The sequence below is a fragment of the Rana temporaria genome, chromosome 1 (genome assembly GCF_905171775.1).
Source record: "Rana temporaria chromosome 1, aRanTem1.1, whole genome shotgun sequence".
Lineage (NCBI taxonomy): Eukaryota > Metazoa > Chordata > Amphibia > Anura > Ranidae > Rana > Rana temporaria.
The window spans coordinates 259011340-259588055 of NC_053489.1; the positions used below are offsets into that span (position 1 = coordinate 259011340).

At 42.9% G+C, this 576716-nt stretch overlaps 3 protein-coding genes, 1 long non-coding RNA gene and 1 pseudogene across 4 annotated transcripts; 3 read left to right on the forward strand and 2 right to left on the reverse strand.

The window, feature by feature from the left end:
• The first annotated feature begins 23361 nt into the window (after window positions 1-23361).
• NFIL3 (nuclear factor, interleukin 3 regulated) lies at window positions 23362-55347 on the forward strand. The gene is made up of 2 exons (XM_040354837.1): window positions 23362-23625; window positions 53465-55347. Exon 2 carries the CDS (start codon window positions 53653-53655, stop codon window positions 55027-55029), a length of 1377 nt encoding a protein of 458 aa, XP_040210771.1. The 5' UTR covers window positions 23362-23625; window positions 53465-53652; the 3' UTR covers window positions 55030-55347.
• LOC120912763 (piggyBac transposable element-derived protein 4-like) lies at window positions 38370-40109 on the reverse strand. Its single transcript, XM_040322640.1, has one exon. The coding sequence runs from the start codon at window positions 40107-40109 to the stop codon at window positions 38370-38372; it is 1740 nt and encodes a 579-aa protein (XP_040178574.1).
• A 46748-nt stretch (window positions 55348-102095) lies between the features above and the next one.
• Window positions 102096-400114, forward strand: AUH (AU RNA binding methylglutaconyl-CoA hydratase). Its single transcript, XM_040354848.1, has 10 exons — window positions 102096-102340; window positions 118779-118846; window positions 142969-143056; window positions 189268-189354; window positions 254664-254756; window positions 264753-264809; window positions 371033-371220; window positions 391211-391261; window positions 393282-393329; window positions 399551-400114. Exons 1-10 carry the CDS (start codon window positions 102130-102132, stop codon window positions 399626-399628), a joined length of 969 nt encoding a protein of 322 aa, XP_040210782.1. The 5' UTR covers window positions 102096-102129; the 3' UTR covers window positions 399629-400114.
• Window positions 149819-151070, reverse strand: LOC120941463. The gene is made up of 3 exons (XR_005749544.1): window positions 150979-151070; window positions 150137-150308; window positions 149819-150047 (listed from the first exon to the last, which is right to left on the reverse strand). It is a non-coding gene; the product is annotated as an uncharacterized LOC120941463 (long non-coding RNA).
• A 120116-nt stretch (window positions 400115-520230) lies between the features above and the next one.
• Window positions 520231-520341, forward strand: LOC120925144 (annotated as a pseudogene).
• Window positions 520342-576716: the final 56375 nt, after the last annotated feature.

Here is a 576716-nt window from a genome sequence, read left to right on the forward strand (position 1 = left end):
GCATCTTAGTGCAGCTAATCTCATCTATCTTTGCACTTGTTCCAGCATTTGCTACATGTTGTTGTTTGGGGCTGATTTCTTTATTCCGGCAGCTGTGGACAATGTGTTTTAGCATGACTGCTTGCAGCCTCCACAAGGCTTGTCTGAAGCCTCGTACACACGACCGAGGAACTCGATGGGCGAAACACATCGTTTTCCTCGTCAAGTTCCTTGTTAGGCTGTCGAGGAACTCGACAACGCAAGTTTCTCCATTCCCGTTGAGGAAATAGAGAACTTGCTCTCTTTTTGGCTCGTCGAGTTTCTCGGCAGTTTCCTCAACGAAAATGTACACACGACCGGTTTCCTCTGCAAAAAAAATATCTCCCAGCAAGTTTCTTGCTGGTTTTTGCCAAGAAACTCGGTCGTGTGTACAAGGCCTGACAGGGTGAAAAATTGAACATGCTTGTGGAATGGCGACAAACCAATCCTAAAAAACTTAGCTCTGGATATCTATTCATCCCATGGGGATACTAGGACAAAGTGCAACCAGACCACCATCTTGGGGTCAGAGTAGTTGAGCCCACTGTTGAACATTCTGGTTGTATAATAACCCATCCTGGAATCTTGGCTCCTGATATACATCCATTCCATGGGGATACTGAGATAAAGTGCAGCCAGACCCCCATCTTGGCATCAGAATAGCTGGTAAGCGGCTTGAGAGTTGGGTGTGCGCTTTTGGTGTGAAGATTTCCACACTTAAATATGAATTTTTGTTGATACACAAGTATAAATGAACTTGATAGCGCAACATGTTTTCCATTATTATTAATATGTACAATGTTTATGTTGACATTTTGTAAGTGCAGCTGTCACTGAGAAATTATAATTTTTTACTTAGTTTTTATTATTATTTTATTTATTTGGGGACACTTTTTGTGCAACTTATTTTTTGGTTCAGAATATATATTGGCCTAAATTTATGAAGAAATTCATTTTTTTATTTGTTTTATAGCAGAAAGAAAAAAAAATATATATATTTTTTACAAAAATGTTGGTCTTTTTTTGTTTATAGTGCAAAAAATAAAAAACACAGTGGTGATCATATACCACCAAAAGAAAGTTCTATTTGTGGGGAAAAAATGACATTACATTTATGTACAGCGTTGCATGACTGCCCAGTTCTTAGCTAAAGTAAGGCCAAATGTTTGGCTCACGGTTCTGAAACCTACTCATTGACCTCAATGGGCCTCTGAAAACAGTGTTAAAAATGCCATGACTGTGAAGCAAAGCATTGCAGCCGTGGCATGTGTACAGACCCATCCAGATGTAATGGTATGCCTTGTACACACAATGGAAAAAGTCAGACGGACTTTTTCCATCGTATATTCTGATCGCGTGTAGCCCCATCTGAGTTTTTTCATCGGATATTCAGATGAATTCCATCGGAGTTTAGATTTTTCTCTGATGGAATTCCGATGTGATTTGGCTGGGCAAAAGCCCAATCGTGTGTACGCGGCATTAGAATTTACGTGGGTGGCTGGAGGACTGTAAAACTGTGGCTCAGCTGTCTGTTTTACCACCCCCTGCTGATGTGGAAAAAAAAACATATGAAATGATACTGAGACTGTAATATCGTAAGTACAGTATAACAACATATTTGCACACTGTAATAAACTGGATGTTTTAAAAATGTGAAATTTAATTCAGCCTTTTTCACATGCTCATTCAAATTCTGCAGTCTTCGTGTAAAGGTTATTACATACAGAATGTAACTACAGAATATTAGGGAAATGATCCAAAGGCTTCTAATACAAAATACAGTTTCAGGAGAAAGTACTTCATAATGGCAACAGGATGTTGTCTGAAAAAAGCATCAGTTTATGTTCCCTATTTTCTATAGTAAAACATGTACCAAACTGTACTTGGAAACAGTACAATTGAAAAATACAAAATGAAAAAAAAAACTGCATGTTTGGATGGATATTTTATCTGTTTAGTCATGTGTAAATATTTTTGGCGAAACAATTTTGTACTTAGTGATGTATTTTGATGTGTACACATATGATAAGAGCCCAAGGCTAGTCATTCTTAAGCTTTCATTGAGGGCTTTTTTACGCTGCACATTTTTCAGTTTTTTTTTTAAATGTCTTTCAGTTTTTTGATAAAAACAATCCAATACATTTCAGGACTTTGTCTGGGAAAAAGACTTGTGTGCTGCATTTTTGATGTGTTCCCTTTACAGGCCTAATTTAAGCATACTGCATGGAATCTATGAACAATGCAGCACACTGCATGTCACATCATATGGCAACACACAATAATACAACAACAATTGAGTGTTGTCTTTTGTGTACAACCCCAAAAGAGAGACACCTAATAAAGTAAACAGCTACACCAGTAGTTCTCAACCTGGGGATCGGTACCCCCTCGGGGGTCGAATGACGATTTGGGCTGTTCCTGAAGCCTGCAGCCGCCCCTCAGCCTCTTCGCAGCCACCCATTCAGTTCATGGCATGTGGGGGGGGGGGGCAGAGACTAGAATTCAGCTGACTGTTGAGGAATGTGAAGTGGGAGGGGCTGGAGTCGCACTGCCTCTCTGCCTCTCATGTTCTGAAAATTTTGGGGAGTGTGGCCAATCCCCAGGAGGTGGGTCTGGTAGGGGACTAAGTGAGCCCTTAAATTAGGGTGACCAGACATCCCCGGTTTCAGGGGACAGTCCCCGGATTGAGGACACTGTCCCAGGACCAAGTCTGTCCCCGGATTGGATTTGAACAGGGGCTGGGGCAATTTTAAAGACAGTCAGTGCAGAATAAAAAAAAATCTAAATGACACCCCTCCGCTCCGCCGCTAGCTTAGGTGGTGTATTTTTTTCCATTATCTGTCCCCCTTTCTGATGATCATGTGCTGGTCGGAGCGGAGGGAATATTTCTTCAGTTTCGGGTGCATGCCCATTCAGCTCCATTTGCATGTTCTTCTGCCTTGGCTCAAGTCCCGGCCTGTCGTCTGCCTGCTTATCTCCTTGCCTTCCCTGGCGGAGTGATCTTCCTCCGCTCTCCACCCAGTAGTAGACGGGGCCTGGAATACTTGACAGGCTGTGGCGACGGGCAGAGAGTTGCTGATTGCCGCCATTACTACTAAAAAAAAATGTCCCCGGATTTCATTTAAAAAATCTGGCCATCTTACCTTAAATAGAAATGAGTCATGCTGGGAAGGGAGTGGGGTGTAAGATCGAGATGCAGTGCTAAGGAGGCTATAAGTGGCCCTGGATGCTTGTATGAAGTCTTTCCTGAGAGGCAGCAGGAGCATGGAGGACAGTATAAGTACTATAGCATGGTGCAGGGACTTACAAGGGGAGAGACTGCTACACATAGCAGCTCTCTATGGAAGATAGCGGTGATCTTAAATCTTCCCAACCTTGCCCTGGGAGATCTCCAGAGAGTCAGTCGGGTAGATTGGTGAAGAGATTCAGTCGGATAAGCTGGTAAAGATGCAGCCAGGTGGGCTGGTGGAGAAGCAGACAGGTGGGCTGGCATTTCCTGCAGTGGTAGAGCTGGGACCAGTGTCTACAGGGGAGTTGGAGGTGCTCCAGGATGCAGCTTACAATATTTTGTGCTACTTCCAAAAGGGATTGAGAGTTCTTAGCCTGTAAGGGGCTGTTGCTGATCTAAAAAGACTGTTAGCTAATAAAGAGGAATCAGAGTTGTACAGACCAAGGAGGAGGATGCAATTGGAGTTGTACAGAGGCTCAATTGGAGCTCTAAATAGGGAGGAAGTTGTCATTGGTTTTGTCACTATCAAGTTGGGCATCCCATAATTCCTACCCCCCCCCCCCCCCCATCCCATCCCTATTACCCCCTAATAAAACATAAAAAGGACTGTTCAATGTGTTTGGATGAAAGATAACATTGTTGTGTGCCTGGCTGTGCAGCAGAGGGGAACTCTGTCATCTGCAACCCCTACGGGGGTAGTGCTGCACAAAAAAGCCCAACATGGTGCATTGTTGGTGTGTTCTCGCTTATAATGTACCTTCTGTAGGAATGAACAATTTATATTTGTAAATATAGCCTATTAACAAAACTGTCAAAATATCATATATTACTTATCAAAGGGCTGAAATTCAGAAACAGAAAAAAAAAAAAAACTACCACAAAGCATCATATTCTCTCCATGGATTGTGTATTTAATACATTCAGAAAATTCTTAGATAGTGTGCACTGGAGTATTTTTTGACAGCACTTCATATCCAGTTAATACACTATAGAGTAGAAAAGCTACTACCTTCAGCCACTGGCAAGGATACAGTCTTGCTTAGTGACTTCCACATGGCTGATTCCACAAAATACAGCCAAAAAATCAATCTATATGATAATGAAATAAGGATGCAGCATGGCAATTCTTCATTTGAAAAATCAAACACTGTAAAAGAAAAGAAAATAAAGTGCATAGCAAGACAAAACTCTGCACACTGCAGACAGTAATGTATCACTAGAAATCTATTATAAATGTTTTATCAGTAGAAACATTGAAAGATACAACCGTATAAACTTTTAAGCCATCTTATTTGTACATTCTAATACAATAAAGTTTGTGCCAGGTGTCAGCATTCTGTCTGAAATACGAGTTCTCTGTGAAGAAAAGCATGTCTGTTGCTGTGAATAGCAGCTTATTTTTTTTACTGTTTTTCGTTAAAGAATTTTTATTCAGAATTTTCGATAAACAAAATAGTAATACAAATCAAGACCGAAGGCTTCCAGCAGTTATAGAAGAGTGACAGACTGATGAATAATGTAGGGGACTTTTCATTGAAATGACAATAAATCAGTACATACAGTACAAAGGTGAAAAAAGATTTGACATCACTTAGTAGGGTTGTAACGATACATAACCAGACAATTCCTGGGGTGTAGAATAAGATGCAATATGCTGAAAATAGTGAGGACATTCTGATTCATGGATTTTAGAGAACTTAGTGCTTACATGCCTGTGTGGGTTTCCTCTGGTTACTCTGGTTCCTCCCACACTCCCACACTCCAAAGACATGCTGGTAGGGTAACCGGCTCCTGTCCAAATTGGCCCTAGTATGTGTATACTTGTGACCGGTAAGCTTTCTGTGGGTAGGGACTTATGGGAATGTACAGCGGGTACAGTAGGTGCTGAACTATATAAATACCTTTAATAAAAAATAATAATATGGGTGGGTGGGGTCGATGTCTAAAGGGGAAGAAATGTAATGGGTAAGGGAGGTTGTCTGAGAAAATGAGCCAGGAAGACGGCCCACTAGAAAAGGTAAGCCAGGGTACAAGAAGACTATGGGGGTTTAGATTAAAAAAAAGGTATTAAAAAAAGGAAGGTAAAATATTTTCAACCAAAAGAAACCAAATAAATATAAAAAAAATGTAAGTTTACCATCCTGTAGAGCCGATTGCTTTTCAAAACATTGTTTATGTTACACTGTTTTTGAACTTCATGAAAGACAACGAGGTTGTCTTCCACGCTTTTTAAACTTTTTTTTTTGCAGCAGTAAAAAAATTGAGTTACCAGTTTAAGGCTACCATTAGTCAGGTTCATATGTAGGTTTCTTTTATTTTATTGTATTGTGTTATATACTTTTATTCTGAAATAATTTGCCCTAGGGCAAACCCATAAACATCACTATACATTCCACATCAGGAGCAACCACTAATAACAGGTTGCTGGTAGGTGGGAAGTGCTCTTCATCTTTTTTACATGTATTTTGCATTGTATATATTATGTTTCCGAAGCATTCTTTGTTTAAATAGTACCGTAGTTGCCTGCGTATAAGACGACTCGGCATATAAGACGACCTCCTAATAGTCTGCTGAAAACGGTGGTTTTGTGGTCTACTCACCATATTAGACAACCCCCTTGTGCGGTAGTAATGCCTTTTAAATTTATCAAAGAGGCAGCCGCCGCCGGGTGCTTTGTAAGGCTGTATGTAGACTGTATATGCGCCGCTCAGCCAATCCCGATGCACTGTGTTGATGACAGAGCATGCTAAGCCTGCTCGGATTGGAGTAACAACCTCTGCCAATCCGAGCAGGCTACATAATGTAGCCTGCTCGGATTGGCAGAGGTTATATTACTCCAATCCGAGCAGGCTTAGCATGCTCTGTCATCAACAGAGTGCATCGGGATTGGCTGAGCGGCGCAGAATACAGAATACAGAATACATACAGCCTTACAGAGCAGCCGGCGGGCTGATATCGATAGCGCAGCTTCTTCACTCGGCGTATAAGACGACCCCCGGTTTTTGGCTGTGTAATTCCGGTGTAAAAGGTCGTCTTATATGCCGAAAAATATGGTAACACCCTATACAATTCTGGCTCAACTAAAATTTTTAACCAAGGCAACAAGCTAATCAACTCTACAAGTAGTTTTCAAGATTTTGTTTGTTCCTTTAATCGTGTACAGGGTCCTGATGTTTCTTTGTGTCTACTCAAAAATGTCCAAATTTTGCTTGTGGGTGGCCATCTGGCAACTCAAGCAATGTAATGCTTTCTCTAAGTGATTTTGTTGTGAATTATAGGATTATGGACCATGGTTACTTACCTCCCATGATCCACCTGACTGTGGAAGGCCTAGGGCAGTTACAAATTTTGCCTTGAGCATTACAGCTGCATTGTGTGACTAGAACCCCCTTTTAAAGGGGTTGTAAAGGTAAAAATTCCCTAAATAGCTTCCTTTACCTTAGTGCAGTCCTGCTTCACTTACCTCATTCTTCCATTTTGCTTTTAAATGTCCTTATTTCTTCTGAGAAATCCTCACTTCCTGTTCTTCTGTCTGTAACTACACACAGTAATGCAAGGCTTTCTCCCTGGTGTGGACAAAGCCTCTTGAGGGAGGAGGGGGCGAGCAGGCAGGTCAGGACACTCTCTACTTTGGAGATAGAGAAATGAGCTGTGTGTTAGTGGGTGTCCTGACACTCCTGCTCACCCCCTCCCCCATCAAGAGGCTTTCTCCACACCAGGGAGAAAGCCTTGCATTACTGTGTGGAGTTACAGACAGAAGAACAGGAAGTGAGGATTTCTCAGAAGAAATAAGGACATTTAAAAGCAAAATTTAAGGATGAGGTAAGGGAAGGAGGACTGCACTAAGGTAAAGGAAGCTATTTAGGGAAAAACAAAAATTACCTTTACAACCCCTTTAAACTCGAGTAGGAGACTCTGTCGCTGCTCTATCAGATTGCTCCCCTGGGCTGCTGTAGCTAATATTTGCTAGCATTACAGCCCCAGCTCCTGCAGCCTATGTTGCATCTCCACAACCCTCTGTGCCATCCACAGTCTCTTATGCACCCGCAGCCTCCACAGTACCTCACATGCATTCTCAGTCTCTGTTGTACCTTGACTACACTCACAGTCTCTGTTGCACCCCAGTTGCTAATGCGGCCCCCACAGTCTCAGCCTTTGCTGCACTTCTGTTTGTTCCACAGTCTCTACTGCATCTTTACTACACCCAAGCATTCATTTGAATGGGCTGAAATTGCATTGGTTGGCACAAAATGTAGTACATGCACTATTGTTCAATGCTCCATATCTTTTAGGACTGTCCCAAACTTAGGCCAATTTACCAGGAGGTGATTGGTACTGTCAAGCACCTGACTAATGTTGACCTGGCGGGGAACCCTGCAGCATGTCTGTTGCATCTCTCGGACCGTCCCATCAAGAAATATAAAGCTGCCCTCACAATTCAGCTATTGAATGTGGCTAAGGCAGGCATCCCCTTATGTTGGAGAACCCACTATTACAATATTTGTGGTTTTCCAAAGTCAATGAACTTAGGCATATGGAGGATCTCACAGCTACCTTGCACAATCGGGAGGAGATCTTCTGGGACACCTGGAGACCTTGGCAACATTTTGTATACAACAATGCCCATCTTCAGGGGGTTTTGCAAACTGGCTGACCTCCTGGACCCAGTTTTATTCCCGGGGCGAAATGTTCTACCTTCCTTTCTTTCTTAATATTGCCCTTTCTTCCCCTGCATAATGGTCTCTTGTTCCTAGATTCTACCCCTTACCCACTGCCCCCCCATCCTCTTTGCCCCCTTTTCCCCTAATATACTCCCCCCCCCCCGACCAGTATACCTGGCTCAGTTCTGGGTGCTGTCCTTTTTCAGATGAGCATCTTATAATATATTATTTTAGTCTCATTATCCCCATTCTGGGTCCAGCTGGCCACCGGGAGGCCCGCTCCCCAGTATATTGCATTATTTTGAAAAACTATAGTTGCACAGTTTTAAGCTCACTAGTCTATGTTTTGGGTGTCTTGTGTCATTACTCTGCCTGCCATATACATGCTCTTCAAACTTCAGACCGTCCTCATATTTGCCATGTTCCACATGACCATTCATACCATGTTCTGCTGGGCCTGTGGGCATGTAAATCTAATTGAGAGCTTTTCATTGTTACTTGAATATGTGTCATTACTTATTTTCTCTGTTTGACTGTAAACTGCAACTTTTTTACTGTGGTACCATACAAGCTGGTGCAGGCAAATGCATGGCATTTGCGACCTGCATTTGGGATGTCATTGACGTTTGCAGCAAATCGCGCACTTATTTTTATTTTATTTTACGCAGTGAGTGAAACATGCATGGAACACGGGTTTCCCGCACCACAGTCCAGTGTGAACAAGCCCTTAGTTACTTCACTGTTTGTATGTTTGTGACAAATATAGCTTGAGATGAATACTGTAATAAACATTGATTTAGTATCTCAATATTTAAAAATAGAAATCTTTTAAGCTTTAGCTTTGAAATATTAACTTACAAAACATGTTTTTTTTCTTCAGAAATGCTACCTTGAATTTGAACTTGACTTGAACCCAACAACTAATTTTAGCTGAAAGAGTTTGAAAAAAAAAACACCACATTCATGTTTAACGATTTACTTTGATCAAAAGCTAGCCCAGTATTACATTATTCAGCTATGCTACATGAATAAGGGTCACTGAAACCCTGCATAATTTTCTAGCGCCCAACCACTTTGACTGACAATTTTGCGGTCATTTGACGCTGTACCCAAATAAAATGTATGTACTTTTTTGCCCCATAGAGTTTTCTTTTGGTGATATTTGAAATCCTCTGTGTTTTTTTTATTTTTTGCACTAGAAATAAAAAACTATAATACGTATCCAATAAAGAAAATGTAAATAATCACATTTCTTCATCAATTTAGGCCAATATGTATTCTGCTACCTATTTTTGGTAAAAAAAAAATCCTAATAAGCGTGTATTGATTGGTTTGCGCAAAAATTATAGCGTCTACAAACTATGGGATATTTTTTTTTATTCCACTTTTGGCTGCGATCAGCGACTTAGGCCTAGTACACACAATAGGTTAACCAGAGGACAATGGTCTGATGGATCGTTTTCATCGGTCAAAACCGATTGTGTGTGGGCCCCATAGGTTATTTAACCATCGGTTAAAAAAAAGCCAACTTGCTTTAAATTTAACCGATGGATTCCTAACCAATGGGAAAAAAACGATCGTTAGTAGGCACAACCATCGGTTAAAAATCCACGCATGCTCAGAATGAAGTCGACGCATGCTTGGAAGCATTGAACTTTGTTTTTTTCAGCAAGTCACTGTGTTTTACGTCACCGCGTTCTGACACAATCGTTTTTTTTAACCAATAGTGTGTAGGCGCGGCGGACCATCAGTCAGCTTCATCGGTTAACCGATGAAAACGGTCCATCAGACCGTTCTCATCGGATGGACTAATCGTGTGTACGAGGCTTTATAGCGGGACTGTGATATTGCGAAGGACATTTCGGACACCTAACGGAAACTTTTGACACTTTTTTGGGGATCCGTGACATTATTACAGTGATCGGTGCTAAAATATGCACTTTCACTGTACTAATGACACTGGCAGGGAAGGGGTTAACATCAGGGTAATCAAAGGGTTAACTGTGTAGTTCATTGTAGTGGGGAGGTGCTTATATTACTCGAAGACATGGATCAGAGTTTCTGCTTTACATAAACACAGGATCCATGTCTTCTGTACTGACAGAAAGTGTACTGCCTCCAGTGTAATCCCCTATGTGTAATCCACCAAGTGTGAATCCCCCCATGTAAATCTCCCCAGTGTAAATACCTGTAGTGTAATCCCCCGGTGTAAATCCCTCCTTCCTCCGTGTACATCCTCCAAGTGTAAATCTGCCCAATGTAAACCTCCTATTACAGACCTCAGATTAGCTTGGCTTTTTCCAGACAGATGTTCCTCCTCCTTGGCTCCTCCCCCTGATGTAGATGTAACATCATAATGTAGGAGGAGCTTAGGCAGCTTTCCCCACCAGCCTTTCACAATACTAGAGATAGCAATTATGGTGCCACTTCTTGGAGGAGATGCAGGGCAGGTGCCAAGTGAAATGAGCCCATGGGAGGTAAATTAGCAGAGCCAGGTAACAGACTTGCTCTGACACAGGCTTTGAAACATTAGCCTGGTTCTGTGAGATGCCCTCTACTGGCCCTAGGCCCTTGGGCAGTGCACGAGTACCCTAAAGGTCAGTCCGCCCCTTGGTAGATTTCATAGCTCCTATTCAGACCAACACTCTCCATCACAAGCAAGGCAGACCTGATGGGGAACTAGTATTTTAGTTCCCTGTCAGACTCCACCCACAACCAACAAAGTTTCTTGGCCATGAACCTGTCTGTGTGCATTGCGGAAGGAGTGTGGACACTCTGACCTTAGTGCTGGCTTCCTGTGACAATTGATGTACCTACTGTATTTTCAAAAGGTACAGCTGTGTTCAAAATAATAGCAGCAAAAAATGAGTAAAGCTTAAAATCCTTATAATAGCTTTTGATTCTATACATGTAAATGCATTGGGAACACCGCACAGTCAATTGCAAATCAAAACATAAAGAAAAGTTTTTCAAATGTGTTCTTATTTTACAGAACGTGAAGAAAAATGAATATTAGGCTTTTCCAAAAAATAGCAGTGTCTGCATTTTTCTTTACAAACACAAACATTAACAGTATAAACTGAAAAATGCTAGAAGATTTAGCTTTCCCGTGAATCACTGAACAAATATTTTGTTGTATAACCCCTGTTTCTGAGAACTGCTTCACATCTGTGTTGTATGGGGCCTACCAACTTCTGGCATCTGTGAACAGGTATTTCCACCCAAGACGATTGCACTACATTCCACAATTCCTCTGCATTTCGTGGTTTTACCTCAAAAACTGGGCTGGCCACTCCATAATGTTAATCTTGTTGGTCTGGAACCAAGATGCTGCTTGCTTACTGGTGTGTTTCTTGTTGAAACATCCATTTCTAGGGCATTTCCTCTTCAGCATAAGGAACATTTGATGCATTCATACTGATCCACGATCCCTGGTATGCGATAAATAGGTCCAACACGGTAGTGTCTTCACAGTGTACTGTGGCTTAAAGCGGAGTACCAATTAAAGGTGGAACTTCCGCTTAAACCACTCATCTTCCGCTTAAACCACTCCTTGCCCCCTTACATGCCACATTTGGCATGTAATTTTTTTTTGGGGGGGGAGTGGGGGTTTCAGGAGGAGTGGGACTTCCTGTCCCACTTTCTCCTTCCACCCAGGGACTGCTTAAGCGATACGTCATATCGCCTACAGCAGCCCCTTCCTGTAGGCGATCGCCTGGGACACGTGACAGGTCCTAGGTGATCGCCTGACCAATCACAGTGCGCAGCTTGCACATGCGCAGTGAGTGCCCGCCCATGACCACTGGACCGTGGAGTAGGTAACTGTCTGTTTATTAAAAGCCAGCAGCTACACTTTTTGTAGCTGCTGACTTTTAATAAAGATAAAAAAAGCCTGGAACTCCCCTTTAAATTCAGTGTTTGGGGGTCATCTGACAAACTGTCTACAGCCCCTGGACCAAAAAAGAACACTCTTACTTTCATCAGTCTACAAACTGTTGCACAATTTATCTTTAGGCCAGTCAATGTGGTGTTTGGTAAATTGTAACCTCTTCAGCACATGTCGTTTTTTCAACAATCTGACTTTGCGAGGGCTTCTTGCCAATAGCTTGGCTTCACATAGGTGTCTTCTAATTATTAAAGTTCTCACAGGTAACTTTAGACCTTCTTTGATCACCCTTAAGCTGATCATTGGCTGAGTCTTGGCCGTTTGGCTATTCTTCGATCCATTTGAATGGTAGTTTCACGTCTTTCTGGTTTTGGTTGCCATTTTAAAGCATGTGAGATCATTTTAGCTGAGCAACCTATTAGTTTCTGCACTTCTTTATATGTTTTCCCGCTTTATCGAAATTCACTGTTCTTCTAAACAATGTCTGGAACGACCCATTTTATTCAGATTTTCCGAGAGAAATGCACTATGCCCAGCATGTACAACATTTGCTGTCTGAATGACTTCCCTAATTGATCTTCACACTGCTATTTTTTTTTACCACACCCCTTTCAATTAATGATTTAATTTCACAGAATCAGCAGCATGCATGCCATGACTATTGGATCTGTTGGTTTTCTATTACTCTACTACACATACTAGAGTTTTACCATACCTCCCAACTTTTTGAGATGGGAATGAGGGACACCTGTCAGCAAAAGTATACAGGCATAGAACACACCCCTTGCCACGCCCCCTTAAAGGGGAATTGTACAAAAAAACAAGATTTGCTATACCCGCAGGTGCTTTTTTTTACCATTACTATGCCTTTATATTAGCTTTTGGAATTTACAAATGCATCAATTCAGAAATCAGATGAAAGGTTTAGAGCTGGAAAACACTTTTTGATAGATAAAAGGGGCATTTTATATACAATTATATAGATCGGACCAAAATGAGGGACAAATGAGGAGGGATGAGGGACAGAGGGACATTGCTCCAAATCAGGGACGGTCCCTCGAAGTCAGGGACAGTTGGGAGCTATGGTTTTACTACCCCCTTTATAATGCTAGCGAATGTTGATGTAAAGGCCAGAGTGGGGCCACTGTTTATTTACATCTTTGCATGCACCCCCTCCTCCCTAACCTGTCACTGGTTGCCAAAATGCTGTAAGCTACATAGCATCACTGGTTGCTAGGATGCTGTCAGCTACACATGTTGGGGCTGAACAGGAATGGTATGAACAATCTGACCTCATTGCCTCCCCTCCACTATGTCTCCATTTAGACCTTGTATACAGATGTACAGTATATAGACTGCAAAACATGCAGAGCCTGCATAATCTCTCCAGGAAAATGCAGCTGCTGCATATAGCTGACCATTAAAATGAAAAAGAGGTTGCGGTTCTATGCAGTTATGTGCCAGGGTTGTGTGAAGCATATACTGTATCTGTGTGCGTTATGCAACCACTATCATAAGAGTAGTATTGCACTTTTTAACCACTTCCCTACCGGCCCATAGTAAAATGACGTCCACAAAGAACCTCTGCCGTTCAGAGTGGACGTCATATGACGTCCTGGGCTTTGTGGGGGGGATATCTGAATGATGCCTGCAGCTAGAGGCATCATTCAGATATCCTTCTCTTGTGCCGGCGATTCTGCACAACGTAAGAACGATCATAGCGGCGGTTCCGCCGCTAGATCGTTCTTACAGGCGGCGGGAGGGGACATACCCCCCTCCCGCCGCCATCCGGTGCTTCTCCGGGCTCTCCCGTGCCATCGGGGGCCCGGAGAACGAATCGTCCGGCGCTCGCAGGAAGCATAGAGATGACTGGTGACCAGATGGTCACCAGTCATCTCTATGACCGTCGGAGGACCCGGGCGCGATGTGATGACGTCACGCCCGGGTCCCCGTAAGTAAACAAAGCCGCGATTGCGGCTGCTAAGCAACAGCAAGCATGAGATCGGTGAATTTTTTTTCACCGATTTCATGCTTTCCAGCCTGGAGGAGAGATGTGGGGTCTTATTGACCCCGCATCTCTCCATAAAGAGTACCTGTCACACACATTCCTATTACAAGGGATGTTTACATTCCTTGTAATAGGAATAAAAGTGATCAAAAAAAAAAAAAAAAATTAGAAAAAAAAGTGTAAAAAAAGAAATAAATATATATATAAAAAAAAAGAAATAAAATTTATTTTTTTAACGCCCCTGTCCTCGGTAGCTTGCGCGCAGAAGCGAACGCACACGCAAGTCCCGCTGACATATGTAAACGCCATTTAAACCACATATGTGAGGTATCGCCGCGTGCGTTAGAGTGCCAGCAACAATTCTAGCACTAGATCTCCTCTGTAAATCTAAACTGGTAACCTGTAAAAAATGTCAAATCGTTGCCTATGGAGATTTTTAAGTACCGAAGTTTGGCGCCATTCCATGAGTGTGCGCAATTTTAAAGCGTGACATGTTAGGTATCTATTTACTCGGTGTAACATCATCTTTCCTATTTTACAAAAAAATTGGGCTAACTTTACTGTTTTTTAATTTTTTTAATTCATGAAACAATTTTTTTCCAAAAAAAAGGCGTTTGAAAAATTATTGCGCAAATACCGTGCAAGATAAAAGGTTTCAATGACCGTCGTTTTATTCCCTAGGGTGTCTGCTAAAAAAACATATATAATGTTTGGGGGTTCTGCGTAATTTTCTAGCAAAAAAATTATGATTTGTACATGTAGGAAAGAAGTGCCAGAATAGGCCCGGTATGGATGGGTGTATAACTGCCCTGTATGGAAGAGGTTAATTAGTTTACCTCAGTTTAAATTGTGCTTAAAGGAGTTGTAAGGGCAGAAGGTTTTTTATCTTAATGCATTCTATGCAGAAAAAAAACTTCTGTGTGTAACAGCCTTTCCAGCACTTCCCCCAATTAATTACCTGAGCCCCATCTCTCTCCAGCAATGTCCACAAGCGTCTAAGCGATCTGATACACTCCTCCTGATTAGCTGAGACACAGCACCCGCGCCATTGGCTCCCGCGGCTGTCAAAGTCAGTCAGCCAATCAGGGTAGTGAAGAGGCAGGGCTAGGTCTGGGCTCCATGTCTGAATGGATACACAGAGCTCTGACTTGGCTCGGGTGCCCCCATAGAGAGCTGCTTGCTGTGTTGGGCACTCGATAGGAGGGGACAGGAGCAGCAAAGAGGGACCCAAGAAGAGGAGGATGCAGGTTGCTCTGTGCAAAACCAACTGCATAGAGGAGGTAAGTATATCATGTTTGTTATTATTTTTATATTTTTTAAACAAGACTTTACAATCACTTTAAGGGCTTGCAACCCACTTGTATTGAACACAATTCATAAATAATTACCCATGCAGAGGAATCTTCATAACCAAAACATAATGAAAAATGCTATGCCACCTAGCTCTCTCTCTCCTCCGTGAAATGCAGATGGATGGTGACCCTATTTTGCATTCGTCTGGCGGATGGGATCGGATGAAAATGGACAGGTCCGTCAGAGCACAGTGTCATCCGCCTGCTCAGCAGGGATCAGCTGATCGTTCCCCTGCTGAGCAAGCAGAGTCCGCCGGGCAGATCGCCCGTGTGAAAGGGCCCTTACTGTATTATGTTATAATTGTGACAAATTCATAAAGAAATACCACCGTATTGCTGATAAGACCTCTTGTAATGAAATGTTGTGTGGTAAATATAATTATTGTTTTGACTAAATTTGTTGTTAAAGTGATAGTAACCACTTAGGCTCTAGAAGGCTTTTCCCCATTCATGACCAGGGCATGAATGACATGTTTCCCCTTAAACCACTCAAGTGTTGCTTTTGCAGTGTGTTTGGGGTCATTGTCCTGCTGGAAGGTGAACCTCCATCTTAGCCTCAAATCACACACAGAGTGGTACAGGTTTTGCTCAAGAATATCCCTGTATTTAGCACCATCCATCTTTCCCTCAACTCTGACCAGTTTCCCAGTCCAGACTGCTGAAAAACATCCCCACAGCATGATGCTGCCACCACCATGTTCCACTGTGGGGTTGGTGTTCTTTGGGTGATGTGTTGGGTTTGCACCAGACATAGCGTTTTCTATGATGGCCAAAAAGTTCAATTTTAGTCTCATCAGACCAGAGCACCTTCCTCCATACATTTTGGGAGTTTTCCACATGCCTTTTCGCAAACTCAAATATTTGTTTTTTGCTGAAATGAAATGGCTTTATTCTGGCCACTGCCATAAAGCCCAACTCTATGGAGATGCGGCTTATTGTCGTCCTATGTCTCCAGTCTCTGCTGTGGAACTCTGCAGCTCCTCCAGGGTTACCTTAGGTCTCTGCGCTGCCTCTCTGATTAATGCCCTCCTTGCCCGGTCCATGAGTTTTTGTGTGCGGCTGTCTCTTGGCAGGTTTGCTGCTGTGCCATGTTCTTTCCATTTGGTTATAATTGGATGGTGCTCCTAGGGATCATCAAAGATTTGTATATATATTTTTTTTATAATCTAACCCTGACTTGTACTTCTCAACAACATTGTCCCTTACTTGTTTGGAGTGTTCCTTGGTCTTCATGGCAGTGTTTGCTTAGGTGTTGCAGCCTCTGGGGTCTTTCAAAAAGGTGTGTATATGTAATGAAAGACCATGTGACAGATTGCACACAGTTGAACATCATTTCAAATTATGTGACTTCTGAAGGCAATTGATTGCACCAGAGCTTTTTATGAGCTTCATAACAAAGGGGGTGAATACATACGCACATGCCAATTATCAGTTTTTTATTTCTGAAAAATCGTTTTATGTATATATTTTTCTAATTTTACTTCACCAACTTAGACTATTGTATTCTGTTCCATCACATATAATTCAGATAAAAAAAAAAAAAAAAACAATGCCAGGACAGTACAAATTCCCCCCACATTACCCCTTTTTGGAAAGTAGGCAGTCTGAGGTATTTAGTAAGAGGCATAGTGAGTTTCTTTTGTACACAATTACTTTTGTCACAATTTTTGCACACTTTTCACACCTTTTTTGTCACAATTGTTTTGAAAATTAAGAAATTAAATAAAATGTATATAATTTTTTTTACCTTGTTTTTTTACATACTGTCACAAGTGCAGTACACTGTCATAATATGTGTGGCGGTGATCAGGAAAACTGACTGATGAGAGAAAAAAAAATGTAAATCATTTTTTATTTAATGTTTTTAAACAGTTTGGGCCAGATTCACAAAAGAGATACGACGGCGTATCTCCTGATACGCCGTCGTATCTCTGTGATCCGCCCGTCGTAACTATGCGGCTGATTCATAGAATCAGTTACGCATAGATAACCCTAAGATCCGACAGGTGTAATTGACTTACACCGTCGGATCTTAGGCCGGCCGCTAGGTGGCGATTCCATTGCGGTCGGCATAGAATATGCAAATGACTAGTTACGGCGATTCACGAACGTACGCTTTACCCGTCGCTCTAACTTTACGTTGTTTCCGTTGAGATACGCCGCGTAAAACTAAGGCTGCCCTCTAGGTGGACTAGCCAATGTTAAGTATGGCCGTCGTTCCCGCGTTGAAATTTGAAAAATCACGTCGTTTGCGTAAGTCGTCCGTGAATGGCGCTGGACGCCATTTACGTTGGGTAATTTGACGGACAGAGCATGCGCAGTACGTTCGGCGCGGGAAAGCGCCTAATTTAAATGGTGCCCGCCCCATTTGAATTAGGCGGGCTTGGCCGAGCGGATTTACGTTACACCGCCGCAAGTTTACAGGTAAGAGCTTTGTGAATCAGGCACTTACGCTGTAAACTTGCGGTGGTGTAACGTAAATGGGATACGTTACGCCGCCGCTGCGCAACGTAAATGTACCTGAATCTGGCCCTTTGTTTTTAACATTTGAGGAGTAATCAGGGCTTCTTTTTTACATTTTGCTATTACAATAAAGATCATTGTAATAGCAACATTTTCAACTGTCATGAATGGGTTAACCATTCATGACAGCTGTGATCAGTGATTGGCTACAGCTAATCACATGGTACAGGGGGCTGTTACTGGCTCAGGTACCATGTGATAGCTGTAGGCCAATCACAGCATAGGTAACACAGCTTTTATGAATTAATTCATTCAGAACAGCTTTCTTGTCACTGCAATCGCTGGGCCCCGAGTACCGGAATCTGAAATCTGCTGTGTCTTCTGGACACAGCAGTTGCAAGGGGACACCCTGTGCACCCCCCTTAGCCTGAGCTGACAAAATAATGTACATGTATAGTATATGTGATTCTGCCTGCACGTGCTAACCTGCCACAGTGCATGCAAGTGGTTAAAGTCTCTTTGTTTTAAAATAACAAACATGCTATACTTACCTGCTCTGTGTAATTGTATACAATTGCTCCTTGCACCTCCTGCCTTTGAGTACCCCCTGAGCAAGCCACTTGCTAAGGGTGGTACTTTTGCAGGCACGATCCTGAACTGCATTGTGTGCATCTATTGACACAGTGCAGCTCAGCCCCGCCGCCTGCTCCCTTGTTACTGGATTGATAGGTGGCTCCTGCTGCTCTCACTGAGTTCAGGGAGGAGGGAGTGAGAGAGCAGCGCCACTGCTCTCGGGCACAGCACTGGACCGAGATCAGACTCAAGTATTTAGAGGGGCAGGGCTGCACACAGATTTTGTTTTACCCCAATGCAGAGACTGTATTAATGTAAAAAACCTTTAGCCTTTACAACCACATGAAGACCATAACTTTTCTGGGACTTTTTATCTACAAGTTTAAACTGGTATTTTTTGCTAGAAAATTAACATTTTATTTTTAACAAAGACCCTAGGGAATAAAATGGCGATCATTGCAATTTTTATGTCACACTGTATTTTTCAAATGCAAATTTGGGAAAAAATACACTTTAATTAATTAAAAAAAAGAAGAAAATATATACCCCAATGTTTTATAAATATGAAAGATGATGTTACGCCGAGTAAACAGATGCCTAACATGTCACGCTTTAAAATTGTGCACGCTTGTGGAATGGCTACAAACTACAGTACTTAAAAAACTCCATAGGCAACAATTTAGCATTTTTTACAGGTTACCTGTTTAGAGTTACAGAGGAGGTCTAGTGCTAGAATTATTGCTCTTGCTCTAATGTTTGCAGTGATACCTCACATGTGTGGTGTGAACATCGTTTACATATGCGTGTGCGACTTGCGTATGCGTTCGCTTCAGCACTCAATCATGGAGGGATGGGAGCACTTTAATTTTTTTTGTCTTATTTATTTTAGTTTTACACTGTCCCTTTATTTTATTTTTTACTTTTACTCCTTATACAAGGAATTTAAACATCCCTTTCAATAGAAAGAAGGGTGACAGGTCCTCTTTATGGAGAGATCTGGGGTCAAAAAGACCCCAAATCTCTCCTTTACCTTCAAAAGCAAAAGTAAAAAAAAATTTTTTTTTTAAATTTTGCTTAAAAAAAATAATCTTGTTTACTTCTGCCCTAGACCAGAAATTATGTCATAACGTGGCTCCGGTCCTCCAAGGTCATAGAGGTAATCAAAGATGATCTAGTCTCTCATTGCCTCGGATTGTTTCTTGGACGCTAGTAAAAATGGTCAGCCTGAGAAACACCAGTGAGGGACGTCGCCGGGGGGACTCTCCCTCCAGCCGCTTTGGAAAGTGATCCAGTGGCTAACGAACCGCTTGGATCACTTTCATGAGAAAGCCAGCCAAAAAAAAGAAGACTGAAGAGAGAGGAGAACTTCCACTCGAATCACCTCAGCGATCCAAACTGAAGTATGAGCGGATACCTGTCAAAGCTAGGTACCCGCTTCCACCCTCCGAAATTACATACCAAGTTAGGCAGAGGAGGCGGGGGGCGGGGAGGATTTGGGGGGAATGACTTAAAGAGGTAAATTACCTTTTGCGTGGAGATCTGCTTTAAAGCGGAGGTTCACCCTAAAAAACATCTATGAACCATCCCATACAGCATACTAGCGTCAGCTATAGTATGTTTTTTTTTTTTCCGCTGTATTTACCGTTTAATCTATTAGTTTTGTTTCAGACTCCCGCGGGGAGTAGGCGTTCCTATGAAGAGGGGAACATGATTGACGTCCGGCTATGGCGCGTCACGCGTTCCGAAAATAGTCAGAGTAGGACTCGGCTCTTCACTGCGCTATACGGCGCCTGCGCACAGACTAGGAGCTGACTGCGCAGGCGCTGTATATATCCGAGTCCTATTTCGGCTATTTTCGGAACGCGTGACGCGCCATAGCCGGAGGTCAATCATGTTCCCCTCTTCATAGGAACGCCTATTTCCCCACCGGAGTCTGAAACAAAACTAAAGGATTAAACTGTAAATACAGCGGAAAAAAAAAAAAACATACTATAGCTGACGCTAGTATGCTGGATGGGATGGTAGATAAAGAAAAACATTTTCTTAGGGTGAACCCCCGCTTTAAGTTCTTTTGGAACTGATATTTGTCATTTCCTTTACTCTCTCACCTTCTAAAAAACAGATTCTCTGCCTGGAAAACTCCACCACTTTACAAGAGAGGCAGTTGTGAAAGTTCTGTCAGAGTTGTGACACATTTATCTACACCTTACCGATGCGTACACAAATCTGTTCCATCACTTCTTGCACTACCATGAAACAGGTTTAAGGGGGGGGGGGGGGGGTTAATGAACAAAGAACCTGTCATTTTCTAACAAGGATTGGACTTTCATGCCAAAAACAGATACGTATTGCTTGTGAGACTTCTTTCATTTGCATTAACATTTAAAATTTCAAAACAAGCATTTGGAGTGTTCTTTCTTCTCGGTCCAAGCAGTACTGATACACAAAGGGGGTTATTTACGAAAGGCAAATGCACTTTGCACTACACTTGAAATTGCACTTGGAAGTGCAGTCGCTGTAGATCTGAGGGGTAGATCTGAAATGAGGGGAAGCTCTGCTGATTTTATCATCCAATCATGTGCAGGCTAAAATGCTGTTTTTTATTTTCCTTGCATTTTTTTTTTCCTTACTTGTAGTGCAAAGTGGATTTGCCTTTTCGTAAATAACCCCCAAAGTTTTGGCAAATTGTTAAAAGAGAAGAGGGGGAATTGAAAAAAATAACAAACATACATACTGACCTATGTGGCTGTAGCATCAGTCCCCCGCTGCTTTCCAAGACCAAGAACTGAGTGATCAAAATCCGCTGATCGCTCATCTCTCGGTCTTTAGCCTGCAGAGAAACTGTCTCTCTGCTCTGCCCCTACAGTGCTCACTGGAGCGTTAGGCTGTGAAGGGGACGGGAGCAGCTGGCTCAGGTTTCAGCTGTGTATTGAGAGGCTAAGCCACCTGCCAGTCAGGAATTTGGAATCAAGGGCAGAATCGCTGCAATTCCAAATAGGGTGGCAATCAGTGCAAAACATGCAAAGCGTGTTTGGGTGCCATTCATTCTAAAACATAGTGTTATTTCGCTGCGATTGTTGTGTTGCAATTGCGGCAAAATGTGCCTTTAAAAATCGTATGAAGCTTGTCGCCCAAAAAGAAGCCGAACTTCTTTTGGGTAACAAAGGTGTCTATTGAAGTGAATGGGATGCCTAAGCAGGGCACACAGAACACAAGTTCCCGCTACTCAAAGTGTAAATGGGATCTCTCCGAAGCTTGGACTTGCAGTGTGACGTCAGCCAACAGTGGACTTTATCCAGCTGGGTGTCAGCTAAAGGAGACACTGGCTAGGGTCCTGAAGAAGCAAAGTCCACTAAATTTCTTCTGCTACAAAAGGGACTTGCTTTATTCTGTACAGCCTGCTGCATACTGTAGTTCTATTCTGTACAGCATGCCACACAGTTCTATTAAAGGGTAAGTTCACCTTCAAAAAAAAATCTGTAGGGTTAACTTACACTGGACCTCCTCCTCATCACCCCTGGTCCTGCTCACCCGGAGCCCGGCGATCACCTGCTAGGAGACCTTGTATAGCCGGCTCACCGGTTGAATAGCCAGCTTGGTGATTTGTAGCTACAGGTAAGCCTATAATAAGGCTTACCTGTAGCTAAAATGAATATTTCGGTTATGTACGGTTTAGGAGATATTCACTCAGCGGCGCATGCGCTCTGAAGGTCCGGTAGATTGTGGCGGAATGGAAGACTCCCGTGCATGTGCGGGAGTGATGTCATCGTGGCTCTGGCCACTCACAGCGCCCTAGCCCGCGAACTTTGAAGAAATGCCAGCCCCCTCATGGGTGACTAGGCAAGCTGTGTGAGCTTTGTTCTAAGGCAGGGGTAGGCAACCTGGGGCCCTCCAGCTGTTGTGGAACTACATTTCCCATGAGGCATCGCGAGGCTGGCAGCTACAAATACTCCCAGAGGCATGATGGGACTTGTAGTTCTGCAAAAGCAGGTTGCCTACCCCTGTTCTAAGGTAAGTATTTAATAATGTGCTAGTATGCAATTTCAGGGTTTTTTTTTCCGTCGTTTACTACAGCTTTAATTTGGAGTATCCTACTAATTCCCTTCTCCTATCCAAATTCTCGGAATAAAATACAAATACACATCCCCTAGACTGGTCATTGGAGATAACAAGAAGAGTGTGTGCACCTGGCTGTGAGAAGATACCCTGTAACTGGCTGTGGATTAATCCATGGGAGACCCAGGCACAGTGAATCCTCCGGGGGTAGCGCTACATACACACTATAAAAAAAAAAAAATCGGCCAAACTATCGTTCAATTGTTCTCATTGTTTCACAGCAATGTATGAAAATTCTTTCATGACAAAGGCTTTTCTTTTATTCTTTGATAACGCACACACTTTTCTCGTGCGAAAACAGAACACATTAGACGAAAATGTTTGTTCTGTTTTCAGTCTCAGAAAAATCTTTTGTTCGGAATCGGCTGAGGAAAGTTGTGTACACACTATGAGAAAATCGGACGATAGGGTGTAGGAGCCATAAGGTGAGGAAAAGAGAGGGCTATGGAATTGGGGGGATAAGAGAGGAGAAGGTGATTGGTGGAGAGATGACAGTGAGGGATTGGATGACAGGGATCAGGTAGATGGGAATAGAGTGATGGCTGCTTTCCTGGAAGAGCAGTGAGCGCTGATTACAGACAATAGACTACAACGTGTCGCCGTACACCACGCCGCTCCGCTCATTCACTCAGCATGCTGCTGTTCCCAGTGACGTCATCATCCATCACCACCCTGACATTTACTACCCCCCCATAATGCACCGGTCACGTCTCCTCACACACCGCGACCCCTCCATTCATTCATTCCCCATACAAACAAAGGCTGGCTGCCCTTCTCCCTGTGTCTCTCAGGGGTTAACCCTCTACCACAGCGCTACGTATTGCTGTCGGCCGGTTACGTAAATGCCCCCGTCCCCTCCCATCCTTCTCCCTCCGGCTCTAGTTATGCAATCCACAGGACAAGAGCTCCACGTTCTACAGTCACACTGTGTTCACAAGCAGACTTCTTCATTCTTCCTCCACCCCCCGCCCCCTGTCTCCGGCTCCGCACTTTCATTGGTCGCCGACTCAAAGCGACGCCGAAACGATTGGCCCGCGGGGCGGAGCTCGCTTGAGTCAGCGCAAAGCCTGGAAGTGCACAGAGAGTAACACTGAGGAGTATTGACCTACTAACACAGATCTCTACAGGCTGGAGACTGGAGTGGGGACGGGAGCGAGTACACGCTGCATACACACACACACACGGGAGGTGCTAGTGCCCGATTCAGCATCCTAGTCTACCATCCCTTACCCACTTCTACCTACTGCTACATCTGATCGCCCACCTCTGGATACTAACATGTCCTAAGGATACGTTGCCTTGGATCACACCTCTGACAGGTAATGTGACAATGCTGCTATTGATCCCTGACATGTGTCAGCACTGGAATTGGCTCCTCATTTACATATATACATAGGTGAATGGATCTGTCACAAGCATCCATCTATCACTGCCTGGAATTGGGATCAAAACAGTGCAGAGCACTGCACGTGTATATAGAGTGTGTATGGTGCTGTGATCGTCCCCTATAGAATATTTATGTAGGATGCTGTGATAGTCCCCTATAGAGTATGTATGTAGGATGCTCTGATCGTCTCCTATAGAGTATGTATGTAGGATGGTCTGATCGTCTCCTATAGAGTATGTATTTAGGATGCTGTGATCATCCCCTATAGAATATGTATGTAGAATGCTGTGATCGTCCCCCATAGAATATGTATTTAGGATGCTGTGGTCGTCCCCTATAGAATATGTATGTAGAATTCTGTGATCGTCCCCTATAGAATATGTATGTAGAATGCTGTGATCGTCCCTTATAGAATATGTATGTATGTATGTATAGTGCTGTGATCAGATGCTATATAATGTGTATTTATGTGGAGTGCTGTGATCGTCCCCTATAGAATGTGTGCACCATGTGGGGTGCTGTGTGTGTCCCCTATAGAATGTGTGCATCACGTGGGGGTGCTGTGAGTGTCCCCCATAGAATGTGTGCATCACGTGGGGGTGCTGTGAGTGTCCCCTATAGAATGTGTGCATCATGTGGGGTGCTGTGATTGTCCCCTATAGAATGTGTGCATCATGTGGGGTGCTGTGACCGTCCCCTATAGAATGTGTGCATCATGTGGGGTGCTGTGATCGTCCCCTATATAATGTGTGTATCATGTGGGGTGTTGTGATCGTCCCCCATAGAATGTGTGTATCATGTGGGGTGCTGTGATCGTCCCCTATATAATGTGTGCATCATGTGGGGTGCTGTGATCGTCCCCTATAGAGTGTGCAGTGCGGGCCGGTAGGTGAGGTGTTCGGTGGAATGATTTGTCCTTTTGTTGTCTGGGATTCGGGGGAGGGTTCGGCTCACTCATTCTTTCATACATTGCATAACCCGTGCGCTGTGTGTAGGGAGGGAGGCGGCGGGGCTCCAGCTTGTTGTTGTCGCCGCTCTATGTATTGATTGTGAGATTTGGTGCAGGAGATCCATCAGTTACCTAATGAAGCAGCATGTCATCCTCCACTACAAGGAAACCATGTGTGGGAATCTTCCCCCATTGTTCACAAACTATCCTCATCTATCCAGCATCACCCTGGGTAGCGCAGATCTAGTGATAATGATCAGTGAATGAATAAGAAGGAATTATAGTAATGATGATCAGCGAATGTATGAGGAGGAATTCTAGTGATGATCAGTGAATGGATTCTAGTAATGATCAGGGAATGAATAGGAAGGAATTATAGTGATGATCAGTGAATGGATTCTAGTGATGATCAGGGAAAGTATGATAAGGAATTATAGTGATGATCAGTGAATGGATTCTAGTGATGATCAGGGAAAGTATGATAAGGAATTATAGTGATGATCAGTGAATACATTATAGTGATGATTAGTGAATGAATTAGAAGGCATTATAGTGACCAGTGAATGCATGAGAAGGGATTATAGTGATGATCAGTGAATGAATTATGATTAATGAATGAGAAGGCATTATAGTGATGATCAGTGAACAAACTGGAAGGAATTTTAGTGATGGTCAGTGAATGCATGAGAAGGAATGATAGTAATCAATGAATGAGAAGGAATTCTAGTAATGATCAGTGAATGAATAAGAAGGAATTCTAGCGATCAGTGAATGAGGAGGAATTGCGGTGTCATCTGTGAATGCCAGCGATGAGCCGTGCTGGGTCCTGTCTCCTGTTGCCGGCACACACACATACAGGAGTTCCTGGAAATGTTGTATTATGTAACCTCAGCATTCGCTGACTGTGTGTGTGTGTGAAAGGGGAGCTGATGGGGCAATTTTCTAAGCCTTTTACAAAAGATACTGGGACGATCTCAGCACTACAGAGGGGGGGAAAGTTATGGCATGGAGGGATAATAGGGGTAGGGAGTGGAGAGCAGACAATGGGTGGGTGAGATCATGTTCCTGAAGGGCTGCCATGCTGGGTAAAAATAACACACGGCTCTATATTTGGCATAGTGTTACTGAGTCGCGTCGTGGATTGCTCGGCAGCTCTTTAGCGTCCATTACGGTGTCATTAGCCTGGCTTATCTGGGGGATTACGTGTGGAAATAGGATGATGATATATAGACCAAGTCATCAGCCCCAAGTGCACTGATAATAACTCCCCCTAGACTAGAATCTCACTATCTAGACAGTACATGGTGTGCTTTAATTACTCCCCCACTCATAGACTTTCGTTGAATAATTTCCCCGTCGTCTAATTGTTCTAGACCCCTGATCAGGGTAGTACATGGTGTGCTTTAATTACTCCCCCAATCATAGACTTTCATTGAATTATTTCGTCATCATCTGATTGTTCCGATCCGGACGGTACATGGTGTGCTTTAATTACTCCCCCGCTTTCATTGAATAATTTCCCCATCATCTGATTGTTCTGATTAGGGCAGTACAGGGTTTGCTTTAATTACTCCCCCGCTTCCATTGAATAATTTCCTCTATCATCTAATTATCCTAAACCTATGATCGGAACAGTACAGGGTATTCTTTAATTACTGCCCCACTCATACACTTTCATTGAAAAATTCCCCCATCATATAAATGTTCTAGACCTCTGATCAGGACAGTGCGGGGTGTGCTTTATTTACTACCCACACATACACGTTCTTTGAATAAATTCCCCCATCATGTAACTGTTGTAGCCCCATGATCAGGACAGCGCATTATCTTATTTTTCTAGCCAAGGCAATGCAGGTAAGTTTTGATTACTACTCCACTGATTAGACTTTCACTGAATATATCTCAATTCCCTCAGAGTAGATCCCCATCATCTGAATTTCTAGCCAAGGCAGTGCAGGGTCAGCTTTATTTTATCCCCACCGATAGACTTCATTAAATAACCCCCTAGACTGGATCCACACTACCTAATTGTTCTAGACCTGTGATCTTGACAGTGCAGGGTGTGCTTTATTTACTATCCACCCATACACGTTCATTGAATAAATTCCTCCATCGTATAAATGTTCTAGACCTGTAATCCTGACGGTGCAGGGTGTGCTTTATTTACTATCCACCCATACACGTTCACTGAATAAATCCCCTCATCGTATAAATGGTCTAGACCTGTAATCCTGACCGTGCAGAGTGTTCTTTATTTACTATCTACCCATACATGTTGTTCAGTGAATAAATCCCCCCATCGTAATAATGTTCTAGACTTGTGATCCTGACCGTGCAGAGTGTTCTTTATTTACTATCTACCCGTACATGTTGTTCAGTGAATAAATCCCCCCATCGTAATAATGTTCTAGACTTGTGATCCTGACCATGCAGGGTGTGCTTTATTCACTATGCACCCATACACTATCATTGAATAAATCCCCCCATCATATAAATGTTCTAGACTTGTGATCCTGACCGTGCAGGGTGTGCTTAATTTAGTCCCCCACCTATTCACATTCATTGAATAAATCCCCCCCATGGTAAAACCGTTCTAGACCCGTGATCAGGGCAGTGTAGGGTGTGCTTTAATTACTCGCCCACTGATAGACATTCATTGAATATATCTCAATCCCCTCAGGCTAGATCACCATCATCTAATTATTCTAGCCAGGGCATTGAAGGTTGTTCTATCATTTCTCCCCACCGATATTCTTTCATTGAATAATTTCCCTGATCGTCTAATTGTTGTAGACCTCTAATCAGGGCAGTGTAGGATGTGCTGGCTTTTTGGCATTCCCCTCACTCCCTGTGAATGTGACATGCATGTAACATTGTCGTAGACAGTCCCCGTGTCCTTGGCGGATCATAAATAATTGCACACACAATGAGATCCAGCGGTGTATATGTGGTGGGGTGCTTGTTGTGGTTGAGGGCTGAGCACGTGAATGGGAGGAGCAGGGGGGAGCTGGGCTCTGCATTCCTTTGTTCTCCTGCAGGGAGGAATATACAAGCCCTATCCTGGCCATGTGGAAGGGACACTTGCTCGTCATATAGCCTTGAACTTGTATTTTCAATACAATGACCTCATTGGTAGAAATCCCAATTGTCAAAGCCCTGTTGCGGTGTACATCTATTCCATAGGGATGGGATGCAGACTGCACAGCACAACTGTTTTTAACAATGAACCTATTGACTGGGATTGAGCAACTGTCTCGGTGAATCAGGGTAGAACTGCTGCCGGAGAAAGGCAATTCTCAGCAGGATTGTGGCTTCCTAATAATGGTTTCTGCTGTCTTATGTAGTTCTATATCAGCAACAGATTTGTATTTATATCTAAGCTTTGTATTTTAGATTGATGCGATTATAAACGTATGCTCGTGTCGCTAGCCTGATAATCCTGCCTGGATTTTTGCACCAAAAAAGTACACATATTATACAGTAGTACTAACTGATATCTACTTAATATGGAGCTGGGAGTCGATGTGTGATAATATTATGACAGCATGGATTCTGGCAGTCTAATGTGTGAATTGAGTATTAGGCGACTGTGTATTATTTTCTACTACGCAGGCAGTTCTAAGATAGTAATGAGATATTTCATGAAAGTAATTAAAGCAGAGCTTTTGCTTTTCATTTATTGCAGATTTAAAGCAGGATTATGTTTGCTTATTGGCCATAATTGCTGGAATTACATTAGTCCTTAAAAGAAACCTGTTGTTTTTTTCATTCATAGTAACCCCAGACACTGTTTACTTTTTACACCTCCATATTCAGGCCTAGAAAGATGATTCATCCTCAAATACTGTATCTAATATCAGGAATCAGACACTCGTGAGGCTTGGAGTGCATTGTAGGTAGCTCCAGAGCTATTGAGCTGTAGCAATTAACACAGCAAGCCTTTTGCTTTCGCACATCACTGTTCACTTAAGTAAACAAGACCAGCTACTTGACCCTGACCGCAGATTTTTTCCTGATTCACATCATGGCTAAAGTGGATCTTCCAACAGTCATGTTTCAAAACCGTACTATTTGAAGTTATGGTAGTTCTCGTATACAAATTCCCTTTTTTTGATCACCTCTGTCGTAATTTTACCCTTTCTCTTTATTTATATGCAGATTAAGCTGTCTAGCAGAATGACAGTGACAGGTGTGGGGACAAAGCACAAGGCTGCAAGGGATGCTTAAGCAGTTGCAGCAACACTTTTTTTTGGTAAGATTTAAACCATGAGATAAAAAGTGACCCTTGAAAGCACCCTTGCTAGTGTGTTACACTTGGTCCTATATTGGTCTCAATATTTACATGAACAACATGTAAATATTGAAAAAAATTTACAAGATGCATGTTAAATGAAAAGAGACTATAATAAATAATGTTAGTACAGTACATGAAACGACTACATACACATATTTGTCAGAATTCGATTCATTCCACGATTGTAGTCCTATAACCACTTCAGCCCTGGAAGGTCCCCCCCCCCCCCCTTCGTGACCAGGCGATACGGCACTGCATTCGAAAATTGCGCGATCGTGCCACGCTTGTACCCTGTGCTTTTTTCCCCACAAACAGAGCTTTCTTTTGGTGGTATTTGATCGCTTCTGCGGTTTTAATTTTTTGCGCTATAAACCAAAAAAGACAGACAATTAAAAAAAAATCTATATGCTATGAAACATATCCAATAAAAAAAATGTAAATCAAATTTCTTCATCAATTTAAGCCAATATGTTCTCTGCTATATATTTTTGGTAAAAAAAAATCCCAATAAGCGTTCTTGATTGGTTTGCGCAAAAGTTATAGCGTCTACAAACTATGGGATAGATTTATGGAATTTTTTAATATATTTTTTTACTAGTAATGATGGTGATCAGCATTTTTTAGTGGGACTGCGACATTGCCGCGGGCAATTCGGACACTAAGTGACACTTTTTGGGTACCAGTGACACTAATACAGCAATCCGTGCTAAAAAAATGCACTGTCACTGTACTAATGACACTGGCAGGGAAGGGGTTAACACTGGGGGCGATCAAAGGGTTAAATGTGTTCCCTGGGAGTGCTTTCTAACTGTGTGGGAGGTGCTTTGACTGGGGGAAGAGAGAGATCTGTGTCCTGCTTAGCAGAAACATAAAATCTCCATCTCCCCCTCTGACAGAACGGCGGTCTGCCTTGTTTACATAGGCAGACCGCCATTCTGCCCCTCTTGAGAACGATCGCGGGGTGCCAGCAAACATCGCATCCACCAGACCTGCTGATTGGCTCCCGCTGTGTCCAATCACAGCGACCCGCAGGTACGTGATTTTGCGCAAGAGGGCCACCTTGCCGCAGCATATCTGCGTGGAACGGTCCAGAAAAGGTTAAAGTAGACATGTTCTAAAACATTTCTTCTTTTAGATGGTAAGCTCCATAAGCAGGACCCCTGTATTCCTTCTGTATTTAACTGTATTGTAATTGTACTATCCCCCTCTTCATTGTAAAGAGCTGCGTAAACTGTTGGCGCTAATATAACTCCTGCATAATGAATATTTTCTCACGTCCGGTACCCAACAGGTCACGTTTCCTTGCAGGGGTCATTTATTAATAAACATTTGTAGCTTGAGAATTATCCCAGTTTATTGGTTGCCCAGCTAAGCGTACCTGAGGACTGGAGTTGAGAAATAGGGGGTTATTTACTAAAACTGGAGAGTGCAAAATCTGGTGCAGCTCTGCATAGAATCCAATCAGCTTCCAGGTTTTATTGTCAAAGCTCAATTGAACAAGCTGAAGTGAAAGGCTTGATTGACTACTATTACAGAAACCGAGGGTCATGACAACCACTCAAAAATCCATTTTGATTTGTGCAGCTGTGCATAGTAGCCAGATTTTGAGTGCACCACTATTAGTAAATCTACCCAATACTGTCATAAAGGACCTTTTCTCATGTTTGAGGTCTTAGTTAGTTTCTGGTGTTTTTGCCATATGCATGGAGAAAATATTTGGGCAAAGTTGGTTTAATAAAAAAAAGAAAAAAAAGGTTGTGTTGGCCGCTTTTAGTTTCATATGAGCCAAGCAAACCTGCGTCAGTCTATGGTTAAAAATGTCTATAACCTGGTATGTTTGGATTGATTAACCCAGGCTGTAGGCTCATTATGTAGGCCATTGATCGTCAATAATGGAGCAAATTGGCTTACCCAATATTTACAAAAATTGAACATGAAGTGAGCAGGTATGTATAGTTCATGAAAAGCATATCCAAGGAACATATGCATGCAAGCTCACTAAAGCCCCTTTCACACTTATGCGACTTGTCCTGCGACTTGGGACTGCAAAGTCTCATGACTAGTCATACCCCATGATTTCCAATGAGTACCATTCATATCTTCGCGACTTCAAGTCAGGCCTTGTACTACTTTGGTCTGACTTTGATGCAAGTTGAGGTCCATAGACCTCAAGTTTAAAAGGCATTCCCTGAAATCACGTCAAAATCGGGGACGCAAAATTGCGCGACTTTAAAGTCGCGGCAGTGTGAACCCCCGGCCTTATGGTCACAACTGTTTCTTAAAAGGGTTGTAAAGGTTTTTTTCTAAATAGGTTCCTTTAAGCTAGTGCATTGTTGGTTCACTTACCTTTTCCTTCGATTTCCCTTCTAAATGTTTTTTTTCTTTGTCTGAATTTCTCACTTCCTGTTTCTCCTCAGTAAGCTTGCCCCCATCATCTGGCTGGGGGTTAGTCAGCCAGAACAGTTTACTGAGGATGAACAGGAAGTTAGAAATTCAGACAAAGAAAACAAAGGGGAAAAAAAAAACATATAGAAGGGAAATCGAAGGAAAAGGTAAGTGAACCAACAATGCACTAGCTTAAAGGAACCTATTTAGAAAAAAAAAAAAAAAAAACCTTTACAACCCCTTTAAGAGCAGGCAATTGAATATAATTATTTTATGTTTTCATGCATTTCCATTGTTGGATAACTGGTTAAATAGTAAATATATCATTGGAAGTACCATGGAATTATTAACAGCTCACGTTTAGATGTAATGAATCCATGTTATCGTTTACAACTATAAATCTAATAATTTTTGAATTGCTTGTATTTTGATGCTTGAAATTGTACATATAAGGAACTTTATTTTGCCATATCTATATATAGGTATAGCTATATATCTATATATAGATACACATAATTAGGAGGAAATATAATTAATTTATGTTTCTTAAATAACAGTAAAAAAAACTATAAATTAACTATATATAGTATATGTTTTAATTTCACATAATGCATATAGAGGTAGACCCAAAAGTCCTACATTACACCCAGTACACATGCATGCACCTAACTTGGTACTTGTTTGCCTGCAATTGCTGGTAGGCATTGCTTTGATAGATCTGTAGAAGTCAGTGCTGTCGTGAAGGAATGGCATTGATTGGCTGTAAATATAAATTCATGCGCAGTCTGAAACGATTTGCTCTATTGAAACCAATGGAGCAAGCCGTGAACGTCCAGATCAGTTGATTAAAACCAGGAAAGCGTAATTATGTCAATTTCTGATTATTGAAAAAATATTCCTAAATATGGTGATCCCAAGGATTTTGTTTTAGAATGAACAGCAGTGTGAACTCAATTTTAAATATTTTGCTGGTATAAAACATTTTCTTTTTTAGTAGTGAAAACTACTAAAAGGAAAATGTTTTATACCAGAAAAATATCTAAAATGTAACAAATACAACTGCTGCTGTTAACAAGGGATTTTGACCTGTATAATCATCCAACATTAAAGAAAAATATGAATAATCTCAAACCAATTTCCCCTTGCTCAGATAAAAATCCTGATTGGATAATTGAGGTGAATATTCGCACATTTTTTTTTTTTGAGTGAAGATTCTCAACTTCTTTAGTAAACAGCCTCAGTAGTCTCAGCCTATGAAGTGTAGGCTGTATATTTCATTTTTGTAGACACTAACAATCTCAGGCAGCTAAGACTCACATGCTTTCTTGGTCTAGTCTACTTTTGGAGTGCTTTTAACTAGCTGTGACATAACAGGCCGTGTGGCCTACAAATATCCATTTTCCATTCCTGTCTGTTGGTTCCTGCTCAGGATCACCTGGTGCTAATCAGTTTTGAAATATGATCCTGGAGACAGGATAACATTGTTTGTTTGCACAGATCGGGCAAGGCAGCCCTGGAGGAGGGAGGGATGCTTTGCCAGTCACGTATTCCCAATGTTTGTGTGTAGTCATTCATTAACATAGCAATTCTCTGAAGAAGAGAGAGAAGGGAGCGCTGTTGCTTTTTCCCACTGATTTAAAAAAAAAAAAAAAAATTGGTGAAAGAGATGGGCAAAGCACGATGCACTAATGATGGCTAAGAACAGAAAAAAAACGCAGGCTGTGTATCTCACAGTTTAAAGCTTTTAAAAATAAACCATATTATTATTACATGATTTATATAGCGCCATCAGTTTATGCAGCGCTTTATAATGTACAGCACAATTACAGCACCTATGCACAAAGGAAGAGAACAGCTTGTGGCTTGGATCGCTTTTCAGTCTTAATCTAAAAGTAGTTACTTCTCGAGTGATATCGGATCAATTCACAAAGCTAACCCACAAGGATAAGGATCCTTCTTTTCAAAACGTGACGGTGATCTTCAGCTGAGGCTAATGACATTTAAAAATGACAGTCACATGGCTAAACTTAAGATCTTATCCTCGTGTTAAAGCTTTGTGAATTCAGCCTTGCGTATCTCAACATCACAGTGATATTTGTTGGACCAGATGGATTGATAGACGCAAAAGCTAGCTGCATCCAATTGTGATCTGTGATTACACTTTAAGAGTAAATGACCTTTTTTTTTATCAACATGCTTCGAGTCTGCAATGCACCATAGTAACCAATTAGATTCAGATGATTATTCTCCAACTGTCATTTCCACTGCAGGTTTGTGTCTGAGTATTTACTAAATAGACAAAAAGAAAAAGAACAGCCCTGAATATATAAAACACGTAATAAAGAAGCTTAAAGGGGTTGTAAAGATTTGTTTTTTATTTTTCTAAAAAGGTTCCTTTAAGCTAGTGCATTGTTGGTTCACTAACCTTTTTTCTTCGATTTCCCTTATAAATGTTTTATTTCTTTGTTTTCTTTGTCTGAATTTCTCACTTCCTGTTCCTCCTCAGTAAGCTGTTCTGGCCGACTAACCCCCAGCCAGAACGGCTCGGATGATGGGGGAAAGCTTACTAGGGAGAAACAGGAAGTGAGAAATTCAGACAAAGAAAAAACACATTTAGAAGGGAAATCGAAGGAAAAGGTAAGTGAACCAACAATACACTAGCTTAAAGGAACCCATTTAGAAAATAAAAAACAAACCTGTAACCTTCATAGAGGGAAAAAAAGTAATTATTTCTTAGATTTACAAAATCTGAAAATAGTAATAACAGACTAAACACTAAATCAGTGGTCGCCAAACTGTTGCCCGCGAGCAAAGTGCTGCCCTTTGCTTGCCTTTGTGCGGCCCTTGGGGCACCATCCCTCGCATTGATATGAGACACATTCCTCCTACTGACACAAACTATGAGGCAACATTCCTTCAACTGTCATCAACTGTGGGGCATACTTTCTCTCACTTCTACTATTCCCTCAACTGACACCAACAATGGGGCAGAATTTCTCCCAGTGACACCAGTGATGGGGCACTATTCCTCCCAGTGATACAAAAGGATGGGGCACTATTCCTGATGCCAGGACATTTTCTACTCCCACTGGCCATATTCCGGCCCATCTAAAGGACAATGAACTGGCCCTTTATTTGGAAAATTTGAAGACCCCTGCTCTAAATTGTGTAGGCCCCCTTCACAAGGTTGTCCTCTATTCCGTCTCAGCAGAGTAACCTAGACTGATTCCTTGTTACGTTGGATCAGAATTTTTCCAATTCGGGAGACCCATGCAATCCTTATCTGTGTGTTTGCCTTTATCTGCCCTCTTCCGGTCAGGTTGGTAAAAGCAGACCCGGATGCAAGTTTGGTCCTATGAACCTGAATAAGATGTGGGTGGGTATGGGAGAATGCACATTCTCTTACATCCCTGCACCCCTAGGCATTCAATGCAGTTTATTTTTGGTTAATGTATTCATGGCTCAAAAACGGACTACAGGAATGCCAGACTGAAAAGGACTCGAACTGTTGCCTATGAATTGTCGTCCTGCTGCACCAAGCTGTGTAAAGTTTTGATTTACAAAAAGCGTTATATTAACACGAATAAAGAAGAAAAAAAAATCTTTATCAACAATTGATTAAAAGACATTCAGATGTAAAAGTAAACAGAATTTCCTCCCTCAGTGACAGAACTGGTTTTGATTCAAGAACTATTACAGTTTATTTTTTCTAAGTCAGTCTAAGACTATTTATGCTGCCAAGATGAATTTGTTGCCAGGCTTTCCTTACTAATTTTACTGACAGCTTGTGTCTGGAAAAAAAATCTTTTCTATTTTGTGAAGGAAAAAGTGCAAGGTTTTATATTCAGTTAACCTTCCGATTAGTTGTAACAGAGATACAGCTACACAATACCTATTTGCATTCTTAGCACACCTGCATAGGATCCGCTTACCCAAGTACCTTAAGGGTAGGGGTCAATTATATTTGCTCACAGCACAAGTTACACGTATTGTTACATAATCTAGACCTATTACTAACAGGGTTTAAAAGTCGCAAATTGCCCTTGTGAACCTATCACCTAATTTAAAAATCTCGTCATAAAAGCAGCAATTTTAAAATCGTTATTGATGACAAAATATGGTCATTGCCATTTAAATACTATGTCTGAAGAGAAAATAAAATAACAGTTCCTGAAAGCTAGAAGCTTAAATAAATAGTACTGCATGGCATCTATGGTGTGGGTCTTAAGACATTATGGATACATTTTCTTATATTGTATATGCAACATTTTATTACATTTTTACTTGATATCTAAAATGATACTGTGCTTGTATCTAAATCTTGGGGGCACTCACAATGTCAGTTTTAAATCAGCCCGGGCATGGACAGTTTGCATGGTGTGAGTAGAAACATGCCTGGGAATGGTTAGGTGTACTGTGCCCGGGGTCACTTAGAAGAGGAGGTCCTGGGAACATTTTCACTTGTGGTCCCGGAGGTTCTCTTCAATGTGAGTGCAAACCTTGCCAGAGCACAGAGCTATCCATAGAAGACTAAGCACAGAAGCAAGGATTAAAGTGGAACTTTAGTCAGAAAATTAAATCCTGATAGGTCACTTCAGGCTGACCCCTATTGCAGGTATAGTTATGTAAAACATTAAAAATAGGTGGCTATACTGTATAAAATCCAGTAATACATTGTCTCACTCTGCTCTGCACATGCTCAGTTGCTCTCCATTTTTAGGCACTGCTGAGTTTGTAGAGGCCAATCTGCTAACAGCCTTAAACCGGAATTAAACCCTCCTATCCTTAACCATTTGCCGACCACCGCATGCCGATTTATGTCGGCAGAATGGCAAGGGCAGACAAATGGGCGTACCTGTACATCCCTTTGAATTTGCTGCTTAGCAAGTGCGCACCGCGTACCCTGGAAGCGTGCCCGCGGGTCCCATGAACTCGATGTTCGCCGGCGGCCCATGATCATGACACAGAGAGGCAAACCGGGGAGATGCAAACAAGGCATTTCCCTGTTCTGCCTAGCAACATGACAGGGATCTACTGCTCCCCGTCATCGGGAGCAGTGATCTCTGTGGTGTTGTAGTGAGACCATCCCCCCTACAATTAGAACACCTTCCTAGGGATCTGTCAGTGTAAACAGGCAGATCCCCGTTCTGTCAGGGAAGTAGAGAGAGATCTGTTGTTCCAAGTAATCAGGAACAGCAGTCTCTCTCTTTACTCCCAGTCTGTCCACTCCCCCCACAGTTAAAGCACCTACCTAGGACACACTTAACCCCTTGATCACCCCTAGTGTTTAACCCCTTCGTTGCCAGTGTCATTTATACAGTAATCAGTGGCTATTTGTAGCTCTGATCGCTGTATAAATGACAGTGGTCCCAAAATAGTGTCAGATGTGGCCGATACAATGTCGCAGTCCCGATTAAAAAATTGCAGATCGCTGCCATTACTAGTAAAAAAAAAAAAAAAAAATGCCATACATCTAACCCCTATTTTTGTGGATGCTATACCTTTTGCGCAAACCAATCAATATACACTTATTGTGTTTTTTTTTTTACCAAAAATATGTAAAAGAATACATATCGGCCTAAACTGTGGAAGAAATTCGTTTTTTTATATAATTCTGGGGAATATTTATTATAGCAAAAAGTAAAAAATATTGCTTTTTTTTTTTTCAAAATTGTCGGTCATTTTTTGTTTATAGCGCAAAAAATAAAAACCGCAGATGTGATCAAATACCACCAAAAGAAAGCTCTATTTGTGGGAAAAAAAGGACGTAAATTTTGTTTGGGTACAATGTTGCATGACTGAGCAATTGTCAGCTAAAGCGATTCAGTACAGAATTCGCAGAAAAATGCTCTGGTCGGCAAGGGGGTAAATCCTTCCCGGGGCTAAAGTGGTTAACAGCCAAGGAAGCTGCTTCTGTTTGATCTGCAACTGCCATGGTTGCTGCACATGTAATCAGTTGTAACACCAGCCATTTGATGGTTTGACAGTTTGGTTGAGAGCACAATCAAATCAAACTGTTTTTTGAAACCGGTAAATCAATGGGGTTAGTTCTGCTTTATGATTTACAGCTGGGGCTTTGGGTTTTTAGCAAAATTACATGATCCAGCTAGAAGGAACAGGAGCAATCCTGGAGGCAATTTACAGCTCACACTAATTTTGGTAGCAAATTATTCATGTAGAATGTATGTTCTTTGCTAACGAACATATTTTTTTAAATCAAATTGTTATGTGTAAAGTTCCACTTTTCAAAGTGGTCTGGTTGGCAGAGGCGATGCTGTAAGTGTGCCGGGGAACACTTGCTTACAGACTGGGAGGGTGACACAGTTTGCTGCATGTTTAGAGATTCCGGGCTTCCCTTTCGTCTCATGTTCTCTGGTTATACATCACCTTTTCACGGTGTTTAGTCCACAAGTGGTAAAAGATGGGGATCAGTTGAGTATAAGTTTAGTGATCTAGCCGTTACTGAAAATGTACTACAGATGCTTATTACAAGAAATAAAACATCCTGTTGAGGCAATCCTACTAAGATCTGTGCTACATATCACAGTTACATAGATGTGACCCAAATTATAGAAAGAAGTAAAATGCCACACTCTGATGAATAATGACTTCTTATGCATTATGATCTTTCACAGTATAGAATTGCAGATTGTGGTGCCATGTCATAACTTTATAATTCAGTTGTGCATGTACTTTTCTACAGGCCTGGTACAACAGATCACATTTCCAGATGGAAATGCAGTACAGCTTAACCTCCCTAGCGGTATGATTCTGTCTGGAATTTTGTTCCAAAAGCGGTACCATTTTTTTGTATGGAAATTTGGTGTTATTTATTGTAGGCCTGCAATTCTTAGTAATTACTTACTTTAACCTGACCTAAGAAGACTCTAGTAGACCTCTCAGATGTAATAACGTTCGAAAAAATAAAATCATGAGTTATAATCTAATAAATAATATCATTTTATTCAGTAATGTAATAAATAATGCAATTTGTCAAACAGAAGAAAATTCAGTAATAAATAATGCAATTTGTCAAACAGAAGAAAATTCAGTAAACATCCTGGGTGTGGTAAATTTTGAAACATGGGACTGCACATAGACCAACGTCACAATCAGAGCAATAGAACCTTGTTTCCTTTCGGACTTTTTTTCCATTCCCATCTCGCTTTGAGCAGCAAACTACACACATTCTTGTAGGTGCTGCCTTTTTTGCGCTTGGCGGGATGTAATCCGTAAAGTGACGACCAGTCAGCCTCTCTGGGTTTACAATGTCAACAGCGCGACGTCCAGATCTGTTCACGGCCACTGATGGCGTTTGGTAGTTCAAAAAAATTTGCTCCACCACCTTCCAGATGAAGTCGGAGTGAACAAGAGGCTTGTCACTCCTTCCCTTGTGCAGTATATAGGCATTCCACATACATTGTTCCAGGAGATGCCTGAATATTTTTTTATAGTATTTTTTTTGTTGCTTCCGCATAGCTGGATAGAAGGTCATCGCCTGATCGGCTCTATCGACTCCTCCCATGGTGTTGTTGTAATCGATCACAAGTTGTGGCTTTTTGACATCTTTCCCACCTCTTGTGTGGACCATGGCAGTGGAGGTGGTATGTACTGTACTCATTAGGCACACGTCTTTTTTGTCACGCCAACGCATTGCCATCATCTTTCCTTTCTGCCAGGCCACCATTTCTCCTGTTTTCAGTTTTTTCTTGGAAAACATACATGGCAGGTCACGTCGGTTGGCTCTAGCGGTTCCATATGCGTCAGTCTTGTTTTTTAGTAGAAACTCGTACAGCTCAGGCGACGTGTAAAAGTTGTCGGTTGTTACACAATACCCCTGATTGAGCAATGGTTCAAGCAATGAAAGGACTGATGACGTTGCCATCCCATAGTCGCTGTACCTGGGGTTGAATTGTGTTCCTTTGCCGGTGTATATGATGGAATTCCATATATAGCCAGTTGTAGACTCGCAGAGCATATAGGATTTTATTCCAAACCGCGCTCTCTTGGATGCGATGTATTGAATCCAGCTGAGGCGTCCTTTGTAAGCCATCAGACTTTCATCAATGCTGATGTCACGGTCTGGGACATAGGCCTGCTGGAAATTTGTTATAATCATTTGGAATACTTCCCAGATTTTCTTCAGTTTGGGCGCTGGATGTGTGGCTTCGTCAAAGTCCTCATTGTTGGTGAAGTGTAGATTCTTCATTATGAGGGAAAATCGGTACTCGGACATGATGGTGCCAAAAAATGGGGTTGCCAGCAATTTATTTTTAGTCCAGTACCATCTCTGCAGGGGTTTACCCACCACCCCTTGGAGAAGTATTAGCCCCAGAAATTTCCATATGTCCTCCTTACTCACAGGTTCCCATTTTCTGGATCTGGAAAACTTGCTGTGCAGAGTAGTGGATTGCTGCTCTTTGTAGCGGTTTGTCTCCGTGACAATCTTTTCAATGACGTCATCTGTCAGAAATAATTTTAGGTACGCCAAAGGATCATTGTGATCAACTTCTACCTTCATCCCAGGCGATCCTGTAAACGGGAATCTTGGCGGTGGTACTGCATCCATACCGCAATCAATAGGGCACCAAGTGCGCACCTCACTGAGCTCAAGTGGAGATTCGTCGCTGTCGCTACTTCTCTGGTCAGAGTCGGAGTCGTATGACGAATCTTGCCACGAATCGCTATCGCTGTCGCTCAATTCTGCGAGGAACTCTGTGTCGCTGTCGCTGTCACTTATCTGATCCAAAGCCGCTTTGGAGGTGCTAAAGTGACGCTTTGATGCCATTTTATTTTTTTTGGTTAGATAAAACAGCAAAAAGGGCAGCCAGGGCAGTGTAGAATAATCTGAGGTGAAATCTGAGGTGATACAGTGAAATCCTGTCAGATTACACTGTATCATGTAACTTTATGTGTGTGTTTTACTTTTTTACATTGTAACATTGTAACTTTTTTGAATCTCCCGCCCACTTCCGCCACTGTGAGGCGCTGCGGTTCACAGAGACGGAAGAGAGAGGAGACATCAGAGAAGACATCAGCGGGGCTCTCACCGGGATTAGGTAAGAACACCGCTGCGCTCACTCTGCAATACATTCTGCCGGGGCTCTCACCGGCGATCACAGCGGGAAACCCCGCTGGATCGCCGGGATGTCACCACACCACCGCTGCGCTCACTCTGCATTTCCCCTGACTCATCTGACCGGCGATCCAGCGGGAAACCCCGCTGGATCGCCGGGATGTTTAGCCACCGCTGCGCTCACTCTGCATCCCCCCCAGCGGGACTAGTCTGACCGGCGATCCAGCGGGAAACCCTCGCCGGATCGCCAGGAATTTTTGGGGGAAAAAAAAATGCACCCCGAGCGTGACTCGGGGTTACCGCTTCTGGCACTGAATGTTAACCCCGAGTCACGCTCGGGAATACCGCCAGGGAGGTTAAATCAGTATTAAACCAAAAAAACATTTTATTATATTGCAGCTTACCAATTCTTAGATGATATCCTGCATTAGTTTGCTTTTTTTAGGCTTTCTTCCTTCTATTTTTATCTGGTGAACCAGCCAGCAAGTCTGTTGTTTTTCAAATGCACAAGCTCTCCAGCAGAATGTATCAGTTTACATGCATAAACCAAACCACTTAAAGGAGTTGTAAAGGCAGTAGTTTTTTTATCTTAATGTATTCTATGCATTAAGATAAAAAACCTTTTGTGTGTAGCAGCCACCCCAGCAACCCCCTTATTACCTACCTGAGCTCCATCTTTCTCCAGCGATGTCTACGGTCCCCTCAGTAATCTAAGACATTCCACCTGATTGGCTGAGACAGAGCAGGGGCACCATTGGCTCTCGCATCTGTTAATCAAAGTCAGTCAGCCAATCAGGGGAGAGATGGTGGGGCTAGGCAGCGGCCCGTGTCTGAATGGATACACAGAGCTCTGACCCGGCTTGGGTGCCCCTTGTAGCAAGCTGCTGGCTGGGGGCACTCAAAGGAGGGAGGGAGGGGCTAGGAGCAGCAGAGAGGGACCCAGAAGAGGAGGATCTGGGCTGGTCTGTGCAAAACCAACTGCACAGAGGAGGTAGGTATAACATGTTATTATTTTGAAAAAAAAAATAGCCTTTACAATCCATTTAACACTGACAGGGGTGGTTCAAATGAACAGATTTTATTTATTTATGTAAAACCTTTATCTCAAAAGGAAAAAAATGTTTATATAGTGTGATCTGGAGTTTGGCATTAATTTGTTAGTGGTTCTAAATCTGCTAATTTAACACTCCCCTCTCTGCAGACTGGACAGTGTTGCTGTCTGCTGTGCCTCCTGTTCTCATTCCTCCAGAGCGGTGTCTTACTAATACAGGAGGTGTGTTACTGGGCAGATCAGAGGAAAACGTCAAAGAAAAGAAAACTGATGCAGCCACTACTTATTAGTAAACTGCAATGTATTACATTTTTGGTTTGGGGTTTAATACTGCTTTAATTGACTTGTGAAAGGGACTACAACTAAATTATAATGTACTTCTAGTTGTATTTATTTTTGTTTCTTTTATAACAGATATACATATTATTTATTGAAACAGGCCACACATTTAACATATGCTTCTTAATAAGAAAAAATATAACTGCATGGGTACTGCGATGAATGTGACATTCACCAAACATTCACTGCAGGTGTAACTATCCTGATGCATGCGTTTATATATTTTAATAATAGATCAGTTAAAAGCTAACCCCCACCTTTTTGCTAAAAAATAATACAATGCATTTATTTTTTGCATATGAGCTTGCAAAGCATTGCAACCACAATCGGTGGACCATGCCTTTGTGTTCCATAGAGAGATACAAGTCAGTCTGCTGTGTCAGCCGACGGGGCTTGTAGTATGTTCATTCATAGATGTCAATTATAAGTGTTACCAATAATGTACGATAGCCTGTAACGTCCATGATAATAATAGCTCTCACTCACTCTCCTGGTGACCTTGCCTATAACACGCTTCCTGTCTTAAGCTGGTCATAGACGGTTCGAATCTCGGCTGGTTCTGTAGTAACTGGCCGAGCTTGGAACCATGTATGGGCAGGTTGAATGTACCCAAGTCAATTCTTCAATTGACTTGGGTACAACCAGCATATTGAATTTGTGGGAATGCGATTATTGCCAGTGGCCCTAGCCATTAGTAATAATCACTGTGTTCTCCCAGGAGGAATGGCTCCCCACGCCCCTGGTTGCAGAAAAGAAAATCGCATCATCTAGAGTATCTGCATTCTGGATGAAGTAGTAAAGCTACTAAAGGATTGTCAGTCTAGGGGTAGGGTAGTGTTAGGCTAGCTAGATGGACTTCACCAAGGCAGCGCATAGATGAGTCTGTTTGTTTGTTTGTTTTTTTCAACCAGCGGGTTGAGCAAAAAAAAAAAACTGACTCTGTTCCCCCATCCACACACTCAACAGTACAGATTCTGATACCAATGTTTTTTTTTGAGTCTTGTGACTCTCATACATAGTGAAGATTTGTAACCAGAGTGGTTGGATCAAAGGGCGTGACCACATAGCATGGTTTCTCTTTTTTTGCAGTTCCAGCATTTGGGTTTAAGGCAGAAAGATAATATTTTCTGTATGGAAGAAGGGTATTGATCTTGACGTTTTTCCTCCTGAGCCATAATTTGGGATGATGAACTTGTATTGCCTCGTACACACGATCAGTTTTCCAGAAGGGAAAACTGTGAGGAGAGCTTTTGACTGGGAATCCCGGACGTGTGTATGCTCCTCGCAGTTTTTCCGACGGGAAAACTGCCCAAAAAACGCCGGACAGTTCTCTTTTTTCCCACCAGGAAAAAACTGTGGAGGTTTTTTTCAGTGAAATTACGATTCAGGTCTGTTTCTCATACAAAAATGCAATGAGGCTGGTAGTGAATGCCTAGTTCAGGAGGATAGCATAACGTTGGGTAGGGGTTTAAGATTGGAGACTCAGAGAAGGACAAGAGTTGCCTAAAGTGGGATCCTTTTTACTAGGGTGGTTGGCAAAATCCCTCAGCTTAAAGTAGTGGAGCCAGCTACCAGGTTGGGGAGGTAGATCTGTGGTTGGTGTACCAAAAGAACCCAAGCACTCAGCACATAGTGTCTTGGTTTTTGGGGAGAGACCTCTACTTGACTGTTGTCCATCTTTATGTTGCTATATATTCTGTCATTGTAACTTAGATTTGATTAAAAGTTAGTTAGTGCCTTGTGTGGTACAGCTCCCCTTTTATTCAGACAGATGTAAAAAAAAAGTTGCATTCCATACAGTGTTAAGTTTTTTTTGTTTTTTTTTACTGGTCTTTATTATATATTATGGGCCTATGCACATGCTGTATTGTGCTCAGTTATCTTACATGCTATATAAAATTAAAGTAGAAAATTCTTTATGGGTAGTTTCCATATGTACACAAGTAAACACATGTAAATGCTGCGACTGAAGACAGAGCTAGAGGATTGGAAGAAGAATGTCTAAACATGAGTAAACAGAAGCATCTAATCTTATGCAAGTGTCAAAGACATTAGAAGGCCGGTGGCTGTTGGGATACTAGGTAGCAACTCTTCATGTTCTAACTGCTAGACAGCTGCTTTTGTTTTTGTAATTTTTATTGCAGAATCATAGTGCATACACCCTACATGCCAATTTTATCTTGCAAAATAATATTTATCTCCTGAAAAATCTAACTGAAATTATAGACTTCCACTATACACCTAACCCTTATTGGAAAGGGTAGGAGGGGAATTTTTTGAAATCTCCAGGTGCCCACTCTCCTTCAGATCCTGCTGATATCTGAATTTAATGTCCATCAGTTTTGTGAAATAGCAATGTGGCTACCTAAAGATTTCCCCATTCTGTACATACAGTACATGTACACTTCCATATCACAATTTTGATTATGTAACTTTATGTGACTGTTGGTGAACCCCAACATAGGGGAATGACAGCAAATGGGGAAATATTTTCATTTCATTAAATAGACATTGCTGTAACATGGCCCACAAGCCACCAGTTACCTGGACCTGTTGCATTCGTATAATTAAAAGAATTGATACAAAATTTCTGTAATGTGATTTATTTACTAAAACCGGAGAGTGCAAAATCTGGTGCAGTTGTGCATGGTAGCTGATCGGCTTCTAACTTCAGCTTGTTCAATTAAGCTTTGACAATATAACCTGGAAGCCGATTGTTTTTTATGCAGAACTGCACCAGATTTTGCACTCTCCAGTTTTAGTAAATCAACCCCTAGATGCTCTTAGGCTGGCCATAGACGGAGTGAATTTCTTGGTTGCAGGTAAGACATTCACTTGATTCCCCATACAACATAGACCGTATTGACAGGGGAATCCCTCCCATGCAGCCATTGTGTTCGCCCAGCGGGGGGGAGAGTGTGGAAGCCATTGCCACTGGGAGAGAACAGTGATTATTGCTAGTGGCTCTAACAGCTGCTAGTGATAATTGCATGCAAGATCTGTAAGATCAGGCTGGTTGTAGCCAAGTTGAATGACTGATCAACTTGGGTACATGCACCCTGCCCCTACATGGTTCAAATCTCATCTATGGCCAGCTTTAATAAATACATGTTGCCCACACAGAAAAAAAAATCAAACACCAAGCATGAGTAAAACTTACCCATCATAAATGTATGTTGCATTATGCCCCCGTACACACGATCAGAATTTCCGATGGAAAAGGTCAGACGAACTTTTTCCATCGGAAATTCCGAACGTGTTTATGCCCCATCAGAGTAATTCCGATGTGAGTTTGGTCTAGCTAGAGCCCGATCGTGTGTACAGGGCATAAGAGAATGAAATGGGGTAAATGCGCCCACTGCACAGCACTTACTCACAAACCGATGTATTATGTTCCCATTCATTATACACTATTTCCCTTCTCTATATGCTAGTTGTTTTATTTGTGCTTAGCTGTATTATAGATTGATCCCTCCTGTATTGATTTGTATTGTGACTGTACTGTCTTCTCTGATGTAAAGCGCTGCGCAAACTGTTGGCGCTATATAAATCCTGTATAATAATAATTATAGCTATTAAGACATATCATTGTTTCTGAATCCATACAATGAAGTTATCCATCACAGTTCAGTCTGTAAAGTTAGAAACAACTTAGAAACATCCTGCTGTATCGGCTCACCACAAAAACCTCAAAAAAAGTTTGAGGTTTTTATGTACTCAGTGACATGAAAAAAACACTGCAGTTTATCGAATTGTCTGCTTTTACTATATACAAGTAAACTATAAAAAATATATCATAAAAAAAAAAAACATTTTATTAAAACATATTTCTCCTTCTTCATTACATTATACCAATTATTTAGTTGTTACTTTTAAATGACTGCTGAATTTAATGTTTACTTTGAAGTTCTAAAAATGTTCATAGTGTAATGCCAAAGCTAAAAATCATTTAAGAATTAAAACCGTAAGAATGGCCATATACAGCCTGAATGATATAAGCACCCAGTCTGAATATTGCCTGTAATAATTAGCAACTGATTGGCTGTGTAGGTTCCCCCTTAAAGAGTTTTTTTTTTATATTAATAATAATAATAATAATAACCGTCATACTTATCTGCTTTTGTGCAGTGTTATTGTACAAAGCATCCCCGAACCTCCTTTTCTGGGTCCCCCAGCACTCTCTGCTCCTCTTTTCTGTGCTCCATCATAGGAAGCGGTTTCCTATGGGGTGCACCGGTGGGCTCCCTCCTGAGCCAGGCTGTGTGCGTCCATTGACACACACGATGCAGCTGGGACCCACCCCCTGCTCCCACTGCTGCCTCCATGTCCTGTGGGAAGAGAGAGAGTGGAGAGCACCCCAGCAAGGGAGCACTGGATCTAAACAGTTCTCATGTAAGCATTTAGGAGGGATAAGGGGGTGATACAACGGCTGGGATTTTATTAGCGAACTACGCTAATTGCATGGCCGCTTGTGTGCACTGGGAGATACAGTGCCTTTCCCGGTTCTTTCCCCTTCTTTCTTTCCCTTTTTTATTACAGAACTCTATTGAAATATCAGGAATAACATTTTAATACAGTTATATTCACTGCAGCAGTGTTGTGATGTGGTGGTTTGCGTTACTTTTTTTTTTCAGTGTACACTACAGCAAAGCTGGTGTGAGCTGACACCATTGGAAACAAGGCATTTTGTTTTGTCTATGCATTGGGGTTGCGCTGAAATTAGATGCCAGTGTGGCATCAAGGCATCTATTGTGAATGAGCCCTAAGACTAGACAGAAGAGAAGGTATTTGATTTGAATTATCCTTGTTAAACAGCCATATTGATTTGATTCCTATACTCTTGGCGTGGTCCCTTAATAGCAGTGTGTACTAGTCATTCATTGATTGCAACAATTAGCCCATTCAGAAGTGAACATCAGAGAGAAAGCAAGAGGTTTTAAATGGACTTGTTATACCACACAGGGATATTCCGACTTAGGCTCAGACTTCATGGATCAGAATTCGGCCAGTTCAGCAGGGACCATGTGTGGGCACTGTGAATAAAAAGATTCAATCTACTGATCGAATAGTGGAAAATTTCAGCTCAATCAGCACTGCAAGCTATAGCCTACAGCGCTGATCAGTGTATTCTTGTGACCGGAATCGCTCTCTGCTGTTAGTCTACAAAGATACAGTGGGGAGGATTTCCCAATCCACCTCAAATGTGTGGATGGGGAAATCCGGTCCATTGTCTTTATTCAACTTGCTCATTAAACAAAAAAACTGACTCCGCTGCAAATCACATCGAACCACACAAAAAGTATTGCATGCACTACTTTAAAAAAAATACGCTGCACCAAATTGAATAATACTGCAGTACCATACGATTTGGTGGCTGCAATCGCAATGTGTTTGCGATCCGCTGCAGATCGCAAACGCAGCAGTGAGCGTAATGCTGGAAACACGTCTTTTTCCGCACCGCATTCTAGGGTGAACCAAGCACATCTAAGCATCAAACAAACAAATCTCATCCGGATGAGTTGGGAACAGGTTTCTGAGTTAAGGAGTGATGGGAAGATCTCTAGCAACCAGTCTTGTCAGTGAAAGAGCTGTCCAGTCCATCAATGACCATGATCAATTCTAGAAAAGAGTGTAATATATAGACATAGCTAATGTTTTTGTTTGCAACCACAAAAAAACTGCCAATGTGATTTTTTAAATTAACTAAACAAACCATTGTAATAAAATGAAGTCTGAACGTGGTCCCACCATCACAGGATGACCAAATTCTGTCAGACCAGCTGCTGTACAAACGGGCTGAATGTTGGCTGGTTTCTATTGAACCATCCGACATTCGGCCCGTGTGTACTAGGCTTTAAGACCAAAAAAAAAAAAAAAGATAAAAAATACATATTTCCTTTTAGTTTGCCTCTTAAAACGCAGAATTACTAGGATAGCATATATACCTTGATCCTAGTAAAACATGTTTTTTGGTTGGGAAAATTTAAAAAAAATCCCGTTTGGTTATTGAAAACAAGCCCATTCCGATAACCAATAATATTTTAATTTTTTTTGTTAAATCCAGCTTAAGTTTGTTGTAAAGTTTCCAAGTGGCCCCAGTTTTGTAAATGTATGCATATTACTTTATGTGCTGGGTAATTTAGAGCCTTTGTGATAAACCATAATGAAAGTACTGTTGAAAGAAATGCTATTATACTGTTTGAACTGCTCTTACTGTCATTACCACAAACTAAATAAAAGAACAAGCAGCCACTGACTCATGTGAAAAAGGATTAAGATCTGTTTTATGAGGAATCACTGCAGTAAATGATGATCATTGATTTTCATGGTAAATCTCATTTTTTTTTTTGTACAAGAATAGGGATTTCATTGCTGGAACTCAAGTGCTTTGTGGTTTTTAATAACCTCCATGAAAAACCATGGAATTACAAAATCTGTGAACCAGATGGGTATACCAGGAGTATAAAAATATATATATAAGATTCTTGTACTTACCATAAAATCTGTGTCTTGGAGTTCATTAAAGCGGAACTGAACGCTGCAGTTTACTTTAAATAGGCCCCCAGGAGCTAGTAGCCCTAATGTGCTAGTATTGGCACACTTTGGCCAACGATCCCCTCCAGTGCTGTGCTCATCACCGGTACTTCCTTCTTCTCCCAGTCTTCGTTCCGGGTTTGCACTGCTCTGCTACTTGATTTGCCAGGCTGCAGCTTGGCTGTATTTTAATGGCACCAGGCAGGATGAAGCAGTTATGACAGAAGAAACCAATAGCTCCTCTTCTGGCATACAAATCCTACATGTAAGCATACTTTTCTTTTTTTTGCTTTAAAGCGGTATTAAACTAAAAATTTAATGAATTGCAGATTGCCAATCATTAGATCTGGTGGCTGCATCAGTTTTCTTTTCTTTCTCTTTTTTCCCCACAAACTGATCTGTGCTGGTTTTCCAGCAGGGCCACTAGACAGAAGCGGTTGCTAAACAGAGAAGGCTACACACAGATCCTGCTGAACCGGCTGAGTTTTGGGACATGTGTACTTGGCTTAAGGAAGACATGGCGGAAGCAGGGACAACATGTCAATCCAGACAGGAGAAGGGACACTGCAGGCTGCCCCAGTAGGCTGTGAACTAAAGAGACCCAATACAGAGGGACTCTTCCGTTTGCGCTTCAGATCTGACATGTATCACTGCTTAACAGGGATGACTTAAATGAGAATGGCAGGTAAAAATCTTGGGTTCTCAAGAACTGGCTGCTAATAGCAGGAGAGTTTCAAATGGCCTGAAGTGCCCGGGACATTGTAGGCAGCAGCAAGGTCAAAAAGTGTGATGGAGCATACACACGGTCGGATTTCCTGACAAAAAGCTCACATCACACTTTTCTTGTCGGGTAAACTGATCGTGTGTACGAGGCACAATTGTTCGACATATTAACATTTTTGTGGATATTAGCAGAAAACTGGTGTAAAAATTAGCACAGTTCTAATGAATGTGGTAGATCCTTTGTGCTTGGCCCACACAGCCTAATCATAAGTCTTCAGAGACTGGGTCACGTCAAAGGCTATGCCACAGTTCCGGACCTGGATAGCCCACAGTGGTTAACTAACAGTGCACAAGGGTCTGGAAAGCCCCACAAATAGAGTCCAGTGCCCAAAGGTTTCATTCCTGGTAGGCCTCACAATCATCCAGTCTGGGTATGGTCTCCAAAGCTGTTGCTGAGGATACACCAATGCGGAAAGCTGCACAAAAAGATCAGCTCAAGTAACTTGTAATTTTAAGTCTTGATTGACATAAAATTAATCTTTAAAAAATATGAAATGGTTGACTCTAAGTATTTTTCCCTATTTATTGCATATCAGTTGTCACTAGACTGATGACCTTTTATTGGTTTAGTTAAAGCCCCCAGGTTGCATGACCTCTGTGTATCACATGTAGGTTACTTTGAAGGCAATAAAGCTGCTTCTTATAAAGTAAACTCTACTATAACCTATCTGGATATTATAGGAGACCTAGAATTGTTACAAAAAAACTGCAAACATATAGATCGCTATATATTTAGATTACATTATCTTTCATTGCTGGAAATACATGTGACATAGTCTGGCAGTTGTCTGCTCAAAATACAAATGAGGCACCATGCCACATTCCAAACTGGTTAATCAGTGGGCATGGTGTCTGTTGGGAAAGAATCAGCACCTGTTTGTGTGCCCAGTGGTTATATTTGGGACACATGTTGCTGCACAATTATTGGAATACTTTCTTTTTACATATACATTATTTCATTTCTTCCAGATTTATTTATATTTTAAGCTAACTGGACTTACTTTGGTTTGAGGCATTAGGAATAAATGTTTTCTTTTTAGCATAACTGAATTTCATTTTATGTGGGGAGACATTAGTGGTATGCCACATATTTGTAATTTGCTACAGGCAAATTAAGTTGTATATTACTTAGGCCACTTTCACACGACAGATTGCTCTGCGCTAGCGGTAAAGTGCTGCTTGTTTTAGTGGTGCTTTACCGGAGCTGTATGGGTGGTAGCGGGGCGCTTTTAATCCCAAAGAAGGGGTTAAAAGTGCCCGCAAAGTGCCGCTGCCTATTGATTTCAATGGGCAGGGCGTTTTTGGAGTAGTGTATACACCGCTCCTGCACCGCCCCAAAGATGCTGCTTGCAGGACTTTTTTTCCCGTCTTGCAAGTGCACCACCCCAGTGTGAAAACACTCATGCTTTCACACTGGGGTAGCTTGAGAGGCGCTATTTTTAGCTCTAAAACGCCTGAAAAGCGCCTCAGTGTAAAAGTGGCCTTAAATTTTTTATTTTTTACAGTAATGATGGTTGAGTATATGGATTTAGGATGAGAGTCCCATTATATACAAGGGTACCATGTTTTATAGAACGGGAAATCATTCTGTGTAAACATGTATTTTCCAATTCTAAATACAATTTAGTACAATACACAGGCCACCAATAACACTGGTAACTGTTGTAAATAAATGAAATGTGTTCTTATCCAACTGAAATTATCAGTCTGGGTCCCTTTTGGATCTTTCAAATATAGTATAGATGTGGTCCATAAGATGAGGGATATGTATGCTATCAGTTGGATATGATATGGTGGGAAATGATTGGACAAATGGACAAAAGCACTGATATATACAACACAGGATCATCAGATCTATGGCAGGATAAAACTGTGTCTAGCATAAAGAACAAAAAAAATGTACTTTATTTATGTGAATGTGTAAGATGGCTTGTACATTGCGTTCTATTTGACTCTTGATTTTATCTTTTCAATTCGTTTTTTTACTCTTCAAGTGTTTTTTTTTTTTTTTTAATACTACGAAGAGAGATACAATTAGATTAACGAGACATTGTAAATGAGTGAATAGCTAACCTATTTGGCTGCCTTTGTGTACCTTGGCAGAAAACACAGTGAGCATTAGCTGGCTCAATATATTCATGTGAACAGTTGTTCTTTTACTATTTTTGATTCAGTGAAAATCTAACAAATCATTGTAAGTCACAAAAAAGCAGAAGCATCATTTTTCTGCCAAGCAGAGTCATAGTCGGCAAGCCATCCATTTCACATACTGGCTAATCTTTTGTGGTATGAATTGCCTGCGCAAGGAAGTCACATGGTTGCCGTTTGTTATTTTTAATTAGCAGCATTAGAGTTATCAGAGGTGAATCACCTTAACAGTTTTCCAGAGCTAGAAATCGCTTTTTTGTTTTCCCTTTAGGATAACCTGGGCAATATGCAAACATTAAAGCCAGCCAAAGATAAAGCAATTTGGTTGCAGAAAAGAAAATCACTTGATTCTCAATTAACACAGTCGGAGTTGATTGGTGAATTCCTCGTGCGGAGCCAACATGTTCTCCCAGCGGGTGGGGGGGGGGGAACCATCCCCTACAGGAGAAATGGTGATTACTGCTAGTGGCTATATTAGCCACTAGCAATTATCTCATGTAAAATCTGATAGGCTGCTTGTACTCAAGTTAAAGGATCAACTTTTTGGTAAATTCAGCCTGCCCATACATGGTTTGAATCTCGGCAGGTCCCTGCTTAACCGGTGTTCTGCCAAAAACTCCAACACGCCAAAATCTCCAATCACGTAATTTCCGGTAACTCTCCAAATTCAATAATAGGATTTGGACAAGTTGTTTGTTTTCACAGAACATCGGCAGCTTTATACACTACAGTGCACAACGAGTTGGCTGTTTTGACAGAACACCAGGTAAGAAGAAAAAACGTTGTCGCCGCCTTGGAGGCGGCCATGTTTTTGGTTACTATCGGGCAGACTAACAATGTCCACTCATTTTAATGTGTACCGTAGTGTATACCAAATCCAAATCTCCAATTATTGCTGCTAGAGAGTCACCGGAAGTAGCGTGGTTGGAGATTTTGGCGATTTGGAGTTTTCGGCAGAACGAACTGAGATTCGAACCGTCTATGGCTGGCTTAATTGTCAGTATGTTGGCAGATAGATTTCACTATTCTTTAATTTTGCTAATATGCAAAGACCCCATTCAAAAATCATCATACAATTTGCTGACTATGTTAAACTGATGTAAACTGAAATCTAATTGGCTGCTATGGGGAATCAAATTCCTTTTTGGAGTAAAGAATCCATTTTGTCATGTAATTACAATGATTTGGGTGCCCGGTTTGTACTAGTTTGCAATGCCTAACATATTGTTAGCACTGCCACACCACTGAAGGTGTAAATTAAATGAGATTATGAAAGTTTTTAATTGCTGCAGATAGAACAGTACACAGGCTGTGTGTGCAAAATAATTTAATCATCAATGAACATTGAAAATTCTAATTGCAGTTAATCTGAATAATAAAGACTGACAGCAAATCATGAGTCAAGTTACTTTAACAAGAGTTATGTTTACATTTTGCTGACAGTGTAGTGTAAAATGAAACCTACCTGACTCTGCACACGTACTGTCAGCTGTTGTCTGTCATCTACCTGTATTTCCATCCATTCTTAACTTTGACCTTGTTCCGTGAACTGTGCTGATCCCAAGTTACTAAATATAGGAGTAAAGGTAGTTTGTGTTAAATGACAACTATAACACAATTTGATTTTAAAACTTTCTGCATTTCATGTATAAAACCAGTAATACCCTTGTACTGGTTTATTGATTTATATGCCATAAATAGACCAACCTACAACTATACTCAAGTTTCTATGCAAAAGAGATATTAAGTTTTGATTTGTAGTGGGTTTTTTCCCCACAAAAGTAAACTTTTTCCACTTCCCCTTGAATCTCATATACCAATTAATCATTCTACGCAGTCTCAATTCTTTCGGTTTTCCTCATATTTCAAGATGAAACATGCAATGTTGCGAGCGCGTGCGTAGTATGTCAGTCAAAGTTAAATATATCTGATTTTATAACAAGATTCGTGCACCTGATCACTGTTCTATATGAACCGCAAACAGGACATGTATATTATGGTCTATAAAAATGCAGAAGTGTATGAACTTGTGGTCGTACTAGCAAACCAACTTCTCTAGTGGTATCACAATGTCTTCTTCGCAAGAGGGACTTTTAGGCAACTCATAGGCAGACTTTCCAAAGCCCTCAAGTATAGGTTAAATGATTGTGCATTCATTTGGTCTTTTATTTCATTGGCTAATATATTAAAGTGTTCTTGTTTTTGTTTGCAGATGATGATGCCTACACAGATTGTTTCGTGAAAATGGCTTTATATGTACAACTTCAGCACCTGGAAAGAAACATTGATAACAGATGGAATTTCGGATACCTGATGTCTTCATGTTGATTCACTATAACAAATGCTGTGGAATCGTTCTTTCCAGCAACTGTGAAAGGGAACTGACTCCAACTGGTGCTAATGCAGCTAAGGAAAATGCCAACTATTAAAAAAGAGGAGTGCACAGATGCAAGGAGTGGCATAGAGAACATCCTTGTGTTAAATTCCAACATGACAGATATATCTGAATCAATGGACTCTAGCAATGATATGTTGTACAACGAAGGTGGTGGGAAAAACAAGTCATCGTCATGTCGTAGGAAAAGGGAATTTATTCCCGATGAAAAGAAAGATGCAATGTATTGGGAGAAGAGAAGGAAAAACAACGAGGCTGCAAAAAGGTCACGAGAGAAACGCAGGCTGAATGACATGGTTTTAGAAAATAAACTCCTTGCACTTGGAGAGGAGAATTCTAGCTTGAAAACTGAACTGCTGTCTTTAAAACTCAAGTTTGGTTTAATAAGTTCTGCATCATATGCTCAAGAGATGCAAAAGGTTACAAGCAGCACAGCTGTATATTTTCAGGAATACGCAGCTGCCCAATCCAATGCAAGATCTTTCTCAGGAGATCATGAACACCCTCTCATGACCAGTAGCTGCATTTCTGTAATCAAGCACTCCCCTCAGAGTTCTCTGTCAGATGTATCTGAGACCTCATCTGGAGACCATATTCAACCAAACCCCTTTCACAATAGCTGCAGAACACCAGAAATGAATTTCCAAAGGATAAAGCAGGAACCCCTAGAGAACTTTCCTCGGGAATCTAGAGAGGAAAACCCTTCCTACACCCCATCTATTTATCAGAACTTTATTAGAAACACATTTCCTAGTTATTCCCATTCTCCCCCTCTGCTGCAAATCAACAGTTCCTCAAGCAACTCTCCAAGGACATCAGAGACTGATGAGGGTGTGGTGGGGAAAACGTCTGATGGGGAGGATGAGCAGCAGGTTCCTAAAGGTCCCATTCTTTCCCCTGTTGAACTAAAAAATTGTCACACAACAGTCATAAAAGTTCCTGAAGTGAATTCCTCTGCACTGCCCCACAAACTGCGAATTAAGACTAAAGCTATGCAGCTCAAAGCGGAAGCACTGGAAAGTGAGCTTGATGCCACACAAAAACTGCCCTTGCCAATTGACATGTCCTCAAAAAAGCACTTTCCACTCGAAAACCATAGTAGCGAAAATGTGGTACATACATCTTTGTCCCCTTTATCCGTTCAAGTGACTAATATGCCAGACTGGCCTATTAAATCGGGACAGTGGCACCATAAGGAACTTGATAAATTCCCAAATATTTGCAAAACTGCTGGAATTGTCGGTATGACAGAAAATGTTTACAAGACTTCTGAGCCAGAGAGCTTGTATTTAAAACATGGTATTGCAAATTTATCTGCTGAGGTTGCCACGCTGAAAAGACTTATAGTTGCCCAAGAAATCTGTACTTCAGATTCCAGCTAAGTTACTACTGAAATGAAATTTGATGCTTAATGTAATAAAGGGTGTTGTTTGCAGTAAATTGATATGTTTTGTAAAATTTCTTATTTTCACTGGACTTGTGATGTCATTCACTGTTCTGTTCCTGTAATATGTCGACTAAATATTGTCTTTTGTGCACAACTATTCTGAAGATTGTGTTATTATGATCACTTTGCCTTGTGTACAGTTAGGTAGCAATTGCAAGGTTGTAAATATCTTATACATTATTTTTGCTGGTCTGTTTTAAACTGTGCAAGTTACCATGTATAATAAAGTATTGGTGACAAATACGTGACTCTATTTTGCGTGCAACAGATTGTGTTTTTTTTAATATATTTAATTTAATGTTTTTTTTCCCAATAACTGCAGAACTTTTAAGGGTCTATAACAGGGATCCTCAAACTACGGCCCTCCAGATGTTGCGGAACTACACGTCCCATGAGGCATTGTAAAACTCTGACATTTACAGACATGACCAGGCATGATGGGAATTGTAGATCCTGAACAACTGGAGGGCCGTAGTTTGAAGACCCATGGTCTATAAGGTTCTATACACCCAGGGTAAATTAACTGTATGTAATTGATATGATAGTCTTAAGCCGGCGATTGACAGAGCAATTTTCTTTCCTGCAACCAAGGGTTGCAGGTAAGAAAATTGCTAGATTGCTTCAGAATCCCTCCCATGGAGCTATTGTGCTCCCCCTGCCGGGAGAACACACCGTGAAAACTGCTATCGCCTATAGTCGCTGGCAATAATCTCCTGTAAAATCCGACAGGATGGTTGTACAGTCAGCCTTGCCTATACCTGGTTAGAATCTTGGCTGGTCCCTGCTGAACTGGCCGAGATTCGAACCAAGTATGACTGGCTGGTTACTAATATATCCATGCATTCATCCATGGTACAGAGCTATCCTAACATTGCATCTGTGGTGAGAAAATTGCTTATCATATAGATCTGGCGCTTTTTAAATTTTGGTTCTCTCCTTGGATAGGCTTCCAAAGACTTCTGCAAGTAGCTTGTGTGCATAGGAAGTATTCTAGGGAGGTCTGCTCTTACCACCTGTACATATTTTGCCCATGCATGTACTGCATTCAGATTACTCCAATTCAAAACAGAGGTCATTAGAAGCCCCAGGAAGCACTGGAGACCGATTCTGAAAGTTTTGTTGCCTAACAAAGGGGATGAGAAAACACAATACATGTCATGTGTCAGTGTAGACTTTCTTGGGCTGATTTACAAAAGGTGCTGAGACTTGTGTGAAGATTCACGTCAATAATCCAATCATGTAAAAATCATATCCCTGTTTACGTATTTATTTTATCTGCACATGACTGGATAATTGAAGTGAATATTCACATTTTTTTTTTTTTGGACTATTCTCAACTCCTTTTAGTTAATTAGCTTCACATATCCTATAAATAGTAACTTCAACTCTCCAGTTGTGCAGATGAAAGAAGTAAACAAATTAGCTTTTTACATGATTCGATAATTTAATATTCACACAATCTATTGTTTATTCTTTTGTCATCCATCATTGGGAGGTGTTGGATCCCTTGAAGTGCAAAATGCTTTAATTGGTAGAAGTCATTGGGTTTCGTTCACTTTCTGTCCTGGTAACCAATCGGGAACACTTATGGGATATAAAGGTAGTGGAGGATAAGACTGGTCACATTGGGGGTTATTTACTAAAGACAAATCCACTCTGGAAGTGCAGTCACTGTAGATCTTAATGGGGTAGACCTGAAATGAGGGGAAGTTCTGCTGATTTTATCATCCATTCATGTACAAGCCATAATGTTTTTTTTTTTTTTTTTCCTTGCATGTCCCCCTCGGATCTAGAGCGACTGCACCTCTAAGTGGATTTGCCTTTAGTAAATAACCCCCATTATATCCAAAATTTAAGTGCTCTCATGCCCAGATTATTATTAACCTATTTACAGTATCCCAACAAGAGGTAAAGGAGCTTTAAAACAAGTCATCACTGACCCTTCTAGCTGCTTGTAGTGTGTTCTCAAAGATTGAAGTTGGGTTTAGATCCATTTCCAACAGCTGAAACACCTGCTGGCTGTTTACATTAGAGGTCTTGCAGACTTCCAAGATCTGCTGTGATAGAAAAAAAAGCACTGCCAGTGTAAACGCTGAAAATGTATTTATTCACAGTGGTTACGGATACAGAAATGAAGGACTTGTTTAAAGGGGTTTCTGCAGGGATGACCAGCATCTCCCTACAGGGATTAGTCCCAAGGAAGGGGGTGAGCACACTGACTAACCCTCAGCCAGAACGGCTCGGATGATGGGGGCAAGCTTACTGAGGAGGAACAGGAAGTGAGAAATTCAGACAAAGAAAAAAAACACTTATAGCCAGATTCACAAAGAGTTACGCCGGCGTATCAGTAGATACGCCGACGTAACTCGGAATCTAAGCCGTCGTAAGTTTAAGTGTATGCTCAAACTGAGATACACTTAAACCTAGCTAAGATACAACGGCATGCGCCGTCGTATCTTAGGGTGCAATTCTTCCGCTGGCCGCTAGGTGGCGCTTCCGTTGAGTTCGGTGTAGAATATGTAAATGACTAGATACGCCGATACACAAACGTACGTGCGCCCGTCGCAGTAAAGATACGCCGTTTACGTAAGGCGTTTTCCAGCGTAAAGTTATTCCAACAAATAGCTGGCCTAGCCAATGTTAAGTATGGCCGTCGTTCCCGCGTAGAAATTTTAAAATTTTACGCCGTTTGCGTAAGTTGTCCGTGAATGGGGCTGGACGTAATTAACGTTCACGTCAAAACCAATACCTTCTTTGCGGCGTACTTTGGAGCAATGCACCATGGGATATGTACACGGCCGTTCGTAAAAAAATGTCAATCACATCGGGTCACCAATCCTTTCCATAAAACACGCCCCCTATCCTCATTTGAATTAGGCACGCTTACGCCGGCCCCATTTACGCTACGCCGCCGTAAGTTAGGAGGCAAGTGCTTTGTAAATACGGGGCCAGATCCACAAAAACCTGGCGTAACTTAAAAAATCACATTTAAGTTACACTGCCTTAAAGTTTCTACCTAAGTGCCCGATCCACAAAGCACTTATCTAGAAATTTCAGGCTGTGTAACTAAAATTCCGCCGGCGCAAGGCGTTCCTATTCAAATGGGGCGAGTCCCATTTAAATGAGGCGCGCTCCGGCGCCGGCCGTACTGCGCATGCGCGAAGTTACGTTACGCCGAGTTTTGAGGATCGCGACGGCTTAAAAAAGTTGCGTCGGGAAAAAAAAAATTACAGCGGCATGCATTCCTGAGGGAGAACTCCATGCCAATTTTCAAAGAAAAAAACGGCATGGGTTCCCCCCCCAGGAGCATACCAGGCCCTTAGGTCTGGTATGGGTTGTAAGGGGACCCCCCTACGCCGAAAAATCGACGTAGGGGTCCCCCTACAATCCATACCAGACCCGTATCCAAAGCACGCTACCCGGCCGGTCAGGAAGGGAGTGGGGACGAGCGAGCGCCCCCCCCTCCTGAGCCGTGCCAGGCCGCATGCCCTCAACATGGGGGGGTTGGGTGCTCTGGGGCAGGGGGGCGCACTGCGGGCCCCCCCACCTCAGAGCACCCTGTCCCCATGTTGATGAGGACAGGACCTCTTCCCGACAACCCTTGACATTGGTTGTCGGGGTCTGCGGGCGGGGGCTTATCGGAATCTGGGAGTCCCCTCAAATAAGGGGGCCCCAGATACCGGCCCCCCACCCTAAGTGAATGGATATGGGGTACATCGTACCCCTATCCATTCACCTGTAGGCAAAAAGTTAAAGTTAGTAAACACACAACACAAGGCTTTTTAAAACAATTTATTATTCTGCTCCGGATGCCCCCCCTGTCTTCTTTATTAGCTCTATTAGCAGGGGGGGCTTCTTCTTCCACTCTCCGGGGGGGGGGGGGTTTCTTCTTCCGCTCTCCGGGGGGGGCTTCTCCGGACTCCGGGGGGCTTCTTCCATCTTCTCCCCTCTTCCGCTCTTGACTCGGCGAACCCCGGTTCTTCTGCAGATGTCCGGTGCCTTCTTCTTCAGCGCTGGCTGCCTGCTATCTTTGTGTGTTAGCTCGATTTCAAACAGGCAGCCGGCACGGTCTTCTGTGACGTCAGGGTCTTCTGTTCTTCTCCCCTCTTCCGATGTTGCCTCGTCGCCTCTTGTCGCTGTAATGATGGAAGCGCGCCTTGCATCCCATTTATATAGGCATCACCGTCCCATCATGCTCCGGTAGGTACCCACGTGGTGGGTGCCTACCTACGTGCACCCACCACGTGGGTACCTGCCGGAGCATGATGGGACGGTGATGCCTATATAAATGGGATGCAAGGCGCGCTTCCATCATTACAGCGACAACAGGCGACGAGTCAACATCGGAAGAGGGGAGAAGAACAGAAGACCCTGACGTCACAGAAGACCGCGCCGGCTGCCTGTTTGAAATCGAGCTAACACACAAAGATAGCAGGCAGCCAGCGCTGAAGAAGAAGGCACCGGACATCTGCAGAAGAACCGGGGTTCGCCGAGTCAAGAGCGGAAGAGGGGAGAAGATGGAAGAAGCCCCCCCGGAGTCCGGAGAAGCCCCCCCCGGAGAGCGGAAGAAGAAACCCCCCCCCGGAGAGCGGAGAAGACCCCCGAAGAGTGGAAGAAGAAGCCCCCCCTGCTAATAGAGCTAATAAAGAAGACAGGGGGGGCATCCGAAGCAGAATAATAAATTATTTTAAAAAGCCTTGTGTTGTGTGTTTACTAACTTTAACTTTTTGCCTACAGGTGAATGGATAGGGGTACGATGTACCCCATATCCATTCACTTAGGGTGGGGGGCCGGTATCTGGGGGCCCCCTTATTTGAGGGGACTCCCAGATTCCGATAAGCCCCCGCCCGCAGACCCCGACAACCAATGGCAAGGGTTGTCGGGAAGAGGTCCTGTCCTCAACATGGGGACAGGGTGCTCTGAGGTGGGGGGGCCCGCAGTGCGCCCCCCTGCCCCAGAGCACCCAACCCCCCCATGTTGAGGGCATGCGGCCTGGCACGGCTCAGGAGGGGGGGGCGCTCGCTCGTCCCCACTCCCTTCCTGACGGGCCGGGTAGCGTGCTTTGGATACGGGTCTGGTATGGATTGTAGGGGGACCCCCCTACGTCGATTTTTCGGTGTAGGGGGGTCCCCTTACAACCCATACCAGACCTAAGGGCCTGGTATGCTCCTGGGGGGGAACCCATGCCGGTTTTGTCTTTACAAATTGCCGTGGAGTTCTCCCTGGGGAATGCATACCAAATGCCGTCGCTGGAATGGGCTTTTACATGGTGTGACTAGTTTACACTTTGTAACATCAGCCCTAGTTTTACACTTGCAAAATAACACTTACGGCGAAAAAACGAAGCTGGAAAGCTTTGTGGATCGCCTTAAGTGCTAATTTGCATACTAGCAACGGCATTTCGACTCGAAATGCCCCCAGCGGCGGATGCGGTACTGCATCCTAAGATTCGGCAGTGTAATTCAATTACACATGCCTGATCTTCTGCCTAACTTTGGAAAAAGCCTTTTGAGGATCGTTTCCAAAGTTAGACACAGACTGAACAGCAGTTAAGTCTGCGTATCTCTTTTGAGGATCTGGCCCACAGTACTTGCCTCTCTGACTTAAGGCGGCGTAGCGTAAATACAATATACGCTACGCCGCCTTAAAGATGCGGCGCCCTACCTGAATCTGGCTATTAGAAGGGAAATCGAAGGAAAAGGTAAGTGAACCAACAATGCACTAGCTTAAAGGAACCTATTTAGAAAATAAAAAAGGAACCTTTACAACCCCTTTAAAGCAGGGGTGTCCAACCTGCGGCCTAAATAATTAGTCCACCTAAAACTGATACTTCAGTTTGTGGTAGATTTTTGATTATTAAACTGCATCATCACTAAAATATGCAATAAAAATGACCTATGTAAAAATAATAAAAGTGTATAATAATAAAAAAAATAAAGACACCTCTTGGATTAGTACAGCTACCGTGGCCATTTTAAAGATGTTCGTTTATTTTTAATTATTTTTTTTATTATGCAAACTATGAAAGGAGGAGCTGGAACATGCAAAAGTGGGCTGTAGCACTAAAAAATGTGGATAGGACACAAAGGGGGTTATTTACGAAAGACAACTCCACTTTGCACTACAAGTGCACTTGGAAGTACAGTCGCTGTAGATCCGAGGGGGACATGCAAGGAAAATACCCCTCAGATCTACAGTGACTGCACTTCCAAGTGCACTTGTAGTGCAAAGTGGATTTGCCTTTTGTAAATAACCCCCATAGTGTGTTGAAGACATACAAAAAGTGAAGGGTTGACTCAGCCCATCTTGATCCACCTGAAACTCAAATATTACTGTACTGAAGTGGCCCATTCCCCAACTTGTATTTTTTCAGTCTTATATAACAGTCTCCTAATCCTGGTCTCTCTGTCAATCACCTGCTTTTTTTGTCAAGGCATTTACAGATTATTGCAATGCTTTGATATACTATAAACTTTTACATTTATATTATGGATAATCAAGCAGATGGAATGTGAAATCTTACACAAGTTTTTTAAAGCTTTTGTATGGTGTCACAGCTTAAATTGTTTTCCATGGAAATCGCACTCTGAACGTTTCTGAAAAATACAGAAAGCCAGTGGATTGTCCCCTATTGTGATATCACATAATTAAAATAAAGAAATGGATAAATGCAGAAAAAAATTGGATTACCTATTAATGTCCACTCAATTGAACTTCACCTTACAGTGTAAAGTGGCTGAAAAATTTCAGACATGAAATATAAACTAAGCATATCCCTCTATAGCGTGTACTTGTCTCAATTAAGAGCACTAAGTGTCATATCTGTCTGCTGCTTTGTTCCTCTGCTGTCAGCATGAGTTACTTCTGACAAGTTTCATGACACAAAGAGACAAAAAGTTATAGGGGAGCGATCTCCAGCTGATTGACAGCCTCATTTCTGTTCTTGTGTGCTGTGTGTCCCTTCCATCCAACCAGCTGTCAGAGCTCTCCTCACTGAGCTCTGCAGAGTGTAATTTCAGTTCTCTGCCCCCTTTTTTCTGACCGCTCAGACAAGCTTTATGAATTCTGGGCTTTAAACAGATGTACAGAAGAGAGGGCTGCAGATAGACGGGGACAATATATGTAGAAGGGTTTGTTTAATCTCTGTGTATTGTCTAGGGCCAGTCATTTTACTGGGTATAGGGAAGGGTTTACAACCACTTTAAAGGGACACTAAACAATATCCTTCTTCAAAAATAATCCATACACATCTGCTACTTTAACGGCCCTGTAAACTATTTCTCATGAAATTGTTTCTTACTTGATTTTTCGCTCTTGTAACTTTCTTGGTGAGTTCCCTAACCTCTCCTTTTTCCCTTCACTTCCGTGCTTGTTAGTTGCGGTCATGTGTACTGCCCTAGACACACTACAACAAATCCCATAGCACATAGTCCCTGAACTATCTTGGCAGTGAGCCAATAACTATTGGACCATAGAGAATGAATGTAGCCAGGGCCGGTACAAGGCAGGGGCAGAAGGGGAACATGCCCTGGGCGGTACCATTTGCTATAGGAGGGTGGGGGGGGCGCAGCCTGTAGGTGAAGTTCTGCCACGGCCATCAGTGTGTACAATTACACCTGTGTCATAGCCAGCGCAGCGGCACTGTACAAATTGTGTGTGCAGAGTTCGCTCCTGCATCCGACACCTTACTTCCCTTACGGAGGAGTCTCCTAGTATCTGCCAGCGGCGTGATGTCACTCACTGCCGGAGGCGAGGTGGGAGGACTCAGAGGAGCGCAGGGAGCTGTGACCTGTGACCTAGAGGAGCCTGGCTCTAGCTGGAAGTTTGAAGATGTGGAAACAGGGAGACTCTTGACTCGAGGCAGAGCACACTGCAGGAAGGTGAGCTGAGCTGTTCTGGGGGAAGGCTGGGGAGATAAGCTGCAAAGTTTCTGCTAGAAGGGTTTGTCTTGCAGTGAAGGGTTCTATTTCTAGGTGACAAGGAAAACTGGAAAAGACAGGGCGGGGGGGGGGGGTGGAGATTAGACCTAGCAGCAACCCCCCAGAGCTGGCCGACATTTCCCAAACTGACACGCAGCCCTCTCTATGTAAACAACCCCCAATTGCTCTGTCCAGTTAATGTGAACTTAATTTATGACCATCCTATTAAACCCTGTGTTATCCAAAAATCAGTACAACCCAAAACTCACCACCTATCAAAACACTCTATAAATGAAATATAATAGTCCATTTTCCGCTGTCTGTATGCATATATAAATGCAAACATTTCTGTACAGAGAATGTGCGCCCTTTACCGTAAAAGGCGCACATTCTCAGTACAGAAATGTTTGCATTTACGCTTCCAGCATGATTACCAGCGAGAGCCAAAACAGTCCAAATGCATTCCATACCTTCCCATCAACCCTCCCTATTCACCCCTCAGACACTGCCACTTAGACCACTTTCACGCTGAGGCGGTTTACAGATGTTTTTGCGCTAAAAATAGATCCTGAAAAGCACCTGTAAACTGCTTCTTCTGCAGCCCCAGTGTGAAAGCCTGAGTGCTTTTACACTGGTGCAGTGCGTTTGCAGGACAGGAAAAAAGTCCTGCAAGCAGCATCTTCGGGGTGGTTTAGGAGCAGTGAATACACCGCTTCCAAAATGCCCCTGCCATTGTAATCAATAGCCAGCACTGCCTAAGAAGTAAGCACCTGCAAAGCGCTTTTCCGAATGCTAGTGGGGGTTAAAAGCACCGCAGTAGTGGTCAAAAAGCGCAGCTAAAACTAGCGACGCTTTACCACTAAAGCAGCCAGCACCTCAGTGTGAAAGTAGCTTAAAAGAAATATCTCCCCAACTAAAAGACATCCCCCCCACAACTGCATTTATACCATCTGCACCTCCAGCATGCAGTCATCCCCTCTGCACTCCTCTCCTGTATATACTTCCACTGTCATATCCCCTCCTCACATATTCTTGTTTTGAAACAACATTATTTCTTTCTTAAAAATGGGGGGGCGCAGTTTGCCATCTTCGCCCTGGGCACCAAATAGCGTTGTCCCAGCACTGAATGTAGCCACCATCTAACAGAAAGTTGGACCACCAAAGCATGAAAAAGGAAATTTTGAGGAGACAAACAAGGTACTTTTTTCAGTTATACATACTTAAAGTGTTACTAAACCCAGGACCCTACATTCACTATAACACAGAAATGCAATTATTTTAGTAAATATAAAACTACTAAATACCTTTTCTCATTCGCAGTATATAGCAGTCCTGTGACTTCTATCAATGTCCAGCCGAGCACTGGTTAAAGCTTGTAGGTGGAGTTTTCATTCTGCTCAGATTGTCCAATGTGGCTGCTTGACCCCTGCCTTTCTGTCTGGCCAGTGCTGATTAGCCCTTTGCTAATCAGCACATGCATGCACCCCCCCCCCCAAAAAAAAGCTCCCAACTTTGTGGGAACAAATTGGGGATGGCCCCTTCCTGTTCCAACATGACTGCACACCAGTGCATAAAGCAAGGTCCATAAAGACATGGATGAGCGAGTTTAGGTGGAGGAACTTGACTTGCCTGCATGGAGTCTTGACCTCAACCCGATTGAACATCTTTGGAATGAATTAGAGCAGAGACTGCAAGGCAGGCCTTCTCGTCCAACATCAGTGCCTGACCCCACAAATGTAAACAAGTCTGGCGCTGATAAGAAACCAATTCAAGTTTTAAAAAGAAAGTCCAAACATATACATAATATTGTACTTAAATGGTAACTCCACGCAACTCAAATAATAAGAGTATCACTGACATAAAGATGATAAAAAATAGAAATTTCACAGGAGAAAAAAAATTCCAGGATATATCAATGGGTTTAGGGGCTTCATAAGCCCAAGCCACTGTGGTCCCCTCCGCTTGTAGGGCTGTTCATGCTGGCTAGATGGGCAGACATGGGAAGAGCTCAAAGCAAGGGCTGGAACTCAACGTCGACCCAGATGATGTCACAGTTTTGTGAAGCGTTTCGGCATATGCACAGTAGAACCACAGAGAATGTGCACTCCTTTCTCAAGCGCTTGAGAAAGGAGCAAGCACTCAATATTGAACCCCAAGGACTAAGACTGGGATGCCATTAAAATTCATGTGTGTGTAAAGGCAGGCGTACCAATACTTTTGGTAATATAGTGTAGTTGCAGTAAGGCAGTCTGTTTTTAAAGTACTGATACCTTTTTCTTCCCAGCACACCATAAGACATAGATGACTCACATCTATGTATGGTGTGGTGTTAAAAAGCAGGTGCATTGTAGTGCTTTGGAAATAGGTCTTAGGGTCAGTGGCGGCTGGTGCTTAAAATTTTGGTGGATGCACAAACAAACGGAAAAAAAAAACATCAAATGCAGCCTCACTGTGCCCAAACGCGGCTACTGTGCTCATCAAACGCAGCTACTGTGCCCATCAATTGTCGCCACTGTGCCATCAAACGCAGCCACTGTGCCCATCAAATGCTGCCAAATTACCCCCTCAAATACCAGTTTGCCCCCGCCCGGCACTTACCTATCTCGGAACAGCCGTCCTCCTCCACGCTCCCTCGATGTCATCTCTGCTCGCCTGTCGCTTCAGCCAATCAGGTGACCGGTAACCAGACCCTGTGCACCTGATTGGCTGAGAGGCGGCTCAGTGTTAGGGAAGCGATTCCCTAACACAGCACTGTTTAACCAGGGAAGGCACAGCGTGTGCACCCTCTGGTTAACCATTTGGAAGCTGATTATAGCCCACAGGCTCTAATCAGGAAGCCTATTAGAGCCTCTGGCTCTAATCAGGCACTTCCAAAACACACCCACCGCTGGCATTCAGATGACCGATGCTCAACAGGGGGCCGGACACCTGAATAGTGGGCAGCAGCGGGGACAATACATAGATTCATGCAATGCATGAATCTATGTATTGTTGATTGATGGGTGCAGAAGAGAGGGGGCGGTGCTCCTGCACTGCTCAGGGTGCTATTTAAAAATGAATGGAACCAAAGCAAACTGCAGTTCACTTGTTACTACAGCGCAAAGCTGTGAATCAGGCTTTATTTTTTGATGAGATTCAAAGTTGCTTCTAAAGGTATGCAGATGGTAGCAATAAAGATAGGCCCTTCCACACCTCCAGCCAGGTTGAAATGTATCTAATATTCTCGGAAGGTCATGTACTGTATAGTGATGTACATATTTTGTTGATTTATAAAGATCAGGACTACAAAATAATTTTTTGGTCAGTTAGCCTAGGTTCACATCGGAGCCTATTGGAGGCAATGGCACTGTTCCAATCGATGCGACACAGATTTTGCAAAACTAGTTCCTGCACTACTTTTGCCGATTTCAGGTGCGACTTCAATAGACATTTGTGTATGAAGCCACACAGATGTCTATCAAGTAGCGCCTGAAATCGCGCTGATCTTGCTACTTTGAAATCACGTTACTTCAAGTGAAGTAGCGTGTGATTTTAAAGTAGCATCACTGTGAACCAGGGCTGAAGAATGAAATGTTGCATATTAATATGTTACATTCTCTTTTTAATCCAGTAGGTATTTTTTTTTACATATTTTCTATGGGCTACTTAGCCTTTGTTCATAAAAATGTTTGTTGTGTACAAAGTTCAAAAGCTCAAGCTAAGAGTTAGACTTAAAAATATAAGTTAGAGCAGTGACTCATTCAATGCTCTTCACTCCCTCTTTATCCTAAACATCTTTGAGATTCCAGCGAGACTAAATTATATATGTTATAGAGTATAGTAAAAAAAAAAATATATATAAATTATAACCCTTACAAAGACAGTTATGTGTACTTCAAACTATTATAGCTTCCCTTAAAAGGCAATACCATACAAAAAGTAAAATGAGTCAGTGAACTAATAATAAACAAATATTGTAACTGTGCTAAAATAAAACTTTCACTTATTTATGTGTTCTTTGAAATGCCCTGCAGCCAGAAAATCAGTTGTGGACAGGGCCTCCTCCATTAGGAAGGGGGCCAGAAGACCGACCCCGTCACTACCAGAGGACCTGTCACTCATGCCAGATACCATGCTTACAAACTGGCTGCTATACATTCCCATAAGTACATAGTTAACCTTGGCAACTGTTCTCCTGCTCTGACTCTTCTGCCAAGTTAACCCTTTGTAGTGGCCTTGCTTCCTTATACCAAGAGTTCTTTACAGGCCATGTTCCTTTCATATACCATTTACCACCATGTACCCCTTTGAATGACTTCAGACCAGGCTTGCAACAGTTAACAAAGTTTTACTAAAACACTTGGGAACAGTACAACATAAAGTGCAAAACAGTCCTCTTGACTTACTATGCTGTGGATGCCCAGGCATACCTGTAAAGGTGTGAGTTCATAATTGGTAGTGTCAATGGCAGGGCAATTCCCTTGGGGTGGCAGACTAGAGCTACAGCCTTCCAGGTGACACGGATCCTCCTGCTCCCATGTGATCCCACTCAAAAGCTTCCCCCCAGCCTGGCCTTCCCCCTATTAATATATGAACCAAGAAGCAAGGCGAGACCCAAAAAGCCCGGGAAACCGGAAAACCCAAAGCTTAACCCTTTCCTAACCTGGGCATACAAAATCTCTATATATTCTGTGAATATCACATACGTCAAACATGAAAAACTAACAACAACAGGATATAAGTTGTCAGCACATACCGGTTGCTGCAAAAGTGTAGTCCAGTCATGTAAATCTATGGCAATCATAATTAAATGATGCCAAAAGAAAAACCCACCAACTGTCAGCATGATCCAATCCCTCCAAATGGTACTCCTTGGTCCCTGTTACTAAAGTAAACAAAGGGGCGGGGTCTAACAGGTTACATCATTAAAGGGGAGTTCCACCCACAATTTCACTTTTTAAATATAAATACCCCTGTAATTCACAAGCTTAATGTATTCTAGTAAAGTTAGTCTGTAAACTAAGGTCCGTTTTTTTAGGTTGTTACAGCATTTAGATAGTTTATAATCTAGAAACAGACCGTGCCCATCTTAAGTGTGGGCATCATGAAGCCAGACTGTATGACTTCCTGGATTTCAGCTTTGCATATCTCGCACATGCTCAGTGCTGCACAAGCAATGTAATAGGTTTCAGTCAGGTTTGCAAGGACTACTGGGAAACATGATGCCTATCCCAGAAACCCTTGCAAATAGCTTAGGCTAAGAAGGAGGAGGAAGTAATGAAGGATTACAAAATAAAGGTATTTACAAGCAACAAATTAAATAAAAATTGTCCATTCCGAACACTATGAGATTAGGGCATGCAGCACAGACAAACATAAAAAAATGGGTGGAACTCCACTTTAAGAAAATATGGACATGTCAGGAAACCCTTATTGTTTACTTCATTGCATAATTCATTGTGAAGGATGTGGATCTGCATTATTGGACAACATGAATAACAATGGATTTACATTGTGGGACATTTTTTTTATATTAAATGGCTTTTCAAAAACTGTGTGTGTGTATTTATTTACTTTTCACGCAGCCCCCCCCCCCCCCATTTGCAAGCCAAGTTTTTTGAGGGACCTCACTAAAAAAAATATTTTTGGGGTGTGCAGTTCCCAGATTAACCACTTCAGCTCAGGAAGAATTACCCGCTTTCTGACCAGGCCATTTTTTGCAATACGGCACTAAATTAAAATGTATGTCCTAAATTTCCCACAAAGAGAGCTTTCTTTTGGTGGTATTTGACCACCTCTGTGTTTTTTACTTTCTACGCTGTAAACAAAAAAGAACGACAATTTAAAAAAAAAAATATATATATATTATTTTTTACTTTCTGCTATAAAACACATTCAATAATAATAATAATAATAAAATATAATTTAGGCTAAAATGTATTCTGCTACATGTTTTTGGTAAAAAAAATCCCAATAAGCGTATATTGACAGGTTTGTGCAAAAGTTTTAGCGGCTACAAACTACTCGATGATCAGCGACTTATAGCGGGACTGCGATATTGCAGTGGACAAATTGGACACTAACTGACACTTTTTTGGGGACCAGTGACATTATTACACTGATTGGTGCTAAAAATATGCACTGTCACTGTACTTAAGACACTGGCTGGAAAGGGGTTAACATCAGGGGCAATCAAAGGGTTCACCGTGTGCCTAGCTGGTGTTTTACTGTAGTGGGGAGGTGTTTTTACTAGAGGAAGGCATAGATCCGTGTCCCTGCTTTGCAGGAACACAGGATACATGCCTTCCTTACAGACAGAACGGCAATCTGCCTTGTTTACATAGGCAGATCACCGCTCTGAATGATCAGCGAACATCGAGTTTGTTGGATTCGCTGGTCAGCTCCTGCTGTGTAGAATCACAGCTGTAAGAGAACGCCAGCAGCACACACCCGCGCCTGATACCCGAAAAGTAAAACTGCTATAGGGTGGTCGGTATAAGGGTCTAGGATCAGGATAAGGGTCTGGCATATATGAAGGGAACCCCCTGGCCATTTGTTTGCCAACAGATGTAAAGCTGTATTTTTCCTGGCAACAGCATTTTTTCGGTTTGTAAATATCAGTTCTGATGCAGTAGGTTGTATACATCCTACAGCTGTGTCAATTCACAGGCAGGTAAGGGCACTCCCAGACATGTTTTTTAAAGAGATTTTGCAGTTTAAAGCATAAATAAACTGCTGCTCCATGTCAAACTGAATTTTTTTTTTACTTTTTCTTTTATTTTATTTTGGTACATGTTTTGCAGGGCAGTGCCCAGTACTCCATGACATTTGTTTCCCAATCCCTTGCCTAGACAAAAAACATGGTCGTTCCTATTTTTTTAACATTTGGCTCTCATTGCCTACAGTGGGGTTTGGATTCAGCCTTCAAATGTTAGCAATGTTCTGCAAACCTGTCTCAAACCAAATTCAGGTGCTTTCCGTTCATTGCTTGCAGCCAAATAAATGTTCAAAGTATGTTGCACAGTTATTCATGTAATCAGTTAAACTGTTTTTGTGAATTGTAAAACCACTGCACCAAAGATAAAGGCTTTTTCAGTTTTTCCCGTTTTCCCCCTTGCTAAACTTAACAATGTGCACACTCGCCATGCCTATTTGTACAGGAAGTGTTCTTTCAATTAACCACTTGGATGAAGATTTTAAAATGAATGAATGAAGGAGCTGAACAAATCAGCCTTTGCAGTTTCTATTTAAAGCCATGACTAATCAGGCTGCTGTAAATGAGTACACAAAGCGCAAGATACTGGAGTAAAGACAGCTCATCGGAAAACATGGTGGATTCTTGGAAATGTTAGCATGTGTGTACTGTATGTTTGCCTGCTTGTCTATTTATAGCAGTGTAGTTTGTCTGTGTTTTGCTCTACCTTATCAATGTATATGCCCACATCTGGAACACGAGGCAATTAAAAACAAAGAATAACCTCGGCATCACAGGATAAAGGATATTGTTCACCTTTTGGGAAAAAAATATGTGCATTTATTATTTTTTCTCTAAGGAGCCTGGAAAGCATTGCACTTGTGATCAGTGGATCAGGGGTACTATGGGCAGGTCTGGATTAAGGGCATTATGAGCCAGGTGCTGAGGATTTCGGTGGGACTTTTAGGCTTCATTTCCACTGACATTTTTACAGCCACTTTTCTGAGCGTTTTTTACAGCTTAAAAACGCTTGTCCATGTTATTCTATGGCATCATGCCCACATAGGCGTTTTTGAGCTGCAAATGGCATAGGCGTTTTTGAGCTGTAAAAAAAACGCAGGACCAGGGCGTTCTGAAGCTCCAGAGTAGAACTGTAAAAACGGCAGACGTTAAAAAACGCTACCGCGGCATTTTTAAAGCTGCAGCTCACAAATTTTTTTTTTTTTTACAAAATAAACATGGACAGGCGTTTTTAAGCTGTAAAAAAGGCTAACAACAGTGGCTGTAAAAACGCCAGTGGAAATGAAGCCTTATGCTGATATGCAGCACTGATTGGCTACACTGAAAGGCAGCACTGATGAAACTGCACTGACATGTGGCACTTATAGGTGCCACTGATGAGCACCGATATGCGCCACCGATAGGCACTTATAGGCAGCACTGATATGTGGCATTGATGGGTTGCACTGATAGGCTGCACTGATGGGCTCTGATATGTAGCACTGATGAGGCTGCACTGATGGGCACCAATGAGGTAGCACTGATGGGCATTGGTGAGGCTGCACTGATAGGCAGTACTGATTGGTAGCATTGATGGGCACTGATATGCGACACTGATGAGCACTAATAGGCAGTACTGATGGACACTGGTGAGGCTGGACTGATATGTGGCATTGAGTGTCACTGATAGACAGCACTGATAGGTGACACTGATGGTTCTGATAGGTAGCACTGATAGACACTGGTGAGGCTGCACTGATAGGCACCAATGAGGTATCACTGATGGGCACTGATAGACAGCACTGTTGAGGCTGCACCGATAGGCACAGATGAGGTAGCACTGATGAGCACTGGTAAGGCTGCACTGATGGCCACTGATAGGTAGCATTATTGGACACTGATAGGTGGCACTGACATGCAGCACTGATATGCAGCGCTGTTAAACTCTGATAGGCAGCAATGATGGGCACTGGTGAGGCAGCACTGACATGCGGCACTGATGGACATTGATATGCAGCACTGGTGGGCACTGATAGATTGCATTGATGGGCACTGATTTACGTAACTGATGCGCACCTATATGCGGCACTGGTGGGCACTGATAGGCGGCACTAGATAGGATGCATTAAGGTGAAAAAACAGGAGGGTTTACAACCTATTTAAGAACCAAGCCTATTTCTGACATTTGTTTTTTACAAGTTAAAATCCGTATTTTTTGCTAGAAAATTACTTAGAACCCCCAAACATTATATATATATATATATATATATATATATATATATATATATATATATATATTTTTTTAGCAGAGACCCTAGAGAATAAAATGGAGATCGTTGCAATACTTTATGTCCCATCGTATTTGCGCAGCGATCTTACAAACGCATTTTTTTTAAAACTTCTTTGAATTAAAAGAAAACAGTAAAGTTAGACACATTTTTTTGTATAATGTGAAAGATGATGACATAAATTGATACCCAACATGTCATGATTTAAAACTGTGTACACTCGTTGAATAGCGACAAATTACGGCACTTAAAAATCTACATAGGCGACTCTTTAATTTTTTTTTACAGGTTACCTGTTTAGCATTACAGAGGAGATCTAGTGCTAGAATTATTGCCCTTGCTCTAACAATAGCGGTGATACCTCACATGTGTGGTTTGACACCGATACATATGTGGGCGTGACTTGTGTATAAGCTCACTTCTGCACCCAAGTTCAGGGGGACGGGACACTTTAAAAATGTTTTTTTCTTATTTATTTAACTTTTAATTTTTTACACTGTGTCAGGGCTGAGCTATTAGCAGCTCCCCCCTCCGTGCTCAGGCTGCTCAGCTGCCGAATAATTTCCAGAAATCATTGATCCTCCAGTGGCTCACCTGGTTATCATTACCTGCTCATTAGTCCCGCCTACAGCCAGCCCCCTTTGTCTATATAAAGTGCCAAATAATAAATTAATATGGCTTATGTTATCTGAAGACATATGACAGTGGCTATATAGGGGATCCTTTCGTTTTTGAACACTGACAAAGTAAACTAAAGTTGAATGATATCAATAGCTATTAAAAATGACTTAATTGTTTCACACTGTGTACTTCGGTTAGCTGTGAAAGAAAGCACAGCTTGGATCCTCAGCGGCATATTGTGTAGCATGGTAGAATTTTCACTGCCTTTAAAGGTGTTATTACATTATAACAAGTGGAAGTGGCGTAGCGTGGGTTGTCAGCGCCCGGGGCAAGGTAAGTAATTTGCGCCCCCCTAATCCGCTGACTTTTCGCGCGCCCTGAGTCCATTTCCTTCCTACAATAGTACTGACCTGCCTGATTCCTATACTGACCACTACACTAACCAGTACACTATACACTGACCTAACTTATTCCTATACTGACCCTTACACTAACCCACCTGATCAACCACTACACTACACACTGACCTACCCGATTCCCCACAGACTGCTACACAATACACACTGACCGCTACACAATACACACACTGATCACTACACAATAAACTAACCACTGACCGCTACACAATACACAGACTGACCACTACACAATACACACTGACACTACAACATTGGTGCATTTTACTATAGAGGCATTGGTGGACTACAAGGTCCAGCATTTTACTATAGGAGGCTTAGGTGGACTACAAGGCCCAGCATTTTCCTATAGGAGGCATTGGTGGACTACAAGGCCCAGCAGCTGGGCCTTGTAGGCCACCAATGCCTCCTAAAGTAAAATGCTGGGCCTTGTAGTCCACCAAAGCCTCCTAAATTAAAATGCTGGGCCTTCTAGTCCACCAAAGCCACCCTAAAGTAAAATGCTGGGCAGTGGGCACATAGACTTTCTGGCTCCGGCTGCTCCCTCCCTGGTCTCCCCAGCTGAGCGGAGTCCCAGCCTCAGCCTGTAGCAGAGGCAGGGTGTGCGCTGGGACAGGCAGCCTGTCCCAGGTCTTCCCCAGCGCACACTCTGCCTCTGCTAAACCATTCTCCCCACCCGGCATCACGTCCCAGCGAAACTTACTTGGCTGAGCGGGAGACAGGGAGTCCCTGCAGGCGCCGCCAGACTGCAGAGCGCGTCGCCATCTTGGAGCCTCTGCAGCTTGTCCGCAGCATGCGCGCAGGTGTTGTGCCAAACAGGGCATCCCCTGCATCCTTCCAGGCGTGCCCGTGCCGGCCGCTGGGAGGTACCGGCAGGGGGGCTGTGCGCTCAGTGGAGGAGGCGCTCACTATAATATCAGCAGCGCTGCTGGTCGCCGGCGCCCCCCCTCAGCTCAGCGCCCGGTGCAGACACACACCCTGCCCCCCCCGGTTGTTACGCCACTGACAAGTGGCCTAGTTTGCAGGAAAGTCCATTGTGCAGGTAACCTATTCGTTTTCCATCAGTAAGGCCCCTTTCACATTGAAGCGGGAGCCGCGGTGGCGGTATAGCGCGCTAAAAATAGCGGCGATATACCGCCGGGATTGCCGCGGGAATCGCCCGCTAGCGGTGCGGTATTAAACCCCGCTAGCGGCCGATAAAGGGTTAATACCGCCCGCAATGCGCCTCTGCAGAGGCGCATTGCGGGCGGTATTGCCGCGGTTTCCCGTTGTTTTAAATGGGAAGGAGCGGTATACATGCCACTCCTCTCACCTCTCCAAAGATGCTGCTGACAGGAGATTTTTTTCTCTCCCGCCAGCGCATCGCCTCAGTGTAAAAAGCCCTCAGGCTTTCACATTGAGTAGGCAGTGAAGGAGTTTTTCAGGCGGTATCGCAGCGCTATTTTTAGCACTGTACCGCCTGAAAAACTCCTCAGTGTGAAACGGGTCGAAGTCTAAAAACCAATGACATAATAGCATACAGCCTTTAGAACAAACAAAGGAAATATTATCTTTCCATGTTTGTGTGATGAGATCAGCAGCTGCCATGGGAAGCAAACATCAGAATGCACAGAGAAATACCTAGGAGCCAGACCTGGTGACTGGCAATTATTTATTTCGGGAAAATACCAGAAAAAGTTGTTGCCTAACAAACACTATGGAGATTTCCAATACTGAAAGAATCCCTATATATGAACTCAAAGCCACTTTCATTGTGATCACTGACTAGTCAACAACGATCGATTAATTAATAAAATGTTTGAAACGTTTTTCAAACAGGAAGTGAGGGGAAATCTCCCACAGCAACACAGACTAGAATAGAGGAGGCCTAAAACCCTATCAGATTGTGCTCCTGTTGTTAAAATGTCCTGGTGAAACCATTGGATACAGGAAGTGAGAATAAATCTCTGTCAGAGCCCTCAAAGCAGTAAAAAAAAAAAGAAAAAAGAAATCTAGATGAATTAATTTAATGAGCAGATAGGACTACAGGTCATTTTTATGAGGTCAAGGTCTCTCAGGCACACACATACAGGGGGTAAAATAAGTATTGAACACGTCAACATTTTTCTAGGTAAATATATTTATAAAGGCGCTATTCACATGAAATGTTCAGCACGTGTTGGTAACAACCCATGTAATCCATACATGCAAAGAAACCAAAACAAATAAGTTCAGAAATTAAGTTATGTGTCATAAAATGGATCATACGGTGAAAAAATATTGAACATGCTAACTGAAATTTATTTAATACTTGGTACAAAATCCTTTGTTGGTAATGACCGCTTCAAGGCGCCTCCTGTATGGAGAAACTAGTCACATCCATTGCTCAGGTGTGGCCCATTCTTCCACACAAACAGTCTTCAAATCTTGAAGGTTCTGTGGGCCTCTTCTATGAACTGTGATCTTTAGTTCTTTCCATAGATTTTCTATTGGATTCAAGTCAGGTGATTAGCTGAGTCATTTTAGAGGCTTTATTTTCTTTCTTTGAAACCAATTTTTGTGTTTGGGATCATTGTCTTCATGAAATGTCCACCCTAGTTTCATCTTCATCATCCTGGTAGATGGGTTGTTACCAACATGAGGTTAAAATGTCATGTCAATATCTCCTTTAGAAACATTATTGAAGTTCACAGGTTGCCACTTGCATCCTCTTCCACTCCTCCATGGCAACATCACAGAGCTGGTGGATGTTAGAGACCTTGCGCTCCCCCACCTTTCGTTTGAGGATGACCCACAGATGCACAATAGGGTTTAGGTCTGGAGACATGCTTGGCCAGTCCATCACCTTTACCTTCAGATTCTTTAGCAAGGCAGTGGTCATCTTGGAGGTGTGTTTGGGGTCGTTATCATGTTGGAATACTGCCCTGCGGCCCAGTCTCCAAAGGGAGAGGGATCATTAATAAATATTAATATTAATAAAGTGCAACAATGTGCTTGGAAAAATATACAATTGTGTTGAATATTCCACACTAACCTGTGCTTTCAATAATAAAATATAAAACAAAGCAATTATATGATACCAAGAACAAAATAAAAAAACAAGAAAAATCTAAAAAAAAAAATATATATATATGAATGCAAGAGGAGAGAAATACATTCCCAGTGTTCTTTCTTCAATGCTGATCTACTATTTCCAATGTGCTCAATTCCTCATCCGTGACTGAACAAAGCTATTTATCCACCAACTTGTGAAGACACCACCACCTTCTGAAATGGTCACTCACCAGAAACAAGCTACAAGCGCCTTTGGTTCATATAAGGGATAACAGCTCCACAATGAAACTCTTTCCAATTGGTTTGCCAATAATTACTTCTTAAAGTGGTTGTATACCCAAAAATGTAACTTTACATGTAAATACGTCTCCTAATCTCCTTAATCAATTGCAATGTGTTATTTTTGCCTACCTGCATTGTTTTTCCTATAATCACTGTATTCCCGAGTGATGACGTAGACACGCGCAGACGCCGTATCGTCGTTAAATCCGGCAAGCCGAGACCCGGCCGGATACATTCTATGTTTGTCGGGGCTGCGTAATTTCCTGTTGTTGACGTCAGCCCCGACATCCCGCGATGGTTAGGCAGCTATCTTCACCCCAAGAGGATCATGGTTACCATGTGACTCCAGCGTCACAGGGCTAAAGGAGACAGACGGCGCCATTATCAAAAAAGAACTAAAAAGAAGTGCCAGATAAACGTATGCATCTGGGCTGCATACAAGATGGTTTGATTGGTTAACTTACTGCGCATGCGCGGGATTACACAGCGCAGAAGAAACTGTGGGCGGAAGTAGAAAGGGAACTAAACAAGGAAGGCCACAACTAACTCGATCGTTTTAGAACTGTTTGATATTCAAAACCATATGCATGGTTAAATTAGGACCGGAGGGTATACAACCCGCTTTAAGCATCCGTGCTGGCTTATCTCAGGATCTCAAAAAATAAATATCCATCATTGAGCAATATATTTGCTGTTTATTGATAAAATAAGGTATACAATATTGCACTCTTAAATTTCAGTGCCAGGAGGCCGGCCACAAAGCCTTTCCAGCAGTGGAAAGCCTTGCATAAAATAATTCATCTATCATATGTAGCACTAACCCCCGAAGGAGCTGCTGAGTATTTTGGGTGGCACGTTACCTCTATCTTCTCACTGTCCAGGGTAGTGGAAGAGAGTCTGAATAATTCCAATGTCCACAAGATACACTTCCTTTTCTAGGATTTGTTTGCAGAACTTAGTAGAAAAGAAGTTGGAGGGGTGGAAGGGTAGGTAGGTAAAGGTGTATAGTCACAAATAGGAAACACTCCTGCTTCCAGCAAACAGTTCTCGTCGCCAGTCTAGCCAGAGTGGTTAATGCTCACCTGGATAGGTCCCTCTCACTGGCCTAGCAGCTGGAATGGCACACGGAATAAAGTACAGTCTCTGCCACAGACCTTCCTTTATGAGGAGACACTTTTGGTCCAGAATCCTCTGACACAGGATTCAGCACCCGGATCTCTCCAGATTAACTTCTGTAGAACTCAGATCTGACAGGCGATCACCATCAAGCCTCTCAGTGTACGGTGCATTCTTCGATGAAGTTTCCAGGCTTTCTCCCAAGATACCAGCCTCTTGCATGGTCCTCTCCAGGATAGGTCCTCCCCTGGCTTCCTTCATCAAGTGGCTTTCTCCTGCAGGACAGACAGCACAGGATTACCTTGAAAGTGTAGACCTAGTCTAACTACTAGGCCTACCAAGCGAAGCCGCAACCCCGGACAAACGTGGTCCCAGAGCCAGGATTCAGGAACACGCACCCCAGGCCAGGCGGGCCACGAGGCGCGTGGGACGACAGACCGACAACCTCGCCCCAATGGCATCTGTCCCTTAAGTACCCCTCCCCAGCATGCACAGCGGGACGATCACTTCCCTGATTCGCTGCCAAGGGTGACACCCAATACACCCTGACTCTGCTGCTGCCACCCTTGGCCTGGGATGGTAATAACACCCCCAGGCGAACAATGGTGGTTACTCTCAGCACAGCCATGGCTGGAACAGAGGCTAAATTGCCCATAATTAAATTTGTCTGAGCCAAATAGCAACTCAGAACCCCTCTAAATTTACAGATGCTCCTGTTCAACAGGAGCAGGCCGCTACACATACAAAAATTATTTGTTTCTATGAAAACAATTAAAGTGCAAATGCTGTTAAAAAAAAGTGTAAAAGAAAAAAATGGTGTGCTGACAGAGTTGACAAAAAGTGCTTAGTGCAAGAAAATATTATTAGTAAAGTGCATGCATCAAAAATTCATATGTGTTCAAAATTTGCAGTTCATTTTGCAATCCCAGGAACAATCCAAGATCTATTGAGAAATCCCAATCAGAGGGCGATACACATGTAGAGGGGAAGACCTGAGCCTTTGAGGTCACCCAGCCACAGTGGTGAGCAGGATTATACAGAGCTGGTTTTAACTGAATATCTTGTAAGTGTTTTTTAACCTCTTGACCACTGGGCACTTAAACCCCCTTCCTGACCAGACCAATTTTCAGCTTTCGGTGCTCTCACAATTTGAATGACAATTACTCCGTCATACAACATTGTACCCATTTGAAATTTTTGTCCTTTTTTTCACACAAATAGAGCTTTCTTTTGGTGGTATTAGATCACCTCTGGGTTTTTTATTTTTTGCGCTATAAAAGAAAAACGACCGAAAATTCTGTAAAAAAAAAAAAAAATAACTTGTTTCTGTCATATTCGCAGGTTATTTCTCACACACAGCATATGCATACCACGAATGACACCCCAAAACACATTCTGCTATTCCTCCCGAGTATGGCGATACCCCATGTGTGCAACTTTTACACAGCGTGGCCACATACAGAGGCCCAACATGCAGGGAGCGCCATCAGGCGTTCTGGAGCACCCAGGCCAATTCTGACATTTCTCTCCTACATGGAAAAATCACAATTTATTTGCTAGAAAATTACATAGAACCCCAAAACATTATATATGCGGAGTATTGGGGTATTGCAGAGTATTGGGGTATTGCGGAGTATTGGGGTATTGCGGAGTATTGGGGTATTGCGGAGTATTGGGGTATTGCGGAGTATTGGGGTATTGCGGAGTATTTGGGTATTGCAGAGTATTGGGGGTATTGCGGGTATTGCAGAGTATTGGGGTATTGCAGAGTATTGCGCAGGGTATTGGGGTATTGCAGAGTATTGCGCAGGGTATTGGGGTATTGCAGAGTATCGGGGTATTGCAGAGTATGGGGTATTGCAGAGTATCGGGGTATTGCAGAGTATCGGGGTATTGCAGAGTATCGGGGTATTGCAGAGTATCGGGGTATTGCAGAGTATCGGGGTATTGCAGAGTAACGGGGTATTGCAGAGTAACGGGGTATTGCAGAGTAACGGGGTATTGCAGAGTAACGGGGTATTGCAGAGTAACGGGGTATGGCAGAGTAACGGGGTATTGCAGAGTATCGGGGTATTGCAGAGTAACGGGGTATGGCAGAGTAACGGGGTATGGCAGAGTAACGGGGTATGGCAGAGTAACGGGGTATGGCAGAGTAACGGGGTATGGCAGAGTATGGGGTATGGCAGAGTATTGCGCAGGGAGGGATGGCAGAGTATTGCGCAGGGAGGGATGGCAGAGTATGGGGTATGGCAGAGTATTGCGCAGGGAGGGATGGCAGAGTATGGGGTATGGCAGAGTATTGCGCAGGGAGGGATGGCAGAGTATTGCGCAGGGAGGGATGGCAGAGTATGGGGTATGGCAGAGTATTGCGCAGGGAGGGATGGCAGAGTATGGGGTATGGCAGAGTATTGCGCAGGGAGGGATGGCAGAGTATGGTGTATGGCAGAGTATTGCGCAGGGAGGGATGGCAGAGTATTGATGGTACTGCAGAGTATTGCGCAGGGAGGGATGGCAGAGTATGGGGTATTGCAGAGTATTGATGGTACTGCAGAGTATTGCACAGGGAGGGATGGCAGAGTATGGGGTATTGCAGAGTATGGCTGGTACTGCAGAGTATTGCACAGGGAGGGATGGCAGAGTATGGGGTATTGCAGAGTATGGCTGGTACTGCAGAGTATTGCACAGGGAGGGATGGCTGGATCTGTGACTGCAGTTGTCACAGATCCAGCCCACAGCAGCTGCTGACACCCCGCGCTCCCCCCCCCCCCTCCTCTCCTCTCCTCTCGCACTGTACCGAACGGTACAGAGAGGAGAGGGAGGAACCGGCGTCATCAAATGACGCCGGTTTGTTTACAAGTGATCGCTCCGTCATTTGACGGAGCGATCACGTGGTAAACAGCCGCGATTCGCGGCAATTTACCGTGATCCGTGATGCGCCGGGTCTTCTAGACCCGGCGAGCACGGACACTTCCGCGAGCGCGCCCCAGGGGACGCGCAAACGCGGAAGTGCACGAGGACGTCCCAGGGACGTCCTGTCACAGTAACTCGACCGCGCTGTAGCAGTATTTTTGCTATAGCGCGGTCGGCAAGAGGTTAATTGGGGCATTTTAATAAATGTTGCAAACGGAGAGCACCATGTATCCTCTATTTCAGTGGTCTCCAAACTGCGGCCCAAGGGCAGAATGCGGCCCTTTGCTTGCCTTTATCCGGCCCTTGGGGCACTGTCCCTCCCACTGATACGAGACACTATTCTGCCATCTGACGCCGACAATGGAGCACCATTTCTCCCACTGACCCAACTAATAGAGCACTATTCCTCCCTATGATACCAGCAATGGGGCACTATTCCTCCCCCTAATACCAGATGTTTACTAACAATGATGCCAGGAAAATTTCCACTCCCGCTGGCCAAAGTCCGGCCCTCCAAGAGTCTGAAGGACAATAAACCGGCCCTTTGTTTAGAATGTTTGGAGACCCCTGCTCTATTTATTGTTGCATGAATGCGGAGCCATATCCTATCAGGAATACCGATTAATAACGCTGGTGTGGAGGAAGGAGAAAAGCAGTGGGGCAATATATAAGAGACTTCTTTCTTGTGATCCCCCTGGGAGGCTACTGATTGGAAAGTGGATACAGAGTAGCTGGTCAGAAGAGATGAGACCAGAAAGAAAGGAATTGTTTCTGACTCATGTATATGGTGAGCAGGTATAACGGCTGGTGAAGGTGTGCACATTATCTGCTGAAGATACTAAGACATTTTTGTTCACTGTGTCAGCACACAATTTTTTCTTTTGCACTTTTTTTAACAGCATTTTCATTTGGTTTGTTTCATAGAAACAAATCATTTTGGTATGATAGATGAATTATTTTATGCAATGACACAGTTTTTTTTTTATTATACATGATTTTTGGATTGAATGTATTTCACATGTGTACAGTAAGGGATTAGGTCAATAGCAGTGGGTTCACTATTACCAGATTGTGGGATTATAGATTTGCGTCGCTTGCTTCTTTTTTTCTTGCCCACTAACTGGTGATTATAAGCATGCGCAGGGGGTGTGCCAGGTGTTCTTGGGCCCACCCTAATCATCCCAAGCGTATTAGTATTATAGCTCTGTGTGCAGGCAGGGAGATATCTCTCTCTGACCAGTTCTGCCATGGGATCATAGGCATCATGCATTCATAAAAACATGCATAGAGAAATAGAACAACAAAACACCATATTGAATTAACAAAATAACTTTATTTAATGTTTCATTTTAACATTTGTCACAAAATGTATTTACTTTGTTTTGGATGGTATTGGCCACGGCCCGATTCATTGGCTTTAAACCATAAATATCATATCAACTTTTTATGTATATAAACCAATTTAAACCAAAATTCTCACAAATCACCATATTCAACCCAGCCACTTAGACTCGAGCTGATACCGTATTTTAAACCATTTTTACTTAACCACTTAAGCCCCGGACCAATATGCAGCTAAATGCCCAAAGGTGTTTTTACAATTTGGCACTGCGCTGCTTTAACTGGTAATTGCGCGGTCATGCAATGTTGTACCGAAACAAAATTGGCGTCCTTTTTTTCCCACAAATAGAGCTTTCTTTTGGTGGTATTTGATCACCTCTGCGGTTTTTATTTTTTGCGCTATAAACAAAAATAGAGCAACAATTTTGAAAAAAAAGCAATATTTTTAACTTTTTTCTATAATAAATATCCCCCAAAAATATATAAAAAACATATTTTTTCCTCAGTTTAGGCAGATACGTATTCTTCTACATAATTTTTGGTAAAAAAAAAATCACAATAAGCGTTTATCGGTTGGTTTGCGCAAAATTTATAGCGTTTACAAAATAGGGGATAGTTTTATTACATTTTTAGCAATTCTTTTTTTTTTACTACTAATGGTGGCGATCAGCTTTTTTTTCGTGACTGCGACGTTATGGCGGACACTTCGGACAATTTTTACACATTTTTGGGACCATTTAAATTGCATTGTTTATTGTGAAAATGACAGTTGCAGTTTGGGAGTTAACCACAGGGGGCGCTGAAGGAGTTATGTTTCACCTAGTGTGTGTTTACAACTGTAGGGGGGTGTGGCTGTAGGTCTGACGTCATCGATTGTGTCTCCCTATAAATGTTTTTAATTTTTAATTTATTTTTATTTTTAATAAAAGGACTTCTCTGTGTCTGTGTGGTTTTTAACATTTTTGACACTTTCTTTTGTGAAATGGTAGGGGTACAATGTACCCCGTTACCAATTCACATGGGGGGGGGGCGGAATCTGTGAGTCCCCTTTGTTAAAGGGGCTTCCAGATTTCGATAAGCCCCCGCCCGCAGACCCCCACAACCACTGGGCAAGGGTTGTGGGGATGAGGCCCTTCTCCCCATCAACATGAGGACATCCTCCCCATCTTGAGGGCATGAGGCCTGGTACGGTTCAGGAGGGGTGGCCACTCTCTCGTCCCCCCTCTTTTCCTGCAGTCTGCCAGGTTGCGTTGCTTGGATAAGGTTCTGGTATGGATTTTTGGGGGGACCCCACGCCATTTTTTTTTTAATTTTGGTGCGGGGATCCCGTTAAAATCCATACCAGACCTGAAGGGCCTGATATGGATTTCTACCACCCTGAACTCTAGATCCCGAGGGCTTTCACACTGGAGCAGTGCGCTAGCAGGACTGCTCCAAAAGTCCTGCTAGCCGCATCTTTGTAGCGGTGAAGGAGCGGTGTGTTTACCGCTCCTTCGCATTGAAAGCAATGGGAAACCGTGTCTATACTGCCGGCAATAATAATAATAATAATAATAATAATGCTTACACTTATATAGCGCCAATTACACCGTTGCCGATGTGTCTAAGCGCTGATAATGGTTGTCATTATTACCCAACTCAATGGTACTCATTTTACCGACCTCAGAAGGATGAAAGGCTGAGTGGACCCCGCCGGGATCGAACCTGCAACCCTTGGGACACAGGCAATCACAGACTGCTGCAAAGGAGCATTAGCCCCCTGCGCTATCTTACCAGCTATGGCAATGCGCCTCTGCCGGCGGTATTAACCCTTTTTTGGCGGCTAGCGGGGGTAAAACCGCACTGCTAGCAGCCGAATAACGCCGCAATTCTGCTGGTAAAGCGCCGCTAAAATAGAGGCGCTTTACCGCCACTGCACCTCCTGCCCCAGTGTGAAAGGGGCCTTACACAACATAACTGAACCAGAACTTGCAGCAGACAGACTTGCAAAGAAAGTTGATCTGGAGTCATGCAATACAGACTTGCTGCACTTGTGCAACAAACTTGTGAAGCTTGGCAAGTCTAGCAAGAGCTTAGCAAGTAATTTCCAAACTTGCAGCACAATTACTTGCTATCTGGGTTCTCGTTAGCAGTATATAGCAGTCTTGTGACTTCTATCAGTGTCTGGTTAAAGCTTATAGGAGGAGTTTTCATTCTCCTCTGACTGTCCTATGAGGCTGCATGATCCCTAACTATCTGTCTGGACAATGCTGATCGGCCCTTTGCTACTCACATGCAAACTCTCAATAGAAAAAAAACCTCTCTAGCAATACACACTAAACTCAGCATGTGCAGAGTGACTCCAAAGGCCCTTTTCTATAAGGAGATGGACTGGAGACAGTGGAAGAAGAGGATCGGAGAAGACAGGATAAAACAGCCTTTTTACACAATGCGCAGGATTAACCCCTTTCACAGAGAGTATAACAAGCATGCTTTACTGCATATCCAGACTGATTTTACTGTTGTAAGTGTGATGTGATTTACAGTGCAATTATGTGGTGCGACTTTGCATATGCTTTGAGACCAAAGTAGTGCAGGAACCTTTTCCAAAATTGTCGCACCAGTGTGAACCAGGCCTTATTCAAGGCAGCTTAAGCAGTTTATTTATAGCCCCCTGTAAATGTTTAAAGTAGAAACTGCACGCTGTGCTTTTCTTTGTGTAAATCTCTGTAAATAGTGTAATTCACTTGGTATTAATGACACCTAAACGACAACATGTTAGATAGGGCAGAGGAATAAAGTAAGAGCTTTCCTATTCCCAGCACAGAACTGGTGGAAGCAGATAAAAAAAATTGTCACATGCTTATATAACAGTAAAGGCATCCCCCTATAAGCTGTAAAATTCTTCTGCAGGGAATAGATAAAAATATACATGAACAGTCTCATTAACTTTATTTTTTTTCTGAGAAACGATCAGCAGTAAGAATGTTAAAGTGTCAAATTGCATATGTTGTTACTTAACTTGAAAATGCAACAGCAGTAGCTTTCACAGGGCAATGAGATCTGACAAGTGAACCATATGCAGCATAAATGCTAGAAACACATTGACCTATATATACTGACCTACATTACATCCATTACTACAACACACTACACTGTGTAAATGAACTACAGGCCACTTCCCTTTCTCTCTCTCCAAATGAACATGTGGCAAGCCAGGTAAAAGGTGTAATTACAGCTAATGGTAGGCCTAACTAGCAATGTTATGATAAAAGGACTGCTTTGTTTCAGCTAAATGTAGCCAAATCTCTGAACAAACAGTATTAAAGTCTTAAAGATCTCACTTGTGTATCCAGTTTTTTTTTCCTTTTGTTTCAAGCAATAATTTAATACCAAATAAAAAAATAAAAATATATCGACCCAAAACCACTGAAGTAGTTTTGTAGTAGTATTAAAGTGTATAGGGCCAGATTCACAAAAACCGGGCGGAACTTAACTTTTCCCATTTAAGTTACACCACCGCAAATTTTCTGCCTAAGTGCCCGATCCACAAAGCACTTACCTGGAAATTTGCAGCGGTGCAACTTAAATCCGTCAGGCGCAAGGCGGGCCCAATCGAATGGGGCGAGTCCCATTTAAATTAGGCACGCTCCCGCGCCAGACGTACTGCGCATGCTCCGTCGGGTAAATTACCCGACGTGCATTGCGCTAACTGACGTTGCACCGACGTCATTTGCTTAGACGTTAACGTAAATGGCGTCCAGCGCCATTCACGGACGTCTTACGCAAACGACGTTGATGTTTAAATTTCGACGCGGGAACGACGGCCATACTTACCATGGCTTAAGTGAACTAGGGCTCAGCCCTAGTTTTACGCGGCGTAACTCGACGTAGATTTAGAGCGACGGGCCATTCGGGGATCGCCGTAAGTCTTCATTTGCATGGTCTACGCTGGCCGCAATGGCCTCGCCACCTAGCGGCCGGCCTAGAATTGCATCCTTAAGATCCGACAGTGTAATTCAATTACACCTGTCGGATCTTAGGGCTAGCTATGCGTAACTGATTCTATGAATCAGTCGCATAGTTAGAAACAGAGATACGACGGCGTATCAGTAGATACGCCGTCGTATCTCGTTTGTGAATCTGGCCCATAGTTTTTACTTTTGTAGTGCATTTCCACTTTTGCAGCCAAACTGTGGTAACGCCTCCTTTGTCACATGTTCCAATTCACACACTGAAGCGAAAAGTTGGGTAAGAATGCCAGATCGTCCGATAATCTCAGTGTGTGTACCGGGCATTAGGGTGACAACAATATTAAAGTTAGGCAAGAAATCCTTGCCTTTGTCACTGTGGTCATTTTTTGATTGTGGTATGCAGGATTTACAGAACATTTGTGGGAATATTGGGCCAAATCCTCAAAAGAGATACGACGGAGTAACTGCTGTTACTCCGTCGTATCCCTGGTCCTAACTATGGAACTGATCCACAGAATCAGTTTTCCATAGTTAGGCAGAAGATACGGCATGTGTAATTGAATTACACTGTCGGATCTTAGGATGCAGTACCGCATCCGCCGCTGGGGGCATTTCGTGTCGAAATGCCGCCTCGGGTATGCAAATTAGCATCTAACGGAGATCCACAAAGCTTTTCTGCTTCGTTTTTTCTCCGTAAGTATTAAGTTGCATACGCAAAATTAGGGCTGCTTTTACATGGTGTAAAGTTAGTACACCATGTAAAAGCAGACCCTTCTGTCTAGCGACACGTTTTTTTTTCAAATTTGAATTTTTTTTTTTGCGCCGTATCTTTTTTTTTTCCCGACGCAACTTTATTGACCCGTCGCAATCCACAAAGCCCGGCGTAACGTAATTTCGCGCTATGCACGTCGGGAAAATGACATCACGAGCATGCGCAGTACGGCCGGCGCGGGAGCGCGCCTCATTTAAATGGGAATCGCCCCCATGAAATGAGGAACGCCTTGCGCCGGCGGAATTTAAGTTACACGGCCAGAAATTTCTAGGTAAGTGCTTTGTGGATCGGGCACTTAGGTAGAAATTTTAAGGCAGTGTAACTTAAATTAGAATTTCGCCATTACGCCGGGTCTTTGTGGATTTGGCCCATTAAGTCCCAAAACAAGGATTTTTTTTTTAAATCTAATAAATATATAGACTGAAGAATCATCGTAATGACCTCTCACAATATTAGGAGTGCCAAGACAGCATCTTCCTATACAGTTCAACAAAACAGGTTAAGAATGTCTTTAACACACAAAAGTGATTTGTTACACGAGAAGCAATGTTTATAAAACATGTCTAGTTTCATGAAACAAAGCTGTCTTTCTGTTCTACACTGCTGACTTGGCAATCGCATAGAAGAGCATGACTGAAACGGACTAGCCAATCAACAAGCAACATGGAAAATGTAAAATTCTCCCAAGACTCTGACTCATGCAGCAAGCATTGATACAGACAGAAAAAAAAAAAAAAAAGCTAATGTTTTAAAGGATATAAAACTGGTTATTTCAGAAGAAGAAAACCTAATAGTTCTCTATACTTCCAAAACCATCTCGCCTCAAAAATGTATACCAAATTGTCCTTTAAGGGAATTGCCCCATCTTCCATCAGGATGCCAGCAAAATCTCTCCTAAGAGAAGGTTACACTGCCTTGTTGCCCCCTATCTTACACCATAGAAAATAACATTACCCCAGAGCATGAAGAGTAATTGAACCGTTATTATCCAAATAAAACTTGACCCATTTAAAGGACAATTGTACTTTTGGTACATGAATAAGCTCCCCCCCCCCCAATATTAAGAGGGCCACATGATCAGGATAAAAAAAAACACATCACAAAGACACTTCCGATATGTAAATGACAATTGGGCAACACATATTAGCTATTCCCACGCATTCCAGAGTATTGACAATTCTGTAGTTCGTTGCCATTTCACAACAGTAAGCTTTGAAGCTTGATATTTTCAGTACGTAGCCTTTTCTCTAATATTTAAGAGAGAATTTGGAGATTATATTGTAGTGGTGTGCACAAAAATTATTTTGAGAGTATTTACTGAAAAATTATTTTTTTTAAACAGTTGAGCAAATATTTGATAAAAGATAAAATTGCAAAAGCCATTTTTTTTCTAAAGGTCCTCTAGTTTTTAGAAACTTTATATTGTTATAAGTTTTTTTCAAAATATTTCATGTCAAAGGGGCAGATCCACGTACCTGCGCGTTATCTTACGCCGGGCGCAGCGTATCTAAGATACACTACGCCGCCGCAACTTATTTTTTTTATTTCGAATCCACAAAGAATTCGCGCCGTAAGTTACGGCGGCGTAGTGTATCTTTGGCGGCGTAAGGGCGCAGAATTCAAATGGATGTAATGGGGGCGTGTTTTATGTAAATACGTTGTGACCCGACGTAAACAACATTTTTTTTAACTGCGCATGCGCCGTCCGTGGGGGTATCCCAGTACGCATGCTCGAAATTAACCCGGAACAAGCCAATGCTCACGACGGTGACGTCATTCTACGCAAATCTCTATTCGCGAACGACTTACGCAAACGATGTAAAAAATTCAAAATTGTACGCGGGAACGCCGGCCATACTTAACATTGAGTACGCCTCATAACAGCAGCTTTAACTATACGCCGGAAAAAGCCGAACGCAAACGACGTAAAAAAAAAATGCGCCGGCCCGACGTACGTTCGTGGATCGCCGTAACTAGCTAATTTACATACTCGACTCAGAATTTTACGGAAACGCCACCAAGCGGCCGCTGAAAAATTGCATCTAAGATTCGACGGCGTACTAAGACGTACGCCTGTCGGATCGATCCCAGATGCCGTCGTATCTTCTTTTGTAGATACAAAACAAAGATACGACGCAAGACATTTAAAATTACGCCGGCGTATCAATAGATACGCCGGCGTAATTCTTTTGTGGATCTGCCCCAGAATGTTTATTTTAGCATGTGTGTAAAATAAATAAATAAATTGGTCAGAAAGACCTATCTCTAGGGAAAGGAGCTCTTTTGGGCCACACATTTTTTTTTTCCTGATGCTTTGCATTCCTGCCAGCTGGCGCGCTCCTTTACGCTCTGGTCATGGACTGCTCTTCTTGATCCTCATGTCCAATGCAGGGCCATGCTGAGGACCTGCAACCACTAGAGCATTTTGGAGGAGAGGCTGCAGGAACTAGTCTAGCAGCTTGGAGGGAGCTTGCATGAGTGCAAGGTTGACCTAAGTAAGACTGCTTTTTACAATCCCCTAGACCAGCGCAAGGATTTTTGTCTACATAGGCGAAGAGGCATTTTACCTCCACCCCCCCCCCCCCACCACTATCCTCCTGCCAGTGTGACAGGAGGGGGGCAGCATCACAGGAGGGGGGTAGTGCCAAAGGTGGGGGCAGCGTCACAGAAGGGAGGTAGTGGGACAGGTAGGGGGGCAGCGTCACAGGATGTAAGCAACTAGACAGGAGAGGGACAGCGAGAAAGGAGGGGGGCAGTGTCACTTTGATCACACAGAGCTTTGGAATGACGAATACTCCCAGATCTCACCAGTCCTGCAGCAGCTCCTCCAGATGGTGTCAGTGGCGAGCATCTGGTAACAGGAGGGGTAGCTTTGTTCTAACAGGCATGTCAGGATCTCCAGTGGCAGCTGCAGCAAACACCCTGACCTCCTCCTGCTCCACATGCTGTCCACCGGCACCCCCTGGCCTGACACACCCCGCACAGCGTGCCCGACCCTTCCCTGCACAGGCCTGGGATCCACCACCTCTGCATCCTTGCAAACTAAAACTTTGCGCTCTCTCTCTTACCAGATGCAGCATGGAAGTTTTAGTTTGCCTAGTGTCCAAATGCCAGCAAGTGTCTGGCAAATTGGACCACTCCCACCCAGCCCAGAGACCTTATGCTGGTGCCAGCCCTGCCCTATACCTAAATGGCCATTTACCCTTTGCTGTGCAGAGGTAGCCATGCTGCAAGGGAGAATTTTTCCTTTCTCTGGAGTTCATCTTTAAACTAAAAGTGACGTTTTCCTTTAATTGTCGGTATGATGATTCATTTTTCCAGTTCTCCTGCTCTGATCTTATATGTGCTTTTATAGGGCTCATTTACGTCGGCACTCAGCCACATGCACCGTAAAGGGGCATTTGTTCACTTTTAGCACTGATCTGTGTGCAGGCAGTCTATATAGATTGAATGGAAAAGCATTAGCTGTTTGGACTTACCTGCACAGACAATTTTGACATATGCACAAACCTAGACTCAGAGCCTATGCCTACCTGTCCATTTACCCATCCATGCATACCTGTCAATCTCACTGTGTGGGCAAGTCTGTGTAGCCAATGCATTTCTATTTAACTTTAAATTGGCTGCCTGCACAGTGCTAGCACAAAAAGTATACAAAAAGCTCTTCACACCATACTGGGCTGAGCACCTACAGTGCCTTGAAAAAGTATTTATACCCCTTGAAATGTTCCACATTTTGTCATGTTACAGCCAAGAACCTAAATGTATTTTATTGGGATTTTATGTGGTAGACCAACACAAAGTGGCACTTAAAAGTGAAGTGGAAGGAAAATGATAAATGTTTCTCCAAATTTTTACAAATAAATATGTGAAAAGTGTGGCGTGCATTTTACTCAGCCCCCTTTACTCTGACACCCCTAACTAAAATCTAAAGTAACCAATTGCCTTCAGAAGTCACCTAGATAGTAAATAGAACAAAGAAAATTTGATTTTTAGATGTTGAAACCTCTTAATGGAATAATATCTGACACAGTGATGTATAAAAATAAAATTGTATTAAATACATAAAAATATTGTTTAACCACTTCCTTACCGGCCCATAGTCATATGACGTCCACAGAGGGGATCTCCCATCCCGGGTGGACGTCATATGACGTCCTGGGCTTTGTGAGGGGATATCTGAATGATGCCTGCAGCTAGAGGCATCGTTCAGATATCATTGTTTTCCGGCGGCGTTTCTGCGCACGATAAGAAGCGGTTCCGCCGCTTGATCATTCTTATAGGCGGTGGGAGGTGACATCCCCCCCTCCCGCCGCCATCCGGTGCTTCTCTGGGCTCTCCCGTGCCATCGGGGGCCTGGAGAATGAATCGTCCAGGGCCGGATAGGAAGCATTGAGATGACTGGTGACCAGATGGTCACCAGTCATCTCTATGACCGTCGGAGGCACTAGCGCAATGTGATGACGTCACGCCCGGGTACCCGGAAGTAAACAAAGCCGCAATTGCAGCTTGTAAGCATGAGATTGGTGAATTTTTTTTCACGATCTCATGCTTTCCAGCCTGTAGGAGAGATGTGGGGTCTTATTGACCCCTCATCTCTCCAAAAGGGGACCTGTCACACAATATTCCCATTACAAGAGATAGTTACATTCCTTGTAATAGGAATAAAAGTGATCAAAAAAATTCAAATGTAAAAAAAGAAATAAAAATAATAAAAAATGTAAAACGTCCCTGTCCCCAGTAGCTTGCGAACGCAGAAGTGAACACACAAGTAAGTCCCGCCCACGTATGTAAACGCCGTTCAAACCACATATGTGAAGTATCGCCGTGTGTTTTAGAGCGTGTGCAACAATTCTAGCCCTAGACCTCCTCTGTAACTCTAAACTGGTAACCTGTAAAAAAAAATTCAAAGCGTCGCCTATGGAGATTTTTAAGTAATGAAGTTTGGCGCCATTCCATGAGTGTGCGCAATTTTAAAGAGTGACATGTTAGGTATCTTTTTACTCAGTGTAACATCATCCATCCAAAAAATTGGTATAACTTTACTGTTTTGTTATTTTTTTAGTTAATGAAACCATTTTTTCCAAAGAAAAGACGTTTGAAAAATGATTGCGCAAATACTGTGCAAGATAAAAAGTTGCAATGACCGCCATTTTGTTCCCTAGGGTGTCTGCTAAAAAACATAAATAACGTTTGGGGGTTCGGAGTAATTTTCTAGCAAAAGAATGATGATTTGTACATGTAGGAGAGAAGTGCCAGAATAGGCCCGGTATGGAGGTGGGTATAAAAGCCCTGTATTGAAGGGGTTAAGACATGTAAAACAAAAATATGAAACAGCAAACTCTGTGTACACCAGTAAGAAGCCCCTACAACAAGGTGAATAATTTCCCCAATAGTCACATATATGTGTAATCATGATTCATGATAAACACTCAGGACCAAAGTATGAGAAAAGAAGCACAGCCCGGGGCTCTTTTCTCATACTTTGGTCCTGAGTGTTTATCATGAATCATAATTACACATGTACAGTATGTGACTATTGGGGAAATTATTCACCTTGTTGTAGGGGCTGTTTACCGGTGTACACAGAGTTTGCCGTTTCATATTTTTGTTTTCCATGTCTTAAACGATATAAGACATTTTTATGTATTTAATTAAAATAAAAAATGTTTTATACATCCCTGTGTCAGATATTATTCCATTAGGAGGTTTCAGCATCTAAAAGTCCCATTACTCCATTTCTCTTTGTTCAACATCTGGGATGTTGTGCTGTATTTCAGCTGATATATGCTATTATAACTAATTAGTAAATAGAGTCCACCTCAGTGTAAATACCGTTCTGTGAAGCTCTCAGAGGTTTGTTAGGCCTAGTACACACGAGAGGATTTATCCGCGGATACGGTCCAGCGAACCGTTTCCGCGGATAAATCCTCTCGAGGATTTCAGCGGATTTGGATCCGATGGAGTGTACTCACCATAGGATCAAAATCCGCCCCCGAAATCCCCTCGCGATGACGTGTCGCGCCGTCGCCGCGATGATGATGCGGCGACGAGTGCGACGCTGTCATATAAGGAATTCCACGCATGCGTCGAATCATTACGACGCATGCGGGGGATCCCTTCGGACGGATTGATCCGGTGAGTCTGTACAGACCAGCGGATCAATCCGTTGGGATGGATTCAAGCGGATAGATTTGAAAGCATGTCTTCAAATTTATATCCGCTTGAAATCCATCCCAGGGGATAAAAATCCGCGGAAACAGATCCGCTGGATTGTACACACCATAGAATCTATCCGCTGAAACCGATCCGATGAGATTTTTCAGTGGATGGATTCTATGGTGTGTACGGGGCCTTAGAGAACCTTAGTGAACAAAGAGCATCATGAAGGCCAAGAAACACACCAGACAGGTCAGGAATAAAGTTGTGGAGAAGTTTGAAGCAGGGTTAGGTTATCAAAAAATATCACAAGCTTTAAACATCTCACGGAGCACTGTTCAATCCATCATCCCAAAAATGGTAGGTTTGCAGTTGTGCCATACTCTTTGCAAGAAATTGCCGTCCACCTGAACTGAGACAGGCAATGAGAGCATTAATCAGAGAAGCAGCCAAGAGGCCCATGATAACTCTGGAGGAGCTGCAGAGACCCACAGCTCAGGTGGGAATCAGGTGAGAATCTGTCCACAGGACAACTATTTTGCCGCGTACACACCATCACGAAAAAAAACGATTAAAATGACCGTGTGTGGTCAAAAACGTCGTTTTATGTCTTGTGAAAAACGACAAAAAAAATTGAAGCATGCTTTAATTTTTTGTGTCGTTTTTCAAAACGTTGTTTTTTGTGTCAATTAAAATGATAGTGTGTGGGCAAAACGACGTTTTTAAACCCGCTCATGCTCAGAAGCAAGTTATGAAGCTAGCTTCAAATGGAAAAGAGTGCTGAACGTAACCGCGCTTTGCTAGAGCATTTTCAAAAATCGATGGTGTGTAGGCAACGTCGTTTTTGAAAATGAAGTTTCAAAAACGTTGTTTTATTTCATGATTTAAAACTTCGTTTTTTTTCATCACATAAAGTGATGGTGTGTACGCGGCATTAGACGTGCACTACTTTTTGGCCTAAAAGCAAACTGCTATGTGTGCCTGGAAAACTAACACTGAACATCACCCTTCAGCAGAGACAGGGAAGCTGGTCAGAGTTGATGGGAAGATGAAAGGAGCCAAATACAATTCAATCGTAGTAGAAAACCTCTTATGCCCTGTACACACGATCTGATTTCTGATGGAATTAAATCCGATGGATTTTTTCGTCGGATATCCGATGAAGCTGACTTTCATCAGTCTTGCATACACACCATCAGACTGAATTCCGACTGTACCAAAACGCGGTGACGTAAAACACTACGACGAGCCTAAAAAAATTAAGTTCAATGCTTCCGAGCACGCGTTGACTTGATTCTGAGCATGCGTGGATTTTTCTCCGATGGAGTTCCACGCATTCGATCGTAATTTCCTATCGTTTTTTTATCCATAGGAAAAATTTGAAACATGTTCTATGGAAAAAAGACCGATAGGGCCCATACACGATCGGTTTGTCCGATGAAAACAGTCCATCAGTCTTTTTTCATCGGACAAATCGATCGTGTGTACACGGCTTTTGACTCTGCAAAAGACATGAGACAGGGGAGGAGGTTCACCTTCCAGCAGGACGACGACCCTAAACATACAGCCAGAGCTACAATGGAACCAGTGGCGGTTCGTCCATAGAGGGCGCTGGAGCGCCGCCCCCTCTGGCTCTCACCGCCACTGAGTCTAATAACAGATTCATTCATTGCACGTTATTGTCCCGCTGCCACACACTATTTAGCTGGCCCGGATGTTGAGCGCCAGCCAGCTGAATAACGGCAGCTGGTTGGCTGTACGGAAGTGCCTATTAGAGCCAGTGGCTCTGATAGGCTTTCCGAGTACAGCCCTCGGGTCCCCGGAAGCTTATCCTCGGAACGCACGGGGTGTGCATCCCTTGGATAAGACTGACAGGCGTCTCAGCCAATCAGGTTGGCCGGTTCTGGCTACCGGTAACCTGATTGGCTGAAGCGTCATCGAGGGCGGGAGAAGACATCGAGGGTCGAGGACATGGATGGCTGACTCCAGTAAAGCTAAGAGGGGCATGTATCATGTTTTATTCATCTCATGTAGCTATCTCATGTAATAGATCATCATCCGGCCATCTCATACAATGAATGATCATGTTCAGATGTCATCTCATATAATAAATGGTCATGATCTGACCACCCCACATAATAGATCATATTCTGGTTATCTAATATAAAAAGTGATTATGTTCTGGTCATTTTAAATATAGTTTCTGATTATGTTCTGGTCATTTAATCTAATATGACCATCTTCATGTAATAAGACATGTTCTGGCCATCTCATATGATAAGTGATATGCGCTGCATAAGTGGTAATAAATGGTCATGTTCTGATCATCTCATGTAATAGATCATATTCTGGTCATCTAATATACTAAATGATCATGTTCTCATAATCTCATAAGAAGCGATCATTCATGTTCCTTTAATATCATACAATAAATGATTATACCCTGCATCTTATATAATAGGTGATGGCATGGCACAGTGGTGTGAATTGATGGCACAGTGGCTGCGTTTGATGGCATGGCATAGTGACTGCATTTAATGGCATGGAACAGTGGTGCGAATTGATGGCACAGTGGCTGCGTTTGATGGCATGGCATAGTGACTGCATTTGATGGCATGGAACAGTGGGGACAATTCATGGCACAGTGGCTGCGTTTGATGGCATGGCATAGTGACTGCATTTGATGGCATGGCACAGTGGTGCGAATTGATGGCACAGTGGCTGCGTTTGATGGCATGGAACAGTGGTGACAATTGATGGCACAGTGGCTGCATTTAATGGGCACAGTGAGGCTGCAATTTTTTTTCCCTTTGCGCCCCCCCCAAAACTTTGGAGCACCAGCCGCCACTGAATGGAACGGTTTAGATCAAAGCATATTCATGTGCTAGAATGACCCAGTCAAAGTCCAGACCTAAATCCAATTGAGAATCTGTGGTAAGACTTGAAAATTGCTGTTCACAGATGCTTTCCACCCGATCTGACAGAGCTTGAGCTATTTTGCAAAGAAGAATGAGTAAAAGTTTCACTTTTTAGATGTGTAAAGCCGGTAGAGACATCCCCAAAAGGACTTGCAGCTGTAATTGTGAGAAAGGTGGTTCTACAAAGGGGGGCTGAATATAAATGCATGCCACACTTCTCACATATTTATGTGTAAAAAAAAATAGAAAACCATTTATCCTTTGCCTCCCACTTCACAATTAGGATGGACTTGTGTCTTTTTTCAACCTCACCTACTATGTAACTATGTGCCACTTTGTGTTGGTTTATCACATAAAATCCCAATAAAATACATTTTATGTTGTTGGTTGTAACACGACAAAATATGGAAAATTTCAAGGTGTATGAATACTTTTTCAAGGCACAGTATGTGAATAAGCACTTTAATGCATTCATGCTTTCCTGTATTTGTTGTGTCCTGGCTTTGTTTCTTCATTTCTTCTCCAGTTGTCTTGGCTCTCCTATGAATAAATTATACTATGAGGGGAGGCCAACAAGTTCTTACCCTCACCATGATCTAGATGTGCTTAGGGGTCTGAAATTGTGCAGGTTTATATGTGGATATCTTGCCAATTTGTGTTTTTGTAGGTTGTGGTGAATTATAGTTCGAGCCAAGAGAAATGGAGTAGGTGTCATGCCGGACGAAGTAGAATACCGAGCTGTAATTCCAAAAACAGCAACGAGTGGAATGTGCACAAAGCATTTTGGACCTGTACCACAAAGATGAGGAAGACTTTTTAAACAGATTAGTGACCATGGATGAAAGCTGGGTATATCTATATGACCATGACACTAAAGAAATTAGTAAAACATTGATACTCCCTGTGTGAATGAGGCCTAACTCATTATCAATGTTTAGCCTATTCTTCTACTCCTTTACATTTTTTTTGCCAGGTATACATGCTTATTATTTTGCTCTGTTCTCTGCTGTAACTACTCTGAAATTATGTAGCATTGTAAAGATCAACACAAATCTGTTAGAGTCGGTTCACACAGCAGCGGCACGACTTCGGGGGCGACTCTGCAAGTTGTCCTGAGGACGACTTCAGAGGCGATTTACAAAACGACTTCTGTATAGAAGTCAATGCAGGTCGCCCCGAGCCGCTCCCGAAGTCGTACAGGGACCTTTTTCTAAGTCGGAGCGACTTGCGTCACTCCTATTAGAACGGTTCCATTGCATTCAATGGGACATGACTCGTCAGGCGGCCCCAGTGGGAACCGGGTCTTAGGGGCTGCTGTGTTAAAGTGTTACTAAACCCAGGACCCTGCATTCCTTATTTCCGGTCTCCCACAGTACACAGAACATGGAAATGCAATTATTTTAGTAAATATAAACTGCTATATACCTTTTCTCATCAGCATTCTATCAGTGTCTGGTTAAAGCTTGTAGGAGGAGTTTTCATTCTCCTTTGACTGTCCTATGAGACTGGATGACTTCTGATTGGCCTGGGGCTGATCACATGCACCTGCCCAGTAAAAAAAAAAAAAAACTAGCTTGTGCAGGGTGACTCCAAAGGCCCTGTTCCATCAGGAGATGAATTGGGGACAGTGGAAGAAAGGGAGGATCAGAGAAGAAAGGCTCAAACAGCCTTTTTACACAACCTGGAGGATTAACCTCTTAGGTTCCACAGTGAGTATAACAAGCATGCTTTACTGCATATACAGACTAAGTTTACTGTTGTGGGTTTAGTAACACTTTAAGATTAGTTCATTTTTTTTTTTTAAAAGGGCAAATCTTTTCTTTCTTGACAAGAGATGTTATTTTTTTCTCTTTTACCTATGACATATACTGTATATGAAATTGAAAACAAAAAGACGCATCACAAAAGGTAATTCATTTTCAAGGTCCAGGTCTTATAGATCACACCACACATGATCGGATTCCTACCGCAGAAACAATTGTCTTCTATTCAAGATTTCCGTTCTTGTCCAGTATCTCGCAGTTTTGAGAACTCCAACATGAAAACTTTACCTATAAAAATTGTTCTGAAGGAGCTGTTTTTCTTGAACATCCATTATGGAAGTTGTTTCACTAATCTGCCAAGCCATTGATAGTTGCAAGTGTTCTCCTCTAATCCAGTTCAGGATGGAATATGAGCTCTTTGGGAACATCAGCATAAGCAAGAGGCAGTGGGTGAAGAGGAGGGTTTTTCCTTTTAATGTGACTTTGCCCTGGAAGAACCCTATGTGCTTACAGTCAAAGGTACCATGTAATGGAATGACCTTAAAGCAGAACTTTACCCATAATAACTTGTTCAAAAATGTTCTTTAGTTCTTTAGTCCTCCACCCTAAAGTGGAGTCCCGCTGATCGGAACCCTCCCCCCCTCCGGTGTCACATTTGACACCTTTCAGGGGGGAGGGGGGTGCAGACACCTGTCTAAAGACAGGTATTTGCACCCACTTCCGGCCACACGCTACGGGCGAAAGACGGGCATTCCGTCACATCCCGTCTGTCGCCCGTTGTGTGCTGGGAACACTCGGCTCCCAGCACACAGCGTGTGAGCCAATCGGCGGGCGCAGCGCGACTCGCGCATGCGCCGTAGGGAACCGGGCAGTGAAGCCGCAGCGCTTCACTTCCTGGTTCCCTCAGCGTGGATGGCGGGGGGAGCAGCAGAGTGACGAGCGATCGCTCGTGCTCTGCTGCGATCGGCGCTGGACTCCAGGACAGGTAAGTGTCCTAATATTAAAAGTCAGCAGCTGCAGTATTTGTAGCTGCTGGCTTTTAATATTTTGTTCCCATGGCACATCCGCTTTAATAATTATGCTGCCAAATTAGTGTATGCTGTAAATTACTTCCAGCATTGCTCCTGTTTCTTCTTGCTGGAGGCTGCCATTTTGCTGAAGCCCTGAGCCCCAGAACAGCAGTAAATCATAAAGCAGAACTAAATCCATCGATTTAACGGTTTAAAAAACAATTACATTCCTGGAATACTGGGATTTCAAACTGTCACATATGCTTATGTCCTCAACCAAACAATCAAATGGCTGGTGTCATAACTGATCACATATGCAACACCATGGCAGTTGCTGATAAAACTGAGGCAGCTTCCTTTGCTCTAAAGGATAGGAGGGTTTATTTCTGAGTGGGTATTGCTCACCCGGATAGGCCCCTTTAACTGGCCTAGCAGCCGGGATGATGCACGGACAAAAAGAATACAGTCTCTGCCACAGACCTTTCTTTAAAAGTAGAAATAAACTATTCCAGAATCCTCTGCCACAGGATTTAGTACCCCGATTTCCAGTCGTACAGTTTAGAGCTTTTAAGCCGACCCGGTGTGTTGTCATATTCTGCTCCCTATCGCAGAATGCTGCGGAAGTCACATGGCGGGCAACTGCGCATGCGCTCCAACGGCAAATGCGATGCGGTCCAGGGGATTTACGACACTACCCTTCAGTGAACCATCACAATTTGTCACGGAAGTGACGTATTACCATAGACGGAGCGGGGGGAGAGAGAGAGAGACCCATTCACAGCGAGAGAGAAATAGAGATATAGAGATACCGTAATACATTCAGAGCGAGAGAGAGATTGTGTGCATATATTTTATATAAGGGAAGTAATGCACATAGGGGAGGTAATCCCCTCCCTGAGCCCCGCTTCTCTCTCAGTATCTCTATATCTGTATCCCTCTCTCGCTCTGAATGTATCTCAGTATCTCTATTTCTCTCTCGCTCTGAATGGGTCTCTCTCTCTCTCTCTCCCCGCTCCGTCTATGGCAATACGTCACTTCCGTGACAAATTGTGATGGTTCACTGAAGGGTAGTGTCGTAAACCCCCTGGAATGCATCACATTTGCCGTTGGAGCGCATTGCGCATGCGCAGTTGGCCGTCACGTGACTTCCGCAGCATTCTACGATAGGTAGCAGAATATGACACTGCACCGGCAACACTGTAAGGCATCATAGAATACGGTGCATCCTCCAATAAATTTACCAGGTCTCTCCCGAGATACCAGCCTTCCGCTTGGTCATCTCAAGGACAGGTCCTCCCCTGGTTTCCTCAATTGAGTGGCTTCCACCCGCAGGACAGACAGCACAGGAACACCTTCAAAGTGCAGGCCCCATTCAAGACAACTGGGCCTACCTGGCAAAAATGCAGCTTCGGGCCAACGTGGTCTGAAAATGGACCATCACATACCTCGAGTCAGGAGGGCCATGAGGCAAAGAGACTGAGAAAACGGCGTCTGCCCCTTAAGTATCCTTCCCCAGAATGCCCAGGGTGGAGACCACTCCCACTGGGCTGTTCCCGGAGAAAAACACCCAATACACTCTGGCTTGCCTGTGTTCCAACATTGGCCTGTGGTAGTAACACCGCCTACAGGCAAACAATGGGAAAACCCTCCAAGCACAGCCATAGCCGGAACAGAGGCTGATTTAGCCTTAACCACTTCAGCCCCGGACCATATTGCTGGTCAATGACCGGGCCACTTTTTGCGATTCGGCACTGCGTCACTTTAACTGACAATTGCGCGGTCGTGCGACGTGGCTCCCAAACAAAATTGGCGTCCTTTTTTTCCCACAAATAGAGCTGTCTTTTGGTGGTATTTGATCACCTCTGCGGTTTTTATTTTTTGCGCTATAAACAAAAACAGAGCGACAATTTTGAAAAAAAAATATATTTTTTACTTTTTCCTATAATAAATATCCCCCAAAAATATATAAAAAAAAAAATTTTCCCTCAGTTTAGGCCGATACGTATTCTTCTACATATTTTTTGTTAAAAAAACAAAAAAATCGCAATAAGCGTTTATTGATTGGTTTGTGCAAAAGTTATAGCGTTTACAAAATAGGGGATAGTTTTATGGCATTTTTATTAATATTTTTTTTTTAATAGTAATGGCGGCGATCAGCGATTTTTATCGGTACTGCGACATTATGGCGGACACATCGAACACTTTTGACACATTTTTGGGATGATCAGTGCTATAAAAATGCATTGATTACTATAAAAAGGGGTTAACACTAGGGGGCAAGGAAGGGGCTAATCATGTCCCTTGGGTGTGTTCTAACTGAAGGGGGAGGTGGGACTGACATGAGGAAATGACAAATCGCTGTTCATACATTGTATAAACAGACGATAGGTAATTTCCCGCCCTGACAGGACCAGGAGCTGTGTGTTTACACACAGCTTTCGGTTCTCGCTCTGTAACGAGCGATAGCGGGTGCCCGGCGGTGATCGCACCCGTCGGGATCAGGGGCGAGAGGGGGGCGCTTCGCGAGGTGACGTAGATCTGGGAAACCGCGGTATTAACCCTTTATCGCCCGCTAGCTGGGGTTAATACTGTACCCCTAGCGGCTGAATCGCGCGGCAAATCCGACGGTATAGCGCCGCTATTTTTAGCGGCGCTATACCGCCATCGCGCCTCCCGCCCCAGTGTGAAAGGGCCTTAATTTAAACATAGCGCCTGGTCATCAGGAGCAGGGCGCTACATCTGTATTTACAAGCCTCGTTTTTATAAAAAATGTACACAGTGTGCTATGCCTGCCTATAATAGAGGGTCTGCCAGTGACATTATATCATGTTTTATTTGTACTAATAGCGGTGGGGGGGGCAGAGACACAGACATGGAGCTGACAGGCAGGGATGAGGGGGACAGAGCAGAGGAGAGCTGCGGATGACAAAAGGGATGTACCCTGACCACGGTGGTCAGGGCTCAGCATCCCTGATTATTGTGGTCAGTACAGAGAGGGGGACACAGGAAGTCCCCTTTTTATTCCAGTTTAGAGGGGGGCAGATTAGACAGCATAAGCACTGTGCCGTTTAATCTGCTTTACGGGACAATGATCTCTATTTTTTGGGGGTTAACAAACACCTTAAATACACTTGTGTAAACTAGGACTAAGCGGCTGAGGCACATTCCCAGTCCCGTGTATACACACTCTTATATACTGTACATAAAGCTGTGGAGCACAGAAAGCCCCCCGATAATTGTACAGTGACTGCTTTCTGGTGCACTTGGACTACAATAAAAACAAAAGGATTTGGCTGGACAAGCCTTGGACATATACATGGCCACTATGGGGGAGCTTTACTAAAACTGCTGCAGCTGTGCATAGCAACCAATCAGCTTCCAGGTTTAATTGTCAAAGCTTAATTGAACAGACTGAAGCTAGAAGCTGATTGGTTACTATGCCCAGCTGCAGCAGATTCTGAGTGTTCCAGTGTCAGTAAATCTCCCCCTATAAATTGTTCTCTTAGAAAAAAACATAAAAATAGGTTTGCTTGTAACTCCTTTATAGTGTTATATTTTAGGTTACACAACTGTGCTGACCGTTATTTCCAGTCATGAACCTGTGAGTCACCATTTCTTCCATCCCCAGACTAGCTGAGCTATTACTTTCCCCACGTTACTGAGCTCAGCACACTTAACACTTTATATATCACCCCGCCAGGCTTTCACAAGCAGCCCACCTGCCGAGTAGTCACCTGAACCACCACATATTCTTTCTTTCTTTAAACTAACTTTATAAACAACATTACTTTATGAACACACCAGCAGGAGCAGTATTCCCAGAGAAGCTTGCAGTGGCTGCATTTCAGTGACGTCACCAGCATGGCGGCTCTGGCTGGCTTGAGGGTCTTGGGCTACAGCGGTGGGGTAGCATGGGTTGCACGCGCCGCCTCGTGGCGGGTCCCCCGCGGACAGAAGCTCGGGGGGCAGGTGCAGTTGTGCTGCTTGTCCGTCTGTGAGGGGCGCCAGTACAGCTCGGAGGCGAAGAGCGAGGACGAACTGAGGGTCAGATACCTGGAGGGAGAGGAACAAGGTAACAGCGTGACGTCATCATGAGTGCGCCGGGGCTGATTTGCTGCAGTGTGAAAGGAAGCTTTGTAGGATATTGTATTAGAGAGAGAGGTGCTTGTGTGCTGTGTGAATCAGTCCCCATTGGTAGTAGAAGTATATGGAGATTATTAGAAAAGAAAAATAGATTTTACAGCATAGGTTACTGTTTAAAGCTGAAGGGACAAACGCATCTTACTGCCAGACTGTAATATTTCAAATGTGGCATGTGCTAGTAAAATGACATATCATCACACAGACTTAGGGCCGGTTCACACCAGAACACAGCGCAGGAAAGGTGTGTTCTGTGCACGTTTTCCACACTGCATGTGATCACACTGCCCTTGCAATCTGCCTGTGGGTGCCAGTGTATTAATGGCACCTAAAATATAATTTGCATGGTACCATGCATTTATAAAAGTAGTGCACCGCGGTTCAATGCATTCTGCAACCCATACCTGTCAAAATGCACCACACAGGAATGCACGGGTTCAAACTCACTCGTTGTGTACAGTGTTGCCCACCTACCAGATTGAACTTTACTGACAGGACACCCAAAATGTACTGGCACAGAGAAGATTTCCTGGCAATTTCAAAAGTTACAGATTTACGTGAAAATGTCACTATTTAGGCTACAAACAAGTACAATATGCAATTGGCAATGTGATTTAAGGTAAATATTAAAGCGGAGGTCCACACAAAAAGTGAACCTCCGCTTTTCGGAACCCCCCTCCAGTGTCACATTTGGCACCTTTCAGGGGGGAGGGGGGGCAGATACCTGTATAATAAAGGTATTTGCACCCACTTCCGTGAATAGACTCCGGCAGAAGTCAAGCACCTTTGCGTCACCCTCCGCTGTCTTCTGGGAGACAGCGGGGACCAGTGAGGACGCGCCACGCGCATGCGCAGTAGGGAACCGGTCAGTGAAGCCGCAACGCTTCACTTCCTGATTCCCTCACTGAGGATGGCGGCGGGGGCAGCCGAGAGACGAGCGATTGCTCGGCTACTGCTGGCAACATCGCGGGCACCCTAGACAGGTTAGTGACCAGTGTGATGTTGATCAGGGATGCTGTGACTGGCTGGTCACACTGTCTACTTTTAGGCCTTGTACCCGCACCCTTATGGATGCAGATTGGAAGCAGAGGTTGTGTTCTTGCAGCTGTTTCTTCCCAGTAGACATCGATGAGACTGCCTACACATGGATGCAAGGAACGACTGTGCATCCCTGAGTGGGTAAATGTGCTCCCTGCAAGAGCTGTATTTACCCATATGGGGATGTACAGGTGTTCCGTGCAGTCCCATTTATGTCTATTAATCTAACATCTGCGCGGCTGCATGTCCCCAAAATCACATTGTCTGTGTTCAGACCTTGCACCCACATGGATGTCAGACTGGGATCAGTGGCTGTGTCCATATAGCTACTGTGTCCCAATAGACATAAATGGGATTACCTGCACAGGGATGCACAGAACACCTGTGCATCCCCGTGTGGGTAAACATGGCCCTCGCACATGGTTCTTATTAATACACCCAATATGAACGAGGCCTTCTGGTGACATCGAGACTGGCATAGTAATGTTCAGGGATACTGTGACTGGCTGCACTGGTGTAGTGAGTGTATAAGGGCTTGTTTACTCTTGTTGTTGAGGGGTGGTAAAATCCCAAGGTTTACCTGCATTTTTACTAGCCCTAAACTATTCCCCTTTAGCTGGGCAGGTAGTTGCTGGGGCTTGACAAAGGAGCAAGTCCCATCTACCAGTGCGCATGTTCCAAAATGTCGTTGCAATCCACCAGTGACGTCATTGTGCCAAGCGCCGCGTTCTAGCCCTCACCATCGGCCTGATCCAAGCCTGGGTTTCATCGCCGTGGTCCCAGAGATTCTGCTGGTGGTTGGACTCCTGCCTTACTTCTTTAACCTCCATGTTACCGGATAATGCACCTGTATCTCATTAAAATGTTTTCAGTTCTAACCTAGAGCTGCCTGTGTTTATCTTGTCATATGCATATCTGGAGTCTGCTTTCCCCCCTCAAAGACTACCAAGGTTGTTTTGGACTGCTAAAGTAATTTATACAGGTCTCCCATCTTCATCTATCCCCCTATTTATCGGCACCACTACCCATTTTTTGGTCTATAGTTGCTGGGGGGTGTACATATGCCACAGCAAGAATTCAACCCCCTGTGCTTCTTGGTGGCCACTACTGCCTGCTGAGCCGAGCGTGATCCATTCAAGTGAACGGGGCTATACTGTAACTGCCCCGTAACTGCTTACGATGTACAGGGTTGCTTGCAGTAGTCAAGCATTTAGGGTGTTAAAACAGGCAGTGAGTGAGGAGGCGATACACCTTCTAAATGCTCTCTGCAGAGCAATCGGAATGCTGATCACTCTTCAGAGAGCACCGCAGATGTAAATGAGCCCAAAAAACAAAACAAAAAAAAAACACTGTCACCAGAGCAGTGCTGTGTCACTATGGTGACATTGTTCTGGTTTGGCCATTGATCAGAGACACTGTATGCTGTAATGGTATACTGTGTCTCTGATCCCTTCACTAACCAGGGCAGTGCAATGCCACCATAGTGACAATGTACTGCTATAGTGAAAGTGATCAGTTTTCTTTTTTATTCTTCTTGAGTGTGGATTGCTGTAAAAGGAAAGACTTTAAAGGCTGCAGTGCAATGTGATTGGTCACAACAGTCACATGGTACAGGGCCAGTTTCTATAATGATCTGTTGTTTCCGAGGGACATAGCAAACACAGATCAAACCGCTGCATGGTGAGAACAGGGGGTCGTACTGGTATATCCCCCTAAACTAACGTTTGTCCCACCAGGCCAAATATATGTGGTATAGTGTGGAAAGTGGTTAATAATATCCCTGTTTTCATTAATGCATCTTTTATCTAGTCAACATCCCATTCATTTTAATACATTTTTATTTATTTATTACTAAGACCAGGGGCTTTCAACCCCCCCTTTGTGACAGAACAGCCATGGACCTCCTTTACTAGATGTTTAGTAGACATCTGATGACTCCTGTGCCTCCAGTCTATGCAGATCGAAAACAGTCTTTTTGCCTCTGATGTTCTGACTGCTTAGTTCTGCATATATCCAAGGTCATTTAAAGGAGAGATCGGTGAACATGCATCCATTGATCTCCCTCTATGATCAATTTTAGATTCCATGTGAACCCAGAAACCGTAAGGAGGGTACAGGTTCTGCAGAAACCAGGCATTTCCTCAAGATTCCCCCAAGCCCGTAACACACAGTAAAAAGAAAAAAGGCCTATGAAGATCAATTCTTCGTATAGAATGGTAAGGACTTGCTCTGTCAGATTTTATGTTTTTGAATGTCCTCCATGGCCCTGATCAATGAAGCATAAAGCGGGAGGAATTTTTGTCACTAGAGGAAAAGCCAATCGGAAATCTCCCAGTCAGGACACCTGATTTAGTGAAAGTGTCTGCTTTCACTTTGAGGAGATTATTTCCATTTTCTGCCAAGCTTCAATGCAGACTGTGGGAGGAAATCTCTGCAACCTGAGAGCTCTATGAACCCTTCGCCACCCCAAAATATATATATTTTTTTTTAGCTGCCACTTTGAGTGCAGGTTTGCCTTAAAGTAGTTGTAAACATACAATGATATAGACACCTTTTAATACAGGTATATTTATGCAGGCACCATAACTGCTTTTGCTTAGTTTGATCTTTCTTATCTTTTTAAGAAAGTGCTGTCATATGACCATGCATGGGCATGATCAACCAAGCACTTCAGATGGGAAAAGCACATGAAAATTAGACACTAAGGTTTTTAAAATACACATATGTGGGGGGCACACACTAACCCCCCCCCCAAATGTTTAGGGTAATATACACTTTAATTTATTTTTCTCTATATAGTATATACTGTATATTTTTAGAAAGGTTTGTCGTTATATGTGACATTTAATGAAGATACTTTTGCAGTTTGCGAAGATCATGTCATAAATAACCACATGTACGTTGTTACACTGAAAGATTTTGAAGTCCATGCTGCAATGATTGATCTTTCTTCAACAGTCTTGGTTTTAACCAATTGGTTTGTTCTCTACCCAGTGGTACAGATGCCCGTATACATTGAGTCACCAGTAACAGGAAAACATGGTCTGTGCTTAAAGTGATTCTAGATGCACACTGTTTAATTTACATTGTATCTTTTATTTCTGTATATGTATGATGGCACTGTGATTATTTTAATAAAAAAACAAAAAACATCTAAGTACCTTTTTCATAATCGATATACAGCTGTTACATGACCCATCTCTTTCCCAGTCTGTCTCCAGGGAAACATAAGCAGGAGGAGCTTTTAGTCCTCTGCTGCTGCTGGCCACATGTTCAATTAACCACTTCCATACAGGACATTTTCACCCCCTTCCTGCCAAGGCCAATTTTTTAGTTTTCAGCGCTGTCGCACTTTGAATGACAATTGCGCGGTCGTGCAACGTGGCGCCCAAGCAAAGTTGACGCCCTTTTTTTTCCCACAAATAGAGCTTTTTTTTGGTGGTATTTGATTACCTCTGCGGTTTTTATTTTTTGCGCTATAAACAAAAGAAGAGCGACAATTTTGAAAAAAACAATATCTTTTACTTTTTGATTTATTAAATATCATAATCTTTTTTTTTTAAAAACTATTTTTTCCTCAGTTTAGACCGGTACGTATTCTTCTACATATTTTTGGTAAAAAAAAAAAAAATCGCAATAACCGTATTTGATTGGTTTGCGCAAAAGTTCTAGCATCTACAAAATAGGGAATAGAATTATGGTATTGTTTTTTTTTTTTTACTAGTAATGGTGGCGATCTGCGATTTTTTTTTTTTTTTTTTTTTTTTTTTTTTTTTTTTTATTGTGACATTGCGGGGGACATATCGGACACTTTTGACACATTTTTGGGACCATCGACATTTATACAGCGATTAGTGCTATCAAACTGCACTGATTACTGTGATTACATTAAATGTGACTGGCAAGGAAGGGGTTAACACTAGGGGCCGAGGAAGGGGTTAATATGTTCCCTAAAGTGTGTTCTGACTGTAGGGGGAGGCGACTTACAAGGGGAGGAGACTGATGTGTGTTCCCCTATACTGGAAACACAAATCGGTCTCCTCACCGCTGACAGGACAAGGGTCTGTGTGTTTACACACACAGATCCATGGTCCTGCCGTGATTGTGGGCAATGGCGGGTGGCCGGCGGACATCGTGGCCACCGGGCACACGCACCGGGTCCCGAGCAATGTGGCGGGGGGCGCGCGCACGCCCCCTAGTCGCCCGGGAGTGCAAGGATGTCATATGACGTCCACTCTGAGGGAGGGAGGATTCCCTCCGACGTCATTTTACAATGACTCGGTAGGGAAACGATCGTGTGTGGGCTTCAGAGCATTTTTAACGATCTTAAAAAATGGGCATTAAAATTTTTGAACGTGCTCTATTTTTTCACTACGTTTTTAAGGTTGTAAAAAATGGTCGTGATTGGGCTTTAACGACGTGAAAAAAAACGCGCATGCTCAGAAGCACGTTATGAGACGGGAGCGCTCGTTCTGGTAAAACTACCGTTCGTAATGGAGTAAGCACATTCATCACGCTGTAACAGACAGAAAAGCGCGAATCGTCTTTTACTAACACAAAACCAGCTAAAGCAGCCCAAAGGGTGGCGTCACCTGAATGGAACTTCCCCTTTATAGTATCGTTGTACGTGTTGTATGTCACCGCGCTTTGCTAGAGCATTTTTTGTTCACGATTGTGTGTAGGCAAGGCCGTTTTAATAATCGGGTTGAAAAAAGTCGTTTTTTTCTAGACCCTTAAAAACATAATTTTTTAGAACCCGAAAAACGGTTGTGTGTACGCGGCATTAGCCTAATACCTTTCTAGTATGCTCTAATACTTTGGTTTAGGAATGAAGGCGAACCATGTGTTATGTTCTCTCTGTATGCAATTTGACAACTGTTTTTACCCTTTCAAACACACTTAATGTTCTCTTTTGGATGATTTATAAAACGCTATTGGCGCTAGCTGCCTGTATATTGGTAATTTCTGTAATTCTTGTTTTGGATATTTTCTAATAAAAATAATTGAAAGAAAAATATATTTTTCTGTATTTACTAAAAATGTTATGGGTATGCAAAAAAAGAAAACGAACACAGTCTGTAAAGGCTGTACACTGCAATTAACTGCATTGTTGTTCTTCAGTTTAGCTATCCATTAATGGAAAAGTCATCTTATAGTAAAAAGGTGCAGTAGCCCCCAAGCAGCTCTAACTTGAACTAGCCCTGAACCCCCTCCCACCCCTAAACTAATCTTGAAAACCACCACAATTGAAATCTTCACAGCAAACACTCGTAGACTTAAATGTGAACATATTCTGAGCTTAGAGACGCTCAGAGTACGGCCCTGTTTAAGTCTGAGGCTGCACTATGCAAGCATGGACAGCGCTGAAGATTCCAGCCCAGACAATGGGGTTGATTTACTTAAACTGGAGAGTGCGAAATCGAATGCAGCTTTGCATGTTAGCAAATCGGCTTCTAACTTCAGCTTGTTCAATTGAGCTTTGACAAAAAAGTTGGAAGCTGGTTTCTATGCGGAGCTGCACCAGATTTTGCACTCCCCAGTTTTAGTAAACCAACCCTAATGTATACAGCGGAAGAGGCTGTGCCTGTACAGTAAGTAGCAGATGAATGGGGGGCGGTTTGATTAGTTTATTTGTACTTTATTACTAGAAGTTTATTTGTCCTTTTAAGTATTATTATTAAGAATTATTCATATGACCTGCTATGGAAATTGTTAACTTACATTTTAATTAATGAAGTTTTCTATTTTTGAGTCAGGCTTGTTTTTGAATTGAGACTTCTAATTGTCATACTGAAACATTCATAGATGTTTGTGTTTCACGGTTTTTCAAGGACCCCGGCAGAGTAGTGAGTCACTGTGAGTACTTGTAGTAATCCCTGCTTCAGTGTTCTGTTCTGCCAAGCTGTACTGTAGCGTAGGTAATGTCAAAGGTATTACTGTGTGTTATGGTTATTGCTGTCGCTCTGGAAGGAGTTTGATGAAAAAGCAGAGCGTGTTACCCTAGCAACCTGATTATTTTTAAAGAACATTTCTATTTATAACAAATATTGAAATACTCAGATATGTATTTAGCCTTTGCTTTGTCCAGATTCGTTCTGTTCTGACTCTGGTGTATAAAAGAACTGTGCAGTATGCACAGAGAACAGCAGTTTAGCACAGTGTGTGAATTCTTTATAGGACAGGTCATGAATTCAGAGAGTAGACCATTTGTTATATTGCAGGAAGTTATTTAGGAAAAATCTATATACAGTACAGACCAAAGGTTTTGGACACACCTTCTCATTCAAAGAGTTTTCTTTATTTTCATGACTATGAAAATTGTAGATTCACACTGAAGGCATCAAAACTATGAATTAACACATGTGGAATTATACATAACAAAAAAGTGTGAAACAACTGAAAATATATTTCATATTCTAGGTTCTTCAAAGTAGCCACCTTTTGCTTTGATTACTGCTTGGCACACTGTTGGCATTCTCTTGATGAGCTTCAAGAGGTAGTCACCTGGCGCAGCACCCCATCACTCTCCTTCTTGGTCAAATAGCCCTTACACAGCCTGGAGGTGTGTTTGGGGTCATTGTCCTGTTGAAAAATAAATGATGGTCCAACTAAACGCAAACCGGATGCAATAGCATGCCGCTGCAAGATGCTGTGGTAGCCATGCTGGTTCAGTATGCCTTCAATTTTTAATAAATCCCCAACAGTGTCACCAGCAAAGCACCCCCACACCATCACACCTCCTTCTCCATGCTTCACGGTGGGAACCAGGCATGTAGAGTCCATCCGTTCATCTTTTCTGCGTCGCACAAAGACACGGGGGTTGGAACCAAAGATCTCAAGTTTGGACTCATCAGACCAAAGCACAGATTTCCACTGGTCTAATGTCCATTCCTTGTGTTCTTTAGCCCAGACAAGTCTCTTCTGCTTGTTGCCTTTCTTTAGCAGTGGTTTCCTAGCAGACATTCTACTATGAAGGCCTGATTCACACAGTCCCCTCTTACCAGTTCTAGAGATGTGTCTGCTGCAAAAGGTGGCTACTTTGAAGAACCTAGAATATGAAATATATTTTCAGTTGTTTCACACTTTTTTGTTATGTATAATTCCACATGTGTTAATTCATAGTTTTGATGCCTTCAGTGTGAATCTACAATTTTCATAGTCATGAAAATAAAGAAAACTCTTTGAATGAGAAGGTGTGTCCAAACTATTGGTCTGTACTGTATATATATTAGAGCTGCACGATTCTGGCCAAAATCAGAATCACAATTTTTTTGCTTAGAATGAAGATCACGATTCTCTCACGGCGTAAAATCTTTTACATTTATACAAAAAAAATGGGCTAACTTTTTTTTTTTTAAATTCATTAAAGTGATTTTTTTCCAAAAAAAATTGCATTTAAAAAGACTGCTGCGCAAATACAGTGCAACATAAAATATTGCAACAACCGCCATTTTATTCTCCAGGCTCTCTACTAAAAAATGATATAATGTTTGGGGGTTCTAAGTAATTTTCGAGCAAAAAATTATGATTTTAACTTGAAAAGAGCTGTCAGAAAAAGGTTAGGTGTTTAAGTGGTTAAACGTTCCTAATTTACATACAGAAGTTTATTCCTTTGATGTGATACAATGTTTAGACATAACTTTCCACTGATAAAGAATGTTTTCAAAACTTGGCAGGCTGCCCAGACTTGGCAAATTGCCCAGACTTTGACTTTTGGCTGAGAGCAGAGGAAATTTTTTGCATACCAAAGTGCAGAGAGAAAATTCTTTTCATGTCAAAGATCTGAAACCCTGTGTCAAGAATTGCAACGGGAAAAAGATCGCGATAACGATTCTTGACGATTAATCGAGCAGCTCTAATATATATATATATATATATATATATATATATATATATATATATATATATATATATATATATATATATATATATTTTTTATATTATTATCATTAATAATATTAATATACATTTTTGGTCTTTTGACTTTTTATTTTTGATTTACAACCTTATTTTTAAGTACACCCATGCTGATGCTGCACTATTAGGAACATAGTTAAAGTGGTTGTAAACCCTCTCTGACATGTTTTACCTACAGGTAAGCCTAGATTAAGGCTTACCTGTAGGTGTTTGCAATATCTCCTAAACCTACACGGTTTAGGAGACATTTGCCCCAAAGAATGCACCGTTGTCTACGGCACATGAGCGCCGTAGACAACGGCGCAGGCGCACTGAGAATACCGGTTTTATCAATGGACAATGGCGGCTTTGATGGCGCCTGCGCGGAGTGACGGCATCGCTGCTCCGGCCAATCGGAGCGCTGGAGCGGCGATACATGGAAGTAACCTTTCTGGAGAGATGTCTGCGGCCGGAGGGGAAGATGAGGATGGCTTTGGCGGCTTCGATCTAAGGTAATGCATAATGAGCTAGTATGCTAAGTCATACTAGCTCATTATGGCTTTGTCTTGCAGGTTATTATTTTTATTTTATTTTTTTAAATTGGGGTTTACAACCGCTTTAATACTATGCTGCAATATACAAACTTGCTGAAATCTGCTGGCATGTGTAGCAGCTCCATCATTAAAATTGACATTTCTTTTAAATATATACTTTGCATCAGTCAATAGGGCAGCATTTCCAAATCACGTTATTTTGAGTTAAAAAGTCTTTCCTGCCATGAACAGAAAAAAACTGCTGATCCCCCCAAACCCTTTCCTATAAAATGTATACTAAATCGGCAGTGAGATGGGCTAAATGCTGCCCCATATACAGATAATTACAACTTCAAGGCTTGTTCACACTATGTGCAGTGACCTGCATTTTTTTGGTTATATGATAAGTGATTGTAAACGATCATCTTGTAAAACAACCCATTCAGTTTAAAATTAGAAATGAAACAACTCCTTTCCATGTGTTCTAGCATGACCTACATTTAAAGAATATATAAACCCTGCATTTCATATTCCTAATATGTGCCTGCTGTACCATGTACTTGTATGAGAAAGTATCCTGTTCTCTTTGTATGGCTTCCTTTGTGTGACATCCAAGGTGTTCCTGCCAATCCCTCTGCTTTCCTATTAAAAACTGATCACACATGAGAGCACAGTTCTCTAGCTGTGATGGGAACTCTCTCCTCCAATGATCAGACTTTTCCTGCCCCCCCCCCCCCCACACACACAGTCTTACACTGGGAAGCTTGCTGTACTGTTGCTTCTCCTCCCCCAGCTCTTATGATGCTGAGAACAGAGGGAATGTGATCACTTATATAAAAAAAAGCAAAAAGGATTTGTAATGTGTTTTTTTTTATTTTATATCTATACTTAAATGTTTTGCCTTTTCTATGTCCTTCCCCACTCACACCACAATGCTAGTGTGAGCATATGCAGCATGTCTGCACAACGCATTGGATGGTACTGCATATCACCATGTCACCACACATCCAAGCTGTCGCGTGGACATATGGATGAAATGTTGCTATATGACACTTTAAATGAAATAAGTAGTGTAATGCGCTGAAACGTGCATTGCGATACTGCAAGAGCCAACTTTGGTACCTGCTTGCATGGGCGCCTTATTTTAACAGTGTGAACCCTACTTATGAGAAAGTGGTGTCAAATGGCAAGAGAGACAGGTAGGAATGGCATGATAAAAGTACATGTCCCCTTTCACTAAATACTAAGAACAGGAACTCCAAGGCTTGTTCGCCGAAATTCATCAATTTGCTTCTTACTAAGAAACAATGTTCTTCAAAAAAGGGAAGCAAAAAGTCTTTCCTCACAGAGGGTACAGCATCATTTCTTCTCTTACAAAACCAAAAGTACTAAGGGCCAGATTCACGTAGAAGTGCGGCGGCGTAACGTATCGTAGATACGTTACACCGCCGCAAGTTTTCATCGCAAGTGCCTGATTCACAAAGCACTTGCAATGAAAACCTACGCTGGCGGCCTCCAGCGTAAGCCCACGTAATTTAAAGGGGCGTGTGCCATTTAAATTAGGCACGCTCCCGCGCCGGACCTACTGCGCATGCTCCGTTTTGAAATTCCTGCTGTGCTTTGCGCGAATTGACGTAATTTTTTCGAACGGCGACGTGCGTAGCGTACTTCCGTATTCCTGGACGTCTTACGCAAACGACGTGAATTTTTAAATTTCGACGCAGGAACGACGGCCATACTTTATACAGCATATACGTGTGCTGTGTAAAGTTAGGGCACCCAAAACCACGACTAAATTTGCGATGGGAAACTAGACTAGCAGCGACGTAGCGAACGCGAAAAACCGTCGTGGATCGCCGTAACTCCTAATTTGCATACCCGACGCTGGTTTACGACGCAAACTCCCCCCCAGCGGCGGCCGCGGTACTGCATCCTAAGATCCGACAGTGTAAAACAATTACACCTGTCGGATCTTAGGGATATTTATGCGTAACTGATTCTATGAATCAGTCGCATAGATACTCTGAGAGATACGACGGAGTATCTGAGATACTCCGTCGTATCTCCTTTGTGAATCTGGGCCTAACAGTCTTAGGTGCACAAATGTTTAAGCTTTACCTCCCCCACCTTTATTCCACCATTTTTTTACCTGGCATCCAAACCAGGTGCAAAATTGTAAAGTGTGTATCTCTTGCAGACTGCATACAATGCTCACCTTAGGTCTAGTCCATATGCCACCTATGACAGTTTGTCACAATATTAACAGGGGTCTTAATACATTAACACATATTTTAAGATATTACAGTTAAGAATCAACTTATGTATAGCTAGGAATCATCATTGGATAAAGTGATACTTTTTAATTTGTACTAAAACTTATATTTTAAGGGCAGCGTTTCAGAGTCTGCATTTTTTTTCTAGACCACTGCTTGGACCTAACGGAATGCCTTGGAAAGCCTGAAAATGTACCTATTTTAAGCTCAATAAAGGTTTTATTAAGCTTTAAACAAAGTACAAAAGCACAGCAACGCAGTGTATGTTGTTTGCACAGACACCATGAGGTTAATTTACTAAAACTGGAGAATCTGGTGCAGTTGTGCATGGTAGCCAATCAGCTTTTAACTTCAGCCTGTTCAATTGCACTTTGACATAAAAAACTGGAAGCTGATTGGTTTCTATGCAGAGCTGCATCAGATTTTGCACACTCCAGTTTTAGTAAATCGAGGCCCCAGGCAACAGCATAGTTCAATAATAATACAGCATTTCCACTTCAGCCACAAATTGTGTTTTCTCTTCTGTCTGTTAATGTCCAAACTAGTGGCGGCCCTTCCATTAGGGGTGCCCGGACGCTGCCCCCTCTCTCCTCTCCACCCCCTATATGCAGTTGATAGATTCAAGCATAGCATGAATCTATCCACGGCCACTGTGGCCGCCCCCTATCCACGTGTCCGTGTAACAGGCGCTCCTCGCGCCTGTTCTTATTGCTAATGCACAGGTGCTTTCGGCGCCGTAATGCGTTTCATGCTGGAGCGCATACCGCACTAGTACGATGATGTCATCACCCGGCGCCGCTCTGCCTTCCACTGTGGAATGCGGAAGTGCGCCGCACACATGGCGCCCTGTTTAAAATCAGTGCGATGCACTGCACCTGATCTCCTGCCTATAAAGGCATTCAATGGAGATACAACCCCTGTTCTATTTTTGTCAGCCGTAGCCTGTCAGCTCAGCTACCTTACACATGCTGCTGCCTTTGCTCCCTTTGCCGGAACACCACTCCAAGAAACCACTACTACTTTGCTGCTAAGACTTCCCCCTACAACTACAGCATTGCTGCGAACTACCTACATGCCTTTAACATCTTGCACCATGGACATTCCAACTCCTCCATAAAGATACCTACAAACGGATAAGTAGTCATTCCTTCACGTGTAGTTCTATAGCAGTGGTTCTCAACCATTCTAGTGCCGTGACCCCTTGATAAAATTTCCCAAGTTGTGGGGACCCCTTAGTAAAAAAAATTTGTAGCGTGGGTTGTCAGCACCCAAGGCAAATCAAGTAATTTGCGCCCCTAACCCACGGACATTTAGCGCTCCCTGAGTCCCTTCCACTAGTAAAGTATTAAAACCCCTTATGGTACATTTTAGGATCTACCACTCTTTGTTCTCCTTTCTTTCCCTTTTATCTCTCTATCCTAATTTCTATTTTTTTTTCCCTCCATCCCGCACTCTAGCCGTCTTTCTTGTTCTTTCTCTCCCTGTTTCTTTGTTACTTCCTCTATTTTCCTTTCCTTTGCACGTATTCTCTATTTTTATTCCTTCTCTTACTCTTTGGTGGGAATGGGATGAGTGGCAATGATGGGGGGGAGTTCTGATCGGCCAACTTAGGTGCTTTTGATGAAGGTCATCTGCTGATGTGAGAACTGTAGTGGGGACTTTTAATGGCAACTATAATCGCAGGTAGTGTTACTCACTGTGTCTCCGACTTTGTGGTGTCTGTAGCAGTGACACCTCTACCGAAATCAGGAGATAGGGTCTCCTCCAGCCCCTCCCACTTCATATTCCTCACCAGTCAGCTAACCTCTAGTCTCTGCCCCCCAGCCATGTTGTGAACTGAATGGGTGGCTGCAAAGAAGCTGAGTGGGCGGCCGCGGGCTTCAGGGACAGCCCTGCTGGGTGGCCACTAAAAGGCTGGGAGAAAGGTGCAGGCTTCAGGGACAGCCCAGGATTTGGTGACCCCTGGAAAATCATCATTTGACCCCCGAGGGGGTCCCGACCCACAGGTTGAGAACCACTGTTCTATAGGAAGATCTAATGCTAATGTTTTGTATTGCGTCCATGCTTAGTAGCCCAACGCCTTTCTTTATGTGACACAGAGATGATGTATAGATCCCCCAAACTGTTGCGAGGAGTGACACTTGGGGCCAAATACTGAGTTGTCGTATAGAGAATCGCATTGAAATCCTTGCTAACCGCAGTTGTAGTTCACTCCGTTCACCAGTGCTGTTACACTCAGGCCCCATTCAGGTCACCGGGCACATGAATTACAGCCGCCAGGGTTTTTTTTTTTTTAAGCACTTGATTAGAGCCACAGGCTCTAATCAGCTTCAAAATAGCGTGGGCTCAGGTCGCAGAGCATGGGTCTTGAGCCCACCCTGATCCTCCTCCCGGCTAATCAGGAAGTGGGTCTGGTACCTGACAGACGATCCTATTGGACCCCTTGCAAGGAGGAGAGAAGAGGCGCATGGCGTCTCTATGAGAGGAAACAGAGCTGCTTCCGGGACACCTCTTTCTACCGTTCACCCGGCAGACAGCGGGCGAGAGTGCAGGATGAGGTGGGGGTGGCTGGGGGGGGGGGGGGGATTGGTGTGGTTGATTACCACCCCCCAAAAAAAAACACAAGCCGCCAATGATCCAAATGTAACTAATATAAGAGGCATAGGTTCAAGGAAATCAGATATCATAGCATATTAACACCTTAAGAGTCCATAAACTAAGAAAATTAACTATTTTAGTACCAATAAAAATGTTATCGTGTATAGCATGCAACTGTGTAGGAAAAGGCCAATTTTACACTTTAATAAGAGCTTATAGTTCTGCTTGGTCTTGGTCTTATTTACGTGGAGAATCCTGTATGGATTAGAAACTCTGGAGAAAGCAGAAGCACATGAGAAGTCATGGATGTGAGAGAATAAAGAGGTTTCTACTGTGATGAAGAGGAAAATCGCAGAGAAAAAGTTGCACTTTTAGTAGCATTTAGAAATGAGTGCACAGATGTTCAGTACAGAGTTGGTGAGAGTACCTCAAATTTTTTTTTTTTTTTGCATAATTGACAACCATTGTATGGACTTACAGAGAGAAATGCTATTTGAGGAGCAAACGGTGAGGTGGATGACTTGAGTAGAATACAAGAATCCAGATGAGATTGGTAATGTGCCAGACTTTTGATTGGTGGGCCATATAGAAGTAAATAGGAAGTAAACCCCGCCTGTTTTTTTTTTTTTCATTTACTCTTTCAATTAATATGTTGCACAAGCTCACCGCAATGCATAGTACATGTAAAATTTACAAAAACGAGGCCTGCAAATACTTTTTTTTAATTTTTATACATTTTTTTTTTCTCCTGTTCTAATTCTCTCTATTTCCAGGTATTGAAAGTGCCATTCTTTGTGCCGTTTAGTGATTCCTTATCTGACGTCACTTCCGCCCTTACTGATTCCCTTTTTGAAAATCTTGCGCATTGGGTCATAGCGCCGTAACCAAGCCTTGATCTTGATTGCTGTTACCGTGGCAACCAAGATACTCCTTGTTTCATTTCATTCATTGCTGTGTCTGCGGCTGCTGTGTTGTTTCACTCCCCTTTGTCACTTCCTGTTCAGTCACATGGGGGAGTATCAGGAACAAGAGAAAGAGTGAAACAACACAAGACTTCTCCTCTGTGCCAGACAGAGGGGAAGTTCGCTCAGAGTCGGTCCCGGAATCCATTAAAATGAAAACCCGTCAAACTTTAGATGCCGGTTTTGAGGGGCAAAAGTGCGCAAGCGCGGTGACATCATGAAAAGGAAAAATATGATTTTAGCGCTAAATGCAGCGGTGAGTACACTTTCACATGCAGTGATCAGCTGCCTGTGTTATGGGCTACTTTTTAAGATAATGTTGTCTCCGAGGGTTTATAACCACTTTATTGTTGTCTAGCCAGAATATGATCCCAACTTGCGTTTTTGTATTTCAGTTATCTGAAGAAAGAGCTTATGGGGGGGGGGGGGGGGGTTGGGGAGCGGTCATTTGTGATTGTGTAGTTCAAATGATCAGAATTGAATATTACCACTAAACAACCAGCTTGAGTAGCTGGTATTGGGGAGTTGACAGTAATGTATTCCAGGAAAGGAAGCAGACCGAGGTGATGGAGAAATCTGAGGTTTTGTTTTATGCAAATTGAGTTTAAAGCACACCACTATAAACAGTATGCAAACTAACCCCCAATGCATGGCATACAACCTTTTGTGCCATAACCTTCCATTTGCAGCCTTATCTGCGTCTACAAGCTGTACTTCAGCCCCTATGAAGAACCTGTGCAAAAATCAACTCTTTTGACAGCCTAGGCGTGAAAGCACTGCCCTGTATGAGAGCAGGGAAAGAGTACATAGGAGCCTTGTATCTGGAAGTACTGAATTTTTCAATGAAGCTGGAGCACAGATCAAGTTGCAGTCAGGCACTGGAGGGCACCTACTATGCAGTGGGTCAGCGAGTGGTTTTAGATTATATATTTAATTAAGAGTTTTGTTTTAAAGAATCAAGATTATGTGAAAAATTTAGCCAGCTGTTAGTCGAGTAAATACAAGAAATTTGATAAAAGTTTACCTCTGTTTAAGCCCACCTGATTGTTTGTTTGTTATTCCTCCACCAGGAATTGTGGTACTTGGAATAAATCGTCCACAAGCAAAAAATGCAATCAGTAAAGGTTTGCTCAAATCGGTAAGTTACAGTTATATTGTTTCTTTCCTATGTTAGAAATTGCTAATACTCATAATTTTTTGTAGGTGCAACTATTGCAAAATCAGAAGGGCTGAGTAGAACATAACCAAGGCTTACACAATGCAGGAAACTATTCAATGAACATCAGCATAGCCACGATTAAGTGAATCTATCAGACAGGGGTGCTTCTCCTATGCATACCGTGACACGGTGGAATTATGTTTCCCTGATCACCTCAATAATATTACAACATAACATGTTTTTGGGGCCCTGCAGTTTTTTTTTTTTTTTTTTTTAATTTTAACTTTTGCTGTTTTTACAATTTAAAACTGTAAAATCATAGTTAGTCAGGTTGAAAAAAGACACAAGTCCATCTAGTTCAACCAAAAAGAATAAAGAATACAATCCCATATACACAATCCCATACCCACAATTGTTCCAGAGGAAGGTGAAAAACTCCAGAAAAACATGATCCAATTTTCTATAACGGGAACAAATTTCCTTCCTGATCCGAGAGAGGCAATCAGATTTTCCCTGGATCAATTTTACCTATAAATGTCAGTACCCAGTTATATTCTGTACATTTAGGAAATAATCCAGGCCTTTTTTAAAGCAATCTATTGAGTTTTCCAGAACCACATTTGGAGGGAGTCTATTACACATTTTCACAGCTCTTACTGTGAAGAAACCTTTCCGTATTCGGGGATTACATTTTTTTTCCTCTAGACGTAGAGTGCCCCCTTAAGTCCTCTGTGATGACCTTAAAGTGAATAACTCAATGCCAGGTTCACTATATGAACCACTTATGTATTTGTACATGTTGATCATACACTTTCCTCTTCTTAATCACTTAAGCCAAGACAATTGCGCGGTCGTGCGACGTGGCTCCCAAACAAAATTGGCGTCCTTTTTTCCCCACAAATAGAGCTTTCTTTTGGTGGTATTTGATCACCTCTGCGGTTTTTATTTTTTGCGCTATAAACAAAAATAGAGCGACAATTTTGAAAAAAATTCAATATTTTTTACTTTTTGTTGTAATAAATATCCCCCAAAAACATATATAAAAAAAAATGTTTTCCTCAGTTTAGGCAATAATCGTTTATCGGTTGGTTTGCGCAAAATTTATAGCGTTTACAAAATAGGGGATAGTTTTTTTGCATTTATATTTTTTTTATTTTTTTTACTAGTAATGGCGGCGATCAGCGATTTTTTTTTTTCGTGACTGCGACATTATAGCGGACACTTCGGACAATTTTGACACATTTTTGGGACCATTGTCATTTTCACAGCAAAAAATGCATTTAAATTGCATTGTTTATTGTGAAAATGACAGTTGCAGTTTGGGAGTTAAACACAGAGGGCGCTGTAACATTTAGGGATCACTGTGTTATTGTTTACTAGTGTAGGGGGATGTGGCTGTAGGACTGACACCATCGATCCAGTCTCCCTAATAAAAGGGATCACTCGATCGATGCGCAGCCACAGTGAAGCACGGGGAAGCCGTGTTTACACACGGCTCTCCCTGTTCTTCAGCTCCGGGGAGCGATCGCGACGGAGCGGCTATAAACAAATAGCCGCGCCGTCGTCCCGGATCGCTCCCCGAGCGGACCCGACCTCCGCATGTACCGGGGGGGGGGGGGGGTCCCGATCGGACCCCCCACCCACGTCTAGGCAGACACGTACAGGTACGTTGATGTGCCTGTCCGTGCCATTCTGCCGACGTAAATGTACATGAGGAGGTCGGGAAGTGGTTAAGAGGGGATAAATTCAGTTGTTCTAATCTTAACTCATAGCTGAGCTCCTCCATGCCTCTTATCAGTTTGGTTGCCCTTCTCTGCACTTTTTATCCAGCCCCCCATATCCTTTTTGAAAACTGGTGCCCAAAACTGAACTGCATATTCCAGATGAGGTCTTTCTAATTATTTGTACAGGGGCAAAATTATATCTCTCTCTGGAGTCCATACCTCTCTTAATACAAGAAATGCCTTTGCTGGCTTTGGAAACCACGGCTTGCATGCTATTATTGAGGTTATGATCTACCAAAACCCCCAGATCCTTCTCCACCATTGAGTCCCCCAATTGTACCCCCCCCCCCAGTATGTATGATGCATGCATAAACTTAGCCCCCAATTTATCAACATTAAGGCTACTTTCACACTGAGGCATTTTTGCAATGCGCTAAAGGGCTAAAAACAGCTCACGTAAAGTGCCTGAAAAACACCTCCCCTGCAGCTCCAGTGTGAGAGCCTGAGTGCTTTCACACTGAAGCGGTGTGCTTGCAGGAGGGGAAAACAATTGCTGCAACAGCATCTTTTGGAGCGTTGCAGGAGTAGTGAATACCTTTTTTGGCTGCTAGCAGGGGTTAAAAGCACCCCGCTAGCAGCCGAAATATGCAGCTAAAATTACGGTAAAGCTCCGCTAAAATGAGTGGCGCTTTAACGCCGACGCCCCTCTGCTCCAGTGTGAAAGTGCCCTTAACCTCATTTGTCACTTAGTTCCCCAATTAGACAGTGCATTGAGGTCGGCTTGTAAATTGGAGACATCCCGTTTTTTCCAGTGCATAGCTTGGTGTCACCTGCAAAGACAGAAATGGTACTTTTAATCCCAGACCCTATATCATTTATAAAATTATTAAAAAAGTAAGGGTCCCAAACTGAACCTTAGACCATTCAGAGTAAGAGTCATAAACCACTACTCTCTGAATCCTGTTTTTTAGCCAGTTTTCTATCCATTTACAAATTGATATTTCCAAGCCTGTAGACTTTACACTAAACATGAGCCGTATGTGGGGAACTGTTAAACGCTTTTGCAAAATCCAAGTATACCATGTCCACAGTCACCCCGCTGTCCAAGGTTTTACTTGCCTCATAAAAAGAAATCAGGTTTGTTTGACAACTTCTGTCTTTCATAAATCCATGCTTTCTGTTGTTTAAAATATATTTTTTTTCCAGCAAGAACTCTATCTATGTGGCCTTTTATTAAACTCTCCAGTATCTTACGGACTATATAAGTTAAACCAACAGGTCTACAGTTACTTGGCAAAGACTTTGATCCTTTTAAAATATGGGCACCACATTGGCCCTGCGCCAATCCAGTGGTTACATTCCAGTCATTAACGAGTCCCTAAACATTAGAAACAATGGCCTTGAAATGACAGAGCTCAATTCTTTTAGGTGTGTGGATGCCATCAGGTCCAGGTGCGTTATCCACCTTTATTCTGTCTAAATATTTCTGCACCATATCACATTTGAGCCATTGTGGATCATTTGGGGCTGTGTCACTACCACCCACATATTTTTTATTTTTTTAGCCTTTTAAACTTATTGCCCATGGGAATATACTTTGCAGTGAGTTTGCATTTCTGTTCTGTTTCCATTGATGCCAATTTCTTTATCGTTACATCACGGGACACAGAGCGGCATTCATTACTATATGGGTTATATGGAGTACCTTCAGGTGTAGACACTGGCAATCTTCAAACAGGAAATGCCCCTCCCTATATAACCCCCTCCCATAGGAGGAGTACCTCAGTTTTTACGCCAGTGTCTTAGGTGTTAGTCATGGTTTAGCTTGCCTCCGCATCCTTGGGATTAGGTGAGCTACCGGTTCTGTCCAAAAAAGCCTGCGCGCTAAAGTGGTCAGTAACCGGACCCCAAACCCTTGGGGTATAGCCCATAATGCTTTCTTTTTAAGAGAGCTGGACCCTGGGCCCAGAACTTAGAAACCTTTGGGGCGCCTAATGTTTTCTGTTTGCCAGGGTGCTGTATGGGCCCAGGACAGTGGATCCTTCATGGAAGAAGAAGGTTCCCAGGGCCTGAAGGTCTAGACATCCCCACGGAGATGGGGGAAGATTGGACCTCTTGCTTGGCAAAGTCCTGCGGCATGGAGCAGGTAAGTAAGGGGAAAAACCTGCGGGGCTTGGCTCTTAGCAAGTTTTTTCTGGGAGGTCACAGGGGACATGCCTAAAGGTTATGCATTGCATCTGGCAAACCAGTCACATATCATGAAGATAGGATGGCTCTATATGTTATAGTTCCCCATAAAAAGTGACCTCCCTGGTAGTGTTGTAAAAGCTGTGAGTGGGGCCTTTTATGTACAAGTGTATGTGTGTGTCAGAGAGCTATGCTTACCTGCAAGCCTCCAGGCGATGCTCTATCCAGTCCTCTCCCTCATGCCTGCAAGGCAGGCAAAACGCTGACCTCCTCGTGTGTTCACAGGCCTGCGGCTGCAGGAACAGAGAGGCCCTTCCTCCCAACCCCCCGTCGCGGGCGCGCGCGCGGTGCGCGTGCACGTGTTATAGACGCATTTGGCGCCGTTTTAGCTGGGGGGGAAGGGCGGGTCAGTGGTTTAAAGGAAGGGGCGGCCCTTCCTTAGATGCCACAGCTCATTCATTTCTCTGGCTTAAGGGAGGAAGGACTGGAGGGAAGCACGGGCGCTGAGGACACACAGTGGCCAGAAAGAATACTACAGTCTTCAGAAGATTGTGGTTTAGCCTAGGAATAGGCTGGTTTTCTTTTCCATCTCATAGTCTTTTCTTTGGCAATACTACTCAGGGGGATAGAATGTTTTTTCTTGCCTAGATTGAAAAAAAAAAAAAAAAAAAAGGTGTCATCTAGGGTAGAGGAAACATTTTTTATTCCCCAAACAGGTGTTTGGGCATTTAACTATTATAAGTCCCAGGTACCAATAAGTAGCAGGTGTACCTCGGTATTGTACTATGGCATCAAGATCAGAGGGTACAAAAGGTGGGGATTCCCCCGCAGAGTCTGAGGTCTCGGATAGAGCTATGCCGCTGCTTTCCCCACAGGGAGCCGTTGGGCCATCGGGGTCTGGGGCTAGAGCTGACGCGAGTCAACCCAACCCTAAGGTGGTCACGGAAGAGGTGTTACTCGCCTCTTTAAATGAGATGCGGAGAAGCATGGGAGAAATGATAGCCGCAGCCATGCGGGGTAGTAAGCGGAATAGATCTCCGTCACCCGTGCGCGGACCCTCGGAAGAGGAGGTCCTTTCCTCTGGGGAATTGGACGACCTCTTGGACAGAGACCAAGTAGGTTCAGGGATCGAAGATCCGGATACAGAGGAGTCTGGGGCAGTCTCCCTGAGGGAGAGCTGGTGGATTCAGGGCTTGACGGACTTGGTCCATAAGGCATTCAACCTGCCTGTACCAGATCTCCAGGTATCGACGGTTTCAGCTTTGGGCTCACTGAGGGCGCCTCAAAGCAGGGCTGTGTTTCCGATCCATCCTCTCTTAGAGGGAGTCTTGTTCCAAGAGTGGAACAAACCAGACAAGGTTTTCTTTCCACCTAAGAAATTTTCTGTCTTATATCCTATGGAAGAAAAGTTTTCCAAGAAATGGGCTTCTCCTGCAGTAGACGCAGCCATCTCATGTGTTAACAAATCGTTAACATGTCCTGTAGAAAACGTACAGGTTTTCAAAGATCCAGTTGATAGACGCTTGGAAGCCCTACTTAAGAACTCCTTCACTTCTGCAGGGGCAGTAGTACAGCCAGCCGTGGCTGCGATTGGAGTCGCTCAAGCTTTATCGGATCAATTTAAACAAATGCTTGAACTTATTCCTGCCGAGCAGGCAGAAGAATTTTCGGATGTCCCTAAAGCCATATGTTTTACGGTAGACGCAATCAAGGATTCTATCCAACAAGCGTCACGTTTATCATTATCCCTTATCCATATGAGAAGACTCTTATGGTTAAAAAGCTGGGAGGCTGAGCCCCCATGCAAGAAGCTCCTGGCAGGGTTTCCCTTCCATGGAGGACGGCTCTTCGGAGAGGACTTAGATAAATACATTCAGACCATTTCAAACGGCAAGAGTACTCTCTTGCCAACTAAGAAGAGGGTTCAGGGGCCTGCGTTTAAACGACAGTCCTCCCCTGGGCAGGGGCCCTCTAATGCCAAGCAGTATCGACGGCCTCCTGCAAGAACAAACTTCGGCTTCAACAGCAGATCAAGAGGACAGGCTGTTAGGGGCAAGAGGCAGTGGTTTCGCAAGCCGGCAAAACCAGCCCCCAAGTCTACCTCATGAAGGGGCGCCCCCACCCACGAAGGTGGGGGGAAGGCTGCGACTCTTTTCGGAGATTTGGGAAGCCAGCATTCCCGACGAGTGGGTACGGTCTTCCGTGGCCACAGGCTACAAGCTAGAATTCCTAAGGTTTCCTCCTCCTCATTTCCAGGAGTCGAGGATTCCAAACGATCTGGAGAAAGGAGCCGCATTAAAGTCGGCTCTAGATCATCTACTTTCCCAGGAAGTGATAGTGGAGGTACCAGTCCTGGAACAGGGGCTGGGTTTCTACTCCAACCTATTCATCATCCCAAAGCCCAATGGAGATGTCAGGCCAATTTTGGACCTAAAGATGGTAAATGCATACTTAAAAATCCGCTCATTTCGGATGGAATCCGTGCGGTCAGCAGCTGCCACACTCCAAAAGGACGACTTCATGGCGTCCATAGACATAAAGGATGCCTACCTTCATGTTCCAATTTATCAGCCACATCAAAGATATCTACGCTTTATGGTGGCTTCGCGTCATTTCCAATTCGTGACACTTCCCTTTGGGTTGGCTACGGCCCCCCGGGTGTTCACGAAGGTTCTAGCTCCAATCCTAGCCAAGCTAAGGATCCAAGGGGTCACGATCCTAGCATACCTGGACGACCTCCTAGTCATAGACCACTCGTCTCCCGGCTTGGAACGAGCAGTGGCCCTCACGGTCCAATACCTCGAGAGGTTCGGCTGGGTCCTAAATCGAGAGAAGTCAGCATTCCAGCCCACAAGGCAGTTGGAATATCTCGGCATGAGATTAGACACAGAACAACAAGGGGTGTTCCTACCTCTGAGGAAGGTCAAAGCCATCAAGGAATTAATCCTACTGGTTCTAAGCAAGAAAGAACCGACTATTCGCCTATGTATGAGATTACTAGGCAAGATGGTGGCTACTTTCGAGGCGGTGCCATACGCCCAGAGCCACACTCGCATCCTGCAGGCAGCCATCCTGTCAGCATGGAGCAGAAGGCCACAGGCCTTGGATATCCCGTTGCCTCTCTCATCAAGAGTCCGACAAAGTCTGTGTTGGTGGTTAGACCCTCAGAATCTACTGAAGGGGAGGTCTTTCAGCCCAGTGGCTTGGAAGATAGTGACCACAGACGCCAGCCTGACGGGCTGGGGAGCGATTGTGGATGGTTCCACTCGCCAAGGTATTTGGACAAAGCCAGAGAAGCTTTTACCCATCAACATCTTGGAGCTCAGAGCTGTTCGACTAGCCCTCAGGGCTTGGACGTCGAAATTGCAGGGGCTCCCGGTGAGAATTCAATCAGACAATGCCACGGCAGTGGCATACATAAATCACCAAGGGGGGACCAGGAGTCAGGCCACTCAGAGAGAAGTGAGCTTGATTCTCCTATGGGCAGAGGCTCATGTGCCCTGCATATCGGCAATATTCATTCCCGGAGTGGACAACTTTCAGGCGGACTTCTTAAGCCGCCAGACTCTATGGCCGGGGGAATGGTCTCTGCATCCACAAGTCTTTCAAGCACTCTGCCAAAGATGGGGAGTGCCGGACGTGGATATCATGGCATCGAGACTCAACAAGAAACTAGACAGGTTCATGTCCCGCTCAAGGGATCCGATGGCCTGCGGAACCGATGCGTTGGTTTGCCCTTGGCATCAGTTCAAACTTCTTTATGCGTTTCCCCCGCTCCAGTTACTACCCCGCCTGCTGCGCAGGATCCGGGTGGAGCACATACCAGTCATCCTGGTAGCTCCAGCATGGCCCAGAAGGGCATGGTACTCACTAATCTTAAGGATGGTAGTGGGAGACCCTTGGACTCTTCCTCTACGGCCAGACCTGCTATCGCAAGGTCCGATCCTCCACCCTGCCTTACGGCATCTAAATTTGACGGCCTGGAAGCTGAATCCCTGATTCTCAGGGGTAGAGGTCTGTCTCAGAAAGTAATCTCTACCCTAATCAGAGCCAGGAAACCGGTCTCTAGGGTGATTTATTACAGGGTCTGGAAGGCCTATGTAGGCTGGTGTGAGTCCAAGCGATGGCTTTCTCGCAAATTTACCATCGATAGAGTATTAAGTTTTCTCCAGCTAGGAGTGGATAAAGGATTGGCATTAAGCACAATCAAAGGACAGATTTCTGCTCTGTCAGTGTGGTTTCAGCGGCCGCTGGCCACCCACTCGCTGGTTAAAACCTTCCTTCAAGGGGTCTTACGTATTAGACCTCCAGTTAAATCCCCGCTTTGTCCGTGGGATTTAAATCTTGTTCTGTCAAGTTTACAGAAACAACCGTTTGAGCCGTTGGCTGATATTCCTTTGGTTCTACTGACAAGGAAGTTAGTATTTTTGGTTGCCATAGTTTCCGCAAGAAGAGTTTCGGAGCTGGCAGCCTTATCCTGTAAGGAACCATATCTTGTTTTTCATAAGGACAGGGTCGTTCTCCGCCCTCATCCTTCCTTCCTTCCGAAGGTCATATCCAGTTTTCATTTGAACCAGGATTTGGTATTACCATCCTTCTTCCCTAAACCTACTTCCAGAAAGGAAGGGTTGCTGCATACCTTGGATATTGTCAGGGCCATGAAGGCCTATCTTAAAGCTACAAAGAAGATCCGGAAGACAGATGTGCTGTTCATTCTACCGGATGGGCCCAAGAAGGGGCAGGCAGCTGCAAAGTCCACCATTTCTAGGTGGATTAAGCAATTAATCACTCAGGCCTACGGCTTGAAAGGGTTGCCTCCTCCAGTATCATTAAAGGCTCATTCTACTAGAGCCATGGGCGCCTCCTGGGCAGCACACCACCAGATCTCTATGGCTCAAGTTTGCAAGGCGGCAACCTGGTCTTCTGTCCACACGTTTACAAAATTCTACAAGTTGGACGTAAGAAGGAATACTGATACTGCCTTCGGGCAGGCAGTGCTGCAGGCTGCAGTTTGAGACCCTCGGATTCCGGGGGCTCCTCTTTTTTTGAGTTAAATTTAAAATTTAAGATTATTTTTCTCAAATAAGTTGGATTTATTATGATTTGAGTATATCTCTAAATTAAATCCTTTTGTCTTGGAGATGTTCTCCCTCCCCTCATTGTAAGCATTGCTTTGGGACATCCCATATAGTAATGAATGCCGCTCTGTGTCCCGTGATGTAACGATAAAGAAAAAGAGATTTTTAATACAGCTTACCTGTAAAATCTTTTTCTTGGAGTACATCACGGGACACAGAGCTCCCACCCCTCTTTTGAGGACCATTTTGGGAGGCATACTGCTTGCTACAAAACTGAGGTACTCCTCCTATGGGAGGGGGTTATATAGGGAGGGGCATTTCCTGTTTGAAGATTGCCAGTGTCTACACCTGAAGGTACTCCATATAACCCATATAGTAATGAATGCCGCTCTGTGTCCCGTGATGTACTCCAAGAAAAAGATTTTACAGGTAAGCTGTATTAAAAATCTCTTTTTTCCCTCCCAGTCTAAATCCTGGAGTGCAGCCCTCATCCTTGGAAAATTTGCTCTCTTAAAGTTAAAGTTGCTTGTATGTGTTTGTTGCTTACAGCTAACATTAAATTAAATGATTGTGACCTATGAAACTCTGAATTAAACTGGTCACAGCCGGCTCTTGTCGGGCCAGAATGAGTGAGGACGTAGCGCTCTTTACGGAGGGAAGGGCTTGACCATGCCTGCCGGAGTGTGAGCGCCGTCCCCGGGAAGAGCAGAAGCAGACCCGTAGCGTGAGAGGCTGCAGTGTACACCGATGAAACCCTCCGAATCCACCCTGTTCCCATACACCATCAGTTAGAGCAGCCAGTGCCTATGGAAGGATACACAGTGATTAAAATTTGCCACCCCCCTCGTTGACTTTTGCATACTCCAGCCGTCTCTCCAGGCTCCCAGTGATCAGCTGTCAGACACGCAGCGTGCGGGAGTGAGAGGAGCCAGGAAGCAGGTTGGTTTATGACCCCTTTAATAGCTACAAACGGTGACCTGCAGGACGGGGATTAACCAGAGGAACAGAAGAGCAGAAAAAGGAGGCATCTCTATATAGAACTGTATAATGAGAACTGTCTCCAGAGCCTGCTGCTTTTTGCCTGCTATCGGTCCATAACTGCCAGTCTGCACTCTGAAAGGGAGACATCGTTGTAAAATACTGTGATAAGATCTGTTCCTAGTATCTGCTATTTTTTACAACAGCCCTGTAACAGAAAAGAGTCTCGGGCACAAAGGACTTACCAGTTAATTACTTATCGGTTAACCTAGCTTGAAGAAATCAGAAATCTGGAGAGCAGTGCGAGGAATATTCTGAATGTCAAATATATCCCTTATCCCTTACACCTAATTTGGCAGACTAATCTGGGATCTCAAGGTCTGGATTAATTCGCATGAATTTTAGCCTATTTTGTCAATCTCAGCACCCAGACCTGTGTACGAACAATGCTAACAGGTGAAACATCAGATATTTCAGAAAAGCGGCAAGGGTGTTTATTACACATATGGATAAGCGGATTGAGTAGGGATATGCTTTCTCAGGAGAACTCCCAACTGTATCAGCTGTAATAACTGTGCTTATTACTGGCTACTTGCTTCATAGCTATATTGCAATACTGCTACACTGCTAAACTGATACAGGGACAGATTGCCACTGCTACTTTCATCATTACTTGAAACCAATGAATTACTAAAAAAAAAGAAAAATCGATTGATCTCTGAACCTTTCCTCTGAATTTTTTTTTTGTCCGCTCTGTCCGCCACTGGATACTAGCTACTTACTGCTATTATCACTGCCTATTTTTTTTTTTTCCCCTGCTTTTGCCTGTTTTTACTTAATGAATTTAAAAGCAGCAAGTCTATCATAACTGGCCCCTAATAAGTTACGGGGACATAGAGCAAGGCAACTTGGTGATCCACTAGCCTAAATGAATTAAGCGGCAGAAATTCAAACATAAAGGGGACAAAGAGGTTCTCGGGTAGTGGAGGTGTTGACTTGAACTCCCCAAATATCCCCCCTCCCCCCGGGCTAAGAGGGCATCTGCAACGGATTACAAATAGTGCACAGCTGAGGGATGTCAACACGGCGACAGGCTGCGCAGAAGCTGGCAGGCGGGATACGCTCCTATCTTTCCCCTCGTACCGCTGAGCTTGTGGTGGTGGACAGGAGAAAAGACGGGATGGACTCCAGGGCGAACCAGGCTGTGCATGGGCGTGACCCCCCCTAAACCAGACTATAAGCAGGACTGCGAACCAGGGACACCGGGCCGGGGTACACAGGCGAAGGAGTGGGGGTCCCCGGCTCTGGGAAAGGGGAAGGACAGTACCCCGGAAGCAGTAAGGAGGTGAGCAGTCCAGGGTATAGCCAAAGTAACAAAAGGCAAGAATACCGATTTAGGATAACATGGACAATGATAGGATACCACTGAGAGTGGAGCAGAGTGTGGAGTTAGCGGTGGAGGTGGAGGAACAGAGAGACCTTCAGGTAAAGAGCTACGATACCCATTCTTCAACAGTTGATGGGGATAAGTTGTTGTTCAAGGAGAGTGAAGGCCCCCGGGGGGCAGAAGAGGAATGCACAGAGGTGGAGAGGGCATCGGTAGAGACAGGCTCAACAGAACAAGGCCCCAGCTCAGGGCAAAATGGGGGTAGTATCCCCCCAAAACCGAAAGGCTTAGAAAAGGACATTAGGGAGCTTTGAGAACTTCTCAAAGCCCTACCCACTAAAAAAGATATCCAGCAACTTATCTCCGCCGTGGAGCAGTCTTGTCAGCAAGCGGTGGAAAGTCTCAGAGAGGAAGTCGGCGCATTGGGACACAGAGTTGAAGCATTAGAAAACCGTCAGGAGGGAATGATTCAAACAGTAATTAATTTACAAGAGACTGTGAAATATCAGGAGGAGACCTTAAATTTGTATCAAGATCAACTGGATGACCATGAAAATAGGGACTGTAGACAAAATATTTGGATAAAAGGAATAGTGGAAGCGGTCCAAACAACTGAACTGCTTCCAACAATTCAGCACTTGTTTCAACAGATAATGGGGGAAACTGCGCCAGAGAAAATAGAGATTGACGGGGCCCATCGGGTCCCATCTTATGTTATTCCAAATGCAGAAAGACCAAGAGATCACGTGTGCAGATTACATAAGTTTACAGTGAAAGAGTTAATTATGAAAATGGCACGCGGTAAACCTGAAACGGAATTTGAGGGAATGAAGGTATCCCTGGTTTTACACTTCTTTTTTTTTTTTTTTTTTTATCAATAGTTTTTATTAGATTTTCACAAATATAGACATACAAAGCAAGGTATACACCAGTTTTCCGTCAAGAGTGTGTATGCAATACACAAAAACAGTGAACATGTTACAGAGGTAATGCGGGTCATGTAGTTAGATCAGGATTAACGGTTACAAAAGGAACAATGAATCCTACATACACGTCTTAGAATGACTGCGCTACCTGAAGTACTGTCAACCCAGGCGACCTCAGTCCCCCCGAGTTTACAGAAATCGTGCTGCCCCGGTCCAGCCTGTCCATGCGCGCCAGGCCACTTGGGCTTCTCTGAGGCGACCTCTGCTAGAGGCCAACGTCAGTTCGTAATTATAATGCAGGTTTACCAAGTCGATAGTGTTTTCAATTGTCGGGGGTTCTGTGGATTTCCACAGTCTGGTAATGCTCAGCCGAGCAGCCAGTAGGATATTGGTGGCTACCAATCTAGTGTCAGTGGGGATAGAGTCTAGATTCACATTGAGTAGTGCCAGGGCTGGGGATGGAAGTAGAGGACTGCCAATAACATCCGACAAAAGGTGGAAAATAGCGGACCAGTATGTGGTAAGTGATGTACAGGACCACAGTATGTGTAGAATATCACCCTTAGATTTGGCGCATCTCCAACAGGTGTCTGAGGAGTTCCCTCCAAATTTAGCTATTTTAGCCGGTGTGAGGTACCATCGTAGGGATATTTTTAATGTGAGCTCCCACAGCCCCGCATTACGAGTAGCTTTGTGAATGGATCTAAGTGCAGAGGACCATTGGGCTTCAGTAATTGTTTGACCCGTGTCTATATCCCATTGGTCATGAGGTTTGGCTTTGGAGAAGATCAGTTTATGGCTGAAGATGTTATAAAAGAGGGAAATCCCTTTCTGTCTCGGGAGGTACTCGGTCAAGAAAGACCACACTTTAGGTGGTATAGCATAGAGTGGCTTGGACAGCTGAGATAAGCAGTGTTTGAGTCTGATGTAGGTGAATAGTTCCGTTGCATTAAGTTGAAATTTTTCCTGCAATTGTGGGAACGTGAGTAATGTTTCTCCACTGAACAGATCTTGAATATGATAAACGCCCTTGGCCTTCCAGTGTGTCAGTCGTAGGTCTGTAGTGCAATGTGTCAGGCTAGTCAGAGGGATAGGAGGATGGAAAGGGTGCGGGTGATTGTCACCTTGCTGCACAAGGAATTTCCAGGCTAATGCTGACGCTTTCATCGTGGGAGGAAGCGAGGCAGAAACGAGCGTGCCGTGCGGGACTCCTTGGATCCAGTCACGAAGATGGTTGTGCTTAATCAGTGAAGATTCCAGCCTTCCCCACAGGGTAAGGGGGAGCGGCTGGAACCAATCCCTAAGTTGGGTGAGAATTGATGCCCAGTAATATTCTTTAAAATCTATGGACCCAGCCCCCCCTGTGGATCTATGTTTAGTGAGAAGTTGCTTTGCACATCGGGGTTTTTTGCCCTGCCATAGTAGCTTATTTAGGATGGTTTGTAGAGAGTGGAAATAGGACGCGGGGATAGGAATGGGGAGAGTCCGGAATAGGTACAGTAGCTGGGGTAGATGCATCATTTTGAATGCTGCAAGCCTACCAGACCACGATAACTCGTGTTTTGCCAAATCAGTAGTGTCTTTCTGTAGTGTTTCGAGGAAGGGTTTGAAGTTACTTTTAAATACATTTTTGGTGGAAGCCGGTAGTTGAACCCCCAGGTAGGATATTTCCTGATCTGCCCATTTGTAGGGGAATTGTGTTTGCAGCAGGTTCCTGGCGGTGGCGTCAAGCCCTAAGTCTAGTATATAGGATTTGTTGGCGTTAACTTTATAGTAGGATACTGTGCTGAACCATTGGAGGGTCTTTTGCGCTTCAGGGAGTGACGTCGTCGGGTCCGTTAACATATGGATGACGTCGTCTGCAAACAGGCTTATCTTGTGAGAGTCGGGACCTATGTGGAATCCTGAAATGTACGGGTTTTGCCTAATGTGTTCTGCAAGCGGTTCTATAAGGAGATTGAAAATCAATGGCGATAGCGGGCATCCTTGTCTGGTGCCGTTTGTTATGTTGAATGGTTGGGAGAGCATGTCAGCAGAGAACACTCGCGCTGACGGGGATGTATAAAGAGCAAGTAGGGCATTTAATATGTGACCCTGGAACCCGAATTTTAGGAGAACTTGACGTAGGTATCCCCAATGAATTCTATCGAACGCCTTCTCTGCATCCAGGGCTAGGAGCAGAGAAGGCGTTCCACTGGATTCGGCGTAGTGTAAAATATCGATCACTCGTCGTGTGGCGTCCAACGCTTGCCTACCAGTCGTGAACCCGGATTGGTCTTTGTGGATCAGTGTGGGCATGATATTAATAAGTCTAGTGGCAATCGTTTTCGCGTAGATTTTGAGGTCGAGGTTGAGGAGTGATATCAGACGGAAGTTTTGGGGTATCGTCGGATCTTTCCCCGGTTTGGGCAGCGTAACAACAAGCGCCTGTAGGGATTCTTTAGGGAATTTGGAAGAGGCCGCCGCCTTATTGAATACTGCGGTTAGGGTGGGCGCCAGTCGTGGTGCAAAGCGCTTGTAATATTCCCCTGTAAGCCCGTCTGGGCCAGGGGATTTCCCCAACGGTAGGAAGTGGATGGTGTCTATGACTTCCGATTTTGTGAAGGGGTCGTTCAGCCGAGCCAATTGGTCTGCTGAAAGAGACCGGAGACATATGTGGTTGAGAAAGTTGTCTATTTCTGTCGGAGAGGGTTGATGTGTGTCTTGGTCATTACATAGGTTATACAGGTCTCCGTAGTACGTACTAAATGCGTCAGCAATCGCCTGGGGTTTTTTAAGGAGTGCCTTGGTGTGCGGGTGAAAGAGATGGTCTATCCGGTTTTTAGTCCTCCTACCCTTGATGCGTTGTGCCATCACCTTACCAGCCTTGTTAGATGTGGAGTAAGAAAAGGCTTTTAATTTTCTTTGTGTGTGTTCATAGGAATGCAGGAGAAGGAGCCTCAGCTCCTGTCTTAGGGAAAGTATGTGGGCAGCCCTAATCGAGTCCGGGTTGGATTTATTAAGACGCTCGGAAGCGTCTATTTGCGAGACGAGATTGTCTATTTTTAACGTCCTGGTCTTTTTATGGGCAGAGCTCATCTGTATCAAGATCCCTCTAATAAATGCCTTGTGCGCGTTCCACACCACACCTGGATCGGGCACAGATCCCGTATTGGTTTCAAAGTATTCCTGCAAATGATCAGATATTTTTGGCGAGAAAGAGGGATGTTGCAAAATGTAGTTGTTAGCTCTCCAGATGTGCGTAGGCCTTACGGAGAGTTAGCAATAGTAATGGTAATGGGGGCATGGTCCGACCAGGTCGTGGTGTGGATCACAGATGCGCTGACATATTGTAGAAACCATTTGTCGGTGAGAAACGGGTCAATGCGTGAATACGTTTTATGGAGGGGAGAGAAGTACGTGTAGTCATGTTCTGAACCATGACAGCATCTCCAGACGTCAAACAGATCGTGTGCAGCGATAAAGGATTTCAGTGGAGACTCCCTTCGTTTAGAAGGGGTGGTGGAGTCTAAGTGGACTTCCGGGACTAGATTGAAATCCCCACATACAATAAGGTTTCCCCTTTTGATGGGGTGCACGACATTCATTACTTTTCGGAGAAAACTGATCTGTTTGACGTTGGGAGCGTAAATGTTAACCAGGGTGCAGTCTACACCATTCACATTACATACTAGTACCAGATAACGCCCATCCGGGTCTATCTCAGCATGGCTCAGGATGAACTTAACAGAATTCCTGATTGCTATGAGCACCCCCCTCTTCTTGGAGACGTAGGGGGCCGAAAAGATGTGGGGAAAGTGCCTATTAGTACAGGCAGGGGCACCAGCAGAAAGGAAATGTGTTTCTTGGACACATAATATGTCGCATTTTAAGTCTAGTGCAGTTTTCCATAACGAGTGTCTCTTTGCCGGGTGGTTCAGCCCGTTGGCATTGAGGGACAGGATAGTGTATGCCATTAGGGTCTCTACGTGTAAAAGGTGGGAGAGAAAGTCACTTACAGTTCCAGAAGATGAACGTTCTGGTCCGTGTCAAGAGGACGAGGCCGTCCGCGATGCTGCAGTCCGATGTTGCTCCGTAACGTGCAGGTCCCTGCACTGGTAGCGGGTTCACTGTAACAGCAAGTCAGGTATCATCAACTGAACAAGCAAAAAAAACTGGTTGCAACAACTAGCGCAAACTTACGGCGGAGGAGCCACCAAGGGAGTGAACAGTGGAGTAATAGGACGGGTTGTCCAGCTAAACCACTACGTTGGGGTAACGAATGTCACACTTTAGCCGTTGGAAATCAAAGGAAAAAGAAAACAAGCAGAGAGCTGAATGCCAGGGAGAGCATCTGTCTCGTAGATATCTTGAGGGAAACCCTAGACCTTTAAGTCATCGGATCCGAGCTTCCGCTGTGATTGTCGAGGGTACGCCGTGCAGACCTGGGTCCGCGTTGCCCTTTCGGAGGCGAAGCGTCGTGAGGTGGATCGGGGATGATACCCCATGAATGGAGCAGTTGTAACCCCTTCTGCAGGTCTTGGATCACGTGCGAGGTCCCATTTCTTACGATGAGTAAGGTAGCAGGATAATGCCATTTATATTGGACCTTGTTGTTGTGAAGGCCTTTGGTAATTGGGTTGAGTTGTCGTCTCAGTTGCAGCGTATATTTGGAGAGGTCTGGGAAAAGCAGGACTCCCTCAAATGGGGTTTGTAGTGGCGGTCCCCCCCTCACAGTCATCAGCAGCTGTTCTTTAATGTGGAAGAAGTGAACCCTCATCAGCACGTCCCTAGGGACTGAGGCAGCCAGATGGGAGGGCTTGGCAATGCGATGTATTCTATCAATTATAAGGTCTCTAGGCGAAGCCTCCGGCAGGATCATGTGCATAAGTTCCTTGGCGTATTTGGGAAGGTCAGCAGGTAAAATGGATTCTGGGACTCCCCTCAGTTTCAGGTTGTTTCGCCTGGAACGGTCTTCTAAATCGGCCAGCTTGGCCCTCATCCATTTTTGCTCTTCTTTTATGTCATCATAGGAGTCTACCAGTTCATTTACTGTGGTCGTGCATTCCTCCATGCTATCCTCCAAGTGTGTCACTCTGTCGTCCATAACATGCAAATCAGTGTTTATTTTAGCGAAAACGGAGGATAGGTCTGTCATCAGGGAGTTCTGGAGGGAGAGCAGCATGTCCTTTAATGTGGTGTCAACTACTGGCTGCCCCGTAGTAGGAAATGAGGCCATTGATGTTTGGAGGGCCTGATTCGCCGGTAGTAGGCCGCAAGCCGGGGCCTCGATTTGCGAGGACATCCGCGGCGGGCCGGGACCAGTGCACATCCGCGCTTTTGCCGGGCTTCCTGTTATCGGGTTATCACCCGTTTTACGTACAGGGGGTGAGGTAGAGCGAGAGGAGTCACTGGCAGTAGGGTCCGCATCCGGGAGGTCCGAGTAGGCCTCAGACCCCGCATTGCTGGCGGCGCCATTTTGCCTCTGACTGACCTGGGCTGGATACTGGAAGCAGGCCGTCAGCTTCTGCGGGTGTTTTCTCTGGCTTCCGCTTGCCGGACATGGCTCCGGTCCTCGCTCTGGATCGCGGGAGACTCGATGGGCAGGTTGTTACGGTCCAAGTCGGGATCCGTTCGCTCCGGTGCTCTTCCCTGGCAGACGAGCGTGAGGTCTAAGCAGCCATCTTCCGCGCCGGCAGACCACGCCCCCCCTGGTTTTACACTTTAAGGGTGAGAAATGGGGGGGGGGAGGGAGTCCCCCTCTGAAGGGATTTGTTTGTGTTTGTGTTTTTTTTTTTTTGGTTGGCTTTGGCTCTCTCCTCCCTGGCGGTCCTCCCCTCGGGTCGCCCGTCCTTTTCCAAGGAAGGTGTTTGACAGGGGAGTCATAGGGAAGGAACAAGAAGAATGGCGAGCAGAATGAAAATAATTTCATACAATGTGAGAGGTCTTTGTTCAAGTGGTAAGAGGGGTCGTCTCTGGCACGAATTGAAACATATGAAGGTAGAAATAGTTTTTTGCAGGAAACACACTTCGTGGCAGGGGCGACCCCTCGCATGCCTCGCGTCGTATATAATCAGTGGTTCCACTCGCCCTCACCTATTCCTAGAGCCAGAGGGGTGACAATAGCAATACACAAACAATGTCCCTTGATGAATATAGAAACACAGGAGGATCCAGAAGGTCGGTTTCTCTTTGTTAAGGGTAAGATTCAGGGCCAGTATTATACTTTAGCTACGATCTCCTAATAGTAATACGGTCACATTTTTGATTAAAACTTTGGATACCCTGGAAAAATTCAAAGAAGGCGTATTGGTAATGGGAGGGGATTTTAATATCACCCTTGAACCTAGTTTGGACACGTCAGAAGGGAAAACTTTTATATCATATAGAGCACTGAGATGTGTTAAAAAGCGCCTTCGCTCCATGCATTTGGTGGATAGTTGGAGAGTATTGCATGAATGGGAGAGGAACTATAGCTATTATTCCAAAACACACAATACTTACTCAAGGATTGATATGTTGATGATAGATCAATATTATTTGAGTCAAGTAGTTTCTTCATCTATTGAATCAATCACCATATCTGACCATGCACCGATAAGTTTAAGGGTGAACCCGGTGTCAATGGGGGGTGTGGAAAGAACATGAAGATTGAATGAATCCATCTTGGATGATAAAAAGAATGTGGAGTCCCTTTCCCGTAAATTAACACAAGAATTTGAGACTAAAATGACGGAAGGGGTATCAGACCAGGTGGTATGGGAGATTGTCACGATACTGGATGAAATACATAAAACGGAAATTTAAACATAAGGTTCATCGGACGTTGGAGGCGCAGAAACTGGTTAAGTTAAGGATCGAAAAGTTCAAATCAAGCAGAGATACTTTGCCCATTGTTTTCACGAACAGGGAAACAAGAGTGGGAGATTATTAGCTAGACCACTAAATAAACAACAGGAACAACGTCATGTTCATATTATTAGAGCAGGAAATAAGCAAATAATAGACTCCCAATCAATAGCAGCTGAATTTCACCGTTTCTATTCATCGCTGTATAATATAGATCAGGCATCGAGGGGGGGTAACGGTTGGAGGGCAGGAGGATAAGATCCGAGAATATATAGTGGCCTCAGGACTACAGGGTATACTGCCAGAAGCCCTGGAGGAGCTGGAAAAAGAAATCTCCAACGAAGAGCTGGAGGAAGTGATTTCAGCGTCGAGCTTGGGCAAAAGTCCGGGACCGGTCGGCCTCACAAATATGTATTATAGGAAGTTTGCCCCAATCCTGCTGGCCCCGCTTGGTAGATATTTCAATGAGGTCTCAAATTCTAAACCTTTGCCGGCAGAGGCTCTGCTGGCATATGTGACAGTTCTCCCAAAAGAGGGGAAGGATCCCCAGAGCTGTTCCAGCTACAGGCCCATCTCCCTTTTGAACTCCGACATTAAGCTTCTGTCCAAAATATTGGCCTTGAGGTTACAGGAATATATAGTTAAATTGATTAATTTGGATCAAACAGGGTTCATGAAGGGCCGAGAGGCGAGGGACAATACCATTCGCGCCCTCCATGTTATGCACTGGATGCATAAAGGACCAAATCAGAAACCGAGTGTAGTAATCTCAATTGATGCAGAGAAAGCTTTTGATAGGGTGGGCTGGGGGTTCATGGTCGGAGTTCTGAGGGAGATGGGCCTGAAAGAAAGGATGATGGGATGGGTGATGGCATTATATGCAAATCCCAGAGCAAGGGTAAAAGTAAACTGGAGATTATCAGATTATTTTGAGATATGGAATGGGACTAGGCAGGGGTGCCCCCTGTCCCCACTGTTATTCGCTCTGGTGTTGGAGCCCTTTTTATGTACAATTAGGGGAAATAGGAAGATCAAGGGGATAGTAATTGGATCTACGGAACATAAGATATCAGCGTACGCGGATGATTTATTACTGTACCTTTCCTCACCTCAGGAATCCATGATGGAATTAATGAAGGAGATGGAGAAATTTGGTTCTTTATCAAATTGCAGAATAAATATTGAAAAGTCGGTAGTTATGCCGATTCATGTATCCATGAGGTTGGGAAAAAAGCTACAGAGAGCCTTCCCCTTTGAATGGTGTACAGACGCTCTATTGTATCTTGGGACCTATATAACTCAGATGTAAAATGGTTATACGATCTAAATTATGGTCCATTGGTTGCTTAGATAATACAAGACTTGAAGAAATGGAGAGGCCACACTTTGATGTGGCTTGGGAGGGTAAATGCGCTCAAAATGAATATAATCCCTAGGCTTATCTATGTCTTGCATGCCATTCCGATAATTCTGCCACAGAATTTTTTCAAGCAAATAAGGAGTGCCTTTACGACTTTTGTATGGGGAGATAAACACCCCAGACTGACATATGAGATGCTGAGGAGACCAAAGGGGGAGGGAGGGGTAGGCCTCCCGGATATAGGGATCTACTACAGAGCCATGGCACTGGTTCGTATCATGAACTGGTGCCATGATACAGATAGTAAAGGATGGGTACCAGTGGAAAATACATTGGCAGGAAGGAATTTGGCAGGGGCACCATGTATACCATCCGTTCATAGGGGATTGTCGGAATATGTATCACCCCTGACCAAAGCAACACTCACAACATAGGACAGAATGAATAAGACAGGAAGATTCGCTCCCCCGATATCACCCTTGACACCCCTGGAAGGTTTCCCCTGGTTTCCTCCGGGGGAGGAAAGAGGTAGTTTAGGGTGCTGGGGTAGGGAGGGGAAAGGGAACTGTGCAGGAGTGGCACCACAAGGGAAACTTCTTCCATTGGGGGATTTAGTAAAGAATATGGGGGTTGGTAGTATTGGCGGAATGGAAATACGGTCAGTTGATGGACTGGTTCAATAGATGGAAACATCAGTTGAGACCCGCAAATCCATTGAACATCTTTGAGGAGTGGTGTGTTAATTTATCAGAGCCGGGCCATATGTTATCTCGAATGTATAAGTTGGTGTTGAGTGCTCATGGTCATACAACTCACTACTACATTCGTGAGTGGGAAAAGGAACTGGGCTGCAATTTTACGACAGAACAAGTGGATAGATTGATGGAGACAACACACCATTCCTCAATTAGTTCCTATATACAAGAGATGTCCTCTAAATTTATCACTAGATGGCACCGGACTCCGACCCGTCTGGTGCAGATGTACCCGTCTGCAGATATTAACTGCTGGAGGGGATGCAACCAGAAGGGGTCATTTTTACATCTATGGTGGTACTGTCCCAAGATTAAGAAATTTTGGGATGAGATAACACCCTGGATAAAAAAGTTAACACTTGGAGCTATAGAACCCTCCCCACTACATTTCCTTTTTCATGGGATGCCATCATCTATTACATTTTATAAAAGAAGTGTCACTCCACACTTGCTAAATGCAGCTAAGGCATAAATTCATAGATTCTGGAAACAATCGAGATGCCCCACGATAAAGGATTGGAAGGGGGAGGTAGAGAGGATTATGGAAGCGGAGAGATGGGTACATACAGTGAGAGATCAACAGGACAAATTTAAGAAAATATGGGCAGGATGGTTATACTATTCCTCCGAGATAGTGACGGACTGACCCTGAGGGTGGGGCAAGGGGAGGAGAGCCAAGCCGGGGGGGGGGGGGGGGGTTCTGTGTTTTATTTTTTGTTTTTCTTCATTTTTTTTGTTTGTCCTGTTTAGTTGGTGTTTCCCTTCTCTTCTTTTTGGAGATTTGGTGATACTGTGTGTGTATGTGAGGCCCCGTACACACGACCGAGTTTCTCGGCAGAATTCAGCCAGAAACTCGATCGGAGCTGAATTCTGCCGAGAAACCCGGCCTTGTGTACACTTTCGGCCGAGGAAGCCGACGAGTTCCTCGTCGAGCCAAATAGAGAACATGTTCTCTATTTCAAATAGAGAACATGTTCTCTATTTCCTCGTTGTTCAAAGAGGAAAGTTGGCTCGCCAAGATCCTTGGCGGCTTCACACAGAACTCGACGAGCAAAACGATGAGTTTTGCCCGTCGAGTTCCTCGGACGTGTGTACGGGGCCTCAGTGTTTCCCGCCACCCAAGGGTGCTCTAGAGGGAAGAGTAAGGATATGTGAGGGGCAAGAGGGTTACTTGCCCTAAAGGGGGGAAGGGAGAGAGGAGAAGAGAAACTCCTTGTTTTTTTTTTTTCCCCTCCTCTCTCTTTTAGGGGGATCTGCGCAGGATAGGTGCGGAGTGTGTTTATACGTGCTCAGGACGAGAGCAAAATTAGAATGAAGAGAAAAATTTCAAGTAATGAAAGGTTCGGGGGGAGGGGTAGAGGTTTAAGAGAATTTTATTAGATTAAGGTGGAACTTTTTTGGTTTCCCCCCCTGCCTTACTTTCTTGCTCTCCTTCCTGAGGGGAAAAGAAAAATATAGGGTATTATTAAGCTCCTTTAAAAAAATAAATAAATAGAATGAAAAGGGTAAAACAGGAGTACAGATCCAGAGCAATCCAAGGGGAAAGGGGAACGAGTGTTATATGTTAAAAGGATTTTATAGGGAGAAATTGTATGCATTGTTTTTGTCTGTCTCTGTTTATTGTTTCTTTTTTAGTCTTATTGTAAGATGAGATTAGAAAATAAAGAAAAATTAAATGGTTTTATGGTCACTGCTACCCAGATGCTATTTTATATATATATTGGTAATAAGCTCTGCATGGTTTGAGATTACCAGGTCCAGCAGAGCTTCATTCCTAGTCGGGGCCTCAATAAACTGGAAAATTGTCTTGTAATAGGTTTATAAATGTTTGCCCTTAACTGTCCCAGCAGTCCCATTACTCCAGAACCATGCATTTTGATGCATTGTAGTACTTTGTCACTTAAGCCGGGTTCACTTGAGTGCAGTGTGGTTTTTCTGTTTTGTGTTGTTATGCACATTTTTTATATGTGCATTTTTATGCCCTACATGCTGCATCTCTCATGCGCTTTAATAAAACATACGGTCCAATAGAGGTTAATGGCTTTGTGAGTAAACCTCACATAAAAACGTGACGCAGAAAATATTGCACCACATGGGTGTAAACCTGGCCTCAGAGTTAATTTAGCAGAATGCTTTAAAAAACAACAAAAAAGGGGCCTGCACCTTTTTCTACAAGGTTTTTGTTTGTGATCTATGTGAGGAGATTGTTCTTTATTTACTGCTGCTGTGAAGAAATGGGGGTTGCGATTGTCACTGGGCCAGAAAGGCATGGATAATAGTGATAAAAAAAAAAAAAAAAAAAAACCTTGATAGTATTTGTTTTGTCCGTGTTCTAACAAAATGCAAGGGGCATTCTAACCAGAAAAATCAGACTGCGATGGCACTAACCTTTCCTGCTCTATCCAATAATAAAAAATATATATATTTTGGGCATCAGTATCCATTTTTATTTTAGTTACCCATGAACTGGAATAATTTGTGAATGAAAGTCATTTTTTTCTTGTTATAGATTGTTCGGCAGAGTCAAGAGACTGTATCTCTAAAGTGTCAATTTTCTTGTTCTTATCTTCTAGTTTTTAGAATAGAGGGATATTCTCATCTGATTCATGCATGTAAAAAAATATGGAATATAATCTTCCCAACAGCATGGAGAAAAACATGCCTTGTAAAACCTTATCAAGTGGCCTGTGCAATTAAATTGCTTTTCAATTAATTTGTTTTCTACCATATTGCATGGCCAACTGTTTCTAACATATGCACATTCAGTATACCAATTTAAATGAATAGTACATGCACTTAGTAAATAACATTATTTAATGCATATTTTTGACAAGTGGTATATCACTGTATCAAGTTTCTGATTGTATGTTTTTTCCAGATGATGAAGACAGTTGATTCATTGAAGGGCAATAACAAGGCAAGGACTGTAATCTTACGGAGTGAAGTCCCCGGAGTGTTTTGTGCAGGTATGTAATGAAAAGGGGAACCATCCATTCTGTTATGGTATGGATCTGTTGTTAACTAAAGCAGTGCCACTACACACAAGTACTCAGGAGTAATCCTCTATTCATTTCTTAAATTTTAGCCTCACAAGCTGCTCTTCTGAGGTTGTGAAACACCTCCTGTTAACCCAAGTCACACCCCGCATCCCAACTCTCACTGCCTGCCTAAGAAAGCAAGGTATCTATTCTAATAATTGAGGAAGTCAGATTATGCATACCAAAATTGATTTCCTTTTTATCCCCCACAAATAGAGCTGTATTTTGGTGGTATTTGATCACCTCTGGGATTTTTTTTTTTTTTCCGATATAAATGAAAAAAGACTGAAAAAAATAAACAGATATTTTCTACTTTTTGTTATAAAATAAATAAAAATAAACTAAATTTTAGTCCTACATTTAGGCCAAAAAAAAAATATCAATAAGCGTATATTTATTGGTTTGCGCAAAAGTTAGAGCATCTACCAACTATGGTACATTTTCTGGAATTTATGCAGGTTTTAGTTTGACTGCCTATCTTATTTCTTGAGGTACTAAAATGGCAGGTCAGTACAAAACACTCCAAAATTACCCCATTTTGGCAAGTAGACACCCAAAGACATTTGAGAGGCATGTTGAGCCCATTGAATATTTTTTTTTTTTTTTGTCACAAGTGGTTGAAATATCACAAAAATATAAATATATTTTACTCAAAATTGTCACTAAATGATATATTGTTCAAACGTGGCTAGGATTACTTTTACATGAAAGTCGACCGCTGGTTGAAAAGAACGATACCAAGAGACCTAAACCTTCAGGCATCATTCTGGTATAACCACTTAAAGTCCTGCAACATACCAGTAAGGTGCTGGTCCTTGTTGGGCATATATTGTAATGTTCTTTTTTTTTTTTTTTTTATGCAGCCTGTGGGCTGAACGAAAAACAAGATTGATCGGTGGGTATGCCCACCATTAGAATACCGCCCTGAATCCACCCACATCTAATGATGGGCATACATGCACTGTTTTTTTTTTTTTAACTGTGGTGCTGAAATCACCTCCTACAGCGCAGAAGTCACTGATTTACCTATTGTTGGAGCAAACCCTGTTGCTGTCAAAATCAATGAATCAGTGCTGCAGCTGACTGGGGTACCTGAAAAGCAATCAATCGTAACAATAAAACATTAACTCAATAAAACAACTTTTGTTTATTTTTTTTATCGCAATCTGTGCTAAGAAAAAAGAAAGAAAAATATATGCCGAAGCAGAGAGGCAATCTGCCCCTAATATTAGGGGCAAATCGCCCCTCCACCCCTGCCCCCGCGCTTCGGCATATATGCTCTTCTTCGCGGCTTTTGCGTATTGTGAGAGCAAACCCTGTTAATGGCAGAATAAGTACCGTATTTATTGGGGTATTGCGCGCTCCGGCGTATAGCGCGCACCCCTAAAGTGGACCCGCATTCCTGTAAAAAAAACATTTTAGTACTTGCAGTTTTGGTGTCTTGCGCGGCGTCCATCGGCGGTTTTGTCGGGTCCGGCGTCCGTCTGCGGCTTCCATGGTGTCCTCCTCGTCGGGTCCGGCGTCCTTCTGCGGTGTCCTCCCCGCTCGATCCCCGCTTCCCGCGCTGAGTTTGAACCACTGCGCCGGCATATACCGAAAGCAGTACACTCGTGTATAGTCGGGCAGGCTCGGCTCCTCTCGCGGTCACGTCCTGTACGTCCAGGACGTGACCGCGAGAGGAGCCGAGCCTGCCCGACTATACCCGAGTGTACTGCGCTCGGTATATGCCGGCGCAGTAGTTCAAACTCGGCGCGGGTATCGGCCTATATCGCACATCCACGATTTTGCCCTGAATTTCAGGGCAAAAAAGTTTGCGGTATACGCCGATAAATACGGTAAACCTGTGCTGCAGCTGAATGGTGTACCTGCAAAGCAAATAATGATTAACTATAAAACAAAGTAACATTACAGTATAACAGTAAGACATACCATACCTGCAAAGCAAATACAATAAAACAGTAAAAATAAAACATTACAGTTATAAAATACAGGAGCAACACCGAGAGAATTCAAATAAAACATTTTTTTTTCTGGCTTTTTTTCTAAATGTTTTCTTCGTTTTTTTTTTTTTTTTTAACGGTTAACGTTCCAAATTAGAGTCTCTCAAAATTTGATCACCATCTCATCTTTCGAGGCCCTGGGAGTTATTTACGAAAGGCAAATCCACTTTGCACTTGGAAGAGCAGTCGTTGTAGATCTGAGGGGGACATGCAAGGAAAATAAAAAACAGCATTTTAGCTTGCACATGATTGGATGATAAAATCAGCAGAGCTTCCCCTCATTTCAGATCTACCCCTCAGATTTATAGCGACTGCACTTCCAAGTGCACTTTCAGTACAAATTCAAGTGCACTGTGCACTTGTAGTTTGCACTTGTAGTCTAAAGTGGATTTGCCTTTCGTAAGTGTGCCCTGGGACTGTGCAGTGCTGTACTTTACGCTAATACTCCACTAGTGTGTGGTAGCGATGGTAACAGTCACTGATGCAGAGACTAGGTTGGTCAGGACAGGAGGGACAATAAAAGCATGTGTCATGCCTATATTTGCATTTTCTGCAGACACAAGGGAGGACATACAGAAAATGCCTCTCATGCAGCCAGCTCACTGCATTTACATTGGGAAGTTGGGCCACAGCACTGTCTGTATAGGGTATGATGATCTCTTCCTGGAATTTTAGAAAGGATCTAGTTCATCCTGATGCTTTGTATAACACCTAAGCGTTCAGCCGAGCCAATTGGAATAAATATACAGACACCAGCATCTGGCCTTACGGGCAATTAAGTATGGAGCCATCATTTGGTCGTTGAGGGTCCACCTCTCCCACGTTAAGGTTGTATTCGTGGACACAGAGGGACTTAACAACACCAATCGCTGACAGAACAAAAACATTTTGTGTCCCTCCACTGCAAGCAAATTTATTAGGGCTGTTACTGATCAAAATTTTTCTGTTCAATTAATCGTTTTTTTTTTTAATCGATTAATCGACTAATTTCGATTAATTATAACGCACATACAGATCCAACTACTTTTAGCTGATCTCCTTGCAGGCTGATTCCCAGTGCAGCTTCCAACCACTGGAAAAATTGATAGCGGGATACAAAAAACACACAAAGGCAGCGCTCAATGGGAATAGCATTAAAACTTTTATAGTCTTCAAGTAGGTAACCAAATAAATATTGCACTGGAGATAAAATCAATGTAGCTACATAAACTGTAAAAATGGTGCGAGTAATACCAAACGGGTACCAAAAGCAGTCATAAAAACATGTAGCTAAGTATGATACTGGTATAAAAATGTGTACAACGATACCACTGCTGAATCCAGATGAGGAGAGGTTAACATCAGTCCGTCGGCATGTAGATGTCCCATGAAGGGAACTATTACAACTCCCAGTGGATGGTTGTAGAATCCCAGGTTGATAGAGGGAAGTGTAACAGCCCTTGCGTGTGGCAGATAGTAAGGTCCCGCCGGCATGCAGATATGAAGGCACAGCAAAGGAGCCCTTCAGATGGACACGGCAAGCCTCGCCGGTGTCCGTGACGTTACAGGTTCTCCGACGGACCTCCCTGAAGGCCCGGAAACCGGCGGAGAGGTGAGTACCAATCAAAAGAATTTTAATCGATCAAAAAGATTTTGATCGATCAAAAAAATTGAAGATTAATCGATTAATTAAAAGTTAATTTGCACAGCCCTAAAATGTATTAAATTTCAAGGGGGCTCTCTCTCCCCCCCCCCCCATCTAAATTAGGAATCTACAAGACTTTGGGGGAAGCCCCGGCGATTGGATCGCACAGTGCCACGTGCGCCAATCCCACAATCAAAAAGGTGACTAAAAAGTGGCACGCTTGTGTAATAATTGTCCACGTACAAGTGGTACCCCTTTCCTGAAAAAGGGGGACACCAAGTCCCAACAATCTTGGCAGCGCTCCATATGTAGTCTTGGCAGTTGTGGGGCTCCATGTGACTATATCTAACCTCGTAAACCAAAAAACTATATGTTTAGCCTGTTGCCCTGTCACAGAGCTTATACAACTTGAACCCATATCTGGCACGCTTGCTGGGCAGATACTGTTTGAAAGACAAGCGGCCAGAAAATTTATTTAGAAGCTCATCAACACAAACAACTTGATTGGGAATAAACAAGGCTGCAAACTGTTGGTTGAAGTGCTTTACGAGGGGCCAAATTTTGTGGAGCCAATCGTATCCAGGGTCACCCACGAGGATGACAGACTTCATTGTCATTGCAATGCATGAACCGCAAGATCTGCTCGTATCGCGTCCTGGTCATGGAAGGAGAGAACACAGGCATATGGTGAATTGGGTGAATGGACCAATATGATCGCAGCACACACTTTTTAGTAATGCCCATGAGGTGAGATAGGCCCAAAAAGATCTTACCGTAATAGGTTTCCATTCTCTGACAAGGGTCAACTGGGAATTAGCGGTGATGAATTGACCAGCATGTGAATTGCTTTGGTCAACAATAGATCTATAGAGATCTTCTGTGAAAAACAGTGCATACAAATAAAGTCCTGTAAAATCAACTGTTTCCACCTGAATTCCGGGTTAGCCAGTGAATGGTGGAAGTATGGGTGCTGTAGAAGTGGTGGGCTCAGCTGACATCCGCCTGCCCATAGGAGTCAATGGGTGGGCCACTGAAAAACTGACAGGCGGATCCAAGCGGGATTATCGTGTAAAAGGGGCCTTAGTGCTTTTGTCGTTTTTAATATTTTTTTTAGATATTCAATATTAAAATTTTTGTCTGGTTTTAGATATTATACCATCATTTTCTCCTTACCCTTTTTTTTCTTTCTTTAAATGGATCCTCCCTTTATTTCTATTTTCACCCTAGAGCCTACCATGTATTATAAGAGCTAACCAGTATATTACAGGCTACACCAAATCGACTACACATAAAAGTGTGGACTGGAGCTGCAATGGCGCTACTAAACAATGGATTTCCATGGAACTTGAGGATTCCCGTATTCCAGTCCTGGGTCTGCCATGGATCTTTGTCAATATCTCAAGAGGTCCCGATGCGCCTGATGCCAGAGAGTACCATTAGGATTTCTAGGGAAACCAGTATATCCCCTCTCCTTTGCCCTTACTCTCAGTAATTGGCAATTTTAACTTTACCCCTGGCTTTTGCAATAAGAATCTTCTGTGACTTTCAACACTCAGCTTTTTGATTTCTTGTATCAGTATTTAGTACCCACTCAAGTAGACCTCATCTGCTTGTTCAACCCCTTTTAGATTTTTGGAGCATATTACATTTCTTTGTGTAAAAAGTGTGAATGGGGCAAAATTGCATGTTCTTACTGTATTTTATCTTCTGGATTAATGTTCCTATGGTATCGTTTTAGGCTATTTTCTTTCTTTTTTTTAATTTATTTAGAGCATACAGAGAGACTGGTCCACAAGGGCCACAACAACAGATTGATTGCACATACAGTAATACAGGTGATGGTACAGAGATGGATAAGCATATAAATTTTCCCACTAACGTGAAACATTTCACGTGTCTTCCCTATATGGGCCGCTTTACGTACGGGAGTGTGTGGAATTTGTGCAGGGTTGTGGGATCCCTGCCTATATCTGGTGTGGTTTGGTATCTGATCTGCCCATCTGTCGTGGAAGGATCTGAAGCCAGTCAGGGACTGGTATCGGCACCGCTTCTAGGAAGAGGAACAGCACCGGCAGGTCGGCGGCAGTCTGCAGTGTGAAAGACCTCGATTCTCTGCGGAACGATACCGACAGGGGGTAACCCCATCGGTAGGTGAATCCCCTCTGCCTTGCCAGATCGAGGACGGGTCTGAGGAGGGCTCTGCGGCGAAGAGTTGCTCTCGACAGGTCCGGCAGTATCTTGATGAGCGCGGTTCCTTCTGGATGTAATCTACAGATCACATTGCGTGGCTTGCTCGGGTCAGAGGGCCTGGGGCCTAGGACTCTGTGTGCCCTATATAGGATGTTGTCGGCCTCCGGGTCATCCAACACAGTCCTGAAGATCTCCTTCACCATGTCACCGATGTTTTCAGCCTCGTCGGTTCAGGGATGCCTCGGAGCCGCAGGTTGTTGCGGCGGCTACGGTCTCCTATGTCCTCCAGATGTAGTTGCAGGGCCACGGCGGTGTCGCAGTGTTGGTCGCGGGACCGCTCTAGCTCCGACACTCGGCTCTCCAGGAATGTCACCGATGCCTCTCCCGCCCCCATGCGCTTCGCAAGGTTAGACACCTCTCCCCTCACTTCTTGGATGTCCCTCCTATGCATCTCTTCCAGGCGGAGGATCAAAGCCTCTATGGCCGTCTGGGTCGGGAGGGCCTGTAGCAATCTCCCTGATATCTTGGTTCAGGCCAGACATGTCTGGCTGCCAGGAGGACGCCATCGTGTCTGGTGGGGTGTCCGCGGCCGCTGCCTGGTGGTCATCAGGAGGTGCAGAGGTGTTCCGCGGTGAGACGCCAATACTTGAGGGGCGGGCTTCTTGCGTGTCTCCATGTGGTGGGCCTCGCGATGCTGCCATTGCTGCACTGGGTGCGATCTCCTGTAGGAGCTTAGGAGACGAGGAAAAACGCATATATTGAGAGTCCAAGGGCCGCACGCCCCAAAATGTTGTAGAGACAAAAATGGAGAAATTCCCCCCGGGGGCTTTAAAGCGACATATTGTGTAAGGTATATTAAATTCAAAGACATGGAAATATATAAAAAAATGTTTTACTAGGTTTCTGTATCACGAGTAATGAAAATGCAGATAGTTGTAATATAAAATACATTCAGGTTACAGACAGTTGGAGACCTTTCTCAACAACAATTAAATGTTAAATGATACAATGGAATAATATATAGTGCCATTGATGAAGTAGCTTCCATAAGAATACCCCGACGCGTTTCGACCACAATTTGGTCTTCTTCAGGGGGATTTGTATTCTGGAAAGATGTCAAAAAAAGTATGTTAGGATACTAACATTCAAGTAAAATGCTGGCACCCATAGTACAGATAGTGAGGATATATTTACCGCTCGAAGCATATAGAAGGTGACATGTAACCAGAGATGATGGCCGTGGTGCAGACAAAGGATCCCAATATCCCCATGAAGGACGTCCCCCATCACTCCAGGCGGGAGTCAACCAAAACACAGGCTTGCAGGGAGTCTCGGGTGTGAACCTGCGAGAAGGGGGGGAGGGGGGCTAGGAAAAACAGACGACACCCATAATGATTCAATATGTATTTGTAATAAGAGTATAAAGTCATTGTGTACTAACAAGATCTTGGCATAAATATGTATAAAAGAATATGATAGAGTATGAAGGTATTGTTGATACTCATATCAGAATATCATGTTATTATTATTAAATATACCAGAACCATTGACATGGTAGGTATAATATACAAGTGAATGCAGAGTGAACATGCTGCTGGTGGATGAAGTGATTGAAAAAAAATGACAGAAAAATGTGTGGTGCAAAAGTAATGTGTATGTGTGTGTGTAGGGTGTATAGGTACAGAGTGCATGTTAATGCACTGTGTATGGGTTTGGAAATACTAGTGTGTGCAATGATGTGCAAAGATAAAAAATTAAAATAAAAAAAGCGGCAATATGTGTAGTGAAAGTTGAAAAAACAAGAAAAATCTAGCGAATCAGGTGACATGAGCAGAAAGTAAAAAATGTAGGAAGTAAAAGAAAGTGTGTGTGAATGGTGAAGGTCAGTGTGATAGTATGTCCCAGTGCTGGTAGTTGTAAATAAGTGTAGATGTATGCATTTTAAGGCAGTAATGATATTGCTAAATAACTACAAAGTGTAGTATAGTGTGCAAAAATAATATGAATATATATAGTATGCTGGATCAAGTACTCACATGGGCTCACATCCTGTCAGTGTGTGGAGGGAGCTCTTCTGGGATCATTACCAAACCCAGGAAAATAAGGCACATTAAATAGGGTCTAAGCCAATTAGTGCCAGGTGTCGTCTTTTCCCTCCCCCTCATCAACCACAGCCCCGTGCTGGTTAACTCTTTACTCCCTCGGCGTTCCTGTAAGCTGATGCTTCGGCCACTGCCGTCACCTCCATCGCAATCGCGTGATGTCCTGACGCAAAAACGCACGCAGGGCCGAGGCCATGCATGCATGCATGCAGCATCATGGCAATTCTGGAGGTGATCAAGGAATGCCGCCGACACGGTAATGTTCCCCCGGGTGGCCACAGGTGGAATGGCACACCCTAATGGGAGCATAGCAATGGGGAGAATCGTGAATAATAACACGTCTCCCCGCCGTGTCGGGAAGCCTGTGAAAGTGGCGGCACCCGCCCCACATGGAGAGGTGGGGGAGGAATGAGGAGGGGAGCATCAGTGTGCACCCAGGGCATCAAAAACATAAAAGATACAAAGTACAGAGTAAATAACCCCAAAGGGGTATGGTAATAGCATATACATGCTCCTGTAGGAGCTTAAAGTATCTGTGGATTTCGCCAGAAATCTTACCCGCTGGGGTCCCCCTGGTTACTGCTCTAGTTCTGTATTTTCTTGTTGAGCTCATACCGTTATTAATGTGTAGATTTGCCAGGGTATGAGGGATCAGGCTGGGAGCTCAGTAAGAAAGCTGCCTCACTCAGCCATGTCCAGGCCACACCCCCATTTTAGGCCATTTTCTGATAGAATGTTCTTGGGCTATTTTCTTACTAATGAATGTTTCTAGAGTTTTAGAGAATATTACATTCGCCCTGTGCAAGACACCTGAAATATCAGAAACTAACATTTTGCACACATTAAAAACATTTGCAAGGCTGTTTGTGAATACTGATACATTTGCAGAGCAATAAAAAAAAAAAAAATGACCCCAAGTCTCCCCACTGGAAAATGACCCTTCTATTCCTCTTCTGGTTACAACTCAAAATTTGAGATTTTTCCTTTTTCATTTGGTTCCAGTGACAAAGTTCACTAGAACATAAATCGCCCTTGTAGGGACACAGACAACAATAAAAACTTAACCCCTCACTACCCAATCCAAGAAAAGCACTATTTTCTTTTTTGGAATGTATTTTTTTTTTGTGAAGATGGTTAACCCTTTTGCTGCCAGAGCTGTTTTTGTGTTTTTTGCACACATGTTTAAAAAATAATTTTAGGCCTGAAAATTACACACAACTTCCAAAAATGGAAAACCGACACCCTAGAGCAGTGTTCCCCAACCCCCGGGCCGCGGACCGGTACCGGTCCATGGATCGAATGGTACCGGGCCGCCCAAAGAACTTTAAATTATTTCTCTGTGGCGGCTGAGGTGCAGAGCATTACACTCCTGAGCCCGCCCATTGTGTGATCCTCCTGGCCAATCGGCGCCGCTGTCCCGCCCTAACATACAGGGCTGCAAGGCTACGCTACACAGCGTCGCAGCCGCCCGATGAGAGAATTACATCATCTCTCCGCCCTCCCCCTCTATGCATTCCCGCAAGTGAACGGCTCCCCTCACATTTCCGCCCTGAGACTGTAAGTACAGTGGGCACTGCGAAGGGACATGCATATTGTTTTATACTGGGACATTTTTTTTTTTTATACTGGGACATTTATTATTTTTTTTTATACTGGGACATTTAATCGTGTTTTTATACTGGGACATTTAATCGTTTTTATACTGGGACATTTAATATTTTTTTTACACTGGGACATTTAGGGCCGGTTCACACTGCACCAATGTCAGAGTTCGGATGTGATTTGCACCGCACTGCAGTGCACATCACATGTGATCTCTGTGCGATGCGATTTCAGCCATAAAAATTGTATGGCTGAATTCACATCAAACTCGCACAGGACCGGTCCTTGGTGCCAAAAAGGTTGGGGACCACTGCTCTAGAGCATGGGTGCTCAACCTGTGGCTCTCCAGCTGTTGCAAAACTACAATTCCCATAATGCCTCAGCCTTTGGGAGACATGCTTGTACCTGTCAGCGGCTTGCAATGCCTTATGGGAATTGTAGTTCCGCAACAGCTGGAGAGCCACAGGTTGAGCACCCATGCCCTAGAGAAAAGAAAATACTGATAGTTCCATTTTTTTTATGTAACATAGTATTACCACAAAGGTCTAAGAAAAGCAACATTTTCAGTAAAAGAAAAACACACAATTTTAGGGCAAAACTGTCAGGTCACCTGTGGTCAGATGACAAGTGTACCCCGTTGGACAAGGGAGCCCCCAGATCCCAGCCCTCCCCCGCCCTAGGTGAATGGGTATCGGGTACATCGTACCCCCTACTCTTTCACCAAACAAGCAGTGAAAAGTAAAAAAAACAAGAGCCAGTTTTTGACAATTCCTTTATTAGTAAATTAGTTCTTCCAATGACTTCTCTCCCGGTGCCGTCTCTCCCAGTGCCCTCGCCTTTCTCCCTGATCTGTCAACGTCCGGTATCATCATCTTCCTCCTCCTCCTCCTCGCATCCCCGCCGTTTTCTCTTGGTATGGTTCGGGAGGGGGGGGGGGGGGGTCAGTCTCCCAAAAGTTTCTAGGGTAGTTCAACTCTACAGAACTAAACTTAGAGGCCAAGTTCTTCTTTTGAGGAAAAAACCTTGAACATATTTTTACAGAACAATAAGGGGAATTTTAATAATTTTTCCCGCAGGAGCTCGGAAAGGATCAGGGGTTCCATGTTAGGTTTCTCCAGACAAGCCCTGCAGCTTTCAGCCCATACCTCAGTACAAACTGTAATTTTGAAAGCGGCAGAGCTTGTGAATGAACTATGGGTGCTCATCGGCCTCACAGTTCACTGAGAACTTCAAGTAATTTGCGGCAGTGAAAGACAGGACTTGTAGTTCTCTCATTCACAGATTCTTGTGAATGAATGATGCGACTGTGCAGGTTGAGCCCCGCTTTTTTTTTTAAATTTGACAGTGGGTGCGGGAGAGGATCAAGAGGGTGAGGAGGACATGTGCTGGAGCATGTTACACATTACATCCTAAGTTTGGGTGTAATTCTCCAAAAGGTATACTATATATATTGGTCATAGCTATGACTAAGCGCTAAATATTAGTGCGAATCTTGTCAGCAGTGTGTCCTATTTTGCTGTGGCTTGTAGTGTTTTTATCCTATATTAACAATAAAAGGCAACATAGAGTTTTTTTCGGTGTGCGGCTGTCCAAGATCTTTATTTTCTGTTAGACTGGAATATAAGGCATTACAATTACATTTATCAGCCTCCACCTTCTCTGGGTTCAGAAGCTGATCTTCCCTGCACAGAGTCTTTAAAGTGATTTGTTTTAAAACAACAAACATGTCATACTTGCCTGCTCTGTGTAATGGTTTTGCACAGAGCAGCCCTGGTTCTCCTCTTCTGGGATCCCCCAGTGGTGCTTCTGACTCCTCCTGCCTTCAGAGTGCCCCAATAGCAAGCTGCAAAGTATACTGTGTTTCCCAAAAATAAGCCGAGTCTTATATTAATTTTGGCAACAAAAGACAGTAGTGCTTATTTTAGGGGTAGGTCTTACCATGTAATGTGCTGTCTTCTCTCTCCCTGCCTGACAGGAATCCCCAGTGTGAACTGAGTAAAAATGCTTGTAAAATCCCATTTTCCACACTATTACAGTATTATATAATGTACAATGTGTGAATGTGTGTGTTTCTGTAATACATTTGTGCCAAATACCTTCATTATAGTGCCGCTCTGTGCTTCTGTGATCCGCCAGAGCTCTCTTACCTGAAATTATATTACAGAAACGCACACATTGTACTGCAATAGAGTGCATTATAGGATTTGAAACTAGGTCTTATTTTCGAGGTAGGGCTTATTTTCGGGTAAACATGGTAGTATAGAGAACCCTCGATAGCAAAGTAAAAAAAAAAGCTTCTGTTCTGCCTTTTAGAGCCACTCACTTTTATATGAAGGCTAACTAATTGGCTGGCCGATTAATCGATAATGAAAATAGTTGAGAACTATTTTCATAATCGATTAGTTGTCGATTAATCGACTAGTTGTTTTGGCCCTAAAATTAACACTGCTGAGTACATACACCATTCATGTCTTCAGCCCGGTCAGTGCTGATGACCGATATGATCTCATTCACATGAGCGTACTGATCTCTACACCCGTGTGAAGGGCCTTCCTCCCCGCACAGATGTTCCATGCAGCCTTGTGCAGGCAGCAAATCAATGACAAGTTACCGCTTGTCAATAAATTTGAACAGGCCACCTGCCAGGTTGGAAAACCTGTGCATCCTACACATAGGAAGACAGCCTTCACACGGGTGTATGAATCGGTTACCTTGTGTGAATGAGGCTAAAAGCTGTTTTAGCATAGGTGCTATTAGGATTATTTGAATAAAACCTTTATAGCTTTGTTAATTGACAGTTTTACCCTTCTCCAGCATCCACTGGTGACTTACAGCCTTGGACTGAGCCAGCATTTCTGATTTTGACATTTTTTATGTGTGAATGCTTAACAAAAGATTGTATTTTGATGCAGTGTTATGATGTTTTCCTATGATATGTTTCCTCAGGATGGTCAATTATATTTTTTATTGTTCAAGCAATTTTGCCTTTAAGCCTTTTTAATAGAATTCAAAGTAATTACAAATTGCCCTTATGTTAGAGCCTGCTTTCTAACTTACCAAGATGATATGACTGGTTAATTAGGCCAGATGCCCAATGTTTCCATTCTGTGACAAGGAATCTGATGTGGAGAAATTAGCATGCTTCATCTGCAACATTCTCAAATTATTTCTGATGAGTTTGTCAGTTAACCATATGACAGCATAATTTGACAAGGAGATTTTCATTTTTTTAATGTGTCATTTGATTCTGCTAGTTGAACTGAAATAGCGTTTAAGCCCAAATATATTTTAACGCTAGGTTAATAAGAGTACCGCCGAGTAGAGTGATAAACATAGCTTTATGAAGGATGTCTAAATTATTTATATTATGGCAGCTGCGGTTGTTGTAAGGAATTTTCTAACTTGTTGAAGTGCCTCTTAAGGCCATACGGAACTAAATGCAGAAATGGGTATGAGACTGCCATCGAGTTATTTTTGTCTCTTTAATAAGCATCATTGGTTAGGCATTTGGGGAAACTTTATCTATGACTGTCTCTGGCTGTATTTCAGACGATTCTTCCTGCAGTAAATATGCAGAATGCTGGCCTAACACCATTTTAACAGATTTTTTAAATAAATTGAGAATATGCAGAATCATCTATTACGTGAATTTTATATTCGCTTAGTTACATTTTAAGTGACAATGGAGGATTACAAGATTTGACAGAAACATTTCATATAATTAATGCATAACAAAAAAGTTATTAGTTTAAATAGTGCTGTATTGGCACACAGATTGCGGGTATTTATTCTATCACTTGACTAAAGCTAAATATACCAACTAGACTGTAATACGCTAAATTGAAAAAAGCTTTAAGCTCCTAACAAAAACTTGAAAAATAAACCTTGGGGAAAATTGGGTAAATTCAAGCGAAAAGCAGGAATAGGAAGAAGATACAAAATTAGCTTGGGTAAGAAGATGAACCTTTTTAATATGATATGAAAAGTTTGTTCTAAAAATTTCCTGAAAGTAAAATGTTTTGCTGCCCAAAGCAAACATTTTAGTTTCCCCCTGTGTTTTTCACATTTTAGCCTTGAAAGTAAGCTGATTATGGGTAAGAAATATTACCTTAGTAAATTTTTTGCATACATCAGATTAGAAGATACTGTATATGTTTTATGGAAAAAAAAATCTAGGAATCCAAAGGGAAAGACCTTTCATTGAAGAGCTTTTCAAAATACAATTGTAGCCATATAATCCAGACTAATGAGAACATATAGTTGCATTAAAATTTGCTGTTAGCTTCTTGTCAATTATAGTTCAGAATATTCTGTAAAGTGCTACCCTGATTGGAACTTTAGTCTGATAGCTGGGCTTTTTGTTTTGTCTGGAGCATGTTTTGACCTTTTTACCGTGGTACAGTTTGTTAAATCTCTGTCTGACTAACCGTGGCTTGAGTTCAGGTTTCTTTCCTGCTAACAAATTTGTACTTTATTTATTTTTGTCCAGTGTTTAAAGTGGAGCAAACCTGAGCATTAGGGTCTGAGAGTGTCACACTTCAAGGCAAAACCTTCTTGCAGGGATCACTGTTGAAAACTAGCAAATACTTAGGCTGTCTGCCCCTGGAAAGAACACAATTCTACCATCAGGGAAAAAGAGGATAGACCCCTGACTGATATGCTTTTAAGATGAGAAAGCACACTACTTTCAAAATGAATAGTCCCATCTCATAGTGTTTACTTCTTTATAAAGTGTGGTCTTCTTTGGACTTGATTTTGCTAATTTCTATGACTTGGATGAAAGCTGACTTAGACTGAGAGAGATTCATTCTTAGCCTACACGTTGGTCACGTGTTACTGTGTGTATGTAATAAGCATATTTGCAAACCTTTATGCCGCGTACACACAACCGTTTTTCGGGTTCTAAAAAATTACGTTTTTGATGGTCTAGAAAAAATAAATAAAAAAAAATTCAACCCGATCATTAAAACGGCCTTGCCTACACACGATTGTGAAAAAAAATTCTCTACCAAAGCGCGGTGACGTACAACACGTACAACGGCACTATAAAGGGGAAGTCGCCACCCTTGGGGCTGCTTTTGCTGATTTCATGTTCGTAAAAGTTTGGTGAGAGACAATTCACACTTTTCAGTCTGTTACAGCATGATGAATGTGCTATCTCCATTATGAACGCTAGTTTTACCAGAACGAGCGCTCTCGTCTCATAACTTGCTTCTGAGCATGCACGTTTTTTTCACGTCGTTAAAGCCCACACACGACCGATTTTTACGACGTTAAAAACGACAACGTTAAAAACTTCGTGAAAAATTAGAGCATGTTCGAAATTTTTAATGCCCATTTTTTACATCGTGAACAATGCTCTGGAGCCCACACACGATCGTTTTTAATGACATTAAAAAAAAAAAAAAAAAAACGGTTGTGTGTATGCGGCATAAGAGGCCCTACATAATTTTGTTCAAAATGTAATTCTCTAACCTGAGTGTGTGAGCTCTGACCTGATTAGTGAGAAAGAAGAGCACATACAGTACATGGTAAATCCAAGAGTAAAGAGTAAAACAGGTTTTAATTGGTAATTTTTAGGACTCTAGCCTTCTGTAACAATGAAGTATGTAATGTCATTCCTGCTGATGTATAGCATGCAAAATTGGCAGAACCCTATAGCCAGTATTCTTTGCTGCTCAGATTCAATGGCTACTATACAACTTGGAGATTTCTTATACGCAAATAATTTAGTCATGTCAGCTTTTACGTTCTAGCCTGTGGACAAAGGCATGGAGGATGCACTAGAAACACTTCTGATGCTAGCTTATCAGGGAGAAACAATATCAAGGTTTTCCAGCTTGTTTGACCTATTCCCCCCCAACAGGCCTTGTCTTTTGTTGTCTGTTGCTATCTCCAGGTTGTGGGTCACCTTGTTATCTAGTGTCTGTAGGGGTCTTTAGTTTTAAATCCTGTTGGTTGCCAGTAAATGGCAAGATTTAAAATGTTGTTCTTAGTTTTGATACAAATTGCTATGGTTGTGATTCATTTACAGCAGGGGTCTGAAACTGGTGACCTTCCAGCTGTTGCAAAGCTACAAGTCCCATGAGACATTGCAACGCTAAAAGTTACAAGCATGACTCCCACAGGCAGAGGCATGATGGGACTTGTAGTTTTGCAACAACTGAAGAGCCGCCAATTTGAGACCCCTGATTTACAGCCATCCATTTTAAAGACCCTTTGGAGAGACTTGCTGGATGGATGGTGGTGATTGAGCAAAACCTAACCTTCTTTGTTTCTACGTATCTTCATAGTCTCTCTAGAGTATTTCAATGAGCAATCAACATCAGTTGCCACTGACTACCTTTGCAAACTGGATTCTTTGAAAGAGGTTAATCTTATTCGGTGTTTAAAAGATTGTTAATTTTCATTATAGTATGTAGAACAGTGGCGGCCCGTCCATAGGGGGTGCCCGGGTGCCGCCCCCCCCCTCCTGTAGTCATAAAAAAAATAAAAACGGGCCCTTTAAGGCTTTTAAAATTTCGTTCTGCAGCGCCGCGCAAATAACATACATGAGTGTATGTTATTGTGGCCAGCCTATTCCTAACCGGACTTAGGGTGCCGGCTATCTGAATAACGGCAGCTGGTTGGCTGTGCGGAAGTGCCTATCGGAGCCAGCGGCTTTCCAAGTACAGCCCTTCAGCTCCCGGATGTCTTATCCAGGGAACGTAGGGGGGCTACATCCCTTGGATAAGACTGACGGCCGTCTCAGCCAATCAGGTTCACTGATTCTGGTTATCAGTAACCTGATTGGCTGAAGCGACATCGAGGGACCGTGGAAGGAGGATGGCGAACCCCAGAAAGGTAAGTGCCGGGCGGGGGGGCAATCTGACTGGCAGCATTTTACAGGGCACAGTGGGGACAATTGATGTGGGCACAGTGGGGGCAATTGATGTGGGCACAGTGGCGACAATTGATGTGGGCACAGTGGCGACAATTGATGTGGGCACAGTGGCGACAATTGATGTGGGCACAGTGGCGACAATTGATGTGGGCACAGTGGCGACAATTGATGGCATGGCACAGTGGCGACAATTGATGGCATGGCACAGTGGCTGCGTTTGGCATGGCACAGTGGCGACAATTGTTGGCACAGTGGCGACAATTGTTGGCACAGTGGCGACAATTGTTGGCACAGTGGCTGCGTTTGGCATGGCACAGTGGTGACAATTGATGGCATGGCACAGTGGCTGCCTTTGATGGGCACAGTGGCTGCCTTTGGGCACAGTGAGGCTGCAATAGTGTTTTTTTTTTTTTTTTTCATTTGTTTGCACCCCCCCAAAAATGTTGAGCACCAGCCGCCACTGATGTAGAATATCATTTATCAACCATGTTGGCCTCCAGATGTTGGTAGGGCTTCAGCACTGAGCATGTCAAGTCATATGACCAGTTGAGCCTCTTCTCCTTTCATCTGTTAGATAAATAACCATTGGCACTAATGGTCGTTTTACCTGAGTCGAATGACATTTCCCCACTGTCCATTTATGTAAGGAGACATTTATGCCTTTACCACCAATGCTTGGAAGCACAGTATGGGGGTTTTACATTTACTGTATGCTGTTTTCTAGCCATAATTATTGGTTTCATTCTAATATCATGATTTTTGCTAAAAATAACTTTGCCTTATAAAACAGTGGGTAATAAAAAAAAATCCACCTTAATGTAAACCATGCAAAGTACATATTTTTTTTATTCTTTTCTTATTTAATTTACTGATCACATAAAGGTACCCATAGTGGTATATTTAATCGTGCAGCAGAAGTTCCCAGAGACATTATTCATCGTGGTAAAAAAAGCTGCTATAGAAGAGTGATGAATAGGTGTTTCTCTCATATGTTACCAGTAAATAAAAGAGGGTAAGGTATGTTTTTACTATTTATCTTCAACAAAGGGTTAATAGCAGAAGTAGTATGGTATTGGAAATCTTTATACAAAAAGCCTGAAAGAAAACGCATAAGGTATGGTGTAACCAAATTTTCTGTATCATTCAACCATCAGTTTCCCATAGCTGCAGTAAGGCCCATTCACACTATTGCTCTAAAATTGCAGCAAAATATGTGGCACGTTTGGGTGGCATTCATTCTTAATGGCACATCAAACATGGTGCGAAGTTTGTGCACCAATCACGGCAAAACGTGTATGTAAAAACGCACCTGGCTCAGGACCAAAATTTGATCCCTTAGCTTTGCCACAACAAATGCACACAGGGCAGCCCATTCAAGTAAATGGGCTGCACTCCATGCAACACATAAATGCACATGTGAATTTAAAATAAAATCATGAGCGGGAGCGTGCTACGCAAAATGTGAATGGAGCCTTTAGTAGGTCGTGTATAATACCGGCCAGACCGCTTAATACATTTTATAAGCATGTATTTATGTCAGGCACTTGCTTGTAGCCATTTCGTCTTCTGTATTGTAAGCCATCACTGCCCTCCGATGTTGCTCTGTAATTGTTGGGCATACTACAGTATATATTTAATATATTTAATACCTTTTGATCCTCTGGCATTAGGAAGTAATAAACGTTGCCCTGTAACATGTACAAGTTCCTTTAGTGAGTATCAAGATAAGGAGCTGATCGCAAGAAACTGAATAAAGGGCCAGATTCACAAAAGAGATACGACGGCGTATCTCCTGATACGCCGTCGTATCTCTGTGATCCGCCCGTCGTAACTATGCAGCTGATTCATAGAATCAGTTACGCATAGATAGCCGTAAGATCCGACAGGTGTAATTGACTTACACTGGCGGATCTTAGGATGCAATTCTAGGCCGGCCGCTAGGTGGCGATTCCATTGCGGTCGGCGTAGAATATGCAAATGACTACTTACGGCGATCCACGAAGATACGCGCGTTCGTCGCAATCTCTTACGTTGTCGCTAGTCGGTTTTTCCCGTCGCAAACTTAGGCCTGCTTTTATCATGGCTTATCTTTAGAACAGCCATGTTAAAGTGGCCGTCGTTCCCGTGCCAAATTTCAATTTTTTTTTTTACGTAAGCCGTCCGGGAATGCGAAACGATGTAACGCACGTCGCCGTTCAAAAAAAACGTCGGGGCGCCGTAATATCGCGCAAAGCACGTCGGGAAATTTCCTAACTGCATGCGCAGAACGTTCGGCGCGGGAACGCGCCTAATTTAAATGGTGCCCGCCCCATTTGAATTAGGCGGGCTTACGCCAAGCGGATTTACGTTACACCGCCGCAAGTTTACAGGTAAGAGCTTTGTGAATCAGGCACTTACGCTGTAAACCTGCGGCGGTGTAACGTAAATGGGATACGTTACGCCGCCGCAGGCGTAATGTAATTCTACCTGAATCTGGCCCAAAGTTCAAATATTTAAACCAAAAATATAATATACAGTATTACAGTTTATCAATCCTTAGGCGTGGTGGTTGCATTCGTTTTTCTGTTTTTACCTGGTGATCTGAACCAGAAACATACCTCTTGTATTAGAGTGTCCCCACTCTGGATGAAGGAGCATAAGGGGGCACCTTTTGGACAGAAACCTTATCAGTCTGTGGGGAGGGGAGTGTTAGATGTACCAGGTGATTAAGATATACCAACACATTGAAGCCATGCTCTAGCTAATACTTTATAATTGGTTACTTCAAACTGTTTTTTCTCTTTCGTTCATGGACGGACACAGCATCCTTTGACAGTAGGGTTATGCACCTTCCTTCCAGGAGAGTTTAGGCAGAATTTACAGCACTTAAAGCGTTAACAACCTTTCCTTAGTGCAGCTCCTCCCAGGGGGCGTGGCTCCCCGGGCATAACCCACACCCTGCTCTAGCAGCCTCAGTTTTTTTCTGCCTAACGACAGGAGAGGTCAGGCACTTCTGGAGTCCTGTACTCTGGAGATTTTTTTCTTGCGATTTTTTTTGTCGCTTTTTATTATTTTGTTCCTGCATTTTGAATCCTGTGATTCTTCTATCAACAGCCGACTCTTGTAGTCCCCCAATGTTCGGCCATCGAGCGTGTGCCGGCCCTTAGCTCAGCTTTGGTACATCCACGACAGGCCCCGTTGCTCCGGGGGCGGCCGGGGAACATCTTGTTCTAGGGCACACATATGACCGGTCTTTTATGGCTTTGTCACAGTGTGTCTGGCCGACAGCCATGCCGTTTAGCGGACGTTGGATCTGTCTGGGATACCTCCAGCCGGTGGTCCCAGGACGGGTAAGTAGTGGCCCCTTGCTCAGGTAAGTGGTCTGGCTGGAATTTTCCCCTGGGAGGTCGACTGAGGGCTTGCCCTGCTTTCCTCTCTTCCTTATTTCCTCTCCCTCCTTTCCCATTTGGGTAGCGGCTGTGAGGGGGGGGGGGGGGTTCTGGGGTCTCTGGTACACCTGGACCTGTGTGCATAGAGGGGGCTGAGTGTGTTCACTGCAGGGGGCTGTGTGTGTTCACTACAGGTGCTATGGTGTGATTTTGTGCTGTGCTGTTTGTTTGTTTTTTGTCACTGTCTTTTTAAATGCGCAACGGCCGCGATTTTGCCGGAGGTGCACTCTATATAGCTCGGGGGCCATTTTCCCGTGGTCCTGGGCTGTTTTTTTACACGTTTGGCGACCATCTTGGATTTCGTTTGGCCTTGTGTGACCGTTCAGCGCTGCAAAAAAGACTGCGAATCTGCCTGAGGGAGACAGACGCAGCGCAGCCGGCAGTCTCAGCACACCTTGTCCTTCTCTCTGTCGGCGCTGCACCGGGAGGGGTGGTGAGTCCCAGGGGCCCCCATACTCTGTAGTGTCAGCCAGGAGGTGACCAGTGGGGGTTTATTTATTTTTTCCTGCCTTGCAGTAAGGGTGACACAGCGCTGGGGCATTATGGAGCCTGAACCAAGGACTTCTTCCCCAGCAATGCCTGAGTTAACCCTTGACGCCCCTCCCCCTGCCACATCTATTAAGGCAATGTCGGCTGTCCTGGAGTCTTTTCTCGCCAGGTTTGAAGCGGCTAGTGCCCGGATGGGGGGTAAAAAGCGCGCCCTACCTGAGCCTGCTTCCGGGGATGTCTCTGACGCAGAATCGGACCATGCGTTTGCTGCTTCTGGTTCTGTAGTGTCAGAAGATGTGGGCTTAACCCACGAGGACAGTGAGGATGACTCTGCTTAAGGGTCAGTTGCTGACAAGGAATTTGTTGGAGCTCTTATTTCTGTGGTGCGTGATACTCTGAAACTTGGAGAGGTGGCGGAGGCACCTGACATGCCAGCCCCTTTTGGGTTCCGCAAATTGCCACGCACCGCTAAAGTGTTTCTTTGTGTTCCTTATTTGGACAGTATGTTGTACAAGGAATGGGATACACAGCAAAAAGTTTTTGCCGTTCCAAAAAACTTTGCAACCCGTTACCCTCTTGAGGAGGATTTTTTTTTAAAATGGGTCTCTCCTCCGTCAGTGGACCCTCCCGTGTCCAGACTGAGCAAGGCCACCACGTTGCCTGTGGAAGGGGCTCCTGCATTTAAGGACCCTGCTGATAGGAGAGTGGAGGCTGTGGCCCGCTCCTTATTCACTGTTGTGGGTTCGGCGGTGAGGCTAGCTCTGGCCTGGACCCTGGTGTCACAGACTCTTACTGAAAGGGTCAAGCTCCTGCTGCAGGAGCTGGAGGAACGGGACGCTTCCGAGTCCTGTAGGGACATGGCTGAACAATTGGTTCAAGGTCTAAAATTTGTCTGAGTCGGCCATGGATACGATCCCCTTGCTTTCCAGGGCTTCCGTCTATGCGGTGGTATTGCGCCGCCTTGTGTGGCTCCTCTAAGAAGGCTTTGGTGGATTTTCTCTTTAAGGGTGAACGGCTTTTTGGGGCATCCCTGGATGACATCATTAAGGATGCAACGGGTGGTAAGAGCACGCTGCTCCCACAGTCTGGAAAGGGTAAGCAGCCTTGCCACAAGCAAGGACCTTCCTTTACTACCCCAAAGCGTTTTTTTCGTGCGCCCGGCAGGAAAGGGTCTGCAAGGTGCTAAAGCCCCCGCTGCGGGGAAGAAGCGCACCTGGTTCCGCAAGCCCAACAAGTCTGCGGACAAACCTGCTTCCGCATAAAGGTCTGCCCCCGCCCGGGTCTCGGGTGGGGGGCCGACTTCGCGAATTCTCGGATCGGTGGAGGTCTCTTCTGTCCGACCGTTGGGTTTGCGAAGTGGTTGCCTTGGGGTACAAGATAGAGTTTCTCTCTTGTCCCCCAAACAGATTTTTCCCTTCCAACCTCCAACTCCCTCCGGTTCGCCGGCAGGCCCTGTCAGGGGCTGTCCAGGATCTACTGGACAGGGGAGTGATTGTGCCAGTTCCCTCGCAGGAACGGTTTCAGGGGTTTTACTCCAATCTGTTCGTGGTCCCCAAGAAGGAAGGGGTCCGCCCTATCCTGGACCTCAAGGCCCTCAATTGCTTTGTCAATCCGCTCGGTGATAGCTGCACTCCATCAGGGGGACTTCATGGCGTCCTTGGATATCATGGACGCATATCTGCATGTTCACATATGCACAAAGCACCAGAGGTTTCTGCGCTTTGCGATCGGAGAGGATCACTTTCAATTTGTGGCCCTCCCGTTCGGCTTGGCTTCGGCACCGCGGGTTTTCACCAAGGTGCTCGCCCCGATACTAGCCCTGCTGCGGCAGCGAGGGATCCCGTATGCCCAATTCCACACCAGGGAACTACAGAAGGAGATTATGTCACGTTGGGACAAGCTCCCGTCTTCTCTGGATTACCAGATTCAGTTGAGTCAACTGGTCAAGTCTTCCCTGGTGTGGTGGCTGACGTCTCCGGTGCTTCGGACCGGGAAGTCTTTTTCTGGACAGTGGTTACGACGGATGCTAGCCTCTCCGGCTGGGGGGGGCGTTTGGGGCACTCAGTCAGCCCAGGGGCGCTGGACTCAGGAGGAGTCCCGTCTGCCGATCAGTATTCTGGAAGTCTGAGCAATCAAGCTGTGCCTTGCCAGGTGGTCCCTGGAGCTGCAGGGCCGACCGGTCAGGGTCCAGTCCGACAACGCCACGGCCGTGGCGTACGTCAATCATCAGGGAGGCACAAGGAGCTCAGCGGCATCGACGGAGGTCACGCACATCCTTCGGTGGGCCGAAAGGTCCGTTCCGGCTCTGTCAGCTGTGTATATTCCGGGAGTTCAGAATTGGCAAGCCGACTTCCTAAGTCGCACAACTCTGGATCAAGGGGAGTGGTCTCTTCACCCGGAGGTGTTTCAGGGTCTGTGCCGAAAATGGGGCACTCCAGACGTGGACCTTCTAGCGTCCCGCCTCAACCGTAAGGTGTCACGTTTCGTGGCCAGGTCAAGAGACCCGTGGGCGGACGCATCAGACGCGTTGGTGGCTCCCTGGGGTCACTATCGCCTAATTTACGCCTTCCCTCCTCTGAAGCTTCTTCCTCGCCTGCGGCCGAGCCGAAGTGGAAGCCGAAGGGATTCCAACAATCCTGATCGCCCCAGATTGGCCACGCCGCTCCTGGCGTCTACCCCTGAGAGAAGATCTTCTGTCGCAGGGTCCGATCTTCCATCCTGCTTTACAGTTGCTGGCTTTAACGGCGTGGCTGTTGAGAGCCAAGTACTGAAGGACCGGGGCCTGTCGGGCTCGGTGATCTCTATCATGCTGCGCGCACGGAAGTCTACTTCATGAAAGATTTACCATCGTACGTGGAAAGCCTACATCTCTATGTGTGAGGAGATGAAGTGGCACCCTCATACATACGTGGTGTCCCGGATTCTGCTGTTCTTACAGCGGGGAGTGGACCAGGCTCTCACCTTGAGCACGGTCCAGAGCCAGATCTCTGCTCTGGCTGTTTACTTTCAGCGTCCCTTGGCAGCGCACTCCTTGATACGCACATTTGTGCAGGGGGTCCGCCATGTGGCTCCTCCGGTGCGCCCTCCACTGCCCACATGGGACTTGAATTTGGTCCTCTCCGTGCTTCAGCGAGCTCCCTTTGAGGACATTCGGAAGATCCCTTTGTTGACTCTGTCACAAAAGGTGGTTTTTCTGGTAGCTATTGCCTCAATCAGACGGGTGTCTGAAATGGCGGCCTTGTCCTGCAAGGCCCCCTACTTGGTCATCCATCAGGATAAGGCGGTGCTGCGTCCGCAGCCCTCTTTTCTTTCAAAGGTCGTTTCGGCCTTTTACATTAATGAGGACATTGTTCTTCCATCCTTATGTCCTCAGCTGAAGAACCCGAAGGAGGTAATTTTACATTCCCTGGATGTGGTTCGGGCCCTTCGAGTTTACTTTATGGCGACGGCACCGTTCCGGAAGTCGTACTCACTGTTTGTGTCAGTGTCTGGTCTCAGAAAGGGCCCGGCAGTCTCTTTGGCCACCATTTCCAGGTGGATCCGACAGGTTGTGCTTCAGGCCTATGCCCTGAAGGGGCGGGCGCCCCCTTTTCAGGTCACGGCGCATTCGATCAGGGCGATCGGTGCCTCTTGGGCTTTCCGACATCAAGCCTCTGTGTTACAGGTGTGTAAGGCAGCGACCTGGTCGTCGGTCCACACTTTTTCTTTTTTTTTTTTTTTTTTTTTCAAATAACAATTTTTTATTTTCGAAAAAAGGTCAATACAAAATGTAGCAGCATTTCAAGTGTAAGATAATAGAGGTAATACAAAAATTCCAGCTGAATGTGCTTACACAGCGGCCACATTCTTGGTTATACATTCAGTAACGTATATAACAACTAGGTCCACACTTTTTCAAAGTTTTACAAGGTGGATGTGAGTGCATCTTCTGATGCCTCCTTCGGCCCCAGGGTGTTACAGGCGGCAGTTTAAGGTTGGAGTTCCTCCGCTGAGTAACTCCGGTTTTGTTTGGGGTGAAGCTTGGTTTGCCGTGTTGTTTTTCCCACCCCTCGAAATTTTTTGACACTGCTTGGGGACGTCCCTACTGTCAAAGGATGCTGTGTCCGTCCATGAACGAAAGAGAAAATAGGATTTTTGTACTCACTGTAAAATCCATTTCTCTGAAGTTTATGGACGGACACAGCACCCACCCCTCCTTTGTTTGTAATGCTTGTTACGAACTGAGGCTGCTAGAGCAGGGTGTGGGTTATGCCCGGGGAGCCACGCCCCCTGGGAGGAGCTGCACTAAGGAAAGGTTGTTAACGCTTTAAGTGCTGTGAATTCTGCCTAAACTCTCCTGGAAGGAAGGTGCATAACCCTACTGTCAAAGGATGCTGTGTCCGTCCATGAACTTCAGAGAAATGGATTTTACAGGGGGGGTACAAAAATCCTATTTTGTCTTTTTTGGGATAAAAGTTTTTTACATTAAAAGTTTTAAACCAATTATTGTAAGCACTCCTGCCAGTGTTAAATAGTTTGTTTCATCTCTCTGTAATTTATACATCTGCAAGAGAACTTGCAGAAAACTTGAGAAAAAGAATGCAGCCATCACATCTAAGGCCCCTAGCAGATCCAAAGGCCTGGTATGCTCCTGTAGGGGGAACCCACGCCAGTTTTTTATTTAAAATTTGGCGTGGAGTTCCCCCTCAAGATTTAAACTAGACGCAGTGCTTGATATTGGCAGGGATCCAAGTCTGATCCCCATTCAATATCGTGCCACGGCTAAACGCAACCGCAGCTAAAAGCACTGTACAAATGCATCTGATCGCTGTGCCTGGAATCTTGAATTCCAGCAAAACATAAACATGCATTTAGCTGCGGCAAAACAGCCGTTTGTCTAAAAGGGGCCTAAGGCCTCATGCACACTGGACGTTAAAATAACGTTATAAAAACGCCTGTAGCTTTGCAGTGAGTTTTTCAACCTTTGTCAGCTTTTTTCAACGTTTTTGCAATAGTGTTTATTTTTTTTTATTTTTTTTAATGGACCAAAAACGTTAAACGCTGGTGAGTGAAGTTTTTGAGCGTTTATCTGCGTTTATCGACGTTTATCAGCGTTGGAGCATTTTTACAGCTGAAAAATGCCTCTCAGAACCCACTATTTTGTTTTTTACTGCTCAAAAACACCACTGCCCAAAACTGCTGATAACAGCCTATGTGTGCATGGATACATAGGATAACATGATTAATTGTGATTTAATGACTATAGAAAAAAACGTCTACTGCCAAGAACATCTGCTGTAAAAATGTCCAAAAACGTTCAGTGTGCATAAGGCCTAATGCCCCGTACACACCATCACTTTATGTGATGAAAAAAAATGACGTTTTTAAAAACGTCACTTTAATTGACCGTGTGTGGGGGAAAACGTCGTTTTATGTCTTCTAAAAAACGACCAAAAAAAATTGAAGCATGCTTCAATTTTATGTGTCGTTTTTCAAAACGTCAACTTTTACTTCACAGAAATTGAACGTGTGTAGCAAAAACGTCGTTTAAAACGACGTTTTTTCACCCGCGCATGCCCAGAAGCTACTTATGAAGCGAGCTTCAATGGAAAAACGTGGTGAACGTAACCTCACTTTGCTAGAACATTGTGAGAAAAACGATGGTGTGTATGCAACTTCGTCTTTGAAAATTGAAGTTTCAAAAACGTCATTTTTTACTTCACAGAAAATGACGTTTTTTTTTCATCACATAAAGTGATGGTGTGTATGCGGCATAAGAGTTGGTAGGCTGCAATATAATGATTTGCTTTTGGGTTTAATGTTATATACGCGCCACTTTATTAGGTACACCTGTTCAATTGCTTGTTAACACAAATTGCTAATCAACTAATCACATGGCAGCAACTCGATGCATTTAGATGTGGTAAAGGACGACTTGCTGAAGTTCAAACAGAGCATCAGAATAGTGAAGAAAGAGGATTTTAGGGGCTTTGAACATGGCATAGCATTGCAGATGGGCTGGTCTGAGTATTTAAAAAACTGCTGATCTACTGGAATTTTCACACACAGCCATGGTCAGAAAAAGAGAAAATATCCAGTGAGTGGCAGTTGTGTGGGTGAAAATGCCTTGTAGATGTCAGAGGAGAATGGGCAGACTGGTTCAAGATGATAGAAAGGCAACAGTAACCCAAATAACCACTCATTACAACCAAGGTATGCAGAATACCATCTCTGAACGTATTTGAACCTTGAATCAGATGGGCTTCAGCAGCAGAAGACCACATCAGGTGCCACTCCTGTCAGCTAAGAACTGGAAATTAGGACAACAATTCGCTCAGGCTCCCCAAAATTGGACAATAGAAGGTTTGAGTCTCGATTTCAGCTGTGACATTCAGATGGTAGGGTCAGAATTTAGCGTAAACAACATGAAAGCATTGATCTATCCTGCCTTGTATCAACAAAAAATGGTTACTTCCAGTGCTATGAGGTCCTCTAGGGTTGGATGAAAAATATATCCAACTGCATTCCTCAGATGGGGTAATCCAAAGTACAACTACAAAAAAAAAATGAACAGGAAGGCTACAAATGGATACTCACAAAATTGCTTCTAGTAAAAGCCCATAGACCACAAGATACCATACAGTGTGGAAGCCTGTACTCCAATTACACTATAATGTAGTGTCAAGTTGGCATGTTTTGGAGGCGCACCCCCTTCCTCAGAGCTAGGCTGTACCTACTGAAAAACAGCCTGGCTCTGAGGAAGGGGGTGCGCCTCCAAAATGCACCAGCTTGACACCACATTATGGTGTAATTGGAGTACAGGCTTTCGCACTGTATGGCATCTTGTGACCAATTGGCTTTTACTATTTGCAGTTTTGTGAGTATCCATTTGTAGCAGTTTTTATTACTCTAATAAATGTTTTCATAATGCACTAGGTGCGTGTGCCTTCGTGTTCATTTTTTTTTGTAGTTGTACTTTCGATTACCCCGTCTGAGGAGGGCTGCATCCGCAAACCAGTTGGATTATGTTTTTTATCCAACTATATGCACTAGGTGCGTGCGCCTTCCTGTTCGTTTGTTTTTGTAGTTGTACTTTACCTTGTATAAATGGTTCAGGGTGGGGGATATTTTCTTGGCACATTTTGGGCCCCTTGGTACCAATTGAGCTTCGTTTAAATGCCACGGCCTACCTGAGTATTGTTGCTGACCATGTCCATCCCTTTATGACTACAGTGTACCCATCTTCTGGTGGCTACTTCCAGCAGCATAATGCACCATGTCACAAAGCTCAAATCATCTCACCACTGGTTTCTTGAACATGACAATGAGGTCACTGTAATCCAATGGCCTCCACAGTCACCAGATCTCAATCCAATAGAGCACCTTTTGGGATGTGTTAGAACAGGAGATTCGCATCATGGATGTGCAGCCAAAAAATCTACAGTAACTGCGTGATGTTATCATGTCAATATGGACCAAAATCTCTGAGGAATGTTTCCAACACCTTGTTGAATCTATACCAAGAAGAATTAAGGCAGTTCTGAAGGCAAAAGGGGATCCATACCGATATTAGCAAGGTGTACTATACCTAATAAAATGGCAGTTGAGTGTATATATACATATTGCATAAATATTATATACAAATGTATGTATACATTATAGATATCCTTAAATACATTTGCAGAGAAATCTATTCAGTTTCATTATTGGAGGCTAGGTTTTATTGAACTTCCTTCTATACTTTTGTTGAATGCATCCAAAGGAGCTGCTAGAACAGTGGTTCTCAACCTTTCTAGTGCCGTGACCCCTTGATAAAATTTCACAAGATGTGGGGACCCCTAACAGTAAAATTATTTTTGCAGCGTGGGTTGTCAGCACCCAAGGCAAGACAAGTAATTTGTGCCCTTAACCCACGGACATTTAGCGCTTCCCAAGTCCCTTCCACTCGTACAGTATTAAAACCCCTTATTATTTTAGGATGTACCACTCTCTATGTTCTTCTTTCTTTCCCTTTTGTTTCTCTCTATGCTAATTTCTTGGGGGGGATCAGTGGCAGTGCTGGAGTTCTGATCAGCCAACTTGATCAAGGTCATCTGCTGATCTGAGAACTGTAGTGGGGACTTGTAATGGCAACTATAATCACAGGTAGTGTTACTCGCTGTGTCTTCCGACTTGTGGTGTCTTGTAGCAGTGACACCTCTGCCAAAATCGGGAGATAGGGTCTCCTCCAGCCCCTCCCTCTTTACATTCCTCACCAGTCAGCTGACCTCTAGTCTCTGCTCCCCAGCCATCCCATGAACTGAATGGGTGGCTGCGAAGAGGATGAGTGGGTGACCAGTCATGGGCTCCAGGAACAGCCCAGCTGGGCAGCCATGGGCTCCAGGAACAGCCCAGCTAGCTGGGCAGCCGAGAAAAGGCTGGAAGAGCAGCCTAGGCTTCAGAAACAGGTGACCCCTGGCAAATCATCATTTGACCCCCAAGGGGGTCCCGACCCCCAGGTTGAGAACCACTGTGCTAGAAGAACTATACAGTGATAAAACATAGATCCATGTGTTCTTTGAGTTCTAGTTTTGAGCAGAAGAAATATAAAAAAGGTATTTTTCAAGTACAGTACAGCTGTCTGTACTGTTTTTCGCAATCAGGCGGCTTTTGCTAATCTATCACAGCTCTCTGAACTGCAAGTTCATCCAAGAAAATGCTGAGCGTCTTCAGGCAATTGTACTTACTGATTTGAAAGATTCTGTTTTAACTGTACTGTGCTACTGTTGATATTTTTATTCTGAAAATGGCTTTTGACTTTTTTTTCTGCTCACATTTTGAGAGGTGCAATTATGTATGATTCACTAAGATTTTTATCATTTTAAAGCAGGCACAGACTGGCATAACTTACGGCTATTGTTTGTTAATCGCATCAGAGCATGTAAAGGAAGTATGTTATTTGCACGTAGGACTTTTGACAGCAAAGCTATTATATCACGTTGCAAACTGCTGCTGGGAGACCTAAAGCTATTCATATTTGGATCCAATTTCTGTCTAGTTTACTATGTTACATCACTGGTGTAAAGGAGACTCATAAGCCTTAGTAACGTCATAATATTTTGAGGTTTTTCCAGTTATGTTTCTTTACCTGCAGGTTGCCAATGCAATTTCCTGACACAGAAATAGGTAAACTATTAAACAAAACTACAAACTGATTGTAAAGTGCTATTGATGGTTTTAAGGCCTGGTTTGAAAGTGTTTTAGGAGTTTATTAGATTACATTGTATATTAAATAGTCATTGTGGGAAAGGTTAATTTTATAAATAGAAGTAACTTCCTATTCAGACTATCCTGTTAATATACACTATATGGGCCTGATCCACAACGAGCGGGTGTAACTTAAATATTCGGATTTAAGTTACACCGCCGCAAAATCTCTACCTAAGTGCCCGATCCACAAAGCACTTACCTAGAAATTTTGAGCGGTGTAACTTAAATCCGTCCGGCGCAAGGCGTTCCTAATTTAATGGGGCGAGTCCCATTTAAAGCGGTTCTCCACCCTAAAGTGGAGTCCCGCTGATCGGAACCCTCCCCCCCTCCGGTGTCACATTTGACACCTTTCGGGGGGGAGGGGGGTGCAGATACCTGTCTAAAGACAGGCATTCTGTCACATCCCGTCGCCCCCCCCCGTTGTGTGCTGGGAACACTCGGCTCCCAGCACACAGCGGGAGCCAATCGGCGGGCGCGGCGCGACTCGCACATGCGCCGTAGGGAACCGGGCAGTGAAGCCGCAGCGCTTCACTTCCTGGTTCCCTCAGCGTGGATGGCGGGGGGAGCAGCAGAGATACGAGCGATCGCTCGTCCTCTGCTGCGATCGGCGCTGGACTCCAGGACAGGTAAGTGTCCTAATATTAAAAGTCAGCAGCTGCAGTATTTGTAGCTGCTGGCTTTTAATATTTTTTTCCCATGGCACATCCGCTTTAAATTAGGCGCGCTCCCGCACCGGACGTACTGCGCATGCTCCTGACGTCATTTTCCCGACGTGCTTTGCGCGGTTTTACGTTGCGCCGGGTTTTGAGAATCGCGACGGGCGTAAAAAAAAAAAAAAAACGAGTTGCGGCGGGAAAAATAAAAAATAAAAAAAAATGACAGCGACGCGGGATAGAAGAGTCTACTTTTACAAGGTGTAAACCGTTTAGGCCTTGTAAAAGCGGCCCTAATTTTGCGACGGCAAACTAATACTTACGGAGAAAAAACAAAACGTAAAAGCTTTGTGGATCTCCGTAAGTGCTAATTTGCATACCCGACGCTGGATTTCGACGACAAATGCCCCCCTGCGGCGGCTGCGGTACTGCATCCTAAGATCCGACAGTGTAAGTCCCTTACACATGTCGGACCTTCTGCCTATCTATGTGAAACTGAGTCTGTGGATCAGTTCCATAGATAGAAACAGGGATACGACGGCGTATCAGTAGATACGCCGGCGTATCCCTTTTGTGGATCAGGCCCTATATTACCAAAAGTATTTGGACGCCTGCCTTTACACGCACATGAATTTTAATGGCATCCCAGCCTTAGTCCATAGGGTTCAATTTTGAGTTGGCCCACCCTTTGCAGCTATTAGAGCTTAAACTCTTCTGGAAAGGCTGTCCACAAGGTTTAGGAGTGTGTCTATGGGAATATTTGACCATTCTTCCAGAAGCGCATTTGTATGGTCAGGCACTGATGTGGAGTTGAAGCTGTTATAGCTGCAAAGGGTGAGCCAACTCAATATTGAACCCTACAGACCAAGACTGGGATGCCATATGCCACAGTACTTGTTGGCATTCATGGTTCCCTCAATTAACTTGAGCTCCCCAGTGCCGGCAGCACTTATGCAGCCCCAGACCATGACAGTCCTACCACCACGCTTGATTATAGGCTAGTCTTTGTACTCCTCACCTAGTTCTTGCCATACATGCTTGACACCATCTGAACCAAATAAGTTTATCTTGGGTTCATCAGACCACAGTAATCCATGTCCTTAGTCTGCTTGTCTTCAGCAAACTGTTTGCAGGCTTTCTTGTGCAAGAGGCTTCCTTCTGGGACGACAGCCACACAGACCTATTTGGTGCGGCGTATGGGCTGAGCACTGTTGGGCTAACCCCCCACAACTTCAACCTCTGCAGCAATGCTGGCTGCACTCATATGTCCATTTCCCAAAGACAACCTCCTGGATATGACGCTGAGCATGTGCACTCAGCTTCTTTGGTTGACCATGGAGAGGCCTTTTCTGAGTGTTAAACCGCTGTATGGTCTTCTTATAGCCTAAGCCATCTTTATGTAGAGCAACAATTCTTTTTTTTCAGATCCTCAGAGTTTTTTTTTCCATGAGTTGCCATGTTGAACTTCCAGTGGCCGGTATGAGAGAGTGAGAGTGACAACACCAAATTTAACACACCTGCTCCCCATTCACACCTGAGACCCTAACACTAACGATTTACATGACATGGAGAGGGAAAATGTCTAATTGGGCGCAATTTGGACATTTTCACTTAGGGGTGTACTCCCCTTTTCTCTCTATGGATTTTATACACTACTGTCAGGCAACCACATATGCATTATATCCTTCTTCCTTTTACAATATACAGTGCCTTGCGAAAGTATTCGGCCCCCTTGAACTTTGTGACCTTTTGCCACCTTTCAGGCTTCAAACATAAAGATATAAAACTGTAATTTTTTTTGAAGAATCAACAACAAGTGGGACACAATCATGAAGTGGAACGAATTTTATTGGATATTTCAAACTTAAAAAAAAACTGAAAAATTGGGCGTGCAAAATTATTCAGCCCCCTTAAGTTAATACTTTGTAGCGCCACCTTTTGCTGCGATTACAGCTGTAAGTCGCTTGGGGTATGTCTCTATCAGTTTTGCACATTGAGAGACTGAAATTTTTGCCCATTCCTCCTTGCAAAACAGCTCGAGCTCAGTGAGGTTGGATGGAGAGCGTTTGTGAACAGCAGTTTTCAGTTCTTTCCACAGATTCTCGATTGGATTCAGGTCTGGGCTTTGACTTGGCCATTCTAACACCTGGATATGTTTATTTGTGAACCATTCCATTGTAGATTTTGCTTTATGTTTTGGATCATTGTCTTGTTGGAAGACAAATCTCCGTCCCAGTCTCAGGTCTTTTGCAGACTCCATCAGGTTTTCTTCCTGTATTTGGCTCCATCCATCTTCCCATCAATTTTAACCATCTTCCCTGTCCCTGCTGAAGAAAAGCAGGCCCAAACCATGATGCTGCCACCACCATGTTTGACAGTGGGGATGGTGTGTTCAGGGTGATGAGCTGTGTTGCTTTTACGCCAAACATAAAGTTTTGCATTGTTGCCAAAAAGTTCGATTTTGGTTTCATCTGACCTGAGCACCTTCTTCCACATGTTTGGTGTGTCTCCCAGGTGGCTTGTGGCAAACTTTAAACTACACTTTTTATGGATATCTTTAAGAAATGGCCTTCTTCTTGCCACTCTTCCATAAAGGCCAGATTTGTGCAGTATACGATTGTTGTCCTATGGACAGAGTCTCCCACCTCAGCTGTAGATCTCTGCAGTTCATCCAGAGTGATCATGGGCCTCTTGGCTGCATCTCTGATCAGTCTTCTCCTTTGTATGAGCTGAAAGTTTAGAGGGACAGCCAGGTCTTTGTAGATTTTCAGTGGTCTGATACTCCTTCCATTTCAATATTATTGCTTGCACAGTGCTCCTTGGGATTATTAAAGCTTGGGAAATCTTTTTGTATCTAAATCCGGCTTTAAACTTCTCCACAACAGTATCTCGGACCTGCCTGGTGTGTTCCTTGTTCTTCATGATGCTCTCTGCGCTTTAAACGGATCTCTGAGACTATCACAGTGCAGGTGCATTTATACGGAGACTTGATTACACACAGGTGGATTCTATTTATCATCATTAGTCGTTTAGGTCAACATTGGATCATTCAGAGATCCTCACTGAACTTCTGGAGAGAGTTTGCTGCACTGAAAGTAAAGGGGTTGAATAATTTTGCACGCCCAATTTTTCAGTTTTTTATTTGTTTAAAGTTTGAAATATCAAATAAATTTCGGTCCACTTTATGATTGTGTCCCACTTGTTGATTCTTCAAAAAAAATTACAGTTTTATATCTTTATGTTTGAAGCCTGAAATGTGGCAAAAGGTCGCAAAGTTCAAGGGGGCCAGATACTTTCGCAAGGCACTGTACTGTAGTTCTAGAAAATGTTTATTTGAATATATGAGGAGAAAGTATGTTGCTAATGAAGTCGTTACTATACAATAATGTCAGCAGCCGAAGCCGATCAATCACTCGGCTGCCCCCGCCGCCATCCTCGGTGAGGGAATCACGAAGTGAAACGTTGCGGCTTCACTTCCCGGTTCCCTACTGCGCATGCACATGTTGTGCTGCGCGTCCTAACGGGTTCCTGCTGTCTTCTGGGACCTGTGTGTTTCCTGGAAGACAGCAGGGGGGGGGGGTCTATGCCTGGAAGTGGGTGCAAATACCTGTATTAAACAGGTATCTGCACCCCCCTTCCCCCTGAAAGGTGTCAAATGTGACACCGGAGGGGGGAGGGTTCCGAAAAGCGGAGGTTTCTATTTTTGTGTGGACCTCCCGCTTTAACGAGTTGATAATCCTCAGTGGTTTAAAGCGGTGGTTCACCCTAAAAAGCAAGTTTCTAACATGAAATCCAGCATACTAGCGTGAGCTACAGTATGCCTTTATTTTTTATTTTTTGCGCCGTACTCCCTGTTTAATCACGTAGTTAAGTTTCAGACTCCCCGCGGGGAATGGGCGTTCCTATGCAGAGGGGAACATGATTGACGGCCGGCTATGGCGCGTCACGCTTCCCAAGTAGGACGCGGCTATACGGCGCCTGCGCACAGACTAGGAGCTGACTGCGCAAGCGCCGTAAAGAGCAAAGTCCTATTTCGGCTATTTCCGGGAAGCGTGACGCGCCATAGCCGGCCGTCAATCATGTTCCCCTCTGCATAGGAACGCCTACTAGTCCGAAACTTACGGGATTAAACAGTGAGTACGGCGCAAAATTAAATAAAGGCATACTGTAGCTCGCGCTAGTATGCTGGATGGCATGTTAGAAAAAAAAACAAAAACATTTTTTAGGGTGAACCCCCGCTTTAATTTCACACTGGAATCGGCTGGTTAGCAGCTGATAAGATTTGTATTTTTTAACCTCCATCTTTCACTGATGAGGGCTGGGATAAACATGACTGAATGACTACAAACATCATCAGCTTACTGACACCAGCCAGCACTAAAGCCCCGTACACACGGTCGGACTTTTGCCCAACCAACTTCAAAATCCGGCACTTTTCGTATTTGTCCGACCGTGTGTACGTTCCATCGGACCAACTTTTTTGGCTTCAATCGGACAAAAAGTTGGGTCTGTGAACGGACCAACTTTCTGTTCCGAAAAGTCCGATTGTGCAAAGTGCGACCGTGTGTACAGCAAACCATCGGACTTTTGGACAAAGTACAAATGCGCATGCTCAGAACCAATGTTAAACTCAACCAACAATAGCAGAAGTTAACCAAAGGGTGGCGGTAAAGAGCAAGTAAAACCACGTGATGTTGGGAAAGTGTTAGAAAAGTTTGCAGAAAAGTCCGAGCGTGTGTATGCTATGGGTGTGATCGGACAAATCAATTAAGACAAAAATCCAAGGGAAATTTTGTTGGATGTCCGACCGTGTGTACGAGCCTTAAGAAGGTTTCTAAACAGGAAGGCCATAAAAAAGGATGGAGCCCTCTCCAAAAACAACTGGACATTTTCTTGGGTCTGTGCTATCTTTGTATATTTATCCTTTTACATGCTGTGATATGAGGGAGGACGATATTTCAGGAAGGCTGAGCTGTTTCTCACTTTTTTTGTTTTGATTTTTAAGTACATGAATTTATATATTTTTTTTTACCCGCTGATCATCGCGGAGAGAGGCTGGACAGAGCTCTGCATATGCATAGTGCCTTGAAAAAGTATTCCTGGATTTGCGTGCATTTGTATTCAGCCCCCTTTACTCTGAGGCCCCTAACTAAAATCTAGTGGAACCAATTGCCTTCAGAAGTCACCTAATTTTGTATATAGAGTCCAACTGTGTGTAATTTAATCTCAGTATAAGTACAGCTGTCCTGTGAAGCCCAAAGAGGTTTGTTAGAGAACCTTAGTGAACAAACAGCATCATGAAGGCCAAGGAACACACCAGACAGGTTAGGGATAACATTGTAGAGAAGTTTAAAGCAGGGTTAGCTTTTAAAAAAAAAAATATCCCAAGCTTTGAACCTCCTATAGAGCACTGTTCAATCCATCATGCAAAAATGGAAAGTGTATGGCACAACTGCAATCCTACCAAGACATGGCTGTCCACCTAAACTGACAGGCCGGGCAAGGAGAGCATTAATCAGAGAAGCAGCCAAGAGGCCCATGGTAACTGGAGGAGCTGCAGAGATCCACTACTCTGGTGGAAGAATCTGTCCACAGGACAACTATAAGGCCCCATACACACGAGAGGATCCATCCGCTGAAAAATCTCAGCGGATCGTTTTCAGCGGATGGATCCCCTGGTGTGTATGCTCCAGCGGATCTTTATCCGCGGATATTTCCGAATTCCAGCAGATAAAAATTTGTTGACATGCCAACAAATCTATCTGCTGGAATCGGATCCCACGGATCGATCCGCTGGTCTGTACAGACTCACCGGATCGATCCGTCCGAGGGGATCCCCCGCATGCGTCGTAATGATTCGACGCATGCGTGGAATTCCTTATATGACTGCGTCGCGCACATCGCCGCGTCATCATCGCAGCGACGGCGCGGCCCGTCATCGCCAGAGGATTTAGGCGCGGATTTCGATTCGATGGTGAGTACACTCCATCGGATGGAAATCCGCGCAAATCCTGGGATAAATCCTCTCGTGTGTATGGGGCCTTAGTCGTGCACTCCACAAATCTGACCTTTTTATGAAAGAAAACCCTAATGTGTCATCTCCATAACGAATGCTCCCGTCCCCTAATTTAGTCTGAGCATGCGTGGATTTTTAACCGATGGTTGTGCCTACTAACGATCGTTTTTTTTCTATCAGTTAGGAATCCATCGGTTAAATTTAAAACAAGTTGGCTTTTTTTAAACCGATGGATAAATAACCGATTGCGCCCACACACGATCGGTTTGGACCGATGAAAACGGTCCATCAGACCGTTCTCATCGGTTTAACCGATCATGTGTACGCGCCCTTACCTGTCCAGGGTGCCCGCAATGCCGGCGCCGCCATCCTCACTAAGGAAAACAGGCAGTGAAGCCTTGCAGAATAGGAAGTGGCAGATTAGGACGATCTGCCTAGCAACAGCCATTTCTGGTAAGAATAACATTTTTTTTTTTTTTTTTTTTTGAGCCTTTTTTTTTTTTTTTCTTAGGGTGGACCTCTGCTTTAATACTTGACTATGCTTGGATCTCATAACAGTATGTGGCCACCTACAAATATCATTACCCTTGCCTTTCTATTGTTTCATTTTTATTTATTTTTTCACTTTTACATGACAACTCCGTTATAGAATGAAGTGCAGTTTCCATTGTTGATGTCATGACTTTCATTTACATAGTTAATTTGCCATTACACACAGTTACAGGGCTGGGGGTGGGCTTCTTGATGGCCAAACATGTCAGAAGCAATAGTTCTTGCCGGGGGGGGTCAAGAAAAGCATCATGACCACAGCATGTGAACACCTCTTGTATGTTGCCATTGCAGATTAAGGGTGCAGCTGAAGGGCACTAAACGTGACTCGACTACAATTTTTTTTTTAGGCTCTGCTTCCCCTACTCCCCCTGTCCCAGCCACTAGTCTAAAAAAGCTCTAAAGAAGTGGTACAAAGAATCTGATGGCTTTGAGAAATCATATAACAAACATATAGTTACATTTTCTGTAAAGTTGCTTTAACATTGTACTCTTTTATTATATGTTTTTATTGTTAGTGATTTCAAGGTTTTTTCATGAACAGCAGTCAGCATGAGGGTCTGAACTTGTGTTCCATAAACATGGCCAATATCACAAGACTGTTACTAAAAAAGGAAAAACAATGCTTGGACCACAAAAGGACATGCATGTATGATGCAATAGAGAACCAGGAAAACATTTTCCTAAGCCAAGTTAGTAGGCTTAACCTCCCTGGCGGTATGATTCTGTCAGAAAAAAGGTGCTGAAAGCGGTACCATTATTTGCAAGGAAATTTGGCGTTTTATATTGTAGGTCTGTCATTTTTAGAAATAACTCACTTAAATCTGACCAAACAAGATTCTAATAGGCATCCCGGGTATGACATTTTTTTAAAAACAAAATTATAAATTATAATATAATAAATAATTATAAATAATTATAACAAATAATAATATAATTATAATAAAAATTATTCAATAATGTAATCAAATTAAAATCACTGAAATTTGCTCAGTTGCAGAATTGTTGCTGTCATTATTTTTTTTTTTTATGACGAATTTCCCCACAAATCGCTATCGCACAATTCTGCAAGTGATTATAATTTATTATCGCTGTTTTTTAGCTGATCTAAAACTATTTTTGACATAAAGGGACACTTTTGGTTGCTATGGACAATCTACAGTTTGCAGGGAGAAAGAAAAGTTTTTATTATATAAAATGACATGCATGACACAGGACAGACCACTAGGGACAGGGGGGATGTGTATTTTTTACATTTTTACATACAGTACTGTAATCTATAAGATTACAGTATACTGTATGTAATGTGTTTGTTTACGTTTTTGAATTTGGCGCCGTTCTCCGTCCCCGTGCGTCGTAACGTCGCAGGGAACGGAGATCGGCGTCACACGGAGGCACTATGTGAATCGAGCGAGGTCCCGCTCGCTCACACAGCGCGGTGGCATCGCTGGATCCAGGGACAAGGTAAGTAAAAAGTGCCTGTGGATTCAGCGAGGCGAGCCGAGACTGACTCGGGGTTACCGATCGTAGCAGGAAAATCAAACCCCGAGTCAGTCTCGGGAAGACCGCCAGGGAGGTTAAAAAAATAAGTGCCATATTCCAAAAATATGAGCATGCTTTCCAAATGCAGACTTCTTGTTTCTTTAGAATTTACATATATTTGACACAATTTACAATGAAAATTGGGTTAGAAGAGTAAATGCAAACATAAAAGGAAAGGGATAACAACCACCAGGGACACTGCATAAGTGTCAGAAGTGTGATTAAAGCTGGTGGAAAACTAACACTGCACATCACCCTGAACACACCATCCACACTGTGAAACATGGTGGTGCCAGCATAATGTGGTGATGCTTTTCTTCAGCAGGTACATAGGCAGTGGTCAGAGTTGATAGGAAGATGGGTGGAGCCAAACACAGGGCAATCTAAAGCCCCATACACACTATTAGTTTTTTTTGCAGATTTTTGTCTTCAGATTTACCAAAGCCACGAAGTGCAAGGGCCTGCCTGATTGCATACTAATGAAACTCCTAAGGTGTGACCTCATATTATGTGGTTTTGTTTAACCTGAAGACAAAAATCGGCAAAAAATCTAATTGTGTGTATGGGGTCTTGGAAAGATTTCAGACTGGGGCGGAGGTTCACCTTCCAGCAGGACAACGGCTCTAAACATACAGCCAGAGCTACGATGGAAAGGTTTATATCAAAGCATATTCATGTGTTAGAATGGCTTAATCAAAGTTCAGGTCTAAATCCAATTGAGAATCTGTGGCAATACTTAAAAAATTGCTGTACAGAAACTCTCCATCCAATCTGACAGAGCTTGAGCTATTTTGCAAAGAAGAATGGGCAAAAACTTCACTCGATGTACAAGGCTGGTAGAGACATACCTAAAAAGACTTGTTACCAGCTGTAATTGCAGTAAAAGGTGGTTCTACAAAGTAATGACTCAGGGGGCTCAATACAAATGCACACCAGACTTTTTTCAGATATTTATTTGTAAAAAAAAAATTAAAACCATTTATCATTTTCCTTCCACTTCCCAATATTATGCCACTTTGTTGGTTTATCACATAAAATCCCAATAAAATACATTTATGCTTTTGGTTGTAACATGAAAAATTGTGGGAAAATTTTAAGGGGTATGAATACTTTTTCAAGGCACTGTAAACAACGCCAAGCTCCATCTTGACAGCGGGAATGTGATTTTCTTCCCTGCAAAGTGAGGAATAAAATCCAGCTCATCCTGTAGCGAAAGCAGCACACACTGTACACAAAAACACTGGTTAGGCACACATTTAACCCTTTAATTGCCCTAGATATCAACCCCTTCGCAGCCAGGCTCATTAGTACAGTGCATACATTTCACACTAATCACTGTATTAGTGTCAATGGTTCCCTCAATGTGTCAGTGCCAGATTGTCCGCTGCAATATCACAGTCCTGCTATAAATTGCTGATCAACGCCATTACTAGTATAAATAAAATAAATAAAAATTCCAGTGTACATATACCATAGTTTTGCGCAAACCAATCAATATACGCTTATTGGGATTTTTTTTTAACCAAAATACTCAGCAGAATACATGTTGGCCTAAGTTTACGAAGCATCTAGATTTTTTTTTTATTGGATATGTTTTTACTACTTCCCACCCGGCCACTGCATATATATGGCCGGGTGGGCGCTCTCTCCTTCTGAGTGGACGTTCGGGAACATCCCTAAGAAGGAGGGGGATCACGCACGCGTTCCCGCGCAGCGGCGCGATTCCGATGCACTTGTGTCACCTGGACACGGCGCATTTCAGATCAGCAGGAGGGCTCTGTGATTGGCCCTCCTGATCACATGACGGCCGTGTCCAATCACAGCCATCATGTGATGTAAACACAGAGCCGGTTGCTAGGCAATCGGTTCTCCTCTCCTCACACAGAAGTTGTCAGTGAGTTGAGGAGAAGGATCGCTGCAGCCCAGCTGGTGATCAGTGAGTATGAGCTGTTTTTTACAGCTTTTTACTCACTGATTACCAGCCTAGTGTCACACACAGTATAAAATACACACAGTAAACACACATGTCCCCACATAGTAAAAACACCTGTCCCCCCACATATGTAACAGTAAAGTCATATGTCCCAATGATCATTTGCACACATATGTCCGTGATCTCCTGCGCACATCTGTACATGATCATTTGCGTACATATGTCTGTGATCATACAAACCAATTATTATACACTAAATTGGAATTGTTTTACCAAAAACATGTAGCAGAATACAATTTGGCTTAAATTTATGACAAAATTCGATTTTATTGGATTTCTTTTAAAATAGAAGAAAATATTGTTTTTTTTCCCCCAAATTTCTGCTCTTTTTTTCACTTATATCGCAAAAAATAAATAACAGAGTCATGAATAAATACCACCAAAAGAAAGCTCTATTTGTGTGCAAACAAAATGATAAAAATTTAATTTGGGTACAGTGTAGCATGACCGCACAATTGTCATTGAAAGTGCGATAGCGCTAAAGGCTGAAAATTGGCCTGGGAAAGAAGGGGGCGAAAGTACCCAGTATTGATGTGGTTAAAGCAGAAAATAAAAAAAAATATATATGTATTTTTTCAAAGAAAAAACCCAGTGGTGATGAAATTCCACCAAAAGAAGGCTATATTTGTGGGGTAAAAAAATACATAAATTTAAGTAACGCAGTGGCGTATAGCAAAAAATGGCCAGGTCATGAAGGGGTGTATATCTTCTGGAGGTCGAGTGGATGGATAGTTCTATTTAAAATTATTTTAATTGGGTCTTTCAAAACGGTACCAATTGTTGCATCCTTTGGTTTAGTTTATATACATTTATTGGTGTAAATTAGACTGTTTTTTTTTTTTTTTTTCCACCTGTTGCACTTTTTTGTTTGGTTGGTTTAGCAATGAGTAGTAAATCTCACATGCTATACAGTAAGTAATGAAAGTTGCTCTATTTACAGTATGTTATGGTTGTGTAACAGGGCCTGTCCCAGCACAGGAAAATGTGAGCTGCAACATGCCATAAACAGAATGGCAGTTACCAGTGACTGGCAATAACATCTGCAGCGCAACAAGGGACTTCAGCATGAATCACTGGTGCACAAAACTCCTAGTTAGGAATTGCTTTTAGAGGTACATTTATTGATGCATTAACCAAATGTCAAGAGGAAGCTGGAATTGTCATGCTGTAGGATTAAATATGTAAAGCAGCCCCTGTGTTGACAGCTGTCATATGTATTTTATATTTGGTGTTGTGTTCCTTATTATCTGAAGATACTACTGCGATATTGCACAGATTTTTTCCCAGAGATAAACAGTTTTTTTTATGTTATTGCACTTCGAACCACAGCAATTTTATGTAAATGCCAGTGCTGATGTCATTACAGTCATGCCTTTCAGCAGAAGATGATTTACTGGTGTTAAATACTACTGACATATATGGCACACAGACCACTGAGAAAATTCATATTACCTCTAGTCACAGGAGATATAGAGATATACACACATTTCCAGTTTGCTGTAAGACTTATGTGACCAGTGCTGCTTCCCGATGCTTATTTTGCTTGTTTCATGTCATTTATAAAGAAAACTCAAACATCTTAATTTATTTTTTCTTTGAATAATGGCAGTCTGCTGTTTTTTTTTATCTGTTAGTGGGAGCCTTGTTTTTACACCCATCCCTCCTCTTGTATCAGCACTGACAGTGCTGACCTCTGCCCACCCCATCCCCTTCCACCTTTCATAGTTGGACCCCTTTCACACAGGTGTTCTGTCTGTCTGTTTTTCTGCATTGCATTCCTATGGGCAAACGTCCGTTTTTTATATCAGTTTACATCAGTTTTTCGTCTACTTCCGTTCAGGCCCATTTTTTCAACAAGTCTGCATTTTTTTTTTCCATTTAAAAAACGAAAGCGGACAAAATAAAAACCGGATGTAAATAGATAAAAAAACAATGTAAATGGAACGGCACTAAATGGAAGATAGAGGTTAGCTGATGTAAACTGAATCCATTTTTCATAGCGTCATTCATTCTGTCATATTTTTGCTATGTGAAAGGGGCCTAAGGGCTGGTGCCTGCTGCCAGAGCGAAATGCTGGCGATCATATGTAAGTAATTTGTCATCTTGCTAGATGCGTGGTCAAACAGTGGTGAAGGGGAGGGCCCACTATCGACCATGCTATCTAAGCAATAAGACAAGTGAGAATAACTGGGCAAATTTCTACATGCACTTTTTTCGCCTGGGGGACTGGAGCAAAACAAACAAAAAATATGTAGGGAGACTCATTTAAAATAAGACCAGAACCTAGGCTCCCTACCAACCACTTTAATACCATATCCCTTTCTCTGTTACTGCAGGTGCAATTTAAGCACTACCTACTAGGTGCTATGGACCCAGGCACATTTCTACCAGGGATTTAGCTGGTCTGTGTTTAAATCACTTTTTTTTTTTAAAGCATTTAAAAATAAAAAAAACTATTTATTCATTTTTATATAAATAGTTTGACTTGCCATCTTAGCAAGAAAAGTGTTTTTCAAAGCAAATCTGTGACCATTAAATATTTTTAACTAACCGTGAAATGCATTAAGGTAAAACACCTTCTGCATTCAGCTCCCTCCCCAGCCCCCTTATACTTAACTTGATCCAGTGCCAATGGCTCCCACTGCAGTCGTTGCTCCCATAGAAAGCAGCTTGCTATGGTGGGCACTCGGAGAGGGGTAAGAGCCATGAGCGCCAGAGGGAGACTCCAGAGTAGGAGAATTGCTGCTCTATGCAAAACCATTGCACAGAGCAGGTAGTAGTTTTAACATGTTGTTTATTATTATTATTATTATTATTATTATTAATAATAATATTTTATATATATTTATTTTAGAAAATAATAGGTGTTGTAATCTTAAAAGGCGAATACAAAGCCAACTGTACAAGAATAACTCATACATAGCATCCTAGTACACCCGATGACAGCATCAACTCCAATCATATTCTCATGATAAACTTGAGGGCATACCAAGGGAAGTTCGGCTATAGATTATGATAATGGTAGACAAAAAAAAAAGAACAGATTACCATAAAGCATTCATTTAGAAGACCCACAAAATAAAATGTTATCCTTTGCAATCACTTTAAATAAGCCCTTACTGACATATATAACTACAGGCACAGAGGATCACACCAGAACCACTGAAGTCATTATTTCTCAGCAGCCAAGCTCACCCTGCTTCTCCCGCGCAGAGTACCTGCCCTGTGCTTAGACTAGATATTAGAAGGTTGAAAGGCTGTCAGATAACTGCTGGGAAGGGAAAACAGGGTGAGCTGAGCTGCCGAGAGGACTTTGGTGATTCTGCTGTCAACTTTAAAAATGAATTGTCCCACAGTAACTGCAACTACAGAGGTCAGTAAGGGCTTATTTTAAGCTTTATTTACTGCTTGTGTGAATAGGTAAATGCCTGAATGTTCATAGCCTTTCTGCATATGCACTTTAAGGTATTTATATGTTATTTTGCTCTAACCAGTGCTACATTAGAAATTTGTGTCTTCAGTACTTAGTAAATAATACCATTTGTCATGTGCTACTGCCATTTAAATGATTTAAGCATAGTCCTAGATATCTGTATATTCCAGCCGAAGTGGATGAGAGCTTGATGCACGTGCATTGTAATGGAAGTATGGTGGATGAACGCACGTAGACTCTACTCTAATTTTTAGCTGCAAGGACTGTTTATGTTTTTGAAGAAAGCACGTGCAGAGTGATGAGTCTCTTTGTTTACTCAATTAGACATTGCTGGATTTTACTTTTGTAGCTGAACTTCACATTCCTGTTTTTCAACAGCGATTATGGAAATGTTCCTTCAAGTTTAACATGCTGAAAGGGAAGATATAAAAATGTGTTAGTGTTCTGTGATCATAATGTATTCACACAAGATAAGATTGTGTCTATGAATTACTCCATGTACTTCAAAAGGGAAAAGTAAGCAAAAGGAGTCTTTGCCTGATGGCCATGGTTTTCATTTAGTTTTATTTATTTTATTTATTTTTATGTATTTTTATTAGGGAAAATACATTATTTGAATTACTAGTTGCTCTGTAGTCACTTTTTGTTTTAACATAAAATGTTTTTAAGCTGAATTACTGACTGATATAAAATACACTACTTAATACAGTCATGTAAACAATACAAAACAAAATCACTACATATAAGTAGCAGTACTTGTCTTGGTATCAGCTTCTTGTGGTCCCATGTAAGTCAGAACTTATACTGGGAGACAATGAACCTCCACTAGGAGCCAGTCAGACTTTGTTGCATGTGCATCTGCATATGTTGACAGGAGTGTACAGTGGGAAGAGGCATCAGTATGCTGCTTCTTAATGCCAAGTCACCTTGATGAGTATATGTTCTTGACCAAGCTACAATGCTGCTGCAGTACAGGTGTGCCTGGATTTATCTGCTTCAGATGCATTTAGAAACTTTATCAGCTGCTCTTTAGTAAAAGGCTTGTTTCTAGGTACACTTGGTTTTAAGGGACATGGGAGTGGCTTTACTAAAGGCACATGGTCTGTTCACTTCGCATCTGAACTTCCACTTGGCGAATAAGATGAAGTTATACTGACTTCCATCATCCAATCATTTGCAAACAAAAACATTTTTGTGTTTTTTTTCTTTCCACCTGATTGGGTAGTCTTCGCAAATTGAATTTTCAACACATTCACTAAGACAGGGATGCTCAACCTTTTGAAGAGGGTGTGCAACTTAATAGATTTGGTAACCAGTCGCAGGCCACAATAAATTGAAATAGTTCAAAATTGAAATGTCTTTGTCTTTTTTTAAATCTTAAAAAGACGTTTTCCTAAATCTTTTTTTATTTTAAATAGCATAATAAAGAATTTAAACAACAATCAGGATTATCATTTTCCATGGGATCAATCACCGTTTGGATGTTTACCAACTGTTTTAATGACAACATTTTTTTTTTATTACCCAAATCACCATAATTACCAGCCAATAAAGCTCTGAACCAGTGTTGCAGCCATCCCCCAAATTGCCAAAACAACAGACCAGAGAAGTGCATGTCCTAGTAGTGCAATAAACTTGTTTAATAAACAAAGCTAAGGCTGGGTTCACACTAAAGATCGTAGTGGCTCACAGCAGGAGTCCGGTGTGTCTCCATTCACTGTTTCAAGTCCGATTTCAGCCCGAATTTTGGGCTGAATTTGGAACTGAATTGGACCGAACTACACACAGGTCTCCTGTACAATTTGCATCGAAGCCGCTGCAGAGATGTGTGAATCCGCTCCATAGAGAACCGGTCACAATCTCCTGCTATGAGGTCCATGGGCCATGGGTTGAGCATGCCTGTACTAAGCGAAGGACAAATTCCTTTGCAAAGTTTAGTAAATCAACCTCCTGAGCTGCAAATTGTATTGCGACCAGTGGTGTTCTAGGTTCTATTTTTTTTTTACATAAAATCTAAATATTTATGGCAGTGTTTAATCTCCAGTTCTAGCACATGTCCTCTGCACCATTGTCTCTGTCAGGAATACAGTAAGTTCAGAGCAATATCTTTGTCTTACAAATTACACCAGACAATTGTCATCTTTTGAAGCCCTGAATGTTTTACTGTTGCTATAGAAGATATGGAGATGGTCAAAAGTGCATTGGAACACACCATCTATTCTTGCAAAAAATCGATTTACTATCTGTAGATATTTTCTGCTATAATTTGTTATTCTGTGATTTCCTACAATGTCAACTGTAAATCCAGTGTTTTATTTATTTTTTTTAGCTCATTTTAAATAGCACCAAAGCTGTGAAAAAGATTGTTTTGGCTTTTACATATATGTTTAATATTTTTTCTTTATAGGGGCAGATTTAAAAGAAAGGGCAAAGATGCATCCAAGTGAAGTAGGACCATTTGTATCAAAGGCTAGAGCTCTCATGAATGAATTTGGTAAGTAAATGACAGTTTACTGTTCAATTATATTGTATTTGGAACAAAAGTTTCAAGTTCTGTTAGTGTAATAGCATACATTTTCTGCTTTAAATGTTTTCTTTATAATCACATCTGCATATAAATATTTGCGAATTTCAAGAACATGAATGATAGTTCTGACAACATTCCTTGTTGGAGAAAAGCAGTCTACTAGTATGTACAGAATCCTTTCTGCCAGTTTTTTATGAAGCTCTTTGTATTTCCATGTTACATCTGCCATTTAGACCCATACTTAGGAACAGCAATGCATGTTGTGTCATTTAACATGTTGATCAATATTAATTGCCTTTAGACAATCTTTTCTGCAATACTGATTGCTTAGATGAGGTTTTGTAACTCACGAGATGCTGCTTTGTAAGATCTCTGTAGGAGTGTCAACATGTTCTGTAATTACAATGACAGTATTAATGATTGGAAATGCATAACAAACAGGTCCACTGTGTTGTAGATGTCAATACTATTTTACTCTGATAACAAGCATGACATCAATGTTTCATTTTCTGTTTGTTTCTTTACAGTACATGTAAACCTTGTATGAATTGAAAATGTTTATATCTACGGTGCCTTGAAAAAGTATTCACACCCCTTGAAATTTTCCACATTTTGTCATGTTACAACCAAAAACATAAATGGCTTTCTTCTTGCCACTCTTCCATGAAGGCCAGATTTGTGGAGTGGACAACTAATAGTTGTCCTGTGGACAGATTCTTCCACCTGAGCTGTGGATCTCTGCAGCTCCTCCAGTTACTATGGGTCTCTTGGCTGCTTCTCTGATTAATGCTTTTCTTGCCCACCTGTCAGTTTAGGTGGACAGCCATGTCTTGGTAGGTTTGCAGTTGTGCCATACTTCCATTTTCGGATGATGGAGTGAACGGTGCTTCGTGAGTTGTTCAAAGCTTGGGGTATTTTTTTTTTATAACATAACTCTCTGCTTTAAACGTCTCCACAACTTTATCCCTGACCTGGTGTGTTTCTTGACCTTCCCGATACAGTTTGTTCACTAAGGTTCTCTAACAGACCTAAGAGGGCTTCACAAAATGGCTGCATTTTATACTGAGATTAAATTACACACAGATGGACTCTATTTACTAATTGGGTGACTTCTGAAGACAATTGGTTCCACTAGATTTTAGTTAGGAGTATCAGAGTAAAGGGGGCTGAACACAAATGCACACCACGCTTTTCACATATTTGTAAAAAAACATGAAAACCATTTATCATTCTCCTTTTACTTCACAATTTATGTGCCACTTTGTGTTGGTCTATCACATAAAATCCCAATTAAACACATTTACATTTTTGGTTGTAACATGACAGAATGTGGAAAATGTCAAGGGGTATGAATACCTTTTCAAGGCACTAAATATTATTGTTTTTAGTAATAATTTATTTGGCTCCAACATCCCCTATGGCACCTGTAAGGGGTTAGCTCGGTAGTGGGGTGTGTGACCCCTTGGATGGGTTCACCACACGCTGAATTTTTACAGACTGGCAGTCGAAGATGGTTGAAAACAACGTTTTTGGTTTATTTTTCCATCTTGCTGGAAAACAATTGCAAGCATCCAAACAGCATAAACAAAATCAAACATAAAATAAACCCTAGCCACTCTGGGCGTCTACCTTCCACACAGGAACCTATCTATGGAGTCTGACTCAGCCTAGCGCTGGGCAGACAGTGCTGGTCGTACAGCACAAAACATTAGTCTTTTGATTTTTATCACACAGAAAAATCACTCCTCTCCTCACCTCCTCAGAAGACTTTCAGTACGCTGCTCTCCTACTCACAAAGCCTTAGGAATGATGCAGCAATTCAGTGATAATCCTTTGGACTACTTATAGTGGCCTTAATTGCCTCATTCTGAACAGCTAAAGTCTTCCAATGCCCTCCAACCTTTCCTGGCTTTTTCTCGCAGCCGACGTCTAAGAGGAGAATAAAAACTCTTTCTACAAGTTTAACCAGTGCACGGCCGGACACTGATAGTCACAGGAGTGCTATAATACTGCTGATGAGAAAGGGTATTTAGCAGGTTATATTTACTAAAATAATTGCATTTTCATATCCTGTGTACTGTGAGGGACCAGATATAGTGAATGTAATTCTGGGTTTAGTAACTGAAATTGATTTTGCAGTGGGGCATTTTTTATTTACCTTATTCCTCCCTGCTGCCCTCTGCAAGGTCAAGGTGGAATATAATGAGGGCATGCTCAAGCATTTCTTTTTTTTCCACGATGGCTTTTGGCTTTTCTCTCAAATTTGGTGTGTCAAAAAAAGTGCCATTTTTAGAATTGGACACCCTGTTGGGGATTTTGCTGTAGACAGTTTATCTGCTTGAGGTTAGGTTCACACTGCTGCAAATTCAAAATCGCGGTAAAATCGCGGTATGGTTTTGCCGCGATTTCGGCCGCGATTTAAGAGACATCTGTGCAGGGTTCAATGTAAATCCCGGCCTGAAATCGCAAAAAGTAGTACAGGAACTACTTTTTGAAATCGGTGCAGCGCCGCAAATGCGGTATCACACCGATTAGGACGGTGCCATTGCCGGCAAATGCAGCTGATTTGAGATGCGATTTGACATGTGAAATCGCATCTCAAATCGTACCAAATCGTACCCAGTGTGAACCTGGGCTAACACATTTTTTATGCTGTGTGTTTGTCATAGAGTTCTCTTCACTTCCTGTCTGGTAAAACCTTGTTAGCAGGGCAGGGCATTAGGGAATATTTCTCTAATGGAGCCTGGGATAGGCTTAAACAAACTGACAGGAGTTCTGCTCCTTTCCCAATGAATCGAAAACAAAAAAATAGTTTTGGCTGGACAGGCACTTTAACGGATCTTGTGAGCCAAACAGTTACACAAGGCAATAGGCAGCAAAAACTTTAATGTGTATATTTTAATTTTATCATGCTGGGTAGTAAAATCCCCTCCTAGGTATGGCTTCCTGCCACATGTTTGTACAGCTTGTTTTCCCTTTGCTCATTTTATGTTGACAAGATACTAAAAGTATTTATAACTCAGCAGAATAAAAACCACAATGGTAAAGGAAATAAACTCCTTTTTGGCTTTTCATCATCTGTGGTTTTAAATACAGTCTGTATATCTCTATCTGTGTTATTTTGTGTATAGCAAGCTTTTAAACATCTTAAGAGAGTTACATAAGAATAATAATTTGAAAAAACTAAAAATGTTAGCAGAGATTGATGTATTTATTGGATCATGGACCAGATTTTTTAAAGAAAATAAATAAAAATATGTGAATGAAATAAGTATTGGCATTAGGTATTGGGGTGAAGGCACTGGGAAGAGGCGTTTGGCCAGGAAGGGATGCTGTGTGTGTGTGCCTGAGAATCTGGAGTAATCAAGGGACGTTAAGCTGCTGCATTCATGTGTGTCTTAAGTCTCATACACACGATCAGATTTTCTGTGGACAAAGTGTAGGACTTTTGTCTGAAGGGTTTTGGCCAGGAACTTGTCTTGCATATAAACGGCAAAGAATTGCCGGCCAACAAATATGAAACTACGTGGTTTTTCAGCTGTTTAGCGCTACCCTTTGGGCAACTTCTGCTAATGTTGTGTTATGGTGAGCATTGCTTCTGAGCATGCGTGTTTGTTCTTTGGAGTTTTGTCTGACGGACTTGTGGACATGCGATCGGAAAATCCAACAACACACAATGGTTGGCGGACAATTTTAAAGCATGCTATGCCACATTTGTTGGCGGAAAATCCGACAACAATTGTCCGATGGAGCATACAAACGGTCAGATTTTCCGACAACATCCTGTCATCACCGCGTCGATCGTGTGTATGAGGCTTTACACTCTCTAGTCTAGCAAACCCAGGAAAAGCTAGGGTGTATTACTCTGCAGAGGCACAAGTTGGTAGCTGCTTTATAATGTAAGAGCTACTTTTAGGGGGGGGGAGATCTGGGCACAAGTTCCACTTCTCCACTGTAATGGAATTTCTGGCTGTTTGCAGAGCAGACCGACAGATATCTTTTCTGTAATTCATCTTAATGAATTAATCCATCTTTAAGCTAAATAAATTCACTCACCATCTTTCTCTGCCCATCCATACAAGTCAAGAGACCTCACACCAGCTTGTTCTCAAGTCACCGTCCCAGTCATCACTGGTTTGCCGACGCCCTCACAGGCAGTTTTATTAAAGACCCAGTAGGAAGTGATGTCACAACATGTGACCGCCTTCATGGGAAGTGAGCTCACAGGGTGTCAGCTCCACCCAGCAGATGCCCATATAGGGAAGCCCTTCCAACAGGGATTCAATACAGTAATATAACAATAACAAAATAATACAACAACACCACAATACAATACAATGAATAGAAATACATACAATGAATACAAATACATACAATGCTGGCTAAAGTCTCATGGGCGTGTCCGGGCAGGGAGTGCCCCCCCTGCCTCCAGAAACGATCACAAGCTCTTATATTAATCGCTGCTAAAATCTTTAATCTGCGCCATTCCATAGAATAATGCATATCCAGATTATACCCTTATTAAGGTGGAATGGAGGCTATCTACAGGCGTACGCTACGAATCCCAATACAAATTTTCTGTGCCAATTCTTAAAGCTTTCCACCAGCTTTCTTTTGAAAATAGGCCTCTTGTCCGTGAACAGTGCAGAGCAATTGTAATCCTCTTTTTTGTTTCCCAGTTGAAATCTTTCATCTACGGTTTTAAATGTTTGACAGTTTTGAGTGACTAAAAAATTGTAGATGTGGAGAAAAACAATTGTAACCAATTTTTTTCCAGTCAGAAGGTATTTTAATCCCTTTTCAACCCAGTATTATTGCATTGGTTTTCTTGAAACCCTGGAATTACTGCAGCCCAGGTGTCAAATTTGCTGTTGACCATTCAGTTCCATTCAATCATATTTGCAATTAAGAGCTAATAGCTTGCAGAATTAGCACAAAGTTGCCTAATTTATGGCGGGTATTGGTTTATAGTTCTTATGCCTCGTACACACGACCAGTTTTCCCGTCTGGAAAACTGCCATGACAGCTTTTGGCCGGGAAAACTGTTTGTGTGTATGCTCCATGGCAGTTTTCCCGACAGGAAAATTGATGGGAATCGCAGCAGTTTTCTCTTTTGGTCCATGGACGGACACAGCTCCGTTTGTCTTGACAAGTGGGTTATGTTCCTGTTCTAGAGGAGAAGACTAGGCAGAACATGTTAGATATTTAAATACTGTACATGTTACTTGAAACAGAGTTGAACAGCCCCGCCCAGGGGGTGGTCCTTCCAGACATAACCCTCTGCCCTGCAGTCAGCAGTTCAGTTTTTTTTCTGCCTAGTAGAAGAGTTGAACCTGGCTCCCTTTGGACTTGGGGTCCTGAAGAAATGTTTTATTATTTCATTAAATGTTATGATTTTATGTTTGAAGAATCTTAATTGCCGGCTGGGTGAAAGGCTGGTTAATATAGATCCTTGTAGTCCCCCCAGTCCGGCCATCGAGTGTGAGCAGGCCTTAGCTACACGCTGGGTTCGGACACAACATACCCCATGGCTCCAGGGGTATCCTACCTCGGCTGGATGGAACAGCTGGGCATTGCCGGGAAGGGGGTTCTCTTGTCCTCCTCTTCCTCTCCCTCTGTCACCCCTTTTTTCCTCCTTCCCTTGCGGGGCTCGCTGCAACCGGGGTATACCTGTGGGGGTGTCCAGGCCTGCTCTCTATGAGGGATAGTCTTTTTAGTGGGAAGCCTCCACCGCGGCCTTCTCGTCCACATCGCTGTAATTGGGCGCCATTTTTCTGTGGCCTTTGCTTATCATAGGGATTTCCCATTGGTGGCCATTTTGCCGGGACCGCGCTGTGACGCAGGTCGGCATTGCGGGCGGCCATTTTCTTTTGGTCTGCGCCCTTTTCTCTGAGGTGTTTGGGCTGCCATTTTGGAGTGGATTTTGGCCTCTTTTGCTGGACTGGCTTCCTGGACGGCAAGAACGGTGCAAAATGGTGCCCAATTACGCCTAGTTTGAGCCCCAGGAAGATTGTCATGACCAGACTTTTGCAATGTCTCTAGGGGGAAATGTACTTAGTCCCGTGATGGTGCGTGAACTGATTTGATTTGTATCGGGGGGGGGGGGGGGTAATGGAATAGTATCTGGTGGATTATGGAGGATGATGGTTGTAGGGGGCATGAAGGGCAACTATCTATATCTGTATGCTGTACATTTAATTAATGAGATTAATTGATGAGATTTGTAGTTTTGCCACAGCTGGAGTGCCAATGCTGCCTTTACCTGCCTTTATTAAGTAATCAAATAAGCTTTTAATTACTAATGTAGAAATCATCCTCTATCTATGCTAGCCCACTTGTAGTCCTCAGTTGATTTGGATATCCTATGGTTGTTTCTTTCAGCGCTGTCGCAATTTAAATGACAATTGTGCGGTCATGCTATACTGTACCCAAACAAATGTTTTATCATTTTGTTCCCACAATTAGAGCTTTCTTTTGGTGGTATTTGATCACATCTGCGGTTTTTATTTTTTTGCGCAAAATATAAAAAAAGGCCGTAAATTTATAAAAAAAAACTTTTTTTTCTTTGTTTCTGTTATTTTTTTTATAAATAAGTAAGTTTTCTTCTTCAATGATCACCCAGGAAGTGAAGGACTGTGCTGCTGATCTGCTGATCCGATCTGCTGTTCCTTAATAGCCTGCTGGATTGTTTTGCACAGCTGTGCGTTTTTGCTCTCTGTGACTCTCTGTGACCCTGCACTTGCTACGGCAACACCCGGCAACCCCTCCTCCAGTGTGCTGATTGACCGGCTGGCTAGGCCCCGCCCACCCATGGGTTGCTCTTCAGACATGGACGCCCCGCGCCCCCTACCCAGGAAGTGAAGGACTGTGCTGCTGATCCGATCTGCTGTTCCTTAATAGCCTGCTGGATTGTTTTGCACAGCTGTGCGTTTTTGCTCTCTGTGACTCTCTGTGACCCTGCACTTGCTACGGCAACACCCGGCAACCCCTCCTCCAGTGTGCTGATTGACCGGCTGGCTAGGCCCCGCCCACCCATGGGTTGCTCTTCAGACATGGATGCCCCGCGCCCCCTACCCAGGAAGTGAAGGACTGTGCTGCTGATCTGCTGATCCGATCTGCTGTTCCTTAATAGCCTGCTGGATTGTTTTGCACAGCTGTGCGTTTTTGCTCTCTGTGACTCTCTGTGACCCTGCACTTGCTACGGCAACACCCGGCAACCCCTCCTCCAGTGTGGTGATTGACCGGCTGGCTAGGCCCCGCCCACCCATGGGTTGCTCTTCAGACATGGACGCCCCGCGCCCCCTACCCAGGAAGTGAAGGACTGTGCTGCTGATCTGCTGATCCGATCTGCTGTTCCTTAATAGCCTGCTGGATTGTTTTGCACAGCTGTGCGTTTTTTCTCTCTGTGACTCTCTGTGACCCTGCACTTGCTACGGCAACACCCGGCAACCCCTCCTCCAGTGTGCTGATTGACCGGCTGGCTAGGCCCCGCCCACCCATGGGTTGCTCTTCAGACATCGACGCCCCGCGCCCCGCGGGCGCGCGGCAGGCGTGCCGGGTGCGCGCCGGAGGCGCGCACGAGGCAAGCCCGTCTGTGCGGGCCCGGACCAGGGCCAGGAAGCTTGCTCCACTCACGATAACATCTCCGCCCAGGCTGTGTATCAGTCCAGGTTTGCCATCTATGGAAACCACACAGATCAGGACTACAGGTAGGGGGGCCATCAAGTCTCAAAACTTATTCTACACTAAAGATCGCCTACTTGAATTAATTAATCCGATAACTACCCTACACCCTGACATCATTGACATATGTCAAGTGTTACATATTGTTAAAAAATCAAGGATGTCTCTCGGTAGGCCCACTGGGTCGAAGCAGGGTCTCTGCACTGGCTTGATCAACGCCAGGTCCGCTAACAAGCATGCAACGGAAATTTACGATGTTATCTTGGAAACAGGGCTGGACCTTCTAGCCATTACGGAAACTTGGTTTGTACCAGGCTGTCTAGACATAATTGACGAACTCCTTCCCGAGGGATATAATATCACATCTAACAGCAGACCCACTAAAAAAGGTGGGGGGGTGGCATTGGTCCATCGGGAGGAGCTTACCTGTACTGTGATCCCCTCACATACTATACCATCTTTTGAACATCTGACGATTAAATGCAATACAAAGGTTACAAATTCCATGTTAGTAATTATCATATACCGTCCACCAGGCTATGATTCCCGCTTTATTAGCGAGTTCATGACCCTTATTACCGACTGTGCTACTAAATACCCTTCATTAATTGTCATGGGTGACTTCAACCTTTGGTTTGAGGACCCTCTCGATCTATCAGCTCAAGAGATTTTAGCAGACATGGACAACCTAGGCCTCCAACAGATAGTAAGGGAACATACACATGAAAAGGGGCATCTGCTTGATGCAGTATTCTCGGCAGTGGGAGAATCCACCGTTCCCACAATCAAGCAAGTGGTCTGGTCTGATCATTACCTAGTGCAATTTCAAATTCTTACCCTAAACACCACGGATAAACCAAAAGGAGCCCTTATGCAACCCTCCCTCCCGTACAGAAATTTGAAAAAAATCACACCTGATTTATTCCACAATACTTATTCGAACCTCGAATCCTACACAAACCCTCTTGAGAAAGACGGCTATGAGGCTTTACCTGACGACTTTGAGGAAAGCATCAAGCAGTTAAATGAGAAACTCAATGCTTTTGATGGTAAACTTAAGGCCACGCTGGACATAGTGGCACCCTTCACCCAATCGAACTTTAGGCCAAAAATTTACAAATCCAATCGTTGGTACACCCCCAAATTAGCCACCTTCAAAAATAACTGCCGGAAGCTAGAAATGAAAATGGCAAAAAAACAAAACTAAGGCTAATAAAATCCTCTATAGAATACAGGCCCGTGCTTACTTCCAGTTAGTAAGGAAGCATAAGAGAATAGCCCTAGCATCCCGCATCGAATTAGCGGCCAATAGCCAAGCGGAACTATTTAAAATCAGTAAGGAGCTGTTTAATCCACCACTGGCCTCCCAACAAATTGTCCATTCTCAAGCTCTATGTGACAATCTACTTGAGGCCTTTGTCAAGAAAGTTTGTGACATCCAAGCTGGCCTGGGTCCCCCAGTCCTTGTTCCCTCAGCAAACCTCACTATTAAGATCGACCGGCCCAATCACATCATTCCCTTTTGCTCCTTTCAGCCAGTAACGAAATCTCAGCTCTTCAGCTCCATTAAACATCTAAAACCCTCTTATTATGCCGATGACACATGCCCAGCATGGTTGCTTAAGGATAACATCGACACAGTCATCGATGAGATTCTGATCATGGTTAACCTCTCTTTGACAACTGGAGAGTTTCCAGATAACTGGAAACATGCCCTGGTCACACCAATTTTGAAAAAAAGCACGCTGGATGCCAAAGTTATGTCCAACTACCGCCCCATTTCAGGACTATGCTTTCTGGCTAAGCTGGTGGAACATGAGGCTCTTATGCAACTTCAAGCACATTGTGAATTACAAAATCTCTTTCACGATGCTCAATCGGGGTTTAGGCCCAAAAGAGGGATCGAGCTATCCATCCTGGCCACTAGAGAAAGGCTGCTGGAGTCGAGAGACGCGGGGGGGTCGGCGGCCTTGGTACTGCTTGACCTCTCCGCGGCTTTCGATACTGTCAGCCACAAGATCCTCCTGGCTCGGCTGCAGGACGAGTTCTATATTACAGGCCTACCCCTTACTTGGATACGCAATTTCCTGACAGGCAGAACATTCCAAGTAATATTGGGCTCATTTAGGTCAGCGAGGGTGCCCCTTCTCTGCGGGGTCCCTCAGGGCTCGGCAATTTCGCCGTGGCTGTTTAATTGCTATGTGAGGCCAGTGGTAGATATCATCTCTTCATGGGGATTGGCCACTCAGGTATACGCTGATGACATACAAATTGTGGCCAGTGATGCTCTTAACCCCACGGCAGCCCACCTTCTTTCCTGTTGCCTCTCATCTATCCAGACATGGATGAAGGACAATCGTTTGGCCCTGAACGTATCCAAAACTGAGGTACTTCTTACAGGTCCAACACAAAGTTTAAACCTGCTTGCAGAGTGGCCCGTATCAATGGGCCCGTGCCCCACTCCATCCAGCCAAGTAAGAAACCTGGGTGTCATATTTGACAATAAACTTTCATGGATTCCACAGGTGAGGAACTGTACCAAGAATGCCCTTTACTATCTTCGGATGCTGCGACGGGTAAAACACCTGCTCTCCCAAACACACAGAAATACACTAGTACAGGCCTTAGTCATCTCACGTCTTGACTTTTGCAATGTGGTATACCTTGGACTCCCTATTAAATGGCTCTCCAAGCTGCAGCTGGTGCAGAACCAGGCAGCTAGGTTGATTACGGGGACCTCAAGATGGGACCATATATCACCCGTTCTCAGACTACTTCATTGGCTCCCATGCGCAAGGAGGATCGAATTCAAGGCTTTGTGTGTTATGTTCAGGGCCTTCAAACAACATGGCCCATTGTTCATTAATAACTTGGCCATACACTACCATCCCCCCAGGGCACTGAGATCGGCCGATCAGGACTTTGCTGTCATCCCTCTAGTAAGGTTGATTTCGTTCGGTGGCCGATCCTTCAGAGCCAGAGCCGCCTCGCTTTGGAACCTTCTCCCGTTGCCTTTGAGGAAGTCCACTGTTCTTATTACCTTCAGAAAGGCTCTGAAAACCTTCCTCTTTGGGGCAAGTTGATTATGACCACGCCTATTAAACTGACCTGGCCCCTCCTCCCCTCACCCTATGTCCCCCTCACTCCAAACCCCCTTGCTACCGTTTGTTTTTATTGTTGATATTTTATATGGTTTCTCTTTCTTTTATGTACACGAGCCATCAGTTCGTCTACAAAGTCTTTTTTTCTTTTTTCTCTTGGATTGCTTTTTGGGCCAGAATAGACCAGCGGACCTCCTTCCAGCGCTTAGACACACCCTTCAGGGTGTATGTGGCGCTGTAAAGAAATATTAAAATCAAAAAATCAATCAAAATCACTAATATGGCTGCACTGACGGGCACTGATAAGGCGGCACCGATGGGCGGCACTGATGGGCACCTATGGGTGCCACTGATGGGCACCTATGGGTGCCACTGATGGGTACTTATGGGTGGCACTGATAAGTGACATGGATGGGCACTGATGGTCACTGATAGGTGGGCACAGATGACACTGATGGGTGGCATTGCTGGGCATCACTGAATTAATTTGTTTAATAATGGTGCCAATCTGTGCCCATTTGTGGGCACTGATTGCCACATATTTAGCTTCTATTTGCATATGTGGATGGCCATGGGGGATGTGCCTGACCATCCACATGCTAGGGGCTTCCTTGGTGGTCCTGGTGGCTTCCCTGGTTGTCCAGTGTGGGCATCCATGGGGGGTCTGCACTGATTAACAATCAGCACAGACCCCCCCCCCATCAGGAGAGCCGCCGATCGGCTCTGTCAGACGCAAGTGAGGAAAAGCTGATCATCGGGTCTTTCTGTTTACATCATGATTAGCCATGAGATTGGTGTAGCGCTATGTCAGACAGACGTCATATGTTGTCCAGTAAGGATAAATAACGCAACCACCGCCCAGCCTTTATTTTGCTATAGGCCGGGCGGTAAGTGGTAGGCATGCCTAAGCTGTAGATACTGAAAAAATCTTTGGTTTGGGATACTATATTAGTTTCTTAAATCACATCTTCCTTTTGTGTTCCAGTGATCAAACACACATACTAATTGTGGTTGTTGCTTTAATAGCTGATTAAAGTTATAGCGTTAAACAAAATAACCCCTAAGAACGTTTAATGGCCATTGTAGGTATATCAAATTTTACTGTAAGCCTTCGCAAAATCAATAAAAATGACTGTCAGAATGTAACTTGTCTTGCCTACTTGAGGATGAGAGCACTGGTGATAATTTAACAATATGTTCTGTAACATCTTAAGCAACACAGTTCATACTGTAATGGGCTCACAAAGTTAAGTCCTTCTTGGCAGTATGTTGAGGTTCAGAGTGTTCTATGAAAAAAGTGAACACTCACTATAATCCTTTCATTATGCTGCTCGTGTCTATTTAATGGTCTAAAGACACAGTATAAATCCATTCAGCTGCTGAATTATTTTAATTATTCACGTTTTTTTTTTTTATGGCTCTTGATTTGTCCAATTCAAATGATTTCTCTCAGCTGTGTTAGTTTTGAAAAAAAAAAAAATATATATATATATATATATCTATATACACTGCTCAAAAAAATTAAAGGAACACTTTTGAACCAGAACTCCTGGGATATTGATCTGGTCAGTTAAGTAGCAGAGTGGGAGGGGTGTATACAAAAGAGGGTGGTTAATCAGTTTCAGCTGCTTTGCTGTTAATTGAAATTAACAACAGGTGCACTAGATGGGCAACAATGAGACGACCTCCAAAACAGGAATGGTTTTTCAAGTGCAGGTGTCTGACGTTTTTTTCCCCTACTCATCTTTTCTGACTGTTTTTCACTAGTTTTGCATTTGGCTAGGGTCAATGTCACTACTGGTAGCACGGGGCGATATTTGGACCCTATAAAGGTTGCACAGACAGTCTAACTCCTCCAGGATGGCACATCAATACGTGTCTTTGCCAGAAGGTTTACCGTGTCTCCCAGCACAGTCTAAAGAGCATGGAGGAGATTCCAGGAGACAGGCAGTTACTCTAGGAGAGCTGGACAGAGCCGTAGAAGGTTCTTAACCCATCAGCAGGACTGGTATCTGCTCCTTTGTGCAAGGAAGAACAGGATGAGCACTGCCAGAGCCCTACAAAATGACCATCAGCAAATCAGTAACCGACTTTATGGGGGTGGCCTAAGGGCCCGAGGTCCTCTAGTGTGCTCTGTGCTTACTGTGGAGCTTGATTGGCATTTTCCATTGAACAACAGGATTGGCAGGTCCACCACTGGTGCCCCATGCTTTTCATAGATGAGAGCAGGTTCACCCTGAGCATATGTGACAGGCATGAAAGGGTCTGGAGAAGCCACAGAGAACTTTATGCTGCCTGTAACATCGTTCAGCATGACCGGTTTGGTGGTGGGTCAGTGATGGTCTGGGAGGCATATCCATGGAGGGACCCACAGACCTCTACAGGCTACACAATGGCACCCTGACTGCCATTAGGTATCGGATGAAATCCTTGGACCCATTGTCAGACCCTATGCTGGTGCAGTGGGTCCTGGGTTCCTCCTAGTCCACGACCATGCCCAGCCTCATGTGGCGAGAGCATGCAGCCAGTTCCTGGAGGATGAAGAAATTGATACCATTGAATGGCCCCCAAGCTCACCTGACCTAAATCCAAAAGAACACCTCTGGGACATTATGTTTCGGTCCATCTGGTGCCGCCAGGTTGCACTTCAGTCTGTTCAGGAGCTCAGTGATGCTCTGGTCCAGATTTGAGAGGAAATACCCTAAGACACCATCTGTCGTCTCATTAGGAGCATGCCCTGATGTTGTCAGGCATGCATACAAGCACTTGGGGGCCATACAAACTACTGAGGACCATTTTGAGTTGTTGCAATGAAATTTCAGCAAAATGGACTAGCTTGCTGCATAATTTTTTCACTTTGATTTTCAGGGTGTCTTTGAATTCAGCCCTCTGTAGGTGGATCATTTTCATGTCCATCAAATGATGTGCCATTCTTTCATTCCTAACACATTACCCAGTCCATGTCAATATAGATATCCAGCATGAGATTTTTGCCCGTTGAGATCTGATATGTTTTCAAAGTGTTCAGTGTGTGTGTATGCATGTATGTATGTATATATTGTGACAGGAAGTCAGGTAAATCTGTGGGTGTTGTCACAGATGGGATATACATTTCTGCCTTGTTTAGACAATACACCAATTGTTATTGGGCGTCGGCTGCAAATTTAGCCAGAAAAGGCTAAAGGCCGTTGGAAAACTTCAGCTGTTCAGAATGAGGCAATTAAGGCATCTATAAGTAGTCCAGAGGATTACCACTGATTTGCTGCATCCTGAGTCTTTGTGAGTAAGGAGAGCAGTGCCAGAAAGTCTTCTGAGAAGGTGAGGAGAGGATTGATTTTTCTGTGTGATAAAAATCAGAAGACTATTGTTGTTCTGCTGTATGACCAGCAGTGTCTGCCCAGCACTAGGCTGTACCAGACTTCATTAGATAGGTTCCTGTGTGGTGAAGATAGACGCCCCAAGTGGCCAGGGTTTATTTCATGTTTGATTTTGTTTATGCTGTTTTGGATGCTTGCACTTTCCAGCAAGATGGAAGAATAAACCAAAATCTTTGTTTTCAACCGTCTTCGACTGCCTGTCTGTATAAATTCAGTGTGTAGTGAACCCATCCAAGGGGTCATACACCCCGCTACCGAGCTAACCCCTTACTATATATATATATATATATATATATATATATATATATATATATATATATATATATATATAATATATGTGTGTATGTATGTATACGATGCTGTGAAAAAGTATTTGCCCCCTTTCTGATCTGTTGGCATGGTTCACTTTGTCAGACAGCTTCTGTTTATATGATTTTTTGATTTAATTTTTAATTTTGATTAATCACAGTTCATTCATGATTCAGCATGGGAGGTGGCAATTACTTTTTCACATAGGGCCAGGCAGGTTTGAACAGCTTTTTTCCCTTAATAAATTAAATAATAATTTAAAAATGGCATCTTGGATTTACTCGGGTTTTCTTTGTGTAATATTAAAATTTTGTTTGATGATCTAAATCATTTAGTGTGAGAAATATGCAAAAAAATTAAATTAATCAGGCAGGGGGAAAATACCTTTTCACAACACTGTATATGTGTGTATGTATATGTATATATATATATATATATATATATATATATATATATGTGTGTGTGTGTGTGTGTGTGTGTGTACAGTGATGAAAATAAGTATTTGAACACCCTGCTATTTTGCAAGTTCTCTCACTTGGAAATAATGGAGGGGTCTGAAATTGTTATCGTAGGTGCATGTCCACTGTGAGAGACATAATCAAAAAAAAAAAATCCAGAAATCACAATGTATGATTTTTTTAAACTATTTATTTGGATGATACAGCTGCAAATAAGTATTTGAACACCTGAGAAAAACAATGTTAATATTTGGTACATTAGCCTTTGTTTGCAATTACAGAGGTCAAACGTTTCTTGTAGTTTTTCACCAGGTTTGCACACACTGGAGGAGGGATTTTGGCCCACTCCTCCACACAGATCTTCTCTAGATCAGTCAGGTTTCTGGGCTGTCGCTGAGAAACACAGAGTTTGAGCTCCCTCCAAAGATTCTCTATTGGGTTTAGGTCTGGAGACTGGCTAGGCCACGCCAGAACCTTGATATGCTTCTTACAGAGCCACTCCTTGGTTATCCTGGCTGTGTGCTTCGGGTCATTGTCATGTTGGAAGACCCAGCCTCGACCCATCTTCAAAGCTCTAACTGAGGGTAGGAGGTTGTTGCCCAAAATCTCGCAATACGTGGCCCCGGTCATCCTCTCCTTAATACAGTGCAGTCGCCCTGTCCCATGTGCAGAAAAACACCCCCAACGCATGATGCTACCACCCCCATGCTTCACAGTAGGGGTGGTGTTCTTGGGATGGTACTCATCATTATTCTTCTTCCTCCAAACACGGTTAGTGGAATTATGACCAAAAAGTTCTATTTTGGTCTCATCTGACCACATGACTTTCTCCCATGACTCCTCTGGATCATCCAAATGGTCATTGGCAAACTTAAGACGGGCCTTGACATGTGCTGGTTTAAGCAGGGGAACCTTCAGTGCCATGCATGATTTCAAACCATGACGTCTTAGTGTATTACCAACAGTAACCTTGGAAACGGTGGTCCCAGCTCTTTTCAGGTCATTGACCAGCTCCTCCCGTGTAGTCCTGGGCTGATTTCTCACCTTTCTTAGGATCATTGAGACCCCACGAGGTGAGATTTTGCATGGAGCCCCAGTCCGAGGGAGATTGACAGTCATGTTTAGCTTCTTCCATTTTCTAATGATTGCTCCAACAGTGGACCTTTTTTCACCAAGCTGCTTGGCAATTTCCCCGTAGCCCTTTCCAGCCTTGTGGAGGTGTACAATTTTGTCTCTAGTGTCTTTGGACAGCTCTTTGGTCTTGGCCATGTTAGTAGTTGGATTCTTACTGATTGTATGGGGTGGACAGGTGTCTTTATGCAGCTAATGACCTCAAACAGGTGCATCTAATTTAGGATAATAAATGGAGTGGAGGTGGACATTTTAAAGGCAGACTAAAAGGTCTTTGAGGGTCAGAATTCTAGCTGATAGACAGGTGTTCAAATACTTATTTGCAGCTGTATCATACAAATAGTTAAAAAATCATAAATTGTGATTTCTGGAAAACATTTTTTTGATTATGTCTCTCACAGTGGACATGCGCCTACGATGGCAATTTCAGACCCCTCCATGATTTCCAAGTGGGAGAACTTGCAAAATAGCAGGGTGTTCAAATACTTATTTTCCTCACTGTATGTATGTATGTGTGTGTGTGTGTGTGTGTGTATATGTATATGTATATGTGTGTATATATATATAATGTGTATATATTACAGTTGTGCTCATAAATTTACATACCCTGGCAGAATTTTATGATTTCTTGGTCATTTTTCAGAGAATATGAATGATAACACAAAAACTTTTTATTTTACTCATGGTTAGTATTTGGCTGAAGCCATTTATTATCAATCAACTGTGTTTACTCTTTTTAAATCATAATGACAGCAGAAACTACCCAAATGACCCTGATCAAAAGTTTACATACCCTGGTAATTTTGGCCTGATAACATGCACACAAGTTGACACAAAGGGGGTTTGAATGGCTATTAACCACTTAAGCCTCGGACCTTTAGGCAGCTAAATGCCCAGGCCAGTTTTTGCGTTTCGGCACTGCTTTGCTTTAACTGACAATTGCGCCGGTCGTGCGACGTGGCTCCCAAACAAAATTGGCGTCCTTTTTTCCCCACAAATAGAGCTTTCTTTTGGTTGTATTTGATCACCTCTGCGGTTTTTATTTTTTGCGCTAAAAACAAAAATAGAGCAACTATTTTGAAAAAAATGCAATATTTTTTACTTTTTGCTATAATAAATATCCCCCAAAAACATATATAAAATTAATTAAAATTATATAAAATTATTTTTTTTCCTCAGTTTAGGCCGATATGTATTCTTCTACCTATTTTTGGTAAAAAAAATCGCAATAAGCGTTTATCGATTGGTTTGCGCAAAATTTATAGCGTTTACAAAATAGGGGATAGTTTTATTGCATTTTTTTTTTTTTACTACTAATGGCGGCGATCAGCGATTTTTTTCGTGACTGCGACATTATGGCGGACACTTCGGACAATTTTGACACATTTTTGGGACCATTGCCTTTTTTACAGCAAAAAATGCATTAAAATTGCATTGTTTATTGTGAAAATGACAGTTGCAGTTTGGGAGTTAACCACAGGGGGCGCTGAAGGAGTTATGCTTCACCTAGTGTGTGTTTACAACTGTAGGGGGGTGTGGCTGTAGGTGTGACGTCATCGATTGTGTCTTCCCTATAAAAGGGATGACACGATTGATGCAGCCGCCACAGTGAAGCACGGGGAAGCCGTGTTTACATACGGCTCTCCCCGTTCTTCAGCTCCGGGGAGCGATCACGAGGGGGCGGCTAATAGCCGCGCCCTCGTCTCTGATCGCTCCCTGCAGGTTTCCGACCGCCACATGTAGCGGTGGTCCCGATAGGACCCCCGACCCGCGGAAAGGCGGGACGTACATGTACGCCCATATGCCTGTACATGCCATTCTGTGGACGTACATATACATGCGGCGGTCGTTAAGCGGTTAAAGGTAACCAACCTCACCTGTGATCCGTTTGTAATTAGTGTGTGTATATAAAAGGTCAATGAGTTTCTGGACTCCTGACAGACCCTTGCATCTTTCATCCAGTGTTGCACTGACGTTTCTGGATTCTGAGTCATGGGGAAAGCAAAAAAATTGTCAAAGGATCTGCGGGAAAAGGTAGTTGAACTGTATAAAACAGGAAAGGGATATAAAAAGATATCCAAGGAATTGAGAATGCCAATCGGCAGTGATCAAACTCTAATCAAGAAGCAGAACATTTGGGGTTCTTTTAAAACAAAACCACAGTCCGGTAGACCAACTAAAAATTGGAAAAAATTGTTCGGGATGCAAAGAAAAACCCACAAATAACTTTAGGTAAAATACAGGACTCTCTGAAAAAATGTGGTGTGCCTGTTTCCAGATGCACCATAAGGAGGAACTTGAAGAAAGATGGGCTGCATGGTCAAGTCGCCAGAAGAAAGTCATTGTTACACAAATGCCACAAAGTATCCCGCTTACAATACGCCAAACAGCACAGAGACGAGCCTCAAACCTTCTGGCACAAAGTCATTTGGAGTAATGAGACCAAAATTTTGCTTTTTGGCCACAAGCATAAACGCTACTTTTGAAGAGGAGACAACAAGGCCTATGATAAAAGGTACACCATTCCTACTGTGAAACAAGGTGTTGGATGGCTGATGTTTTGGGAAAGTGTGAGCTACAAAGACACAGGAAATTTGGTCAAAATTGGCAAGATGAATGCAGTATGTTATCAAAAAATACTGGAGGAACATTTGCATTCATCAGCCAGGAAGTTGTGCATGAGACATACTTGGACATTCCAACATGACAATGATGCAAAACACAAGGCCAAGGTGACCTGTCATTGGCTACAGCAGAATAAAGTGAAGGTTCTGGAGTGACCATCTCAGTATCCTGACCTCAATATCATCGGGGAGATCTCAAACGTGCTGTAATGCAAGACAGCACAAGAATTTACAGGAACTGAAGGCTTTTTGCCAAGAGGAATGGGAAGCTTTACCATCTGAGAAGATAAAGAGCCCCATCCACAAATACCACACAAGACTTCAAGCTGTCATTGATGTTTAAAGGGGGCAATAAACGGTTTGTAGAAATGGGGTATGCAAACTTTTGATCATGGTAATTTGGGTAGTAAACACAGTTAATTGATAATAAATGACTTCAGCCAAACACTAACCAGTGAAAGAAAAGTTTTTTTGTTATCATTCATATTCTCTGAAAAACAGCCAAGAAATCATAAATTCTGCCAGGGTATTTAAACTTATATGCACAGCTGTGTGTGTATGTATGTATGTATGTATGTATGTATGTGTGTGTGTATATATATATATATATATATATGTGTGTGTGTGTGTGTGTGTGTATGTGTATGTGTATATATATATATATATATATATATATATATATATATATATATTCACAAAAGTGAGTTCACCCCTCACATTTTTGTAAATATTTTATTATACCTTTTATGTGACAACACTGAAGAAATAACACTTTGCTTCAGTGTTATACAAGCTGTGAATGTACAGCTTGTATAACGGTGAGTACATCCCTAAGTGAAAATGTCCAAATCGTGTCCAATTAGCCATTTCCCTTCCCTGTATCATGTGACTTGTTAGCGTTACAAGGTTTCAGGTGTGAATGAGGAGTAGGTGTGTTAAATTTGATGTTATGGCTGTCACTCTCTCATACTGGTCACTGAAAGTTCAACATGGCACCTTATGGCAAAGAACTCGCTGAGGATCTGAAAAAAAGAATTATTGCTCTACATAAAGATGGCCTAGGCTATAAGAAGATTGCTAAGACGGAGAAGCTGAAACTGAGCTGCAGCAATATGGCCAAGACCATACAGCAGTTTAACAGGACAGGCTCCACTCAGAACAGGCCTCGCCATGGTCAACCAAAGAAGTTGAGTGCACGTGCTCAGCGTTATATCCAGAGGTTGTCTTTGGGAAATAAGGTTAAAGTAGTAGCGGGGTCAGCCTGTCAGTGCTTTTAGACCATACACTGCATCAAATTGGTCTGCATGGCTGTCGTCCTAGAAGGATGCCTCTTCTAAAGATGATGCACAAGAAAGCCAGCAGTTTGCTGAAGATAAGTAGACTAAGGACATTGATTACTGGAACCTTGTCCTGTGGTCTGATGAGACCAAGATAAACTTATTTGGTTCAGATTGTGTCAAGCTGGTGTGGAAGCAACCAGGTGAGGAGTACAAGGACAAGTGTGTCTTGCCTGCAGTCAAGCATGGTGGTGGGAGTGTCATGGTCTGGGGCTGCATGAGTACTGCCATCACTGGGGAGCTACAGTTCATTGAGGGAGCCATGAATACCAACATGTTCTGTGACATACTGAAGCAGAGCATGATCTCCTCCCTTTGAAGACTGGGCCGCAGGGCAGTATTCCAAAATAACGACCCTAAACACACTTCCAAGACGACCACTGCCTTCCTAAAAAAGCTGAGGGTAAAGTCCATGGTCTGGCCAAGCATGTCTCCAGACCTGTGTGCATCCTCAAACGGTATGCATCTGTGTGTATCCTCAAACGGAAGTTGGAGGAGTGCAAGGTCTCTAACATCCACCAGCTCAGTGATGTCATCATGGAGGACTCCAGTGGCAACCTGTGACGCTCTAGTGAACTCCATACCCAAGAGGGTTAAGGCAGTGCTGGAAAATAATGGTGGCCGCACAAAATATTGACACTTCGAACCCAATTTGGACATTTGCACTTAGGGGTGTGCTCACTTTTGTTGCAAGCGGTTAAGGTATTAATGGCTGTGTGTTGAGTTATTTTGAGAGGACAGCAAGTATACACTGTTATACAAAAACTGTACACTCACTACTTTACATTTACATTATAGCAAAGTGTAATTTCTTCAGTATTGTCACATGAATGATTGAATAAAATGTTTTAAAAAATGTGAGTGGTGTACACACTTTTGTGAGATACTGTGTGTGTATATGTATGTGTGTGTGTAATATATATATATATACACAGTGCCTTGCGAAAGTATTCGGCCCCCTTGAACTTTGCTATCTTTTGCCACATTTCAGGCTTAAAACATAAAGATATAAAACTGTAATTTTTTTGGAAGAATCAACAACAAGTGGGACACAATCATGAAGTGGAACGAAATTTATTGGATATTTCAAACTTTTTTAACAAATAAAAAACTGAAAAATTGGGCGTGCAAAATTATTCAGCCCCCTTAAGTTAATACTTTGTAGCGCCACCTTTTGCTGCGATTACAGCTGTAAGTCGCTTGGGGTATGTCTCTATCAGTTTTGCACATCGAGAGACTGACATTTTTGCCCATTCCTCCTTGCAAAACCGCTCAAGCTCAGTGAGGTTGGATGGAGAGCGTTTGTGAACAGCAGTTTTCAGTTCTTTCCACAGATTCTCGATTGGATTCAGGTCTGGACTTTGACTTGGCCATTCTAACACCTGGATATGTTTATTTGTGAACCATTCCATTGTAGATTTTGCTTTATGTTTTGGATCATTGTCTTGTTGGAAGACAAATCTCCGTCCCAGTCTCAGGTCTTTTGCAGACTCCATCAGGTTTTCTTCCAGATAAGTCCTGTATTTGGCTCCATCCATCTTCCCATCAATTTTAACCATCTTCCCTGTCCCTGCTGAAGAAAAGCAGGCCCAAACCATGATGCTGCCACCACCATGTTTGACAGTGGGGATGGTGTGTTCAGGGTGATGAGCTGTGTTGCTTTTACGCCAAACATAACTATTTGCATTGTTGCCAAAAAGTTCGGTTTTGGTTTCATCTGACCAGAGCACCTTCTTCCACATGTTTGGTGTGTCTCCCAGGTGGCTTGTGGCAAACTTTAAACAACACTTTTTATGGAAACCTTTAAGAAATGGCTTTCTTCTTGCCACTCTCCCATAAAGGCCAGATTTGTGCAGTATTCGACTGATTGTTGTCCTAAGGACAGAGTCTCCCACCTCAGCTGTAGATCTCTGCAGTTCATCCAGAGTGATCATGGGCCTCTTGGCTGCATCTCTGATCAGTCTTCTCCTTATATGAGCTGAAAGTTTAGAAGGACGGCCAGGTCTTCGTAGATTTGCAGTGGTCTGATACTCCTTCCATTTCAATATTATCGATTGCACAGTGCTCCTTGGGATGTTTAAAGCTTGGGAAATCTTTTTGTATCCAAATCCGGCTTTAAACTTCTCCACAACAGTATCTCGGACCTGCCTGGTGTTTTTACTTGTTCTTCATGATGCTCTCTGCGCTTTAAACGGACCTCTGAGACTATCACAGTGCAGGTGCATTTATACAGAGACTTGATTACACACAGGTGGATTCTATTTATCATCATTAGTCATTTAGGTCAACATTGGATCATTCAGAGATCCTCACTGAACTTCTGGAGAGAGTTTGCTGCACTGAAAGTAAAGGGGCTGAATAATTTTGCACGCCCAATTTTTCAGTTTTTTATTTGTTAAAGTTTGAAATATCCAATAAATTTGGTTCCACTTCATGATTGTGTCCCACTTGTTGATTCTTCAAAAAAAAAAAATACAGTTTTATATCTTTGTTTGAAGCCTGAAATGTGGCAAAAGGTCAAAAGTTCAAGGGGGCCGAATACTTTTCCAAGGCACTGTATATACAGTACAGACCAAAAGTTTGGACACACCTTCTCATTCAAAGAGTTTTCTTTATTTTCATGACTATGAAAATTGTAGATTCACACTGAAGGCATCAAAACTATGAATTAACACATGTGGAATTATACATAACAAAAAAGTGTGAAACAACTGAAAATATATTTCATATTCCAGGTTCTTCAAAGTAGACACCCTTTGCAGCAGACACATATCTAGAACTGTTAAGAGGAGACTGTGTGAATCAGGCCTTCATGGTAGAATGTCTGCTAGGAAACCACTGCTAAAGAAAGGCAACAAGCAGAAGAGACGTTTTTGGGTTAAAGAACACAAGGAATGGACATTAGACCAGTGGATTGGTCTGATGAGTCCAAACTTGAGATCTTTGGTTCCAACCCCTGTGTCTTTGTGCGACGCAGAAAAGATGAACGGATGGACTCTACATGCCTGGTTCCCACCGTGAAGTATGGAGGAGGAGGTGTGATGGTGTGGGGGTGCTTTGCTGGTGACACTGTTGGGGATTTATTCAAAATTGAAGGCATACTGAACCAGCATGGCTACCACAGCATCTTGCAGCGGCATGCCATTCCATCCGGTTTGCGTTTAGTTGGACCATCATTTATTTTTCAACAGGACAATGACCCCAAACACACCTCCAGGCTGTGTAAGGGCTATTTGACCAAGAAGGAGAGCTTCCTCTTGAAGCTCATCAAGAGAATGCCAAGAGTGTGCAAAGCAGTAATCAAAGCAAAAGGTGGCTCATTTGAAGAACCTAGAATATGAAATATATTTTCAGTTGTTTCACACTTTTTTGTTATGTATAATTCCACATGTGTTAATTCATAGTTTTGAAGCCTTCAGTGTGAATCTACAATTTTCATAGTCATGAAAATAAAGAAAACTATTTGAATAAGAAGGTGTCCAAACTTTTGATCTGTACTGTGTGTGTGTGTATATATATATATATATGTATATGTATGTATGGCACCATTCAGTTATACAGTAGATGTGTTTCTATCAGAGTACAATAGCTCCTTGAAGTTGGGATAGGCAAACCTGTGTATCTGTTTCAAATCATAGTGGTATGGCAAGCTAAAAAAAAACAATTTTGTTGCCTCACAACCTAGAATTTATATGGATTGTTTGAGGATTTGCATCATTTAATTTACAGAACATGTCCACAACTTTTAAAGATGTTATTGTTTTTTTTTTTCCTTTTTATTGTGAAACAAATAACAAATAGGACAACATAACAGAAAAAGTCAATGTGCATAATATTCACCCCCCTAAAGTCAATACTTTTGTAGAGCCACCTTTTGTGGCTATCACAGCTCCAAGTCGCTTTGGATAAGTCTCTATGAGCTTGCCACATCTTACCACTGGGATTTTTGCCCATTCCTCTTTGCAAAACTCCTCCAGCTCCTTCAAGTTGGATGGTTTGCACTTGTGAACAGCAATCTTTAGGTCTGACCACAGATTTTCTATTGGCTTGAGGTCTGGGCTTTGCATAGACCATTCCAACACTTTTACATGTTTCCCCTTAAACCACTCAAGTGTTGCATTAGCGGTGTGTTTGGGGTCATTGTCCTGCTGGAAGGTGAACCTCCTTCCTGGCCTCAAATCACACACAGAGTGGTACAGGTTTTACTTAAAAATATCCCTGTATTTAGCACCATCCATCTTTCCCTCAACTCTGACAAGTTTCCCAATCCCGACTGCTGAAAAAAATCCCCACAGCATGATGCTGCCACCACCATGTTTCACTGGGGATGGTGGTCTTTGGGTGATGTGATGTGTTGGGTTTGCATAAGACATAATGGGCCAGATCCTCAAAAGGGATACGCCGGCGTATCCCTTTTTCTATCTATGGAACTGATCCACAGAATCAGTTTCACATAGATAGGGAGAAGATCCGACATGTGTAAGGGACTTACACTGTCGGATCTTAGGATGCAGTACCACAGCCGCCGCTGGGGGCATTTCTCGTTGAAATGCCGCTTCGGGTATGCAAATTAGCACTTACGGAGATCCACGAAGCTTTTACGCTTCGTTTTTTCTCCGTAAGTATTAGTTTGCCGTTGCAATATTAGGGCTACTTTTACAAGGCCTAAACTGTTTAGGCCTTGTAAAAGTAGAACCTTCTATCCTGCGTCGCTGTTTTTTTTCAAATTTTTTTTTTCCCGCCGCAACTCATATTTTTTTTTACGCCCGTCGCGATTCTCAAAACCCGGCGCAACGTAAAACCGCGCAAAGCACGTCGGCAAAATGACGTCAGGAGCGTGCCTAATTTAAATGAGACTCCCCCCTTTAAATTAGGAACGCCTTGCGCCGGACTAATTTAAGTTACACAGCCGAAAATTTCTAGGTAAGTGCTTTGTGGATCGGGCACTTGGGTAGAAATTTTCCGGCGGTGTAACTTAAATTGAAAAAGTTACGTTGCGCCAGGTTTTTGTGGATCTGGCCCTATGTTTTCTTTGATGGCCAAAAAGTACAATTTTAGTCTCATCAGACCAGAGCACCTTCCTCCATACATTTTGAGAGTCTCCCACATGCCTTTTCGCAAACTCAAAACGTGCCATTTTGTTTTTTTGCTGAAAGTGGTTTGACTTTCTTCTGGCCACTGCCATAAAGCCCAACTCTATGTAGCGTACAGCTTATTGTTGTCCCCTGAACAGATACTCTAGTCTCTGCTGTGGAAATCTGCAGCTCCTCCAGGGTTATTTTAGGTCTCTGTGCTGCCTCTGATTAATGCCCTCCTTGCCCGGTTCATGAGTTTTGGAGTGCGGCTGTCTCTTGGCAGGTTTGCTGTTGTGCCATGTTCTTTCCACTTGGTTATAATAGATTTGATGTTGCTCCTAGGGATCATCAAAGCTTTGGATATTTTTTTATAGCCTAACTCTGACTTGTACTTCTCAACAACATTGTCCCTTACTTGTTTGGAGAGATCCTTGGTCTTTATGGCAGTGTTTGGTTAGTTGTGCCTCTTGCTTAGGTGTTTCTGCCTCTGGGGCCTTTCAAAAAGGTGTGTATATGTAAAAACAGACCATGTGACACTTAGATTGCACACAGGTGGACATTAACAGTTTTATATTTCTGAAAAATATTTTTATGTATATATTTTTCTAATTTTACTTCACCAACTAAGACTATTGTTTTCTGATCCATCACATATAATTCAGATTAAAAAAAACATTGAACTAAAGGCTATAATGTAACAAAATAGGTAAAAAGCCAAGAGGAGTGAATACTTTTGCAAGACACTTTATATACTGAAGGATGTAGATAAATGATTTCGCAGGTGAATAAGTATATCAGTGCTACTGAATACAAAGACCATTTTAAATACACTTAGAATATAATTTCAAAAAATGCAGATGCTTAATGAAATGGCAGTGAGTGGTCTATGGAGTTCCAGCCCTGGAAGACTGCATGGAAAGGAGAACAATTCAATTGAAAAAAATCTTCATTGCGAAATCACTTTACACGGTACATGTCGGGACAAAGTGTTAACATCCCTGTTTATTGATGTTGCAAAGTGTGAAGTGGTTGACTACTGCAGATTATCATATCAGATGGCACAGTAAGGCCAATCCATTTCTTCTGCTTAAAAAAAAAAAAAAAAAAAAAAAAAATTGGTATCCCACGTGTCTAACATTGTTTTTTCTTACCAGCAACAGCTGAGTGTTTTGTTTTCCACTAAAAAAAGATCAAGAGGTTCTAATCAATACACTAAATATAACTTAAGTAGAAAAATCCCTTGCCTCATGAGCCAGGGAAATCTGATCCGCATTTTTCCTTTACATGATAACATGTTTGTATTCTTGCTAAGGCTGTTTCACACTTGACTGGGTTCCGTGCAAGGCGATTCTTAGACTTCGCTATTTAATGACTGCTTCCTGTCAGATTTAATTTCTGTGATCGTAAAAATGAATAGTACACCCCTTTTGTAAAATGTTCACATTTGTGGGAACATGGCAATGAATGATGGGGTGTAAAATAACTAAGTAACTGAATAAAGGAACAACAATGTAATACATGGTTGGGGTAACTCCTAAAGGGTGCCATAGTACTCTGTGAAGGCACAGCACTGAAAAGGTCAGTCCTTGTGCCCAATTCATGTGCTTGTCAGACACGGCTGCATGAATCTGTGGTTTGGGACGGGCAAACTGGAAACTCCTTTCTCAGCGCCCCCCTCTCACTGATGGGCACATTACTGACATCTTGTACTGGGGTGCCAGATGGGGACCATAGTCTAGTTTCCCCATAGGGTCTGCTCTACAGTACTGGGCAGATTCATAGCCACTATTCAGTCTAATCATGACTTTTGAATCTGCCCACTGCTGTGCGCTGTCAATCAGAAGTAATGCAAGCCTGATGGGGAACTAGTATCCCGCTACCCCATCAGGCTCTGCCCACCTTGTGAAAAGTAATTTCCGAATACGGGCATTGCCAAATAATGACCTCACTTGTATCCCTGTTTACACTTCGCTTTCTGACAAGGAATCTCCCAGCCAATAGCTAAATGGGCTTAGGCATACAGCACTGTGAGGGAAGCACAGTCATACATGACAACTTTTCAGCACAGGCACTTCTGAGTACCGGTGTACCAATAATCTGAGAACTGGTGATAAATCCTTCAAGAATTTGTTGCTGTTATATAGAACTACCTGATTCTGTTGCATGTATTGGTAAAGGTAGGCCAGACGAGTTTTGATCCATGTATGGGCAAGTTTTTTTTATGGATCGACTTGTGTACAACCAGCTTGTTGGGGTTTTCTTTACAGAAGTTAAACTTACAAATCATGCTGTAGACAGAATTTATGTGTGTGTGCTTTCCCCCCTTTTATAATTTTTTTTTTTTATTTCCTCAAAAAAAAAAAACTGAAGTGTAATGCTAGGCACTTCTCTGCTAGGCAAACACGATCTCTTTACCTGTCATAGTAGGGAAATGACAGAATGTTAAATTCCAATGGGATGTGGAGATATTCAGAGTGCTGGCCTACTACTAGCAGTCAATGTTTGGCCCTCTGAGAGGCATCCATGAATAATAATTAAGCGTAATTAAAACCATGCAAAACAACAAACCAGTCTTGGCAACTAGTCTTCAAAATGCCCCCCCCCCCCAACCTATACTTCATACCCTCTGCTCCAGTCAAGTTATTTGATCCTCCAGCTCCCCTGTGTCAGTGAGCAGCTGCTGCAGAGAAGAGGAGGGAGCCATGCCTAATGACATCTTTATGATGAAACACGTAGTATGTCACTTCTGGTTTTAGCCCGTGGAACGCATCGCATCCCGGTAGAGCTGCACGATTCTGGCTAAAATGAGAATCACAATTTTTTTTGCTTAGAAGAGAGATCATGATTCTCTCACAATTCTCGTGGCGTAAAATCTTTCACATTAAAACAAAAAAATTGGGCTAACTTTACGGTTTTGTTTTTTTTATTCATTGAAGTGTATTTTTTTCCAAAAAATTGCATTTGAAAGACCGCTGGGAAAATACAGTGTGACATAAAATATTGCAGCAATTGCCATTTTATTTCCTAGGGTCTCTGCTAAAATATATATAATGTTTGGGGGTTCCAAGTAATTTTCTAGCAAAAAATATTGATTTTTAACTTAAGAAACAAGTGTCAGAAAAAGATTTGGACTTAAAGTGGTTAAACTTCCTGCATTTACACACAGAAGTTTGATCTAAGAAGGAAGTTGGTTACAATGTTTCATGTTGTTAAAAACTTGGCAGACTGCCCAAATTTTTTCTTTTGACAGAGCAGATAAAGTCTGTCCACTTGTTATATGAAAGAATCGGCAAACTCTGCATTGGAAATCGTCAGGGGGGTTGAATCGAGATCACAATTTTTTACTGATTTAATTGTGCAGCTCTACGTCCCGGATTCCTTAATGTATTATTCTATTCAAATCACCCCTGAAGTCACCAAAAGTAGAGCAGTAACTACTTTTGGGAATCAGTGCAGTGCCGCAAAGTCGGCTTCGCACAGGTTCAGACGGTGCTATTGCCGGCAGTAGGATTAGATTTGGTATGTGATTTGACATTGCATGCCAAATCAGCCCAATGTGAACGTGGGCTTATTCTTACAAAGCAAATACACCTTTTGTCCCCTGGTACGGACTAGTAATCCAGTTTTTCTCTTCTCCTCGTTTCTCTTCCTCACTCCACTAAGGTTACCTCAGTGCTGATAGAGAGGGGCAGGGGTACTTAAAGAATTAAAACTTTTTTCTGATAACTGTCATGCTTACCTAGTGGTTAAGCATTTGTCATGATGTAGATGACATCTACATCATGTGTTGGGTTTCAAGATACTTTAACACACTTGTAAGTTCTCATATATCTCCAAAAATTTGACATGCTATTACAATCATTTGGCCTTCTGGTAGAAAGATCATTTCCCATACAAGCCCACAACGATAGCCTTGCCTGAAATACATCTTTAACTTTGTCAGGGCCTGAAGTACAATCAACAGTATAATCACAATTCTCTTAGGATGGTGCGGTAAGAACTAAAGTGTGTCAGTGACTAATAGGTTGGACCAATGAAGTGAACGTTTTACTGTCACATTTCAAAATAAAATATATTGATGCCCAATATACAAATTAAACGGTGTTCATTCTTAAGTGTGGCAATTTAAATTTATACAGCACTGAGCAGGTTTAATAACGTGGCTAATGGCAGGCTTTTTATGGGCAAGAAGGCATACTTAAACCAGAGTTTGTCAGGAGCATGGAGTGATTAAGTCATCAGCTTTCCAGTTGACATTGCCTGGAGAGCTGTGGAGTGACCTTGTGCATCTGTGTCTAGCAAAGGTCACAAGTGTGTGTGCTGATGGGACATTAATAGTGTCTGGCCTCCTATTGTCTTAAACAAATGTCATTGCCGACTTTCTTGGAATGTGTCACATTCTCTTAACATACTATAATCTGCTGACCTTTGACCATGTTATTCAATGCATCTTTATTTTCAAGAAGACAAATATCTCTGTAATGAATGGTTGCACAAGCAGTAGTTAATAAAAATGTATTCTATAATTAGCATGCACATATATAAAACAAACATTTGCTTTTCCAGTTTTGTGGAAAATACTTTTATTCTCCTGGGAATGTAAACTGTAACAAAGATTAGTAATAGTTTGCAATGCATGATAAAAAAAATAAAAATAAATAAATCATACACTGTTCTTGGCAATATTGTTTTGCTGATCTTTCTTTTGATAAACTGTAATTTTTATTCTGCATATATTCCTACAGATTTTACCAGTATTGTTTTTTTTATTTTATTTTTTTACAATTTGAAACTTTTTTTTTGTTAGAGTGTGATCATTCTGTATTCAGAAGTATCAAGATGTGCTGGTTGGATCATGAACCTCTTTTTTCCTCTCATTTGCACCAGGCATGCAGGTTTAATGCCTTGGATTGTACAACCCCATAAATCAGGGCTTGACAAACCCTGGGCGCCTAACTAGAATTAGCGACCTGGTGCCTGGGGTACCCTGTCTCAGTGCACACCCCCCCACGTGATCGGGCTGGTAATTGACACCGCGGCTTTGTGGCCTTCTGCAGTCCTATGGTTTCTTCTGGAATCTGGCACCCTTTTGTGGTAGCCGTTGATATGACAAGACAACCAGCAATGCTAATGGAATTTCCCTGCCTGTTTCCATCTCCTTCCCTTTACTTAGAAGTTAGAACCCCCAAACCCCCTAGAGAATAAAATTGCGGTCGTTGCAATACTTTCTGTCACATCGTATTTGTGCAATGGGCAAAAGCCCCCTTTTTGGGAAAAATACACTTTTTTTTATTAAATTGATACCCAACATGTCACGCTTCAAAATTGCGTCCGCTCGTGGAATGGCGACAAACTTTTACCCTTTAACCACTTTAGCCCCGGGCCTGTTTTTCAGAGTCGGTGTTTACGAGACAAAACCATTTTTTTTTGCTAGAAAATTACTTAAAACCCCCAAACATTATATATTTTTTTTTTCTAACACCCTAGAGAATAAAATGGAAGTCATTGCAATACTTTTTGTCACACCGTATTTGCGCAGCGGTCTTACAAGCGCACTTTTTTTTGAAAAAATTCACTTTTTTAAATGAAAAAATAAGACAACAATAAATTTGGCCCAATTTTTTTATATATTGTGAAAGATAATGTTACGCCGAGTAAAATGATACCCAACATGTCACGCTTAAAAATTTCGCCCGCTCGTGGCATGGCGTCAAACTTTTACCCTTAAAAATCTTGATAGGCGACGTTTAAAAAATTCTACAGGTTGCATTTTTTGAGTTACAGAGTAGGCCTAGGGCTAAAATTAATGCTCTCGCTCTAACGATCGCGGCGATACCTCACTTGTGTGGTTTGAATACCGTTTTCATATGTCGGCGCTACTCGCGTATACGTTCGCTTCTACGCGCGAGCTCGTCGGGACGGGGCGCTTTAAAAAAATTTTTTTTTGCTTTTCGCATTTATTTTTATTTATTTTACAATTTTTAACACTGAAAAAAAAAAAAAAAAAAAAAATTATCACTTTTATTCCTATTACAAGGAATGTAAACATCCCTTGTAATAGAAAAAAGCATGACAGGTCCTCTTAAATATGAGATCTGGGGTCAAAAAGACCTCAGATCTCATATTTAGGCTTAAATGCAAAAAAAAAAAAAAAAATTTGGAAATGTCATTTTTTCAAATGACAAAAAAAAAAATGTTTCTTTAAGACGCTGGGCGGGACTGACGTTTTGACGTCACTTCCGCCCAGCGGAGCTATGGGGACGGGCGAAGGAGATTTTTCCTTCAGTCTCGTCCCCGCTCAGCTGCCGGATGGTCGCGATCTCCTCCGCCGCTACCGACGGCTCCGGTAAGCGGCGGAGGGCGCGGAACAGCGGCGGGAGGGGGGGGGGCCCCTCTCCCGCCACCGATAACGGCGATCTCGCGGCGGATTCGCCGCGGAGACCGCCATTATCGTTAACACGGCCGCCCACAGAAGAGATGAATATCTCGATTGTGGCAGCAGCTGCTACCGTTACCGAGATATTCATCTCTAAAGTGATGACGTATAACGACGGTGGGCGGTCGGCAAGTAGTTAAAATCTCCATAGGTGACGTTTAAAAAATTGTACAGGTTGCATGTTTTGAGTTACAGAGGAGGTCTAGGGCTAGAATTATTGCTTTCGCTCTACCAATCGCGGCGATACCTCACATGTGTGGTTTGAACACCGCTTTCATATGCGGGGGCTACTCATGTATGCTTTCGCTTCTGCACGCAAGCTCGGCAGGACGGGGCGCGTTCCTGGCGCCTAACTTTTTTAGCTGGCTCCTAGATTCCAAGCAAATTTGTCAAGCCCTGCCATAAATGACCACCCTGATTCCACCCCACCATCTGATCAATCATGAAGTGGAAGATTATGGCAGCGGCCTCCTTATTTGAGTCTTAAATCAAATAAATATGCTTGAGGTGTTTGCAGCCGTATTGGTGCACTTGTGACAGACAATTGTGTACTGTCCAGGATACTTTTTTTATTTGCTCTAACATGCAATTTTTCAGGACAAGCTTTCGGAGGGATGTCCCCTTTCTTCAAGATTCCTGCAGTATCGATTCACGAAAGTTTTATCAGAATGCTAAAAAAACAAACAAACACATACAATCTCTGAGGGAAAGGAAAAAAAGAAAAACAAATGGCACATGGCAATGGTAATAAAACTAGCATAGTTGGTGAAATAAGACAGAGGGAGAGCTATAGAGAGGGGGGGATGGTCACAGAGGGGGGTCGTAAAACTTTTGGATAATGAGTCAGAAAACCCATATCTAAATTTAGGCCATTATTTTTTGTGTCAATTAGAAACAAGTATCATTCTTGGTTCAAAAGTTTTTTTCTTTTCTAGATAGTTCTGAAATTCCCTTTAACTACTTGCCGACCAGCCGCCGCAGTTCTACGGCGGCAGGTCGGCTCCCCTGCGCGAGAGCACATAGTATAACGTCACCTCGCGAAGTGGCCACTAGGGGAAAACTGAGGGAAAAAAAAATGTTTTTTTTTTAATATATTTTTGGGGGATATTTATTATAGCAAAAAGTAAAAAATATTCATTTTTTTCAAAATTGTCGCTCTATTTTTGTTTATAGCGCAAAAACTAAAAACCACTGAGGTGATCAAATACCACCAAAAGAAAGCTCTATTTGTGGAAAAAAAAGGACGCCAATTTTGTTTGGGAGCCATGTCGCACGACCGCGCAATTGTCAGTTAAAGCGACGCAGTGCCGAATCGCAAAAAGTGCTCTGGTCTTTGACCAGCAATATGGTCCTGGGGTTAAGTGGTTAAGAACTAAAACATTGATGTCTTCTATAGCGTGGTCCGGTTGTGAGAAATGATGTCCCACAGGTGTGCAAAAACGAAGTTCCTTGATGGTATGTCTGTGAAAATTCAGCCTCACTTGCAACTTCTGTCCTGTTTTACCAATATAAGATCCTTTGCAAAATTTTTTGCATTGGATGAGGTACACCACATTACTGGAGGTACAACTGTATGATCCTGTGATATTGAACGTCCCAGTTATCTGTGTGTGTGTGTGTGACACTTTTAGATCGATTAATCTGGTTGCACAGTTTGCAGCATTTTTATTGCAGGGTTTGCTTCCATTATTTGTGACTTCATAATCAGAATGAAGAAAAGGGGGGAACTAATGCGCAAACCACACTATATAGAGAATGACTAAAATTAATAAAAACTAAACATCCACCATAACACTAATAAAGGGAAATTAAAGGGAAGGTGGTAAATTCCCTAGCAGCGGCCACAACTAAATAATGTTCGCACACTAATAGTATATGAGGATAGGGGGGTGTTGGGGCGCTTACTAATGGCAATAATAGACTAACAAAAAATATTATAATAAATAACGCTCACTAATAATAAATATAATTTAATCCAGTGCTGACCATTAAATAAATAATGAAAACATCAATACATAATGCAATATCAATAGTGCAATAAACTATAAATCCGTGCAAATTCCATGTGATGAGTGCATAACATTCCTGTCACACACAGCAAAGAATATGTGCAAATATAAATATAAAGTGCATATCACAGGTGATTAATGCTGAATAAAGTGCATCATAAATTGTTTTTGTATATATGCTAATAATAGCAATCCAAAAAAAATGCAAAATGAGTCCAAAAGTGATAGAAATGAGATAAATGAAAGTCTTCATGCAATGTGCAATCATATAATGTTTCAGTGCAGAAAAAAAGCAAAATCCGGACCAGACTCCAAACATGCAGCCCAAAAAATAGGGGTAAATATCCACAAGATTTTTTCAAAGTGCACTGCAGTGCAATGCTCAAAGCAAAATCAGAACGTGCTCCACTCCAAAAGTGACCAGTATCACCAGCCTCTCACCTCTAAGAGGCTTAAAATAAGCCTTAATATGAAATCCCACTGGCCGCAGCTTCTCTCTCCCAATGCGTATAGCACAGTTTCAGGTCACTTTCACTCCACAAAAGTAGCGTTTAGCCTCTCTTCCCTTGGATCAATGGCTCCCACAAGGCACATAGAGGAAGGAATGAATAACGCTCACAATGGTGTAAAATCGTAACACACTTTAATGAAAAACATACCATAGTATACACTCACATTTCAGATGACGAGTGTCAACATCAATTGCATTGAATTGCTTCTCCACTCCCTGATAAGAGCGGAGATGACGTCACGGCTCGCTTTCCTCACGCGTATCGTGGCTGGTCACGCCACTTCTATGATCCTATGGAGGAAAAGTTTTCAAAGAAGTGGAGTCTGCCTTCTGTAGATGCAGCGATTTCTTGTATAAATAAAAACCTGACTTGTCCGGTAGATAACGTACAGGTGTTTAAAGATCCTTCGGAAAAGAAATTGGAATCATTACTAAAATCTTCCTTCCTTTTGGCTGGTTCAGTTGCCCAACCTGCTGTAGCAGCAGTGGGTATGTGTCAGGTCCTCAAGGATCAGGTAAAACCGGGGCTGAAGAATTTTCCTAAAGTTTTATGTTTTACAGTAGATGCCATGAGAAATTCGATTCAGCAAGCATATCGCCTCACACTCCAGCTGGTGCATATGCGCAGAATTCTTTGGCTTAACCATTGGTCAGCAGAGGCCCAATGCAAAAAACTTTTGACCAGTTTCCCCTTCCATGGCGAACGCCTCTTTGGGGAGAATTTAAAAAAATATATCCAAAAGATGTGAAAGGACATGAGGAATGCTGCCTTTGGGCGAAGTGTGCTGCAGGCAGCAGTATAGGGCTTCTTATCCGTAGCGGCCTGCTTGATCTGTGTCTCCCACCCTTCATTGAGCATTGCTCTGGGACGTCCCATTATGTAATGACTGGCTCTGTGTCCTGTGGTGTACGATAAAGAAAACAGGATTTTTATAACAGCTTACCTGTAAAATTATTTTCTTGGAGTACACCACGGGACACAGAGGTCCCCCCTTCTTATGGGAACCTTATTGCTTGCTACAAAACTGAGGTACTTTCCTGATGGGAGGGGTTTTATGGAGGGGAACTGTCTTCAATTGGTTGTGCCAGTGTCCAATCACTGCTGGTGACCCTTAACCCATTATGTAATGACTGGCTCTGTGTCCTGTGGTGTACTCCAAGAAAAGGATTTTACAGGTAAGCTGTTATAAAAATCCTGTTTTTTCCCCAAAAAAAGCATTTGAAAAATTATTGCACAAATACCGTGTGAGATAAAAAGTTGCAATGATCGCCACTTTATTCCATAGGGTACTGCTAAAAATATATATATATAATGTTTGGGGGTTCTGAATAGTTTTCTAGAAAAAAAATTATGATTTTTACATGAAGGAGAGAAGTGCCAGAATAGGCGCGGTATGGAAGTGCTTAATGTTTGTCTTTTTTCAACCTAACTATGTAACTATGCAAAAAATAAATGAATCAAGAAGACGGATGGACCGTTTTCATCGGACGAACCGATCGTGTGTGGGCCCCATCGTTTTTTTCCCATCGGTGAAAAAAATAGAACCTGTTTTAAAATGTTCTTATGGTTAAAAAAACGATAGAAAAAAGCGATCGTCTGTGGGGAAATCCATCAGTCAAAAATCAATGCATGCTCAGAATCAAGTCGACGCATGCTCGGAAGCATTGAACTTAATTTTTCTCAGCACGTCGTTGTGTTTTACGTCTCCGCGTTGGACACGATCAGAGTTTTAACCGATGGTGTGTAGGCAAGACTGATGAAAGTCAGCTTCATCGGATATCTGATGAAAAAATCCATCGGTCTGACGAACCGATCGTGTGTACAGGGCATTATAGTTTCATGTTAGAGTCTCCTGGGTGCCAGGTAGCATAAGCCATAATACATTTGTGAGTTCCTTAACATCTGTCATTACATGATTTGCCTTATAAGTTCTTTTTTTCTGGTAAACCAGTTTCAACCCAGAACACAGAAATGGAAACTGGCATAAAAACATACATTGTTATCAAATACTGTACTTTCCAAATAAGAATATTTACAACAAACAACATGATTCACTAGGGATACATGGTCCATTGAGCCTGCATCGCCCACCACTCCCTTTAAAAAGTTGTCATGTAATTACTCATCGTAAAAATGTTACCAACATATAACGTACTTCCCTGTTTCTAAAATGTTCTGCTATGCATTTGATTATCACGTTATGGTGGGAAAAAAATATGCATGTGCAGATAATTTTTTTTTATTGACTGACCTGTGTCATTCCATTTTAATAAACATAACCTGATTTCTGAACTTATTTGTTTTGATTTCTTTGTATGTATGGATTGCATGGTTTGTTACCGACATGTGGTGAAAATTGCATGTCAATAGCCCCTTTGGAAATATATTTATTTGACGTGTTTAATACTTATTTTACTCGCTGTGTGTGTGTGTGTGTGTGTGCACAACACATACAGTAGATCACCTCTCTTTTCACCTCTGTGTTTTGTTTTTGTTTTTTCTCTTCTCTCTCTCTCTCATACTTGCCCACTTACAATGAATTGAAGGACATATTTTTATTATAGGTGTATTTTAAATGATGGAAATAGGCTATAATCAAACAAAGGTTATAAATTGAGTATCAGTTCAATGAGTAAATACGTTTTTGATTCCCAAACAAAACATGACTTCGTACTTGGTGGCAGAACCCTTGTTGGCAAGCACAGAGATGAGATGTTTCTTGTAGTTAGTGACCGGGATTGCACACATCTCAGAAGGGATTTTGGTCCATCCTTTTACAGATCTTTACAGAAAGGGTAAGGCGTTTTTACAGCGCTTTCAATTCATTTCAATGGAGAGGGGCGTTTTTGGAGCATTTTTTTCAGAGCCCAAAAGCTGCTCCAAAGATGCTGCTTGCAGGACTCAGTGTGAAAAGGGTCCATTGAGATGCATGGAGAGCGTTTTATGAGCGTTTTAATAGTGCTATTTTTAACGCTACAACTATGTAAAAACACTTCAGTGTGAAAGGGGTCTAAATTCTTGAGGCTTCTTAGCAGTCGCTTGGCAACTTGAAGTTTCAGCCCCCGCCATAAATTTTTTATAGGATTATGGTCTGGAGACTGACTAGGCCACTCCATGACCTTAATGTGCTTCTTTTTTGCCTTGGCGGTATGTTTTGAGTCATTGTCATGCTGATAGACCCTTCCATGACCCGTCTTCAGTGTTCTGGTTGAGTGAAAAAGGTTCTCATCCAAGATTTTACAATGCATGACCCCATCCAGAGAAACTGCTTTAAAGCATAATGTTTCCACCTCCGTGCTAGACTGTAGGGATGGTCTTCTAAGGGTCATATAACAGAAATACAACAACAGGCGCCACTTAGAAAAGACTGTAAACTTTTAATGTATAAACAGCATCAAGTTACTCACATAGAAGTTACTGTATTTAGGCATAAAGATGGGGTCCATAGAACAGTCAGTCTCTTGGCCGTATTGGTGAAGTCCACTTGTAGCAGCTGCTGTGTGTTGCAGAGATGAATGCAGGTGCTTGTTTTCCCAAACAGGAAGTTTCCAGGTAAACTGTGCGGCAGCTAGATAGAGGGCTGAAGCGCACACTGGGACACAACGGCGTGCAGAGAGGGGGGATGACGTCACAGGACCCGAAATGCAACACGTTTCAGTGCTAGCACTGTGAGTTTTGGGGGATCACAGCACGCACCTTTCTCAAGCTTGAGAAAGGTGCGCGCTGTGATCCCCCAAAACTCTGTTTACCTGCAAACTTTATGTTTGGGAAAACAAGCACCTGCAGTCATCTCTACAACACACAGCAGCTGCTACCAGTGGACTTCACCAATACGGCCAAGAGACTGACTGTTCTATGGACCCCATCTTTATGCCTAAATACAGTAACTTCTATGTGAGTAACTTGATGCTGTTTATACATTAAAAGTTTACAGTCTTTTCTAAGTGGCGCCTGTTGTTTTCTTTCGGTTACATGTTTGACGTTTGGCTTCAGCTCCCTGCACAAGGCTGCCCAGATCCTACAGGCTGTCATCTCACTTCAGAGCCTGGTGCTCAAAGGACTTTTTACTTGACATGTGTTATATCTTCTAACTGCAGCGTGCGCCATTACTTTGTATATTTTATTTTTCTAAGGGTCATAGTCCGGCATTTTTCTTCCAAACTCAGCGAGTCCCCCTCCTCAAAAAGGCACATGTACAGTCATGCCAATGAACAGCTAAATGATTCAAAGAAGGATTGGGAGAAAGTACTGTGGTTAGATGAGACCAAAATGTAAATCTTTGGCATTAACTTGACTTGCTGTGTTTGAAGGAAGAAAAATGCTGACTATGACCCTAAGAACACCATCCCTACAGTCAAGCACAGAGGTGGAAATATGATGCTTCCGGGCTGTTTCTCTGCTAAATGTACAGTCTGACTTTGCCGCATTAAAAGGCCAATGGACAGGGCCATGTATTGTAAAATCTTGGATGAGAACCTTCTTCCCTCGGGCAGAACACTAAAGATGGGTCGTGGATGAGTCTTCCAGCATGACCATCACCCAAAACATACCACCAAGGCAACAAAGGAGTGGCTCACTTTTCCTACCTAGTCACCGGTGGTGCACGTCAAACAGCGCAGACTTCCTACACATCTTTTGGGACTGTGCTGCTATTCAAATTTTTGGGTGTGGAGTCACTGAATGTAAAGAGGAGATTATCACACTGTGCATACGGCCGGGAGTGGAGGTTTGCCTTCTAGGCCGCGTTGACACCCTGGCTCCAAATAATGTGACTCCAATTTTATTGACTTTACTGTTCTATTATGCTCGGAAATTAATAATGCTCTCATGGAAAAAGCCTACCCCTACGACTGTTCCGGGATAAAAGGCACGTATTAATAAAGCCATTCCTTTATATAAAGCCACAAATACCAGTAGAGGCATCACTCATAAGTTTGATAAAGTGTGGGGTGGATGGATGAATAGTGCATCTACAGTATCTGATTAAATGGATCTATTCTGTTAATTGTGGGGAATTCATGTTATGTCAGGTATGAAGCTTGGTGCGTGTAGATGATCATTGAGTATTAATGTTGTGGGGGGTGAACTGTGGACATAGTAATTTCATATGCAGATCTGATGTTGGTATTTGATGGCAGGTGGTATACCTTAGTTGGATGGAGCTAGAAATATGTCGCTATATGAAACTGTGTTCGACCTTAATGATATATGCTGTTATCATGCTCATGATTCAAGCCTCAGAGTTATATTGAGGGCCAAATGTTGGGGATGGAGTGGCCCAGTCCTGGTATTAGACTTTCCCCCAATTGTTATATGTGTTGTTTTTTTGTATGTCATTTTAAAATTCAATAAAAATAATTTTACAAAACAAAAACGAAGGAGTGGCTCAAGAAGCAGCACATTAAAATCATGGAGTGGCCCAGCCAGTCTCCAGACCTAAAAGGGGTTGTAAAGGTTTGTCTTTTATTTTCTAAATAGGTTCCTTTAAGGTAGTGCATTGTTAATTCACTTACCTTTTCCTTCCATTTCCCTTCTAAATGTGTTTTTTCTTTGTTTGAATTTCTCACTTCCTGTTTCTCCTCCTAAATGACTTTCCACCACTCGGATGATGGTGGAAAGCTTTCTAACAGCTTACTGTACTGAACACCTTACTGAGGAGGAACAGGAAGTGAGAAATTCAGAAAACAAAGAAAAAAAACATTTAGAAGGGAAATTTAAGGAAAAGGTAAGTGAACGAACAATGCACTAGCTTAAAGTAACCTATTTAGAAAATAAAAAATGAACCTTTTAATCCTATAGAAAATGTATAGAGGGAGCTGAAACGTTGAGTTGCCAAAAGACCGCCAAGAAACTTTAAGAATTTAGAGATGATCTGTAAAGAGTGGACCAAAATCCCTCCAAACCTGGTAACCAACTACAAGAAACGTCTTACCTCTGTGCTTGCCAACAAGGTTTTCTCCACCAAAGTACTAAATCATGTTTTACTTGGGGATCAACTACTTATTTTACTCACTGAACTGCAATTTAATTTATAGCATTTGTTTTATGGTTGATATTCTGCCCTTATTTAAAATACACCTGTAATAAAAACGACAGACCCTTCATTTTTTTGTAAGTGGGCAAACTTACAAAATCATCAGAGGAACAAATTATTAATTTCGCCACTGTACATGCAAATAATACTTTATTGGTTTACAATAAATTATTACATTTCAAACTCATGGTTATATAAATAGGATTTTACTGGTTACATACATTTTTAGAAATGATTTAGATGTTTCAAATTGTTTTTGGTGAGAACTTAGTTTGCACAAAGAATGAGCTAAATAAAAATAGACCCGCCTTGTGATGGCTTAATAATAATGTTCTAGCTTGTGGTCTGTGGTCGTCTGCTGCATCACCTACCCTCACCATTATAAAGATCAGGTTGCTTTTTTTACCTTTTTTTTTTTTATAACACTCACAGTACTGTTATGAAGTGGTTGGTACCATTATGGTGACAGTCATCAAATTGTTGAAGTAAAACTGCTCAGTGGGGGTGGTTGTTGACAAAGGATGGAATGCAATCTGTCTACAGAATGGGCATGCACTGGCAGATGGACTGTTTTTTTTAGATCCATAACAATGACATTTAGGTTTAAAAAATATATTCATATATATTGTTTATTTTAAGCATAAAAAGAACATAATCAGTTAGGAAACAAAGGATTTTTTTTGGAAAGTTGAATTGCAAAGTACCAATGTTGTAGATGCATATTTCTTTATCGGCCATTGAAGAGCACAGGACTGTACTTATTCAATTAGGAAGTAAAGGATTGTTTTGAGGAAGTTGAATGGCAAAGTACCATGTTTTTTTTAAATTTATTTAGATGTATTTTTTATTTAAAAAAAATTGTAACTAGATATCTGGTTCATTTGCATTTTTTTGGGGGGGATTTTCTGTACCCCAATCTACATAATCCTCAATATTTTAGGCTTCCCACACCCTTGTACATATATCCTGCTGTTTTGCTTGGAATCTCTGTTAGGGGGATACTTTCCCGATTTCCTTACACCCAATCCTTTTTACATTGGAGTCTTTTATTATTATTATTATTATTATTATTATTATTATTATTAGGTTGCATCCTTGTGTTGCTTAAATCTCCTAAAAATGTTGTCTCCTTCAAAAAAGGCATTTTTGACTTTAAATGTTGTCAAACATTGGTTTCCTACTATCATTCTTTAAATATGGAATTGTTTTATATTCAGCGTCCCAAAGATTTCAGGACTCTCCTACGTCACCAACTAGTGGTCCTTGTTCACCTTGCTTTGCCTTTTTGAAATACCGGTATTTAAAAGGATCCTCTACATTCTATGAGTATAGACCACACTATTCTATTCACTGTCCCAGCCTCCATAGGCTTGTGGGATGGACATTCTTCCGTTTTTGTATTGTCCCCCAGTACTAGTTTGCCTCTTTTCTTGAGTTGCAGAATATGGATTTTGCACAGTTGACTAATCTGGTTTTTGATCTCGCGAATTCTCAATTTATTTATTTATTTTTTCTATCTAACTGCATGAATCTATTTTCCTACTCTTGGGTGTATTTCTTTGAAGGCAAATCATAAGAAAATTGCTTTCTGAGTCCTTCTTTTAAGATCACTCTTGCTGCACTTCAGCAGAGAGTGCAATATCCTCTTCTATAAAAGATCAACAGACACAGCACTCTTTTATTTATTTTTTCTTAGACTACAGAGTTCCCCTAGGTGGGAAATGCTAAGCTTGGTGATCTTTGCAGGACCTTTTTATGGAAGAAAGATCTCCCTTTTAATATAAATATATATTCATAGTGTAAAATGGATATAAAAAGTCTACACAATCCTGTTAAAATGTTAGGTTTCTGTGATGTAAAAGAATGAGACAAAATGTTAGGTTTCTGTGATGTAAAAGAATGAGACAAAGATGAATCATTTCAGAATTGTTTCCACTTTTTTTTTTTTTGATGTCGCAATGTAGAGAATAAGATTGCCTATCATCTGTGCCCAGTCTTGCCACACAGTTAATCCAGTGCTGAGCAATCCTCTTTTTATTGTTCAGTGAAATAAAACAGACTTCCAGATAAAACCAAAGTCCTTGCTTTGAGTGACAGGTTATTTACATATCTCGTGCACTAGCTTGCAGAAATGCACAACTTCTGTAAAAAGTGCCCAATTCACATCCCCCTCTCATATCCTCTCCTCTCCTCTCCTCTCCTCTTCTCTTCTCTTCTCTCCTCTCCCCTCCAGCTCTCCTAGGATTGGCTGTCTGTCCTGTGTTTTGACCAGGGATGAGCCGAACACCCCCTGTTCGGTTTGCACCAGAACCTGTGAACACACCAAATGTTCGTGTGAACTTTAGAACCCTATTAAAGTCTATGGGCTAAAGTGCTAATTTTAAAGGCTAATATGGAAGTTATTGTCCTAAAAAGTGTTTGGGGACCTGGGTCCTGCCCCAGGGGACATGTATCAATATAAAAAAAAAGTTTTAAAAACGGCCTTTTTTTCGGGAGCAGTGAATATAATAATGCTTAGAGTGAAACAATAAAAGTGAAATATTCCTTTAAATTTCATACCTAGGGGGGCTGTAAAGTATGCATGTGAAATAGCGCATGTTTCCCGTACTTGGAACTGTCACTGCACAAAGTGTAATTTCTGAAAGAAAAAAAGTTATTTAAAACCAGACTCGTGGCTATAATGAATTGTCGGCTCCCGGTAATTCAGAGAGAATTCATTCATAAAAAAAAAAACGAGGGGGTCCCCCCCCAATTTAATTACCAGACCCTTCAGGTCTGGTATGGATATTAAGGGGAACCCCGCCGTTAATTTAAAAAAAAAATGACGTGGGGTTCCCCCCAAATATCCATTCCAGACCCTTCAGGTCTGGTGTGGATTTTAAGGGAAACTCCACCACAATTTTTTTAAAAAAATGGCGTGGAGTTCCCCCAAAAATCCACACCAGACCCCTTATCCGAGCAAGTAACCTGACTGGCCGCAGAAATGAGGGGGGGACAGAGTGCGCCCCCCCTCTCCTGAACCGTACCAGGCCACATGCCCTCAACATGGGGAGGTTGTCCCCATGTTGATGGGGACAAGGGCCTCATCCCCACAACCCTGGCCAGTGGTTGTGGGGGTCTGTGGGCGGGGGGCTTATCAGAATCTGGAAGACCCCCAGATCCGGCCCCCCCCTATGAATTAGTAATGGGGTACAATGTACCCCTACCATTTCACAAAGTGTAAATAGTTGTAAAAAACACACACACCGTAGAAAAAAGTCCTTTATTAATAATAAAAAAAAAAACAGTGGTGGTAATCCACTCTCGGTCCGGCTCCCCGCTCCAACGTTGTCTGTATCCAGCGACGGGTAATCTCCTCACCGGTCCAGCGATGAGAAGATCATCCGGGATTCAGAGCGCAGCATCGCCGGCCGCCTGTCTCCACCAGAGACAGCCCGGCGAATGACGCTGCTGAAGCTGTGACATTTCTTTTATTGGTGAGGCGGGGCCACCTGTCACGTGACCCCATCCCCCTCTGATGCACCCTCTGCTACGTCACTGGGGAAGCCTGGCTCACCTATGAATTAAATGTCACAGCTTCAGCAGCGTCATTCGCCAGGCTGTCTCCGGTGGAGGGAGGCAGCCGGCGATGCTGCGCTCTGGATCCTGGATGATCTTCTCATCGCTGGACCGGAGAGGAGATCACCCGTCGCTGGATACCGACAACGTTGGAGCGGGGAGCCGGACCGAGAGTGGATTACCACCACTGGATTTTTTTATTTATTTTTTATTAATAAAGGACTTTTTTTCCACGGTGTGTGTGTGTGTGTGTGTGTGTGTGTGTTTTTTACAACTATTTACACTTCCTTCGTGAAATGGTAGAGGTACAATGTACCCCATTACCAATTCACATGGGGGGGCAGGATCTGGGGGTCCCCTTTGTTAAAGGGGTCTTCCAGATTCTGATAAGCCCCCCGCCCGCAGACCCCCACAACCAACGGCCAGGGTTGTGGAGATGAGGCCCTTGTCCCCATCAACATGGGGACATCCTCCCCATGTTGAGGGCATGTGGCCTGTGTACGGTTCAGGAGAGGGGGGGCCGCACTCTGTCCCCCGCCTCTTTTCTGCGGCCGGCCAGGTTACGTGCTCGGATAAGGGGTCTGGTGTGAATTTTTGGGGGAACTCCACGCCATTTTTTTTTTAATTTGTGGTGGAGTTCCCCTTGAAATCCACACCAGACCTGAAGGGTCTGGAATGGATTTTTGGGGGGACCCCACGTCATTTTTTTTAATTGACGGCGGGGTTCCCCTTAATATCCATACCAGACCTGAAAGACCTGGTAATTTCATTTGGGGGGACCCCCACGCTTTTTTTATTTTTTATTTTATGAATGAATTCTCTCTCAATTGCCGGGAGCCGACAATTTATTATAGACGCGAGTCCGGTTTTAAATTACTTTTTTTCTTTCAGAAATGACACTTTGTGCAGTGACAGTTCTATGTACGGAAAACATGCGCTATTTCACATGCTTACTTTACACCCCCCTAGGTACGAAATTTAAAAAAATATTTCACTTTTATTGTTTCACTCTAAGCATTATTATATTCACTGCTCCCGAAAAAACGGCCATTTTTAAAACTTTTTTTTGCATTGATACATGTCCCCTGGGGCAGAACCCAGGTCCCCAAACACTTTTTAGGACAATAACTTGCATATTAGCCTTTAAAATTAGCACTTTAGCTTTCTCCCATAGACTTTAACAGGGTGTTCCGCAGCTTTTCGAATTTGCTGCAAACACCCCAAATTGTTCGTTGTTCGCCGAACAGGCTCTCAGAATTAGAAGTAAAACTGCAGCTTTGCCAAATCAACAGGGAGATGTCGGCATTGAAACTCTCTCTGAAAGATAAAATTGGGAAAGATTACCCAAGGATAGGATTACCCAAGGATTACAATCTATTGAATCTGAGGTTGACAACTATATTGATTGAAAATCCGCACAATAAACACAAATTTAAAATTCCTTTTCCTTTGGACCACAGGAAGAAAAAAAAAACAGGTGGTTAATTTAGAGATGAAAACCACAAGAAACCCCCCTCATAAACCTCTCCTCATATATCGTGTAAACCTAAAGAACAGGTTTTTAGTGAAGGACTTGCTATTTGGCCCACATCTGAATTAATTTAATTTCAATTAAATTCTAGTTTGACAGTGATTTGTTGAGATTTGTATGTATGCCTAAAGCTTACTGTAACTGAAGGCAAAACCTTATTTTACATTTTGGAAAGGGTACAGAGGGATCCAAACACCAGTGAGGATTTTTATTGCTTTCTGTGTACCCTTTAAGGAGATTTACCTTCTCTATTTGTCTTGATAACCATTATTACCGAAAGTAAACGCAAAAGAAAATCCTAAATTTTGAGTGGTCAACAGAAATAAAGAGGAATCTTACATGGTCAGATTTGTTCTGGTGAACTTAGTGACCATCAGGGATTTCTCTCATTTTGGAGGGATTTAACTTCCTATTGTGGCTATGCGACAGGAAGTTGAGGAAAATCTCCCCAATGGGACACAGATGGCATAAAAAAAAACCTGACAGTGTTGATAGACCTCCTTTACTCTACTTAAAATGAAAAAAAAAAATCCTTCAATTCTATTTTAAAATTAGACAATATTTTTCTCAAAAGGGATATTCTGGTTTTGAATCTGGGAATATAAATCAATTCGGGGTCAAAAGTACTTTCTTTATCGTACAACACGGGACACAGAGCAGCCATAGAAATTACTATGTGGAATATATGCCACCTATAGATGAATTTACACTTGTACACTCAAGACAGGAAGTCCCCCCTATATAACCCCTGCCATACAGGGAGTACCTCAGTTGTTTCGCCAGTGTCTAAGGTGTTGGTCACGGTTAATGTGCTAATAGTAAGCTGCCGAAAAGGGCCAAAGTGAATGGTTCCCGAGCCTCGAGGAAGAAGGAGGTTGCCTGTCTGTAATGCTCCTCTTTTGAGGTCTTTATCCTGGGATCCAACACCTTGGTCACAATACTATACCAAAGTTTGCTCTGGCAGGGTACTGTACATGTCCAAGGGAGAGGACCCCATATGCAAAGGGGACCCAGTCCTTGAAGGTCTGTCATGACATGGCCCGCCGTGGATGAAGATTGGGTCTGTCTGTGATTTCCAGCAGTATCCTGCGGCGGGAATGGTAATTCAAGAAGATCCTAAGGAGCTTAGGTTCACTTAAGGACTTTTCTTTTGAGTAGATTATGTCTTGCCTGTTGTCTCCATCAGAGGGTGTGAAAGTGCATTCCTGGGAGTTTAACATTACCATGCTTCTCCAGTGTGTGCTCAGTGTCGGCATCACAGATTGTGGAACAGCCTTGCGCTGATCACAGCCACCAGAAGGGGTATGGGGGATCCCCTGCCTGCGGGCGCTCAGGTATCCCCCTGGAAGAGCTCCTTTGTCCCCCCCCCCCCAGCCATCCCGTTCGCAGGGCCGTGCTCGGTAAATAACGCTTTTTATTAAAGAAAGAGGGGGAGGTGTTCCTATGACGTGGGGGGTATGGCCTAGCGCAGCCGGCGTGCACGAAACCCCAGCGTGCACATAGTGCACAGCGCAGGGCTCATTGCCTTTAGGTTTCACTGCTAAAGAGAGTCCGGTGGCTGGCAGAAGAGGACACAGAGCATATGTGTGGGTATTGGATATAGGCATTCTTAAGGCACGTCTACTCAGCATCAGGTTGAGCAATTATAGCGGCATAAAACTCATTGCTGGACTAGAGCTCAGCAGTGGGTGCATTGTGTTCGTACCTCTGCTTTTGTGCTCAGTACTATGTCTTCTTGAAGGAGAGGTGGGCAGATTTCAGCAGGGAGGAGCGCAAGGGCGCTGCGGTCAGAGTCTGAGGATCCTAGTCGCACTTCCACAGTACCATCCTCCCCGAAAGACCTGAAGCGACTGGCCAGTCTGAGCCATCCAGACCTTCAGGTGTTGCAGCTGCTTCCAACATTTCAGCCTCTGCATATGTCACTAAGGACGATTCAGCATTAGCTGGGTTGGAAGGGAAAACAGCAGATATGCTTGCATCTTACTCCCAGGCTGGGAGGAAATGCGACGGGTCCCCCTCTCCTGCCCCTGACCTTCCAGCATCAGAACAGGAGTGGGCAGGAGATGTTGAATTACCTTTGGGGGATCCAGAGAAAGGCATGCAGATGTCTCCCCCTCTGAGGATTCAGTCTCAGAAGAGCTCTTTTCAGCCTCACAATCCCAAAGATAGCTGGTTCAATCCCTTACAGAGTTGGTCCGTTCTGGATATAAGCTGCCACCAGCAAAGGCGGCTGAAGCCCCCTTTTCCTCTTTGGGGTCCCTAAAGCCTCCACAGGGTCCTTACGCTTTTCTTGTAACCCTTTGCTGGAACAGCTAAGCATTTTCTTCCTCTTAAAAGTTTTACTCTTCCTGACCCTATGGAAAAGAAGTTCACTAAAAAGAGGAGTTTGCCAGCAGTAGATACGGCTATCTCCTCTGTGAACAGGAGTTTGACTTGTCCAGTGGACAATGTTCAGGTGTTTAAGGATCCAGCTGATAAAAGACTGTAATCTTTACTTAGGGACTCATTTGCTCTAGCAGGTGCAGTAGCACAACCTGCAGTAGCAGCAATAGATATTTGTCAAATCCTAAAGGAGGAAATTAAGCAGGTTATCAAAGCGGTACCTGCTCGAGGAGAAGTGGTCCGGTATTTAGCTGAGCTACCAAGGGCCTTATGTTTTGCGGTTGATGTTATCAAAGATTCTATTCATCAGGCATCACGCCTTGCTCTCCTATTAGTACATATGCATACAATTCTGTGGCTAAAGCATTGGTCAGCTGAGTCGCCATATAAAGGGGTATTGGCTGGTTTTCCCTTTCATGGGGAATGTTTGCTCGGGGAGGATTTGTATAAGTACATCCAAAAAATTTCAAGTGGTAAGACAGAGTACCCTTCTACCGGTTAAGAGAAGGAGTAGGTGTTCTTCATTCAAACGTGCTTCCTCTCCGGTGCCAGGGGCAGTCGCAATGTCCTCCACTGTCGGGGTCAAAGGGTAGGCCTCAGGGCCAAGCGCAAGGCAGAAGAAGCCTTGGGGGCAGAAGCCTAGGAAACAGCGTCCCAAGGCCTCCTTATGAAGGAGTGCCCCCGCTCAATCGAGTGGGGAGAAGACTTCTGTGATTTTCAGGGGCTCGGCAAGAAGAAATCCCAGACAGGTGGGTCATCTCTGTGGTAACCCTAGGCTACAAACTAGCGTTTCAGAAGTTTCCTCCGGTTCGCTTTCCAAGTTCGAACGTCCCCAAAGATCCAGTGAAAAAAGGTCTTTATTTCTGGCGCTAGACCGATTGATGTCTCAGGGTGTAATCATAGAGACCCCCTCAGAAGACCAGGGCATGGGGTTTTATTCAAATCTCTTCACGGTACCAAATGGAGATGTCTGACCCATTCTAGATCTCAAAGATCTGAATCGGTTTCCTAAACATCCGCTCCTTTTGCATGGAGTCAATCCGGTGAGTCGTATCGCCCTGCGGGGAAGAGAATTTCTAGCGTCAATAGACATCAAAGATGCATATCGGCATGTGCCAATCTTTCCTGCTCACCAGAAGTTTCTGCGTTTTGCGGTAGAACACCACCACTTTCAGTTTGTGGCCTTGCCCTCCGGGTTGGCCACCACTCCCCGAGTGTTTACAAAGGGTATAGCAGTAATGGCATACCTGGACGACCTGTTGCTGGTAGATCAGTCAGTGGCATGGTTAAACTAGGGTGTGTCCCGCACGGTCAAGTATCTGGAACACCTGGGTTGGATTTTCAATCTAGAAAAATCATTATTGCTTCCGGTAAGGAGGCTGGAGTATTTAGGTCTGGTTATAGACACAGCCCAAAGAAGGGTGTTTTTGCCTCAGACAAAAGTCAATGCTATAAGAGAAATTATATATAGGAAAATATAGCGCTAGTAAGCACAAAAACAACATTTACAAAAAACAAATAAAGCAGCAGCTCGAAAACATGAGATATGCACATATATAAACTAGAAAAAGAAAAAAGAGCTGCGCTAAAAAACTTAATTGGTAAAAAACCTAATACAATCAACAATACAGATTTAACGTGATAAAAATGAAGATCATCAATATTCAAAATACAATTGTGATTAATATATTCAGAAATTAAAAGTACATGTATTATATAAAAAAGTGAGTATTCTTGACAAAAACATCACCAACAAAATGTGCACCTCCACCACATAGAATGTGCCCTTACCAGAAGGCAAGCTTTCATAAGCCTGCAATTATTGTATCCAATTGGGGGCCTTTATCCAGAGGTAGTGGAACAGCTCTCAAGGTTGGAATGAATTTGAGGCATAAACCATATGGCAGGCAACCAGAGAACCTCTATCGTCAGGCAATCGGGAATGCACATCAAACGTTTACCCAAAATGAGAAAAACTAACCATAGTGTAAATCGTACTAAAGGTTTATTTAAATTCATAAAAAGTTACTTACGAAATTTAAAAAGCTTAAAAGCATCAGTTATGTTTGCCGGCCGGCTTGCAATCACCCATCGACTAGGGAAGCTGCGATGACGTCGGCACGTCATTCTCCCGAAGTACGTTTCGTCACAATCTGACACCGTCTTGGAGAACGGGCGCTGCACTGAGTCATCGCGCTAAATAGTGTAGACACGGAACCACGCCTCGGTATGGATCCTAGACAGTGGAACTTGGACTAGAAATTATCTATTACTAAAAAGTGTAAATAACATTTCAAGGGAACAGAAACGTTATACGAAGGATGATGGTTATTAAACAAATATCGATCCATTTAAAAGGACATTAGGTTAAAACATTATTATGTCCGTGGGGTTAATTCCCAATTGGAGAAGGTGCACAAAACTGTCGGGTTATTAGGATAGAACCAAAATAAACGACAATAGCACCATCTATTCCATTTAGTTAATTAAGACAAATAAACTATATATTAGGCTGCCTAGGCTCACATCAGACACAGACATGGCTAGGCCATCATCCGTGGGCCCAGAAATCCGGAGTTGTGTCAAAAATTGCACAAAGGGGACACAAAAAAGTTTACTCAACCATGCCTCTAATAGTAGAAATTGGATATTGCATCTTATAATTTACAACCACAAAGAGGAGGGAGGAAAGGAGAGTTGGTGTTATAATAACACAGAGGGATTAAATGAATTAAACCTTAAAAAAGACAACTAAGGTGCTATACACCAAAGGTCAAAAAATGCCCCATGGTATTTAATATAAAGTTAATTAAAATAAAAAACTTTTATAAAAATATATATAATTTTTTTTAAAATATAATAGTTTTTTAAAAGGTGTTGCTACCAAGGACTCACAGAGTTCACATTACATGTTATATTACATCCAATTAGTTATGAGTTATCAATAATTTCATTTAAATCAAGTTCACATTACATATTGCATTAAATTAATTATAAATTATCAATACATGCGTTTAAATTCACATCAACATTTAACCCAAAAGGAACATAGCTCTTAATCCTGTGTATCCAGGACATCTCGGGTCTGGATATACTCTGTACCAAAGAGCTCCCTCTCCATTGTGGGGTGTACTTGTCTATTCCCCAAAAAATCGTATTTGAGGGATTTTTGTTATGGGCTAACAGATAGTACTTGGAGACTGAATGTTTGGGGAAACTGTTTTTTATGTTGGTTATGTGCTCATTTAGTCTTACCGAGAGGGGGCGTTTGGTCCTGCCCACATATTGAAACCCGCAAGGGCATTGGAGCAGGTAAACAACCTCCTCAGTAGCACATGTAGTAATATCTCATATTCTACAGAAGATTTTTGAGTTCTTCTATGCGTGCATCCATTTACAGAACACACCCTACATCTCCTACACTGATAAAAGCCAGTGAGATCCTGGAAGAAACCTCTCTTAATGGACGAAGGTTTAAGGATATTTGGTGCCACTCTATCCCTAAGAGAGGGTGCCCCCTTGTAGATGACCAGAGGTTTCTCGGGAAGAACTGCATTTAAAATTTGATCATTACACAAAATATGCAGATGTTTCTTTATACTCATATGCTGCACAGAATAGGTAGTAATAAAAGGGACTGAGGGCACTCTATCCCCACGTAATGGTCTTTCTTTTAGTAGGTCCCCTCTTTCAATGGATATAATTTCATCCAAAGTGTTTTTTAGAGAAACGCTTGAATAGCCTTTCTCTTCAAAACGCCTGGTTAGAGTGTTAGCCTGTACCAAAAAATCTTCCATATCTGAACATTTATGCTTTATCTGCATATACTGGCTTTTCGTCACAGATCTAAGCCATGACTCGTGATGACATTTATCAACAAGAATATATGAATTCCTTTCGATAGTAAAACACTTTGGATGAACACTTTTGTCGATAAAAACACTTTGGATGAAATTATATCCATGCAAAGAGAGGACCTATTAAAAGAAAGACTATTACGTGGAGATGGACTTCAATATGTGGGCAGGACCAAACGCCCGCTCTCGGTAAGGCTAAATGAGCACATAACCAACAGAAAGAACGGTTTCCCCAAACATTCAGTCTCCAAGTACTATCTGTTAGCCCATAACAAAAATCCCTCAAAAACGATTTGTGTGGTGGATAGACAAGTACACCCCACAGTGGATACTCTTTTGGTACAGAGTATATCCAGACTTGAGATGTCCTGGATACACAGGATTAAGAGCTATGGGCCAGATTCACAGCGGAGATACGACGGAGTATCTCAGATACTCCGTCGTATCTCTCAGAGTATCTATGCGACTGATTCATAGAATCAGTTATGCATAGATATCCCTAAGATCCGACAGGTGTAATTGTTTTACACTGTCGGATCTTAGGATGCAGTACCGTGGCCACCGCTGGGGGGAGTTCGCGTCGTAAACCAGCGTCGGGTATGCAAATTAGGAGTTACGGCGATCCACAACGGATTTTCGCGTTTGCTACGTCGCCGCTAGTCTAGTTTCCCGTCACAAAGTTAGTCGTCGTTTTTGGTGCCTTAACTTTACACAGCAATCGTACTGTATTGCTGTATAAAGTTTGGCCGTCGTTCCCGCGTCGAAATTTAAAAATTCACGTCGTTTGCGTAAGCCGTCCGGGAATACGGAATTACGCTACGCGCGTCGCCGTTCGAAAAAATGACGTCAATGCACGGCGGGAATTTCGAAACGGAGCATGCGCAGTAGGTCCGGCGCGGGAGCGCGCCTAATTTAAATGGCACAGGCCGCCGGCGTAGTTTTCATCGCAAGTGCTTTGTGAATCAGGCACTTGTGATGAAAACTTGCGGCGGTGTAACGTATCTACGATGCGTTACGCCGCCGCACTTCTACCTGAATCTAGCCCATTGTTCCCTTTGGGTTAAATGTGGATGTGGATTTAAAAGCATTTATTGATAATTCATAATTAATTGAATGCAATATAATATGCAATATGAACTTGATTTAAATGAAATTATTGATAACTCATAACTAAATGGATGTAATATAACCATGTAATGTGAACTCTGTGTGAGTCCTTGGTAGCAATACCTTTAAAAAAGGTTTAACATTTTTTTTTTTACATTTTTCATTTTTTCTATATATTTTTGTAAAATGTATTTATTTAAATTAACTTTATATTAAATTCCATGGGGCATTTTTTGACTTTTGGTGTATGGCACCTTCGCTGTCTTCTTTTTTTTTTTTTTTTAGGTTTAATTAATTTAATCCCTCTGTGTTATATTAACACCAACTTTCCTTTCCCCTTTGTGCAATTTTTGACACACTTCCGGGTGTCTGGGCCCACAGATGATGGCCTAGCCGCGATGTCTGTGTCTGATGTGAGCCTAGGCAGCCTAAAATATAGTTTAGTTGGCTTAATTAACTAAATGGTATAGTTATAGTTAGTATAATGTTTTCGCTGCCTAGGATCCATACCGAGGCGTGGTTCCGTGTCTACACTATTTAGCGCGATGAGTCAGTGCGTCGCCCGTTTCCAAAGATGAAGTCAGATAATGATGATACGTATGTCGGGAAGTTGACATTGCTGACGTCATTGCGGTATTTCCCTAGTGGACATGTGTTTGCTAGCCGGCCGGCAAACATAATTGATGCTTTTAAGCTTTTTAAATTTCGTAATTGTAACTTTTTAGGCCTTTAAATAAACCTTTAGTACGATTTACCCTATAGTGAGTTTTTCTCATTTTGGGTAAACGTTTGATGTACATTCCCGATTGCCTGACGATCGAGGTTCTCTGGTTGCCTGCCATATGGTTTATGCCTCAAATTCATTCTAACCTTGAGAGCTGTTGTTCCACTACCTCTGGATAAAGGGCCTGATTGGATACAATAATTGCAGGCTTATGAAAGCTTGCCTTCTGGTAAGTGCACATTCTATGTGGTGGAGGTGCACATTTTGTTGGTGGTGTTTTCGTCAAGAATGCTCACTTTTTTTATACAATACATGGATTTTTATTTCTGAATATATTAATCACAATTGTATTTTGAATATTGATAATCTTCATTTTTTATCATGTTAAATCTGTATTGTTGATTGTATTAGTTCTTTTTACCAATTCTATAGGAGAGCTGGCCCAGGTGGTTAGGGCAAGGAAGGGTCCTTCCATTCGCTTTTGCATGAGGTTGCTAGGGAAGATGGTGGCTTCATTCGAAGCAGTTCCATATGCCCAGTTTCATTCAAGACTGTTGCAAAACAGTATTCTGTCTGCCTGGAACAGAGACACAGGCCTTGGATTACCCGATGTGTCTGGCCCCAAGGGTGTGCCAGAGTCTCAATTGGTGGTTGATAACCAAACATTTGCAGAAGGGAAAATCTTTCATACCAGTTACCTGGAAGGTAGTAACAATGGATGCCAGCCTCTTGGGCTGGGGTGCAGTTCTGGAAATATCCACGGTAAGTGAAGGGAAGTGGTCAGAGTCCCAGAAGACCTTGCCCATCAACATCCTAGAGTTTCGGGTGGCACTTCTAGCTCTAATAGCCTGGATGTTCAGGTTGCAAGGTTTTCCCGTCAGGATTCTATCCGACAATGCCACGGCAATGGCCTGTATCAATCACCAGGGGGGCACCAGAAGCCGTACAGCCCAAAAGGAGGTGAATCATATTCTGGCCTGAGCAGAGACGCATGTTTCTTGTCTGTCTGCAGTCTTCATTGCAGGGATGGAGAATTGGCAGGCGGATTTCCTGAGCCATCAACAAATATTCCCGGGAGAATGGATTATACATCCTGACATTTTTCTGGCCATATGCCAAAAATGGGGTACTTTAGACATAGATCTATTGGAGTGCAGGTTCAACAGAAAGTTGCACAACTTTGTGTCAAGGACTAGTGATCCACTCACATACAGGACAGATGCGTTAGTGACCCCGTGGAATCAGTTTTCACTGATTTATGCGGTCCCCCAGTTCAGCTGCTACTGCCGCTTCTTAGCAGAATCGGAACGGAAGACGGTGATTCTAGTAGCCCTGGCATGGTCCAGAAGATCCTGGTATGCAGAGATCATAAGGTTGACAGTAGGGAGTCCATGGACTCTTCCAGATCGTCCGGACCTGCTGTCGCAAGGTGTTCCATCTTGCCTTACAATTGCTAAATTTAACGGTTTGGCTATTGAAGCCCACGTTCCAAAGAATCGGGGGCTTTCGGGTTCAGTGGTAACTACCCTGATTAATGCAAGGAAGTCGGCTTCCAGGACCTTTTATTATAGGGTCTGGAAGGCCTAAATTTCTTGGTGTCAAACCAAAAGATGGCATCCTCGGAAGTATGTCATAGGTGGAATTCTTGCCTTCCTACAGTTGGGGGTAGAAATTAAGCTGGCCTTGAGTACAATCAAGGGTAAAATTTTGGCCTTGTCAGTGTTTTTTCAAAGGCCGCTTGCTTCGCATTCCTTGGTCCGGGCCTTCATACAAGGGGTAACACATATAGCTCTGCCGGTTAGGACTCCCTTGTGCCATGGGATTTGAATCTGGTTCTGTCAGTTTTACAAAGACAACCATTTGAGCCGATGCACGATAGATATTTCCTTGGTTCTTTTGACAAGGAAATTAGTGTCCTTGGTTGCGGTAACTTCCGCAAGAGGGGTATCAGAATTGGCAGCTTTTTCTTGTAAAGAGCTATACTTCGTAAAGATAAGGTGGTGTTGCGTCCTCACCCAACCTTTCTTCCTAAGGTAGTGTCAGGTTTTCATCTAAATCAAGATGTCGCCCTGCATTCCTTTTTTTCCAGAACCTCGTTCTGCAGAAGAAAGATTGTTACACTCTCTCGATGTAGTGAGAGCAGTAAAAGTCTATCTGAAGGCAACAGCTCAGATACGGGAAACTGATGTTTTGTTTGTGCTGCTGGATGGCCCCAGGAAGGGACAGGCAGCGTCAAAATTGACTATTTCAAAATGGATTCTTCAGGTTGTTATTCAGGCTTACGGCCTGAAATGGAAGGTTCCACCATTTCAAGTTAAGGTGCACTATACCAGGGCAGTCAGTGCTTCTTGGGCAGTGCATCACCAGGCTTCTATGACTCAAATTTGCAAGGCCGCAACTTGGTCGTCAGTGCATACATTCACAAAATTCTATCAGGTGGATGTAAGATGTCAAGAGGATGCCGCCTTTGCCGCCTTTGGGCGCAGTGTACTGCAAGCAGCAGTATAGGTCCTCACGTCTGATGGCGGTCTGCTTTGATTTGTTTCCCTCCCCTCAGATGGCATTGCTTTGGGACATCCCACTTGCTTACTGGACACTTAAAACCCCTTCCTGCCCAGGCCAATTTTCAGCTTTTAGCGCTGTCACTCGTTGCTGGACAATTGCGTGGTCATGCAACAGTGTACCAAAATGAATTTTTTCCCACAAATAGAGCTTTCTTTTGGTTATATTTAACCACTGCTGTTTTTTTTCTTTTTTTCTCCTTCATTGATGGGCACTGATGGGCTGCACTGGTGGGCACTGATAGGCTGCACTGGTGGCCACTGATGAGGCAGCACTGGTGGGCACTGATAGGTGGCACTGATGGGTGTCACTAAAGGGCATTGATAGGTGGCACTGCTAGGTGACACTGATAGGCAGCACTGATATGTGTCACTGATGATGAGGCACTGATTTGTGTCACTGATGAGGCACTGATGGGCATTGATAGGTGGCACGGGTGGGCATTTGTAGGCGGTACTGGTATGCACTGGCAGGTGGTACTGGTGGGCACTGGCAGGCAGCACTTGTGGAGGCTCTTTACCACGTGATCAGCCGTGTCCAATTACGGCTGATCACGATGTAAACAGGAAAAGCTGTTGATCAGCTCTTCCTCACTCACATCTGACAGACGCATGTAGAGGAGAGCTGATTGGCGGCTCTCCCGACAGGGGGGGTTCGCGCTGATTGTTTATCAGCGCAGCCCCCCCTCAGATGCCAACACTGGACCTCCAGGGAGTGCCCCCCCGGTGCTCAATAGAGCAAAAATGGGCACAAAAAAAAACTATTTTTTTTAACACAATCGATGCCAATCAGTGCCCACAAATGGGCACTGACTGAAATAATGCCATCAGTGCCACCTCTTAGTGCCCATCTATGCTTTGTGCCCACCTATCAGTGCCCATCTGTGCTACCCATCAGTGCCACCCATAAGTGCCGCCCATGAGTGTCCATGAGTGCCCATCAGTGCAGCATCCCAGCGCCGCCCATCAGTGCCACCTATTGGTGCCCATCAGTGCCGCCTCATCGGTGCCCATCAGTGCCACCTCATCGGTGCCCATCAGTGCCGCCATATCAGTGCCCATAATTGAAGAAGAAAACATACTTTTTTACAAAAATTTCGGTCTTTTTTTAGTTGCGCAAAAAATAAAAATCGCAGAGGTGATCAAATACCACCAAAAGAAAACCCTATTTGTGGGAACAAAATTATAAAAATGTAATTTGGGTACAGTGTAGCATGACCGCGCAATTGTCATTCTAAATGTGACAGTGCTGAAAGCTGAAAATTGGTGTGTAAGTGCCTGGTATGGAAGTGGTTAAAGTGGATGTAAACCCACTCTCATCTTTTTTAAAGTAATGACAATAGTGCTCATCTATAAGGATATACATGCCTCCTGCATGTATTCTTACCTTTCAAATATCTCCCCCTTCTTTATTTGGAGCCCCGTAAAATTGTTGATTCAGTGGGCGGGCCTGATGTACGGCGCTCGGGCGGAGTCATGACATCTCCAGACTCTCCGCCCACCTCTACACTCGCGCCTGGCTGGAGTGAAAAGTGCATGCACAGGAGAAGAAGAGCGCGCTCATGGCCGCTGTCAATTCATGTGTCACTGTCCAGTGACAGTCGGGCATGATGGTGCGGCAAAGACAGCTGTGAGCACGGATCCCCTTGAATGTCTTTTCCGCGGAGAGAAAGAGAAGCAGCTGAGCTAAAGCCATGCAGAGAGATCGGTCCTCACGGATGTCCCTCCGCTGTACCGATCACCTCCGTGTTCTTCTTCACCAACTCCTCTCACCTTCTTCTATGTCCCCCCTTATCTCCTCCTTATCCGCCCGCTGTGTCTTCCTCCTACGCGCCCCCCCTCGTCCCGCGCAGCCGGCTCCCCTCCTCTGCTGTCCCGCAGGCTGGGGGGGTTAATCTGTCAGGATGGAGAGCGGAGGAAAGGACCGGTATATATGTCATTTACTGGTCCTTTCCCTTTCTGAATGGGACATAGAGAAAGCGTTCGTTACCGAACGCTCTCTATGTCTTGCGATAACTGAGCAGAGTAACCTGTATGTTACTCTGCTTCAGTTTATGAATGGAGGGGAGACGCTGTCTTCTCTCCATTCATTTTCAGTGTGAGAAAGGGAGTGGGGAATCTGTGACCTCACTCCCGTTCTCGGTCTCAAAGGGGAGATGTCAGGGGTCTGTTTTGACCCCTGACATCTCACCAAAGCCCCCCAACAGAGCTCATAAAAAAAACTGCAATGAATATTAAAAAAAATAATTGTAGAAAAAATATTTTAAAAAAATACTGACAATATGACTGTGAAAAAAAAATGAAGAACAAATTAAATTGTAAAAAAATAAAAAAAACATTAAAAAATTATCTGACACTAGCCACAATCCTGACACCATCCTGCACGTACTACCCACCACTGTACACTCTGCATTCCTGTGATTCGTACCACATTGCTGTTCAGATCACATGCCATGTCTGTGTGATGCGATTTCAGCCATACAAACTGTATGGCTGAAATCGCATCACATTCGGACCAAACACGCACAGGACCCTTTTTTTGGTCCACACCAGAATCGCATGGGTGTTCACACCCATGCAATCCGATTCATGTCCTAACTGTCAGTTCGCAGTGCGATATATGTGAGCTGAAATGGGGAGGTCTTTACCATTGTATGACACTCCCCAGCAGTTTTGCATATGGCAGTGTGAACTGCTGTGCGAGTCGGGTGCGATGTGGGAACCCGCAGTGGATTTGCAGGGTTCCCGAATCGCACCAGTGTGAACCAAGCCTCAAAGCATCATACAGCCTACACATGTCACCTGACTGCTCCCACCAAGGCTCGGTTCACACTGGTGCGATTCGGGAACCCTGCGAATCCACTGCGGGTTCCCACATCGCACCCGACTCGCATGGCAGTTCACACTGTCATATGCGAACTGCTGAGGAGTGTCATACAATGGTAATGGCACCCCCATTTCAGCTCACATATCGCACTGCGAACTGATAGTTAGGACATGAATCAGATTGCATGGGTGTGAACACCTATGCGATTCTGTTGTGGACCAAAAAAAGGGTCCTGTGCATGTTTGGTCCAAATGAGATGCGATTTCAGCCATACCGTTTGTATGGCTGAAATTGCATCGCATGTGATCTGAACAGCAGTGCGGTGCGAATCACTTGCGATCTCGCACAGCGCACTAATGTCAACCAGCCCTAAGTTCATTCAGCCTTACTGGGTGAGAAATCCACCCCTCCCTCACATAACACATCCTGGTAATATAGGAATTTTGCATATGTGATCAGGTGACCTCAGACACACACACTTCAATATAACAATAATAAGAAGATCACTCAAGCTTGGACTAAATACATCTCCCCTAATCACTTGTCTATGTATATTCTGATGGCTGTTCACTGGAGAATTTCCTCATCACACTGAACTGTAAATCACCCCATATTTTGAAAACATTTAATAAACACACAGGAAAGACAGTCAATCCTGGGAGAGCTAGAGGAGAGGGCGAGAGGGGAGGGGGATGTGAATTGGGCACTTTTTACAGAAGCTGTGCATTTCTGCAAGCTAGTGCATGAGATATGTAAATAACCTGTCACTCAAGCAAGGACTTTGTTTTTTTTCTGGAAGTCTGTTTTATTTTACTGAACAATAAAAAGAGGATTGCTCAGCGCTGGATTAACTCTGTGTGGCAAGACTGGGCACAGATGATAGGACATCTTCTCTACATCAACGTTTCTTAACCGGTGTGCAGCGGCACACTGGTGTGCCGTAAAGAGTCCCCAGGTGTGCCGCGGCAAAATGATTCCCAATATTGGCAGCTATGGCTGCTATCTGATGTAACACTACTTTGTTATCATTTGTCTTTACAGCGGTGCCGGTCCGCTGTGTAAAACTCACTTCCCGGCACTCGGGAAGCTGTGCTGGTTGTGTGGGCCTCCCGACCGCGTCTTGCCAACCGAATACGTCATCGGTTGCTATGGGAGGGTCGGACGCACGCACTGCTTCTGTGACGTGAGAGCCGCGGGTACCTGAGTAGACTCTGCCTGGCGCGATTTTCCCTGAGGGGGAAGAAGAAAGAGTAGAGCAGCCTTTCTCAACCTGTGTTACGCAGTACACTGACTGGGGTGCCGCCAGAGGTCCTCAGGTCTGCCGTGGGATCATGAGAGAGAAGGGCTGTCAGATGAGCCTGATCTCCTGATCCCCTGCCAAACTGTACATCAGCACTGTGAATGAGGAAAGGTACTGTGCTAGAATATTTTCAAGAGCTTTATACATGTGTCTGTGTGTGTACATATGTATGTGTGTCTGTGTGTACGTGTGTGTCTGTGTGCATGTGTGTGTGTGTGTGTGTGTATATATATATATATATATATATATATATATATATATATATATATATGTATGTATGTATGTGTGTGTGTGTGTGTGTGTGTGTGTGTGTGTGTATGTATGTATGTGTATGTATGTATGTGTATGTGTGTATATATATATATATATATATATATATATACAGTGTGTATAAAAAGTATGTATGTGTGTACATATGTGTACGTACAAGTGTGTGCATGTGTGTATGTGTCTGTATTAGTATATGTGTGCATGTGTACACATGTCTGTTAGTGTGTGTGTGTTTGTACGTGTGTCTGTTTGTGTGCGTGCGCATCTGTCTGTATGTATGTTACTTTTAATCCTGACCCCCCTATTCCTGTACCATCAGAACTATTTTTGTAGGGCTTGTTCGAGATAGCAGCAAGGACTGCTGCTCCTCTGAAAAGCAATTTGTGTTCATATCGCTTTTCAGGGGCATTTGTCAGCAAGTAAAGAGGCATATCTTGCCTCCCCACCACCTTTTTTAAGCCCGTAAATGCAATGCACACAGTTGCGGAGTAGTTGCAGTGCAGCCCCATTCACCCTGGGTATACCTCCAGCTGCAGCCACAGCATGTTTACACCCCCAGCTGTTGCCTCTGCAGCTAAAGGGGCAAAAGTTTGGGGTGGTAAAAACAGCTCAACCATGTGGTTTTACTGGCCCTCCAGCCTGACATGTGAACAAGCTCTTGGTTCTGTGTGGATGCGTGCTGCGTGTAGGGCAGCCCATTAATTTCCTTACCCGCAGTAATGCAGGGAAAGAAGTCCCCGACGCTTTTTTTAAATTTGTGCCACAACAAAAGCAACCCATGTTTGCCAATGGGTGGGGCACCATTAAGAATTAATGGCACCCCTAAAGAGCAGAGCATTTGTCTGTGTGTCAAGAATGAGCGCATGATTTTGCGCGTGTTTCGCAACACACATCGACGTGAACCAAGTCTTGGACAGGCGTCCCTCAAGACTGAAAATACTTTTCAAGGGCGCCCCGACTGGAAAAAGGTTGAGAAACACTGCTCTTCATTGTGACATCAAAAAAAAAAAAAGTGTGAAAATCATGCCCTCAAGAGTTTGTAAGATAATTCCAATATTATTAAGCCAACTAATAAAGGTGGGACTATTGTTGTACTATGATACTGTGAGTACTAGACTGGAATGCTTAAAAATCCTGAGATCGGTGTACAGTTGCCACATGATCCTACATTGACAGTATAGTCTAAATGACAATCTATTTATTGAGTTCATACAAATTGATGGCTAAGTGATGATGTGTGTAAATATCTAGCTATGGACCATCCTAAATGGGCTGCGATCTATGAGCTTCCTAAGATCCACAAAGGGGTAAGCTTGTTGAAATACAGACCAGATAGTTTTTTGGCTTTGAATCAGTTGCACAGCCATTGGGTAATTGATTTATTTCTTCAACCATATGTAAAAAATCTCCCTGCATACATTAGAGACACTCAGGATTCTCTTACAGCCTTGAACAGTGTATACCCACCTGCACAGGATTTTGTTTTGGCGACAATGGATATTTCATCTGTATTTCTCTGATATTAAAGCCTTGAGGTTTTTTACTTTCAAAGGATCTAATGCCATCCATACCTACGAGTTTCTACTAGTTGGACTACATCTTGTTCAAGTAAATATATTTTTATCCTTTTGAGTACAATATTTATCAAGAAATATGAAGGACAGCAATGGGCAGTTACTTTTCTTCCTCCTTCGCCAATCTGTTTATGTAATTTATTGAGAAACAGTGTATCTTCCCCTCAGCACAGTTTTTTTAAAAGTGTTAGACACATTGATCTTTGGTATGCTGTGCAGTGATGATTTTGTTTCTATATAGGAGGATTCAGAGATTGAAGTTAAAGTGGATGAAAAACCCAATTCATGAAATTTGAGCTGGGCACATATATCTGCAGTATTTTGTTATCTCTCTTCAAAGAGCTATGTTCCGTAGCTCTCTCCTGACCCGTTCCTCTGTTATCAGCCTGATGACTCCTGACAAATTTTTGGACACATCAGATAAAAGCAGCCTGAAATTTCTGTCAGGGGAGGTTGCTAAAAAAGATCAACAGGGAGCTGGCCCTGTTAGAAAACCCCTCCTGAGAGTCTGCCTATGTGGAGAGGGGGTGTATGCCTTTTCTCCAATCAGCAATTTTATCTATCTTGGCTGTAACAAATGCATGCTACACTTTTCAGATATTTGTAAAAAAAAAATTAAAAAACATTTATTGATTTCCTTCCACTTCACAATTATGTGCCACTTTGTGCTGGTCTGTCACATAAAATCCCAATAAAATAAATTTAAATGTTTGGTTGTAACATGACAAAATGTAGAAAATTTCAAGAGGTATGAATACTTTTTCAAGGAACTGTATGTATTTATCCAGTGGTGATTGCTGAGCTCTTACATATGTTTCACTTGCTGCAAACCATGGTACAGTGATGTTCTATACTGGAACACTGAGATATGAGGGCACATTTGTGATTCTTTGGGTAAGTTAATTGATTACTGCAATTGGGGGGTGGTCAATGTTCGTATAGAATGGGTTACCTTACCACTGGTCTGGGTACTCTATACAGGTACATGTCAGAAAATTAGAATATCATCAAAAAGTTAATTTATTTCAGTAATTCAATTCAAACAGTGAAACTCATATATTATATGAATTCATTACACACAGAGTGATATATTTTAAGCATTTCTTTCTTTTAAGTTTGAAAATTATGACTTACAGTTACTGAATTTTGGGTTTTCAATATCTCCGAAAATTTGAATGTTACATGAGACCAATAAAAAAAAAAGATTAATACAGAAATGTTGCCTTACTGAAAATTGTCCATGTACATTTATAGTATGCTCTCGGTACTTGGTTGGGGCACCTTTTGCATGAATTACCATATTTATCGGCGTATAACACGCACTTTTCCCCCCTTAAAATCAGGGGAAAATCGTGGGTGCATATTATACGCCGATCCCTGCTGTCTCTGAGGGAAGAGGAGTAAGCGCCACTGAATTACATAGAGCCGCGATCTCCTGTGTACCGGGCACTCTGTCACGCACAGCCACGCCTCCTGGCCCGGCATTGGGCCACTGTTCTGTCTATCATATGTGCAGGGCCAGGAGGCGCGGCTGTGAGTGACGGAACACCGGGTACACAGTAGATTGCGGCTCTGTGTAATTCAGCGGTGCTCGCTCCTCCTCTTCCCCCAGAGACAGCAGGGATAATCCAACACTGGCAAGGCTACCATGATGGGAAAGGTAAGAATGTATATGGGCACTGAGCAGGAGGCTGCATTGTTGTGAAATTTAATGGCTGCAGATGGGTACTGAACAGGCTGCATTGTCGGGCAATATAATGGCTGCAGATGGGCACTGAGCAGGGTGCATTGATGAGCTGTGACCCTAATTTTGCTTCAAAGTTCTTTATTCAAAATGTACGTTTTTTCCCTTTAAACTTCCCTCCTAAAATTGGGGTGCGTGTTATACGCCGATAAATACGTTGCCACATCAATGTGGCGTGGCATTGAGGCGAACAGCCTGTGGCACTGCTGAGATGTTATGGTAGTCCAGGTTGCTTTGATAGCAGCCTTCAGCTTTTTTACATTGTTGGGTCTGGTGTCTCTCATCTTCCTCTTGACAATACCCCACAGATTCTCTATGGGCTTTAGGTCAGGCGAGTTTGCTGGCCAATCATGCACAGTGATGCCATGATCATTAAACTAGGTATTGGTACTTTTGGCAGTGTGGACAGGTCCTGCTGAAAAATTAAGAGGGAACCATGAAGTGCTCTAGAATTTCCTTGTAGAGGGCTGCGCTGACTTTGGACCTGATAAAATATATTGGACCAACACCAGCAAATGGCATGACTCCCCAAATAATCACTGACTGTGGAAACGTCACACTGGACATCATGCAATTTGGATTCTGTGCCTCTCCACTTTTCCTTCAGACTCTGGGACCTTGATTTCCAAATGAAATGCAAAATGTACTTTCATCTGAAAAGAGGACTTTGGACTACTGAGCATCCGTTCAGTCCTTTTTCTCCTTAGCCCAGGTAAGACACTTCTGATGTTGTCTCTGGTTCAGGAGTGACTTGATACAAGGAATGCGACCGTTGTAGCCCATATCCTGAATACGTCCACTCCTTGTGAATCTCTATCAAATTCTTGAATGGCCTTTGCTTTACAATCCTCTCAAGGCTGTGGTTATCCATGTTGCTTGTGCACCTTTTTTTCTACCACACTTTTTCCTTCCACTTAACCTTCCATCAATATGTTTGGATACAGCACTCTGTGAACAGCCAACTTCTTTAGCAATGGCCTTTTGTGACTTACCCTGGGTATCAATGACTGTCTGTCGTCTGAACAACTGTCAAGTCAGCAGTTTTCCCCATGATTGTGTAACCTACTGAACCAGATTGAGACCCTTTAAAAGCTCAGGAAACCTTTACAGGTTTGAGTTAATTAGCTGAATGGAGTGTGACACTATGAGTCTACAATATTGAACTTTTTCACAATATTATGATTTTTAGAGTTACTAAATTTTGTGTTTTCACTAGCTGTAATCTACAATCATCAACATTAGAGAAATAAATGCTTGAAAGCTATCACTCTGTGTAATGAATCTATATAATATGAGTTTTACTTTTTAACTGAATTACTAAAAAAATGTACCTTTTGATGATATTCACATTTTTTGAGATGCACCTGAATATGTTTTATTCTATCAATATTGTTGTCACTATTTACCTAAAAAAGAGCTTATTTAGACTCTGGAACATAGCTGTTTTATGTACGGTATTTTTGACTCCTGAACAGCATTCTGTGCTGGTGACATTTTTTTTGAAGCACAGTAGTAGGAGCACTCTGAGCGAAACACTGCATTTACTAAATCATAATATGCCATCTGAAACAATCAGAGTGGTTTGACATTCTTGAGTTTACACAATGACTACATTTAATTTATAGCCAGCAAGTGTCCATTTTGTCTACTAATGTTTTCAATGAGCGTGGTATTCCCTCCTCAGGTTTATGATACATCATTTTTTAAGTGGTTGCTTTCATTATATTGTAATTTTTTTGCTTTGTTTTTCCTTAGCAAACCTTCCAATGCCAACCATTGCTGCCTTGGATGGAGCAGCTCTAGGTGGAGGCTTAGAGATGGCTTTAGCCACTGACATCATAGTGGCAGGTAAGGTCAGTTACAAAATTACTTCTTATTGTTAGATGAAAAAAAAGTTAATCTGGATTTGTTTTATTTTGATTTGTTTTACTCTGTTAATAATATGACAAATATAGCCTAAAGCGATACTAAAGTCTCAGTTTTTTCTTCTTTAAAAATAACAAACACGTTATACTTACCAGAACATACTAAAAAAAAAACTTAAATGTTAACCCAATCTTCACACAATAGAAGACTCTGTCTATTTTAACATAGTCTGAAAATTTCAGATCATTTGGTAAATCACACCAAAAGTTATTCACATTAAGCTATATTTTACAATGCTAAAACATTTAATGTGAACTGCTTAATGTAAAAAGAGCTTAATGTACCATAATGTGCCTAAACCTCAATCAACTGTCTTGAAACATTGCACAGCCTAAGTTCTCAACTTCCCAAACCTATCCTAGAAATTTCATGCATTTCGGTGTCCACAAGGCACACATTGGGCCTAATCCTCAAAAACCCGTCGCAACGTAACTTTTGCCATTTAAGTTACACCGCCGCAAAATCTCTAACTAAGTGCTCGATCCACAAAGCACTTACCTAGAAATTTTGAGCGGTGTAACTTAAATCCGGCCGGCGCAAGGCGTTCCTCTTCAACTGGGGGCGATTCCCATTTAAATTAGGCGCGCTCCCGTGCCGGCCGTACTGCGCATGCTCGTGACATCATTTCCCCGACGTGCATAGCGCGAAATTACGTTACGCCGAGCTTTGTGGATCGCGACGGGTCAATAAAGTTGCGTCGAAAAAAAAAAAGATACGGCGGGAAAAAAAAATTCAAAACAAAAAAAAAAACGCGTCGCTGGACAGAAGGGTCTGCTTTTACAAGGTGTAAACAGTTTACACTTTGTAAAAGCAGCCCTAATTTTACACATGCAACTTAATACTTACGGAGAAAAAACTAAGCTGAAAAGCTTTGTGGATCTCCGTAAGTGCTAATTTGCATACCCGAGGCGGCATTTCGACGCAAAATGCCCCCAGCGGCGGATGCGGTACTGCATCCTAAGATCCGGCAGTGTAAGTCCCTTACACATGCCGGATCTTCTGTCTATCTCTTGGAAACTGATTCTGTGGATCAGTTCCAAAGATAGAAACAGGGATACGACGGCGTATCAGTAGATACGCCGTCGTATCTCTTTTGAGGATCTGGCCCATTGTTTTTTGGGGAGCTTAATGTGGCTTAATGTACAAAAAAATGCTTAGATGTTAGCCAATTTTCCCCAAACTTCACACAATAGAAGACAGTCTATGTCAACATATTCAGAACATTTCAGCTCATGTGGTAAATCACACCAAAAGTTATTCACATTAAACTATTCTCTTTTGTCCATGGACGGACACAGTTCCCTTATTTTCTTGACTTGTGGGTTATGTTCCGTCTATTAGGAGAGGACTAGGCAGACATGTTAGACATTTATAACATGTAACTTTAGCAAAGCTGAACAGCCCCGCCCAGGGGGCGGTCCCTCTGGTCATAACCCCTCACACTGCAGCCAGCAGCTCAGTTTTTTCTGCCTAGTAGAGGAGTAGGACCTGGCTCCTATTGGGCCCAGGGTCCTGAAGACATTTTTATTTTATTTTATGATTTAATTTTTTAGAAATTTTCTATCAACTGCTGGCTGGGTGACAGGCTGGATATTATAGATCCTTGTAGTCCCCCCAGTCCGGCCTTTAGAGCGTGAGCAGACCTTAGCTACACGCTGGGTCGGCCATGACATACCCCATGGCTCCAGGGGTAGCTGGTGAGCTATATGCCCTGGGATTCACTTATGACTGGGCTGCTGTTGTCTCAGTCACAGTGGACCTGCCCGACAGCTACTCCATACTACTCCGTACTGCTCGGTACTACGTCTGTCAGGAACGCACCAGCAGGGACGGGTAAGTACTTTTCCTCCTGTCTTGGCTGGATGGAACAGCTGCGCATTCCTGGGGTGGTTGACTAGGGGGTCTCCAGTCTCCCTTTCCTTCTCCCCATTCCCTCCCTCCTTCCCATGCATGTGGGCCTGCATGACCGGGCGGGGGGCTGCACTGAGTGTGTCCAGGTCCTCTTTTGTATGGGTGTCTGCCATTTCAGGGGGGCCTCCGCTCCGGCGCCACTGTGTGGGTCAGCCTTCTTGTCCACCTCAGTCAGGCAGCGCCGTTTTTCGAGCGCCGCCGCCATTTTCTTGTACCTGCACTGTTGTTTTATTCGCACAGCTGGTGGTCATCTTCCTGTAGCCGTGCTGTGGCGCATATAGTTACAACGGTGGCCATTTTATAGAAGCTTGCACTTCTTTCTCTCTGAGGTGAATGGCGGCCATCTTGGAGTGTTTTTTTTCCTGCTGGATTTGGTCTCTAGTGCTGGATTGGTTCTCTGTACAGTGCGAACACTGCTGTTCACCTCGGAAGCACACAGGCACACAATCACACGGTGTGGAGTGAGGGACACTGGGCTGCGGCACTATGCAGTTCCTTGTCGGGGAGGTGAGTCCTCTGGCATACCCCTGGTCGGTACAGCAAGGAGGGGTCCTTTTTTGTGTTCCTGTGTACCTTGACTTGGTCCCTGAGGGCTGTCAAGTGAGCGGGTCAGGCAGGCGTTTCTTCCCCAGACCCCCCCGGTGGTGGTGCCCCTGCAGTGGGCGCCAGGGGGGATAGATCTGACTAAGACTTGGGCCTGGCTGCGGCACAGGGCCCCGGTTCTGTGGTGTTGGAGGATGTGGACCAGGACCTGTCGGACAATGAGGAAGACTCCATGTCCGGGTCAACGCAAGACAAGGCACTTTTGGAGCACTTATCTCTGCAGTGCGGGACACTCTTAAACTAGAGGATAATTCCGGGACATCTACCCAGGTGTCGGTCCCTTTTGAGTCCCACAAGCCGGCCGACACTGCCAGGGTGTATCCTTATGTGGCTTATTTTGATAAGTTCATAGACAAGCAATGGGAAGGGCCGCAGAGGACCTTTTCGGTCCCAAAGCGCATGGCGGTCCTTTACCCTTTTAAGGAGAGCCTTCTGGAAGAATGGGCATCTCCACCGGTCGTTGACCCCCCGGTATCTGGGTTGACCAAGGTAACCACGATTCCCTTTTCACTATGCTGGGTTCAGCATTGTGGCCTATCTTGGCTACTGCATTAGTGTCACAAACACTTACGGAATGGGGAAAATCTATTGCACCAGGAGTTGGGAGACATGCTCCCCCAGACTGCGTGGAACTGACTGACCAGTTAGTGCATGGCAAAATATGTCTGCAATACAGCCTTGGATACAGCCCCATTGATCTCCAGAGCCTTGCTGTCTGCGGTGGTTCTGCGACGCCTGATTGGCTTAAAGTCTGATCTGCGGACCAGACTTTAAAGAAAGCTCTGGCGGACTTGCCCTTCCGGGGTGGGAGGCTGTTTGGAGCCTCGCTGGATGTCATCATTAGCGATGCCACTGGGGGTAAGGGCACCCTCCTACCTCAGTCTAGGAAGAGGAAGAAGCCACGCCGTATGCCTGGCCCTTCTTTTCCGCTCAGAAGCATTTTTCTTTTAGTCAGTCAGGACCTACAGGTAAGCGTCCCCTGACTGACGAGGGGCCAGCTATGGGACAAAAGCGTCCCTGGGTTCGCATGCTAAACATGCCTGCGAACGAGTCTGTTATAGCATGAAGGCTTGCCCCGCCCGATCCTCGGGTGGGGGGTCGTCTGCACGAGTTTGCAGCTCTGTGGACCTTCCTGATATCTGACCAGTGGGTCTGCGAAGTGATTTCATCTGGGTACAAGATAGAGTTTCTGTCTTGTCCACCTATTGGATTTTTTCGCTCTGACCTTCCTCTCCTTCTGGCTCGTCGGGTCAGTACAGGACCTGCTGTAATCTTACCTGTGCTGCTGCCGGAAAGATTTCAGAGTTTGTATTCGAATCTGTTTGTGGTCCCAAAGAAGGACGGTTTCTCTCCGATCCTGGACCTCAAGGCTCTCAACACCTTTGTAAAGGTACTAGTGTTCAGGATGGAATCGGTTCGCTCTGCGGTCGCTGCACTCTATCTGGGGGATTTTCTGGCGTCCTTGAGTATCAAGGACGCGTACTTGCAGGTCCCTCTCTTTTCCCAGGCATCAGTGGTTCCTGCACTTTGCGGTCAGGGAAGACCACTATCAATTTTTGGCTCTCCCTTTTGGCTTGGCATCGGCACCAAGGTGCTCGCCCCGATTCTGGCCTTGCTGAGACAGCAAGGAATCAATATTGTGGGCTACTTGGACGTTCTGCTTCTGATGCCGCGTACACACGATTGATTTTCGGCATGTAAAAAACTACGTTTTTCAGCATGTAGAAAAAACTAAGTTTTTTCGAACTTCATCATTAAAACGACGTTGCCCACACACGGTCGTTTTAAAAAAAAATGCTCTAGCAAAGCGCGGTGATGTACAACATGTACGCCGGCACTATAAAGGGGCAGTTCCATGCAGATGACGCCACCCTTGGGGCTGCTTTTTCTGATTTCTTGTTAGTAAAAGACGATTCACGCTTTTCTGTCTGTTACAGCGTGATGAATGTGCTTACTCCATTACGAACAGTAGTTTTACCAGAACGAGCGCTCCCGTCTCATAACTTGCTTCTGAGCATGCACGGGTTTTTCACGTCGTTTTAGGCCACACACGACCATTTTTTACAACCCGAAAAACTACATTGTTCGAATGCAGCATGTTCGAATTTTTTTTTTTTTTCGTTTTTCAGAACCCGAAAAATGATGTGAAGCCCACACACGATCGTTTTAAATTTTTTAAAAACAAGTTTTTTCCATGCCGAAAAACGATCGTGTGTGTACGCGGCATGAGAGCTGCTTCAAGCTCAGAATTAGAGGAGGATGTTGCGATTGCCAGTCAAACCTTCCAAGATTTTGGCTGGGTGCTGAACTTCTTGAAGTCGGTGTTGGTACCGACTCAGCGCCTAGAATTTTTAGATCTGATTCCAGACTCCTCAGAGGCAAGAGTTTTTCTCCCCTTGGAATAATTGTAGACTCTTCGGACTGCAGTGCGGCTGTTGACAGCCCACAAAATGGTTATCACTCCGCCTTTGTATGCGAGTCTTGGGCCTGATGGTGGCCTCTTTCGAGGAGGTGACATATGCTTATTTCCACACTCGAGTCTTGCAGAGGGAGATTCTGTCCAAATGAGACAGATCCCTGTTGTCCCCTGAGTCACCAGGTCCGAACCTCCCTGGTCCGGTGGTTGAGCTCTCTGGATCTTCAGTCCGGAAAGTCGTCCATTTCCTTTCACTGGACAGTGATCCCGACGGACGCCAGCCTGACCGCTTGGGGGGGAGTTTGGGGTGTCCAGGCGACACAGGGTCGCTGGGCACACGTTGAATCTCACCTGCCGATCAATGTCCTGGAGCTGCAGGCGTTCAGGCTGTGCTTCTGGTCGTTTAGGTTGCAGGGATGTCCGATCAGGATCCGGACGGACAACACCACGGCAGTAGCATATGTCATCAGGGCGGAACTGGACGCGCGGCGGCAGCTTCAGAGGTCGCTCACATCTTGCAGTGGGCAGAGAGGAGCATACCTTCTCTATTGGCCATTTACATTCCGGGTGTAGACAACTGGCAAGTGGACTACCTCAGTGGCCAGATGCTGGACTAAGGAGAATGGTCACTACACCCGGATGTGTTTCACCTTCTTTGCCTAAAATGGGGCAAGCCAGACGTGGACCTTCTAGCTTCTGGTCTCAATAGAAGGTGTTGCGGTTCGTGGCCAGTTGAAACGATCCTTGGGCGAACACGGCAGACGTGTTGGTGGTCCTGTGGGGACCGTTTTGACTGATGTCTGCCTTTCCCCCACTAAAAACTGCTTCCTCTTCTGCTTCACAATAGGCATATTGAGGGGATTCCGGTGATTCTAAATTGCCCCAGATTGACCTTGGCATCCCTGGTACGCCGACCTGATGAAGCTAGTGGTGGATGCTCCCTGGAAACTGCCGTTGCGAGAGGACCTTCTGTCACAAGGTCCCATCCTTCATCCTGCTTTACAGTCGCTGGCTTTAATAGCATTACTGTTTAAAGCCAGGTTCCGAGGGACCGAGGCCTGTCGGCTCCGGTATTCTCCATCATGCTGAAGGCTCGGTAGTCATCTTCTCGGTAGATTACGATCGCACGTGGAAGGTCTACATCTGCAAATTCGCGACCCGGTGGACATCACAGATCTCCGACCGATGGGTTTGCAAAGTAGTTTATTCAGGGTACAAGATAGAGTTTCTCTCTTGCCCACCAAACAGATTTTTTTCTTCCAACCTCCAGCTTCAGCCGACCTGTCGGAAGCCCTGTATGGGCGGTTTAGGACCTGCCCAGTACAGGAACGATTTCAGGGGTTTTACTCAAACCTGTTCATAGTACCAAAGAAGGAGGGCATTCGTCCTATCCTGGATCTCAGGGCCCTCAATTGCTTTGTGAAGGTTCAAGGATTCTGGATGGAGTCGGTTCGCTCTGTTGTCGCTGCCCTCCATCTGGGGGATTTTCTGGCATCCTTGGACATCAGAACGCATACTTGCATGTCCCCATATGCACCAATCATCAGAGATGTCTGCGCTTTGCGGTCTGGGAGGACCACTACAAATTTGTGGCTCTCCCCTTTGGCCTGGCATCAGCACCAAGTGTGTTCATCAAGGTGCTCGCCCCGATTCTGGCCCTACTAAGACAGCGTGGCATTGCTATCGTGGGCTACTTGGACGATCTTCTTCTGAGGGCCACGTCAAGCTCAGAATTAGAGGTGAGCGTGTCTATAACCTGTCAGACCCTCCGAGAATTTGGTTGGGTGCTGAACACTCAGAACTCAGTATTGGTGCCGACTCAACGCCTAGTGTATCTGGGGTTGATTCTGGACTCCTCAGAGGTGAAAGTTTTTCTCCCTATGGAAAGGTTGCAGACTCTTCAGGCTGCGGTGCGGGAGTTGACATCCCAAAGATGGTCGTCACTCCGCTTTTGCATGCGAGTCCTGGGCCTCATGGTAGCTTCCTTCGAGGCAGTACCGTATGCTCAATTTTACACTCGAGTGTTGCAGAAGGAAATTCTGTCCAGATGGGACAAGTGCCCATCATCCCTGGATTGTCAAATCCGGTTTAGCCACCTAGTCAGGACCTCCCTAATTTGGTGGCTGACATCGCCGGCACTTCTGTCCGGGAAGTCGTTCCTTCCTTTTCACTGGATGGTGGTCACGATGGACGCCAGCCTTACCGCTTGGGGGGGGGGGGGTCTGGGGGGTTCAGTCGACCCAGGGTCGCTGGACTCCGGAGGAATCCCACTTGCAGATCAATGTCCTGGAACTCTGGGCAATCAGGCTGTGCCTCTCCATGTGGTCTCAGAGGCTACAGGGGCGTCCAGTCAGGATCCAGTCGGACAACGCCACGGGGGTGGCGTATATCAACCATCAAGGAGGAACAAGAAGCTCGGCTGCAGCATCGGAGGTTGCTGACATCCTAAGGTGGGCAGAAAGGAGTGTACCGGTCCTGAAAGATGTGGCATGCCAGAAGTAGATGATCTGGCGTCTCGACTCAATCGGAAGGTATTGAGGTTTGTGGCCAGGTCAAGAGACCCAGGGGCAGACGCAACAGATGCATTGGTGGCACTGTGGAGTCAGTACCGGCTAATCTATGCCTTCCCTCCCCTGAAGCTCCTTCCTCATCTGCTTCGGAAATCAGGTGGAATCCGCGTACTTATTAGGTTTCCAGAGTCCTGCTGTTCCTACATTGGGGTGTAGACCAAAATCTTGCCTTAAAGCGGGTGTTCACCCTAAAAAAAAATTCTAACATTGCATGGAGCCGACCTATGAGACCGACAGTATGCTGTTTTTTTTTTTTTTTTGCATACATACCATTTTAGCGCTATTTTCACCCCAGGCTTCCCCGCGGGAGTGGGCGTTCCTAATCACAGGCTGTGATTGACTTGCTTCCAACCGGCGCATACTGCGCGTCACGAGTTGCCAAAAGAAGCCGAACGTCGGTGCGGCTCTATACGCCGCCTGCGCGGCTCTATACGCCGCCTGCGCACCGACGTTCGGCTTCTTTCGGCAACTCGTGACGTGCAGTATGCGCCGGTCGGAAGCACGTCAATCACAGCTTCCGGGGGTGAAAATAGCCCTAAAATGGTATGTACACAAGAAAAAAAAAACAACAGCATACTATCGGTCTCATAGGTCGGCTACATGCAATGTTAGAATTTTTTTTTAGGGTGAACCCCCGCTTTAGTACGATTAAGGGGCAGATTTCTGCCCTGTCTGTCTTTTTTCAACAACCCCTGGCGCTGGTGAGTATGTTTGTACAGGGGGTTCGGCATGTGGCCCCCCGGTCCGTCCTCCACTACCTCCATGGGACTTAAATTTGGTACTCTCTGTGCTTTAGAAGCCACCGTTTGAGAACATTAGGGAAATTCCCTTGTTGACACTCTCTCAGAAAGTGGTATTTTTTGTGGCTGTTACGTCAGTTAGACGGGTTTATGAGCTGGCAACCTTGTCATGCAAGGCTCCTTGTTTGATCTTCCACAAGAATAAGGTGGTGCTGCGTCCGCAGCCTTCCTTTCTTCTTAAGGTTGTTTCGGCCTTCCATCTCAATGAGGACATTGTACTTCCATCTTTGTGTCCTCGTCCGTCGCTTCCTAAATAGGCGGCGTTGCATTCTTTGGACGTTGTCCAAGCTCTGAGAGTATACTTGTCTAATACTGCTCCGTTCCAGAGGTCAGACTCACTGTTTGTTTCGGTGACTGGCCCTCATCGGCCACCATCTCGAGGTGGATACGACAGATAGTGATTCAGGCTTGCGTCATAAAGGGTCTCGCGCCCCCCTTTCCTGTCACGGCGCATTCGACCAGGGCAATAGGTGCCTCTTGGGCTTTTCGACATCAAGCGTCTGTTTCCCAGGTGTGTAAAGCGGTGACTTGGTCGTCCGTTCACACTTTCGCTAAATTCTACATGGTTGATGTGAGTACATCTTCGGATGCTTCTTTTGGCCGCAAAGTTTTGCAGGCGGGTGTTTAGAGTTGCAACTTCTCAAGTTGAGGAGCTCTGTTTCGTTTTGGGGTGAAGTTTATTTTTATGCTGTTCCTACCCGTTGTTTTTTGACACTGCTTTGGGATGTCCCACTTTGTCAAGATTAAGGCTGTGTCCATCCATGAACGAAAGAGAAAATAGGATTTTTGTACTCACTGTAAAATCCTTTTCTCTGAGTTCATGGACGGACACAGCACCCCCCCCTCCTTTTTATGTTTGTACTGCTTTTTGACGAGCTGATCTGCGAGATGCAGAGAGAGGGGTTATACCCAGAGGGGCCGCCCCCTGGGCGGTACTGTATGGTGTGTGATGTGTTCAACACTTTTTATTAGTTTCTGCCTAGTCACTCCTGAATAATGGCTAATACCCACTTTTTCAAGATTAAGGCTGTGTCCGTCCATGAACTCAGAGAAAAGGAGTTTACGGTAAGTACAAAAATCCAATTTTTTATTATATATTTTTTTAAACTTTTGAAACTTTTTTAAATCTTGGTTTCCTTATAATGTTGTTCCATTACCGAAATAACACTCAAAACAAATTGCAGTTCCTCAAAAATACCATGTTTGTTACACAGATGTAAAGCTATAGCCATAATTTATACTTTTGGTTCTGTAGGTGCTGGGTATTGATGACCACTGTATATTGCTTTTACATGCAACCAATATAAAAAATCTCTCATGCCCTGTACACACGATCGGTTCATCTGATGAAAACGGACCGATGGACTGTTTTCATCGGACGAACCGATCGTGTGTGGGCATCAGAGTTTAGTCTAATAAAACAGCAACATGAATTCTAAAGACAATGCACTACATTGAATAGAGTGAATAGGAAATGTTTTACTTGCATGTTGCCGATTTTTAAAAAATACCTTGAAATGTTGAATAAGTGTGTGTTTGTGTTTGTGGGGTGCTGTTATTTTTAATGTTTGCCATTTGATTTTTTTTATGTGCATTAATTCTGTGTCTAATGTCTCAGCTTCTTCAGCCAAAATGGGTCTAGTAGAAACCAAACTGGCCATAATTCCCGGAGCAGGTAAGCCTATTTTACAAATGATTAAAGTAAAGATCATGCTTAGAGTAAAAGGTTTTATATTTATAGTAATAAAAAGTGCAATTGTTGTAATGTGCCTGCATTGCAAACCAATAAAAAGCAAGGCGATAACACATATATGATAATTGCATGCGAACAAAGGATAAAAAAACAATCCAAATATACTCGAGAGTCCAAAGGTTGAAAAAAATAGAAATTCTAAGAATTATTTATAAATATTGCACAGTCCAAATGTTTTTTTTTCTAAATCTTGCTGTAGAAAGCTCCAATCACTGTGCTCTGGGTCTTAAAGGTGCCTCAAATACTCCCCATATAAGTGCTACACCACTAATTGTACAAAATGCACACTTATTAACAGCATCTATGATATGCGCCTTTGGTGTCATAGGATGTCACCCTTTTTTGCACTTTGTTTTCACCTTAAGAATAGTATATGGGGAAACTACCACCAGCTGATCTTCTCAAACATCAATAACGAGGCCCAGGGAGAAATAATAATCCAGGATAGTGTGATATTGTTTTAATATAAGTCAAAACAAAGATAAAAATATAAATTTGCCACTCACAATTAAAGGTGCTATAGTCGGTGCCAACACAACAACATAAGGTGGAACTTTGTGAAAACAACGTGCAAAAGGGGTAGTATTCCTATTACAAGGAATGTAAACATCCCTTGTAATAGGAATATGGCATGACGAGTCCTCTTCACAGTGAGATATGGGGTCAATAAGACTCCATATCTCACCTCTAGGCTGGGAAGCCTGAAATAAATAAAAAAAGATTTCTGCTTCACAGCCGAGGTGGTGCCATTTGTTTCAATGCAAAGGCCAGTCGTGAAGTGAGAACACCGCACTCGGGCCTCCGAACAATCATAGAGGCTCCGGAAACCATCTGGAGTATATCTGCGTGAGTAGGTCGGCAAGTGGTTAAAGGGACAGCTTCATATTTTTTAGCATTCTGTCATTTTTGGTTGGCGCCAGGGCTTGCTAATATTTCTCACAATGTGCCTGCATTACTTAAAAAAAATTAGCAATAGGCAAAACTGACCAAACAATTAGAATTTGCTGTTTTGATTATTATGATGCCTTGTAATACAGGGAAATTTTAATGTACCTGTAACGGAATGGCCTGTGACACCCAGAGACCTTTGAAGGATGTGGGGTACTCCTGTGCCAGCGTCACTAATGACTCTTGGGTCTAGGGTCATCCTATACCCCTTTTGGGCATAGGATGACTGAGAAATGATATCATAAATTACATGAGATGGGACATTACTGATAATTCATGTATTGCAGGAGATCTTGAAATATTACAAGTTGTTAAAGTCTGACTCCAACAGATCAATGGAGTGTTTTCATTCAATGTGGGGACACATGCTTTTGAGGTGTTAATTGAGTCTGCTCCTAGACATTCCATTGTGTGATGCTAATACTGTTTTGTGTCTATTGTGCTAGTTGAGCCTGTAAAGGTCAGATGTCTAGCTTTGAGGTGTTAATTGGGTCTGGCTTCTGAGAGACCTTTCATTGGGGATGCTGATGACACTTTTGATGATAATATGTGATGTGAATAGCAGGTGAAAGTCATAACGTCTGACTTTGCAGGTGTAGTAATTAGGTCATGTTAATTATGTCAGACCGGTGCCAAAACGTCTGACATAGGAATGTGTATTATGCAGGTGAATAGCTTATTGTCGCGGCCAGAGTGTCTGAATAATGAGTAGTAATTAACTCACCTGAATGTCATTAGCTAATAGAATGTGTGGGTGGAGTGTGTCTTTGTTCCTGTGATTAACTGTAACATGCTTGTAACTGCATAAAAAGACTGAGTTTTACCATTAAAAGATGCATTCATTTTGGAACCAGTACCAGAGCTTGTGTTGTCTCGGTTATTCTGGGAAATGAAATGGGTCATGTCTGATGCCTGTCGGACTGTCGAATTAGCTGTCGTGGGGCGATGGAATGGATATCGTAAACGGTGGTGACCGTTACAGTACCAATATAGTATATTGTGCAAAAAGTGAAGCAGACACTGAGCTAGTACTTAATTTACACAAATAGTAAATGCAGAAAACTGACATTTATGTCTTAAATGTAAAAGCAACATTAGAATAAAAGAAATGGCTGTCATTGCATATTGTATTTGTATAACACACCACACACATATCGACAACATTTAAATAACGTTTATTTTTATGTGTTTAAAAATAGCTTCTTCAGCTGTATGTATTTAAGGGAGCATGAGGGAGTTCAAATTCATTATGGGGATGATATTGACATAGTACCAAATGAGCCACTATGGCTTAAATTTGAAATGGTGCAGAAATATTTACAAAGAATAAAGGTCAATAAAGCACCTGGACCAGATGGCATATATACCCATGTGTTCTAAAAGAATTGAGCTCTGTGATTTCAAAGTCATTGATTCTAATTTTAGGGACTCTTTAATGACTGGCATAGTACCAGTGGATTGGCTAAAGGCCAATGTGGTGCCTACATTTTAATAGGGATCAAAGTTTTTACCAAGTAGATACAGACCTTTTAGTTTAATTTCTATAGTTGGGAAGATACTGCAGAGTTTACTAAAAGACCACATCATTTTTTTGCTAGAAAAAAATATTTTAGGCAATAGACAGCATAGCTTTAGGAAAGACAGAAATTGCCAAATCTGATTTCTTTTTATAAAGAGGTCAACAAAAACATAGACAAAAAAGCGGCTTGAATTTTGCAAAAGCATTTAACACAGTTCCCCACTTATGGATAATCTGTAAGGTAAAGTCTACACGCTTGGAAAAATCAGTATGTAAATGGTTAAAAAAAACTGGCTAAAAGACTGTATCCGGAGAGTAGTAGTTAATGATTGATACTTTTAATAGTCTAAGATTATTGGTGGTGTACCCCAAGGTTCAGTGTTGGGACCTTTTTACTTTTTAATATATTTATAAATGATCTAGAGTCTGGAAAAAAAGTAAAATTTCAGTATTTGCGTATGACACCAAGCTATGCAGTGTAATAATGTCCTTACAGGATCTCCAACTTACAAGTCGACCTTAATGCACTGTTTAATTGGGCAACTATGTGGCAAATGAGGTTTATTGTTGATAAATGTAAAGTTATGCACTTGGGGGCTAAGAATATGCATACATCATACATACTGGGGAGGGGTAGGAGTGCAACTGGGGCAATCAATGGTGTAGTACAGGGATATGCAATTAGCGGACCTTCAGCTGTTGCAAAACTACAAGTCCCATCATGTCTTCGGTTTCCAAAGCAAGCAAAATCCTTTCTTGTATTGAGAGGTATAAACTCCAATGAGAGAGAGATATCATTTTACCCCTGTACAAATCATTAGTAAAATCTTATTTAGAATATACAGTTAAGTTTTGGGTACCAGTTCACAAAAAGCATATTGGGGAACTTGAGAGTGCAGAGAAGGGCAACCAAACTGATCAGAGGCTCAGCTATGAGGAAAGATTAGCTGAATTTGTTCTCTCGTTGCTTTGCGCAGCCATTCTGCCGACGTATATCGTAGTGCAGCAGTCGGCAATTGGTTAATGGGGGCTATGATCAACATGAATACTTACAGAAGAGGTCCATATAGTGAAGTTGGTGTATAGTTATTCACTTTGGGTCATCACAGAGGACAAGGGGACACTCTTTACGTCTGGAGGAAAAGAGATTTAAGCTCCAAATAGGGAAAGACTTCTTCACAGTTAGAGCTGTGTAAATGTGGAATATACTCCCTTAAATCCTGGTTCTGGCTAGCTCATTCTTAAAAAATAAAAAGGCCTGGGTTCTTACCTAAATGCACAAAATATAACTGAATACTAATATTTATAAAGTTGATCCAGGGAAAATTCCAATTGTCTCCTGGGGGATCAAATTGGGTTATGCGTTATGGAGTTTGTTTTGCCTTCCTCAGAATCAACTGTGGGTATAGGATTGTGTATATGGATTTTTTCAATTTGTGTGTGTGTGTGTGTTGTGTTGTGTTTTTTTTTCTCTGTGGGATGAACTGGATGGACTTGTGTCTTTTTTTTTTTTCAACCAGACTAACTATGTAATTATGTCTGTGTCACTTTTGACTTACTGTAGTGTTGGAATATTTAGGGGAGAATTTTCACAGGCTGGAGTGAAATTCCACTTTGGGCATGGGTAGATGCCCGAGATGTTCAACATATCTTCTTTTTTCAGATGCACTTTGTCATATATGCTCACATCTAATCTTCTAGTAATTTTTGCATCCAGCACTGTTACTTTTTTTTCATGGCAATATTAGGCTTCAGCACTGACTGCTTCAGTGCCAGAAATACCAGATAAGGTAAATATGATGTAAGGGGGCTTAAAATATAACTAATACCCTTTTAACACTGAGGAGTTTTTCAAGCGTTTTAGCTCTAAAAATAACGCCTAAATACCGCCTGAAAAACTCCTGCCCTGCCGTCTCAGTGTGAAAGCCCTCTGGGACCACACCAAAAGTCCTGCTAGCAGCATATTTGGAGTGGTGAAAGAGCGGTGTGTTTAGCGCTCCTCCACTGCTCCTTCCCAATGGGAAACCAATGAGAAGCCACGGTAATACCGCCGGCAATGCGCCTCTGCAGAGGCACATTCCCGGCGGTATTAACCCTTTTTCGGCCACCAGCGGGGGTTAAAACTGCACCGCTAGGGGCCGAATACGCCGCAATTCCGACGGTATAGCGCCACTAAAAATAATGCGGCTATACTGTCAGCGCACCTACCACCCCAGTGTGAAAGGGGCCTAAATGCAAAACCTTTTTTAGATCTGGATAAAGTGGTGAGGGGTTAGAACAATTTTCTGTTTTTTATTAGTGTCTATGTTCCTGTTAGGGAGATTCTTGTCTTTAAGTGGTCTCAATTTGGGCATGCAACATTATCATTTTGTTGCCTCTCCCTTTGGCCTGTCCTTGCACCTTTTGTCTTCAATGGCCCCTGTTTTCACTCTGCTTCTCGGGGCATCCTTGTAGTGTGATATCTGGATGACTTTCTTCTGGGAACAGTTGACTTAGGCTTTGTCAGACAATGTCCAATGGACCATGCATACCTTGGAGAGATTCAGGAGGATCCCAAATCTTCAGAAATAAGAACTGGAACCTTCTTAATGCTTGGAGTATATGAGCTTGATCTTAGATATGGCTCTGTCCAAGGTTTTCCTTCTCTTGCACTTGATTCAATTCAGTTATCTTTTCAAAGCTGGACCTTTTGTTTGCAAGTTTATCTGACAATGATTCAGCCAGACAATTCCACAGCAATTTCATACAGCAACTGCCAGGAAGGCACCAGTCTTGTGGGGCAAAAAGAAGGGGATCAGATTCTGCCTTGAACAGAACTTTTCTTTTCCGTCCTGTCTGCTCTGCGCTTCCCAGGTGAACTTCCTCAGTCATTAAAGGGGTGGTTCCCCCTAAAACACATTGCTAACAATAGATTCCTAAGACCCGTTACACTGCGGGTAGGCTGGCTTTTTTTTTTTTTTTTTTTAGTACATACCGATATCTCCCCGTCTCGTTCCTTGTCGGTGGGCGTTCCTAGTTGATTGACGTTCCTCGGAGGGGCGCGTACGTGACGTCACGACTTTCCGAAAGAAGCCGAACGTCGCTGCGCATGCGCCGTATAGAGCCGACTCTATACGGCGCATGCGCAGCGACGTTCGGCTTCTTTCGGAAAGTCGTGACGTCACGTACGCGCCCCTCCGAGGAACGTCAATCAACTAGTTCCGCCCACCGCCTAGGGACGAGACGGGGAGATCTCGGTATGTACGAAAAAAAAAAAAAAAAGCCAGCCTACCCGCAGTGTAACGGGTCTTAGGAATCTATTGTTAGAAATTAGTTTTAGGGGGAACCACCGCTTTAACGTCTGGACTCCAGAGAATGGTCTGTGCACCCTGAAGTATTTCAAGACCTTTATCACAGGTGGCAGACAATGGCTATGAACCACCTTTCAGGTTCAACAACTAGCTGGACAGGTTTGTCTCCACATCCAAATATTCAATATCCTTTGCAGTGGATGCCCTGGTGACTGTGGGGATCAGTTTAGCCTAATCTATACATTTTCCCCACTGAAGCTCTTGCCTTGCCTACTTCGCAGGATTGTGGGCTTTAAAGCCCAAACGCCACATATATGTATCGTGGGTGGCCATGTTTCTGTGCTAAGAGTGAACTCCCTGCAAGTTCCTAGTACAGAAACCAACTGTCAAAAACAGCTCTCTGTCTGGACTAACGATCAGTAGCCTGACGGTACAGCATCTGTCTGACTATATGTCTATGTATTGTGTGTGTATTTTGAAACCTTTTCCATTTAAATGGTAAAACAAAAGCATGTGTTACACCAGGGCTCAACAAAATCCGGTCGCAATTGCCGGCCATCGCGCGGCGGGGGAGGTGGGGTTCACGGAGGCACATGATCCTGTGTCTCCGTGCGCCCCCACCTCCCCCACTGCGCGATCGCGGGGGGCCCGTGACGGCCGGTAATTGAGGCCGCGGCTTTGCTGCCTTGAGAAGGCCCAAGCTTCCTTCTGTGACTTGGCACAATCTGGTGGTGGCCGTTGGCATTACAAGTAAAACAGCAGCTCTAATTTGTTTTCACTGCCATCTCCTTCCCTCTAATTAGAACCCCCAAAACATTATATATATTTTTTTATTCTAACACCCTAGAGAATAAAATGGCGATCGTTGAAATACTTTGTCACACCGTATTTTACACAGCGGTCTTTTTAAATTAAAAAATAAGACAACAGTAAAGTTATCCCAATTTTTTTTTATATTGTAAAGAATAATGTTACACCGAGTAAATTGATACCCAACATGTCACGCTTCAAAATTGTGTCCGCTCGTGGAATGCCCACAAACTTTTACCCTTTAAAATCTCCATAGGCGACGTTTAAAACATTCTACAGGTTGCATGTTTTGAGTTACAGAGGAGATATAGAGCTAGAATTATTGCTCTCGATCTAACGATCGCGGCGATACCTCACATGTGTGGTTTAAATACCGTTTACATATGCGGGCGCTTCTCACGTATGCGTTCGCATCTGCACGCGAGCTTGGCGGGACGGGGCGCGTTTTCTGGCCCCTAACTTTTTTTGCTGGCTCCTAGATTCCAAGCAAATTTGTCAAACCCTGTGTTACACCATATATCAATGTGTGTCTTTTTTTTTTTTTTTGTATGGTTATTGAAGTTTCTGAAACCAGAAAATTAGAAAATAAATGTCTTGTAGGACCCACCAATTTCAGAACATTAAAGTATATCACAGCGTATCTACTGCTAGCCTAAGCTGAAAACTTTACCATTTTATGACTTTACTCTTTTGATCTCAGTTAAATTCTCTGGTAAATGGAGCTATTTATAGAAGTATAACACATCAAAACATGAATATATCCCTGTACATTTCATTTACTAAAGTACACAGCCAGTCATTTTTGCATTTTAAATTGCAGTACTTTGGGTGAATGAGTGTTTTATTTAGCTCCATCATAATTACTGCCCAGATAATGTGAAATTCAGTGATAATCTTAAAAATATATATTTCTGTTTATGTGGTATGTGTATATTTACTAGCATCTACTATAATAAAAATGTATATTTGTACATTAAGTGACGTTCTCAAGCAGTGTAACAATAGATAATATAAACACCTTCATTGTTGGCTTAGGTATATTATTCAAGAGCCTGAGACTGGAAGTTCATAATGTTAGTACAAAATATTAGTTATCAAAATGTTAAATGTCATCTGTGTTCCAGAGCTGCACAGCAGAATATATGTATGTTCTGACTGCAGAAAGTGAACTGGTGTATACTCACTACCAACTATCATTCTCAGGAGGTTGAAGAATGTATTTAAAGCAGAGTTTGGCCCCCCCCAAGCAAAAAAAAACACATACTGTAGCTGCTGACTTTTAATATTAGGACACTTACCTGTCCTGAAATCCAGCGATGTCAGCACCCAAGCCGCTGTTTTCGCCTCTCGAGCGCTCCCGCCGCCATTTGTTATAAAGGAAACCGACAGTGTGAAGCCTTTCGGCTTCGCAGGCAGTTCCCTACTGCGCATACATGAAGCACGCTACCTGTCAAAAACTGGCACCTGCTCCCTCCCAAAAAGTTGCCAAATGTGGCACCAGAGCAGAAAAGTGGAGCTTCCACTCTTGGGTGGATCTCTGCTTTAAGTAGGAAATCAAAAGAATCATGTGGATTCTCATCGGTTGCCATCATTGTTTGCCAAGATGTAAAGAGCACTAATGTGCATACCACCTAAAATATGAGTTTAAATTAGGAACATGTAGCAGATAGTAGATCTGCTACTAAAACAATGGAATGTTGCCAGCTTGGAAACCAGCAGAAATTACCAAACCTGTTCCCTTGAAGTAAGAGTGAGGTTTTAAAAAGTTTCTCAACGTTCACATTTACAAGAAAATAAATAACCTGTGTTAGTAGAGATTTGAACTCTGCCATTGCCAGCCTCCTTTTTAAAATTTTAATTTTTAATTAAACTGTATCAATTAACAGGTGCTGACAATATAGAAATCACACCCTTTAACCAGTTAAAATGGTGAACATTAGACTCAACCTTTCTGTTGTGTGCCTGTGTGCCACACAGTGCATGGAGAAGACCAAAGATTGTCAAGAAGTTTACAGTCCATGGCACTGTAGCTAATCTCCCTGGACATGCACGAAAGGGAAACATTGATCAAAGTATTGTTCGAATGGTGGATAAAGAACCTCAATCAACTTCTAGACAAATTCAAGCTGACCTTTAGGAACAGGGTACAACTGTGTCAGCTCTCACTATACGTGGCCATATGAATGAAAATGGAATGAGACCCAAGAGGACCCCACTGCTGTCACAAAAACCTAAAAAAACAAGATTGGTGTTTGCTCAAATTTATCGGAGGAAGACAAAATCCTTTTGGGAGAATGTGCTGTGGACAGACGAAACAAAATGACAGCTTTTTGGTAAAGCCCATCATTCTTCTGTTTTCAGAAAAAGAAATGCAGCTTTTAAAGAAAAGATTTCAGTCCCTACATAATGGAGGTTTCCTGATGTTTTGGGGTTGCTTTGCTGCTTGAGGCACTGGATGTCTTGACCGTGTACATGACATTATGAAATCTGAAGACTACTAAAGAGTTCTGGGGTGCAATGGTAGAGCCCAGTGTCAGAAAATTGGGTCTCAGTCAGAGGTCATGGGTCTTAGAGCAGGACAATGACCCAAAGCACACGTCAGAAAACACCCAAAAATGGTTTACCACTTGACACGGACCATTCTCTGGAGACCTTAAAGATTTACCCCCCCTTCATGATCAGGCCATCTTTTGCGATACGACGGTTGTGCGACGCTGTACCCAAAACATTTTTTTTTACTACAAATAGAGCTTTCTTTTGGTGGTATTTGATCACAACTGCAGTTTTTATTTTTTGCACTGTAAACAAAAAATACAGACAATCTTGAGAATTTATTTTTTTACTTTTTGCTATAAAACATATCCAATAAATAAATTTTAAAAAAATCTAATTTCGTCATCAATTTAGGCCAAAATTAATTCTATTATATACAGTGCCTTGCGAAAGTATTCGGTCCCCTTGAACTTTGCGACCTTTTGCCACATTTCAGGCTTCAAACATAAAGATATAAAACTGTAATTTTTTTTTGAAGAATCAACAACAAGTGGGACACAATCATGAAGTGGAACGAAATTTATTGGATATTTCAAACTTTAACAAATAAAAAACTGAAAAATTGGGCATGCTAAATTATTCAGCCCCCTTAAGTTAATACTTTGTAGCGCCACCTTTTGCTGCGATTACAGCTGTAAGTCGCTTGGGGTATGTCTCTATCAGTTTTGCACATCGAGAGACTGACATTTTTGCCCATTCCTCCTTGCAAAACCGCTCGAGCTCAGTGAGGTTGGATGGAGAGCGTTTGTGAACAGCAGTTTTCAGTTCTTTCCACAGATTCTCGATTGGATTCAGGTCTGGACTTTGACTTGGCCATTCTAACACCTGGATATGTTTATTTGTGAACCATTCCATTGTAGATTTTGCTTTATGTTTTGGATCATTGTCTTGTTGGAAGACAAATCTCCGTCCCAGTCTCAGGTCTTTTGCAGACTCCATCAGGTTTTCTTCCAGAATGGTCCTGTATTTGGCTCCATCCATCTTCCCATCAATTTTAACCATCTTCCCTGTCCCTGCTGAAGAAAAGCAGGCCCAAACCATGATGCTGCCACCACCATGTTTGACAGTGGGGCCGAATACTTTCGCAAGGCACTGTATTTTTGGTAAAAAAAAATCCCAATAAACTTTCGACCCAACTGTCCTTCCAACATGGTAGTAATCACCCCACCGTCCCTTCTAAACACTGCGCTGGCGACCGGAACGTCCGCATGGACTTCCTTGCTTTCTTCCTTCTCTCTCTCTCTCTCTCTCTCTCTCTCCTCTCTCTCCCTCCTCTCTAGACGTGGAGCTCCCCCACTCTATACAATACAAGCTTTATCTCCCAAGACTAAACCCCATCTTACTACCCCCAGGTTTTTTTTACCCCATTTGTATCCCAGCTGTTACTGTTTGCATTATTGCAATGCTCACCATATTATAGGTCCAGCTGTAATTATCTTACCACCTACTGCAAACCCATGTTGTCTGGTGGACAGCACTGTATCATGCTCCACCAACTCTGTTTACACCCGATTGTGTTGGTTTAATTCTGATCCCTGTTATACTATGTAAACCTAATAAAAACCTCTTTAACAAGAAAAAATATCCCAATAAGTGTATATTGATTGGTTTGCGCACACGTTATAGTGCCTACAAACTATGGGATATATTTATGGAAATTTTATATATATTTTTTTTTTTTTACTAGTAATGGTGATAGCGACCTAAAGCAGGATTGCAAAATTGTGGCTGACAAATCAGGACACTGACACTTTTGACACTTTTTGGGGACCAGTGACAGGAATACAGTGATCAGTGCTAAAAATATGCACTGTCACTGTACTAATGGCACAAGGAAGGGGGTAACATCAGGGGCAATCAACGAGTTTAATGTGTTGATTTTTATATGGGAGGGCATTGATCCAGGTTTCTCCTTTGCAGGAACATGGGATCAATGCCTTCCTTATCGACAGAACATCAATCTGGCTTGTTTACGATCGGTGCGTACAGGTGGACATCAAATCTGCGGTACCCGCAGATCAGCTACAGCAAGAGCGGGTTTGCCGGCGGTGCGCACGCGAGCCTCAGACCCGGAAGTGCAGGATCACATACTAGGTACATGATCCTGCGCAGGAGAGCTGCCTTGCCGCTGTATATGTACAGTATGCGGTCGACAAGTGGTTCAGACAGAGCGCTGGAGAGTATTGAACTAGCCAGCAATGAGTTCACCTCTAAATCCCCAGACCTGTGGAGAGATCTCAAAACGGCAGTTTGGAAGGGTTCCTTTCCCCATCTGAGAGACCTGTTGGCGAAAGAAGAGTGGTCCAAAATTCCAGTAGAGAGAATTTGATGGTTACAGGAAGCGATTTGATTTCAGTTATTTTTTTCAAGGGGTGTGCTACAAAATTTTAAATTGATGGTGCCAATTATTTTGTTCAGTTAATTTTTCGAGTTTTTTGTGAAATGTGTCAGTTTTGGCTTTTTGTTTCTCCATTTTTTGTGCCATACCAATGCAAACATGAGAATGCCTAAACATTTTTTGGGCAAAGTGGTGCATTATCTTACAAATGCAGGAGTGCCAATATTTTTGGCCATGACTGTATGTTTATACCTGTGCAAGTTTCCTTTTCCAATTAGATTCTTCCTGCTGCATTAGGTAATTTATTGTTACACATTTTCTTTATTGTTCAATGGGGGGCACAGAATAGTAGTAATTATTGAACATGTTCAATTATACTGCTGCCTACAGGAGTTTTTGACACTCGCAAACAACAAACATTAAGGAAGCCTCTGTAACCCCCATCCAACCATCATTCCTCTGTTTTTAGTTAGTGTGCTAGGAGATCAGATGCCTTTTCCTAAGAGCTACACTGCTTGGAGCTAGTTTCTTCACAGCAGTTTTTCTGGATTAACGCATCATTAGCAACAGCTTTAGCAGCTGTACCCTGGACATTTACATTCATACATGGACATCGCACATGTCCAAGAACTAAGACTATCCTGTGTCACTCAATACATATTAGATAAAATTATTTTTTGTACTTTTGAAGGCCATAACATTAAGCCATGATGATTGGAGACAGGGTTATATGGGTTGTGTTTTTTTTGTTTTGCCTATGTCAAAGAAAAATAACCTAGTGCAGAGAATGTGCTGCATAACTGGTATGGCAGTCAGATTTGCTGTAAGGCTGGCACTGGGTTAAGTATATTTTTTCAGGACATCATATTCACCACATAATCATCTAGCATGGATGTCTGCTCTACTTTTTTCTCTTCCTGAAGCACAACATGTTGTGATGGGCCAACTGCTCTTCTTTTATTTGGAATTATGTTGACAGCTGTCTCACTGACTCCTCCCTATGAGTGTTTGACTTGTGTAACTCAGAGAAGTATATTTATGCAGTGTTATCTGAACAGTCAGTTCTCACCAAATACATTGATTTAAATTATTTACATTTTATTCAGTCACAATCCACACCTTGCTGCTACCATAGAACATTGATAATAATGAATCCTCATTTCTTTAACTCCAGACAAGTATAGTTTACTTTATTTCTAAAGAAAGGAATAATGATTTTTGGTTGAAATGGTTATACTGGGATCATGACTGCAGCTAGAGTGATGATCCCAGTATAATGTTTTTAGCCCCAGCAATTCTCTTTCTGGTAAAAGTAATGAGATCAGCTATGGAGCCACTAGATTACTGTTTTTTTTTGTTTGTTTTTTTAGGTACGCAACAGGACACAATGGTATGACATGTTGTCATATTATGAAAACAGCCAATAGCAGAGTGCATACAGACAAAAATGCAAAGTACGCTAGCAACAAAATACACCATTAAATACCACATTGACATGATATTATCATTATATCATGTCAGAGTGGTATTTAATGGTGTATTTTGTTGCTAGCGTACTTTGCATTTTTGTCTGTATGCACTCTGCTATTGGCTGTAGTCTGCTATAGTCTAAGGGCTGAAACACCCATAGATAAACTACACTGCATTGGGACAGAAAACATATAGGACAGTACTAACATGTTCATACTGAGAAGGTAGTACAACCTATAGGTACATTACCACTATAAGGCAGGGGTGGGACAATGACTCCTCAAATGGAGTAGGTGATCTGTGGCAGCAGGTCAAAACAAAGAAGGTAAGAGGGCCAAACAAGACTGATGGGTGAACCCATGCAGAGGGACCATAGAAGGTGAAGGCTGTGACCGACTTTAGGTAAGGTTGCAGTTGGAAGGCTTTATCAGTAAAACCTGGAGCAAAGTCAGGGGGGGCTGATAATCGGGATCAGTGGAGATGGGAAGCTAAAGCGTGACCCCTGTCCACGAAAGGCCGGCTAAGCGAACCAGCACAGACTCCTGCTCCAGGAAAACCCACAGTTTGTGAGGAGAGTGTCTGCACCAGCCAATCATCCTAGCCAGTATAAGGCAGGATCTGGAAGGCCAAACCCTCAAGCCCCCCCCCTCCCCCTGGATCGTTGCAGAAGTCATCTTTGAAGACAGGTTTGCCTTGCCAGACGTTTTTGATGAAGGCTGTCCAGAGCTTTTGAAAAATGCCTGTGCTATCCTAACTGGTAGTGCCTGCAGAAGATACAGGAGTAGTGGCATAACATACATTTTCAAGCCATTGCATCTACCAAACCAGGAAATAGCCAGATATTTCTATCTCTCCAGGTCCTTGAAGAAGGTAGCTAATAAGTCCTGGAAATTGTATTTAAAAATGAGTTGGAGATTGGAAGGAATTATGATTCCCTAGAAATTGGATAGCTTGAGTGGCCCATCGGAAAGGGAAATTACTACTAAGGTGAACAAGGCAGAATAACATTGAGTGCTTCCAATTTTTGCAAGTTGACTTTGAAGTCCGTCAAGTCAGCATATGCATGTATTTCAAACAGTAGGATTGGTTAAGAAACAAGTGGGTCGCATTTGTGGAACAGCAAATCATCTATGTAGGCCATTATTTTATGATAATAAGTATTCATTTCAAGGCCTCTGTCAGGGTTATTCCAAATATTTTGCAAAAGAGGTTGTAGGGAAAGTAAAAAAAAAGAGGGGGCAGCCCTGTCTCATTCCTTTTCCAGTAGCAAAGTATTTGGAGGCAATGCTGTTTACTCTAACTATGGCAGTAGGAGTCGAATAGAGAGCCGAGATCCATAATAGGCTAAGGGTAGGCATCCCAATATGTCGCAAGGTAGCCAGAAGAGACGTCCAGTTCACCCTGTCAAATGTTTTTTCAGCGTCAGTTGACATCAACAGTTGATAGGAGGATGGGAGGAGGAGAGGAGAGAGGTGACTGGTCACATGAGTGCCGAGTGGTGCTCTGAAATATAGTATAAAATATTTTTTTTTAAATAAAGAACATATACTGGGGCACACAGCATTATGAAAGACAGGGGATTGCCTGAATATTTAGATATTACAGCAGGAGGGTAGGGGCAGACACTGGTAGGAGCTGACAGGCAGGGAGAGGAGAGCTGTGGATGACGGAGGCACGTAAACTGACCACAGTTTCAGGGTTCAGCGGCCATAAACCATGGTCAGTTTACAGGGGGAGGGTAGAACCAGACAGGATCAGCCAGGTATTTCAGGCGATAGAAATGGCCAAATGACACAGCACCGTGCTGTTTTTTTTTTTTCTTTTTAGGATAACAAATGCTTTAACCACTTCCCGACCTCCTCATGTACATTTACGTCGGCAGAATGGCACGGACAGGCACAATCACGTACCTGTACGTCGTCTGCTAGACGTGGGTGGGGGGTCCGATCGGGACCCCCCCCGGTACATGCGGAGGTCGGGTCCGCTCGGGAAACGATCCGGGACGACGGCGCGGCTATTTGTTTATAGCCGCTCCGTCGCGATCGCTCCCCGGAGCTGAAGAACGGGGAGAGCCGTGTGTAAACACGGCTTCCCCGTGCTTCACTGTGTCGGCGCATCGATCGCGTCATCCCCTTTATAGGGGAGACACGATCGATGACGTCATTCCTACAGCCACACCCCCCTACACTAGTAAACACATACACAGTGATCCCTAACTCCTACAGCGCCCCCTGTGTTTAACTCCCAAACTGCAACTGTCATTTTCACAATAAACAATGCAATTTAAATGCATTTTTTGCTGTGAAAATGACAATTGTCCTAAAAATGTGTCAAAATTGTCCGAAGTGTCCGCCATAATGTCGCAGTCACGAAAAAAATCGCTGATCGCTGCCATTAGTAGTAAAAAAATAATAATAAATAAAAATGCAAAAAAACTATCCCCTATTTTGTAAACGCTATAAATTTTGCGCAAACCAACCGATAAACGATTATTGCGATTTTTTTTTTTACCAAAAATAGGTAGAAGAATACGTATCGGCTTAAACTGAGGAAAAAAATGTTTTTATATATGTTTTTGGGGGATATTTATTACAGCAAAAAGTAAAAAATATTGAATTTTTTTCAAAATTGTCGCTCTATTTTTGTTTATAGCGCAAAAAATAAAAACCGCAGAGGTGATCAAATACCACCAAAAGAAAGCTCTATTTGTGGGGAAAAAAAGACGCCAATTTTGTTTGGGAGCCACGTCGCACGACCGCGCAATTGTCTGTTAAAGCGACGCAGTCCCGAACTGTAAAAACCCCTTGGGTCTTTAGGCAGCATTTTGGTCCGGGGCTTAAGTGGTTAAGATGTTTAGCTCTCGCTATAACATCAATGGTTCTAATTGTATTTTATTGGACTTCTCTGCGGATAAAACTGACCTGGTTCAAGTGGGACAATAGGCTGAAGGATGGAGCTTAGTCTCTCAGCCAAGAATTTCATGTATAGCTTAAGGTCGCAATCAAGCAAAAAGACACTGAATTACTTTTATGGGAGGTGGAAAGGGGCAAAAATAATTCTGATTTTTACAGAGTAGGAGAGGAATGTCAGAAGTGGCCCAGACAGGAAGTCATTAAAGCAGGTTAAGCAGCAGAAAAGTTAAGTGTAATTTACCTGCATTTAGCCATGTTTAACATTTATAATCACAGTGTGAATGTGTTTGGAAATATCCTCTAAATACATATAAAAGCAGGTTTGACGGTGCAAATGTAAATGAAGCGCAAGACTAAACTGTTTTACGCCCAGCTGACTACACTACTATGATTTGAATAGCTGGGGTAATTTAATCTCCACATCGCTAAAACTCAGTGCTTCAGGAGAGTTATACATACCCCTCTCTCTTGATAGCTTGCGTGAACCTGCAAAGATTTTCAATTACATAAAAGAAGTCAGAACAGGTGCTCAAGCAGTGTTGGATTAGAAAACCCAGCATTTTCTGCCAAAAAGCTATCATGTATGAAGCCTTTACTGTTTACTTGTAAAATATTTTTAATAAACCGCATCATATATACATGAAAACTATTCTGCAGGAAAACTTTTGGCTTTTTAATCCCCATTTACGGCTGTGTGATTTTAATGCGTTTTGGTCAATCCGTGACCATGCACAACAAGTTGATTGCATTTATTTAATATAGGGCTCAGTCACACCTGTGCATTTCTCTTGCTTGTACCTTGAGAAAAAAGTACAGGTACTTTTTTTGGTGTGTCAATGAGCATTTTTAGCCCCATAGACTTCAGTGAGAATGAATGGAAAATGCATAATACAAGCACAAACACTGCATGAAAATTCAGACTTGGGTGGGGCAACTGGAGTTCTCATCTAAGACCAGACTTTGTAATACCAAATTTTTTCCATTAGAAGATGTTCTTCAAGAATGTATTCGACTATTTATACTTAATCGCAGCAGAGGGCTGTTCAGTGTTTTACAATCTTAGACAATTGACTTTGAAAATACTGAACCCTTTATTTAGGATTAGTCTATCTCAACAAGGCAAACTGCTCGGGCAATTAAAATGCACGGTACATTGACCACAACATGTCCTTTTTTATTTTGTTTTGTTTTTTAACATACTCCATATAAATGTTATTCCAATGTATAGTATATTTCAGGAATAAAGCCGAAATAAAAAATATATAATATTCATTGGTCTATTATAATTTTCTTTTTTTTGGACAGTTTCATTGTGTCTGGTCATTTTGAATTAATTAAATTAATTAATAAAGCTGCCCACTTGGTCTGTAAACCACCTGACCATGCTTCTTCTCTTCCTTTTTATTTTATTTTTATGACTAAAGTCACAAACCTATCAGTTACAGTGGCGGCTGGTGAAGTTTTAGGATGGGGGGGCGCAATACCCCGCCCTTCCACATTTGGTCCCTCCCACTTCTCATAAGCCACACCCCTTATAGAATCCACCGCTCCGTCCCCTGTATTCCACTTGCTTCCACTCAATGTCAGGAGTATACAGCTCAGCGTCACAGCACAGAGTATACAGCTCCAGCATCACAAATCATGGTCTATAGCGCAGCCTTACAGATCGGTGCAAACAAACTAAAATATGACACGGTTAGTAATGAAGGACTCGAAATGGGCAGGAGATTACCAGAGACTGCGGACATACTGCACAAGATTACCAGAGACTGCGGACATACTGCAGGAGATTATCAGAAACTGCGGACATACTGCACAGGATTACCAGAGACTGCGGACATACTGCAGAAGATTACCAGAGACTGCGGACATACTGCAGGAGATTACCAGAGACTGCAGGCATACTGCAGGAGATTACCAGAGACTGCGGACATACTGCAGAAGATTACCAGAGACTGCGGACATACTGCAGGAGATTACCAGAGACTGCGGACATTCTGCAGGAGATTACCAGAGACTGCAGGCATACTGCACGAGATTACCAGAGACTGCGGACATACTGCACAAGATTACCAGAGACTGCGGACATACTGCACAAGATTTCCAGAGACTGCGGACATACTGCACAAGATTACCAGAGACTGCAGGCATACTGCACAAGATTACCAGAGACTGCGGACATACTGCAGGAGATTACCAGAGACTGCGGACATACTGCACAAGATTACCAGAGACTGCAGGCATACTGCAGGAGATTACCAGAGACTGCGGACATACTGCACAAGATTACCAGAGACTGCGGACATACTGCACAAGATTACCAGAGACTGCGGACATACTGCACAAGATTACCAGAGACTGCAGGCATTACTTGTCCTGCGACTTGGGACTTAAACGTTGTATGACAAGTCGTACCCCATGATTTCCAATGAGAACCGTTCATATCTGTGCGACTTCAAAGTAGTCCCTGCATTACTTTGGTCCCACTTTGATGCAACTTGAGGTCCATAGACCTCTAGAATACACAGGCATTGCTTTAAATCGCATCAAAATTGCAGTAGAATTGTGCAACTTTCAGACTGCATTAGCCTGAAAGTCGCAAGATTCTGCCACAATTTTTTGGTGCGATTTTGCAGCGACTTGAAGCAATGCCTGTGTATTCTGGAGGTCCATGGACCTCAAGTCACATCAAAGTGGGACAAAAGTAATGCAGGGACTACTTCAAAGTTGCACAGATATGAACAGTTCTCATTGGAAATCATCGGGTCCAACTTATCCTGCAACTTTCCAGTCCCAAGTCGCAGGACAATTTGCAAGCGGGGGGTGGTGTGGTGTTGACGGCCGATATTTTCCCTGCACATTAAGTATAAAAAAAGTATTTTTTTTTAATAATTGGGGGGGGGGGGTGGTCTGGTGGGGTAGTGTTACCGGCCGCTATTTGTGCTGTAATTAATTTTTACATAGAAGATAAGTGTTGTTAATAAGTGGGTATAAAAAAGGTTTTTTTTTAATAACCGGGCCACCCTTTTTTTATAATTCATTTACCCACTTATTGCTAAATTGAATCAACTATTATAAAGAAACTATTAATAAGCTTAACTGTTAATAATATAACATTAAAAAAAAAAACATTGATTGGGGGGGGGGGGGGGGTTGTTGCCTGGCATTATTTTTGCTGAATATTAAATATAAATTTTTTTTGGGGGATTAAGCAGGGGGGGGGGGGGGGGTCCGCCGAATATTGGATAAAAAACTTCTTGGAATAAGCGGGGGGTGGGAGGGTGGGTCCGCCGAATATTGGATAAAAAACTTCTGTGAATGTGAAAATGTGAAATGTGTTGAATAAGCGGGGGGGGGGAGGGGGGGTTGGATGCTGTCACCGAGGCATAGTAAGCAGCTGGTGTTGTGTGTGGTGTTCCATACAACTTCATAGCAGGCAGGCATAGCTCAGCTTACCTGCTCCTCTCCTCGGTCGGGCGCACTGAGCTCAAGCAGTCCCGACGTCACTTCCTGTTTTGCCAGTGACGTCGGAACAAGCACAGAGACGAGCAGGTGCACACTGAAAGCGGGTGCACCCGATATCAATACTGTCCATCGCGCCGGAAGCAAGTGGCGCGATGGAGAACGCCACAATGCCATATTTTGGCTTCCAATGTAGCGCCGCGTCTGCAATCCCGTGATTGCACAGACGTGGCGCTACTCTTTCTGCACTGTGCCCGGCGTCCGGCGCGCGGACACAGTGCACATATGAGGCCCTTTTTTGGATTTTTTTTTTTTTTTAAAGGGACAGGTTTAAAAAATATATATATATATATATATATATATATATATATTTTTTTTTTTTTTTTTTACTGACTGGGGGATGGGGGGCGGCGCCCGGGCGCCCCTATGGACGGGCCGCCACTGGACAGTTAACATTCTATTTTACACATGTCAGATTTCAACATTTTTAAAAGGCAGGTACAGCATTAACCATGATACTCATATTTATTTTTCTTTTTTTTCTTTGGGGGAACTACCTGTAGTAGTGATTTTTTGTATTTGCAATGTGGTTATTTTGTTACATTATAAGTCAAATATGAAAATTATTTAAGCATATTTTAAATATTAATAACTAAAGTATGTAAACATTTAAAGAACATTTAAAGAAATAAAGTGAATTTGTAGTTTTTTTTGCCTGTATAGTTTTTACTGGGAAACAGCTGTTCTACTTCTAAAGCCATTATAAGCTTCAAATATTGTACGTAAGTGTACACAAATAGAAATACACCTGCATACCATTTTCACTCTCAATTTTTGTTGAATACAAGTTGGCTTATGAAAAACTAGCAAGATGCTGCAGGTGCTGAAATAATATAAAAAGTTTAAAAAGGCATTATGTTTAGCCTTTTCACTTAAAGTTAGTAGTTGGCCTAGAATGCACTTTATTGGTGCTGCATCTTTCATCTTCTAAGCTAGATGCAGGGCCTGTGCAGAAGGTAGTTTTAGAACAACGGTATAGACCTGAAGCCAGGTTGAAGCCAAGTCCAGTTGTAATGCCGTGTACACACGATCGGTTTGTCTAAAGAAAACGGTCTGATGGACCGTTTTCATCAGACGAACCGATCGTGTGTGGGCCCCATCAGTTTTTTTCCCATCTGTGAAAAAACGTAGAACTTATTTTAAAATTATCTGATGGTTAAAAAAACGATAGAAAAAAAACGATCGTCTGTGGGGAAATCCATCGGTTAAAAATCAACGCATGCTCAGAATCAAGTCGACGCATGCTCGGAAGCATTGAACTTCATTTTTTCAGCACGTCGTTGTGTTTTAAGCCACCGCGTTCTGACCCGATCGTTTTTTTAACTGATGGTGTGTAGGCAAGACTGATGAAAGTCAGCTTCATCGGATATCTGATGAAAAAATCCATCAGACCGTTTTCATCGGATGAACCGATCGTGTGTACAGGGCATAAGACTCCAAAACAGAAGAGAGTAGTTAAATTGGAGCTGAAAGTCTTACAACCCCAATTACAAAAACATTTGGATAATGGGTAAAATTTCCATTGTAACAGAATGCAATGATTTGCAAATCTCATAAACCCATATTTTATTCACATTGGAACATACAAAATATATCAAATGTTAAACTGAGAAAATGTATCATTGTTAGAAAAAAAAGGTGTTGCGTCCCTGTTTAACAAAACTGGAATCATCTGGGAACTTAGGAGACCAGTTGCTGGCAATGAATATTTAGCACACCTTGAGACAAAAAAGATGACAAAGACCTAGGACTGTTGAGCAGTTTGAATCCTATTTTAGGCAATAATTGGACAACAGTCCTTTCCCAGAACTCTAGGAGATGATCTCCTCAGTTCCCAGAGGTTTAACCACTTAAGACCCGGACCAAAATGCAGGTAAAGGACCTGGCCAGTTTTTGCGATTCGGCACTGCATCGCTTTAACTGACAATTGCGACGTGGCTCCCAAACAAAATTGGCGTTCCTTTTTTCCCCACAAATAGAGCTTTCTTTTGGTGGTATTTGATCACTTCTGCGTTTTTTTATTTTTTGCGCTATGAACAAAAATAGTGACAATTTTGAAAAACAAATGTTTTACTACGAATGGCGGCGATCAACGACTAGGGGGCGCTGAAGGGGTTAAGTGTGACCTCATATGTGTTTCTAACTGTAGGGGGGCGGGGCTGTATGTGTTTACACACAGCTCTCCCCATTCTTCAGCTCCGGGGACCGATCGCGGGACTCCGGCGGCGATCGGGACCGCAGGTCAGGCGGTCACGGAGCTTCAGACTGGGTCACGGGCGCGCGCCTGTGACCCAAGGCTGGGCACTTAAAGAAGACGTACAGGTACGTGCTTGTGCCATTCTGCCGACGTATATGTGCAGGAGGCAGTCCTTAAAGCGGGGGTTCACCCTTAGAGCGTCACGATTTTCCGAAAGAAGCCGAACTTCGGTGCGCAGTATAGAGCCGCACCGACGTTCGGCTTCTTTCGGCTACGAGTGACGCGATGGATGCGACCGTCGGAAGCCTCTCGGAAGACTGTCAATCAAGAAGGAACGCCCGCTCCCGAAGACGCATCTTCTTCCGTCGCTTCCGGGTATGGGCTGCGGGAATGGGCGTTCCTTCTTGATTGACAGTCTTCCGAGAGGCTTCCGACGGTCGCATCCATCGCGTCACGATTTTCCGAAAGAAGCCGAACGTCGGTGCGCAGGCGCAGTATAGAGCCGCACCGACGTTCGGCTTCTTTCGGCTACGAGTGACGCGATGGATGCGACCGTCGGAAGCCTCTCGGAAGACTGTCAATCAAGAAGGAACGCCCGCTCCCGAAGACCCATACCCGGAAGTGACGGAAGAAGATGCATCTCGAAAACGGGTAAGTACTGCTCATATTTTAATACAAATAGCCGATTCCCCTAGACCGAACGAGCAGGAATCTAAGGGGAGAAAAAAAAAAAATTAATAAATGGGTGAACTCCCGCTTTAAGTGGTTAAAGAGTGTTGTTAAAAGAAGAGGGGATGCAACGCCATGTTAAACATGGCTCTGTCACAACTTTTTTTATTTTAAATGCGTTGCTGCCATCAATTTCAAAATTACTTTTTCAAAATAAGGCAGAACATACAAGTTAAAGTTTTATGTAGACCACATGTATAAGCCTAGAGTTATGTGTGGCGGTGATCAGGGGCACTGACTTGTGACAGTATGTAAAAAAAAAAAAAAGGTTTTAATAATTCTTTTTAATTTTGTTTCCTTTTTTTTTTTTATTTACTATAATCAGAGCAGTACAGTGTTACCATAGTGGGGAGGTTATCAGGATTTTTTATTTTTTTTTACACACTATGATTGCTTATAACAGCAACCATTAATTCAGTGTGTACTATTGTGATTGGCCACAGCTAATCGCATGTGATTAGCCCTGTCTGTACCATGTGTTCACTGTGACCAATCACAGATATCAACACAATAGTACACAATGATGGTATGAATGAAAGCCATTTATGGTTTCCATTTCCCATGTGATCTGCTGTGAATGAACATCTGTCATCCGCTGTGTCTGGTGGTCACAGTGGGAGACAGATCACGGTGCAGCGCTGCCCGATGCTGGATTCTGGGAGGACATCGGATGACGTCCACCCAGAGTGGCAGCACACCCTCCCAGCCTTGATTATAAGCTGGGCAAGAGGTGGTTAATCAGTAAAAAAAGTAAGAAGTAACGCAGCGAGACAGTATGCACAATATATTGACCTACAGCAACTGTTTGAAATCTTTTGACAATTCTGAAAACCGTAAACTGAAATATGATATTTAATACCCCATTATATAAACCTGATTCTTTAACCACTTTCCGCCTGTTCTATAGCAGAATAGCGACTGGGTGTGGTTCAGTTGCCCTGACTGGGCGTCACATGATGTCCAGTCGGATAACAGCCGCCACGCTCCCGTGGTGGTGCGCATTGCGGTGATTGGTGGTGCGGCGTGTCAGCCTGACACACTGCTACACCGATCTCGATAAAGAGCCTCTGACAGAGGCTCTTTACCACGTGATCAGCCGTGTTCAATCAAGGCTGATCACGATGTGAACAGGAAGAGCCAATGATCGTTTTTTCCTCACTCACGTCTGACAGAAGTGAGGAGAGCCGATCAGCTGCTCTCCTGACAGGGGGGGGGGGTCTGTGCCGATTGTTTATCAGTGCAGCCCCCCCTCGGGTACCTGCCCAGGACCACTAGGATGCCGCCAGGACCACCAGGTATGCCACCCTGGACCACCAGGGATATGCCAATCAGTGCCCATCCACAATGCCTGCCAGTGCCACCAGTGATGCCTGTCAGTGCCATCTATCAGTGCCCAGCAGTGCCACATATCAGTGCCCAGCAGTGTCCCTATCAGTGTCACCCATAAGTACCCATCAGTGCAGCCTTTCAGTGTCGCCTATCAGTGCCCAAAAGTGCCGCCTATCACTGTCCTTCAGTGCTGCATATCAGTGCCACCTCATTACTGTCTGTCAGTGCCGCCTTATCAGTGCCCATCAGTGGAGGAGAAAACGTACTTATTTACAATATTTTATAACAGAGACTTTTTTTTTCTTCAAAATTTGTGGTCTTTTTTTATTTGTTTAGCAAAAATAAAAAAAGTTATCAAATACCACCAAAAGTAGGAACAGATATACAGTGTGATAGAATCTTGATTAAATAGAAAAAAAATTGTATTTAAGAAAAAAAAAACAATAAAAATAAATTGAAAAAACAAATGCCACCAAAAGAAAGCTCTGTTTGTGGGAACGAAATGATAAAAATTCAGTTTGGGTACAGTGTAGCATGACCGTGCAATTGTCATTTAAACAGCGACAGCACTGAAAATTGGCTTGGGCAAGAAGGGGGTGTAAGAGCCTGGTATTGAAGTGGTTAAATGACATTATAGGTTAAATTGAAAGACAAATAAGAAAATAATTGATGGTTATTACTCTGTATTTTAATAAATTTGGAAGCTTGCTTGGTACATAATTAAAGAATACCTAAAGACAAAACTTTTTTATACTTTGGATTTTGTAGTTATAGAATATATATATTTATTTTTTGTCTTCTGTGTCCCTGTTGGGAGATTTACTCTCTCTAATTGTCCTGATCACCAACGTCACCAGGAATAAAAGTGAGGATAAATCCAACATTTTTAAATGTCAAGAATAATTATAAAGGGTAAATCTTCCAAAAATGGATACATGTTCCTGTGACCAACTGTCTAACATTAGATTTCTCTCAAATTGGAAAGATATCCTCTCACTTCCTGTTGAGTCTACGGGACAGAGATGGTAAAAGAAACCCCCCAAAAAAACAAAGCTGTTTTAACCTTCCCCTAGTTTATCCAAAAGGAAAAAAGCTTTGGCGTTATACATACTTTAAAATAAACTACTACTCAAGAATTAATTTATTTCAGAGAAGGCAGAAATATGATGGACCCCTTTTAAATCTTTTAGAATCAGGATGTTGTGTGAATACAAGTGATTATTAACAGGACAATGCAGACATTTTACTGCTGACTGATCTCATCAGGAACAAAAACAGTGGCATGAGATATTGTATATGCCAATTATGAGAAGGACTCAAGTAAACAGTTCCTAGTCGCTTATAGCCAGATTCAGAGAGACGGGCGCATCTTTAGTTCGGCGTAGCGCATCCCATTTGCACTACGCCGACGTAACATAGTGAGTCAAGGCCAGTATTCACAAAGCACTTGCTCCCTAAGTTACGTTGGAGTAGCGCAAAATTACCCGGCGTAACCCCGTCTAATTTAAATTAGGCAGGTAGTGTGCGTGCTACATGTAAAGTAACCGTGACCCCATGTAAATGAGAGCCGTTGGTACGGCACATGCACGCTCATGCTCAGAATCACGTCGCAAATACTCAATGCTTTCGACGTGAACGTAACCTACGCCCATCCCCATTCACGTACGCTTACGCAAACGACGTAAAATACGACGGCTGTTCCGTCGTCCATACCTTGCATGGGCTGCGCCATCTTTTTGGTGGTTTATCTTTATGCCGGCGTATGTGTTATGTAAACGGCGTAGCTTACTGCGACGGGCGTACGTACGTTCGTGAATCGGCGTATCTTGCTCATTTATATATTCGACGCGTAAATCCACGTACACGCCCCTAGCGGCCAGCGTAAATATGCACATAAGATACGACGGCGTAGGAGACTTACGTTGGTCGTATCTTAGCAACAGTGAGGCGTATCTCATTTTAAGAATGCGCGCAAAGATACAACGGCGCTCATTCGCACTTACGACGGCGTATCTACTGATACGCCGCCGTAAGTCTCTCTGAATCTGGCTATATAACTGTTATACCACGTACACATGATCAGTTCATCCGATGAAAACGGTCTGATGGATTTTTTCATCAGATATCTGATGAAGCTGACTTTCATCAGTCTTGCCTACACACCATCAGTTAAAAAAAACGTTTGTGTCAGAACGCGGTGATGTAAAACACAACGACGTGCTGTGAAAAATTAAGTTCAATGCTTCCGAGCATGCGTCGACTTGATTCTGAGCATGCGTTGATTTTTAACCGATGGAGTTCCCCACAGACGATCGTTTTTTTCTATCTTTTTTTAACCATCAGATAATTTTAAAACAGGTTCTAAGTTTTTTCACCAATGGGGAAAAAAACTGATGGGGCCCACACACGATCGGTTCGTCTGATGAAAACGGTCCATCAGACCGTTTTCATCAGACGAACCAATCGTGTGTACGCGGCATTAGGCCTCATGCACAACGTTAAAATATCGTTATAAAAACGCCAGTAGCTTTGCAGTGAGTTTTTCAACTTTTCTCAACGTTTTTTCAATAGCATTTTTTTGCGTTTATTAGCGTTTTTAGTGTTTTTTTGCGTTAGCGTTTTTTAGCGTTTTTTGGTTGAAGATTTTTTTTTTTCAATGGATCAAAAATGTTAAACGCTGGTGAGTGACGTTTTTGAGCGTTTATCAGCGTTTTTTGACGTTTATCAGCGTTAGAGTGTTTTCACAGCTGAAAAACGTCTCTCAGAACCCACTCGTTTTTTTGTTTTTTTTTTACTGCTCAAAAACGCCACTGCCCACAACTGCTGATAACAGCCTATGTGTCAATGGACACATAGGATAACATGATGGAGAGTTTATTGACTGTAGAAAAAAATGTCTACTGCCAAAAACAGCTGCTGTAAAAATGTCCAGTGTGCATGAGGTCTTATTGCTGCTTGCCTTCCATGGCATAGTATCCACCCTTAAAAACTAAACTATATCTCTTAATCTGAGACTTTTTTCCTAAGACTGCCTGCTATATATGCACAGTGCAGTGTTCACTTCCGGCATCCTGTGTTTAGGAGTAGAGCCTAGTGCTAGGTGGTACAGCTCTATAGTGCATAAATGGTAACATAACAAAAGGCTAACCTGAAGAATGGAGATACCGGCATTGGAAGAAGCCATCATAAAGATTGTTCTGATGCTTTGGAGTAGGAAGGGACAGCAATGGAGTTTAAGCCTCAAATTATGCTTCATTTTATTTCATTTCTAAATATTTTGTGTTTTTAATTGGGGTACAGCTATTCTTTATTTATTGACAGTATATATTGTATATTTATTTAACACATTCCCCTTTCCCTCCAAAATCTACTATTTTAATTCAACAGTAAAAAAAAAAAATTATGGAAATATAGCAACTAGAACAACACAGTAAACAAATGTATAGACTTACTGTCTGTGTAAATGCCAAAATAACCTCTATTAAACCTGTGAACTATAGATCATGTTAAATGAGACAGATAAAGTACAAGTGTATTCTGTTCCTTTGGGCTTACTAAGAATACAAAATCTTAGGTAATGGTGAAAACATTCTCAGTTACAGTTTCAAGTTTGTTTTTAAAATTTAAGCTATTCTGGTAATCGGTTCCCTCAAGGATGCTTATTATTTGGTTCCCACCCTAATGAAAGTAGGTCAGAGTTTTTTAGGCATGCATCCAAGACCAGAGATTTATTTGGTACTCAAGCACGGTCTAGAAATCGTGATGCAATGTCGGCAAGGGCCTTTTTCATTTTACAAACATGTTTTCCATTGCCTTAGCATTAATGTATAACTGACCTTATAACAACTCCACTCTGTCAGTAGTTTACAGAAGCTAAAAAAGCTTCAGGAAATGGCAACCATGATGATAATGAGGACCAGTCACCCCAAAATTTTGAGAAAACATAGCACAGCCTGAATTTCAGGCTCTGAAATTTCACAACCACCAGTGACCATTTTTAGCAATGAGTCACAGAGCACCAGCTGCCATCCCAACAGCCAGCAGTGACCCCCCCCCCCCCCATTCAGGACATGGGAACAAGCTCAAGAATGCTTCTTCAAGGCTTAAAGTACATAACTTTTCCAGCAGGACCATAAACGCTACTTATCCAGACCTTTAAATGGCGGAAGCGTTAATTGGCTAAGTCAATGTCCTAACAGGATATCTGGAAAGGAACACCAAAACCTTTTTAATGGTAATTAAGGCTGTTAGCGGTGTAATCTACAAGGTTGTCAATCACACTGAAACTCAGCGAATCAGGAAGAGCATAGTGTAAATATGTTAGAAACATTCCTGTTTCTGTCAGGGTAATAAAAGCTCTTGCACAGGGCTAATTGATATCGTAAAACCATTTAGGCCTGATCTATATTGATAACCTGGATTACTTGACTTGCAAATGTCCCCTTTTAAAATCCTAGTTTTTTAAAAATCTACTCATAATTTGCAAAAAATAAATAAAACGTGTTCAAAACAAGCATCTAGCTGAAAGTATTAACACCTAATGGTTATTTTGCGACCAGTAACGTTTAGGCTATCATATACAGGAGGTGGGATAGAAGGAATAGCAGGAGGTTTTAACTGGGTCTCAATGGAAACGGTTCACATATCTACGCTGTGGCTCTGGTGCAAATCTGCACAGGAGCCCTGTGTGTCTTTTAGTCCATTTCAGGTCTGAATTCAGAAATCGGACCTGAAACTGTGTTGGGTAATAGGGTGAACCCAGCCTAAGGTATATAATTCTTAGTCCCCATGGGATGCTAATAGCATGCTACACAGTAATATGTGTTATAATTTTTTTATTTTTTTTTATTGTTATTTTCAAGGTAAAAAAAACAACACAAAGCCTATTGGGCATACCCAGGCTCAGTCACACACAAACTAAAAAAGTAATAAACAACTAAACTACTGTACGCTCAACCACCTGTGCAGATTATCTAAAGTATTCTTCTATTTTCACAGATACTCCACATAGCTTAAAATATGCAGGTTTTTAAATTGTAGTATGCGGCACAATAAAAATATGACCACATTTAGGAAAACTGACATTGCGGTCTGATAAATTATTATAAGGCCTTTCACCACTGCCAACCATTGACCGTTGTGATAGGGTGAGGAGAGGGCTGAAGTCTGGTACACACAGTCCAAATATCAGCCGGTTGAACAGAAAGCGACCAACATTTGGCCTGTGTGTACAGCAGCCTGTCTGGCTTCTATCGTACGGGCATGCTGGATCAGCGATTGCAGCCAGTTTGGGGTGCAGTCCCCCTGTCAGAGCACAGTAGCTCAGCGAGATCACTGTACTAATATTGCATAGTTTGTACACCGAGCTCCTCGTTTTTCTTTTAGTTCAGTCTGCTGGGTTGAATGAAAAAAAACTTCCTGTGTATACCAGGCTTTAGTGACTTTCCACAAAAAGCTGCTCTATCACCAGTCTAGAGCTCTTCTTTACAATCAAAAGAAGAACATATGCCATGAGATTTATTTCTTGAGAGTCAAAAGACTGAAATCTTGAAACCTTGCCTGAACTCAAAGATCAGATATTTTTTAAGTAAGCTTTCTTTGTTGTGATTTGTTTCTATTCTTATGTGTTTTACAATATCCATTTTCTGTAAATACATTTTATTTAAATTAATTTCCAGTTCCAGTTTTTTTTTTCTAATTTAAATTGGACAGGCATATTTGAGCAAGAGGCTTATCAAACAATACACCAATGGATATTTGTACTTTATATAAAGTTATCCTTATGGTCAAAAACCATCCCCCAGCACCTTTTCCAAAATCTCTCTCTGCCAGGACCTTTGTGCCCATCCTGGTGAGTGCCGAGCAACCTCTACACAATTTTCCTCATCTTGCACTTGCACACAATAATCTCTATTCAATTCTGTGAATAGTTTGTCCTACTGGCAACCAGAACAGTGAAAATGTATGGTGGAACAGCAAGAGATAAATGTAAGACTTGCATATGGTGCTGGGGAGGGCATGATTTCCTATTAAGGACAATGGCCCAGATTCACATCAGAGATACGATGGAGTATCTCAGATACTCTGTCGTATCTCTCAGAGTATCTATGCGACTGATTCATAGAATCAGTTACCCATAGATAGCCCTTAGATCCGACAGGTGTAATTGTTTTACACTGTCGGATCTTAGGATGCAATACCGCGGCCGCCGCTGGGTGGAGTTCGCGTCGTATTCCAGCGTCGGGTATGCAAATGAGGTTTTACGGCGATCCACAATGGTTTTTCGCATTCGGTACGTCGTCGCTAGTCTATTTTTCGTCGCAATTTTAGTCGTCGTTTTAGCTGCCCTAACTTTACACAGCCCACGTATGTGCTGTATACAGTATGGCCGTCATTCCCGCGTCGAAATTAAAAAAAAAAAATTCTTGCGTAAGACGTCCGGGAATACGAAAGTACGCTATGCATGTCGCCGTTCGAAAAAATGACGTCACTTCGCGCAAAGCACAGCGGGAATTTCAAAACGGAGCATGCGCAGCAGGTCCAGCGCGGGAGCGCGCCTAATTTAAATGGCACACGCCCCTTTGAATTACGTGGGCATACGCCGGAGGCCGCTGGCGTAAGTTTTCATGCAAGTGCTTGGTGAATCAGGCACTTGCGATGAAAACTTGCGGCGGTGTAACGTATCTACGATACGTTACGCCGCCGCAGTTCTATGTGAATCTGGGCCATAATTACTAAAAGTACAGTTTTCTTTTGACAACATCTAGTAAAGGATTTCCAAACTTGCATTTAGATTGCATTATAGAGTGTAAATTATGCTTTCACCGAAAGGAATAAAAGGTCATATTTGTGTCAATGATGAAACCTGTGATTTTTGATAGGGCATTGTTGTGCCATATGTTAAGGAACAGACAACTATTTCAGTGCTCAAAAGGACCGTCACCAGACCAAGATACTGTGTGGGGTCAATACTTCCTCTGGTGAAATGCTTCAACGATGCTGCCCTCCTCAGATGGAGGAATACAAACATAAACTATTTTTTTAGCCTTTTTTCCCCCTTTTATTTTAATCTTGTGATCCAACCACTGTTTATTTGTTCAACTTCCTTTAAAGGGTAACTCCAATTTCAAGGGGAAAACAAATAGCAAATAAACAAAAGCGTATACATTTGCAATACAAATCATATTGTAATTGAATGTTATTAAAAATTATCTTTCCTTTTCAATCTGCAGATCTGTAATTTTCTGAAAATGGAATGCAATATTGCTACTTGGAGGTGTTCTGTTCACAGAATTTATACAGAATGCCCCCCTAGATATGTCATTTCCTGCTTGTGGGATTGGCTCCCCAATTTTCCTAGAAGTCTACCCTGAGGCCCCGTACACACGACCGAGGAACTCGACGTGCCAAACACATCGAATTCCTCGTCGAGTTCAGTGTGGAAGCCGCCGAGGAGCTCGGCGGGCCGACTTTCCTCATTGAACAACGAGGAAATAGAGAACATGTTCTCTTTTCGGCCCGACGAGTTCCTCGACGGGTTCCTCTCTGAAAAGTGTACACACAACCGAGTTTCTCGGCAGAATCCAGCTCCGACCGAGTTTCTGGCTGAATTCTGCCGAGAAACTCGGTCGTGTGTACGGGGCCTAAGATACAAGTCAGATTTCAGGCATGCCCTGCAACAAAAATAACATTTTTGCTAAGATCCTCCCAATAAGAAATCCAGTCTAAAGGGATGCAGGCCTTTCAATTTTCCTCATTGGTGTCCTGTAGGTGCTGCTGTAAAAAGTCCACCTGTGTGTAATTTAACCACTTGCTGACCAGCTCACGTACATTTCCTGTGGCAGGTCGGCTCTCATGCGCAAACCGACGTACCCGTACGTCGATCTGTGCAAGGAGGATAGTGGACATAAACGTGGCCCCGGGCCCCGCGGACTCTGTCCACCAGCGACTCATAATCGCTATGGGCAAAGGCAGAATGGGGAACTGCGTATGTAACCACTCCAGCCCCAGAAGGATTTGCGCCCCATGTGTTGCTTTAACTGACAATTGCGCAGTTGTGCGACATTTTACAAATAGAGCTTTCTTTTGGGGGTATTTGATCACCTTTGAGATTTTTTTATTTTTTTTTGTTTTGCGCTATAAACAAACAAAGAGCGACAATCTAAAAAATATATATATGTATTTTTTTAACTTTTTGCTAAAATACATATCCAAAAAAATATAATAAAAAATAATTTATTCATCAGTTTAGGCCGATTTATATATTCTTCTGCATATTTTTGGTAAAAAATTGCAATAATCGCATATTGATTGGTTTGCGCAAAAGTTATAGCGTCTACAAAATAGAGGATTGATTTATGTCTTTTTTTTTTTTTTTTTACTAGTAATAGCAGATCTGTGATTTTTAGCAGGACTGCAACATTGTTGCAGACAGATCGGACACTTTTGACACTTTTTTGGGACCATTGACATTTATACAATCGAATGGTCTACTGATACACCGGCGTACTTTCAAATTTGCCGCGTCGTATCTTTAGTTTGAATCCTCAAACCAAGATACGACGGCTTCTGGCTTCGATCCGACAGGCGTACGGCTTCGTACGCCTTTGGATCGTAGGTGCAATACTTCGGCGCCCGCTGGGTGGAGTTCGCCTCGTTTTCTGCGTCGGGTATGCTAATTAGCTTTTTCCGTCGATCCACGAAGGTACGCGCGGCCGTCGCATTCTCTTACGTCGTCGCTAGTCGGCTTTTCCCGGTGTATAGTTAAAGCTGCTATTTCGTGGCGTATAGATAGACTTGCCATGTTAAAGTATGGCCGTCGTTCCCACGTGGAATTTTGAATTTTTTTTTTGTTTGCGTAAGTCGTCCGTGAATAGGAAAGTACGTAACTTACGTCTACGTTCAAAAAATGACGTTGGTGCGAAGTCATTTTGCGCAAAGCACGGCGGGAAATTTCGAAATGGAGCATGCGCATTTCAATCGACGCGGGGATGCGCTTCATTTAAATGAATCACGCCCCCTACCTGCCCAATTTGAAATACGCGCCGAGAAATACACTACGCCGCCGTAACTTACGGCGCAAAATCTTCCTGGATTCGAAATTCTGCCAGGTAAGATACGGCGGGGTAGTGTATCTCTGATACGCTGCGCCAGGGCAATTATTTGTGAATCTGGCCCTATGTCCCTAAAGTGCACAAAAACCAGACCAAACCCCCGGGAAGACCAATCATAAGTGAAATTGAACCTCTGGTAGCACAAGGAAGGTCATACTTAAAAGATAGTAGACAACTCATAGCTGTGATAAGGGAGCTCAGGACCCAAGAAAGTGATATTCTGGTAACTATTGATGTTAACTCACTATATACTAACATCATTCAAAAGGATGGCATCAGCAGTGTAGAATGGGCATTATATAATCAAACAGATCTAAAAGAGGAACAAATCAAATTTATTCTAGAAGGTTTGGAAATGGCAATGAGTCACAATTACTTCTGGTACAAAGGAGAGTACTATACTTAAACGAAGGGAGTAGCCATGGGGGCTAAATACGCCCCAAGTGTAGCAAACCTTTTCCTCAACCGGTGGGAGGAGGAACAGATTTTCAGTGTAGAAAGACACAATTTATCCCTATACCGAAGATACATAGATGACATCGTTATCATATGGAAGGGAACAGAAGATGAACTACAAAACTTTTTCGATGAGATCAATCAGGACGCATATGGTATTACTTTTACAGGCACCTGGATTAAAGAGAACATAGACTATCTTGACCTTCAAGTATATAAAAGTGATGGACGTCTAAATACAAAAACCTTTTTTTTTTTTTTTTAAACAGACACAAACGGTTACATTCTAACGAATAGCTGTCACCATCCTCAGTGGATAGGTAATATACCGAAGGGCCAACTTATGCGAGTGTACCGCAATTGTAGTAATCTGAACGAGTATGAACAACAAGCAGACGCCATCATAAAGAGATTCACAGCAAAAGGATACAAAGAAAGAGAATTACAACTATTGAAAGAAAAAGTTAAAAATATGAATAGAATTACCATGATAGAAGGTCCTACTGACACCAGAAAGAACAAGAAAAAGAACCTTGACGTTGCTTTCCTTACAGGCTTCAATAGACAACATAAATCCTTCGAGAAGGTCATAAAGAAACATTGGCCAATCCTTGATACTGATAAGATCGTGAATACCATTCTACCACCAAGACCCTCCATCTATCGTAAAGCACTGAATTTAAGGAACAAACTAGTGCACAATGCCCTTGACCCACCAAAACAAATTTAAATACTCAAAAACCTCAAAGGTTTCTTTAAGTGTGGACAATGCCTGCCCTGTAGAACCAGTAAAAAAACTAATAAGAAAACATCAAAATTCACCTCCACAACCAATGGTTCTGAATACAACATAAAGGAATTAATCACTTGCCACAGCACACATGTCACATATGTGATAGAGTGCCCTTGCCGTAAACAGTATGTTGGTAGAACGATCAGAGAGCTACATGTAAGGATAAGAGAACATATAGATAATACCAAGAAAGGTTTCCCAAAACATAGTGTATTAAGACATTTTAGAGATTACCATATGAAAGATCCCTCTCTTGTATGGTGTTCTATGGCATTGATAAAATAAAAGGCCATTAGATAACAAAAGAATTAAGGGCCAGATTCACAAAAGGGATACGACGGCGTATCTGCTGATACACCGTTGTATCCCTGTTTCTATCTATGCGACTGATTCATAGAATCAGTTACGCATAGATATCCCTAAGATCCGACAGGTGTAATAGTTTTACACTGTCAGATCTTAGGATGCAGTACCGCGGCCGCCGCTGGGGGTTGTTCGCGTCGTAAACCAGCGTCGGGTATGCAAATGAGCAGTTACGGCGATCCACAAAACGTTTTCCCGTCGTTACGTCGCCGCAAGTGTTAGTTTGCCGTCGCAAAGATAGGGCACCTTTTACAAAGTGTAAACTTACTACACCATGTAAAAGTATACCCGTCTTTCCCGCGTCGCTTTTGAATTTTTTTTAAATTTAATTTTTTTCCCGGCGCAAGTCTTTTTTTCACGTCGCGATTCACAAAACGTCGGCGCGTCGTAATTTCGCGCAAAGCACGTCGGGAAATCTGCGTCGGGAGCATGCGCAGTACGTCCGGCGCGGGAGCGCGCCTAATTTAAATGGTACCCGCCCCATTTGAATTGGTCCGCCTTGCGCCGGACGGATTTAGGATACACCGCCGCAAATTTCCAGGTAAGTGCTTTGTGGATCGGGCACTTAGACAGAAAATTTGCGGCGGTGAAACCTAAATCGGTTATGTTACGCTGCGCCCGGGCTATGTGAATCTGGCCCTAAGATCTCACAGAATGAAACAAGATGGATTTTCCATAGGCTTGCTTTTCTTTACTGCCTTCCAATAATCATTTCCTGTAACTGCTTATGTTTTTATCAGTATATACATTATGCAGCTATTGTAGAAGAGGTTATCCCTAATATTTTCATTTCAAATTGTATATTCTTATGTAAAAATTTACAGTGGTCCATTGGCTACATTGCATACATTACAGTTGGTATTAGTTCATCTTGGGTTACTGTGAGTTTAGCTGGTGATTGAAAATCAGCTACAGGGAGTTGAACACCGTAGTTTGAGAACTGTATATAATAAATAAAACATACTGTAAAGCCTCATGTAAAAAAATCACAAAGAGTGACAGTTGAAATGTTTGCTAAAATCGGAATATGTTTTACATTCGTATAGAGAACCCTCAGACTTTGTCAGAGGCAACATTTGAGGTTGGGAAATCAGTGGTTTGTTATCACAAAGGGCAGGAAGTTGTTGCTGCTTATCAGAAGACTACTTGTGGACAGTATATTTGTAGGGTATAATATGCTTAATTAAAGTGTTTTTATCACATTTTATTTTGTGCTGCTTTAAAGAACTAAACACTGTTGGTATTAGTTTTTCAGTACTTTCTCCTGGTTTTGCGTCCCACTAGGTATCTATATGCATGGAACATGTATATAACATTTAATGCAGTTATACTTCTATTTTATAACCCTGCCTTCAATCTAGAGAGATATTACAAATGAAGTTGCTTGGCAAATTCTTTTAAACACCTGTATGCTCTTTACTTTCGTTTTTTGCTAGTCAAAAAATGGACACTTACCTGTCCAGCGCGCCCGCGATGTCAGCAGCCTCGGCTGAGCAATCGCTCGGTCCTCGGCTGCTTCCGCCGCCACCCTCGGTGAGGGAATCAGGAAGTGAAGCCTGATGGCTTCACTGCCCAATTACCTACTGCGCATGCACGAGGATCGCGGCGCGCCGTCACTGGTCCCCGCTCTCTCCTGGGAACAGTGTTTCCCAGAAGACAGCGGGGGGAGTAACATCACAGGCTGGATTCCCCACGGGGATCAGACCCGGAAGTGGTGCAAATACCTGTCTCAGACAGGTATTTGTGCCCCCCTGAAAGGTGCCAAATGTGTCACCGGAGGGGGGGAGGGATCCAAAAAGCGGTGGTTCACTTTTTGTGTGAACCAACGCTTTAAGGAGTATAGGGCATGTGTGCAAATGTCCGCAGTGTGACAGAGCTTGCGCGTGTTGCCAGTGGCTAATCGCGATTTGCTCCTGAGAAGAAAACAGAGATCTGTTGATGTAAACAGACAGAGCTTTGTTCTATCGGTTGAGGAGAGCAATCTGTTGTTCCTAATGCCGATCGCTCTCCTCACCCAGGCAGTCCCACACCCCCACAGTTAGAATCACTCCCTAGGTAACACAGTTAACCCCTTGATCGCCCTCTAGGGTTTACTCCTTCCTTGCCAATAACATTTATACAGTAGTTTCAAAAGTGTCCAATCTGTCCGCCGTAATGTCGCAGTCCTGATAAAAATTGCAGATCGCCACCATTACTAGTAAGAAAAATGCCACAAATGTATCCCCTATATCAGTGTTTCTCAACTCCAGTCCTCAAGGCGCCCCAACAGGTCATGTTTTCAGGCTTTCCATTATTTTGCACAGGTGATTTGATCAGTTTCACTGCCTTAGCAGTTACCACAGCTGTTTCATCTGAGGGAAATCCTGAAAACATGACCTGTTGGGGCGCCTCGAGGACTGGAGTTGAGAAACACTGCCCTATATTGTAGATGCTATAACTTTTTGCTATATATATTTTTGGAGGATATTTATTATAGCAAAGAGTAAAAGATATTGCTTTTTTTTATAAAAATAGTCTGTCTTTTTTTGTTTATAGCCGAAAAAAAATGCAGAGGTTATAAAATACCACCAAAAGAAAGCTCTATTTGTGGGAATTTTTTTTGTCAATTTTGTTTGGGTACAGCATCGCACGACAGCGCACTTGTCAGTTAAAAACTACGCAGTGGCGTATCGCAAAAAATGGCCCGGTCAGGAAGGGGGTAAATTCTTCTGGGGCTGAAGTGATTAAAATATGCAACAATCTTTAAAATTAAAGAACTAGTAAGAACTAGTAAAACTAGACACCATAAAACCCAAACTTCCTGAAAACCAGTACATGAAAGTAACTTTAGTCTTTATTGTATTGGCATGAATAAAGTAGGCTGTCCATTGTGTATGAGAAATGTCAAATGCCAAATTAAATTAAAGCACTCCTATTTTCATATCTTTAAATAATAGGTTGTATAATTCAAAGCTTTTTCAATATGGAAAAAATGCAGCATTTTGAGGTTTGTGTAAAATGAGTTGGCGTCCACCTTCACCCATAAATATTTACAAAAATAGATTTTCCATTTATCTATTAATACATCAATAGTTGTGCGTACTCTGCAGACGTTTCTTAGAAGCCCCCTTAAATGTTCTCCTGCAACTTACATGATAACACTTTTACAAACAAATAGCTTAAAGTAAATTGCTTGCTAATGAAGAGGTTGGCCAAGTATTTTGAGTAGCATGAAACCAAATAATTGGTAAATCAGAAAACCGGGCAAATTATTGTAGGAGACAAGTAGAACAGATTATAAATAATAGGTAAGTAAAGTACTCGGCAGAGCTTATATAATCACTGGATGGGAGTTGTTGGTTTCCAGTTGTATTACATGTTTTTGATTTACTATATCTTTTTATAATATGAAAGCTGATCACGTTTCAGGCAGTATGTTAATGAGATGCTGCCTATTAGCTTTGCAGAAGTATTTTCAAAATCATGAAAATGTTTTCTGAACAGCTCAAAGACAGACAAATATTCAAAATCATTGAGTGAGTGTGGCAGATGTGCTTTATTATATAATATTATAGTAATACAAAGCCTAGATTTATTTATTTATTTTCTGAAAATATACGTTTGATGATTTCTGCAACATAAAAAAAATTCCACTGCCATCATTTTATTGTACAGGACATCTGCTTTCAAAAATATATAACTATAAATTCTCTGCAAGGGCACGAAAAAAAATTAGTTCTCTATGTGCCTTGTTCACACCACAATGTTGATGTCATGTGAGGTTTTTTTTTGCTCAGCAAACATACATGTTGCAGATTTCTGCGCAGAACAAATCCGCACATGATACCAATGTTATGGTATTAACAGGGCACATAGAAAACAGTTGTTTTCTTTCTGTCCTTGCAGACACCTATATAATAAATATGCACAACTCTGCAGATGGTGTGAACAAGCCTATGCTTGTCCAATTTTTTTTTTTTCTATCAGTTTTTAGGCACGTATAGTGCAAAATGAGGCCTCGAGGTTCTAAGGAATTTTCTAGTAAAATGCTACTTAAACTGTTAACCGCCTCCTGACCAGCGGTTGTAGTTAAACTGGACAAACAAGAAGCCGCCATTCCACCATTTTAACACCTTCCCACCCAGCCTATAGCATTATGATGGCTGGGCGGTGGCTTTCCCATCCTGACTGGACGTCATATGAGGTCCTCTCAGAAAGTGCCGCTCGCGCGGTCATGCAGTCTTGCGATCTGTCACCAGCTGTGTCCACGGGACGGGACCATGTAACCGCTGTGACCAATCACAGCAGGTCACATTACAGTTATACACAATGGATGGCTTCCTTTCATGCCATTCATTGTGTACAATTGTGTTGCTAGCTGTGATTGGCGAAATCTGTACCATGAGATCAAACTGACCAATCACAGCCCATCTGTACCATTTGTTTAGCTTTGACCAATCACAGCTAATCACAACAAAACAAGCTGAATGAATCTGTTTCATTCAGTATAATGTTTGCTTATAGCAATGCAATTCACTTCTATAAGCAAACAAAATGTGTAGAAAAAAAAAGATCATGATCACTTTCCCAGAGTAGTACAATGTTACTATAGTACTATTATATTGCTCTAATCAGTGTGTTTTTTTAAAAAAAACGTAAAAAAGAAACAAAATGTAATAAAAAAATGTGAAACAAATTATAACTTTTTTTTTTTTTTTTACTGTCACCAGTCAGTGTCCCTGATCCCCACCACACCAGTTATATGATTATGATTTACTGCACTTGTGACAGTATGTAAAAAAAAGTGTTTTTTTTTTTTTCATTTTTTTTATTTTCCAAAAAGATTATGACAAAAAATAACTTCAAAAAACCCGCCATGTCTCTTACTAAATACCCTGGTCTGTCTACTTAAAAAAAAAAATGGTAATTTGGGGGGTATTTGCACTGTCCTGGCATTTTAGGGCACATACAGAATTAATAAATTTTAAGAAATATACCATAGTTTGTAGACGCTAACTAATTAATATACACTGCTTTAGGTTATTTTTACCAAATAAATGTAGCAGAATATATTTTGGGCTAAATATGGAAAGAACAATAATTTATTTGCAAAATGTTATAGTAAACAAAGAAAAATGTCCTTTTCTTCAAAGTTTTCATTTTTTTCCCCCGCTTATTTCGGAGAAAAAAACAGGGGTAATGCCACAAAAAGAAAACTATTTGTGTGAACGAAATAATAAAAATTTAGTTTGGGAACACAGTTATCATTCAAAGTGCGACAGCGCTGAAAGCTGAAAATTGTCTTGGGCAGAAAGGGGGTAAAAGTGCCCTGTATTGAAGTGGTTAAATTGTACCCTGGTAGAAAAGGGGTTAAAGAAATACGTGTTGAAATTAATGTGCAGTTTACTATTGCTGACCATCGGAAAATCCTAGTTTCCTGGCTGAAGAAAATGATGTCACATTTCAAGCTGTCTTGGATTAGTGATTGAGATTGTAATGAAACGTCTGGATAAGCATGGCATTGACTAGTATTTTTAGAAATACAGGTCAGCATTGGTAGCTTACTTCTAACTATGGATTTCCTTTAGGGAACAAGTTGTGTCTTTTTGTCACATGCGGGAAATGCATTTTTATGCGACATGTTTTATAACGGGAAGAACATTTTTTTATTCCAAATGTTCTTGGTCTTTTTTTTTTTTTCAACAGTAATTAAAGGGGTTGTAAAGGTTTGTTTCTTATTTTCTAAATAGGTTCCTTTAAGCTAGTGCATTGTTGGTTCACTAACCTTTTCCTTTGATTTCCCTTCTAAAAAAAATTTCTTTGTTTTCTTTGTCTGAATTTCTCACTTCCTGTTCATCCTCAGTAAGCTGTTCTGGCCTACTAACCCCCAGCCAGAACAGCTCGGATGATGGGGGCAAGCTTACTGAGGAAAAACAGGAAGTGAGAAATTCAGACAAAGAAAAAAAGACATTGAAAGGAATCGAAGGAAAGGTAAGTGAACCAACAATGCGCTAGCTTAAAGGAACCTATTTAGAAAATAAAAAACAAACCTTTACAATCCCTTTAAACACCATCAAAAGAAAACTGTCTCCAAAAAAATTATATAAAATTAATTTAGTTAGTGTGTTGCCTGGCTGAGTAATCATCACTCAAACGAATACAGCGCTTAAAAAATGCCTGAAAGGAAAGGGGGTGCAACATTCTGGTTTTGAGGTTGTGAATTGATAGCTTTGATAACAGTTATCAAGGCTCAAAAAGTTTGGAACTAATTTGGATGTAGTTTTTGGGGCACAATGGCTTTTTGTTTCTTGTAAATGTTTTTCTTGTAAGGTCCTTCTATGGATAAAGAAGCAAAAGATTAGAGACTGTTATTTTCAGATGATTGCAAAATTGTCAGTGTAGCTAGGCAGCAGCAAAGGCAAATAATTCTGGGGTGCATCACTAGAAGGATCGCCAGTGAGGGGAAGGAGGTCTTGATCCCACAATATACCGTATTTACCGGGGTATAGCGCGCTCCCGCGTATAGCGTGCACCCCTAAACTTGACCCGGATTCCTGTGAAAAAATGATTTTTTGTACTTACAGTTTTGGTGTCTTCCGCGGCGTCCATCAGCGGCCTCGTCGGGGTCCGGCGTCCGTCTGCGGCTTCGGGTGTCCTCTTCATCAGGTCCGGCGTCCTTGTGTCCTCCCCGCTCGTTTCCCGCGCCGAGTTTGAATACTGCGCCGACATATACCGAGCGCAGTACACTCGTGTATCGTCGGGCAGGCTCGGCTACTCTCGTGGTGACGTCCTGTACATCCAGGACGTCAACGCGAGAGGCGCCGAAACTGCCCGAAGATACACGAGTGTACTGCGCTCGGTATATGCCGGCGCAGTATTCAAATTCAGCGTGGGAAAGCGGGTATCGGCGTATACCGCGCACCCACGATTTTGCCCTGATTTTCAGGGCAAAATAGTGCGCGGTATACGCCGATAAAGATCCTTAATCTGACCTAATTTAGAATACTAAATGTTCTGTTTAGGAGAGCTCACAAAAAGATATGGATAATTTTGAAGAGTGCAGCGATAAGTAACAAAAATGTTGAAAGGTCTGAGGGACACATCAGGAGAAACTGCAGAAACTTTATTTCTTGGGCCCGACAGTACGCATATATACGACCTTTCGGCGGGTGGGCCTTAACGGCGAGCGGTTGCATATATACAACCCTTTGTAAACAACTTACCGTGCTGAGAACGTGCTCCAAGCATTGTAGCCGGCGGGGATTGGTAAGCTCCCGAAGCATATTTGTGATCGGAAGCTTTCCAGTCACAATCACAGCCACTCACAGCGGTCACATGACCCAAATGCCTGTCTCTGCCTCCCGGCTTTAAGCACTAGGAGGAGGAAGGTAGAAGGAGTTACTATATAGAGCCTCAAGAAAAGAAAGAAGAGGGTAGGATATGACCAAAACTGTTGTATGGATACAGTGTCTAGCACAATTTTGTGATGAAATTACAATTAGTCATATGTATAAATGAGACCATAAAGAAAGTGTGACTATATATCTATATGCAAGGAACAATAATACAAATTTACCTCTGACACAAAAGCCATTTAGTGGTTTAAACAACTTGTTCTGATTCTGCATTGTGAGATAGAAATAAACCTATTTCTGCAGTTCATGGTCCATGAGATGTTATCGGATGTACCCTGACAAGTGGAAGTGTCTGTTGAATACTTGGAATGATGCTCGCAAATGACTAAACTACATGCGTATGAGTAGCGTTAAAATCCTTATAGCTTCAGGTCTGTATGCTGTTGCCTAGCATTTATATTGGTTCATGGAACAAGGAATTCATATGTTTAGGAGATAGCTGCTGTCCTGTGGGTATCTAGGCACTGCATAATATACAGTACTAGGATATTTTAAGTGAAATCTGAGACTGTGCTCTAAACTGTCAGACAGTGTGTTTATATAATGAGTACATCAACATTTGTCAAGTACAGCTTGTTATAGAGTTCTGCTAATCCTGGTTATGTAAAATGCATGAAACTTGTGAGCATTCCTGGCATCTGAGTGGGATTGAGTTGTCTGACTACTGCATGACATTTCACAACTCTTCTCAGTATGTCCTGTAAATGGCAAAGAAAATTTCATTTGTAAATCTGCAATGCAAAAATGTTTATAGGTCTCACATATTTTTTATCTGACCATAACTTGAGTACTTTAGGTTATCTATTTTCGGGCTTTTGCATCACTTTGCCTGTGCATGACTATTTGAGATAAAATGTGTTAATATTTCTGCTCTAAGTTCTAGGTAGAATTGCACCAATACCAAAACTGGTATCAATGCCAATACCAATGCATTTGCACAAGTACTTGTACTCAAGCAAATGCTCCGATGTTTAATCTGATACCTAGGCAGTCTCACAGATGATCTGTGCGGCGGTGGGGACAGTTACAATCACCGATCTCCCTGTATAGTTTTCAATAAAGCATCTGACAGCCGCTTCTCCTCAGCCTCACACGGCTTTTAGCAGCTTTATTGAAAGTTAGACAGGGAGATTGGTGCTTGTAACTGCCCCCACCGCCGCACTGATCATCCACCGACTGTCCCCTGTGTCCTCCTCTGGCTCCCTAGGCTCTCCTCTGTGTCCTCCCCTGGTCCCCCTCACCCCCCCTCCCAGATCTGTCAGGATAGAGAACAGGGGAAGGAGCCTGTAAATATGTAATTTACCTGCTCCTTCCCTTTCTGAATGCACATCACTGACTCCACATCACTGACTCCATTCGTAACTGAGCGATGCTTCAGTTTATGAATGAAGAGGAGCCTCAGTCTCAGGTCCATTCTTCAGTGCAGCTGAGGCTGCAGAGAAAGGGAATGGGGAACCTGTGTTCTTTGTCCCTTTCCCTGTCTCAAAGGGGAGATGCCCTAATATATCACAAAGCCCCTCCCCCAACAGGGCTGATCTAATAGTAATAATAATAATAAAAAAAAAAGAAGGAATTGTAAAACAAAATATTTTAAAAAAAGTAAGCATTGTAAAAATAACAATAAAGATATAAATTGTAAAAAAATAATAAAAAAAATGATTGTACAAAATAAAATTGTAAAAAAAAAAAATAACTATTGACACAGTCCAGGCCTCATCAGTGCCTATGAGTGCCCATCAGTGCTGCATATTGGTGCCACTGTAACATTACATCATGGGCGCCCTGGACAGGTAAGTGTCCTTATTTTAAAAGTCAGAAGCTGCAGTATTTGTAGCTGCTGACTTTAAAAAAAAAAATTGGCGGAACTCCACTTTAGTACTTTATTGGCAAAGAAGAATTGGATGACATTTTCAGTCCACTGGAGGATTAAGCGTTCATACAGCATTACTGTATTCCCAATGCCATACGCTTACATTTATCATTCAGATCTCTTGCAATGGCAGGTGTATTTAGTTTATTTACTTATATGGGCACATACTTAATTTCCCATTTACTTTGGAAAACCGTTAAATATTTATTTTATTCTTATCCTCAGTTATTTTTTACAATACATATTTTACTGTAGTTTGGTGTGCATGCCATGATTGCTGCACATAATGTTCACTAACTAGTTAAACTAATGTAAACTAACTTAAAAACATCAAGTTCTCTTTATGAACACTTTTCTGTATCAGACTTCCAAAACCATGCTTCTTCTAATTTGGTTACACAAAACACAAACTGTGTAGTTAGAAGACTAAATACTGCTTTAATTTCAGAGGAGATCATGCTAAAAGTCATTTTAGGACTGCCACTAAATGTTTTCAGCATGAGATCATGTTGCGCCTGACCCCTGTCACGTCTCTCATTGTTAAGTCCTGTGGCCAGTTAAGGATTTGAATCTGCATTAATCCATCTTTTATGGGGAACTAAATGTGGGATAGTTTCTCAGACATCTAGAAAATTAAATTTACATGAATCACAGTCCCATGTGGATTAAAACTAGTTGAACTGTAGCCCACCAGACGATGGTTTTCTATTCTCATGTAACAATGAAATTCTTGGAATACTATTGCAGTGTATCTCATATGTTTGAGGGATAGGGAAGTTTGTGCAGGACAGTCTTATTGATTGCTGCTGGGACTTGCTCCATGTTTAATGGTAAATGAAATGTTCTTTGCTATGTTTTTTACCCATAATCATTCTATAAACTTACATATATGTATTGTTCTAAGGAAGTGAAACTGAATTCTTTCATCCTCTGTATTGAGCATTACATTAAAATGTTCAATAGACAGTAGCTGACTACTCACTATGTAAAAATCGGATTACTTCTGGTGTTGAGGCACTTTATTGATTTGCATTGACTGGATAATCGTTGCATCGGATTTTATGTGGGATGTGGTGCTGGTTACTTTCTGTTCTATCTAGCGCATTCGTTTTTTCAGTTCAGATTTGCAGGATGATCTGGCTTAAGTGCTTATTGGCAGATCAACAGTGTAAGAATGCCTTGTTATGACTACCCTTCATAGACGGTCTTTTTGGCTCCTTGCTGGATGAAATTGTTTTAAAAAAAAATGATGGGGGGGAAGAGGTAAAAATACTTGCTTACCTAGCCACAGAAAAATAAGGGTTATTGACACAGGCCAACACCTTTCTACTCTAGATCAAAGTATTTCTTTCATTCCTCCAAGTCAAGTTCCAAGTTCCTGGACCTACAAATCCTCTTCGCACACTCAAGCTCCAGAACTTGAAAATGCCCACGGCAGTCTAAGAGCTTGAAACCTGTGGATAAATCTGCCTCAGCTTTAAGGTCCACCAGCTTATCACAGATGGGGAGGATTTTTAGTCTCCTTCATGAACATTTGGAAACCTTGCATAGTCAATGATTGAGACAGGGAGGTTGTATCCACTGGTTACAAGATAGTTTCACCCTTGTCCTGTTTTTTGACTTGTGCCTTCCTGTATCTTAGCAATGTCAGTAAACTAGGGAGTTCATCCCTGTCCTTCCAGCTGAAATAGTTCAAGGCCTTTGCCCCATTTTTGATTTGCATGCTCTCAACACCTTCGTATGTCCCCAAATGTTTTGCAAGCAATTTAGTTGGTCAGTTTGTTCCTCCCTTCATCGCAGAAGCTTCTAGCTTAGAGTCCTTCCTTTTAGCCTTGCCTTTGCCCTGAGAGTATTACCAAAGGTCATACTGGTTCTGGGTGTTTTGGCTCAGTGAAATGTTGGTCCTTGGATATCTAGATCATTTGCTGCTTCACAGACTCTGGCCTTGGACTCCAATGTGTCAATTGTTTTGTGGACATTGAATGAATACACTTCAAGAAGTCATCTCTGATTCTGTTGCATGCTTTTTAATACTCCAGGAGAAATCGAAACAACTGCAGGGTCCGGTTTGGCAACTTCACTCTAGACCATAGGTCTTCAAACTACGGCCCTCCAGTTGTTCAGGAACTACAATTCCCATCATGCCTAGTCATGTCTGTGAATGTCAGTGTGTTACAATGCCTCATGGGATGTGTAGTTCTACAACAGCTGGAGGGCCGTAGTTTGAGGATCCCTGCTCTAGACATTGGGCTAGAATTGATGTTATTCAACTTTATCTAATACCTCATCTACCTTGAGGGCTTGTTCACACCATACATGCATGAAAACTGCTCATATTTCACTTGCAGAGACATCAGTTCATCTCAGTTTTGCACAGACTGACATTACATCCTGTGTCATAATTTTGTCCTTATCATTGTCCACCATCCATGTCCCCACCATCACTGTCCACCATCCATATCCCCACCATCACTGTCCACCATCCATATCCCCCTGATCACATACTACCACTCTGTTCTGCCCTTTACATACCGCCATTGGGTCAGCAGCATCTGTGTCCCCCTCACAGCATACCAGAAATGTACCCGAGCGGCAGCATCCCAGCCAAGATCCACAGGAGGAAAAGGTAGGCTGTAAGCTCCCAGAGCACCTCTCTGCATTCCCTCCTGCTTCCTGTCACATGGAAAGTATGCAGAGTGATGCTGTTCATTTTTCCTGCAATCCATGACAAGATGCATAATTCCGCACAGCTCCACACCGGACATCACACCTTCATTTTGGTGTTAACGAGACACATAGGAAACCATTATTTCATGTGTGTTTTAAAGAGACCTGCGGTTCTCTGCAGCAGAAAACTGCAGGTCTCTGCAGATGGTGCGAATGAGCCCTGAGAGATCAAATACAAGTGTATTCCAGCTATTCTTGTTGCTGTGGACTAGCCTCAGGGTGTGGTACACTGACCTAATTTTTTTGTTGGCCAGTGCTGTTTAGCCTCTACCAGATCCAATATCCCAAGGACTAATCTATCCACCCTGCTTCTCAGTCACTGGCTTTAGAAGCTTAAAATCCAGGTCCTGAGAGACAGAAGTACTGTAGATTCTATACTTCCCACAAGTTTTATTGCACGTGAAAGGAATATTTTGGTGGGCCATGTTTTTCTCCCCTAGTTGCGGAAGAACAATGTTTGTTTTAGTACTTAGTCTTTTTTTTGTGGCCATCATTTTGGTCAAGAGGGATTCTGAAGGTTTCAGCAATGTCCTGTAAGGAGCCCCATTTAAGTTGTCTCCAGCTTTTCACCTTGAGGATATAGTGTTTCCTTCATTGTTTTCCACACCCCACTGAGATTTTTTGTTTTTATGTAGTTGACTAACATGACTGTCAGGGTTTACCTCTGTAGAGTTGGAGATCATGCTGGACTGACTCAATCAATTGTAAGCCAATGGTTAGGTGATAGTAGGGGCGGATAGGAAGCGTTCTCTTTTGATGCTTTCTGCCCACCTACACAGGAAGCTGCACCCAGCTGCCTCTGGGTATGACCTTAAGGGTGTTTCCACATGTAATAGTAGAGGCAGAAATAGAGGGAGCACCTGCGATCCAATGAAATGCAAGTCGAGAGGTGGATTTGTGGTTTATTGAAAGTAGCAACAAGTGATCAAGCCATTGTGTTTCAGGGAAAACTCCCCCCTTCCTCAGGACTGCTGCTGTTTGTTGATGGTAAAGGGGAAGGATCCCAAACGATGGTGTTTGTGACACCAGGATTGGAATGATCTGTCCAGCTGTGTTTGCAGCGACATTTGGATCCTTCCCCCCATTAAAAAAAAAGGGGGTAAAATACCTGAATCCAAACAGGGTGTAATAGCACAGGTACTGATGGACTGATTCCTCAGCAAGGGACGGGATCCTCCTGATAGACAATAAAGACTAATGTATAGGATGGGAAATGTGGGGCACAGAGATGTCCTTCCCCATTCACCATCGGCAAACAGCCACAGCTCTGAGGAGGGGGGGGGGGTGTTCTGGTTTGTGAAGGCGTGAACCCAGGCCTGAGATGTTTAGTAACATAATGGGGGTTAAAAAAACAAAAATAAGTACAAAAAGAGCAAATAATCGTTACTGTAAGGGGTTCATTTTTTTTACTGTGGGACATTGAAAGTAATATTTACAGTAGCGATTTGCTTTTTTTGTACTATAAAGGGCCAATTTTAGTTTTTTTAACCCCATTATGTTACTGGCCGATTAATCGATTATGAAAATTGTAATCGATTAATTTCATAATCGATTAGTTGTCGATTAATCGATTAGTTGTTTCGGCCCTAGTTAGAGTATCTGCCTCTGCATTTCTGCAAGCATTTGTTTAATGCCCTTGGTTTTTATCTTGTTGGGCTGGTTAGAGTAAAAATGAGAGTAAAAAAAAGATTTTTGTTCATAAAATTCTATTTTCCGCCTCGTTGAGGGACAAAGCTCCCCCCATAAAGTGGTCTTTCCTCCTTGAACTGATAACTACAAATGAGGGGTTATAGTGGGGTGTATTTTATTTAAATCATGATTTAAAACGCTGGTAAAAAGGCTTGATTTAAATCAATTTGATTTAAGTCATAATTTTTAAAGAGCAACTGTCATCTCTGCTCTTCCTCACCGACAGTCTCATTCGCTTTATAGGAATAGCTGTACATACAAGGTGAGAGACGTGGTGGTAGCAGGTGAGTGGATGCCCACTGCCAGGCACTGCCAGGATGGATCTGAAATGACAGGTGCTCTTTAAATGTAATGCCGCGTACATACACGATCATTTTTCGGCTTGTAAAAAACTAAGTTTTTTAAAAATGTAATTTAAAATGATTGTGTGTGGGCTTCAGATAATTTTTTGGGTTCTGAAAAACGACAAAAAAAATTTCGAACATGCTGCATTTTTTAGCGATGTTTAAAACTATGTCGTTTTTCGGGTCGTAAAAAATGATTGTGTGTGGGCTAATACGACGTGAAAAACCTGTGCATGCTCAGAAGCAAGTTATGAGACGGGAGCGCTCGTTCTGGTAAAACTAGTGTTCGAAATGGAGTAAGCACATTCATCACGCTGTAACAGACAGAAAAGCATGAATCGTCTTTTACTAACGCGGAATCGGCTAAAGCAGCCCAAAGGGTGGCGCCATCCGCATAGAACTTCCCCTTTTTAGTGCCGTCGTACGTGTTGTACATAAGGGGTTGGTAGTTATTGTGAAATTTTGTGAATGCATCAATGCAGTGCATGTTATCTCAGCTTGCAGAGCTTGGATTCATTGAATGAGTTTACCAAAAATTGTAATATTGCAGAATGTACAGCATCATGCTACCTAACTAAACTCCATTCCATGCTGAGCAAACAAATGTATTAATGTATCTTAAATAGAAACATTTCTTAGATAGATTTTTACTCTAAAAGCATTTCATTTTATTAAAAAACATTTTATGGAAAATCTCCAAAATCTGATTTAAAGAAAAAAAAAACTTTTTTTTTTTTTTTTTTTAAATCATTTATTTTTATCCGCTCTGGGTTATAGGCTCTAGGGGGCTGACTTTTCATTTCTGGGTGTCTAGTGACCATTTCTCCTGTAGGCAGGCAGTATAAACATAGGTTCCTTATTTTCCATAAAGCTGTGCCCTTCAATGGGGACTACTAGAAAAGTGATTAAACAAATCCTATTTTTCATTCAGACTGGAGCTTTTATGTTTGTTCTGATTTTAAAAAAACTGCTTTTTGTAATAGGTTGTATTAATCATATTAACATATCTTCATTATAAATCACTTTTGTGGTATTGCAGAAAATGTTCTCTCTAATATAGTTTTTGAACAGTAAGAGCACATTTTCTGCTTCAAAAAAAAAAATCCCCTCATTTTGACCCTTAATGCGTAAACAAGCTATTTAAAACTGCAACTAATAAAATGGCCACTTTGATTATAATTGGTACTTATTCTGCTATTATTGTTCGCTGCAGATTTGCTCAGCCATTTGCCCATGAACAATATGGACTGATTGGTAACCTTACTTACTAACTACTGAGAATTTGAAAGCGCCCATTAAATCTTCCTGAACACTGTTAAAGGCTCAAAGAAAAATTAAAGAAAATTCTTGTGAACACAGTCAAATGAAAACTTTGGTATAATAATGAAACCAAAAAAAAAAAGCAAAAAAAAAAACACTGTGCCCATAAACCTATACACACACAATTATAGAGTGGTTCAGTTTCCTAGAAATAAACACTGCATACAAAGGCACAGCTGCAACACAATCCAGATGCAGGCTTCAAATATATAATATTGTTTTCAGATCATGTATATTACTGTAAAAATGGCAAAGTTACTTTCACTTAGCCCAGGTTCACACTGACAGCGGGAATTAAATCACGCAAGTTCAGCTAAACTCGCACAATTTCATTCCCGCATTTCCATTCTGGGGCGATTTCAGAGACATCTGTGCAGTTGCTGCACAGATGTCTATGGAAAAAGCACCTCAAAGTCGCCAAAAGTAGTACAGAAACTACTTTTGGGAATCGATGCGGCACCGCAAATGCGGCGTTGCACCATTCGAACGGTGCAATTGACGGCAATTTCCACCAATTTGGCATGCGATTTGACATGTGAAATCGCATGCCAAATCGCTCCAATGTGAACCTAGACTTAATCTCACAATGTGCTTTGTACATGAATAAGACCTCTTACCTACTGCTTAATGTGCATGCAGTTTACTACAACAGAGCACAGTTGCTTTTTCTTCTTACAGACTGTAAAGTGCAGATACATAACCAGAAATATCATTCATGCCTGTCAGGCACTCATATATCCGCATTTTTATGAAATGTACCATTATTGCATACTCGGCATTAAAAAATAATAAAAATAGAGGCCAGACTGATCAGAACAATGCATGCTGTGTGTGTGATTGGGCATACTCCTCCAGGTACCCAGCATGGCTAAAATCATTAAGGGATGCTTGTTTACATACCTGTTTAATGATTGAATCTGGAGCGCAGTAAGATTAAGAAGAAAACACGTGTGAGGGGGCAACAGAACCCCATGAGCAGCAAATAGAGGACCATCATAGGATGCATCAGCAAGAAATTATCTCCAGGCCTGACTGTTTCCCTGACCACACTGCTGGATGAACTTACTGCATACAGGAATCTTGGTGGGCTTTCAGAAAATGCACCACAACCAGATGCAATAAAAGTCTTATGGCAAAGCAAAGGCAACCAGCTTGAAACCCGCAGTACACTGTGCTGCAACTGTGGTGCAGGAATACATACCACATATTATTAAAAAAAGTGCCTTTATTCACTGTGTAGCAATTTGCAGCTCAAGCCATGTCTTTAATGTGAACTGTTAGACAATTTGGTTTGGTTGCAGGCTGGCTGGTAAGTTGATCTGAAAATTTTGCTCTGTTTTTTATTTGACATGTGTCGCCCTTCCATGTGCTCCTTGCTGTTAAGGCCAGTTATAGGTTGGGACAGTTGCTGTTTGTACTGATGTACAGAACTTCCCCAGACATGTAATTTCCTGCTTGTATGGTTGAATCACTGATTTTCCCTGAAGCCTGCACAGAGATACAAATCAAATTTTAGCAATCCACAGCAATAGGAATTATATTTTGGTGACATACTCCCTAAAGCTGGTTACACATTATACAATTGTCTTGTACAATTTCCCTTTAGATTTATCAAAACCATATAAAACAAGGTCAAACATAACCACTTTCAAATTGTATGTAATCAGGCAGGCTCTTGCACTACATAGTCGAAGGTACCGTATTTGCCGGCGTATAAGACAACTGGGTGTATAAGACGACCCCCTAATTTTCCAGCTAAAATGTTGGTTTTGGGATATACTCGCCATAAGACTACTGCCTTCATACTAGTCTGTCTGGAAGCTGAGGGGTAGCCAGAACAACCACTGACAGGGAAAACCGCTGATATAAACATGCTTTTTTCAGATCTCACTGTGCCATTACATTACATGCCTCATGGTGCCATTGCCTACCTCACTGTGCCATTAGGAACATGCCTCACTGTGCCATTAGGAACATGCCTCACTGTGCCATTAGGAACATGCCTCACTGTGCCATTAGGAACATGCCTCACTGTGCCATTAGGAACATGCCTCACTGTGCCATTACCAACATGCCTCACTGTGCCATTACCAACATGCCTCACTGTGCCATTACCAACATGCCTCACTGTGCCATTACCAACATGCCTCACTGTGCCATTACCAACATGCCTCACTGTGCCATTACCAACATGCCTCACTGTGCCATTACCAACATGCCTCACTGTGCCATTACCAACATGCCTCACTGTGCCATTTCCAACATGCCTCACTGTGCCATTACCAACATGCCTCACTGTGCCATTTCCAACATGCCTCACTGTGCCATTTCCAACATGCCTCACTGTGCCATTTCCAACATGCCTCACTGTGCCATTACGAACATGCTTCACTGTGCCATTACCAACATGCCTCACTGTGCCATTACCAACATGCCTCACTGTGCCATTACCAACATGCCTCACTGTGCCATTACCAACATGCCTCACTGTGCCATTACCAACATGCCTCACTGTGCCATTACCAACATGCCTCACTGTGCCATTACCAACAAGCCTCACTGTGCCATTACCAACATGCCTCACTGTGCCATTACCAACATTCCTCGATGTTCTCCCTACCTGCTCCTGTATGCACAGTATGTCAGACGGTGGCCATCCATGATTCAAAAGCCGCGCCTCCTCCTCAGGCTGTGATAGGCGGAACACTCGTTTTCCCAGCAGAGCCTCTGTTCAGTGTTCCGCCTATCACGGTTGTCCTCTCGTCCGAGGGTGAGGATGAAAAGGCATCCGTGATAGGCTGAACACTAAACAGAGGCTCTGCTGGGAAAAACGAGTGTTCCGCCTGTCACGGAACAGCCTGGAGGAGGAGGCGCGGCTTTTGAATCATGGATGGCCGCCGTCTGACCACAGGTACACGGCGTATAAGACGACCCCCGACTTTTGGGGCATTATTTTACACGCCAAACGTCGTCTTATACGCCGGAAAATACGGTACATCTAAAGGAAATTGAACAAAAAAAAACATGTATAATGTGTAGCCAGCTTTAGGCCTCTTTCACATGTGCGGACCGTATGTCCGCATTTTCATCCATCGGTTGAATCCATCGTTGCGGTTGAAAATGGGACATACATTGTCCCTATATGATTGCGGGTGTCAGCGGATGACCATCCGCTGACACCTGTAATCACCCGCCTCCGCAAAGATCCGATTTTTCGGACAGAAAAAAATCCTATTTTTCTTCCGTCTGGCGGATCGGATCGGGTGAACACGGACATACGGTCCGTGTTCATCCGATCCCCCCATAGGGGAGAGCGGAGGAAAGACAGGGCGGTCCCTTCACATTGTGCGGGGACCGCCCTGTCAGCCGACGGCTCAGCGGGGATTTTACGGAGGATCCCCGCTGAGCTTGACGGACACACGGAGGCGGATCATTACTGATCCGCCCCGTGTGAAAGGGCCCTTAAGGTTAAATACTTCAAAAAGCCTCATTAGAACACTGCAAGTACATCAGCTGATCATATTGAGCACAGGCACCCATTTAGAAATCCCTATCCCAAGGATATATAGTGGAACATACAGCTGTACTTAAAGACAATTATATACAAAAAAGCGCATGTGGTGAATACTGCAAAGGAAAAAGAGAGCCCTCTGAGCAATAAGTCCTGTAAGCTAGGTGAGCTTATACCATGAGTTACAGTTTGTTTTTCTGGGCAGCCATGCAGGGGGAGCTGAAGCAACACTCCAAGTACATATGATAAAAGAAATAACAAAAAGAAGCAGGCGCCACTAGGTGAACTGTACAGCTTTTACTCAGTGTTTGAAATAAAAGTACTCACATTAAATTAAGGAATTCAGGCATGTAGTTGTTGTCCTGCGATTCGTCCGGGTCCAACCGATAGATGTGAGTATCCTTGGGTCTCTATCACAACGCTGGTGTTGTGCTGTGTAATCTTGCTGGGTCCATACGCTTGATTGTAGGGGTTGTAAGTGTACAGATGTGCCGATGGAGACGCCGGAGCGCACGTTGAAGCGCACGCTTGTGGATGCTATGGTTGCGGGGAGAAAGATGACGTCATCGCCTGGGGACAGCAATGTGCGACGCGTTTCCGTGCATATGCTGTGGTTCGATGGGGAGACGTACACACAGCGCGCACCTTTGTCAAGCTGGCTGTAGGGGTCACTACAGCACGTTTTTATATGCCTCTCCTAGATTGCCATCTTGTGGCCAAATAGTATAATGTCCTCTATATAGAGGAATTAATACTATAAGAGATCTTATGCCAATGAAAAAAAGGGGGATGGGGAGGGTGACTAGGGAAATGCCGGATGTTTGGAAATAAATGCATAAATAACGCGCCAAAAGTTAATTAAAACAATGGTCTATATTGAACGTGAAGATAAATTTAGTTTTATTGTGGGGGTGATATACTGGAAAAATAGATGATATAAAAAATGGAAAAAATTATACAATAAATGGGAAAGAAATATATGAAGGAAAAATACAAATAAAAGTAGAAAAAATGAATGAATGAAAAAATGAAAAAAATGAATGAAAAAGATTTTATACATGAAAAATAATAAAAAAAAAATAAAAATAGAAAAAAATTATATATGAGAAATAGAAATAATAATGGTAAAAATAAAAATAATAATAAGATTAAATTGAAAATAAAAATAAATATAAAAATAAATATAAAAATTAAAAATAAAAAATAAATATAAAAATAAGGTGTTCTTGAAAATGGATTTTTAATGATATTTATCAAAATAGATGATAATATATATTATATATAACAATATATATACACAAATATGGAATTGTGTGTGTAAATAAAATATACAGGAGGTGTGTAATAAAAATATTAAAATTATAAAAATGAGATAGGGGTAAAAACTTATATACTATAGTGGACGGAACAGGGCGGAAAAAATAGATAAAAATTATGGATAAGATGATCTAAAGAATAGTGGAGACTTCTAGCTCTTCATTTAGGCCTCCGGGCTTAAGGGCATCAAGGGTATATATCCAGAAAGTTTCTCTTTCACATAGTCGATGGAATCTTTCTGCTTCAGTTAGTTTGTTGGGTATTTGCTCTATTATCCATACTCTCAGACCATCGGTCGATTTGTTATGGCATTCTAAAAAATGACGTGGAACGCTATGTTTGTCCCTACCTCCCTCAACTTTTCTTCTGTGTTCTCCAAAACGTTGGCGCAAAGGCCGTATGGTTCTACCAACGTAAAGAAGTTCACAAGGACAGCTTAGGGCATAGATCACAAATTCCGACCCGCAATTGTAGAATTCTTTGAATGTATATGTTTTTCCTTTGGTGGAAAAGCTCTTTTGCCCATGTTCAACAAATTTGCAGGTTTTGCAAATGGGTTTTTTGCATTGATACATCCCTAATAAAGAGATCATTGGGACGAATTCTTGTGCGGGTGTTTTCTTCAGTTTGCTCGGAGCAATTTTGTTTTTTATGTTTGTAGCTCGACGGTAGGTGGTGGTGGGGACATCTGATAATATAGTTTTTAGATGCACGTCCTCTAATAGAATGGACCAGTGCCTCTTGAGGATTGCTTCCATGTCTTTATGACTGGTGTGGAATTTTGTTATGAACCTGGTCTGTTGTATTGGTGCTGTTTTTTGGACGGCTGTTGATGGTTTAGGATCATGATAATAGTTGTACGCTTGGTTGACTAGGGACGCTGGATATTTTTTGTCAAACAATTTTTTCTTCATAAAAACACTCTGTTCAACATAGTCTTTGTGTTGTGTGCAATTTCGCTTAAGGCGGCAGAATTGGCCCTTGGGGATGTTGTCAATCCACTTCTTGTGATGACAGCTTTTGTAGTGGAGCAGTGAGTTTCCTGCAGTTGGTTTGAAATGGGTTTTTGCTTCGATTTTTCCATTGTCGTGATATAATTCAAGATCTAAAAATGTTAATTTTTCTTGATCATGTACAAATGTGAATGCTAGACCATGTGGATTGTTGTTGCAGTGATCTACGAAAGTTTTGATTTCTTCCGTGTCCCCATCCCAAATGATAATGATATCATCTATGAACCTGCCATAGTATATCAAATGCCTGGAGTGGGGATTATTGGACCAAATGTACCTTTCCTCCCACATCCCCATAGCTAGATTGGCGTATGATGGAGCAAAATTTGCGCCCATAGCAGTGCCCATGATCTGTAGGTAAAAATCTTCATTGAATAAAAAGTAGTTATGTGTAAGGCAGAATTGGGTGCAATCCATAATAAATTTTGCTTGGGCATTGCTCATGTATGGATTCTCCGCTAAGAAATGGTAGGTGGCAGCTAGGCCAAACTCATGGGGGATCGAGGTGTACAGAGATGATACGTCTAGCGACATCCATGTATATTTGTTGTCCCAAGCATAAGTTTTTAATGACTCCAGTAGGTGTGAGCCGTCACGGATATAAGACCGTAAGCCCTGGGCCAGAGGTTGTAGGTGGCAGTCTATGTATTGTGAAAGGCCTGAAGTTAAAGTATCTATGGCGGCAATGATGGGCCTGCCGGGAGGGTGTGTGGTGTTTTTATGGATTTTGGGGATATGATAAAAATAGGGTGTGTTATAAAAATCTTTAATCATAAAGGAAGCCTCTTTTTTAGAGATGATGTTATCTCTTACGGCAGTTTTTACTAGCTCGTCCTTGATGGTACGAAACTGTGGGAGTGGGTCCAGGCTGAGTTTTTTATAAGTAGAAACGTCATTTAACAAGCGTTCAGCTTCCGATATGTAGTCTGCTCGGTCTTGTATGACTATACCCCCGCCTTTATCAGCAGTCTTGATGATTATGCTGTCATTCTTTGAAAGCGATTGTAGTGCTCCACTTTCATGGGTTGTGAGGTAACCCAAATGTGAAGGTTGGCGGGAAGGATTGGTGCACATTTTTTTAAAATCTGAGAACACCATATTATAGAATGTTGTCAGATGGGGTCCTTTTGAATGGTAAGGGTAGAAATTTGATATAGGTTTCAAGGTGGTGTGAATGATGGGTGGTGAGGAATGTAAATGTTGAGTGAATAGGTCCAAAGTGTTTTCAGAATCGTGTTGAGTTAGAACTTCTAGTTGGTCTATAAGATCGAGGTCAAAGTCTATGTCCACACTGTTGATAGATGTATCTAATAGATGCGCGAGTGAACTGGTATCTTCAGTCACTCTGTTTTTAGAGTCTCTGATCAAAAAGAATCTCTTAAGAGTGAGGTTTCGTACAAATCTATTGAGATCTTTGAAAAGTGTAAATGGGTCAGGCTTACTGGATGGTGCGAAGTTTAATCCTCGATTAAGTAAGTACTTAAAGAGGAATTCCACCCAAATTTGGAACTTCCTCTTAACCCACTCCTCTCCCCCTTACATGCCACATTTGGCATGTAATTTTTTTGGGGGGGGAGTGGGGGCTTCAGCACGAGTGGGACTTCCTGTCCCACTTCCTCCTTCCTGTAGGCGACTAAGCTTAATCGCCTTCAGGAAGTGGCTGCTGTAGGCGATCGCCTAGGACACGTCACAGGTCCTAGGCGATCTCCTGGCCAATTACACGGCGCGGCGCCGCTCGCGCATGCGCAGTGCCGCGGCGCTCGCGCATGCGCAGTGGGTGCCCGGCCGTGAAGCCGAAAGCTGTCACGGCCGGGTGCCCACACTGAAGATGAAGACGCCGGCCGGGGAGGGGGGGGAGAGGAGCGGAGCCCCGGCCGGCGCGTCGCTGGAGCGCTGGAGCAGGTAAGTGCCTGTTTATTAAAAGCCAGCAGCTACACTTTTTGTTGCTGCTGACTTTTAATAAACATAAAAATGGCTGGAACTCCCCTTTAAGAATTGAAACAGGTAGGCAGTTACTTGAAAGTTTGTTAAAATCCTTGCAAAGTACCTTGATCACCCAGAGGGGAAGTTTTTTTTTCTCTCAACAAAAGTGGAGTTATGCCGCGTACACACGACCGTTTTTCGGGTTGTAAAAAATGACGTTTTTTTTTTTTAAGTCTTTAAAAACGATCGTGTGTGGGCTCCAGAGCATTTTTCACGATGTAAAATATGGGCATTAAAAATTTAGAACATGCTCTAATTTTTCACGACGTTTAACGTTGTCGTTTTTTAACGTTGTCGCTTTTAACGTCGTAAAAAATGGTCGTGTGTGGGCTTTAACGACGTGAAAAAAACGTGCATGCTCAGAAGCAAGTTATGAGATGGGAGCGCTAATTCTGGGTAAACTAGCGTTCATAATGGAGTAAGCATATTCATCATGCTGTAACAGACTAAAAAGCGCAAATCGTCTTTTACTAACACAAAATCAGCAAAAGCAGCCCCAAGGGTGGCGCCATCCGAATGGAACTTCCCCTTTATAGTGCCGTCTTACGTGTTGTACGTCCATGAGCTTTGCTAGAGCATTTTGTTTTCACGATCGTGTGTAGGCAAGGCCGTTTTAAAACGTTGTTTTTTCTAGACCATTAAAAACGTAATTTTTTACAACCCGAAAAACGATTGCATGTACGCAGCATTACTCTTTAGTTTAAAAAGCACATAGGAGACAGTAAATCTAGCCATCCACGTGCATTCTCAACCCTAAACTATTTTCCTCAGTTTAAGCATAGGAGAATAATAAAGACAATTGGTATTGAGCTTTAAATCAGGGACTTCAATTAGTTCTGATGAATGATGCATGCTTTTGATCAAGATGGAGTTTTTGCTTGGTCAAGGAACACACAATATGGCAGCCCGCTCTTGTATCCAATCTTGCTGTTATGTCTTCTTCCTAAACAAATGGCCACCCCCATTCTCTGCCAACATAATTTCCAATTTAACCAGTCTTTCACATGAACTGGAGGTCCATTATAATTTAAATCCATGGCTACCAACTACTAAATCTAACTTGACAGATTAAGTTCCAAATGGTAGCTAAATATGATATTCCATATTGCTATAAAATTCACCATTGCAACATAAAGCAACAAAAAATGCCGCGTACACACGATAATTTTTTTAGCATGAAAAAAACGACGTTTTGAAAAAATGTCTTTTAAAATGGTTGTGTGCGGGCTTCACATCATTTTTCGGGTTCTGAAAAACGACATTTTTTTTTTCTAACAAGCTGCATTTTTTAACGACGTTTTAAACAATGTCGTTTTTCAGGTTGTAAAAAATGATCGTGTGTGGGCTAAAACGACGTTAAAAACCTGCGCATGCTCAGAAGCAAGTTATGAGACGGGATCGCTAGTTCTGGTAAAACTACCATTCGTAATGGAGTAAGCACATTTATCATGCTGTAACAGACATAAAAGCCAGAATCGTCTTTTACTAACAGGAAATCAGCTAAAGCAGCCCCAAGGGTGGCGTCATCCGCATGGAACTTCCCCTTTATAGTGCCGTCGTACGTGTTGTACATCACTGTGCTTTGCTAGAGTATTTTTTAAAAACAATTGTGTGTGGGCAACGTCATTTTAATGATGAAGTTGGAAAAAACAACGTTTTTTCTACATGCCGAAAAACTTCGTTTTTTTTCATGCCGAAAAATGATCGTGTGTACACGGCATGACAACAAATGACAACAAATTTTCAAAATTTTTAATGTCCAACATTACTGAGTTATGTCTAAAATATGTCTGCATCTCTGGTTCTTGAATATTGCAGCAGTGTGATATTTCAGCTTTACACAGTGTTAATTTGTATTGCCTGGTAAGTAGGGTTGCACAGTTATCGGTGCTGATACTACACGGGTATTGGTACTCATGCAAATGCTCCGATACTCAAAACTGATACCTTCTGGCTCAGTTCTTTCAGCTGTCAGTGGAATTTCCCCACTAACAGCTTAAATGTAAAGAAAAGAATGCCGGCAATTATTGTTTAAGGATCAGGGCTGCTGCAAGCTTAACTATTGACATTTTAGCTGTCCTCGGGATTTCCCTACCCACCTTCTCCTCTCGCCAGCTGTGGGGGGGGGGGGCAGAGGTAGAGCGGACGGGACTCCAAAATTCTGTGTACCAGCGATCTAATCCACGCTGTGCAGCTATTGTTTTTGAAATTTCTCTGGGTTCCCTATGTTCACTGGGGGCCAGGGGACAAAGAGCAGACTATTTAACCACTTTCGGGTTTAGACAGATTAATCGGCAGCAGCTCTCCACGTAATAACATTGAAGGCCGGCCTCTTCTTTATCAGTACACTGGGGCTGGTCGGGAGCGATTCTGCTGATGGTTCCGCCTAAACCCAAAAGTTGTTAGTCCCCCTAAACCCACTGAACATTGGGGACCCAGAAACCTTTTTAAAAAAAAGTAGCTGCACAGTGGAGGATTAGCTCATTGGCACCCAGAATTTTTGGAGCCTCGGCCCACTCTACCTCCGGCCCCTATTGAGTTCCCCCCTAGCCCCAGTTGCCCAGGAGGAAGGGATAGGACCAGATGTATCAGCAGTGCTCAGCTGGTCCCAGGCTTCCAGCTCCAGAGAATCCACCTGCATAAGAAGTTGCATCCCAACCCCCCCCCCAGCCCTCAACCCCTATACCCCTATACCACCCTGCCCTCACTTACCCCCCTACTTCGACTCCCCACCCTGCCCTCACTTACCCCCCTATTTCCCTTCCCCACCCTGTCCTCACTTACCCCCCTACTCCCCCCCCCCACCCTGTCCTCACTCCCCCCCACATGCCCTCACTTACCCCCCCTACTGTCCCCCTTCACCCTGACCTCAGTTCCCCCCTATATCCCCCCACCTCCCAAACCACCCCTCTGCTGTTTTGTGGCATTCGAGCATTAAAGGTTTCTTTCTGGCAGCCCGAACTTGCAGTTCATTTTCGTTCAAGTATCATTGTATTGTGCTCCTTGAAACAACTAAACCACCTTTTTCCAGAGCAGCCTGTATTTCTCATGAGGTTACCTGTGGATTTTTCTTTGTATCCTGAACAACTCTTCTGACAGGTGTGGCTGCAAGCTTTCTTGGTCTGCCAGCCCTTGGCTTGGTATAAAGAGAGCCCCGAATTTCTGAACAAGTGATTGAATAGTTCTGACTGCAGAACAATACCAAAGAAATTCCCTGCTCAACCTTCTATCCAGCCTGCTAACCAACCGAATTGTCCTGTCTAACGGTATGCGTTAAAAACAGGGGTTTAGGTTGCACACATTTGCAAATGCATGCATAAGCTACAGAGCCCCGTCAAGACACCCCAGTATCTTTAGTCCTAACTCTATGAAGAAAAGTAATTTATTGAGTAGAATACTATATATATATATATATATGCTATCATTTGCATGTAAAGTAAGTGAACATAAAAAAACATAAAGTGTTTTCATCATGTAAACATTCTGAATTGGCGCTGCTCTAGTGCACTTAAATAAAGCATATAAAGCTAATAAATAAAAAATGTTTTGTAAATTAAAAAAAATAACAATATAACAGTTGCACTATTACTGTATACTTAGCATCTTCTGGTATGCAGGAGTTGTATACACCCTTGAGTAAGGATGAACCAAACACCCCCCGGTTCGGTTCACACTAGAACTTGCGAGCAGGCAAAAAATGTGTTTGAACACTGTTTACGTCTATGGGATACGAACATGAAAAACCAAAAATGCTAATTTTAAAGGCTTATAAGCATGGTATTGTCAAAAAAAGTATTTGGGGACCCAGGTCCTGCCCCAGGGCACATGTATCAATGCAAACAAAAATAAAACACCAGTTTTTACAGGAGCAGTGATTTTAATAATGCTTAAAGTGAAACAATAAAATTAAAATATTCATTTAAATTTTGTGCCTGGGGGTGTCTATAGTATAAATAAAGTTAGAGGGAAAGGAGCGAGGCTATTGATATATATCTTATGTGTATTGGGTCAGTGATTCAGTCTTTTACTGCATATATGAAAAAATATTTCAGTCAAGGAAGACCGAAAAACAAGAAAGACTATTATGAATACACTGACTGTGATTTATTCAATAAGTACAAACACATGATATGAGGACAATTAATTAGTGATGGGCTAAAATCAATTACAATGAAATCTGAACCAATAGGGTGTTTGATCAGATTTGCATTGACACATACAAGATTATGACATTAGACAAGACATAAAACATATAAGGGAGACCATCCGGACGTCAGATAGCAAGGGAAGGTGTCTATCTCTAATCGGGAAATCCCTAGTGGTATACAGTTATTAAATTAAGGATAACGAGATAGGCTATCTTCCCTGGCCCTCTGGAGCTCGAGCTGCTGGAAGGAAGAGACAGTCAAGAACAGAATAGATGGAAGGGAGAGAATTCAACTTCTAATTCATTGGGCTGCAGCCATTGTAATGAATAGATGTGAGTAGGAATATCCTCATATAGATTATGATGCAGTCCAATGGAAGAGATTTGTAAATTTTCCCCTTTTTCCCCTCATAGATCTCCATATATGAGGGTCATTAATGATGTATTAGCCTACATTAAATGGAATTAGATTGGCTTAAAATCACAGAAAAAAATGGCATGCCACCCCCCCCCCCCCCAATTCCATACCAGACTCTTCAGGTCTGGTATGGATATTAAGGGGAACCCTGCACCAAATTTAAAAAAAAAGTGGCATAGGGGTCCCCCTCAAAATCCATACCAGACCCTTTAGGTCTGGTATGGATTTTAAGGGAAACCCTGCGCCAAAATAAAAAAAATGGCGTAAGGGGTCACACCAAAAATCCATACCAGACCCTTATCCGAGCACGCAACCTGGCAGGCTGCAGGAAAAGAGGGGGAACGAGAAAGTGCTCCCCTCCTGAACCGTACCAGGCCACATGCCCTAAACATGGGGAGGATGCTTTGGGTACTACACTACAGAGTACGTAAGGTGTGGACTCCAAACAGACACCCATGACAACATGAGCACAAATATTGCTGGACGTCCAGACGCTGTATAGCTATACACAGATGTGGTGTCGAATGAAGGGAGGAGGAAGGTGTCTATGGTGATGATAGGCTGTGAAAAAAAGAGTTAGATCCTTCAATTCAATGGAGCCTTCAAGACATGGAAGTATGCTAGACCAGTATGATGCAAAGTTGCTGATAAGCCTGGGAACAAACAGTCTTTTGATAATCAACATCTAGTTGGTCAAAAGGGTTGCATGCTATGGGCTGTATATTGGCTAAGATTGCTGTTCCTTTGGAAAGATGAATATCCCCCTGTCATGCTGCTGGTGTTGAAAACGATATGGGTAGCAGCAAGCCTGACACTGTGTGTGTTCACTATGGATGCCGGTAGGTAGGTCAGCTGGGGGATGAAGAATATGACTCCGGCAGACAGAAATGCAGGGAATTTTGGCTGGTGGTCATTTTTATATGCTTTGGGCTTGTGCTTGTCAATGTAGTGAACACCTCGTCACTTGTGGCTTGGTAGGTGTCTGTAGGGGGGTTTGTAGTACGTTTAATAGTTGCTCCTTCTGCAGTGGAGTAACTGCTGGGCTTTGTAAAACACTCCGGGTGGAGTTAATCCTTTTGTTTTATTCAAATACATAGTGATATACATTAGTGAATGTTTCATCCAATCTTGTTATTTTTATGTAAGAGTGTTGTTTTTGTCCATCCACAAATCAAACTATTTATTGTGAATACAGGTCTAGTGAATACATTTTTAATTTAATTTCATATTTAGTCTGTATTCATATTGATCGATTTGTGTTTAAAGAAATTCGACTGGTAAAAATTACTCAATATAATTAATCGTTCAGGCAATTCCTGATGCAAACGCATAACAGTAGGATTCCTTCTTATTGGTAATGAAAGGACGATAGCTTGGCTTTCACACTGTTTTTCATATATAACATACATATAAAAGTTTTGGCCGCACAGAGTTCTGGTACCGATGTGGCTTGGAGATGCTGTATTAAGTTTATCTGCAAACATTGTTTACAATTCTCTTGACATGTCTTGCTTTGCTAATCTTACTTAATCTTCGTTGTCCCGTGACTGACCTTCAGTCTCACCTTTCTTGCAAAGGTGCAGAATCAACAGGTCTTCTCCCACTCAAGTGTAGGCTAAACATATGCCTTAAATATCCTGTATGCTTTTCATGATTTTTTTTTTTTTGCACAGCTATACAGTTTTTCCATTGTTTTGGGCATTTTCAGCTTTATCTTTAAAGTGTAGTTGTGGCAAGGCCATGGGCAGCCAAATATTTATGTATTCTTCACGTACAATAACTAAGCTTCAAAACAAGACTGACCTTTAAACCTGTACACACTGTGGAGTAGTTCATTCATAAATTTAGTGTCATTTTAACATTATAGTAAAGTGGCATTTTCAGTTTCAGGTTGACAAACCTGACACAATGTAGTGGTGGCTACCAGTATAGGAACCTTTACTTACTTTGGCATGATCAGCTGTGTCTCTGCATTGGGTGAACACCACATTAGCTTGTGAATATCAAGATGTGAATAAAAAAAAAAAAAGATGTGAATAAAGGGTACCATATATTACAAAACAGTTGTGGTGCTAAATACTGCAAGCCTTCCTGCATTCTTATTGATAACATCACATGGTAAGGAACATTTCATGGTCTACATCCCTTTAGAGGGGATTTCATATTGGGAGTATCTCACCAAAAATGACACTTTTGTTGCAGGGGATGCCTGATATCTGACTTCTGTCTTAGTGTAGACTTCTGTAAAAATAAGTGAGCCAATCACATAAGCAGGAAATTATGTTTCTGTGGGGCATTCTGTACGCATTCTGTTTACAGAACACCTCCAAGTAGCCATATTGCATTGCACTTCACAGAAAATTACAGAGCTACAGATTGAAAAGGAAAGGTAATTTTTAATACCATTCAATAACAATATGACTTGAGTCGCAATTGTATATGCTCTATTATTTAAACAATTACCCTGGGCAGGAAGGGGAACATGCCTGGTATTGAAGTGGTTAATTAACCTATACATCTTATAGCTGTTCTGATTTGACTTTGGGTTACTTTGGTGCTATACTCCAAACAAGATTGTTACATTTCAGGCCCAGCATAGTTCAGCCCTATCATTGGTTGTACGAATCCGATTTTGTATTGCCTCTTTAGTGAACAGCAACAATTATGCCGCGTACACACAATCGGAATTTCCCTTTTCGTCTTTCAGGACAGCCACAATGAGAGACATAGGCTCCTCCCCTTCCTCTGTAAACACTGCGCCAGCCCAAAAAAATCTTACTTCCCCTGCCGGACTTCAGTTGTTAGTGTTTCCTCCGGAGGGGAGACACTGTGCTTGGAACCTGGCCGGTCAGTCAGGGGACTGAGGCCACTTTTAGACCTGGAAAGAAGCAGGGGCTTCTAGGGTACTATAGGTGCGATACTTACCCACCATCTGGAGCCACCCCATCCTTGTCGAGCACGGCAGCAGGCTGAGGGGGTCCCCTATCGCAGCAGGGAGGCATCCTAACTCTCCCTGTTTTTTTCTACAGGCCGCATTTTTTGGGAACCGGCGGATGTTTCACCTGTAACCCGTGACTTCCGGTTCTGGGTCGGGGACCAGGCACACGCTGGGAGGAGTCAAAAACGCAGTGGGTTCCTCTCTACCTAGGAATTCCCCTCCATACATGGTTCCTGTCTATGAGGGGGCAATCCCACTGGGTGGTCAGGTGGGGAGGCTCTGATCCCTGCAGGATAGAGGGTCAGTGCACTCCCTGGGTTGAATCTGTTTGCCCATTTTTTCTGATTGTTTTCTGCCTTTTATGTACATGTTTTGCAAAAAGCTACTGACAAGTTAAAGTCATCCCATACCTCCAGAAGGAAGTGTGCCTCCTGTAGGGATGTTCTAGGGGAGTCATGGGCAAAAATCCTATGCAAGGACACCCTAGTTAGAGGTATTCAGAGCGGGAGTCAGGACTAGCTGCTTCCGAAAAGGAACTCTCGTCCACCTTTTCATCCTTTAAGATTTCAACTCCCTTCTAATCCCGTCTCTCAGGATACAACCCCTCCGCTGGTTCAGGGCTCTGCACCTGCCGAACCTGCCACTACACGGAGGGCAGAGGAGGCTTCAGGTCCTTCCTGCGTTGAACAGGCACGTCCAGATAGTGCTACCTCTGATTCTCAGGGCTCAGAGGAGGAGGGCCAGGATGGGAAATCCAGCAAGCCCTCCAGATACAAGTTGTCCCTGGATGAGGTAGAGGACCTCTTGGGGGCAATTTATACAACCCTCGGTATCCAGACCGACAAAAAGACCTTATTGCTCCATGACCAAATGTATCTGGGTCTGGGGGAGCAGGAGAAAAGAGTCTTCCCAGTACATGAAGTATTGGTTAACACAGTTAAGAAGGAATGGGAGGATCCCGAGAGGAAACCCTTCTTTTTCCAGGTCCCTTAAAAGGTTTCCCTTTTCAGAGGACTAGGCGTCTATTTGGAATAAAAACCCCAAATTAGACCGAGCCTTCTCCCAGGTCTCCAGAAACACGGACCTAGCGTTCGAGGACATGGGGGCTTTAGCTGATGTGTTGGACAAGAGGATCGACTCCCTTCTTTAAAAGACATGGGACTCTACCATGGGTAACTTAAAGCCAGAGATGCCGGTTTCACTTGTGGCCCGCAACTTAGAGCAATTAGAGCTACCGGCCCAAGAGGATCTCCTCTCGCAGGGCCCAGTTCTCTGCCCTCAGGTACACAAGTGGAGACTAGCGGCCTGGCTACTGTGGAGGGCATCCTAAGATGCAAGGGATTTTCAGAGAGGTTAATTACCACCCTCCTTAATAGCAGGAAAAAGGAGACTGGCCAGATCTACCAGAAGGTTTGGCTTTGCTTTAATAAGTGGTGCATAGGACGTTCCTGTTCGGTGCAGAACCCCACAGTCATTCTAGAATTCCTGCAGTGTGGCGCGGATAGGGGTCTTTCTGTAAGTACCCTCAAAGGACAGATCTCAGCGCTTAGTGCATTCCTAGAAAAACCGTTGGCCTCTAACCCCTGGGTAGTCAGGTTTTTCAGGGCTCTCTCTAGGCAGAGACCGGCTCAGGGCCCACCATTCCCCAGCTGGGACCTGTCCTTAGTTTTGCAGACCCTCACGGGTCCCCCCTTTGAGCCTTTAGACAAGTGTTCCCTAAAGGAAATGACCTTAAAGGCAGTATTTTTGGTTGCAGTGACTACTGCTAGTTGGGTCAGCGAGATAGAGGCCTTATCTGTTAGACTCCCCTTTTGTGTTATTTTTCCAGATCGGGTAATTTTTAAGACCGATCCAGCATTTTTACCCAAGGTTACTTCTAAATTCCACAGAAGTCAGGAAGTAGTTCTACCTTCCCTTTGTCCCAACCCCACAGGTGAAGGGGAGTTGAGGTTTCATACCTTGGATGTCAGGAGATGCATCCTGCACTACCTAGAGCTGACAAAGAAATTTAGGAAGTCAGACTCGTTATTTGTTTTGTTTTCTGGGGCCAGAAAGGGTTACAAAGCGTCTCGACGCACTATTGCCAGATGGCTCAGAGCAACCAGTGGACAGGCATATACCCTACCTGATAAGGAGTACCCTACAGGGATAAAGGCACACTCTACCAGAGCTTTGGCAGCTTCTCAGGCGGAAAAGGCTGGAGCTACGCCAGAACAGATATGCAGGGCAGCGACATGGTCCAACTACTCCACTTTTGTGAAACATTACAGAGTGGACCTGGTGTCGGCAGGTGAGCAAGCCTTTGGTCGAAAGGTTTTGCGAGCTGTAGTCCCACCCTAGTTGGTAAGTGCTCGCTTATCCTCTCATTGTGGCTGTCCTGAAAGACGAAAAGGGGAAATTAGAGTTACGTACCGGTAACGTCTTTTCCAGTAGTCTTTCAGGACAGCCCTAGTTACCCTTCCTGAGATTTGGGGGGTCTTGCTTAAGACCAGGATGCAGCATGGTAATGAGTTTTGATGGTATGTTACTAATGTGTTCTTGTGTCTCCCCAGCTGGCCGGAGGTGATTTTGTAAAAACTGAAGTCCGGCAGGGGAAGTAAGAATTTATGGGCTGGCGCAGTGTTTACAGAGGAAGGGGAGGAGCCTATGTCTCTCATTGTGGCTGTTCTGAAAGACTACTGGAAAAGATGTTACCGGTACATAACTCTAATTTTACGACAACAAATGTTCGATGGGAGCTTGTTGTCGGAAATTCAAACCATTTGTAGGCTCTATCGGACAATTGCTGTCGGAATTTCCGACAACAAAAATTTGAGAGCTGGTTCACACAATTCCGACGCACAAAATTCCATGCATGCTCAGAATCAAGCAGAAGAGCCGCACTGGCTATTGAACTTAAATTTCCTTGGCTCGCTGTGCGTGGTTTACGTCACCGCGTTCTTGACATTGGGAATTTCCAACAACATTTGTGTGACCGTGTGTGTGCGCAAGACAAGTTTGAGCCAACATCCATCGGAAAAAAATCCACGGTTTTGTTGTCGGAATGTCCGATCATGTGTACACGGCAATACAGTCTTTGTCGTCTTGATATAATATTGTGTGGACATTTGATTTTACATTCAATACCTTACACTTGCAGAACAGAGGTAAAAGTTCATTTTGTTTATTACCTATACATTTAGAGAAAAAAATTCAATAAAAAAACCTCCTTGTTTCTGCAATGATTTATGTAATAGATAAAATACTGCATAAGTAAATGATTACATTGTGTGACATGTCAAACACCTGGACTGGAGATATTTACAGTAAGATTAGCTTTTCTGAAGGTGTGGTTTGTTTATTCTCATGACAAATTTTTACTGCCACATTGTAGGGATGTTCTTCAAACATGTTTTTGTGTAATCTTCCTTGAACTCTTCACTTCCTGAAATTTGGTGTGAAAATCTTGATGTTGGTGTCCTGTATTTGCTTTGTATTCACAATCAGATTACTTGCCATAGTATACTATTAAGAACTCTTTTGAGCTACAAATAATGTTTTGTCATTATATTTCATTGGTTATAAACACACAGCAAATTAAAAGTGGAATGTGGATATGAAGTTGGGGATACAAGTTTTAAAACCTCAATACCACAAGTTAAAACCCCAAATTTCTGCTCTGATCCCATGGAACAATTTCCTGTCCCAGGACAAGAAATGGGGGGGGAGCAGGAGGGCAAACAAAAATTGCAAATAAGTGAGTTTAGGTTGCTTTTCCAAACAAAAATAGCTTGGTACAACCAATGGTATAGTGGAAAGTGGTTAATGAATATAATGTATCTATTATATTGTACGTGTCATTTACCCGTTTTATCTACAAGAAACAACATTAGGAGAAAAAGGTACACGGGGTCATTTCCTGCATGTATACTAGTCATGTAAAATCTCGCACACAATGTACAGGACCACTTGTTGACAAAAAGATAGGCAGATGCCTAGGGTGCTAGATAACTTCTTACTAACAACATCCTTTACATGTATCTGGAGGCTGTCTGTGAATTGCAGAAGGAGAGAATTTAGAGCTACAGGCTAGGAGGAATGGCAAGCTTTGTCCTCTGTCGTTCAAAAGCCATTCTCTGCAAAGTCCTAAAGCAAATGTGATTTTCTAATCTGAATTATTAAACACTTTTATTGTGATCCCGAAAAGCAGTTTCCTTTATGATTATGTCTGGTTTACCTTTAAGATGCTTATCTACTATTATCTAAGGTAACTTCCATGGATATGTTTATCTGCAGTACTGATTTTTTTATTTATTTTTGTTTCCAAATGGCTTTGCTTACAAGGGTTCAGTGTTCTAATAATTGAGGACAACAATCAATGAACTGTTACCAGTTCTATTTATTTGCGCACATTAATGACATTTTTACCTGTTTACTGAGCACACGTTGGCACTATTTTTGTGAAGCACTTATATTAGAGAGTTTCATATATGGTTTCCTTTGGTGAGGTTTGTGAACTTTGATTATTAATATATTTGTGCTCATTTGTACTTGTGTCACATCATAGTATGGCATATTATGTCCAATTGTTTGTCACCTATTGTCCTGAATTTGGTATTGCCCCCTGAAAATCTCAACCTCAAGAGTATTCTTCCAGTTTTAAACCTATACTCTCCCCCTCTCCTTGGTCTCAAAAATGATATGTCCCTTAGTGTGCGGTAATTAAAATATGTACATTTCCAGCCTTTATTGTAAGTCTTGGCCTAGGAAGGCTTAACGAAGCTTTGCAGTGCTGAAGTTCTCATGCTGCCAATGAGTAGGAAGCAGAGAATGTCAGGGAGATAATATAAGGCACTATCATTGTAAGTTTAACTCTTTCCTGTCTCCCTGGCAGCAGAGTTTGTCCTATCTGCTCTGATTCTTTCTTTTCTCTCTCCCTAATCTATGTTCCCTCAGTACAGTCATGTCCCTGTTGCTTTCTCCCCCCTTTAGCGACAATAAATCTTTTTTTTTTTCCCCAATGTTTTTTATTGACATTTTTTTTAAACATAACAATAGAATCAAATATTGCAGTAAAACAGATATTCAGACATAAGTATTGATGGAGAATAAATAAAAATAGCATCATAAAAAGTCAGTAGCCATTTTTTAAGTCTGATTTAGGATTTAAGTAATAAATCTTCATATGATCTTAAGGACCATTCTAACAATTAGAACACTTCTAATAATTAGTAAGTAAAGAAGGAATATATTGATAGTATAGAAAAAAGAGAGAGGGGGAGAGAGAAGGAGAGAAAGGGAAAAAAAAGGGGGGGAAGGAGGGTGAGAGCGCTCTTTAATATAGAGTATAGACTACAAACTTCAAGGGAATTCATATAACATTAAGGGGCAGATCCACAGAGAGAGTACGCCGGCGTATCTACTAATACGCCGGCGTACTTTCAAATTTCCTGCATCGTATCTTTAGTTTGAATCCTCAAACCAAGATACGACGGCATCTGGGTTAGATCCGACAGGCGTACGGCTTCGTACACCTTCGAATCTTAGATGCAATACTTTGGCGTCCGCTGGGTGGAGTTTGCGTAGTTTTCCGCGTCGGGTATGCAAATTAGCTATTTCCGATGATCCACGAACGTACGCGCGGTCGTCGCATTCTTTTACGTCGTCTCTAGTCAGCTTTTCCCGGCGTATAGTTAAAGCTGGTGTTTTGCGGCGTATAGTTAGACTTGCCATGTTAAGTATGGCCGTCGTTCCCACGTTTAATTAGATTTTTTTTTTTTTTGCGCAAGTCGTCCGTGAATCGGGATGGATGTAATTCACGTCTATGTTAAAAAAAATAACGTCCTAGCGATGTCATTTAGCGCAATGCACGGCGGGAAATTTAGGGACAGCCCATGCGCAGTTCATTCGGCGCGGGGACGCGCTTCATTTAAATGAAACAAGCCCCCTAATTGCAGATTTGAATTCCGCCGCCAGAGATGGACTACGCCGCCGTAAACTTACGGCGCAAAATCTTTAAGGATTCGAAGATAACACAAGTAAGTTACGGCGGCGTAGTGTATCTCTGATACGCTGCGCCGGGGCAGATCTTTGTGGATCTGCCCCTAAGTATTTATATTATAGTTAGTCCAGGGTTCCCATACAGTATCAAACCAAGCAATGTTATCGTCTTTAAGAGCAGATAATCGTTCATTAATCATTATCCATGACAGTTTGGTTTTCAATAGATTAAATGGAATTGTAGGGGTCTTCCAGGATTTAGCGATGGATATTCTAGCTGCGATAAATATAAAAGTTATTAATTTTACCATTTGTTTTGATGTTCCTTTTACTTGTACTCCCAATAATGCATTTAGTGGCGATTTCATGAGGTTCACATGGGTTAAGGAATATATAAAATTATAGGTACGAATCCAGAATCTTCTCACTTTTTGACAAGTCCACCAAATGTGATGCATGGTTCCTTCAGCAGTACATCCTCTAAAGCAATATGGTGATGCTCCTTGGACAAAGAAAGCTACACGGACTGGAACCATGTACCATCTTAACAAGACCTTGTAATTTGCTTCTATTAAGGATGTATTGATGATCGATTTAGAAGCATTTAGGGCTAATTTATTCCAGTCTTCAATTTCCATAGAAGAACCAATATCTTGTTCCCATTGTTGCATATAAAATAGTTTTTGAGAGTTTAAGGATAGGATACCATAGATCAATGATATATGGCTTGAGTGTTTATCGAGAGACCTACAAAGATTCTCTATAGGAGTGAATGTTGACAAATTAGAAATGTGGTTTAATTTCATTAAGAATTTTTTTATGAGAGTGTAGCGGTGGTATTCTGAGTCTGGTAAATTAAATCGTTCCTGTAGCACCGATTCTGTTAATGCGCCTTTATGATCACATAGGTCTGCTATCCTTAACAATCCCTTATTAGTCCACCATGAAAAATCTTGCGGACGTAATCCAGGGAGAAATGAGGAATTATTGAATAATGGTGCTAAGGGAGCTTGTGGAGATTTAAGTTTGTGAGAGGTGGACAGTCTATCCCATAAATGAAGGGAAAAGGATGAAGACGGACATAGAATAGTTGGTTTGTCTCTACTTTTTATCCACATTAAGTGACTAATGTTGGGGTACAGAGAGGATTCTAGTTTCATCCATATTGGTTTAGATTGCTTAGTATGAAAGTGAATCAATTGAGATAGTTGTGTTGCTTGAAAATATTTCAGTAAATTGGGCATACCCAAACCTCCTTTTATTTTAGGGGTATATAACATTTGTTTGTTCACTCTAGACTTTTTACCATCCCATATGTAATTGAGTAATTTTGCCTGAAATTTTTTAAAGTCTGTACCTATTTAAAGCTGATATTCTGTAGTGCCTCTGGTTTTACATATAGTGGTGAGAATAGAGAGCAACTGAGCATGTGCAGAGAATGGTGAGACAGCGCATTACAGGATTTAAGTACAGCCATTTATTTTTAATGCTTTCCCTGAAAAAGGGGAGAGCCTAAGGTGATCTATCAGGACTTATTTTTGTGACTAAAGTTCCACTTTAGGACATGAAATATACCTACATTTTGATTGTTTAAAGCCTACACACAAATTGTGCCTTTTATCGCATGTAGGAGATGCACAAACAAATACATCAATACAGCTCAGCTTACAAATTTTTATCTTGGCCTGCTGCATTTTAAGCACATATAACCCATCAATCCCAAATAACTAGTAGCCCACCTTAAAATAACCCAAGAGCTTAGCTTACAGTAAAAAAGCAGGATATGATGATTTATGAAGTATTGTTTCTGCACTTATGTCACAGTGAATATGCGGCCCCAGAGAGTTCTTTGAGCCAAGTATTACCAAACACAATGTCCCTGCGTTGAAATATTATCTACAGTAACTCTCCTCGGCTGCCTTCTGCCTTCCCTTGTCTAGCCCTTTCATCACTGATGCACTGGTCTCCACAACAAAGTTTTTCTTTTTTTTTTTTAATTGTCAGTTGTGAGTAAAAGCAGGGTTATTTTTAAAGCAAAGCCTGCCAAGATTGATATTAATCTGTAGATGTAAAGTCTTTTATGTTAAGGAATGTCAGACTGAATTCTAGTTGCATTCTGCTAAACACATCAAATTGTATGGTTTGGTTAGTGAAATGTTTTGTCAGCAGGCTATTGCCATTTCCACAATCTGACTTCTAATTATGTCTGATATTCAGAGCGCGGGTAAAGGGTATGTTCTGCCCACTGCACACAACTGTGGCATACATTTTTTATTTTAGAAATATAATTTACAAGTGTAGGCAGTGTTCTGGACTTCTACAGGCATATAGAATATATTAAACTTGAAATTCTGTTGCTGCAACCAGGCTTCTAACATACAATTTAGAGTCCTATACTAAAAAAAAAAAAAAAAAAAAAACAGTATACAGATTTTCATTTTGTTTGAAAAACAAAACTGTTCTAAACTGGTTAAAAGCATTCTGGTAAAGGATAACTCTTCTTGTATGTTAAAACATTTATATGACCTGTATATTTCATGATTTTTTTTTTATTGGTAAATCCGTTACGAATAGCCATGTGTTTCCTCCATCTTTTGGAAGGTTTTAAAGTTGAACAGCAAAACTTTTTGTTGTAGAGTAATGGAGGGTTATAACCCCTGCCAGTTTTTCTTTTTTTCCATCTGTATACTATTGGGGTGATTTCTTTTCACTTCCTTTCCCATAGCCTAAGCAGCAAGTGAGATGAAATCCCTTGTTGTCACCAGAACTAGTTTTTCCAATGGAACATTTTCCCTTCTAACTGGGGACAACCCAACATTTGTGAGTTTCTTTTGCTTTCGCTTTTGATACAAACGGTAAACAAGACAAACCAAGAAGATGAATCTCTCTAACTGGACCACAGGCAGCAGAAAAAAAAAAACTGGTGTTCTGATCCAGTATTTCTCAACCTTTTTTTCAGTCAAGGCATTCTTTTGTGCACAATCTCAGGGCACACCAATCTGTGGGATCCTTCAAACCAGGAAGTGCATCCGAGCGCGTGCATTTATTTACGCGTTCCCACATGTTGCTTTTTTTTATTGCAGCTGATTTAAAATATTGACTGCGGTACCATGAATTTTAGCTCGGGTCACAGAGAGGAAGAATGGGGAGAGGTGAGTCCTTCCCCGTTCTTCCTAGTGTGGCTGTCGATGATCGTCTGTTCCTTGTTTTAGAGAACGACGATCAGTGACGTCACACACACAGCCACGCCTCCCACAGTAAGAACACTCCCTTAGAACACACTTAACCCCTATAGCGCCCCCTCCTGGTTAACCCCTTCACTGCCAGTGTCATTTTCACAGTAATCAGTGCATTTTTATAGCACTTTTCGCTGTGAAAATGACGATGGTCCCAAAAATGTGTCAAAAGTGTCCGATGTGTCCGCCATAATGTCGCAGTCACGAAAAAAAAAACGCTGATCACCGCCATTAGTAGTAAAACATTTTTTTCATAAAAATGCCATAAAACTATCCCCTATTTTGTAAACACTATGGGGCAGATCCACAAAGAAATTACGCTGGCGTATCTCTTGATACGCCGCGTAATTTCAAATTTTGCGCCTGTCGTATATTTGTTTTGTATCCACAAAACAAGATACGACGGCATCTCGGCTAGATCCGACAGGTGTACGTCTTAGTACGCCGTCGGATCTAAGCTGCAATTTTTCGGCGGCCGCTAGGTGGCGTTTCCGTCGAATTCCGCGTCGAGTATGCAAATTAGCTATTTACGGCGATCCACGAACGTACGTCCGGCCGGCGCATTGTTTTTACGTCGTTTGCGTTCGGCTTTTTCTGGCGTATAGTTAAAGCTGCTATTATGAGGCGTACTCAATGTTAAGTATGGCCGTCGTTCCCGCGTCCAATTTTGAATTTTTTACGTAGTTTGCGTAAGTCGTTCGCGAATAGAAATTTGCGTAGAATGACGTCACCGTCGTAAGCATTGGCTGGTTACGGTTTAATTTGGAGCATGCGCACTGGGATACCCCCACGGACGGCACATGCGCAGTTAAAAAAAAATGTTGTTTACGTCGGGTCACAACGTATTTACATAAAACGCCCCCAATTTTGTGCAAACCAATCAATAAATGCTTATTGCGATTTTTTTTTTTACGAAAAATATGTAGAAGAATATGTATCGCCTAAACTGAGGAAAAAAAAAATTAAAACATTTTTTGGGGGATATTTATTATAGCAAAAAGTTAAAAATATTGCATTTTTTTAAAATTGTTGGTCTATTTTTATTTATAGCGCAAAAAATAAAAACCGCAGAGGTGATCAAAGACCACCAAAATAAATCTCTATTTGTGGGGGAAAAAAGGACGCCAATTTTGTTTGGGAGCCATGTTGCACGACCGCTCAATTGTCAGTTAAAGCGACGCAGTGCCGAATCGCAAAAAGTGTCCAGGTCCTTTACCTGCATATTGGTCCGGGTCCTAAGTGGTTAATGCGACCAAAATCAAATTATTTTTTATACATATTAATTTTTAAAAGGGTAGTACCTATTGTGCAGGACACCAGGAATGTGTCCTGGATGGCAGGTACATTTCCCTAATATTTAAATGTGGCCCTTTTAAGGAACGCAGTTGCAGAGCCTTTGGGGTATTGAGGGGTTCTCACCCATGCAGGGTAAGGTGTCCGGGGTTAAGTTTGGCTGGAGAGGACTGACTTCCAGGACTCTCTGGATTGGTAAATTTATATTAGGGACTTGGAAATTCAGAGGTTCAAAGAGACTAGGAGGGGAAGACCCTTCAAACCCTGACTACCAGGGCTTTGGTGATGGAGGCTTGAAAGGCAGCAGAGGGAAATCGGCACCTGTCAGGGAAGGGAGTAGAAGAGAGAGACTCACAAGCTGTGCAACAAATGGGAGCTCTCAGACAAGCTGAGACACGGGCTGCTAACCCCCCTGTGTGGCCTGCCTGGTACCCTTACTTTGGAGGAACCTAACTCCTGTATGGGACCATAGATTAGCAGTAAGTCTGCTGTTTAGTTACCAATACCAGGATTTGGACTGTTTATTTAGTTTGGCTGAAGTAAGCTGAATAAAATAAATGAACTGTTTTGCCTTCACCAAACTGGCTGGCGGTCATTCCAGAGCTACCCCCAGGTTACAATAGATACAAAAAAGGCTATGCAGGTGATGCAAGAGTGAAACTAGATAGCATGTGCACCCATTTTTAATTGGCTTTAAATTTATGAGGTCCGCTCAGTCCCAGACAGGTGCACAGCTTTTTTTTTCCCTCGAGCCTGTATGTATGACAATATTAGACCTTCCTGCCTATTACACCACTACACTACCGATGACTTCCCACTTTTAACGGGATGTGTCAGAAGTCTCCCTGTGTACAGTACAGTATATTTTTTACTTTGTGGATGCCCATTTTACCTATCATCTTAGCGCAAAGTTTTTAGTTGGATTTTGATCCAGCTTTATAGGGCCCATTTCATTATCAACAAACAATGATAGATCAGCCCAGATTTTCCAATGCACGCAATGTACAAATACAACATTCTGTATTTATGAGATTTTTCTCGATGTGCTGAAATAGTAGATAATACAATTCCTATGTGTGACTAATTCAAATCATTTATGTCAACCTCAGTGTGTGTTTCTGTTTTGTTGTGAAGGACTTTAGCACAGCATTATATGTTATTAGTGGAAGATAAATACGTAAATGGCATTTTCCTTTGTAAAATACCAAGCTTATATTTACTTTGCAAGGTATAAATATTTAGTATTTCAAAATTTTGCTTGGTTTTGAATATATTTTGACTTTTCTGAGATAAAGGCTTTTTTATAGTAGATAACTTGCTAAATCATAAATTTAATTTTTCTAAGTAAGCATGTTGCTTCAGATAAGCTTCCCACCAAAAGTTCTGCATAGCAGAAAATATGCAGGTTAAGCGCAAGGGCTTTTTATACAAATCCATTTGTGCTAGCAAAGGGATATTTCAGTTGGAGTAAAGCAGTCATGGTATACATTTTGTTAGGAGAACAATTTATATATATATTTTTGTATACTTATTGAAATTTATATGCGTATTATTTGCTTGACCTGGTTTTGACAAGAAATGAAATCTAATATCACATAAAAGCAAGAACGTAGCTGTGGGAGCTGAGTTAAATAAAATCGAAGGGTTGGTTTTACTTAATTGTACCCTTGTACTGTGAAACCTCTGCAAGTAAGAAGTCCAGCTTTGCTTTAAACTTGCCATTTTCAAAGTGGCTGTAGTGGCTGGATAGTAAAAGAAAGGTGAGCAATGTTCTGCAGGATAGTAAATCATTAAAGCAAAGTTGTTGCTTTCTCCTGCATAGTCAAAGCATTGGTTTGCTTAGAGGTGTAGACACCTCTAAGGCCCTTTCACACGAGAGGTCTGATCGGGTCTGGTTGTCTGTTTTTCAGCCAAACCTGATGAAACCCTCCATTCTCATCTGTCCATTTAAACCTGGCTACCTCCAGGTTCAATCCGATCCAGCAAAAAAACTGAAGGGGATCCATTCTCCATCTGGCCAGAGGGCAGTTGGATGTAAATGGACAGCTGGTCCAGTGTCCACTCTGGATAAGCGGAGTGGACACTGACCTGTCATCCAGCTGCTCAGCTTAGTAGGGGATCAGTGGTCGAATCCCCTGCTGATCAGAACTGGATCTGGCTTGTGTGAAAGGAGCTCTTTACACTATATACAGTAAATAGTCTCTTCTGTATTTCTACATGGTTGAAAGCTAGACAACCAGTGTCAGCCACAGACTGTAAGGATAAAATTAAGACCAAATGTTGCTGTATTCCTTTTTCCAGGTATGTGGGCTCTGTTAAAACCTATTCTTGGTAATAAAATGAAAGATCTTAAAGGCCAATGATTGAATGAGGAAAGTCTCATGTTATTATACTTTATCCATGAAGGATCATGATATACTTTGTTTCATTTCCATAACATAATGACATTAAAGGTGTCTATACATTTATAATATAAGACATTATATATATATATATATATATATATATATACATATATATATATATATATATATATATATATATATATATATATATATATATGTGTGTGTGTACAAGATCATTTTTAAACTTTTCTCTGGACTTATTCTTTGTTTTTATTTTATTTATTTTCTTTTATATTTTTATTTGCATTGTCTGTTTTTTAGCTACATCCTTTCAAACTGAATTGCTTTGCTTTCACATTGGAATCTGTACATTTCAACAGCTGGACTGAAATGCGTAGCTACAAAACTGGGGCCTCAATTTTATAAGAAAAGCCTGCAAGTTGTCTTTTTAAAAGGCCCTGTATTTTTCAAGGCAAGGTTGTATTTTCGGTCAGGTTTTAAATGTTGTCGGTGTACTATAAAAAGGTTTCTATCAGATTTTAAATGCTGTCTGTGTCCCTATGAAGGAGATTTATAATATCTTCCTGTTTTGTATCATCTGGACAGGAAGAGGGGGGATATCTCTCATGCAGACATTTCAGTAAAACCGTTCAATGCAGTAGAACCTCCCTTGCTGTAGTATACAATGTGCTTTTATTGCTGCCTGTGTACCCGATGGTGGTATGTCTATTCATGTTCTGTATGACAACTGTCACACAAGAAGTGGAGAGATTTTCCCTCCCTTCCTTTTTTTATCTGATATTTGGGAAACCGACAAAGTGAGGAGAAACCGCTCAAATGGGGACAAAGACCACAATAAAAATAAGTTTGCTATGTTCTTTTTATTGTAAAAAAATAATTTGTGTACAATCAGAGATAATATTTTCAGTACAATGTTAATAACATATACAGGAGCATATCAAATAATTTGAGGTAGTACATTTCTGTGAATCCAACTAAAGCAAAGCATATACATGGTATAATATTCAAGTGATCGAGGAACTATTGTGTGAGTTTCCAGTATGACCATTTAGTGTCAAACAAATGCAGACTATCATTGAGAGTGTGGTAGATTTTTTCTGATAATTTCAGCATCTCCATTCTCTCCAATACCTGTGACCATATCACATTATCCGTTCTCCAATTAAGGGCTATCATCCATTGGATGGAGCTGCAAAGAGTGAAACAGTCTAGTGCAGGGGGAGGGACATTTGGAATTTTGGCATACAGAATACAAATCTGGGGGGTGAGAGTGAATTTGTGTTTTGATGACATTTCAAATCTATCTGACGCTGCTTCCCAGATCTGTGCTAAGTGTGGGCAACTCCAGAATGTGTGTAACAGTGATCCCTCTACAGAGAAACCTCTGAAACAATTTGGGGAAATCGTTGGATAATATGTATGAATCTTGGATGGGGTGAGGTACCATCTAGAGAACAGCTTCATTGCGGTCTCCCTGAAGGAAACAGTCCTGTTACATTTCTGGAGGTTCTCCGACATGGAGTTCCAAGTGTCAGGTGGGAAAATATGTCCAAGATCTACTTCCCATTGCAGCATTGGGTGAGATTTGTCTTGAACTGAGAGATTATTGAGGTAGTGATATAATCTGGAAATCATTCCCTTGTCTCTAGATGATGACATGCAGATTCTCTCAAATAATGTGTTGGTGGATTGAGAGGATAGCGAGAAGTGCTTGGAAAAAAAAGATTTAATCTGCAAGTACCTCTCATGTTCAGCTGAAGGGAGATCCTTTTCACTTTGAAGTAGTTCAAAGGATTTAAACTTCTATCTGGATTGCAACGAACCCAGTGTGGTAAGTTTGCTATCTATCCAGAAGGAAAAAAGGGACCTATCGCTAAATGCCGAAGCGAGCCTGGGGTCGCCCAGAAAAGAGGTGAGTGGAGAGATGGGTGAGGATAATAGATAGATATCTCTAATTTTAAGCCAAAGTTGGAATAGGTGGGCCACTATTACATTTCTTTTTAAGAGGTTACGGTATAGGACATAATTAGACCACAATATACCTTGGAGGTGAAGTGGGTTAATAGAAAAGGATTTAAACTCCTTCCAGGGAATATCCTGAATGGAAGAGAACCATTGGGATAGTTGCGAGAGCCTAGCGGCCAGAAAATATTTCCAAATATTAGGGAGGCCCATACCGCCCCTAGACTGGGGCCTATGTAGGTGTGCGTAACTGTATCTAGGTTTTTTGTTTGCCCAAATAAATTTGTTGATGATCCTTTGAAGGGATTCTATTTTGGATTTTGAAATATTAAGGTGGAGAGTACGGAAGTAATATAGAAGTTTGGGGATGATATTCATTTTAATTGCACATATTCTGCCAAGGAAAGTTATATGGTAGGTGGACCATGTATTTAAGAGTGAGCTAATATGGGTAAAAAGGGGAAGGTAGTTGGCTTTGAATAAGCAATTGTATGTGGGAGTAATATTAACTCCCAAGTATTTAATCGAGTTTGTGTTCCAGACAAAAAGGAAGTTGGATTGGAGTAGATTTAGTATGTTTAGAGGGAGGTTGAGAGGTAGGGCCGAGCATTTATTTAAATTAATTTTGAGCCCAGAGATTTCATGGAAGGTGTTTAGTTCTTTAAGGAGGACTGGGATGTAAGTGTGAGGTTCTGTGAGATAGACTAGTGCATCATCTGCATATAAACTGATTTTACATTCAAGGTGGTCTTTGGTATATCCTCTGATATCCGGGTTTGATCTTATGGCTTGTACTAGGGGTTCAATGGCTAAAGCAAATAGGAGAGGGGATAGGGGGCAGCCCTGTCTGAGTTGTTACCTGGAATCCTAATGCGGGTTTGAGGGGGAACGGTAGAGAGCGTTAAAGCCCTGTAAGAATTTGCCTGAAATTCCAAATCTGGGTAAGAGGTTATTTAAATATGTCCATCTGACGCTGTCAAATGCCTTGTGAATGTCTAGGCTGAGAAGACAGGCCTGGCGCGAGTGGAGATTGGCGTCCTGAATAATATTGGTAACCAGCCTAATGTTATCCGAGATCTGTCTGCCTGGGATAAAGCCAGAGTGATCTATGTGAATTAGTGGTGATATAACTGTAGCCAGTCTGTCTGCGAGAATTCTACCAAATATCTTGAGATCATTGTTCAACACCTATATCGGGCGGAAGTTCTGTGGGTGAGTGTGGTCCTTGTTGGGCTTAGGGATTATGTAGTGAAGAAAAGTATACCGCTCTAAAAACAATCAATCCCCATTGCTTCCGTCCCAACAAACCAAAAGGGTGCTGGCTGTGCTCAATTACCATGAGATGAAAGAAAAATCCTGGATCGCCGCACTCCTCAAAAAATGATGTCTTTATTCAAAACATAAAAAAAAAAAACAACAAAAATTCAAATGGAAAAAACAGCCAAAATTCTATGTTTTATGTTTTGAATAAAGACATAGTTTTTTGAGGAGTGCGGCGATCCAGGCTTTTTCTTTCATCTCATGGGCTTAGGGATTAGGGAGAGATTAGCTAGTAGCATCTCGTCTGGGAAACTATTACCCTCTAATATATGATTAAATAAGGACTTGAGATATGGGGCCAGGAGCGGGGCAAATTTTTTATAGTAGGAGGATGTGTAACCATCTGGGCCACTGGCCGTAGAGGTTTTAAGGGATTTAATGATTTGAGTTATCTCCTCCACTGAACAGGGGGAATTGAGAGAGTCAATTTGTTGTTGGTTTAGAGATGGGAGATGTAGGCTCTCCAACCACATTATGGATGAATCCCTTGGTGTGTCTTTGGGGTATGACATAAGGTCTTTATAGAATGAGGTGAAAATCTTTAGAACTTCTTGAGGATGGGTAACTAGATTGCCGACATTGTCTCTAAGTTTATAGATATGGGTGGGTTTACAATCCTGATTTAGCTTTCTGGCAAACATTGCCGAGGGGGAGTTGCTATGGAGCATAAATGTGGCTCTGGAGAACCTGAGAGATTTCTCTGTGTTCGCCGACAGAATTAGATCAAGAGCTTGGCGTTTTTCTTGTATCTGTTGAGTAATATATGGATCAGGGAAGTGCTGTAGTTTGTTATATAGATGGTGCAGGTCATTAGTGAGGCGCTTAATGTCAGCCTGTCTCTCCCTATTTTTAGCTGCTGCTAGGTTAATGATGTGACCCCTTAAAACTGCCTTGTGGGCCACCCAGAGTGAGGTAAGAGCGGTGTCAGCGTTACCGTTTTCTAAAAAATAATTTTCTATGTGTGTGGAGATAGTCGCATTGTTAATGGGATCAGTAAGAAGAGAGTCATTAAGACGCCAATTGTAAGGGGAGGGGGCAAAGCCGATGTAAGAGGTGTCAAATGATGTAATATTATGATTGGACCAGGGGCATGGGTGAATTTGTGCCTGTGTGGAGTTAGCCAAAAGGATTGGGGTACAAAATATATAGTCCAACCTGGCATAGCAATCATGGGGATTGGAATATTGGGTGTAAGCCTTAACGCCTGTATTATGAGCTCTCCAGGAGTCTATCAACTGCATCTTGTTGATGTGGAGGTTGATGGTTTTGGAGAAGGATTTAGTGTGGGGGGAGACCTTACTTCTATCTAAAACAGGGTGGGCGGCTAGATTAAAGTCACCATCAATCACTATATGGGGGGAGTGGTATTTGTCTATGTACTCAAAAAAAGTATTGCAAAATGTAGATTGAGAATCATTCGGAGCATAGGCCGATGCAATTGTGATCTCACGATTATTTATGGATCCTTTGAGAATGATGAAATGACTATCAGGGTCTTTAAAAATATTATGGATGTCAAGGATTATTGAGTTGCGGATAAATATTGCAACCCCTCTAGTTTTGTTGGTGAAAGTTGTAAAGTAGACTTGATTATAGGACCTATGGAAATAGGGTGGTTGGAGGCCCGCAAAATGGGTTTCTTGGAGCAGGATAATATCCGCATCAAGTTTCTTATAATGTTGGAACGCCTTCTTGCGCTTGTGGGGTGAGTTGAAACCATGTGTGTTATGGGAAATTATCTTAAGGCCCATTATGTAACATAAAATGTGCTATCATCAAAACAACATCAAACATAATGCTGAGCATAGAACCTGTGCGAGAAGGCAACTCCCATCCATGTCCCCGAGTCGCGGCAAAAGTCGCCGCGGGCAGGGGCACGGACAGGGACCCGCCACAAAGCAAAATATTCATATAGGATTCACTATTCCTGAGCAGGGAAGAACAAAAATGTATAGAAGTACACATACCATTGAGCAAAAACATCTCTGAAAAATCATAATCATTAACTGTGAAGCCCCATACACACTATCAGTTTTCCTGCTGGTTTTCTCTTCAGGTTTACCAAAACCATGTAGTACAAGGACCTGCCTGATTGCATTCAAATTGAAACGCTTAAGGTTTGACCTCATATTAGATGGTTTTGGTAAACCTGAAGAGAAAACCATCAGGAAAACTGATAGTGTGTATGGGGCTTTAAAGATAGCAAATAATAGGCCAAAAGGGCCAGAGTGATTTTGAGAACAAATAAACTGGTGAAAACATTGAGACAGGATGGAACCTGTCAAACCAGCAATGTAAAAAAAAAAAGAAATCTCAAAAGGACACAACCGTCCTTATCCTGCAACAAGGTCGGGTGAAACACCACTAGAAGAAAGTGTCGCAGCCGACCCCGAGCGCAGGTGTGGGGTCAATCAAGCAGCGGTGGACGCTCCCAGTCATTAGGAAGAGAGAAAAAAATAGGGTTTAGTATGTGCATTTTGTGCATGGTGGCATATATAAAAAAAAAAAAAAAATTGTAGACAACCCCAGGTAGAAATGCATGTGGGAGTACCAAAGATAAATGTAACAACTAACACAAAGTCTTCCCACATGCAGGAGTTAGGATGTGGACCTGGAGATTGGGGTAAAACACTGTGTCGCCTGGAGCAGGTGAGGAGGAAACAAGACAGTCCCGTATACAAGACCATTAAATAAGGCAAGATCAGTCAGTCTCTCTTCCATGTATCAGGTGTTTCTCCTGGTGGGTGTCCAAGGGGGGTAGTCCCAACACATCCACCACATAGAGACCAGTCGCAGACAGATTTAATGAAGACCCACTTCTCACGGAAAGAAAAAACAAAGAACAGCAAAAAATAAAAGCATGGTAGGACCAAGGATGAATCAAATGGGTTGATTCTGGAAAGAGTTAATCAGCCTCCTCTGGTCTCTCTGACTGAGCCTGGTGGAGGGGGTTGACCAAATTGGTGAAGGTCTTGGTGTAGCAGGAGGGCGAGCATGAGGGTCAGATTTTTTTGCGGCTATATTATCCTCAATCCAGCCCTGTGATATATATATTTTTTATCATGCCCCAGTTCTTCGATTCCTGCAGGTGTATGTAAGCTGTGTGTATGGCTGTGTTGGCCACCCGTCCTTGTTTAGACCAACGTCTAATTTTACTAATGCTGTGGAGATACTGGCACTTTTTGTGTTATTTAATGTGTTTTTATGTGGATAATTAATAAATTGCAGTCATATTGATACCGTATTCCTTTCTGACCAATTCTTTCTCTCCCATTTTTTGACATGAGGGTCATGGGCCAGTAGACCTAGCTTCACCAGGAGCTCCTTGCCTTCGATCACGTTGTATACTGTGTATGTGGAGCCATTATGTGGGATTGTGAGCTTGAAGGGGAAGCCCCAGCGATATCTTATCCTGGCAGATTGTAGGATGGAGGTGACTTCTTTCATCCTGAGTCGCCTATCCAGGTTGGCAGGTGAAATATCCGGACAGATTTGAATTCTTTTACCTTCAAATGAAATGTTGGGGGTATTTCTAGAAGCACGCATGATCTCTTCTTTCACCAGAAAATCCTTCATGCACATAATGATGTCCCTGGGGGGTTATCAGGGGTGGGTTTAGGACGAAGGGCTCTGTGAATCCTGTCGCAGGTATATGCTGACACTGGCTTGTCTGGTAAAAGGTCATGGACGATCTTTGATACTGCAGGCATCAAGTTTGTGACTGTTTCTGGGACACCGTGCACCCTGATGTTTTGGCGGAGGTTTCTGTTGTCCAAGTCCTCGACCTGGGCCTGCATAAAGGCAAAGTTGTCAGCGAGGTTCTCATAGTTCTTAGGTCATTATGTGCTAATGAGAGTTCATCATGCTTGGTCTCAAGGAGATCAGTGCGACTACCAATGCTTGCAATCTCATGGGAGAGGGCTGCTGTTGAATTATGCACCTCTTTCTCTATTTTCTCTACCAGCTTAGTATATACTGTATGGCCGTGAGACTCTCATCCAGGTCTGCCTTAGAAAGGGGGAGATTGTACTCACGATTGTCTCGGCTGGTGTTAGACTGTGAAGCAACATCTCCTTCTGTCTCCGCATTGGTTGCAGGCGCCATTTTGGGATGCCTTAGTGCTTCTCTGCTCCATGTCCAGGAGAACGTTTGTGAGGCTGTGTTGGGGTCGCCGATTTTGTTTCTTTCCGGCGGATGGCATGCAAACTATGTTCCCACAGGGGTACTGGGGTATATCGCCGCGTTCTGTGCTATATAGCCCTGGGGATTATGCCTAAGAGGACCGGGTCCAACGGAGCTGTATTCAAGCAGGTCCTGTCAGCATCGCGCCGCGCATGTGCCCAAGTTTGCTATGTTCTAAACCTACATTAATATCCCTTTCATTATCCAAACTAAAAACCAAACGTTTTGGCTGGGGTTAGTCTTTAACGTTAAACTCAGCTTTTCAAAGATGTTTTACAAAACAAAAGCGGAACATCAAAAAATGAAAAACTATATTCTCTTACCCTCTGGTGTTGCTTTTCAGACTCATCGCTCTGTGATATAACCTAGTTTGTTTGGGGGGCTACATCATGATGCTGTTCTTGGCTCACAGTGTCCAGAACAGCACTCACAGTTCATTAAAGGTGTGTAGAGTAGAAATCGATCAATTCAACAGTATATGGCAGCCATACAGGAAATCCTCAATAAACTAAAGGAGTGGGTAACTGCATGGCAAATGATGTTTAATATTAATAAATATAATGCACTAGGGGGCTAAAAAATCTGAATGCAAGTTACACACTGGGGGAGAACCTCTGGGGAAGTTCAAGATGGAAAAAGGATCAAGGGGTCCTAACAGGCAACAGGCTTAGCAATAGCATGCAAGCAAATCTAGCAGACTATTAGGCTGTATTAAAAAGGGTATCTACTCAAAAGATAAACTATAGTTCTACCCCTGTACAATACTCTGGTTTGGCCTCCTCTTGAGTATGCCACCCAGTTCTGGTCTCCAGCCCTCAAAAGGAATGTGCTGGAACTGGAGAGAGTCCAAAGAAGGGCAGCAAAGCTGATGAGGGGGCCGGAGGACCTCGTTAATGAGGATTGACCACATACATTGAACGTTTTCTCCCAGAAAATGACACATTTAGAAGGAGATATGCTTGCAAGATACAATGTACAAATATCTCAATGGTGATTCTAGCATAGGGAATAAACTTTTAGTCTCAGGTTGCTTAAGAAGAAACGTGGATACTCAATGAAGTTGGACAAAAAGCGGTTTACTCTTAAAGTGGTTGTAAACCTCAATCATGGAATCAGAGCAAAGCACATACTGTATTAATCTGCAGTGTTTATTTATCTCTCCTTCACACTGGTGCGTTTTGACATGCGATTGACATGTCAAATCGGCAGCATTTGCCGGCAATGGCACCATCCTAAGTGGTTCGACTCTGTTTCTGTACTACTTTTTGCCATTTCAGGCTGCAATTTACATCGACATTGTCATTGATATGCAATAATGTTTGGCAGCTTACCTTCTCCTCCATGTGTTCATTAGAGGCCTGACTCTCTTATCTGGCTGCCTTTTATCATTTCTCCTCCTTGTATGTCTCCACCCCAGGCCATCCCAGGAACTCTATATTAACCAGTGCACTGCAGGTCTGCTTTGCTGATCAATGTTGTGTGTTAGCTTTGTGTTCCTGCTTGCTGTGTTAATATGTTAATATCTCTGTGTACCGACTTTGGCTTGTCTACGACTACTCCTGTTTGCCTGTGACCCTGACCCTTAGCCTGTTCCTTGGTTATTGTCATCTGCTTGTTGCCCCGACCTTGGCTTACCCTTCACTATTCCTTGTGTCCTGAGTGGCTGCTTCCCCTTTCTCCCTACAGGGCGTGACCTAGGGGACTCCAGGGGCCGCGACCTGGATCCAGTTGCAGCGAAGGCCATCCTCACCACTGAGGCTCTGGTGAATACCAAACTAGATCTAATGCCGCGTACACACGATCATTTTTCGGCATGAAAAAAGACGTTTTTAAAAATGTCATTTAAAATGATTGTGTGTGGGCTTCAAATCGTTTTTCGGCTGAAAAACAACAACAAAAAATTCGAACATGCTGGATTTGTTAACATAGTTTTAAAAAATGTAGTTTTTCGGGTTGTAAAAAATGATCGTGTGTGGGCTAAAATGACGTTTTAAACCCGCGCATGCTCAGAAGCAAGTTATGAGACGGGAGCGCTCGTTCAGGTAAAACTACCGTTCATAATGGAGTAAGCACATTCATCATGCTGTAACAGACAGAAAAGCGTGAATCGTCTTTTACTAACACTGAATCTGCTAAATCACCCCAAAGGCGAATAGAACTTTCCCTTTAGAGTGCCGTCGTACGTGTTGTACGTCACCGCGCTTTTTTCATCATTTTTTTAAAACGATGGTGTGTGGGCAACATTGTTTTTAATGATGAAGTAGGAAAAACTTCGTTTTTTGGACATGCTGAAAAACTACGTTTTTTTTCATGCCGAAAAATGATTGTGTGTACGGGGCATTAGACTCTGCGCCCTGGGTAATCTTTGGTTAGTTTCCTGTAGGATCCCCGTTTGTGCACCAGTGAACCTCTTCCCCATATCCATTCTGTGGTCCTTCCGCAGCAGTCTGCTACTGGGTTTACTACCTTGTCGCGGCTGAAATCGGGACTGACAAGCAGAAGTGAAATTGTGTAAGTTCAGCTGAACTCACATGGCTTAATTCCCGCAGCCCAGTGTGAACCTGGGCTCTCTGTCAAGTTTTCCCAACACATGAGAGAAATTTGTGTCGGGAGGGGGAGGGGGAGGGGGGGGGGAGAGCTCAGAACAGAGCTTGTCTATTCAGAACACAGTTCTTCTGCTGTGTGAAGGGAGGGGGGTGTGTGTTCCTTTCCTCAAATGAGCTCTCACACACTGTAACTGCAGTCTTTTTGCCCCCTCCACTGTGCTCCAGACAGATGAAGAAAGATTTTTAAAACAATGTGCCATTTTGAAGGGGTGTAGAGAGGAAAAGACTACAGATAAACAAGTAAAACCTATGTAGGAGTATTTTTTTAATCTCTGTGTATCATCTGAGGCTGTTCACTTCACTGGGTATATGTGAGGGTTTACATCCACTTTAATCTGAGTTTCTTTATTGTTAGAGTGGTAAGGTAAGAATGTGGAACCTTTCCACAATTGATGGTGTCAGCAGGGAGTGTCATTAATTCAAAGAAAACTCTTAGGCCCCGTACAGATGACCAAACATGTCTGCTGAAACTGGTCTGCGGGCCAGTTTCAGCAGACATGTTCGGTCGTGTGTAGGCACGAGCGTGCAGGATTCCAGCAAACATTTGCCCACCGGGCCTTTTCCCAGCAGACAAATATTCCTGGACTTGTTTTAAAACAGTCCGCTGGAATCCTGCCCGCTCGGACATGTTCGGTCGTCTGTACAGACCTACCGTACATGTCCGAGCACCCGCCATCCCTCGCATGCGTCGAATGACTTTGACGCATGCGTGGAAGCATTTAACTGGCAGGCCCGCCCACGTTGCCGCGTCATTGTCGCGGCGACACCACGTCATCGACGCGGCGACACCACGGACACGCCCCGCGTATTGTTTACGCGCGGCTTTCTGTACAATGGTTAGTACAGCCATCGTACAGAAAGCCCCGGGCAGACATGTACGGTGAAAACGGTCCGGCGGACCGGTTTCATCGTACATGTTTGCTGGTGTGTACACGGCCTTAGATGGGCATTTTATCGAACGCAACATACAGGAATATGGGAAATTTTAGAGACATAAATACATACACACTCATGCACCCATACCTACTCAGGTTGAACTTGATGGACTGATGTCTTTTATGTAACTATAATCACCACCACTGCCAGAGCAAAAGAGAAGACAATGCTGGATTTGTCCTTTAAGGAGAAAAGAAAGACTTCTATTTTCATTTTCTATAATAATAATAATAATTTAAAAAAAGAGAGAGTATCCCAGCAAGAGTAGGGCTTGTTTCAATTGGCTATGGCTAGTCTGTGTAGCTAAACTTGGGTGCAGTTTGTATAAATAAAGAGGTTGGTTAATGATAAAAGTCACAAAACAACCCACTGCTGTCAACCTTAACTGGAAGAAACAGTTTGGGTGGATAGGACCTTTTTATTCATGCTTAGTTTGTATTTCTTTAGCACATTACAAAAAGCCATGCTTCTATTTTAATAATTCATCTAAAAATGTCATTTTAAGTTTAAGATGAATGTGTGTCTATTTGAATATGTCTTATTAATATTGTGTAGTGTTCCCTGAACTCGGTAGATTAGCATAGCTCCTTTCTTTATTAAATGGAGATTGAACATAACTTTATTTAGTCACATTCCCAAAGTGCTTCCTTTCGCAACAGATGTCTACTTCAAAAAAAGTTAAGAGTAAAATGTAAATCATAAAAAAGACAAACATATTTTTCTTCCTCGTCACAGATCTGCTTTCATCTTGTTGTCATTTGGACAAGCAAGTTTTCTTAATTTATGACAAAGCGATTAGGATTGTTTAACAGAAACAAAGAGAAGCAGAAAATATCCCTGGCCTCTCATTTCTCTAATGTTGCTGGAAAGCTAAGGTAATAAATTATATATCTGGATTGGACTTGTTCCATGCATGGAAGTCCTCCTTCACTATGCCCTTGAAATTAGACAAGTGGGAGCTTTCAACTATACATAAAAATAATCTGAGCAGATATTCATCTATAACTCTGGGCACAGTGGAGCAATAGGTTTTATTATTTTTAAAGTTCTCTGTCTAGGAGATGCTTAAAATGGTCTGAACATGTGTTGCTATAGACAGACAGAGAATATTTAATACTGAGGCTTAAGTATTGTGTAATTTACTTGTATTTAAAGTGAAGTGTGTTTAAGAAAAGAATGCTATTTTAATGCCCACTGCCTATCTATAAAATTCTATGATGTTCTGTTTAGCCAGTTAGTTACTTTATGTGTACATGGCCCATACCACATTAGGCTATAGAGTAAGGCAACTCATAAACACCTTGAAAAAAGCATGGACCTAAAAAATGCAGTCCCAGCGGGTTGAACTAAAAAAAAAAAAAATTGATTCCCCATCCACACCTTCGAGGGGGATGGGGGAAACCTCCCTTTTAAGTTATTGTATTCTGTTGCTCTTTTACGCAAGAAAGGCAATAGTGTTACATTGAAAGAGAGCGGAAGCTCCCTCTGTGGCACAATGGAAAAACTGGATAAACAGTAATTTGTCATTATATAAAGAGACATACTATAACAGAGGAAATGGGGAAAAATATAGAAAAAAAGGGCAAATTGGACAGAGAATGTGACAACGGCTTCAGGGTAGGGGGACATGGAAGTGGGATGGAACTACACCAATGGAAGAAAGGGATAAGAAAGAGGTAAATGGAAAGAAGATATAAATGTGAAGTATGTAATGGAATGTTTGTATTGATGTGATTAATAAGTTGATAAATTAATGAAAATATGAAATGTGAAATGTATATTTGTATATGAGAAAGAAAAAGAAAAACAATAAAGAGATTTGTAAAAAATAAAAAAAAGTTATTGTATTCTGACAGCAGGGAGACTCCCCCGGTCCAGGGTGGATTTGATTTAAATTATGATTTAAAGGGTCACGAAAGGAAAACATTTTTTTTTGCTGAAATGACTGTTTACAGGGTATAGAGACATAAAAGTTAACTGATTCCTTTTAAAAATGATTAAAAATAGATTAAATTCTATCATATAATGTGCCTCTAGTTTCACTTTCGGTTTTAAACTGGTTTCATGTTTATGTGAAGTAAAGAGACCCTCAGAACAAAAACAAACAAATCCAGGGCAGTGTTTTGTTTTTAAAATGAATCTGATTGGTTCTGAGGAGTTTTAGACACACAGCTTAGACCACAGTGAGAAGCTCCCATGAGTTTTTTCATAAGGAGCCAGACAAGCAGGAAGTGTGGAGATCACAGCAGAATTACAGCTACTTCAAAGCAAAAACGAACAATGAGGACATGAAACCAGTACTACAGTAAGGTAAAGGAAGCTATTTAGCTAAAAAAAAATTCCTTTAGTGATCCTTTAAATCGCTAGTAAAAAGGCTTGATTTAAATAAATTTGATGTAAATCATAATTTTTAAAGAGCAACTGTCATCTCTGTCCCTCAGCGACTCCTCCTCTGATTCACCGACAGTCCCATTCACTTTAATGGGACAGCTGGTGATGTGGCAGTGTGAGAGAGGTACTCACCGAGGCCAAGATGCTAAGAGTGGTTCTCTTGCAACTAAGCGCACACCACCCCTGGGTGGAGAGGGTGAGCAGGTCTTGCGTGAAGGCCACCGAGAAGCAGGTAGCGGTGCAGGGACTGGTAGACACTGGAACCCAATAGAGTAGATGAATAGCAGAGTCCAGAGGAAGGCCGAGGGTCAAACACAAGTGACTGGTAGCAAGTCCTTAAACAGGTTGAGGGTCAAGCACAGGAGACTGGTAGCAAATTCTGTAAGCAGGCTGAGGGTCAAACATAGGAGACTGGTAGCAAAGTCCTAAGGCAAGCCGGAGGTCAGGAGGAGGAGATCAGAGCAGGTCAAGGTCAATCCGGGTTACAACGGGTAATCACAAGGCAGGATACAGAGGCAAGGAACACAGGAAGCTGAGCGATAAACCAGCAATTTAAACATGGAGCTGAGCAGCCTTTTATAGGCCAGCAAAGGGACTTGCATTATGCACGCGCGCCGTTCCATTGTATTGCGCACACGTATGTGACGAAGCACCGCTCTGCCACGAATGCGCACAGGAAATCGGAGATACTGGCAAGGCTGGTTTCTATTTCTTCCCTGACAGGCAGTGGCACTACAAGATGAGGGATGTGGTGGCAGCAGGTGAGTGGATGCCCGCTAACAGGTGCTGCCATGATGGATCTGAAATGACAGGTTCTCTTTATATGTCATAGTACATGTTGGCATTCATGGTTCCCTCAATGAACTGTAGCTCCTTCAGCACTCATGCAGCCCCAGACCATGACACTCCCACCACCATGCTTGACTGTAGGCAAGACACATTTGTATTTGTACTCCTCACCTGGTTGCCACCACACACACTTGACACCATCTGAACCAAATAAGTTTTATCTTGACCTTTTTAGACCACAGGACTTGGTTCCATTAATCCATGTCCTTTGTCTGCTTGTCTTCAGCAAACTGTTTGCGGGCTTTCTTGTGCATCATCTTTAGAAGAGGCTTCCTTCTGAGCCATGCAGACCAATTTGATGCAGTGTGCAGCGTAAATAGTCTGAGAACTGACAGGCTGACCCCCCCCCCACCGCTTCAACCTCTGCAGCAATGCTGGCAGCACTCATACGTCTATTTCCCAAAGGAAACCTCTAGATATGACGCTGAGCACGTGCATTCAACTCGTTTGGTCAACCATGACGAGGCCTGTTCTGAGTGGAACATGTGCTGTTAAACCGCTGTGTGGTCTTGGCCACTGTACTGCAGCTCAATTTCAGGGTCTTGGCAATCTTCTTTTAGCCTAGGCCATCTTTATGTAGAACAACAATTATTTTTTTCAGATACTCAGAGAGTTAATTGCCATTAGGTGCCATGTTGAACTTCCAGTGACCAGTATGAGAGAGTGAGAGTGATAAAACCAAATTTAACACACCTGCTCCCCCTTCGCACTTGAGACCTTGTAACACTAACGAGTCACTTGACACCGGGGAGGGAAAATGGCTAATTGGGCCTAATTTGGACATTTGTGTATATATATAATAAAAAAAATTTGGGTCATTTTGAAATTAGTTTTTGCTGTTGCACCATTTTTTTTTTGCTAAATCTGTATAGTGTTAAGATGTTCCATCTGTTTGTTTTTTTATCATTATGCAATAGCACCTTCTTTGTTTTAGCCCAGTTATTTTGTCATAATACAGAGAAAAATGTTAACATGAAGTTCTGAGTATTAGATTTTTTTTTCAAAAGCGTATTTCTCCGTAAATATAAATCAGTTGGAAAACATTTGTTTTCTAAGAGAGATAGTAACACAGTTTGATGTTTGCTCAAAACTTTTACCTCTGCAGGCAGAGATTACAAGCTGGAATTAAAATACTGACATGAAATGCCACCCACAGAATCTGTGTGATTTATCTGATTATGCAATGGAAAGGAAAATCTATTCTGAAGTGTTGCTGGTTAAGTTATGGTGATTAAACAGATTAGTTTAACCAATACCTTTTGTTAGTTGCAGTAGTTTTCTGTTTTCACACATAAAGCTAATTACAAAGGTTGGGATGGAGCTAACAGTGAAGTTTAACATGTGATGCAGGATTGGAGAAATGTTATGTTCTTACATTTGCTCTTTCAGCCTTTTAGGGTGATATTTGATGACATTTAATGTGGTTTGGTTTTCCTTTCTCTGTTATAATTACACATCAGATAGCGCTTACACAATATGTAAATTTTCATTCTAACCAAAAATGTATTAATTTCATATTGTGTAATAGCTTTACTGATGTCACAGTTTTTCTTTAAATTGTGTTAAATATAGGTAATTAACCATAGAAAATTCCTGTGAATCATTCAAAAAGAAGATCCACTTGATTGCTTAACCACTTAAGCCCCAGACCTTTAGGCAGCTAAATGCCCAGGCCAGATTTTGCGATTCGGCACTGCGTCGCTTTAACAGACAATTGCGCGGTCGTGCGATGTGGCTCCCAAACAAAATTGCCGTCCTTTTTTTCCCATAAATAGAGCTTTCTTTTGGTGGTATTTGATCACCCCTGCGGTTTTTATTTTTTGCGCTATAAACAAAAATAGAGTGACAATTTTGAAAAAAATGCAATATTTTTTACTTTTTGCTATAATAAATATCCCCCAAAAACATATATAAACATTTTTTTTCCTCAGTTTAGGCCGATACGTATTCTTCTACCTATTTTTGGTAAAAAAAATCGCAATAAGTGTTTATCGATTGGTTTGCGCAAAATGTATAGCGTTTACAAAATAGGGGATAGTTTTATTGCATTTTTATAAATTTCTTTTTTTTTTACTACTATTGGCGGCGATCAGCGATTTTTTTCGTGACTGCGACATTATGGCAGACACTTCGGACAATTTTGACACATTTTTGGGACCATTGTCATTTTCACAGCAAAAAATGCATTTAAATTGCATTGTTTATTGTGAAAATGACAGTTGCAATTTGGGAGTTAACCACAGGGGACGCTGTAGGAGTTAGGGTTCACCTAGTGTGTGTTTACAACTGTAGGGGGGTGTGGCTGTAGGACTGACGTCATCGATCGAGTCTCTCTATAAAAGGGTTCACTCGATCGATACGCCACCACAGTGAAGCACGGGGAAGCCGTGTTTACATACGGCTCTCCCCGTTCTTCAGCTCCGGGGAGCGATCGCGATGGAGCGGCTATAAACGAATAGCCGCGCCGTCGTCCCGGATCGCTCCCCGAGGTAAGCCGCCCACCGCACGCAGCGGGGGGGGACCCGATCGGACCCACCACCCGCTAGAAGGCAAGGACGTATATATACGTCCTTCTGCCTGTATGTGCCATTCTGTGGACGTAAATAGGTGTGCAGCGGGCGTTAAGTGGTTAAAGACTAAATCCAGGTATAGATATGTTTATATGGTTACATTAGTCCAACCTGGCCATACCCTGGGAAGCCGGAAATCAATGTAGTAGCCACCACTACACTTACCAGCTTCTAGGTCCTGTGCTGCTTCTGAGATGCTTTGCATTTTCTACATGAATGCACATTTTTCTTTAATTGGATGAAGCAGGTGACATGACGTCACAATCATCCAATAACTAAAGTTTGCACAGTACTTTACAATCTAAGAGAGACAGTACAGTTACAATACATTTCAAGAGGGTTGGGAGTGCCTTGCAATCTAATAATTGAAGAACACTTTGCAATTGTTGAGAAAATGCGAAGCATTCTCAGAAAGGTGCTAATGCCGAGTGGGCATCCTCCAGTGTTCAGTACACTGTTGCTTGGCATGGGAGCCAGAAGTTAGTGGAGCTCGCTGTGGTGCCTACTACAGTGATTTCCAGCTTCCCAGGGCCCCTACAGGTGTCCTATATGCATACTTACATTGGTTCAAGCTGGACCAATGTCTGTAAAAATATCCTTACCAGGAAGTCATCTTCAATATATTCTGTGGCACTTAGTTTCTAGTAGTTTGAAGTTTAGTAACTTTAAAAGTTGCATTCCATACAGAATTGAAAATTGAACCCGAAGGTACACTCCAATCAGAACTGAATTTCAGAACTCTAAATTTGAGGTGGCAGAGCCTACCTGCTCAGTACTTTATGTGTGTTTCCAGGTATAGCTGTAGTGCACCATCCTACCTTAGTACTTTTTATTAGTAATCTGGCTTGAGAAAGCCTGCTTGTAATGCAAGAGAACTTTTTACAGACACACCCAATGCTGTCCTCCATATATAGAAAGATTTCTCAGTCACCAATCAGATTTAAACTTGCAGTTGAAGTTTGAAGTTATGATTGATTAAACAGGAAGCAGAGAAGAGAAGGAGATACATGGCACAGGCTACAGAAAATACACTCCAAGAGTCTCTGGTGTTTTCCTGACTGTACAGTCATCTGACACTTCTTTCTAGATTTAGGGTTTACCACTAGCTCTTGTCCAAACACATTGTCATTAGTCCATCACTATGATAGTCTGCCTCACTGGCCAATAGGAATTTGAAGGAGGCAGCAAGGAGTGCATAAACTTTGTGCCTGTCAGAACAGTTCTGGATTCAGAAATTACTTCAGGTATGTGCAGGAATCACTAAGTGCCTGTACTTTTATACCCACAACAGATTCCTAGAAGTATAAAAAAAGAGTAATATATAAAAATAAATATGTTTGCATTAGTAATTGCTATACTTAAAGTGCCCAAAATGCCTGTGAAGAAAACAAAACGTAGTAAGTTACTAATAGTTAGCTCTCATGCTGTACAAGGAAGTAGTTAGGAATCCAGTGCAGCCATGTATTGGAATATGGAGAAGACCAGATTTGCATAATACATTTCCATTGTTGCTGGACTGGAAACACTCCAAAGTCTTTTTTTTTTTTTAACCTAAGCAGTGAACTAATTTCCAGTTAACCTTTATTGCCTCATCTTGCTATGATGTTTGCTTTCAGCAGAATTGCATGCTGTTCCCATAAAATAAAGCTGTTGTGTAATAGTTTTGTAACAGTTTGACAGTTGTTTTCTTAGTCTACTTATAGAAACTTGAAACCAGAGAGTTACGTGTTTCATCAGAGTGCTTTTAAACTTTTACTCATATCACTGCCAGCTGTGCAGGAACCTGGTGTTTGGACTGGGCTGCTTCTTTTGCTGAGCACTTTACCTTCCAACATACAGCCCCAATCAGCATTTACCATAATGCAAAGCATGCCGAGGAAATGTTGTAAATTGCAGGGACATGCAAGGAAACTAAAGGCTCAGTGTCCACACATACCTACACTACCGTGCCAAAGTTTTCTATAGGTGTGAAAAATGCTATAATTTAAGAATACTTTCAGAAATAGAAGTGTCAATAGTTTTTTTTTATCAATTAACAAAATGGAAAGTAAATGAACAGAAGATACAAATATTTGGTGTGACCACTCTTTGCCTTCAAAACAGCATTAATTCTTCTAAGTATACTTGCATACTTTTTGAAGAAAATCAGCAGGTAGGTTGTTCCAAACATCTTTGAGAACTAACCACAGATCTTCTGTGGATGTAGGCTGCCTCAAACACTTCTGTCTCTTCATGTGATCCTAGATCAGTGATGGCGAACCTGGGCACCCCAGATGTTTTGGATCTACATTTCCCATGATGCTCATGAAGTGTAGTTGAGCATCATAGGAAATGTAGTTCCAAAACATCTGGGGTGCCAAGGCTCGCCATCACTGTCCTAGATAGACTCAATGTTGAGATCAGGGCCAAACCATCACTTTGGGACCCCTTGTTCTTCTTTACACTGAAGATTGTTCTTAATGACATTAGCTGTATGTTTGGGGTTGTTGTCCTGCTGCAGAATACATTTGGGGTCAATCGCACACCTCCCTGATACTATAGCATGATGGATCAGTATCTGCCTGTATTTCTCAGCATTGAGGACACCGTTGATGCTGACCAAATCTCCAAATCCAGTTGTGGAAATGCAGCATCAAACATGCAAGGAACCTCCACCATGCCTCACTGCAGATACTTGTTATTGTACCGTTCTCCAGCCCTTCAGCGAACAACCGCGTCCTGCTATGGCCAGATATTTCATTTTTGACTCATCAGTCCAGAGCACCTGCTGCCATTTTTCTGCATCCTGGTTCCTATGTTTTCATGCATAGTTGAGTCGCTTAGCCTTGTTTTCCTGTCCTATGCATGAAAACACAGGCTGTACAGAGCACATTATGCAAAAAAATGTAGCCACTCATGTTTTGGAACTAATCTGCAAATAAGGGATACGTTTTTAAGGCTGAGATGCAATTATCTTTTAATCTGGGCAGAAAATAATATAGATATATAGCTTTCACCAGTCCCGATTTTAACATCACAGTCCCAGAAAACATATGCATACAATACATTTTTTTTAAATTATTTCTGAAACATAATTAGAGCAGCTGATCATATAAAATTATTACTAAGTTACAGAAGAGAAACATTGTGAGTTGGTATGTATTCCTTCTCTTTCTGAGAATTTAAACAGCTGGTAATATCGCACACATTGTCTGGAATGTTGAGGGGCTAATTCAATATAACTCCCCACAACTCTACATAAGGATGTTCTTCTAAGTAGTGTTGTACAAGGTACTGTATGTTGTAAACCACTTTCTAGCAAAGCCTGGAAAAGTGTTGAAAGAGAAAGCCATGATAGTTTGCTCACATTTAACTTCACTTTTTTTAGAATCTCTATTGCAACCTTCAAATTACAAATTTAGGGCTGAGAGAAAGTGTTAAACCTTTTTTTCACATGTTGGCCTGGCCCTACATGTATTAAAAAAAATTATGTCCGGACCTCCGCTTTAATTAGAATTTTTCATCAGGACACTATTTGCATGGAGTTTGCATACTTTGTGCTTGAGTGGGCCTCCAGGTACCCTAGTTTCCGGGCACACCCTAATCACCTAGTGTGCATTAGCTTTATTGCTCTGTGTAGCAACGGGGAGATTGGAAAGATCTCAATCTCACTGGATCTGCTATAAGACTACACTCCTCTTTCATTGTGCCGGCAGGGTGATCAATGTGCCAGGGCTATATATATATATATATATATATATATATATATATATATATACACACACATGCAGGTGTGTTTGAGATTTGGGATGCACACCCTAATTTAATAGGCTGCAAACACCTAAGTTTCCTAGAAAGATGTGTTGGTAGGTTAACTGGCCTGGCCTAAAACTGTCCTTACTTGAGATGGGACTGTTTTGAATTAATAGAATCTAATTTGTGAAACTGAAAACACTATATAAATACCTATAATAAATAGATAACCCCAATAAACATCCAGTCCAGTACTAATTCCATAAATGCTGAAAAATGCAATAAAAAGATCACTTCTTGGCTAGTGGCACTGGAGGATTACTGAAAAAATATGTCTCTGTCCCTCTGGAAAGAAAAGCAGATAAAGGCATGACTATCCATTTTCTAATTAAACTTTATGTGAAAATGTGTTGGGCGAAAACTAAAATAAATAGACTCCATGGGCCAGATTCACAAAGAGATACGACGGTGTATCTCCTGATACACCATCGTATCTCTGACTTAAACTGGTCCTATCTATGCGTCTGATTCATAGAATCAGTTACGCATAGATATGGCTAAGATCCGACAGTGTTACACTGTCGGATCTTATTTTCAATTTGAAAATGGCGCCGGGGGCGTTCCCGCTAATTTACGTTGAATAATATGTAAATCAGCGAGATACGCGAATTCACGAACGTACGCGGACCCGACGCAGTGTTCTTACGACGTTTCCGTAGCGGCTTTCCGCCGACGCAAGTTTGGAGGTAAGTGGTTTGTGAATTACCCACTTGCCTCGCAAACTTGCGGGAGCTGATCTTAAATCAGGTAGATCGAGCGGATCTAAAGATCCGCTGATCTACGTGAATCTGGCCCCTACACTTAGATTTTACTTAGTATGTATGCAAAAAAATTTGAAGACTTGTGATAACACATCCCATGTAATAGAATTTCTTTTACAAAGTTTTATTAATAGAAAAAGATGAATACAACAAATACGTGAAACAGTGTGATGGTTACATTGAGCAAAAAAAAAAGGCAAAATGAGGAGGAAGACCCCATCCGGGAGATGCTACATACATGAAGCAAAATTAGTCAGTACAGTAATAATAATAATAAAAAATATATATATATATATATATATAAATAAATGGAAGGAAGGAAAGAAACCGCAGCGATACGTCACCATAAAAGTCAATCAACATAAAGGAATATATATAGCCCTGTAACAGCTGCATATGGATTAAGGATAAGAAAGACAAATAATGTTAAATTCTCATGTAATAGAATTTCAAGAATTTGTTAACACCCCATATGGGATTTTTAACCACTTGTCGCACGCCCACAGTACATTGCTGGTATGTCGCTCAGCACATGCACACTGGTGCACCCCCTGGGGTGCGCAGAGGCACGATCCCATGACGGCTGTGTTCACCAAATGGGGTATCATGTGATTACTATGATCACATGATTACATGTACACAAAACAGTCACGAATGACTTCCATTCATAAAGATGTATATATTCGCCAGCACACCAAGGATCTACAATTACCATCCAAAGGTTTTTATTGGAGAGAGATTACATCATAAAAACAAGTGCAACATTTCAGAGTCACGCAGGACCCCTACGTCAGGCATGTGAGGATATGGTTTACAGCACCCATTATTGATGAGCTGTGTTTTTCAGTAACATGCAGTAGGAATATAGACAAGACATGGTTTCCATTCATGATTGCTTGCTGATGGTCATGATACTGTGATTGACCCACAGCTATCACATGGTACCTGGGCCAATTGCAGCACCCTGTTCCATGTGATTAGCTTTAGCCAATAACAGATCACAATAGTAAGCAAGCTGACATGAATGAAAGCCATTCATGACAGTTAAAACTATTGTTTATAACAGTGATCATCACTGTTATAAACAATAACTGTGTAAAAAAAGAAAACAAATTCTTGATCCCGACCGTGTGTATGGGCCTTAAAGGCCCATACACACAGTCTGACTTTTTGACAACAAACTTCAAAATGAGTAGGTTTTCAAACAAATCTGACCGTATGTACTCTCCATCGCACAAACTTTTTCGGTTTTCATCGGACAAATGTTTACTCTGCAAACAGACAAACTTTTCAGCAACAAAACTCCTACGGTGCAAAATCCTATTGTTTGTACTAAAGTCCGATGGACTTCTGTACACACAAGTATGCTCAGAACCAATGTTAAAATCAACCAACAATAGCAGAAGTTGACCAAAGGGTGGCGGTAAAGAGCAGAAAACCCACGTGATTTTGGGAAAGTTTGCTGAAAAAGTCCTGCCATGTGTATGCATACCAAGTTCACAGCCAACACCCTTCAAACAAAAATCCACGGAAAAGTTTGTTTGAAGTCTGATTGTGTATGAGGCTTAAGAGAGCATTCTTTCTCTTTTGAGAGATTTTCTCCCACTTGGTGTCTAGAGGAAAGGAAGTAAAGTGAAAATCTACTCAATAAAATGCAGATGGCAACAAAATTTACAGGGATTTTAACATTTCGCTACTCTATCCAAAATAAAAAGATTTTGGCTTTAGATATACTTTAACTTATACCTCTCAAATACCGTTTTTAAGAATAGTATGGCAGCCTAAAAATTATATAAAGGAACTGCAACATTTCTATTTTTCTGAATGCTTCCTCCAAGTAACTTTTATGCCGCGTACACACGATCATTTTTCGGCATTAAAAAAACTTTGTTTTTCAGCATGTCCAAAAAACGAAGTTTTTCCAACTTCATCATTTAAAAACGACGTTGCCCACACACCATAGTTTTTAAAAAATTATGAAAAAAGCGCAGTGACGTACAACTCGTACGACGGCACTCTAAAGGGGAAGTTCTATTCGCCTTTGGGCTGCTTTAGCTGATTCCGTGTTAGTAAAAGACGATTCGTGCTCTTCTGTCTGTTACAGCGTGATGAATGTGCTTACTCCATTATGAACGGTAGTTTTACCTGAACGAGTGCTCCCGTCTCATAACTTGCTTCTGAGCATGTGCGGGTTTAAAACGTCGTTTTAGCCCACACACGATCATTTTTGACAATCCGAAAAACAACATTTTTTAAAACGACGTTAAAAAATGCAGCATGTTCGAATTATTTTTCAGAAGCCGAAAAACGATGTGAAGCCCACACACGATCATTTTAAATGACGTTTTTAAAAACGAAAAATGATCGTGTGTACGCGGCATTAGAGTTCCAAATTAAAGCTTTAAAACACTCTAAATTCAATTTCAAAATGCAGTGTATGTACCTTACTGACAGTTGTTTAACTCAAGCCTACCGCTTACAGGTGAGTTCAATCTATGCCATATGTGCCCTCAGGGCTTGTAGATCCACTTTAAAAAAAAGGAAAATGTTCACAGCAACCTGCAGGTGGTTTCCACCATCAATATGAAATTAACACATTCAGTCTCCTGGCTCTCTTTACCAGCACTATTAAACAAGCCTCATGCCTTGGTCCTCCTGACCTTCTAACACAACATCCCAGTGCTCGTGCACAAATGTATCTCTGTCAGCTCTCTATCCCTTTCCTGTAGCTCCCTGCTGCTCTGTATCTCGGCTCGGGCCTTTGTCTGTCCTGTGCAGACTTGTACACCTCTCTGCTCCCTTGCACACACACATGAAACCCTGAGCCCTAGTTCTGATTACCCTAAAAACCCAGCACACTCCTGCATAATCAATGTGCCGGTTTTCTACAAAACCTGTTCCAGACTGCCTGTTTACACCATGACGAGGTACCGCGCTGTCACAATACATACATTGCAAGGGAAAGTAGCCATGCCACATCTCCAAATTGAAGCCAAATTGTTTGCATACTGAACCATCCTAAGTTTGGGAACTCATTGGATGCTCAAGAATTTCAAAGCATATTTTTCATGATTTACTGTAATTTTGTGATTTTTTTATTTTTTACTTTTAGAAATGTATTGTTTTTATGAGACATAGTGTTCCCTTATAGGCATCCATAATAAACTGTGTTAAACAAATTGGTTTCACTTAGAAGATTGAATGAATGTGTTTTTTCATCTAATGGGTTTTAAATACTTAAAGCGGTTGTAAACCCGCATCAAAAAAAAATTTTTTTTCTCCTGCAAGGTAAAAGTCATAATGAGCTAATATGCACCGCATATTAGCTCATTATGAAATACTTACCTCGGATCGAGGTGTGTAGAACTTACCTGGTCCACGCCGAGCGAGATATCATCTTGACTCGGCGTGTCTTCCGGGTATCGCTGCTCCAGCGCTGTGATTGGCTGGAGCGGCGATGATGTAGATTTAAATTCGGCAAGGTCCGGCGGCTGCCGGTCCTTTCGCCGTAGATCCCCCCTGCGCATGCGCCGCTGCAATCAGCAGCGCATTGCGAGGGGAATATCTCCTAAACCGTGCAGGTTTAGGAGATATTCTCCTTACCTACAGGCAGGGCCGGCCTTAGGCGTTCAGGCGCCCTGTGCGAGCTAATCCTGTGTTTACATTACACAGCACCCTGCATCTCTGGACCCCTTTACATTACACAGCACCTTGCAGCTCTGGACCCCCTGCATGTTCCACCCCTTCAATGCAGACCCCCCGTTCAGTGCAGACCCCCCTTCAGTGTCGCCCCCCCAATCAGTGTCGCCCCCCTCATTCAGTTCAGCCCCCCTCATTCAGTGCAGCCCCCCTCGTTCAGTGCAGCCCCCCTCGTTCAGTGCAGCCCCCCCTTTAGTACCTCAGATCAGCGTGGCGGCACATGCACAGCAGGTCCCCTCCCCCTGTTTACACATAAACAGAGAGGAGGGGGAGGCGGCTTCACTCGGCTGTGCCTGTGTGACATCCGGGATCGCACAGACAGGCAGCCTGTGGCTGCAAGAGGAGGGGGTGGTAGGTGCAGCGGTGTCACCCTGCACCCCCCCTCGCACACCCCATCCCCCTCGCCACTGTAGCTAGCTCGCCTCTCCCTGCCTGTGCCAGTGTGCCGCTGCCAAAACCCATGGCGCTGCCACCGCGGGTGTTATACAATCGCGGAGGGGGTGCCAGTCTGACACCCCCCCAGTGTGTGGTACCCGGGGGGCGGCTCGCCCCCCCCTTTAGTACACCTTTGTATGGCCGCACGGCGTCCCTGTTGCCCATGGCGCCCTGTGCGGCCGCACAGCTCGCACACCCCAAAGGCCGGCCCTGCCTACAGGAAAGCCTTACCTGTAGGTAAAAATAAAAAAAGTGGGTTTACAACCACTTTAAAGGTTTTTTTTTGAAAAAAATGACAAAGTAAGAAAAAAAAACTGTATATAATCTGTGATTATTCCAAAGACTACTTTTATTTAATTGACAGAGCACAGTGAAATAACTAACAAATTTTTGTTTTCTGAGTTGGATAAAATAAAAAACTGACTGGTTATTGATTACTGCGCTTTGCACACCATCATTGCTGTTTGCCTTGCCCTATTATATTCAATGCCTTTTCTTACTGAATAGAAAGCATTACTTTTTTTTTTTTTATTAAAATAAAAAACAGGTTTATACTTACCTGCTCTGTGCAATAGTATTACACAGAGCTGCCCCTTACCTGCTTTTTCTGGGTCCCTTACAGCCCGCTGACTATGGGGTCGCACGTGCAGGCTTGCTTCTGAGCTGGGCTGTGTACGTCCATAGACACACACAGTGTGGCTTGGCCCCCGTTTCACTCTTTTTCTTCACAGGATGTGACTGACAGCAGCAAGGGCCAATGGCTCCTGCTGCTCTCAACAACCTATGTGAGAGCAGGGAGGAAGGAAATGCAGACAGGCAAACTAGTATTTAAAGTTTTTTTGCTTAATGCAAAGAATATATTGTAGGGAGAAAAACCTTTAGAGTTTAGAACCGCCTATGATCATTGCTTTAAAGAAGTGGTTGACATGGGTTTTGTATTGGGAAGGAAATGAAGGCAAACTTTATTGTGGTTAGCAATCGCTCAGATTCTTGGAGATAATTTTACACACTCGCACAAGCACATAAAACTGAATGCACTATGCACCAGTAACGATGGGTATAATCAATAATACTTCATGGCACTTGATATGAACCTTGTGGTTATATTATGGACATGTTTTTATTTTTTACAGTTTTTTCTTCCTATGGATCTCTGTATTAGCCAGTTACTGATTGTTTTTTTTTTTTTTTTTTATATATAAATCCTAAACCTACTCCTAATCTTAATTTATCTGAATCTTACACAGACTTTCTTACTGACCGAAAAGTGTATCTATCAATATTAAAGAGCAACTTTTAGGTGATCTGTGCACATTGCAGGGATTTTAACAACCTCCATTAGATTCCTACCTTTTTTTGTTCTGAAGATTTGGCTGTTTTGTTTGACCATATCCTTTGAATACCGATTCTGAATGTGAGGGTCTGGTTTCAAAATAATTGGCTAATGCACAATGCACTCTGTGTTCTGATGAGAAAAGCTGCAGGGTCTGTATCCCTTTAGAACAGTGGTCTCCAAACTGTGGAGATGCAGCCTTTTGCTTGCTTTTATCCAGCCCTTGGAGTGCTATTTCATCCACTGATGCCATCAGTGGGGCATAATTTCCCCCACCGACACCAAAGAAGAGACATATTTTTTCTAAATGGCACCAACAATGTGGCCCACTGACACCAAAGAAGAGACACAATTTCTCCCAATGGCACCAATGATGGGGCCCACTGACACCAATGATGGGGCACAATTTCTCCCACTGGCACCAATTATGAGACACAATTGCTCACGCTGAAACAAACGATGGAGCATTTTTTTTCCTCTGATGTTGGGACCTTTTCTACTCCCACTGGCCACAGTTCGGCCCCCCTAAAGTCTAAAAGACAGTAAACTGGCCCTTTGTGTAGAAAGTTTAGAGACCCTTGCTTAGTTAGTGTATGTGTGGCCTCTTTCAACTGGGTATTGTTCATAAACATCATTTATAACTGTAATCAATGCTGAAGTCACATTGTAAAGGGCTCAGTGGCAATGATCTATTATGGACAAAGCCAGTTAATAATTGAATGCCAATCAAATTATGTGACATCTCCAAGATTTCCTTAGGCCTCGTACACATGATAAGAATATCGGACGAATGATCTTCAGGTTTTTTTTGCATGCTAGTCTCATATCGGTAATGAAGAGGTTATGAAAATTCTCGTATGACGGAATACAACTTCAGAAGTGATGTAATGTGTTGTATTTAATGTATACTGTCATTTCTGAGAATGCGTGGTCTTGGTCTTTCAATTTTTTTTTAGGACGAATACTGTACCGCTTAAATACGAGAGATTTATAGGTTTGTCCTAACTGTGTACTAACAATCAGATTATCGCACGATTGCTTCGAAAGCGGTATTTTTTGTCTGAGAGCAAGCAACGAGCACTTATCATGGCTTTGTAATAGGGAAAACTGACAGCCAGATTGTTTATGCTTCATCGAAACATCAAATTAAAAACACTCAACATAAGTTTTGCCTTTTGTAAAGTCCTGATAATTGCTCACTGTTTGCTGTACTCAGTGTGACTTTTGTTTTCTGATGCATCAAGGCTCTGCCAAAAGAGCAGGTACCTAATCTCAGCACTGGTATACTGTATATATGTATAAACAGTTTTGTTTTGTAAAATGTATTTATCGTTACATTATTCATCAAAGCTGAACATACATTGTATTTGTTTTTTTATGAAAAAAGTATACTAATGTAGACATATTTTTAATTCTGTTCAGGTGGAACACAGAGGCTACCCCGTGCTGTTGGAGTGGCCGTGGCAAAGGAACTTATATTTTCTGCACGTATCCTGGATGGTAATGAAGCCAAAGTCATCGGCTTGGTCAGTCATGTTGTAGAACAGAATGATGAAGGAGATGCAGCTTATAAAAGGGCTTTGGCTTTAGCGCGGGAATTCATAACTCAGGTAATGATCTTAAAGGGTAAATAAATCTAGAAATTTACAGATAAAGTGAAATGACTTGTAAGAAGTGCCCCACAATGTCCAGTGCTTGTATGGACAAACTATGATTTGGCATTTTATTAGTGTGTTATATAGACTTTACAGTGTGCATCATAAACAGGTGTAAAGAAAAATGTTCATTATCTGAAAATGTGTTTTTCTTTTCCACTATTTTCTGCTGTTTTACAGTATAACAACAACAGTAGTAGTATCATGAACAAAAGCATTTGCAAAGTAACCAGTCATAACTGTTACAAAACTTTACAGACGACTCTTGTGGTAATACAATTACAGAACATTGTGTGCCTAAAATTTACTAACAACTTGTAGTCAGTGTAACTAAGAAGAAGGCTATTTCCCTAGATAGCAGTGAATGAATGAATGAATGAATGAAAAACGTATAAAGCGTGGCGCATGCGAACTGAATCGCTTCTGGGCGCTAGTTGTTCGTGTCTCATGACATCAAAAGAGCAGAGTTTTGATCTGTCTTCTGAAAGTCAGGTGGTTTTCCTCCAACCGAATGCTGGTTGGTAAAGCGTTCCATAGTCTAGGACCCTGAAAAGCAAACCTTCTTTCTCCTTTGGACTTGTATTTGGTTTTTGGTACCCTGACCAGATTTTGGTCGGTGGATCGCAGAACGCGATTCGAATTGTGAGGTTCTATCTTGTCGCAAAGATATTGCGGAGCCTTCCCATGGATGCACTTATGTGTCAGGCAGAGTGCTTTAAATGCAATTCTGTCTTTTACTGGCAGCCAGTGAAGGGTTCTCAACGAAGGTGAGATTGATTCCCATTTTTTTTTCCCAGTCACCAGTCTGGCGGCCGTATTCTGAACGACTTGCAGACGGGAGATTTGGTACTTTGGGAGTCCGAGGTACAGGGCGTTAGCATAGTCCAGTCTGGAATTCACGATTGTTCCCACCACGACTGCTACGTCTTCTTTGGGGATAAATGGAATAAGTCTGCGTAGTAGGCGCAACAGATGGTGCGCTCCGCTGACTACTGACCCTATTTGTGCGTCCATTGTCATGAAGGTGTCGAAGATGACCCCGAGACTTTTGACTTTGGAGCTAGGGGTGATGATTTGGCCCAGAATGGGCGGGGGTGTCCAGGTTGTTGCCAGTTGACTCTTTCGGCTGGCAGTAATCCCCAAACAAAGCAAATTTTGTTGAAATTCATTCTTATGAGGAAAAAGGGGTTTACTTAGCTGTACAGTATGGGGCACAGGATCTCTATTTCTTACTATGGGTTATAGTAGCTACCTTCAGGTGATTGGAAGCTGGAAATAAGAAAGCTGCTGGGATATCCCATGTATAGCTCCTCCCATTCCCAGCTTACCTAAGTTTTTGCCAGTGTCCTTATGTGATGGACCTCATCTCTCTAAGTCCTAGCCCTAGTAAGTGGGATGCTTTTTGCCGTCTGGGACATCCAAACCACCACCGGGATCCAAGTTCCAGATAGCAGAAGAGGAGAGGTACAGATACCAGCCACAATGGAAGAGTGATTCAGGAGGAGGTTGATAGAGATGCAAATACAGCACAGGAGACCAGTGTCAGTGCAGGTCCTGCTGGGATGGTATGATTTTGTCCGCTGGGAACTTTGGAAGGAAAAGCTAACCTGTGAGCAGTGTCACCAGGGAAAAATTCTCCCCTTGATCCAGGAATGGTACTGGCCACAGTACAAAGTGAAAATGCTGTTATTGGGGAACCAACCGCACAAGGAGTGGACAGCTGAGTTAAGCAGGCTGGTCCAGGCAGGAATGCGGTTGGACGAACACTACAGAGCCCTTTGCTGGTATTTAGCCCAAGTGAGCCCATGGACAGTGGAAGACAGCCCAACGGAAGGCTTCGGCTACGGCGGCCTGGAGCTGTTATTCGGGGGGCTGTCCAAGGACACTGAATTTGAGAGCGATTTGGAGTGGCGCTTGGAGGAAATGTTGGAGTACAGAGACCACAGGCTGAATGTCTCAAAAGTGCTCTGGGCACAGGGAGATTAGGACTTTCTAGCCATTGAGAAATGGGAGCTGGAGATTGCCTACAGACGGCTGGTAGACTCTGATCAGCAGCAGAACTGGGCTCCCCTTGCCTGGGACATGTCCTATATTTACAAGTACATGGAGTAAATAATGCATATTTTACATATATTGCAGTTGAAACTAGTACAAATTAATAACCTACTAAAATATTTCTAAATGGAGATGAATAAAGGGGGGTTGGAAATATGTTAAAAGGAACGTCCATGAGAAGTTGATAAATATGTACATTTATTAGTAATTATTAGCTCAACACGTTTCAGGCCTTTAGGGCCACTCACCAGGAGCAAAACCGTAGTGATCATCTAGGGATAAAAAAGGCAAACAGGTTTCAATGATCTAAAGGATATATAGGAACATGTGGGCGAACACAGAATAGGAGAGACATTTGTGTTTCTAACCCACAAACTTACAAAAGCATCTGCACAGTGGTGGTATGGCCATGAGTTTTGCAGACCAGCCAGAAAACATCACAACCTGGAGCTGAAGAGGCTTAGCAAGGTGACAATGGCCCACACAGACAGCACCCCAAGAGGGTGGGAATGTATAAATCAAAACTGATGTGAACTGTAATGGGTGACCCCAAATTTTGGGACCTATGTGAAAAAAGGAGGAAACGGAACACTATAAAAATGTGTAAAAAGGTGATGTGAATAAGTGTGTTAGTATAGATATGCAGATTGAAAAAGCAAGGTGTAGGCAAACAAAAGAAAAAATAAGAAAAAGAACAGAAGGGGAGCTAAAGAAAAAGGGCGAATGAGGAACAAAAGATAAGAAAGGCAGATAGTGTGTGGAAGGTGAAGAAATATACCTGTTGTAGAGTAATGCCGCATACACACGGTCATTTTTTGTGATTAAAAAAAAACGATATTTTTAAAAACGTCATTTAAAATGATCGTGTGTGGGCAAAACTTTGTTTTATGTCTTCTGAAAAACGACAAAAAAAATTCGAACATGCTTCAATTTTTTATGTCGTTTTTCAAAACTTCGTTTTTTGTGTCATAAAAAATTATCGTGTGTGGGCTAAAACGACGTTTAAAACCCGCGCATGCTCAGAAGCAAGTTATGACGCGAGCTTGAATGAAACAGAGTGGCGTCGTACGTGTTGTATGTAATCGCAATTGCTAGAGCATTTTGAAAAAACTATGGTGTGTAGGCAACATTGTTTTTTAAAATTGGGTTTAAAAAACATTGTTTTTTTTCATGAGAAAAAACTACGTTTTTTTACAAGACAAAAAACGACCGTGTGTACGTGGCATAAGGAGGGCAAATGATGCCATGGTGCATAATGTTCCACAGTGAGGAGTGATATGTCTGTTCCTATGTGTAAAACCCAACAGGGGAAGAGGCTCATATGGGGAGCGCCGCCACAGCCCAGCCCCCAACGTCACGCTGGCACATGCAGGGGGAGGGAGGCGCCATCGACCTGGCAGTCAAGCCACCCAGGCGAGATTCGCCAAACCAAACAATCCCCCATGCGCACCAGCGGTGGTAAACACTCCACCGGCAATGCAGCGCCAAGAGGACGCTGCACGTCCAGCGTGTGCGAAGCGTGACGTCGACACGCAGTGATGGAACCCTCGCCCACCCCAGGCCAGAACGTAGCAAAGGGAGAGGGGAGGTCCACAGTGCACGTCGCAGCTCCCGGAAGCAACAGAGAGGCAAGGTCCAATGAAAAACGTGGCCAAAACCACCAATGTGCACACGCCTGAGGGAACAAAAAAAATAAAATAAATGAAAATGACCAAGGATAAAAATAAAAGGGCAACCACATACCAATTATTCTATATAGAGACTGTTGAGAAGTATATAAATGAAAACTAAAAATAGAGGCAACTGCGAAGCAGCCATGTATAGTAAGTTAATAAAGTATATTAGTGAGACCGTGTGCCTCCATCCCTAATTAGAAAAAAAAGGGTGTTTTGGGATTTTGAATGAGAAATATTAAACATATATTTCTATCGCTGTTTTATGTAGAAAAAAAGAGGGGGTTTGGGACTTTAAATGAGGTATGCATGAGAGGACGCAAAGATAAGACAGTGTAATATGGATGCGTTTATCTAAAACACATAGCAGAGCATGCGATTTCGAATGTATACATAGTAGTAAACATACATGACAATGAGCATATTAAAAAGAATGATGTAAAAACCATAAACATTGTATAACAACTTAATCCTTGCATTATTAAAAAAATCCTCATAAAATAGAATCATTAAACCCGAGGTTGGTTCTAAAACTGAAACATGTAGTATCTGTGTAAACCCGGGACGCCTTTCATGGCATTATTGCCAATCTTCAGGGGCAGATGCGTAGTGGGATAAAATCTGCAGAAGGACACAAGTATAATATGTAAGTTTTAGCATAACATCCAAATATGGGAGACAATAGGAGAGATGGAAAAGGGGCCATCTCCAAAAAACTTACTAATTTCCAGCATGTGAGGATGTGCAAACTGGAACGGAAAGTAGCTTTTAATTGGTTCAAATTGTCATATAATTTCATATTTAAATTCTATGCATTTTGCTATATATCAATACTTTTTTGCATTTCATCTGAACTAAATATTGCACAATGATAGATAAATAAATATTCCAACAAAGAAATTTCCTATATTTACAAGTAAATAATGACGTTTTCTGGCTGTTCTGGGATTCTGTGCAGATGCTTTTGTAAGTTTGTGGGTTAGACATACAAATGGGGGGGTCTCTCCTATTCTGTGTTCACCCACATGTTCCTATATATCCTTTAGATCATTGAAACTTGTTTGCCCTTTTCATCCCTAGATGATCACTACGGTTTTCCTCCTGATGAGTGGCCCTAAAGGCCCAAAGCGCCTAGAGCTAATAATTACTGATAGGTATACATATTCATCAACTTCTCATGGATGTTCCTTTTAACATATTTCCAACCCCCCTTTTTTCATCTCCATTTAGAAACATTTTTTACAAGGTTATTAATTTGTGCTAGTTTCAACTGCAGTTGAGAATAGTGGGCAGTCATCAGTATACCATTGGAAAAATATCTTATAGCACCAACATACCTATTATTAGAAAATGTTGAAAGAACAGGATATGGGATTTTAAAGGTGCTATAGATAATGGTCAATACAACATAAATTATAGAAAATATTTTATTAATAACAGCAATTAAAAAACTGATAAATACTATTCATTGCCTATTACAGGCATACATCTAATACCTAACATGTAACAGTGATGGATTGTATACAGTTGAAAGTAGCGTTCATTTTTGTTCGACAATTTCGCCGTTAAGGCTTCATCAGGACTGGACGCAAAGAAATATTTTAAATAATTTTTCAAAAGAAATCCAGCTTTAGATGTAAGGAAAAAGAAAGAATACACATAAATATACATATTATTATTTTACGACAAAAATATACATTGCAAATATTAGGGAGATATAGATCGAATGCAATGTACCATAAATACGGTATGTAAAATATGCATTATTTACTCCATGTACTTGTAAATATAGGAAATTTCATTGTTGGATTATTTATTTATTTATCTGTGCAACATTTGGTTCAGATGAAATGTAAAAAAGTATTGATATATAGCAAAATGCATAGAATTTAAATATGAAATTATATGACAATTTGACCAATTAAAAGCTACTTTCCATCAAATGTATCCCTTTGTGTCCGTGTGCCTCGCCTCCTAGATTACTGATGCCAAAAACGAATGTGACAATTTACCATGAACTAATAATCTTATCCAATTGCTTCCTAGTAGCAGTTGTACCTCATTGTTTTTGCACTGTGTTCTGAAAACGTCTGTGTTTTATGTTCTTTTATGAAATAGACTATGATATAAACAGAGGGCAGAAGAACACATTCAAGAAGGCATCAGGTGTAGCCAGCTGTTCATAAAATGTAATTTTCCCCTTACAACAGCTTAATTACACACTTGTGCAGTTACAAGATTTAATTTATTTTGGATTACATTCAACAATGTAATACTCTGTGGATTACAAGTTTTTTCTATCTGCATGGTGCTGCAAATTGCATGCAGCAGGATGCAATTTTAAACTCTTACACATTTTTCTTTAGTAAATAAAAGCTGCTGATTTTTTGTGACAAGACTAATTTAATGAGCAGGATACAACCTAGAGAGACATGTCGAGAACCACACCAGTAACATAACCTCTTTAAAAGGTAATCATTTATATATATATATATATATATATATATATATATATATATATATATACCCGTTGAAGCAAAACCCATTCTATTTTCATCTGATAACTGTACAAGTAAGTTGTCAGGTTTGCAGTACATGGCCCCTTTATAGTAAGACAGCTTGTGGGGTGCAAAAGATAAATCCTTTCTCCTCACCACCAGATCTGGAGCTGTGTTGATTTGCTTAGAAAGCATTACATCCGGAACAAATACAGAACATACTGTACGCTCTTTGACATTTACTAATGCTCTTATCTTCATCCATTAGACAGCGAAATAAATGTAAAAGTGTGAGCATATGAGCAATCTACTGTGTTGAAACCTTTGTGTGTTTCTGCGAAAAGCTGATTATTTAACTTTCACCAGAGTGCGGTTTTCGGCAGTTAACAGTCTGGCAATAGAAAGATGAATAAAGTAAGTAATGATTAAATAATTTTAATAAAATAACTTAAATACTTTCCATTCCTGGAGAAAATGTTGCTTCAGACTAAAGCTATTGCTGGCCACATATGTGAATGACCAGGCACTAGGTCAAGTGATCTCTACTGAATGGGAGGATCAGTCTGAGCTCGAATTCTCCCCCTCATCAATGATCCCATGACCAAGTGCCAAAGCCTTTAAATTTGTGACCTGCACTGAAGATGATCAGTAGTTTCTGTAGGAATGGTATGTATTTCAGACAAAGCCAGAATAAGACCCAATAGATGACACAAGACTAAATAGGTTTATAACCTGAATCGGTCAACAAAAAAGAAAGAAAATTATGTCAACATAAACAGTACATTTTTATAAATAAAACAGCGGATTGGATAAATATGCTTTACCAAATGTGTTCTTTATCCACTTGGCGATGGCAATACGTATATATACATTGCGGCTTGCAAGTGGTTTACCAGGATTATGGGAGAAGCTATCAGCCATAACCCCTGTTTTTTTTGTTTTTTTTTTTTAAGTTTTTCTCAGCTGGCGATTGTCTTTCATGAAAGCGGTCTGAGCAGCTAATTAGCCACGGAATCATTTTTAAAAGCAGCAGGAGTGGGTCATCTTTCCTGCCCTTCTGCCACTTGCCAGTTTACCGTATGCCCAGGGAAACGATCTGACGGTTTGAACGGCTGGCCATAGGGGTAACCAGAGACTGATCACCTCTATGACCTTGGAGGATGGGAGTGATGTCATGACGTCACTTCAGGGCTTGGGCAGAAATATCTTATTTTTTATCTTCTGCTTTTAAAGGTAAAGGAGATATTTGGGGTCTTATAGACCCCAGATCTCTCCATAAAGAGGACCTGCCACCCCGTATTTCTATTACAAGGGATGTTTACATTGAAGTGATCCAAAAAAAGTTAAAAGGACAGTGTAAAAATTAAAAAAACAAGAAATTTTTTTTTTGCACAGAAGCGAATGCATGCATAAACCACACAAGCATATGTAAATAGTGTTCGCACCACACATGCAAGGTATTGCCACAAACGTTAGAGCAAGATAATTCTAGCACAAGACCTGCTCTGTAACTCTAAACAGGTAACCTGTAAAAAAAATTCAAGCGTCGCCTATTGAGATTTTTTAATTGTGTTTGAAAAACGACTGTGCAAATACAGTATGACATAAAAAATTGCAACAATCTCCATTTTATTCAAATATATATAATGTTTAGGAGTTCTAAGTAATTTTCTAGCACAGAAAAGGCTTGGGGCCAGATTCACAGCGGAGATACGACGGAGTATCTCAGATACTCCGTCGTATCTCTCAGAGTATCTATGCGACTGATTCATAGAATCAGTTACGCATAGATAGCCCTAAGATCCGACAGGTGTAATTGTTTTACACTGTCGGATCTTAGGATGCAGTACCGCGGCCGCCGCTGGGGGGAGTTTGCGTCGTATTCCAGCGTCGGGTATGCAAATTAGCAGTTACGGCGATCCACGACGGATTTTCGCATTCGGTACGTCGTCGCTAGTATAGTTTCCCGTCGCAATTTTAGGCGTCGTTTGACCTGCCCTAACTTTAGACAGCACACGTATGTGCTGTTTAAAGTATGGCCGTCGTTCCCGCGTCAAAATTTTAAAATCTTTTTGTCTTGCGTAAAACGTCCGGGAATACGAAAGTACGCTACGCACGTCTTCGCCGTTCGAAAAAATGACGTCACTTTGCGCAAAGCATGGCGGGAATTTCGAAACTGAGCATGCGCAGTAGGTCCGGCGCGGGAGCGTGCCTAATTTAAATGGCACACGCCCATTTGAATTACGCAGGTTTATGCCGGAGGCCGCCAGCGTAGGTTTTCATTGCAAGTGCTTTGTGAATCAGGCACTTGCGATGAAAACTTGCAGCGGTGTAACGTATCTACGATACGTTATGCTGCCACACTTCTACGTGAATCTGGCCCTTGGTCTTCAAGTGTATAGTCAGCTTGGTTGAATAAAGTGTATTTTCTTGACCAGGTAAAAAAATCTTCTCATTTAGCTTACTATTTAAAGTGGTTATGAAGCACCTCCCCCTGCTGATTGCTCACCATAGCAAGCCGCTTGAGTCAACAAGTTTGCATCTATTCACAGAGTGCAAAGGTCAAGAGTAAGTAATGCAGAGTGCAGAGGTCAGTACTAATCACATAACCCCCCTTGCCTCCCTATGTAAGACTTCATTCACCAGATCTCAGATGCAGCGGCATCATATAGATTAAGGAAAGTCTTAGGGTCTCTCCTCGGCTGTATCAAATCACACGTCGGAGTCAAGGAGAAGCCTCATGCCGCGTACACACAATCATTTTTCGGGTTGTAAAAAACAAAGTTTTTCAGGCTCTAGAAAAAACGAAGTTTTTTTCAACTTCATCATTAAAACATCCTTGCCTACACACGATCATTAAAAAAATGCTCTAGCAAAGCACGGTGACGTACAGCACGTACGACGGCACTATAAAGGGGAAGTTCCATTCGGATGATGCCACCCTTTGGGCTGCTTTAGCTGATTTTGTGTTAGTAAAAGACGATTCGTGCTTTTTCTGTCTGTTACAGCGTGATGAATATGCTTACTCCATTACGAACGGTAGTTTTACCAGAACGAGCGCTCCCGTCTCATAACTTGCTTCTGAGCATGCGCAGGTTTTTCACGTCGTTAAAGCCCACACACTATCATTTTTTACAACCTGAAAAACGACATAGTTTAAAACCTTTTGTGAAAAAATAGAGCATGTTCGGAAAAAAAATTGCCCGTTTTTCAGAACCCTAAAAATGCTCTGAAGCCCACACACGATCATTTTAAATGACATTTTTAAAAAACATAGTTTTTTAAAACCCGAAAAATGATCGTGTGTAAGCGGCATAAGACTTTGGTTGGCTCTGCATTTACATTTTTGCTCTGATCCGAGAGATGGTGGGCTGCTCATGTCATGGCATGGCATGGCATGGCCTGGCAGGTCATGGTCTACTCATCGGATGCAAATAATTTGCATCCTTAGAAATTACTACCTTATGTAAAATTAGACCTTTTTTTACGATTTAGCGCATATGACACAATTATAGAATAACAAAATGTAAAAATATAAATCAAGAAACATTTAAAAGAAAATGTCCAACTTTTTTTTCTAGTGAAAGTATTGTGTGTTGTTGTTTTAATCCTTGAAAAATGTCCTGCATCACGGCAAAGAGACTTTTTTATTGATGCTTAAAAGGTGGAAGAAGAAAACTGAAAAACTTAATTTATAAAACTATGGCAAAATTCAATTTAAAATATTTTACATTTTGTATTGGGAACATAGATTAGATTTCTTCTTTTGAGGTCAACCATAAAACATAACTTGGTTATCTCACTGAGTGTGTCAGAGATAAAGCTATCGCTTGTTGGAAATTTCGGTTAGATTTTTGACTCATCAGGGAAAGTTTTGGTCTTTTGGTACTATAAGGTTTGTTTGGTGCAAAAGGTGCATTTTCTTTTGAGTATCGGTATATAAGCTAATTACTGGGAAATTGAACTCTTATAAAAAGATTTTGACTCTGAAATCTTCTTACATAAGCACGCATTCTTGATGCTAGCATGCCTGTTTGACAGGATTTCAAGATAAGTATTCATAAAAGCTTTCAGATATATCACTTTCCTAGTCAGCAGGATCATGTTTACTAATCACTAATTATTGCTTCAGCATTCTTAGTTTTACTGGAAGTCTTTTTCAGCTTCCACATCACAGGTGGCAGTTCCTGCAGTGATGTTGTTTCTAAGCTTTTGTCAAAGAGCAGAAGACTTGCCTTAAATCATAAATAGCAACTAATTGTAGCTCTTCAGAACTTTCTGGGATGTGAGAAGTAGGTTCAAACATAGCTTTTTTTTTTTCCAATGTCAGATGTATCTTCTGTCTATAAAGGATGATCTTGAATAAATATGCACTAGTTTGCCTACTCTTTAACATCATGTAGCTTACTTTGTTACTGTGTAGCTTGTTTCTGTATTATGTTCTGATTCTACGGTAAAACACAAAATGCTTCAGAGTTGGGAACGGGGAATGTTCCCCCCCCCTTCTTTTTCCCTCCTTGTGCTTTTGAGAACCAGAAAGATGTTTGTATGTTGTGGAGATGAAGGATTTCTACAAATCCTTCCCTTTTAAAGTAAAAGATGCAATATGCAGCCATAAAAAGACTTTCCTTATAGGCAACCATTTTTATCTTTACATCTCAATACCCTTTAAAACTACTAACAACATCAATACCAAAACCAACCATCCATAATATACAATTCTCTTTAAAGAGAAGATGCTAAGATGCTCACATATGATCAGAAAAAAATGACTTATTCCATCTTGGAGTTTCTTCAGCTTCCCTCTGGACTCACAAAATTTGTAGGTAGTGCTCCCTCTTAGGATGCTTTTAGTCCCTGAAAATTTACAGGAAATTGTATATTACGATTTTTGGGTCTGCTGCCCATACATGTGCCTTAAGGTTACATTCAGAAGGCAGAACAGCCACGGATAGTTTATCAGATAGCGGATAGTACAGGTTACAAATTCAACAGCTGACACTGAGAGTGTGTGCAGACAGCTTTTAAACACCAGCAAGAATCTACCTTGCATGCATACATACATACAGTTGGCGTAGAAAAGAATCACCCCCCTTTAACTACTTAAGGACCGCCTCCTGCACATATACGTCGGCAGAATGGCACGGCTGGGCACAAGCATGTACCTGTACGTCCTCTTTAAGTGCCCAGTCGCGGGAGCGCACCCGCGACCCGGTCCGAAGCTCCGTGACCGCGGGACCCGATCGCCACCGGAGTCCCGTGATCGGTCCCTGTTCTTCACTGTGGCGCTGTCATTGATCGTTTGTTCCCTGATATAGGGAAAGGCGATCAATGACGTCACACGTCCAGCCCCGCCCCCCTACAGTAAGAAACACATATGAGGTCACACCTAACCCCTTCAGTGCCCCCTAGTGGTTAACTCCCAAACTGCAATTGTCATTTTCACAGTAAACAATGCATTTTTATAGCATTTTTTGCTGTGAAAATGACAATGGTCCCAAAAATGTGTCAAAATTGTCCGATGTATCCACCACAATGCCGCAGTCATGAAAAAAATCGCTGATCGCCGCCATTAGTAGTAAAAAAAATAATTATTACTAAAAATGCAATAAAACTATCCCCTATATTGTAAACGCTATAACTTTTGCGCAAACCAATCGAACGCTTTTTGCGATTTTTTTTTACCAAAAATATGTACAAGAATACGTATAGGCCTAAACTGAGAAAAAAATATGTTTTTTTATATCTTTTTTGGGGGTATTTATTATAGCATAATGTAAAAAATATTGATATTTTTTTCAAAATTGGCGCTCTATTTTTGTTTATAGCGCAAAAAATAAAAACCGCAGAGGTGATCAAATGCCACCAAAAGAAAGCTCTATTTGTGGGAAAAAAAGGACGCCAATTTTGTTTGGGAGCCACATCGCACGGCCGCGCAATTGTCAGTTAAAGCGACACAGTGGCGAATCGCAAAAACTGGCCAGGTCCTTTACCTGCGTAATGGTCTGGGTCTTAAGTAGGTAAAATCTAATTTTTTTGCTTTACAGCCTGAAATTAAGACACACAGTTTTTGTTTTATCCAGCAGTATTTTACTCAGTGAAACTTGTGTCAGAAAAAACCCCCAAAAAACTGAATCACTGAATCGGTGGATCAGGACGTCACTCCAAACTGGATGAAAGAGCCAGGAGGAAACTGGTCAGAGAGGCTACCAAGAGGCCTACAGCAACTGTGAAAGAGTGGTCATTGTGTGCATGTGACAACAATATCACAAATTCTCCACAAATGTGGTTGTATAGGAGGGTTGCAGGAAAAAAGCCACTCCTCAAGAAAGGCCATATACAGTCACAACTGAGCTGTGCCAAAAAGCACCTTGCAGAATTTGCACCTTGTAGATGTTGCTTTATTATGATAAACTATTTGTTTAGTTTTTTACATTTTATAATGGGGTGCCTCAAGATTGTGCATACTTTTAAAGCAATAAGCAGAACCGAGAAGAAATCTACTGCTCTCTGTCATTGGGAGCAGCGATCTCTGTCATGTTATAGTGAGCCTAGTGTTTAACCCCTTCCCTGCCAGTGTAATTTATACAGTAATCGGTGGCTATTTGTAGCTCTGATCACTGTATAAATGTCAATGGTCCCAAAATAGTGTCAAAAATGTCCGATCTGTTGGCCATAATGCCGCAGTCCTGATAAAATCGCAGATCACCACAATTACTAGTAAAAAAACATATTTATAAAAATGCATAAATCTATTCCCTATTTTGTAGACGCTTAACTTTTGTGCAAACCAATCAATATACACTTACTGCGATTTTCTTTTTTTTTTACCAGAAATATGTAGAAGAATACATTTCGGCCTAAACTGAGGAAACAAAATGTTTTTTTTATATATATTTTGGGGGATATCAAATACCACCAAAAGAAAGCTCTATTTGTGGTAAAAAAAAGGACGTCAATTTTGTTTGGGTATAACGTCGCACAACCGCGCAATTGTCAGCTAAAGCGACGCAGTGCCAAATTGCAGAAAATGCTCTGGTCAGGAAGGGGGTAAATCCTTCTGGGGGAAAGAGACCGCCGCTCCACATGAGTGCACCTCGGTGGTGAGTGTGGACTCAGAAAAATCCAGTGGGTGCAGGCAATGCACGAAGCATAAATGGAAGCAAAAAGGTATGGAGAGCCGCACTCCGATAAATGTAAAAAACAATAAAAGCCTTTAATCCAGTAAAAAACCACTGCACAAACAGAGAAACGGCAAACGGTGGGATGATATAGCGTTTCACATTGTTATACAATGCTTAGTCATAGCTAAGAACAACATAAAAAACAATCTCATTTATAGTATTCCAAAGAAAAAAAGTCATGTGGTGAGTCCAGTCTGTGATTGGTCTGAACTGATTGCAGTAATCCCATACATCTGTGGGTAGACACAGCGGAGAGAAACTACACCCATGAGAACCAGGTGGAAAGGGATTCAAAGATCAGCTGACAAAAAGCAAAAAAAATTATGATAAATAAAAAAGAAAAAATGTAAAAAAGTAAAAAACACACAATTAAACATAAGTTAATGGAAGTAAAGTGACAACAATCGTAGCATCTGCTTATGTAACCAGGTATAGGTGTGGATGTGAATGTGGGATGAAGTAAATAATAAAAAATAGTGATACCATCCGATTGATATAATGTGTTTGTATGTGGAACCCCAATATCATGATATATGTAAAAAAATGCTGGATGGTATAGTATCCTGCAAATGAAATTGTCGTGAATGGGGGATAATAAACACATAGTATACTTCACTGCAGTGTGTGGACTCACATAATGGCGTGAGAAAAAGTGACAAAGTGTAAGCACTAAAATAGTGCGTAAATGTGTAAGAAGGAAGAAAAAGAAAAAGATATATGAGCAGGATTGCTACAAGGTGTGGTAATCAGTGAAAGGGCTGAATAATGTGGGTATAAGGTAAAAACGTGTAAGAGCTAAAGTGAAAACCGTGAATCACGGAAAGCTAAAAAATTGTCAGTATGCTGGCTAGCAGCACGATCTATGAGCATACAAAGTAAATGATCTATTTCACAACAAGTTTACTCGCTGTGAGAGATGGTACTAAAACTATATGCATGACTGTCCATGTTATGAACCAGCAGTAGTAAAAAAATATATACACATAAATAAGAGATCTATGAATGAAAACATGTCACTAAAGACAGATGTATAAAAGGGCGTGTGGATGTACCATACACATATGTGGAAAATATGCAGAACACCCGGCTGGATGCCATAAACATGGAGAATAAAAGTAAAAATATGGTAAAAAATAAAATAAACTAGAAATGTGCAAAAAAGAACCAGAAGTAAGAGAGGGAAAAAAAATTGGGGGAAAAACATATATATATATATTTATTTTTTTATTTTTTTTAAGAATATATATTGAAAAATGAAAACGGAAGGAACAAACAAAAAAGTAAATGCAGACCCATATGTATCGATCAAAAATTATGAATCATAAAAATAAATATTAATCCAAATCTGTGTTTAATCCATTAGGAGTGATAGTAGTAAGAAAATATATCCAATGTACCTCACGTCTCCTCAAGGTAAGTTCACGATCATCACCTCTCCTATTTCTTTCAATGCCTTCTAATTCCATATATTTTAATTGTGAGACAGCATGTCCTTGCTCTACAAAATGACGGGCAAGTGGAAGCTGTATTAGTTTATCTCTGATTACTTATGACGGGCTATTCGATCCTTTACCTTTTGGGTGGTTTCTCCAATATATAATAATCCACATGGACATTTGATAGCATATACCACATACGATGATTGGCAGGTGTAGTGTCCCTTAATGGGAATATTAAAATATTTGTGGGGATGTGAAATATATTTACCTTTAATCATAGAGTTACATTGGATACAAGATAAACAAGGAAACAATCCCATGTTTTTTGGTCCCAGAAATGTCAATTTGGGAACAGGCAGGGAAAATTGATCTGATTTCACCAATCGATCCCTGAGTGTTCTTTCTTTCCTATATGAAGGCATGCGTAAACTCCAAAATTCATCAATAGTAGGATAACTAGTCTTAAGTGTATTCCAATGTTTTTTAATAATATTAAAAACATTTTATGAAAAAGGATGATACTGTGAGACAAAAGGAATTCTTTTAAACAATCTTTTAGGCATCCTGTTGGTGTTTAGATTTAATCGTTCTTTTTTGATTAATGGTCATGAGTTAGGGATTGAAGCATGTCAACGGCTGTTGATCGATTCAGGTGCATATGAGAGTAAACATATCGAGTTTTTGTTGGATTTATTAAAAATAATACTTCATGAAAATGACTTTCTTTTCAAAGATACCCACTTTTTACAGCTGAGAGGGGCATCGATGGGTTCTAATGTCGCACCCCCGTATGCAAATGCATTCATGAACATTATTGAAGTCTCATTGATTTATGTCAACAATTTATTTTTTGAACACTGCCAAGGATGGTATAGATTTGTGGACGATATTTTTGCTGTGTGGGGTGGCGACATTGAATCCCTATTACTATTCGATTGTTATCTCAATTATCTTATCCCCGGTTTAAAATTTAATATGGAATTTAATAAAACTGAAATTTCTTTCCTAGATACCACTCTATGTATTAATATTATGAAAATCATGAGTGATCTATATGTAAAAACCACTGATCGCAATCAATTGTTACACTTTGATAGCTTTCACCCACGTAGCCTTTTTAATTTGATTCCTAAAAGTCAGCTGATGCGCGTTCAGAGAATAGTTAATGATCCACAATGTTGTCAACAGAGAGTAAATGAAATGGAGAAAAAAACTTATCCAGAGAGGATATCCTGAAGCATTAATCAAAAAAGAATGATTAAATCTAAACACCAACAGGATGCCTAAAAGATCGTTTAAAAGAATTCATTTTGTCTCACAGTATCATCCTTTTTCATATAAAATGTTTTATATTATTAAAAAACATTGGAATACACTTAAGACTAGTTATCCTACTATTGATGAATTTTGGAGTTTACCCATGCCTTCATATAGGAAAGGAAGAACACTCAGGGATCGATTGGTGAAATCAGATCAATTTTCCCTGCCTGTTCCCAAATGGACATTTCTGGGACCGAAAAACATGGGATATTTTCCTTTTTTATCTTGTATCCAATGTAACTCTATGATTAAAGGTAAATATATTTCACATCCCCACAAAGAATTTAATATCCCCATTAAGGGACACTACACCTGCCAATCATCGTATGTGGTATATGCTATCAAATGTCCATGTGGATTATTATATATTGGAGAAATCACCCAAAAGGTAAAGGATCGAATAGCCCGTCATAAGTATTCAATCAGAGATAAACTAATACAGCTACCACTTGCCCGTCATTTTGTAGAGAAAGGACATGCTGTCTCACAATTAAAATATATGGTATTAGAAGGCATTGAAAGAAATAGGAGAGGTGGTGATCGTGAACTTACCTTGAGAAGACGTGAGGTACATAGGATACATTTTCTTAATACTATCACTCCTAATGGATTAAACACAGATTTGGATTTCTATTTATTTTTATGATTCATAATTTTTGATCGATACATATGGGTCTGCATTTACTTTTTTGTTTTTTCCTTCCATCTTAATTTTTCAATATATATGTTTTTCAAAAAAATGTTTTTTACATAATAAATATATATATATATATATATAATTTCAGATTGACACTGGGATGGCTCCTGGGGAATTTTGAGACTGTGGCCAGCTGGATTAACCCTTTTTTGTATCTATGGTGTGGAATATTTGAAATAACCATGTGGGAATTTGATTGGATTAGTAAGCAATTTACCATGTAATTGATTCCATATATATATATATATATATATATAATATATGACTGCTGGTTTAGTGCACACAGAGCAGTGCCAGAGATGGGAGCAGGGTAGTGTGGGCAGCATTTGGGGCAAGGCTTTTTGTCAACCTAATGCCACTCTGCTTATGTGCATTATCCATAGAGATCATACATAATCCATCTTGCATTTGGCTGTTTTGGCTGCGCCTTAAGCAAACTAATCCCTTCTATACTTTAGAGCCAAGGAAGCTGCCATCTTGGCCTCTATTTGATCTGCAGTTACCATTGTGCCGCACAGGTGATCAGTTATGTCACCAGTCATTTGATGACTTGGCAGTTCGATTGAGACAACAACTGTGACAGTTATCATTCATGGTATGCTTCGTATTTAACTGTTTTAGGCAGCAGTTAAATTGATGGTTTTAGTTTCATTTTAAGGACAAGCATTTAAAATAAGCACTCTTTATATATTATTCTTTTTTTTTTCCAAATGCATCATTTATGTATTTATGTAATTTGTGCATGTCTACATATTTACGCTAAAATACTATTGGCCAGATTTACGTACGGCGGCTCAAAGTTGTGGGGGCGTAGCGTATGTAATTTACGTTATGCCGCCGCAAGTTAGAGAGGCAAGTGCTGTATTCACAAAGCACTTGCGTCCTAAGTTACGGAGACGCAGCGTAAATGTGCCGGCGTAGGCGCGCCTAATTCAAATTGTGAAGAGGTGGGCGTGTTTTATGTAGATAAAGCATGACCCCACGTAAATGACGTTTTTAACGAACGGCGCATGCGCCGTCCGCGGTCGTATCCCAGTGCGCATGCTCCAAATCACGTCGCAAATAGTCAATGCTTTCGATGTGAACGTAACCTACGCCCAGCCCTATTCTGAATCGACTTACGCAAACGACGTGAAATTCAACGGCGGTTCCGACGTCCTTACTTAACATTGGCTGCGCCATCTTTTTGGTGGTTTATCTTTATGCCTGAAAACGCCTTACGTAAACGGCGTATCTTTACTGCAACGGGTGAGCGTACGTTCGTGAATAGGCGTATCTCGCTGATTTACATATTCTAGGCGTAAATCAGCGTACACCAGCGTACACGCCCCTAGCGGCCAGCGTAAATAGACAGCTAAGATACGACGGCGTAGGAAGACTAGCTCGTATCTTAGCAACATTTAAGCGTATCTCAGTTTGAGCATACGCTTAAATGTAGGACGGCGCGGATTCAGAGTTACGATGGCGTATCTATACCTGAATCTGGCTACATACCTCTAATTAAAAGAATTTAACATAAGTGTGATTTTTTTTTTTATCTAACTCTGTGTACTTTACATCATACATGCATACATTTATATATTGCCGTAATCTTTTTCTGTGGGGGTAGGGGGATGTTTATTGCTAGATTAGCTCTACTTTAGCCGCTAGACTGACAAAACCTACCAGGACTTTACATCACTGTCAAGAGCGAATGCCATGGGGGGACAAACGGGCGATGCTAGAACAAAAATCACTATACCTTCACTGTTTTAAAATGGCACCTGAAAAGTGCTTGTTTGCCAAACTAACTATGAGCTGTCAGATGTCAGCTTTTAACAGATTACATTGGCTAATGAAAGCTGATCTATGACTATAAGATACCGTGACTGTATTTCTGTACATCACTGCCATTTAAACCAATGTTTCAAAGACCCCAAGGGTGTTTGTGTGTTTATATTGATTATAAGATTATATCAGCACAGTATAAAGCATATGATCACAACTGAAATAGCCATGTAATCGTAGAGATAATTTTACAAGCAAATCAACACTAACAAACTCTAGGAATTAAAACTATTGTAATACCTTCAATTGAGCATGGAAGTGAAAGCTCTAATTTATGTAAATATGTAATCTAAGCTCTGGAGTGGTGAAATCTACTTACAATCTCTGTGATTACTTCATTCTTAAAAAACATGTTTGAATTATATACCTATACATCAGAATTGTTGGTATTTAAATAAAGATTTTCTAGAGAAGTTCATTTTTGTGCACAAGTTTTCTATCAGCTTGCATCTCATTTAATCAGCAGTGTGAATAATGCAGTAACTCATAGTAACCAATTAAAAATTCATCCTGTGTTGTTCCGACTTCTCTGTTCTAATAAATAAAGAGAAGATTTTAGCTGTTGGTGTGTGCTCTTTCCTTTTTTTAAAGGAATTCTGTACTGTGAAAAACATGGTATTCTGAAAATGCTTGTTGCCTTGTGATCAAATGAATCTATGTTTCTCCTGGACTTTATGGGGTTCATTTACTAAAACTGGAAAGTGCAAAATCTGGTGCAGCTCTGCATAGAAACTAGTATCCAGGTTTCCTTGTCAAAGCTTAATTGAACAAGCTGAAGTTAGAAGCTGATTGGCTACTATGCAAAGCTGCACCAGATTTTGCACCCTCCAGTTTTAGTATGTGTTACTGACCCTGAAGTATGGAGTTCAGGAATTTTGGCTGTAATCTGACCAAACTTGATGCATGATCATTTTGAGACAGTAACTTGGAAAGTGTTATCTTCAGGGTGAGATAGAAAACAAGCATTTTAGGAAGGTCCACAGTGAGAGATATTTTGTACCAGATATTTGTACCTACATATTTGTACCAGCACTGTGTTTCTTATAAATGCAAGAATTTGATTATAATATCAATTGTCATCCATGTAGTGGGCAATTATCAGAAGATTATGTCTAATCTTCTACAATAATTTTCCTGTTTGTAGGTAAAGACTAATCAACTTTCTATATCTTTGAGGTTCCAAGTAATTGATTTCTTTATAGTTGTTTGCCCATTTTGCAATTAATACTGTCATTATTTATTTTAATTCTAGGGACCGATTGCAATGAGAATGGCTAAATTAGCAATCAACCAAGGCATTGAAGTAAGTTAATTTAATTGCATTATTGTTTCATGTAGTTTTGGAACCACTGACTGTGTGGAATATTTATTAGGGTGCCCATTTCTGACCTAATCTTTACAAGCAATGACTTTGATTCAAGCATCAGGTGAGGATCCTTGTACATATTCCCTAAAGGGAAATTGCATTGAGTATTTCTGACCTTGCAAGGTCCTGCTGAAACATTTCTTTGACATTCCTTTTGCTATGGAATAAAGGGAATGAGATACACATGTGCTGTATTCACATTTAAACAAATTAGAGATAAATTCACAACAGGGTTCAGACCCATGGTAGTGCTACCAAGGACAGCCATAAATTCTACTACCTGTCCTGTCTAATGAAACATCATTGGCCAGCCTTAAGCTGGGCAGCAGGAACTATTTGCGTTTTAATCCATCTATGGGCAGCCTGGTTGTGCTTAAGTCAATCAATAGATCAACTTTAGTACAATCAGCCAGTCAGGGTTTTTTTTCCGCCTGATCACTGCCGCCAGCTATAGCAGCCAGCAGTGACCTTTGTACTCTGCCGGTGGGGAAGAATTTGCACAAAAGGAGCCCACACTGATACCACAGTTCCAAGATAAATAAATGTAAAAGATAAGGAGGTCACTTTATTAAAATCAATTAAATTATATATGCAGCAACATATACTTTATATGACATGGCTTACAGGGGTCAAGTCCTGGGGAAAAAAGTGTGGGAACTCCCACCCAAGATCCACTCCCCCACCAAAAAAATAAAAAATGATACGGTCATATGCATAATTACTAAACCGGATGTTTTTTTTTTTTTTTTTCAATCCACTGTACCTTAGTAATCCTTTATGTTACTGGCCGCTTCCTGTATATGGATTCATTGGGTAGTGTGCGGGTATTCCGTCACTTCAAGTTCTTTCTAAATCCTGCGATAACTCGCGGCAAACCTCTGCAATGTCTCCTGGGAACAATGACAAAAGCTCCCAGGAGACATTGCGGTATCGAGGAAGTGATGGAATATCCGCACACTACCTGATGAATCCATATACAGGAAGCGGCCAGTAACATAAAGGATTACTAAGGTTCGCCTGCTCCTGACAGTGACTCAAGCTGGGTATCGCCGCTTAGTGAAGGATTGGCTCAGGCGGCTCGGCTGCTCGAATCCTTCAAAGGGAACTGAGTTCCTGCTGTGAAAAAAGTGCAGGAACTCCATTCCCACGCGTTCCCGCAGGACTTGAGCCCTGATGGCTTACATCTAACTATGTGCCCTGTGAATTCTCTCGCATGACTGCAGCTTTGGAGAAACTCAGCTCCCGATCCTGGTGGTTAGGAAAAAACACTGTGCACTGGTGTCCCTGGGAGAGGAAAACTGAGACTGAGTTCCAACAGTTTCCGAGTCAATAGAGGGGATGTTGCCCGATCACTGGAACAAGAAAAACAGCCATAGAGGACTCTACAATGATGGAAAATTCATCAGATGCTCACAGGAGGAGGATGATGACTTAGCTGGTTACCATGACAATGCGTTTTGGGGCATGGCCCCTTCTTTATGTCATGTCCAAAATGCATTGGTATGACAGCCGGCTACATTATGTTCTTCCTCCTGTAAGCATTCAACAGACCTTCCATCATTGCCGAGTCATCTCCAGTTGTTTCTCTTTTTCCCCTTCCAGCGACTAGGCAACGTAATTTCTGGTGACCCAAGTGCTGGATTTTTCTTGGATTGTTTGCCAGTGGGGAAGGCTTCCTGCTGAACACAATAGCACTTCGGGAGGGATTCCCCCATCAACGCTGGCTGTGTTGATAAGGGAAATAAGCAATTTTCTTTCCTTCAACCTGTGTTGAGGAAAAGAAAATTGTATAATGTATGGCCTGCTATAGTCCTATATTATAGTCTTGTTTTTCTACCTACTAATGTTCAAAAACGCACTGTAAAATTTACGAATGTTATGCTAATGCTATTAAGTTCATATTTTAAAAAGCACAGTTTTACCAAGTACTAATATATGTATCTTTTTCACGTTTTAGGTGGATCTAGCCACAGGCTTGGCAATAGAAGAAGCATGCTATGCTCAGGTATGATACCCATACATCAATTCCAGTTTTGGCACCTGCAAAACCCTCTTCCATTCATGGAAACCCTCACTCTGCAACTGCAAACTAATCCCCAGGAAACCGTCCATATTCTACTCTGCTATAGACCACCGGGTCCAAAATCGCAGCTTCTCTCACCTTTGACAGAGTTTATGTCCACTTGGGCCAACTGTGCACGGGATCCCGTTGCCGATGCCTGCATCGACCATTTGGAAGGATTAGGGCTGTAACAACTAGTATGTGGGCTCACACATACTTCAGGGCATACGCTCGATCTTATTTTCAGACAAGATCTGGAAAAAAACATCTGAAAAATGAGCCGTTACCATGGACTGACCACCATGTAATTAAATTCATAATTACCAAAAACGCCCCCTTAAGGCTAAAACCGGTGACAACACACTGGACTAGATCTCTGAAGAAGCTCCATTCGGAGCTCTTCAAAACTACATTAGGAAACAAAATAAAAACAATCCAACCACATCAAACAGCCACAGAAACCGTGGATGCCATCAACACAGCTCTACTACAGTCAGCCGACTTAGTAGCGCCAAAACGCAAAACCTGCATCCGAAAAAACAACTCCAGCTGGTTTAACGACCAGCTGTCCTTGCTGAAGCAAGAACGCAGAAGAGCGGAAGCCGCCTGGAATAGAAGCTCTTCAGAGGAATACCACACCATTTACAAGGCAATAACAAAAAAATATCACAAAGAAATCTTCAAAGCCAAAAAAAAGATTTTTTCCAATGCCATCACCAATGCCCTAAACCGCCCTCGTGAACTCTTCAAGCTGGTCACCCAGACCATGAATCCAGTCTGTCTTGAAGCCCCCAATTCTGATGAAGTAATCCAATGAGTTATCGGATTACTTTGTTAACAAAATTGAAGAAATCCGTGAAATCATTCAGCAAAACAGTACCCCCTCAACCCCGCCCACAATCATTCTCCCAATACCCACATAAATTCACCGCAATCAACAAAGTTCACTCTTAAACCCATCCCCATCGAGGCCACTAAAAATATCATGGGCACTCTGCGAAACAGCACAGCGCCTAATGATATCATCCCCACTAAACTGCTAAAGGAATGTGCCGATATCCTGGCACTACCTATCACACAGCTTATAAACCAGTCCTTCAAGGAAGGCATAGTGCCCTCCCAATTGAAGCAGGGCATAATCAAACCCATCTTAAAGAAACCCACCCTCGACCCCAAAGACTCAAAACACCGGCGTCCCATAACAGGCCTAAATGTCCTCTCCAAGGTAATGGAGAAAGTTGTGGTACAACAGATGCAACAACATCTAGATCGCGCCCAAAAGCGATTTAGTTTGCAAGTGCAGCGCTATATACGTTTTTTACTCACTCACATGGGATGCACAGTCTGTCTGCGTAAGAGATGATCTGGATCTTATCTGATACAGTTGTATGCTTAGTATAAAAAAATGCATTAGAGGGTTTTAATGTTCTTTAACCACTTAAGGACCGGACCAATATGCTGCTAAATGACCCAAGGGGTTTTTACAATTCGGCACTGCATCGCTTTAAGAGACAATTGCGCGGTCGTGCGACGTGGCGCCCAAACAAATTTGGCGTCCTTTTTTTCCCCACAAATAGAGATTTCTTTTGGTTTTATTTGATCACCTCTGCGGTTTTTATTTTTTGTGATATAAACAAAATAGAGCGACAATTTTGAAAAAAATTCAATATTTTTTACTTTTTGCTATAATAAATATCCCCCAAAAACATATATAAATTATTTTTTTCCTCAGTTTAGGCCGATACGTATTCTTCTACCTATTTTTGGTAAAAAAAATCGCAATAAGCGTTTATCGATTGGTTTGCACAAAATTTATAGCGTTTACAAAATAGGGGATAGTTTTTTTTTTTTTTTTTTTTTACTACTAATGGCGGCGATCAGTGATTTTTTTCGTGACTGCGACATTATGGCGGACACTTCGGACAATTTTGACACATTTTTGGGACCATTGTCATTTTCACAGCAAAAAATGCATTTAAATTGCATTGTTTATTGTGAAAATGACAGTTGCAGTCTGGGAGTTAACCACAGGGGGCGCTGTAGGAGTTAGGGTTCACCTAGTGTGTGTTTACAACTGTAGGGGTGTGTGGCTGTAAGACTGATGTCATCGATCGAGTCTCCCTATAAAAGGGATCACTCGATCGATGCAGCCGCCACAGTGAAGCACGGGGAAGCCGTGTTTACATACGGCTCTCCCCCTTCTTCAGCTCCAGGGAGCGATCGCGATGGGGCGGCTATAAACGAATAGCCGCGCCGTCGTCCCGGATCGCTCCCCGCGGGAATCCGACCGCCGCATGTAGCGGGGGGGGTCCCGATCGGACCCCCGACCCACGTCTAGGCAGGGACGTACAGGTACGCCAATGTGCCTGTACGTGCCATTCTGCCGACGTACATATACATGCGGCGGTCTGTAAGTGGTTAATGCATGATCTAAAGTCATTTGTGCACATTGGGGTTGCTTTACTAAAGTCAAATAGATTGTGAACTTTGCAAGCGCAGTTGCACTCATTTTCCCTAGAGCTTAGTAAATGCGGTAAAAGCTCTGCTGATTCCCATCATCCAATCATGTGCAAGCAAAAATGCTGTTTTTAATTTTCCTTGCACCAGATTGGACACTCTTTACAAAGTGAAGCTTCACCAAATTCACTAAGCTTTAGGGAAAATAAGTGCAACTACACTTGCAAAGTGCACAGGCTATTATTTATATAAACGGCACAGGCTAGATTAGCCATATGCCTAAAAAATGGCCTTTACCTACTTTAACTACTAAACAATCTTTTTGTTTCCCTTTTTGTATTCAACAAAGCTGCACTACGTATCCATAGTGCAACTTTTAGCTCTAGGAAGTAAATAATTTATTGCCTTTAAAATTCAAACAGTAAATATTTTTGTCTAGATCTTCAGTTATTACAAAGTTTGACTTATCCTGACAATGTGGGGCCGTCTGTCACAGTACTGGACAACAATTTGTATTGCTCTTACCTGTACAAGTTTAAGAACAGGTTTAGTTTACCCCCATGATTGTCAACCAGGTACAGAACTGTATAGTTGCTAAATCATATACGATATAATGTGAAAAAAAATGTACCATGTACCATATTTTATCAGATTAAATGGCAGGATCTGGCATTTTAAAATTTGATTACATGCAGGGGTGTACTTAATTATTTTATTTGTTGTTTGTTTATTCCTTTCAATGGAAGAAGTTATTGTTTTTATAATGTGAAACCTCCCACACAAAAATCAGCAAATGGTGTTTATGCAAGTTAGCTAAATTTAGATTTCCTAAATGGCCACACATTCATTTGAGCATTCATTTCAGGCTTTGTACCATATGCATTGCTGTTGTTTACAGCTCTAAAATGTGTGCTGCTTCATCACGAGTGGCATTTTATTCAATTTTTGCTGCTTTTCACTTTGTCAGGAGTCAGTCAAAGTGGCAATCTAAGACAGCTGCATTATTAAAGATCTTGTTTGTGACAGAAACGTGAAGCATACAAATTTGTATGTCCATCTTTTTCACTGACAGGTTTAGATACATGGTATAATATAGCTTGGTTTGTCATAACGTCAAAACAATCATATGCTGTGCCTGTTCCATATATTAAAATAGAGAATACTAGCAATGCATGAGAGTAAGTGGTTACTGCTACTGACTTGAAGATCTCAGTTGGTTTTGCTCTAAGGGTACACTCCTGTCATACACAACAATTTACCAGGGTCATGGTCTGTATGTTGATTGGCACTAATTGTCAAACTGCAAATGATCTTCTCCTGGGTGCCACATTGTAAATCCCTGCAGCCACTGAGATGTTTATGTTGTAAGTGTCTGCATAAATTACACCAGTTTGTTTGCACCAAAAATGGTATGCAGTCTGCTGCTGCCTCTGCTTCATTCACACACATTGGAGTATGACAGGTGCATTTTGGACAAAAGGATGCAGTCCTACCCAGTCTGAATTTCAATTTTTTTTTTTTTTTTTATAAATGCAATTGAAAATTGTTTCGATTGTGGTAAACTAGTGCTTCCTAGATAGCAAGTGGAGCTCAGAGATTTCTGACAATAAATAACTCAAGTGCAAATAGGAGAGCAACAAGTGGTACAAAGATCTGTGGGGCAGCACACTAGGAAACAGCCTAAATCCTCCAAAAGCAACACAAGTCGAACACTATAAATCTTTGGGAAAGATTGGCGGTCTCCAATCAAAACATGTTGTTATAGGCAGGAGGTGACGTCACCAGTACGAGGGCATGCATTGCTTTGAAGTGTGCACTATCATCTATTTACCATTGCATGGGCCAAATGGCCCAGCCTGTTTGTGTTAAAGCAGTTTCAACTGGGGAGAAAAAAATAAAACTCGGCAGCTACAAGTACTGTAGCTGCTTACTTTTTTAATATATGGTCACTTATCTGTCTGTCAGCACCCCAGCCAATTTTTGGACCGGCTGTTGGGTGCTGCTGCCGTCGCCATTTCTAATTTGCCTGGCGGCAGGGGAAGGAGGAGCGGGGCCAAACTTCCAATGGACAGCGCCAAGACACCGTCTCCCGAAAGTGGGGAGGGGAACGTGTCAAAAACAGGTACACGTCACCCCTCCCCCTGAAGGGTTTCAAATGTGACACTGTTGAGTGGAACTTCACTTTAAGTTGATTAGTGCTTCTCTTCCTTGCGCTGCTCCTATTGTACCTGTCGTTTGCCACACAAATGCTTTGACTGCATTAGCAACATTAAAGTGATTGTAAAGTCTTGTTTTTTATCTATAAAAATTTTATACTCGCCTGATCTGTGCAATGGACTTGCACAGAACAGCCCCGATCCTCCTCTTCTCGGGTCCCTCTTCTGTGCTCCTGGTCCATCCCTCCTGTTGAGTGCCCCAACAGCAAGCAGCTTGCTGTGGGGGTACCTGAGCTGAGTCACAGCTCCCTGAGTCTATTCAGACATGGAGCTGGGGCCTGACCCCTCTCTCTCCTGATTGGCTAACTGACTTTGATCGGCAACAGCGGGAGCCAGTGGCGCCACTGCTGTGTCTCAGCCAATAAGGAGGGAGAGTCTCCAACAGCCGAGACACTCGTGGGCATTGCTGGACAAAGAGGGAACTCGGGTAAGTATTAGGTGGGCTGTGGGGGGCTGCTGCCCACAGAAGTTTTATTTTTTTATCATAGAATGCATTAAGATAAAAAACCTTCTGCATTTATAACCACTTTTATGGTTAAAGCAATACAGCTCACAAGCAACATGCAGCATTTATTACTTTATTTTCATTTTTGCACAATAGATTTGTGTGTGAGCCCTGCAGTAATTGTTTATAGAGTTCACAGATATATTCCACTTATTACCTAAACAGTTTTTATTATTATTAAGTAATTTGAGTAGGAATTATCAGGAAGTATTTGCTGATGCGACTTTCAGATTTTTCATACTTTTTTTTCATAACATTTTAGGACCTTTCAATGTAAATTTGATTTCTATGAATTGATCTAAAGATATAGACATCTGAAGCTATATGCCAATCTCAGTTTTTTTTTGTGAGGTATAAACATGGTCTAGCAATATTTTAATAAATACTCAAACTAGGGAGTATAGAAAACTTTTCAGAACACCAAAAACAGGAGCCAACCTTTGCTTTTCTTTGCATGACTTTAAGGACACAAGCACACAGGTCAGATTAATTAAAATGAGTTGAAGGTCAGACTTTAGGATTACTGAATAAATGTGGAAGTCGTTGTACTACTTTATATGTATTACTTTTTATTCGATGTGTCCAGTGTGGTGCTGAGAAGAGGCTAGGTTGAGGGATAGCAATAGTATTGGACAGAGGATTACCAAATTGTGGATAAGTAGTGATATTCAAAGGGGCGCTACACTTTTACATTGGAGATGGGAGGACCGATACTTCCTCCAGGACATAGAGAATGCGAATGTGTACTGGGTATAGGAGATTGGCAGTGTTTTTTCAAAGATATTGTTTTAGTTGGGATGGGGACACACAAGTTTTCACACAAAATATACTTTATTCTCATTTCCAGAGACATTGTTGTTATGAAAGGATAAACATTATTGCCAATAGATTAACAGTCTTATTTGTTCATTTTACAGCTCTGTATTGTTTCATTTTCCCCATTTATGTTTACCACTAAAAAAACTTTTTTGTGTGGTTTGTTGCAGGTTATTCCAACTAAAGATAGAATTGAAGGCTTACTAGCATTTAAGGATAAACGGCCTCCTCGTTTCAAGGGAGAGTAAAAGGACCACAGCAATACCTTTCCTAAGAACATAGCAGAAGAAATGTGTTGGGGACCTTCTATGTTTGCATTGCCTCGAATCACACAGCCATGGAAAATCAAAACATTATGGCATGTGAAATGTGCCCATACATGTTCCTAATACTGTATATCACTCTCATAGTCTCTGACAGTGCCTGTGACAACAAGCGCAGTCAAAAACCTTTGTCTTGTAAGTTAACAGAAATGTCAGAGTCTTCAGCTCATAGCCAGCGCTAGTAAGGTCTGGGGCTGCACATGTGCATTTTGTTTTCTTTGCTTCAGCAGCATTGTACGTTACGAAACACTGTTCGAATAGAATGTAAAAATAATGTAAACTTAAGCCATATTAATTATTGTTCATATTATTAATTAAAGATGTCAGAAAACCATACCGGGCAAAAAAACATTTACAAGAAGTCCATTGACTAAATGTACTTGATTAATAAAGTTGTGTTGCATCAATCTGCATACTAGTTTGTGATGAGTTTGTGAAATAAAATAATGTTCAGCGAATGATATAAGCTGCTACTGCATTCTACCTCTCACAGTACAGATACAAGATTGGTTGCATTAGCTGGGGAATTCAGATAGCATATGACCAACATAAAACATATGTACTTTTTTGGGCTAAGGTAAGAACATTTTTCAGGTGTGCTCTATATAACAGTTACTGTATGCTTTGGTTTGGGGATCTTGATTAAAGAGGAGAGCAGTTGATACCACTTTCATCATAAGTGTGTATGAATATATATATATATATATATATATATATATATATATATATATATATATACAGTTTATGGTCGTTACCCTCTGACCGAGAGAGATGTGGATCACATAAACACGCGACAAGACTTACAACATAAATAGACCTGAAGTGTGCCTTGGTGGTCTGGTCAGTATGCCAAGAAAAGGGGGCATACCCAAGGTAAGTAATGGGTAGTTAATTGAAGAAGGATATGCTGAGAAGTGCCCTGAAAAAGGGAAGGGCGGGAGGGTGTCGAATGTGATTGAATGCGCAGACTCACGGACATGAGGTGAGCTGGGAAGAGTCGGCCCAGTGACGTGTAGTACCACACACTGAACCGACAAAGAGCATGTGTGAGTGGGCTGCTTAAATACCCTCCGGGCTCCTCCCATAAACTCAGGCCACCATACTGGCCTTCTTATATGTCCTGAAGATTTTTATATACGCCACACGTAATCCATATCTCCTGCGCTTTAAGCGCCCTTTCAGCCTAATGGTATAATGCATCTTCCTGGAAACCATGCTCTGCAGTAAACACACTCCCCGAACCTACTGTAACAATTCAAAGGCTCCCATTTTTACGGTTGACTTGAATCCTTATTCGGCATTGTTCAGAGAACAACGCATACCTGGATTATACTACTGTTCCTGTGGATGGGAGATTATCTGTAGAGGCACACAAAGGGGCCCCCCTAAATGTGTTGCTCAGGCACACCAGGGTGACACGAGTGTACATTCGCTCATAACCAATAATGTATTTTCAGAGAGAACACATCCCCTCAGACGATCGTTTTGTGCATTGCACAGGACCTTCACTGGCGGACATATCCCCACTCTGAAAACACTTCTCTGCATCCTCAAGAAGCTTTTCACTACCAGACAGATCTCAATCAGCATCAGCCGACCCCAGTCAGCTCTTTAGAGTGGGTTGCGGGAGTACTATCACTGGGCAACACTATGACAATACATATTAAATACATCTTCATAAAATTTCCACAAGTATCTCACAAAAGTGAGCACACCCCTCAAATTTTTGTAAATATTTTATTATATCTTTTTATGTGACAACACTGAAGAAATTACACTTTTCTACAATGTAAGGTAGTGAGTGTACAGCTTGTATAACAGTGTAAATTTTCTGTTCCCTCAAAATAACTCAACACACAGCCATTAATGTCTAAACCACTAGCAACAAAATTGGTGAAAATTGACAAATTGGGCCCAATTAGCCATTTTCCCTCCCCTTGCGGCATGTGACCTGTTAGTGTTACAAAGGTTTTAGGTGTGAATGGGGAGCAGGTGTGTTAAATTTGGTGTTATCGTTCTCACTCTCTCATACTGGTCATTGATAGTTCAACATGGCACCTCATAGCAAAGAACTCTGAGTATCTAAAAAAAAAAAATTGTTGCTCTACATGATGATGGCCTAGGCTATAATAAGATTGCAGAGACCCAGAAACTGAGCTGTAGCACAGTGGACAAGACCATACAGTGGTTTAAAAGGACAGGTTCCACTCAGAACAGGCCTTGCAAGGGTTGACCAAAAAAGTTGAGTGCACGTGCTAAACATTATTTCCAGAGATTGTCTTTGGGAAATAAACACGAGTGCTGCCAACATTGCTGCAGAGGTTAAAGGGGTGGGGGTCAGCCTGTCAGTACTCAGACCATACGCCACACACTGCATCAAATTGGTCTGCATGGCTGTCATCTGATTAGGAAGCCTCTTCTAAAGATCTTAAGACAAGCAGACTAAGGACATGGATTACTGGTACCATGTCTTGTGGTCTGATCATACCAAGATAAACGTATTTGGTTCAGATGGTGTCAAGCGTGTGTGGCGGCAACCAGGGGAGGATTGCGAAGACAAGCGTGTCTTGCCTACAGTCAAGCATGGTGGTGGGAGTGTCATGGTCTGGGGCTGCATGAGTGCTGCCGACACTGGGAGCTACACTTCATTGGGGGAACCATGAATGCCAACATGTACTGTGACATACTGAAGCAGAGCATGATCCCCTCCCTTCAGAGACTCGGCCACAGGGTGGTTTCCAACATAATGACCCCAAACACACATTCAAGATGATCATTGCCTTGCTAAAGAAGCTGAGGGTTAAGGTGATGGACTGGCCAAGCATGTCTCCAGACCTAAACTCTATTGAGCATCTGTGAAGCATCCTCAAACGAAAGGTGGAGGCGTGGAAGGTCTCTAACATCCACCAGCTCTGTGATGTTGTCATGGAGGAGTGGAAGAGGAATCCAGTGGCAACCTGTAAATCTCTAGTGAACTCCATGCCCAAGAGGGCTAAGGCAGTGCTGGAAAATAATGGTGGCCACACACCATCGTTTTCTGAAAAATGCTGTAGCAAAGCGCGGTTACGTACAACACGTACGACGGCACTCTGTTCCATTCAAGCTCCCGTCTAATAACTTGCTTCTGAGCATGCGCTGGTTTAAAACGTTGTTTAAAACGTAGTTTTAGCCCACACGATAATTTTTTATGACACAAACGACATAAAAAATTGAAGCATGTTCGAATTTTTTTTGGTCGTTTTTTTAAAGACAAAAACGATGTGAAGCCCACACACGATCATTTTAAATGACGTTTTTAAAAACGTTGTTTTATTTCATCACAAAAAATGACCGTGTGTACGCGGCATTAGACATTAATGGCTGTGAGTTATTTTGAGGGGACAGCAAATTTACACTGTTATGCAAGCTGTACACTCACTACTTTACATTGTAGCAAAGTGTAATTTCTTCAGTGTTGTCACATGAACAGATATAATAAAATATTTACAAAAATGTGAGGGGTCTACTCACTTTTGTGAGATACTATGTATGTGTGTGTATGTATATATATATACAGCCCTCAAAATTTCCACTCGCCTACTAGCATTTGATTTAAGCTGGGGGCAAGTGATGACAGGGCTGCATGACCAATCTCCCTCCAATCTGTGCCTACACTTAGAGTCCCGATGAGATTGGCGGCCGAAGAGGAAAGGTGCATGCTCAGGAAAAGTAGTCTGGTGAGCCGTGCACAGGCAGAGCAGTACACAGGTGCTCTACTTACAATTCTCATTAATTAAGCCATGGGACCCAACAGTATGACCTCTCTGAGCCTGCCCCCCTCCCCCGGGCCCCGACCAATGTAGCTGGAGAGAAGAAAGTAATGAGTGAGGTGGAGGAATGCCAAAATTACCACTCCGGTGCAGCGCTCACTGAAAGTTGCCCTGACATGAGAGCGGCAGCCTTCTAGTTTGTGCAGTTTTCTTCTCCTTGTGCTCTATGTAAGTGTCCAACAGTTTAGCCTGAGCACTGTGAACAGACTGGTCTCAATGTGTGCTGTGCGCTGTGCTATGGTGTCAATGGCTGTGCAGTTGTGTGGATCTCAGCGCTGGATTGTACTCCCTCCCGCTGTGCTGCAGCTCCTCTCCTCTCTGCCAGCCTGAATAAAAGGGGGAAGTGGGGACATGCAAGCGTGGAGCCGCACACACAGGCTCCTGATGATGAGATGAATGGGAGAGAGAGAGAGGATGGATGGGGGTTGCAGAGGAGACAGCAAGAGAATGGGGAAGAGACCCAGTTCTAGTGCCCTGTCCCTCTGGTCTGCCCCCAGTGCCCTGTCCCTCTGGTCTGCCCCCAGTGCCCTGTCCCATTTTGTTAAAGTTGTTGTTGGTAATATTTAATTTTGTAACTTGATTCTGCATAAAACATTGTCATTCCATGAGATAATCTACGAGGGGGTGTTTACGGGTGCAATTAGGCGCAGGGCAGTGTATGAATTAGGTGGGGCAACTGGTGGCGAGTAACTCTTGAGGCCTGGCTAGTAGCTCAGGACTTGAAATTTTGAGCCCTGTGTATATATATATATTTATATATATATATATATATATATATATATACACAGGCATACCCACTTTTAAGTACACAATGGGATTTATTTACTAAAGCTGGAAAGCGCAAAATCAGGCTAACTTCTGCATAGAAACCAATGAGCTTCTAACCCCAGATTGTTCAATTAAGCTTTGGAAATAAAACCTGGAAGCTCATTGGTTTCTATGCAGAAGTGAGCCTGATTTTTGCACTTTCCAGCTTTAGTAAATAAACCCCATTGTGTACTTAAAAGTGGGGTATGCCTTTGTATGTATATATATATATATATATATATAAAATGTGTGTGTGTGTGTGTGTGTGTGTGTGTGTGTGTGTATATATATATATATATATATATATATATATATATACAGGTGGTTCTCAAAAAATTAGCATATTGTGATAAAGTTCATTATTTTCTGTATTGTACTGATAAACATTAGACTTTCATATATTTTAGATTCATTACACACAACTGAAGTAGTTCAAGCCTTTTTATTGTTTTAATATTGATGATTTTGGCATACAGCTCATGAAAACCCCAAATTCCTATCTCAAAAAATTAGCATATCATGAAAAGGTTCTCTAAACGAGCTCTTAACCTAATCATCTGAATCAACTAATTAACTCTAAACACCTGCAAAAGATTCCTGAGGCTTTTAAAAACTCCCAGGCTGGTTCATTACTCCAAACCGCAATCATGGGTAAGACTGATGACCTGACTGCTGTCCAGAAGGCCATCATTGACACCCTCAAGCAAGAGGGTAAGACACAGAAAGAAATTTCTAAACGAATAGGCTGTTCCCAGAGTGCTGTATCAAGGCACCTCAGTGGGAAGGAAAAAGTGTGGCAGAAAACGCTGCACAACAAGAGGAGAGGAGACCGGACCCTGAGGAAGATTGTGGAGAAGGACCGATTCCAGACCTTGGGGGACCTGCGGAAGCAGTGGACTGAGTCTGGAGTAGAAACATCCAGAGCCACCGTGTACAGGCATATGCAGGAAATGGGCTACAGGTGCCGCATTCCCCAGGTGAAGCTACTTTTGAACCAGAAACAGCGGCAGAAGCGCCTGACCTGGGCTACAGAGAAGCAACACTGGACTGTTGCTCAGTGGTCCAAAGTACTTTTTTCGGATTAAAGCAAATTTTGCATGTCATTCGGTAATCAAGGTGCCAGAGTCTGGAGGAAGACTGGGGAGAGGGAAATGCCTGAAGTCCAGTGTCAAGTACCCACAGTCAGTGATGGTCTGGGGTGCCATGTCAGCTGCCGGTGTTGGTCCACTGTGTTTTATCAAGGGCAGGGTGAATACAGCTAGCTATCAGGAGATTTTGGAGCACTTCATGCTTCCATCTGCTGAAAAGTTTTATGGAGATGAAGATTTCATTTTTCAGCACGACCTGGCACCTGCTCACAGTGCCAAAACCACTGGTAAATGGTTTACTGACCATGGTATTACTGTGCTCAATTGGCCTGCCAACTCTCCTGACCTGAACCCCATAGAGAATCTGTGGGATATTGGGAAGAGAAAGTTGAGAGACGCAAGACCCAACACTCTGGATGAGCTTAAGGCCGCTACCGAAGCATCCTGGGCCCCCATAACACCTCAGCAGTGCCACAGGCTGATTGCCTCCATGCCACGCCGCATTGAAGCAGTCATTTCTGCAAAAGGATTCCCGACCAAGTATTGAGTGCATAACTGAACAGAATTATTTGAAGGTTGACTTTTTTTTAATTAAAAACACTTTTCTTTTATTGGTCGGATGAAATATGCTAATTTTTTGAGATAGGAATTTTGGGTTTTCATGAGCTGTATGCCAAAATCATCAATATTAAAACAATAAAAAGGCTTGAACTACTTCAGTTGTGTGTAATGAATCTAAAATATATGAAAGTCTAATGTTTATCAGTACATTACAGAAAATAATGAACTTTATCACAATATGCTAATTTTTTGAGAACCACCTGTGTATATATATATATATATATATGTATACACAGTGCCTTGCGAAAGTATTCGGCCCCCTTGAACTTTGCGACCTTTTGCCACATTTCAGGCTTCAAACATAAAGATATAAAACTGTAAAATTTTTTGAAGAATCAACAAGTGGGACACAATCATGAAGTGGAACGAAATTTATTGGATATTTCAAACTTTTTTAACAAATAAAAAACTGAAAAATTGGGTGTGCAAAATTATTTGGCCCCTTTACTTTCAGTGCAGCAAACTCTCTCCAGAAGTTCAGTGAGGATCTCTGAATGATCCAATGTTGACCTAAATGACTAATGATGATAAATAGAATCCACCTGTGTGTAATCAAGTCTCCGTATGAATGCACCTGCACTGTGATAGTCTCAGAGGTCCATTTAAAGCGCAGAGAGCATCATGAAGAACAAGGAACACGCCAGGCAGGTCTGAGAGGTTGTGGAGAAGTTTAAAGCCGGATTTGGATACAAAAAGATTTCCCAAGCTTTAAACATACCAAGGAGCACTGTGCACGCGATAATATTGAAATGGAAGGAGTATCAGACCACTGCAAATCTAGGAAGACTAGGCATGTGCATTTCGTATCGTTCCGAATCGAAATTCGGACAAATTTTTCATTATTCGGACATTCGGATGCATACGAATTCCCGAATTGTAATTTTAACGAATTTACCGAATCCGAACGAACGTTTTCGAAACGAAAACCTGCGGACGAAATTTGATCGAACATCGAACACAACTTCTATTCGTATCATATTCGAAAACAAATTCTATTCGAATCGAATTCGAAAACAATTCGATTCCAAAACAAATTCAAATGAAAATTGAAAGCAAATTTGAATCAAAATCTAAAAAATATAAATCGATTTCTAAAAAAGAATGCAATAAAATAGAATATAAAATAATAAAACAATAGAATGAAAAATCAAAGAATAGTAAAGAACAGAATGGAATTTAATAGAATGTAATCAAATACAATAGAATATGACCTGGCTTCTTCTATCTATCTTCTATCTATCTTCCATTTTCTGAAATTCGAAATTCATATAGAATGAACTCAAATTCGAATAGAAAAATATTAAAAGAGTAGAATAATAAAATATATATATAAATATATTTTTTTCTGCTCTATTCTAATATTTTTCTATTCGAATTTGAGTTCATTCTATATGAATTTCGAATTTCAGAAAATGTTTTTTTATATATATATATATATATATATATATATAACCATTTTCTGAAATTCGAAATTCATATAGAATGAACTCAAATTCGAATAGAAAAATATTAGAAGAGTAGAATAATAAAATATATATATATAAATATATTTTTTTCTGCTCTATTCTAATATTTTTCTATTCGAATGTAATGTATGGTTATATATATAAATGTAATTTTATAGAATGAACTCAAATTCGAATAGAAAAATATTAGAATAGAGCAGAATAAAGTATATTTATATATATATATATATATATATATATATATATATATATATATATATATTCTACTCTTCTAATATTTTTCTATTCGAATTTGAGTTCATTCTATATGAATTTCGAATTTCAGAAAATGGAAGATAGGTAGAAGATAGATAGAAGAAGCCAGGTCATATTATATTGTATTTGATTACATTCTATTAAATTCCATTTTGTTCTTTACTATTCTTTGATTTTCATTCTATTGTTTTATTATTTTATATTCTATTTTATTGTATTCTTTTTTAGAAATCGATTTATATTTTTTAGATTTTGATTCAAATTTGCTTTCAATTTTTATTCGAATTTGTTTTCGAATCGAATTGTTTTCGAATTTAACACATGTAGCGAATCTAACTTAACGAAATTAATTAAATAACGAATTAAAACGAAACACATTTTTCCCTTTTGCACATGCCTAACGAAGACCTGACCGTCCCTCTAAACCTTCAGCTCATACAAGGAGAAGACTGATCAGAGATGCAGCCAAGAGGCCCATGATCACTCTGGATGAACTGCAGAGATCTACATCTGAGGTGGGAGACTCTGTCCATAGGACAACAATCAGGCCCCCGTACACACGACCGAGTTTCTCGGCAGAATTCAGCCAGAAACTCGATCGGAGCTGGATTCTGCCGAGAAACTCGGTCGTGTGTACACTTTTCACCGAGGAAGCCGACGAGGAACTCGTAGGGCCAAATAGAGAACATGTTCTCTATTTCCTCGCTGTTCAATGAGGAAAGTTGGCCCGCCGAGATCCTCGGCGGCTTCAACACAGAACTCGACGAGGAACTCGATGTGTTTGTCACGTCGAGTTCCTCGGACGTGTGTACGGGGCCTCAGTCGTATACTGCACAAATCTTGCCTTTATGGAAGAGTGGCAAGAAGAAAGCCATTTCTTAAAGATATCCATAAAACGTGTCGTTTAAAGTTTGCCACAAGCCACCTAGGAGACACACCACACATGTGGAAGAAGGTGCTCTGGTCAGATGAAACCAAAATCGAACTTTTTGGCAACAATGCAAAACGTTATGTTTGGCGTAAAAGCAACACAGCTCATCACCCTGAACACACCATCCCCACTGTCAAACATGGTGGTGGCAGCTTCATGGTTTGGGCCTGCTTTTCTTCAGCAGGGACAGGGAAGATGGTTAAATTGATGGGAAGATGGATGGAGCCAAATACAGGACCATTCTGGAAGAAAACCTGATGGAGTCTGCAAAAGACCTGAGACTGGGAGGGAGATTTGTTTTCCAACAAGACAATGATCCAAAACATAAAGCAAAATCTACAATGGAATGGTTCACAAATAAACATATCCAGGTGTTAGAATGGCCAAGTCAAAGTCCAGACCTGAATCCAATCAAGAATCTGTGGAAAGAACTGAAAACTGCTGTTCACAAACGCTCTCCACCCAACCTCACTGAGCTTGAGCTGTTTTGCAAGGAGGAATGGGCAAACATTTCAGTCTCTCGATGTGCAAAACTGATAGAGACATACCCCAAGCGACTTACAGCTGTAATCGCAGCAAAAGGTGCCGCTACAAAGTATTAACTTAAGGGGGCTGAATAATTTTGCACACCCATTTTTTCAGTTTTTTATTTGTTAAAAAAGTTTGAAATATCCAATAAATTTCGTTCCACTTCATGATTGTGTCCCACTTGTTGATTCTTCAAAAAAATTACAGTTCTATATCTTTATGGTTGAAGCCTGAAATGTGGCAAAAGGTCGCAAAGTTCAAGGGGGCCGTATACTTTCGCAAGGCACTGTATACACACACACACAGAGTTGTGCTCATAAGTTTACATACCCTAACAGAATTTATGATTTCTTGGACATTTTTCTGAGAATATAAATGATAACACAAAAACTTTTCTTAATCACTCATGGTCAGTGTTTGGCTGAGGCCATTTATTCTCTATCAATCAGCTGTATTTACTCTTTTTAAATCATAATGAAAACGGAAACCACCCAAATGATCAAAAGTTGACATACCCCAGTTCTTAATACCCTGTATTGCCCCCTTTAATATCAATGACAGTTTGAAGTCTTTTGTGGTATTTGTGGATGAGGCTCTTTATCTTCTCAGATGGTAAAGCTGCCCATTCCTCTTGGCAAAAAGCCTCCAGTTCCTGTAAATTCTTGGACTGTGTGTTGCATGAACTACCCATTTGAGATCTCCCCAGAGTGGATCAATGATATTGAGGTTAGGAGACTGAGATGGCCACTCCAGAACCTTCACTTTATTCTGCTGTAGCCAATGACAGTTTGACTTGGCCTTGTGTTTTCAATCGTCGTCATGTTGGAATGTCCAATTACGTCCCATGCACTGCTTCCTGGCTGATGAATGCAAATGTTCATCTTGCCATCAATTTTGACCAAATTTCCTTTGCCTTTGTAGCTCGCACATCCCCAAAACATCAGCAATCAACCTCCGTGTTTCACAGTAGGAATGGTGTACCTTTCATCATAGGCCTTGTTGACTCCTCTACAAATGTAGTGTTTATGGTTGTGGGCAAAAAGCAAAATTTTGGTCTTATCACTCCAAATGACTTTGTGCCAGAAGGTTTGAGGCTTGCCTCTGTGCTGTTTGGCGTATTGTAAGCGGGATACTTTGTGGCATTTGTGTAACAATGGTTTTCTTCTGGTGACTCAACCATGCAGCCCATTTTTCTTGAAGTGCCTCCTTATTGTGCATCTTGAAACAGCCACACCACATATTTCAGAGTCCTGTATTTCACCTGAAGTTATTTGTGGTTTTTTTTTTTTGCATCCCTGCAATTTCCTGGCAGTTGTGGCTGAAATTTTAGTTGGTCTACCTGACCGTGGTTTGGTTTCAACAGAACCCCTAATTTTCCACTTCTTGATTAGAGTTTGAACACTGCTGATTAACATTCTCAATTCCTTGGATATCTTTTTATATTCCTTTCCTGTTTTATACAGTTCAACTACCTTTTCCAGCAGATCCTTTGACAATTCTTTTGCTTTCCCCATGACTCAGAATCCAGAAACGTCAGTGCAGCACTAGACGAAAGATGCAAGGGTCTGTCAGGAGTCCAGGAACTCATTGACCTTTTATATACACACACACACTAATTACAAGCAAACAGATCACAGGTGAGGATGGTTACTTTACTAGCCATTCAACCCCCTTTGTGTCAACTTGTGTGCATGTTATCAGGCCAAAATCACCAGGGTATGTAAACTTTTGATCAGGGTCATTTGGGTAGTTTCTGTTGCGATTATGATTTAAAAAGAGTAAACACAGTTGATTGACAATAAATTGCTTCAACCAAACACTAACCATGAGTGAAAGAAAAGTTTTTGTGTTATAAAACATATTCTTGGAAAAATGGTCAAGAAATCATGAATTCTGCCAGGGTATATAAACTTATGAGCACAACTGTGTGTGTATATATATATATATATATATATATATATATATATATATATATATATATATATATATATATATATACAGGTGGTTCTCAAAAAATTAGCATATTGTGACAAAGTTCATTATTTTCTGTAATGTACTGATAAACATTAGACTTTCATATATTTTAGATTCATTACACACAACTGAAGTAGTTCAAGCCTTTTTATTGTTTTAATATTGATGATTTTGGCATACAGCTCATGAAAACCCAAAATTCCTATCTCCAAAAATTAGCATATTTCATTTGACTAATAAAAGAAAAGTGTTTTTAATAAAAAAAAAGTCAACCTTCAAATAATTATGTTCAGTAATGCACTCAATACTTGGTCGGGAATCCTTTTGCAGAAATGACTGCTTCAATGCGGCGTGGCATGGAGGCAATCAGCCTGTGGCACTGCTGAGGTGTTATGGAGGCCCAGGATGCTTCGGTAGCGGCCTTAAGCTCATCCGGAGTGTTGGGTCTTGCGTCTCTCAACTTTCTCTTCCCAATATCCCACAGATTCTCTATGGGGTTCAGGTCAGGAGAGTTAGCAGGCCAATTGAGCACAGTAATACCATGGTCAGTAAACCATTTAATAGTGGTTTTGGCACTGTGAGCAGGTGCCAGGTCGTGCTGAAAAATTAAATCTTCATCTCCATAAAGCTTTTCAGCAGATGGAAGCATGAAGTGCTCCAAAATCTCCTGATAGCTAGCTGCATTCACCCTGCCCTTGATAAAACACAGTGGACCAACACCAGCAGCTGACATGGCACCCCAGACCATCACCATCATTTGCTTTCATCCGAAAAAAGTACTTTGGACCACTGAGCAACAGTCCAGTGTTGCTTCTCTGTAGCCCAGGTCAGGTGCTTCTGCCGCTGTTTCTGGTTCAAAAGTGGCTTGACCTGGGGAATGCGGCACCTGTAGCCCATTTTCTGCACACGCATGTACACGGTGGCTCTGGATGTTTCTACTCCAGACTCAGTCCACTGCTTCCGCAGGTCCCCCAAGGTCTGGAATTGGTCCTTCTCCACAATCTTCCTCAGGGTCCGGTCACCTCTTCTCGTTGTGCAGCGTTTTCTGCCACACTTTTTCCTTCCCACAGACTTCCCACTGAGGTGCCTTGATACAGCACTCTGGGAACAGCCTATTCGTTCAGAAATTTCTTTCTGTGTCTTACCCTCTTGCTTGAGGGTGTCAATGATGGCCTTCTGGACAGCAGTCAGGTCGGCAGTCTTACCCATGATTGCGGTTTGGAGTAATGAACCAGCCTGGGAGTTTTTAAAAGCCTCAGGAATCTTTTGCAGGTGTTTAGAGTTAATTAGTTTATTCAGATGATTAGGTTAAGAGCTCGTTTAGAGAACCTTTTCCTGATATGCTAATTTTTGGGGGTTTTCATGAGCTTTATGACAAAATCATCAATATTAAAACAATAAAAAGGCTTGAACTACTTCAGTTGTGTGTAATGAGTCTAAAATATATGAAAGTCTAATGTTTATCAGTACATTACAGAAAATAATGAACTTTATCACAATATGCTAATTTTTTGAGAACCACCTGTATATATATATATATATGTATGTATGTGTGTGTGTGTGTATATATATATATATATATATATATATATATATATATAAAAATACACATACATATACACTCAGCGGCCACTTTATTAGGTACACCTTGCTAGTACTGGGTTGGACACCCTTATGCCCACAGAACTGCCTTAGGCTGGATTCACACATATGCATTTTTTGTGCTTTTTGCAGATTTGCACTACAGAACGTGTTCCATAGGAAACCATGTTAAATGGACTGTAGTGCAAATCTGCAAAAAGCACAAAAATGCATAGGTGTGAAACATTCCTAAGAGATTTTGGTCCAAATTGACATGATAGCATCATGCAGTTGCTGGAGATTTGTTGGCATCCATGATGAAGATCTCCCGTTCCATCACACCCCACAGGTGCTCTATTGGTTTGAGATCTGGTGACTGTGGAGGCCATTGGAATACAGTGAACTCATTGTCATGTTCATGAAACCAGTGGTGAGATGATTTGAGTTTTGTGACATGGTGCATTATCCTGCTGGAAGTAGCCATCAGAAGATGGTACACTGTAGTCATAAAGGGATGGACATGATCAACAATACTCGGGTAGGTCGTGGCGTTTAAATAATGCTCAATTGCTACTAAGGGGCCCAAAGTGTGCCAAGAAAATATCCCCCACACCATTACAACATCAGCCTGAACTGTTGATACAAGGCAAGATCCATGCCTTCATGTTGTTTATGCTAAATTCTGACCCTACCTTCTGAATGTTGCAGCTAAATTTGTGACTCAATATTTTATTTGTATTTTAAAAAATAATCTATTTTTTTAGAATCTGAATTTTTAGTTTTGCCAGCTAAAACGCATGAACAAAAGTCAAACGAAAAAAGTTACATTGTTCATGCGTTTTAACAAGAAAAAACACATTTTTCGATTCTAAAAAATAAAATAAAAAATTGGATTTAAAATCAAAACATTTTGGAATGTTATCTAAAAAAAACCCCCAAAAAATAATATATTTTTGGAATAAAAAAAACAAAACAAAAACTTTTCACCAAAAAAATATATATTTTAAAAAAATAACAAAAAATATGTATACATTTAAAATGTGAAACAATAAAAAATGTTTTATACTCAACAATGTGTGGCTTCTTATATCAATGTTGCCTAAAAGAACAAATAAATATTTGTGGTGTTTACATTGACAATGATGGGTATTTAGTAAAGGAAAATACACATGGCACTACAATGGCACTAGGATAACCTAGGAGAAAGATAAAAGATACCCAAATGACAAAAAACACACAAAAAAAAAAAAACTTTTTAATTAAAAAATGACATTTTATTAGACATTTTTCCTCAAAGATCATCAGGCAACCTGCAACATGGCTAGAAAACGGTCTTTAAAGCATCAGAAAACGATCTTTTTTTTTCTTTTCTCTCTTTATTGATTTTTTTTCCTTTCTCATATACAAATATACATTTCACATTTTCATTTATAAAAATCACATTAATACAAACATTCCATTACATACTTTGCATCTTATTCCCATTTACCTCTTTCTTATCCCTTTCTTCCATTGCTGTAGTTCCTTCCCACTTCCGTGCCTCCCTACCCTGAAGCTGTTGTCACATTTTCTATCCAATTTGCCCATATTTTCTTTTACTTTTCCCCATTTCCTCTATTATAGTATGTCTCTTTATACAGTGACAAATTATTATTTATCAAGTTTTTCCATTGCGCCACAGAGGGGGGCTTCCAGTTTTTTTCCAATTTAACACTATGACCTTTCTTGCGTAAAAACGATCTTTAAAGCACGAAGACTGAAAAGTGCGAATCGTCTCTCACCAAACTTTTACTAACACGCGGTAACACGAAATCAGCAAAAGCAGCCCCAAGGGTGGCGCCATCCGAATTGAACTTCCTGTTTATAGTGCCGTTGTACGTCACATCGCTTTGCTAGAGCATTTTTTTTGTCACGATTGTGTGTAGGCAAGGCCGTTTTAATGATCGGATTGAAAAAAACGTAGTTTTTTCTAGAGCCTGAAAAACATTGTTTTTTACAACCCGAAAAATTATCGTGTGTACGCGGCATTACACTTTTTATCCCCAATCTAGAAAACCTAAATTCCTTTACTGTCTATTATATTGCTACAGTTTATTATTACTATTTTACAGGATTTATATAGCGCCAACAGTTTGCAGAGCATTATACAACATGAGGGCAGACAGTACAGTTACAATACAATTAAATTAAATACAGAAGGAAGCAGAGTGCCCTGCTCATTAGAGCTTACAAGCTAAGAGGGATCCCATCATACTGACTTTAGATACGAAGCCTTGACTGAGAAAGGTCGGTGACATTAATTTCATACAGGATTTATATAGTGGCAACGGTTAGCGCAGCGCTTTACAATATGAGGGCAGACAGTACAATTACAATACAATTCAATACAGGAGGAAATAGAGGGCCCTGCTCATTAGAGCTTACAATCTAGAAGTTTACATATTAAACTATCAAACTCTGGCTTGATAGGAATAATGGTGCCTCAATGACATAAGTCTTTCCAGGAATCATGCCAAACTATCAAACTGTGCCAGCTTAAAACCGGCATTGTCATTTTTTATGTACATTGCATTTGAATGTTTAGGTATCCTGCAGACACTCCGCTATATTTACTTTTAGCGTTCAGAAATATAAAGCAGAATTTAGATGCACTTTACACACAAACATGCTGCTGCTGTTCTGTTCGCTTCTGTACATTGAAAAATAACATCACATGGCATTGTTTAAAGACTGTAATTCCCTGCTAGGAATATATATATGAGTTTAATTGCTATTCTTACAGTACAGTGAAATGATAAAGAACATCTTGTTTTATCACACGCAGCAATTCGACTTCGAAAAACATGAACCTCATTAGAGTTATATTGTCTGTGTTGAAGTGTTGGGGTTGATTTTTCTAGGTAAGCTGAGTTGCATGTCAAAGAGTGACTTCAGGTAAACTTGACTTCTTCGAAGTCCTGATAGAGTGAAACATCGGTTGTAAGATTGGGATGTCTTCTTTGTCTGTGTTTGTCAAATTAGTCAGAGTTAGATCTATCTGTTTCTGATAGAGTCACCATCTATTGTACAGAGTCAAATTTGGGCTTTGTTCATAAAGCAATGCAATGTCTCTTTTTGATTTACTGGCTTAAGCCAGCTGAAGACTATTGTCCAATGAGCAATTGTTTATATACTGTATGTCAGTTTATCGTGCTTTATGATATGCAAATGTATTTTTATTTAATGCAATTATGCCCCAAAATGTATCCATTAACCTCCTTTCTTGCCATCAAATGAGGCTATGTATTAATATTGGGTGTAAGCAAATTAACCTACCAGTTGACAGTTACATGGCCACAGAATTGAACCCCCTCCTTCCTTTCCCTGACCTCCAAATATGATCCTTGGCATTCCAATGTTCTAAAAAATGTCAACCCTAGGTTAAAACAAATGCATTCTGTCCCAAAACATAAAAAAAGTCTGGTTATAAAAAGTCTATTTTCCAGTTGTCGAATGACATAGATTTCTAGTATCCAAAAACACATGTAGAGATAAATCACAAATGCCCTAGGACAGACAAACAGGTTCAACCAAGTTTTACTTTTAGTCGGATGAGAATTCTTTGAATGTCATTTTGCATGTTGTATAATTTTAGCTTGAGGTTATTTGAAAATAACACAGTTACATAATCCAGCAAGGGCTTGCCGAGACTAGCTGTTGGTTTACAGATGATAATTCATGTCAAGCTTTATTTAAGTGATATCTCTAGAGAGAAGAATATGTTGCATGAAATATATAATTCGATAATATAACCTTTCTTCTTTAGTTCTAACGTTTAAACTTAAAGGACAAATTAAAGTTACTGTGAAATCATTACACAGTTGCTTTTTAATTACTAGTATAGTACTAGTAAAGAAGTTCTAAAGACAACATTTATTTGTAATTGTAGTATTATTGACGAATATAAATTGCATTTTCGGTACGTTCTTAGACCTTCCATCCTTAATTATGCGTGTTATGCATAAAAGTTCACAAAAATACACTTCACCCAGAAAGAACTATAACAGTTTACAAGCTCACAGACACACAATCCGAACAGGTGCTTCTGCAACTCTAGCTTCAAAAGTAAAAATTCTAAATGATTTGATTTTATATATTTTTACTGATAATTGTTATCCTGGCATGAGTCAAGCACAAACATTTGTGAATATGAATTTCCAACCCATCTGCTAATATTTAAGTGCATCAAATGTAATCTGAAGTTGCAAACCACTTTATTTGGTGTGGGGCAGTCATTTGTGATATAGCTTATAGCTCAACATAATTTATATAGCTTATATGTTAGCTTGCAGTGCTCGGAAATTAGATCAAGTAGTGTTCTTCATAGAGCTCAGAGTGCACAGAATAATTAATACACTAAGGCCCAGATTCTCAACCGAGATACGACAGCGTATCTCCAGATACGCCGTCGTATCTATGCGACTGATTCTTAGAATCAGTTGCGCATAGATATCTATTAGATCCGACAGGCGTAAGTCTGTTACGCAGTCGGATCTCTTTTTTTTTTACCGCTAGGTGTCGCTTCCGTCGAGTATGCAAATTATCTAGATACACAAATTCCCGAACGTACGCGCAGCCGACGCAGTAAAGTTACGACGTTTACGTTAGGCTTTTCCCGGCGTATAGTTGCCCCTGATATATGAGGCGCAGCCAATGTTAAGTCTGGCCGTCGTTGCCGCGACGAAATTGGAAAAAGTTACGTCGAATGGGGCTGGACGTAATTTACGTCCACGTCAAAACCAATACGTCCTTGCGGCGTATTAGGAGCAATGCATACTGGGAGATTTCCACGGACGGCGCATGCGCCATTCGTGAAAAACGTCAATCACGTCTGGTCACAGTAGATTAACATAAAACACGCCCCCCCTTCCACATTTGAATTAGGCGGGCTTACGCCGACCGATTTACGCTACGCCGCCGCAACTTACGGAGCAAGTGCTTTGAGAATACAGCACTTGCCCGTGTAAGTTGCAGCGGCGTAACGTAAATCAGATACGTTACGCCGCCGCTAAGATACGCCAGTCTACGAGAATCTGTCCCTAACTCTCCCTGATTAAAATGTATCCCTAATGTTAACCCATCCTAATATAAACATAACACTCAGGCCTCGTACACACGACCGAGGAACTCGTTGTAAATGAAACATTGTTTTCCTCGACGAGTTCCTTGTTAGGCTTGTCGAGAAACTTGACAAGCTTTCTTTGCGTACACACTGTCAAGACCAAATCTTGTCGTTCTCAAACGACGTAAAACACGTACGACGGCACTATAAAGGGGAAGTTTGATTCCACAGACGCCACCCTTCTGAGCATGTGCGGGTTTCTAAGCATACACACGAACGTGTTTCTCGTCGAAAACCAGCCCGACGAGGAACACAACGAGGAAATTGAGACTCCCGAGGAGGAAAAAGAGAACTTGTTCTCTTTTTTTCTCATCGAGTTCCTCGACAGTTTTCTCGATGAAAAACATACACACGGCCGTTTTCCTCTGCAAAAAAGCTCTGCCACCAAGTTTCTTGATGGATTCTGTCGAGGAAAACGGTCGTGTGTACGAGGCCTAATACTAATTCTTCCTAATAAACATTCCTACCTGCACTTTGTTTTTCACTGGCATAAGATATGCATTCATCATGTAGTTTCATGGTGTCATTTATTGGCCTGTGCACACAGCCTATAGTAAATCTTCCTTAGTCAGCAATTTAAATTTATGCATAGACATTAGCATTAACTGACACCTACCAGGAGGAAACCACATATCTCACAATCCTCAAATCTCTCTTTCTAGCACTTCTAGCACTTGTGCAGGTGCAGTAATTAGATCTGACACAGAGAGCGCAGTAATGCAGCTTGAAGTTTTTTTTATTACGTTAGCACTCCCAAACTTGTGATGCAACACTAAGCGAATGGCAACATATGGGCTGGACGCTATATGACCTAAAACAGGGCAGGGTCTTGTTCCTTTGAAAACCTGAATCTAGCCCAGTGAGTTTTTAACATTCCTAAGTGAGCTGACATTGATTACTCTGTTGCACTGAAATAACTGTGTTATCAGCCATGCCTATTGGACTGCAAAACAGCTCCTATGTAATGAAGATAATGAGAAATTGTTATATAAAGTATTTATACCACTTTTTCAACATTTTGTCATGTTTTAACCAAAAACTTAAAAGTATTTTATTGGGATTTTATATGATAGACCAACACAAAATGAAACATAATTGTGAAGTGGAAGGTAAATGATAAATGGTTTTCAATTTTTTTTACAAATTAATATCTGAAAAGCGTGCCGTGCATTTGTATTCAGACCCCTTTACTTTGATACCCCTAAATAAAATCTTGTGGACACAATCACCTTCAGAAGTCACCTAATTAGTAATTAGAGTCCACCTGTGTGTAATTTAATCTCAGCATAAATACAGCTGTTCTGTGAAGCCCTCAGTAGTTTGTTAAAGAACCTTAGTGAACAAACAGCATCATGAAGTCCAGGGAACACACCAAACAGGTCAGGAATAAAGTTGTAGCAAGGTTAGGTTATAAAAAAAATATCCCAAGCTTTGAACATCTCACAGAGCACTGTTCGATCCATCATCCGAAAATAGAAAGAGTATTGCACAACTGCCAACCTACCAAGACATGACCGTCCACCTAAACTGACAGGCCGGGCAAGGAGAGCATTAATCAAAGAAGCAGTCATGGTAACTCTGGAGGAGCTGCAGAGATCCACAGCTCAGGTGGGAGAATCTGTCCACAGGACAACTATTAATCATGCCTCCACAAATCTGGCCTTTATGGAAGAGTGGCAAGAAGAAAGCCATTGTTAAAAGAAAGCCATAAGAAGTCCCATTTGCAGTTTTCGAAAAGTCACGTGGGGACACAGCAAACATGTGGAAGAAGGTGCTCTGGTCAGATGAGACCAAAATGTAACTTTTTGGCCTAAAAGCAAAACGCTATGTGTGGCGGAAAACGAACACTGCACATCACCCTGAACACACCATCCCCACAGTGAAACATGGTGGGGGCAGCATCGTGTTGTGTGAATGCTTTTCTTCAGCAGGGACAGGGAAGTTGGTCAGAGTTGATGGGAAGATGGACGAAGCCAAATACAGGGCAATCTGAGAGGAAAACCTGTTAGTCTGCAAAAGACTTGAGACTGGGGCGGAGGTTCAGCCAGAGCTACAATGGAATGGTTTCGATCAAAACATATTCATGTGTTAGAATGGCTCAGTCAAAGTCCAGACCTAAATTCAATTGAGATTCTGTGGCAAGACTTAAAAATTGCTGTTCACAGATACTCTCCATTCAATCTGATAGAGACATCCCCAAAAAGACTTGCAGCTGTAATTGCAGCAAAAGATGTATTGACTCAGGGAGGCTGAATACAAATACACACCACACTTTTCAGATATTTGTAAAACATTTATCATTTTCATTCCATTTATCATTTTCTTTCCACTTCACAATTATGTGATAGATCAACACTTTGGGCCAGATTCACATAGGTTAGCGGATCTTTAGATCCGCGTAACCTATCTCATTTAAGATCCGCCGTAGCAAGTTTTTGAGGCAAGTGGTTAATTCACAAAGCACTTACCTCAAAACTTGCGGCGGCGTATCTTAAATCCCCCGGCGGAATTCAAATTCCGCGGCTAGGGGGCGTGTAGTATTTAAATCAGGCGCGTTCCCGCGCCAATCGAACAGCGCATGCGCCGTCCGCAAATTTACCCAGCGTGCATTGCTCCAAATGACGTCGCAAGCACGTCATTGGTTTCGACGTTAACGTAAATTACGTCAATCCGTATTCGTGAACAACTTACGCAAACAACGTAAAAAATTCAAATTTTGTTGCGGGAACGACGGCCATACTTAACATTGGCTGCGCCTTATAGACCCAGGGGTAACTATATGCCGGAAAAAGCCGAACGCAAACGACGTAAAAAAAAAGCGCCGGGCGGTCGTTCGTTTCAGAATCGGTGTAAATGCTCATTAGCATATTCGACGCGTAAAAGACATGGAAGCGCCACCTAGCGGCTTGCCTGAAATTGCAGTCTAAGATCCGACGGTGTAAGTCACTTACACCTGTCGGATCTTAGGCATATCTATGCGTAACTGATTCTATGAATCAGTCGCATAGATACGACCGACGGAAATCAGAGATACGACGGCGTATCAGGAGATACACGGTCGTATCTCTTTGTGAATCTGGCCCTTTGTGTTGATCTATCACATACAATCCCAATAAAATACATTTACGTTTTTGGTTGTAACATGACAAGATGTGGAAAATGTCAAGGGGTATGAATACTTTTTCAAGGCACTGTAGTCCAGAAAGGTTGCGTGGACAGGCTGACAGGGTTGCACTGTTTCATTTTATGGTCAGTATGTATTTTTAGTGTTCATAAAAAATATCTACCAAGAGACACCCTAGAAATTCAGAAATAGTGTCATAGACAGTCTTTAAAATTGTGTCCTGCCTTCACACAAGGGTTGGTGCCTGCAACAGGTACATGGATTTTCCCCATTAAGTGTCCATACTTAGTGCATGTTCAGCTCCCACAAAGCACTGCTTCCTTGGTTGCTATGACATTGTTGGCTGCTAAGACTCCAGCAGCATCAAAGCAACCAGTGTTGCATCCCCTGCCCGATTCAGATGCTGGCTGGAAGATTCCCATGATTGAGCTAACAAGACCATTGACAAACTTGGGTAATAATGTCAGCCAGCATCCCTTGCCCCTTTGGGTAATGCCATTAGCCAACTGACAGCTGAATAGGGTCAGGGACATTCATGACAGCTTTCCAGCAAATGCATCCCAACTCTGAGCACTGATGTCTCTCTGTTTACCAAATGAGAATTGGTCTCAATTGCCACCAATTTCCTAATCTGTAAACTGGCAGTAATTTCTTTGGAATATGTCACTGCTATCTTCAGTAGTTCCTTTAACCCAGTGTTTCTCAATTCCAGTCCTCAGGCCCCCCCAACAGGTCAGGTTTTCAGGATTTCCATTATTTTGCACAGGTGATTTGATCAGTTTCACTGCCTTAGTAATCACCACAGCCTTTTCATCTGAGGGAAATCCTGAAAACCTGACCTGTTGGGGGGGCCTGAGGACTGGAATTGAGAAACACTGCTTTAACCCATTTGAAAACACGCATAAATACTATTATGCCGCGTAAACACAATCGGTTCGTCTGATGAAAACGGTCTGATGAACCGTTTTCATCAGACGAACCAATCGTGTGTGAGCCCCATCGGTTTTTTATCCATCGGTGAAAAAACTAGGAACTTGTTTTAAAATTATCTGATGGTTAAAAAAACGATAGAAAAAAACGATCGTCTGTGGGCACGTCCATTGGTTAAAAATCCAAGCATGCTCAGAATCAAGTCGACGCATGCTTGGAAGCATTGAACTTAATTTTTCTCAGCACATCTTGTGTTTTACGTCACCGCGTTCTGACGCGATCGTTTTTTTAACTGATGGTGTGTAGGCACAACTGATAAAATACAAATCTTTTAGCAGATAAAACAGATCCCTTATATTTTATTTCAGCTGTATATTTAGCTGTATTTCTGGAGATCAGCTTTAAAGAAAGTCGTTCTACAATTCTGGTTTGTGCTTCAGGGCCAAGATTTGTCCAGGCAGGCAGAAGTAACTGGAAATGAGTTAATTAGTGGTTCTATTGTTAAAATTAAAAGCTTTAGGTTAAAGTAAATTAACTCTGATTCATCCAAGATTTGAGAATCACACAAATTACTGGCAAGTCAGAATAACGTTAATGGTCGTAATGCAACAGCCATTATAACAAAACCAGAGCTTAGTAAAAGTGAAAGCTGTATCATATACATTTTATATTACATTTATGAATTATAAACTCTAGCTCTGACTCTATTAGTGACTCATCAATCCTCTACAAAGATCAGATGATGTAAAGGAGCCTGTGGCATAAGAAATACTGTCTGCCATAGTTGATCTCCAGTTCATGAATTAGTAGTTGCCTTTCTTCCACACTGATTGTACTTCAATACTTTCTGAACCATTCAGATCTGAGGTTCATACCCTGACTTCACTTCCTGCATGCTTGTTCCAGGTTAATGACACAAAATGTAATGAAATCAGAGCATCAGCATGTCTGCAAGGCAACCAGCATTTTCTGAAGATAGTCAGCAGTGGTGCCCTTCAGAACTTCTCCTTACAGTGTATCACTGCTATGCTCATTTTGCTTTCCTGCTTGATTAGAAGACATACATTGTCAGTTAAAGTGCTGACTTACAAAAACTGAAGCAAAGAAAACCATAGCACAAAAATTACCCACAGCCCAATCTGTTCCCTCTTTTTTTTTCTTTTTTTCTTTTTTTTTTTAATGTGTATTTTGTGCGTGTACTCGAGAGAGGAGCCGGACTGCAGGAGTTGGGAGTAGGCAGGCCTCCCCCAGAGGCAATCTGCCACCTTTCTCCATGCCCCGGGTGGCAATGGCCGGTGTGTGAGGGGGTCCTCCCACACAGCCCGCCCTACCTGCTCTGCTTTGAAGCCCAACGGGGCAGAGGGACTCCCTACAAGGGAGTGAGAGGATCTAGCCTGCTCAACCAGCCCCGTTAGTCCTTCGTCTCTCTTTTTTTAGAGACCGCGTGGTCAAATTGCGTGCATGTTAACCCAATTTCGAGTGTGTGTAAGTGTGGTGGTTCTTGTGGGAGGGGGGTGGGCGTACTAGGCGCAGGCTTACCTCGCATAGCACACCCACCGGGAGCCGGGCTGAGACCACCAAACTCAATTCACATGTAGCCGAGACCGGGATCCGAACCCCTAGCTGCAGAGGTCAATGGCTTGTCAGCGCAGTGCCAATAGCGTTGAGCCACCGTTCCCTCTTTATAAGCGTATGTCTGGGTAATCAAAGGCACCCATAGGCAGACGAAATGCATTGGGCAGTACTTGTTGCCATAACATCACTTTCACTTTCACTTTCAGCATGCGTTCTACAAACAGTACAAAGAAGAGAGGGTTGGTACCCTATAGACTGTCTGAAAGGCAATTAATAAGTGCATATGCAAGAAGGTTCTTGTTTACATCCTGTTACAGTGTGACAACTCCCTAACAATTTGCTCTTGTATCACCTTTTCACACAACCCCACAATTAGTTCATCACAGTCACTGTGAGGAAGTGAGTACCTGTAGAAAGGAAATGACTGAAAGAGGCTGGAGAAGATCAAAAGAACCAAGAGGGAAAACAGGTGATACAAAGGTAGTTGTTTATGACTTATAGTACTTTACCAGACTAAATGTCTTTCATTTAAAGTGGTTGTAAAGGTAGGAGTTTTTTTTATCTTAATGCATTCTATGCATTAAGATAAAAAACCTTCTTTGTGCAGCAGCCCCCCCCCCCCTAATACCTGAGCCCCATCTCAATCCAGAGATGCGCACGAGTGCCTCGGTCGTCCGGGACTCTCCCTTTTGATTGGCTGAGACACAGCAGTGGCACCATTGGCTCCCACTGTTGTCAATCCCACTGTTGCCCCTATAGCAACCTGCTTGCTGTGGGGGCACTGACCCGAGAAGAGGAGGATCTGGGCTGCTCTGTGCAAAACAATTACACAGAGCAGGTAAGTATAACATGTTTGTTATTTTTAAAGAAAAAAAACGAGACTTTACAATAACTTTAAGCTTTACGTGTACTTTAACTTTCACTTCTCACTGAAGGTTACCATTCTGCAAAATTGTAGTTGGTATGGATAAAAACATTTATACACTTTAGAAATTATTGTATTATATAAATGACAATACTGTTGTTTGAAAGACTTTTTCAATTTGTTATCACAGTAAACATGGTTAATATTACTATAAAATACATTAAATTATATCAAGAGGAACAGATTGTTGTTTTCACACCTTCACACATTTGAACATTTTATGAGTTTTATTTCAATAAGGTTGATGAAGGTCATTCTAACTGAAAACATTTTTTTATTTAATTTTCACTCAAATTTCACGTAACATTCCAATTATTCTGAATTAGCTTTTTGTTATTTTTATATAAACTGAAGGAGTCAATATTGTTTTAAGTTTTTCTCACTGTCGGTGACCTCTTTGGTGACCTCACTTTCTGTTCCTGTGAAGTTGGTGACAAGAAATGAGGGGAGTGGTTGTCATCAGAATAGGAAGGCACAGACCATAGTAATACCCTGGAAGATGTTCCAACCCTTCCTCATTGTACTGAAAGAGACGTGTTTGGTTGCAATCTGTGTCCCCAGTGGAGAGAGATCCTATAGTTTCCTGTACTGAAAAATTAGGGAAAATCTCTCCAATGGGGTCATAGGTGACAGAAAAAAAACTGACAGGGATTCTAGCTTTTTTCAGTTTCTCTAACACTAACAAAAATTTATAACGGTAAATCAAAAGAAAAAAATCTAAACTAGAAACCAAAGTGGAAACTTTGGGCCTGATTCCCAAAAGAGATACGCAGACTTAACTGCTGTTCAGTCTGTGCCTAACTTTGGAAACGATCCTCAAAAGGCTTTTTGCAAAGTTAGGCAGAAAATCTGACATGTGTAAGACACTTACACGGTCAAATCTTAGGATGCAGTACCGCATCCGCCGCTGGGGGCATTTCTCATTGAAATGCAGCTTTGAGTATGCAAATGAGGACTTAAGCAGATCCACAAAGCATTTCATCATTGTGATTTCTGCGTAAGTTACGAATTTGCTTGCGCAAAACTAGGGCTGGTTTTACAATGTGGAAAGTTAGTCACACCTTGTAAAGGCCCATTCAAGCGACGGCATTTGGTATGCATTCCTGAGGGAGAACTCCACGGCAATTTTTAAATTCAAAACCGGCATGGGTTCCCCCCCCAGGAGCATACCAGGCCCTTAGGTCTGGTATGGGTTGTAAGGAGACCCCCCCTACGCCGAAAATTCGACGTAGGGGGTCCCCCTACAATCCATACCAGACCCGTATCCAAAGCACGCTACCCGGCCGGTCAGGAAGGGAGTGGGGACGAGCGAGCGCCCCCCCCCTCCTGAGCCGTGCCAGGCCGCATGCCCTCAACATGGGGGGGTTGGGTGCTCTGGGGCAGGGGGGCGCACTGCGGGCCCCCCCACCCCAGAGCACCCTGTCCCCATGTTGATGAGGACAGGACCTCTTCCCGACAACCCTTGCCGTTGGTTGTCGGGGTCTGCGGGCGGGGGCTTATCAGAATCTGGGAGTCCCCTCAAATAAGGGGGCCCCCAGATACCGGCCCCCCACCCTAAGTGAGTGGATATGGGGTACATCGTACCCCTACCCATTCACCTGGAGGCAAAAAGTAAAAGTTAGTAAACACACAACACAAGGGTTTTTAAAATAATTTATTATTCTGCTCCGGAGGCCCCCCACCAGGGGGGGCTTCTTCTTCCGCTCTCCGGGGGTCTTCTTCCGCTCTCCGGGGGTCTTCTTCCACTCTCCGGGGGGGGTTTCTTCTTCCGCTCTCCGGGGGGGGCTTCTCCGCTCTCCGGGGGTCTTCTTCTATCTTCGCCGCTCTCCGCTGTTGACTCGGCGAACCCCGGTTCTTCTGCAGCTGTCTGGTGCCTTCTTCTTCAGCGCTGGCTGCCTGCTATCTTTGTGTGTTAGCTCAATTACTAACAGGCAGCCAGCGCGGTCTTCTGTGACGTCAGGTTCTTCTTCTCCCCTCTTCCGATGTTGACTCGTCGCATCTTGTCACTGCAATGATGGAAGCGCGCCTTGCATCCCATTTATATAGGCATCACCGTCCCATCATGCTCCGGCAGGTACCCACGTGGTGGGTGCCTACCCACGAGAGTGGAAGAAGACCCCCGGAGAGCGGAAGAAGACCCCCGGAGAGCGGAAGAAGAAGCCCCCCCTGGTATTAGAGCTAATAAAGAAGACAGCGCTGAAGAAGAAGGCACCAGACAGCTGCAGAAGAACCGGGGTTCGCCGAGTCAACAGCGGAGAGCGGCGAAGATAGAAGAAGACCCCCGGAGAGCGGAGAAGCCCCCCCCCGGAGAGCGGAAGAAGAAACCCCCCCCGGAGAGTGGAAGAAGACCCCCGGAGAGCGGAAGAAGACCCCCGGAGAGCGGAAGAAGAAGCCCCCCCTGGTGGGGGGCCTCCGGAGCAGAATAATAAATTATTTTAAAAACCCTTGTGTTGTGTGTTTACTAACTTTTACTTTTTGCCTCCAGGTAAATGGGTAGGGGTACGATGTACCCCATATCCATTCACTTAGGGTGGGGGGCCGGTATCTGGGGGCCCCCTTATTTGAGGGGACTCCCAGATTCCGATAAGCCCCCGCCCGCAGACCCCGACAACCAACGGCAAGGGTTGTCGGGAAGAGGTCCTGTCCTCATCAACATGGGGACAGGGTGCTCTGGGGTGGGGGGGCCCGCAGTGCGCCCCCCTGCCCCAGAGCACCCAACCCCCCCATGTTGAGGGCATGCGGCCTGGCACGGCTCAGGAGGGGGGGGGGCGCTCGCTCGTCCCCACTCCCTTCCTGACCGGCCGGGTAGCGTGCTTTGGATACGGGTCTGGTATGGATTGTAGGGGGACCCCCTACGTCGAATTTTCGGCGTAGGGGGGGTCTCCTTACAACCCATACCAGACCTAAGGTCCTGGTATGCTCCTGGGGGGGGAACCCATGCCGGTTTTTTCTTTGAAAATTGGCATGGAGTTCTCCCTCTCAGGAATGCATGCTGAGCGACGCTGTAATTTTTTTTTATAATTATTTGTTTTCCCGGCGCGTATATTTTTTTTCACCCGTCGCAACTTTAGTGTCCCGTCGCAATCCACAAAGCCGCCCGGCGTCAATTACGTTCGCGCGCTGCACGTCGGGAAAATTACGTCACACGCATGCGCAGTACGGCCGGCGCGGGAGCGCGCCTCATTTAAATTTTAAACGCCCCCCGGAGAGGAGGACCGCCTTGCGACGGCGGCACTTAAGTTACACGGCCTGAAATTTCTAGGTAAGTGCTTTGTGGATCAGGCACTTAGGTAGAAATTTTAAGTCAGTGTAACTTAACTGCTGAAAGTTAAGTTAGGCAGCTTTTTTGGGAATCAGGCCCTTTAAGTTTCAGTTTCAATTACAGAAGGTAGAGATTTTTTGAAAAGCATGTCTTCAACCCCATCATTGTTATTATAGATGCCTGTCAGTTATAGAAATCTTGATATGTTTAAAAAATAAATAATAGATAAAATGTGTTGTGTACAAATTCTCTATGTGTTCATTTTAATTAAGCTGTTCATTTAAATTTAAGTATTTAAATATTTGTGCCATTGTCACCTATCTGTCAAAATACCTAATGTAATTATGGCCCATATTCTCTCTAAAAATCCGCGGGCTGCGCTTAAGGCACTTACACTCCGCTGTCCCAACTTACAGGAGCAAGTGTTGTATTCCCCAAACACTTGCTCCGTAAGTTGGGACGGCGGAGTGTAAATGCCCCGGCATAGCCTGGCGGATCTCCAAGGGGGCGGCTTGTATTCAAATTAAGCGCGCCCCCGATTCTAATGAACTGCGCATGCGCCGGGCTTCAAAAAGCCCAGTGCGCATGCTCCATTCTCGGCGGAAAACGTCAATGACGCTGACGTGTGCGTCATTGACGTAAAGTCATATTCAAGAACGACTTACGTAAACGACGTACCCGACGGAAAAACACGACGCGGACCCGACGCCATCCGTAACATGGCCTACGTGGGACTTGCGGAAACTTACCCCTCATATAGCAGGGGTAAGTTTCCGCTTACGCAAACGACGTTAGCGACGGTTACGCGACGCGAACTTGTTCGGGAATCGGCGTAGAAGGCTAAGAATCAGTCGCATAGATACACTGGCCAAAAAAGGGAGTTACGATGGAGTATCCTGAGATACTCCATCGTAACTTCACTGAGAATATGGGCCAATGTTACTAAAAGGGGTTGTAAAGGTTCATTTTTTTATTTTCTAAATGGGTTTCTTTAAGCTAGTACATTGTTGGTTCACTTATCTTTTCCTTCGATTTCCCTTCTAAATGTTTTTTTTCTTTGTCTGAATTTCTCACTTCCTGTTCCTCCTCAGTAAGCTTGCCCCCATCATCCGAGCCGTTCTGGCTGGGGGTTAGTCAGCGTGCTCGCTCCCTCCCTTGGGACTACATCCCTGCAGGGAGATGCTGTGAACACAGAGTCACCCCGCAGGGATGTAGTCCCAAGGGAGGGGACGAGCACGCTGACTAACCCCCAGCCAGAACGGCTTGGATGATGGGGGCAAGCTTACTGAGGAGGAACAGGAAGTGAGAAATTCAGACTTAGGCCCCATACACACGATAGAATCCATCCGCAGATAAATCCCAGCAAATGGGTTTCTGCGGATAGATCCTATGGTGTGTACACGCCAGCGGATCTGTTTCCGCGGAGAAATCTCCTCTGGGATGGATTCCAGCAGATCGGATATTTGCTGACATGCACAACAAATCCATCTGCTGGAATCCATTCCAACAGATGGATCCGCTCGTCTGTACAGACTCACCGGATCCATCCGTCCAAAGGGATTCCCCGCACGCGTCGTAATGATTTGACGCATGCGTGGAATTCCTTATATGACAGCGTCGCGCCCGTCGCCGCGTCATAATCGCGGCGACGGCGCGACACGTCATCGCCAGAGGATTTCCGCGCGGATTTCAATGCGATGGTGTGTACACTCCATCGCATAGAAATCTGCGGAAATCTTTGAGAGGATTTATCCGTGGAAACGGTCCGCTGGAACGTATCCGCGGATAAATCCTCTCGTGTGTATGGGGCCAAAGAAAAAAAGATTTAGAAGAGAAATCGAAGGAAAAGCCACTTGAAATCCCTTTGACAGCAAAGTTTACCCTGGAATTGGGAGGGTGAGAACTTAGGATCAATAGTTTGTGTTTTATCCACATGTGCTGACAAAAGCATACTGGCAGAAAGAAAACAGCAGAGAAATTACCTCATCAGCATGTTGCCACTTTGGATTGAGGGTAGAAAAGTAACTGAGCTGTGCCACTAACATCTGTAGGGGAATACCAGGGCTCCACACTGGCTGAGCTGTCCGGCAGGGCTTTGTAAGTACCATGACTGGATGGACAGAAATACATATCCTTTGTAAGGTAACATAGCTCCCAAATATATATTTCACATGTGTATTCAGCTGTTTGCCTGGAGTTTCACTTTAAACCAAAATTAAACCCATCCATTTCAATATCAGTTTCCCCAAATAGTTACATCCAAGGCATGCCATGAATGATAACAAGTTCATTGTGCTCTCCATCGAATTATCAAACCTTACTACTGCTGTTTATTTGAACACTACCCAAAATAGTGTTGAGGAGGGAGTGTAGTCATAAAGAGAGAGAAAGTATGTTAATCATAGGATCACCTTGTGAAAATAAAGGGGAAAAAAAACAGCTAATACATGTCAAGGGTCTTAATTGGTTGTAGGTTTATGCATTGTTTTATATAATGTAGTGTTACCCCCTGAAGGAGCTGCTTGGTAATTTGTGTTCCCTGTTCTGTGCCTCAACTCCAAGAACACCCTCAGTTACTCTGACACCTGGTTGAATGAAATTTGCTGCAAGTACTTATAAGAACATGAGTATAGATAACTTTAACTCTGCTGTGAATTAGCACCAAGAAATAGACACAACACCGTTTAGTGGAAAATTAACTCAATGTATTGGTACAGGTTTGAATAAATGTTGGTTTGAGCACATGAACACACAGAAGGTAGGCTCAGACACCATCCACTAGACAGTATAACACTATGCCAATGTAACTTGGAACTGCACCACTAGACTGAGATTAGCTCATACTTTAGCAACAAACAGGAAGCATTAACTACAATGGGAATAATAATACTAGAGTGCACTCTATGAGAATGGCTAGGATATTATAGTGCAATGTCCCTTGAGTAGTACCTCTAGGCATAAGTAATAGGTGAAAGTCTCTGTGTAGCAGCTCTAAAGGGGCAATCTTTAGTCCTAGCTTTTCTGCGGGCTAGTGTTCGGTCCCAGTTGTACTGCTGGTGCACATAAAAATCAACCCAGTCAAGTCTGTAGGCAGAAAAAATGCTACTAGATGGCTGCATGGTCAGTTCCCAAAGGGCTCAGTCTCTCTAGCAGCAGAGACTAAACCCCCACAGCAGCAGCTTACAGGTCCTAGCAATATTGAAGCTCACCATCCGGTCACACACAGCAATTAATCCATTCCCTGCTCTACACCCAGTGAACTCTGGCTGTCAGCACATCTGGAATCAGGGCTTTTATTCCTGCTCAACGGCCATTATGCATCAGTGCTGGTGCACACTGGAAAGTGGTGTGCATTATCTGAACTGGATGGACTTGTGTCTTTTTTCAACCTGACTAACTATGTAACTATGTAACTCCCTGGGAAAAAGGAAGCTGTGTCCTGTACGTCTTTAGAAAATGCTGCTCCTTCCCCTTCTGCTGGCAATCTCCCTATGGCAAGTGCAGTTCAAAAGCTCTTGATTACAGTAGTCTCTCTCCTCTGGACTACAGTTCCTACAGTGAAGTGCTGCCTGACTCAGTCTATTGAACTCTTCCTGATTAGCACCTCCCTTCTCTTCCTGATATAGCCATTAATCAGTACATTACTACAGGGTAGCAGCTACACAGAGCAATTACAGCCAATGTTTCTTCCACTCTCCATTGTTAGACAAGCACCCGACTACAATGATAAACCTATTTATGGATGTATTTGATGAATAGCCCTGCCGTTGCAATCAATTAGTTCATGCTATTGCTTCCAATTTATTGTTACCTTGCTGCTTTTGTCTGGAACTATTGATTAGATTGTCCCAACTTATTTTTTAATGTAACTTACACATTTGTGTTTGCTAGGGACAATTCATTTTGATTTTAAAAATCAGTTTTATGTACGTATTTCTAATGCACTTTAAAATGTGTGCTAATGCAACAAAAAAAATGTTTTCCTCAAATTATTAATTTTCTAATATGCCGCATTAAACAACAGGCTATTTTGAAATCAATAGCCCTTTTCAATGTTTAATCTTATGACTTGCTGTGTCCTGTCATTTATTGGATGGTGATCTGCTGACTATAATAAATACCTAGGATCATGGAAAATACATTATTGAATTTGTGGCCCCTGGCCAGGTTCACATTACAATTATCCTATGTGGGTTTTAATTACCTTTGAATACTTAGTGCATAGACAAGGACATATGTTTGCTGAATTATGCTCTGTGTCTAAGTAAAGCATTTGTACATGGTGTATTGTATGCGCCTACTCTGTATATTTGTACTAATACATATGTATACATGATTGTTTTTGTCTCTGGATATGTTTCTGTCTTAAGAGCCAGATGTATTCCAAATATGGCAGCTCACAACAGCCTTAAATGCATATTTATAAATGCAAATATCCAAAGAAGTTATGGGCTGCACACATGATAGTAAACTGCAGCCATATGCTTAAAAGACTATTTAGTAAAATGAAATAAATAAGATATAGTTTACTCTTTAAAGAAGAATTCCATTACTCCAATATTTTTGTATCTAATATGGTTGCATATTTGGAAAGTCACGTTGGGAGGCATGATAGGCGTCTCTCTATAGGAATTAATGGACATTTTCAATGCATGAATAGAAGAAGCTGCCCAGTTGGCTGGGTCTCACTGGCTGTGCAGCTTCTAGATGGCTGCACAAGGAAAGTCTGGCAGGGGCATTAATAAGTAAGTATAAGACTTTTGGGGGGAGCAGGGGGGTTGTTCAATTAGGATAGAACTATACCAAAAGTACAATTATCTTTCAAATTGTTGAGCAAGTAGAAAGATTAAAGTGGATGTAAACCCGATTCATGAAATTTAATCTGGGCACATATATCTGCAGTGTTTATTTTCCTCTCTCTTCAAAGCACTAAGTCCTGTGGCTTTCTCCTGCCCCATTCTTCTGTTATCAGTATGATAACTTCTGACAAGTTTTCCTGACACGTGATAAAACCAGGCTGAAATTTGTGTCAGGGCTGGTGCTATAAATAGATTAGCAGACAGCTGGTCAATTCACAGCACTGCTCTGCAAGTCTCTGCCTATGTGTAGGGGGTGTGTGCCTTTCCTCCAATCAGCTGTCTCAAAGTGTATGGCAAGAGTCCCCTCCACCTGCTGGAACAGGGAGAGGAAATTCTAACACAATGTGCACTTTCTAGACAGTATATAAAGCTGAAGACAGCAGAAATATGTGTACAACTTATATAGTGAGATTTGTTTCATTATCATATCTGTGTATCATCTGATGCTGTTCACTTCACTGGGTATATGTGAGGGCTTACATCCACTTTAAGTTTTAAGCTCTGGTTTCCAGTATCCAACCACTGGATGAACCAGGAAAGACCTAGGAAATGCTTCTGGGAAACTTGCATATTCAATTTGGTGGAACGTGCAAATTTACACATACATCATCCTGGCATTTGCTTATCTAATAGGAAAATGCTAGCGATTGGCTGTGCTAGAGTATTGACTCTCCTGCCACTATAGACCAGAGAGAGGATGTCCAGCTAGGTCAATAGGTCGCTATAAGAAAACACTTGCCTGGACTTTGGACAGATGATCTTGGGCCAGATTCAGGTAGATCTGCGGCGGCGTAGCGTATCGCATTTACGTTACGCTGCCGCAAGTTTTACGGGCAAGTGCTTGATTCACAAAGCACTTGCCTGTAAAGTTGCAGCGGCGTAGCGTAAATCCCCCGGGGCAAGCACGCGTAATTCAAATCAGCCGGGTAGGGGGCGTAGATCATTTAAATTAGGCGCGTTCCCACGCCGAACCTAATGCGCATGCGCCGTCCCTAAAATTTCCCGACGTGCATTGCGCTAAATGACATCGCAAGGATGTCATTGGTTTCGACCTGAACGTAATTGACGTCCAGCCCTATTCACGGACGAGTTACGCAAACGACGTTAAATTTCAAAATTACGACGCGGGAACGACGGCCATACTTAACATAGGATACGCCACCTAGGGGGCATGTTTATCTTTACGGAAACGGCGTATCTTTACTGCGACGGGCAAGCGTACGTTCGTGAATCGGCGTAACTACTCATTAGCATATTCTACGCCGACCTCAATGGACGCGCCACCTAGCGGCCAACGTAAATATTGCACCCTAAGATACGACGGCGCAGGCCGTCATATCTTAGGCATGTTTAAGTGTATCTCAGTTTGAGAATACATTTAGACATACGACGGGCTTAGATTCGGAGTTACGTCGGCGTATCTACTGATACGCCGGTGTAACTCTTTGTGAATCTGGCCCCTTATGTCTATAGGCACTTTGAAATGCAACAGCAGTTATTTATGAGCATTTTTGGCACAGAAAATATAACTATTTGCAAATCATCTTCTCTTTAATTACAAAGAAAGCAGATAAAAGTGCCAATATATATTTAAAGTAGAACTAAAGGTAAAACCTTTTTTTTCATTATAGATAGAGTAAGGGGAAGTTAAAACCCCTGTTGTTTTTTTCCCACAGAACGTGAGACGAAATCCCTCCAAAGTGAGGGAATCCCTGGTTGTCACCTAGGTTACCAAAACTAGTGTCTCCATTGGAAGATTTCTCCTCCATTACTGTTCTGAGGAAAACCCAGAATATGGAATTTTCTTTTACTTTCAGTGATAACGGTAAACATAACAAATAGAGAGGGTGAAGCTTCCAAAAAGGGGCATAAACAGCAATAAACCATGACAAGTGGTCTAATCCCTCTTCATTTTATTCAAAACTAAAATAAAAAAAGATTTGCCTTTAGGTATACTTTAAAGCCCACCTCCAGGCAAAAATTAAAGCTTAAAGTGGTTGCAAAGGTAAAGAACAATTACAGCCAGCTACTCTGTTCTATTAACCTCTCCTGCACTATGCTATTCCTCTGATCTAAGGGCTACAGAGGGAGGGACCGAGATCCCCTCTGATGTCAACCAGGTAGGTCACGTGACCGCTGTGACTGGCCTGAAGAGATCAAAGATAAGGTATTTGTAGGCTTCATTTTACAAAAACATTTACACAGTGTAAGAGAGTTTACTACAACAGAGGAGCTGGCTGTAGTTGCTCTTTACTTTTACTGCCAGCTACTAATAGCAGCAGTTGTGGGGGGGGGGGGGGCTGAGAGGGGAAGAGACACACACAGAAGCTGAGAAGCAGGGAGGGAGAGAGGAGAGCAACTGGAAGATGATGGAGGCAAGTAAACTGACCAGCCATGCTTACCGTGGTCAGCACACAGATGGGACACAGGAACAGGCAGGATCAACCAGGTTTTTTACAGCTCAGAAAGGGGGATAGGCTGTTTATCTGCTACAAGGGTACAGGGTCTCTCTCTTTTTTTTGGGGTTACAACCACTTTAAATGGCTTGTGCTTCAGTTACCTTAGTCCTTAGTCTTGATTCCAAACACCTCTCCCTAAGCCCTCTAATGTAATGGAACAAAGTCACAATTTCCTCTCTGAGCCAAGAAAACTTTCTGCCCTAGAGACCAGACATTTTTGCTGTCTCATTATCTATTTGAGCACGTGTCCCTCGCTGCTCCTGGTCTGGAGCCTATAAGAGTGGAAAAGACTGCTTGAAGTGTCACCTCCACCAATAGGAGGTTTCCTCATCATGCAGACAGTGATGTGGACACTCAAAGAATGACCCCAGGAAGTAAACAGAAGAAAAGAGATGGATTGTCAGGTGATTGTGGCTTCAGGGGAGAAAAATGGGCATTTAGATATTTTGTTTTCATATTAGTGGTTAATTGGAGGGGGTGGGAGAGAGGGTAGAAAGGTGGTGGTGCTAATATCCTGCAGTTTGGTTTTAACTGTTTTTGCAGTTATTACTAATTAGTAATAAAGTGCAGTTCCAGATAACAGGTATAGAAATAGCAGAGTATCAAATAAACAATTTTGTTTGACCAATAAACAGATATCAAAGATAAACCTGCATTTGTTCTTATTTTCTGTTACACAAGAGATAATGGTAAAAATCTGCTTATTAGAATACAGACAGTCTACTAGCACTGTTAGAGAGTAAGAGCATCATCCTAAAAACATATATAAATGGGCCCTATTATTGTCTCTTCCTGTTCAAAGAATATTTCATTTGTCAAGGGAATCACCTTTTATTAAAGCGCTTAATATTAGATTTTAGTGCATAGGTTACTATAAATCAAATTCAACGTATAAATAATTTAACAAGTGCTGGTGTGGTCTTTTTCAGGCTTTTCCAAGCAGCCACACAGCTATTCATTTCAAAGGGAACCTTTTCTTAGAGAAATATATAGGCCATCATCTTCCTAATATCCTAATATCCTTTTAAAATGCTGTCACTGATCAAAGAAAAGTATATAGCAAGAAAAGTCAAAGTGAGATACAATTAAATCCTGTAAGACTTGATCATTTAGATTGCTTGCTTTAAACCTGATCTGTCATAGTGAATCTGTAATTTATATATTGTACTTACTTTTCTCATACAGTATGTATGGGGGAGTGCACAGATGTAAAGAGTTTGGACTGGCTTGGGACATGTACACTGAAAATCAGGGCACTGATTATCAGTGTCTTGATTATCAGTGCAGTCCTAACAGTGCCCACCAGTGCTGCCAATCTGTGCCCACCAGTGCTGCCAATCTATGCCACCAGTGCTGCCAATCAGTGCTTATCGGTGCCTCAACAGTGTCGCCTATCAGTGTTGCCTATCAGTGCCCATCAGTGCAGCCTCATCAGTGCACATCAGTGAAGGAGAAAAATTACCTGTTTGCAAAATTTTATAACAAACTATGAAAAGGTTTTTTTTATTTTTTTTGTCTTCATTTGCTTATTTAGCAAAAAATAAAAACCCAGTGGTCCTTGAGAGCCGGTTCACACTGGGGCGACCTGGGATCCGACTTCAAGACGCCTCAAGTCGCGTGGTCGAGAAAATGAATGGAAGTGAATGGGAGCCGTCTTAATGTACACTACTGAAGTTGCTCTGAAAAGGTTCCTGTACTACTTCAATCCGACTTCTAGGCGACCTGCACCCATTGATTTCAATGGAAGTCGCCTCCAAGTCGGATCCCCGTTCACAGTAAGGCAACTTTACAGGAAGTCGCCCCAGTGTGAACCTCTTCCATGCCAAATTTTAAATAAAACGGCATGGGTTCCCCTCCAGGAGCATAACAGGCCCTTAGGTCTGGTATGTATTTTACGGGGAACACCCTACGCCAAAATAACAGCGTGGGGTTCCCCCAAATCCATACCAGACCCGTATCTGAGCACGCAGACCGGCCAGTCAGGAAAGGGGGTGGGGACGGGCGAGCGCCCCCCCTCATGAACCGTACCAGACGGCATGCCCTCAACATAGGGGGATGCTTTGGGGTAGGGGGCGCCCTGTGGCCCCCCACCTTGTCCCCATGTTGATGGGGACAAGGTCCTCTTCCCGAGAACCCTAGCCGTTGGTTGTCGGGGTCTGTGGGCGGGGGGCTTAATAAGGGGGCCCCCAGATCCTGGTCCCCACCCTATGTGAATGAGTATGGGGTACATCGTACCCCTAACCATTCACCTGGTGGAAGAAAAATGTCAATAAAAAAACACTACACAGGTTTTTAAAGTAGTTTATTAGGCATCTCCGGGGGTCTTCTTCCGACTTCGGGGGTCTTCTGCCGGGCACCTTCTTTCAGCTCTTTTACCGGTGGGGGCCCGGTCTTCTCCCTTCTTCCGACTTCGGGGATCTTCTTCTGACTTCGGGGGGTCTTCCTTCGACTTCGGGGGGTCTTCCGACTTCTCCGCTCTCCGTTTTTTTTCTCTTATGCCGGGCACCACTGCTGTCTTCTTTTAGCTCTTTCACCAGCGGGGGCCCGGTCTTCTGCGTCAACTTCTTCGCTTTTTCTTCTCTTCGAAGTTGACTCGACGCTCCCTCCCGCTGTAATGCCGGGTGTGCGGTGCGAGGCGATTTATATAGACCTCTTATGACGTCACAGTCCCAGCATGCTCCTGGTGGTGACAACATAATTACCCCGCCCCCTGATGTTGTCACCACCCGGAGCATGCTGGGACTTAAAGGGGGCTCCCAGATTCCGATAAGCCAACCGCCCACAGACCCCGACAACCAACAGCCAGGGTTGTCAGGAAGAGGTCCTTGTCCCCATCAACACGGGGACAAGGTGCTTTGGGGTGCGGGGGCCACAGGGTGCCCCCCTGCCCTAAAGCACCCACCCCATGTTGAGGGCATGCCCTCTGGTATGGTTCAGGAGGGGGCGCTCGCCCGTCCCCACCCCTTTCCCGACCAGTCTGCAAGCTCGGATAAGGGTCTGGTATGGATTTAAGGGGGACCCCATGCTGTTTTTTCGGCGTAGGGGCTTCTCCTTCAAATCCATACCAGACCTAAGGGCCTGGTATGCTCCTAGAGGGGGAACCCATGCCGTTTTTTTTAATTCAATCTTATTTTATTCAGTAAAGAGAAACAGAAAGACAGATAACATCTTAAACAATACATACAGTGAGAGCTAGTACATCAACATTAGGCATCGTGCTTGACACAACAAAAGCATGTCTAAGTTACATGGGAAAAGGGAATGAAAGCATGCGTGCGTGGATCACCACAAGGTCATTCGATTCAGCGATTCCCGCATATATAAAAGAAACATTAATTGTAGCCACCAACCTCACTTTAGTGAGGGGGTCAGTGTTGCACCACACACGGCACATTAAGAGAGATTATACAGGAATCTGCAAGTAAAATAAGACATACAGGGTCACATAACGAATCAGTAACAATAAGCGGGTCGAATCCATGATACGTTAGCTCACTGAATTCCTAAGGATGTATTTAGAGATCAAGAAAAGGAAAAGAAGCAGGGGCAGACAGAAGGGGGGCAGAGAGATAGGGGACAAGAATCAAGGTACAATAATCACTCCATCATGGTACCAGGGCCACATCATCCAGGCCACACTCGGCCCAAGAGATAAACTCAGAAGAGTATCGGGAAATGGACCATGAAGTCCAGGTAAGAGAAAACTGCTCGCTTTTACCACCCTCTTCCGCCAACAGACGCTCAGGGTCCCTTATGCGGTCCACTTCAACAGCCCAGTCCCCCACGGAAGGTATGGTTGCCGATCTCCAATGATGGGGGATCACCACTCTGGCCGCCGCCAGGAAGTGTCATAGTACATCGTTTTTAATGGATTTGAACGTGCCAGGGAGTATAGATAAGAGAGCCATCTCAGGGGAAGGGTGAATAGAGGTCGCCATCAGTTTGCAGTATAGTTTGAAAATCCGCTGCCAGAACCCCTGCACAGGAGGGCACTCCCACCAGATGTGGAGCATGGTTCCCCCGGGATCTAAGACACCGCCAGCAGGCATCCGGCACTGCCGAATTTAAATGGTTAATAGTTGATGGCAGGCCCGGACTGGGACAAAAAATAGGCCCGGGCATTTTGAATTGAGCAGCCTGTGACATGTTAACGGGCCCTTTCCCCACTCTCCACCCTGACGGAATCCCGGAAGAGGTGTGTGTGTGTTTGGGGGGGGGGGGGTTATGAGAGGGGGGACCAGGAAAGAGCATAGGGGGTCGAGAGCACAGGGAATAACCTTGAGAACATGGGGTGGGGTGAGAGCACAAGTGAGGCAGAGAACACAGGGAGGAAGAGGAGAGCATGGGGGAGGTGGAGAGCACAGGGAGGTGGCGGAGAGCATGGGGGGGTGGTGTGTGGAGATCACAGGGGGTGGGGGAGAGCATGGGGGTATGTAGAGAGCATGGGGGGATGTGGAGAGCATGGGGGGAATGTGGAAAGCACAGGGGGTGGCGAAGAGCACATGGGGAGATGTGGAGTGTGGAGAGTACAGAGGGGGGGATGTGGAGAGCACAGGGGGGGGATGTGGAGAGTACAGGGGGGATGTGGAGAGCACAGGGGGGATGCGGAGAGCACATGGGGAGATGTGGAGTGTGGAGAGAACAGGGGGGGGGATGTGGAGAGCACAGGTGGGGATGTGGAGAGCACAGGTGGGGATGTGGAGAGCACAGGTGGGGATGTGGAGAGCACAGGGGGGTGATGTGGAGTGTGGAGAGCACAGGGGGGATGTGAAGTGTGGAGAGCACAGGGGGGGTGTGGAGAGCACAGAGGGGGTGTGGAGAGCACAGGGGGGGGGTGGAGAGCACAGGGGGGGAGTGTGGAGAGCACAGGGGGGGTGGAGTGTGGAGAGCACAGGGGGGTGTGGAGAGCACAGGGGGGATGTGGAGTGTGGAGAGCACAGGGGGATGTGGAGTGTGGAGAGCACAGGGGGGATGTGGAGAGCACAGGGAGGGGGATGTGGAGAGCACAGGGAGGGGGATGTGGAGAGCACAGGGAGGGGGATGTGGAGAGCACAGGGAGGGGGATGTGGAGAGCACAGGGGGGGGATGTGGAGAGCACAGGGGGGGATGTGGAGAGCACAGTGGAGAGCACAGGGGGGATGTGGATAGCACAGGGGGGTTGTGGAGTGTGGAGAGCACAGGGTGGGGATGTGGAGAGCACAGGGTGGGGATGTGAAGAGCACAGGGGGGGATATGGAGTGTGGAAAGCACAGGGGGATGTGGAGTGTGGAGAGCACAGGGGGGATGTGGAGAGTACATGGGGGGGATGTGGAGAGCACAGGGCGGGGGATGTGGAGAGTGGAGAGCACAGGGGGGATGTGGAGAGCACAGGGGGATGTGGAAAGCACAGGGGGTGGCGGAGAGCACATGGGGAGATGTGGAGTGTGGAGAGCACAGGGGGGATGTGGAGTGTGGAGAGCACAGGGAGGGGGGTGTGGAGAGCACAGGGAGGGGGATGTGGAGAGCACAGGGGGGGGATGTGGAGAGCACAGGGGGGGTGTGGAGAGCACAGGGGGGATGTGGAGAGCACATGTGGAGAGTGGAGAGCACAGGGGGGATGTGGAGAGCACAGGGGGGGATGTGGAGAGCACAGGGGGGGATGTGGAGTGTGGACAGCACAGGGTGGGGATGTGGAGAGCACAGGGTGGGGATGTAAAGAGCACAGGGGGGGATATGGAGTGTGGAAAGCACAGGGGGATGTGGAGTGTGGAGAGCACAGGGGGGATGTGGAGAGCACAGGGGGGGTGTGGAGAGCACAGGGGGGAGTGTGGAGAGCACAGGGGGGGATGTGAAGAGCACAGGGGGGGGATGTGAAGAGCACAGGGGGATATGGAGTGTGGAAAGCACAGGGGGATGTGGAGTGTGGAGAGCACAGGGGGGATGTGGAGAGCACAGGGGGGATGTGGAGAGCACAGGGGGGGATGTGGAGTGTGGAGAGCACAGGAGGGAGGAGGAGAGCAGGGGGGGAGGTGGGGAGAGCACATGGGGGATGTGGAGTGTGGAGAGCACAGGGGGATGTGCAGAGCACAGGGGGGGGATGTGGAGAGCACAGGGGGGGGATGTGGAGAGCACAGGGGGGGATGTGGAGAGCACAGGGGGGATGTGGAGAGCACAGGGGGGGGATGTGGAGAGCACAGGGGGGGGGGGTGTGGAGAGCACAGGGAGAATGTGGTGGGTGGAGAGCACAGGGGGAGGAGGAGAGCAGGGGGGAGGTGTGGAGAGCACATGGGGGGATGTGGAGTGTGGAGAGCACAGGGGGGATGTGGAGTGTGGAGAGCACAGGGAGGGGGGTGTGGAGAGCACAGGGAGGGGGATGTGGAGAGCACAGGGGGGGGTGTGGAGAGCACAGGGGGGGTGTGGAGAGCACAGGGGGGATGTGGAGAGCACATGTGGAGAGTGGAGAGCACAGGGGGGATGTGGAGAGCACAGGGGGGGATGTGGAGAGCACAGGGGGGATGTGGAGTGTGGACAGCACAGGGTGGGGATGTGGAGAGCACAGGGTGGGGATGTAAAGAGCACAGGGTGGGATATGGAGTGTGGAAAGCACAGGGGGATGTGGAGTGTGGAGAGCACAGGGGGGGTGTGGAGAGCACAGGGGGGAGTGTGGAGAGCACAGGGGGGAGTGTGGAGAGCACAGGGGGGGATGTGAAGAGCACAGGGGGGGATGTGAAGAGCACAGGGGGATATGGAGTGTGGAAAGCACAGGGGGATGTGGAGTGTGGAGAGCACAGGGGGGATGTGGAGAGCACAGGGGGGATGTGGAGAGCACAGGGGGGGATGTGGAGAGCACAGGGGGGGATGTGGAGTGTGGAGAGCACAGGAGGGAGGAGGAAAGCAGGGGGGGAGGTGGGGAGAGCACATGGGGGATGGGGAGGTGGGGAGAGCACATGGGGGATGTGGAGTGTGGAGAGCACAGGGGGGATGTGGAGAGCACAGGGGGGGATGTGGAGAGCACAGGGGGGGATGTGGAGAGCACAGGGGGGATGTGGAGAGCACAGGGGGGGGATGTGGAGAGCACAGGGGGGGGGATGTGGAGAGCACAGGGGGGGGTGTGGAGAGCACAGGGAGAATGTGGTGGGTGGAGAGCACAGGGGGAGGAGGAGAGCAGGGGGGGAGGTGTGGAGAGCACATGGGGGGATGTGGAGTGTGGAGAGCTTGGGGGGATGTGGAAAGCACAGGGGGTGGCGGAAAACACATGGGGGAGGAGGAGAGCACAGGGGTGTGTGGAGTGTGGAGAGCACAGGGGGGATGTGGAGAGCACAGAGGAGGGGGGAGAGCTTGGAGGGGATGTGGAATGCGCAGGGGACGGCGGAGAGCATAGGGGGAGGAGGAGAGCAAGGGGGATGTGGAGAGCACAGAGGGGGGATGTGGAGAGCACAGAGGGGGGATGTGGAGAGCACAGAGGGGGATGTGGACAGCACGGGGGGGTTGTGGACAGCACGGGGGGGTGTGGACAGAACAGGGGGGGTGTGTGGACAGCACAGGGGGGGTGTGTGGACAGCACAGGGGGGGTGTGGACAGCACAGGGGGGGTTGTGGACAGCACGGGGGATGGTTGTGGACAGCACGGGGGATGGTTGTGGACAGCACAGGGGTGGGTGTGGACAGCACGGGGGGGGTGTGGACAGCAGGGGGGGTGTGGACAGCACAGGGGGCGTGTGGACAGCACGGGGGGGGGGTTGTGGACAGCACAGGGGGGGTTGTGGACAGCACGGGGGGTGTGGACAGCACGGGGGATGGTTGTGGACAGCACAGGGGGGGGTGTGGACAGCACGGGGGATGGTTGTGGACAGCACAGGGGGGGTGTGGACAGCACAGGGGGGGGTGTGGACAGCACGGGGGGTGTGGACGCACCGGGGGAGGTTGTGGACAGCACGGGGGGGTTGTGGACAGCACGGGGGGGGGTTGTGGACTGCACGGGAGGGGTGTGGACAACACGGGGGATGGTTGTGGACAGCAGGGGGGGTGTGGAGAGCGGGGGGGGGGGGCAGAAAGCAGGATAGGAGGAGCATTAGGGGCGGCTGCATATGGAACAATCATTCAATCATTCTCTCCATCTTCCTCCTGCAGTCTCGGAATGCCTGCTTCTCCTCTACCTCTCACAAGCATTCCGAGACTGCAGGAGGAAGATGGAGAGAATGATTGAATGATTGTTCCATATGCAGCCGCCCCTAATGCTCCTTTTATCCAGGTTACAGGAGGGGGGCTGTACTCACAGTTTCTGTCATCCTGTGTGTGCACTGTGCAGTAGGCAGGCATCATCCGCCGGGCACCGTGGGACCTTTCTCGGCAGGACAGTGACACAGCAGCTCTAGCTCCTCCCCATTCTTAGTCACGCCCCGACGGCTGACCAGTACGGGCGGCCGTATCGTAGGTGTGTCATCTAGCTCCTCCCTCTTTAGTTCCGTCCTCCCGGCGCCGATGGCTGAGTTTAGCTGACAGCCGTGCGGCCGCGGAGAGGCTAGCGGAGTGGCGCGGGCTTAAAGAGCAGCCCAGCTCTCTTGGGCCCTGCGAGGACTTGCGGCCTGGTGGCCCTAGCGGCCGCGGCCCACCGGGCATTTGCCCGGTTTGCCCTATGGCCAATCCGGGCCTGGTTGATGGGCATCTGTACCATCTCGTTAGCAGCTTGAACCCCTTCTCCTGCGTCTTTGTGGCCAAGGATAGTTTTTGTGTCAGGATAAAACACTTCTTCGAGTCAATAAGGGAGATAGGGTGACGTAGGTCCATCTCCCAGGCTACCGTAAACGGCGGGGGGTCAGGGGAGAAGATACTGAGCAACAGGGAGTAGAGTTGAGATACCACACATGTCGGAGGTTCCGCCTGCAGAAGCAGTACCTCATACCCTGTCGGTTCAGCAAGGATGTCCGGAATGGATGGGAAAATCCGAATGTAGGAAGTAATCTGTTGCCTCTGAAGCCACTGCACGGGGTTTCAGGAGGTCGGATCGGAAGGGGTATCAGTCCTCAAAGTGGGGTCCACTTGAAGGACCTGGGCAAGTCTCCTATGATCCTCCTTACGCCATGGTCCGAATCTTGTTATGGACATGGCTGGCGGAAAGGCCGGGGTCCCAAAGAAGGGAGCTATAGGCCCCATGTGGTTCGACAAGCCCCTCCTGGATCGCAAGCGATCCCAAATCTGGATCCCATGCTGTTTTTTTATTTAAAATTTGGCATCGAGTTCCCCCTCCTGGAGGCGACTTTAAGTCGCGTTGTGATTCATACTCAAGTCGTGTTCAAGTTGCCTCCCAAAGTCGTGCTGAAAGTCATGTTGCCCCAGTGTGAACTGGCTCTAAATACCACTAAAACCAAGCTCTATTTTTGTGACAAATAAATTGTAAAAATGTTGTTTGGGTGCAGTGCTGCATTACCACACAGTTGTTATTCAAAGTGCCACAGCGCTGAAAGCTTATGATTGGCCTGGGCAGGAAAGGGGTATAAGTGCCCAGTAGGCAAGTGGTTAAAACAGGTCATTAATAAACCTTTGAGGTCATGATCCCACAAACAACCAATCCCTGGATATTCCAGTTAGAATTAAGGGCCAACACTTTTCGTGGGAACCCCCACTTTCTCAGGACCTCATAAGTTTTCCCATGTAATTACAGTGAAGACGAAAAACAGAACATGAATGAATATGACAGCAATGTACTTAATCAAAATGAACATAACAATATATCACATGAAAGGACAACCTCTAGGGAAAGCAAAAACAAATTTAAAAAAATTGAATTATAATATATGATATATACTGTATATAAAATATTCCATATATATATCTCAATACATATCCTTATATTGATTCAATAAATTTAACTATTAAAAAACTAGATCATTGAAATAAATCTGTATCACCTTAATGTGTTTATTTTATATTTATTCAGAGTGTTTTTCCCTATGATGACATTTTAGATGGATTTATAATTACTGGAATAATGTATTCTGTTTGCACCAGGTGTTCGTATGAGGTGTTGGGTTCAGCATTGATTTATGTGTTCAGGCAATGACTTTGTTATTCTCGATTTTTTCGAAAAGGGGATGAATAAAACTTTACATTTATGTAAATTGATGTTGGTGGTGTGTTCAGTTCCTACCACTTTTTGTTCTTTTTTGAGCAGATTTTTCAAAATACTTTTATCATTAGCCCTGTGTGTTTTTCTGTTCTGGTATGGCATTGATTTGTAGTCCACCCAAGTGTTATAATTTGTACTCTAAACAGTGCTATTATGAAAATCCTGCTGGGAGAATTTATGGGTCTATAAATTATAGGCTTCTTCTTATCTGTTCATGTTATTAAATAATGCCCTAACGGTAATTGTACTTTGTGAGTAGTAATGTGTATTTAATGGTAAGATGGTAGGTCTTTTTTCTTTGTTGTTGCTGCTTTGAATATAAACCCATAATTTTTTTTGCATTATGGGGCAATTTGTTTTTAATTGCTATATTTGGAAACATTTTCATGCTCTCCATGATTTTTAAATGTTTATTGACACTTTTTGTTACCTTTGCAATCGATTTGACATTACAGTAAAGACTCTACTCCACATTGTCTGAAATCAAAAACCCAGATAATGGAGCTATATATTTCTGGAACGCGATTGCTAATAGAGATTATCAGCTAAGATGATTCCACTTTTACGTCTATGCATATTTTCAGTGCAGGTGTTCCATAACACCCCTGAGAGAACTGCATTAACTACATAGGGGTAAAGAGGAGGGATAGCTAAAGGTACACTTTGGATAAAATTGGAAAGCTAACCCTGGATGAGTTCTAGAGACAGACACCTGCTCAGGTCCTTGACTTTTCATGCTGGCATCAGCATCTGGGAACCCCTTTTGCTTATATGCTGTAAAGCCTGCCATGGGATGTGGGGGGGGGGAGCTCACATCCAGTGCATGCTCCTTGCCAGGGCCGTTCGAAGACATTTGGGGGCCCCAAGCAAAAAAAAATGACATTTCGAGTTGAGAAGCGGGGGGGGGGGGGGTTTGTCTTACCTCTATCCTCCGCCCCTCACATGCACACGCCGGCATATGTTGGTGTCCGCACAGGGGCCCCAGCAGGGAGGGCCCTTGCCGCACCGCTGCGTCCTCCTGCAGTCCGGTCGGCCGTGTACCATAACCGCGCGGTACAGGAGTTTCAGTTTGCTGTTCCCGGGGGCCGGACTGAGACGAAGTGAACACTCCGTGTGTGCACTTCCTGTTAGTCCGGCCGGGAACAGGAACCTGATTCTCCTGTACCGCGCGGTTATGGTACACGGCCGACCGGACTGCAGAAGGACGCAGCGGTGCGGCAAGGGCCCTCGTTGATGGGGCCCCTGGCCAGCTCGGGGGCCCCAGGCAAATGCCTGCTTTGCCTGTCGGGTTCCGACGGGCCTGCTGTCTCTCACATACGTCAATTATATTCAAACCTACTTTGGAAGCATGAATCTAGTTCTATAGCAAGTAAGACAACGATACATAACACTGCCTACAGGAGGCAGACTTTCCAACCTGCACATGTGAAAATCATTCAGGAATCCAATTTTGCACAGCGGCAGATGATAAAACCTAGTGCAACACAAGATGATAAAACACATCCAACAGCCAAAGATAATGCAGAAAAGGCAACCTCAAATACATACTGTACAAGCTTAAATTTGAAAAAGGTCTACTTAATGCTTTAATTTACTAAGGGTAAATACAGTGGAACCTCGGATTGCAAGTAATGAGTTTAACCACTTCAGCCCCGGACCATATTGCTGGTCAAAGACCAGGCCACTTTTTGCGATTCCGCACTGCGTCGCTTTAACTGACAATTGCACGGTCGTGCGACGTGGCTCTCAAACAAAATTGGCGTCCTTTTTTCCCACAAATAGAGCTTTATTTTGGTGGTATTTGATCACCTCTGCGTTTTTTTCCGGTTTTGCGCTACAAACAAGAATAGAGCAACAATTAAAAAAAAAATGAATATTTTTTACTTTATGCTGTAATAAATATCCCCCAAAAATATATAAAAAAACTATTTTTTTCCTCAGTTTAGGCCGATATGTATTTTTCTACACATTTTTCATAAAAAAATTCGCAATAAGCGTTTATTGATTGGTTTGCGCAAAAGTTATAGCGTTTACAAAATAGGGGATAGTTTTATGACATTTTTATTAATATTTTTTTTTTACTAGTAATGGCGGTTATCAGCGATTTTTATCGGTACTGCGACATTATGGCGGACACTTTTGACACATTTTTGGGACCATTGGCATTTTTATAGCGATCAGTGCTATAAAAATGCGTTGATTACTATAAAAATGCCACTGGCAGGGAAGGGGTTAACACTAGGGGGCGAGGAAGGGGTTAAGTATGTTCCCTGGGTGTGTTCTAACTGAAGGGGGGGTGGACTGACTTGGGGAAATGACTGATCGCTGTTCATACATTGTATGAACAGACAATCAGGCATTTACACACACAGCTCCCGGTTCTCGCTCTGTAACAAGCGATCGCGGGTGCCCGGCGGTGATCGTGCCTGCTGGGCACGCGCGTCAGGGGCGATCGGGGGACGCGCGTGCGCGCCTCCGGCGGCGCACGTGCCCCTATTGGCTGCTCGGCGAGATGACGTAGATCTATGTGATCTCCCCCAGCAGAGCCAACCTACCGCCGTAAAACTGCAGCGGCTGGTCGGCAAGCGATTAACGAGCGTTTCGCAATACAAGTTTTTTTTTTCAAAATCCTAACTCGGTTTGCGAGTGTTGTCTTGCAAAATGAGCAGGATTCAGGCCTCTGCAATGTGCAGTACTGCATTTGGCCATAGGTGCAGGGGCACCGTTGAAACTCTGAGCCATTTGGAAATACTCGGAAACACTCGGAAATACTCAGTTCCTGAGTGTTTCCGAGCCTTTCCGAGGGTTTTTGACTGCATCCGAACAAATTATCTTAGTTTTCATTGACTTCTATGGTGAAAATGCGAGTGCCTTGGATTACAAGCATTATACCGCCAGCCAATCGCTTTGCGTGGTTTTAACCCTTTCTCGGCCGCTAGCAGGGTAAAAGTGCCTCGCTAGCGGCCGAATAGCTCTACGAAATTGACAGTAAAGCGCTGCTAAAAATAGCGGCGCTTTACTGCCGACGCACCCACCACCCCAGTGGGAAAGGGGCCTAAGATACAAGTAAGAGATCAAGCATCCCCTGCAACAAAAAAACATTTTTTTCTGAGATACTTCCAATAGGAAATCACATCTAAAGGGATGCAGAAGACCCAGCAGCTTTCCTCATTTGTGCCCTGCAGTTGCTGCAGCTTGTAATTATGAATCCACTTCCATTAGATTCACGTTCCCAAATGGACACAGACAAACACACAGGCATTTCTTCAGAATAACAAAAGGTAGGAATCTGCTGCAAAGTCTGGTAATCACTTTCCAATATACGTCAGCAAAATGGCACGGGTACGCAAAACAATGTATGGGTACGTTGTCTCCTTTAAGAGCCACCATGATCACGTTGTCTCCTTTAAGAGCCAGAATGGGGATTTGTGTGTGTAAACTGTCAGGGGAGAGGAGACAGTTTGTTTGTTCCTAGCAAGTAGGAACAGCGATATGCCTCCTCCTCTAGTCAGATCCCCCCCCCACAGTAAGAAACACTAACTAGGGAACACATTCAATCCCTTGATTTTGTTTGGGTACAGCATTGTATGATGGTGCAGTTATCAGTTAAAGTGACACAGTGCCAAATTGTAAAAGGTGCACTGGTCAGGAAGGGGATACACTCTTTGTAATGTACATAGATCACCCAGGGAATGTTTTTTTTTCAACAAAAGTAGAGTTTCAGAAACCAACACACACCCCTCCTTCATCAGGGTTACTAAAACCTATAAATATGTTTATAAATAGTATGATAATAATATTTAATATAACACATACAAAAACATAAAGTACTGTATTTATTGGCATATAACACTCACTTGTTTACCCTGAAAGTTCCTTCTTAAAGTTAGGGTGAGTGTTATATGCCTGTGCGCGTTATACGCTAAAATACGGTATATACAGTATGGACAATCAGAAAAAAAGTTATCTTTATCATATAAGATTACTTAAAGATTACTTACTTTAAGATATTACTTTATTATGTACAGTGGAATCTCTGGCCACATGCAGTATTGTATGCCATTGAAGTCAATGCGGAACAAATTATTTTCGTTTCCATTGACTTCAATGGGGAAACTCGTTTTGATATGCAAGTACTTTGAATTACGAGAATTCTCCTGGAACAGATTATGCTCACAATCCAAGGTTCCACTGTATAACTAATCCTCAAAATACTCTGGAACTGTTTACCAGATAAAAATATATAATTTCTGAGTACTATCACAAAACAGGCATCACAAATTTGAAAGTAAGCCATTACAGCACATACAGTATCTCACAAAATTGAGTACACCCTTCACATTTTTGTAAATATTTTATTATATCTTTTCATGTGACAGCACTTAAGAAATGACACTCTGCTACAATGTAAAGTAGTGAGTGTACAGCTTGTATAACAGTGTAAATTTGCTCAAACTGCTGGCAACAAAAGTGAGTACACCCCTAAGTGAAAATGTCCAAATTGGGCCCAAAGTATAAATATTTTGTGTGGCCACCATTATTTTCCAGCACTGCCTTAACCCTCTTGAGCAAGGAGTTCAACAGAGCTTCACAGGTTGCCACTGGAGTCCTCTTCCACTCCTCCATAAGAACATCACAGAGCTGTTGGATGTTAGAGACCTTACGCTCCTCCACCTTCCGGTTGAGGATGCCCCACATCCTGTGAATTGCAACTCTCGGAAAATAAAGGATGCATTCTATTCATGAAGGTAAACAACCTTCTGTGTGCAGCAGCCCCCCCCCCAGCACCCCCTAATACTGTCCTGAGCCCCCTCTCGATCCTGCAATGTCCATGAGAGCCTTGCCTCTATGGGGACTCCCTACGGGGGCTCCCACTGCTGTCAGTCACAGCCAGTGAGCCTATCAGGAGATGGATTGACAGTGTGAATGGATACACAGAACCGTGAGTCGGAAGCGTGCCTGCTTGGGTGAGGGGGCAGCAAGCTGCTTACTGTGGGAGCACCTGGCAGGAGGGAGAAGCCAGAAGCACCGGCATGGGAACCCGAGAAGAGGAGGTAAGTATAACATGTTTGATATTTAAAAAAACAAGGCTTTAATATAGCTTTAAGGACTTCAGCAATCCAGTGCTGGAAACAGGTGTGACTAATATGACTAAACTGGTAACTAACAAAAATAATGAACTCAGACTCCAGACTTTGTGTAATTTTAAAGTGTTTATTGTGAGAAAGTGAACAGTAACCACATCGCAGAAAGTTATGAAACCAAGTTCAACACAAGTAGACGATAAACACAAAACAGCAACCAAATACTCCAATATAGAAAATATAACCCTACAGCTCAACTTAAGGCTATAGAAATAAGAAGTCTAAGGCCCCGTACACACGACCAAACATGTATGCTGAAACTGGTCCGCGGGCCAGTTTCAGCATACATGTTCGGTCGTGTGTAGGCGCGAGCGGGCCAAATTCCAGCAAACATTTGCCCGCCGGGCCTTTTCCCAGCGGGCAAATATTCCTGGACGTGTTTTAAAACCGTCCGTTGGAATCCTGCCCGCTCGGACATGTACGGTCGTCAGTACAGACCTACCGTACATGTCCGAGCGCCCGCCGTCCCTCGCATGCGTCGAATGACGCCTTTAAATGGCAGGCCCGCCCACGTCGCCGCGTCATCGCCGCGGCGACGACGCGGACACGCCCCGCGTAGTGTTTACGCGCGGACTTCTGTACGATGGTTAGTACAACCATCGTACAGAAGCCCTCTGGCAGGCATGTACGGTGAAAACGGTCCGACGGACCGGTTTCACCGTACATGTTTGCTCGTGAGTACCCGGCCTTAAAGTATTAAATATTATCAGTTGCCAGATAAACCATTTTTTATTTTTTTTGTAATTCCTTTATTTTCCAAGAGTTGCAATTCACAGTTTAACAGAAACATAAAAGAATGGAGCATGGTCAGCATTTAGCATAAACATTGTAAATCTCTCAGTAAAATTCGTAGGTCAGCAGACCTATTAAAACACAATCTGAATTGTCAAGTAAACAGATCAAATATAAGAATGCACTACATTTAACCAAATATATGCAACAAATAGTGTAACAATGTGAGAGTCCACACACCGGCCATCAGATAAACCATTTAAATTGAAACTGAACAGGAAAAGTGTAGATTGTTTCAAGGTATAAGCAGTACCCTGAAAATGTACCCTTTTCCTGGAATTCCCCAAGAAACATAGTAGTGTACTTCCTGCGTGAGTTTGCCTACAGCCTTGTATATCTGCCTTTGACTGCTAGTCTCTTGAGATTAAAGTGAAAAACTATCAAAGATCACACATGTGATAAAGTTCTGTCCATAAATAAGGATCAGATTTATCAGTCCAGTAATTCCTCCACAGAACAGTGTCTAGATGAAACACCTCCACCCAAAATGCAACGTGCACAAATGAAATCTTCAGTGATGACACCTCTCAGGCCCCGTACACACGGTCAGACAAAACCGATGAGAATGGACCGAGGTTCAGTTTCATCGGTCCAAACCGACCGTGTGTATAGCCCATCGGTCTGTTTTCCTTCGGTCCAAAATTTTAAAACATGCTTCAAAACCGAACCGATGGACAGCTGCCCGATCGGTCCAAACCGATGGTTAGTACAGAAAAGCATTGGTTCAAAACCTGCGCATGCTCAGAATCAAGTTGACGCATGCTTGGAAGCATTGAACTTCGTTTTTTTCAGCACATCGTGTGTTTTACGTCGCTGCGTTCTGACCCGATCAGTTTTTGAACTGATGGTGTGTACACACATCAGACCATCAGGCCACTTCAGCGGTGAACCAATAAAAACGGTCTGTCGGACCATTCTCATCGGTTTGGAACAACCGTGTATACAAGGCCTGAGTGTGCTAGCAGCTCACCTCACGGGTGTTTGTCCAAACAGCTAACAGAGATACTGATCGCAGCTGGATGAGTGGGTTGACAAAACACCTCTGTAAGGATACTGCCTTATGAATACTAATTAGTACTATTGGATCTCAGCTGCAGAGGCTTCTCAGGTCTAACCACCAGTTCACTCTCTATATAGCCAGAAAGTTTTGGGGTTAATTCATCACAGCCTCAATCTGTACCAACATAAAGTAGCTTATTGCTGCATAGTATGAAATCATATAAGGAAAGTATTTTAAAGTCACTTGTATAAAAAAGGAAAGCTTACTGTGTACCTTGCTTGACAGTATTATGTTACACCTGACTTATGAAGGAGTAATTATTATCTGGCGTTTATATTGTTACTTCACAATATTTCTGCTTAGTACTGAAACAAGCATAGTCCATAAGAGTATTAAATCAGATAAGCATTAGCAGAGGTATATGTAATAACATTTCCTCAAACTTGCAAGTAATTGGTTTCACATCCCAATGCAGCAGGTAATTATATGAACATGATACTTGCGGTTCCGCTGGGTCTTGTAGTACACTGCTGCAGAATGTGCATAGGAGAGTCCTAGGTTAATGGATGTTGAAGAGTCTGTGCAGGGCTGAGGAAGAGTGCAGTGGGCTGAAGGCTCACTGCTTGATTAGACCAGGAGACAGAGATCTGTGGTCAGGGAGCTGACAGGTGAGAAGGTCTGCAATGGCTCCTGGGCTTCAGGGTGTGGGATGATTGTTCACAGGTGACGGCAGGCATCCAAGAGAATAACCGAACACCCTGCCGTCATCTGTGGGGGATTTAAATAGCCCCGATTTCGCGGGGAAAACGGGAAGGACGCTGAGTCGCACTTCCGCGTTCCAGCTTGGAACGCAGACGTCCGCGCACCGGAAGTGACGCGGACGTCTTTGCAGAACGGAGCGCAGCTGCTGGGAGAAGGCACAGCTGCGCTCGTTCTGCGAACAGTAACATCAGAGATGTTACATACTCCCCTCCTCAAGGGGGCACCACCAGTGCTCCCAGAGATAGAGGGCCGATTAGGATATCTTTGGTGAAATTGTCTGATTAGACGAGGGGCATGTATGTCAGAAGAATTTTCCCAAGAGTCATCAAGTTGATCGTAACCTTTCCAACGTATTAGGTATTGAAGAGTGGAACCACGTTTTCTAGAATCGAGTATTCTCTCAACTTCGTATTCAGTCTCGCCATGCACCTTAATAGGTGAAGGGGGACATGGCTTCCTATTAGGAAATGGATTAGAAACAAAAGGTTTAATGAGAGATACATGAAATGAAGAATGTATTTTCCAATCTGGGGGTAGAAGTAATTTGACAGCATTAGGATTAATCAAATGTGATATTTGAAAGGGTCCAGTGAATTGGGTGCCTAGTTTTTTTGATGGTATTTTTAGGTGAAGATTTCGGGTGGAAAGCCAAACTAAATCCCCGACCTTATAATTAGGTGGTACTGATCTGTGAACATCATAGTATCGTTTTTGTCTTTGTTGAGCAGTCTTTAGGTTGGAACGTAGAATATCCAGTGTATTTTTTAAAGAAGAAAGGTAGTTATCAACTGCTGGAACACTATTTGGGAGATAAGTGGTTGGTAGACTGTTGGGGTGGAACCCATAATTGGCAAAAAATGGTGTGAATCGAGACGAAGAACTGATAGAATTGTTATAAGAGAATTCAGCAAGGGGTAGTAGTTGAAACCAATCATCTTGTAGGTGTGTACAGTAACATCGTAGGTATTGTTCCAGGATTTGGTTGACACGTTCTGTCTGCCCATTTGTCTGAGGGTGGTAGGCAGTGGACATGCGGTGGTCAATTTGTAGAGCATTACATAGGGCCTTCCAAAATCTAGAGACAAATTGACTACCGCGATCCGAAATGATTTGTGAGGGTACTCCATGTAATTTGAGAACATTGGTAATGAATGCCTTTGCTGTCTCAAGGGAAGTTGGTAACTTCTTTAAAGGAATGAAGTGTGCCATCTTGGTTAAGAGATCTACTGTGACCATAATGGTGTTGGCACCGTTGGACCTAGGGAGATCAACTATAAAGTCCATCGACACAACTTCCCAAGGTCTATTAGGTACTGGGATAGAGGCGAGAAGACCGAAAGGGGGTTTCCTAGAATGCTTGTTACGAGCACAAATTTCGCATGAGCTAACATATTCATGGATCGTTTTAGCCAGATTGGGCCACCAATAATCTCTTTTAATGAGGTGAGTAGTTTTGTTGATCCCAGGGTGGCCGGCTAAGGGTGAGTCATGAAGATGCCTAAGAAGTGAGAGTTGTAGATTGGGGGGAACGTAGATCTTGTCGTTGAAAGTATAAACACCATCTGGTAATCTAGTAAGGTATTTTGGTAAACAAGAGGGATCTCTGGAGAGTGTTTGAGAAATTAACTGTCTAAAGGAGGTGGAAACGCCAATGACTCGGTTTGATGGAATGATAGATAGTGGAGGAATCTCAGTAATTTGGTCCTCATTCATACGAGACAAGGAGTCAGCCTTGATGTTTTGTGTTCCAGGCCTGTAGGAAATATAAAAATCAAACCTGTCAAAAAATAAACTCCATCTGACCTGACGGGCAGAGAGTGTCTTACATGCCTTTAGATGTTGTAAGTTACGGTGGTCTGTCAGGATGGTTATTGGATGAGTGCTACCCTCCAACAAGTGTCTCCAATTTTCTAATGCATCTTTAATTGCAAGGAGTTCCTTTTCACCGATGGGGTAGTTCCTTTCTGCTGGTGATAGGGTCCTGGAGTAAAAAGCTACAGGATGTAAAGGCTCAGATTGAGTTGCACGTTGAGAAAGTATAGCACCCAAGGCATAATGAGAGGCATCTACTTCTACAGTGAAGTGGTATTGAGGGTTAGGCAGTTGTAAGATGGGGGCCGAAGTGTAACAGAGCTTAAGAGTGTCAAATGAATTCTGGGCCTCCTTTGACCAGGAGAAGGGTGTCTTTGAGCTAGTAAGAGCACTCAATGGTTTGACAATTGCTGAGAAATTCTTGATAAATTTGCGGTAGTAGTTTGAGAAACCGAGGAACCGTTGAAGAGCCTTCCTTGAGTGAGGTATTGGCCAGGAGATAATACACTCTACTTTAGATCGGTCCATTTGGATACCTTGGGGTGTAATTTGGTACCCTAGGAAAGAAATACTTGACTGGCTGAAAACACATTTCTCTAGTTTGGCATATAAGGAATGCGTTCTGAGCCTGGCCAAAACCCAACGAACGTGTTTAGTGTGTTCCTCAAGTGTATCAGAATAGATCAAAATGTCATCCAAATAAATTACTACGCAGATGTCAAGCAGATCCCTAAAAATGTCATTTATGAACCACTGGAAAGTAGCAGGTGCGTTACAAAGTCCGAATGGCATCACAGTGTATTCATATAGACCGTAGCGAGTCTTAAAAGCGGTCTTCCACTCATCACCTGGACGAATCCTGATCAAATTGTATGCACCCCTAAGGTCTAGTTTTGTAAAAACTTTAGAGGTTTGAAGGCGTTCAATGAGTTCAGGAATGAGTGGTAAGGGGTAGCGGTTCTTCACAGTGATACTGTTGAGGGCACGGTAATCAATGATAGGCCGTAGTGAACCATCCTTATTTTTGACAAAGAACATGGCGGCACTTGCGGGAGAAGTGGATGGTCTAATAAAGCCCTTTTTCAAGTTTTCATCGAGGTAACTCTTAAGGTGCACAAGCTCTGGTTGTGATAGAGGATAGATACGTGCAGTTGGGATTGGACAGGTAGGTAAGAGATCTATAGGGCAGTCGTATATTCGATGGGGGGGAAGAATTTCTGCCTTTGTTTTACTGAAAACATCTGAGAAATCTAGTAGATAACTAGGGAGATCTTTACAGTAAACTTCTGTGGAGAGAATCGTAAAAATTGGGTAGCAAGTCTCGTGGCAGAATGTGGAGTTTAAATTGAGTGAGTGGTTAGACCATAAAAAAGTTGGCTGGTGGAGTAGTAGCCAAGGTAACCCGAGAACTATTGGGAATAACGGAGATGGAATGACATCAAAGACAAGGGTCTCTGTATGGTTATTCCCGCAAGTGACCAGTAGGGGTGAGGTCTGAGAGGAAATTGGGCCATAGTTGGAACTAGAACCATCAATAAAAGTGACAGAGAGAGGATTTTGCTTAACCACACATGGAATTTTATTTGAATTCACAATTGCTAAATCAATGAAATTGCCACAGGCACCGGTGTCGACCATCGCTTCAATGGTAATTCTGGTTTGATCCCACTGTAAGGTAAGAGTGACATAAATAAATCGATTAGTGGTAGTTCCAGGTGGATTGGTTTTACAAATGTTAGAAATGTTACCTTCGGAGTTCCTCTTAAGGAGTGGACAAGTGGAGACAATGTGGTCTGGAGCGGAACAGTAGAGGCAGAGGTTATTAGCTCTGCGCCGTTGTTTCTCAGCCAATGATAAAGGACCTTTGACAGTTCCTAGTTCCATGGGAACATCCTTTGGAGGTGACTTAGATCTCCTGAATTGTGGAGGTAAGTAAGTGTTGAATCGTTCAGCCTTCCTTTCACGGAGACGCCGGTCAATGGTGAGAGATAAATGCATCAGATCTTCTAGGGATGGAGGAAGCTCTACGCGAGCTAACTCATCCTTCATTGATTCAGATAAACCTAATCTAAATTGATTACGGAGTGAAATGTCTGTCCACTGTGTCTCTCTGCTCCAACACTTGAATTCCGAAATATAGTCCTCCACATGTCTTTTCCCTTGTTTAAGGCTCCTAATGGTGTTCTCAGCTGTAAGCTGTTTGTTAGGGTCCTCGTAGAGGAGTGACATCTCATCCAAAAATGTATTAAATGCCCCCAGTAAATCACCATGTTCATCCACATATGCATCAGCCCAGACCCTAGGCTCTCCTTTCAAATATGATATGAGGGTGAGGATACGAACCCTGTCTGAATGATAGGTGCGGGGGCGCAGTTCAAACATGAGGCGGCAAGCACTAATGAATTGGCGGAAAAATTTTCGGTCCCCTGAAAAGGGTTCAGGGGCGCAAACCTTGGGTTCAGGTCTCTCCCTGGGTAATGCAAAATTTTGGTTGCGTAAAGCGTCATTTTCTAGACGTAAATCATTGACGGTGGCAGTGAGGTTATCCACTCTTTGTGAAAGTCCAACTAGGTGGTTAGCAAGCTCTGCTGGATCCATTATCCTTTTAAAAGGGGGTTCGGTTATTATGTAAGGATACTGCCTTATGAATACTAATTAGTACTATTGGATCTCAGCTGCAGAGGCTTCTCAGGTCTAATCACCAGTTCACTCTCTATATAGCCAGAAAGTTTTGGGGTTAATTCATCACAGCCTCAATCTGTACCAACATAAAGTAGCTTATTGCTGCATAGTATGAAATCATATAAGGAAAGTATTTTAAAGTCACTTGTATAAAAAAGGAAAGCTTACTGTGTACCTTGCTTGACAGTATTATGTTACACCTGACTTATGAAGGAGTAATTATTATCTGGCGTTTATATTGTTACTTCACAATATTTCTGCTTAGTACTGAAACAAGCATAGTCCATAAGAGTATTAAATCAGATAAGCATTAGCAGAGGTATATGTAATAACATTTCCTCAAACTTGCAAGTAATTGGTTTCACATCCCAATGCAGCAGGTAATTATATGAACATGATACTTGCGGTTCCGCTGGGTCTTGTAGTACACTGCTGCAGAATGTGCATAGGAGAGTCCTAGGTTAATGGATGTTGAAGAGTCTGTGCAGGGCTGAGGAAGAGTGCAGTGGGCTGAAGGCTCACTGCTTGATTAGACCAGGAGACAGAGATCTGTGGTCAGGGAGCTGACAGGTGAGAAGGTCTGCAATGGCTCCTGGGCTTCAGGGTGTGAGATGATTGTTCACAGGTGACGGCAGGCATCCAAGAGAATAACCGAACACCCTGCCGTCATCTGTGGGGGATTTAAATAGCCCCGATTTCGCGGGGAAAACGGGAAGGACGCTGAGTCGCACTTCCGCGTTCCAGCTTGGAACGCAGACGTCCGCGCACCGGAAGTGACGCGGACGTCTTTGCAGAACGGAGCGCAGCTGCTGGGAGAAGGCACAGCTGCGCTCGTTCTGCGAACAGTAACATCAGAGATGTTACAACCTCCTCCTGACTCCTAAAGACAGCTCTCAGCGGCCAATGTGTGGCATGGAAAAGAGAAGATATATGCAATGCATATAGCGTGACACTGTGAGAGTACCTTGAACAGGTAAAGATTTGAGAAAATGCACTCACATGAATGAAAAGACAGCGGGCATAAATCCACAAGTGCCGAACTCGTATCCCCCTCAGAGTGTCAGCTATACAGGTGAGAGTGTGATCTGATCCTCATATGTCCAAATGGCAAGGCTCAATGTATCATTGAAGCATTAAGAAGAGTGAAAAAGAGACCATAGCGTGACTCCATATAATGGATAAATTTAATAAAAAACAGATAAAAAACTCACATCTAATATACACTGCTCAAAAAAATTAAAGGAACACTTTTGAATCAGGACTCCTGGGATATTGATCTGGTCAGTTAAGTAGCAGAGGGGGAGGTTTGTATACAGAGGGGGCTGTTAATCAGTTCCAGATGCTTTACTGTTAATTGAAATTAACAACAGGTGCACTAGATGGGCAACAATAAGACGACCTCCAAAACAGGAATGTTTTTTCAGGTGGAGGTGTCTGCCATTTTTTTCCCTACTCATCTTTTCTTACTGTTTTTCACTAGTTTTGCATTTGGCTAGGGTCAGTGCCACTACTGGTAGCACAAGGCAATACTTGGACCCTATAAAGGTTGCACAGGCAGTTTAACTCCTCCAGGATGGCACATCAATACGTGTCATTGCCAGAAAGTTTGCCGTGTCTCCCAGCACAGTCTCAAGAGCATGGAGGAGATTCCAGGAGACAGGCAGTTACTCTAGGAGAGCTGGACAGAGCCGTAAAAGGTCCTTAACCCATCAGCAGGACTGGTTTCTGCTCCTTTGTGCAAGGAGGAACAGGAACAGAATTGGTGCCAGAAAACTATCGCATTGTAACGGAAAACAGAATAGGGCAAAGAGGAGGAGGCCTGGCGGTGATCCACAAGAATCACATTACAATCACTAAGCCAGCCCTTCAAAATCCTCTTCCATTCATGGAAACCCTTACTCTTCAACTTCAAACTTCCCCCCAGGAGACTGTTCACATTCTCCTCTGCTATAGGCCACCTGGGCCAAAATCGCAGTTTTTGCCATCTTTAACGGAGTTTATATCCACTTATACCCTTAACAGCAAACACCTTTTGCTGCTCGGGGACTTTAATCTGTGGGCCAACTCCGCACAGGATCCCATTGCGGACGCCTGCATCGATCACCTGGAGGGATTAGGGCTACAGCAACTTATATGCGGGCCAACACATGCTTCAGGTCACACACTCGACCTAATTTTCAGACAAAATCTGAAAATAAGCATTTTAGAAAATGAACCATTGCCATGGACAGACCACCATGCAATCAATTTCATAATCTCCAAAATTCCCCCAGTGATAAAAGCACCCAAGCCGGTGACAATACACTGGGCTAGATCTCAGAAGAAGCTCCATTCGGAACTCTTTAAATCTACCTTGGGAAACAGAATCAAAACAATCCATCCACATCAAACAGCCGCAGATACACTGGATGCCATAAATGCAGCCCTGCTACAGTCAGCCGATTTAGTAGCACCGAAACGCAAAGCCTGCATCCGAAAAAGAAAGTCTGGCTGGTTCAACAACCGGCTGTCGCTTCTGAAGCAAGAGCGCAGAAGGGCGGAAGCCGCCTGGAAAAGAAGCCCTGCAGAGGATAACCTCATCATCTACAAGGCAATAACAACACGATATCATAAAGAAATCTTCAAAGCCAAGAAACATAATTTTTCTATGGCGATTAACAGCGCCCTAAACTGCCCCCGCGAACTCTTCAAGATGGTCACCCAGACCATGAATCCAGGTTGTCTTGAATTCCCCAACTCAGACACACAAGAGTTCTGTAATGAACTATCGGATTTCTTCATCAACAAAATTGAAAGAATCCGGGAAAGCATCTTGCAAAACAATACCCCCCTCAACCCCACCGTCAATCAACCACAAAACACCCACAGAAACGCTCTACAATCAACAAAGTTCACTCTGGAACCGATCTCCATCGATACCACAAAAAATATCATTGGTGCTTTGCGGAACAGCACATCGCCCAATGATATCATCCCCACCAAACTGCTGAAGGAATGTGCCGACATCCTGGCACCACCCATCACACAGCTTATAAACCAGTCATTTAAGGAAGGCACAGTACCATCCCTGTTGAAAGAGGGCACAATCCAGCCCATCTTGAAAAAACCTAACCTGGATCCCAAGGACCCAACTCACCGCCGTCCCATAACAGGCCTAAATGTTCTCTCCAAGATAATGGAGAAAGTAGTGGTACAACAGCTGCAACAGCATCTAGATACCCACAATCTACTGGATCCATTACAATCAGGCTTCCGTCCCAGACACGGGACAGAAACGGCCTTACTCAAAATATGGGACGATGCCCTCGAGGCCGCAGACGAAGGAGAATCTTGTCTCCTGGTTCTGCTGGACCTAAGCGCAGCCTTTGACACGGTAGACCACAAACTGTTACTGATGCGACTAGCCAAGGTAGCAGAAGTCGCAGAAGGTGATTTACCATGGTTTTCTTCCTTTCTTGAAAACCGATCACAAACAGTTAAATTGGGTTCTTTCACGTCGGAAAAGCGCACGGTGTCATGTGGAGTCCCCCAAGGATCCCCCCTGTCACCGGTGCTTTTCAACATCTATCTTCGCCCTCTCTTTGATATTATCAGTAGCCAAGAACTACTCTATCACTCTTATGCAGACGATACGCAACTGTATTTTCGCATCTGCAACAAAAAGGATCATCATCCCAGTTTAGAGAAATGTCTCTCTTTGATAGAAAACTGGATGACAAAGAGTTATCTTAAACTCAACAGTTCAAAAACAGAACTCCTTATGTTTCACGCCAGCCGAAAGAGTCAACTGGCAACAACCTGGACACCCCCGCCCATTCTGGGCCAAATCATCACCCCTAGCTCCAAAGTCAAAAGTCTCGGGGTCATCTTCGACACCTTCATGACAATGGACGCACAAATAGGGTCAGTAGTCAGCGGAGCGCACCATCTGTTGCGCCTACTACGCAGACTTATTCCATTTATCCCCAAAGAAGACGTAGCAGTCGTGGTGGGAACAATCGTGAATTCCAGACTGGACTATGCTAACCTAACGCCCTGTACCTCGGACTCCCAAAGTACCAAATCTCCCGTCTGCAAGTTGTTCAGAATACGGCCGCCAGACTGGTGACTGGGAAAAAAAAATGGGAATCAATCTCACCTTCGTTGAGAACCCTTCACTGGTTGCCAGTAAAAGACAGAATTGCATTTAAAGCACTCTGCCTGACACATAAGTGCATCCATGGGAAGGCTCCGCAATATCTTTGCGACAAGATAGAACCTCACAATTCGAATCGCGTTCTGCGATCCACCGACCAAAATCTGGTCAGGGTACCAAAAACCAAATACAAGTCCAAAGGAGAGAGAAGGTTTGCTTTTCAGGGTCCTAGACTATGGAACGCTTTACCAACCAGCATTCGGTTGGAGGAAAACCACCTGACTTTCAGAAGACAGATCAAAACTCTGCTCTTTTGATGTCATGAGACACGAACAACTAGCGCCCAGAAGCGATTCAGTTCGCATGCGCCGCGCTTTATAAGTTTTTCATTCATTCATTCATTCATCACTGCCAGAGCCCTAAAAAATGACCTCCAGCAGGCCACTGGTGTGAATGTCTTTGACCAAACAATCAGAAACAGACTTCTTGGGGGTGGCCTGAAGGCCCGACATCCTCTAGTGTGCTCTGTGCTCACTGCCGGACACTGTGGAGCTCGATTGGCATTTTGCATTGAACACCAGAATTGGCAGGTCCGCCACTGGTGCCCCATGCTTTTCACAGATGAGAGCAGGTTCACCCTGAGCATATGTGACAGACGTGAAAGGGTCTGGAGAAGCTGCAGAGAACTTTATGCTGCCTGTAACATCGTTCAGCATGACTGGTTTGGTGGTGGGTCAGTGATGATCTGGGGAGGCATATCCACAGAGGGACGCACAGACCTCTACAGGCTACACAATGGCACCCTGACTGCCATTAAGTATCGGGATGAAATCCTTGGACCCATTGTCAGACCCTACACTGGTGCAGTGGGTCCTGGGTTCCTCCTGGTGCACAACAATGCCCGGCCTCATGTGGTGAGAGCATGCAGCTAGTTCCTGGAGGATGAAGAAATTGATACCATTGAATGGCCCCCACGCTCACCTGACCTAAATCAAAAAGAACACCTCTGGGACATTAAGTTTCGGTCCATCCGGTGCCATCAGGTTGCACCTCAGTCTGTTCAGGAGCTCAGTGATGCTCTGGTCCAGATCAGATTTTTGCCCGTTGAGATCTGATATGTTTTCAAAGTGTTCCTTTATTTTTTTTGAGCAGTGTACTTTTTTTCCATATATGTTGAATGCATGGTCCCACTGGATGCCTGATATGGATCACTATGGTTTCTATCAACTAGCCACCACTTGACTATCCTATCTTGTAATGACAAGAGCTCCTTTTAGAAGAAGGGAACTGCCTGTCCTGCTGCCCCATCTCCTCTCTTTAAGAGATATATCAGTCAAAGAATCTTCAGTATCCATTACACTTCCATGTATGTTGGATGTCTGGTCCCACCAGATGCCTGTCATGGATCACTGTGGTTCCGCGCACTAGCCACCACTTGACTACTCTGTCCTGTACTGATATAGCGGCCAGTGGAATAACACCACATTGCTAATGTGTACTCATATGAATGAATGAATGAATGAAAAATTTATATAGCGCGGCACATGCGAACTGAATCGCTTCTGGGCGCTAGTTGTTTGTGCCTCATGCTTTCAGAAAAGCAGGGTTTTGATCTGCCCTCTGAAAGACAGGTGGTTTTGCTCCAACCGAATGCTGGTTGGTAAAGCATTCCAAAGCCTGGGGCCCTGGAAAGCAAACCTTCTTTCTCCTTTGGACTTGTATTTGGTTTTAGGAACCTTGACCAGATTTTGGTCGGTGGATCGCAGAATGCGGTTGCAATTGTGTGTTTTGATCTTGTCGCATAGATATCTAGGAGCCTTCCCATGGATGCACTTATGTGTCAGGCAGAGTGCTTTGAATGCAATTCTGTCTTTCACTGGCAACCAGTGAAGGGATCTCAGTGAAGGTGAGATTGATTCCCAAGATTTTTTCCCAGTCACCAGTCTAGCGGCCGTATTCTGTACGACTTGAAGACGAGCGATTTGGTACTTGGGGAGCCCGAGGTAAAGGGCATTTGCATAGTCCAGTCTGGAATTCACGATTGTTCCCACCACGACTGCTATATCTTCTTTGGGAATAAATGGAATAAGTCTGCGTAGTAGGCGCATCAAATGGTGCGTCCCGCTGACTACTGACCCTATTTGTGCGTCCATTGTCATGAAGGTGTCAAACGTGACTCCTAGGCTTTTGACTTTGGAGCTAGGGGAGATGGTCTGACCCAGGATGGGCGAAGATGTCCAGTTTGTTGTCGGTTGTCTCTTCCGACTGGCATTGAACATAAAGAGTTCTGTTTTAGCGCTATTGAGTTTGAGATAACTCTTAGTCATCCAGTTTTCTATTGAAGAGAGACATTTCTCTAATCTGAGATGATGATCCTTTTTTTGGCAGATGCGAAAATACAACTGCGTGTCGTCTGCATAAGAGTGATAGAGTAGTTCTTGGCTACTGATAATATCAAAGAGAGGACGAAGATAGATATTAAACAGCACCGGTGATAGGGGGGATCCTTGGGGGACCCCACATGGCACCGTGCGTTTTTCTGACGTGAAAGAACCCAGTTTCACTGTTTGTGATCGGTTTCCGAGAAAAGAGGAGAACCATGGTATGGCATCTTCTGAGACTCCGGCGACTTCTGTTAGTCGTCTCAGTAGCAATTTATGGTCTACTGTGTCAAAGGCTGCGCTTAGGTCCAGCAGAACCAGGAGACACGACTCTCCTTCGTCTGCGGCCTCGAGCGCATCGTCCCATATTTTCAGTAAGGCCGTTTCTGTCCCGTGTCCGGGACGGAACCCGGATTGAAATGGATCGAGTAGGTTGTGGGTATCCAGATGCTGTTGCAGCTGATTTACCACCACTTTCTCCATTATCTTGGACAGAGCATTTAGACCTGTTATGGGACGGCGGTGAGTTGGGTCCATAGGATCCAAATTAGGTTTTTTCAAGATCGGCAGGATTGTGCCCTCTTTCAGCAGGGAAGGCACTATGCCTTCCTTAAATGACTGATTTATAAGCTGTGTGATCGGAGGCGCCAGGATGTCGGCACATTCCTTCAGTAGCTTGGTGGGAATGATGTCATTGGGTGCTGTGCTGTTGCGCAGCGCGCCAATGAATTTTTTGGTGGTATCAATGGAGATGGGTTCCAAAGTGAACTTAGTTGATTGTAGAGGCGTTTCGTCGGTGTTTTGATTGAAGAGGGGGCTGAGTGGAGTATTGTTTTGCCGAATACTTACCCGAATTTTTTCAATTTTGTTGATGAAGAAATCCGATAGTTCATTGCAGAACTCTTGGGTGTCTGAAGTGGGGACTTCAAGACATCCCGGATTCATGGTCTGGGTGACCATCCTGAAGAGTTTGCGTGGGCGATTCATTGCGCTGTTAATCACCATGGAAAAGTGAAGTTTTTTGGCTTTGAAAATTTCCTTGTGATATCGTGTTGTTACTGCTTTGTAGAAGTTGAGGCGGTCTTCTGAAGGACTTCTTATCCAGGCGGCTTCCGCCCTTCTGCGCTCTTGCTTCAATAGCGACAGCTGGTTATTGAACCAGCTGGACTTTTTTGCCCGGCTGCGGACTTTGCGCTTTGGTGCTGCTAAGTCGGCTGACTGTAACAGAGCTGCATTTATGGCATCCAATGTATCTGAGGCTGCTAGCTGAGGAGGAATAGCCCCAATTCGGTTTCCCAGGGTAGATCTGAAGAGTTCTGATTGGAGCTTCCTCTGAGATCTAGCCCAGTGTCTTGTCACCGGCTTGGGTACTTTCCTGACTAGTGGAATTCTGGGAATTATGAAGCTAATTGCATGGTGGTCTGTCCATGGCAAAGGTTCATTACCCAAAATGTTTATTTTCAGATTTTGTCTGAAAATTAGGTCGAGAGTGTGACCTGAAGCATGCGTGGGTCCGCATATAAGTTGCTGAAGTCCTAACCCTTCCAGGTGGTCGATGCAGGCCTCCGCGATGGGATCCTGTGAGGAGTTGGCCCACAAATTGAAATCCCCGAGCAGCAAAAGATGATTGCTGTTAAGGGAGTAAGTGGATATGAACTCCGTTAATGCTGAGATCAACTGCGATTTGGGCCCAGGGGGCCTATAGCAGAGGAGAATGTGAACGGTCTCCTGAGAGTGAGCTTGAAGTTGAAGCGTAAGGGTTTCCATAAAAGGTAGAGGATTTTGAAGGGCCGGTTTAGTGATTGCAATATGAGACTTATGAATCACCGCCAGGCCTCCTCCTCTTTGCCCTATTCTATTTTCCGTTAGGATGCGATAATTTGCTGGTACCAGTTCTCCAAGAATGGTGTTGCAATCGTCTGACAGCCAACTTTCTGTAATAAAGAGGCAGTCTAGATCGTTTTGAAGTAAGAAATCATGGATTTCTGATCGGTGTTTAACTGCTGATCTAGTGTTAAGCAATGCACATGATATGTGCTTGAGCTGTGTTGAATGGTTGAAATATTTGATGATCGATCGTCGATCGACTCTCAAAAGTTGATCTGATTTTAAGGCTTTTTTGGTGACGGCAGGTAATATTGTTGCGAATTGTCTCAGACCCCAAATGGTTTCCGCAGAGTATCGCAATTTAACCATTGTTGCCAGTCGCCGTGGGCGGGGGTGCGGGTGTTCGGTGAGAGAGGATTCGCAGAATCCTCGCTCTCAGCAATCCTTGGTCCAGAGGAAGGCAAAAAAAAGCCCTGGGCAAGCTGGCCAATGTGCTGCGGCAGGGAAAAAAAATTCCTTCCTGATCCCTAAAGGCGATCGGCTCAAGCCCTGGATCAAAGACTGCTGAACTTAATGAGGGGAGAAAAGGGGGGGGGGATGCTGGGTGTCACTGTTGCTGGGGTGCACCAAGATGGCCGCCAGGCAACGACACAGGACCCAGGCTGGGGGGGCAATCAGGTTGGTAAGAAAATGATTCCACCGATCTGGTTGCTAAGCAGGGGGGTGGAGGGGACCTCTAGGGGTGCAGGGGCGATAACCAGAAAGACCTGCACTATTGGTGGCAGGCGCAGGGAGAAACGGTCGGAGCGCCGGTAGGCCGCGGCTGAAGCCGCGGACTTTCCTGAGGCGCGGCGGCCGCGGAAAGTAGCAGGCTGGCGCGGGCGTGTAAAAAACGCCGCAAAGCGCCGAAAATGCACCCAGGTGGGGTGTCTGGGGGGCCACCACAATCGTGGGTGGCCGTGCGAGTGGGGATGCCGAGCCAAAGAGGGAATAGAGAGCCGCAGTGAGGGGTCTGAGTGACGGCTGCCCTGAGAAGGACGGCCGTCAGTGGTTCCCCAGGATGGTAAGCCCTGGGAGGCAGGGTCTTACCTGCGGCGAATGAAGGAGTCCACGAGGAGAGAACGAGAGCTGGATTCCTGGTTTCTAGTAGCTGTTCCCTGTGCAGCACAGGTAATGGAAGTCTGCCTAGTAGCTGACTGCCAGGTCTGGGTGGGAGCAGGCTCGTAACGGAAGGTCCGAAGCACCCTACTCCACCTCTGACACTGACGGACTGACTGACTGACTGACTATCCAGAGGATAAAATGGTGACATATGGTGATCACATCATTGGGAACTACTCTGATTAGTTCTTTAACATTAGTGTGAGTCCTGCAGTTACAGGTGTGCACTGTTTGGCCCCAGCTGGAACATTAAATAGGTGTTAAACTCAAAAAACAAAATGTATTATGTTGCAGATTACCAATCCTTAAATATTGAGGCTACAAAAAATTACTTTTTTGGGGGGTTTTTCCTCTATTTTCACCTGGTGATTTGGAGCAGCACACTTCCTGTCTTAAGGTGGCTAGATTTAGTCCCGGGAAAGGGTAGAATTATATGTACTAGCAGATTTAGATGGACTTGACTAACAAATTAAAGACAAACTCCAGCTACAGATTCCTCCAGAAGCAGATTTGTGAGGTCAGGCGCTGATGTTGGAGAGAAGGCCTGGCTCGCAGTCTGCACTCTTATGCCCTGTACACACAGTCGGGATTCCTGATGGGTCAAGGTACGTCGGAAATCCAGACGGGAAAATTGAGAGCCTGCTCTCCCGTACAAACGAGCAGGTTTTCCAACAGGAAAACTCAGATGAGAGATTTTGCCTGGGAATCCCAGCGGTGTGAATGCTCCATCTGAGTTTTTCCAATGGAAAAACTGCCAAAAACGTCTGGTTTTCTCATACACGCGGCCGGGAATTCCAGCGGGAAAAAAGAGAGCAGGTTCTCTTTTTTTTGTCCAGTGGTTTTTGGGCAGTTTTCCCATCGGAAAAACTGTGAGGAGCACACACAAGGACCGGGATTCCCGGCCAAAAGCTCTCCTTGCAGTTTTTCCATCGGGAAACCAGGTCATGTGTACAAGGCATAATTCATCCCAAAGGTGTTGTATCAGGTTGAGGTCAGGACTCGGTGCAGGCCAGTCAAGTTCCTCCACCCCAAACTCGCTGATTCAGGTCTTTATGGACCTTGCTTTGTGCACTGGTCCAAATCATTTGATGGAGGGGGGGATTATGATGTGGGGTTGTTTTTCATGGGTTGGGCTTAACCCCTTAATTCCAGTGAAGGGAACTCTCAAGGCGTCAGCATACCAAGACATTTTGGACAATTTCACGCTCCCAACTTTGTGGGAACAGTTTGGGGTTGACCCTTCCTGTTCCAACATGACTGCACACCAGTGCACAAAGCAAAGTCCATAAAGACATGGATGAGCAAGTGCCTGACCTAACAAATGCGCTTCTGGAAGAATGGTTAAACAATTCCCATAGACACACTCCTAAACCTTGTGGACAGTCTTCCTAGAAGAAAAAAGCGGTTATAGCTGCAAAGGGTGTGCCAACTCAATATTGAACCTATGGACTAAGACTGGGATGCCATTAAAGTTCATGTGCGTGTAAAGGCAGGCGTCCCAATACCTTTATTAATATAGTGTATAAAATGGCGTATGCTTCTCGGGGCTGTCTGAAGACATTTGATGGTTGTCATCAGTTTCTGGTGATATAAATGATTAAATTCATACTGTGTCTTATATCTAATCCTGGGGAGGTTGTGGGGTAGTTTTCTTAGTACTGGAGGAGATCTCCTCTCCTCCTACCTATTGTATTTTCTACACATCATGCCTGTGCATATTATTATTGTGTTAACTTCCTCCTTGAAAGGAACGTGTACACAACTTAAGTGTCTTTATTTGCTACTTGTTTGTTGTTTTATTATGCTATTTGTTGGAATTATAAGGCATTTAGCTCCGTAATATATGAAATATGCCCATGATGTGTCATATAAGTAAGCCGTTTTATTATGCTATGTACACTAACGATTTTCATTGCTTTACACCTGTATGCCTTACTGCCGTATATTTATGCTGAATGTTTAGAAAATCAATACAAAATTTGGCCTTTAAAAAAAATACTTTGAACTTATGCTTCTATGCCACAGGCCCATCTTCATCTCTGATTGCCATCTGGGGCCTCAGATACCCAGCCTTGCTCTGTTGTATTTCTGTAAAGCACACAAGGCATTTAACTTCTTTATTGTTGTGAATTTTCTTTTGGGTAAGTAAGTGCTATACAATATATTCACATTGGACGCAGGAAATATAATTCATAGACACATTATATTGTTTTCTTTGTTCAAAAAAAAAAAAATGCTCCCAAATCCAACACCTGCCTCTTTCACATGGTGAAAATGACACAATAAGTCATTGTGCAAGCAGTTTAAGTAATGTCGAACAAAGTGGTAAAAGAGGGATGTGTGCAGGAAATTTCTCAACAAAAGGTGGTTAAAGCTGGAGTGCGGCCAGCAGATTTACAATAAAATAATAATGTTTGTGAGATCCAGGGTGGGAGGTTTATCCACGGAAACTTCTCTAACTGATTCCTGAAATTATAATCTGATCTCATTTCAGGGAACTTGGGAGCATACATTCTTGAAGTCGTGTTAATATTCTGGTGAAAATTTTGCCCGTGGGATATTTGAAACAGACTATTTTTTCCTGTTGTAATCACAGAATAACTGCCCTAACACGTTGCTGGTTGACTGTTTCTAGAAACACATAATCACTGACTATCAGTAGTGGTTACTCCAGGATGGAAACAGGCTAGGAGCATGAGCAAGCACAGGAATGTGTCTGATGCAATACTAATCTATTGATGTGTAATTAAGTCATCAAATGACGGACATGACTGAGCAGAAGGTAAAGCAAGACATGAAGACAAAAATACCTTATGGCAGTACAGACAGCTGGCAGACAAGAGCAGCTATTTATCTATTTAGCTATAAATATGTCTGAGTATTCCTAAGTTAGAAAAAAATAATCGATTCCAGTGTCTTGTAAGTGCAATGGAAAAGAAAGACGCTAAGCATTGCATCGCAAAATGTAAAAACGGCCTGATTTATTTACTAATAGCCTTAAAGTGGATGTAAACCCAAACATTTTTTTTGTTTTTGATGTCACAATGTAGAGTATAAGATTCACTATCATCTGTGCCCAGTCTTGCCACACAGAGTTAATCCAGCGCTGAGCAATCCTCTTTTAATGTTCAGTGAAAATTAACAGAATTCCAGATAAAAACTTGCCAAATTATAAAGTCCGTTTCTCTGTTCTTGCTTTGTGTTACAGGTTATTTACATATCCTGGTAATATACAATGAACTTTGGATCACCTCATATTATGATAAACATAACATAACATATGATAAACATGTCCAAGCTCTAGATATGTAAATAACCTGTAACACAAAGCAAGAACAGAGAAACAGACTTTATAATTTGGCAAGTTTTTATCTGGAATTCTGTTAATTTTCACTGAACATTAAAAGAGGATTGCTCAGCGCTGGATTAACTCTGTGTGGCAAGACTGGGCACAGATGATAGGGAATCGTATACTCTACATTGTGACATCAAAAACAAAAAAACAATTTTTGGGGTTTACATCCACTTTAAAGTGGATGTAAACCCAAAACATTTTTTTTAATGTCACAATGTAGAGAATAAGATTTCCTATCATCTGTGCCCAGTCTTGCCACACAGAGTTAATCCAGCTCTGAGCAATCCTCTTTTATTGTTCAGTGAAAATTAACAGACTTCCAGATAAAAACCTGTCTAAATAAAAAGTTATTTCCGTGCCCTTGCTTCGAGTGACATACATTACCTCTCACAATGAACTGTGGATCACCCCCCATATTATGATAAACATCCAGGAATGTGCATGTGTCCAAGCTAGTGCACGAGATATGTAAAAACCCTGTCACCCGATGCAAGGGGATGGAAAGGACTTTTTATTTAGACAGGTTTTTATCTGGAAGTCTGTTAATTTTCACTGAACAAGTGGATTGCTCAGAGCTGGATTAACTATGTGTGGCAAGACTGGGCACAGAGGATAGGAAATCTTATTCTCTACAGTGGTTTACATCCACTTTAACCACTTGAGACCCGCGCTATTGACAAAAGACGTCAACAGCGCGGCTCTCAGGTGCCAACTGGACGTCTTTGGACGTCATTTAAAGTGCATTACCCGCGTGTGCCTCTGGGGGGCGCGCAGCGGGTAAACACTGTCCCGGCGCATCGCTGGGAAGCCGATGCGTGTACCTGGCGGCCGCAATGTCCGCCGGGTACACGCGATCGTCGGTAACACAGCAGGGATGTGGAGCTCTGTGTGTAAACACAGAGCTCCACGTGCTGTCAGAGGAGAGGAGACCGATCTGTGTCCCTTGTACATAGGGACACAGCATCGGTCACCTCCCCCAGTAAACCCCCAACCAAGTTAGAACACACCCAGGATACACATTTAACCCCTTCGTCACCCCCTAGTGTTAACTCCTTCACTGCCAGTCACATTTATACAGTAATTAGTGCATTTTTATAGCACTGATCGCTGTATAAATGTGAATGGTCCTAAATTTGTGTCAAAAGTGTCCGATACGTCTGTCGCAATATCGCAGTCCCAATAAAAATCGCAGATCGCCGCCATTACTAGTAAAAAAAAAATAAGAAAAAAAAAATCATAATTCTGTCCCCTATTTTGTAGGCGCTATAACTTTTGCGCAAACCAGTCGCTTATTGCGATTTTTTTTTTACAAAAATACGTCGAAAAATACGTATCGGCCTTAACTGAGAATTTTTTTTAAAAAAAATTGGGATATTTATTATAGCAAGAAGTAAAAAAAAATATATATATTTTTTAAATTGTCGCTCTTTTTTTGTTTATAGCGCAAAAAATAAAAACCGCAGAGATGATCAAATACCACCAAAATAAAGCTCTATTTGTGGGGAAAAAAGGACGCCAATTTTGTTTGGGAGCCAAGTCGCACGACCGCGCAAATGTCAGTTAACGCGACGCAGTGCCGGAAGCTGGAATTTCGCCTGGGAACGAAGGGGGTTTATGTGCCCAGTAAGAAAATGGTTAAAGGATATGTAACCTCAAGAACAAAAAGGTAATATATTTAAGCTTACCAGTCCTTGAAAGTGGTAACTGCATTAGTTACCAAGTACAGAAAACATCTGTTGATATTTTTAAATTTTGTAAAGTGCTGCACAAACTGCTGGTGCTATATAAATTCCATATAATAGTAATATTGACAGAAATTAGTCCTTATAACTTCCTGTTTGCCAAACTGAATGCACACATAATCTTATCTACTTTATTATCTATCATCTGTAGTCTACCAGTTCCTCTGCCCCCAGCTGCCCCCAGCAGCCCCATGGATGAAAAGTCACTTCTGTGAGGCTGAGTGTATGCATATGCTCAAGAAGGGCATGTAACATGTTCTTAGTGCTGCAGCCGCTCCCTGTTGCTCTCTTTCCCTGTGGCAGTAGGGGGAGAAGTTCCCTGTATTAGCTGTCACTTTTTTTAAAAAGTGCAGCTGTGCAAGTCTCCGACCCACATGGCCGCGTCATTCATTCTCACAGCTCTGTGTATGAATGAACTACAAGTTCCGACATAGTTAGTGGCTGTCGGCTTGTAGTTCTCAATAAAGTTCTTCAATAAAGTCTTCCTGTCAGTGATGTAAGGGGGAGATAGCTCACACTGACAGTCTTCAGGAGACCTGCTTGGCATCAGCGATCTGCTGATCACTGGTGCAATTTCCAGGCTCCTAAAAAAAAATGTATCTGCAAAAAATGTGCAATTATTATTATTATTTTTTTAAAGTGAACTTATCCTATAATCTTAACCGGTTAGGGGTTTTTTTTCCTGTAAGTTTTTTCCATGTAAGTTTGCTTTAACTGACATCATATGCAAATCAAAGGTCATTCCTAATCTGCATATGAATAATATGGAGTAAATACAATGTCACAATAATGTTGCTTAAATGTTATTTCTCAATTTAAGTGTATTTAAACCCAATAAAAAATAGGATATTGCAGTTTACATGTCCTCGGAAAGTGGTCGATACATTTTGTTTTTTTTTAATGTATTTCTTTGCAACTTTGCCAATGTCACACTTTATGTCCCAGGGTGACAATGCAATCACTGCACTATATGGAGAAGCAGAATTGTTACTCTAGTGCAGAACTACAGAATGCTACAAAATACCTTCTTCCTTCTTCTCCATAACATAGAGAGGGGTTCTGTGGTTAATTGGGATTAATGTAACTGATAAGCCTGCAGCACAAGCAGTGATAACAAAGTTATCAGGTAAAAAGTTTTCTGGCATGATTAACTGTTTTTGTTTTTCTCACAGAACAGATATAACAAAATACTTTTAGTGGTATATTTAACAGACCAAAAGGGACCAAATTAAATAGGAACATAATTAACCCCTCATGCCGCGTACACACGATCGGTTCGTCTGATGAAAACGGTCTGATGGACCGTTTTCATCAGACGAACCAATCGTGTGTGGGTCTCATCGTTTTTTTTTCCCATCAGTGAAAAAACTTAGAACCTGTTTTAAAATTATCTGATGGTTAAAAAACCGATAGAAAAAAACGATCGTCTGTGGGGAAATCCATCGGTTAAAAATCAACGCATGCTCAGAATCAAGTCGACGCATGCTCGGAAGCATTGAACTTCATCTTCTCAGCATGTCGTTGTGTTTTACATCACCGCGTTCTGACACGATCGTTTTTTTAACTGATGGTGTGTTGGCAAGACTGATGAAAGTCAGCTTCATCGGATATCTGATGAAAAAATCCATCAGACCGTTTTCATCAGATGAACCGATCGTGTGTACAGGGCATTAGAATTGGCGCCTCCCAGCCCTTTAGGGATTTAGGATGCTGGGAGGCGGCGCAGTGTTTATAATCATGTGACTGCCTTGGTCAGCCGCCGGTAACTGTGTTGGGAGCAAGCAGGAGGCACAGCTGTTTTTGCAATATTGCATGGAAATATGCAGATACTCTGCGCTAAGACTGACCCACCGAGAAACTGCATAGGTGCGCGTGGCCGGTTACAAAAGGTTAATGAAACTCTGTCGTCAAACCATTTGTTGAAGCAAAAATCTTCCAATGAGAGTATATGTACATACATGTGTGTAACATATTTTATTTATATTATTTTTCTGTAAAGGCCTTTCTTTTGCAGACATCAAAAATATTAAGACTGCTACTGGCGCCACCACCTTGATTGTGATATCACCAACCCAGTAGTGATTTTATGTAAGTGGGGGCACTATAATATTCCCCTTTGCTCATCCCCTGACAGCTTCATCAAAGTTTTTCCCTTTTCCTTTCCCTTAAAGTGGTTGTAAACCCTCACATATACTCAGTGAATTGACTGGCCTCAGATGATACACAAAGAATAAACAAATCCTTCTATGTAGGTTTTACTTGTTTATCTGCAGTCACACCCCCCTGCACTCAGCAGAAGAACTGTGTTGTGAATAATTAAGCTGTCTTCTGAGCCTCCCTCCCATCCCTCCTGACACAAATTGATCTCATGTGTGGGGAAAACATCTCAGAAGGGACTAATGTTGATAACAGAGGAACTAAGCACCAGAGATAAACGCCACAGCGCTTTGGAGAGAGATAAGTAAACAGTACAGGCATATGTGCTTTGCTCAGATTTTACAACCATTTAATTAAAGTGTATTTACATTTTTGAAGCCACATTGGGCAACACCTATTTTATATTTTCTTTATAGATTTTAATTCACATAGCATGACTTAAAAAATATATTAATTGCTGCTTACCATTTTAGAAGCTGTTTTTTAACACAAAAATCCTCCTGCGCTCCGGGGTTTCGCCAAGACCGGGTAATGGAGTGTAGTCTCACGGCAAAGTCTATAGTCCTGCAGAAGCTGTTTTTTAACAACTCCAGCACTGGAAATCCTACTTAGTTCTCTTTGTTTATGAGGGGGCTGGGGACTCGTGTTTGCCATAATTAATTCTGTCTGTACGGGTCTGGCAAATCTCATTATACATCCTTCTGAAGCATGAAAAAAAGGACTTCATTGAAGCCAACAATTGTTGAGACAATTAGACCCCTTTGACACTGAGGCGCTTTGCAGGTGCTATACTGCTAAAAATAGTGCCTGCAAAGCACCCTAAAATAAGCCGCTGCTGTCTCTCCAGTGTGAAAGCCCCAACTCCTGCTAGCTTTTGCACTGGAGCGGTGCGCTAGAAGGACAGTAAAAAAAGTCCTGCTAGCAGCATCTTTGGAGCGGTGTGTATACCGCTCCTCCACCACTCTTGCCCATTGAAATTAATGGGCACTGTGGCTATACCGCTGGCAAAGCGCCGCTTTGTGGTGGTTTTAACCCTTTCTCGGCCCGCTAAGGGGGGTAAAAGCACCCTGCTATCGGCCGAATAGCGCCGCGAAATTGACGGTAAAGCGCCGCCGACGCACCCACCGCCTCAGTGTGAAATAGGCCTTAATACTTTGATCAGGATTGTGTAATGTACAACATGGTAAAGAGTGTGCAGGGGTAAGGAGTAAGTAACATACAACACAATGCACATAAAATTGTATTTTAAATGCTTATATTCCACATATTTCCTTTCTATAGATATTTTTCTCATTCACATTTGCCCTTGAACTTGTAAACAAAATTAACAAGTCAATTGCGTAGCACAGCCCCCTCACTCCTTGCATATGTCCAAAATGGGGGTGGGAGTGACACAGCCTCAAATCCACAATGGCTCAAAAGTGATATGGTCCAGAAATATTTAGACAGAATAAAGGTGGATAAAGCACCTGGACCTGATGGCATCCATCCACGGATCCTAGGTGAGTTGAGCTCTGTCATTTCAAAGCCACTGTATCTAATATTTAGGGACTCATTAAAGACAGGAATAGTACCACTGGATTGGCGCAGGGCCAATGTGGTGCCCATATTTAAAAAGGGAACAAAGTCTTTACCAAGTAACTATAGACCTGTTAGTTTAACTTCTATAGTTGGGAAGATACTGGAACGTTTAATAAAAGACCACATGGATGAGTTCTTGCTGGAAAAAAACTATTTAAGCAGCAGACAACATGGATTCATGAAAGACAGAAGTTGTCAGACAAACCTGATTTCCTTTTACGAAGAGGTAAGTAAAACCCTGGACAGAGGCGTGGCTGTGGACGTGATATATTTGGATTTTGCAAAAGCGTTCGATACAGTTCCGCACACACGGCTCATGTGTAAGGTAAGGTCTACAGGATTGGATATATCAGTTTGTAAATGGATAGAAAACTGGCTGAAAGACAGAATTCAGAGAGTCGTGGTTAATGATTCTTAGGCCCCTTTCACATTGAGGAGTTTTTCAGGCGGTAAAGCGCTAAAAATAGCGCTGCTATGCCGCCTGAAAAACTCCTGCACTGCAGACTCAATGTGAAAGCCCGAGGGCTTTCACACTGAGGCGATGCGCTGGCGGGAGACAAAAAAATCTCCTGTCAGCAGCATCTTTGGAGCGGTGAGAGGAGCGGCATGTATACCGCTCCTTCACCGCTCCTTCCCATTGAAAACAATGGGAACCGCGGCAATACCGCCCGCAATGCGCCTCTATAGAGGCGCATTGCGGGCGGTATTAACTCTTTATCGGCCGCTAGCGGGGGTTAATACCGCACCGCTAGCGCCCGAATCCCACGGCAATCCCGGCGGTATAGCGCCGCTATTTTTAGCGGCGTTATACCGCCACCGCAGCTCCTGCCTCAGTCTGAAAGGGGCCTAACTCTGAATGGTCCAAGGTTATCAGTGGTGTACCCCAAGGTTCAGTGCTGGGACCCTTACTTTTCAATATATTTATAAATGATATTGGGTCTGAGATCAAAAGTAACATTTCTGTCTTTGCAGATGACACCAAGCTATGCAGTGGAATAACGTCCTTACAGGATGTCTCCAATTTACAAGCCGACCTCAATGCTCTGTCTAATTGGGCGACTAAGTGGCAGATGAGGTTTAATGTTGATAAATGTAAAGTTATGCACTTGGGGGCTAAGAATATGCATGCATCATACATACTAGGGGGAGTACAACTGGGGGATCTGTAGTGGAGAAGGATCTGGGGGTTTTAGTTGATCATAAGCTCAATAATGGCATGCAATGCCAAGCTGCGGTTTCCAAAGCGAGCAAAGTCCTTTCTTGTATTAAGAGAGGTATGGACTCCAGAGACAGAGATATAATTTTGCCCCTGTACAAATCATTAGTAAGACCTCATCTGGAATATGCAGTTCAGTTTTGGGCACCAGTTCTCAAAAAGGACATCGGTGAACTGGAGAAAGTGCAGAGAAGGGCAACCAAACTGATAAGAGGCATGGAGGAGCTCAGCTATGAGGAAAGATGAGAGGAACTGAATTTATTCACTCTTGAGAAGAGGAGAATAAGGGGGGATATGATCAACATGTACAAATATATAAGAGGTCCATACAGTGAACTTGGTGTTGGGTGGGTATGGAGTTGGGTGTATAGGATTTTACTGTGTTTTTTATTTAGTTTTTTTATTTTTTGTGGTTGAACTGGATGGACTTGTGTCTTTTTTCAACCTGACTAACTATGTAACTATGTAACTATATCATAACTCTCTTCTGGTAGTGTCTAATTACTATCTGTGCTGACACTGTCCTATTCAGGAAGAAGTGGTGAGCAATACAATAGACTATAGCAGTGACGGCAAACCTTGGCACCTCAGATGTTTTGGAACTATATTTCCCATGATGCTCAACTACACTGCAGTGCATGAGCATCATAGGAAATGTAGTTCCAATACATCTGGGGTGCCAAGGTTCACCATCACTAGAATGGAGTATCACTGGAGTGACAACTTTGAGTCTGCTGGCAACACATCCAAGATGGTGGCGCCCAGCAGTAGTAACAGGGCTTTTGGGTGTCTACATATGGAAGGCTTTTACAGGTAAATAACATGCATATAATATCTTAAATGCACATATAATTCTTTGGGAAGAGTTTTGTTGAAAAGAATGGTCCTTGCAACATTATTACTTTGGCATTACATTTTGAGCAAAATTATAAACGCAACACTTTTGTGATTGCCCCTATTTATTATGAGCTGAACGCAAAGATCTATGACTTTTTTCAATGTACACAAAAGGCCTATTTCTCTCAAATATTGTTCACAAATCTGTCTTAACCCTTTTTTGGCCACTAGCGGGGGTTAAAAGCGCCCCGCTAGTGGCCGCAAAAACTACGGTAAAGCTTCGCTTTACCGCCGACGCCATGGACGCCTCAGTGTGAAAGCACCCTAAGTCCCCGTATGTCAGCATTTTCATCCATCTGTTTCCGGATGAAAACGGGACATACATTGGTCCCTATGTGATTGCGAGTGTCAGCGGATGAACATCCACTGACACCCATAATCACCCGCCTCTGCAAAGCTCCGATTTTGTGGACGGAAGAAAATCCTATTTTTTCTTCCGTCTGCGGATCAGATCGGATGAACACGGACACATGGCTTGTGTTCATCTGATCCCCCCCATAGGGGAGAGCGGAGAAAAGACAGGGCGGTCCCTGCACAGTGTGCGGGAACCACCCTGTCAGCCGTCAGCTCAGCGGGGATTTTACGGAGGATCCTCGCTGAGCTGATGGACACACAGAGGCGGATCATTACTGATCCGCCCTGTGTGAAAGGGCCCTTAGTGAGAATTTCTCCTTTTCCCAAGTCAATCCATCCACCTCACAGGTGTGGCATATCAAGATGCTAATTAGACAGCATTATTATTGCACAGGGGTGCCTTAGGCTGGCCACAATAAAAGGCCACTCTAAAATGTGCAGTTTTATCACACAGCACATTCCCACAGATGTTGCATGTTTTGAGGGAGCGTACAATTGGCATGCTGACTGCAGGAATGTCCACCAGAGCTGTTGTTAATTTCTCTACCATAAGCCGTCTCCAAAGGCGTTTCAGAGAATTTGGCAGAACATCCAACTGGCCTCACAACCGCAGACCACGTGTAACCACACCAGCCCAGGACCTCCACATCCAGCATCTTCACCTCAAAGAGCATCTGAGACCAGCCACCTGGACAGCTGCTCCAACAATTGGTTTGCATAACCAAGGAATTTCTGCACAAACTGTCAGAAACTGTCTTCATCGTGTATCAACCTGACTGCATTCATCGTCGTAACCGACTCAAGTGGGAAAATGCTCACATTTGATGGCGTCTGGCACTTTGGAGAAGTGTTATTTTCATGGATGAATCACATTTTTCACTGTACAGGGCAGATGGCAGACAGCGTGTATGGCTTTGTGTGGGTGAGCGGTTTGCTGATGTCAACGTTGTGGATCGAGTGGCCCAGGGTGACGGTGGGGTTATGGTATAGGCAGGCGTATGCTACGGACAATGAACACAGGTGCATTTTATTGATGGCATTTTGAATGCACAGAGATACCTTGATGAGATCCTGAGGCCCATTGTTGTACCATTCATCCACGATTATCACCTCATGTTGCAGCATAATAGTGCACGGCCCCATGTTGCAAGGATCTGTACACAATTCCTGTAAGCTGAAAACATCCCAGTTCTTGCATGGCCAGGATACTCACCGGACATGTCACCCATTGAGCATGTTTGGGATGCTCTGGATCGGCGTATACGATAGCGTGTTCTAGTTCCTGCCAATATCCAGCAACTTCGCACAGCCATTGTAGAGGAATGGACCAACATTCCACGGGCCACAATCAACAATCTGATCAATTCTATGCAAAGGATATGTGCTTCACTGTGTGAGGCAAATGGTGGTCACACCAGATACTGACTGGTTTTAGGACAACTGACCCCCCCCAAATCAGTAAAACTGCACATTTTAGAGTGGCCTATTATTGGGGCCAGCCTAAGGCACACTTGTGCAATAATCATGATGTCTAATCAGCATCTTCATACAGTATGTCACACCTGTGAGGTGGATGGATTATCTCGGCAAAGGAGAAATGCTCACTAAGGGTGCTTTCACACCGAGTGCTCTCCTAACACAGATTTAGACAGTTTTGTGAACAATATTTGAGAGAAATAGGCTCTTTGTGTACAAAGAAAAAGTCATAGATCTTTGCATTCAGCTCATGATAAATACTGTAGGGGCAAATACCCGCAAAAAACACGGAGAAAGACGTCTTTTTTTTCCAAAATAGTGCGGCAGCAACATGCGGTTTGGCACATGCGAAAAGGCGCCACGGGTAACGACATGATGTTTGGACCTCTGCTGGAAGAAAATTTTGCTGACCAGACCCTTGCCCTACACCATTACACCACCACCACCAGCCTAAAGCAGTGATACAAGACAGGATGGATCCATGCTTTCATGTTGCTTACACCAAATTATGACCCTACCATCTGAATGTCCAAGCTGAAATCGAGACTCATCAGACTAGGCAATGTTTTTCCAATCTTCTATTGTCTAATTTTGGTGAGCCTGTGCGAATTGTAGCCTCAGTTTCCTATTCTTAGCTGACAGGAGTGGCACCCCGATATGTTCTGCTACTGTAGCCTGTCTGCTACAAGGTTTGATGTGTTGTGTGTTCAGAGATTGTTTTCTGCTTACCTTGGTTGTAACCAGGGCTGGGACAAGGCCATTTGGTGCCCAGGGCGAAGATGGCAAACTGCGCCCCCCCCGTTTTTAAGAAAGAATCAATGTTGTTTCAAAACTGGCGGCAATTGATGGGGCAAACTGACAACAAGTGATGGTTACCATTGTTGCCAGTTTGCCCCATCAATTGTCGCCCGTGTGTTCTGCCTGTGTGCCCATAAATTGCCGCCAGTGTGCTGCCAGTTTGTCCCATCAATTGCCGCCAGTGTGACCATCAAACGCAGCCACTGTGCTTGATGGCACAGTGGCTGCGTTTGATGGGCGCAGCTGAGTGGCTGCGTGTGATGGGCACTGTGGCTGCGTGTGATGGGCACAGTGGCTTCGTGTGATGGGCACAGTGGCTGCGTGTGATGGTCACAGCTGAGTGGCTGCGTGTGATGGGCACAATGGCTGCGTTTGATGGGCACAGTGGCTGCGTGTGATGGGCACAGTGGCTGCATTTGATGGGCACATTGGCGACAATTGATGGCACAGTGGCTGCGTGTGTTGGCACAGTGGCTGCATGTGATGGCATAGTGAGGCTGCAATTGATGTTCTTTTTTTTTTTTGCTAGTCAGAGAAGGCAAGCATGGCTCAAAATAACACAAACACTTTTTTTTTATTTGCCATTTTTTATTAACAAAGTGCTGGTCACCTCAGTCAGCCTCCTCCACCAGCATACTGGTGGCAATTGATCAGGCAAACTGGCAGCACGCTGGCGGCAATTGAGGGGCACAGTGTGGCAAACTGGCAACAATTGATGGTTACAGTGGCTGTGTTTGATGGGCACAGTGGCTGTGTTTGATGGGCACAGTGGCTGTGTTTGATGGGCACAGTGGCTGCGTTTGATGGGCACAGTGGCTGCGTTTGATGGGCACAGTGGCTGCGTTTGATGGGCACAGTGGCTGCGTTTGATGGGCACAGTGGCTGCGTTTGATGGGCAAAGTGGCGAGAATTGACGAGTGGCACAGTGGCTGCGCGTGATGGCACAGTGGCTGCGCGTGATGGCACAGTGGCTGCGCGTGATGGCACAGTGGCTGCGCGTGATGGCACAGTGGCTGCGCGTGATGGCACAGTGGCTGCGCGTGATGGCACAGTGGCTGCGCGTGATGGCACAGTGGCTGCGCGTGATGGCACAGTGGCTGCGCGTGATGGCACAGTGGCTGCGCGTGATGGCACAGTGGCTGCGTTTGATGGGCACAGTGGCGACGATTGACGAGTGGCACAGTGGCTGCGTGTGATGGCACAGTGTCTGCATGTGATTGCACAGTGGCTGCGTGGGAGAGGCACAGTGGCTGCATGTAATGGCACAGTGGCGACAATTGATGGCACAGTGGCTACGGTTGGTGGGCACAGAGTGGCTGCATGTGATGGCACAGCGAGGCTGCAATTAATGTTTTTTGGACAGAGATGACCATAATTTTTTTAATAAAAAAATGAGTTTGTTATTTGTATTACACTATTTTCTTACTTTTTACAGTCAGTAGTAGCAGGCGCAGCTAGTGAAGGCAGGCGCAGCTCTGCAGCAAGCTCCTCGTGGCTTGTTCTTCACGCGCCGACACAGCGAGTCCCTGTAGGCTGCGCGAGTCCTCCTCCCTCTCTCACCTCGCCTCCGGCATGAGCCGCGTGATGTCACACGGCGCACGCCGGAATCAACCAAATTAATCCTCCATGGGGGGGGGGGGGGCGAGGAAACGCAGAGGAGGAAAGGGAGCCCGAGCCAGGAGCGCAGTCGGTCGGCACAAAATTTCTAAAGTGCCACTGCGCTGTCTATGAAACGCACTGCCACTGACACACTGATCCAACTAGTGTGTCGGCCGCGGCTGATTGCGCCCCCCTCTTGTACAAAATGGTAGCGCCAAGGGCACTCGCCCCTCCCGCCCCTGCCTTGTACCGGCTCTGGTTGTAACTAGTGGTCATTTAAGTTACTGTTCCTTTCTATGCACACAACTGCAACTCACTGGATATTTTCTCTTTTCTCAGACCATTCTCTGCGTGAAAATCTCAGTAGATCAGCAGTTATTGAAATACTCAGACCAGCCCATCTGTCACCAACAAACATGCCACATTCTAAGTCACTTAAATCCACTTTCTTCCCCATTCTGAGGCCCCGTACACACGGCCGAGGAACTCGACGTGCCAAGCACATCGAGTTCCTCGTCGAGTTCCTTGTTGAACTTGTCGAGAAGCTCGACAGGCTTGCTTTGCGTACACACGTAACAGACAAAAATTTGGTCGTTCTCCAGCGCGGTGACGCTCACCACGTATGACGCGACTATAAAGGGGAGGTTTGATTTTGATGGCGCCACCCTTGGGGCTCCTTTTGCTGATTCCGTGTTTACGCGTGTTAGTAAAAGTTTGGTGAGTGACGATTCGTGCTTTTCAGTCTTTGTGCTTTCAGATTGATCTCTGCCGTTCAGTTTGTGCTTGTGGGGGTCGTATCTAGGCAATCGGGACGTGCGGTCAGGTCGTATTGTTTTACATTGCGGTCCTGTCCCCGCGTTTTTCATTGTCAGGGTCGTTCTTCATAGGTCTTGCTGTTCTTCACTGCGGTCTGTTTAGTGCAATTCTGATTTGTCGTTCGTTCCTAGCCTTGTAGCCATGTTGCAGGCACCTAGTCGTCGCCGACTTCGTGCTAAGCATCTTCTGTGTGTAGGTCTGTTTGTTTATGACCTAGACGATGAGGAGTTCATGAACAGGAGGAGGACGCGTTCATGGACCAAGAATTGGTTGCTGCGTAGGAACCAATTCTCTCACATGCCTTTGCTGTGGGAGCTTCAGGAAAATAATCCTGTTGATTACAGGAATTTCCTGAGGATGTCTGATCCCGTCTTTCAGCACCTGTTGACTTTGGTGTCCCCCTATATTACCAGGCAGGACACCGTTATGCGGGAAGCCATCAGTGCTGAGCAGAGGCTAGTTGCCACCCTCCGTTATCTGGCAACTGGGAGAAGCCTTCAGGACTTAAAGTTCTCGACGGGCATCTCCCCCCAGGCTCTGGGCCTCATCATTCCTGACACCTGCTCTGCCATCATCCAGGTTCTGCAGGAGGAATATATGAGGGTAAGTTTTCTCCTTTAATATCCCATTTTATGTCTATAATGTATGCTAATGTCTTGTAGTTATCTCCTCCTTCCCTAATTACCATGTCTGGAATATGCTGCGAACGTCCCCTTTGCCCCCATGCATGCTGTAAACTTTATTGATGCCCCTTCTTTGGCCTACATGCATATTTCCCATCACTTACCTCCCCAGCATGCTATCCTGGGCCCCAACCTACCTAGTCTAGTCACTTCCCAATGTATTGTGTTATATCCATTGGAATGTTCCCCCCCCCCCCTCCCCTCCAAAATGTGTTGTAAAGTCTATGTTCACCAATATTCAATAATTTTTAGATTTGTTTTTTGGACTCCCAAACTCATCTAGCCCTCCCCTCCAAAATGTGTTGTAAAGTCTATGTTCACCAATATTCAATAATTTTTATTTTTGTTTTTTGGACTCCCAAACTCATCTAGCCCTCCCCCAAACTTGGGCACTGGCCCATCAGAGGGGGTGTTTAATGTGCTAATTGTCGAAATATATTTAGATATAATATGCTAGTTCCCAGAAATGTTATAATGCTTGCAAGGTTATGTGGCTAATTTTTGGATTTTTTCTTCCCCAGCTTCCGTCCACACCACAGGAGTGGCAGTCTGTGGCTTTGGACTTCCAGACCCGTTGGAACTTCCCCAACTGCGGGGGAGCCATCGACGGGAAGCACGTCCGCATCGTGCCTCCACCCCGTTCGGGATCCCAGTTCTTTAATTATAAGGGGTTCAACAGTATTGTGCTGATGGCGGTGGTGTCAGCACAGTATGAATTCCTTTTTGTGGATGTCGGGATGAACGGACGGATATCGGATGGGGGAGCCTTCAGGCAGACGGAGTTTGCGCTTCGCCTTCAGGATGATGATCTGTCATTGCCACCGGATGACCAGAATGTAGAAGGCCTGCCATTTGTTTTCCTGGCTGATGAAGCGTTTGCCCTGGGACCCCATCTTATGAGGCCATACCCTCAGCGCACCCTCACCCCAGAGAGGAGTGTCTTTAATTTCCGGCTGGGCCGAGCACGCAGAGTGGTTGAGAACGCCTTCGGCATCATGGCCAGCCGGTTCCGCCTTTTCCTCACCTCTCTCCACATGGCGGAATATAAGTGGAATACAATTATCTTTGCATGCTGCATTCTACATAATTTTTTGCGGAGACAATCTCCTAATTATATGGCCCTGGTTGGGCCCGAGGCACAAGTTTTGTCTCCATCAGAAACTTTGCCGGGCCTTGAAGCTGGCCACACAGGACTGCCCCCCCAGAGTGCCCGTGAAGTGCGGGACAAATACATGGACTATTTCATGGGTAGGGGGGCCATACCATCCCAAGGCAATTTGCCATAATTTTATCTTTACCCAAAATAAATACAAATTTTTTGAAAAAACTTGTTATGTCTTGCTTGTGTTGCTTGGAGTTGTTTACTAAGTGTAACTAAGTGTATTTTCATTATCAACTAGCAAACATTTTTCCCAGGTGACCCCCAAACCAAACACATAGAAAATTTGACGTATTTTATGAAAAACACCACACACTTTTTTCAGGTTCAAAAGCTATTTATTTTTTTATTTTTTTTGTTTTTGGGTTTAACAAATACCCACAAAAATAATTTTTTTGTATTGTTTTTTTTTATTTTTTATCATACAATATCCAATAATCATTTTTTACATTTTTTTGGTCTTTTTTATCATACAATATCCAATAATCATTTTTTAAATTTTTTTTGGTCTTTTTTATCATACAATATCCAATAATCATTTTTTACATTTTTTTGGTCTTTTTTATCATACAATATCCAATAATCATTTCTTACATTTTTTTATCATACAATATCCAATAATCATTTTTTACATTTTTTTGGTCTTTTTCATCATACAATATCCAATAATCATTTTTTTCTTTTTTGTTTTGTCTTTATCATACAATATAAAAAAATTTGTTTTTGGTTTTATAATATTTTGATTAATCCTTCAAATCTGGTTTTGTTATTTTTTTGTTTTTTTTTTATTAAATAAACCTTCAAATCTGGTTTTGTTATTTTTTTGTTTTTTTTTTATTAAATAAACCTTCAAATCTTTTTTTTTTATTAATATTAAATACTAAAAAATCCGTTTTTTTTTGGTTTCACAACCTTTTTTCTTAACATTCAGACTCTCCCCAAAACATCTATTAAATTTTTTAATTTATTTTCCACCCTCCTTGTTCTTTCTTTTATTTTTCTGTTGGCCAGATGTATCTCCTCCACCTCTTCTCTGCAGGCCCAGATTTCAGAGATCACCATCTGGACAGTATGCCTGTCCAAGTCCAAGCCACCACCTGCTCCTGAAATGTGGGACAAAACCATTTATTAAAATTAGGCAGGCCTACATCTACATTACCTGAAGCTGGGTTAGTTATATGTTACTTTACCTGATGTGGTGGCAGGCTGCGCATCATCACCATCCCTCGGGGGTGTGGCTTGCGTGATGACTTCTTGCTCCCGTGTGGAAGCTTCATGACGCCCTACGTGAATGAAGAAAATGGAAACTGGATTTTAAGAGCTTATAGGCCTGAAAGAGGAATATGATTCACTTTATACAATTTCTGGGACTATTGATGTTTCGAAAAACCCCTCAGGGCAAAACACAGGATTGTAGGCATTCACAAAGATCATGACAAATCTTGTACCTTTGGTCTACTTTTAAACATGTAAGCCAACCAAGTATACACTGGATCACCTCACCTCTGTGTGAACCCCAAAATGGGTTATTAAAGGGGACAACAATTATGCAAATGAGTCCACATGTGTCACCGACTGCTGAGCAGACTCTCCTTTTACTGTATATATTTTAATTTAACAATAATTGAATGTTTTTAATAGCACATCTACATAAATTTCTATTTTGATCTCACCCCAATTTTTTTGAAATGTCATAATTTTCATGATTTTATGCACAATATTTTGTCGTATGAGTTGTCGTTCCGAATGTACGTCCACTTTGACGACAAATTCTTGGGCCGAAAAACATAATACAGTACAACCTGAAATTAAAAACACATGGCGCGGGACAAATAATAATAAATATATAAAAAACTTACTTCTTCTAATCACTCTCCTGATCCTCTTCATTTGTTCCGGCTCCCGCTTTTTGAGGTCCGACCACCTTTTTCTGATCTGTTCCTTAGATCTTTTCACCCCAAATTTGCGATGGAGACTCCTCCTCACCTTCTCCATTATTGCGGCCTTTACCTTGTTAGGGTACTTGTATGGCCCATGCCTCCCATCATAGTCCTCTGCTTTGAAGATGAGGACCATCTCCACCATTTCTTCAAAGGTCATGTTGGTGGCCTTAAAACGGATTCTTCTGTGGATCCCTCGTCCCGCCTGGCCTGGCTCCTGTATTGCTGCCATATTTCCTAACATGTGCTCCCAACCAAAAAAAAGAATGAAAAGGGGCGGGGAAAAGACTACACCACGAACGTCAGGGGCGGGGAGACGTGCGTAAAGTCACACATGCGCGTGTATAAAGGGCTACCACGTGAGTAAAAGGGGCGTTCACAGTTTGTGGAAGACGGCGGAGATAACGATCGGGTCAAACACCGGTATGTAACTACATTTTACATGTTATTCTTGATTGAATGATTTTGTGGGCTACATATTATGTTCATAAACTAAAACATAGCTAGTTCTAAAATTGAAGGTAATGGTCCGCTATAGTGCCGTCGTACGTAACCAACGCTTTGCTTATGCATTTTGATCCAACTACTGTTGTGTGGCCAATCTCGGTTCTCAGGATGTCTTTAGAAAAAATGTCGTTTTAAACATGATGCAAATGGTCGCTTTTATGTCTTGACCAAACTAGATCGGAGTGCTTTTCTCTAACGTTTCATACACAAATGAGGAGGAGATCTGGCTTATTAGTTCAACACAACTGGTCATCTGTTTCCTACGAACTGACCCAACATGATCTGCTGCCAATTCCTCCTTGTCGTTTTCGCGACGGAAGATAAGGGGCGGGGGGAAACATCTAATTTTTTAAGCATGGGCGGATGTCGTGTGCGGAGTGTATATAAGGCTCGAACACATGTAGCGTCCATACGACCGGGTTGCGTAAGAAAGACGTTTGAACGACAAGCGTGTAGGTATGCTTCGAACTTGGGACAGCAGTGGCATATTCAGGAAAGACAGACATTTAAAGGAGCAATAACCCCAAATTGTTTGGGGCAGAAATAACTTACTTTACATTATAGCAGTCTGGATTTCATGTCCTCATTGTCCGTTTTTGCTTTTAAGCAGCTGTAATCCTTTGCATAAATCCTCACTTCCTGGTTCTCTGGCTCCCTCTAAAATTTATCATGGGAGCTTCTCACTGTGGTCTAAGCTGTGTGTCTAAAAATCCACAGAAACAATGCTAATAATTTTTTTGATTAAAATATGCCCTGGATTTGTTTGTTTTTGTTCTGTGTGTCTCTTTACTTCACAGAAACATTAAATCAGTTTAAAAGCAAAAGTGAAACTAGAGGCACATTATATGTATGCACTTGTATGTCTCTAGACACTGTAAACAGTCATTTCATCAAAAAAAGATTTATCCATTAGTGACCCTTTAAGGGCTAGCTGGTGAGAAAGAGTAATTAACTTTATAGACTGTGTATTGACATTATTTATTTCTCCTTGGTTTTGGACAGGAAAAGATGAACCTGTTCAATAGACCAGAATTTTTGGACATCTTTATAGACCGGTGGAGAGAACTTCCAGTTCTGTGGGCCACCAAAGACCCCATCTCCCGCAACAAAGACTTGCGGAAAACAGCACTGGAGAGCCTGCTCCCACTTGTGCGGAGACAGGTGGGTTTTGATGTGACGACTGACCAGTTGGAGGTCAAAATTGGGACCTTGAGAGGCACCTACAGGAAGGCACGCAACAAGGTCTTGGCTTCGATGAGGTCTGGAGCTGGAGCAGGGCGGGTATATGTACCCAAGTTGTGGTACTATAGCAAACTGAGCTTCCTGGATGAACACCTGGAGGTAAGGGAGTCACTTTCTAGCCTTGCCCCCAGAAGGAACAGAAGGTCCAGCCTTCCCTCCAGCCTTCCCTCCAGCCAACCTGCTGCTCCCTCTGCAGATGAACCCTCTCAGCAGCCTTCCATCCTGGATGAAGATCCGGATTTGCCCAGTTGGAGCCAGGTATATAGTACTTTCAATGTGCAAATGTGTGGTGTTTAAATGTTGTTAAAAAGATGTAAATTAAGATGTTAAAGGTAAAAAAAAGGTAGAGATAAAAGTGTTATACAGATCATTTGTCAGAATTGGCCAGGAATTATTTTTGTGTGATTCACCATAAAACATGGGTCACAATGATTGGCTTAGCTAAGTCGTGACTAAAAAATATGCAACAGCCAGGAGCTGAAAAATGAGTCTTATTTTAAAAAAAGAAAGTAAAACTGTACTTTTTTTCCATACACAGGACGAGACCTGCCAGCAGGAGGATCGGGAAAATGCCAGGCAGGAGGAGGGCAGGGTGAGTGGCTTGGAGGAGGCTGCAGGCCCAAGTGGCTTGAACATGGTGGCAGGCCCAAGTGGGTTGGATGAGGTGGCAGGCCCAAGTGGGTTGGACGAGGTGGCTGGGCGAAGTACCAGATGTCAGGTGCCTCCTCTTCGCCTGCGTCCGAGAAGGCAGGTGAGGGATACGAGGGTGCGTGACGCCTCACTAGCCCTCATTCGGGACGCCCATGCAACCCTTCAACAGCCTCCCACTGCTCAGGAGGGATTTGTGACGGTGGTTTTGGCTAAAATGGCAGACATGAGAGTGGACCAGCGCCTCCTCTTTGAGGGACTCCTCATCACCCTCGCAAATCAGGGGTTGAGGGGTCTTCTCACGGAGGACACTGTCATTTGCCGCCATCTCCATCCTCACACACCAGATAACTCCCAACCTCCTCCACCTTCTTCTTCTCATGCTCCTTCTCAACCTCCCCCACCTTCTTCTTCTCCTGCTCCATCTCAACATTCTTCTTCCTCTTCTTCTCCTGCTCCTTCTGAACATTCTTCTTCCTCTTCTCCTGCTCCATCTCAACATTCTTCTTCCTCTTCTTCTCCTGCTCCTTCTGAACATTCTTCTTCCTCTTCTTCTCCTGCTCCTTCTGAACATTCTTCTTCCTCTTCTTCTTCTACTACTCCTGCTCCAGCTCCTTCTACTGCTCCTCCTCCTTCTACTGCTCCACCTCCTTCTACTGCTCCTTCTACTACTCCTCCTCCTTCTACTACTCCTCCTCCTTCTACTGCTCCTTCTACTACTCCTCCTCCTTCTACTACTACTCCTCCTTCTACTGCTCCTTCTACTACTCTTCCTCCTTCTACTGCTCCTTCTACTGCTCCTCCTCCTTCTACTGCTCCACCTCCTTCTACTACTCCTCCTCCTTCTACTGCTCCTCCTCCTTCTACTACTCCTCCTCCTTCTAATGCTCCTTCTACTGCTCCTCCTCCTTCAACTGCTCCACCTCCTTCTACTACTCCTCCTCCTTCTAATGCTCCTTCTACTGCTCCTCCTCCTTCAACTGCTCCACCTCCTTCTACTACTCCTCCTCCTTCTACTGCTCCTCCTCCTTCTACTGCTCCTTCTACTACTCCTCCTCCTTCTAATGCTCCACCTCCTTCTACTACTCCTCCTTCTACTGCTCCACCTCCTCCTCCTTCACCTCCTCCTCCACCACCTTCGTCTACTCATCCTCCACCACCTTCGTCTACTCCTCCTCCTGGCATGAGTACTACCCCTGTGGCACCACCTCCAGCCAGGCAGAAGAGGAAGGCTGCTGAGAAGGCTGCAGAGAAGGTCAAAGAGCAGGCTGCAGGGAAGCCACCAAGGAAGGCCTTGAAGAAAACAAGAAAGTGACTCCCTTACTTCCATGTGGTGTACCAGAGTTCAGGCTGCTATAGTACCACAACCTGGTGACATCTGCCTGCCCTGCTCCAGTTTGTGACCTCGGGGAGTCCAAGACCTTGATGCGTTCCTTCCTGAATGAACCTCTCAAGTCCCCATTTTGGCCTCCAACTGCTCACCAGTCACATCAGGCCACACCTGGCTGTGCACAAATGGCAGCAAGCTCTCCAGTGCTGACTTTTGCTTACTTACTTTATTTTTCAAACCAAAATAAATGGTAAATTTTTATTTTACAGTTCATACTTGTCCTTGTTTTTTTTTGCTTTAAAATTTAGCTTGTGAGAAGGCAGGTTATGTTTAAAAAAAATTGGATATAAGGTGTAATTTGAAAGGGACAGATGAGATAAGACAAAGCAATAAGGTTTCTATGGGGGGAACTTGACATTCCAAAAAATAAGAGGATTTGCATTTTTGAGAAATAAAAAATTAAGGTGAATATTAAGAGCAGGATTTAAAACACAGGACCAAAATAAGGTGAGAATATTTTTAATAAATAGTATTGAGATCAGTAAGAAAAAGGTTCCACCAAATTTTAATGAACTCTGTGTGAATATCCTAACAAAAGAAAAAAAGAATATTGCTGTTTTGTGCCCTTACAAAAAATTGTGTAAAGCGCTGCAAATAAACGATGAAATAATGTTGGAAGCGAGACGAATGTGCTATCTCCATTCCAAACGCTACTTTTACCGATGTTGTTCTCCAGTGTCTAAGTTTTTCACAGGTTTCTTAGCATACACACGACCGAATTTCTCGTTGAAAAAACAGCCCGATGAAGAACTCGTCGAGCCAAAATCCACTCCCATCGAGAAAATAGAGAACCTGCTCTCTATTTGCTCGACGAGTTCCTCGGCGGCTCCATCGGGCCGAAAGTGTACACACGACAGAGTTTCTCGACAGAATCCGGCTCTTCACCGAGTTTCTCGACGAATTCTGCCGAGAAACTCTGTCGTGTGTACGAGGCCTCATGCTCAGTTTGAACTTCAGCAAGCCGTTTTCACCATTTCTAGATGGAAAGCTTTAAGAAAATGTTTGAAATATTTGTAACATTGTTGAATAAAAATATGTTTTTTCATCTGTGAAATATAAGTGGATAATTTGTGTGTGTGGGTGGCTCTACTGGAAGGGTAGTTTTTGACTAACTCCTGGAGTTGGGCTTCAAGATGATAAGACTACTGGCATAAAAAATGCAAATGGTAAACTAAAGATAACTAAAGCCCCCTATATAAAATAATAATTGAAAATCAATGGCATGTATAGGATAAGAATAAAAAAAATTACTGGGGGGAAATGGGAAGAACACATGCTCCATAGATTTGACCACTTAGGAACATGAAAATGAGATAGGAAGAGGGCAGGGCTATGTGATATGTCACCTGATGTCAACGTGTGTAAATGTGTGTAATGATGTCATTATTTAATGCAAAGTGAGCATATAATAGAGGCTTTAAAAGATCAGTGAGCCATGTTGGTCATGTGGCCCTTTAGAGCACATGTAATCCCTGATGAAGCTGAACAAAATGACAAAACATGTAAGATTTTGATTGGGAGGAAATATTTAGAGAAGAAAATTTAAAATAGGAGAAAGATGGAACCAGAGCAGACAAAAAATGAGAAAGGATAACTCAATAAATTGAGGAGACATTAAATGGAAAGAACATAAGAAAAAAACTTTTATTTTTTTATAAGTGAGTGAGTGACTTATATAGCGCAGCAAATGCGAACTTAATCGCCTCAAGGCGCTTGACATCCAGAGTCGAACCGGTCCTTCAGAAGAGGTGGGTCTTTAGTTTTTTCCTAAAAGCCCGATGGTTTTCCTCCAAGCGGATGGTAGTGGGTAGAGCATTCCAGAGCCGAGGTCCTTGGACCGAAAATCTGCGTTCTCCCTTCGATTTGTAGCGGGATTTAGGAATTTGGAGAAGGTTTTGGTTGGTTGATCGGAGCACGCGCTTGGTGACGTAGGGTTTTATTTTCTCGCTTAAGTATTGGGGAGCGTTCCCCTGTATACATTTGTGGGTGAGGCAGAGTGTCTTGAATGTCACCCTGTCCTGTACGGGCAGCCAGTGGAGGGATCTCAAGGCCGGGGAGACTGATTCCCACAGCTTTTTACCTGTTACCAGTCTGGCTGCCGTGTTCTGGACGACTTGTAGACGTGACATCTGGTATTTCGGTAGTCCTAAATAGAGGGAATTTGCGTAGTCGAGTCGTGAGTTGATGATAGTTCCAACCACTACAGCTCTGTCTTCTTCCGGGATGAGAGGGATGAGTCTACGTAGCATGCGGAGCAGATGATGAGAACCGCTGACAACTGATCCTATTTGTGCATCCATCGTCATGTCTGCGTCAAAGATGACTCCGAGACTTTTGACTTTGTTGCTTGGCGCAAGTTAAATAAGAATTGAAAAAGAATACAAAATAGGTTTTATTAAACTCTGGTGAGGTGGACGTGCAAAAAAAAAAACTATGACAAACCATTTACCCCTTATAAAATATTATGTTGAGTGGCAGTGGGCACAACATTCTAGAATGTTCTCTGTATTAAGTAAATAGCACAGGAATTGCGCAGCCCTTTTGGTGCTGCATACCAGTTCATATCCTACAAGGGCAGAACAGTGGTACAGGAAAAACACTGCAATGATTTGAAAGGGTTTATTACTGCCACCACTGACATCAACAATAAGGTTAACTTTGCTATTAGCAATGATGGGACTTATTTTACTCCCATTGACACTAATGATCATATTTTTTTTTTTTTTACACACAAGGATGATGGGGTTTTACACCAAAACCAATGATGGAACTTATTTTTCTTTTCACTATTCCTCATACTGTAACTAATGATGGGATTTTTTTTTTTACGCTCCCATCAACAAGGCAGCTTCAATGTAAGGGGCACTATGTTATTGACCACTGTACTCTATATGCTTTGTTTGTTATATTATTCTAACCAAAGTATTATTGTATTAACAATTGCAGATTGATATGTAATAACTTAGTTATGTGAAAATCTATTCTTCAAGCAGAAAAGCATATGAACTGAAAAATTTGTGTTTTAAAAAAAATTATCTTTTGTACTGAGGTTTATGTATGTATGGTATATGGAACTTTAATATGTGTCTTAATTAATTAAAGTGTTTTGTGAGAACAAGGACTGTATATGTGTGCTGTGTATAAAGAGGGTAGTGCATTTCCCTATTCAGTATAGTTCAAGGTCCTATCTTGTCTAAAACATTGTAAAGCGTAGATTTAAAGGCATGCCACTAAAAGCCATAATCCATTAAGCAGTGCTCACTTTATTGAGCGTATAGTGAACCTATTTATCTTCTCAAATCCTTTAAGATGCCCCTGCTATTTTGTCATTATATTGGCAAATTCTACAGCAGCTGCAGCATTATCCTACTCTGATTGCTGCTGTACACCACTGCCCCAGTCCTCCTTTTCTTTTTTCTGTAATGAGGGCTGTCATATTTATTAGGCAACATCTCCAGGAAGGCTGGAGCTGCAGGGCAGTGGTAGGAGGACCACATAGCTTTACTATAGGCATCATCACTCTTGTTATGTGAAAAGCAAAAAGGATGGCGCTTAACACAAACAGATACAAACAGTCCCTGTGAAAGTATAAATGTGCTAAATAAAGTCTTTAACTCATAAAAAAGTCTCCAGAGCCATGTGAATACATTCCAAAATGTTTCTTTTGTATGGATCTTCAGACTGTGCCGCACAGACCACCACCGACTGCTCACTCACCAACAAGCCACGACCTCTAAATTAATAAAGGTCATAAAATGCTTTGTGACATGCCCAGGGATATCCACCAAATCGGTATAGTAACCCTTCAGTGGTCACTCTCCATCCTCTCTCCAGGAACAGTCGCACCAGAATTATCACAACATGCCAAAGGAGATACTTATAGTGCAGTAAATATATTCATACCTTTATGAAAACAGGTAAAAAATACACACTTAAAATTACTTGTGATCAAATATGGCAACAATATGACCTGTACCTATGCAACATTTGAATTCTCCCTTTGTGGAGCATTTTGTGTAGTCTACTTATTATATGATTTATATAATTTATGTATACTTACTGTTATATATTTAATTCTTAAAACTTCAATAAAATATTTGAAACAAATATGGCAACAATATAAATAGCTTGTATGATACCCTGTTCCGCTGCTCTGCTAGCAGGAGACCAGCATGCATTTCGTAGACCAAAATTTTGGTCCGGAAGTGACGGCAGACACGGAGCCTCCACTAGTTATGCTATCCCAGCATTCTCAGGAAGCCACAAGCGTCACTCTTGTCCTGGTGGCCATTTTTCATGCACATGGGAAAGGCCCTTGTGGTGGCACTTCAGTAAGCTGATAGGCAAAGGACCAGACAAAGAACATTGGGCAACCTCATTAACTTCTAAGTCTAGACATTTATGCTGCAAAGTTGGTGTGGTTTATTTTACAGTAACATGCAGAACAGATCTAGAAAGCACTGCATGAAAAATACCGATGTGTGACTATAGCCTTACTGAAAAATGTACATGGGTGACCAGACATGGAAAAGATAAAAGGAAAAAGGAAAAGCTTAATTTAGAGATTACACAAAGCTGAGGATCCTCTCCACTATAATGTGGCATTGCTGCTCTGATGGAGAGCATGAAAATAAACCTGTTGCTTTGCCTGGACCCAACATCTGCTTATACTTACCTTCCCATTGCTCCCTGGCCAGTTTAATTGACTGAAGACGCAAACTGGGTATGAAGGAGCATGTTACTCAATCTCCTTAATGTCATGTATGCCAGCCTTAATGCCACTCAGGGAGCGATTGGACAGGAAGAGAATCCTTGACCTGTGTAAGCTCAAAGATGGGACTTAGGGGGTAATTTACGAAAGGCAAATCCACTTTGCACTACAAGTGCACTGCAAGTGCACTTGGAAGTGCAGTCGCTGTAGATCTGAGGGGGACATGCAAGGAAAAAATCATTTTTGCTTGCACATGATTGGATGATAAAATCAGCAGAGCTTCCCCTCATTTCAGATCTTCCCCTCAGATCTAAAGCGACTGCACTTCCAGGTGCACTCGTAGTGCAAAGTGGATTTGCCTTTCGTAAATAACCCCCACAGAGTTTGCAGAGAGCTTCTTGTCATTGCTTCTGCAGGCAAATGAAATGGCAGGGGAGTAAGGGGAATTCAAGTATATGCAACTGTGAAAGCCTCCATCAACCTTAAGCTGTTGCTTTGACCTGCATTGGCAAAACACCAGTTCACTTAAATGCTGTTAATCACTTTGTCATTGTACGGGTAATGTGTTGTTATAATAATAATAATAATATTAATAGCAAATATTAATCATAATTCCTAATTTATGTATTATTTTACTCTTTGTTAATTTTTTTTTGTGGTAGTGATGTCCCTTTTTCAATGTAAAATAATGCCCCCCCCTCCTTGCAGGTTTGACTCATAATGTACTAGTTTGTGCTGCATACTTGTACATTATGACAGACTTACCTGCAAACTGAGCCCTCCAGCACTGCACTGTCTGAACTGCGCATGTGCGGCTCGGATCACCTTACCTGCTGTCAGCAAATTTTACATTTCCCAAGTTTACTCATTTACCACTTTAAGCCTGCATATTGCTCATTTACATTACATTTACTATATTTTACAATATCAAGGTGCCTTTACTTCTGTTGATTCAGCAATATACACTAAGCATGCACAAATACTATTCCTTGTGAAATAAGATCAAATAATCAGAAGTGCCTTTATCTTAAATTAAATTATAAAAAGCAAACATCTCATCAAGTTTATTTGAATATAAAACATTTAATTTAAATTAAACTGGAAAAAACTGACCTATTACAAATTATCCTTAAAAGGAAATATTCAATACAAATGAAAGCACACACGGCAAATATAAAATTCAACACAATTGACTTAATTAAAGCAGATATCCATAAAAAAAAATAAAAAAAAAAGTTTAAATACCTTCCTTTCATCTACCGATTGACAGGAGTGTATGCATGCCCACAGGCATATAGATGGCAGCATTTTAATGGAAAGTATTGAACAAATGTTTAGAAGCTATTTGATTGTAGGTACACATTCCTTAAGTATGACACACTGTTGAAGCTTAAAGTAAATCTGTCACATAAATAATATGATAAAACTAAGCTGAGTGTTTGAAAGAAGGTGAAGTGGTGCAGGAGTGAACATGGAATACTAGCTCCCTGCGTCTCTGTGTGGCTGTGATGGGAAGTGCATGCTTCTCAACCTTTCTTTACTTACAGCACTCTTTAAAATGATGCAAAATTGTGAGGCACCCCAGTCCATAACTGTATTGATTGAACTGAAGAACACTGACATTTGCACTAGACGATAATGTCACCCTCTCATTGGCGCCACATGGATAAGTCCCCTCTTCACATCAGCATTCCTACTTCAGATCAGAGCCCCCCATCACATTAGAGCTTGCCTTCACATTAGAGTACTTGCTTTACATCAGAGTTAGCCCCTTTACATCGAATGTCTTTCATACAAGTAAGAGAAAAGAGCTTCACTTCCTACATTCTTCTTTATAACATATACTGTATTCACGTGGGGATATTTTAAAAATATGACCTGTTAGGAATGCTTGAAATTATTTGGCCTAGGTTGAGACATAAACTGAAATGGTATGCCTGTCAAGTAAATAGGCTTGTCACTGTAAAAAAAAAATCATTTCTCTGCATTGTCCTGCACATTGTAGAGCTAGGGTCTTGGCTTCCCCTTAAACATGTATGAAGGGTAACTTCAATAAGTTTGTCTCCAAGAAACTAGCATGATGATGAGAAACTTAATCAGAAACTGTTAAATTTCCATTCTTCCAGGAATACTAAGAAATAGCACATTGTCCTTCTACAGCAATTTAAACATTGCGTTAATCACTAAAAGCTGATCAACTTGCATAATCTGTTTTTCTTGTTTTAAGCTGCAAAATATATATTGTATACTGCAAAATATATTTCTTGATCATACATCACAGGACACAGAGCCTTAGTTACTTAATGGGTTATGTAGTCACCACAGGTGATTGGACACTGGCAAACCCAATTAAAATTGAGTTCCTCACCTATATAACCCGTCCCAAATGGAGAGTACCTCAGTTTTTTCGCCAGTGTTAAGGTGGTTGGTCACATTCAACATGTGCTAAGAAGAAAAATGCTCTTTTGATGGTCTGGCTGCAGAGACCTAGGAGCTATAACTGGATCCAATCCTCGGGCTGATATCAAAGGGCTAAGATGGTTGGTACCCAGGCCTCGTGTTGAAAAGAAACAAGGTTTGCCTGTAATGTCTCTCTGCGGAGGTCTGGGCTCTGGGATCCAGACTTTGGTGTACTAATACATCCGTGGCATGAAAAGTTTCTGGCAAAGTCTTCTACAGCTCCAGGTATGAGGTTTCTCTAATAAAACACTTTGTAAACCTGAAGGTTGGCACAACTTGCCCGCCGTGATGGGTGAAAGCTGGAACTACTTTTGGTAGCTTTCCTGCGGCGTGGATCAGCTAAGAAGAAGATCATTTTTTATTATGTATTATCTTCTTGGAGTAGGATGTCTTTCCTGGTTTTCACCACTGGAGGAAGTAAGTGCAACCTGGTGTTTTCTTACATAGCCTTCCATGATTTACATGCTCAGTGAAGTCGGTCATAATAACACCACTCACCTCCTTCCGCTGCAGGCTCTGCCACGGTACGCATACAGGGGTTCCTCAGATGCCCCCCAGTAACTCTCCACCGCTTCCTCGTGTACTGGGCGGCGCCATTACAGCGCATGCACGTGCGTACATTCGCACGCCAAAAATGATTGTTTGCACACCAGAGATGATCGTTTCTGACAGTATGGAGACATGGATATGGGGAGGGCCCAAAGTGGTTGCTAGTGCCCGTGTGCAATGCAGGACACCTGTGTGCAGGCGCCAAGAGGATAAATTAAGGGGCTGCGCTTAATTTAAATACAAGCCGCCCCCTTTGAATTACGCGGCCTTACTCTGGGCCAATTACACTACGCCGACGCAAATTACGGAGCAAGTGCTTGGAGAATACGGCACTTGCTCCAGTAATTTGCGGCCGCGTAGTGTAAATGGCTTACGCTACGCCGCCGCAGATTCTACAAGAATCTGGCCCTATGTCTCCTAGAAGAGGGTCCAGAAAAGGCACCAGAAAATCCCCACGTATGGCTAAGGATTCTGAGCTTGCGTGCAGTTTTACCATCCCCCTCTGTTATCCTGATAGCAGCCTCACAGGATGAGCCCCTGTCTGGTTTTGCAGCTTCTCCTATGGCAGCTCCTGTATATGTCACTGAGGGCGCTTTAAAAGTAGCTATGGATGGCCTGGAAAGAAGGATTGCTAATATTGTCGCAACCTATTTGAGAAATAGCAGAAAACGGGGTAGATCCCCTTCATCGGCTTTGGATCTCTCATCAGATGAGCCTTCTGAGGGTGAAAAATCCCTCTCCGGAGATGAGGATCATGTGCAGTCTGAGGACTCAGAGGATGAGAGGTTTCCTGCTACTTCTCAGTCGCTAAAGATGCAGGTGCAATATTATGCAGAGATGGTGCATGCCACTTACAAATTGCCTCCTGTTGAAGCTTCTAAGCCCTCTGTTTCCTCTTTGGGATCTCGGAAATCCATGCAGGCTGCATGCGCATTTCCAGTTCATTCCTTGCTGGATACACTGATGTATGATGACTGGGTTCACCCAGCCAAACTGTTTTCTCCTCCTAAGCAGTTCTCCCTCCTTTATCCTATGGAGGAAGGTTTCACCAAGAAATGGGGGGTACCTGCTATTGATGCAGCTATTTCTTGTGCAAACAAAAACCTGACCTGTCCTTTAGACAACGAGCAGGGTTTCAAGGATCCAACTGATAAAAAGCTGGAGTCCCTAATAAAAGCCTCCTCTGCCATGGCTAGGGCTGTAGTACAAAAAGAAAAATGGAACCGCGAGGTTCCTAAAGGGTAAAAATAGGTGATGGTGAAATATCAAGTATCTAGCATGCTATGTGTATAAAGAACATGTATGCAGTCTAAAGATTCGTAAATGAATGTGGATATGAAAACAAATGTGCACCCCAACTGCATGGGACTGATGTGCAAGGTACCAATGTCTAAGTGCTAACATGCATGGATAAACATAAGCAAAAACAAGTGTACAAATGATAACCACAAACTGTACTAGTGCCGACAACTGTCGGCTAGGCTGTGCAAACCTCAAAAGTGTGTATTAAGTGCAAACCACTCAATGGCTAAGTGGTCGCCTAATAAAGAAAATAATAATGTTGATAAGGAAACCTATGTATAATGAAAAAAATTGTGAATACAAAGCATAAGCCCATTAATAGTCCCATCAATTGTAAAAAAATGTAGATACGATCAAAAGATTCGTCAAATTACGTCTTCTGAAGCGCTTCAGAAGACGTAATTTGACGAAACGTGCGTAAAGCGGATACACGCACACCCGCACGCACTTCCGGTTTCTAGTTGTCCGTCAGTGGAACGAACGCACGCCGTTCCCAGGCATTTTCCGACACTTCCTGGCAAATCTAGTGCGGTGGTCGGAGCTATGCTAATAGGTTGCTAGCTGCTCCACCTGCATTGTTTGTTCTTAGTTTTAATCCTTACAGAGTGGAGCTTTTTGCCCCGCCTGTTTTTATTGTTTATTTTTATTCTATTACATTTTTTTATACTATACCTGTATTGTGCACGTTACTGACAGTGCCAAATAAACTATCCCCTGTTCCAACATACCACGCTATGTTAGTGTGTTTGTTTTCCCGGAGGACTTTGGATTCATAAAGAACTTTAACCCCTGGATTTGGAAAGCCCCGCAAGGAAGTGAAGGAGTTCCCAAGCAGAGCAGAGGAGCTGTGGGAGGCTACAACTACGTGCACTTTACCCCTGCAGGGGTTAGTGCCTCTGGTGAGTGGGGACCCAGGAGGGGGAGCACCGTGACCACTGCGTGGAACTTCACTATTGTATACCTGATCACCCACCTTTTTTAGGTGCACCTTTGAAAGCACTGGTTGAACCATTTCAATTTTTGGACGGTTTTTCCACCACTTAGTGACTTTGTAATTTTACATTTATTTATATATATTTTTTTTTTCCTCCGGAGAAGAATCTTTTGATTGTATCTACATTTTTTTACAATTGATGGGACTATTCATGGGCTTATGCTTTGTATTCACAATTTTTTTCATTATACATAGGTTTCCTTATCAACATTATTATTTTCTTTATTAGGCGACCGCTTAGCCATTGAGTGGTTTGCACTTAATACACACTTTTGAGGTTTGCACAGCCTAGCTGACAGTTGTCGGCGCTAGTACAGTTTGTGGTTATCATGTGTACACTTGTTTTTGCTTATGTTTATCCATGCATGTTAGCACTTAGACATTAGTACCTTGCACATCAGTCCCATGCAGTTGGGGTGCACATTTGTTTTCATATCCACATTCATTTACGAATCTTTAGACTGCATACATGTTCTTTATACACATAGCATGCTAGATACTTGATATTTCACCATCACCTATTTTTACCCTTTAGGGTCCTTGTACCCACCTTATGGTTCGGACTAGTTTATAGGTAGGGCAGCGCCACTACCCCACCCTATTTTATTAGGGCTGTAGTACAACCTGCTGTTGCCATTGGTGTATGTCAGTTCCTCAAGGAACAAATGAAGCAGATGATTAACCTCCTCCCTTCTGAGGAGATTGAGGTTTATGAAGGCCTTCCTAAGGCCTTGTGCTTTGCGATTGATGCGATTATGGACTCTGTTCAGCAAGCATCTTGCTTAAATTTCCTGCAGGTACACATGTGCAGGTCCCTTTGGTTAAAACATTGGGAGGCCGAGGGTTCCTGCAAGAAATACTTGGCAGCGTCCCCCTTTGGGGGTGAGCGCCTGTTTGGAGATGACCTGGATAAATACAATCAAAAAGATTACCGGTGGCAAGTTTACCCTATTGCCGGTTAAAAGAAAGAGTAAGCATCCCTCATTTAAACATACTCTTTCTCCAGCCCCTGGAAACTCTGTCTCCAAGCAGTGGCGACGACCGCCCCAGTCTAACACTAGGGTAAAAGCCCAGAGCCAAGCCCAAGGGCAAAAAATAACTTGGTTCAAAGTCTAAACAGACCCCCAAAACGTCCTTATGAAGGGATGCCCCCGCTCGGCCAAGTGGGGGGGAAGGCTGCTGCTTTTCGCAAATGCCTGGCGGGGCGAGATTCAGGACAAGTGGGTCACATCCACAGTGTCCTCAGGCTACAAGCTGGAATTCAGAGAACTACCATCAACCCTGTTTTCTGAGATCAAGAATTGCCAAAGATCCAGAAAAAAGAAGGCCTCTACTACTGACCTTGGAACACCTGTTGTCCCAAGGGGTAATCTTGGAGTTAGCCCTAGAGGGTCAGAGGTCAGGATTCTATTCAAACCTGTTTACGGTTCCAAAACCAAACGCGGATGTCAGACCTATCCGAGATCTAAAGGGTCATGAATCAGTTTCTGAACATTCGCTCCTTCTGCATGGAGTCTGTTCGTTTAGTTGTTTCCACCCTTCAGGGAGGAGAATTCCTGGCATCAATAGACATCAAAGATGCATATCTGCATGTGCCAATATTTCCCGCTCACCAAAAATTTTTAAGGTTTGCGGTGGATCAGAGCCACTTTCAATTGTGGCCCTTCCTTTCGGGCTAGCTACAGCACCTCGAGTGTTCACAAAGATACTGGCCCCGGCCCTGGCAAGACTAAGGACACGAGGCATAGGGATAACAGCCTACCTGGACGATCTGTTGATCATAGATCAGCCCGCCGCTCGCTTGGGCCACAATGTGCACAGCACATTGGAATATTTAGAGTACCTAGGCTAGGTCCTCAATTTGGAGAAATCTTCCTTGCAGCCTCAAAAAATTCTAGAGTACTTGGGCATGATTATAGACACATCCCTAATACAAAACAAAATAAATCCGCGCTATCAAAATAAGTGAGCAGCTACAAAAACCAGTGAACAGTGGAAAATAACAGACAAAACATACAAATAGTAGCGATAAATGGTGATAATTGTAAACTATATCAAAAAAATATCAAGTGACTAATGTGTGAACAAAAGAAGACAGTAAATTGAAAAAAGTCCAAGTATTAAATGGTGAGAAAACTTGAATGATGTAAAGGACTGGGAGATTACTTCCAAATCAAAGGTGATTCACTCTTGAACGTGATGCACACTAGTGATGTACCCGCCACCAATAAAGCAGAGGCTTACCAAATGTATTGAACCCTGGTGAGCCTACGCCCCAAGGGTCAATAAAGCTGAATATATACAAAGGCTGTGACAATACAGGACCAGATCTTCATATGGCAAACTACCAAACGAAAGGAAGATGACAAATGCTTGAAGATAGTACCTCACAAATGGTCAAACCGTAAAGCCGATGTGTAGAGGAAAAAACAGAAGAAGCACATAGTATAATACCGTAGGCACTAAGCTTTTAATAAAGGTTGGAAACACTTACATAGAAGTGGATGAAAAGAACATATCGATCAATATGTGCGTGGCAGCAGTGGAGTCACCCGACGTGTTTCACAAAAACTTGCTTCGTCTGGGGCATACCTCCACTGATACCGCTCTTTCTTAAATGTACAATATGACCCTGAACACAGGAACACCCCCGGGGGTTCGTCCAATCGGAAACAGCTTCCGGGTTAACAGACCAAAAAGACTGAAACTATATGTATGTGTCCCTGATGTATGAAACCACATGATATGAGCACAACGTGAAAGGGTAATTAAAAATAATAATTATATTGTAAAACATAGCCATAATGGTGGACAAATCCAGCATAAAAAAAGGGGCGTATAAACTAAATAAAATCACCGCATAAGCCTTAGCCAATCGCGCACCGCTATGTGCCACAGTGGTGTCACGTTACTGGTCACGTGAGACGCGATCTCCGCTATAGCCAATCGCGCACCGCCGTGTGCCATAGCAGGGTCACATGGCTCATCACGTGAGCTGTGACTTCCTGCTCCACGTGGAACACAAACAATGCGTGTCACATGACACGTCGTGCGTCTATTCTAAATGCGAGATGTGAGGGACCCACCCCCGGGGTGTGTATGGCTACGGGTGCGCCGCGTGACCCGCACGCTGACGCACAAGCTGTCCCGCTACCATCCATTTCTCAGTGTTTCCATCTACATGGATGTATTCAATTATAGAGCTTCCCGTACTGTGAACACTGAAGGTGTTTTTACAGCTACGGGAAGTGACTCTGTTATAGGGGGTCTTTTTACGAGACTCAAAAATGTCGTGTCATCTGAACTCCACCTACAATGGGACCTTGTGTTTTTAGACCAATACATCTCGGACCGGATGGTGCCGAGAAGTCTCAGGTGGGAGGTGCAACCCCAACAAGGGGACCTCGAAATAGATTCTTGGTTTAATTATTTCAATGATGCAGGAATCAAGTTAATGGGCGTATTGATCTCCAAAAAGAAGGTCAGACTCACTGTATTAGATAGAGAGATCAAGGAGCTCAGGGAAAAGTTGTCATCACACAGGAGCTCCCTGGAGTACCTTTCTCTCTCTACTAATTTGCAGAATTTTCTTGAGAAAGAAGATCGGGATCAAAAGCTCACAAAACATAAAAAATATTCTAGGGATGCAGGAGATTATAAGAATAGTGCTGTCTTTAGTTGGCAAAAACTTTTTTCGGCATCATCGGGTGCAGACATGGATTCCACTCCAGCTCTATTACCTTCTTCTTCAGCTCCCCCTGTTTCAATAGAGGGTCCATCCATCAGTCATAGTGTGTCTGGACCCCCAAAAACTCCCTCCCTGAGGTAATTCCCATCATTTGAATGCCCCATGTGGTTACGATCATGATGATCGATTCTATGATGCCTCTCCAGCCAGATACAGGGAAAGATCAGGTCCCTATAGAGACCATTCCATTCCGGTCCATATTTGCCCTCTTGGTGAATTACTTAATGACAGCTATCAGAGCCATAATAGGAATCACCAAGAACCATCAAACCATGGTTATATTCAGCCTAATTATGTTGCTTATGGGGGACGGGATTTTCACGTGGACCCACTTTCAAACATAAAGGGCCCATACCAAAGAGAGGGACTAGAGGGAGGAAGAGAGTTCCGAAGAGGATAGAGAAGGCGCAAATAAAAGGACAAGGAGTTTTCAATTTTAAGTTCCAAGGTCTTCTCACAGGAAGAATTGTCGGTTTTGGATAAGGGCCTTAAATTTTCCCCCCACCTAAAAAAACTGGATACATTTGGCACTTTTATTCACATACAAAAGTATATTCGTAAAATAAATATACAGCGTTATCTAATTACTAATCCTATTAGAAGCAAACCCAGGGCAGCCACGTCTGGAATTGTACATTTAGGGTTGTCTAACCCGTCGTTATTTAACCCATCCGTTCCTGCAGCGGCTGCTGTTAACATCTTTAAGGACCTTGTCCTAAAAGATTTAGCTGAAATACCAGAGAGGCGTGTACATCGCCATCCAGTGTCTAACACCGGCCTGAAATCCTTGTATCAAAACAAGGATATCGTTATCCGCCCCGCAGATAAGGGTGGTGGTATATTCATTTTAGACAAACTTGACTATAAAGCAGAGATGTTTAGGATTCTCAATGAACCTAATACATATCAAACATTGTCCACCAATCCTACCTCTCGGTTCAAGGCAGAACTTCAGAGTTTGGTAGATAGTGGCTTCAGTAGAGAGATTTTAAACCTCAAAGAAAAAAGTTAGTTCCCACCGTCCCCAGGATACCCACAATTTATTATCTACCCAAAGTCCATAATGACCCTATCCACCCGCCAGGTCGACCCATTGTCAGTGGGATCGACTCCATGACTTTGCGTGTGGGTCGATACATTGACAACTTTTTGCAGCCATTGGTGAAATGCACACCATCATATTTGGGCGAAACGGGTGCCACAATCATGAAATTGACTAATGTGGACATATGAGGTGACTACATCATGGTAACAGCGGATGTAGCTTCGCTTTATACATGTATTCCACATGATAAAGGTCTTGAGGCAGTACATTACTATCTAAAGAAGGATCATACGTTGGCTTCCTTTCAAAGTGATTTTATTATGGAACTTTTGGAATTCGCCACGAAGCGAAGCTATTTTTGGTTTAACGACCAGTTCTACCTCCAACTGCGCGGTGTCGCCATGGGGGCCAAGTACGCCCTAAGTCTTGCCAACCTTTTCATGGCTAAGTGGGAGGAGGATCTCGTCTATGCCTACGACACCGGTTCACTGGTGCTGGGGTATCAGGAATCAAGTACTCACCGAGACCGAACTGCCGAGGGTGGTTCACCTTTACGACCAAGCGCGCCCGCCCACTGAGTTTTGGAACAGGTGGCGGAAGCACGAGGCGGTACCGGTGCCAGTGGAGAAGCGTTGACCGGTGACGGTTGTAGATGACAGGTGCTTCTGGGTGACTGCAGACGGAAACAGGAACAAACGATACTGAAGCCGGATAACCGGTACTGAAATAGTCCAAGAAACAAACTGGAAAGTCCGGGGTGCAAGCCAAGGTTCGGGGAGCAGAGAAGACAGCAGATCCGGGTCACAAGCCAAGAGGTTCAAGGGCAGGAGAAACAACAACAGAGTCCAGGTCACAAGCCGAGGTCGGGGTCAGAAGAGTTCAATAGAGTGGTGAAGCAATCCAAAGTCAGGTTCCAGGTGAGAGGTGAGTCGGACGGAATTCCAACAGGAAATGGTTTCCAGAGACACAGGTTCAGGAAGTAGCTGACGATAAACCAGCAATCTGTCTACTGACAGGAGCTGGTTTAAATAGGGCAGTCACGCTGGTGATTGGCCCCGAGAGGTCACATGCGTATGCGCACACGCCTAAAGTGCCCAGTTAGCCGCCGGGAAGCCAATCTACTACGCTGGTGTGTTAAAGGAGGAAGTACAGCGCTTTGGCCCTGACATGGGGGCAAGATATATAGACGACATCCTCCTCCTTTGGGACGGCAACATGAAGTCACTAGAGACCTTCATGAGTCACTTAAATGATAATGACAGAGGTATATCCCTCACTTATACAGCCAGTCAGGAGATGATCCAATTTCTAGATCTTGAGATCAGTATCGTTAACAATCAGTTCCATTTCAAAACCTTTTTCAAGAAGACTGATTGCAACGGTTTTATCCCTAGTGACAGTTGTCATCACCCTTCATGGATCAAATCAGTCCCTCGGAGCCAATTTCTGCGATTACGCCGAAATTGTTCGGATATTAACACCTTTAATGTTCAGGCTAATATTTTGAAGCAGAGATTTATTGATAAAGGGTATGACCCTGAAAATATAGAATTGGATCTTAGAACTACTTTGGAGATGAATAGGAGTTCCTTACTTGAGATCAAACCCAAGCGAGAACAAGATGATAGCTTTAAGTGGGCTCTACTTACATCTTTCTCTACCCAATATAAACAAGTGAAATCCATCATCACTAAACATTGGGAAATTTTAAGAAATTATCGGGTTCTGAGTACTGTGCTACCCGAACGTGCGAAAGTCATGTTCAGGGTTGCACCTACACTTCAAAGTAGAATTGCACCCAATATCATCAACCCTCCCACTCGCTCCTCTTTTGTCCACCAATTAGTGTGCTATTATCCATGTAAGAAGTGCACCGTTTGTAAACCTAATATCTCCGGTAGAGTAAAAAGTTTGGAGTTTAGGTCTTCCAATACAGGAAAAACATAACCCATCAAACATTTCTGCACATGTGGGACTAAACATGTGGTCTATCTCATCACGTGTCCGTGTGGGAAACAGTACGTGGGCCGTATGATTCGTACATTCTCCGTGAGAGTTGGAGAGCATATAGCTCTCATTCTCAGTGGAGATACCCACCATACGGTACCCAGACACTATAGATCACATCATAACAGGAATCCATCTGGCACACATTTTTTAATTATAGACCAGTTCATTCCCCCATGGAGGGGTAGTCCTAAAACTTGAGGTGTGTCTCAACTCGAGACCTTCTGGATTTACGCATTGAGAACACACACGCCGTCAGGCCTCAATGTCGAGTGGGACATAAATTCACTTATTAATAAATCATAAAATCGATATTCAGTTTTGAATTATATTAACTAAGGTTAGACTTCAGTTGTGGGTATCCTTCCTATATTGTAATAGTTGTTTGTTTATTCTTTGTTTTTTGTTCTTTCTTTGTAGTTCTCCTTTAATATGTATATTTGTTTTTATATTAACTTATATCTATACATATACAGCCCTTTAATGTCAATGGGGGTTCGCCCAATGGGAGACTGTCACTCTGGAGACATCTCTTCATGTTGTGTTTATATACAATATGTCTATTTTTATTATATTTAGGCTTACAAATTTCCCCTTCATTAAAGGTCACTTCGGGGGCCCATTCATGGGTTGTACCTGATTTGATAATTGATCAGTCCAATATTTAGTATTGTTCTGTTTAGAACACCTTTTAATACATATTTTTATGTTGATGTTTTATTTTTTTTATTTCCTTGGGTTTTAAAAATAGGCACACTTGTCCTTTCTTTAGTTCAAAAATAAGGATCTTCCTTCTTTTTTATTCAATTACGTTGGAGTGCATATTTAACCATTGCTCCAGGTAAGATGTGGGGCTTTGTGAATTTGATTTGTGGCCGATGGGGGCGCGATGTCTCTGTTGTACAGCATGCGCGTCAGCGTGCGGGTCATGCGGCGCACCCGTAGTCATACACACTCCGGGGGGCGGGTCCCTCACATCTCACATTTAGAATAGACGCACGGCGCGTCATGTGACATGCATTGTTTGCATTCCACGTGGAGCAGGAGGTCACAGCTCACATGATGAGCCATGTGACCCTGCTATGGCGTGCGGTGGAGCACGATTGGCTATAGCTGAGATCGCGTCTCACGTGACCAGTCACGTGACACCGATGTGGCACATAGCGGTGTGCGATTGGCTAAGGCCTATGCAGTGATTTTATTTAGTTTATACGCCCCTTTTTTTAATGCTGGATTTGTCCACCATTATGGCTATGTTTTACAATATAATTATTATTTTTAATTACCCTTTCACATTGTGCTCATATCATGTGGTTTCATACATCAGGGACACATATAGTTTCAGTCCTTTTGGTCTGTTAACCCGGAAGCTGTTTCTGATTGGATGAACCCCCGGGGATGTTCCTGTGTTCAGGGTCATATTGTACATTTAAGAAAGAGCGGCATCAGTGGAGGTATGCCCCAGACGAAGCAAGTTTTTGTGAAACGCATCGGGTGACTCCACTGCTGCCACGCACATATTGATCGATATGTTCTTTTCATCCACTTATATGTAAGTGTTTCCAACCTTTATTAAAAGCTCAGTGCCTACGGTATTATACTATGTGCTTCTTCTGTTTTTTCCTCTACACATAGGCTTTACGGTTTGACCATTTGTGAGGTAACATCTTCAAGCATTTGTCATCTTCCTTTCGTTTGGTGGTTTGCCATATGTATTGTCACAGCCTTTGTATATATTCAGCTTTATTGACCCTCTGGGCGTAGGCTCACCAGGGTTCAATACATTTGGTAAGCCTCTGCTTTGTTGGTGGCGGGTACATCACTAGTGTGCATCACGTTCAAGAGTGAATCACTGTTGATTTGGGAGTAACCTCCCAGTCCTTTACATCATTCAAGTTTTCTCACCATTTAATACTTGGACTTTTTTCAATTTACTGTCTTCTTCTGTTCACACACTACTTGATATATTTTTTTACATAGTTTACTAATATCACCATTTAGTGCTACTATTTGTATGTTTTGATGATTATAGACACATCCCTAAGCAAGATATTCCTTCCCAAGCCAAAGGCAAAATCCATAGGAGACTTAGTCCGAGTGGTAAAGGCAAAGAGAAGACCTTCCATCCGTCTTTGCATGAGATTGTTGGGGAAGATGGTAGCCTCATTCGAGGCTGTCCCTTACGCCCAGTTTCACTCAAAACCGTTACAGGGCAGGACTCTGTCAGCTTGGAACAAGGATGTTCAGGCCCTGGATCTTCCTATGGTCTTATCTCCAGGGGTTCGCCAGAACCTCAAATGGTGGTTGCTCCCCCAAAATCTGTCGGAAGGGAAATCCTTTACTCCAGTTACCTGGAAGGTGGTAACCACAGATGCCAGCCTTCTAGGCTGGGGGGCAGTGCTAGAAGAAGCATCTGCCCAGGAAAAGTAGTCCGGGGTCAAAAAGCTCCTACCCATCAACATTCTGTAGATTCGGGCAATTAATTTGGCCCTCAAAGTTTGGTCTTGCAGACTGCAAGGCTGGCCTGTTCGGGTTCAGTCCGACAATGCTACGGCCGTAGCCTATATCAATCACCAAGGAGGCACCAGAAGTCTGGATGCCCAAAATGAGGTGAATCACATCTTGGCCTGGGCAGAAATGCATATTCCTCGCCTACCTGCAGTCTTCATTCCAGGGGTAGAAAATGCAGATTTTTTAAGCCGCCAGCAACTGAGTCCAGGAGAATGGTCTCTACACCCCGACATATTTAAAATCATATGTCAGAAATGGGGAACCCCAGATGTGGACCTATTGGCTTCCAGGTTCAACGCAAAACTGGACAGTTTTGTGTCAAGAACAAGAGATCCCCATGCTCAAGGCTGAGATGCCCTGACAATCTCATGGGATCGGTATTCCCTGATTAATGCATTCCCTCCAGTACCGCTCCTCCCATGATTCCTTCAGAGGGTCAAGAAGGAAGGAAAGACAGTGATTTTGGTTGCCCCGGCTTGGCCCAGGAGATCCTGGTATGCAGAAGTCTTAAGGTTGGCAGTAGGAAGACCTTGGATTCTTCCATTATGCCCAGACCTACTATCACTGGGTCCAATATTCCATCCTGCCTTACAAAGTCTAAATTTGACGTTTTGGCTGTTGAGACCCACATTTTGAGGAAACGTGGGTTCTCAGGGCCAGTCCTATACACCCGGGTTTAAGGTTAGGAAGCCGGCCTCCAGGCTCATCTACTACAGAATCTGGAAGGCATATGTTTCCTGGTGTGAACCCAGAAAGTGGCATCCTAGGAAGTTTGCCATTAATAGGATTCTTGCCTTTCTTCAGTTGGGCTTAGATATGAGGTTGGCCTTGAGCACTATCAAGGGCCAAATCTCGGCTTTGTCTGTATTTTTTCAAAAAACGCTTGCTTCTCATTCCCTATTTAGGGCCTTTGTTCAGGGTGCACTGCGGTTAAATCCGCCGATTAAGTCTCCTGTGTGCTCATGGGATTTGAATTTGGTATTGTCTGTTTTACAAAAGCTACCTGTACAGAGCCTCCATTTTGGTGAAGCCCCGGACCATACACAGTGAGGGTGACGTGCTCCAGGCAAAAGGATAGAGGAGTGCACTGGCTCGTCCCGAGCAGAAGGAAAGTTTTAAGTCTCCACCTGAGCATCCAAACGCTGTTTATTTACATCAGGAAGGTAAGCGCTCCGTGAGCCTGGCTGCCGGTGGGATCGGATTTAAACATTTTTGTTTTGGATGCACATATGTATCGTTCATCACATTGGGACATTTATTGATTTTTTTAAATATTTGTATTTTTTATACACTGGACACTCTCCTTTTTGTTTGTTTATCACTGTCACAGTGATTTGAGTGCTTTGATATTGCATACAGTCACTCATTGGTTTATTCTCCTTCATTGGGGATCTTATTTATAACATCATTATTTATATACCCACCATTCACTCATTTTTGCGCTCATCATTTTAACGTTATTCATTGTACATTTTTTATGTTTATTAAAAGTCAGCAGCTACAAAAAGTGTAGCTGCTGACTTATACATACACTCACCTGCTCCACGTTCCAGCGACGCGCCGGCCGGGGCTCCGCTCCTCTCCCCCCCTCTCTGGCCGGCATCTTCATTCTAAGTGTGGGCACCCGGCCGTGACAGCTTTCGGCCTCACGGCCGGGCACCCACTGCGAATGCGCGAGCGGCACTGCGCAATCCGATTGGACAGGCGATCGCCTGGGACCTGTCACATGTCCCAGGCGATCGCCTACAGGGAGGGGCTGCCAAAAGGCGATCTGACTGTTCGCCTTAGCAGCCCCTCGGTGGAAGGAGGAAGTGGGACATGTGGCATGTAAGGGGGCGAGGAGTGGATTAAGCTGAAGTTCCACTTTTGGGTGGAACGCCGCTTTAAGGCTCTGTGTCCATTGATGAATTTCCAAGAAAGGGATTTTAACAGGTAAGCTGTATTAAAAATCCTATTTTTCATTTCTTTGGTAGGATAAAAAAAAAGGATTACTTATAAAGTATCATAGCCAGTTGTCTTTCATTTACGAAGGGGATATAGTAGGTTTTGTTTGTATGTGTTAGTTTAGGCTTCTGCTCTGGGTAGCCAACTGCATCAATTATGTCAACATCTGACACAGATATGAGCCAATGTTCTTTTAAAACAAGCACAAATGGGAATTGGATGCCATCGCTGACCTTTCCTTCTAAAAATGCTAGTTTCCTGGCTGTCACGCAGCTCCAATGGCTTCAAGGCTTTCTGGATTGTTGCCATACCATGAAAATCAGCAGCTCAGGTAATAAGTATGGTCAAAATGAGCCACATTTAAAAGATAAATGTACTTACATATAACGTACCCTTCTGCTAGCCACACCTCTGTAGTGGATCCTCATAGACATGATACAGACAGGGCCGGATTAGGAGCATCATGGACCTGGTGCTGATTTTTGTGGGCCTTAAAGGCCATGTGTTGGTGTGTGCCTTTCTGTGTAAGGGGCTCAGCTGCACAGGCGTAAAGCTACGGAAGCCTGCAAATTGATTTGTCAAGCTTCTGTAAGGGCTGTGGGTTGGTGTGTGCCCTGAGGTGACAGGGGGCAACTGCGCAAGTCCAATGCTACAGAAGCCCTGAGCTTCTGTAAGAGCCCTGTATCGGCCTTCGTGGTGCACCCGAGGTGAGGTATAAGGGCGCAGCCGCACAGGCCTAACACAACACTATAGAAGCCGAATATCAGGCTCCTGTTAGAACTGCCTGCCTGGTGGCCATTGTTAATCAGACCAACCGGCACAGGTGATGCGGAATGCAGGGCCAGTCAGGGCAGGGCTGCTGCCCACCCCAAGTTAGTCTGTGTACACTACAATTCCTCCCACCCCAGATTAGTCTGCGCCCACTACAACCCCCCAGATTAGTCTGTGCCCACTACAATCCTCCCCAGGTTAGTCTGTGCCCACTACAATCTCCCCTTTCACATTAGTCTGTGACGACTACAATCCCGCCACCACCTCGGGTTAGTTTGTGCCCACTACAATCTCCCCTTTCACATTAGTCTGTGACGACTACAATCCCGCCACCACCTCGGGTTAGTTTGTGCCCACTACAATCCCCCTCCCAGGTTAGTCCGTGCCCACTACAATTTCTCCCTCCCCCACCAGGTATGTCTGTGCCCACTACAATCCTCTACTGAGGTTAGTAATCCATCTACTGATTAGACTTGATGTAGCAGTAAGCTTTTTTTACACCTGTGTGCTGGGAAAACGTGTGCAACATTGTGTGTCTTTTTTCATTCTCAATGGCACCCCAAATGCACCTGCCAACACATGTGTGATAAATCACACCAGAACGTATGGTAACTTATTGCATTAAAAAATGATCATACTTTTCTTTAGTATGATATTGCTGCAGTGGGTGCCAATGGGTTGCCAAAATGTGACGCACGTTGAGTGGGGTAAATACAGGAATCATCGCACATGTGTTACCATAGCTAATGGGTGTGAATGGGGGCTAAATTGCAGTTTAGTAAACAGCAATATTTACAGGGTCAGAGTGGCAAAGATCATGCATACACTGCTGAGTAATACATATAAGAATATCGCCACAGAAATGTCTCTTTAGCTCAGTCAGAATAATATGTGACTGCATAGCATAATCTCTATAAGATTCTATAACAACAGAGAGTCTACCTCAGAATCACTACTTCACAAGAACACAAGCAGCTACTTGCAATCATCCTCATAAATAGCATCCCTCATGTTTAAGTCCAGGGTAACTCTGGTAACACAGGAGAGCAGCTGAAGGGATTCAAGACCAAAGGACAAAGGGCCAAGCCACTTGAATTGGAGTACTCTGCAATTAGTGAGGGGATTCTTTATAGTAGTTGAGTTATCCGGAGAAGCTGCATGCTATTGGGCTCTGGTCTGTCTGCCAACATACTGGTTGGGGGTTACTCTCACTTGGCTAATCATCACTTGCCCAGCTACCTCTGCTTCCTCTGGTGTGGCCTCTGTGAGCTGCAGAGGGAAGGAAACTGAAGAATTTATACTCCTTAGTCATATCCAGGAACCCAGGGAGGGTTGGGAAATAGAGTGACAGGTGGACTTTGCCTGCATCTGACCATGGTTTGTAAATGTGCATTTGACTACAAGAGTACTTTGTATATTTCAGTTCTCTAAGCATGTTTAATTGGTGTTCATGAGCTATGGAACCTTTTATGGACACTTTGCTCCATAGGCTTAAATAAAATAATTTCCGGTAGAAGGTTTTGTTGTTGTTAATGTCATCAAATCCATAAAACTAAGGATAAGCTTTGCAGCTGCTCCCTTGAGAATGCCATGGGTTTGGCTGTGCTTTGTCAGAGAACTTCATGTACAGGTAGTTTTCAAATTAAACATTTTGTTCTACACAAGATTTGCATCCAGGGTATGATAACAGCCTATTTATATTCCTGGATTTCGCAACTGTTCCCTTGGGCAATGTTGATATGTTCCAAGAAGATTATGTAACGACAGCTAAGAAGGGATTTTCTTCACCACAGCATTCTGGGTAACGTAAATGCTCAGCCCTACGTACTTGCTGTGTCGTTTTATTGCAATGACATTACTTTCTTCCCCACGATCAAAGAAATGGTATTGAGTAGATACATGTGTTTGTGTACCGCACATCTCAAAAGCCACTTAAACAAAGTGCTCTGTGCTTGCCTTTCAAAATAACTATTATAAAAGCAGAGCCAAGGCAGACTCCTTTGTGTATGACCGCAGTCAAAACTTCAAACATGCTTCCCTGTATAACTCCAAAGTAGTGCAGCAAGTTTCTTTCTTTACATATCCTCAGACCTAATTATTAGCATTAGCTTTCTGCTGGCAGCAGCCCTGCATCACATGGTTGCATTTCAGTTTAAGAAAAAGGTCAGCATATGGCATAAACACTATGAGAGTTATACAACCTTGTACTCTGATCACATTGCACATGCTCCAGAAAGCATTATGCAATGTTATGTGCTGTGATTAATGACTCTTTGCACAAGAAGTTTCTCATTACTCTGTATGCCAGCATCCTGGGAATGATTAACACAGTGACATAACTCTCGTCACATGAATATGGAAAACCCAAGCCAGGCTATAGAGTAATGTGTTTCAGAAGGACTCAACTTCTTTATTGGAGTGCACTACACTTGATTTATAATGGTTTTAAAATTGCTTTTGCGTTTGTCAGGTTCAGACTTGACATTTGCAAAACAGAATAGTTTTCTTAAAGCAATATTCTCACTGAAAACATCTTACGGGCTGTTTGGCAGGTGTTTTGAGTGCTCTATTTGCCCAGGATGAAGCAGTAAAAATTATCGAAAAACGACAGATGATTTGCATACCATATTTGCCAATCATCATGAATTTTGCTTATTGAGAGGGTGACCTTCACCTTAAACTGGGCACAGATAAGAAGTATTTTTTAGCTGTTTCGGTGAACTGGGATGTTGTTAAATCAAACGCTAAACTAGATTTCAGAAGCTTTCCTGTAATGTCTAAAGCAGGTGTCAGTAAAAGGTGGACCACGGTCCGGACACAGACCGAGTGACAATCCTGACTGGGCCATGACCGCAACACTAAGTGGACACAGCAGGGTGGATTCCTATTCTGTATATATATATTCACCTGCCTGCTGCCACAGCCGCTAAACTCGCAGCTAGAAAGAGGGCGGAGATATGGCAAGTCTACATGAGGAGCGGGAGCTGCTCAACCTTTCGATTGTTAACAAGAAGAGTTGGGCAGCTCCCACCCTCATGGCAGATCTTCCATATCTCCCACCCTCTTCTCTGCTGTGCGGTGGCAGGCAGGTGAATACATATACAGAATTGGAATCCACCCTGCCTGTCTCCCACCCTCTGCCATGCTGTATTAAGGTAAGACTGTGAAGGGAAAAGAGCTTTATAGTTTAATAGGGGGGGGGGGCTGTGATTGTAAGGGATGACTGTCTTTGGGGGGAGCTGTGATATGGGGGGACCGTGATGTAAAGAGGGTCTCTGATGTGAAGGGGGGGGACTATGATGTGAGAAGAGGGGGCTCTGATGTGAAATGGAAGGGGGGATCTGTGATGTAAAATGAGGGTAAAAAGACACTGATGTAAAGGGGGCTGTGATGTGAAGGACCTGACCTGAGTTATAGAACAAGAATGAGATTTGGACCTCTGGAAAAAGAAAACGTTACTGTCCAGACCTCTGTGAACTTTAATTCAGTACCCCTGGTCTAAAGGTTTTGTGGATAAAATATTATAAGCACACCATCAAGACCAATATTGATGCAAGCCACAATTAGTTCACCTGTTTCTTTATTCAGATGTTTTTATCAGTAGAAAACAAGTTCACAATTAAATTACATTTCTATTTCACACATTATTCATACACTACAATCATTGACTACACATTTTTAATTCAGGTTCTCTAACACTTCGTTTTTCTAAGCTTCCCCACTCACCACTTACACATGCACAGGTGTAGCCACATCTGCCGCTGCTTCTGTGCGCGCCACCGTTTTCACAGATCTTCACCTCTGCCGTTTTCACAGATCTCATCTCTCAATCTCTCTTAACAGTACATGGAGTGAAAAATCAAATAATAACACATCATACATTGAAATACCATGTAATACAGCTTATATGTAGAAAAATTTGACTATATTAAATTTATAGCCACTAAAAGAACAAAAACAGGGCCATGGAAGGAAGGGAAGGTTACCATTAGGAAAAGGGGATAAAGGAAAGGAGGAGCTGGGAGGGGAAGGTAAGCATTGGAAGTAGAGAAGATTTTAAGAAGTTTCAATGTTCTTATTACACGATGAAACCAAGAAAAACCTTCAAAGTGAATGTTTATCAATGTAGATACAGTATACGTTTAAAAAAAGTTTGAGAAGAAAATGAGTTTCATGTACGCGTTCTCAAACCGGAGAGATCATTAGAACTGAAAGTGAAGAAGCTTATTATAACATGGAAAAGGGGGGGGATAGTACTGCGCTGCCCAAAATGGTGAAATAAACAAAAAAGTTGCCAGCACCAACAAACTGAAAATTTGTAACAAGGTATAAGGAAAAAAAGTGCAGCGCTGATAATGAACCAAAATTATATAAGCAAATGATATGCTATATAAAATGTGAACATGAAAATGTCACCAATACATGTAGGTAAATGCTGTAAACAAAAAATGTCTTTGCAACAAATGATTCGTGGCACAAATGTCGTGACATAAATAGCAAAAGTCTTGGTAATAAACGATTCCCGACCGGGAACTCAGTGAAAACGCAAGCCTAACAGGCGTGCAGAATTATGAGTGAACATAAATTCAGTGTCATGTGCATATCATGATAGACAGTCAGTGTTTAAATCCGCTGAACCCAAAGGGCTGATGGAAATCCTGACGACAAGCAGATAATGACACCACTAATTAAATGAGAAAAGTCGCCACCAAGGAGAAGAAGATGGGTACCCTTACCATGAGATGTGGACTCCCCCACCACTGCTCCATCACGGACTATGCTGTGAGTCAAAACAGCATAAGGGTACTGTCTGCTTCTGAAGACGATCCTTCCAACGAGCAGCTGGTCAGGGATTCCAGAAGGCAGTGAACATAGTGGTCCGTAGTGCAGGTAAGTCCGTGATGGAGCAGTGGTTTGATGTAGTGGCCCCTCGTATGGATGGCGACCAAGGTAAGGACATAAAGATCAAAAGAAAAAAAGAGCCTCCTCATGGCGTAGATCAAAAAAATATGGTTTAATAAAAAAGAAATTGTACAGAAAAGCACCCTCTAGTGTGTACAAAGTATAAAAAGTGATCACAAGGTTAAAAATTGGTTAAGCGCAAGGGTAAGCAAAGAAACCTGACATGTTTTGTTCCATTGAACTTCAACTGGGTTGTCTCTCTAGTCTCTCCTGCCTCCCAGTGTATAAAAAGGGGTTCTCTGTGGACTTTGTTAAAGGGGAGGGGGGCAGGCTTTGGTGAGCAGAGACCCTCTTTACACAATAGTCCAAAGCACGAAAAAAAAACGTCAAAAACGTGAGGTCAAGCCTCATTACCATCAAACACGCCCCCCTCCAAGACATTTGAATTCGGCGCCCTTACACCCGCCTGCTTTAGGCCGTATATTAGCAGGCAAGTACATTGAGAATCTTGGGCCAAATCTTCAAAGGAGATACGCAGGCGGAACTGCTGTTCAGCCTGCGTATCCCTGTGGCTATCTTTGGAAACGATCCTCAGAAGGATTTTTCCAAAGATAGTCAGAAGATCCGACATCTGTAAGACACTTACACTGTCGGATCTTAGGATGCAGTACCGCATCCGCCGCTGGGGGCATTTCGAGTCGAAATGCCGCTTTGCGTATGCAAATGAGGACTTAGGCAGATCCACAAAGCTTTTTAGCTTTGTGTTTTCTGCGTAAGTTACGTTTTGCATACGTAAAATTAGGGATGCTTTTACAAGGCCTAAACTGTTTAGACCTTGTAAAAACAAACCTTTTTTTCGATCGCCGCATTTTTTTTTAAATTTCGAATTTTTTTTCCCGGCGCGTATTTTTTTTTTTCCGACGCAACTTTATTGTCCCGTCGCGATCCAAAAAGCCCGGCGTAAAGTACGTTCGCGCGATGCACTTCGGGAAAAATGACATCACACGCATGCGCCGAACGTCCGGCGCGGGAGCGCGCCTCATTTGAATAGGAATCGCCCCCTCGAGCAGACGACCGCCTTGCGACGGAGGCACTTAGGTTACACGGCGTGTAATTTCTAGGTAAGTGCTTTGTGGATCGGGCACTTAGGTAGAAATTTAACGCCTGTGTAACTTAACTGCTGAAAGTTAAGTTAGGCAGGTTTTTTGAGAATTTGGCCCCATGTACTTGCCTAGCTAACGTACGGCGGCGTTGCCTAAACAGGCTAAGCTACGCCGCCGCAAGTTTAGGCAAGTTTAGGCACTTCTCTCTGAATCTACCTAACAGTCTCTTCTTTTGGAGATATTTTGCAATAGTACTCTACATGTATTTTTCTTAGCATTATAAATTAGATACTGTATTTCCAATACTAAATTGTCTGTCTATTTCTTGTCTGTTTGCCTACATGTGCACTACACAAAGAACGTAATGTAGCTAAGCTGTTTCCTGGAATGTAGGAAGGTTAAATTCCCATGTGCAAAAAGAAAATCTAACCTAATATTTAAAAAAAACTTTAATCATATATAGTTTCTTTACAAGGGACCCAGAGAAAGGCAGCTCCACATACAAGAGACATCTTTATATGACTCAAAGAATGGGCAGAAGTTTAAGTGAACTCTAAACAATGTGGACAATGGGGTAATTACTAAAGTGAATGTTCACTGAGCTTAGTAAATACCGTTTTGTACACTTCAATTATCCAATCATATAAGAAAAAAATGCCATTCTTTAATTTCCCCTTAATGTGATGGGGTATTCAAACTAATCACAACTTAACCTTATTTACTAAACTCAGTGAACATTTACTTTGCAATCTCTATTACTTAAGTAATTCAGCCGCTATGGGTCTTTGTGTAGATACTATTCTTTTGTTATTCTAGTAAATTTTATATATATATTTTTTATTTATGTCAGGAAAATGATTGCACTACAGTCAGCTTTACTCACCTGGTAAACAGTGGGTTTGATTTACTAAAACCAGAGAGTGAAAATTCTGGTGCAGCTGTGCATGGTAGCCCTTCAGCTTGTTTAGATACACCTTGATAACAATAAACCTGGAAGCTGGTTGGTTTCTTTGCAGAGCTGCACAAGATTTTGCACTACAGTTTTAGTAAACCAACCCCAATGTGTCTTCAAAAATTCCCAGAACACCTAAAACAAGGTGTACTTGATGGCTCAAAGCACACCAAAGTTTATTTGATTGTTTACATAGATCCCTTTGTCTTTCGTAAAAGCTTGTGTTGCAATTGTTTTTTTTTTAAAGCGGAGGTTCACCCAAATAACATTTTTAATAAAGAAGTTGTTCTGAGAAAAATGTTATTTGGGTGAACCTCCGCTTTAAGTGATTCATTTAGAAGTAAGACTATACTTTTACTAGCTGATGAGAATAATTAGCATCCTACACCCTGGAGTGCAATTACATTCGATACAGTTGCATTCCAGAGTCTGGCAATACTGTTTCTAGCAATGCTGGGTTGATCATTTAAAGAATTCCAGCTATAGATATTTCTACATACCTAAATTGGTCAAGCTGGAACCAATGTAACTATGCATATAACATACCTGTGGGATCCCTGTGGAAACTGTAAATCACTGTACCAAGCACCACTACTCCAGTGATATTCATTAGCTTTCAGGTCCCTGCCGAGCGGCTAATCTGCTGCATTGTGAACACAGGAGATCGGCTGCTTGGCACAGGTGCCATTCAGAGAATGCTTTGCTTTTTCTCAATGAATGCAAAGCATTCTCTGATTGGATGAGGTGAAAAGTGTGATATCACCGTCCTGCCTCCCCACCTTGTTATTTATTTATTTTAGGTACTTATATAGCACCGCTTCTCGGCCTTTTGGCTAAGATCAAGTGTAGTATCTGTTCTTATCAGTTGCCAAAGGAGGCGCTGTTGTTACTCCAGAGTGTGGGGAGGACACATGCAAATCCAATAGTGTCGTAGCACCTGGAAGGATGGTTTCGGCAGTGTCAGTGTCTGGACGCCCTTAGTTGACGTCAGCAGGGCTGAGTCCGAGCTGTCCAGAAGGGTGTTCCTGGTGAGGATGGGTGGCTGCACTGGGTCTGGTCTTTTTGCCGAGTCTTAGTCCGGCCTTCTGGCTGGTCGGTGTAAGTGCTGTCCCTGTCGGTGATCTAGTGGAGGAGCTGGGTGGCGCAATGCAAATCCGCCGGGTTGTTGGGGGCCTGGAAAGGCTAGTATCAGTGGAGGCTGCTATCAAGGGGGCAGCTCTCCATGAGAAAACCTTGAAGGGTTCTCTATCCGGCAGGAACGGAGGGCTTCACTGACCGGTCGGGGGGGTCAGATATGGGACTAGTGAGCCTATGGTGTATGTGACCCTGGAGTGGCAGTCCAGGGGTGCCTTACGATCACTGTGAGTGAGGGTCACATTGATTTAATGGCACCACGGTCACTGCACCAGAACATGCTTTTTTAGCATCTGCCTCCTGGGCTGGGCCTTTTGGCTGGGACCGGAGGAATATTTTATTCTTGGCCGGAGGGCCTGGCCATTGTATTGCACAATGGCCACCTTTCACTCTCCTCTTCACTATCCCTTTCCCCACTTTATTTCATTTATTCCTTTGTGTGTCACGTTTTTGTAATTTTTTTTGTACACGGTTTGCACTGTGTGACTGTGTGTAGGTTCTCGTGCCTGCCCTGAAAGTCTTAGGAGGGGGGCGGACATGGCCTTCTGGCTTAGTTCGCCCTCTCTCATGGGGTCTTCCTTTGGGGGAGCCCCACCTAGTACTTGGGTGAGTCTGTTTCAGCAGACCCTCCAGAGAATGGGGTCCGTCTGGTTTCGGCCAGACGGACCAAAGTGTAAGTACCCTTTTTCCCTGTCAGGAACCCATCGCCCCGGGGAATTCAGGGCAAGGCCCTCTGATTTTAGAGGTCTTGTGTACACCCGTTGCACGTTTTTGTGTCACCGCTTTATGTTGTGCACATTTTTTTGGCACCGGGTGAAGTTTTTTGAGTGTGTTTCATACGCCATGGGCTTTCGAAAAAAAAATATAGCACTGTCAATTTACGCAAGGTGATCTCTGAATGGTGCCTGTGCTTAGCAGGCAACCTCTGTGTTCAGTAAGCAGCAGGGAAGCTGCTTACTGAACACATCTTTTGATTCCATTGACAAATTGTGATTTCTTCCTGCTGTTTCTAGGTGGTACAAGTGCTGAAAAAGGAGAGAGACGCCTCTATTTGCATAGGTCAACTCCATGTGGAAGTGTGGGTGCACATCTGCTAACCAAAGAAGTAAAAAGTTATACTTCACTAAAATTACAGTTTTGGGTGGACTGACTCGAATTGGAGCCTCCTAATTGTCTACCTAATACTATTAAATCGGAAAAATTATGTTTCATAAAAAACATTATTTTATCTCTGTAAATCTTAGGAAGCTGAGATAATCATTACCCAATGTGATTCCTTTTACAGTCTTCTAGAAACCTGATATTTTGTCTGGTTGCCTTCCTCATGGCTAACACATAAATCACTGAACTTTGTGCAATAAACTACTTATGTTTTGTGGAAATCTTTTAACCGCCCTTCCTTTTCTAATCATTATGCAATCCATGTCTGTGTTCTGTATCTGTATTGTTCAAGCAGAAGTGATTCAGCATCTTGATTGTTTCACACAATGTGTTTCGTTAAATACGGACCATGGCGTACTTAATGTTAAATCAAACAACATTTGTACCAGACTGCTTTCAGTGACGCTTCCTCTGCAGCTCATTAGCATTTGCGCACCATTATTGCCTTGCTTTTTCCCTTTTAGTCTTCACTGATAGAAGTGGTGTTTACAAAATGTCCTTCTCACATAGACAATAGAGCGATGATTAGGTCTTTTTGTTTCTCAGTGGTGTACGTGAGTGCGTAAATGTAGACAGGGCATTTTTTATGATATCACCAGTGCGAGAAGCTACACACAATAGTGAGGTCAGACCCTTTACAATCTGTTCTGTACATTTAAAGGGTTAGGTTACCTTTGCTTGCTTTTCCCAAAAATATCCCTTCGCATTAGAGTGTCCTCAATACATAATAGGTTGTGCTCCCTTTTGAAAAGAAATGCTTACTTTTTTAGATGCTCATATAATTGTCTTCTCTGCTCCTTCCTGCACATGGCTGTACATACTCAATGCTGGATGCGTGGCCCCCGAAACACACGAACAAGGACAAGGCTTTGTTCTCTACCCATGCTTGTGCAGTCCGCTCTCTTCACTCTTGCAGAAAGCTAAAAGACCAAAGGGAGCAAATAAGATGAGTTCATTTTTAGCATTTACATACACTTTAGGCATTTACATATTTAACCCGTTACTCATATTACCTATATTTGTACCATAAAAATAGAGCTTAGACATGAGTTAGAAATCAATGGAAGATAAAACACTGCAGTTATTTTGGTTTAGCAAAAACTGTGAAATTTTGAAAAAGGTTGAATGGTGAAAAGGATAGCGAAATGTTATTGAATCACTAGAAAAAATGAATATGCAGAGAGACCTGAGGCTGGGACATTCAGGAGACCATGGACTGTGAACCATTAATGCTTGAGCCAGTTAATTAAGCTGAATAAGCTATTTCAGCACATGATCACATTCTCAATATTCAATTCGCAAAAACATTTATTCCACAGGCATGCATTTTTTTGCATAAATAGTTATTTAACCATTGCAAGAGTATATTTCTCATAAATCAGCAGTATATTTGTGTCCTAAAACATTTTTAGGTGGATTCAGGTAGGCGGGCACATAGTTGCGGCGGCGTAGCGTATGGCATTTACACTACGCCGCCGTAAGTTAGCGAGGCAAGTACATGATTCACAAAGTACTTGCCTACTAAGTTACGGCGACGTAGCATAAATCGGGCGTGCGTGAGCGCGCATAATTCAAATTCGGCTGAGGCGGCATGTTTTATGCTAATGGGGGGTGACCTGACGTGATTGATGTATTTTACGAACGGCGCATGCGCCGTCCGTGTACATATTCCAGTGTGCATTGCGGCAAAGTATGCCGCACGGTCCTATTGGTTTCAACGTGGACGTAAATTACGTCCAGCCCTATTCACGGACGACTTACGCAAGCAACGTAAATTTTTCAAATTTCGACGCGAGAACGACGGCCATACTTAACATTACTATTCCAGCAATTTGATGGAATAACTTTAGGCCTGAAAGTGCGTTACGTAAACGGCGTATCTTTACTGCGTCGGGCAAGCGTACGTTCGTGAATCGGTGTATCTACTCATTTACATATTCTAGGCCGACCGCAATGGAAGCGACACCTAGCGGTCAGCCTAAAAAGTACACTTTAGGATACAACGGTGTAAGACACTTACGCCGCTCGTATCTGAGCCTAATTTAAGCGTATCTGATTACCAGAATACGCTTAAATTTGCGTCGGCGCAGATTCAGACTTAGGCTGGCGTATCTACTGATACGCCAGCCTAAGTCTATATGAATCCACCTATTTATCTCCAAGTTGAAATTTCTCTATTTTCTTTTTTCCCCTATAGACATTGAGGCAAGAAGGCCAGCATGACGCCAAGCAACTATTATTCGAAAAATGAATGTCAACAATGGCAGGGTTCATGCTACTCTCAGGAAAAGTTCCCTTTAATGTATTAAGAACACTAATTGTGATTTTAGAAATGATGAAATAACACAGAAAAGTAAAAACTACTGTGTAGTTAGTGAAGAAAGAATTCTAAAGGATCATGTATTAAAGTCGAAAACAAGTCTCAAATCAATGCACATGCCTCATATAGTAAACAAAATGGTATTTTACCCTCCATGACTGTGCCAAATCCTCCTTTAATTGTGTCTCACACGCTCCCCCTCCCAGACACTGCAGATCACAGTGGGAGGGTCAATCCAGAAAGCAGTGGGCTGTACTAGGTGTGGCCAAGTGCGGAGTTGAAAAGCTACACGCTTGATAATGCTGATGCCCATTTCCCCAGCAGCATTTTTTTCACCCCTACTGTAGTACAAGTATTTTACAGAATCTGAGGCCCTGCCAAAGCGGGTCAGCCCACGAAACACATTGGATAAAAGATATACAATACTGGATCTTAATTCCAGGATTACCTCACCCTGGAAAAACAGTTTGTCAGCTTGTTTTTATAGAACAAACCACTTTCTTTTAAGAATTGTAGAAAATTCGAAATAAAGTTATGTACAAATTATTTTATATAACGTGTTGGCTCAGTGGTCAGTGGTTATTAACCCAAGGAAGTACATGAAAAGTCCCAAACCTCACTCAGATTTCTATAATTGTCCCTCAAGGGATGATACTACCTTAGAGTGCATATTGATTCACCTTCACCCCCACACACACAAGGCGTTTCTGAATTCAGCATGCATGCAGCATTGCCACCCTATTACAGGAAGCAACACTGGGTAGACTTCACTGACAGAATCCAGTGACTTTGCAGGGATTTTTAATTGAATTTTTTCTGTGTTAAATGTATTTTTATAGCGCCATCAATTTACAAAGCGCTTTACACAAATATTGTTCCACTCACATCAGTCCCTGCCCTCATGGAGCTTACAATCGAAGGTCCCTAACTCACATTCATACATACACATACCACCAGGGCCAATTCAGACAGGATCCAATTAACCTTCCATCATGTCTTTGGAGTGTGAGAGGAAACCGGAGTACTGTAGGTAGTGTCTAGACATGTGCAGAATGATGGCACTTGTGAGGCTGCATTGATACCAATGGTGAGTCTGCATTGATGGCAATGGTGAGTCTGCATTGATGACACTTTGAGGCTGCAGCTGCAGATGGGCATTGATCAAGCTGCATTGTTGGCAATGGTGAGGCTTCAGATGGGCATTGATCAAGCTGCAGATTGGCACTAATCAGGCTGCATTGACAGACACTGAACCTTATTTTGCTTCACAGTTATTTATTTAAAATGTACATTTCTGAAACTTCCCTCTTAAAGTGAAGGTGCATGTTATACGCAGATAAATATGGTACATGCTGCAGCCCTTTATTTAATGAGTGAGAACTAAAATCTATGGATGGCTATATACAGTTAGGGCCAAATCCACAAAAGGGATACGACGGCGTAATTGCTGTTACGCCGTCGTATCCCTGTTCCTAACTATGGAACTGATCCACAGAATCAGTTTTCCATAGTTAGGCAGAAGATCCGGCATGTGTAAGGGACTTACACTGCCGGATCTTAGGATGCAGTACCGCTTCCGCCGATGGGGGCATTTCGTGTCGAAATGCCGCCTCGGGTATGCAAATTAGCACTTACGGAGATCCACGAAGCTTTTCAGCTTCGTTTTTTCTCCGTAAGTTTTAGTTTGCATACGCAAAATTAGGGCTGCTTTTACATGGTGTAAAGTTAGTACACCATGTAAAAGCAGACCTTTCTGTCCAGCGACGCGTTTTTTTTTAAATTTTGAATTTTTTTTTTCCCGCCGTATCTTTTTTTTTTCCCAACGCAACTTTATTGACCCGTCGCAATCCACAAAGCTCGGCGTAACGTAATTTCGCGCTATGCACGTCGGGAAAATGACATCACGAGCATGCGCAGTACGGCCGGCGTGGGAGCGCGCCTAATTTAAATGGGAATCGCCCCCATTTGAATAGGAACGCCTTGCGACGGCGGAATTTAAGTTACACAGCCCAAAATTTCTAGGTAAGTGCTTTGTGGATCGGGCACTTAGGTAGAAATTTTAAGGCAGTGTAACTTAAATGGAAAAAATTAAGTTAGGCACGATCTTTGTGGATTTGGCCCTTAGTTTTTTGTTTTTGTTTAACCAGATGGCACAAAAATAGGGTGCGTAGGTGGTGCTCAGCTACAGCAGCATCGCAGAGGGAGAGGAAGTCGAGAGGAACCTAATTCCTCTATGATTTCCTGGGTCACAAGGAACAGCTATCCGATTGGATGCTGGCACCCCATGTGACTTTGGTGGCCATCTTGGGTCAGGCAAAGTCTACTTAAGACCCTGACTCCCAGGCTTGCCACACATTTCACATGTGGCTAGAGTAGGGACAGTTCTCCCATCTATCAGGAATACTGCTCAGTGTCAGGGATAGGTTCATGAGGAGTAGGGAAAGTGCAGGGACGCAGCATTCTTTCTGTAAGCCTCTCCATTAGGGTAGGGACCTTTCTGGCTGCATTACACTCCTTGAGACAGATGTTATCTGCACACCTGAGACCTTCTGTTACTGACACATCACTGTTACATCCCCATGAGTTCTCCCGGTCGGGTTGGCTTTCTGTCAGGCTTGTTGTGTAATGCCAAACTTCAATTACAATAGATTCCTGTTACTCTGCACCTTGCCTCTGGGTGTTTTCTGTCACTACATCCTCCTTGCTGGGACACTGTATTCTGACAGTGGCACCTGCCATATTAGAATACACTGATTAGTGGCTGCAACTGATTGGCTATAGCTGCTGATCATTGGAAAAGTAGCTGGCATGTCTTGGGGAGGCCACATACTGATGGAAATTTGGCCAGTCCAGCAGAATTTCCATTAGGGTATGACCAGCTTTAGTGATTTCTTTGCACAGCTAGAACTGATCTGACATGTTTATGGATGTAGTCTGTTGGTCTTTGCTAAACTGTAAAAGCCTGTATGTAATATCACAAAATGTTTGATACTTCATAGAGATAAAATGCGTGTGAAAACACCTATGATGTTCTACATCCTGTTATAAGTATTTTTTTTTCTTCCCACAAGATGCTTTTTTTTTTTCAGTGTACTATTTATAACATATTTTCAGTATGACTAGTCATAAGTTACTCTCCAGCTAATGGAGAATATTTATTACATTAGGTCTCTAGCCCTGAGAAAGCATACAATGAAACAAAATATCCATCTACGGAATGTTGTTTTTTTTTTTATATATGGTAATTATGCATCTCACATGCCAGATATTTATGCTCTTAATAGGAAGGATAACATAGAGAAAGTATGTGAAAGAGTGGAATAAGGACACGAGTGCATGAATAGTCCATTAGTTGTACTTATATGAACTACAGCAAAGAACATGACAAATGCCATATGTGAAAATGGCAGAAAGTGCTTTACTGTACTGAGAAAATGTAAGAAACAAGTTTCAAACATCAGTACACTCCAGGTTGCACCGCAGTGGTCTGTACTCGAAACTAGAAAAGTACAAATTTACTACAAGACCAGTTTTTAAATCCTAGCAGTGCTGATTGCTTGGCTTGTTGCTAAAAAATGTGAATACTGGAGTACCCCCATTATCTATAGATACCAGGCTGAAAAACTTGAATAGGACTTGAACTGTAAAAGCCGTGCCTAAAAAAAAAAAGACAAGCAGAAAGCAAAGGACTAGTTACCAGCACCGTCCATTGGCTCCCTGCAGCTGATATTTTCCCCATAATTATAATTATACAGGATTTTTATAGCTTAATACTTTGCATTATAGCTTTGCATCCTCATCTCACAGTACTTTGATGACTGGTGTGGCAATATTCAAGAAGAAGCAGGAATGAATGAAGGAAGCAGAAGCAGTGACAACCTTGCACTGTAGCTTCCTCTCCAGGAACAATTTGTAGCTCAATAGTGTGACTCTCAAAGTCTCAAAAGACTAGCATTAGAGGCAGCAGGGTCTTAGGCTGGCCATACATGGAAAAAATCCTGCAACAATGGGTTGCGGGAAAGATTTTTGTTTGAATCCCCCATCATCTCTGACAGTGTTGATTCGGGAATCGCTCCTGCTGAGTCATTGTCTTCTCCCAGTGGGGGAGGGTGGGGGAAACCATTCCTGCTGGGAGAAGACAGTGATTATCGGTAGCAGCTATGGCAGCCGCTAGCAATAATTGCAAGAGAATCAGGCAGGCTGGTTGTACCCAAGTTGATTGATCAACTTGGTACATTCAGTCTGTCCAGTAAGGATTCTAATCTTGGCCGGTTCCTGCTGAACCGGCCAAGATTAGAGCTGTGTATGGCCAGCCTTGGATCTTTTACTGCAGTTAAAAGCTATGAGATTGAAGTTACTGGATTGTCCATACACAGGAAACATATTGCTTTTTCAGTAATAATTCAATTCAATATTTACTGCTTAGACAAAATTAACATTTCTATATGTTATAGCAATACTTCACTTAATGGGTTCATGTTCACATCAAGAGGATTGATATCCCTATGGGTAAAAGGCACTAGGCACTAAAAGGACTAAAAATTTCGTCCCCACCTTTCCCACAAAGCACCACAGCCTGGTATTAACAGGTAGTGGGCTCTTCTCCATCAGTTTTCCAGGAGGTTCCTTAGTCATTGGTGGACAAGTAGGCTGCTTCCTGTCCCCAGTAGGGATAAGCCTGATGTTTGAGTCAAACTTAAGTTTGACTCAAACATCGGGTGTTCGCCGAATTTAGAACAATATGGGGTGTTGGCGGCAAATTTGAGCGCTGCGGAATACCCCATAATGCACTGCGAGATCGCAGTTGTTAAATCCAATTTGGGGGTCTCAATCAAGACCTTCAAATGAGATAGTAGATCCAGATCTTTGTAAAAGATAAGTAGGTGCTTTATTGTATACACTGCAGTGGAGAGACACAACGCAGACCGACTTCCATCTCTGCCTGGCGGAATGAAGCAGGAAGTGTCTCTGACATAAAAACATCAAGTTTAACAATATATACTCTATGAATATGCATAAGCACTAGCCGTGTTATAGGTGTGATCGTATAGTTTAGTCAAATCAGCATTCATATCTTCTTAACAGCAAGGGAACAGTTAAATTTAGATTGGTTTTGGTACGAAAGCCTATTTTGAGTGGGCCTTTGAGTCCTTATCAGTAGTCTGTGTCGTCACATATTCAGCAGTTTCGAATTCCCAGGAATTGAAACAAAGAAAAAGGAGAACATCTAGGGCAGGGATATGCAATTAGCGGACCTCCAGCTGTTGCAAAACTACAAGTCCCATCATGCCTCTGCCTCTGAGTGTCATGCTTGTGGCTGCCTGGGTCTTGCTATGCCTCATGGGACTTGTAGTTCTGCAACAGCTGGAGGTCCGCTAATTGCATATCTCTGATCTAGGGAAAGCAAACAAAGGTGCATTACCAATTCTTAAAGTGATCGTATATATATATATATAACTCAACATTATCAGACCCCTATAATTCTACTCACAGTGCATTGGCATCTTATAATTGGTCAAAGCATGCACCTGCACCTGACGTGCATGCTTTGGCTAATGACAACGGGCTCTGCTGAGAAAGACATAATTGGCCAAACATGGCTCAGGGGGCTACACCCCATACTATATAAGGCTGCTGCTTACACAGCAGCCTTATAAAGTGCAATGAACGAAGAGAGATTACAGATTAGGCAAACCCTTAACTAAGCTGCCTATAGTCAAGGGCGTGGTCACCTGGTGACGTAAATGGGTGATCCCACCCCCCTCCGACATCGCATGACGTCACATGATGTCAGAAGGGGGCGGGGTCACCCGTTTACATCACATGGTGGCACCGCCCTTGACTATATAACAGCTGTTTTTTTTAATAAAGGAATTGTCCAAAGCTGTCTGCTGTCATTTTTACTTTTTTGACACTTTTTTGGTGAATGGTAAGGGGTACAATTTACCCCATACTCATTCACATGGTGGGGTGGGATCTGGGGGCCCCCTTGTCTTGGACATGTGGCCTGGTACGGTTTGGGTGGGCTCCCTCGTCCCCCCCTTTTCATGCGGCCTGCCAGGTTGCGTGCTTGGATAAGGGCCTGGTATGGATTTTTTTTAATCGTGGTGTGGAGTTCCCCTTAAAATCCATACCAGACCTGAAGTGTCTGGTATGGATTTTGGGGGGACTTCAGATATTTTTTTTTAAATTTTGGTACAAGGTTCCCTTTAATATCCATACCAAACATGAAGGGCCTAGTATGGATTTTAGGGGAGACCCCCATGCCATTTTTAAAAAAAAATTTGGCACAAGGTTCCCCTTAATACCCATACCAGAGCCGAAGGGCCCCCAGCATCATTTTTTTTTATTTTGGCACAGGGGTTCCTTTTACTATCCATACCAGACATGAAGGACCTGGCAATGGACTGGGGGGAACCCCCGCCTTTTTTAAATGATTTTTTCTATGTATATTGCTGGGATTCGACAATACATTGAAGCCGCTAGAAATTTTTAATTACATTTTTTCCTCTAGAAATGTAATTTTGCTGCAGGGCTGTTATGAAAATGGGAAAGATACGCTACTTTACAGGCAGACTAAGGGTACCCCCAGGGCACATTATGTAAAGGAATATTTCAGTTTTACTGTTTCACGTTAAGCATTATTAAAATCACTGCTTCTGAAAAAACTGCCATTTCTAAAACTTAATTTTGCATTGAGACATGTCCCCTTGGGCAGTACCCAGGTCCTCAAACACTTTTTATGGAAATAACTTGCACACAAGCCTTTAAAATTGGCACTTTTAATTTTTCATGTTTGTGTCCCATAGACTTTAAAGGTGTTCACACCAATTTTTTGCCTGTCCGCATGTTCTGCTGTAAACCAACCGGGGGGGGGGGGGGGGGGTTCGGATCATCCCTAGTCCCCAGGTGGACTGGTAAAAAAATCACTGGTTAATGGATTCATTCATTTATTACAATCGGCAGTGCTGGGACAAAGTCACCCAGTGCCCAGAGCGAACATGCCAAACTGTGCCCCCCTTCTCTGTAATGTGCACACCCAATTATCTTACCCATCCCAATGTGTACATCCGATCATTATATTTATTCCCAATGTGTGCACTCAGTCATCTTAAACATACCCGATGGTCATACCCGTACCTCCTATGATTCATTCCACCCCTTTATTATTGTATTCGATCTGTATTTTCTGTCTTCATTTTGAAAAGCGATGCTCAAACTGTTGGCGAAGCAGTATTCTATGAGGCATTTGAATAACACGCACTCACTACATACATCTTTTTACAGACAAACACCCACACATATTTACTGAGAGCCAGGACAGTTTCTCCCACATGTGATGCTAAGACAGGTCTTCCCTCCCACCTGAATACTTTTGGCCCAGGGCAGCTCCCCCTTTGTCCTGGCCCTAACAATGGGATTTTTTTTTTACCAGAGCTTTGCATTTTTTTGTTAATTTAATTTATAGCACTGCTATAATGGCACTGATTCTGAAACATCAGACCTGTAGAATCTGGCCCAGGTTTATCCAGAGAAAAATGCCTTATTTTGCATGACATGGAGCACTGCAATCACCTGATTGTCACAATCCTCTAAACTCTGCCAATTATAATAGATCAGGAATTTTGGTGCTCTACAAATGTGGTATTCAGTTATGTTATTTATTTTCATAGTAACAAGAGAATGCTTGAGAAAAACAATGAGGTGACATGAGGTATTTTGTTGTAATTTTATGGGACTTTTCACATTTGTGCATGTGTTAATGCATAGTTTTTGTGCATTATGTGTGTTTTTGTGTACACTTTGTTAAGGCAGTCATTTAATTTAGGATAGTCTGGCAACATTGTCAGTAGCACCATATGCATTCTTATGTGCTGTACTGTAGATGTGCTACCAGCTACTGTACATGTGTGTAGCTCCTTCATAGAATAGGATGCTAGAAAAAATTAGTCTTTGGCTCTTCTGTAGTCTTTGGAACAACTATTGAGTTCTTTGGCTCTTCTAGGTATCACAGGCTACAGGTTTGATTGCTTTTACCTGCATTCTGGAGACTTCCAGAACATAGGGGGCTGGCATAGCCAAATGGGCAGATGGGCAGCTATTTATTTTGCTTCAGCTAATCCCTGGGGAGTTGTGTCCAGTGGCTGGAAACAGCCCTATTCTTGTCCTACCAAAGACATTCCCAGCCTCTGGGGCTGCTGCCTCTTTAAGGCAGTCCTGTTTGAGTCTACTAATGTTGACTGAGGTCACAGCTTTAGGAGAGCTGGGGGGCTATTACTAATTTCTTCTGGAGCTAAGGACCTGATATGGAGAACTCACCAAGTATGCCTGGTGGAACCTGGGAAGTACTGACTCAAGTTTAAAAACCCAGAAACTGTGTGCTGTTTTACTTTGGGAGCCAGTGGTAGCTTTTTTCTCTAAAACTGCTTCTACAGGGTCTCAGTTCTGGCCTTCCCCTGGGTTACTGGATTAAAGACTGCTCAAAGAAGTTTCACGTAGTAAAGTGTAGCCACCTGTTACAAGTCTACATTTTTGGAGAGTCCCATACCACTCCAACCCCTCTCCTGTTACAAGTTCTACAATCAAAAAAATCATAAAAATACATCGTCTAGACTGTTTAACAGAGTGAATGGCCTGTTGCCTGTGTGACTGCTGTTGAAGGGTTCCAGGAGAGATTCCTTCACTTTCTGCCACATTGACAGCGAGCAAACTAAGGGTTACAGAATCCTACATCCAAAGACTGACAAAGTGACAATAAGTCGTAGTGTTTATTTTGATGAAAGCCCATCACCAGAAACACAGATCCCTGAAATCTGTGAAGATATTATGCAAGGCAAACCAAAAGAAAAGGTTGACCAAAATGAACCTTTGCAGGAGTCAGTACAAGAGGTGGATCTCACATTGCTTAAATCAAGTTCCCCACCAGATCCTGTTGAACTGCCTGAAGTCAGAAGATCCACTCAGACTACAAAGGGGATACCACCCAGCAAGCCGTCATACACTGTCAAAACACACAGCATACTTGAACCAACATCCTGGAAGGACATAGAAAAACTGCTAAAACGTGAAGTCGATAAATGGAAAAAGGCAGCGGAAGAAGAACTAAAGATACTTCAAGAAAATAAAACCTGGACACTCACAGAGCTCCCTCCCTTCTAACCACAAAACTATAGGAAGTAAGTGGACTTTCAAAGTAAAGTCAGATGCAGAAAGGAATATCCACAAATACAAAGCCAGACTAGTTGCCAAGGGTTATTCCCAGAAATTCAGTGAAGATTACAATGAAATATTCGCTCCCATCGTAAAGCACTCCGCCATCAGAGCGCTTCCTAGCATTTCAGCTGGGAAGGGCATGCAAGTGAAACACCTAGATGTTAAAACTGCTTTTCTATATGGAGACAGTAAGGAAGAACTCTACATGGAGAAACCACCAGGGTCTGAACAAGGAGACAACCTTGTGTGTAAACTTCAGAAGAACATTACGTCTTAAACAATCTGAAAGGATATGGTAAGCTAACAAAGTGCTTACTAGAGAGGGATTCTCAAGAAGTAAAGCAGAGCCATGTCTCTACTCCAAGAATCAAGAAGAGAGATGGATATACATCCTTATCTATGTTGATGACATTATAACTAGTTTTGAACAAGAAGGGGATTACAATCAGTTCACAAAGTGAAAGAAAATTTTGAAACCAAAGCGCTTGGGAATATTAGCTACTATCTGGAAATCTAAATAGAGAGAGAAGAAGATGGAAGTTATCTTCCTAACCAATCTCAGAAAATCTTTGAAATCTTAGAACAATTCCATATGCAAGATGCAAAGGGAGTGAAAACTTCTATTGAACCAGGCTATCAAAAGAGCAATGAAGCAGAAAACATGCTACCCAACATTGATACGTATCGGTAAGCTGCTATATGTTGCCACTGTGACAAGGCCAGACATAGTCGCAGCAGGCGGCATACTATGCAGGAAAGTCTCAGCTCCCTGTCAGCGTGACTGGAACGCAGTAAAAAGAGTGATGCAGTACCTCAAACTTCATTCAGATGAAGTTACGGTTACCAGCAACATCACATCCAAAACTGGTCGGATATGTGGATGCTGATTGGCCAGGAGACTGCACAGACCGCAAATCCACAAACGATTCATCTTCCAGTATGGGGAAGGAGTCATAAATTGTTCAAGTCAAAAGCGAGCAACTGTCTCTCTATCTTCAACTGAACCAGAGTACATTGCAGCAGCACATGCATGTCAAGAAGTGATATGGATTTGTCAACTTTTTGAGGACATTGGGATAGACATTGTAACGGAATGGCCTGTGACAACCAGAGACTATTGAAGGATGAGGGGTACTCCTGTGCCAGCGTCACTAATAACTCTTGTGTCATCCTGTGTCGCTTTTGGGCATAGGGTGACTGAGAAATATTAATTATAAATGACATGAGATGGGACATTACTGTTAATTCATGTATTGAGCCAGGAAATAAGGGACACATGTTGGATTGTTTTAGCATGGACAGTAATCCACAATACATTCCTTAATGTCTGCAAAGAACTAATATTGTGACTCTACCGGTCAATAATGACTCATTCCTCTGTGTAGCACAGGCTGTTGAGATGGTAATTGAGTCTGTACTGGGGTGAGGTGGATTTGAGCTTGGTAGACAGCCTGGCTCCTGAAAGACCTGTCATTAAGTATGCTAATACTGTTTTATGTGTGGAATGTTCTCAGCTGTAGTAATTAGGTCATGTTAGATCGGTGCCCAAAAAGTCTGACATAGAAATGTGCATTCTGCAGGTGAATCACTTATTGACGGTGGTGACCGTTACAGTGGTGGCACAGCAGTGGGATGATTCCATCGTCAGAAGGACGGCTACAAGGACACAGGACAATGGAGATGCTGTATGAACGGCTGAAGCTCTCTTCCCTCAAGGACTTACTGGAGAGCCGGGGCAGATCGGCCAGCAACCGTAAGAGAAAGGACATTATTGCAGAGCTTGTCCAAATGGATAGAGCTGAAAGGCCCAGCATAACAGAAAGGCCCAGCATAACAGACAGGACACCCGAGGAAGAACGTTTTGACCGGGCTGTTAAATGTGGACTGGCACAGTATGGACCCAATCCTCCACCGGAGATCATAGACCGGGTTATAGCGGCTGTGGATGCAACTTGGCTACATCAAAGAGGTCACAGCAGCACCAACTGAAGAGAGAGGAGAGGTACAGATGCCAGTCGCCATGGAAGTGGAGTTCCAGGGAGCCAGGGCAGTTGGCCCCTCTCTCCAGCAACAAGCTGAGGTGGTAAAGCTTTTACTCCCAGAGGAATCACTGGCAGTGGGGCAGGATGCTGCTGACCGCCGCACACCACTGCAGCTTGAGCTGATATCGGGGGATGGGACTGTGGTCTCCACTCAAAGCAACCCAGCAGAAGAGCTGGCAACAGAGCAGAGTGCCACAAGCCTCTGCTCTCATCTAACGGAAGAGGGAGTTCCTGGGTTAGTGGATGGGACTTCAGTCTCCACTGGTATACCCCAGGGATGGGGGGCAGTTGGCCCAGACCCCCAACAGCATGATGGACTGAGCCCAGTCACCCTGTCTTTTCTCTCCAGCGGCTGAAAGGACTCCAGGGAGAAGGGCCAGTCCAGGCCTCTCCCCAGCGGCAGGCAGGTTCTTCGAGAGAGGCAGAGGTTGGCTGTGTGAGTAATGCTCTGTTTGGAGCAATTTATTTGGGGTATGGTATGAATACCAGCATTGGAGGACTGGAACTACTGACTAACTTCCGAGTCAACCCGTTTGGAGTTCCCTCCTGTGTCGGTCTCCCACCGAAAGGGGAGAGATGTAACGGAATGGCCCGTGACAACCAGAGACTTTTGAAGGATGAGGGGTACTCCTGTGCCAGCGTCACTAATAACTCTTGTGTCTAGGGTCATCCTGTGTCCCTTTTGAGCATAGGGTGACTGAGAAATATTAATTATAAATGACATGAGATGGGACATTACTGTTAATTCATGTATTGAGCCAGGAAATAAGGGACACATGTTGGATTGTTTTAGCATGGACAGTAATCCACAATACATTTCTTAATGTCTGCAAAGAACTAATATTGTGACTCTACCGGTCAATAATGACTCATTCCTCTGTGTAGCACAGGCTGTTGAGATGGTAATTGAGTCTGTACTGGGGTGAGGTGGATTTGAGCTTGGTAGACAGCCTGGCTCCTGAAAGACCTTTCATTAAGTATGCTAATACTGTTTTATGTGTGGAATGTGACTTCTCAGCTGTAGTAATTAGGTCACGTTAGATCGGTGCCCAAAATGTCTGACATAGAAATGTGTATTCTACAGGTGAATCACTTATTGTCGGAGACGGAATGTCTGGGGAATAATTAGCTCAACGGGATGTCATTGTCTAAGAGAGTGTGTATTGAAGTGATGTGTGGGTGGAGAGTTCTTTGTTCCTTTGATTACTGTAATATGTTGTACTGTATATAAGACTGAGAGTTACCATTAAAAATGTTCATTCATTTTGACTCAGAACGGAGCTTGTCTCGTTCATTCTGGGAAATGGGATGGATCGTGTCTGCTAGATTGTGGAGTGTCAGATAAGCTGTCGTGGTTGGTGGAAGGGAAATCGTAAACGGTGGTGACCGTTACAGACATGTCAAAACCAATTACCATTTTTGAAGACAACCAGGGATGTATTAAGCTTACACAATCAGAAAGGGTCAATCCTAGGACCAAACACATCAACATCAAATATCACCTACCGAGAGACAATCAAGAGCAAGGTGTTATTGACATTCAATATTGCCCATCAGAGGAGATGACTGCTGATACACTCACTAAGCCTTTATAGAAGGAACATCATAGCTATTTCCAAAAGAAGCTGAATATAATTTGACAAAGCACATGCTGTTGTGAAGGGGCGTTGGTAGAAGCAACAGCAAGTAGCTTTCTATATTGTGAACTATATATATGCATTATACCTATCTATACCAGTAGGTGACACTGCAGTGTTAGGCCCCGTACACACGACCAAACATGTATGCTGAAACTGGTCCGCGGACCAGTTTTAGCATACATGTTCGGTCATGTGTAGGCGCGAGCGGGCAGAATTTCAGCAAACATTTGCCCACCGGGCAAATATTCCTGGACTTGTTTTAAAACCGTCCGCTGGAATCCTGCCCGCTTGGACATGTATGGTCGTCAATACAGACCTACCGTACATGTCCGAGCGCCCGCCGTCCCTTGCATGCGTCGAATGACTTTGACGCATGCGTGGAAGCATTTAAAAGGCAGGCCCGCCCACGTCGCCGCCGTGGCGACGGCGGGGACACGCCCCGCGTATTGTTTACGCGCGGACTTCTGTACGATGGTTAGTACAGCCATCGTACAGAAGTCCCCGGGCAGACATGTACGGTGAAAACGGTCCGATGGACCGGTTTCATCGTACATGTTTGCCCGTGTGTACCCGGCCTTATGGTTTGTATTCTATGGCAATGTAATGAGAGGAAGTGCTTGTCTTTCCTCCATATATGTTCTTGTATATTCCTCCTTCATATTTCTGTCTACATGATGTAAAGCCATGATAATGATATCCTCCATTAAAGTAAAGGTGTTCTGCTGTATACAAGAAGTTTCCAATACATGTATTAATACTCTGCATAATAAAAAACATATGGGTGGGCTGCACAGTGACTGATCACTTTGACAGCCAATCAGAGGCTATCACAGCAATTAGGTAATCAGTAACCTGGAGTCCCGTCTCCCGATCATTAGTATGAGCCCTGTCTCTGTGCTGGGAATGCGATGTTCGGGGTGCTTCCAGCTAAATCACTAATACGCATATATGCAGTTTCATGGAAGAAAATCTACTTCATATGTGTGTGCAGGCGGCGCGAAGGGTTAACAAGAAATACACTAAACAAATTTGTGTCAGTTGTTGCAACATTCCTTTAAGTTGGGTACACATGGTTAGTAACAGAATCCTGCATCCACACGAACAATGTGGATGCAGCCCCAACTCCCTCCACATTGTATTCTGACAGCAGTAACTCTCCACTGTCATCAATACATTGATCAAAGTTGCAGCATATTGGCTGCAAACCACTGATAGAAGATGTTTTTTCAGCAGTCCCAATCGACAGAAGTCAATATAACTATCAACTTCTGTCTACCAGGGAGGGCTTCACACAGAACGAAATTCATCCATGTGTAGCCAGCTTTAGTCTTAAACTAAAAATAAGATCTTTAGCAAACATTTGAGGAGTTTTGTCCTCCCCAGTTTCCATCATTTATAGTTTTGAGTGACCAAACAATCAGAACAAAGATTCAGGGGAAATTGACTGAACCACAACAATGCTAGCTGTTTGATTTCATGCAGCTGGGAAGATGGTTGCGGACTGTTCAATTACAAGCATTTCTGTTTTCAATCAAGAACTGATAACATTTTCCAAAGTTGCTATTTCCAGGTATATGCTTAGCATTCCCATCAGGATAAAAATCCCTAGTAAACTTGTATAATCTTTGGTAATGTACACTTATGGGAATTTGTGCTTTTCTTTGACTGGCCAGAAGACATCTGAAAAATGTTAGTTAAAAGCAAAAAACATAACATACCTTTGTTGGGGCAATGAAAAAAAGTACAAAACATATAGAAGTGAAAAAACATCCACCAAAATTCATGTGATGATCCCATTCTTTACTGAGAAAATCAAATAAATCACTGCATTCTCCACAGGTGTAATAAACCATCACCAAAAATGAATATATGGAGCCTTACCAGAGTTCCATGACATCCTAAAAAAATAGAAAGGTCATACCCCCCCATGCATAGCGGCTCCCTGGCATACTGTAGTACACAGAACTTGATAATAGATCAGATGCAAAATCACCCAAAGATGTAAGATTAAAGTGGCTATAACCCTAAAAAACAAAATCCTCCTCTCCATTTAAAGCATTAATATAGCATAGTGCTTTTGCAGTGTCATATGTCCCTTTCCATGTTGTACAATACCTGGCTGATCCTACCTACAGTGGGGATCGAAATTTGGGCACCCCAGGTAAAAATTTGTATTAATGCGCATAACGAAGCCAAGGAAAGATGGAAAAATCTCCAAAAGGCATCAAATTACAGTTTAGACATTCTTATAATATGTCAAAAAAAGTTAGATTTTATTTTCATCATTTACACTTTCAAAATTACAGAAAACAAAAAAATGGTGTCTGCAAAAGTTTGGGCACCCTGCAGAATTTATAGCATGCACTGCCCCCTTTGCAAAGCTGAGACCTGCCAGTGTCATGGATTGTTCTCAATCATCGTCTGGGAAGACCAGGTGATGTCAATCTCAAAGGTTTTAAATGCCCAGACTTATCTGACCTTGCCCCAACAATCAGCACCATGGGGTCTTATAAGCAGTTGTCTAGAAAACTGAAACTGAAAATAGTTGACGCTCACAAAGCTGGAGAAGGCTATAAGAAGATAGCAAAGCATTTTCAGATGTCAATATCCTCTGTTCGGAATGTAATTACGAAATGGCAGTCATCAGGAACAGTGGAAGTTGAAGCAAGATCTGGAAGACCAAGAAAAATATCAGACAGAACAGCTCGCAGGATTGTGAGAAAAGCAATTCAAAACCCATGTTTGACTGCACGATCTCTTCAGAAAGATCTGGCAGACACTGGAGTTGTGGTACACTATTCCACTATAAAGAGATACTTGTACAAATATGGTCTTAATGCAAGAGTCAAGCCTGATGCATTTTAGAAACAAGTTCTGTGGACCGATGAGGTTAAAATAAAACTTTTTGGCTGGAATGAGCAAAGGTACGTTTGGAGATGAAAGGGCACAGAATTCAATGAAAAGAACCTCTGTCCAACTGTTAAGCATGGGGGTGAATCAATCATGCTTTGGGGTTGTATTGCAGCCAGTGGCACAGGGAACATTTCACGAGTAGAAGGAAAAATGGATTCAATAAAATTTCAGCAAATTTTGGATGGTAACTTGATGCCATCTGTGAAAAAGCTGAAGTTAAAGAGAGGATGGCTTCTACAAATGGATAATGATCCTAAACACACCTCAAAATCCATGGGGGATTACATTAAGAGGCGTAAACTGAAGGTTTTGCCATAGCCTTCACAATCTCCTGACCTCAGCATAATTGAAAATCTACGGATAGACCTTATAAGAGCAGTGCGTGACAGACAGCCCAGAAATCTCAAAGAACTGGAAGACTTTTGTAAGGAAGAATGGGCAAAGATACCTCAAACAAGAATTGAAAGACTCTTGGCTGGCTACAAAAAGCGTTTACAAGCTGTGATACTTGCCAAAGGGGGCAGTACAATATATTAACTCTGCAGGGTGCCCAAACTTTTGCAGATGCCATTTTTTGGTTTTCTGTAATTTTGGAAGTGTAAATGATGGAAATAAAATCTAACTTTTTTTGACATATTATAAGAATGTCTAATCTGTAATTTGATGCCTTTTGGAGATTTTTCCATCTTTCCTTTGGCTTCGTTATGCACATTAATACAAATTTTTACCTGGGGTGCCCAAACTTTCGATCCCCACTGTATGTGGAATTACACCCCAAAATACATTCTGTTGCTTCTCCTGAGTACGGGGATATCACATGTGTGAGACTTTTTGGGAGCCTAGCCGTGTACGGGACCCCAAAAACCAATCACCGCCTTCAGGCTTTCTAAGGGTGTACATTTTTGATTTCACTCATCACTGCCTATCACAGTTTCGGAGGCCTTGGAATGCCCAGATGGCACAAAACCCCCCCAAATGACCCAATTTTGGAAAGTAGACACCCCAAGCTATTTGCTGAGAGGTATGGTGAGTATTTTGCAGATCTCGCTTTTTGTCACAAAGTTTTGAAAATTTGAAAAAAAATGTTTATTTTTCTTTCTTCATTTTCAAAAACAAATAATAGCTGTAAAATACTCACCATGCCTCTCAGCAAATAGGTTGGGGTGTCTACTTTCCAAAATGGGATCATAACTTGCTTCTGAGCATGCGCAGGTTTTTAACGTCGTTTTAGCCCACATACGATCATTTTCTACAACCCGAAAAAGGGCATAGTTTAAAACGTCGTTAAAAATGCAGCATGTTTGAGAAAAAAAATTGTAAATGAAATTTTTTAAAAACGACATTTTTTTCATGCCGAAAAATTATCGTGTGTACACGGCATTAGAAATCCTGAAGGCGGTGCTTGGTTTTCGGGGCCCCGTACTCGGCTAGGCTCCCAAAAAGTCCTACACATGTGGTATCCTCGTACTCAGGAGAAACAGCAAAATTTATTTTGGGGTGCAATTACACATATAACCATGGCATGTGTGAGAAATATATAATTTACTGACAACTTTTTGTAAAAAAAAAATGTTTGGGTAATTTTTCAATCACTTGGTGCAAGAAAATTAAATATTCAATGGGCTCAACATGCCTCTCAGCAAATAGCTTGGTGTCTACTTTCCAAAATGGGGTCATTTGGGGGGGTTGTGTGCCATCTTGGCATTTTATGGCCTTCAAAACTGTGATAGGTAGTGAGGAGTGAAATCAAAAATGTATGCCCTTAGAAATCTTGAAGGCGGTGCTTGGTTTTCGGAGTCCCGTACGCGGCTAGGCTCACAAAAAGTCCCACACATGTGGTATCTCCATACTCAGGAGAAGCAGCAGAATGTATTTTGGGGTGTAATTCCACATATGCCCATGGAATGTGTGAGCAATATCATTTAGTGACAACTTTGTGCAAAAAAAAAAACAGTTTGTAATTTTCCCGCAACTTGTGGCAAAATATAAAATATTCCAGGGTCTCAACATGCCTCTCAGCAAATAGCTTGGGGTGTCTACTTTCTAAAATGGGGTCTTTTGGGGGGGGGGGGCGCCGTGCGTCCATAGGGACGCACGGGCGCCGCCCCCCCTCCCACAGTCACAAAAAAAAAAAAAAAACGGGCCCTTTAAGAACTTTTATTCGGCTAAAATGTAATTTTGACATTTTAACCGCAGTTCTGACCTGCATACACAATATCTAACCTACATACACAATCACTGACCTGACTACACTGACCTGACTACACTGACCTTACCTACATACAGGGCTGTATCCTGGCCTAGGCCAACAAGGCCCAGGCCTAGGGCAGCATGTTGCAGGGGGGCAGCATGGAAAGAGTCCCCGCCGGCTTGCGCTACACTGTTAGTGTAGCGCCAGTTTTATGGGGCGTACTGGACAGAGAGGCAAATTAGTCTAGTGCCCCCATAAAGCAGCCGCACTGCTTCCGGCCAGCATTCCGCAACTGTGGGGGGGCGGAGCTTCTAATTTTGACTGTCCTATTATCCTGAACCACAAACCTTCCTCACTGTGCTATGTATTTTCTGCTGCACCATTGGCATGGTTATATCTTCTTAGTCCTCTCCATAAAATTTGCAGAATTTTGTGCCTAAAGTAGAACACTTTTTTTTAGGGAAGGGCGGGTCTTAAACATAAAGGGGTGTGGCCTTGACCGGAAGGGGTGGGTCATATTTAAATTCTGGGGTACACGAGTTTAGTCAGGCCTAGAGCAGCACAAAACCTAAATACACCACTGCCTACATACACTGACCTGCATACACTGACCTGACCTACATACACAATCACTGACCTGACCTGCATACACTGACCTGCATACACTGACCTGACCTGCATTCACTGACCTGACCTGCATACACTGACCTGGACCTGACTACACTGACCTGGACCTGACCTGACTACACTGACCTGACCTGCATACACTGACCTGACCTGACTACAGTGACCTGACTACACTGAACTGACCACACACACAATCGCTGACCTGACCTGCATACACAATCACTGACCTACATACACAATCACTGACCTGACCTGACTACACTGACCTGACTAAACTGACCTACATACACTGACCTGACCTGCATACACTGACCTGACCTACATACACAATCACTGACCTGACATACATAAATAACACAGGATTACAGCGCTCAGGAAGTTCATTGAGGATGATCAGTATAAAAGTTAAAAACAAGGATATGATGACAGCAGCATTTCATGAATTAAATATTAGAGTCCATAAATGTGAATACAAAAGTCCATGCTAATAAGATGTATTCAGTTGGCAGAAATCAACAGATAACCAAGGGCTGCTCTCCAAGAGTGAAGTCAACTCGAGCATACATGAAAAAGAAAAGACAGGAAAAGCGCCTCTAAGTCATCTGGTTTAATGGTAATAACAGGTGCAGGTATCCAACACTTAAATTTAAAATTGCAGAAACGAGGGTAGAAGTGATGGTATTTCAATTGGAGCCGGGCTGTGCCTGCAATCTGTGAAAAAGATCTCAGTTCTGAAGCCGGGAGAGCCGAGTCTGCAGCTGTGTAAGAGCGCTGTTTGGGCAAGCCGCTCGTCTGCTGGATGGTGACGTCAGAGGGACGGTGGCTGACAAGGGTCATAAAGATACACACCGCGTTTCAGAGCGTACGCTGGCCTGTAGAGAGTCCTGCGCGCTCCTTTCTCAAGTGTAAGGAGGAAGGCAAATAGGGAGGTATAAAAGGAGATCATGTGGTAGTTCACCGGCCAATAGAAAGCCGTAAAATACGATCGGCTTAAATAATACAGGGCGGATGTAAGAGAGAGTTAGGAAGAGCATTATTAGTAATTGTAAGAAGGGGACAAAATATTTAAAAGGCAATATGTTTATAGATGGTGGCCAATACTAAAATACCGGATCAATAATTAGTGAAATGAACCAGTTATATGTATGGGGCCAGCATAGCATGAAGAAACATGCAATATGCAAATCAATAAAGGGTCAATAATATCACTTCCTGTATGCATATGAGAGAAGAGCAGGAAGTGCCAGTAATAAACAATTGATATGGCAAGATAAGAGTATTGACATCAAGTGTATATAACATACATAATGACACATAATAATATAGAGATTAAAAAGTGATCATGATATCAATGAAATATTACTTATTAAAATCTTTTTAAATCTTTTTTTTAAAAATGAAGCTTAAAAAATATAAAATAAAAGATAAAAGACTGATGATAAAAAATATCACTCATATGATGGGTTACAGCAAGGTTATGTAAATAATCAAGGATAATATACTATATATGCATTATATATGCAAAAATCAATCTACTGTAAATAATTTCAATTTTGTGTTTTTTGTTATATATTATGGTGTTAACGTCCAGTTCCTCATTTAAACCAAGGGGGGCAAGGCAATTGAGCGTAAAAATCCAAAAAGTTTCACGCTCACATAATCGTGAGAAACGCTCAGCTTCAGACAACTTTTTGGGTATCGACTCGATGACCCACACCCGCAGGCCATCGGTGGACTGATCATGATGTTGGAGAAAATGGCGGGGCACACTATGCTCATCGCAACCCGCCTTAACAAGGCGTCGATGAGTGCCCTAACGTTGCCTGAGTGGGTTAATTGTACGACCCACATATAATAATTTACAGGGACATGTAAGGCAGTATATGACATAGTCAGTAGAACAATTATAAAAGTTTTCTAAATGATACATTTTTTCATTATGGACAAATTGTTTTTGACCAAAGTGACAAAGTGACAAGTTTTACAGCGAGGTTTGTTACATCTATACATTCCTGTAAGAGGGGTCAGAGAAGTAACACTAGTTGACCTGACATACATACACTGACCTGACCTGACTACACTGACCTGACCTGACCTACATACACAATCACTGACCTGACCTGCATACACTGACCTGACCTGACTACACTGACCTGGACCTGACCAGACTACACTGACCAGACTACACTGACCTGGACCTGACTACACTGACCTGACTACACTGACCTGACCTGACTACACTGACCTGACCTGACATACACTGACCTGACCTACATACATACATACACAATCACTGACGTCACCTACCTCAGCTGTGGTGTGCGGCGCCGGCACGCCCAATGTGCCCATCATAGCGATGCAGCCAGGGAGGCTTAGGAGCCAAGGAGGAGAGAGACTAAGGCGAGGAGAGCCACCGAGCGGGAGCGGGGATGTGGCGTGGTGTGCCCGTCACACATATGCAGCCACTGCAGCCAGTCAGCCAGAGGAGGAGGCTCAGGAGCCGTAGAGAGCCGCCGAACCGAGCATGGCGCGCCGGGCGGCATTGTAATTCCCGCCTTCTAAGCTTGCGGCGCCTATGATGGATGTCATAAGTCCCGCGGTCCCGGATTGGACCAGTGGGACGTCCATCATAGGTGCTGCAGGCTCCAGAAGGCGGGACCTGTCACTCGGCGGCGCTCGGCAACAAAATGGTCCCTGCTCGGCGGCACTCGGGGTTAGTCAATACATACTTTATGCCCGAAACTCTGGGCTTTTCAGCGACCCATTCGAGGCTCCAGCCTCCCCAGCCCACCCCCAATGACGCCCTGTATTGATACATGCCCATATTTAGTCAATGTCATTTATCAATGTCAATGTCATAAATATGGGCATGTGTCCATATAAGGACAATGACATCACCAGTGTCCAACCCCCTAATTTACGTGTGCTGCAGGGTAGTAAATGACTCACAGCTGATCGTATTAAAAAAATGCAACCTTGATATTTGTTTTGGGGATAAGTTAAGAGGTCACTCAAACTCATCTCAAGTAGCAGGTTGGTTCATGGCGCTTCAGATCTAGAATATACAGTTTAAATACTGAGGCACTATTTTTTTTGTGTGGGGGGGGGGGGGCATTGAAGGACCCGGCCTTGGGGCGGCAAAGGGAGTAAATCCGGGCCTGTATACACTATTATTAGCATTTTCTTCTATAAAGCTTGTATTATTTCCATACTGGCATGTATCTATACAGTTGTGGTTAATGTTATATGCTGGTTGCAGTATTTCCTCTGCTCCCAATTACTTTGATTACACTACTGGTTAATTTCCTGTCCGTGTCATATGTCTGTGTCATATACATTTGCCATACCCTTGCATCTTGCCCAGGAGCGCATAACACACATTGTAAAGTACACACTGTATGAACAAAAAAAAAATGGTTAACTTTGTGGTATCCTATTATCTGGAGTGCTTGATCTTCTGACCACAAAACAACTGCTTTCACAAAGGCATTTCTACGTATTATGTTTGTAATGGAAGACGAAAAAATATACTGTATTTTTTAAACACTCACTGAAACATGCTGATCACCTCTGGTAAACATTTTAAAAGACAACTCTTATTAAGGGTCATAAGAGCAACAGATCTGGAACAAGCATGCAGCAAATGAAAGTCAGAGCAAAGTAAAGCCTGAAACATACTATACGTATTATTTTTTTTTCAACCCAGTTAGCTGACTGAAAAAAACCTGACCCCTGCTGTGCTATTGTATTCTGACATGGGGACCGCCCCCCCACCCCTTGCAAGAGAACACACATGTCAGCGCTCGCAGTCATTTGCGGATGCCGATCGCGTGTACCCAGAATTCGAATTCCTCTGTTTTTGTTGTGGGTCAGTTAGTAAGAAGATATGGAAACAAAAGCATGCATGAGCCAGATAAACAATAGTGATCCATCTATATTAAATTTGTACTTTAATTCTTGAGCTCCTGCACACTGTGATTTAACCACTTGCTGACCACCCCACGTATATGTACTGCGAGGCAGCAGCTCCTACAGGCGAAATCACATACCTGTATGTGATCACTTTTTTGGTGTTTGCGGCGCGCGCACACCGCCGGTTAACAGCTCCCGTTGTGATTGTTCCTGACAGTGGCAGAATGGCAGTCTGCCTATGTAAACAAGGCAGATCACTATTATGTGACAAGGAAAGACAGAGATCCTGTAGGAAGACAGATTTCTGTCTTCCCACAGTACAAGCACCCCCCCCCACACAGTTAGAAAGCACTCCCTAGGGACACATTTAACCCTTTAATCACCCCTGATGTTAACCCTTTCCCTGCCAGTGTCATTAGTACAGTGAGAGTGCATATTTTTTTAGCACTGATCACTATATTGGCGTCACTGGTCCCCAAAATGTGTCACTTAGTGTCCAAATGGTCCGCCTCAATGTCGCAGTCCCGCTAAAAATCACTGATCGCCGACATTACTAGTAAAATAAATAAATACAAATTCCGTACCCCACAGACAGAGAATGGGCATCTGCCTATGTAAACAAGGCAGATCTCCATTCTCACATGGGAGGACACAGAGATCTTGTCGTACTAGCAGGAAGACGGATCTCTGTGTTGTCTTAGTCAGTCCATCCCCCATACAGTTAGTAAACACTCCCAGGAAACACAATTAACCCCTTGATCGCCCCTGGTGTTAACCCCATTCCTGCCGGTGTCATTAGTACAATGTCAATGCATATTTTTAACAAAATGGATTATATTCATTACTTTCCTCAAAATTCTACAAACAAAACCCCATGATGACAACGTTAAAGAAGTTTGTTTGAAATCTTTGCAAATTTTTTAAAAAAAAAAAAGGAAAAAAACAAAACAAATGTACTTAAGTATTCACAGCCTTTGCTCAATACTTTGTTGAAGCACCTTTGGCACCAATTACAGCCTCAAGTCTTTTGGAGTATGATGCTACAAGCTCAGCACGCCTATTTTTGCACAGTTTTTCCCATTCTTCTTTGCAGGACCTCTCAAGCTCCATCAGGTTGGATGGGGAGCATCGGTGCACAACCATTTTCAGATCTCTCCAGAGATGTTCAATCGGGTTCAAGTCTGGGCTCTGGCTGGGCCAGTCAGGGACATTCACAGTGTTGTCCCGTAACCACTCCTCTGTTATCTTGGCTGTGTGCTTAGGGTCGTTGTCCTGTTGAAAGATGAACCTTCGCCCCAGTCTAAGGTCCAGAGCGCTCTGGAGCAGGTTTTTTGTACCCTTCCCCAGATCTGTGCCTCGATACAATCCTGTCTCGGAGGTCTATAGACAATTCCTTGGACTTCATGGCTTGGTTTGTGCTCCGACATGCACTGTTAACCGTGAGACTTATATAAACAGGTATATGTATATAACTCCAATTGGTTGTAGAAACATCTCAAAGATGATAAGTGGAAACAGAATGCACTGGAGCTTAATTTTGAGTGTGGTGGCAAAGGCTGTGAATACTTATGTTCATGTGTTTTTTTTTTTTTTTTTTTATTTAAAAAAAATTCGCAAAGATTTCAAACAAACTTCTTTCAAGTTGTCATTATGGAGTATTGTTTGTAAAATGTTGAGGAAAATAATGAATTTAATCCATTTTGGAATAAGGCTGTAACATAACAAAATGGAAAAAGTAAAGCGATGTGAATACTTTCCGGATGCACAGCCGTGTATGGTATAAAAGCAGTTCACTTTAGCTACTAGGTTGGGATAGTTGCAGAGCACCCCCAGATCCAGGGCCCCAATTGATGCCCCGAATGGACACCGTGGTATGTCCGACAGAATATGAATGAATACAGGAGATCTAATAAGAAAAAAGGGGGGAAAATATAGGACTAAAACTACAACTCAAAAACCAATAGATGAGGTAAGTTACTATGAGCAATCCAAGCAAAGCAAACAGATGGTCTCAGGTAAATACCAAGCGACCACCCTGAAAAAAAAAAAAAGGGTCAGGTTAAGAAGATAAGTAGATATGACTTTCTCTGGTGGATCTTTTACATTATAAATGAAGTGTGGTTTGATATATATCAATAAACGGTTGTTTTAAAGTGGTATTAAACCCACAGGCAAACATTTATTATATTGAAGTTTACCAATTCCTAGATGTGATGGCTGCATGTGTTTCCTTTTTTAAGCTTTCTTCCTTCTATTTTCATCTAGTGAGCCAGCCAGCAAGTCTGTTGTTTTTTAAAACCACAAGCTCCTCAGCGGAATGTATCAATTTACATGGATAAGACAAAACATTTTTAGTTTTGGATTTAAAGTAGGGATGCACCGATATATCGGTGGCCGATACATATCGGCCGAAAACAGCTGTTATGGGGACATGCCGAAACAGCTTTAAAATTGCAGATAATGAATAGTGGCTGCAGAGCGGTAAAACACATACTGAAATTGTCTCCGCTCTGCTCGCACACAGCCCCGCCTGCTCCTAACTACGCTATGATAAACAGAATACCGGTCTAATGCTGAGACGTGTGGGGTTAGGAGGAGACGGGGGTGTGTGCAAGCAGAGCGGAGACAGTTTCAGCATACGGGCGGCGGTGAGTTGCTCTCTTTCCTAGCAGCCATTCGTCCTCCCCGTCCCCCACATCATATACCTCCCTCCAGCTGGCTATATCTTCGGGACTTTTGGGGGCACAGTGAGGCGGCAATTGGGGGCACAGTGAGGCGGCAATTGGGGGCACAGTGAGTGTATGTTTTAACATGCAATAATTTAAAAAAGAAGAAAAGTCAGTTTCGGTTTCGGCCTGACATTTTTTTTATTTCGGTTTTGTTTCGGTTCTGAAATTTCCATTTCGGTGCACCTCTAATTTAAAGTGTTTGTTACTCCAACATTTCAAATTCCTGGCACGTGCCTGCTGTGCCATGTAATTGTAGGAAATAGGTCTCCTGTTCTATTTGTATTGCTTTATATTGCTTTCTTTCTGGTGATCCTGCCAGCCCCTCTGCTTTCCTATTTAAAACTACCTATGCTAAGCATGATAACACACTGTGGTCAGTTCTCTAGCTATGCTGGGAACTCAGCCTGCTCTCCTCCAAGGATCAGACTTGTCCTGACGTGTCCCTCCTACACAGCCTTTCATAAGGAAGATCATTGTACTGTTGCTTCTCCTCCCCCAGCTCTTATGCAGATGAGAACAGAGGGAATGTGATCACTTATAAAAAAAGGAAAAAAGGTATTTATAATTTTTTTTATATCTATACACAAATGTTTTGCCTTTCATTTCTATTTTAAACTGAATAGTTTGTTTTGCAAGGCGATTGTTTACAATCACTTTAACACCACTTTTACTGGGTGACAGTACTTGATGTTCTAACAGCAACCTTGTACTTGTATTGCATATTCACTGGGATGTAGTGATTTCCTAAGGTTCTTAAAATGTATTTTGTTTTGTTCTTCCTTAGAAAAAAAAATGTCCTTAAAGCATTTGTTACCCCAACACTTCATATTCCTGATATGTGCCTGCCATGTACTTGTATGAGAAAGTATCCTGTTCTCCATGTACAGGCAGTCCCCGACTTACGAACGTCGTCAATCTCTTCTGCTTGTGCTCCACGCTGGTCCTGGATGCCCCGGGCAGCTATATTTCCACATTCCACACTGCAGTACTTCATGTACTACATGGCCAGAAGAGACCCAGAAGCGCCTGGAACATGCCACATCCCTGCACAGGCGGAAGCCGGACCATCCCACATCCCTGCACATGCGGAAGTTACACTTACATGCAGTGTTCTGACTTGTGAACACATTCCACTTACGAAAAAACCTACAGTCCCTAATGCGTTCATAACTCTGGGACTGCCTGTAGTGCTTAATTTATGTGAAATCCCTGGTGTTCCTTATAGTCCCCTTGCTTTCCTATAAAAAACTGACCACACTTAGCAGGAGAGCACACTGTGGCCAGTTCTCTAGCTATACTGGGAACTCAGTTTTTCTCTTCTCCAATGATCAGACTTGTCCTAACACGGCCCTGCTGCAAAGCCATCCACTGGGAAGCTCAGTTTGCTGCTGCTTCTCCTTCCCCAGCTCTTTTGCAGCTGAGAACAGAGGGAATGCAATCACTTATAATAAAAGAAGTAAAAAAAAAGTAATTATAATGTGTGTATATATATATATATATATATATAATATATACACACACACACACTGTAAATGTTTTGCCTTTCATTTCTATTTTAAATTCAATGGATTGTTTTACAAGGTTATCATTTGCACAATCACTTAAACACCACTTTACATTTTTTACTGGCTTATTGTACTTGATGTTCTGACAGCAACCCTGTACTTATATTTAGTAACCACTGTAATGTAGCGTTTTCCTCAAAGCGGACCTTCAGTCATGTTTTTAACTTTCTATCTATTAAATCTTCTGCCCTTGTTGTTTTAACTTTGGATCGTAATTTTTTTTCCTGCCAGTAAATACCTTATACAGCCCACTTCCTGCTTCTTGTCTGGTTATTAGCCTAGGCTTATGACATCATGCCCAGCTCCCTCTACTACTCTTGTGAGAGTTTGCCAGGAAGGGAGGGGGGATGAGTTTTACAAGGGCCAATGAGGGCTGCAGAGCTGGAGGTTGGCCTCTGTGTGTCTGTGTATATCCAGGAAGTGAACAGGAAGCAGCTTCAGCTGCCCTGTAAGGAAAGGACGGAGTGTCAGGGAAATGTCCGTAGTAGAAGTACTGGCAATCTTGCCAGTAGAAGAAATGGCCATAGAAGAAGTACTGGCAATCTTGCCAGTAGAAGAAATGGCCATAGAAGAAGTACTGGCAATCTTGCCAGTAGAAGAAATGGTAGCCATAGGCTCATCATGTGACAGGAAGATCCTTCCTGATGCCTATTTAAAGAGAGCTCTGACCATCAGGCGGTGCTGACTGGTCTTCAGCTTGTACCCTGATACCCTGAACCTTGCTGTTACCTTGCTGATCTCCTGTTGCTGAACCCGGCTTGCCCTGACCCTGTTCCTGAACTTTCTTATTCCCTGACTACCAGTTTCTGATCCTGGCTACTCACCTGACGCTGCTACCGCCTGCTGCTTGGTACCTCGCTGCCCGCCTTCCACTTGACCCGGCTTTCTGTATGACCCCGCATCTGCTTCCTGTGCTGAGCCCTGGCAACCCCCAGTGTCTGCGACTTGCTCCTGCGACTTCCTGCTACAAGTCTTCCAGGAACTACACCTCATCTGATATCCAGTGTCACTGCTCCCGCGGAGTGCCTCCTACTCATCCCGGCTCGCACCTCCCGCTACTGCTGTCGGAGTCTTCATCTGCAGGCACTCGTGTTCCTCCTGTCCCTCGGTGTCCTCTGTTTCATCTCCAGCGGTGCCAGGGCGGGAGATACAAGAGAGGCCGACCTCGTCATCTCAGTCTCCTATCAGGTACTGTACGTGACATGCCCACAGTTAAAATGGATGCAGCCAGACTCAGTGGAGGGAGATTTCTACAGCATATTTGGCAAGTACAGAATCACAGTATATATAAAATAATATGCAAAGTGGTTGGAGGGAAGCTTCAGAATGTCAAAGATGTTTTATTACAAATTATGTGAGCAGACTGCATTTCCTCTTTAGGGCTCTTTCACACGGGCGGCCTGTTCAGGTCCGCCTGCCAGTTTTTTTGCCGGACCTGAACGGGCGCTCCGTGCTCCTCGTTACTAATCCGCCCCATGTGAAAGGGGCCTAAAGGTTCCTAAAATGTATCTTGTTTTGTGTTTCCTTAAAAAAAAAAATATTTTTAGTTCATACTTTTGGTATTATGATATATTATACATTGGCATTAGCTTATTTGTCGGTAACATTCAACATACTTCAGAATAGCAATGTTTACACGCTAAGTGCACTTCCTTATTGTTAGACCTTTAGTAAAAAGGGTTTTAAAAAAAAATCAACATCAATATTATTGCACCTTTCATTGATCCCAAGACCTGAAGATGGCCACAAGTAGTATTTGTAAAAGGAACTTCTGACAAAGCATGAACTACCACTGTAGCCTAAATATAGTTAACAGGAGGATTCTTCCTTGTGTGCCTACGTGCAGAGCCAGCAAGTCTTTTAGCTGTGATGACGAAATGCCATACATTTCTTCCTGGAATAGTACAGATGAAAGGGCCTCTTGTTATGCTGAGGTTTCAGAGCTTACAAAACACACTGTCAGAAATCTATTGGGTGTGTTTAGTCACTACTTAGCAAGATTTTATGGAAAATAAGAGCACACAAGATCAGAGAGCAGATAGTGCTCTGATGAAGTGTCTTAAATTCAAACTCATGCAGAAAAAAAAGTGACAGGCAGTTAAAAGCTCATAGATAAAATAATACATGTCTGAACAGTTTATTTTCTTCTGAACCACAGATAAATAGTAACCTGGTAACAACCTGTTCTACAACTGCCAAGACAATAGCATGTTTACTGCATTATCAGGCAGTCTGTTATGTCAAGGGTACAACCAGCCACAACTGAATTCTTTAGTACATGTTGGAAATCTCTCTCACATATTGCTTTCTTAAGCTTAGACTCCTGTCCTGGTCTCTAGACATTTCAGTGCTTGCTTGGGTTATTATGAGGGGATTAAAACTTCCAGAACAATTTTTTTCAGTTCACTTTACATTATGAAGTATGAAACAAGAACAGTGAACCATGGTCTATTTTAGCTGGAGGAATGAAACTCCAGAGTGGCAGAAAGTATGGTGGGAAACTCTGTCACCTATAAACTGATATTGAAGGTCATTTGGGTAGTTATAACACTACCAGAACATACTAATGTCATAATTAACACGTACTTCAGATCAGTGAAGCACATGCAGCGCAGTGTTCCTCCTCCTGTCTGTTTATAGAAAAATATATGTATATATTTTTTTTTGTTTTTCGGATCATTTATTATGATTTATTATTCGTTATTTCAAATAAATTGGTAAATTCAGAAACATTTCAATCGTTTGGGGAATTGCAGAACGGTGGTCTGCCTATGTTTACAAGGCAGACTGTCGTTCTGTCACAGAGGAAGAGAGAGATCTGTGATTCCTACTAAGAAGGAATACCGATCTCTCTCTTTGTCTAGTGTCAGCATCCCCCACACAGTTAGAAAGCACACATAGGGAAGGGAACACTTTTAATTCTTTGATTGCCCCTGATGTTAACCCCTTCCCTGCCAGTATGATTTATACAGTGTGAGTGCATTTTTTTTAGCACTGATCACTGTATTGTTGTCACTGGTCCCCAAAAAATGTCACTTTGTGTCCAATTTGTCCACCACAATGTCGCAGTCCTGCTAAAAATCACTGGCCCGGATTCAGATAGAGATACGACGGCGTATCTCCTGATACGCCGTCATGTCTCTGAGTTCCGACTGTCGGATTTATGCGGCTGATTCATAGAATCAGGTTCCGCATAGATCTCCCTAAGATCCGACAGGTGTAAGTGACTTACACTGTCGGATCTTAGGCTGCAATCTCCCGCTGGCCACTAGGTGGCGCTTCCGTTTGTATACGCGACGAATATGCAAATGAGGAGATCCGCCGATTCAGAAACGAACGCCCGCCCGTCGTTTTTTTTTTACGTTGTTTGCGCTCAGCTTTTTCCGGCGGATAGTTACCCCTGCTATATGCGGTGTATCCTATGTTAATTATGGCCGTCATTCCCAGGTCGAATTTTGAATTTTTTACGTCAATTGCGTAAGTCGTTCGCGAATACGGATGGACGTAATTTACGTACACGTCAAAACCAATGATGTCCTAGCGATGTCATTTGGAGCAATGCACGCTGGGAAATTTAGCCGGCGGCGCATGCGCAGTACGATCGGCGCGGGAACGCGCCTGATTTAAATGTTACACACCCCCTACCCGCGGAATTTGAATTCCGCCAGGGGATTTACGATACGCCACCGCAACTTTAGAGGCAAGTGCTTTCTGAATAAAGCACTTGCCTCAAAAACTTGCGCCGGCCTAACGTAAATCAGATAGGTTACGTGGATCTAAAGATCCGCTGACCTATCTGAATCTGGCCCCGTGTGTTTATTTATGCTCAAACCACCATTTGTACTTAGGGGCAATCTGTGGCTAGTATAGGAAAGGCACAAAGAGAAACAGAGAACATTGACCTGAGGTGTGCTGTGGTCACATGGTCAGTATGCCTAAAAGGGGGCAAAAATAACACAGTAGGATGAAAGCTTAACAAAAGATTTATTACACACTAAATTACATTCAATCAGTCAAATTGACAAACGCTTGAGACATCTCAAAAAGTGGATCTGGAATATACCTAGAGAAACATGCTGACCTCCACCTACCGAATTATTTAATAAAAATCAGGAACCCCTTGGTGCGAAGCCACAGAAGCCGCTCCTTTTGTGAATGAATGACCAGAGTATGCTTTAGAGTCCAGACCCAAATTGGCCAAAAGGGTGGCAATGTAGCATGAATTGAGCTGCGGAGAGGGGAGCACTAGGCAAAGGCAACAGAGAACCATCCCTGGGCTTATCAGACGTAGCACTGACGAGCTGGTCTAAAACCGAAACCGGCACCCTGCCTTCCCAGTTTCGAAGAACCTAATGTCCGTGCCGCCTCCTGTTTGCTGCATCTTGCAGGCATGTAGATGCAAACAGAAATGGACGGGGTATGTAACCAGCTGATTGGCCAAAAGTATGCGAGACCCTGGGCCAGAATGCGTAAATTTCCCTGGCCTCAAGAAACCGTAAAAGGCTGCCTTGAGCACCAAGCTGGGTAACAACCCAAAAGGAGACCTTGTGAGTATGTCGGACATATCCCGGAAAATATGACCCGTGATGGGAAGTCTGCTGAGCATGACAGGAGGGCTACTGTTCTGGATCCCTTTGAGGATGGCCCCAATAGGGTGAGCAGAAAAAATAGAGGGCCTATTGGGGTCTTCCAAAAACATGAAATTCTGAATCCCTGCCAGATATGTTCTGATGGTGCTGTGGGCCAGTTTGAGTTGAGAGTGGCAAAAAGCGGTAAAAGCTAGTAGGTATTGGATGTTATAACTGTCAAGACTAGGAAATCTTGCCCAGAAAGCCATGCCATAAGCCTTCCTGGTATTCAAGGATAAACACTTATCCTAATGGAGGGAGCACACAGGTTATTACCTGGGCCTACCGGTACCGGCCTAGGTACCGAGGGGGTCCCCGGAATTCGCTGAAGCCACTGGGCCGGTAGCAGCTCCAGGAGCTGCATTCGGCTGACTCTCCAAAACCTCAACACTATTACGCAACTCTTGGCAGGACGTAGCCAGAGAACTAAGGGTAGTGTGGATTTGACATAGGGAGGAAGCCACAGTCCGCAGGGTAACTTGCTCTTTACTTGCGTCTGACGCACAAGGGAACAGCAACCTAAAAAGCTGGGCTTTCCGAGCCAATGCCGGGTATGAAATCCCCCCTGCACTGTAGTTCTGCCATCAGCCTCGGGATGGTCCAGGTTGTGAGAGAGGGTGAGCTACCATGCTTCCGACCCCCTAGCCAGAGAAGGAGGGATGGAAGCGAAGTCCCCAACATCTGCTGACTGCGACATGACCTACATAAACTGAAAAATTAACCTTGACATAACCAAGGACATAACAACCGACCCCATGACTTACCTGCGACCAACCGGCCACCCCCCCTGAAAATAAAACAAAGCGGAAAAAGGGACCGAAACATGCCAGTCTTGAGAAATTACCAGGCTGAGTTACCTGCGGCAAATTAAAAACTTAAACTCAGGCCTTGAAACCTAAAAACGTGTCAGGCTACTGATGTAATCCCGTAAGGGGATTCTGGACAAAAAGGAACGAGCTTATATGATCCTAAAAGTACCACGCATCCCGGTGATGTACTTTTTACCTAAAATTCATAAAGATAGTGTCCACCCACCTGGGAGGCCTATCATTAGTGGGATCAATTCAGTAACAGCACGTTTGGGCAAATATATTGATTTCCATCTCCAGCCTATAGTCAAGGATATTCCCTCTTACTTAAAAGACACCAGGCACTTCATCTCCCTCCTTCAGGACATAGTGTATGAGGAGGACATACTGCTGGTGACAGCGGATGTCGCTTCTTTATACACTAGCATCGCTCACAACTTAGGACATCAAGCAGTTGAATGTTTTTTGGAGCGCTCTGAGGCCCTTTCTGCCACACAAGAGTTTCATCATGGAACTTTTACGGTTTGCCATTGCACATAATTATTTTTGGTACAGTGGTGAATACTATATCCAACGCAAAGGAGTGGCAATGGGGGCTAAATTTGCCCCTAGCTTGGCCAATATTTTTATGGCCAAGTGGGAGGAGGATGTCGTCTATGCTTATAATCGACCAGAAATAATACTCTGGGCTCGGTACATAGACGACATCCTCCTCCTATGGAGGGGGGACCAGGAGTCTCTCACAGAGTTTATGGCTACCCTTAATTGTAATGACTTGGGTATTGGCCTCTCTTATGAGGCTAGCTACTCTAGCATTCACTTTTTGGATTTGGAGATCTTTGTCCAGGACAAGCAACTTGTCACCAGAACATACTTCAAGAGCACCGACCGGAATGGATACATACCGGTGGATAGCTGCCACCATCCATCCTGGTTATCCTCGGTGCCTAAGAGCCAGTTGTTGCGCATTAGACGCAACTGCTCGAAAGTCGAGGATTACCAGGTGCAGGCGTAGATCCTTAAGCAGAGGTTCCTGGATAAGGGTTATTCGGGCCATCTGAAAGACAGGGAAATCAACAGAATAGCGATGGTTGATCGAAGTTCACTCACCATGGCACGAGAAAAAGTGGCACGAGAGTCCAAGTATAAAAGTTATTTTTTCACCTCTTTTTCGGTACAGTACAGACAGATAAAGGGCATTATTTCTAGACATTGGGGAGTTTTGAAAAGCGACGGCATCTTGGGGCCAGCGCTTCCTGACAATGCCGAAATAATTTATAGAGGGGCCTCTTCATTAAGGAATCAGATCGCCCCGAACGTCCCTGATCCCCCTGTAAAGCCCTCTTTTTTTCCCTCTTTCAAAAGGTTACCACCCTTGTAGAAGATGCTCAGTGTGCATTAACAATACATGTGGTAGGAAGAAGACCACGAGTTTCAAGTCTACACACACGGGAATAGAATACCCCATGCGTCATTTTTTCACGTGTGCTACAACCAACATTGTATATTTGATCACCTGCCCTTGTGGAAAACAGTACGTTGGTCGCACCATACAGAGCTTTTCCACAAGGGTAGGTGAGCATGTAGCCAAGATCCTGAAGGGCCGCACCAATCACACTGTCCCCAGACATTACGTAGAAAAACATAACAAAAAATTGGAGGGGACAAGCTTCCAGATTATAGACAGGTTTGTCCCCCATTGGAGGGGGGAACCCAAAACCAGAGGCGTATCTAAGCTGGAAGTATTTTGGATATTCCAATTGAAGTGTTTTGTCCCATACGTGTTAAACGTAGAATGGGATGTTAACGCCTTCATCAACCAGGCTTAATATTGTAATTCATTGCGGTGTCCGATTGAGAAACACATATTTCTGATATAGGTTTTGGTCTAACATGTTATAAAGTTCAGTTTTTAGTTCTTCAAGTATGGTTTAGTTTGGCCAGTATCATCTCATCTGTCTGGACTTATATCCCTGACATCTACCTCCCCATTTTCCCGGTGAATGCTGGAATACCTCGGGGTATACATCCTAGGTTCCATAGGAGGGAATTGTGGGGTTTATAATTCCTTTGCCTTCTTGTCAGTGATTTCCATGGAGTGCATTACCTTCATTTGTCCACAAGATGCCGCTGTCATGTTTATGGTTCTGTATTCCATCTGGTCACACAGCATGGAAATGAGGCGTGGAGCGCATCGTGACACGCGGTGACATGAGGACTCAGAGGGCGAATGCGCGTGACGTCATGACGCCGGCCTGTCGGAACGCACGCATAATCTCCCCCAATGGGAATATGGAAGGAGACTATCTCCTATTAGGAGCTGAAAGGCTCAAATATTATGCCCCACTATTGGTTATAATACTCACTTCCGGGTTTTGGAGCGCAGCTCGAGATACAATCCCCTAATTGGAACGCACGCCGGAACCGGCCGTGGAGCGGGGAACGATTCCAGACAGGTGGGTGCTGTGCTATATATAAGCAGAGGATGGCGGGGGCTCGTGTACACACCCCAGTAGAAGTCCAATTGAGACGAAACCGGTAGGGTATACAGGTCACACCGCCATCATCTGCAACATTCTGTGGATTCCTTCTGCCTATTCACAGGGCATTGAAGTTTATATTTGCTGCATGTTTTTTCGTTTGGACTGTTTTTTTGGATTTCATTACTGAATTTTATTGAGAATTGTATCCGGAGTGTTGATCTTTGTAGTGACACTAGTTTGATGTTTTTATTAAAACCACAACTTTTTTACACTATGAGGAGCTCTTTTTTCTTTCTTCTTTTTTTGTCACATACTCTGGTGTGATCAATTATTGGCACCATTACGCTTACCAACCATTTTTTGGAGACATCTGAACCCCCCCGGACTGTGAGTATAATTCTTCTACTAGCAAACATCCTGACATCATACAGGCTTTGAAGAGTCTTGGGAGGATACTACCGCAAGGGATACCAGAGAGGGCAATCGGCCCGTATAAGCACTGGAGACCCACCCATCGTATGATGAGTAGTGGGTCATTGGAATCTGGTAAGAGTACCCATTTATTATCCCTTCTAAGTTGATTGGAATGTGTTGCTGAAGATCTATATCTCATCAAGTCCATACAAGTGGAAAGATTACATACTTGTATAATAATACTATCAAGGAGATGGACTATACATCTTTTGTTCTCATTTAAACCATCCCAAAGGACTGTTGGGGTTTTTCTTTTCCAAAACTTTTTAAGTTCATGGTTGGTGTTTAGTTCATATGTTAATTGCTGAATATTGGGAGAACTGATACCTCCCCTTGGCCATCAACAGCATTCATACTGATACTAAGTTAATGCTGTAGCTGAATTGATCCTCAGGGACCTGCACTGACACTAATTGGATATACGAAGATTTTGGTGTTTGGTTAAGTTTGATTCACTTACTTTGCATTTTGTTATTTCCAATTTATATGGGCACATACACCCATTTATATACATTTTTCTTCACTCGTTTGAGTCTGTGATCAATATTCACAATTGTGATATTATCTATCTATTCCACCACATCACGTGGGGAACACACATTGTTCACTCCTGGTTTTAGGAGTGTCCTATTCTGTTTGGGTATTTCCAAGCGGAATTGAGTTATATTGGCGCTACACTTTATATTTTTTACTGATGTAAGTGGTAACATGTAAAACTAAGGAACAGAAAAAGAGATGTAATGTATGTGACATGGATAAGGAGACTTGCCACCGAACAAGCCAATTAAAAACGAGCAACTCAATCCGCATGAACCTACAACGTGATAGGTAATACTGCAGTGGAGCCGCCATGAACTAACGTGAAGATGAGATGCAAAACCACAGAAAATAACATAAGAACTGAACATGGAGAAAACATATGAATGGCAAAATCTGCGTGAGAAACGTAAGCTGTCATAAGAATGTAAGCTGTCATGAGAAAAGTAAGCTGCGTGAGGAACGTAAGCATGTAAGAGAAACGTAAGCTGTGTGAGAAACGTTAATTGCGTGAAAAACTGTGCGAAATGAAACTGCATGAGAACCTTAAGCTGTGCGAGAAATAAGAGCACACAGGGGGGCACTGGGGTAGGGGGAGAGCACACAGGGGGGCACTGGGAGGGAGAGCACACAGGGGGACACTGGGGGGGGGGAGCACACAGGGGGACACTGGAGGGGGAGCACACAGGGGGACACTGGAGGGGGAAGAGCACACAGGGGGACACTGGAGGGGGAAGAGCACACAGGGGGCACTGGGGAGGGAGAGCACACAATGGGACACTGGGGAGGGAGAGCACACAGGAGGACACTGGGGAGAAAGAGCACACAGGAGGACACTGGGGGGGCACACAGGGGGACACTAGGGAGGGAGAGCACACAGGGGAACAATGGGGAGGGAGAGCACACAGGGGAACACTGGGGGGATAGCACACGGGGGGACACTGGAGGGAGAGCACACAGGGGGACACTGGAGGGAGAGCACACAAGGATACCCATGAGGGAGAGCACACGGGGATACACTGGAGGGAGAGCACACGGGGGGACACTGGAGGAAGAGCACACGGGGAACAGTGGAGGGAAAGCACACGGGGGGGACACTGGAGGGAGAGCACACGGGGGGACACTGGAGGGAGAGCACACAGGGGGTCACTGGAGGCAGAGCACACAGGGGGACACTGGGGGGGAGCACACGGGGGGACACTGGAGGGAGAGCACACGGGGGGACACTGGAGGGAGAGCACACGGGGGGACACTGGAGGGAGAGCACACGGGGGGACACTGGAGGGAGAGCACACGGGGGGACACTGGAGGGAGAGCACACGGGGGGACACTGGAGGGAGAGCACACGGGGGACACTGGGAGGGAGCAAATAGGGGGACACTGGAGGGAGAGCACACGGCGGGACACTGGAGGGAGAGCACACAGGGGGACTCTAGAGGGAGAACACACGGTGGGACATTCTCAATCTCAATCCGCATGAACCTACAACGTGATAGGTAATACTGCAGTGGAGCCGCCATGAACTAACGTGAAGATGAGATGCAAAACCACAGAAAATAACATAAGAACTGAACATGGAGAAAACATATGAATGGCAAAATCTGCGTGAGAAACGTAAGCTGTCATAAGAATGTAAGCTGTCATGAGAAAAGTAAGCTGCGTGAGGAACGTAAGCATGTAAGAGAAACGTAAGCTGTGTGAGAAACGTAAATTGCGTGAAAAACTGTGCGAAATGAAACTGCATGAGAACCTTAAGCTGTGCGAGAAATAAGAGCACACAGGGGGGCACTGGGGTAGGGGGAGAGCACACAGGGGGACACTGGAGGGGGAAGAGCACACAGGGGGCACTGGGGAGGGAGAGCACACAGGGGGACACTGGGGAGGAAGAGAACACAAGGGGACACTGGGGAGGGAGAGCACACAGGAGGACACTGGGGAGGAAGAGCACACAGGAGGACACTGGGGGGGGGCACACAGGGGGACACTAGGGAGGGAGAGCACACAGGGGGACAATGGGGAGGGAGAGCACACAGGGGGACACTGGAGGGAGAGCACACAGGGGGACACTGGAGGGAGAGCACACGGGGATACACTGGAGGGAGAGCACACGGGGATACACTGGAGGGAGAGCACACAGGGGGACACTGGAGGGAGAGCACACGGGGATACACTGGAGGGAGAGCACACGGGGATACACTGGAGGGAGAGCACACGGGGGGACACTGGAGGAAGAGCACACGGGGGGACACTGGAGGGAGAGCACACGGGGGGACACTGGAGGGAGAGCACACAGGGGGACACTGGAGGGAGAGCACACGGGGGGTCACTGGAGGCAGAGCACACGGGGGGACACTGGGGGAAGCACACGGGGGGACACTGGAGGGAGAGCACACGGGGGGACACTGGAGGGAGAGCACACGGGGGGACACTGGAGGGAGAGCACACGGGGGACACTGGAGGGAGAGCACACGGGGGACACTGGGAGGGAGCAAACAGGGGGACACTGGAGGGAGAGCACACGGGGGGACACTGGAGGGAGAGCACACAGGGGGACTCTAGAGGGAGAACACACGGTGGGACATTCTGCCAATGTACGGCGGCGCTTGGGAAGCGGTTAAGCACCACATACTTAGGCCCCTTTCACACTGAGGAGTTTTTCAGGCGGTACAGCGCTAAAAATAGCGCTGCTATACTGCCTGAAAAACTCCTGCCCAGCCTTCTCAATGTGAAAGCCCGAGGGCTTTCACACTAAGGCGATGCGCTGGCAGGAGAGAAAAAAATCTTCTGCAAGCAGCATCTTTGGAGCTCCTTTACCGCTCCTTCCCATTTAAAACAATGGGAAACCGCGGTAATACCGCCCGCAATGCGCCTCTGCAGAAGCGCATTGCGGGCGGTATTAACCCTTTTATCGGCCACTAGCGGGGGTTAATACCGCACTGCTAGCGGGTGAATCCCGCAGCAATTCCGAAGGTATAGCGCCGCTATTTTTAGCGGCGCTATACCGCCACCGCGCCTCCCGCCCCAGTGTGAAAGGGGCCTTAGAGAGTCCCTAATTACACATATTTTTTTTCAAAAGAAGTTAAATCTCCAAAATACCTCCCCTGAAACCAAAGTCTACTTTTTTGTAAGTGTAGCGGGGTCACCCTATCAGAGGCCATTGATAGGTCTGAATCTCTACCTGAGTTTGAGCTACACCTGTATATAAGATGTTTTTGGAGTTGTGCATTGTGGGACCAGAAGTACCGGAAGATATGGACTCCATTGACACTTAGTAGAAATAGACTACACTTCCCACAATGCCCTGCCTTATTGGAACATGTGATACCTCCGCACAGACTTATGGGGGAGGTTACTTAAGGACAGGGAGGAGTTGATTTCTCTCTCTCAGGACCTGCCTCTTCTCCTCTTCGGAGCTGTGTGGAGCTCCACAGCCAAGCTGATAGGCCTGAAGCCTGGGCCTGAATTCACCGGAGGACCAACCATTCGGAGGGAGGAAAGACCAGGGGTGTCCAGCCTGTTTCCCAGGAGACCGGAGGAGTTCGCCAGCTGACTACTGAAGAGCAACGGAGAGCCAGACACCGGAGGCCGCGTGCTATGGAGCAGTGACTGACCGGGGTGCCCTTTATAAAGGATTCAGGCGGATCGGGCCTGTTCGGGTGAGCAGGCACTTGCCTAACATTCAAACCCCATTTCGGCTGATAACTTAGTATCATCCAATAACTGGAGTCACGTATTTGATCTTTGACTATATCATAGAGGCCTACTAAGTTGAGAGTTACAACTACAGACCTGACTGACGCTGACGAGCGATCAGTCCATCAACATTGGGTGTTTGTTATACCCCGTTTGACTGAGATTATTCTTTCTGCACCCTTTTGGATTACAGTTTTAAAAGTGCAACAACGGCTGCAGCGTAAATTTGTTCTAAGAAGACACCTGGGAACTGTTAGAGCCAGGCCTGGCCGGAGGTTCTTTATATTAGCTGTTTTGCAGAACTGCCCACTAGGGGAAGCTCGCAAGCACGGACTGCCTAAGTAACATAAGCCTACAGCATTACCCTTGTGTTTTTTCTCTTTAGTATTAGATTCCCTCTATTTGCTTGCTGACTCATGCAATGGCCCTTGCAGAGTCATTGTGTGTTAATACCTGTGTATGATTAGCATGTTATACAAACCCTTTTCATTCGCTTTACCATATGCACAGTAAAGTTATTCTTTGGTTTGAATATATTAAATGTGTGACGTGTATTTACTCTGGGGAATCGCCTGCAGGAAAAGGTAATAACATCATTGCATTGCCTTTTGCATGTTTTATGTATGTGTATGCTATTGCGGCCTCAACCAAGTAGGGATCACAATACTTTTATATTCATTCGGTGTGCCAAGGGAGGGTTCGAGCTAGTTAAAGAGGGGTAAAACAGTTACTGAAAGTAGATCCTAAATCTAACCAGCGGCTCCTTCGGGGGTAGCGCTACATACGATTTGTAGAAAAATAACAGTTTGACCCAAAATCAGGGGCCCTAACAACTTAAAATAAGTGTCAATACAAAAAAATGACATTTTTTTTAAAATAAAGGCCCATTGGTTTGAAGAGTAACATGGCAGCAAGGAGAGGAAAAAAGGTTTGCTATGTACAGGACAGCAGATAAAAGTGACCAGATCAACCAAAAAAATAAAATGGAAGACAAAAAAGCCCCTAATATATATATAAAAAAATGCAGCAACATGGATTAACTGTCCTTAAACTCTCCCTTTCCAGTTTGTCAATTGTCCTTATGCTTTCCCTGCAACAGCTTCCAATTCACTCACACTCTGTTCCCCCTTTATGTAGTGAGGAGCACGGCAAGCCCCATTACTAACCCTCCTAAACTTGCTGGCCAGGGTTTAAAATCCATGCATTGCATTAATTTTCACTGTCGAATCTGCATAATAATTTGCCTCTTCTTTAGTCTTTACCACTTGTTGTGTTTGCCTCCCAGGCCAAAATCTCCAGTCTTCTCTAGTAGGGATGAGCTCAGGTGTGTTCAGATCCCAGTTTGAATCCACCTGAGCTACCCCACCATAATTTTCTCATCCCACTGTAGTGCAAACAAGTGACAATGCTGCTCTGAATTTAGAAACAGTGCAGCAGCATTGTGATCCGATAAGACAAAGCGGCGAGATGTGGATTTTACTTGCAGGGTCAACTGGTAGTTGTAGAACTTTGTAAGGGGACTAAGAAAATAATTGCAAGTGCAGATGCACCTTTAGTTAAATGTTACAACACATATTTTAAAAGGGAATCATGGTTATACTTAAGTGAATAATTCCTAAATTTCATAAAAAATGCAATGTTTGTCAGTATACTGTAATATATATTTTACCTTTTGCTGGCCCTGTAATGCATATGTATGGGGGCAGGAAGGGTGGGCCTTAACGCCCACATACCACACATATACGTTGATGATAGCTGAGGTTTCTGTGCTGAGAGCTTACTCACTTCATGTTCCCAGCACAGTGACTAATCTTTCACAGGCAGCTCCTAGTCTCTGTTAGAGGGCTACTGATCATGTGACCATTGGGGCAGCCAATCAGTGATCAGATGATAACGTGACTGGGAAGTCGAGCGACTCCCAGCAATAAGACCCAGTTAAAGGGCCACTGGGAAGAGCCAGGAAGAGGTCAAAGAGAACCCTCCACAATTGGGCTTAATAAAAATATGTAAGCTTTTTTATGAAAGATTTCCATGTTGACTGAGCCTGAATTTTTAGCTGGTGTGTCAGGAGGTCAGTGGCTGGGCAGGATTTTTGCAAATCCATGATAGACTGAGGCCTAGGATGGCAAAGCTGTCAGGGATAAAATATAATGCTACTGCCAGTAGCGCATCCCCTTGTTTAATTAAAGGATCCAGATTACTACTTTGCCTACTACAACTACATGGCCAGGTTCATGTTTCTGCATTTCTTGGGTTGTGCATTTGTGTTAGTAGAATAGCATATTGTGTACTTACATTTCACCCAATCTGGATCTGTACACCTAATACCCAACTGACAGCAGATTACAGTAACCGTTTGCTTCAAATGTCCAGTAGTTGGTTTTAGGTGCACAGCCACATGTTGGCAAACTGTCTCTTTCTTTTCCTGCCCCAGTATATTTTGACATAAGCCAGTTGGCCTAGTAAATGAGTAAGTATAAATCTTGCCCTGCCCACCTGTTAAACACCTGAAGTCTGATCATTGCTGTCTGACTTTACACACTGCACACCCAAATTGGGGAATTTGAAATCACCCACTGTCAGACATCCATTGACCTCTGGCCCTCTGATTACCCAAGAAAAGTCATCTCTCATATTTCAAAGCTGTCAGGCACTTCTTAAATTATGTGTGCATAAATTCCTATTCTTAGTAAATATGTAATGCTACTTATTCATAATCGTACTCTAAAGAAGTATAGTCATGTTCATAGGAACTCTTTACTCGTGATAAACACTATGCTCAATATAACAATCTGTGTAACCTTCCTTCCTTCTTCAAAGACAGTGGTTATGGATTTATAAAATCTTGCCACATCTATGGCTATTACACGTAATTTACAAATATCTCTATGCAGTCCACGTTTACTTGTATTTAAAAGCGTATTTGACTCCTGTCATCGGGAGTCCATAGCAGCTGGTGAGTTAATGGGCACACTGAAGGGGAGCATGATCTGCACTTTATTTGAATCACCTTGGAACTTTTTGCACGATGGATAACTTTATTTCACAATCATGAAGATTTAATATCACAGACCCTTTCATAAAAACATGATGATATATTTATGTATTTTTGTTGATTAATAGGAATTGTTTGGTTTACACACTAACCACATCGTTTTAGTAGTGGGAAGGTTCCCCAGTTTAACAGATTGCTGGAATCTTTTCTCCCCCTATCTTGAGGTGTAGTTTAGTTGTTTTGAGAGAGAAGTTTCAATGGAGGAAGTTCATACACCATGGGGACCAAGGAATCACCAGTAGTGGTGGACGAACGCTAACCGCAAACTTTCTCAAATGTCCGCGAACCGCAAGTTCGAGGCGGGCCCCATTGACTTTAATGGCATGCCAACATTAAAAACCTGCAGGTCATATTTTCAGCCACAAAATACTTACTAGCTGTGCACAAATAGTCCCACAACATGGACACTGACCTACCAGAAGTATTAAGCGAAAACCGGATACAGAAGTAAGTGTCGGCCATTACAGGCCCCAAAAATTAGCCCACAGGCATTCACCTGACAGCAAACAACTTTGTATTCTGTGGCTGGAGGTACATTAAACACTTCAGCCCCAGACCATTTTGCTGGTCAATGACCAGGCCACTTTTTGTGATTCGGGACTGCGTCGCTTTAACTGACAATTGCGCGGTCGTACGATGTTACTGCCAAACAAAATTGGCATCCTTATTTCCCCACAAATAGAGCTTTCTTTTGGTGGTATTTGATCACCTCTGCGGTTTTTATTTTTTGCGCTACAAACAAAAATAGAGCGACAATTTTGAAAAAAAAAATATTTTTTACTTTTTGCTGTAATAAATATCCCCCAAAAATATATAAAAAAACATTTATTTTCCTCAGTTTAAGCCGATACGTATTCTTCTACATATTTTTCTTAAAAAATAAGCGTTTATTGATTGGTTTGTGCCAAAGTTATAGCGTCTACAAAATAGGGGATAGATTCATGGCATTTTTATTAATATTTTTTTTTTACTAGTAATGGCGGCGATCTGTGATTATTATCGGTACTGCGACATTATGACGGACACTTCGAACACTTTTGACAAATTTTTGGGACTATTGGCATTTTTATAGCGATCAGTGCTATAAAAAAGCATTGATTACTGTAAAAATGTCACTGGCAGGGAAGGGGTTAACACTAGGGGCGAGGAAGGGGTTAATTATGTTCCCTATAGTGTGTTCTAACTGAAGGGGGGTGGGACTGACTAGGGGAAATAACAGATCACTGTTCATACATTGTATGAACATGCGATCAGTCATTTCTCCCCCTGAAAGGACCGGAGCTGTGTGTTTACACACACAGCTCCCGGTTCTCGCTCTGTAACGAGCGATCGCGGGTGCCCGGCGGTGTTCGCGCCCGCCGGGCACACGCTTTGGCACCAGGGGTGAGCAGGGGGCGCACGCGCGTGCCCCTAGTGGCTGAAATGCAAAATCACGTTGATTTTGCGTAGCCGAGCCAACCTGCTGTCGTAAAACTACGGTGGGCTGTCGGCAAGAGGTTAAGATATTCACTGGATACAGAAGTAAGTGCCGGCCAGTACATCTGACAGCAAACAACTCTGTATTCTGTGGCTGGTGGTACATTAGGCATTCACCGGATACAGAAGTACGTGTCGGCCATTATAGGCCCCAAAAATTAGCCCACAGCCACAGGCGTTCACCTGACAGCAAACAACTTTGTATTCTGTGGCTGGAGGTTCATTAGGCATTCACCGGATAAAGAAGTAAGTTTCGGCCATTACAGGCCCCACAAATTAGCCCACGGCCACAGGCGTTCACCTGACAGCAAACAACGTTGTATTCTGTGGCTGGTGGTACATTAGGCATTCACCGGATACAGAAGTAAGTGTCGGCCATTACAGGCCCCAAAAATTAGTGCACAGGCGTTCACCTGAATTTGAATCAAACATGGTCTACTGGTCACATGTGTTGAATTCCTCCGAGATCCATGCCTTATTCATTTTGAGAAATGTAAGGTAGTCAACACTGTTGTGAGCTAGGCGAGTGCGCTTTTCGGTCATGACCCCCCCTGCTGCGCTGAACGTCCTTTCGGACAGGACACTCGACAAGGGGCAAGCCAACAGTTCCATTGCAAATTGTGCAAGTTCTGGCCAGAGGTCAAGCCTGCCCACCCAGTAGTCCAGGGGTTCATCACTTCTCAGTGCGTCCACATCGGCCGTTAACCCGATGTAGTCGGACACCTGTCGGTCTAGGCATTCCCTGATGCTGGATCCGGAGGACAGCTGTCGATGGGTCCGCTGAAAGAATGATCTCATATCATTAGCGACCAACACATCTTCAAACTGCCCTCTTCTTGCAGGCGCTGTTGGATTGGTACCCGCAACTGTTTCTCTGTGAGTGGAACTTCCTCTGCCAGCACACACAAAAGCATAATGCAGCATTTCTCGAAGCAAGGCCTGGAAGTGCTGCATTGCCATGTTTTGTTTGTACCGGGGGGTCTAAGTATGTTGCCACCCAGTACTGGTCCTTGCTCTTTATGCTTTTTATACAGGGGTCCCTCTTAAAACACTGGAGCATGAAGGCCCCCATTTGCAACTGGAAGCGGTGTAGTGGCCTGGCTCCTGCTCATCATCCAGGATAATGTCGTCCTCGTTCTCCTCCCCCATCCACGGACAATACCAGGGATCCCAGAAAGGTTTAAAGCATGCTCTTCTTGCTCCTCCTCATTCGCCCCGGCACCATCCTCCTCTGACTCCTCTTCAGACTCCCGTTGTTGACTTGTCTCAGGTGGAGTAGCCCCCCCTGGGAATTCATCCAGCATTGCGACTTCCTCATCTTCCTGCTCCTGCTCCTCGACGGCTTGATCAATGAAACTATGCAATGCATGCTCCAGAAAGAAGGCGTAAGGTACGATGTCACTGATGGCGCCCTGGCTGCGACTGACCAGTTTGGTGATCTCATCAAATGGCCGCAGAAGTCTGCATGAGTCGCGCATGAGCAGCCACTGGCGTGGTGAAAAAAAACAAGCTCCCAGAACCTGTCCTGCCACAGAGTTCGTACAGATAGTCGTTAACTGCACGTTTCTGCTGGAGCAGCCTATCAAGCATATACAAGGTTGAGTTCCATCGTGTCGGGCAGTCACAAATAAGACGTCTGACGGGCAGGTTGTGTCGCCACTGAATGTCAGTAAGGCGAGCCATGGCCGTGTTAGATCTGAAATGGGCCGAGATTTTCCTGGACTGCCGCAAGACATCCTGGACCCCAGGGTATTTGGCAACGAATCGCTGCACGACCAAGTTCAGGACGTGTGCCATGCATGGCACGTGTGTAATTTTGCCCTGTTTCAGCACGCTCAGCAGATTGGCACCGTTGTCGCACACCACTTTACCAACTGTCAAATTGAGCGGTGTTAGCCACTGATCTGCCTGTGAACGCAAAGCTGAAAGGAGTGCAGGACCAGTGTGGCTTTTGTCTTCCAGGCACAACAGACGCAGCACAGCATGGCAACGTCACACCTGGCATGACGAATAGGTTCTGGGGATCTTGGGCGGCGCAGAGGAAAAGACAGTAGAATCGGAAAAGGAGGAGTCAGCCGAGGAGGAGGGGGAGCATGGAGTAGAAGGAGGCGGAGAAGAAGAGGCAGGCCTGCATGCAATCTGTGGCGGTACAACCAAATCTACCTGGGTTACATGCTTGACGGCTGTCAGAAGGTTCACCCAGTGGGCAGTAAAAGTTATATACCTTCACTGCCCGTGTTTGCGAGACCACGTGTCTGTGGTCAGATGTATCTTGGCACCGACACTGTGTGCCAGAGATACATTCACTTACCTCTGAACATGGCCGTATAGCTCTGGGATGCCCTTCTGGGAGAAATATTTCCTTCCTGGGACCTTCCATTGTGGTGTTCCAATGGGCACAAATTTTCGAAAGGCCTCCGACTCCACCAGTTCATATGGCAGTAGTTGGCGGGCTATCAGTTCTGACAAGCCAGCGGTCAACCGTTGGGCAAGAGGGTTATCCGGCGTCATTGTTTTTTTACGATCGAACATTTGGTCCACAGAAGTCTGCCTTTTTGTAGAAAAACGTGAGGATGGCATGATGGAAGGTGGAATGGAGGACAATTGTGGGGATAGAGGAGAAGGAGAAGGAGAAGAGGCTGGCCGGTGAGAGCCTGGAGTGTGGCTTTGTGGGTTCTGATGGCGTTGCTCCCACTGGGCTCGGTGATGGGAGGCCAGGTGCCTTCTTAAGGCAGTCGTCCCTAGGTGAGTTTTGGGTTTACCACGATGCAGATGGCAACACTAATGTCAGCGGACACGTTAAAAAAAGCCCACACTGCGGAGCCATGGGCCGGCGTCCTGGGAGCTCCAGATGTGACCGTACATGGTTGATGGCTCGCTCCTGATACATTAGCAGTCAGGTTTGTCCCTCCTGTGCAATGTAAGTTCGGCCTGCTTCTCCTCCCTATCTGATGGTCCATCTCTCCCTCTGAACTCCCCTCCAATTTCTCTCTTGTGGGCACCCACGTGACGTCTGTAGACACTTCATCATCGACGTCACTTTCCCCACCACTAACAGTAGAGATCTCGGAGTAGGCAGCAACGGCAGGGACCAACCTCCTTGGGCTGATCTGGGTACTGTTGTCAGACTGCTGAGTGGTAGCTGTTGCTACCTCATCTTCCTGATCCAACGCCAAGAATGGCTGCGCATCGGAAATGAATTCTGATGAATCGGAAAATAATTTCTGTGACTCAAGCGGAGGGTATATGGTGGTGGTGGTGTTGGTGGTGAGCCACCTGTCTGTCATTTTTTAAATGACCCTGTGACAAAAGTCTCTATAGAAGCGCAGTATATGTGGAAGACGGTATATAACACCCTTCTTCAATCTGTTGTTTTGGGGGGCCACTGGCTTATCGCACCAGTTATAAAACTTGCACACCAAACAATAATACACCTATAAGTGAAAAGAGGGTAGGGGGTTCTAAAATTCGATGATAACATGTGTAAGTGATTATTAAAAAAAATTATGTACATAACATGATTATAACAATAATAATTACACAATAAATCGAGTGCTGTGCAATTAAGTGATGTAACAATGCCCAAGATGAACACCAACAGACTAAAAAAAATTGGATAAACAAAATCAAAGTGCAACAGTGCAGTTCATTAATGTGGTGAATACCACTAGTTATGAAGTGACTAAAAGTCCTTTAGTAAAGTGCTGTGTGCACAAACAAAAGCCTTCAAAATCACTGTAGATATATCCACCTTCACCGACTGTGAAAAATCACCCAGAATGTGCTCAGAATAAGGATGGCACCTTACTTCAAGAAGCAACGCGATAACGAAACGTACGTCGAGGCAGTTCCTGGTCACGCACATCTACGCAACTTCCGGTCCCGCTGGTTCACCATTCTTGGAGGTGGAACGCACGCCAGCCTCCCCAGCGCGAGGGGCCATCTCTCCACTCTATTAAGACGTCTTTCAGCCTCAGTGCCGGTGACTTGTCGATATGGTTCCCCTATCGAGATGGTTCCTGTCGTGACTGCGCAGGCGCAATTGAGGGAAATCTCCGAACCTCGGGTGGCATCCAGGCTCATTCCTTAAGGCCCGGTACACACGAGGGGATCTCCGCTGGAAACGGTCCGCCGGACCGTTTCCAGCGTAGATTCCTCCTCCGGATTTGGATCCGATGGCTTGTACTCACCATCGGATCAAAATCCGCACGGAATTCATCCGCGGTGACGTGTCGCGCCGTCGCCGTGATGATGACGCGGCGACGTGCGCGACGCTGGAAGGTAAGTACTTCCACGCATGCGTCGAATCATTACGACGCATGCGAGGGAGGGGAGCGGACGGATTGATCCGGTGAGTCTGTACAGACCACTGGATCAATCCGCTGGTCCCGATTCAAGCGGATAGATTTCTTAGCATGCTAAGAAATTTCTATCCGCTTGAAATGGTCCGGCCCGAGGAATCTCCGCGGATAAATATCCGCTAGGCCGTACAGACGACCGGATTTGTCCGCTGGAACTGATCAGCGGATCAATTCTAGCGGATAGATCCGGTCGTGTGTACGAGGCCTAACATCCCAGTGGATTGGAGGATGTTAAAAAAAGAGCCAGGAGGCCAAACGAGTGCAGCGAGCCGTCCGAGCGAAGCGAGGACGTGAGGCCGACTGGCCACTTACCTTAAATTCCACGTCACCCTGGAGGTTCAGTGATTTCCGTCGACAAGGATTGTGTCCGAGTACTATATGAAGCCATACACCTGTGATATAAGCTGTGATTGACCTATTTTTTGGTTAAAAGGGTCAACAACATTTGGTAAGGTGCCATCCTTATTCTGAGAACATTCTGGGTGATTTTTCACAGTCGGTGAAGGTGGTCTTTCCCGGGTCTTTCCCAGTGACGGACGAGGGTGCGTCAGAGGGGGTGGGGTCACGTGACGGGTGGCCGCTTACCCTATATAAGAAATGTCACAGCTCCAGCGCGTCATTCCGCTGGTCTGTGTCCAGCAGAGAGAGGAGCTCCCCTGCTGTGCTCTGGATGGATGGATCTTCTCATCGCTGGACCGGACCGCTGATCATCCGTCGCTAGAGAGATCATCCATCGCTGGATAGAAGAAAACGTTGGAGCGGGGGGCTGGGCCGGGCCGAGAGTGGATTCACATCGCTGGATTTTTTTTTTTTTATTAATAAAGGATTTTTTTCTATGGTGTCGTCTGTGTTTTTTTTTAACTATTTACACTTCCTTCGTGAAATGGTAGAGGTACAGTGTACCCCATTACCAATTCACATAGGGGGGGGGCAGGATCTGGGGGTCCCCTTTGTTAAAGGGGTCTTCCAGATTCTGATAAGCCCCCCGCCCGCAGAACCCCACAACCACCGTGCAAGGGTTGTGGGGATGAGGCCCTTGTCCCCATCAACATGGGGACATCCTCCCCATGTTGAGGGCATGTGGCCTGGTTCGGTTCAGGAGAGGGGGGGGCCGCACTCTGTCCCCCCCTCTTTTCTGCGGCCTGCCAGGTTAACGTGCTCGGATAAGGGTCTGGTGTGGATTTTTAGGGGGACTCCACGCCTTTTTTTTTTTTTATTTGGGGTGGAGTTCCCCTTAAAATCCACACCAGACCTGAAGGGCCTGGTATGGATATTTGCGGGGAACCCTACATCATTTTTTTTTACGGCGGGGTTCCCCTTAATATCCATTCCAGACCTGAAGGGCCTGGTAATTTAATTTGGGGGACCCCCACACATTTTTTTTTCCTTTATGAATGAATCATCTCTGTAATTGCCAGAGCCGACAATTCATTAGAGCCGCAAAGCCGGTTTTAAATGCCTTTTTTTCTTTCACAAATGACACTTTGTGCAGGGACAGTTCTATGTACGGGAAACATGCGCTTTTTCACATGCTGACTTTACACCCCCCCTAGGTACGAAATTTAAAGTAATATTACACTTTTATTGTTTCACTTTTAGCAGTATTAAATTCACTGCTCCTGAAAAAACTGCCGTTTTTAAAACTTTTTTTTGCATTGCATTTGCATTTGCATTTTGCATGTTTCCTGGGACAGGACCCAGGTCCCTAAACACTTTTTAGGACAATAAATTGCATATTAGCCTTTAAAATTAACACTTTAGATTTCTCCCATAGACTTTAACAGGGTGTTCCACGGCTTTTCGAATTTGCCGCGAAAACTCCTAATTGTTCGTTGTTCGCCGAACAGGCGAACAGGCAATGTTCGAGTCGAACATGATTTCGACTCGAACTCGAAGCTCATCCCTAATTACCACTCCTTGTGTCTGAAAATTATTCAGGGCTGCCCCCCAGGTTAACCTGTATTTGAGGTGAAGCTGGAAGATTGGATAGTAGGAATCAAAGAAGATGCAGGGACAAAAATTATATTTTGTTAAATCTGAAAAGGACAGATTGGACCCAAAGGTCTGAAACATCTCTGATCCAGACTGGTAGAAATGCCAACAGACATCCCCCCACTCCAGAGAGTGAGGGTACCCTTCACTGTAAAGAAAGATTCTGGCTAGATTCGGAAGGTTTCGGGCTCCAAGGCATGTGACAAAAGGATGGACTCACCTTTAATTAGGAGGATCCAAAGGACCCCTACTGGTGATGAGAATAAGTGGTAGGTGCAGAAGTAATAGACTCAAGTTGTTTTTTGTGGGGTAGAATTACTTCCCACAGTAACTTCCTTACACATGTATCAAATATTTCACCAAACATGATGAATATATATTTTACAAGCAGGCTCAGCAGACCCAAGGGCCAGATTCTCGTAGATCGGCGTATCTTTGCGCGGGCGTAACATATCTGATTTACGTTACGCCTCCGCAATTTAGACAGGCAAGTGCTGTATTCTCAAAGCACTTGCTTTGTAAGTTGCGGCGGCGTAGCGTAAATAGCGTAAATAGGCCGACATAAGCCCGCCTAATTCAAATTTGGAACAGGGGGCGTGTTTTATGTAAATAACTTGTGACGCAACGTAATTGACATGATGCGCCGTCCGTGGAATATCCCAGTGTGCATTGCTCCAAAGTACACCGCAAGGACGTATTGGTTTAGACGTGAACGTAAATGACGTCCAGCCCCATTCACGGACGACTTACGCAAACAACGTAAAATATTCAAAATTTGACGCGGGAACAACGTCCATACTTAACATTGGTACGCCGCATGTACGCCACCATATAGCAGTGGTAACTTTACGCCGGGAAAAGCCTAACGTAAACGGCGTATCTGTACTGCGTCGGCCGGGCGTACGTTCGTGAATTTGCGTATCTAGCTGATTTACATATTTCTTGGTGTAAATCAGCATACACGTCCCTAGCGGCCAGCGTAAATATGCAGTTAAGATCCGACGGCGTAACAGACTTCTAATAGAAATCAATGCGTAACTGATTCTAAGAATCAGGCGCATAGATACGACCGCCCAGACTCAGAGATACGACGGCGTATCTGGAGATACGCCGTCGTATCTCTTTTGAGAATCTGGCCCCAAGCCTATAATCACAGTTTCTGTATGTATGCACAGAAAGTAGGGTAAACCTAGAGCTCTGGAGAAGGACATTCTCCAGGGCATGAATACCAAATAGTACTGCTAAAAAGATGAGCTGAAATTTTAAGAGAACAGAGCCCTCAAGCACAGAATCATGTATTCAGTCTACAGTAGTTGGCAACAGTCTAACAAATGGACAGACGCAATATCATACTTGCACTCCATAGGTAAACACTAAACAGAAGCGTAGTGTTTACATCTGGTTAGTGTTTGTATCAGGATCATTTCAGCTTCTGTGCCTAGTGCTGGGTGCCAGCTGTCACCTTAGCTTGAATCTCTACGGATTCCTGGTGCCATTTTAAAACTCTGCTGGGGTAAATGGCTGCTCTTCTATAACTATATTAAAAGGGCAATGGGGACCAAATTATTTAAAGCAAACCCACTCAAACTAATTGCTGTAGCCAAAGGCAAAAAAATAAATGAAATGCCCAATTTACTTACCCAAATCTGCGGTCAAATGATGTGCAGGGTCTCAAGTCTTCTTAATTCCTTCAGCAGTGGGAGGTCCTTTCTGAGTTGCCACATTGTCAGGTTGACAATGACATTTCCTATTGGCTGTCAAGCAGCTGGGTCTTTTTAGGATCTAGAGGGCTGCAGTGGGCAATAAAGCATGGTGACTTCATACCTCCATTTTTCATCATTCTAGCCATGTGAAGTTGTTGCTCATGTTCTACGTCTAATGCCCTGTACACACGATCGGTTCGTCTGATAAAAACGAACCAATGGATTTTTTCATCAGCTATCCGATGAAGCTGACTTTCATCAGTCTTGCCTAAACACCATCGGTTAAAAATCCGATCGTGTCCAACGCGGTGACGTAAATTACAACGACGTGCAGAGAAAAATGAAGTTCAATGCTTCCGAGCATGCTTCGACTTGATTCTGAGCATGCATGGATTTTTGACCGATGGATTTCCCCACAGACAATCATTTTTTTCTATCGTTTTTTTAACCATATGCGTGTCAATTTGCATTCCTCAACAACCACTGTTCTTTGTTTATCTGCCCCAATATCTTAATTACTTCTTAATACCATGCAAAGGTTATGCCATGTAAATGTTATTTAATAGAAAACTTTAAAAGGCACTGAGACAAATTGAGGGCCAGGTGAATTCAGCTGTGTGCTCCAGAATGCCCACACTACA

Coding starts and splice junctions, on each gene's coding strand:
- LOC120912763 (XM_040322640.1), bottom strand. CDS start 40,109: ATGGCATCAAAGCGTCACTTTAGCACCTCCAAAGCGGCTTTGGATCAG.
- NFIL3 (XM_040354837.1), top strand. CDS start 53,653: ATGCAGCTAAGGAAAATGCCAACTATTAAAAAAGAGGAGTGCACAGAT.
- AUH (XM_040354848.1), top strand. CDS start 102,130: ATGGCGGCTCTGGCTGGCTTGAGGGTCTTGGGCTACAGCGGTGGGGTA. Junction 189,355..254,663: donor AGCTCTCATGAATGAATTTG/GTAAGTAAATGA, acceptor GTTTTTCCTTAG/CAAACCTTCCAATGCCAACC. Junction 393,330..399,550: donor AAGAAGCATGCTATGCTCAG/GTATGATACCCA, acceptor GGTTTGTTGCAG/GTTATTCCAACTAAAGATAG.